Source organism: Nesoenas mayeri, assembly GCF_963082525.1.
Source record: "Nesoenas mayeri genome assembly, chromosome: 5".
NCBI classification, from domain to species: Eukaryota; Metazoa; Chordata; class Aves; order Columbiformes; family Columbidae; genus Nesoenas; species Nesoenas mayeri.
The window spans coordinates 34,453,971-35,030,686 of NC_137548.1; the positions used below are offsets into that span (position 1 = coordinate 34,453,971).

General features: G+C 36.6%; 7 protein-coding genes across 8 annotated transcripts; 2 read left to right on the forward strand and 5 right to left on the reverse strand.

The window, feature by feature from the left end:
* Positions 1-8,755: 8,755 nt before the first annotated feature.
* On the reverse strand, positions 8,756-10,669 carry LOC308040868 (formin-1-like; the record flags this gene model as incomplete). Its single annotated transcript, XM_080345248.1, has 1 exon — positions 8,756-10,669. One exon carries the CDS (start codon positions 10,667-10,669, stop codon positions 8,756-8,758), a length of 1,914 nt encoding a protein of 637 aa, XP_080201374.1.
* Positions 10,670-59,485: 48,816 nt separating this feature from the next.
* On the forward strand, positions 59,486-302,467 carry RYR3 (ryanodine receptor 3; the record flags this gene model as incomplete). The annotated part of the gene is made up of 103 exons (XM_080345568.1): positions 59,486-59,536; positions 106,362-106,481; positions 116,816-116,923; positions 123,346-123,420; positions 124,357-124,435; positions 126,916-127,028; positions 127,471-127,570; positions 131,178-131,271; positions 132,126-132,200; positions 138,133-138,289; positions 144,114-144,287; positions 148,184-148,305; positions 151,282-151,450; positions 152,498-152,633; positions 154,211-154,306; positions 155,000-155,118; positions 157,542-157,675; positions 158,361-158,602; positions 162,294-162,486; positions 168,169-168,385; positions 168,583-168,687; positions 170,089-170,192; positions 170,641-170,724; positions 172,447-172,606; positions 173,049-173,196; positions 174,569-174,774; positions 175,574-175,748; positions 177,244-177,452; positions 177,853-178,037; positions 178,770-178,806; positions 179,237-179,397; positions 180,046-180,211; positions 183,023-183,109; positions 183,491-183,717; positions 186,168-186,969; positions 187,486-187,686; positions 188,276-188,378; positions 192,299-192,436; positions 198,830-199,103; positions 200,887-201,004; positions 204,766-204,895; positions 206,091-206,194; positions 209,101-209,236; positions 211,959-212,139; positions 212,590-212,695; positions 213,896-214,016; positions 217,886-218,055; positions 218,717-218,937; positions 220,278-220,368; positions 221,768-221,908; positions 224,245-224,408; positions 225,089-225,167; positions 226,437-226,526; positions 227,952-228,101; positions 229,714-229,776; positions 230,210-230,285; positions 230,455-230,578; positions 234,953-235,068; positions 235,335-235,402; positions 236,245-236,366; positions 238,695-238,744; positions 239,423-239,483; positions 242,292-242,530; positions 244,135-244,216; positions 248,805-248,935; positions 249,506-249,826; positions 251,073-251,313; positions 252,847-252,934; positions 253,042-253,134; positions 258,312-258,326; positions 261,308-261,478; positions 261,943-262,002; positions 263,041-263,172; positions 264,030-264,142; positions 268,182-268,278; positions 269,853-269,962; positions 270,797-270,848; positions 271,543-271,599; positions 271,877-271,976; positions 272,225-272,304; positions 272,567-272,643; positions 274,188-274,265; positions 274,964-275,079; positions 275,488-275,576; positions 276,184-276,312; positions 276,689-276,793; positions 277,921-278,002; positions 278,318-279,642; positions 283,021-283,079; positions 284,795-284,963; positions 285,597-285,683; positions 288,037-288,234; positions 288,694-288,824; positions 291,605-291,647; positions 292,204-292,331; positions 293,249-293,309; positions 294,398-294,544; positions 296,218-296,352; positions 298,399-298,555; positions 299,652-299,716; positions 299,828-299,928; positions 301,513-301,564; positions 302,372-302,467. The coding sequence occupies 103 exons, from the start codon at positions 59,486-59,488 to the stop codon at positions 302,465-302,467; spliced, it is 14,640 nt and encodes a 4,879-aa protein (XP_080201694.1).
* Positions 302,468-303,453: 986 nt separating this feature from the next.
* On the reverse strand, positions 303,454-402,786 carry AVEN (apoptosis and caspase activation inhibitor; the record flags this gene model as incomplete). Its single annotated transcript, XM_080346083.1, has 6 exons — positions 303,454-303,821; positions 304,770-305,130; positions 306,630-306,725; positions 308,353-308,423; positions 379,456-379,636; positions 402,535-402,786. 6 exons carry the CDS (start codon positions 402,784-402,786, stop codon positions 303,709-303,711), a joined length of 1,074 nt encoding a protein of 357 aa, XP_080202209.1. The 3' UTR covers positions 303,454-303,708.
* Positions 402,787-408,467: 5,681 nt separating this feature from the next.
* CHRM5 (cholinergic receptor muscarinic 5) lies at positions 408,468-410,054 on the forward strand (the record flags this gene model as incomplete). The annotated part of the gene is made up of 1 exon (XM_080345433.1): positions 408,468-410,054. The coding sequence occupies one exon, from the start codon at positions 408,468-408,470 to the stop codon at positions 410,052-410,054; it is 1,587 nt and encodes a 528-aa protein (XP_080201559.1).
* Positions 410,055-418,499: 8,445 nt separating this feature from the next.
* On the reverse strand, positions 418,500-421,678 carry LOC308041268 (fibrinogen-like protein 1-like protein; the record flags this gene model as incomplete). Its single annotated transcript, XM_080345839.1, has 2 exons — positions 418,500-419,302; positions 421,531-421,678. 2 exons carry the CDS (start codon positions 421,676-421,678, stop codon positions 418,602-418,604), a joined length of 849 nt encoding a protein of 282 aa, XP_080201965.1. The 3' UTR covers positions 418,500-418,601.
* Positions 421,679-438,964: 17,286 nt separating this feature from the next.
* On the reverse strand, positions 438,965-449,171 carry EMC7 (ER membrane protein complex subunit 7). The gene is made up of 5 exons (XM_080345099.1): positions 448,919-449,171; positions 445,727-445,846; positions 443,588-443,726; positions 442,748-442,828; positions 438,965-440,648 (listed from the first exon to the last, which is right to left on the reverse strand). The coding sequence occupies exons 1-5, from the start codon at positions 449,152-449,154 to the stop codon at positions 440,496-440,498; spliced, it is 729 nt and encodes a 242-aa protein (XP_080201225.1). The 5' UTR covers positions 449,155-449,171; the 3' UTR covers positions 438,965-440,495.
* A 13,387-nt stretch (positions 449,172-462,558) lies between these two features.
* Positions 462,559-481,576, reverse strand: KATNBL1 (katanin regulatory subunit B1 like 1). Of its 2 annotated transcripts, none has more exons than XM_080346119.1 (10): positions 481,496-481,576; positions 473,576-473,703; positions 471,926-471,966; positions 471,278-471,557; positions 469,919-470,037; positions 469,690-469,740; positions 469,519-469,608; positions 468,879-468,968; positions 468,307-468,400; positions 462,559-466,956 (listed from the first exon to the last, which is right to left on the reverse strand). In XM_080346119.1, the coding sequence occupies exons 2-10, from the start codon at positions 473,687-473,689 to the stop codon at positions 466,924-466,926; spliced, it is 912 nt and encodes a 303-aa protein (XP_080202245.1). In that variant the 5' UTR covers positions 473,690-473,703; positions 481,496-481,576; the 3' UTR covers positions 462,559-466,923. The 2 variants fall into 2 exon arrangements, with proteins under 2 accessions (XP_080202245.1, XP_080202246.1); XM_080346120.1 differs by lacking the exon at positions 481,496-481,576 and adding an exon at positions 480,917-480,983.
* Positions 481,577-576,716: the final 95,140 nt, after the last annotated feature.

Here is a 576,716-nt window from a genome sequence, read left to right on the forward strand (position 1 = left end):
AATAGGAAAACAAAGATCCATTAAAGAGCTGTATATTGACTGCAATTTTAGTTGCACATACTATTAATGAACTTTGCAAGATTACTTAGCTAGAAAGGACATGCAGACTTAACTGGAAAATACTAGATACAGCCTGAAACTGTCTACAGAAGGAGCAACAGAAATCCATATAAAAGAGCATATCTATCTTACAGACCTAAGTGGCAGTCAGGATAGTTCTGTTATTCACTATGATTCAGAAAGCCAATATGAGGATATATCTCAGAAATAATTACCACCTTTTTAGCCACACTGAGTCTTTAGGTAACACAATTCCCATAAGATACTAGAGACACACCGAAGTTTTAGATCTGGCAAAAAGAAAAAAGTTTAGAATAGAAGTGAATGGTATTTACAACATTGACATGGCAACTAAATTCTGCAGAGAAGACAATCCACAGCAAACACACTGAGGAAAAACAGAACTCATGACTGCTACCCCACAAGTATGTATAGCACTGAATTATATTACTTCTATTATGATTTAACATAAAACTTCATTATTGTTGATCGAGACTGCAATCTACAGAATAATTTCACTGTCAGATAAGGAAGGCAATACCTTAAAATAATCAAAATAGATTGGAAGAATTTATATGATCCAAGATTGGATTCTAAACTTTTGAACATCACTATCATAATTAATCTTATAAATCTGATGCGCCCATGAGCTCTCTCTTTGTTTAGAAAAAACATGATAAGATTATTCAAGTTTGGAAAATCAGGGGAAATTATCAATTAAATAATTGATGAATGGAGATTGGGAACTGGTGACAAATGACATGGAGAAGACAAAAGTACTCAATATTTTCTTCAGCTTGGTATTTACCGAGATCAGAGGGAAACTGTGGAGCAAGGACAACTTAGTCTCAATGGAGGAGGACTAGGTTGGGGGCATTTAAACAAACTGGATGTAAATAAATCCATGTGGCCAAACAAGCTGCACCCACAAGTTCTGTGGGAGCTGGCCATTCTCATTATGAGGCCACTATCTATATCTTTGAATGGTCACAGCAAAAGGCAGAGGTTTCTTAAGACTGGAAGAGAGCAAAAATCACTTATCTTAAGAAGGAAGATCCAAGGAACTACAGAACAGTCATTCTCACCTCCGTCCCTAGGAAAGTGATGGAGAAAATCCTCCTGGGAAGCATTTTCAAACACAAGAAGGACAAAAAGGTGATTTGGAGTAGTCAGAATAGATTTACAAAGGGGTAATTAACTTCATTGCCTTCTACACTAAAGTTATTAGCTTGGTGGATGAGGTGAGAACAGGCTATGATGTTTACCTTTACTTTAGTAAAGCCTTTGACTTGGTCTCCCATAACATCAGTATAAACAAGCTGATAAAATACAGATTAGATAAGTGGAAGCTGAAATGGATTAAAAACCGGCTGTATAAGCAAGCCTGGAGGGTTGTGACCAGTGGCACTAATTCCTGTTGAAACTAGTGGTTGAAACTAGGAAACAAACTAGTGGTATATCCCAGGACTCAATACTGGAGCCAATACTGTTCAATATCTTCATTATTGACCCAGACAATGGAACAGAGTCCACCCTCAGCCAGTCTGCTGATGAAACAAAACTCAGAGGAGTGGCTGATACACCAGGGGACCAAAGGGTAATGCTGCCATCCAGAGGGACCTCTACAGGCTGGAGAAATGGCCTGACAGGAACCCCATGAAGTTCAACAAGGGGAAGTGCAAATTCCTCCACCTATGGAGGAATAAACCCAAGCACCAGGACATGCTGAGGGCCACTCAGCTGGAAAGCAGCTTTGCAGAAAAGGACCTTGTGGTCCTGGTGGCCAGAAAGCTGAACGTGAGTCAACAAGGCACCCTTGCAAGAAAAAAAAAAAGCTAAGAGTATAGAGCATCATGGGCACAAATTAAAATGTACATAACTCCATCTGAACATAATAAACATACTTTACTGTGGGAGTGACCAAGCACTGACACAGGTTACCTAGAAAGGTTGTTCAGTCACCATCCTTGGAGAAATTCAAAACCCCACTGGGCGCAGGTGTGGGCAGCCTGCTCCATGTGACCCTGCTTGAGCAGAGGGTTGGACTAGATTATCTCAAGAGATGCCTTCCAACCTAAATGATTCGGAGATTCTATGATTAATTCTCTTTTCCTTTTTTATGTAATTCTGTTCTTATCCAAGCCTCTTAATTCTTAGCTCCCTTGTAGCATCTTCAAAGAACATGCACTCTGAATAAGTTGTTTTTAGGGAAGCAACACACTCATGTATACTACTTTCATGTGAATTACCTGTGAGAAACTAAGCATCATGTTTCCATGTGATCTATATGCAAATTTACCTCATGAAGTAAATACTTGTTATGGACAGAATGCTGCAGTGCTTTTAAAATGCTAATTAGGAATTCTCTGAACCACTTCAATCAGAGAAGGTATTTATAAACCCTTCCCTTCCTTATAAAAGGAACATCAAAAACAATATAATGACATCTGTCTCCTGTTTAAGAGCCTTCAAACAGAGTTTTGTTTATATGAAACTTCATTTTCCAAAACCATGGCTGAGAAACAAATCATAAAGTCTTGTTATTGAATTTCTCTTAACTGACTTTGTATCTTTTCAGCTGAAAGAGATAGTTAAGTTGGGAAAAGACAAAATAAAATACAACTAGTAATTTTATATTTATTATTTGGGTCATCTTCACTAAATATCTGAGACAAAACATTACCTGTATCCCATTTGCAATTACAAGTCTTCTAGCATTGGCACTGCAACAGTTTAATTTTTTGTGGTTAATGATAATACACCCAAACAAATTCAAAACTAAGGCTTACTGACATGGATACTTCAACCTGCTACTTTAATGCTGGAAAATTAAGCAGATGTGTAGAAGACTATAGAAGATGTATAGAAGACTATATAACTGCTATATTTGTAGAATCAGAATATTCTTGTTTATGTGGAAGTAAGTTTTGTTTATATTGCAAACACAAATGAACCCAGGAAAACTGGGAAAACCCAATTTTAACTGGCATTTAAAAGTTCTGAGAAATAGGGCAGTTCTCAGAGTACAGTTATGAAAATTGTTCCTCCAGCCACCAGTGAGTAAAGCAGTAAAATAAAAATAGGATTTTGTGCTTTTCATTCCCTTAAAAACCTTTGAGGACTAAAATCTGAGAATCCATAATTTTAGAACAGTGTAAGAATAATACTTATTCAAGTATCTCTCCATATTACAGCAAACAGTCCTTTACAGGTTGAAGTACTTTGATTATATTTTATGACTGTATAATAGATCTCCCATAGATAGCCATTAGCAGCTGGCATGTTTTCAAACGGCACTGCATAATTTTTGTCAACCACACAAAATTGTCAGAACTCTCATTTTCAGTTATTTCTAATGGCAAGTATAATGCTGTATAAAATTCTCATTGGCAGTAACAAGCAAACACAACATTCTCCATCTAATAATCAGCAGGGATAAGTGCAGCTACAATTAGGTCCAGAATATAGTACAAGGAAGTCTTTGGTATACATCTCACTAGTCAATTAAACAGAATGATTTGAGAAATAATGTGAGAATTGTATTTACCAACCTCTTCCAGCAGTTCAGATGCCTTCTCAACATCACAATAAGCATTATAACTTATAAGACTTTAAAATCAAACCCCTTTTCCTCATTTTAATTCCTCCCTCCCTTCATCTCCAAAATTCCTCATTATATTGCACACTGACTTCATGGATCCCAGTAAGACTACAAGGTTTACATGCATGATGTACATTCTAATGGTTATAGATCCTTCTGCACATTTTCCATTCCTATTCTCCATCTTAGCCAAGGCCATACTCCCTTGCCCAGTCCATTGGAGCTTGTCATTTTTTTATCCTTTATCCACAGCAGCACTAATCTATAAAACAGAAAGTGCAGTGAATAACCCATCCTAGTCCCATCCTGACTCAAAGCACAGTCACCAGTTACTGTTCTGGAATAATGGGATGTCCTAGCTGACATGGCCTAAATCGGAGAGGCTACGTCAAAACTAGAGATTTTTATTTTTAAGTTTCCTGCCCTGAATCAAATTCACTTCAATAACTGCTAAAAATATCGCTAATTTTTCTCCTCTTTCAGATAACACTTAGTAAAGCAGCATATCAGTGTATTCCATATTAATAAAACAGCTCTGAAAATTTTCTCACTCATTTTTTCTACCACTGTGAACAATGTGAGAGAGAACAGTCAGGAACTAAAAGGTCTCAGAAAAGTTTTCTCTGAGACAGATATTCAGATAGATTGAGGATTTTTTCAAAAGCAAGCTTGACTTCTCCAGGTCTATAAAAGCATGATGTATCTTATGTTAGAGTAGAAAGAACTTTCTACAGAAACGCAGGAATCATGTTTCTGAAGATTTAATAAATGTGTTTTTACGAGAAATTTTAGTGTTTGTACTTGTGGTTTTGCTGCTTGAAGCTGAACAGTTTACTTCTTGAAAGCCTTAATATATTACAAAACTTTTACTTAGAATTTTGATAATTCAAACAGAACTGCTACATACAAATATAGGAATGTTAATACCTAGTCCCACTTACAGAGAAAATTGCTAAATAATTATTGTTGAACTATAAATTCTTCCCAGTTAACTATTAACTTGCTAAGATAGAAACTGTGCCCTGTTCCCATGGCCAGCAGTTGCACTTCAACAGGAAGATTCAGAAAACTGAAACAGTAAATAAAGTGAACTAGTGGAAAAAGTACAAAAATAAAGGCATTCTGCCTTAGCTAAATATTACAGTGTTGATTGCAGGAATGTTCTCCAACCATTCAGAGAGATGGTGAAGAATCATGATTTAAATCAATCAAAAAAGAGAATTAAAATTATGTGTAGACCAGTATGATGAGTCCAATTCACAATTTAAACTAATAAAATAAAATATTTTAACCCTTTCAAGAAATTTTCCGAATGCCAAGTTACACCAGCAGTAAAAGGCTCCAAATGTTTTGCAGTAAGAAGTAGTACAAACTGACAGTGATATAACTTGAAAAGCCATTCATAAGACTGGTATTTTTGACACGAAATAAATCCTTTACCCAACCTGACTGGTAAAGAGTCAATCAAAATTATCCATAATTCTTAGATTCATTGTAGATACTTACACAATTGAACAACAGAGTGTCTTGGAAATAAATCAATTCATAATAGCACCCCATTAAAGACAAATCTGAACAATGGTCTTGAATTTTGCTCTTCACATATGAGAGGATTCTGATAAAGATCAAACCAGGAGTGCAAATTTACAGCTGTAAATCTTAACATCATTTACATGACCTAAATTTGGAGATACGTCATTTGCCCCACTGCACTACAGTCGGTTAGTTAGTTATAACTTATGTCAGTTTACAGAAGAGTGGTGCACCCAGTGCTCTGCCACTGACTCCACCCCTGGTTCAGAACAAAATGGAAAGTCATATTATTCCAGATCCAGAGACATGCCTATAGTGTTATATATGCTGGCAAAGCAGGCAACTCTTCTTTAAAGTTACAGATCTTCTGACACACAAGTAATAACGTTGGCATGCAATCATAAGTGAAAATTTTAAAAATTAAAAACCAAAACAAAACAAAACAGCCAACAGAATAGTATTACATCTTTCAGAAAGCTGGAGTGATATTTACTGTCTGTATTAGTGTTGCCAGATAATTGTAAACAAGAACTAAGGTCTTGTTTTGTCTGCACTTTGTTCTTTCCACAAAGATGTTTCTGTTTAACAGCCACGATTTCCAACAGATTCTATTTGTGTGTATGTGTTTTGTTTTGTTTCTTATAGAGCTGTTGTGGGTTAACACCAGTGCATAGATAAGCACCACACAGTCACTCACTCACTTGTCCCCATCCCAAGTGGGATGGTGGAAGAGGAAAGGAAAAATAAAAATGAGAAAACTTGGGGGCCATGATAAAACAAAAAATTAACAAAAATCCCAAAGTTTGTTTAATAAGAGAAGAATAAGTGGAAGAAGAGAGAAGAAAACAAAACAAGTGATGCAAAAGTAATCACTCATCACCTCCCATGGGTAGACAAATGCCCAGACAGTTCCCAAGCAAAAGATGGGTAACCCCACTAAAGCCCCTTCTTTCTGCTTTTATTGCTGAGCATGACATTATATAGCAGTGAATATCTCTTTAGTTAGTTTGTGCTGTGTGCCCAGTTGTGTCCCCTCCCAGCTTACTGCACACTCCCAGTCTATTCACCAGAAGGGCAGAGTAAAAAACAGAGAAGGGATTGATGGTGTGCAAACACTGTTCAGTACAAGCTAGAACATTAGTGTGTTATCAACACCATTTCCAACACAAATCCAAAACAACACATCATACAAGCTACTATGAAGAAAATTAACTCTACCCTGGCCAAAGCCAGTACAAGAGTGCAGCACAATAGCTACAGTTTCACATCCAACAATTCTAAATTATAAATTAATTTAAAAAATACTAATGCAAGGCGGGGAGAAAAAGGGCTGTGCTACTTTAGTCTCACAAAGGGGTGAAATTTTCTGCTAGTTTCGAGAGCTGAACCAGCTCACCATGAGGCTGAACAAGGCCAAGTACAAGGTCCTGCACCTGGGTCGAGGCAATGCCTGTTATCAATACAGGCTGGAGGATGAAGAGACTGAGAATAGCCCTGCAGAGGAGGACTTGGGGGTTCTGGTGGATGAAAGATTGACATGAAAAGACATGAAAGACATGGACCTGTTGGAGAGGGCCCAGAGGAGGATATCAAGATAGTCAGAGGGCTGGAGCACCTCTCCTGTGAGGACAGGCTGAGAAAGCTGGGGTTGCTCAGCCTGGAGAAGTCTCCAGGGAGACCTTATTGTGGCCTTTCAGTACTTAATAGCAGCCTATAAGAAGGATGGGGACAGATATTTTAGCAGGGCCTGTTACGACAGGATATGGTTTTAAACTAAAGGAGGGGAGATTCAGGCTAGACATGAGTAAGAAATTTTTTACATTGAGGGTGATAAAATACTGGAACAGGTTGCCCAGAGAGTTGATAGATGCCCTGTCCCTGAAAACACTTAAGGCCAGGCTGAGTGGGGCTCTGAGCAACCTGATCTAGTTGAAGTTGTCCCTGGTCTTTGCAGGTAGTCGGACTTGATGACCTTTGAAGATCCCTTCCAACCCAAAGTATTCTGTGATTCAGTGATTCACCAAAAGGTACAATGAGTACAAGATGTAATGAGAGGGTAGGACAACACGCACAACAGGAACCAAGAAAGGAATGAAAGAACAAGAGCATAGCACCCATATTTTTTGCTGATGATGAGTGTCTGCATCAGCTTTGCCAACTTGTCAAACAAAACTCTAAATTTGATGTAGTCTTGAGTGAAACTAAAGAAACTTGTAAAAGCAGCAGGCATAAATGCAAGTCTCATAGGCAGTATTCAACACCCTTTGGCTAAGGTAATGGTTTCACATCCCTACACCCCTCTCCTTTTGGAAACCCCATTTCTTTTGTCTATGTCTTCTTCCCTGATTTAGACTGCAGAAATTTGTAAGTCATCTGGCACCAGCTCTGGCAGTCACTCATTGGGCTACCCTGGGAGGCCTTTTAGGTAACTAAAATGGCAGACTACCCTCTGCCAATCCCCCACCCCTCCTCAAAAGAAAAAAAAAAAAAGAAAAAGAAAGAAGAGAGAGAAAGGGAATATTTTTATACCATTTTAGTGAGCTGAATCAGCCAAAGGTATGGCAAGAGACCCAAACGCGCTTTAAAGAGAAGCAGGGATGGGAGTGGGAAGATATATCACACAAGAGGCTCAAGTCTAGGTAAATACTAAGAAATAAATGTATCAACAGGTTTTTTTCCCATATGTTTTTCTAGTTTCCCTTTTAATTTGGGACTATGGAAAAATATTCTATTTTCCATGAAAAGTGATAAGGCTGCAAATTAGCACCTCTTTCCCTTTTATAGTGAAATCATGTCATTTTGCACTGTCATCCCTCCCAGAGTACATAGGGACCAGTCTAAGTCACACTTATACCACTGCAGAATTAGGTCTTCCATGCTTCCCATTTCTTAGAGAAAGAATTAAGGGTATAGAGGTTGATGTTCTGGGTAACAAACATAGCTATTCAGTATGGCACATTTTTGTATGTTTATATACATATATTTATATTTTTATATATTTATATACACATTTATAAATAAACACATGCACTGAACTCAAATGCATTGCAACATGACTCCTGCATGCAATCACTTTAAAAACAAGCCTTTTGTTCTTATAGAATTTACATCAACCTCTTGTAGTTAAATGGTCAAAACATCAGTCCCATACTTAAGACAATGTAAATTTGCTTGCCTAGGTGACATTCTGTTAGTTAAGCCAAGTAAACTAAAAAGGACATTTTGGATAATAAATGTTATCATAACATTTCGACATACTAGAACACACACAGCACAGTAAGAGGAGGAAAATAAGCATGTAAACTGTTTTTCATTTTAGGTGGAAAATAGCTTTGATTAAGAGGTAACTCAGTAATAACAGGACTGAAAATAAGCTGACATAAAAAATGCATCTGAAATGAAATCTTACACAGCTATTACTTTTGCTTAAAAAATTCATCAACTTTTCACTCAGTCCTTCAATAGTGATAAATACTTTCATTGCAAACATACTATTTATTCTTTAAGGCTAGTATTAAAAATACACACTGCAATACTTTCATGGTGTGTCAATTCTGCAGTTTAAAAATGTATTAAAAAGGACTGACCTGGACAGAAGTTCTGCTGTGTCTGAGTAGTTAATTTTTCTTGTACAGCACGCTTTTCAAAGTGCCCTGCAGTTGCATTCTGGTGTAGGCCTGGTTGTCTGGTGGCAAAGCTCAGTTCTCCAGGTTCAGAAAGCTTCAGGTAAAACTGTGGCTCCAGATCACTGAAAGAGAAGTTTATAGCACTATGTCTCGCACTGCCATAGTCATTGAACATAGATTCATCCTCAGTGTTCTGTGTCGGTAACGGGAGAATCCGGTGATGCAGCTGCGGGCTTGGCAGTCCCGAAGATAATGGAGAAGGAATAGGTGACATTTGTTTGTGTGTATTAGATAGAGGATAGGAATTACTAAAAACATTACTCACTGCTGCTAATGAGGGTGAATGTAGCCTTTTCTCTTCAAGTTTATTATTTGTCTGAGAAATATCTTGACTTTCATTTATAGGCAGGTTCAAAAATAAATGCTTGCTGCTTTCCCGGGATACTGTGGTCCTTTTCTCATATATTGAGCCTGGCAGGTTTCTGTCTCCTCTTGTAATTTGTTGCAGTCTCTTCCATTCTGCAGCTTCATCTAAACTGTCGCTCCGTTTAACTTTCAGAAGAGCTTTATTGACTGCTCCCACAAGGTTGCATGACTCATCAGCAATGTGCATTGTCTCTGCTTTGTACTGCAAACCAGAACTGTCTTCCTCCTTTACCCACAGCACAGTGTTTTTGGAGTCTTCAGCAGCTTCATCTACAGAATATACATCAGTTTTCGATATGAACTCATTATGTACTGTTGTGATAACAGGAGAAATGGTTTCTTTATCTCTGTGAAAATCAGGTAAAGACTCTGCAGGTGGTTTGGCAACTTTTTTAGTACAAGCTTCTGAATCCTGTACTTCAGCAACAACTGTGATTCCTGTTTTCTCCTTGCATATTGGCTCAGTGTACTTGTTACTTTTCAGACTTTTAGCAGCTGCAGATTTAGATGATGTCTCCAGTTTGTTAGACAGACCGTCCTGAGATGACTTTGCCAAAGTGATACTCTGTGATACCTTCATAACTTCAGGAATGCATTCTCCATTATCCACTAGTTCAGCTGTGACCATGTCATTGTTGTCTTTTGTGTCAGAACTTGGTAAGTCAGCATCCAGTTTCACAGCTTTGTGGTTTTTAAGAAAATACCCCTCTTCTATCCACTGTTCTGGTCGTATACTATTGTCTACTGGTAAGTCTTCCTTACCTTTTACTATTCGCCAGCTGGAGGTATAAAAGGAACTGGGAAAACTCCTGGTACAAAATCTTGTGGGTGGCATCTTCTTATTTTCCAGTTGCATGTCTGGCACACTTAGTAAAGAAAGATGTTGTTCGTATATCTTTTTTCCTCCTTTACGGTCTCTCAACTCCTCAGAGCTCTCTTTTCTTCTATATTTCCTCACTTTTTTGTGATTCAAATTGTCTTTATTTGTGGAATTCAGAAAGAACTCCTGCTGATGTGTAAAACTGGAGTAATCATCACCTTTAAGTTTTGGGACTCCAGAAACCTCCTGTTGCTTTCCTTCCTGACGTCCTGCGTTAAGGCCCAGAGTATGATGTGATCTCAAAAGACTGGATAACAGTTCTTCCTTTTCAGCAGCCAGTTTGTACAGGTCAGTGAGAAAGTCTTTTGTGGTAGTTCGTTTGAAAATAATATCTCCAAAGTTCTCATATGGCTGTTCTCTCAGCTCCATCTCTAACCTCTCCCTTACTTGATAGCAGCTACAGAAACGTTTACTGGTTCTGTCAAGAGCTACACAGCCCTTGTAAGTAAATCCTCTGACTTTTCCCTCTGGAAGATAGAAGCTGACGTAACAAAGCTCCATAATGGGTTTGTGCAATTGAAGGATAGTATGCGTGCCTTCCATTATGCTGGCCAAATTAGTCATTCATTTAAATTATGTGCTAAGTGTTTCAAGGCTTGCATGACATAGCATGTGAGGCAGGGAATGGACGGAAGGCATCTGACTCATCTTCAACAATAATATTGTCTGTTGGAAAAAATAAAGAGAAGCTTGTCAAACTTGATTATGGCAAATTTAATATGACAAATAACAAGCCTGCAGAAGCACAATCTTCTCTCACTATTTTCTCATATAAATCTTATACCTTGAAAAAACTGACATAAAAAGGATGACATTGGTAACACTCATAGTCGGAGTCATAATCTTTCTCTCATACATCATCCCTCTGTCTCCAGGGTTCTCAGTCAATGCTGTTCCATAAGGTCATAAGATGTTCACTAGAACATCCATTTCAAAGAAAATTTACTTTTTAATGCTGGAACCTATTGCCCTCTCCCTATTAAAAGCTATTGAACATTTAGTCTAAAGAACCATTCAAGCATGTATGTCACTTTTTTGCTCAGCACAACCAGCAACACAACACCATCACAATGTAATTAGCTATCACTGCTTTATTTACTAAGAAAATATTTTAAAAATAAATGGTTGAATATTTTCTTCTTGTATTTATCTGTGAAATTTCTGTGACATCAAGAAAACTTGCAAGAAGAAAAAAAAAGCTCCCCTTTACTTGGTTAGCATATAGGTACTGTATAAATCTATTGTGATTCAACATGCAATAGTGTTATTTTACTACTACAGGCAGGTATATTGAGCTTTGTTATTTTCTTTACTTTGTACCACATTACATTTTCTTGCTACTGATTTTTTTGCATATTTATGTTACTTTCATGCATCATAATAGAAGTTGGATTACTCCTTTTGAGCACTAAACTGACTTTTATCCAGAAGGATCTCTGCTACCACAACTAAAGTGGAGAAGTCTGCAGTGAATAGGAAATGCATAAGCATCAGGGAAAGACCTAAAGCTCAGCAGCAAACCCAGCAGCATGCAAAGCTGGAGAACACCTGCTCCAAGGCTCCTCTTTGTTGAAAAATGCAGGAATTTCAGTTTTCAACTTTTGAAGCATAAATATAGCAGAACTTTCCATCATTTCAAAATAGTCAAACTTAGCCTTAGGCAACAATAATTAAAAGGAAGCTGTCACATGACCATGTTACGCATTTTATTTCACATATTTTTTCAACATATATGTATTTTATTAGTTTTTATTATACAAGGAGTCAGATATAAAATGATGTTTATCATAAATAATTAGCATATTCTAACTAAGAAACAGTCAGAATTTACACAAAACATCTTATTGTACCAGCAAGTAGTAATTTCTTGCAGTGATTTTTATCTAAACTTTGTTAAAGCAATTCCTTGGTTTATAATGTTCTTTAAATAGCATCAGGCTTTCCATTTACTTCGAGTAGTATCACCCTTCATGACTGCAAAACTGTTAACATGCACATATAATCCTTGGTAACAGAGGCGAGATCCTAAGGAGAGAGACTAAAGGTAAGAAAAATCTTCCCTCAGAGCCAGATCAGCTTCTTAATTCTGTTCACCAGCAGTGAATGATTACATGGCATGATTCAGAATTCCATACAGGTAGAAGAAGGGGTAGGAAAGCTGCAAAGACTTTAGTACTTCTGTTGAAGACTGTTGTCTCAGAGACCCACGTTTCTGAGAAAATGATGCCATATTGTTTCTTCTTGTATTCCTGTTTTAACTCATTGTCTGAGTTTGGAGTTTGAAATATGGAAATATGGCTTATTATTGTCAAAAGGAGCAATCTCACTTTTAGCCCATGCCTGCTGCTTTTCTAGTGCAGAACTAAGGGATTGTGTGGCCACAGGGTGTGTCACTGGCAGACACAACCAAGAGTGGTTCTGCATACAGAAATAACAACCATCAAAGAACATTTTTTCATCACAGGAGCAGTCTTGAACTTACTCACTCTTCACCCAAGCAGTAGGGAACACCCTTATGGCAGCAGTTTGCCAGTACATCAACTCAGCCACAGCACTAAATTGTCCCTCCAGTAATCCACTGTGGTGAGCTACATCAAATATGAGCTATTTAACTTGTGGACATTTCTGTAAATGAATACTCAACAGTCCCAACTAATGCCTGCTGAATCGGGCTTTACTTACAGGAGAACTTTACTGAGAAGCAGAATTTCAAGTGAGTTACTTGGCAGGGCAATAGATGACACAGTCCATAATTTGGTCCACTGGGAACATACCACAGCTAAACTAGGAAGAAGAAAGAACAGGTAATTGGGAAAATCCTAGCTAAAGTGAGAGTGGATGTCCCAAGCAGACCAACTCTATGCTTAGTATTGACTTAAGGAAGATGATGCATCACATAAAACACTAGTCAATGCATTTTATTTAGAAAATAATAAAAGTAAAAGAGTGATAAGAAGAAATTGAATTGTTTTTTAATACATGGAATAAGACAGTCTATATTATGTGTATTTCATAGTCTTATCTAGGAAAAAACTTAGTATTAAATTAGTCTGAATTATTTAATGTGTTCCTCTGTTTTACATCCACTGGCACGGCATTTTCTCATTGAAATATGGTTAAGTGACCACAAGGAAATAGCATCATGGAAATTATAAACCAAGTAGCCATAGTTCCAGGCATTATGATCAAATGTAACATCCTCAAATGAAATCTGTGATATCATCAGGTGCAACTCAGCTCAATTCTGAAGAGTACATTACTCTAAGTAACACGCATGCTGGTTTTGGGGGGTTTTTTTGGTGGTTTTTTTTTTTTGTTTGGTTGGTTTTTTGTTTCTTTGTTTGGTTGGTTTGAGGTTTTTTTGTTTGTTTGTTTTTTCCCCTTGACAAAAGAATATATATGTAAAGGAGAGAATTAGCCTGCCCTTGCTTCTGCCACACAAATTTGCTAGGCTATGCCCCTCTAAAACACAAGCAGCTTCCCTAACCTAATCGGAGCTCTGGATCATTACATCACGGAAATGAGACCTACAGTTCTCCCTTAAATTATACTCCAAATAAAAGCTCTTTTCCAGTTAAAAAAAAAAAAATAAAAATTCTATCAAATATTTTTCTTTTTTTAATCTTACCATCTTTGACAACAGCCTGTTATGCCAGCTCAGGCCTGTTTTAAAGGTCACATCTTATTAGATCTCATCTTAGTTACACCAAACTAAATATTCGGTTTGGTGCATGCATATTGACACAATAAAAATGTAGAATTATCTTTAACAGAATGTAATCCCCCTCCTTATGATGAAAAAATTTACACATACTTTGAAATTAAATCATATTAAAAGTGAGTTTTAGAGAAAACCAGTGCTAGTAACATTGCAATAGCAGAAAGGACACTTTGTTACTCTTAGGTCAAGGAAATATTTGTATCAAAGCTTTCATTGATTTGAAAGATAATATGATACCATGCACTGCTGCATTGTTTAGTGGTATTTTGAAGCTTTTTTCTATTAATGGATACACTCTTTACTAAGAAAGCCTTTTGCTTTCCAGTGTCTTCAGCACCTTATTCAGCCTTTTTATGATCCTCCATTAGAAAACAAACAAGTGAACTCCCTGCTTTCTAAGCAGAAGCATTTTTAGAAACTATCAGAACTATGTTAAGGAAACCAGTTAAGGACTTTCAAACTTAATTACGACACTAATTCACAGAATCAGACAATCACAGAATGGTTTGGGTTGGAATGGACCTCTGGAGATCATCTAGTCCAACCCACCTGCTAAAGCAGGTTCACTTAGAGTAGATCATACAGCAATGTGTTCAGGTGAGTTTTGAATGTCTCCAGGGAAGGAGACTCCACAACCTCTCTGGGCAGCCTGTTCCAGTGTTCTGGCACCCTCAAAATAGATGAGTTCTCCTCAGACTCAGATGGAATCTCCTGTGCTTCAGTCTGTGCTTGTTGCCCCTCATCCTATCATTGGACACCATTAAAAGGAGTCTGGTCCCATCCTCTTGACACCCACCCTTCAGATATTTGTAAATATTGATAAGTTCTCCTCTCAGCCTTCTCTTCTCCAGGCTGAACAGACCCAGCTCTCTCAGTCTTTCCTCATAAGAAAGATTCTCCAAATCCCTAAGCACCTTCATAGCCCTCCACCAGATGCACTCTAGTAATTCCTTGTCCTTAAACAGGATAGCCCAGGACTGGATGCAGTACTCAGATGTGGCCTCACCAGGGCAGAGTAGAGGGTGAAGAGAACCTCCCTTGACCTGCTGGTCACACTCTTCTTAATGCACTCCAGGATACTATTGGCCTTCTTATTCACAAGTGCACATTGTTGACCCATGGTCAACCTGTTTACAACGAGAATTCCCAAGTCCTTCTCTGCAGTGCTGCTTTCCAGCAGGTCCACCCCTAACCTGTACTGGTGCCTGGGATTATCCTTCTCCAGGTGCAGGACCCTGCACTTGTCCTTGTTAAACTTCATTAGGTTCTTCTCTGCCTGTCCTCCAGCCTGTCCAGGTCTTGCTGAATGGCAGCATAACCTTTCAGTGTGTTGGCCCTTCCTCCCGGTTTGGTATCATCAGCAAACGTGCTGAGGGTGCACTCAGTCTCTTTGTCTGGGTCATTGATGAACAGGTTGAACAGGACTGGACCTCTAACACTGACCCCTGGGGGAACCCCACTAACTATAGGCCTCCAACCAGATTCTGCACTGTTGATCACAACCCTCTGAGCCCTGCCATCCAACCAGCTCATGATCCATCTCACCATGCATTCATCCAGCCCACACTTGTTGAGCTTGCCTATCAGGATGTTGTGAGAGACGGTGCCAAAAGCCTTGCTGAAGTCACAGAATCACAGAATCTTAGGGATTGGAAGGGACCTCAAAAGATCATCTAGTCCAATCCCCCACACTGGAGTAGGAACACCTAGATGATGTTACACAGGAAGGTGTCCAGACGGGTTTTGAATGTCTCCAGAGAAGGAGACTCCACAACCTCATGGGCAGCCTGTTCCAGTGTTCTGTTACTCTCACTGAGAAGTTTCTTCTCATATTTAAGTGGAATCTCCCGTGTTCCAGTTTGTATCCAAAGTAGACAACATCCACTGTTCTACCCTTGTCTACCCAGAATTCTACCCATAATTCCACCCAGAATCTAGTTCCCCAACTTTTCTGTTCCCCTTGCAATCTGTTTACAATCCTACTTGCATTTGCAAAACCTACTACAGTGAGTGAATTTTTGTAAATTATAGCCACATTCAGGCAAAGTTTACAGTGTAAGTAAAATGCACATTAATTCAAGAGGACTTAAAATTTTAACGACAGAGTGTGTAATGTGGAGCAGTGAAGCAATCTTCAGCATCATTGCTGCTTCTCTCATGCAGCTTTCAAAAAGCATAGTAGCAGAGCAGTGGGATTGAGGGTGTAAGAAATACTACTTCAAGAAGAAAAACAGCTATTCAGAGACAGCTAGCTAAAAACTGGAAAGAACAACTGAAATTGTTAAATAGGCAGCTGAGAAGCAAACTTGCTCTACTGCTGGATTTTATTTATTTATTTATTTTAAGTTTAACAACAACAAATCCTCAAAATCTAGGCCAAACACATGCATCCATTTTGCTACTGAAAATGTGCTCTTAGAAAACCACGTCTCCACTGCTGCAGTTCCTTCTCTCAAGCAGGACACACCACTTGTCACTCAGTACGACAGATGGTCCTTCCTCCTTTCTCTGATCTTTAAGTAAGGAAGAAGTGGAACTCCTCACTTTCCCAACTCTCCCCAAAATGTGATTGTTATTAGGCAGCAATCTGTTCATGAGTATGCTATGACTAACTTTCTGTGCTGAGTTATTTAGCTAATTAACACACCAAAGCAGAAAAATCACCATAGAGGAAAGGTAGTAAAACTGTGGATGAAAGAAGAACCCATGTCACAAGCTAGAAAAAACTGAAATGACACTGTATTAATATTTGTTTGCTGAGCACAACTTGTTTGACAGAGACAAACTCCACCATTCTCTTCTCTTACTTAAACTTTTGTGTTTCTCTGAGGTTCTTTCAAACTATCATTTGACTTACAAATGTTATCATTAGAAAGATAAAAAGTGATTATCTCTTCGTGAAGACAAAATGCTACAGCTCTTTGCAGCAGCTTAAACATAAAGAAAAGAATTTCATAACAAGAACCATGCAACTATAAGTCTACATTGTATTTACTGGATTGTGACCCCAACAACAACAACAATAAATTAGAACATTTTTTGTGTAATAATTTGAACAATACTGCACACTGTTAGCAATGGTAGTTTAAAATACCACTTTTCTCAACTTCACAAGTACTGAACTATGCTATCAAAGAGTTGTTAAGGAATAAGAAACAGAGCCTATGCCAGACAGAGAACTGCTTTATTAAATTTCAGATCTCATGCAATGGCAGAAGGGAAGTATTAAAGAGTATTAGAGTCTTCCTAACAAGTTCAGATGAAACATAACAGCCTAACACAGAACATAAGGTTGAAAGTCATTAAGTTAATCCACAGTGCAGAGGTTTGTATACCAAAAAAAAAAAAAAAAAAGTATAAATGCGAAATGTAATAGCTATACAGATAGATAAATAAAATGGAAATAACCAGAAAAAGCATCTTAAAATTACTAGATCTTTAAGAGCCTTTGATTATGCTATTCCATTCAAATTGATCCAATAGAGGACTGAGTCCACAAAACAAAGTAGCCTGAAACCCAGCTCTCTGAACACACTGTCTTTGTGATCTGAAGAGAAGGAAATCTGAATGCCTTGAACCCTAAACCCATAACTTGAAAAAATATAATCTACATACAGCATGTAAAGTTAATTATTTTTTTTTCTAGTAGTTTATGGAAGGATTGAATAATATGATGATGCCTCACTAGAAACAAATAAATTCTCAGAAGGCAAACTGCCCCATACTTGTTCCTGGTCTTCTATAGGCCACCTGTTACCTTTTTAGTGCACAGGATATGGAAAAAAGCAATTATGACACTTTGGGGTTTAGAACTAATGTTCAGCATTTATATTAAACTGTATATTACACTTTACTAGTTAGGTTGGAAAATAAACATAAAATACACAAACTACGCACACCACCTCATCTCAAAAATGGTTTAAAAAACCCTAGACTGCAAAACTAGAATTATATGGAAATTGCTGACTTCACTAATAGTTTAGTTTCTGAAGTGCTCTTTTTTTATTAAACCATAACCTTCTTCACTACAAAGTGTCACAATTTCTGCCAAATATTTTCAATTGTACTCTTATCAAGGAAGCGCCTTTATTCAGATTTTTGCTCCTATGATTTGAGCCAACTGACCTCCAATACAATTTACCTAACTCAAATGGCAGACATAAGTTATAATGGTAACATGGTTGTATGGGTATAATAGTTCCACCCATCTGCACTAATGTGTTAGTGACTCCTTTCAAAAAGCCACATGGTAGGAAGTAACTGTATAAGTCTTTCAACACAGGAACAGGGAATTCTAAAAAAAAATACTATTGTAAAAGCAGGAAAATTCTAAAAGGATATATAAAGGGTAATAAATATCATAAGGTTATCTTTAGAAATCTGTATTTTCAAATACTTGAGAATGAGATGCATATAGTGCAAATGAAATCCTGGCAACTGATCATTCCTGTTCAGTGCATTTCTTGATAAAGGCTGCTTACAGAACAGCTTAGTTCTCCATAGTAGTCCTTGAATAAAAATTCTGTCATGCGCTTGTGTTACTATCTTCCATTTTCCAGTAGATACATGATCCTAAAAAAGAAATAAAGGTTTCCAGCATTATGCTTTCTGTAAAAATATTTCCCTGGTATTTTCTGTTACAATCTCTATTTAAAATCAACTATCTGCTATAAACTAAAGAAACAAGCAAAACAAACAAACAAACAAAAAACTCTCCTTAAAATCCATGTTTTAATGCTGACTCCTTTCCAATATGCTTTTGGATTTGAAAGACAATGACAGCAGAGAGAAACTCTGAGAAGACAGAAAAATGAGAAGAGAAGGAAATGTCAAAATGGGCAGCAGAATGAGGAAAACACCCCTTCAATCTTCAATGACAGAAGTTAATACAAAATTTCTGGAGATACAGATTTGTGCTTGAAACTTCCCTTCTCAAATACAAAACTCTGAGCAGTTGAATCATTTCCCCTGTTTTCCATGTCTAGTGGCAAGCCAGTATTCCATCTAAACAAGGTAAGGTATTTTCCTGTAAGTGCTCCTCTAGCATGCCTATCTTTCTGCAAATAGAAAAACTTTCAGATCCTCAAAACAGAAACTAATTTTAAAGAATATATCTGTTACTATATCAATCTTTGTATCTACTTCCAGCAAAATATTATGCCAAATAATTCTATATCTTTCTTCCTACAGTCACAAAAATGAGTCAATATAGCTTTATGAAACCAACGCAACTGTAGCAATATGTGTTGGCTTAGGCAGGACCAACATGAAGAACTTTTCTGCTCAATCAGCCTTGACTGTAGGCAGGAAGGACAGATTTTAACATTTTGTAAGGAATTTTCCCATTGAATATGATTAAAGGGTATGCAAATATAAGACTTACTTTCAGATCTCTTGGAGTAAGCAGAATCTTTTGATTCACCAAGCGTTAACAAGCCACAGCTAATTAGATGAACTAATGGTGTTCTTGCAGTACTAACAGAAACCCCAAGTTACGCAGCACTCTTAATCATCCACTAAACAAACCACATTCATGGTTTCTTAATGATTTCCGAAGTACAATATCAGCATATGACTAGACCAGGACATTGAAGCTCCACTATTACAAAGTCTCATTTTCACTCTACTGCTTCCTCATGAAAGTAGTATATATGAAGAAGTATATATGAAAGAAGAATGACAAACGCTTCTGGTTTCTCACAAGGTGGTCTGACGCCACAAGACAGCCTCAGTAAATCACTTGGTGACAGCAGAAATGGTCTACACAACAGGAATAAAAAAAAATTGATGTAGGATAATGGTCTGACAAAAGAACCCTTTCTGTGTTACGGCTACTGTAACATGGGTGAGAATAGATGGAACATATATGAAAAGGACATAAAACTTCCAGACAACATGTACTAACAGAAACTCCAAGTTACTCAGCACTCCTGACACATTAGAGCCAAATAAAACTTTTCAAGGTATACTTTAATGGCCACTAACATGGTACAGATGGACGAGGCAGTCTATATAGTGTTTGAAACAACAAAACTTAATCCATAAAGTAAACTATCCTCTCAATCATCCACTAAACAATTTGTTGTTAGATTTGCTGTTAGATTTCATCACCTAATGCATCTCTGAATTCACAGAATGCTTTGCCTATCTTCCAATATACAATGTTACAGGATTATTCTCCTAATTACTCAAACTCATTTTCTGACATAGTTAAGTACAAAATTAAAAAACAAACAAACGAACAAACAAACAAACAAATAAACCCACACCACCACCAACAACAAACTCAAACCTCTCCAGGGTGTTACTACATTCTGACTGTTTCAAATACTGCCAATTTAAAAGTATTACAGAATTTCACTGAATTATGTTTTTGCCCTTGGATTTTTTTCAACACTAGGAAAAAAAAAAAAAGATACAGATAGAAAATAAGTAAAATTAAAAAAATAAAAAATCCTGGATGACATTCCTGTCTTTTTCAGTGAAAACGGAAGGACAAAGAGAGAAGGGCAAGAAGGGAGGAAGGAACAGGTAATATTTAAAATTTCTGGTTTTAAAAATCCAGATAAGAGTTTCATTATTATATTGCAGACTGAGGAAGAAACCTAATGCATCATTTCTTTCATAAATATCTTTCAATTGAAAAGAAATTCCTGTCAGGTCTAGTTTTGAACTTGGAATACAAAGAAGGAAATAACTGCATGGAACAATTAGTGATTCAAGGAAGACAATTCTTTTAAAGAGCTTAATATGGGTATGAGTTGATTCTTGGAGAAGAAAAAAGTATTACGACTAAGTGAACTGAAAAGGAAGGGCATTGGAAGCACAGGCAAATGCTAATGGAAACTCTGATAGCGAGTAATGTGTTTGTATCTTCTACCCACAGTACTTTCTGAATATAACCTGTTGTAATTTGGAAATACACAAAGGAATTTGTACAAGTGGATTTTTTTTCTGTTAATGTTTTATGTGCTAATACACTTTTCACAATTTTAGTTCCAGAAAGCAATGAGACCTCTCCCCCGAAAAGAGACTGACGTGTTAGTCCTCATCTTTATGGAGCCTACTTCAATTTAGCAAAGCAATATGTCATTTTTCCTGACACAGCTGTGTCAGTGAGTTAAAAAAGAAAAAAAACTACTCACACCATGTCCTCATTACTACTGAAACTGTGTTGGCAGAGTTCAACCACACCACGGGATGTATTTGTCCAAAAACTCTTTGAGAAAGGTGACTAATTTGCAACCATTTGCCAAATGAGATTTCCATCACAAACTCTCCTATTTGACTGTTTAAGAACTTGCTAATAAAAAATTATGTAATGGATATTATAACTATGAAAATTATTTAATGAAATAAGTAGTAAACCAGCAGACATTAAAGGAAAGAGCAAAGGCCATCTGTACACACACCCCAAAGAAATCACTCTTAACACAGTAACAGTCTATTTGAAACAGAATGTTTCAAGAAGTACAGCATTTAAATGAACAAAAAAAGTCCCTCTGCACTTCAGCCAGGTTTTTACATTCTCCACCTTGTTCCTGGGTACATAGCAGGGAAAGAGCCAAGTGAACAGATGAGTCAATCATCTTGCTTCCAGTTTTTTTGGACTGGAACAGAGTTTTCTGACTGCTGAAGAGGCAAACTGCAAGGAAAGTATCACTAAAAATATTGCACTCCAGATAAAGATACGTTCAGCATATGGGATTGGAAGCAAAGTGTCATTCCCAAGATTCATAGCCTTATAAATAAGACAGATTTTTCTAAGTGATGACGACAGCAACTCTTTAGAGTTAAAGATACTAAATAGGCTTAAAATATTCTAACATGATCAAAATTATATTTGTCATTTCTTTCCCCACTCCTCCAGTTTCACTTGCAAAAACAATTGCCTTAGTTTTCTACTGAGATTTTCCTAAGGAAAAACATTTCAGGAGGCAACATTTTGCATGGAGAACTGCAGATGAAATAATGTGTCATGAAGTTATAACTGAAAAAAAAAAAAAAAAAAAAAAAGTCTTACAGTGAAAAATGCCTGAACGTCAATATAGATGGTCACAATCAGTCTTAATGAGTTTTAAATTGAATATCAGAAAACCATTTTTTACATGACAGATGAAACAGGAAGACGCTCCATTTTGCATGATATATGGAACACCAGCCAGACTTTATTTCAAGCACCAACACTGATCCTCAGATTGTCCCTTCTAAAGGAAACTCTTGGAGCTAATAGATATTAGGGCACTTCCTAGAAGGAGGCTGCCCTCCTGGCCCAGGTCTGCCCATCCAAACCAGCAAAAACTGTTGATTTCCACATTCTTCAGCAAAGACCAGAGATATCTTCACCATACCCCAGGCCATGTTTTCTTCATTTCTTACCACATAAGGCAAATGAAAATCTGTTGAGTATATCTATCCAAAATTCAGAAGGGCTAAGATAGTAGGTGCAATATTATCATAGCAACTTCACTTACGGTCCAACCATATCTAGAGGATACATGCGCAAACTGTTATGATTCAAATGGATTCAAAAGATGCTTATAAACAAGAAAAAAACAAACAATATTCTCAGCTCTCTTTGCTGGTAAGAAAAGAGTATTCTGCCAAATCTGGAAATGAAAATGAATGTTAGAATTATTTCTTCTAAAAATAAAGGCATGGTTTATTTCTCAACAACAGCATTAGATTGTATTCTGTGCTTTATTAATTATGTGTTAATGTAATATATGTACCTTATTGAAACAAAAAACATATAACCCTTCCCTACAATTTTTTGTACCTAATATTAATACTCAATAAAATCTTGTAACTTAAAATGGAAAACTATTCCTGGATATGTGTACAGGGGCACGTGAATAATATTCAGCTGAACTCATACAGTGATGTAAAAATTAATTACAGGCAAGAAGAAAGATCTTTTGCCCCAGGATGCAGAGGCCTTAATGAAAAGCTGTACTACTTAATAGTCAGCTGATTTTCAAGTAATAAACAAAAAAGCCACACTAGACTAAAACAGCTTGTACAGACCTCTGTTCACATGCCTAAAATGTAATCTTTATGTTCTATATTATCAGGAAAAGTAAAACAAAAAAAATACATTGACAGTGAACAAAATTATATACACTTTCAAGATGGTATTTGTACATCTTGGACTTGGGTCATAAACTGCGCACATGATTATTTCCCAGTTTTAACCTAGGTAAGCAAACCCTCCAAAAGAAAACATTTTTTTATTTAATACTTTATCAATGGGTAAAAAGATACATAGTAGCTTGTTTCCACTTCTGGCAGCAAATACGGGATATTTCTGCAGGAAAACAACATGAATTAAATAAATATTTTTCAAATAAAAGAATTTTCATCTTGTTAATCTTTGTCCAAAAGCTTTAATTTTGCTTCTCCAGACAGTAAACTCTTTAAGCAAGAGCTGCATATTGTTCTGGTTTGTATTGTTTAGCATCTTTATTTTCACTAAACCAAGACATCAGATTTTTATTTATTTAATTATTGCATGTCCATGCTTGTTAGTGTCATGATGATATTTAAATGAAGAATTTAGTACGCAGCCTTTCAGATCAAAGATCTTTTGCCAAACATCACTTTCAGAAACACATCTGGCATACCTATATATTCCAAACTTTAAACCAAATACAGTATTTAAGGAAAGCAAAGAAGAAAACTAAAAGGCTACGTTACAGCAAATCTTTGAGCTATTTCATAAGCAAAGAAAATATTTCCAGCTGCCAAAAGTTTGGACCAGCTGCAAAAGGAGGTGTAAATGCTAATTAAACTTCAGTAGTGAAGACAGAGGAGAAATGGAATTTAAAAGAACAGTAAGAAAAACGAAAAAATCCTCTCACAATAATTTTTTATACCTTTATAAGAACTCTCCATTGAAACCAGCAAGCTTTGAATCTATCTTTCTGCAGTGAAAGGTCAAAGACACTGTCCCACATTTAAGTTCTTAGGAATCGAGAACAATTTTCTGAAATAATGTATCAGACAAATTAACAAACCTCTTTTTAACTATGCATATTTTAAAATATTTCAAAAATTCATGCAAACTTGGTTAATAAGCTCAGAAAGCTTTTTAATTTTCCCCCTTCCCAGAGTTTAATGATCTTGGAATTCCTTTAGCCTTTAGGAATTTTGAGTTGCTTCAAAAATTATAGTTATCATTTAAGCTTTAAAACGGCTGTATGGGGTGAAATGGGATGTAACGGCTTGCGATGATCATATTAACACTTCAAAGAATTAAGTGTTAAAGCAGAGAACTATGGTTGCATTTGTTTTCTTCACTGCAACTTTTTGCTAGGAGCATTTTATACAAAGCTAAATGGTTTTGACGTATGACTACATCTAACAAAGAATTACAAACCACATTGCTATTCATCTGAGAGGACAGATTATAGGTTTTCCTAAGGCCTGTTATACAAATAATTCTATTAAGTATTTGGTTTTATATATACAACATCTAGTCAGCTTTATGTGTCCTAAGTGCAAATCAATTAACATTAAAAATATCTTGAAAATGGTTAATTGCTTATATGTCATTGTGATTTTCTTGGTCTGCTCTACGATAGAAGACTGTACATGATATTTCTATTAAATTCAGCAAGTCTGTCAACAAGCAAATGCACTTCTACCAAGAATAATGTTTAAAAATATTTGTGAAACTCAAATTGCTTTAAGACTAAACAGGTTGCATAGATACCCCAAGGGGTTTCTAAATTTAGCAACAAGACAAACCTCACAGGAAAAAAGCAAGAAGATTAAAACATGAACACACAGTATTTCAGTGTAATAAGCTTTAAATACAGCAGGATGAAAATAACATCTTTGAGAAAAATGTCAAATCTTGATTTAATATTGATTTTACTTCAAGATTTCATTAATACAGTTCAAAGTCATTTGTAAGTTTTAATGTCACTTTAAATGGAGGACAGAAACAATTCAATATTAAGAACTGACAGGCCTTATGTAATAGTTTCTAAGGGCCCAACTCAAAAAACATATATGGTCTTGTGGAGATACTAAGCCTTCCATTATCACCACATGGAACGAGATTTAAAATCAAGCTGAATGTCCAAACTAATGATTAGAGGTTCAGCCTCCCATGGAAAGTGAAGAAATGGCAGCATCTGCACAACTGAGAGACAGTTACTTGGATAAGAATTCATGCATTTCATGTGCTTTCTTTCCCTGTTCTTGGACAGAAGTGCCGAGACTCACTATACATACGGTATCTCTACTCTGACAACACCTGTAGGGAAGCAAAATCACAAACATTGTTCTAGAAAGATGTTAAATTGCATAAGGCTTGAAATTATTGTGGCAAGAAGTAAGAAAACCACACCTCTCAGATTCCCTATTTCAGGCAGCTCTAGGCTGTACAGGCTCCACTGTCACAGAGGAAGATTGAACTAAACAGATCATTATACATACAACCAGATCAAAAAAGGACCAACTTTTTGTGCTTGGTCATTAAAATATTAGTGCAGTCTTTGCTCCTACTGCCTCCAAGTATGCGAAAACAAACATGGATAGTTACAACTGGCAACAATATCAGCGAGATACGATTATTAAAAATAAAAAGAGGGGTAGTGCATAAGTATATAAAATATGCTGAAATGGTAGAAACAATTCATACTCTGTTAAGGTTCAGATTCCACTGAGTTATGTCTAATTTGATCACTTAATGATGGACAGTTTCCTGCCTTCTTGGTATTCTTCATGATACCTAAAAGCTAATGGAATATACATTCAGATTATGTAGTTAAAAGACTCATGAGATCAAAGCTAGAAGAATTTATTTCATTGCAAAATAGCTAAAGCAAAATTAAAAGCTGAAAAAAGTTCTCAGATGCCAGGAAGATGGGGTGGAGAAAGGGATGCAAACTTATTTTTGAAAACAGAAACAGAGACACATGGAAATTTTTTTTCTCATCCAGTTCTTAAAAACTATAGTAAAGAACAAAAAGCCATCCCACCCTAGAGCCTTAACAAAAACCTCTACGATTGCTCTTGCCTTCCTTTTCCTACTCTTGACCACTCTCTAGAGAGTATTATTTGGGGTCATTTCCAAAGGCTGCTTTTCACTTTTGGTTCCACTTTCAAATATTTGATGTGTGCAAGTTAAAGCAAGATCAAAGCTTTGGAAAGGATCACCTTGTTAAATGATATTGTAAGGCCCCAAGATTACATGCTTCTTTGCATAGAACAATCGTCAAGAGTGGTGCTTAAATAAAGTGGAAAATTACCTTGTTTTTCTGCCAAAGTGGGATATTAGTCTTTTCCTAGTTAAAAACAAACAAAAACCCAAAGATAAAAATACCCCAGTAGTTTTTCATATCCCAGACAGAGCTGGCTCTTCAGTATAAAGTTGACATTTATTACCTTGGCACTTATATTGAATAGCAGTCACTTCTCAGTTTTATATTTGATATTTTCCTACAGCTTCCACAAAAGGAAAAGGTCTTCAGCTTCTAGTTGCTAAGCTTCCTCACAGTGAGATTTTCTCCAATTTGTCATCATCTTCTGATAATACGTGTCTTCTTTGAAAAGTATTAACAGTTTATTTTAAATTAAGTAAACAAAGATTGATAGATGGATCTGCACACTCTATAGATATGAAAAACTGAGAACAGAAACTGAAAGCAAAATTTCAAATTTTCTGGAAATATCTGTCTGTGTAAGAAAACCTCTACAGAGGTAATATACTTTCACCCATGCCTCTACTTCAGTCTTACCCTAACAAGTTACAAAATATTAGGGAAACATTCACCGGTTGTTCACTACTTACAATATGATTAAGTCATCTATGCCCATGTAGCTGTATACCTTACACATCCATCTATAAAAAACCACAAGAGAACATGCACGTTCATGGCACTTGACTTTTAATGAGATAGGCTGCACTCAAGTCAAAACTAATTTCCATTGTTAAAAAGACACTTCACAGGATGGTTTGATTTCGTACCAAATTGCAACTCTCTATGCCTAGACACTCTGTCTACAGTCCTTCAAACTAAGTTAATGATGTGCGTTGACAGTTTCTTTTTTTAGTAATACAAAAGCATTTCTTCTTTCTCTCTTCCACTCCCCACTTAATCCAAAGTGGCTGAACTGTTTCTGCCAAAACTTACCAAAACAAGCCAACTTACCCACAAGCACAGGCCAAGCTACCTGCAAGGTGAAAGTTTCAGAACATTATGTGTGATTTACCTGAACTTCATACTAATACTCCTGATATACTTGTAGAAATATCTCTAAATGTGTATATAATGGTTCAATGATAACACTGGCACAACACATTTCTAAAAGTAAAATTATCATTAAACCACCATGAGCAATTTGAAGTTAAGTATGGAAGTAAATAACTAAATCCAGGACCGTAATCAAAACTTCTCTATAATTTCTCAGCAATTTAAAAATATTGATTAATTTTCCACGAAGCTCCAGGAAAGTAAAGACTTGTTATGATTCCTGCTGCACTCTTGGGAAAAATATTACAAGACAAGAGCGTAGGATAGCTGGAAGGACTAAGTATATATGGATTCCAGACCAGCTCTCTGTCAGCTGTATCATAATGTGCTTTAATATTGCAGCTGAAGAAAGGAGACTGTGCAAGACAGCAAGAGAAGGGCTTCTCCAGAATGTCAGTGTGTGTCCTTTTCCTGTGTGTAAAAGATATGCATTCTGACACTTCAGTAGTCTCGCCTGCAATGGTGACTCCCGTGAGGTTTACAATACAGAGTAACAGATTGTCTGAACACTGTAAATATTAATCACGTGTTTTCCACTCATCTGCCCTCCTGACTACATGAAGATATTCACATCCATCAAATGCTACAGAATTATAACAATCTGCATTCCCCACTTCACTGCACCTACCCCATAAATTAGACAAGAAGAAAAATCGCATACAGTTTTAAGAGTCATTTGGTGGCAGGGGGAAAGTATCCAGTAACAACTCACGTTAACAGCGCTGAGAGGAAAGGGAGGAAAGCTATGGACTTTCTTAGGACTCCAAGAGGAACTCAGAGATCCCAGCTCTTGTGATTCCGCAGAAGCTATTTATAAATAAACTGCGAGCGAGCAGACGAGATGCTAATGAGGACTAAACAGATCCCTTCTCTGCAGTCTTGAGTTCGTGGTTCTATTTTTTAATCCGTTCGATTGCGACAGAAGCCGCTGCAGGGAAGCGAGCAGATGGGCAGAGCGGCAGAGAAGCAAACGGGAAGGTATTACCTTGCGAGACGCGGCGCCTGGGTTCGGATGCTCCCGCTGCTGATCCAGGTGCAGGATGCTGAGTGGCCGCACGACCGCGGCCGCCGCGGCCGCTGCCGTCACCGCCTCCTCTCCCCGGGGCGGCCACCGCCTCCCGCCGCCCGCGCCGGAGCCCCCCGCCGTGCGCGCGCCTCGCCAGTGTCTCCCGGCGGGGGAGGTGACACGAGAGGACTGACAGAGCCAAGTGACCAATCCTTGGGCTGCGCAGCTTCTCCGCGGCCGCGGAGCCCCAGTAGCAGCGGCGCAGCTGCGGCCCGGCCGGGGTTACCTGCGGGCAGAGTGGCGTGTCCTCCTGCTCCCGTCCTCTCCGGAAGGGGGTCTTGGGGTCGGGGGTGTTCGCTGGCTCCCTGGAAGGGCTGTCGCTGTGCCGTGGTTCTTGCCCCTTGATGTGTCAGAAAACAGATTCTCCAGCACAGAGTGGGTTTCCAGAGAACTAACACACCGAGGCTTCAGCCTGCTTATTTTTGTCATAAACTGTCTCTGCATAATCCATCAAATCTGTTCTCCTCCTGGAAGAGCATCACTGCCAATCACGTAGCTACCACTTACACAGTAATTGCAACACGGCCCTGAAGCAAACCAGGCACAGCCATGAACTGCAACACTGGAGGACAAGGAATCCTGCCCGTTGCTCTTAACACTGCTTGAAGAGCTAAATCACAGTATAAGTACTACTTCAATAAAATACCTAGTTATTTCAAGGAACGGAATTTTAGATGGAACAAGAACAGGACCTAGTTTGGTGGTCTGAGCATTATTTTTCTACAAGTAATCTTCATGCTACCCTTCACTGAAAGTACTCCATTCTGGAAGACATCTTAAAGGAAGCAAAAGGCTTTTAGAGCAACTTACTTAGGTAAAAATAATAGAGATAATTCAAAAGTAACAGAGTTAAGGTTAAAATATTTCTAGTAACAGATACAACTGAGAGAAAGAAATGGTCTTTTGATTCCCATTGGTGTTTAAGACCCTTATAAGTACTGAAACATTGCAATGAGATACTTTTTCTGACTCTAACTTACAACCTTCTGTCACATTTGATTCTGCTGGGTTTCATTAATATGTGGTATGTTTATTAAATTCTTTGTTCACTCACTGTGCAGATTTTTTGTAGATAAATGTGATCTCATGTTATATAGAAGTCATCGCCCTCTATTTGAAGCACTGAAGATCATCAGATTCCTATTACTTTAGGCGAATCACAGTAACCTCTCCTTTTGAAATCTTAACAAACTGAGTTTTCTCCTTTCTACCTGAAGTTTTCTGACCATCAGCCTGTGGCCTATACATAAATACTAGCTCATACTCTGCATATTGAGACATGTTCTGCAGACTAGGCAATGGAAAAATCCCTGACCGACAGTAAGGCTTTCTCTTCTGATGTTTAGAATTTACAACCAAAGCTTAACAATTGCTTTGTTAGTAACTTCCCTTTTTGCAAACACATGGTTTATATGGAGACAGAGTTTGCAAAAAGCAACCAACAAGAAACGATTATGTCAGGCTGCAATGTAGGGCACACTGAGAGCAAAACGTAATCTCCGAGAGGTTTCCACTTCATCTGCACTCATCTGCGTAATCAGCTTTTCATCTTGTCATAGGATAAATGCAACCTGCCTTCTGCTTCATTTACCGTATATAGAACACTAGTATAGATTTGTATGAAGCAAGAGGTAAGAGCTTATGTAGAAATGTATTTGGAAAGGAACTTTAAACCATTCAGTTTTTAAAGGAACATTAAAGGTTGGAAGTCATCTCTTTGCTAAGTTGATACACTAATTAGAGTTGAAAGCTATTCACTGCATCTAGTATGCAAACTGACTGTGCTTTAGATGAAAAAATTCCTTAGTTTCATCTATGACTTTGTGGATGGTAAGCAATGATAGCTGTTGCTGAAACCTTTCAGGAGCTTTTATAACCTGTTAAATTCCAGTGAATGACCCAAGCTGTTGAGTGGGACTAGCATGATTATCACTTGCTTTAGTCTCAGTTCAACTGAGTGTGGAAGGCTCATACAAGTGAAGACCTTCATGGAACAAAGGAATGAGTAACAGCTTCTTGTCCAGGCTGCTCCTTTATTTGGAAGAGTATCACCAGAAATCATAGCTAATCACTAAATGAAACACTTTAACAAAAATGTTCTCAGGACCAATGTCTGAATTAGAAAGGTACTGACTGACTTTGATGTCTGGAAACCTAAGTCTAAAGTAAGTTCCAAGGGCTAACAATGAGAATACAGGCTGGCTGGCTGAATATTTATGATTCTTTGTGCTCTTCTCTCAAAGGATGAATATTTTTCTATACTGTTGTCAGAGAAAATGTTCATAAAGACATATGGGTAATCTCCTAGAGGTACATGAGGACAACATGAACTTTATGATGCAAAAAGGGGAGTAGGAAAGGTATCACAGCTTGCTGCCAAAGCAGTTATTCCTAGTCTATTTGAATTTGAAGAACTAAAAACTAAAAAGCCATTCTGTGTAAGGCAGCTCCAGTTTCCTTTTTTACAAGACCACAGCAAATTCTCATACTTGAACAGGAGTTTGTATCTTTTAATATGTTTATTTTATCTTAACATTTCACATCAGAGCTGACACTTCAGTATAAAAGGGAAATAAGGTTTATATTTTCAACTGAATACTTTGAATTCTCAATAAATTCAGCTCCATAATTCAACAATTCACTGTCTACTCATATTTGCATAACCAGTTTTGAACCCAAAAGAACTAAATTTTTTCCTGACTTGTTTAAATACATTAACTGAATGTGTTTATGGCATAGTATATATGATTCAAACTCTGTTCTTCAGTTTCTTCTCCCGCACCTCCTCAAGTCCCCTTTGTGTCATCGTCCCATATTCTTCAGTCTGCACCATCCCACGCCTTGGAACAGCAGTATGAGCTGTGGTCATTTGCTTCGTCATTCCAGCGATTCTATGCACTAACTACTACTTCAGATCACAATCCCTTTCCTGCCCTCCCTGCCAGTTTTCTCCTTGTATCTAAAGCTCCATAGACATTCTGCTCAGTAATACTAACAATAAATTGTGAAATTTTATGGAGTCCTTAATAGGATCAATTTCAATTCTGAAATAATTGATAGACAAAAAAAAGAAAACATCTAGTTAAGTGTAAGACACCATCTGTTTTCTTAATATTAAAATGAATAAAATTGGACTTGTAGGACTCAGATTACTCTGTATCTTCATACAGAACACAAGAGGCAATAGCACTATTTATACAAACAACATAAATGCAAATATACTGGAATGCATTTATAAAATAGACATTGTTTTTTGAGCAAAGTAGGTTTTTTGTCTTTGCAACATATATTATATTGCATAATGTTAATTTGGTTTATCCATAAATTCTTGATCCAAAACCATATAATACAGAAATATTACAGTTGACATGAGCAATCAATTTGTCATGCATCAATATAAAAGATTCTATCCTAATGAGGAATGCAAATTTGCTCATTTCAATTTATACCAAATCTACTTTGTTGATTCACCCAAACAATGAAGTAACTTTAGCCAAAACGGCTTTCTGTCTGATTAATAAATATGGAACTTCAAGAGACAGCAGAGGAGAATCTTTGCAATTTTCAAAATTCTGAATATATAAGACTTCGCAGTGCTGGCAACCCTTGCTATTAAATGATTGATTTTGGATAGGAAGGAAGCCAATCTTAGCACAAAAGCAAGTGTATGTTTGCAAATTTCTGACAGTGGAGTGAAAAATGACTTATCTTTAGGGGAAAGGGACAGGATCGGGACTGCTGTAGGAAGCAGACCAGATGTTACAGAAAATTTAATGCGGAAGATCTCTCTGGAAATGAATACGTATTTAAGTGACTAAAACATTGTCAATGGTGAGGGTGTTTGTAGGACCAGTTTTGTCAGTACATTGATACTGAGGTATCCTCTACCAGGCTTTAATACAAGAAGGAAATTGATGAAACTGTGGCGATTAAAATTTGAAAATAAAGGAATATTAACAAGAATAAAATAACTTGGTTCACATACCGTAGTTTGAAAATATATGCAGGGAAATTTCAAACATTCTCTAATGATTATACATGGACACTATTTTTTTGTTAGGATATTTTGAAAAGGAGGAATTTCCTGTTTGGCATACTCTACATAGTAACAGATTTACGTTAAGCTATTACACCATCAAATCCTTATGAAATCAACAAAATTGGATGACTGCTTCTAACAGCAACTGTAGAGACAGCCATTTATTTGAGGCTAGTAGTGGAGTGCTATGCCAAAAAAAAAAATTAAAAAGAAAAAAAGGAGGCAGTATATAATGACATGATATACACAACAATTATACTGGCTGAAATATTGTGGAGACAAACTGCCTTCAGCAATGGTCTTAAGGAAAAAAGGCTTCGGACAGCAGAAACTCATTACCATTCCTACTTCTCTCCCCCTTTCTTTCATCCAGATACATAAGCTTTTTTAGAGCCACCAGTGAACTGAGAATCAAACATGGAACATTCAGGTACATTTCCTGAAGCAGAAACTGATTCAGTTTGCACAGAGATGTAAACAAATATATATATATATATATATATATAAAACTAAAAGTCCAATTATTCAATACTGAAAGGTTACGTTCAAAATAAAGGCTAAATGAAAAACAGTGCAGAGCACTGATGGAGAGTATCTTGGTTTCCATGTCACTCTCAGCACACTAAACTATACTCTGACAAAGACAGCTATAGAGCAGATCAGACTTCTGTCTCCATGTGCCATGGTAGCATGTTTGTACTTGATGTATATGCTAAAGTTTAATATTTAAAAAGTCAGGAGAGAAAACAGTCTAAAATAATAACAAAAGTTTACTCAGTAGATACACTGTCCATTACAAATGCTTACATAAGGAAAAAAAAAAACCAAAACAACAACAAACCACACACACACAACACTCAATGAACCAATGCTTTTACAGCAGCTAGTTTTGCATAATAGATGGAAATATGGGAAAACAAGCCATATCTTTTCTACCTATATCAAAGGCCTTAAACATATTTTAAATAGATGCAGTTTAGCAACAGTAACAATTTAGTAAAATTAGTTAGATGCAAAATTAGAATTTCTCAGAGCTAAAAGTCTGAAAGAAAAGGTGGGGGAGAAGCAGAAAAGTAATGTATGGACAAACCAAAACCAGTTGCACCTTTTCTAAAACGTGTGTTCACCAGAGTTGTATGAAAATAACTAGGAAATAAATTCAGAACCATACAACGGCTCTTGCAACTCCTCTGAAAGAAGTGAACTTAATTCAAACTATTTTGTTAATTTGAAGGTGTTCTAAAAAATGTAATTAAACTATTACCTTGCCAGAATCTCAGCTTCACTCTTTGGGGAATCAGGGAACACACTAAGGGAAAGTTTCTTTTCTTTAGTCACCACAGCTAAGTGGCCAAGTTGAAAAACATCCAATTCTCTGCATATTTTGCAAAGATAGACTGTTACTTCTTCCTACATGATGCGGGGAAAAAAAAATGTTAGGCCAAACAGTGACAGAGTAGATCACAATATAAAACTTCCAGACCACTATTTACTAAATCTAGAAATTATATTCTTTATGAAAAAAATCTTTATTCCAGACAAATTTCCCATATTGTCTCTGTTGTGTTTGTCCCAATGTATTCAGCTTAAAAGAAAAAAAAAAAAAAAAAAAAAAAGAAAGAAAGAAAGAGAAAGTCACAGATTCAGCTGTTCTGCAAAAACTATAAATATTTGAAAGGAGAAAACCACAAATAACCTTGCATGATTTAATCACATGAGCTGCTTCAACAATTGATCATGTGAGTTTGACATGATTCTCATAAGAACATTCAGCTTAGAAAAAAAGGAACTTTATTTACTGAAAGTTACTAAGAAATATTTTTACAACAAACATTTATGTAATATCACCAAATCAAAATCCCAGTTCAAATGCTTCAGACATTTAACAACTGTATTTCTTAAAATATTACCTCTGTCTAATTTGAACCTCTTGTAACTGTCTGATACTGGCCAGACTTGGCACACATACAGTCTACAAAAAAACAGAGCATGCCAAGTCCAAGGCAACAGAGAGGAAAGCAATTAATACTCCCAGTTATTCCAGGAAGGGGACCGATGTTTAACAATGGTACTAGAACTGAAAATACTACTTATTTTACCTTCAAAATCTAAGTTGGAAGTTTTGTAATCCTAACATTGACTCTCAAAGGTTTGAACACAGTGGTTACAATGTTAAATAGGATAATCAGCTGATCGGTTGTCAGGCTGACTTTGTTAAAAATGTAAATTTAGCCTGTTGATTTTTTTTTTTTTGCATAATATGAATAAATATAGAAAACAACACTCAATCATAACTGACTGATTTCCTTGCTAGTGCTTTTATAAGATATGGTAAGCCCAAGGCATCTGTAGATAGTAAAACCACCATCTGCACAGTTATTTTTTAATATACAAACATCAATTGATGCTTTTCTTTTGAATTGAATAACTGATGTAATTCTCACTTGGTGGTGAGAATTTAATTTTAAATTTCTGAAAGCATGATATAAGAGGAAGTTTCTTATGGTTTCAGCAGTGAAATAATATTTAAAGCTGTACCAATACTTACTGCTAGATTTCTAGCATAAACAAAAGCAGGAAAAAAAAGTTTATTCCTTTGCTTCATGAAATTGACAGCATCAAGGAAGAAAAAGTGGTAAAAGAAGGAAGGAAGAAGAACAGGAAAACAAACATAAGAAAACAAAGTTAAAATACTTATTCATAACAAAAAAAACCCAATTTGTTTCTGTGCTGGGATAAATATATAAATATACAACAGTAACATGAGTGGTCCTAGAATCTGACTTCTCAGTACTGAAGAGAACTCCAAAGGCAGAAATATGAGTGAACTCAGCATATGAAAGCTGCAGAGACAAAAAGTTGCACTCGATTGCCCTATGTAATCCTTCCACTCAAACCAAAGTGAAGCAAAAAGTGAAGCTTTATATAAAAGCTATCACTGCAGTCATGTCACTTATGCATAACTTTGTATCTGTTTACACTTACTGGCAAGCAGCTTTTAAAAGCAAAATCTTTGTACTGCTCCAAATCCACAGTTCACAGCCTATTCATCAGCACTGAAAACTCTACCTTTAGAACTGCAAGGCTGAGATAGATTAAGAGGCACCACTTTGTACCGCAGCCCTTTTGCTGTCATGTGGGCTGATACCACAATTGCTTTTCTGCTGAGCATGGTAAACCTAGCTCCATTTTAACCATTTGAAACCTAGAGCAGTTTTTAGTTTGACTCAAGGGAAGCTATTCAAGACTGTCACTCATGTCAAGGCTCAAATTGTTCTTGGCTACATCATACCGCTTTGTGCACACAAAATTTTACATGTCCCAAGAAGAGACAGCTTCATGTCTGTTTTCAAGAAGAAATGTGGTGATACTTTCTAGTCACTAAACTTTCTTCTGTGGAAATGGGGTTGTTCCTGGTTTCAAAACATGCTGATTTTGTGAAATACTAAACATATTCCATTTGCTGGGAGACTGCAAAGCAGTCAATTCTGAGTTAGTAAATGATCCAGGCATTTATCAAGATACCTATAAAGATGTTGGATGTTTCCCAATAACATTAACTTAAAAGCTCCCTGCATTTCTCACTAGCCATGAAAGCTTATGTCTGGTTTAGAAGGAAGAAAGAAGAATATCATGTCTCAGTGAGCTACAAATTTGTAGTGTAAATGTTCGTTACACTCATTTACACAAATAATTCTCTTGGAAGTTCTATGTCCTTATATAACTTGCAATTCCTATTCTTAATATTTCCATGGCCTTGAATGTCATGTTACATTTTGAACTACCTACTCTCCCATCTATAGACTTGGATAAACCATGTATCTTTCAGAAGTAATATTAAACGTCGAGAGGTGGAAAGCACTGAAAGTGTATAGTTACTATGATTTAAATAACATTCTGATCTTAAAAAAAAAGTCTTCTACTTTTAAAATGTGAGCTTATAAACAATATTCCACCTTTCTATTCCAAATCTTACTTACAAAACAAGATACTGACGTCCCTTGTAATATGCTCAGTGATCAACAGATTAAAAAAAAAGTATTATTAAAAAGCCAAAATGTTTATTTACACAACATTTGCATGGGGAAAAATATACTAAGAAGCCTTGCTTTGATAATTGGGGAAAGACAATCAGTATAGAATTTATTCTCTGCAATGGGATTTAATTGTTGAGCTATGAGGTAAGCTAAATCTGTAGATGGTTGGTAAAGGTATATTTTTTATATGAGCAGTTAAAATTGTTTATTATATACCTGATATTTTATCAGAGATGAAATAAAAAATATTTTCTTCTCTCTTCTCTATGCACAAACATATTTTTACATATCAGAACAGAGACATATGTCAAACAATTCTGCCTAGAAAAATGATTAAAAAGAAGAATTGGAAGCCTATAATAGACAAGATAAGACTGAACATTATAATAATTTGCCTTCTTAAGGCTAGAAGAGCACAACCACAAAATGAGAGAGATCACCTAGAAATCACTGAGAAATTGTTGTGTATGAAAACAGACCTGGGAGAAAAGAAAGCAAACCAAACTGCATTGAATTTGTTCAAAATATATTAAAGACAAAGCTGGGATTTCCTATAACACCCATGTTTTTTTAAGTATAAAAGAGACCTTTCACATCAAAGAGCATTTTTAGAAATAGAACTTTCATATTAGTTTATTTAATAATATTTTCAATAAACTTATTAATACTAATATGAGACTGAAATACATTTCCTAAAATCACTTTTTGAAAGAACAAATGGTGGCTTTACTCTCTTCATCAAATGTTGATAAAATAATGATAAGCAATGGATGGGGAGGGAAGGGGGAACGGGGCATGGTCAGAGTGGGGTGGGGAACATCAAACACCACCAGCACCAGACAGATCTGAGGGGTGGGAATAAACAGATAATGATTGAACCAGCTCTTGTCTTTCCTTTGGTTTCTTTCTGCAAAGAGAAAAACAGATCCATTTTCCCTTTCGGTGTGTGTCTTTTATCCATATGATCTATTGTGCACTTTTCAAATTGTTAATAAAGTGCAGGTATTGGGAATGTTTCTTAATGAAAGACAATTAATTTCCAGCACTTCCAGTTTGGTCTTTAATTTTACCTAACAAAGAATCATCAACAATAATGAATGAAAGCTACACATGATTTCAGTATTGGGTGATTCCTAGTTTTGTTGTGTTTTCCAGAGGTTTTCTGTTATTGAACTTCCAGTGCTGCATCCTTGGCTTTTTTATTTTTTTTTTAGGTTTTGAACACAATACTAATGGAATAGGCATACTGCATCCAAATATTCTAAGCAGATTCTTTCCAGCAGTTAAGATTCATGGGTATATAGAGCTAGTGAAACCCTCTGGTTGGAGACAGACCCCCCAGACTGGTGTTCCTGGCACGCAGACAGCCTCTTGGGCAGACTGAACAACCACAGTTCCATTTGGAACAATGCTAAAGACACAACACATGCTTTACACCCCAAGGTAAAAATTAATGGAAAAAAAACCCCACTAATCCACTAATGCAGAATGAGGCAGGCTTTTGACAAGTGTATGTAACAGCTGTACCTCAGTCAAAGGTATGAAGAATGTAGGAGATGATATCAACAAAAGACAGGACGTGTGTGACAGCAAACAATAGTCATAAAGTACAAAAGAGGACATGACTTCAGAAGAGGACATGACTTCCCTATAGAGAAATCCAACATCCAGTCATTATTAATCAGTTTAAGTAGTTACAAATAAACTTTATTTTACAGTTTAAAGTAATAAATCGTAGAATAGCTCAGGTTGGAAGGGAACTTTAAAAGTCATCTAGTCCAAGCCCTAATATCTGGTTACAAATACTTCTTCCTGCCCCAAATAACCATATGAGATAGCTCTATCCAAGCTACCAGAAACTCTGTGTGCTCTTTAGTGTATATGGAACATTGGAGGTATTAGGCACTTACATGCACATTTCAGGAGCTACATCAGAGCCAGAAAAGTTCTCCAAGGTTCATCACTCTCATAGCTTTTTTAAGTAGCTGGTAACAAACTCCATCTGCTTGTTTTCTAGAGATGACACACAATGCTCCTCCCTCTTCTGTCTCCTCCCTTCCCCTTTCTCTCTCCGCTTCAAAAAAACCAAACCAAACCACAACAAAACAGGTTCCCTATATTCTTTCAGAAAAGAGTAAGTTAATTCAAGCTTTTATGATGTATTTCATCAGAAGAAGTAGAGCTAAGACAATCTAAGAAGCGGAAGAATTTAAACCTGAAGTTTTCATGTTCCCAGAACAACTTCTGAACTAGTAGTTGGATTACCTTCACATTTCCTGTCAAAGACCTGTAATAGGACTACTGAAACAGGGATGTATGCAAAATTCACCAATATTCAGAACCAAGAAAATTTTGGAGCAGAAGGTGTGACTGAACATTTCAAGTTGAATTGTGGCTTAAAGAAGAACCTTTCAGGGCTGAATTGACCCAACATTCTGGAAATAATACACTTAGAGCTGCTTCATTCCATGATGTAGTTAATGGTTATGAAGCTTCAGATTAAGCTATTCTGTAGCCATGTTGAACTACAAATTACTGTTAGGTTTTAACATTATAAATTCTCAAGTCACTTTTCTATTCAAACCACAAATTATGTATTTACACTTTTCCAAATTAAATTTTACACTGATCTTCTTTCTGACAGTATTTTTCCTTTTTATTCATCCTAATTCAGCATGATTTGTGAATATTAATATGAAATTTAATCTCATTGTCAGAATCAATATATAAATTAAACAAATGCACACCAGTTTTCATGCTTTCACTTAAAAAAACCAGCTGTATTTTATGACAATATGGTTTAAAGCCATCAAATTATTTATGAAATAAATATAAGCTAGAACAAATTAGGATAATGTAAGACATCAAAAAATGCTTTTTAAATGGCTGTAATAGTATCTTTATGTAATTTGAGATTTGTACATGTTCATTCAAACTTGCATTTGTTTTATTTTGTTCATCTTATATTAGAATTAAAACTTCATCTGATATTTAATATTTTTTTAATGTAGCAGAATATGTAGGGAATTAATTTTATGCAAAAGGATAACACAAGCTGAGTACTTCTTTACAGGAATTAGAGGAAGATGAAAATGCTCTTAGCTACCCTCTTGGGTTTCGGAGATATGTTAGCCACCTGTTCACTCCTGTAACTCTCGGTGTCTATGCCTGCTGGGCTTTTTACCTACTTAACTGTTACTTTTTCCTTCAAATCATTGACACTTCTCTTTTCATCTCTTGATATTTCCATTCCTCTGTCTTTGTATAATGTACAAGTTGTTATTTGTAATCTGCTTAGAAAAAATAGTGCTCCTCATTGTTGTGCATGCAACTTGTTCTGAATTTTAGACAACATTATCAGTAATTAGTAAAAAGAACATAGAGAGGATTACAGTGCATTATTTCTAGCACAATATTGACAGACCTTTGTTGATGACCATTGAATAATACTGAAAAAATAATGTCATTTATTTCAGGTTAAGCTGTGAAGTCATTATTGTTTTTCTTCTCAGATGCAAATCTGGATGTTGGAACTTTTACATCATTAGCATATATATATATTAAAATGGAAAGCTACACAGAGTAAGTGTAGAAAGTGTAATAACTTTCCAATAGCCTTCTATCATATAAAATATGATGAATCTAGTTCTAGTAGCACTGCTAATACTACTGAACAAGAGGTAATCACTAATATCTAGGTCTTCAGTCATTTAGGATTTTATGGATTAAAACTAACTGCATAAGCCCAACCATAACCCAAGCAGGAAACAAGCGCAGATGGTGTACTGCTCAGGCTATAAACCTGTTAGAAAGCGGCTATTCTACCACAATATCTCTTGTTCAAATGATCTACTGAAGCGTATATGCAAATGAACTACAAAGAGATCAATATTATTTAACTCTTTCATGCGTCACGGGACAGATTTTTTTAATAGGTTGTATACTGTAGGTAGAAATTAGGTATCTTGTTCATTTAAATAATTCTAATGATCCATGACCTCAAAGGAACTTAAACGTGTGACAAAAGGCAGGTGGTGTTATTGCTGTCTGAACAGAGTAATTCAAATGCTCAGTCTCTTGCTTTATGTTCTGTGTTGTCTGGAAGCTAAAGAGAAGCAATTCTTCTCTAATAACATTTTGCTAATTACTGCTCTAAATCAGCGTTATGGTGTCCAAGTCAACAAATTCTAGAAAGTCAGGTGGGTATAGAATACAAGAGAAAGCAAAAGAGAGAAATAGAGAACAACCATGCTAGATTCACATATGGTAACTCATGCAACTACATTTTTGAAATTTGTTACTGTAGTATGGTCTTTCTTAATAAGTATTTCTAAACATGTGACTGTGGAATGCAGGTATGCTAAAATAATATTCATCTGTTAAAATAATTACCCAGTAATTCTTTATTCTTCTCTAAGCAATGTCTCAGTACACTGACTACCAAGATAAAAATCCTAGAAATAAATATGTGTTATAACAAAATCTAAAAGACAAAATTGTAATCGAAAAAGAAACATTTTGAAATAATGCTTGTTCAATTATCTTTGAGAACACAGGATGTCAGCGCTGAGAATTTTGAAATAATATATAATATTTTAAAAATATTGCAGTTTAAAAAGGTGATTTGATGGGGTCACAGTTGATTTTTTTAGTTGCTTTTAAATTGAGGGGAAGGATATTTTTACTGTAAAGGGGGCTAAAAATTCCAATCTTCTATAAAATTATATTTCAAATTCTCATACAACATGATTCTGGAAGCAGGGGTATCAATCTAAAACTGGGGAAATGAATGGAGATCAGTCTTAGCCCCTTGATTTAAAAATGTTTGATAATGCTAAAACTTAATAAGATGTAAATCTAATATCAGTGCAATCAAGAAAAACAGCAAACATTAAGATTGGGATATATCAGGCAAAGAAAAACCAGAAATATAAATATTGTAGAGACCTTGCTGTCTAAATTCATGTGATCAAGTGCACATGGCCTTGCACATGTAACTATGAGAACATGCCAAAAGTGCCCAGATGGTTTGTAAATGTAAAGAAGTATGCACGCTCCAGTCAAGAAGAAACAAGATAACGTCCACATTTTTGCAAATTCAAATCCCTTGAACATATATTATTGAAACGGGAAAAATTAAAAACATTAGGCCCAGTACTATGTGGCTCTTTCTTTTACCAAGGACTTAAGAAGATTCAATATGATAGTTTACAGTAGTTAGCCATGACTTTAATAAACTCAAGAATGCGATTAGTGTTTAATGTCTAGATGAAACATCATCCTTCTTACTATTTTTTTTTGCTCATGAAGAAACCTGCTACTGATTCACCTTTCTCAACTGTTTTCTTTCTTTCACAGCATGTTTTAAATCACCCACCATACTTTAAATGGCATCACAAAACAATCCAACCTGATTGAACTACTATCTTTCTTCCCCACCCATAATTAGCATGGGGAGGGGAAGGCAATAGCACTAGAAAATCTTTTCCTAACATTTAGGAACATTTTTTTTTTTAATAATAGATATAAGTATGCATGCCATCAATTGACTAACATCAGTTTCCTAATTGTTTGATTTTTGTTTTAAATTTCTCTTTCACCAGTAAATGGGATTCTTGTTTGTTACTGCTTTGTGAAGCATTAAAGTATTAAAGTGCTAATTGCTTTGGAACTGATTCACAGCTGAGATGAATTTATTTTTTTAGAACTGTGATGACAGCTGGAAACAATAGGGTTTTTTTGAAAAATCACTGATAACATTAATCAAATGTTTTATGAATTTCATTGTAACTCCCTCTGTGAAACCATATTTACACTTGGGATACTTTTTTTTTTGTATTTTTATTAGTAGTATTTGTTGGAAACACTGCCTAGAGAAGATATTTATTATAACGTTTTACACACACTATACAGCATGATGACTCACAAACAATTAATGAAAAAACACAAGATTAAGTCAGTATTGGTTTTCAGAACTCCATGAAACTTCAGAACATGGTAGTTAAGGTACTGAGGAGCTATAAAGGTAAACACAGAGCTATAAAATTAATGACTCAATCCAAGTCACTCAATTTAAATACTTAAATAGACCAGTCTATAATAACTTCAACAAATGCAAACCAAGTGCAATAAAAATTTAGAATCATATTCTCATTCTCTTGACTTAAATTATGGTCTCACCACATTTTAAGCAAAATAAGTTATAAAATATGTTTTTGTTAATGACTTGTTATCTGCTATATATACCCTCACAATGACTCTGATCTGAAAACTCACAAATAACTTCTAGAAAGCTGTGTGTGTCAGTAACTCTATCTAAAAAGTAATAGTTAACCTTTAGTTTGCCCTTTTTCCTCAAGGTCCCCCTCTCTAAATATGGTATTTGCCAGTGAAAAATACATTATTATGGTTCCATCATGCTCTTGTTTTATTTTCATCATTTTTCAACAATAAATATTTATTGTCAGCGTTTAGTGGAATGTTGGCGATTCAACACAGCCTGTCTTCCCCCCCCCCCTCCCCCCACTTCCCTTGTAAGAAGACACTTTGTACTAAGAAGGTTTAATTCTTGGAGTGACACCTTTAGGTGACAGTTTTCTGGACATGAAGGTTTTATGCTAGCAGAAGAAAACAGGATGTGTGCTAACAGAAAAAGATTACATACAACTGGTTGCCAAGGGGAGATAAAGGCAAGCCCTGCACCCATAGCACATGGCCAGCTTTACTTTTATAGTCTCTTACAGATCACAACAGCTGTCTTTATTTCATCTGCAAAAGCCATAAGCTTTGTTTGGCTGCAGAGCTGATTCATGGGAGTGTGGGCTAAACTTTGTGACTTTTGAATACAACCTATTTCCCACCAACTTCTCTTATTCCAGCCTGCAGTGGTTTTGAACCTTTCTACACAGGGTTCAGAAGGAGACTGAACCAAATTTGAAGAGTGAGGTCTCCTGTTCATTGAGGCTGCACAGTATCAGCTACCCTAGATCTGCTCCCTTGGGCAGCACCCTGGGGAAGGTGGCATTTAACTACACTTACAAGAATCAAGTAATCAAGAATTTCTTCTTAAAAAAAATTTTTTTTAAAAAATAAATAAAAATTACACGTTCATAGATGGCAGGTCAAGCTAACTCCTGCGAGGCCACAGTGCCCAGAGCCCCCAGCCCCACTGACAGACCCCTGACAGCCTGGAACACCATTATTTTGAACATAGCAGTATCTCTCTGTGCAATTAGGACCAAGTTGTCAAGTTCAACGCCGTCTAATAACACAGAGACTTCACAAACATAAGTAAATCTAATTAATCATTTGCTTTTAAAGCATTTCTTCAGGGACCTGTTTGGACCCGCCTGCGGCCAGCGCGGCCGCCACTGGCAAAGCCTCGCCTTGAGCTGCGTAGACCGAGACATCCCTGTGTGCCCCAGCTCCTGCCGGGCCCGCCGGAGCGCTCCGCGGGCGGGAGCCGGGGAGAGTGGCGCTGCGAGTTCCGCCGCTCCGCCCGCGGAAAGCGCTGCACTCCCGGCCCTTCCCTCGAAACCCCTCCCGCCTGGGGGAAAGGATGAGATGTCTGCGTGCGTGGTCGAGGAACCGAAGGGAGGGACGGGACAGGCCGGTTTCCTTCAATCGTCCCCCGAGTCGCGTTACTCTATTCAGAGCAGGTGAGTAACAGAGTTCTCTTCGCACCCCCACGCCAAAACCAGTGAGGTCGGCTTGTAGCTCTTTACGGGGTCTACTGCAAGTGGCAGGGGGCTTTCGAAAAGCAGAACAAAGTTCAGCTGTTGAAGCTGTGGGAACTGAGGAGCAGGTCATGTGTGGGAAGACTGGGATGTGCACTTTTTAATGCCTTCTTAAATAAATGTTTACATCAGAAGCTTCTTAAAACAGGTTTTCTCAGGGGTCATGTAAAAGCACTATGTGGTTTCACGAAGAGAAACAAAATGAGCTAGAAAATGCAGCAGAGGAAAGGTGTGTGCAGTCACGAAACAGTAGCTGCCTTGAGCAGTGCTTGGGGTCTCCAGGAATGCAACAAGTAAAAGGTGGGGGGAGAAGCAAACAAAGTTTGCCCGTACTAGTTAGAAAATAGCTTCTTGGTGTGGGGTTGGTTTGTTTGTTTTTTCTCGGAGTCATCAGACCTAGCTACTAATACTGTAAAATGAGGTTATTTCTAAATAATCACACAATTATTTAAAAACAGTTTTCAGGTGTATCAACTTAAACTAAGATTTACAAAATGGCAATAAACTTTGGACACACTTTGAACATTTTTAATGGTTGAGGTAATCATAGACTGCTGGAATTTTCTGAAACCCTATTTGACACTGGGTTGTAATGTTAGCAAGACTCAAAACGAAATGAGAACACCCTGTTTTAAAATTTTAAAAAATGCAGGTCAGACTTCAAATTTTGCCAGGGATGATATAAAGATTAGTGTCCCTCTGAGAAAATGGACTGATTTAGTTCTAGCTATTAAGCAATAAAGGAATTTGAATTGGTAGAATAGCAAACACATTGAAATGGGTCACAATATTTTTTAATTTTGTCTGTTTATTACATGCCTTAATATAAATCTTGAACAGTTTTCTTTGCTGGAGCTAGTTAGAACATCTAATAATCTGAATGATGGTGATCTTCTCTACCTGGGCTAATACCTGTTCTTACCTGAACTCTGGCTTTAGCTAGCTAGTGCTTTATCTAGAGGGCAATGTCTCTTTGTAATTGATTAAAGAGAATATATTCCTTTCCTCATACCCAATATATGAATGCAAATTATTAAATTACTCTTTTATAGAAGAGCTCTTGAGCCTAAGTTAATCCAAAGCAGTAGATGAAAGTAATTTTTTTTTTTTTTTTAAACTTCTCCCTTTCAGATTTTGGCTCCTATATCTTGAGTATATTTGAAAGAGTTAGTTGTGTAATTGGCTTCCACATTTTCCCAAGAGGTCATATCTAATACTTGCAGAATCTTGTTACGAAAGTTAATTAAAGCATCTTCAGCACATTTTCATTTGCTGTAACACAAGATTAATAAATTTAAAATGTCCAAGCTACAGTTTAGAAAAAGCATCAATTAACAACTTGTGACAAAAGCCTTGTATTTGGCTATTAAAGCACCTATTTAGAGCTGTGGAAAATTAGCAGCTAAACTTGAAAGCAAAACCAAGTAAATGTAAGTGACATAAATTGGAATATGCATAAAGGAGAAGTGAGAAAGGCTATAAAGCACACAGGAATTACTCATCAATACACGTGCACTGCACCAAAAGGCACTCAGTGCGGCACAAGTCATTTTCTCCATGGGATAAACTTTTTAGGCTTCTGTTTTTTTAATCATTAAGAAGTGAGGGAGCACTTTTGTGAACTCTTTGCAGGTAATGTAAGATTTACAACTGAACCAAAGTGAAGTATGAAAGAAGCACAGCAATTTTGCATGAAAGAAGGAAATTTTGTTACAGTGATAGTTATTTTTCAAGGAGAAAGAATGAAAGCGCAGAGAAGGATGAATTTGTTTTTAAAGGAGTTGTGAGACAGTATCAGACCTTCTAATAGTTATTTAGAAGGAAGTTCAGTAGCTCAGGTAAATTGTTGAGAAGCTAACGGTAGAAATCTAATTCAGTATTTACTGAGCAGAATCCACGAGACTTGCACAGATCAAATACTGTAGCTGTGTTTTTTTATACAACTGAAGTAAGAAGAATCTATGCAGGCAGTTCAAGGCTTGCATGTGCTTGTTGAACAGATGTTGTCAGCAGACAGATCCTTTCATATGTAATCATGGAAACACAATTAAAGATAGGTAGAGGAAGAGACTTCTGGTGGAGGAAAAATACTGAAGAACAGGTTTTGTTGCACTGGAAAACTAGGAGATGATAAACAATAATGCAGAAGAAGTTGGGTATTTTACAAGCCCTAGATATGGCTCATTTTAAAAGACAGCTGTAAATCTCAGCTCCCACAAGCATTCCTTGGACTACTATTAATACTCCATTTTTATTGCTCTCTTGAAATAAGGCTGTCAAGATTTCTGATCCTGGAAGTCCAAAACATGTTGAGACATGGAATAAAAAAATACGCCTAAGAGACAAATTTGGTTTAGATAATGATGTAATTCTGAGACCCAAATATGAATTCTCTTAAATTTCTATGCCAGTATCATATTATTTGTATTTTTTCTTTTCTCAAATGCCAGATCAGGTAGTTTGTTACACAGCCAGGTCGCAATTTGATTGGTAAGTGGAGATTTGTAACAGAAATAATGAAAGTCCTTGAAGGCACAAGAAGAAATGGCCTGAAATAATAACAACAACAATAATAATGAACACTGTTTCCAGTGGTCCATTGATTTCAGAATTAAATTTTATATCAAGACCATAAAGCCTGGTCTCTCGTAAGAGGATAGCACTTGTCAGCAGACCCTGCAGTCTAACAAGAGGGTCACAGCAACAAGGTTGCAGGATATGGCATATGCTCTTCTTGTCCTGTTTGCCTATGAGGAAAATAGACATTCAAACCTACTTTTCAGACAAACAGAAGAAAATACGCAATAAACAGCAATCTTGCTTAAAAGGTCTGTTCCTAACCTAGTGCATTGTTGTTGATTAAGAACTTCAGGGATGCGATAAAGACTTGATAGCTGGCATCCCATGTGCTCCGCAATGTACATAAGTGATTCTGGACAGGCTGCTTGGACACGCATGTCTTGGGAACTTATATGTGAATGTGAGTGAATGAAATCTATGAGAGAATAAGTGTCAGTTTATAAAATAAACTTTAGAGATTTCTGTAAATAAATAATACTAAGTAAAAACTTGCAATGAATGTTGTTACACACTTTTTTTTCTGTGAAAAAAACAACCTTAACCCTTTAGCAGAAACCTGGGAAGAGCAGGCAACTCAAAAATTATGGGTCATAATTGAATTTATTATCAAAGTTTTATGAAATATTACCTTTACAATCATTAAAGTTGCTAGGACTACTGAATGATGGTTTGTTGTGAAATTATTGTTAATTCACACATAGCCATTTGTATCCTTGTCTCCAAAAGGTTACTGCATTCAGATTCTTCAATTAAGATTTTCTTCAGCTAAGACACACATAAAAACAAATTTACCGTTTAACAAAGATGGAAGGAGTACTGTGTAGAATACCTAATATTTCTAGCTGTGATTTTAGTCTCCATTACTGCATCACAAATAAGTAGTGTGCATTCCCAGTATTAGAAAATAACTCAGAGAAGGAAACATAATTCTGTTAAATGATCAGGACAACGCATGGTTGCAAACAGACTTCCACACTGTGACTATACTTTTAGAATTTATTACAGACACTTTATTTTATAAGTAAAGCCAGTGGGGTGTCATTTTTCAATGGGAACTGGTATCTAAGTTGTAAAAATAACTAAGATGGCCATTTATGCAGAACTTCATAAAGAAAATGTATGAACACCTGTTTTTTCTAAATGTAACATTTTTACAAACAAACATTAGATCTTCTAGGAGCTATTCTGTAACCATTGTACATACACTCTGTATTTTAAGTGTGAAGTAAGTGGGCCTGTAAGTACTCTGAGAATTTTAGCCTAGCTCCTGTAGCTACTACTGGATCTGTACACCCAGACCTGCAGCAGCTGCAGACGGGCCTTCCCTCAGCTGGAGCAGGTTTACAATTGAGCTTTCAGCTGCACTACTTTGAAAACAGTAGCTTTGCTTAACGCATCACACTTATCTACACATCTGGGTACAAACCCGCGAATGCTCTTAGAAAGAAACACAAGATGGAGGATACTGAAATACTCCTGCAATACAGTGCTGGGACAGTTTTCTTCCCCTTTCTGCCATGTTGATGAGCTTGAATGAGACCACACTGAGAAGGAGCGCACAGGATGGTGGCCAAGCATGCAGCTGCCATGTGGCGCCTGCCCCTGGCGTCTCAGCCAGCAGGGTGGGTGCTGTGGGGAGGTGGTAGTGTTGGAATGGGGAGGAAGAGTCATGGGAAGCCTCCAAATGCAGTAGAAACTGAAGAAGAGAAGAAAGGGAAGGTGCTTTGATGAGGAAAGTGAGAGCTGAGGGACACAAGGAGGGGGAAAAATATCAAGCAAAAGGTGGGGGGGGAGGGGGCTGGGGCAAAGGAGAGCTGTGCAGAAAGATAGGTTCACCCCATGAAAGTGACCACAGCAAAGTTAAAGTATGGAGAGGAAAGGTGGTGCAGGCTCACAGGTGCTGCAAACTTTCAAATAGCTTTGGTAAAGATGAAAAAAATAGCAAAAAGGAGGCTCTGAGAATTGTGTGTTAATAGTGCTATAGAAAAGAGGCCCAGGTGTTCCTTGTTGCTCCTGGCAGCAATTAAGTCCATCCTCTCAGCAGAATAGGACTCTGGACCTGGAAAACAAGGACATATGGAAATACAGGAGAAGCAAAAATGAGATTTGGGATGGAGTTGCTAAGACCTAGGTAAGCCAGAGCAGGTAGCAAGCAGAAAACTGAATAGGTGTGTGAAGGTGGGGAGTGTGAGGTGTTACACCCCAAACTGGCTTTGTGCTACTTGTGATGGTGGAGGGGTGCAGGGGTGGAGAGGTGGTAGTGCTGCCTTGTGGGACTGCAGAGGGGAGAAAAAAGTTGTTTGAACAAGGCTGGATCAAGAAAAGGTGTGAATTAATGGGAGCTAAAAGCCCCTGTTGTTCATGAGCTGGGAAATTTGTTAAAAAATGTAAAGTGAGCAGGAGAATCGAATATTTATGTTAGTTCACATGATACTTTAAAAATTATGGGAAGCTTCCATGTGGACGATATTGAAGACTTGTATATGTATGGTGTTACTATGTGTAGTGCTTTATGCCATTTCCTTAGAATGACTTCTATAGTACTTGAAGGGCTATTGTGGACCTATAGTGATGTTAAAAACATTGCACCATGGCTTTAGAAGAAAGTATTTGCTACACATTAAGCTTAAAATTACAATCCTTTAGTGCCGCATGTGTAAAGTGATTTTTGATGTCACAGTGGTGTTGCGTAACATTTCCTTCAGTTGTTTTATAGGCCCTACTACGTAGAATTGTTATTTATTACAGGTTCTTTTACTAGTACATGTGAGGAAAAAGATTTTTTTTTTAAATTTCTTTAATGTCTTCAAAAGTAGAAGTTGGAATTCTTAATTGAATGAAATGAAAGTCTATCTTTTTATCTTTTTTTTTTTCTTCCTCCTTTTCATCTTTGTATTATTAGTAATGCCAAGTGTGGTTTTAAAAAAGACTGTTTCATACAATTGAATTGTACTTACCACATACAACTTGTCAAATACAACTTTAAGGTTTAGAAATGCCATATATGTAGGTTAGCAGGAGGTGGAAGGTTGTATGAGGAGAGTATTGCAGCAGATGTGCTCAGTTCTATGACTTTTTTTCTGAAGTATTTACAAATGGGCAGAGCCAGAAGCAGGCAGCTGGGCTGAACTGGCCTTTACTTTGACTTAGCAGTCCTTAGGTAACTTTCTAATTTTATTTGCAAATATAAGATAAATGTTTATATACATTTTGAATTTATGTAACTGTCCAATTTGAGATAGGTTTAACTAGAACTGTCAAGATCAAGACCATCATGGTTTGAATAAATAATGGTGGTATATTTGGTATACCCAGAAATGATACCTGTTCATGTCATATGCTGTCTAATTACTATATGTCTAATAAGCTAGAGTAAGGTTATGGACACTGTCAGCATGATATATAGGGCAATTTCGATGGTATAGTCATACTCAGCATCCCTCTGACATGGAGTTCAATATACAGCTAATTCAAAGTTGGTTTTGACTATTAATCCTTTCCCATGACCTTCCTAAAGAACCATTGAACCAAGTAAAATGTCGTTTGCAGACATTTTTCTCTTTAAAATTACATGTGAGTGATCCTAATTCAATTTTGGACCTGATTCCAGAACACAAAATTGATCAGGCTTTGGAATAATGGTGCTTAGTATGTCATTGTAGCCTTACTTTTCAGTCATTGATTTTTAGCATTTACCGTATATAAATGAACACTGAGAATACAGTCTTACAGCTGGTTGCTTTCTTAAATACATTAATTTTTTTATTACTGACAATTTTTTTTCCCACATGATCTCCTTCAATATTTTATGCATCTGTTGCCATGGTCAGTAATCATGTCCATCAGTACTAGCACATAATCAAATATATGATAATTTCATAAAATATGAAAATAATCTAAAAAGTGAGAATTCTCTTGTCATTTTTACTGAATTTTACTATTGATATCAATGTTGTAATTAATTACAGGAGATGCTGTGCTTATTGAGTGTATTTGTAGCTTATTTTGGGTTTGTGTGTCTGTTGCATAATTGTTTGCAATTATGGTGGACTCGACTTCATAAGCATAAGAGCTCACCTCTCTTTATATTTAAAACAATTTACCAAGTGTGATTTGTGTTGGAGTAGCTTATCTGCTGTCCTGTATGGTTCCAGAATCTTATGTGTGGGTGGTTAGGTGTGCTTTTTCTGTATTTTACAACTCCCCACTGGATCTTTCCCCTAGCAAAAGTGAATGTTTCTTCTGTACCACAAAAAAAATCTGATAAATGCTACTGATGACAGTGTGTATAATTCATATTCTCCTTGTTTAAAGATTTTCAAGGTAGGATTTTTTCTAATACAAAATGATGTATTCCTTCCAGGCACTCTGGTTTATAAAACAAAGATACATATTTTCCCTTTTTTTTTTTTTTTTTTTTTAAAGTAAGATGTTATGTATGAGGAATACATTTTTTGGAGCTGTCTTCCCTTGCAGTTCCTGGTATAATAAAACATAAAAAGGTCCAATGTTTTTCAAGCAATAGCTCGTGCATGTTTTTCTGCTATATATAAAATTTTCCTCAGAAACATTCTTCTTTAGTGTGTATGGCTATTTTTTTTTTAAAAAAAAAAAAAGATTTTATTTCGACTGAATAACTAACAGAGGATTTGTTTTTGTTCCTTTTGCTTTTTCCTTTGTAGCTCTTGCTGTTTAAGAACTCTGTGTTCTTTGTATAGTTGTAAAATACATCTAGGAGAATTCATGTTACCATTGTGTCAGTTTGAGTCTTAAGCTTTATAAAAGTATGATGTGGCATAAGACGGGTCTGGATTAAAGGGGTTAGAAACTCAGCCATGTATTGAATGGAAGACAACTCAGAAAAACAGACCTACTTGTGCACATGTAAATTACAATCTGTAACCACACGTGAGCAGTGTTTCTTTGCTTTTCCATGTAGTTTCAAAGATTACATTCATATGTACTCTTTTGTAAACAGAAAGTAGGTTTATATGAAAATATAATTCTATTCCTTCAAAGTCTAATATATCTCTTTCATTATTAGCATCTTTTGTGCTAAGCACTTTCCAAAATATGAGGATGCCCCCATGAAGTCTGTAAACTTTGTGATCTGAAATATTTGATGTTACACATTAGATTAATAAAAATGACATTTGAGGGATGGTTGAAGTAATAGTAGAGACCTGTCTGCTTTCATGAATTATTCACATCCATCTCGGTAGTCACAGCTTGTCAAATCATGCCCTGTAACGTCAAATTATATACTATGACATACAAAACTCAGGGTAGGCTTTTGGTGAGGGGGTGTTCTGAGAAAGTTGGAACTAGGCAACCAGCAAAGCTGCTGAGGTTTGGATCTGAAGCAAAGTTGCCAAGGGAATCAAGAGGACATTTATGTTGCGCATTCTAAAGCCCTTTTTATCGTACTAGTAATGTTTATATAATAAGCAAGTGATTGTGTGTAATTTTGATCATTAGTAACAACCAGCCTAGCATGAGGCATGGTGCTTCTCAGTTCTTAATTAATAAATGAAATACTTTGGGATTGTTGAAAGATATTAAGTTGCAGTATTTGTGAGTGGAACTTAAGGTGTGTTCCTTGGAAAAGCAAAACAGAACTACATTGCTGCCTGTTCTTACACAATATAAAATTCAAAAGAAAGCAAGCCAGCCATAAATGCATTGAGTAATACAAAGGGAGATGTATGAAATAGGCAGTAGGAGACCCAGAAGCATAAGGGGCTAGAATGTAAGTCACAAAATAAAGTACTGCAGGTAAGTGTCAGTGTTGGGGAGTTGATGGTATCAATTTACAGCATAAGTTTCTCTGACTCCTGTCTCAGTCACAGCTGTTCATCCTTCTGAGAATTTTCCTGGAATTGGTATTTGACTAGGAGTAATTTGTGATACAGTAAAAATGTCTTGTAATAGTCTAAGAAATGCGTAGTTTCTAATTCTTTCTATGCTACTGTGAGATCTCAAGCTGAAGTGGCTCTATGTGGAGTCATGTCAATGGAAAATGTGAAATCATTGAAGATGTTCAATATTTTCAGTGGATTACCGTAAGTCATTTTCTCTAAGTCAGAGTGTGTATTAACACACTGTTAATTCTCTTTAGAGGATGAAGGAATATTTAAATATTTCATGGTGTTTAATGATGTGGACTAATTTTTATATAATCATTTTATATACAGTAATTAAGTATTTATGTAGACAAGCTCTGAGAAAAGGAAGGTAAATCAGAAACCACAGTAAATCCAACGGTGAGTGCTTGCACAATTTTCTCAGAAGTCCAAAAACAGTATTGAAAGACTCATTTTACCAGTCACAACTGAACAGCAGAGCTTTTGCATTAACTCCAGGTTGTTCATAATGTTTTGCCATAGGCATTTCTATAAAATCATTATTTAGTTTCAGTGAATTCTGTTCAAAACATTGAAAATCATTAAAATTTCCTAATTGGTCATTAAAACAGTCTATGTTCATATGCTTATAGAAGATGAGTGCTGAAACTGACATTCTTGATCTATGCCAGATGGATAAGATTTTGGGAATATACGACAGGAAAATACAGACATTTCAAGAATAAAGCAAGATTAAAAATACAGGATTGTCCGTATTATATACATAAGAAACTTGGTAGTTTGGAGCAGAAACATGAAATTTGGTATTGTTGTCATTTTGAGATAATTAATGGCTTTTTTCCCACCCCAGTGAATCTCGTCTTACCTTGTAACTTTTTCTAAGACACAAGACCAGCATTTGTATGTACTCACTCTAATTAAATTCTTATTCTGCTTAACAAATATTGAAAGCCCTAGTGTTGCCATGTAAGTTTTAATTTGTTTGCTCTTCCACATGTTGACTTTCAGGACCTAGTCTGAATTAGATCTCTCTATGGAGTTCAAATGAAATACATTTTCCTGTTCACCCCTTGAGCCCCGGAGGAAAAACACCGTGCTGAATGAGTTTGTTAAACTTTTGCTGTTTAGTGTGGGAGTAGTGCCCTGTATACAAAAATGTGTTATTGTGGTATTGTGATGGGGAACTGAGGTGGAAATTCTGGCCAGACAGTGAAATATGACTGCTGCCGTTTGTGAGCTCTGCTTGGGCCATCCAGAACTGGAGATTTTGGAGAGATGTGGAAAATCTTTGTTTTGACAAAGCTAATTAGACTGGGATTGGAGTAGCTGTGTTTTTGAAAACAAGAGAAAGTCCTTCTCATGTATTGGCATTTTAGGTTTAGGAAGAAAATTGTGAGCATACAGTTTCTTTCATGTGTGGTGGTGGCTTTGTGGGTTTTTTGTTTGTTTGTTTGGGGTTTTTTTTGGTTTTGTTTGGTTTTTCCCCTTTCTTTTGGAGAAAAATTAAGAATATGCAATGTCAAAGTTTATAGCATCATAGACTACAGTAAAAATGTGTTGCATAATCTATAATAAAATTGGAAATGAGACTCTCAATATCTTAGGTTAAAATAATGTGAATCTTAGGTCACAGATTTCATTTATTATTATTATTATTATTGCTATTGTTATTATTATTATTAAACTTACGCCACCAGATGGCAGTCTAACATAAACTTCTGATCACTGGTGAAAATAAGTTTTGAGCATGTGTTCTGCGATACTGTCCTCATTTTGAAATAAGCAGTGTTGAAGTTCTTTGGAAAGTCACTGAATTAGGCCTTACAAGCAGTACTGATACTGTGCTATAGATTCTGTAACACTGTAATACGCTTTATTCTTTCTGTGTTCATAGGGAATAGCACCGGAAGATCGCCACAAGTTTTAGAAACAAAATAAAACTTTGTGCTTTATAACAAAGTATTGACATAGGGTATGTGTAAAGGCTCAACAAAAGTAGTTTTTAAAGGCGCAGGAAAAAATATAGATAAAGTTTTGAAATGTGTAAATTAATAAGACCATTATCTTTAGCTTACTCAAACTAGTAATGTTCTGAGGAAGATTTTCTTCAACTTGACTAAGATATTACAATTTACAGTGGAAAATGTAATTTAATTTCTCTAGAATAAATTAAAAAACAAAAATTTGTAAAATTCATGTTACTATTTTATTGCCAGGCTACTGCAACTACAAAAATTGAGTTATTGTTTGGTGGCAACAGCAATGAAGCCTGCCAAAATCTAACCTAGAATTAAGAACTTGGATGAAGAGTCAGCTAGCCCCTGAATCCCGCAGTAAGAGGGAAGAGCTTATGTTGGGAGAATAAGCCAGCAGCATGTTTTTAATGAAAATAGAAAGGAAGGTTTCCTTAAATATTTTTTTTTTTTTTTAGACAAGTTCTTTTGATAATTTTAAAATACCACAGAGTCTGTCCAGAATGTATTCAGCAGCAAAAGTGCTTAATTATACATTTACAATTGATTAGCATTAATAGGATATCATAAAATGCATAGTGGTCCCAAGTCTCTTTATTTGACCTGTGTGGCTTTCACAGTGGAATGCTGCAACTTACAATCATCAGTAAAGGAGGGTCACTGTATATATATATATATACATGTATACACACAGTGTGTGTGTGGTATGTAATTATTTTGGATTGATTTATTGTGGTGACCTGATGTAATTTTCTTTCAGTCATAGCTTCAGTAAATTAAGGGAAAAAAAAAAGATTTTTCAAGACAAGTTAGTGTTAAGAAATTAGAAATGCAAGGCATAGTGTTTAGTGTAAATGAGACTTCTGATTAAGTGCAGTTCCATTTCAGAGCAATGGGGAAGTCCTGGGAAAACAAAACAAAACAAAAACAAACTAGCTATGTCTTGAGGACATGTACATTTCATTATGCTGCAGAAGCTGAATATTTTTCTCATTAAACATAGAGGCATATTACCCAGCAGAACAAAACTGTAAGGAATAGAAATACAATGAAATGGTTTTGTGGTTCACTTGGCAATTTTAAAAAGATTAAATCTAACCAAAATATTTTGCTTATTGGGACAGGAAATTGTTTCCCAAAACAATGCACAGGGTACTTTGTAAAGCTGAGTATCAAACAAAGAAAATAGAGGTACTTACAAAGAAAAAAAGAAACCTGCTGGTAAAATTTGAAATGAGACAGAATTTTAGAAGTCTTATATGATCTCTGTTAAAATGCTAGAGTTACTACCAATATTACTTTTTCCATATGCTTTGTCTTTTGTATAAAAACACAAAGGGAGATCCTGGCATGTTGATGTCTGTTTAAAAAAATCATGGAATGTTAGGGATTGGAAGGGACCTCAAAAGATCATCTAGTCCAATCCTCTGCCAGAGCAGGAACACTTAGATGAGGTTACACAGGAATGTGTCCAGGCGGGTTTTGAATGTCTCCAGAGGAGACTCCACAACCTCCCTGGGCAGCCTGTTCCAGTGTTCTGTTACTCTCACTGAGAAGAAATTTCTTCTCAAATTTAAGTGGAACCTCTTGTGTTCCAGTTTGAACCCATTACTCCTTGTCCTACCATTGGTTGTCACCAAGAAGAGCCTGGCTCCATCCTCATGACACTCACCCTTTATATATTGGTAAATGTCAATAAGGTCACCTCTCAGTCTCCTCTTCTCAAAGCTAAAGACCCCCAGCTCCCTCAGCCTTTCCTCATAAGGGAGATGCTCCACTCCCTTAATCATCTTTGTTGCCCTGTGCTGGACCCTCTCCAGCAGTTCCCTGTCCTTCTTGAACTGAGAGGCCCAGAACTGGACACAATATTCCAGTTACGGTCTCACCAGGGCAGAGTAGAGGGGAAGGAGAACCTCTCTTGACCTACTAACCACTCTCCTTCTAATACACCCCAGGATGCCATTGACCTTCTTGGCCTCAAGGGCATAGTGCTGGCTCATGGTCATCCTGCTGTCCACCAGTACCCCCAGGTCCCTTTCCCCTACACTGCTCTCTTAATAGGTCATTCCCCAATTTATACTGGAACCTGGGGTTGTTCATACCCAGATGCAATATTGATAACCTCTGTAGCTGCCTTATTAGAAATTGTGGACGTAGGTATCTACAGCTATCTATTAATTGATTAGCTGATGTAAACATAATACTTTAGTCAAGTAGTGTCTCCATATTTCACAGGAAACATTTTGATGAAACACTCCAATATATGAGGAAAACACTTCAAAAGTTACATTGTTTGGTTGGGTGTGTGTTTGTTTGTTTGTTTCCTCTTTAAATTTCATTCAGATGGATTCATCTCAGCTCTACATGTTCAGAACTTAGTATCTGGAAATCTTACTGCAGTAACTGAAATAAAACTTGACCAGCATGCTCTGGGGAGACCTTATAGCAGCCTTCCAGTACCTAAAGGGGGACTACAAGAAAGCTGGAGAGGGACTTATAAGCACATGTCATGATAGGACAAGTGGTAAAGGCTTTAAACTGAAAGAGGGTAGATTTAGGTTAGATATAAGGAAGAAATTCTTCACTATGAGGGTGGTGAGACAGTGGAACAGATTTCCCAGAGAAGCTGTGGATGCCCCATCCCTGGAGGTGTTCCGGGCCAGGTTCAATGGGGCTTTGAGCAACCTGATCTAGTGAAAGGCATCCCTGCCCATGGCAGGGGAGTTGGAACTAGATGATCTTTAAGGTCACTTCCAACCCAAACCATTCTATGATTCTGTGTACTGCATGGCATTGGTTTCTATTTGTGGAGGAAAATGAGCACTTGTGCTTCTTATGAGTCTTATGACGTACAGGTTTTTAGGTATTTTTTGTTTATAACCTTCAAAGTAAAGTAGTATGCTTGAAAGGTTGTTTCATATAAGACATTATAGAAAAACTGTCCTTGCAAGTGTAGATTTTGCCATGCAATACACATATCACATCCATTCTAAATATAAATGTATGGATAAGCATGTATGATCAGTAGACCTCTCTACCTGTCCTGTTTTTCAATTCAAAATGGGTAGCATGCTCTGACTTTAAGCAAGTTTTCTCCATTCCTCTGATTTTTTTATTTTTTTTTTTTCTGGAGTAAATATATTCTGTAGGGAATATCTATTAAATTTTGAATCTTGGTATTGATGAGGAAAGAGATGAATTATTCATTAAAAGATGGTGGGAGTAAAAACAAACAAACAAACCAAAAACAAACCCCAAACAAAACAAAACACCCACCACCAACAACAAAAACCACCCATCAACAACACACCCACCATAAAATAAACAAAATACGTTTTCTGGCACTTCAGAGAAATATTTTTCCTGCCACCTTGTCTTTGTCTTGCACAAAGCTGTCTTTTTCTTGCTCACAGCAACCAACAAAAACTACAGAATGAGAGAAGGTGAGTGGACAGACTGGCAAGGCCAGCCTGTACAACTGTGTCAGAGTCTTCTGAGTTGCTTTTGGCCTGAAATTGCCTGTTGCTGAGTAATGGGATTGTCATTTTTTGGGCAGAGTTTCTTAGGGTAGTAAGAGGGAGTGAAATAAAACATTTTTCAAAGCATTTTGCCCTTCAACTATTGGGCATCTGATTGTTTGGCTTGTATCTATGTTTACTTTAATCAGTGAAAAATCATACTACTATTATTTTGGGGAGAGAGAATGGCAGTGTCCATTGTGTTCCATGTCCAGAAGAGAGTTGTGTATAAACATACTAGCTTGTGGACACAGAGAATCTAGTTTCAGTTTTCACTGTGCTGCACTTGTCCTTGTGACCCTAATAAAGTTATTATTTCCTTACCCTCATGCCTGTGTTTCTCATTTGTAAAACAAAAACATGCTTTTACTGAGAAAAACACTGTATACATATGGCAGTCTGAGGGTATGCATCAATTTGTATATGGACAGCAAAAAATTTGGGTAATGCTTCTCAGAGATGGAATGTATAGGCAGGCTGTGGTTGCAAACTTACCACAAAATGCAAGATCATACATTGAATTGACTGGCTAGAGCCTCTTTTGTGGTCTCTTCTCCATTTTCCTTGTGTCCTTTTTCTTTTCCTCCCTGCTCTTAATTAAATTTTGTTCTGGATTTGATATGGGCTTTTGTTCGCTTGTTTGATTTTGGGGTTTTTGTTTGTTGTTTGTTTATTGGTTTTTTGTTTGTTTTTCTTTCTTGTTTGCTAATATTGCAGTAATAACTAGCAGTTTTTGTTAATTACAAATTTCTTCATTATTTACCTAGAACTTAAAGTTATTTTAAATTTATTTTAACATAACTGTGGTTTACAGGTTTTGAGGTGAATTTGTACCGTCCTCTGTACATATTCAGGTGCAGTTCTGAAAAGGTACAAATAGAAGCCTTGCAGTCCTTAGGATATATGTATAAATACCATTAAAGGATAGCACAAATTACTACACATAGTAGGTTCAGTTCATTAAGTCATCTTGGAAATCAGATTTGCAGCTGCTTATGCAGAAAAGCAAGAAACAGAAGTTATTGTAAGCAAGCTGAAAATATCTGCTGTCAAAATCAGCGTGTCCTGTGATCATCTAATTTATGTCCTTCTGCTGCACTAATCAGTAGGTTCAGAGTTGGTGAATTTGATATATTTGAGTGCAAAATCGGGTACTCTGATTTGTGAAAATGGAAGTGCAAGCTCTGCTTTCATTAACGCTTTACCATTATTGCTGTTCTGACCAGACAGTAACGGGAGTGGGGGGAAGGGTTGGAAATCTGCACCTAGTGATGCATGTAATGCTTTCTGCAATACCTTTACCTTAAGGGCTTTTTGCCTCTAGGGTAGAGAGAAGAGGAAAAGAATTGCCTGCTATGAGCTGGAAAAGCAGTGCGGTTGGCTCTGGCAGTGAGGGGGTTGACTGACAGTCTGCAGTGCAGTGGAGTTAGCTGAGCTCCCTATATGGCTGTGGATTAGCTATATGCTAATACTGATAGGAGAAGAGGAGCTGTACTGAGAGCGCAGTGAGCTGCCGGTGGAGGCGATCGGAGTCTCAGCAGAGCTGACTCCTCAAGAGCCATGGCTGAAGGGGGTGAAGGAGGGGAAGATGAAATACAGTTCCTGCGAACTGTAAGTATCTGCTTTTTATAGGTCCTGTAGTACGTGATTTTATGTCTCATGTCTATTCCTTTGCTGTTGTATTAAAAATAAAGTGTTATTTCTGTGCTGGGCTTTGCCAAATGGGAGAATTGATTTAGTCAGTGAAAAAAATAAAGCAAGAATATGAGCTTTAATAGCATCAGGCAGTCTCAGTGTGCTCTTCCTTGAATCTGCTCAATAGTCAGTTTGGTATAAGGAGACCTATTTCCGCTGTAATCCCCTGTGTTTGAAGCGTCCTCATCAACTTTGTACTTGGGTTTCTAAATGTAGCATGCCAAATATCTGACCTCTGAAACTTCTGTCTAGGTTAGATTTCACTGACATTAACAGAAGCTTTGCAAATAGGAGTGCCTTAAAATGATGAATAAACCAAGCAAGCCCTTGATGACCTCTTCTGATAAACATGCACACAGAAGCACACTTGTGTGTAGGGAATACCAACAAGATGTTGAAGTCAGGGCTCTGTAAATGTTTGGGGTCTTTTCTCTGCTTAAAAGCAGCTTATTTTAAAAGGAGATAAGGATTTCTTTGGGAAGGAGTGTTAATTAGTGAAATAGCTTTCACTTGGTGTAATTTTCTATAAAGAGCTCTCACACCATTCTTTCCTAAAGCTTTACAATCATCTAGTATGACAACCAATTTGGACTTCGAAGCAAGTAGTGTTCATGCATTAATTTTTGGGAAGAGGATAATATCCTTTTCATGTGTCATCTTGTGTCTCTCATTATTCTTACCCTGCATGACTAAGAGTGTTGTTGTGTAACTAGCATGAAAAAACGGCTATTGATTTATGTATTCCCTCCTCTTCCCATAGTATTTTCACATTTATCACAATTAGGGTTCCAGAAACAGTGTCCTCTAGAGTTTATACAACTTTAAAATGATAGGTCTCTTTAAATAAAAAATGGTAAGTGCCCAAAGTAGGAAATTACAAGGCTGATATCTGAGAGGCTGGCAATATTTATTTTTGGGAATTACAGGTTAGAGAGTGGCGATGACTGCTGCTTCTTATGTAAATTGTTTAGGTGTGATGGAGTGTCATTAGCACATTTAAGCCTGGGAGGATTTCACGAAGGGAGGGAAATGAATAGTCACAATTAAGTGCCCTTTCCAACATCCCTTCCCTTAACTATTTAGAGGTATCTATATTACACAGTTTCGTAGATTACTCAGTCTTCAGAAGAAAGTGTTTTTATCTGAGGCCAGAGCTTTGAATGGATGTCCTTCAACCTTTTACTTTCTAAGATGTTGCTTTGATTAAACAGTCTTCCTCAGTGATGAAGTAAGAAGCTTTGCCTATGCATAGATAGCTTGTGTGTGCCACATGAGATGGCAATTTCTGCTGCTGTGACCCATTCTTGTGATAGTAGAACTCTATTGCACTTCTTTCTAATGGGTAAACTAAAGTGCTAAGTAGAAGTGGTGGCCAAAATTGCAAACAGCAAAAGTGAGACTATGCAGAAGTGATTGGTGTTAGGACATCTTTTACAGGGAAAAAGATGGACTAAATTACTGTCTTAGAAGCTCCAGCTTCTCCTTGCTGTGAACAATCATATCGATTTCTGCTCTCTTGTCTCCATTATAACTTCTTTCACCTTCATGGAGAAGGGATCAATTGTTGTTTTGCAATATACTGAGAAAGGAACCGTTTATTAGGTACTGAGTGCTATAGTGATGTAAGCCTTCAGTACTTAGTACTTACAGCTTTTATTGCTGCCTGAACACTGTACATACAAACATGAAGTGTAGTAGCCCTTTAGAACTCTTCCATTAATATTGTTGATCAATCAGGATCATCTCCAGATCAAAATGTTTTCTGGGAATTTGGATTGCCAGTGAATGAGCCCCAGGCTTCTGTAGCTAAATCTTCCTTTGAAATTGTTGATCTCCCTGTTCTTATTTTTGAGTCTGTAGAGAGAGGTGCTCCAGCATGTTTTAGACTCTCAGAGAGAACTCCTTGCTGAAGTATAAAATAAGATTAGATCTCTTTTGATCCAAAAAGTATCCTACAATATTTTCTGAAAGAGCAAGAGAAGTAGCTCTTAAAAGTCTAGTAAAATTAATATTTGCTTCCTTAAAAGGAAAATTTTGCTTTGTCCCCCATTTTTTGTTGATTATGATGCTGTTTTTCTTCTGGATCTAAGTTATAGTTTCGTACATAATTTTTAGTCTTTCTGCTCATATAGAAGGGCTAGGAAGCTCAGTAATGCATAAAAATGACACCTGTATTTGTTTCTAGGGTGGGCGTATTTATAAACTTTGATAGAAAGCTGTTTGCTATCACTTTCTGTTCCGAGACACTCCTCATATTTGATTAATTTGGTAGCAATGGGAATGACAAAGACCTTAAGAACAGATTCCAGAGAATGCTTTCATTGTCATCATTGTAGTAGTCAAATGTCTTCAGTACTTGTTTCAAGTAAGACCCAGTTCTTGTGTGAAGTCTTTATGTGCAATAATAGCATTTAGAGGAAGGTGTTACTAATACAGTGTAATTTCCTTTCTTAATTTTTTCTGACTTGTAAGTTCAGTATGAATAAGTACAGATAGTTTTTTCTTATGCTGCTACCCTGCTGCTGTGTCTTTGTTATGAAATACCTGTTGTTTTGTTTCTGCAATAATGCTTGGGATTGTTTTTCTGTTTCCTGGTTGGTAACTTTCATCTGGATTTGATTCTGGATATTCAGTGTATGTGTGTCTGTGTGCATGTCATGTATGGAAGGGAGAAGCAAAGCACTTGTTACATGTGTGTAACATGCAGTATTGCAGTCTCTGACCTTTCTGTCCTGGTATTGTTTGTTCATTAGATGACTTCCCCCTATTGTTTGTTTGTTACCCCTTCCTAAGGTATGAATACATGAGAAATTAATGAAGGTAGCTTTTATGCTCCATTAGATGAGAACATATATGTTCACTTGTGCTGTTTTGAGATAACATATTGAGATATATAGAGGGAACCCTGTTGCCCTTGGCAATGTGGATGGGTCTAAAGCATTCTCAGCGGAGCCTTTCCCAGCTACTCTTACTACTGTAACAAGTTGACAAAGTCCTCTCCTTTCTGGAAATTATTGCCAAGTTTTCTGTCATTCCCACTGCTGCTGAATTAATCAAGTATGAGGTGATGCCTTGGAGCAGATAGCTTTTGTCAGAAATACATATATAGTCACTGGCTAACAGAAAGCATGATTGGAGCGGGGAGGGGAAAGGGAAAAACTGAAAGTCACACCCCTGCCTAAAGCATAGGAGCAGTTTAAATGTACTCGTAATGAAGCAGACCAAAGTTGTTTGCCATCATCAGAGTCCAAATTATGGCAGGGGTTTTTGTATGTTTGTTTGGTGTGTGTGTGGGTTTTTTTGTTTGTTTGGTTGGTTGGGTTTTTTTGGTTTTTTTTTTTTTTTTTAGATGGCTCATAATATGTTAGTCAATCAAGTTTTGCTTTCTTTTCCATAGATCTGAACACTGTTTATTGGTGTGTATGGTGTGTGCTTTTGTGCATGTGTCTGTATATGCATGACTCTTTCCCCAACTGGCTACAAATTCTTCATTTCTCTGAGTGACAGAGGCCTTAACAATTGATTCTTTGAATTTTGCTCATTCAGCAGCTTGTGTCAATGACCTAATTTTAAATGTTCTGATAAACCTCTCCAGTCACTATCTAGAAATTTACAGGTAGGAGATGGAAATTGTTTTATGTCATAGACTGAGTATATACACTGTTGTTACAAAGACCTAGAATAGAATATTCGGATTTGTTTGTTTGTTTGTTTTTCCCAAGATATAGGTTTGCGTAGATTTGCACAATGAGTTTACAATTTATTTTTTCAAGTATGTTTTTGATCATTTCTGTGTTAAATCACTGCTCAGAATCAAGACAATTGTCTGGCTCATACACATTTATATCTATATTGCTTGAAAATGAACTCTTCTGTTGTTCAGATATTACAAATGAGATGGGAAGTTATCTCAGTATGAACTCTCAGGTATAATATGAGTTAGTTTTGTTTTCCTTTTTTTCCCCGTAATTTTCACTGTTGCCCAATATAAAAAGTGGTTATATCATGCCTTATTTTAGGGGTTGTATTAAAGCACTTCAGTTTACCCAGGATTAGTGTGGCATAAAACCAGTTCTTCTTTAGATGTTTTTAATACATGTTGTTTTATCAAATCTGTGTCCCTAGTGGTGTACCCCTAGTGGCATAAAAAGAAGTGTGTAGTGGAAACATTAAAATAATTCATCCTTAATAGTCTGACTTAATATCTAATAGGTATTCCACCAACTGCATGCTGATATTTTGTAGCACAGATCTCTGTGCCTCGATTCAGTAGAGTATAAATATCTGCTACATAATTCTCACCAGATTGGACAAATGTCAGACAATAGTGGAAGACATTTATAGGAAGACTTTTTTAGCAGTGATTAATTAAAAACTGGGAAAACATGGAAATTGTTGTCAGTGAGTTTTGTAGGAGATTATTTAAAAGCAACAGAGAAATTCTCACCAGACATTGGACAAATGTCAGACAATAGTGGAAGATGTTTATAGGAAGACTTTTTTAGCAGTGATTAATTAAAAACTGGGAAAACATGGAAATTGTTGTCAGTGAGTTTTGTAGGAGATTATTTAAAAGCAACAGAGAAATGTGTGTATATATATATATATATATATATATATATATATATATATATATATAGTAAAAGTCACAAAAGCTAAGGAATGCCTTAAGATGAAATCAGTGGAATTTTTCTGAAGCCCCTTTTAAGGGCACTGGTGCAGATTCTGTGAGCTTCTTGAACATCTCTGTGTGTTCTGGGGTATTGTTTTCAAATTAATTAGGACATTTTGTCTTTTGCCTCTGAAATGTACTGCAGCTCATGAGAAGTAGTCGTCAATTAGTTTGTAAATTCCTTTTAGGAAGAGGATAAAAAGAAAGGAATAATACTATATAAAACTCAACTTGCTTTTGAGAACCACTGTGTATTGGGAGCTTAAGTGATTTTTGAATTATATGTGTATGGATCTGTGTATCTCTGTGCATTAAATCTCCCCCTTCTGATCCTTTTGCCATATTTTTAACAATAGTATAACAGTCCATATTTCTAAATCTTCTAAGAAGAAATATGAAAATTGTACAACAAAGAAGAACTCCACCATGTGTCTTCCACTCAATTAAAAAAAAAAATGTCTTTCAAATAGTGCTTTTTTTTTTCCCACTTAAACTTCAGGCTATGGCCAGTAAAGCTGGTTGCAGCCACTCTTCTTGCCTTATTATCCTTCAGTTTCCACCATGAAGATCATACTTAACTCAGAATAAATTAATGAAATTAAGTTTCTTAGAACTTGTAGCATCCTACTTTGTACATACTGTTGCTCTGTTCATTTTCATCCATTGAATTACCACTTTTACTCCCTTCATGTATTCTTTTTCTCAGCTTTGTGAATAGGTTTGCCCAGTTTGTCAGTATATGCAAAACAGATAAGTTATGCTCATTCTTTGCCTTGGACTATTTCCTTGCTGAAGGTCTGGTTAATAATATACGATAGCTTTACAATATAACAAATTTTCCAGTGCATCATACATTGTAGTGTGCTGTGAGTGTTTATTTTTGATAAAATAAAGATAAGATATGCAACTGATTGCAAACTCTTTTCAAGGCAGAATTTTAAGCAAATGCTCTGCCACACCATAAACACAACAGTCATGCCTTCAGACTGTATAGTGTGTCTGGTTTTTAGCTCTGTACACACTGGAATAGTGGCTTGGTGTCTAGATTTCAGTTATTCATTTGTAAGAATTTCTCTTTTGAGTGACATAATCTCATTTAAAAGGGTATTTCAGACTCCTGGTAAGGAATAATTCTTTGGGAAAATTACACTATGTTCAGATGGAAAGGGGAGCTCTTAAGTAGTTTGATATGTTTAATGTGATAGTTGTTTGAAGTTTATTTAATGGTTAGAATTCTATAGTTGCTCTTAAGGAACAGAGGTGTTAGTGATATGGCCAGAACTGAATTATAATTTGATAGATCTTCATGTGATTTCTCTTGATATGCTTGGGTCTTTCTCATTCTCTGAGTTAGGATCTTGAGGTCTGTTCCCAGCTTATGTTACAAAAACAGAACAAGTAGAAAGTTTATGTCACCAAAAGCTTGCAATTAAAATAAGAGGAAAGATACCAGAGGAAGGCAAAGAGAGAATATGAGAATGCGGTGAAATAATACCCATCATGTTGTTAGGTAGTAATTTTTGTGTTCTAGTTAGAGAAACAATTACAAAGTAGATTCGCTGGTGTAATAAGGAAAAACAAACAAAAAAAAAACTCCAACAAAACAACAACAGCAAAAAACTTCAATAAGTATTATAGGGGAAAAAAGCATTTTCTAGGTGGTAGTGTGTTGAAAGACTAAATTGGGTAGAGGGGACCAGAAAGGAGAAAAGGCAGACAGAGTTTTTGCGGGTGTAACAGGTAGATGATGAAGACTTGTATCATAATGAGTCAGAGGTTAAGGCTGATTTCTCTCTGTTATATTGAAGGTGGTTGAGTTAGGGACACACTTGTGAAAGTGCTGACATTACAGGCTACTGTTGGAGATAGTACATCACTTGCTCTGTTTTGCTGATACCTTTCTGATCTTTTGTTTGATATGGCATGGATATATAGAATAGAATGTAAACCTAGGTTTTCCTACAAGAATGTGGAGCAGTAATGTTCCAAGATGTGTTGTACAACATTCCATGCTGTATTATGTAATGATAGTATGTGTACATGTGATATATGTAATTAAATGTAATGAGTTGCACTTTTGCAAGCTGCTTCATTTAGACCCAGTCTACACCAGTTAAAAACAATGTTGTGCTACATGAACTCAGCATCATGCTTTACTACTGTTTCTACAGCCTAAATTAAAAAAACCCTGCTATTTCAAAAAGAAATCCGTGCATGTATTACAATATTATAAGTACAATGTATTGTTCCAAAATAATTGCAAGATTTAATATAGTCATGGTCAATTTAGCTCCTAGGATAGATGGAGACAACCTTGTCAGTTTCTCCTCTTTTTATTTTTCAGGTGTGTTGTGGGTTGGGTTTTTGTTTTGTTTGTGATTTTTTTTGGTTTTGTTTTTTGGTCAGTGCAGGTCTGCTGAAATAACATCAAATATGTTACAATGAAGCAAAACTCTTCAATCTCACCTTAGAATGTTAGTGGGTTAAAAAGCTTTTTGGTAGGATTTGTGACCATGCAATAATCCTAAATTAATACTCAGAGATTACATTTCCCTATTTCCCTCTAGCCCCACTGGTGGCTGTTGTGGGGACTTGTCTTCTGCTCAAGTTCTACATTTTTGATGTCTGAAGGGTGATTAATATCTTTGGTAATAAACAGTGAGTTTGCTAATGATGTTCCCACGATTTTATAGAATGCAGCAAGTGAATTGCCTGATCTCTGTGCCTTTTTTCTAATCCCCTGCCATGCTAACTGTGTATGATTCATACTGAAATACAGCTGTGAATATTGCTTCTTTCTCAGTTCCCATGGCAGTACTGTGACCACACAGCCAAATGCTGCCAGGTGCATTAGATACAGATTCCAAAAATTAAAACAGAGTTGCAGGCAGGGATGAGAAGAAAAATAAATTTGGCAGGCAGTTATTTAGAATATATTGAATTCAATCACAGGACACTAGTTTTAAAGTAATGTATTTCTTGACTTCGTTCATTAAATACGTATTTTCCCAAGTGCCACATAATAGCAGTGCAGATATATAGTAACTACAGATCTCTGTAGACAGTAAAATTACAGTCTCAATCTAAGAAAACAATTGCTAACATAAATACACTTTAAAAGATTCAGAAAGAAAACGCAAGGCATTAATGTATGCCTCAATTAATATTTTTGTTTATTTGCTCAATGTAGAAATTTTAAATTTAACATTGTGTCTTCAATGTCATTTAAAAAGTCAGCAGACCATTCCTTAGATCTGTGAGTTAGTAGGATGTACTGGTGTTGGTGCTAGAAGATTTTAAATTGTGTACCAGACATTACTTAAAAAGAGTGTGCATTGTTCTAATTGCAGAAGATGTTTTCCTCCTAAATATTTAAATTGCTTGGATGACATTTGGAAACTTGTTTTCTGAAAATTACAGTAATGTTCTGAAGCACGATTGACAAATACGTGACATCCTCAGAATGTATCTAAAGTAATTCATTATAAAAAGCTACAGGAAAATTGTGGTTTTTGTTTTTTTGTTTTTTTGTTTTTTTTTTTCTTCCTAAATCTGCTTTTGATAGTGTTTCAACTGCACCATGATGCATACATGCATGCATGCATACATACATACATGCATGTGTTAGACATTGCACACCTGCCGTCAGTCAACTCTCACTCTTAACAGATGTGGTTCAGCTGTAAATAGGAGCTGATGGCCAGTCTGTTGGTCAGGTAACCTTCTTTTGCAGTTCTGTCTTCTAGCACATCATGTCTATGGTGAGGAGTGGCAGCTTCAGTAAATAGTAGCAATGGCAGAGACAACAGCAACAGAAGTTGAAAGATTCAGTAGTAACATTAGGTTTGTTCCTTCTCCTGGGCTTTTATCCAAATAAGTAAGTGCTAGTTCCTCAGTAAGATGAGTCGTCAGCACATGCCTGAGCTGTTTTTAGTCCACAACAAACATCTCTGTCAATCTTGAGTGCACTTCAGCACTCAATAGTGTTCTCCAATACCTTGTACCAGAAAACCAACTTCCCTTGACCCAATTGCAACATCTTGAAATCTCTCTAATAAAATATAATAGAAAAGAACTGCAACTTAAATAGAAGTCTTTACAAATTACTTGCACAAACAATAGAATTTCAACTTGGAGACTTGAAAAAACTGTTTAGCAGCAGATGAAGAACTAATTTAAATCACTGAAGATTTAACATGCTTTCAAATTGCATCAGCAGTACCATTTACAAATGGAAGTAAAGGGACCATCAAGCTTAGAACACATACTAAAATGCCACAGATGATTCACTAAAATGCTTTAGGCCAAATGATTTCCATCTCCCAAGACTCCTTCTGAAGTTCATTGACTGCAGTGTCTCATGTTTTCTGTGTATGAAAAATGCCCAGAAAACCTATATACCCGGTATATATTAAAGATACTTAAGGTCAGTAGCTTGTAGAATTCAGATGATGTTTGAAAATGTATAAAAATGTTGATGCAATCAACATTTTGATTAAAAAAAACCCACTCAAAAATATTAAAAACCCAAACCTGACAGTTTTATATTCCAAGTTACTAGCATAACCTTCTTCTAAAATGTGTATCAATTTCTGGTGCACTTTCCAAAGATCAAAGCCAATAGACATTTTAGTTCTTATGTAGCCAAAGGTGGGAAAGATAGACTTTAGAATTTGGAAGACCTCCATCCGATCGTGTATGTCATACCTGCATTTGCTGTTATGAAGGAACAGCATTCACAGGACAGAAGATTCTTTGCTGCATACATGTTGACTATCACAGGAAAATGTGCTAATAGTAATTAAGATTTGATTTCTTGATCGTTCACTATCTGTGTGAAGTAAATAGTGATTGTGTTAATGCTGTGTGCCAAACCTTTATTTAAAACTGCATTTTTTCCTTTATTTTAGGTGCTATATACATACATTAGAATTAACAAGGAATGAGGTTTTAAAATGCATAGAAAAATATCAACTTTCTAGTTTGCAGACCCTAAACCTTTCCTGTGAGACTTAGGAATTGTCGTAGACCGAATTTAAGACTCCTTACTTGCTTTCTTAGTAAGGTTTTGCAGGTCCCTTGGAAGTAGTCCTGCCTGAATAATGTGGAATTCAGCCTTCATTATCTTCATTTATTTTAGTTACTTGATTACCATGCCTGGAAGTAGTTCTAAGTAATCTGGTGTAGGTGAAGTTACACAGCGTGGATGATGGTGACTAGAGCTTCTGATGGCTGAATCTCCCAGGTCTTTCAACTGGGATGTTGGATGCCAAGAGTTTTCTCTACTTACAACACTGGGGCTTAGGTGACTGTCTTAGGTAATATTAAATTATCCCTGTGTTTAAGGTAACTCCGACCCATGAGTGGGTAAAATTGTGGTGTGCTTGAGTACTCAGTGGTACCTCAATGATAACACTTAAAACCTTAATTCTAATGGATAAGTATTCTCTCTGGAACCAGTGGTCATTCATGATTATTATTGAAGTTCCAATCAAGCCTCATTAAAGTGAAATCTAACATTTTTAGTGATGTTACAACTCTTTCAAGAAATTCTGTCAATCAACATATATTTTAATCAGTCACTGGGCATGCTGATTATTCATGTTTACTTTAGGTGTTTTGTTTTATTCGTGATTTATTTATTGTATGTATTGTGGTTTTACTCAAGATATCCATAAACTTTTAAAAATTGCTTCCACAAAAGCAAATAAGGCAAAATTTTGGATCTTGTATAGATCCAAAAATCTTTCCAGCTGTATAACTGACATTGTATCTCATATTGTCCTAGGTAATATGAATGTAGAATATTTTGATTGTAGGATTATCTTTGAATTTGTCTAATCAAACCCATAACATTTTTTCCTCAGGTTTATATTAATAAAGATGTTGACGTATTTTTTTGTATGTATGCGTAATAATGATGTTGATGCATTTCTTGTAGTGTTTGAAACTTTTTTTCTAATATTTTTATTTTTATGAAGATGGAAGAAAAGATGGTTGCTGTGTACATACATAATGAAATCAACTATAATAGCACTTACCAAAAAAAAAGCTTCAATAGTAGAATCATGTTAATATAAATTTGTGTTTTACAAGTGAAGAAAAACTCAACAACTACTATAGGACTTTTTTTCCACTCTTATGATTTTGAAGCAACAGTTTTATGCAGCACTGAAAAGACAAACACACTGTCCAAAGTTTGTTTCATAGAAGTGAATATAGTGGTGTTCCTGGAGAAGGGTGTAAGATGTGGGATGTTCTTCACCAGTGATGTGAACATTCTGCCAGTGTTACTTCAGTTTAATGTGCAAAATAGCATAAGCTTAATATATCAACCTTGGCTTGTTGAAGAACTGCTTTGCTTCACGGAAATCAACCTGAGTTTCAGATTTGTTTCACTTATGCATTTTGCACCTGATTTGCTTTATGAACAAAATTAACTGTGCAGTGTGGCATGCCCATATGTTACACAATAATGAGGTTACTAAAGGAGGAAAAAGGTAGTTATCACCTGCATTTAAACTTTCCACTTTTGAAAATGCATTGATAATGTTAAATAATTTGATTTATTAAGGAAGAGAATTTTATTAGAAGAGGAAACGTTGTTCTTAGGCTTTTGCTTTGAAATGCTACAATTTGATGACTCATTGTGAATGCTCTAGCAAGCCCAACTGCAGATAAGTTACAGAAGCTATCATTAATGACCTTTTACTGCTAACCAGAGTACAGTTCCTATTTCTTGTCATTCTGCTGCACAAGCAGTAAGCTGTAAAGTCGTATCCACTGGTGGCTTGTTATTGAAAAAATATCAACTTGGAGAGAAGCTGAATCAGGAAGTACAAGTTCTTTTTGATTAAGTTGAAATTCAGGAAGCTTGATGGTATGAAAGACTCTAGATTCATGCTGAGCATGTAACTTTCATTTCATGACAGAAGTTTGTTTTTGTTAGAAAGACTTACCCACTTTTATTTGTCAGAGATCTTCCTAAGTCAGCTTCTCTCAGGGTTGACCTCAGGCTTAAATAACATCGTTGACTAAATAAGGGCCTGTATATAAGGCCTAACCTGCCAATTAGAGTTGTAATATGACCTTTCCTATCCTTGTCAATATGAAGACCATTTAGAATCGTAAATTACAACATTCCGAAGGGTGAAATGCATTCATCACAACATAGAAAATGAGAGCCAAAATCTTCGTGGGGGTGGGAAGAGATGGCCAAAAGATGGTAGTGGTGATATTCTGTTATAAGTAATCTGTGACACTGGCAGAGTGTTTCTAGTGCTGTTTAGAAAACTAAGCACATAATTGCATAGCTTCATCCTGTGTTCATGCAACCTAACCATGTCCTAATCCATTTACTACCGTTATCTTTCATATCTGTGTTTCTTTTCTTTGTTTATCTATGGAAGATTATCCTGACCGCAGCCTACTTCCAGTCAACACCAGGTACCAAGATCCAACTTCTTTATTTTTGTGCATCCCTTAAATCTCCAGTAGCTTGGAAGTGCAGTGGCAGAGGGTGGAGGCAAAGACACAGTTGTTATTTGCTGAAAAGTATTGTATAAATGTGACACAAGTAGTAAGCATTTAGCAGTGCTGAGTGAGTCCCGGTTCAATCATGTCACCGTACAGTTTCTGTTTTCATTGGTTGACATTGTGTCTCAAGGGTAACTCTTTCTCCTTTTGTTCAAGCAGAAATGTATGTGGTCATGGTTCTCGGCATACCTGACCATTGCTTGGTTTCTTTAAATGGCTGTGGGTTCTGTACTTTTGATATTGATCAGGTGCAAGGTTAGTGGTTTGATTGTAGGATAACTGGGCATCCATCATGTAAGCATTTTGTGGGGGGGATACACCAGGTGAAGAGTTACAATGTTTGTAGAAATGTTGCCCTAGATGATGTTGGGCAATCTGCTGCTGTCCTAAAATAGTGGTCTGGAGCAATGGCAACACCTGCTTCTGCCCAAGTATTTCTTCTCCTGTTACAATATTATATATGTATAGCAATTGCTCTTCACTCTGGTTACTCTCTGTCTAGTACATGCATAGTTTGGGTGGCTCTTGTGACTACTAGCTGTGCTTGGGTCACTTGCAAGTTAGCATAAGGCTGGTATGTAGAACTTGATAAAATGTTACAGTGGTGTGTAAGGGTCAGCCCTTGCTAGGTACATATGATGAAAGTGTACTGTTACAAAACAGTAATTAGTTGGAAGGGAAATGTCCTAAATGTGGACACTTGCAGATTCAGAAAAGGAGATCTAATGCATATGTTCAACAACCAAAATTAATCAGAAATTTTATTTCTATGTTTATAGAAACATTTGCTTGTGAAAAAATGATTCAACATTAAACAAGTAGAACAACAATTCCTTACGCAGTAGTAATTTCAGTCCAGTGATCTGATGATGGCCAACCTTGAGAGAATTATCTTAAACCATAGCAAGTGAACCATGATTAAAACCTGGGTTTTAGCCTAATTAATATGCTCTGAAGGACTCTAATAGAGTTTGCAGCTGTCCTCCTTCAAGCTGTGGTGTTAATGTAAGGAAGCAAAATAATGTCTAGTACCTGTGATTAAATTAAAATATAAATACTATTTTGGCAAGCAGCTTTTTTAAAAAAAAAAAAAAAATGAGTGGTTTTGATTTAAAATTGTCAATGCCATTGCAAACAGGCAAGGGGTAGGGTCTGCTGGTTGCTTTAAAAACACAAGAAAACAGTACATTCCCTGACACAAACTGCTTACCTTGATCTGTGGATGGACAGGTTGCAGATGAGCAATGAGAAGGAAAATGAGTGTTTGGTCAGCATGAAAAGGAGTAAATTCCAACATAATTGAAATGTTGTTACACTGCAAAATGAAGGCGTTAAATAAAATAAAGAAAAAACAAACAACAACAACAAAAAACAGAAAGGAGGGGAAAAGTGGGTTATGACTGCAGGAAAGTTCCGTCTGTTGGGACCCTCCAACCAAAACAAAAAAATCAACCCCAAATGGACATTTGTGATTAGTATTACATTTTTTTTCAGAAAAAGGAATTTGCTTAATCGAAGGGATGTCAACTAAAGGAGGGGTGGGTTGTAAAATACTTAAATATTTAACATGATAAGAAGAAAAAGGGAAAAGACTAAGGTGCAATTATCCCACAGAGATGGATTATTTTGGTGTAACAAGAAAGATAGTAATAACATAGTGATTAAATATATATATATATATATATATGGGGGTAGACTTGACTAGGGAGACAAAGAATCTCTGTATTCAATCACTGTGAGTATGCATTAACAGTGAATAGTCACAAGAACAGATTTAAAATGGAGAGGCTGACACCTGTTCAGGCATGCTTCCCCTTTACCTCAGGCTGTAAAAAGGAGAGTGAGAACAACTGTCCTCCTGTCTCTTGTTGCTTGAGTTCATAAAAAATTCAAGACATTTTAAGAAATGGCAGGTTTTTTTACTTATTTTGACATGCATGGCTTGCCAAATTTAGGAGCCTTAAAAGCAGCTTGCTTGTTCTTTATGGAAATAAAATGAGTCAGTATTTTTTTGTGGAAAACAAAAACTTAAAGTGGAATCTACATTCAAATATGAGCAAGGCCTCATCTGCTTGAATACAGAAGAAATGCAACAAACAGGTAAAGATGCTTTGCTGACAACACTGAAATTCTTCCATTACTCCTCAAAGTTCCAAAAAGAACCAATAGGTTCTTTTTCAGACTTGTAAAGTCACCGAGACTTTCCAGTCTCTCAGTTTGTTTACTGTGTTTGCCTTATTTTTACCACACAGCATTTATCTAAAGTATCTTTGCTGAGAATAGTCTTTCATTTGCTTTCATGTCATGTAGAAACATTTATTTATTTATGTATCACAGGAACACAGAACTGGAAAGAACTTTTTGAGTCATTGAATCCATTTTGAACTGAAGTTCAGTTTGAAAGATAGTTATATCTTTGCCCTGGTATCAATCCATTCATCTAGTAATCGTCAGTTTTTCAGCTTTTGATGTATTTATGTATTTCTAGATTATTTTTTTTTCATGTGTGCCAACAGTGTCATCTATCAATATATTTATAAAGAAGAATTCTGTTCCCTCTCCAGTTTAACTTTTCTGGAATAAGTAACCTGAGTTTGTTCAGTATACTTTGATATGACTGATTCATTGGTTTCTTCACAACTTTGTCTTACCTTGTTTATACTCCTGTTGGACAGTGACAAATTACTTTCCTACTTCCTTGGCCAAGCCTTCCTCACCTTTCATAACAAGGCCATATTGACATATTTTAAATAATATAATTTCAGACTCCTCAGGGTGACCTTGTCTGCCTACCAGGAACAGTCCCTGGCCTCTTTGGTGCTCCAAGTCATGCTGAGATATCTTGTGCCTAGATTCTGTTTGGTACAGGGTAGTGTATTTCCCAGGTTCATGATGAGTTAAATGTGTAGTTTTGTATCAGTGCGGTCAGTCCACGTAATGTTTTAGAGAAAGTAGTAAGATGTCAGACAGTCAAGTAGTCACTAGTCTACATACTGGCATCAGTTAAAGAGGAGCTTCATATTACTTTTGATATGCTTAGGGGTATTCTTTTTGGTAGTTATTTTTCTGTCCAATATCACATTTTAGTTCTGAAGGACATTTAATTTAATCCAGAAAGAAGTGATTGCAGGAATATCCTTCCTCCTTATAGTACTGTAGGGAAGATTCTTAGAATCATAGAATCATTTAGGTTGGAAAATACCTTTAAGATAATTTAGTCCAACCATTAACCTAAGACTGCCAAGTCCACCTATAAACCATGTCCCTAAGCATCACCTCTCTATGTCTTTTAAATACCAGCAGGGATGGTGACTCAAATGCTTCCCTGGGCAGCCTATTCCAGTGCTTCAGAACCCTTTTGGTGAAGAAATTTTTTTCTACCATTTAATCTAAACCTCTTCTGGCACAACTTGAGACCATTTCCTCTTGTCCTATCACTTGCTACTTGGGAGAAGAGACCAACACCCTCCTTGCTACAGCTTCCTTTTAGGTAGTTGTAGACAGCAAGAAGGTCTCTCCTCAGCCTCAGGGGGATGATCACTTCACTAGTCCTGCCAGACACTCTATTCCTGATACAAGCCAGGATGCTGTTGGCCTTTTTGGCCACCTGGGCACACTGCTGGCTCATGTTCAGACAGCTGTCAATCAACACCCCCAGGTCCTTTTCTGCCAGGCAGCTTTCCAGCCACTCTTCCCCGAGCCTGTAGCACTGCCTGGGGTTGTTGTGCCCCAAGGGCAAGATGTGGCACTTGACCTTGTCAAACCTCATACAACTGGCCTTGGCCCAACAATCTGGATAGTCCAGATCCCTCTGTAGGGCCTTCCTACCCTCCAGCAGGTCATCGCTCCCACCCAACTTGGTGTCACCTCCAAACTTTCTGAGAGCACACTCAAGTCACTTGTCCAGATCATTCATAAAGAGATTAAACAGAACTGGCCCTAATACAGAGCAATAGGAAGCAAGTTACTCCAGGAGAATGTGGTCAGAAATGGAGTTAAAGGCTCTATTAGAGTCTAGGTAAACAACATGCACAGCTTTTCCCTCATCTACTAAGTGTGTCACCTTGTCAGAAAGTGAAGAATTCTATGAATGAAATCTGTGATGTTTCTTAAGATGTTTGATAGGAATCCATTTTGGGACAACCACTTCCATAATTCTGCGTAGAAATGCCTGAAATCACATTCTTGAGATGTATAGCCATTTTTCACCATTAGTTATGAACTAATATATTTATTTTAAAATATAGATAGAACTTCTGCAGACCTTCAGATTCTGAAATACTTTGAGGTGAGGTGCGCTCTGCTGTCTGTGGCTGTCTTTAGTGCACCCTGTTCAGAGGTTTTTCTCGTGAGAACTTGTTACAACAGGTAGAAACTTTAAAACAGTTGAAATTTCTCCTTGGTTTGAGAAAGTGTCTGTTTCATCTTTGTTATTTTTCTAATTCTCTATAGATAGAAAAAGTCCTGATTCCTGACCCTGGAGGTGTAAGGGTTTGTTTTTTTTTTTTTACTTAAGAGAAAACTGACAGCTCTGGCTTTGGCAAATTATTCTCTGGAACTGCTGAGCTGCTTCATAGTTCTAATACATATTTCAGTATGGAATACATATAATTCTAAAATCTCATGTTTTCAGTATAGCATTTACTGTTTACTTTGTCATTGTCATGTTAACAGATATGAGATGAGTAACATGAGAGGCAAAGGTGAATTAACTTGGATCGAGTAGTCTGTTACCTGATTACATGTTACCTCTCTGATCTGGTTCTTCTAACAGTGTTTACTCACTCAGCTTTATATTGTAGAAGGTACAGGACTTTTCTAGAAGTGTACACTCTGAAACAGAATCAGACGGCAAAAAAGTTTTTATTGCCGAGTCAGAAGGAATAGCACTGTAGCTTGTCTATAGGCCCAAACTCTCCAAGTCAGATTTGCAGTCTTAGCTGGATTTTTATCACTGAGAGACCTGTCCTCAAGTAGCAGGAAGGACGTTCCTGACCATTGAGTGTTTATGCAGAACATGCTGTTGAAATAAAATGTAAGCGTGTCTCTGCCTTACAGGAATACCTTTTAATATGCTTATCCTTGCTATGTGAGATAGTGAAATGCTTTTGCTCACACATAGTGGAGATCAAGGGTAGCCCTAAGGTTAAATTGCTTGTGCTTGTGATGCACATGGTGAAATTTTGTATCCAACTAGAACAGGCTATCAGGGGCCATTAGGGCAGAACTAGAATTAACTGCTCTACTGTCCTTCTCCATGAGTGCATGATAGTTTACTCTGTGGAATATAGAATAGTTTATGCTAAGAATTTCCTAAAAAACTTGTCTCTGTCATTATCACCATGGCTTTAGAGCTGGAAAATCCTCTTTTCTTGTAGTGTGCATTTATTATGTCTAAGGTAAAAACCAAACAAATTTAATGACAGTATTTTGCTGAGCTATGGAAAGGTAAGTTTTCTACCTGTAGTTCTTTCAGGCATGGGATGCCGATTATATTATCAAATTCAACACTAGAAATACAGTTTTTCAGAGAGAAGGACTAAGATTGAAGTCAGCATTGTTTTGTTTGTTTGTTTGGAGTTTTTTTGTTTTTTCATTCACAGTTAAACCATGCCCCTCAGCCTACTTCAAACCATTGCTGGTAATAAGTAATTATATTAATAGGGCAAAATATTGCATTGTGCAAGAAACTTATCTGCAGTTCTTAGGCAAAGATTTCTAAATTAGAAAGACTATGGCTGAAATATTCTGTAAAAGCCTGTAAAAAAAAAAATAAAAAAAAAAATCCCTCCCCTGAGCTTCCACTTGCAGGTAGAATTTAAGTGACCTAATAAAGCCTGAAAGTGGTGCAGTGTCATTTATTTGGCTGCCTGTGTGCTTCCAACAAATGTTTCAAAATGCTGTAATTTTTTTTTCTGTGGGAGTCTTAGCTCCATGGTAACCATATCCAGTTTAACTCTTAAGGAATCTTGCCGCTGCAGAGAAACCCTCTTATCTAAAGGTTAAATCTACTCCGATGTCCTTTGAACAGTCTGCTTTTCCTTCCCACTTCTTCCCCTAAGCAAGATTTTGTCAAATGTGAATGCAATTGATCCTCTGGTTTAAGATGTCATCACCTCAGAATATTTTTTCATATTTTCTTCCTGACCAAGCAGTATAAAATGGAGAGAGGACAAAGGAATGCTAAGATGAGTCAGATTGTAGTCTCACAACTTGCAGGAGCAGTACCATTGCCACCTTTGAAGTTCAGGACGTGGGAAAAAATATTAGTGTGGAAATATTCTTGCATGAAATGGTGCTGAAATAGTTGTGACCTTTAGAAAAAAAGAGGTAGTGCTGCAAGAGAGATAATATGTAGGTTACCTAGGAGTGTCTTTCATTTTGTTTCATAGCATAACATATATTTTGAAGGTAAAAGGTGACAAATTCCTTTCTAAAGGATCATATTAAATAAAAGTCTTATGTTCAGAAAGAATTAAACACACTAGGGGACATAGGTTTTATAATAAAATGTATAATGGTTTTGCAAGGAGTTCTGCAACCAAGTACATGAGAAATAAAATAACCTCTGTACATTTGAAGATTTAGGAGGAAGCTTCCAGAAGGATCTTTTAAAATAACATTTTCAGTTTTGTGTGGTGATTTCTGGAGTGTACAAGTGAGTGGAAGGCTTTTTATTAATATTTTCTACTTGAAACAAAAGTGTTAAATATAAATCACAGTGACGTGTCAGTAGCTAGACCACTGATCCAACTGGTTCTGAAATAATTTGATCTAAAGCCTAATGATAAATATTTTTGTGGATTTCAGTTATTTTCAGTCAGCTGTCTGTGTATAACCAAGGAAACTTCAGTCTCATCTTGTAGTCTGATGCCTGGTGTATACTGCATATAGATTCCCCCACACCCCCGCACACACATTTACCTGCTCTCTCTTAAGCAAACACCATGTTGGCAATTTACAAGGGCATTAAAGTCAACTGATACTAGTGCTTCTACCTACACTTCCATTTTACTATCATTGTACTATTGTTTATTCGTTATAATGAAGCCATAGTGCAATACTGACAGCTCGCCTGAGACCTTCACATGATTCAGCGTTGAAATGAATCTGTATGTGGCTATTCTGATATGAGTCACAATAGATGGACTTTTTTTTACTCCTTTTTTTTTTTTTTTTTCATTATTCAAAATTACTGGTTTTTCTACTTAGTAGACCACATAGGTATAAAAATTCAGCATAGCTTGAAAACTATACACATTTTATTATAGGTGAAATTGTTTTGTTATTTGCTTCTGTCACCAGAGGCTTTAATGATGCCACATGTGCTACTCCGCATACAGCATTTTTAAAGAATGCCCCACTTCTGCAGACCTGAATCTTACTAAAACCAGAAATTATTTCTTTGAATTATTAGTTATCTTTGTCCAATGTTGCTTATAAAATACAGTGAGAGGGCATGGATCTCTTTCCTAGCTGAAACTTTGAGCTAGGAAAACATAAGATTAAATGCCCTTTAGAATGACAGCACTAATCATTTCGTTAGTAAAGTCAAAGCTATCTCAAGTCCTACAAGACAAACTGCATGAACTGATGAGCAGGAGTCTCCTCTCACTTCTGTTTGTCAGGATTAACACATGTGAGGGAAGTTGTCATTACAGCCACAGGAACACACACACACATATATATATATATCACACACACATATATATATATATATATATAAAATACTAAACATGTAAATTCAATGTATTTTATACTCCCTGTGGCCATCACTGACCAAAAATGTCACAAAATCAAGCCATATTTTTTTTTCTTTTAAATTATTTTTTTAAAAGTCTTTAGGATATTGTTTCCAAGACGTGCTCTGTCTTATTAACTAAAATATTTTTGTGCTAAATACTCAGAGTATATTCTAAAACAGGAAAAAGCAAAATTTTAAAGGCTGACTGTAATTGGAATGGGTCTGTTGTCAGGTGATCCAAGAGAGTATTTTCCTTATTTTTAATATGCGTATTGCAATTTTATTTAGTGTATTTTCAAACCAAAATACAAATTACAAAGTTTCATAGTTATGACCTTTATATTTTCTGGTGTGCTAAATTTTTTTTTTAAACCATCCTTTCAGACCTTTTCAAAAGCTTGTTCTCTGGCTTAAAATTTCAGTGTGACATAAAAAATCAGATTGTATATATTTCCCTGCCTCCTTTAGTCACCCTTACTGTTACTTCTGCTGATGATACACCCTAGTTTGAATTTTATTTTTTTCATTTCCTTTATATTATTGGTGTAAACTTTTGTTAAGCAGACCCCAGTGGTTAAAAAATGAACATAATCAGAAATTACTTCTGCACTGCTGTCATTAGTCTTTATTCAATCTTTTAACTGAGAGTGTGATGAGTTCTTCCTGTCTTAGTGTGTGTGACAAACTGCTACAGTTCAGTGACATAAATTATCTATTGCAAATATTTTCAGACATACAGGGAGAAAACCCAGACTAACAGTTTTGTTACCTCCTTTTTTTGGGGTACTAAATAATTGACTTCTTTGTATCCCCAAATTGGGTATCTATTACATAAGCATAGTAGAATAAATGATAAATGAGCATCCAGTTTATTGCAGTATTTTCTTAAGTATAATGAATAAAGAATTTCATTTAAAATTTAGATTATTAAAGCCTCAAAGAAGAGAAGGGAAGAAAAGGAGAATCTTAAGTTTTCTGAGTAATAATTTTTGAATTCACTTTAAAAAACCCTAGATGTGCCTTGAAGAGATTCTCTTTAAGACAGCTTTGCTCATTTTATTAATTTTACAATAATTGAAGCACTAATATTCTGTCTCCTTACATCTTTATTTCCATAGAAAGGAGTAGAATTCAATGGTTTATTCTTCTGTCTCAGATGACCTATAATCCACAATAGATTTGCAAATCATATAACTTCCAGATTCAACCTCAATTCACATACTTCCTAATCCAGAACAGAAAATTCAATTATCAGTTTTGTACTTTATTTATTTATTTTTAAAAGTTGTCTATGAAAGCCAAGAAAGGCTGAGTTCTAGGAAATATGTTACTTGGAAGGTAAGAAGCAGAAAAGAGTAGAATAATAGCATGCTTGACCAGTTCCAATATAAAAAAGAGCTTTAGTAATAAAAAGCACTGAATAACATAGAACAGTTATTCAAGTAAAAGCATTGGAATTAAAACATGACATTAGTGCTTAAACTATGGAGACACACATAATTATCTAATTTCTGTATAAAAAGCAGAGAAGCACCAATCAAATCACTGAATTTGTGCTCTTAGACAAATAAAGGAATTTAAGTAAGGTATATTGGGAAGTTTCTCTGCAAGGAAGAAGACAAACAGGAGCTTGTAGGAACAAGAGAGTCGGGAGTCTCTTCCAATGCAAACCCGAACAAGCCTCTATCATTGCCAAGTGTGTTGGTCATTGGAAACACCCAGTTCAGTTCTGAGATGCTGAGGTTGAGGTGTTCAATGAGAACTCTGAGGGGAAGTACTTCATTTGGGAAATGGGCTTTATTTTAAGCTGTCAGCATATTTTATCAAGTGCAGGGTGAAATCCATCTTGGGACAAAGTGGTTTATACATCTTTTTTTTTTAATGAAGAAAGGTTAACATGGAGGGTATCCCATAAAGGCTGCTCAAGTCATGAATGGTTGATTGCTCTGAATGTGTTAAGGTTTGTGGAATGTAAGTTTTTCCCAGATGTGGGGTTTAGAATAGGCTTATGTGAACGAATTAACTGTGAATGTTTATCTTGATAATCGTATAATGCTCACTAGAGATACATATAGAATACTTAAACTGTATATTGTACTTTTACTAATGGGGCAATGTCCCTGAAGCATGCTTCATTACTCCAGGTGTTGAAATAAAAAAGTAGTACCAGCTCTTAAGCAATTTCAGGCTTAGCAAACCTAAATGTCAGTTTTCATGATGGTCCTAAACTATCTCCAGTTAATGCAATATATTTCAAAATAAAACCTATTTTAGAAATTTGAGTCAGATATTTATATAGATGACATATAGTCACCATGAAATTATGGTGCTAGCTGTAGCAGATGACTCTGTCATTACTTAAATATCTTTATCTTTTATCAGTGATGAGAGTTATTCCTCTAATTTCAAATTAGTTTTGTTTGGAGATATTTAATAATTATTAAATTGTTATATTCAGGAAGTATCCTTTCACAACAATTCCAGCATGCAGTAGAACCATCAATGAGGTTTTTTACACTTGATGTTAAACAAGTGACAAGCTAGTCATGTGAAACGAGATCTGATGTCCCAGCTACCATGACATGGAATTGGAAAACTCAGCAAGTCTCTCTAGGGGAGTTTTCTCAAGCTTCCATTACAAGATTAGTCCAGATCTTTCCAGCATTCACAGCTGCATTTTGTTTATGCTGATTTCACATGTTAATCCATACCCAACCTTAATGGAACTTACAGAAGTATTTACATACTCCTGTTGTCTGGGTGACCGTGTAACCTTTTTCAGATTTTTTGTGAATAAGAAGGAGTTTATGTAATTAACTTACTAAAGTGTACTGCATTTTGAATAGAAGCAATTTTATGTTAACAATGCTTATTTTCTGCAGTAAAAAAATCCTTTTATTAGTGCTTTGCTACATAATTTAGAGCTTCATGCACAGAACTGCTGCTTTCTGAACCTTGTTCTGATTTCTCCTGGTGCCTTGCAAAAAGTACTGCTAATAAATTAGTTTGATATGAAAATAATGTGACAGTGTATTCTTGCAGTGTAATCAGAAATACTTAGAGGTTTTGCATATATATTCTGTATAAGATTTCCACTAAGGGTAAGGGAAAGGCTCAGTTTTGCACCAAATGGTAGTCAAGCCTGTGATTGGTTTCACTGTAAGACAGCAATACCTTTCCTTCACTGTATGATGAAGGTACATGATGTCAGGTCATCACATACCATGGTATTTGATGATCATATGGTATTATGTATGATGCAAAGTTGTCATATACCATAGTGTTTTGTGAGTCAACACAGCTATGGAGAAAACATTAAGAACTAGGAGATTCTAATGTCATAACCTCTTAAAACTATTCTATTGGTGGCTGCATATCAAATCTGTATTTTAGAGACCAGGATTTGTTAAAAATTTCAAAGATTTTTATTTCAGTGTAGGCTATTTGTACAATTCTGTATAATGTGAAGTGTATTATAATGCCACATATAATAGAGTTCCTCAGTAATTATTTAAATTAAATTTTAAATGAACCTACTGATAAACAGTAGAAAACACTAATCCTATGTATAAGCTCTACTCTTCACTGTTTTATGTGACTGGAGAAAAAAAAGTAAATAATATTTTTTGGTTTTTATTTCAATTTTTCAATAAGCTGATCTAATGCTTTTGAGGCAAAATTTTGATACTGCCTCTACAATGGTTTTCTGTCAGATATCAGTAGTCTTCAGTTAGCAAGGTATTACATGTGATATTCTCTAATACAAGAGCAGCATTTATACTGTGTGTGGACCAGAAGATATTACGAAGGGATAGTCTTTTTCTTACCTCTGAAATCAATGTGTGGTGTCTCACAAATATGCTTTGTCAGGCTTAAGTTTTCACATGTTAAAAAAGTAAGTACACTATCTGGTTTATTGTATAGGTGCCATGAGTGCTTATGTTTTCTGATGTACATCTTAAACTGGAAATGAATCTCAATTTTATCTCAATTATTTGTGTGCTGGAAATGCATAGAATGAAAAAGCTTGGTGATACAAGCCTTTCAAATTTAGTTGAACCCATTGCATTTCCTATACATTTAGTGAAATAACTACTTAAGAATACTTTTGTTTGATCACATTGTGTTTTGCTGCCTGTCATGTTCTGTTATCTACTTCTCTGCTTCTTTTTTATTTCTGATAAATTGAGATGGAATTTCATCTTTTTCTTCTATTTTCTTTAGATAGAATAAATCAGAATCATAGGCTGTGGTGAGGCAGGACCTAATATCATGGTGAAGGAGAGGTAATAGTTGGGTAGGAAGTGCCAGTGCAAGAAGCGACTCAATGACGAAGGAGATAGATATGTAGCTTCTGAGATACGAAAAAGAAGGGTGCTGCTCTCTTGCAAATTGATCATTTCACCCATTTGTGCTTCCCATGCAGAGGTAAGAGGGGTAGAAATAAAGATCCTGCTTAGCAGTAAGGGACTATATAATTAGGTCTGGGGGACAGACTTTTTAGCAGGGCCTGTTACGACAGGACAAGGGATAATGATTTTAAACTAAAGGAGGAGACATTGAGGCTAGACATGAGGAAGAAATTTTTTATGAGGGTGCTAAAATACTGGCAGAGCTTGCCCAAAGGGGTGGTAGCTGCCACCATTCAAGGCCAGGCTGGACAGGGCTCTGAGCAACCTGATCTGGTTCGTGTCCCTGCTCATTGCAGGGGGTTGGACTAAATGAGCTTTGCAGGTCCCTTCCAACTGAAACTATTCCATGATTCTATGATAAAGTAGAAGGGAGGCACAGTAACAGAGGAGTAGAGAAAACCGAGACATTTTCTTAATGGTATTTGGGCTGGAGAGGGGGCATGGAAGAGGTGATAAAAGCCACTGTCCATGACCACATTTGTCAGTGGAGGTCATGAAAATACACAGGCTGTTTGGTTTTGGATATGTTTGTATGACATGGAGGTCTTTTGATTGATCTCTGCGTCTTAAACAGGTGCTCCCAGACTCTTGTAGACAAGCTGAAACAAGATCATGATAGGCAAGTCTCTAACCTGTTACACTTTGTTGATCCTGACAATCAGTGATCAAAAAACTGTCTTTAGTATATGTGAAGTGAGCTTTGAATGGAATATATATGATGGCGTATCTCAAAGAACAGACCTAGTGTAGAGATAAAGAGAGCTTTGTCTTAAGTTTGGGACTATTTACAAATAAGGAACAAGTTAACTCAATTAAGGGACCTTTATTAGCACTACTCTGTACAGCTCATAGTTACGTATTTTTTCAGTAGAGGCTCAATTTAGTAACAGACAGATCTGCATTTTATTCTGCTTAGAAGGGTTATCCTACTTATAGCTCTGTTGTGTATTAAATCGTGCATAATTGTTTGAATGCCACACTAGATCTGGCTGGGAGATTTGGCAACAGTGATTTAGAGTTTCCAACAAGTTCTTTGATTGCATACTTTAAACAATTTGTTTATTTTTTTTCTTTTAAAAAAACTGGTTATGAAATCATCACACAACATGTGTCTGTTTGCATTATGAAAGGCAATTTAAGTTTTAAAAATGTTAGTTAGGCATTTGGTATGCCCATGCACTTCAGAAGTAGCCAGAACTCTCCTTTAACTGAAATAGAAACAACATGTGGTGTGGAGAAGGCAGACAGAATACACAGAGAGAAGCCATTATAAGATTGACATGGTAAACAAAGAGTGAAGAAAATCAATATATGACAAAGATTGAGGTGAGAGATGGTGTGAGGAATGGACACGAGAGACATGCAAAACTGAAAGACAAGAACTGATAGCAAGGTTTGGTAGGTTCAACTTTTTGAAAGCTTTCTTTTAGGATTTAGAAGAACAACTGTTAAAAACACATCTAAATTTAAGATTTTGCTGATTGACGTTTGTGAGTTCCTATGAAAGCCAAGACTATGAAAAAATGGGCTTAAGCTGACATTCTGTGAACTTTGTGAGTAGTGATGCAACCTTTTGACACAGGATGAATGTCTGAAGTTAGCAGTGATGCAGAAAACTTCATCTAGAAATAGGAGGATACTTCAGAAGTTCTGCTTTTCATGTAAGCTTATTTTCCTTTAGTGGACATGGCTGAAAATACAAGAACAAAATAATCGTGTTGGACCTTTGTATGTCTGAGTTATGTACTAATGAATAGATACAGAACCAAGAACGCAGAATTGAAGGTTTTGCTAAGTTTGGGTGTGTAGCTCTGTTGAAGAAAAGAGGAGAGGGTGTGACAAAACTTGAACATGAAAGAGCCTTTGTCCGCTCTCATTACATTATAAAACACTTGATAGTTAACTTAATTATTTTTGCATCTGCCTTTCTGCAAGTATATAACTCTTTTCATACTCTAGCATATCACCTTTGCAGGGCACTAAAACAAACTTCAAAGAGGACTGAAACATTTGTCTCTATGTAGGGCAGATAGTCTTATTTGAAATAGGTTTTTCTCTCTTACTGTAATCAAAATCATGTCTGTAGTATTATCTCAACATAAAAAGAGAGTGAGTGGTGTCTTTGCAGCGCAATTGCTTTTTCTGCAGCATAGGTGTATGCAATTTATTTACAATATGTCTACAAATAATACATTATCTGACTGCATTAATAAACTGTAGATGTCCATAAAGTATGAAGAATGAAATCTTGAAGATCTTGTATTGCTTAGAAGAAATGTTAATGGGAGACATGACTAATTCCGTTCATGTCTCATACAATAATGCATTAGATTTAAAAACTAACTCACTGCCTCACTGTGAAATCTGATTTTTATAGGTAACAGTATTTGGAAAATACTTTTAAAAACCCAAGAGTTTTATTTTTATCAGATATAGCTTTAAGTAAAGTCCCCCTGGTTTTGTGTTTGTTTTTTTGTGTGCGTGTGGTTTGTTTTTTTTTTTTCCAATTCTCCTATAAAACTGAAGAGTAGTAATCATTAAGGATGATTAGTATGTTTGTAATCTTTTTCATGAGTGAAAGTGCAGAAAGGCTAATTCATTTAATTCACTTAATTGTCAAAAGTGTCTTCTAATTTGGCTTTTAGTGTTTTTTTAACATTCAGCCCTATGTACTTATGCATTTTTCTGTTGTGTTTATGATTTAATTATTTGAGTTCTTGTCTCTCTGAAGGAAATATTATTCCTACTAATTACCTTAAGCTTATCTTTAGTATTTTATCATAGCAACCACACTGAAGAGTTTTTGTGCTGACGAAAGTTATTAAAGATAATATGTAGCCTACTATGGTGATCTGAAATTTCAGTTTTATTGGTAGATTTTTCTCATCTGAAATCTACCAGCTGATGGCATGAACAATCAGCATTTAGTAGGTAACTAAAAAGTGAAAAGACACCTTGTATGCTCAATCATAACATGCTTAAGCACAACATAATTAAACAACTGAACAAAAGACATGTATGTGGGTGCTGAACAGCCCTATGCATGCCCGTAATTTTCTTAATGCATGTAATTATCCTGGTGCAGTCATTTAAACAGATCATGTCTTTTACATGTTGAGTTAATTACTAAACAGTCAAATAAGTTTGGAAGTTTTTCTGTGTCTGCTTATGCTACTGTTCTCTATTTCTGCCTGAAAATCTTGTCTAAAGAAAAAGAGATGTTCCAAAAGATCTTCAAGCATCCAAACATACAGCCAGTTTTCATGACCATGCACACACGTATACAGATATGGTTTATCTAGAATTTATGTGAAAACAAATAGATTCAGTTCTGTCCTTTTATTGTCATGTTTCTAATGGATGTTGAAAAAGTATTTTGTAAGGCAGAGTGAATTATTGACTACAGAGGAGGAGGAATAATGTAAGGATAATGTGGCTTGCTGGCATTATGTCAAATAATCTCTATCTTATATCACTGTAATATCTTCTGTAACTGTGGGCAGAATATGCTCTAACATAATTTGGAGGTAGGTGTATTTTTTTGGTTGTGTTTTTTGTGGTTTTGTTTTGTGTTTTGTTTGTTTGTTTTGTTTTTGTTTGTTTGTTTGTTTGTTTTTCTATTTTAAATGCCCAGCCATTGTTGAGTCATGGTTAAAATTTTGCTACTGAGCATGACGGGGCTACTGCCACTTTGCCAAGTGTTTCCTGCCTGTTGCTGGTGATACAGTAAATCTTTTGTAATGTCCCCTGTATTGTAAGTAACAGCTGAATAGTCTAATGCAGATCTTGTAAAATGTGAATGAACTGTGCTTTTCTGAAGGTGCTGTTGACATTTAGTGACTTTTTTCTGACTAGCTTTTCAGGTATCAAACAAAACTTTCACCATTAGGAAGAATTATACGTAGCAGTTTTCTGAAGTGCTTGTGTTAGCTGAGGTAGATGTTTACCTTTTGTTTTCCATGGGATATTAAGTAAAGCAAATTTTGTAACTTCTAGTGGATTTGATAACTAGAGGAGTTGCCCTGTGCATTTGCACTCTGAGTGGCAATTCATATTTCTTACTGCAGGCCAGTTGGCTAAAAGTCAAGAAACTTAACTCTGAAAATATCTGGATTTTCTGTGGTAGTTTCAATTGGTATTTCATCCTTTTATTTTGTATTCATATTAGACTGAAATATCAATGTTAACCAACTAACATGAAATTCTGAATCTGATTCAAGATCAACTCAGAGGCCTCTGAGTCCTCAGATTATATTTAAATCAAATATTCAACCAAGCTTATCCTTAGATTAAAAAGCATTTTAACCATTTTTCCCTATGTGAACAGAAATTTATACAAAACTCCAAGTGTTTTCTGTCCAGAAGGTTTCCTGCCCTGCCCTAAATAATAATAGTAGAAAGTACCATGGCTTCTTTTTCCCTGCAAATGAGTCAGAGGCAGGAAATCTAGATCCAGATTCAGATTTTATGGGAACTTTAAGATTATGTTCCTAGGGAACATAATTCCTTAAGTGAATGTAAAGAAGTGACTTCAGTCAAGGATCCATCTTTGCTTACTACTATTTGTATCTGACACACATCATGTGCACCTTCAAGCTTGTATTTTTGGAACTTGAATGAATGAAAGTCCAGTTATGAGTTTATTTATATAATATCTTAATTTTCAAAAGATGAGTATGACTGCTCTATGAGTGAGACTTTTCTGGAGATTTCTCGGGACTTCCAAGTCACAAGTTTTGTATTTTCCACACAAAAGCTACCAAGATGTCAGCGTCAGAGAACATGTCAGTGATAACTATCAAGACATCTCTGTTTTATTTTACTTAGGAAATTGAATTTTTGTGCCTTCACACCAAAGAAAAAAATTGTATATTAATTTAGTTTTGGGATACTGTGGGGTTTGAAATAAATAATAAACAACAAACTTTTTTTTTTTTTTTTAACATGAATGAGCATTCAAAAACCTCAGAAAATTCAATGGCTGCAAAAATGCGTTGATGATGAAGTGTAGGTTGACATTGAATCAGTAGAACTGATAACAAGGTAGATGTCCAGATCTCATTTAAAAAAAAATCTGATAACCTAATTTTAAAGATCCATGCTTTTTACTTCATTCTAATGACTATTGGACTTCTATATGAATTAGTTATTCTTTTCAAGTGTATTCTATGATATCATTTTTAGTCATCTTCAGTCTCCTGGTTTGTTTATAGCTCCAAGGTGATAATCTGAGATGATGTTAATACGGAGATAATAAGATGTTTGTAGTAGAGCCAGAATATTTGTTAATCCAGGGTAATGTGTGAAAGGAAGTGAGTACCAGTTTTTACAGGATGGAGGAGGTGGTGCCAGGTATATTAATTTGAAAAAAAATTTCTCTGTGCTACCATTATATAACCGTGTCTTAATCATTTAAGTCAGTGGCTTGAATTCCTACTAGCTTGTTTGTGTTTAGGAAATTGCTGTTACTTTCTTTTCATATAACTTCTCAACAGATAGATGATTTGTTTGTACTCAGGTTTTTGCCCTCAGTTGACCCCCATTGAATAAACTCCATGACTGATATTTTAAAACACACTGGTCTCTACATGAAATAGAAGGAATAGAAACAGAAAAATATAGTATCTGAGTATGTGTAGAATAACCAAGACTATAGCAGCTGTGATTATTGTAGATTTCCCGTCCTAGATTTAGTAACATTTCAGTTTTTCAAATGTGAGTTGCAAACCATAGAGTGCTCCCCAAGAGTCACACTAGTTGCTGTAGTAGCTGTTTGGTTCCAAGGTTTTGATCTTGTCTGGACTCAGAAAATGGATGAGGACCAGCTTTTGTGTAGCTAACTTCAGACCCCTGATTTGTAACTGAATTCATTTTCAATCTGATCTGAGTAAAATCATTGTAATAGATGTTCTGCTGCATGTTTCTTCAGTAGCTTCCCTGGTGTGAATTTTAAACAAGACTAGTAACAAAGCTGACTGTGCTAGCCTAGCTTTTTCTGAACATAGTTATTTCCTGAAAACTATCTTTAATAGGCAATATTTGTTCACAGTTATTTTCTCTTAGGAATGGCTGAGTTGGGACTAGACTGAGAAGAGAAGGATCATTCCTTTCCTGCTACTGAGCCTGGGAAGTTTCTGCTGTGGTGCAGCAGTAACTTGGAAATAATGTGCAAGGGGGAGGCTGTAGCTCAGGTAGCAGCTTCTGAAAGGAACATGGTGCAGTCATTGAGACCTCAGTGAAGACAGAAAGCACTTTCTGAGTGCTTAGATTTGCAATCAGTCAAAAAGTAATAGATCTTTGTAAAACCAAACTTTGAAGCAAGGGCAAAATAGGCAAGCAAAAATTGCTTATGTGTCACTGTTCATGCTCTTGGGTCTTTCCTACTATTTTTTTTTCCATATAGAATAGCATAATGCAGTTGGAAAGCACCTACAATGATCATCTAGTTCAACTGCCTTACCACTTCAGGGCTGACGAAAAATTAAAGCACATTATTAAGGGCATTGTCCAAATGCCTCTTAATACTGACAGGCTTTGGGCATTCAGCACCTCTCTAGCAAGCCTGTTGCAGTGTTTGACCACCCTCTTGGTAAAGAAATGTTTTCTAATGTCAAGTCTGAACCTCCCATGATGCAGCTTTGAACCATTCCCATGTGTCCTGTCACTAAATACCAGAGAGAAGCGCTCAGCACCTTCCTCTCCACTTCCCCTACCCGGGAATGCGTAGAGAGCAATGAGATTGTCCCTCAGTCTCCTCTCCAAACTAGACAAGCCCAGAGTCCTCAGCCGCTCCTCGTAGGACATTCCTTCCAGAGCTTTCACTAGGTCTATTGGCCTTTCCTGGACATATTCAAGTATCTTAACATCCTTTTTAATTTGTGGAGCACACCCACTTTTCACTATTTAAGTTTTACTATTTCAAATTATTCTATTAAAATCTGAAAATTACTTGTCTGTCTATGTTTCATTTTAAAGCCTTCCTGTTTTTTCTTGTGAAAGTCACTTTGAAGAGAAGGTCTAGCAGACACACTCCAAATCTCTGGCTATCTCACTGCTACTTTGTTTTCAAGTATGAGTGGAAATCTTAAAGTAACTTCACTCACTGATCTACCCAGTGGTAATAAATTAGAACAAAAGGTTTTGCTTATCCATTGCACAGTTAGGTGAACAAAAATTTATAGATTTATAGATTCTATTCCCCCAAATGTGGATCTACATTTGAGGGAAAAAACAAAACAAAACACAAATTAAAAAACATACACACAAAAGCCCCAAACAAACAAAAAACAAAAACCCCACAACACACGAGTTGAGAGTCATGCAATACTTGAGGATTCATAACTCTAATTTTCTTACCCTAGATGAATTTTGTGTACATTAATATTTTGAAATAATGGATGTCAAGCAATAATTTCTGAGGCGGAAACTCACAGCGGGAATACAGCAGCTCCTCTGCAAGACAGCTTGAAGTGGTGATAGATTTAGTAATTTCCTTTTTTTTTCATATATCAAGAAAGATATCAATTCAACTCAACACCTGCAAGCATAAAATCAACCTCAGTATTCCTGATTAGAAAACCTAATTTAGGTCTCCAGCTTCCATGGAAGCAGGCAGCATGACTCTGAATTTTGGAAGTTCAAGCACACACTGACTTGTAAACTGGGGAAAAAAAATTCCAAGTCTTTGAAGCATTAAAATCTTTGCTGAATCTTTTTCCTTGCATTCTTAAGACAAGAGCTAAGTGGAGAAGAAGGAGTCAAGGGGGAATTGGTAGATAAACAAAACCTCACAGGGATACAAACCTAGTAGACATGGGAAAATACAGACAATGACAAAGGCCAAAGCTCTTCCTCTATTAATTACTGGTCCATTAAGAAACTTCAGCTTGTGTTTTGGAAAGGGCCAGTCTGGACTTTGTAACTGACAAGAAGGCAAATATGAAGATTTTGAATATTTGGGTGGGGGAGGTCTGTAGGATTCTGCAACACTTAGATGTTTAGGGGAAGGGGACTGGGGAAGGGCAAGGTGGTGGTAGGGGACAGAGAGGAAGGGATATAAAAAGGGCTGGTTGTGTATAAACTGGGTCCAGTCAGTATGCTTGACTGACAGCCCTGTGCCTGATCACTGCAGTTTATCTTTCTATTAAATACTTTCTTAAATATCTTTCATGTAATCTTGCTCTCTACCCCAGTGTATGAGTGCTCTAAGGAATAAGTGCTGGCAACTGGGGAAACTAGAGGGGGTGAATTTGGAGCCAGACTCAGGTGAAGCAGCCTATGCATCTGTAGTGCCAGCAACTGGAGCAAGTAAGAGTATTGCCATCAATAGCTGGAGGGGACATGGATTTTAGGAGGATTGACAGCTACTGGATGGACTGAGGTGTGTGAATTTGAGCCCAGCAACTGTAATTAAACTGTGGGTGAAGGGACACTTGTGTATGTACTGGCAATTGGAGCAAGTGAGGGTTTCAGTGCTGCTGGTGTGGGACCATAGGTCCTGTGTGCAGACACAGAGAAATATTTGACTTAATTTTGTGGGAAATAATTTTATTCCTCTTAATTGTAGTTGTTCTCAACTATAGGTCCAATGTAATGAGCGCCTGGTTGACATAAGACATCTGTGGCTGAACATGTAGTTATCTCACGTGTTTCCAGTCAGTTTGCTAGAAGGTACTGATTGATTTGTCACTTTTTAAAAACACTGCAATTGCCTACAGGCTCGCAGGTAGCTCCTACTGGAATAGCAATAACTGTAAGACATCTGTAAAAATCACTATGCAGGGGAAACTGCCATGCAGCTTTTTGGTGGTTTGAATTATTTATTTTTGAAGATAAATATGATGGTTATGATTCATTTATGCTCTTTCAATATTCTATCTCTGCCAGTTCTTGTCTAAACCTTGCATATTCCACATTCGCTAGTCCCATGTAAGTAATATGTGTAAACACTTGATATGGGATGGACAGCAGTTGAAAGTACTTAAATATTTGCCTTTTGTTTCCGTGCCATCTTTTCTACTTTATTTTTTCCTTTTTCTTATATTTTGTACAAGGCCTGTTAAAATATCTGCTGTTTTTCAAATCCTGTTTGAAAGATTTCTTTTGGAATTTTGCTTGCATTTGATGCCTTTTCTCTTTTAAACTGCAACAGATGTGGATGATTACTGAGTATAGTGAGTTTTTTGTTTTAAAGGATTGCCAAAAATATTGGAGACCTCACTTCTGAAATAAATTTCCAGCAAGTCATAATTCGGGATTGTAACAGATAGTTAATTTTAAACATACATGACAGTAATTTGTGAGTTTCAGATTTTTTTTTTAATCAAAATAGGAGTGCAATTCATCTTAGCAGACTCTTCTAAGAAGAGTTTTACTGACAGAAAAATCAGTAAAGTGACAGGTATGTACCAATACACAGTGCAGTATCAACATAGTGGAGCATGGACTTAGAAATGGAAGATGTAGCTGGATTTTAAAGGGATTATATCCTTATATTAAGCATATTTTAAAATAATTTGTAGGTGGTCTAGCTCACTTTTAAAAAGATTATTTTAATTCTGCAGTTTAGCATTGGGGAAGTAATTAGTGTTGATGGTGAACTGCATGTATAGAGCCTCTATGTCTGCAGAATGGAATATGCCATTGAAATGTACTAACTTTTCTAGTAAATTTTAAAAGCTTTGCTCAGATTTTTTTTTTTTCTAGGTAACATATACTACCATACATATGGTTGCATTACATGCCATTCTGACATTGACTCAATAAGGATATTATCTAGGAAGTTTGAGTCTGAAGAGGAGGACTGTGTGTAAAAGTCTTTTAATGTTCTTTACATCCATTAATATACATTGACTTAATATACCCATATATGCTTGTACCTTAATATATCTGTATATTCACTAGTATAGAATAACCACAGGTATTGCTGTTCCTTTGGAATTATTCCTCTGTGTAATTTATGATCCTACCTGCGTACATGTAAACAATTTGAACCTCATTCACACCTATTCTGTTCTTACCAACCCAAGCAAGCCTGGCAGCTTGTTCGCTATATATTCACAGCCATATTTCTGTCTTGTCTATAGAAAGTTTGGGGAAGAAGCCTGGGATTTAGTCTAAATCTCTGATGTCATGATTGAAAACTCCTTTATATATGTTGTTTTCCCCTAGATATAAAATAGTTGTGGTTAAAAAGACAAGCATTAAGTAATTCTAGAGGTGCCCTGCATTTCTGCTTCATACCTATCTTGTCTCATTGTTTATGTCATTCCATCCTTGGGTCCTTGGCAAAAACTTTTTATTTGTACAATGATATGCCAGCTCACATGTCCTGTATATTTTTTCTTGCTCCTAAAAGCTGGATAAGTGGTATTTAACTATTTACTGGCTATTCATGGGCTCACTCTGGTTCTGAGATCCAGTGCAAAGACTCTGGTCTTGCAAACACTCTGTGTGTGTTTAAATTCTACTGCACATTTTGATGTGGTTCTGCTGCCTACACCTGACATGGACAGGACTTAAGTTCTTGTAATTGTGATGCTGTAAAATCTCCTCTCAGAATACTATTTTTAAAAAATAATTTTTAAAGTTTCTCCTATCTTCATGTAGATAGCACCTGGCCTATAACTGAGCAGATGTCTGCTTTGTTTCATCTTTTTGTAGAATCTGTTTTGAGATCCTAAAATTTAAGATAGATAATAGTTTGTCCCATTGTTGGTCTCTAGTTTTCAAAGCTGTACCCTAAGTATCCCTCTTTCCAACAGCTGATATAGACAACGTGTAAACCCAGAATGTTATTGGGTTCTGTAAAAAGATCCACATAATTTTTGCCTCAAAGTCACTATTTAAGTTTCCTAGCAAAACCCTTTAATCTAAAAGGGGAATCTTACATTCTTTCACAAACTGTGATGTTAAATAAACATGTGCTTGATAGTTTAGAGGTAACAGTGGTCTTATATACAGAATACATGATTTAAAGATTTAAAGGATATACTAAATACTGTGTACACCCATTCTCATTTGAAATAGATATGACGTAAATGTATCTTGTTATTGGTATCTTAACTAATCTGGTAGTGGTCATGCACTAAGATTCCAAAAGGCTGACAACTTCTATTTGGATTCCTTCCTGCTGTCAGGTGCCAAGTTTTTAAATTGGTTCATCTGTAATTGAGACAAGGCGCTGGCTATTCCATTAATATTTCTTATCATCTGTTAAACAGTAAAAATTTGAGTTAATTGATTTGACTTTGTTATGCCAAAATTTTTCTCTTATATTTGTCAACCCCAGTTACTGGTTAATTGCTGGGAAAAAAAAAAAAGAAAGTTATGTGTATCCTATGTTATATATTTCTGTTGCTAACTGGTTGGTCTACAAGTATATCCCTTGCACCAAATGAAAAAGGAATGGTTAAAGCAAACAAAATACATGCAAGTATGTACATATGCAATAATGTTTCTTGCATTCATTTCTCCCTCTAACAGGATGCTTGATTAAAATGAACTATAATACCCTCCTTACCTAATAAATCTTGACATTTCTTCGTTTGCTCCTATAAGATTATGCCAGAGGTTACAAATGTCAGAGGTGCAAAGCATGCCAAGACTGACACCACAATTCATAGAATCATAGAATGGTTTGGGTCAGAAGGGACCTTTAAAGATCATCTAGTCCAACCCCTCACCACAGGCAGGGACATTTTTCATTAGATCAGGTTGCTCAGAGCCCCGTCCAACCTGGCTGTCCAACAGTTCCAACGATGCGGCATCCACAACTTCTCTGGACAACGTGTTCCTGTGTCTTACCACCCTCCTCCTAAAAAAAAAATAAATTCTTCATTGCGTCCAATCTAAACCTACCCTCTTTCAGTTTAAAACTGTTGCACCTTGTCCTGTCACTACAGGCCCTGGTAAAAAGTCTGTCTCTCTCTCTTACAAGCCCCCTTTAATTATTGAAAGGCCACAATAAAGTCTCTCTGGAGCCTTTTCTTCTCCAGGCTGAACAACCCAAACTCTCTCAGCCTGTCCTCATAGGAGAGGTGTTCAAGCCCTCTGACCATTTCCACAGCCCTCCCTGGGATCCTCTCCAAGAAGTCCATTCAGTAGGTAATGATAAGGTACTTATGCAGGATACACCTTTCTTGACTGATTCTACTTCCTTGGTTAGCATGGAATATATCTTGATGCTTTTAGTCAATCTGCCATTCTGAAATCAACGTGTGTACTTAAAGTCACTTCAATTCTTAAAGCAAGACAGGATACTGCCTCATAGGAGACTACATATTTATTTTGCCATGGATTTGCAACAACTCAGTCTGCATGGCTAGTTCACTCCAGCTCTGCTAATAAGGTTTCTTTTTCTCTTGCCTTACACTTTGAAATCACAGGAGTGGTTTTGTTTTTTTTGGTGGCTTTTTTTTTGTTGTTTTGTTTTTATTGTTTATTTTAAAGGATGTCTAACATTCAGCTTTTAAGACAGATAGTGGACAAATATTTTGGATGTTTCTTTTGGTCTTGGTATGTGGTGTGGTTTTTCCTTTGTTATTACTCTCTCATGCTGCCTCATTTCCAGGAAGAACTGGCTGAGGAGAGACGCAGGGAAAGCTGTGATACAAAAGACAGCAAACTATGTAAATGCCTCAAGGGCAAGTCTATAACCTGGAAGTTGTATTCCAAAAAGCAGCAGAATGGCCAATATTGAAATACTTGACTTTCTGAAGCAATTTTTTATTCAGAAGTATTAATTTTTGTGGAAAGGACTGAGTACTTTTTATTACTGTCTAATGATTTGCTTATTCTGCCTTGCTGATGACCTGATATAAGATATGGAAGCATGTTCTAGAGTTGAGACGTGGCTCTGATCCAACCACTGCTGAAGGAGGAGACTGACAACGGAAACCCCAAATCTATTTTTAAAATCTTCTGAGAACCGTCAGATGGTGGTGCGTGAATTTCCAGCAAATAACTCTGCTGTCATTGTAAGGATCCGTTTGCAGCGAACTGGCTGTGTTTATTGGGAGAAATTTGTATACTTACTTGGGGGAAGAAAGGCCTTGGTATGTTGGTACCAAATAAATAAAGGCTTTTAATTTATAAAAAGGTGTTAAAACCAACTGATAACACATAATAGAAGTAAAGCTAAATCTGCCGAGAATCCATTTCCCCACCACCACCACTGATTTGAGATCTGCTCTCGGTATTGGTTTCCTTTGTTTGTTTGGGGTTTTTGTGATGATTTACAACATGACAGTTGTGTCTAAGCACACTTTTGTTTTAGAAATCAACACATAGTGCTTGAGTGCTTGCCAGAAGATTTATTTATAGACATTTAAAGCAAAGGAAAGCCTAAGATGGTATATTCATGTGACCTCTTCCTAATTCAATTGCACGACGGTGATGTCTGTATTTTGAGACCAAAATATTTCTGTAGCATGCACTACTGTGTGAAGGTTCTAAAATAAACTTTATCTTATTGCAGCTGAGCTGTATAAACTTTTTAAATTACAGGAATGAAAAATGTAACTTGAATCTTTTATGAAGCTCTTTTGCTTCATAAGCTTACTCAGATATTAACTTTTGCTTTGGTGCTTAGGTACACACTTTAGTAAACCGTATTCCTAATATTAATTTATGTAGTAAGTTAGTTAGAATTTATTGAAAAATTGTATTGTCAGTATTGTAGGTGGATAGTGCAGGGAAAAAAGTGCTCTTAAGAGGTGTACAGAAGAGTTGTGTCCTTTTGGTAGAATGGTAGAATGTAACTCCTGTGAGACAAAATTGGGAATTTGGAAGTCTAGTACTTCTCTAAGGAGGACAGAGAGGACAGGAAAAAAAAAAAAAAAAAAAAAAAAAAAGAGATATCCAAATAACTTGTGATCATTTTGATCTGAAGGAGGAAAGAGAACAGAAGAATACACAAAAGAATCTGTCCTGGAAGACACAATAAACTTTCCTTCCTTATCTGCATTCCTAGATGATGTCTAAAGGGGAGAGTCAGATCACCTCCTCCATTGCCAGGCTAACAAAGGGTGATGGTTCCTGCTTCTTAACATAAGTATTTCAGTAATGTACTTGTCCCTATGTGCTTGGGAAGGGAAAGCTGCTTCTAATAACTAAGCAGTTTCAGGGAATCTTGGGATCCCAAGGACATTTGTAGTAATTTTTGGAGATTGCTCATCAATGTGGAGTCATCCATGAGGACACGCTATACTTCACCAGTATGTTGCATTTGTAGAAACTACAGGCAAGTCTGTAAGCTTAGTAGGGCATTTGTTATTGTTTTGTTAGTTTTTGTGCCTCTTTTGTGGTTTTGTTTGTTTGGGGTTTTTTTGGTTTTGAAACCTTTTTTGAGGTTTTACTTTATTCCTATTTCTTCTTTTGTGTGACTATTTAAAAAAAAAATAATTTAAGTTGACAAAGAGTAGGCAAAGCAGAAAATCAAGTCATACCATGTCATACACTAGTTTTGTATCCATAATAAACATCTTTTTTCAAGTGAGAAATCTGTTCTGTCATTCAACAAAAACAATATCCAAAATGTCAAGTAGTTAATTGTATACTCCATACTATTCATCTGTATCAGTCATAACATTACAGTAAACAATTTTGGTTTTTTAAATTAAGAATGGATTTTCTCTTTGCACAGCAAATAAATGTTTAAATTAAAAAATACAGCAGAGCTTTTGGAAATTTCCCCCAAAGATTTTTTTTTTTGTTGAGAGTCATGCCTCAGGGGCATTTGGCAGAGGAGAGGTGATATGCAGCAAGACTTCTGATGCAGGTATATACTTTGCTCTGGCTCTAACTTCTGCATGGACATCTGATACCTAATTTCCAAACTATTGTTATTAATTACTGGAAAATGACACTGTTTCCTCAGTACAAGAACCTAAGCAAATAGAATTGTTTTAGCTAGGTGGCAAATGAATACACGAATGAATGACTTGTTATTTTTCTGGATTGTAGTCTCTAAAGCAAAACAATCTAAGTAAAATTTAATCAAAGAAGCTTTTCATTTTTATGAACTAACTAATTAGGAAGCCTAAATAATTAGGACTGTGTTGCCTTGGTAAATAATAAAATCAAAAGCCAAAATTTCCCACATCCTTTATCTGAAGTTAGAAAAGCAGTAGCAGAAATACAAAGCCATAGCAAAACTCTTTTCTGTAACAACTATATGCAACTTAATTTTTCACAATGTAAAAGACAGAAAGCATGCATATCTTGACTTACCAAGTCTTGCAATAATAATTACTGAAGTAAGAAATCCTAACAGTAATTTATGAGATCATAGGTTTGGAGAGTTTTATTCAAATGTGGAAGTAGCATTGCATGAAGTTTCTGTTTTAGAATTAGTGGAATGACTTAAATTTGAGAAGAAATTTCTTCTTAATAAGGGTAATAGAATGGTAGGACAAGGGATAATGGGTTCAAACTGGAACACAAGAGGTTCCACTAAAATTTGAGAAGAAACTTCTTGGTGCAGGTAACAGCACTGGAACAGGCTGCCCAGGGGGTTGTGGAGTCTCCTACTCTGGAGACATTCAAAACCCACCTGGACACATTCCTGTGTAACCTCATCTAAGTGTTCCTGCTCCGGTGGGGGGATTGGACTAGATGATTTTTTTGAAGTCCCTTCCGGTCCCTAACATTCTGTGATTCTGTTTGTTCTCTGGAACTCAACAGTATGAAATGAGCATGATTTCTGTTATGTTAGTATCCTGACTGGTGGTACGTTTGGTAGATTACCTAATTGTGAGAGGTAGTGGTAATCTTTTTGAGACTATTTATTGTAATTTGATTTATAAACCAATTGTCAAATGTTGGTGGATAAAGAACATGAGCACCAATGAGAAAGTAAAGCAGTTAGAAATCTAGTGTCTTGTTTCTTGTGTGCTCAAGTATTGTGGGAATAAAATCATGTAAATAAAACAAACTCCAAGTAAGATAGGGAGAAGACAAAACCAAATATATTTTCTATTCTGATGGATTCCTTCAGGTTGTGCATTCCTTCTAATCAGACAAGATGAAAACATACGTATATAGAAAACAGAGGATAATGTGATCTTTTTGAGTCAGGATCAACACAGCATGGGGGTGTGTTGCAGAATTAAGTTGTGGTTAATGATATTATAAATTGTGTTCTAGCCATGAAGAATTATGTTTCAATTATTTGATCTTGAAAAAATAGCCCTGAGACCTCGTGGTGCATATATTCCCTTACCGAAGAAAAGACTGACTATAAGCATGCAGCAGCATACCCACAGATGTGAACATAACCTGCGTTTAAACACCTGTGGTGATCCAGGCTCTGCAACCTACCCGAAGAGTCAATTTTAGTGCCTTGCTGTCTTTATCATTATGAAAGGAGAAGGAAACCTTTTTTCTAATACCCAACCTGAATCTTGCTACAGTATAAAATCTATATTACGAGTTTTGTCTGTTACATGCGGGAAACACAATGTTCCCTTCCATTTTGGAGTAGCCTCCTTTGTATGTTTAAAAACTGTTTATCGTGGCCCTTTTCTTTCTTTTTTCCTTGTAACTTATTTCACTAAACCACAGAGTCGCTGAGATTGGAAGGGATCTCTGGAGCAGGTTGCTTATGGCATTGTCCAGTTGGGTTTTGAGGTCTCCAAAGATGGATACTCCACAACCAATCTGTGTGTTTGACCATGCTCATGGGACTAGCAGGGCGTGCAGGGGAGGAGAGGGAGTGGACCTGGGATAAGTAGGTAGAGCACTCATGGTAGGAAGTTATTTAGAGTAGCAAGGATGTGAGCAAGCTGTGAACCATTCTAGATGGACCTTCTGAAGTAGCTGCAGTAAAATGGCAGATTAAATTCAAGCTAAATGAGAAATTACAGACATGAGGAAAAAAACCAGCCATTCAGCTTTGTCTTTAAAAAGATTTGTTCTTTTCCATTTTTTTCAATGGAAAAAAATGGTTTAATACTCATTAATAGCCATGAAAGGCAATCAAATATTACAAATTATTAAGAACAGAATAAAGAGCACAAAAGAGAACATCTTTTTGCTACTGCATAAGTGTGTAAATTTTTCCATTGAGAAGTATATGGAATTCTGGCTACCTCATCTTAAAAATAAACCATTAGAACTCAAAAATATTCAGGGAAAGGTCAAATGAGGATCAGGATGACAATCAGATGAGGAACAACTTATGAGGAGACTAGGATTTTTCAGGCTGGAAAAGACAGGCAGGGTGTGACATGATGAGGATGGACAAGAATCTTCACTGACTGTTGTGATGTGGGAGCTTCATAATATTAAATGGAGCTTGTAGGAACCAGGTTCAAAACAAACAATAGAATTTGATTTTTGTGTAGCTGAGCTATGTCACTGCAGAGCAACGGAGGTTGCAATTAAAATTTTACATGGAAGGCATATCCTCTTCCTGTTCAGCAACTATGTCTGGATCTGAAAATTTCTTGCCCTGAAAATAATGGTGATCATCTGCCTTAAATCCTGGATAATTTAGAAGAAATCATAGACAGCATAAGAAATTATTTTCTGTACTCTGAAGTAAAGATCTTTGCAAAACTAAGTTGCCAAATTCTCGCAAATGTAAAATTCTAGCAAGGATTTGTGCGTTCAACTGTTGCAATTTCAACCATACCCTCATCCCCCCACTTTGAATTCTTGTAATGAGATTAGATTTTGCAAAGCTTTTATTTCCCCCTTAGGAAGAGGAAGATCCAGTTCCATAACCAATGGCAACACTGTTGCTCAAGCTCCAGCTTAAAAGTATAAATACTCCTTTTTTTCTTAGAAAAAGATTGTAAGAATGTTTTTAAAATGAGTCAAAGACTGTATGTTTCCAATACTTACTTTTAGAAATGAGTGAAAATAGTTTGTGATATGAGCCATACACTGAAGCTGCGCTTTTAGGATGAAGTTCTGTAAAAAATACAAGTGCATGGGGACATCTTTGCAGTGAGACCGTTCCCATTGTGAAAGGAAATTGTGGCACCCACAAATTTACCAAATCCATCTTTGGTTAGAGCATTGTCAACTCGGTCTATAATTCCTTTGTTACGAATAATTGCAGCCACTGTAGAAGGCAATTTGTGGTGAATTTTACTTGTTCTCTGAGATTAGAAAACTTGAAAGGAGTGCAGTCCTGTGGAAGGATGGTTATTAGCTAGTGTTCAGGTGCTGATTTAGGTGCTTGTTTATTTGTATCCTGTGCTTTGTGATACTGTAGGGTGCATGAGTAGGATGCTGTCTATCAGAGTGAAGGTGGCTGCAGATTTTTACTTGGTACATTTCTTTGCAATATCGATCGATAATCGACAAGTGGACCAGGCTCACAGGAATCAGACTTGTAAACAGCATTGACTTGATATGCCTACTTGTTTTACTATAGAAAACAGGAGTTTCTTTGTTTAACAGATATGGATTTTTTTAAAGTAATAGGCATTTCTTCATGGAAAGGATATGTTATCAAATAAAGCTTTTCCATGGTGTTACAGAAGAATATACTTTCAAAGCAGTTCCATATCAGTTTATATTAAGGTTAGTTGTTCATGTGCAAGCACCTACTTGAATGGTAATGTGCACTTGTGAATAAAATATAGATAAAATATGTATGCCTTTTTGAGGAAATACCTTATCTTTATTACAAATCCTTTTCAGTACTGAATATCAGAGAGAAAATAGAGATTGGCCGATGCTGAATCAGTAAGTAATAAAACAAACCTAGAGTGTCATTTTCCAGCAAAATTTGCATATTTGGATATGTAAATGGTTATGTATATGTACATATGTAGATTTAGTATATTGCTGGTTTCATCTTTCTCAGTATGAAACATCTAGAAGTGCATATATTGTTGAACACAGCCTCTATACAGACTTCAATGTATTGTATAAATTACTATAATTCTTAATTCTAGGATATTTATACAATAGAAATGAAGGAGTTTAGTTAGCTGTTGGAATTTCTTTCTTCTCAAATTCTGAGTTGAAAAACTAGTGAACTGAGCAGAAACAAGGTCATGCCTGCAATACTTTGATTCACCTTGATCACTGACTTTGTAGCAAATCAAGTCATTGATTAGTTAAAATCAATTTGGTTTATGTTTTGTCTTATTAGTCCATCGCAAAGATTTCGCTTTAAGTTCACCATCACTTTATTATGAAAACTAAGGAGGAAGACAGGCTGATGACCAAGACTAAATGCTGCCTGTTAATGAACCACTGCACTGTGGTTCATTAAAAACTCTTTTTAAAAATTATATATTATTTTGCTTAATGCTACATTTCTGAAGGGTAGGAATCACAGTTTTCAGTTAAAGAAATTGTTCAATATTAGATGCACTTTTGTAAAGAGCCAAGTTCTATTTTGGTAATTTATTCCATCTTAAAAGCGGAAGATACTGAGTGACTGACTAACTGTCATTTAGAAATACCTTTGTTTCTCAGCCTGTGCAGACATTACTATATAATGCAAATTCAGATTACAGCTTCAGCCCTTGCCAAAGCAAAGAGAAATTTCAGTTTTAAGTACACACAGTTAAGCAGTTACCTACTTTCAAAATATGAAAACAAATCTCCAAAGCTGTCTTTTTCTTCTTTTGGCAGAAGTCATGCATTTGTGTGAATAGATGAGTAATATTGGACAGAATTATGACACATTAGCTACATGACACTTGGTAATTGTGAAGGATTTCAGACCACCTGAAATATATCTTAGTAATACAGTGTTTGCATGTACAAACATTCTTAGAATTGGGGTTGGACTTACCTGGTCTGTGTCATTTTGCGGAAGGATTAACTGGTGAATCCTAACCAAATAAGAGATTTCTGCACAGGAGAAGGGGAGAATTTTCACTTCATTTCATTCAGAAGAAAAAAAAAGGTAAAAATTGCTATTCATCTATATTTGTCAATAGGTATTAATTGTGATAGTACAAAATGGATCTCATGGTTAACTTTATGTAATCATTGATGATCACACTAGTAAAAACCAGTTATTTGTAATTGACACTTGGAATGTGTGTACTTTTTGAGGAACAGTAGTGAAGGCAGTTTCTTGTGCCAGGTCTAGAGGTAAGAAAATTTATTATTTTTTCTGTGTGATTACTAAATCATAGAAGTATTTTGATCAACCTGAGCATGTCTTCTCCAATTGCTTACTGACACTAAACCTTGTAAAATTTAAAGAACATTGATACAACTGTTGCATGTTATGATTTTGATCTGAAGAGGTGTAAGGTGTGGTGGAGAGGTGTGCATCTGTAACAATACCTCACGCTGATCAGAATTTTAAAGGATGCCTTTTTCTTAAATTAAGCACATTAGATAATCTGAGAAACCTGGTCTAAATTAGTCTTTCTCTAGTGAGGTGTTGGACCGTTCCTTACAGAGGTCCTTTCCAGCCTGTAATTCCATGTACTCTAAACCTGTTTTACTTTACAAACAAATAAACACACAAAAACTAAAGAAACTAAACCAAACAGCCCCACTCCTCCACCCAATAAACAATGAGGACTGGAGCAAAATGAATTTCTAAACATGGAAGACTCAGAGCTTCTGGATGAGAAGTATTGCCTTTAAAATACTTATTAAATTTAAAACATCTAAACTTATTACATTAATGGTTCACAAACTGGATCTCAAGGAAATTGTGTGGTTTGTTTTCTTTTTTTTTTCTTTTCTTATGGTTATCTTTTCGAATTGGCTGTACGTAACTTAGCAAACAATTCATCACTTCTTGTTGCATGAGTCTGTATCTCATTGAGCTTGCAGGCTTCTTGTCACTAAAAAAAGGTATGTTGAACTCAATGGATGAAATTCTACATAAGGGAAGTGAAGATCAAGGTTTAGATGGGTCTGGTACCATGTGTATTTAAAAAACTAAGGAGAAGAAGAAAAATAGTTTACCAGGAAAAAAAAAAAAGCAATTTCAGACCTCAGCTAGAATGATCTTACTTCAGTAAGTACTCTGTAATACTGAGTCATCTAAACGACGAGTCACTGTGTTATTTGCACATTATATAGATTCCACTAATTCTTTCTGCTCAGTCCACCTGAGTAAGTAGGCCGTGAAATGTCACATAAAAGAGACATATAACTCGCACACATTTGCAGAACACCACAAGTGAAAATTTTGCTTTTGAATTCCCTTTTTAAAGGGTGCGTCACTTAATTCCCTTGGTGAAAATCACTTTGTCACTCCCAGCTTTTATTTCAAGTGCCAGTACCTATGCTACTGTCATAGTATTGCAGTTGCATAAGTGGACTGGAAAAAGCAGTGCTGCTTTTAGAACATAATTGTTCAAGTGATCTCTGAGTTCAGTAGAGGCAGCTGTTGTGTCTGCTTTGACTATAATAATTGACACCAGTACAACTTCATAGCTGGACGGGACGCTGATGTATCGTATCACACTTGTTTTATCAGCGTTCGCCCCCTTGAAAACTTCTAAGGCAGTTTCTTTTGGTGATACTTACATACGTGTATAAAAATAAGTTCTTCTACATGTGGTGTTCTTCTACATGTGGAGATCTACACTTCTGCAAGTGGTGTTTTGCTTGATGAGTGGAAAGTTTTGGAAATAATTTGTATATACCTTTGACACATCAGCACTCTAAACATAATCTGTTTTGGCTCATTTCTATCGCATTAGTATCACATGTTAAGGGGTGAATAAGGGCTTGGCACTTTATAAGTAAGTGTGTCTTTGTCATCACATTATGTAACAATGTGTAAAAGAGCTTTTAGAATAATTAGGGTAACTAAACAACAGGGCTGTTTCATGACACTTTTCCAGAGCGTTCCTGGAATATGTCTTTTGAGGAGAAAGTTCTAACAAATTATTTGAACCATCCCTTGAAAAATGCTTCTTGGATCTTTGGAGGTACTCAGAGATTTCTAGGTTAAATGAGACCTTAAAAGTTAAGATAATGCATTCAGAGGACTGGTGTTGAGGGCTTACCATGTTAACAAAAGAAATTTATTTATATTTAGGTTACTGTTGTTTGCCAAATGACAGCAACAGGTTTTTTACTGTAAACAGTAAACATGTTTTACTGAGTAAAGCCAAGTAACCGTGTGTTTACAGTTTTTTATGGCACCATAGCAAGCCATTGCTAAAGCAGCAGAAGGACACAGCACTTGTGAAAGCCCTGGAGACAGTATGTAATCTTATTTACTTTGATATAGTCTTGGATATAAATTGATACTTGAACAGCTGCTTATATACACATCAAAAGAATACCTGCATGTGTACCCGATATCAGTTCTGGGAGTATAATTTGCTCATTTTTAGCAGGTTCCATGTTCCAGGATTTCTTAGCATTATAGTGTGTATGTAACTTCCAGATATTTACTTTTTTTTCTTGTGTCTTGTTTTGTGACAGGATGACGAAGTAGTACTTCAATGTGTTGCCAGTATTCACAAAGAACAAAGGAAGTTTTGCTTGGCAGCTGAGGGACTTGGGAATCGCCTGTGCTTTTTGGAACCAACATCAGAAGCTAAAGTAAGAAGTTGATACTCTCAACTGGTGTAACTGCTCAGTGAATGTTAACCTACTTATTATCCATGAATTCATTTAGTTGTGGTTTATTTAATGGGATTCTATATTCACCTTTTTGATGCTTTTCCTTCTGTGACTGCTGCATGAGGTTTCTTAGAGATCCTAGATGTAGTTTGAGGCATACCTTTTAACAGTCAAAAGCCCCTATTCTTAAAGCATCCAAAATAATTCCTATAGATTAAATACTTCATATTTGCATAAATCTCCAGACTATTATTAAGATTTAGGTTAACTAAAAACCTTATTCCTATTACTGCTGTAGGTTGAAATTTCTTGATATACTGGATTGAAAATTTTAGAAGCATTGTCACCTGTTAGTTACTGGTGTAAAATGTTGCTTCTAACTGTATTGATTAATCAGAAAATTGAGAGTTCAAAGAACAGAATTAAGTAATTAAAAAGTTTTAAAGATAACAAGTGGCAAATAGAAAAAATAGGTCACAGATCTGTGAAGAAAAAATAAAAGAAAACAGAGTAGTAAGAGGAGCTTGAGAGGAAGAGAGAAAAAATGAAACTTGAGACCTGTACTAGAGGAGAATGTTAAGAGTAAAGGCAAATGGAGGAGGACCTCCTCCCTTTCTTCTTTATTCTCTCTCCATCATTTTCTTTTTCTTTGTTTTGTGTCTTAATCTGTTTTCTTCCTGATGATTTATTTCTCCTGGTTTTTTTTTTCTTTTTAGTTGAGTCTTTGTATCTTTTCTTTTGAAATGTTGCCATGTGCTCCTATTTTTAGTCTAGATATTAGGACCATGTTACATTCATAGTGTTTATGCAGTATGAAAGCTCCTTGCTCGTCTCTAAGGTGAAAAGTTACATTGCTTCTATATTTGCGGTTTTTTACTTTACAAGAGTTATGTCAGATCATTTATCCCCAGTGTACTTTATGAATCACCAATAATCTTTTCATATGTTTAAGACAGCGCAGTTAGTTTTCACGTATCTATTTTCAACTATTGTCTTAAAAACTTCAATAGGGATTGAAAAATTGTATTAATTGACAAATCAACTGCAATGTGGTCTCTTACTGGTGATGACCATCTCAATCTGTAAGACAGCATGTTGCTCATCTTAAAATAAAAGGAGGAATAGTATGTGTTACTGTAGAATTATCTACTTTACATTTCATAAGTGTCTAAGTAGTAGATAATACTACAGAAGCTTCTGAAGATTGTTTAAAATTAAGAGGTTCAGAAAAGTTGTATGCAACTGCTTTAAAAGAAGTTACCATGGAGTTTTCTGAACTGCTGATCCTAATGAGAAGAGTGAAGAATTTTGGAGACATGTAAATACATCTGTTTGAAAAATAAGAAGTCTAAAGGTTGATCTGGATGATTAGAGAACACAACCCTTAAAGACAACCCTTAGTGATTAATTTTACTTTCATTTACATTTGGAAAAAATCAGAGTCATAGAATGTCCTTAGTTGGAAGGGACCCACAAGGATCATTGAGTTCAACTCCCTGTGTGAATCCCACGGTTCACACCATGTGTCTGAGGGCACTGTCTAGCTTCTTCTTGAATACTGACAGTCTTGGGGCTGTGGCTCCTTCCCTGGGGATCCTGTTCCAGTGCTCCACCACCCTCTGGGTGAAGAACCTTTTCCTAATGTCCAACTTAAATCTTCCCTGGTACATCTTCCTGCCATTCCCTCGGGTTCTGTCATTGGTCACCAGAGAAAGGAGATCAGTACCTGTCCCTCCTTCTCCCCTTGTGAGGAAGCTGTAGACTGTGATGAGGTCTCCCCTCAGTCTCTTCCAGGATGAACAAACCCAGTGACTTTACTGTTCCTCATACAGCTTCCACTCCAAACATTTCACCACCTTTGTAGCCTCTTCTGGACGCTCTCCAGTAGCTTTATATCCTTTTCATACAGTGGCATCAAGAACTGCACACAGTGCTCCAGGTGAGGTTGCACCAGAGCAGAGTGGGACAATCACCTCCCTCACCCAGTTGACAATGCTGTTCTTGATGCACCCCAGGATACAGTTGGCCCTCTTGGCTGCCAGGGCACACTGTTGGCTCATGTTCAACTTGCCGTCAACCAGGATCCCCAGATCTCACTCCATGGAGCTGCTCTCCAGCCTCACGTTCCCTAGTCTGTATGTACAGCCAGGGTTGCTGTGTCCTGGGTGCAAAATCCAGCACTTGCCCTTGCTAAACTTCATGTGGTTGGTGACTGCCCAGTTCTCCAATTTGTCCAGATCTCAAGGGCCTCTCTGCCCTTGAGAGTGTCAACAGCTTCTCCCAGATTTGTGTCATCAGCAAATTTAGTGTTCCCTCAAGTTCTGAGTCTAAGTCATTTACAAAGACACTGAAGAGCGCTGCTGCTAAGATGTTTCCCTGTGGAACCCACTAGTGACTGGTCACCAGCCTGACATAACCCCATTTACTAAAACCTTTGAGCCTGGCCCATCAGCCAGTTTCTCACCCACTGCATTGTGTGTTTACCTAGCTGTACACAGTACATCCTGTCCGGGAGAATACTGAGAGACGGTATCAAAGGCTTTACTGAAATCCAAAAAGATCACATCAACAGGCTTTCCTTGAGCAACTACGGGGGTAACCTTGTCATAGAAAGAAATTAAGTTGGTCAAGCAGGACTTGTCCCTCATGAACCTGGCCAGCTGGGACCAATGACTGCATTGTCTTTCAGATGTTTTTCAATAACTCCCAGAACAATCTTCTCCATGGTTTTGCCAGGCACAGAAATGAGGCTGACAGGCCTGTAGTTGCCAGGGTCATCCCTATTGTCCTTCTTATAGAACAGATCAAGCTTTACCAGCTTCCAGTCAACCGGGACCCGTCCAGATTCCCAGGAGTGTTGAAAACTCACAGAGAGAGGTCTCGCTATGACGTCAGCCAGCTCTTTAAGTACCCTTGGATGAATTCCATCAGGCCCCATCAACTTGTAGGGATCTAGTTGGAGCAGCAAATCCCATGCAAGTTCTGGATTGGTTGGGATTTTATTGATCTCGCAGCCATGGTTCTCTTGCCCAGGGCTATGGAGGCCCCCGAGTCCATTTTCAGTATTGAAGACCAAGGCAAAGAAAGCATTAAATGTCTAAGCTTTGTCTATGATCCCTATTTATAAGGTGAACATGCTCATTGAGTGATGAGCCAATGTTATTTCTAGTTTGCCTCTTGCCATTAACATATTTTAAAAAGCCTTTTTAAATTGTCCTTCACAGTACTGTCCAGCTTCAATTGTAATTGTGCTCTGGCCACACAGATTTCCTCCCTACAGTGGCAAGAAGCATCTCTGTAGTCCTTCCATGATGTCTCACCTTGCTTCCACTGACCATATGCTTGATTTTTTTGCTGTACTTCAAGAAGAAGATCCCTGTTCAGCCAAGCTGGCTTTTTGCCTCACCTGCTAGATCTTTGACATTTTGGAATTGCCTGGTCCTGCACTTTTAGGAGATGGTACCTAAAAAGCAACCAACACTGATGAACCCCAACACCCTCAGAAACTTCTTCCCAGGGAATCATACAAAGTAGTTCTCTGAGCAACCTGAAGTCTGCTTTCCTCCAGAGCAGAGGCCTTGCTGTCAGTTTTCCTCCTGTTAGTATGGATTTTAAAGCTGACTGCTTTGTGGTTGCTGTGGCCAAGGCAGCCACCAGTCACCATTTCTCCCATAAGACCCTCTCTGTTAGTAAGCAGCAAATTATGAAGGCACCTTTCCTGGTCGGTTCCCTTAGTACCTGCACAAAGAAGTTATCATCCAGATGGCTTAAGAATCTTCTGGACCTGTTGGTGTCAGATGTATGATATGCCCAGCTGACATTTGGAAGTTGAAGTCCCCCATAAAGGCAAGGGCAGATGATTTGGAGTCTTTACTTAGCTTCTTAAAGAATAACTCATCAGTGTTGTTGTCTTGGCTGGGTGGCCTATAGTAGCCTCCCATGATGACATCTGCTTTATTTGTCTGACCCTTAATCCTTACCCAAAGGCTCTTGAATTTGCCATCACCAACTTTGTTTATGAAATCAAAAAAGGAGAATCAAAATGGCACACATCCAGTGGACTAGAAATAGTGACTGAATAGATGTGTCTCTAATCAAATCCTGCAGTGCTCTATTCTCACTGCTATGCTGTTGAGTATTTTTTGACAATTAAGATGTCATTTAAATTAACATAAAAGCTTTTATCATCTGCAAAAGTTGCTTGATGAAGTCATGTCACACAATGGAAGATCTGTGGTGCCTTGTGTGTTAATAGAAAGTAGAGGTATATTTTAGTGCTGCCTGTGTAAAGTCTAATAACTGAGCATGTAAAGATGCTTACAAAATGGGAAACTGTTTTTGTCCTCTGTAAGGTATGTGAAGGTCATGGTGGGTGTTACACCATCAGAAGTTCCCTGAGTGATGATGTGCTCAATGGATCTAGCACAGCCTTTAGATGTATAATCAAAAGAAACTTGGTGGGAGATGGGAAGGTATACTATCTCTGCAAGTGTTGGGGTTTTTTTATTACCTCTGTGACAATGCTGCTGGAGTACAGTTTCCATGCATGGCATTTAAATTCATAGGAGTGTTGATAAAATGGAGATTGCTCCATGGAGTCCTCATGATTGGAGGAGGATACAGGCTGTTCAGTTTAGAGAGGGAAAGTATGAACACTGCATATAAGCCTCTAGAATGGGAGCATTGATAACAGAAGTGCTTTTATTTTAGACAGCAGAATAGTGTCCTCCATGGATTCCCTATCCCTTCCTCATCCCTGGAAATTACTTTTTATAAAGTTAGATTTTTTTTCTCTGTATTAAGAAGAAATGGCAGTGCACCTCTTAATTCCAGAATGAAAAGATGTAACTTCATTATTATTTTTTTTAATCTGAGTTGTATGTAGTAAAAGTCAGAGAATAGAAATTTGGAAAAGGAAAGGGAGACAAGGAAAGAGAAGGTATATTTCTTAAAAAGAGGGAAAATTGAGGTTTCTGTGGTTACCATTAGCTGTTTTGGTAAGATTTATGACATACTGAAGGAAATAATCATTGTGAGATGCTTCTGTTCAAATTTTATTATACATACATATGCAATTTGCATGGCTTTTCTTTGCAGTTTATTAGTAAAAGCTATTACAGTCTTGGTTCACTAATAATTTATATTATGGTGACTGGATTTTAAATGCACTTTTTAAAAGCATTTTTGCTTTAATTCATAGTATGAAATTATGTTCCTCCTGTCTATATGGCTCCTTTTTGAATTATCTGAAGATTTTTGTCTAAATAATGTCTGATATTTAAAATGTAAGAGGAAAAATCTAGTTAACTGGAGTTGAAGAATTATTATTTCTATACTAAATGAGTAATAGTAGAATTGTTGAACTATGTGATCTAATTATATTGCTTCATAGCTATTTTACTTGTTTTTAAGTGATGCTTTAAAAGATGGTGTATTTCAAAGCTGATAGTCCAGTGCAGCAAGGCTAACTTTTACTGATTCCTGAGAATAATATAGCTCAAAAGGAATTGCAATATACTAGCATTTCTTTTAGCAGCACAATAGTCAAGTAAACTTACATGCCTGAAAGTAATTATAACTAATTAAGTTAAGATTTCTGTCTTAATGACAGAATGTAATAGTTTACAGGTCTGATAAAGGTAAACCTAGTTGATCAGTAACCTGCGCTAGCTTACGTCAGTGTTTTTTACACTGCAGACCAGACCTCTCTGCTTTTGCCAGAGATTTGGTTAGTAAACACATCACCTGCTAGAATTTAATGTTGTGATAGTGCTTGGAGGAATGCAGAAGAGTGAATTGTATTCAAAGTGTAGTGTGGGAGTTGGGTTTTACTAGCTATTTTATCGGCCTGCATTTCCCCCCCTGCTCCCCGTGCAACCCAACACAGACTCAGTTATATGTAAAATGGTTAAAACTACCCTACAGCTAATTGCACATCTATTATTTTATGGCAAATAATAATTATTGCATATTAAGCTGGCAGACAAAAAACTGATGAGAAACAAGTTTAAACTTCAGCACAAAGCTTATATCAGTGCTCCTTTGGCTGTCACTTTGTACTTATGTGGCTATGTCTCTGATGTAGCAAATACTTCCTTGAAATGTTTTGATATGAAGCTTTCCTCAACAGAGTGTGCTTGTAAGAATGTCTCAGCCAACAGTATCTGCATGCATTGACTTAATCTATTATCCACCTTGAGGTTCTATGTACAAGCCTGGTATTAGAAGCTTCATTGCAGTTTACTCTTCACAGAATCACAGAATGGCTGGGTTGGGAGAGACCTCTGGAGGTCATCTTGCTCAACCACTCTGCTCAAGCAGGGACACCTAAACCAGGTTGCCCAGCACTGTGTCCAGACAGCTTTTGAATATCTCCAAGGATGGAGACTGTACAATCTCTCTGAGCAACTTGTGCCAGTGCTCAGTCACCTTCACAGTGAAAAAGTGTTTCCTGATTTTGAGAGGGAACCTCCTGTGTTTCACTTGGTGCCTGTTGCCTCTGATTCTTTCACTGGGCACCACTGAGAGAAGCCTGGCTCTGTCCTCTTTGCATCATCACTTCAGGAATTTATACGTATCAGTCATCATCTCTTCCTCATGTGAGAGTACATCCAGTCCTTTAATAATCTTAGTGGTTCTTTGGACTGTTTCCAGTAGATTCATACCATTTTTGTACTGGGGAGTCCAGTACTGCAGGTGTGGCCTTTTACCAGTGGTTATTCTTGTGGTCTTGTTGCATTTTTTGTCTTGTTGCATTTTGCATATTTTAAGAAAGTATTAGTGAAAATTGGACTGGCATGTGTTATTGACCGGTTTAGGATGGATGGTTCTCCTTCACTACTGGTGATTAGGTATGCAGATACCTTTACAACATTAACAAATAATACCAAATTGTGAACATACTATGTTTTAGCAGCAAATCACAGTGTACCTCACAGGAGGAATTGTGTTTCTGTGTCTCCCTTTTAAATGGAAAGCTCAAGCACATGATTGTATCGTCAGTCTGAAGTTTGTGAAAATGGTGGCTTGCTGTTCTATTCTGTACTTTCTGTAGAGTATTTTGTTTGGGAGAGAAATCCTACCTACTGACAGGTTTATTTTTTGTTTTATTTAATTTATTACAAAGCATGCCCCCGTTTCATTGCTGTAGGTCTTCATTTTTTCTGTAACTGCTTGTGTTGCTCATCTCTAGCTACTGTGTAGCTTGTATCTGTTTCTTCATGTCATCTCTCCTGTCAGCTTTGACCTATTAATATACTTTACCTGCTCTCTGCTCTTTCTCCAGAAAGCAATTTAAATGAAAATAAAGTAATTTGACCTGGATTCCAGTTTACTTCTGTGAGAAAATAGAGTTATTCTAAGACTTACGGTTTTTTGCAGATCTATTGAACGTTTCCAGATTGTTAGCTAGTTTTATTTGTCTTAACACCTCATTCAGCAAAACGAGTTATATCTGGTGTTATAAGTGTGCTGATGAAAAATTAATAGGTAACTCTACCTGAAAGATCTGTCTGGAAATAATCTCGGAGATGAACATTTTCTTGTAATAAGAGCAGCTGTTAGGGTAGAACTGTCTCTTCAGAGTTAGTTCACAAATTTGTGTAGGTTTCCTATATCAAATTTGTCATTTTGTTTATCTTCCTGTATGTGTGGACAGGACTGCATAGAGGTGTAATGGAAGAACTTCCCAAAACTCTTATGGACTTTGAAGAACTGTTTATTCCAAATCCCTGCTTTCTTTCATCAGATATCAGTCTACTTACTCTGCTGCAGAAATCTACTTATGATAATGATTGCTTGGTATATCTTCAAATTCCTCTAAAATAAAATATTTATTCTCCACTTGAATTTTTTTCTTTTATTGATGATTCTTGGAAATGGTATTGTCTTGCTTCTGTATGTTCACTTCAACTTCCCATAGCCAGAAGGGGGATAAATACCTATGCCTATGGTTACTTTACAGCAGATTTTTAAAACCTGACCAGATATTGGTTTTCATTTCAGCATAAAAATATCTGGCATGAGTATTTCCCAATCTTCTACCTGTAGCTCTAACCTCTCCGTACTCTTGTTTCATTGAATATCTCTTATTGGTGCTTTTTTGTGTGTGTGTGGGGGGGGGGGTGGATTCTGTTACAATACAACATTGCTCAGAGTTGGGGGAAAAAAGCATAGATTAGCAGATGGCCTAGATTTTATTGAACCCCTTGTAGCTGTGTGAGTATAGAATGATTTGCCACACAGAGATTGTTGAATATCAACCTGATGAAACAGTATCATTTGCAAAAATAGTAGAAAGCAAATCAGCCTTGACAGACTCATGAATTTGTTTGTTTAATTTTTTTGTTTTAAATGAAGCAATCTAGATTAATTAAGGAGGTCAGTTGCCGCTTAGCTCACACACCTTCCATGTAAATTAGCTTTCACTGGTATTTCTCAGGTCAGTGATATTTAAAAAAGAATTTGTTGCCATTCAGCCACAGAAATGGGGTATGTGATAGCATGTGTGTATTAGCTTACTGTGTAACACCACAAGTTTGGAAGAGGGGTTAGCTGCCCTAAACCATGGGTGAAAAAATCATTAATTTCATGGTTCTCAATGTCAGTATTCTTAAATAAAGCTGAATGTTCTGTAGGCTATGAAAAAAATAAGAAGTGAAAAAATAATGGTGGTAACTTAGGATGTACATTTTATACAAACTGTGACTAGACATACATTGCCTTAGAGTGTGTCTTTTATTAATATAACACTAAAGTAAGGGCTGCAATAATTTTCAAATGAAAATGCAGCTGATGTGGCACAAGACCAGTGGCCAGTGACACAGATGTGAAGGGTTTTTTTCACTAGGTAGGTGTTGGATCATAATGATTTTGCCATATTCAGTTTGGAGTGGACACAGATACAGTTAACGAATGCTAAAAAAAATAGTACCCCATAGTGGAGATGAGTGATGACAAGTGTTAGAGTTCAAGTTGTTCCTGTTGGAGTTAATGAAATTATGAACTACTTACTGTTTACCATTACTTAGTTGCGTAAGAAAGATGCAAGAGTTCACATTACCTCAATAATGTGTAACAATTTTATATATATGTATGTCTAATGTGTGCAATTTCAATGTCAAGTCTTCGGCCTAAAAGTCTTTTCCAAAATATGTTCAAAAACACACGCACAAAATAATCAGAGTTGATATTAGAGACCAAAGTGGGGGGAATTCCAAGACTGTACTTGATTAACCTGCTATAAATAGAAGGACTTCAATTCAGCAAATTTAGAAATCTCTAGATAGTATCATTTCCCTTTTTACCACCTTAAAATTTTATTTCCTCCTGTTACACTGATTTAAAAAAGAGAAAGGAGTGTATATCCATATCAAAGCTCATTTACAGCTCTGATCTATGTCATAAACCACAGAGCACTGACTCACTGAGGTTGGAAAGGACCTGTGGAGATAATCAAGTACAACCTCTGTGCCCAGAGCAGGTTGCTCAGGACACTGTCCAGTCAGGGTTTGAATGTCTCCAAGGATGGAGACTCCACAGCCTCCCTGTTCCCATGTTTACCATGCTCACAATAAAAAAGGTTTTTTTTCCTCATGTTTAAATAGAACTTCCTGTATTTTAAGTTGTGTCAATTTCCTCTTGTCCTTTCACTGGGTGCCACCCCTTAGAGTCTGGCTCTGTCTTCTCTGTGTTTTCCTGTCACATATTTATATACACTGACGATTCCCCTTGAGACTTTTTTTCTTGGACACATCAATACTAATACATTGGGGGGGTGGAAAAAAAAAAAAAGTCTACTGTTCTGGAAGTGAATGTAAGCTTCATATTTCAAAATCAGCACATGTATTGATCCAACAATTGAGAAGATCTCATAAAATAATTCATATTATCCTGTCTTAAGATTCTGAATCTTTGCCATTTAGTGACAGCTGTAAATATGTTCAGAGCATCCACCTTATACATCAAAATATGTTCTCTTTCATCGGTGATGGCAGAGAATAAATACAATGTCCATGCTGTAATTTTAAAAGACAGGAAAGCACATGAAGAGAAAAAAATTTTGATTTTGAACCTGGAGATATTTTGTTTACCATGAGGAATACAACTCTAGGGAAAAGTAAAGTTACTGGACTGACAAGTTATGTAGAATGGATTTATATTATTTTAATACAGGGAAATAACGTGTATGTCAAAACCAAGTGAATAAACATTAAGTATGGATTTCAAAATTAAAATACATGTGTTTTCAAACATACTTTTAATCCTGTTTCAACCACTCTGCTGATCTCTTCTTACACTGTTTATTTTTACAGTATGTTCCTCCAGATCTTTGCATCTGTAATTTTGTCCTTGAACAGTCCCTGTCTGTCAGGGCCCTTCAAGAAATGCTGGCTAGCACAGGGGATAATGCTAGTGAAGGGGTAAGTAAATTGACATGAAATAATATGATATTTCTGAATATGGATTGTTCTTATGTCTTGTTCCAGGATTTCTAGGACAGGGGCATCATGTAATAGTTGTTTCTTCTGGGACATTATTGCTCTACTACTATAATCATGGTAATTGCTCTTTAGCTTCGAGGAGCAGGCGCAGTTAGTCTTGTGAAATATTTACAAAAACCAGAAACATAATCTCTGAGATAATTTATTACCATCACTCCAGAACTGGATACTGAAAAAGACATGAGAACCCTTGGACGGAGTCTGGCTTTTATGAGCCTGAGGAGAACATATGAGGTTTTGTCTGAAACATAAATCATTGCCATAAAAGCATTGTTGCATTATAGTGCTCTTTGTTAATGGACAAAGCAAAATAATATTCTTATTTTGTAAATATTCTATCTCATTTCACTGAGCTAAGAAAGTATTTCAGGTATTTGGATTTAATTTGATTTATCATCACATGAAATGAACAGCTAGAAATTAAGTCGAATCAATGAAAAAAGTGACAAATTTCAATCTATTTTAGTTCAGATATAAAACCACAGTATTTTGCTTTGTAGTTGTGTAACTAAACTGTTTCAGTATAATTTCAAGTTATTTGATCTGTGGAAAGAAGCAAGAACTGTTGGATAGAAATAGTTATTTCAAAATTCTCTTCTTTGGGTTTCTTAATCTTATACTATATTCATACAAGCATACTTAATGGAATGCTTACAGCATAATAGTAGTAAAGCTTGTAAAGTGAAATGTTGTAACTGTGTTTGCATTTCATATTACTAATTTTCAATTGAATTATTGCTTCAAATCTAAGACATACTAAGAATGACCAAAAGAGGATTTCCACACTGGAGAGATCAGGATTCAAAAAAAACCTACATGCACTTTATTACACATTATTTGTTATTGACAAAGTTATTTAAGAACTCTGTTTTTCATAGAACTTGTATGCTATTTTGCAAAAGGTGATAGTGATAAGTAAAAATTAAGCCTAATCCAAAGCTCAGGTAGAGATTTGTGTGTATTTTCAATGATCTGCATGAGAAATTATCATTTTTCAATGATCAGCTGAACCTCATTGCTGGTTGTTGAGATGTGACAGACTTACCTCTCATCTACACATTAATACTTCTGGAAGTTTTAGAAGTTACACTTGCTGTTGCATCTTTGAGTCTCTTATAAGTAGGTAATTTAAATAAATTGTTCAGTTCTATATATTTAGGTAGAACTTGTGTTTCTTTGAAAGTAAATTAACTTGGCCTAAGGTCTCCACTCAGTTGGTCACTGCTTTGTTATATTCATACGTAAAAGTTTTAGGAATTAAAAAAAAAAAAATGTGGCATCACCTTTACTGTGTTCTTCTTATCAATGAACATCTGATATTTGAAAGAGACTGGAAATGCCACTTCTTAATATATTGCTTGGAGTGTTATTAACAAATCAATATTAAATAAGATTTTACAATATTTATTTGTTATGATGACTTCCAGAATTGCTTTCTGGCACCACGAAAACCAGAAAACTTGTATAAACAAAAATCTTCTGATTTCACTCTAATTTAGAGTTACATTTGGGTAGTGCTCACATGTATAGTCTCTTAAAGATGACTAAACTCTTGGATATTTTGCCAGCAACCTCAGTGCATTGATGTTTACCATACCTTTCAGATTTTTGCTGGTTGATTAGATGAGCTTGCTATTATCTTATATGACGCTGTGCTTTAATTGTTCCCAGCATAGTCCAAGAGCCTGGGTGGAAGATTTATCTTAATTTGATTGATTCAGTTCAGCTGAACTGAACTGAATTAAATTTCTATCTTCTTATGAACACAGCATGATAAAACTCTGGCTTTACTTATTTTATGAGACTAAATGGCAATTAATTACAGTGCAAATAATCTGCAGAACTACATAGTCGGTCAATTTTCATTTTTATTTTATGTAGAACCAGAAAACTCATAATTCCTTTGAGAAGTAGTTTTGCTGTCATTGTATTATGCTTACATACAGGGTTGACTCTGTCACATTAAATACAAGGAAATATGACTGTCTGAGGAAGAAACCAAACATAAAAATACAAGCAATCTCATCTAAAGTAATTTACTTAAAGATAACATTTCACTATACTTTCTTTTTTTGTCAAATAGAAATTTATGCTGAATTTTTTTCATGATGAGAAATTTCTATTAATTTATATTTGGGATTAATATATTCTGTGTGCAGTTTAGTGTTTTCTTCCTTTTTTTTAGTACAACCCCAAGGTGGGGGGAAAAAAAGAAAAGGAAAAAGAAAAAAAAATAATATGTGGAAGCAGTGGAATTTTATTATTTAAGTAAATATTTTAGAAGCGAGAATCAAAATGATGTTTTCTTTACACAAGGCTAATTTTTTGAATGTCATATCCATTTGTACAGAAGGGATACATTCAAAATGCATATTATTTTTCTAAAGATGTAAATGGCTATAGGGAAATAAACTGATGTCTTATTATCACTCTTTGGTTTAATTCCATATTAATTTGTCATTCTTGTAGCCGTCTTTTTTGTTTAGATTGCATGGGCATGAGATATGTGCAATAGAAAGACACTATTATTTATAGTCATAAAACCTTTGGTGTTTCAGTTAACATTTTTGCATCACGTGCTGCTGTTTGAATCACAGGTGTTAAATTCTTCCTTCATTTTTACTTTTTTGAGAAGTACAAGAACCTTATTTTTCTCTGTCATTTAGCGGCAGGATAATCACAATTATACAGGCTTACTCTGCACTACAGATCTTTACGTTAACTGGCCCATGTCCTGGCACACCTCAGGAAAGCTGGATTTCTGCTCTGTCACCCCCGATCTTGTGATGTCAGCCTTGGCACATAGAGTTTTCAGACCTCATGGTTATTGACCTCTTGTTTTCCATTGTTTTCTCCAGTTTAGAGTGTAATTTTTTATTTTTGCAATTATATTGCTTTCTAGAAAATGAAACTCTTTATGAAAAAAGTATTTGCTAGGGGAAAGTAAGATTAATTTAAACACTTTTAGGACTCCTAAGCAATAACATAAATTTTAGTATTTTCAAAATATTCACCCCAAAATGGAGCCAAAGGATTTAATCTGAGATTACTAGTAATGTATGAATATTTATATTTGGGATTGGCAGTAGAGGACAAATAATCTCTTCAGTAAAAGTGATCATTCTGTTGCTTTGGGAACAGCGGACACTAAAAAAGAAAATGTAGTCTATCGTGCCTTATTTATTTCAAAACTACCTTGCCCTCATTTATTTTGAAGCTGAGTACCATCCGTTGGTGAAATTGTAACAAGAACACGATAGTTCATATAAATAGCAAGGATGAAATAAAAAATGAAAGCCTGCACAATAATGCAAGAAACTTTCTGAACCGTAAGGATTTGTTACATTCAGAGAAGGTGGACTCTTAATTAGGTTTTGTCAACAGGCTGTTGGTAAGATAGATGGGATATTTTTAAAGTTACAATTAACTTATTCTGTTTTGAGATGTGTCATAGCTACCAATCAAGTTAAATGTTTTGTATTATGAGGCACTGTTGTTACCACCATGAAACCTAATTGGTGTGATAATAAGTAATTTCTAAATAAGATTTCAGAAGAAGCTGGTTTTGAGATGAATAATACAAAATGCTGACTTTTAATAGTTATTACACATGTAGAGACAAATGACACCATGGAATGTTGGAATGCACATCTTAAAATGTTCCTTTACATTCTGTTCTCACTACAAAGGCATTACTAAGAATAGAATTTGGCCTCATATAATTAACATTGCTCTTCTATTAGTTCCACCAGTCTGTCATTCCATGAAATGGTGTGCTTTCTATATTAAATTTAGTTTGGAATAGAGTTCTGCTGTTTCAGATTTTTCTAGAGGAAGACCATAGCTTATTTAGCTTATTTGATTTTGGGGATTTGTTGCCTCCTTTTTTTTTTTTTTTTTTTTTTTTTTTTAAAATGGGCCTTAAAATTCGAAGTGAATCACTTAAAAACTTTCAGTAAAAAAAATAGCATGAGCTGATTTATTGCTTGTTTTCAGCATGCAGATATTTGTTACAAATTGGTTAAATATAATTTTCCTCTGATAACCTGTCTGTAATTACAGTTTATTTTGTTGTTGAGGTTTTCCTTATTGATTAAAAATAAGTTGGAATCTACTAAAGAAGTATTATGTCCACTGTTATCTGAAGTTTTTCTGGTTCTCTTCCCCAAGCAGTAATAAATTAATTTCATATACTGTGCATGCAGTTTAGTGTTTTCTTCTTTTTTTTTTAGTACAATCCCAGGAAAACTTTTTAATTACATATTTTGGAGGAGCTCTTGAAATTTTTTAATGTATTGTGTCTGATCAGCCTTTTATAATGTTATCTAAAGGTATGCCATATTCTTTAAATGACCAGCAATAACTATCTTATATTTGTCTCCAATTTTTTCCAATAATCTAACATATTTTCTGTGTGGGTCCAAAAATTGTTATGAGTTATTTGTTTTTTGTTTGTGGGGTTTTTGTTTGTTTGTTTGTTTTGTTTTGTTTTGTTTTTTTCAGTTTGCTAGTGGTTATACTGAGAAATTTTACATAATTATATTGAACTTCTTGTGAAAGAGGTTATACACAATATCCATATAATTCTGAGAAATTTCTTAGTAAAATTTATTACATATAATTACATAAGCCTGTTAATGATCTGTTAAGAGCATTAAGTTCCAGTATAACCAGGGCCCAAATCCCTATATGTTATTGTCATTGTTATTAGCTAGTCAGATTTTTAATTTATTGTAGTTGAAATAACAGACCTCTGCTAAATTGCTTTTAGATTTTTATTCCTTCTGTTTGGGCAAATAACATTTATTTTCTAATTCTTGAATTAGTACTAAGTATTCTATATGTTGAGCTACAGAATGTAGTAGTTTCTTCAGCTTAATGTATTCTAAGTTGGCTTTCTGTAGAACAGTTGTGCACAGCTTATAAACCGAGTGACCTAATTAGTAATTTAATTCATTAATTATTCATAGAGTGCAAAACCATTTGCCTACATGTGTATAACCAATATTTGTGTTCCTGGAATTGCCTTTAGTTATCTTGGTCCCTTCCACATGAATCCAAGGAGAAGAATTATCTTAAAGGCAGTCCTTTCAAGCAATATGTAATGTACTGGAAACAATCCGTGTTCTAAAGTTATATTTTGGGGAATTGTCTTTCATATTTAATCCTTGCTTAAATACACCTGAAACAAGACAACCATAAAGTAAATGCTCTTTTAATTGGAAAAATAAAAGCTCTGTGTGTGTCAGAACAGTTTCAAGCAATTCTGTGAGAAGTTAGATGTTCTTAAATCAGCAACTCAGTATGATCTGGACTGAGAGAAAAAATGAAGTATCATGTTACCCACCATAGTATAATTAGTATTGACATTAATTGTGATATGTTTAATTGTGCAAAATTTGGAGATCACTTTCCTGAAAAAGTGCTTTGTATAATCTGGGATAGAGGATCCAAAAAAATATTTAAAAATCTTAGTTTCTGTGGAAGGCACCACAATAAACAAATAATTTAATTTCTTGATCATATTATATGTTTAAGTTTGAATAGGCTTGCTATTTATAAATAACGAGGAAATAAAATTATAGATGCAGAAAAAGGCTGAGAGAGGCAGACTTGAAAACCTATCAAGGTTGTTGATTGTTGGTTGTTCCATAGGTAACTTTCTTGTTAAGATCATTCCCTTGGAATTCAGTTTCTTCTGGTCAACAAAAGGAACAAAATGATGTGTATTAAATTCTCTAAAGGAAACATATGGAAAATCCTGGTTTGCCTCTCCCTAATCTTATCATAAATTTCCTTATTTGAAATTTATAACTTAGCTTGGTTCAAATTATGGATGCAGTTGTTTTAAGTAATCTGGTAAATACTTAACATTAACCCCAGCAAGTAGATAATCCTTAGTGTGTGCTTACACTATTCTGGGCAATAGGTGTGTTTTTCCTCTTTCAGATTTCAATTTGTATATGTCTATATATATACACACACTTATTTTATTTTTTTGTTTGTTTTAATGCATCTGAGAAGTTTATAAGAAAGGTAAGTAGTATAGTTTAATTTAAAACATCATCTTGTAAATGCTGTGTTTTAATTAATTATAATAAAAATTAGGTCACAATAAGAGTCTTTGATCAAGAGCAACATTTATTCCTTTGGCAGATATGTGGCTATTGCTGTAGCTACTTCATTATTAAGATTTTTGCCCAGAGTTTGCCCATTTCGTAATTTGCTTGAGAATTTACACCTATTACTTGAACTGTAGTAGCTCTTCATGTTGTTACACAATTCTGATCATAGTCCACACAGTGCAGTGGAGTTCTGACGTTCTCTTTCATGTTTGGTAGGCAGCTCAAGGGGGTGGTCACAGAACCCTGCTGTATGGCCATGCTATACTACTTCGTCATTCATTTAGTGAAATGGTAAGTGAAAGAGCACTTGCACAGAATATGTAACAAGAAGCTCAAATAAACATCTTCTTGTCAAAATAAAAATATAAATAGATTTGGAAGAGTGTTCTAATTTCTCTTTCTGCACTAGATAAAAATTAAATAGCTTATGGAATTTCAACACAATGGAAGTGGCCCTTATGTTATAGTTCAGATTCTTCAATTCGTTTCACTCAGAAGTGCAGCTGAAAAGCTCCTTTAGCCACAGATTGTTCGTGTCCATAAGGAATCAATTTTAATGATAATTCCATTAGCAAGTTGCTACTGTCACAAATGAACTTGTTGTGATGTGTGTTATTTTTTCCAGTACATTTTTATAAGTTGTTTCTTTTAACATCCCAGTGCCTATACCCAGAAACATGCTATCTTCAGGCTACCTTGTATAGATGGTGTTTCACTACATTGTACAACTGGAAAATTTTAACTGTTCTGGATCTTTGACTTATTAGGGCCCATACAAGTATACCTAATAGGAGGCTGTACTAGAAAATTCTACATTAGTCTTTAAACACTGTTACTTATGTTTATGAACCGTACAAATTATAGTTGCCTTGATATGCCAGAGTTGCAAGTCTGATTACAGCCTTTTAGTATGTTTCTTATATTTTCATGAAGCAAACTTGTTTCAGTAACGCTGTAATAAGACGTTTGCCTGTTCCTATCTGATGAACTATGCGAAACTTTTTAAGTTAGAAGCTAAATTGCACAGAGAAATATGTGCTGAAGTGGAAAGGGATTTTGATGCTTTAAAGTGAGGAAAAGCCTGTATACAAATAATATCATGCTTAACTAGGTAGAAGAAAATTAGTACAGGCTGATAGCAAGATGGAATAATATGCAGGTATTAATTTGGTGTATGTGTAAGGTATACTGTTGGGTTTTGTTTTCAATAACTTCTCTGTTTTGCAGTATTTGACATGTTTAACATCATCGAGATCCCAGACAGATAAACTTGCATTTGATGTGGGACTACGAGAAAATGCAGCAGGTAGGGCAAGCTGGTTTTGAGGGAAAATGTGTCACACATTTCTGTTTTTAGAAGAGGCGTTGGCATTAATAGCACTCTATGCTTATGAATGTCAAGTGTATGTGTTCATTAGAAATAAGATGACTGAAAGTAGATTATAGCTGTCAACACTGCTGACTTTCAGTAAATTAACTGATTTTGTGTAAGAATGTGAGAGTCCCTGGCAATCAAACTGAGTTGCTACAACTGTAATAATACTAGTGATAATAGTAAAAAAATTCTGTTGAATAAAATAATGATGCATTTGTTTTCTACTTGTATGGTTTGGTGATTTCAATAGACTTAAAGTGTGCAAAAACCATATATTGGTGCATTCACAGTATACATTGTAACCATGCAACAAAAGAAGTATGCAACTTTTAATGCAGGAAAATGGGAAAAAAAAAGTAATGAGCACATTGCTAGAAGAACAGAAGAAAAATTAAAGCATAAAATGGATCAAAATAATAATGGAACAGAGTGGAACAGATATGACACAAACAAGAAATGACAAAAAAATTAATAATTTCTAGAAGCAACACCTGTAACAGTGCTGCACACAGAACCAGAGGGAAAAAAAAACCGACAAACTTGTTCTTCCATTAATTATGAGATGCCACTTGGAGCTGCGTTAAATGAATTTAAAAGCAACTCAGCTACAAAAAGCCACAAACAGGATTAAATGCTACTGTATACATAGTGTTAATGGTTACTTACGGTGATGAGTACTCATCAGAAAGTAACAGGTGACCCTGTAGTACCCAGGCCCAAATATACACCTCGGAGGGAAAATCTAAATACCTTTGTACATACCTCATTAATGTGAAGCTTCAAATTAAGACACTCCAGTAGTATTATCATGCTGTGCTTTCTATTGTTTTTTCCATTATTTTGAAAATAAATTAAAATCAAAATAGGCTAATCAATGATGGAGAGGCACTGCCAATGTAGATGTTAAAATGTTTGTGGATGATCTTTGAAACTTCCTCTCCAGGTGACTGATTATCTGCATGACCTGTTTGGAATGAGTGAAGTTTGTAGCCATACAGAAGATGGTCTCAGATAGATATTAGCAGCCTGTTACTTGATTATATCTTTGGTTGCTGCCTTAGAGGGAGACTGTTTTCTTTAGGCATGTTGATAAAAGAAATGTATGTGTGGTATCTCTCTGAAAATAGTTTCAGTGAAATAATTTTATAGTGTTTTTCAGACTTATTGTTCATGTGTTTGTGCTCATGAGGTTTTGTAATGAATATCTGCAGTTGTCTTATATTGGTATTTGTTTAACTGTACATATACAAAAAAATTCTCATACACATAAGTAAGATATAAAAAGCAAGACATATAAGGAATTCTTAGTTGTCTTTCTGCACAGAGGATTTTTATAACTACTGCATGCTTGTAAACCTCATAAACTGAACACCATAATATCGCTTCCCCTTGCACTGCTCTGTCACCTATTAAACTGTCCTATTGAATCAATTTCAGCTGTAGAAACTATTCTTCAACTAGCAGGTACTGAGTGAAAAGCCACTGGATATTTAAATTTATTCTCTTTTTAAAATTTAGCACTTTACACTTCTATTCTTAAGGATGCAACTTTATTGTCTTCTTTATAATTAGATTCATAATTTTCAAATTTTCTTTTCAGGTGGTTTTACATGAGATTTCTTAGTTGATCAAACAGATTTTTGTGCTCTGTCTTATGCTACCAATTTTGCCTTTGTTTAGTTTTCTCCCACATTGCATTGCCCAGTGAGAAAACTGTATTCAACTAATTTTCTTCAGGGTCTTAACTAAACCCCTAAGGGTGCGAAATTGTGGAATGAATTAGGTAATCTTCCCAGAATCAGAGTGTATGTGTGCATGCAAAGTTATCTGTAATCTTGTATTTAATGTGTAGGAAGTGTTCTATGATTCTCACCCTAAGGCCTGGCTATCCTGCAGTCCTATGGTCTGTAGTGCTGATACTTGTAGTGTGGCAATATTGTAAAATTATGGAGTATTTGTATCAAAATTCTGTAATCTAAAATATAAATGTAGCTTAGAGTGGAAATGATACAGAAGGTTGTTAATTAGTTACGAATGTTAAGCAAAAGAAGACACAAATGGTGATAATTAAGACTGAGGTAGCTGTCAGCAATTTACTGTCAGTGAAGGGAATCTGAAGGGAAGGCAGTTCTGAGCAGTGTTTTGTAACTGGTTAGTTGCTTTAAAAAAACCCCACAAACATGAGAAGAGAAATATCAGCTTCAGTGATGACAAAGATTGGTTGACAAAAAGTTTAAAAGAAAAAAATTTGAATGGATTGAAAAGACAAATGAGGTGGTTTTATAAGGTGAATGTCTTATAAGACACAATTCTTTATTATGTTATTTCAATGTTGTATAAAGATATCCTTATATTTATTGAGAGTTGTCTGTTTTATGTAGCCTTTATTGATAAACATTTCTGTCCTTTAGGCGAGGCATGCTGGTGGACAATACACCCTGCTTCTAAACAAAGGTCAGAAGGCGAAAAAGTTCGAATAGGTGATGATCTTATCCTGGTCAGTGTGTCCTCTGAAAGATACCTGGTAGGTTTGTTTGTTTAGCAAGTGGAGACATGATGGGAAAAGACAAAGTGCTGTGAGGAGTTGTGGAAAATGGTTGGGGTTCTTGTGAAATTTTTTCTAATCTAAGAAATAATGCCTGGTTGTAATGCACTTATTTTTCTCGGTAAAAGATTTCCACCCCCCTTAGAACGCGACTGTTTCCATGCCTTTGTCCCAAGGTGTGCTTCAGCATTCGTCATCTTGAGAAGTTTTTATTTCTGTAACTCTGAAAGATTTCTAAGCCGCAGCTGGAGTCTGCTGGTTAGATTTAGAAAAATGTTCATTTTAGAAGCAAGTCACTACTAATTTTTAAAGAATAATTTGTATATTTATTATGTATTTTTATTTTGTTAAGAAATTAATACACTGAATATTTTTAAGTGCATGAATTTCACCCTTTTCTGCTATTGTCATCTTATTTCAGCATCTCTCCATGTCAAATGGAAGTATTCAGGTGGATGCCTCCTTTATGCAGACACTATGGAATGTACATCCTACGTGCTCAGGGAGCAATATTACTGAAGGTTTGCCAATTTATTTTTTTTAGAAATGTATATACTTTAGATGACTTTGTACTGTATTTCATAAAGAGTGAAAATGAAAACAAAAATTCTCACAATGTCAAACCAAAGATTTTAATGAAAATAAAGAAAATGAGCATAGAAGAGAAGAATAGCAGAAGGGAAAATGAGGAAATACAGATGTGTTAGCTGGATTAACTGGAGAAAAGCTAAATACATTCTGTAACTTTAGAACAGCAGAGCATGAAAATCTGCACAAGAAGCAGAGAACAGGTATGGTTTTTGTCTTCAGTCTAATTTGGGGGAGTAGGGACTGCAGAATAATTAAAAGCCAGTAAACTTAATAGATTTTATATGGGATTTTTAATCACCACGTAACAGAAATAACAGAAGAGAGATCAAACTACATGCAAAATGGAAAGCAGGTTTCTCATATTTCCTGTTTCATTCTCTTAGTTGTGTTTTTTAAGGATATTCGCTAAACATTCTTTCTGGATCTCACAGCCATGCTTCTTTATTGTCTCTGTAATAGTCAATGAAAATGAGCTCCCTAAATACATCCTCTTAATCAGCCTTAAAACCCACACCACAGGTTGAGGATTTCTTTCTAAGTACTTGACTGCACTTTACAGCCATGTTTGAGAAATGTCTTGTGATGAGAGGCTCATCCACTCAATCTTGCTCCTTATTTCAGTGCCATACTTTGTCATTAACACTGTCGTAACAATCATTGTACCTCTGCTGTTCTCTGTTCAAAGTGTCAGCCCTCCACATTGACAAATAGTAAATGTCTTTAAGTCAGTATCATTTTGTACCACTTGGCCCTAAAACTAATCGCTTATGCTGTAGTAATATACTGGACTGTGGGAAAAAATAGAGCTATAAGGGACGTGAAAGAGACATTGCATTTCCCTGGGATCAGCTATACTAAGTCTCGACAGCAGTAGACTACCCTGGTGCTAAAGACTAATGGTCACTAAGCTTATCTGAACTGTGGTTGGGCCCTTCTAACCCCAGGTGGTTTAAATCAGCATCCCAAAGTGTTCTTGTGCACTGGCCCATGAGAAACTTGTCTCAGAGTGATTGTAGGTACATAAGAACATATGGGATATGGATTTTCCTCGTAATACTTTCTGATTACTTTGTGGTTCAAGACATTTATTATGCTGGATCCCTATATTTACAAATGGTTGTCTGGTCCCCTGCTGTCAGGGGTCATAAACAGAATAGAGGTTAACTCTGGAAAAGTCCCTGCGTTCTTAGGTTTCACAGGTAAAACAAAACCAAGCAAACAGAAAACCCGTCCTATAGTAAAACTGAAAACTTGTGACAGATGACAAACATAATGAGCTACACAAAGATGATGGAAAATCAGTGGTATATTTTAGATTTCTGTAATGACAGGGATTTGGCAGCTAAATTTCCTAAGTGCTTACAGAATCACAAAGTGGTTGAGGTTGGAAGGGACCTGGTCTAATCACCTGCCTACAAGCAGGGACACCTAGAACAGGTTTCCTAGGATTACGTTTAGACAGCTTTTGGATATCTCCAAGGAAGGAGACTCCACAACCTTTCTGGGGAACCTGAGCCAGTGCTCAGGCACCCTCATGGTGAAAATGTGTTTCCTGATGTTCAGAGGGAATGTCCTGTGTTTCAGCTTGTGCCCAGTGCCTCTGGCCCTCTCACCGGGCAGCACTGAAGACAGTCTGACTTCATCTTCTTGACACTGATGAGATTCCCCCTGAGCCTTTTCTTCTCTAGGTCAAACAGTCCGATTTCTTTCAACCTTTCCTCATGTGTGAGATGCACTGGCCCCTTAATCACCTTAGTGGCTCTTTGCTGTACTTGGAAACCTTGTACTGTTTAGGTTAGAATTGGGCAAAGAATCCAAAATTGCATAACCAAAAAAATAGGGCCAGATAAGCAGAAAAGTAGGTTTTCTGTGTGTTTTCTGTGTGTCAGGCTTAGATTTAGCTCTATATATTCTTCCCAGAACGATTTACAGGAGGGATGATCTTATGTCAAATGATTTAGCAGCCTGGGTCAAGTAGAATGGACAGACTGAAAAAGTGGCATTTTCTCAGTCTAAAATTGGATGTTTGAAGTACTTTTGATGACTGCGGACATCAGGAAAATATCTTTTTTTTTCACATTCTTTCTTTGCTTTGACCTTTATATTAATTTAGTACAGGATAATTGCCAGTTACTGTTTTCCTAATTTACAAATTTATATTGAATCAGATGCATAGTGGAAAGTTTCTTTCTACCCTTCATCCTTTATGCGTGTTTGTTTTTTAAAAGGCATTAATTTCACTTCCAAGGTCAGAACAGTTTGAACTGAGGGTCTGATGAATCATTTTCTTCCTACACCATTTTTTTCTTTTATCTTTTTCTGTGAGGCAAAGTCCCTGGCTTTGACCCGTAGTATTTTTGTTAAATGGGTTGGAAAGTTAGCTTCCATTAAGCTTAATATTCAGAAATGCTACATGTTTTCCTGTCCTCTGTCTCCTGCTGCTGCTTTGCACTTTTGATTTTGACATATTATAAAAGTCAGAACAAACTGATGAACTCACCAAATTATTTTGTGTTCAGAACATTTAAATTGTATTAAGAGGGGAGAAAACTGTGGTAATATATGCTTGATTTGGCTTTTACCTAAAGCATTCAAATTTCAAAACATAAGTTGTTGCAGAAGTTTTTATTTTCCTTTTCTATCCCAGAATCCTGACTTTTATGTGTTAAGAGATTGCTTTCTTTTTGTCTTCATTTTCAGAAGAAATATTTTAAAGTGAAAAATATACTAAAAATAACATGTTGTCATACCAAATTTGTTCTTGTTTAATTTCAGTTATGAGGGAAAGTTTAAAAAACAGATATCAGCTTGGTCTTTTGAATTTTTAACATTTAGAGTGGAGAGGTGGGGTGGCATTATTTTCATAGAATCATTTTTGTTAGAAAAGACCTTTCAGATTATCAAGTCTGACTGTTAACACTGCAAAGTCCACCTCTAATCTATGTCCCTGAGAACCTCATCTATGCGTCTTTTAAATACCTACAAAGATGGTGATTCAACCGCTTCCCTAAGCAGCCTGTTCCACTGCTTCACAACTCTTTCTGTGCGGAAATTTTTCCAAATATCCAATCTAAACCTCCTATGGTGCAACATGAGGCCATCTTCTCTAGTTCTATCACTTGCTACTTGAGAGAACAGACTAACACCCTCCATGTTACCTCCTTTCAGGTAGTTCACAGAATCACAGTGTTAGGGATTGAAAGAGACCTCAAAAGATCATCTAGTCCAATCCCCCTGCTGGAGCAGGAACACCTAGATCAGGTTACACAGAAATGTGTCCAGGTGGGTTTTGAATGACTCCAGAGAAGGAGACTCCACAGTCCCCCTGGGCAGCCTGTTCGAGTGTTCTGTTACCCTCACTGAGAAAAAGTTTCTTCTCCACTAGAACAGTTGTAGAATAGTTGTAGAGAGGGAGAAGGTCTCTCCTCAGTCTTCTTTTCTTCAGGCTAAACACCCCCATTTCCCTCTGCTGCTCCTCACAGGACTTGTCCATATTCTCAATGTTTAAGCTAATAAGTAAACATGCTTCTTCTACAGGATATCTTCTTGGTGGGCATGTAGTACGTTTTTTCCATGGACACGATGAGTGTTTGACAATTCCATCTACAGATCAGAATGATTCACAGCACAAGTAAGTGGTGGTGCATTTTTATACATTTCCTTCTTTCAAAAAAGAAATAGATCGTTGACTGTCGATTGAATCTGAGATTAGGTTAAACACTCTACTGCTATCTTTAATTAGACAGTGATGTGATTACAAGAAGATGAGACCTGCTGAGAAGAAAATTAATCATAAATTGTTTTATTGCTGACCTTGCCTACTATCCATTGTATTTCTGATATCCACTATATATGAGAAAGGTTATACAAATTCTGGTGTTTGAATGACAAGACACGAATAATTACTGAAAGATGAAAAACTTTCTTATATATATTCTTGTGAACAGGACTAATTCACCGTAGATTGTATTTGTTTGTATTTGACTATTGAGTAGAATGCTAGTTTCAGCAATAAAACATGTCACTAATCCCCAACCAGTAATTCACGAAAATTAGATGGTATTAAAGGCTGAATCTCTCCACTTCCTTTTTTTTTTTTTTTATTACTCTGAGTTTCCTAAAGCTAATACATAATTTTACCTGCATTATCTGTTTTGTAAGGATTGTAATACAAAACTTTTACTTTGTCACCACCACTTTGTCTTTTAATCAGAATGTTAAAGTTACTCTAAGAATGGTGTCTCTCATGTCATATTCATGACGATAATCATTACTGTATGATACTGTTGTATATTTATTTTAATATTGTGTTTATATGTATTTAAGAGCATGAGTAATTTACATTGTGTATCATGCTCTCACTGATGAGTATGAATCATGTGTCTGTTGAACCCCATCTGTTTAGCTGGGAAGAAGCAGTGAATTCTATACAGGTGTGTAGCACAAATAAGCACAAGAGGATGATCTTTTGGATGTTTTCTATAGGAAAGTACTTTATGAAACTGGAGGAGCTGGCATTCGAGCAAGGTCTTTGTGGAGAGTAGAACCCCTTCGAATAAGGTACTGATATTTCTTGAATTTTTTTGTTAGCAACTCTTGTTTTGTTAACAGCAATTTGATTGTTACAGACCCTTAAGGCATAACATGGTGTCACGCTCGGTGATGGACTCGTGATGGTTCATTTACCTTGATCTCAGAGCGCAAAATTAAGGCAACCAAAAAGCCAAGGGGTTATGATTCAATCAAACAGTGTTACTTTGTTAATTTGCCGGTAAAGCGGCACGAGATTGGGAGAGAGAGTAAGAAAAGAAAAGGGAAAAGAAATGTGGAAAAAGTGAAAGTAAAGATGAGAAATAAGGATGCGTTACCACCAGTAGAGCTTCAGAGGCGTCCCTCTGGTCTCCAGTCCTGTAGAGTCCTACCAGTCCTTTGTTGTGGTTTGGGATCCTCTGGTGGGCAGATCTCCACAGTGTCCATTCAGGAGTCATCTCTTACATTTCTTCACCCCGCCTCACTCCCATTGTTTGAGGCCAGTCTCCGCCTAGATTTCATAACCCAGGCTTGTACTGTGCAGGCTCGAAAGATTCACGCTTACTTTTGCCAACGCTTACGTGTCCAGCATTCAGGGGTCTTTCTCTGGTCTATTGGGTGACCTCAGGACCCTTGGCGAGCTTCTGAGCATGCTCCTTTTCATTGGGCATTGTTTGGGGGAGCAGATGGGGAACAGGTGTGACTGAGGCTGCAGGTGAGAACACATCTTCTGGACAGCAGCTATTGTCCCTGGGTCGAAGAGACCCTCATAACAATAACTTTCAGGAGGCGGGGCTGGTTTGGCTGAAGCAGTAGGCGAAGTTCATACAGCAGCCATTGTGAGCAGCAGCCCCCCCGTATTGGAGAAGCCAGTGCAACACAATGCTTCTCCTCAGGCCTCTCTCCAAGCGTCCATGCGTTCTTTCTGTCAGGGCCTCAATTCTCTCGGTTCCTGATGGCCATGTTCAGGCAAATACTGCTCCATCTTCAGAATGACTCTCACACATGGGTAATATATTTGTCCTGGTATCTGATACATGTTAGTATGTTCAGTGTCAATAATAAAAAAGTAATATACCAAGATAGAAGCATACAGGGAATGTCAGTATTTGAACACGTATTTGCCACAAGGGCACATTGCTGGCTCATGGTCAACTTGTTGTCCACCAGAACTTCCAGGTCCTTCTCTGCAGAGCTGCTTTCCAGCAGGTCCATCCCTAATCTATGCTGGTGCCTGGGGCTATTCCTTCCTAGGTGCAGGACCCTACACTTGCCTTCATTGAATTTCATCAGGTTCTTCTCCACCCAGTCCTCCAGCCTGTCCAGGTCACACTGAATGACAGTGCAGCTTTCTGGTGTGTTGGCCCTTCCACCTAGTTTGGTATCATCAGCAAACTTGCTCAGGGTGCACTTAGTCTCTTCATCCAGGTCATTGGTGAACAGGTTGAAGAGGGAGCAACTACAATGTATTGTAGTATAGGATGAGGAGGAGTTGAGAGGCACGGATGAGGAGTAAGTTGAGAGTCTATGGGTGAGAATTAAGGGGCAGGCTGGCAGGGGTGATACTGTTGTGGGTGTCTATTACAGGCCACCAGATCAGGGTTAGGAAGCTGATGAAGCCATCTACAGACAGCTGAGGGCAGCCTCACAGTCACAGGCCCTGGTTGTTGTGGGGGATTTTAAATTCCCTGATGTTTGCTGGAAAGACTACTCAGCCAGCCAGCCACAGTCTAGGAGGTTCCTCCAGTGCATTGATGATAACTTTCTGATACAAATGGTGGAGGACCCGACTAAGAGAGGAGCACTGCTGAACCTCATCCTCACTAACAAGGAGAGTCTGGTTGAAGCAGTAAAGATTGAAGGCTGCCTTGGTTGCAGCAGCCATGAAATGGTGGAGTTCAGGATCTTGTGTGGCAGGAACAGAACAGCAAGCAGAATTGCAACCCTCGACTTCAGCAGAGCAAACTTCGGCCTTTTCAAACAATTGCTAGGGGAAATCCCATGGGCAAGGCTGCTTGAAGGTAAAGGGGCCCAAGATAGTTGGTTAGTGTTCAGGGACTGCTTCTACCAGGCTCAATATCAGAGCATCCCAACACGTAGTAAGTCAAGGAAGGGAGCCAGGAGACCTGTGTGGTTAAACAGGGAACTGCTGGGTAAGCTCAAGTGGAAGAAGGGAGTTTATAGATAATGGAAGGAGGGGCTGGCCACTTGGGAAGAATATAAGGCTGTTGTCAGAGGGTGTAGGGAGGCAACTAGGAAGGCTAAGGCCTCCTTAGAATTAAGCCTGGTGAGAGGGGTCAAGGACAACAGAAAGAGCTTTTTCAATTATGTGGCAGATAAAATTAACACCAGAGGCAATGTAGGCCCACTGATGAACGAGGTGGGCACCCTAGTGACAGAAGATACAGAGAAGGCAGAGTTACTGAATGCCTTCTTTGTCTCTGTCTACTCTGCCGGAGGCTGTCCTGAGGAGCCCTGTACCCCCAAGGTCTCAGAGGAAGTCAGGACAATGGAGGAGTTTGCCTCGGTTGATGAGGACTGGGTTAGGGAGGATTGGGCAATCTGGACATCCATAAATCCATGGGTCTGGATGAGATGCACCCATGAGTGCTGAGGGAGCTGACTGAGGTCATTGCTAGACCACTCTCCATGATCTTTGCCAAGTCTTGGGAAATGGGAGAGGTGTCTGAGGTCTGGAGGAAAGCAAATGTCACTCTAGTCTTCAAAAAGGGCAAGGAAGACCTGGGTAACTGTAGACCAGTCAGCCTCACCTCCATCCCTGGGAAAGTGATGGAACAACTTATCCTTGGCACAATGTCAAGGCATATCAAGGATAAGAGGATCATTCGGGGCAGTCAGCGTGGCTTCACCAAGGGGAAGTCATGCTTGACCAACCTCATAGCCTTTTATGAAGACATAACGAGGTGGATAGATGATGGCAGAGCAGTGGATGTGGTCTACCTTGACTTCAGTAAAGCATATGACACAGTCTCCCACAGCATCCTTACAGCTAAACTGAGGGAGTGCCGTCTGGATGATTGGTTAGTGAGGTGGACTGTGAACTGGCTGAAGGAAAGAAGCCAGAGAGTCCTGGTCAATGGGGCAGAGTCCAGTTGGAGGCCCATAGATAGCGAAGTGCCTCAAGGGTCAATACTGGGGCCGGTATTATTCAATATATTCATCAATGATTTGGATGAGGGACTAGAGTGCACTATCAGCAAGTTTGCTGATGACACCAAACTGGGAGGAGTGGCTGACACGCCAGAAGGCTGTGCTGCCATCCAGCGAGACCTGGACAGGCTGGAGAGTCGGGTGGGGAAAAATTTAATGAAATATAACAAGGGAAAATGTAGAGTATTGCATCTGGGTAGGAACAACTCCAGGTTCCAGTATAAATTGGGGAATGACCTATTAGAGAGCAGTTTAGGGGAAAGGGACCTGGGGGTACTTGTGGACAGCAGGATGACCATGAGCCAGCACTGTGTCCTTGTGGCCAATAAGGCCAATGGCATCCCCTCTACTCTGCCCTGGTGAGACCGCGTCTGGAATATTGTGTCCAGTTCTTGAGTCCTCAGTTCAAGAAGGACAGCTAACTGCTGGAGAGGGTCCAGCACAGGGCAACAAAGATGATTAAGGGAGTGGAGCACCTGCCTTATGAGGAAAGGCTGCGGGAGCTGGGTCTCTTTAGTTTGGAGAAGAGAAGACTGAGAGGTGACCTTATTAATGTTTATAAATATATAAAGGGTGAGTGCCATGAGGATGGAGCCAGGCTCTTCTCAGTGGCAAACAATAATAGGACAAGGGGTAATGGGATCAAGCTGGAACACAAGAGGTTCCACTTAAATTTGAGAAAAAACTTCTTCTCAGTAAGGGTGACAGAACACTGGAACAGGCTGCCCAGGGGGGTTGTCGAGTCTCCTTCTCTGGAGACATTCAAGAGCCACCTGGACATGTTCCTGTGCGACCTCACCTAGGCGTTCCTGCTCCAGCAGGGGGATTGGACTAGATGATCTTTTGAGGTCCCTTCCAATCCCAAACATACTGTGATACTGTATTAGAAGGGGTGTGGTTAGTAGGTTAGAGGTTCTCCTTCCCCTCTACTCTGCCCTGGTGAGACTGCACCTGGAATATTGTTTCCAGTTCCAGACCCCTCAGTTCCAGAAGGACAGAGAACTGCTGGAGAGAGTCTAGAGCAGAGCAACAAAGATGATTAAGGGAGTGGAGCACCTCCCTTATGAGGAAAGGCTGAGGGAGCTGGGTCTCTTTAGTTTGGAGGAGACTGAAGGGTGACCTTATCAATGTTTATAAATATATAAAGGGTGAGTGTCAGGAGGATGGAGCCAGGCTCTTCTTGGTGACAACCAATAGTAGGACAAGGGGTAATGCATTCGAACTGGAATACAAGAGGTTCCACTTAAATTTGAGAAGAAACTTCTTCTCAGTGAGGGTGACAGAACACTGGAACAGGCTGCCCAGGGAGGTTGTGGAGTCTCCTTCTCTGGAGACATTCAAAACCCACCTGGACACATTTCTATATAATCTGATCTAGGTGTTCCTGCTGCGGCAGGGGGATTGGACTAGATGATCTTTTGAGGTCCCTTCCAATCCCTAACATTCTATGATTCTGTGACTACTCCTGATGACCTTTTCCTCCACATGCTTGGAGATGACATCCATAATGAGTTGTTCTCTCACCTTTCCAGGGATGGAGGTGAGGTTGACTGGCCTGTAGTTTCTTGGGTCATCCTTCTTGCTCTTTTTGAAGGCTGGAGTGATGTTGGCTGTGCTCCAGTCCTCAGGTTGCTCTCCTGTTCTCCAGGACTTTTTAAAGATGATGGAGAGCAGCTTAGCAATAACATCTGCCAACTCTCTCAGCATTCGTGAGTGCCTACCAATGGGGCCCATGGATTTGTGGCTGTCCAGTTTGTATACACAATCTCTAACCTGATCATCCTCAACCAAGGGAAAGTCTTTCTTTTGCCAGACTATCTTTCTTACCTCCAGGGTCTGGGATTCCTGCAGGCTGGTCTTGGAAGTAAAGATGTAAGCAAAGAAGGCATTCAGTAACTCTTTGTATGATCTGTCACTAGTGCACCCTCCTCATTCAGCAGCGGACCTACATTTTCCCTAACCTTCCTTTTGTTGTTGATGTACTTGAAGAAGATCTTCTTGTTGTCCTTGACACCCATGGCCAGATTTGCTTCCCAGTGGAGCTTCGCCTTCCTTGTTGCATCCCTGCATACTCTAACAGCCACCTTATGTTCCTCCCAAGTGGCCCGTCTCTTTTTCCATATTTCATAAACGTCTGTCTTCCACCTGAGTTTTGAATGGAGTTCATTACTCATCTATGCTGGCCTCCTACTCCCTTTTCTTTATTTCTTGCTCGTTGGGAAGCATCGTTATTGAGATTTCCTAGTTTTCACTCAGAAGTCTAGAAGCATGGTGGAAATCAGAATATAGCACCATAAGGGTATACATGTTTTAACTTTGGCCTTCTGAACCATGTACTTTACTCTTGGTGTGTTTATGATTGCAGATGAAACACTCTCATAACTTACAGGGATGTAGAATAGTTCTTTGGAATGCTGAGTCCTTGCTTAGGTTTAATTAGTTTCTTTAGGCAGTCAGCTGAAATGTAGTTAATTTACACTTCAGTATTTTTTAGAAAAACGTGGGTTTTTTATGGACAACTTATGTAACACCTTAATAAAACAGAGAGAGGGTATAGAAATAAGAATATTAAAGGTATGCTTCTTTCCAGGGTTCCCTTTGCAAATATGTTAACAGTTTTGCATCTGTTTTAATGCAAATATTGAAATCAAAAGCAAAAATGAATATATATATAATATATATTTCACCTTTTTTTTTTTTTTTTTTTCTTCTCTGAGCATCCTTCAAAGCCCAAAATAGAATTACTATTTTTGCCTGCTTCATAAATTATTTTCTGGTTTCTCATGTTAAGCTGGAGCGGAAGTAACATCAGATGGGGACAACCTTTCCGTCTTCGACATATTACAACAGGAAGATACTTGGCTTTGAGTGAAGATGAAGGACTTGCAATGGTAGACAGAGAAAAGTCAGACACAAAATCTACTGCTTTTTGTTTTAGAGCATCAAAGGTAAATAACATCAATGCAAGTTTGTCTTGAATGTGGAGCACTCAAATACATGATTTGAGTTGGTTCAATGACTTAAAAAGTTATTGGTAATTTCTAAATTGAAACAATTGACAGGGATTATTTGTGGGTTGGAATAGATGATCTCCAGAGATCCCTTCCAAGCCAGTCATTCTGTGATTATGCATTTAAATACAAAGATAAGCAACCTGAGTCAAGAGTAACAATGATGACTAAATTTTAGAGTAAATTAAAAAAAAAAAAAAAAAAAAAAAGATGAAAAAAGATGGAAAACTAATGCAGTGCAAGATACAGAGGTTCAATATGAATGCTTTAATCATTATAGAATAATTTTAGTTGGACAGAATCTAATCAGAATGTTATTAATTCCAGGTCTAACTGTCATAATTCAGTTCAGTTGGGCAAAATTCTGCCCTTGCTATTCTTTCTGCAGTGTGTTGATAGGTGAATTGCAAGGAAAATGTAGTCAGTGATTTCTAAACCATATGTTTTCAAACTGTGCTCTTTAGTGAGCTTCTAACTGCATATCACTAGCTTTTTCATCATTTCCAGCTCAGAAAAACAGTGCAAGAGAGAATGGAGAATAATTATGGAGATAGGCAAAATTCATAACTATTTTCCAGAAAGTGAAAGATTTTTACGCCAAAGATGACAAAAAGTTTTTACATGCTTTCATGATATGACTTACAAATAATTGCCATAGCTGCTATGATAAACATTTTTATTAACTATGAGAGGTTAAACGTCCCATGTAATTCAGAATGCTGTATGATCCTTGGAGGGCAGTGAAAAAGAATCTTTAAAGTTAGATATATATTTGATAAAATCTAGCAGTAAAGGTCTTGACAGATGGTAGACCTTTATTAGTATAATAAAGCAAATACTTTTTAGTATGTTGAAAATAACAATGTTTATTTTATCAGTGTGACTGCATACGTTATGCTGAGAATTTTTATTTTAACCAATCAAAATAATGAAGAACTATAAGAAGTTTCCTTAGATTGCTAGATACTCCACCAAATAGTTTTTGATTCTTTCTTCAGTGAAAACACTACGTAGTGTAGATAGTAAGTATGATTTTTGTGCAGGGGCATTTATTACAGCCATAATTTTTTTCCCATTTTGGCAAATCATGGTACCCTGGTAAGGACAGCAAATGTGCCAGGAATGCCACAGTTACTAGTTTGTGTTCAAATTCCTATTATGTACTCACTGCCTAATTGGACACTGGCTGTCCTGCTGTTTCTCATATTTTAAACTATACATATAAATGTATAGATTTTAAGTATATAAATTTTACATTTATGTATGTATACTCCTATATATTAATTCCTGTTACATTGAATAAACATAATCTTATTTTTTTACACTTTTTTTAAGGTGTGCCTCAAAGGCACATAAGTGAAATGTTTTACAGTCACCAAAATGACTAAGTTGAAGTACAGTGGTAATTAATTATGAAGAAGTAAATAATTACTGTGTAATGTATTCATCTCTTCTACTGTGTTTGGACATGTTATAGTTGTTAATGCACATTTTTGTATTAAATAGAATCTCAGCATCTCATCATCCTAGGCTTCGTTCTGTCTTACATAGAAAAGCATATTTTGAACTCACAATGGGTTATAAATTTTATTTTGCCTGTGTCAAGAGTAAGAATAGTCATTTGTTGTCTGGGCAGGTGAGAGCTGCACTGGCCCATGGGTACAGACTTTAGTGTTTCCAAAGACCTTAATATGGCATGAATTAAGGGAAATTTCAATATAACTGTCTAATACCTTCCTATCTAGCTGTGTACAGGTCCTTAAAAATAGGGTACTGGAATATCTGGTTGTTTACCGCACTTCTGCCCCTTTGAATAATAGAATAATTCTGATTGGAAAGGACCTTGGGAAATCATCTAGTCCAGCCTTCTGCTCCATGTGGGGTCAACACTGAATTCAGAACAGATTAATCAGAACATACGTTGCTGTGGAGTATCCAAAAGGAAATAAAACATTTCTGAATTTAGATATTCTTTCCAGTTTGGAAGCCAGCAAAAAGGTTTTTATGTAGAAAAGAGATAATCTTTGCCAGTAGGCAAAGCTATGTGGAGTGTACCAAATCCCCAATGCTTTCCAGGACCCTGTAACACATGACTTCAAGTTTTTTCAATACTTGCTATAGAGTACCTCTTGTGGAAGAAGCACACCTTCCTTCCTCCTCAGTATTGTTACATACCACTTCAGCAGTCTTGTGTGCTCCTCGCTTTTCAAAACCTGTGATTGCATTCACCATGTATTTACTTTCACTTTTTTTTTTTTTCACGGTAACCCTGGAAATTGAAATAGATCTTTTAAATTATAAAATAAAGATCAGAGTTTTTCCCAGTATGTCCTTACATAAGTAAGAATAGAAGGGAGCTTTCAAAAAAGTGAAAGAATGTGCTAAGAGAACATTATGGTGCTGGTTGTAGTGAAAAAAACATGCAATATATGTCTTTTTACTGCAACTTACTGTAAACTAAGCTCACCAGCATCAGAAATTGATGGAAAACCCACGAACGATGCTTTTTGTTGGGTTTAATATGGAGATTACTTTTTGCAGTTTTAAAATGTCAGCCTTTGTATTTTAAGGCAACAGTTCTGTCTGTGATGCCTTGTGACCAGAGGCAGCAGTTTCCCGGCAGCAGATGGAATCCTATTTTGAAATGGGTTGTTGTCATTCTAGCACAGTGCTTGGCTCAGTATACTCTGCTGAGCAGAACCTTGGTTCTGCTTATAAATTTCTTTGAGAATAAACACAGTGAAGTATAAGACCATTTAAAAAAAAAATGTTTGTTTAAAAATTGTTGTAGCCCAGAATTAATATTGGATATTTCATATTTTATTTTCATGATGGTAGATACAATTGACAATGAAGAAATTATTGATGCAGTCTGATTAAGTAACATTTTGACACATTCAAAAGTCACAGATGACTCATGCAGAAGGATTTGATATCATTTTGATATTACTGCCAGCATGTAGCTATCTTAAGGCTCAACGTGGCATTAGGATGTCGTAATAGCAATCATAAAGTTTAATTTGTGGTTGGAATAAGATGAGAGGTATTACAAAGTCCTTTACCTACAATTGCCTCTAAAAGTTCAAGTATTTATTTGTATGTTCATATTTTAAATTATCATTTCCCACTAAGCACTACATTTCAAATATAGCATTAAGCTATTCTTTTTCTGCTTATTTTATATGAGAGGAGAAAGCAGAAGGTAAAATTAAAATAACTTCTTTTTTCTTGCATATTTGGAGTGTAGAAATGAATACAGAAATGTATACAGAGTACAGTAATCCCACTAGCAAGATACGTAAGCTCGTTGTATCAGTCCTCTGCACTTACAGTTGTAGAACTTTCATCTTTTTCTTCTGTAAAACTGGGGTAGCCTATGACGGTAATTTTAACGCAATGAGAGTGTGCCACACCAGAAAATACTACTTAATTAGCTCTCATAGGTGAGATTTAATAAGAGTTCAACAGTGATGTTGTTTTGCTATTTTTAGTGCTATGTAAACAAGTCCTTAAAGTACCAGGGGTTGTTTTCTCTACTGAATTTTTACAAGACAACTAAAAAATCATTGTAAAGAAAGCTGGGTTTATTTGTCCTGTTCACATTGCCATTCCTTACCTTCCTTCTGTCACAAAGGAATCTATGATTCTATGAATTATATCATTTTCTAAATCTTGTAATTGTTCTGATTTATTAAATATCTTAAGAAAATTTATTTTTTGATGGCTTTGTCCTCAAGTTCCTTTGTTCATTCCTTCTTTCTTTTTTTTTTTTTTTTTTTTTGTTACTGTTATTTTGCCTTTGCCATCTTCCAGAACAATGATGTGATTTGTTTTCCTCAACTTGATTCATTCATGGCCTGAGGGATTTAAACTGAGAATAGGTTGTGAAGAAAGTGTTTTGAAGGAGACAGTTTTTTGATATTTTGCTGTTAAGACATCTCAAATATCTAGATAAGAGATATTTTTTTCCCCTTTCCCTGATAATCTTTATCTGTATATACTTTTCAGCTGTTAGAAAATACACCTTGTCTTTGCACACTGCTATCAAATGACTTGGCTGAAATCCTAGAGAAACTGGACAGAGTGCAAAAAGCAAAACATCATGAAGAGGAATTTATGCTGTATTGCTTAAAGTGAGAACAGCCTTCAGGCCCCCAAAATCATTCTGAAGCTTTGTTTCTGAAATTCAAGAAATCTTGTTTTTTTCTTTATGTTTAGGGTCATTAGAAAGGATCAATATCACTCAGTTTTTCAAAACAGTAACTTAATTAGGATTACTTGTTGCCACATTATGATGATTTTCCTCACTGAAATTTTCATTGATGCTTGATTCTTGATGCAGATGTAATATTTGAGAAAAGCATTTTAATCCTCAGTGTGCTATGTAAAGCCCAATAATTAACTGCTATTTATTTGTATGTTTAATTTAATGGCCTCACCATAAATGTGTATTCAAAGAGTTTGTGTTTATCTGTATGTGATATGCAGCCTGCATAAATGTGATGTGACATGATTTCCCCATAGTCTTGATATTGTAATGGTATCCCCAAGGAACATATTTTAATTTCATTCTACTTCACCTTGGCATTGTAATGATGTCTGTTTCAACTAAAGTTGTTATTGAAATGTGATAGCTAAATTCCATGAAAGTAGATTAGCATAGTTAAGATAGAACTTTTTTGCTCCACAGATGTAAAACATTCAGTAAACTAAAATGAATTAAGAAAACCTGTTACACATATAATAATGTAAACTGTATACCAATGTCTAACAAATAAGCAACTACATAGAGTCAAGGTTAAGTCCATTAGAGCATTCAAAGTCATAGAAAAATGATTTCATCTAGTTACCCTGTTTACTTGGAGTTTTTTTGATCAATCACACTCATGCATCCATCATTTGGTATTACAGAGTTTGCTGCATAATTCTGCTCTTATTCCCGAATTCAGTTTTGAAAGGAAAACTGTTTTATTTTAAAGAAAAATACACTTGCTTTTGTGCTGGAGAGTTAAATCATCCGCTTATGAATGAAGAATAATGGATTTAAGAAATAGGTTTGGTTTAAAAATTGTACTGGGCATTTCAGCCAAGCATTGAGCAATGTCTTTAAAAGATATTTGAAAGTAATGAATTTCTCTTCCAAAGAGGATAAATGTAAAAAAAAATATATGTATGTATAGAAGAAGATTAAGAAATACAAAAGTAAACTAAGTGTAAAAGCCAAATTAATATTTTCTCCTTTGCTGGTTGTTGCAATACAGAGGCATCATTCCAAGGGAGGTTTTTATTTGCATATACTATTTATAAGCAAAAAAATCTTTAGCATTCAAAAAACCTAACTAAACTTCGAAATATGTTTCTGCTAATTTTTCATTTCCATATTTAATCTAAAATCTGAAAAAAAATTAGTAATATAGAATTCTACAGGCTCTACTAAACTGAGATTCTAATTACATCTGTAACTCAGTTATTAAGTTAAATATTTAAAGGGTTTTTAATATATAGATACATTTTTACACGCTAATGGATTTGACTTGATTTTTCTTGTTTCATTGAAAACTATGCTTAAAATTTGATATGATTAAACTCAGAATCTAATTAATTTGATAGAAACAGAAACTACATTAAATTTTAGCTGTATCTTAACAATGGGAGTAGCATAAAAATTGTTCAATGTTGGACTGTGATTCAGTGTGGAATTCAATGGTTTATCCTGTTTCAGTATGGAGATTAAATGCCAACTTTTATTTTATCTTCTTAGGAGATGAAAGAAAAGCAGGATTCTAATGTTAAACGTGACATTGAGGGAATGGGAGTCCCAGAAATAAAGTACGGTGATTCAGTCTGTTTTGTTCAACATGTGGCCAGTGCGTTATGGTTGACTTACAAAGCACAAGATGCTAAATCAGCACGTTTAGGTCCCTTGAAAAGAAAGGTAATGTTTGGGGGGTTTTTAATTACTTAGAAAATGAATGTTAGATGCATAACAGTTTTTATCTGTCCTGTTTTTTACCATTCTACAAATGTGACCATTGTGAGTTTAATTGTTTTGTGCTCTGTTATTGAAAATGGCGTGAATATGCCACTCTAAAAATGAAGACACTGATGAATATTAACATACATACATAACTGAAGAAAAACTTTCCCACTAAGAAATGTATTTAGCTATTTTTCTTCACAGAATAAATTATTAATTTGTGCTCAATTTTTAATTTAGACACTTCTGTAAACTATGGAAATTCCTGATTTTGATGGTCAAATCACCTTTTTTTGAAAATCAAAATTTAACTGTTTAAGGGTATAAACTTATAAGTCATGTTACTTTCACTGTTGCTTAAGATTTTTTTTAATTGACTATAGTGTATGGAGTGACAACTAAATTTATTACTTAAGAAACGGCTCTAGAAACTGCTGAAGTTTCTTAAGAGATATTAATGAAAAATTTCCTTCCAGAATGTTAGATATAATTGTGATGTGGCATCAAGATCTTTCTCTTGGCCTTTTGGTACTAGTATATTCTTTCTTGGGGCTATATGACCTGTCATGTCTTCAAATTACATTTACATTTCATTCAGAATTAAGGGATTCTGTTCTAGCTTTGCAAAGCTGTGTCATTAACAAATGATTCTTTGATTCTGTATTCATAGATTTTTACACCTGAACCTATTGTTAGAACATGAAAAAGAAAAAAATTTAAAAGTTCATTACTGAAAAGAAGACGGAATTCTTCTTTAATTACTTGTATGTGTGTCCATTCACAAGAGGATACTTGTATGCAAGGACTGTAATACAAAAAACGAGGTCCTCAGCAGCACCCTTGGCACAATCTTGTTTATGCAGCACATGTGCTCATCCTTTTCACTTCCTCTCAGCAACCTGGCTGATCAGAGAAATTCTTCACTGTATGCCACTCATTTAATATTTTCTTGATAAGAGATTTAATCACACAATTTCCCATGCCAGTATTGGCTTTGAGATTTCTTTCCTCAGGGAGTCCAATTTTATTTCTTGAAAAGACAACATGTAGATTATTCCTGTGCATTCAGTGAAGAATGGGGTTTAGTATTTTTTCCCCCCACTTTTCTGCTCTGCAAGGGACTAAAAAAGCCTCTGTAATTACCTGGTACTTTTATTGTACTTTCAAACTGTTTGATTCATGTTCAAAGACACTAAACCTTATGTTGCCCTCTCACCTGGAGAATTCTCTCCTGTTAAGTGCCTTCAAACAGAAGAAAATCCAATGCTTCTTGCTTCCTGTAAACGATATTCCTGTGGAGGCTATAAACTGTTTTTCATTCTCTGCAAAATTTGGTACTAGTCTAAAATTTTGTAAGCAAGTTTAGATACATACATCCCTTTAAATTTCATATAAAATTTATTTCTTTTTCTACAGTAAAAGTAAAGTCATAGATTTGTATGCATCCTCCACCATAAGGTGGTCATGAGACTTCTCACTTTAGGTTACTGTAGTCTTTCTCAAGCTGACCTGCACTCTATATAACATGCCTCAGTAGCCCTAGGAGGATTGAGAAATACCTTGTTTTTGCAAGGGGCAAAGGGTTTTTTTGTTCCCATAACGTAGCCTTTATCATGACACCTGCTGCAAACCTAGAGACGAGAAAACAACTATGGTGTTCTGTTGTAAAAAACTCAAAATGCCAAGTAAAATTTTCTGTTGTTTGGCTTTGGTGTAGTTTCATGTCTCCAGTTATCATGCTGTCTTTGCAACACACAAATATCTAAGAAATTCTGTCATCTTTTATGAGGCTTCTGTTGAAAGATTTCTGCCAGAATTTTGATCTGTTGTATCTCTCTCTCTAAGATCTTGGTAACTAAAAGTTCAAGACTTCTCCAGGTAGTGGTGATGTTTACATCAGTTTTCTATTCGATATTCCTCAGCCATCCGGAACAAGTGATGGATGCCCATACATACAGTTTGAGAGCTTGCCTCCGTGCTTTCATAGCTCTGGGGTTATGAACTCCTGCAGAGCTCCAGAATGCTGGAGCTCAGAGAACAGAGAAACATATGCTACATGATTTGAATTAATGTCCTGGACCATTACTCAGCATATTGGTCAATCTCAATGCCCGGCTTTACTTCAGCAACCAAGGCAGTGCCAAATGCTGGTGTTGCGTGCTTCTGGTCATGATCTACTTACTGGAGTTCTAAATAGCGCTTTCCTGTTGTTGTGGTGTTTCTGGATGATTTAGTTGTTGGTGTTGATTGTTTTGTTGTTGTTGTGCGTTTTTTGTTTGTTTGTTTGTTTTCTTTATTTGGGGTTTTTTGTTTTGTTTGTATTTGGTTGGTAGTTATTTTTTGTTTGATTTGGTTGTGGACTATTTGGGTTTGGTTTGCCTGTTTGTTTTGGTTTGTTTTTGTCAGAGAAATAGAGAAGATTAAGTCCCTCTTAAAGACTTGTCTGTTCCCTATCCACTGCATACTTAGGGAGAAGCGTTCATATCTGGTACACAATGGTTAAGGTGCAATTACTTTGCAAGGCATGGCAGCTTTAATATCCTGTCTGTCAAATATTTTAGTTCCTGTATCATTCCTGTAGCACCAAAATTTGGAGCTACATGAAACGGTCTGAGGAAATATTATCTGATTGTCAAATGTTTTCTTAATTGCTTTGTGACAGGAAGAGCAGTTCAGTTGTTCAGTTAAGAGACCTCAGTACGTTTCTTTGTGGAAACATTTTGTGACATTTCAACCACAGTGTGACTCTGTATAAAGGACTTAAACAAAGTGGAAAGAAGACTAATACATAAATTAGTCTTCTTTCAGGCAATATTTTCAGTACACTAATTGAAAAGTGTTTTCCTAGTCTTCTGCATCCTATTTCCATGGATTCTAGGGTCCAGATAAACTCATAGGGTGAGGTACACCTCTTTTGAAAGTACTTCCTCAGCATCTTGGAAGGAACAGAGCATATGTGTACTTTGGATCCTGCCCTGTACAAAAAACCATAACTTTCCAAAGCTTTGATAGACCTATATGTCATTATGTACAAAAAGTTGTTGGCAAACAATCTTCCCATTTGTGGCAATAACCACTTGTATAACATTGTTGTTTGTTAACTAGTCAGTGCCTACACAATTACTCAGCTAACTGGGAAGTTGGACAGCAAAGTTTTAGAACTAAAAGAATACATTTTTCAGTGGAGAATTCAGTCTTAGGTGAAGCAGCAGGATAAGTCACATTTAATTCTTAAAGAAGTCCTTTTGGATTTTAATGACCCAAAATGATCAAGATACCTAAAAATTATGCTGGCTTTTTGTGAAATTGGGTATTTATCTAAGGAGAAAAATTAAAAACTCAACAAAGGATCTCTTCTACTGCTTGAAGTTCCTATGATGTTCACATCTGATTCTAATGAGAATCCAACCTACCTTGTAGACAATAGTTAAGTGAATCAGAAGTTACTCATAAATGGTTCTGCTCCTTTAGCTCCATTGTAGTTTTTATGTTGTTTTTCACTCCAGCTTGATTTTCTTGTCAGTAGTCTTTTTGTGTGTGAATCCTTTAGTAAATGATGCTTAAGATAGTGAAGATCATCTTTCCCTGACAGAAAGCTGGAAAATATTTGATAAGCCTATCAGTTTAATAAATTTCAGGAGAATAAACGTAAATTAAAATGTTTTCTCTGGTTAACTTTTATGTGAGACTGAGAAATTTGTAATTAACTAATAAACAGGTGTTCAGATAAAGTGATTAACAACTAGTAGCTCAGTATATATGCAATTACTGTTTTCAGTGCAATATTGAAATAAGTTACAAAATATTTAAAAGCACAAAGTTTTTTTAAGTAATTATTGTGATAATTTCAATAGGTTATATTACACCAAGAAGGCCATATGGATGATGGTCTAACCTTACAAAGATGTCAGCACGAGGAATCCCAGGCTGCTCGAATTATTCGCAATACTACAAGCTTATTCAGCCAGTTTATAAGGTACTTGTTACCATCTTACACACAAAAGTTTTTTGTTTCTTAATTTGTTTTTTAAAGTATTCTAAAATAAGGATTTCTCTAACAAAATCCATATTTCCTACTTTCAAATATTTGTATTTAGAAGCTATCTGCAATATGTTTTTACTGACTTAAGTTTGCCATTTTGATGAGTAATGTCATTAAATAGATAAAACAACTTATTTATTTACATGAAATCTAATACTTTGAAGCCAGAAACAAACCAGATCATAATCCACGTTGAAGAACATATGCTAAGTGATCAAAGTGTAACTCTATTAGTATGTACTCTACAGTAGCTAGAACTTCACAATATTAATGAAAGGGTTCCTATTTTTTTTTGCGGTAGACCAAATATTATAGTTAACTCTACCGAAATTTGTCAAACTAATTGAAAGAAATATCAATGTCTAATACTGTTTAGATCAAAAGTGTGAGGGTAAACCACAGCAGCGCCAAGTCCACCAAAAAAAAAAAAAAAAAGAAGGAAGAACAAAATAGACCTCTGAAGGTCTTGGAGTGGAATACCAATTTATTGTCTTCAAAATCTGGACTGCAACATTTTACCTGTGTATTTTTAATCACCCATGTTGTTGATCCTCCTGCTTCTCTGTCATCTTTCTGATCATATCTGGAAGATTTAAAGATTCAGTCCCCTCTGGTGAACTGAATGCAGTATAACAGTTGACACACCAGAGGGACAGGATACTATCCAGAGGGACCTGGACAAGCTTGAGATGTGAGCCCATGTGAACTATATGAGGTTCAACAAGGCCAAGTGAACGGTCCTGCACCTGGATCAGGGCAACCCCTGGTATCAATACAGGCTGGGAGATAAAGGGATTGAGAACAGCGCTGCTGAGAATGACTTGGGGGTACTGGTGGATGAAAAACTGGACATGAACTGGCAATATGCACTTGCAGTCCAGAAAGCCAACCACATCCTGGGCTGCATCAAAAGGACCATGGCCAGCAGGTCGAGGAAAGTGATTCTGCCCCTCTACTCTCTTCTGGTGAGACCCCACCTGGAGTCCTGTGTCCAGCTCTGGAGCCATCAGTAGAGGAAAGACATGGACCTGTTGAAGAGTGGACAGAAGAGACCACAAAGTGATAAGAAGGATAGAACACCTCTCCTGTGAGAACAGGCTGGGTGCGGCTCTGGGCAACCTGATCTAGTTGAAGATGTCTCTGCTTATTGCAGGGGGGTTGGACTAGATGAGCTTTGAAGTTCCTTTTAAACTCAAACCATATGATTGTATGATAACATATTATGTGCAGTTACAACAATTAGGGCAGAAGGCTAACTGTAAGCTGAGAAAGTAACAACTTCTTTTTCTCAGTTAAATTATAACTTGAGCATTCCTAAATTTCCTGTTTAACCAACATGTTTATTTGCAGTGGTATGTATTTATGGATATTCAGAGTCAGTAACAGCATCTCAGCAGAGAGATGATGACTGTAACTGATTATAAGGAATAACACAAGTTGTGATTCTAAGACTTTAGATTATAATAGTATTTATCTTCCAAATCTTTGCTGTACTAGAGGGCAATGCAGTTAGTAATTACAGTTCAGTAAGAATTATTGGGATGTTCCACTAACTGTGCAACAGAACTCAAAAACTAATACGGAAAAAGTTACAGCTGTTTCCATAGATCAGAACACATGGAAATAGTTCTATACTGATTATTCTGCTGAGTGCTTTAGTATTCAAATAGTGAAGAGAAGTATCAGGAGAACTGTCTTAGCTATGTGGTTGCATTTGACTTTTTGAACAATACCTTAGCTATGTTAGTTTGAAAATACATGGCATTTTGGAAAACAATCTTATTATGCTATTTTATTTGTTACTTTTGTTCCCCTTCCCTTCCCTCATTCTTTAGAGTGAATTGTTCATGACAGTTATCTTACATTGCTAAACTTAAAGGATAATAGCTCTTTAACAATCAAATAGACAAAGATCTTCAGTTCAGTCAAAGTTCTGTGTTTCCTTCACTATATGTTTTTGTCTGAAGATTTTTAGGGTAAAATACATTTCTGTGTCTATGTATATTAATTTCTAATTGCTGAGATCAATGTATAGAAATACACAATAAAATTGGTAAGAATATACGTGGTACTGAGCAAACTTTTTTTCATAGTCCTGGACAGAAGTGCTTATTATGATGATCAAGTGGTCATCCTTTCATTACTGTCTAATAGATGAAAAAATTAAAAGATAAGTTTATAATTAAGAATTGGCTTCCACAGAAGGTGTATTTAAAACATCACTTCTTCAGTATCACCAGTGACTACACTACACCTTTGTGTTTCTACTGCTGAGGATATAAAAACAAAGCAACTTCTGCCAGCAATCAGCTCCTCCTAGATTATGTTATTTATAGTAGTGAATCAGACCTTGAAAAATTTGGTTGTCACCCAAATGCTTTAACGGGATGGGGACATTATTTTACTGAAAACTGAGATTCCTTGAAATGCTTTGTATTTTCAAATTCTACCCTTTTTTAGTTCCTATATAGAGTTGATACAGATGGCCTAATTGCCAGTTAAAATTACCTGTTATTCTTGTGGTTTTTGTCTCAAAGACTCAATAACCGCTACTATTTTAGTCCATCTGTACATTACGCCTGAATCATCAATAGGATATAAAATACCAAAACAAAGAAATCAATTACTGTAGGAAAGGACTTACCTGTCTCATATTTTTGCTGACTTACATTGTTTTTTCTGCTATTTTTTTTCTTTTTCCCACTTCAGGAACCTCTGAGCACTTCACACCCAAACAATAGATGTTTGAATGATTTGCAGTTCAGATCAGCTGTTGCTCATGTACATATGTCATATGTATAAAAAGACTTGATTTAGATACCAGCAGAAAATAGGCTGCTACATAATACTGTAAATTACAGTGTGAAAATGAATAACGCTGCCAGTCTTTCTCATTGTTGTTTTACATAGTGGAAACAACAGAACACTATCACCCTCTGCCCTGCCTGTTGAGGAGATGGCTCAGACTCTGCAAGACCTGATTACTTACTTCCAGCTTCCCAAAGAAGACCTGGATCATGAAGATAAACAAAACAAGCTTCGCTCACTCAAAAACAGACAAAATCTATTCAAAGAAGAGGTACAGAGGGAGAAATTCTATATTATTTCAATTTTAAGTCTGTCATGCCACAAACATTAAGAAGAACCTAAATATCATCTAGATGTGTGCATATGATTTATTATGTAATCTAGAGTTCCAGAACTGAAATATGTATATATATATATATATATATATATATAAAATAGACTGTAATGCCATAGGATAACTTGCTATGACGTATTTTTCACTTCCACACTTGTTAAAGGGCACAAGCTCTCTCTTACAAAATTCAGTCTTAATATTTCTGACTATCTTTGAACAGATGTCCTTTTTAAAAGAAAAAGTTGTGACAAGAAATTTCCTTTTCTCTCTATGAAGTTATAAAACTTAGATCAATTATAGATGTTATTTCTGATGTCTTGTGCCCCAGGATGTGAAACGGGAACTTTTTTCTCTAGAAACTGGAAGAATGCTAGTATTGTGTAGTAGAATTACTCCTTTCTGAAAATGGAATAATTGTTTCTGTATAAATGGGAAATATACTTTACAATGGTTTTAGTCATGTTTGGATTGCTTCCAGGTTTTCAATACCATTTTAGTCTACAATCAAACTGAAGTTAGAAATCTGTTCTATTATTTGAACTTGTTTGTTTTACAGATATTTAATTGGATAGTAAAATTTCCACCTTATTAATCAACAAAAATTTCTTTGTGTATAGATTTCAAGTGTGGGGGGTGTTTTCCTATATAAGGAAGATTTTACGTTAAAAAAAAAAAAAAAAGTTTGTTCACAAAAATTATAAAAGCCATTACTGTCAGCTTTGTTTATTCCTTTCTTTTTATGATACTTAGCTGGGTTAGGAAAAGTACTAAATCATTCTCTAAAATGGATGATTCTGATATACAAAAGTACATATTCAAATCTGGTAAGCACAATAGGTGTGGTCTTTTCTTTTGTTTTTTTGTCTTTTTTAATATCAAAGATGATGCAGGTTTTAAGTATACACAGGAAAAAATCTTTTAAGAGGACAACAACAAATACTTTTTCATGTACAGCTGGCTTTCCTCTCTGTCATCTGTGTTTAGGGAATGCTGGCACTAGTTTTGAATTGTATTGATCGCTTAAATGACTACAACAGTGCAGCTCATTTTGCAGGAGTTGCAAGAGATGAAAATGGAACAGCATGGAAAGAAATTTTGAATCTTCTTTACAAATTGTTAGGTAAGTTCTTCAGTAATCTACTAATGTAATAAGACAGTATATGTATTCTTTATATTCTACTTGCTGCTTTACCACTAAAAAATATGCTGTGTGTTATTCATTCTGTCATGTAAACTACAGAATTTCTTCCATATACTTACAGATATTTATTACAGAGGATAGAGTTTATTGAGAAATTATACACCAGAAAAACAAATCTCAACTATGGAAAAGATTGGTGCAGCATGCCAAATGCATTTCTAAAAATTTAAATACACCTGTGGTGTGCAAATAAGTGTAAATTATTATTTTAAAAACTAGAAAAACTGGAAAGCAGTCTCTATATATAAAGCTGAAGAGAAGTCAGAAAGTAATAGTCAGAACTCATAGGTCTGCTGAATTCATGTTTGTCACTTGAGGCTTAGATTTATATGTTAATAAAAATAATTACATAAACAGAAAAAAAGAGATTTATTTTTTCACATTTCAGTGCCATGCAAACTGCTTATGTGTTGTATGGCCAAAATTACAGCGTAGGAGAAATATGTATACATGTATTTCTTTAAATCACTAATTTGATCACCTGAGTTGCATAATTCCTCATATAGGAGAATTCTGTCTTTTAATGCAGTTTAAATACACTCTAATTTCATTACAAGGGAAGTTAGTCCCACACCACAGTAAAATACACAAGTCAAGAATTAAAACAAGGACAGAACAAACCAGGGGTAGTACTTTGAAGCATGAGATTACTCAGATAGCACAGACATGCAGATGATTTTGGTGAAATTTTCTCATTGCTTTAGGAAGTAATGACATACCATTGTCTATATTTTGGTACAGAGTTTAAAGAAAAGTAGGATTAAAAAAAAAAACACAACAAAAACACCTCTTTAGTGCTCTGCAGGCCTTTTCAGATTTTTGTATTGATTTTCTTCAACAGACACATGTTGAACACACTGTATACAAAAGGCTTTTTTTTCCCCTGTGCTCAGTAATGATTTCTGGAAGAAAGAAAATCAGCATTGCTTGAAATACTTGGATGCTGATGAGCTGTCAATGTGCAGTCAAATAACATTGTGTTCTGCACTGGAGAAGACTAAAAAGCTATCCATTGTAGAACGTGTTTAAATCAGAATGTAGAGATAAAGAGTAGTGCTCAACCTGCAAATGATCTTAAACTTCTGCAAATTATCTACCTGCTCATTGGTAGGAATAAGTAGAAAAAGAAGTGTTTCAGCCTCTTGATCATGACTGTGCTTGAAATTTGCATCAAACAAGGATGGCGGATTATTTCTATTTAAATTTAACAATAAAATAAAACACAAGCAAACCATATTTTTTTTTCTGAAATTCTTGTTTAATTAGTAGACTCCTGCCAACTTCAAAAACTACATGCTCTTTAGAAACTATGTAAGTTGCTGATATTTGAGTTAATGAAAATCTTAATTATTACCGTAACATGTGTATTTAGGATTTGTCTGTTTGTTATTTTGGGAAGTTGTTATAAAAACTGTGTTAAATATATATATGATTAGCATTGGTGATTTAAAAAGGAAATCACCTATAAAATTATACCTTGTGGGGTTTTTTTTCAGCTGCTCTCATTCGTGGCAACAGAAACAATTGTACTCAGTTTTCCAGTAACCTGGATTGGCTAATAAGTAAATTGGACAGATTAGAATCTTCCTCAGGTGAGGCTCACTTTTATCAATGTGAATTAACTATCACTATACCATGCACAGCTGTCTTACATTGTAAATGTCAGAGCAGTGTTCCTTGAAAACAATATTTGTTAGAAGACAAATACACTGCATTTTTTGTTTTTTAATCAAGGAAAGTATTACATTTAAACAGCTATTTTTGTGGCATTTTTTGGTTCCGTATATTTGGTACATGCAATACCACAGCCAATCAGTGTTGAATGTGGCTTTGGTGAATAAACGGATTGGGTCAAACAGTATCAAGACTACTGTCCCATTGCTATTGGATATCACTGTGTTGTTTGTGGACACAAGTACAAATAACAGAGAGAGAGAATTTTCTTTTTCATGATCAGGTATTCAACAAAATATTGAAATACTATACAGTACTCCCTAATAAAACCTCTATCTCTCTCATTGAAAACGAGCTAAACTTGCATTTTTCTCAAGTGGTTTTAAAATTGTGGCTATTTGCAGAAGAAAGGAATTAACAGCTTAATAATGCATTTATGTCCAATGTGGTTCATGTCATAGTCATATCCATACTCTTTAAAAGTGTTTTCATTCTCTTTTTAGGCTGGAGAAGATATAGCATCTCTTAATATACTCTTATTTACTGAGCTTTTAGATTGTGTTCAGTTGCACAAATGATTTAGTGACATTATTTCTGTGGCCTTCAAACAGGTATTTTGGAAGTGTTGCACTGCATCTTGATTGAAAGCCCAGAAGCTTTAAATACAATATCTGAGGAGCATATCAAATCCATTATTTCGTTGTTGGATAAACACGGGCGCAATTACAAGGTATTTTTGGAAAAACTGAGGATGTATTAATAATCCTTCAGTCATTTGTGGAAAGTGGAAAACAAACAAACAAACAAAAAACAAACAAAAACAACCTAGAGCAATATCTACATGGAAATACCCGATTCTAGTACCTTTAAAGGAATAAAATAACCTTCAAATACATCTGAAAAATAGCTTTGTTGGGATTAAAAAAAAGTGTAACATATAATTACTTTTCATTTTCAAATAGAGCAAGTATGTATGACAGGCAAATAGTTTAGAAATATTGATAACCACTCAGAACTTCGGATATATTGAGAAAATGAAACATTCTGGTGGCTACAAGCATGTGAACAAAGTAGCTTCCTTTGCGATGCTGGGCTCTACAGAAGCAGTGAACTAAATCCTGCACAGTCAATCATAACTTGAGTAATAATAATAGTAGCAAAAAGAAAAAAATAAAATGAGACATTGGAAAAATAACCCAAATATCTAAAAACACAGGTGTTCAGAAAAAGAAAAAAGAAAACAAAACAAAGCAAAACTAACTGAGTTGCGGCGGAAGAAATAATGGTGAGAATTAATTTAGGCATCAGTTTGCAATTTGTTATGACAGAAGAAGCTGAACAGTGTTTGGCTGTGATCAGGATGATGTCACAACACAGAGGAGAATATAGTTTTATGTGTGATTTTCTAGTGTGAGTTTCCTTCTTCAATTCAAATTTTATTTGGGAGACTCATAACCTGGAGGAAGAACAGAGATAGTTTTAGTGAGTTGAAGTTACTGATTTACAGGAGAAAGTAATGTGGAAATCCAACCAACTACAGATACGGAAAACAAGATGACTATTTTTAAGCATGGTTAAGGAGTATGAACGGATAAAAGTAAACATTAAAAATTTGCAATTACAGTGATAAGTTTAGCTGACTGTTTTTAGCTGTTTGCAAGATGACTGCATGGTGCCAGTCACCTGCAGAGAGAACCTTTCAACTAGAGCATCTTGGTGTAGAAATCATGGTGAGAACATAAAGCAGAAAAGGGAAATACTGTATACAGGGGAAGAGTTAGACTGGCTAATGGATTTGGACGTTTCCATTTGTAATGTCTTTAACTAACGTCAGCAAGTAACGAAGTAATGTGATGTAATGAATTATTTATCTGGAAACAGTATATCTTGTTCTTCTGCCAGATTAGAAATTCTGTTGTGATTTAGGAAATAAGAAACATTGATCTTATTAACCAAAGTTGTATCGGAAATTATTTATTTGAAGGAAGTTTGTTTTTTTTTTTATGAAAAGCCTTGTATTAGAAATATGGTCAACGAGTGCATAAAGATTATTGAAACAGTTTATATATAAAATCTGAGTTGCTGATTTTCATTACTGTTATTAAGACACTTTGAGTACTGGTCAGAGTTTGTGCAGTTATTTAAGTTACTACCTCTATACTTCTGCTTCTGCCCAATAAGAGAGATGGTAGAATGGAAAGTGCATGGGCTAGGACATAGCAAAGTTTGCAATACATTAGCTTAAACTGCTGTTGAGGGTGGTTTTGCACTAATTCACTGAGTGGAGAACAGGAGTGGCTAAAATAAATGTTCTGTTCTGCTGCTCCTTGTGTTGTATGAGTTTCCTAATTTGTAATCAACAGTGTGAAGATGGTGCTTTGTCTTGGAGATGGTCTGTAAGAGTTTAAATCATTTGAGCTCATTGCTCAGTGATTGTCAGAACTCAAGTGCATCTTTAAGCTCCTTTTTTTTCTTTAATGAAAGTCTGCAGCTATGTCCCTCAGCATTAAACAACACTATGTTACCGTGTTCTCTCTTTGAAAACCTTTTGCTCTGATAATCTGTGGGAGAATAATGTCAATTTCTTTCACTTTTCAGGCTGTGACAAAAAAACCCACCAACTTTCTGAAACTCTGTTTTGCTTTGTAGTGAATTCTTTTAAGTGTTTTTCATTTAAAAAATAAATGAATTGCTTTTCATATTGAAAACATGCTTTCAGAACAGATTCATAAATAGTCTGAGAGTTGCAGTTGGGAATTGAAAATTAATTTTGCTCAGAAAGTTTTTGGGTTGCAGTAAATTTCTCAGACAATTTCCTTTTACATTTTGAATTGTTAATGAGATTTAATTAAAAATTGTCAAGAGTTGACATACAGCTGTTCTAGCTTTTCTTTTATTCCAGTAGAAATAAGAATAAGGAATCTCAAAGGAAAGCTTTTTTGGGGCATTTTGCAAATGCTGTGTTCTGAGTTTGTGTTCTATGAATATTTGATATGTTCTATCAGTAGTACAGACTATACTTGGTCCATAAATGTGAAAAGTATTTAGAAAACAATGCTAGTTTGTATTTGTTCTTTCCTTGAGATTTATTCTGAATGTAAATTAATATATGCAGCTGCCTTTCTTTTGTGGTTTTTTTTTTTTTCATTGAAGGTTCTTGATGTACTTTGCTCTCTCTGTGTCTGTAATGGAGTTGCAGTTCGTGCCAATCAAAATTTGATCTGTGACAATCTACTGCCTAGAAGAGACTTACTCTTGCAAACACGTTTGATTAATGATGTGACAAGGTATAGTGACATGTTTTATTGTTATGTTAGAAAAAATTGATCTTACGTGTCTTCAATAATTAATTGAAGAAAATACCTAAGAGATGTTCCATAGCTTTCAATATTGAGACATACACCTTAGGAAGTGTTTATATATTAAGTGCTGAGAAGAATGCTGCAGTTGTAATGGAAACTGTGTTCAAATAGAAATGGCTAGATAATAATAAAGTCTGTTCTGAAATAGAAAGATGAAAGTTGTTTCTTCTTTCTCATTCAAAACAGAGCATGGCTTTACCTAATGATTATTACAGAGTATGTAAATATACTGTAAAGTACCTGTGTGCTTTAAGAGGGATTTAATTTCCTGGCAGTCTTACTCCTGTTAAAAAACAAAACAAAACAAAACAAAACAAAACAAACAAACAAACAAAAAACAAAAAACATTTAGGAAATGATGATGTTATTCCTCGTTTGACTATATTTCAAAGCATGGAACCTGTACCTTAGAAGGTGATTCTACAGCAGATTTATAAAAGTCAGATTTATAAAGTCATAAAATGGATCTCTATTTTAGATATCAGAAGAAAAATGTGGACATCTACACTCTTATTGTATTTGCAAAGTTTATTTGGCTATCATACAGCAATATAATTAATATATTGCATTTAATGTTTTACACTAACTGTCTTACATCTTCTTTTTTTAGCATAAGGCCAAACATATTTTTGGGTGTGGCTGAGGGATCTGCACAATACAAGAAGTGGTACTTCGAGTTAATAATTGATCAAGTTGAGCCATTCTTGACGGCAGAACCAACCCATTTACGAGTTGGATGGGCCTCCACTTCAGGTTATGCCCCTTATCCTGGAGGTGGAGAAGGGTGGGGAGGCAATGGTGTTGGTGATGACCTGTACTCTTACGGTTTTGATGGCCTTCATCTGTGGTCTGGTAAGAACATTGTTCACTTCCACTTATTTTTACATTTGGGAGTTACCTACCTTTACCCTCAGAACCTGTGTGTATATAGGATGCTATTTTATGGTGAGCTAGATTTGAAACTCCAGGATATCAGGAAGTTATTTAGAATTTCAGATCAGGCTTATTTTCTGAGATTTTAGTCAATATTGAATTATACCAATTAGGCTTCTTAGCAGATAGCTTCTATTTTCATGATTTTGATCCAAAAATGGCAATTTCCAGATATAGATCAATACTGACCTACGTCTGTTTTTTCAAAATCAGTGGATATTTTGATCTCAGACAAATTCACTGTATATGGATCTACATTTGCAGTATTCTTTCACTTTGTATCTACAGTTGAAGTAAAATGTCATTTTAATGCTCACACTTATTGATAGGTTTAATAAATTGCATTTAAATTTTGATAAATTATTTCATAAAGGATAATTTTGGCAATTAGAAATAAGAATTGCTACCCTGTTATCAACTTTGGTTGTTTTTAGAATGTAAATTTCTGTGATGTATTATCAAACTGAAAACCTGTAGTTGCCTAGCTGTTTGGAAAAATATTTTTCGTATTATTTTCTAAAATAGGCTTATAAGAAAAAATGGAATTTTTCTAGGAATACTTCTTTATATAGTGATCTAGGAGACTCTATCAGTACTGCAGTGAATTGGCTAAACTTGCAGTTTATAAAGAAGGGAGCTAATGGATGCCAGCAAATACATATTTTGTGGTCACTTAAGGATCAGTGATGATAAACTTGCGGTCTTATTAGCCATTCTTCATTCAAGCAAATTGAAGATGTTAGAGGGCTGAGTTAACACAAAAGTGGAAGTCACCACCCATGCAGTTATTTGAGTAAGAGCTCTGGAAGGGTCAAAGGAGATTAGAGGAGGGCTCATCTGAAGTGTTGCAGTTCAAATAAGTTTTGTAATAATGCCTGTGTTACAAAGAATAACCACTGAGGAAAATGGGGAAAACAGAACAAGCTGATTAGGATGCTTTGGAGAGGGATTAGTGAGAGCCCTGTGGGTGCATAATTAGCTGGAAAGTGGCTTTGGGGCTATAAGCGAGACTGTTTTTTTTGGGGGGGTGTGTGTGTGTATTTATTCCTCCCCTAGTACTATATTCAGGGAAGGGGAATTTGAATATCCTTTCTGTAAACAGTCAGGTTTGTCGCAGCAGAATACCTTTTGACCGTGTCAATGTATGTTCCTATAGAAACAAGCAGCAAGGTGCTATGGGCTAATAGTAAGAATCAAATTGCAACCCAGGAAATGTTGATGGTTTTTTTTACTTTCTTAAGGTTCCTAAATGCTCTCTAAAGAAAGAAGATTTCAGAGAAGAAATAATGTGTAGGGCTATAAAATAAGAAAATATTTATTAATTAGTTGTATTTCCTTAATTACATCATCTGCTATTTTTGTAACATCATTGTTAATCAAACTATCAATAAGTAATGAAAGGGGAAAGAAAAGTAGTAGGAAGTGAAACAGTTGCTAAAATTTCTAGAAGATTCTGCGTATGTATTCTACTTACCTAAATATTTAACACAGACCTCTAACAATTAGGTTTTGTACCTAAAATGTGTAACAATCTGTCTTAATTGGTGAAGGTCTTCCATTCACATGGAAGATTTTGTTAAGAATATGGATGAAACATTGTATTAATATGGTATAAAACTGTTATTTTCTCTGGCTTATACCTTTGTTAATCATTAGTTGTTTGATAGCAGATTGTATTAGCTGGGTCTCTGCCTCAAGACAGAACTGAGTTGAAAACTGACTTCATTTTCTGGAATGAGATGTAGCATTTTTTTCCAAAGTTAGACATTTCTGGCCACGTTTTCTCTGAAATGTTCAAACATTGAGTTGGGAATGTAACATTTTGTTGTAAAGAACATTTTATAACAAGCTGTTTCACCAGGACTTTAGCTTTCTATGTTTCCTGTAAAAGTCTTTTAAAATTTGTTCAAAAGACTTAGAATAAACTTCAGTATCAGCACTCTCTATAGAACTGCCTTAATTTAATGGGTTTGTTCCTTGAGTGTGTAGCTATTCATGAGCATTACAAGTATGGGGAAAAACAGACATTTTTTCAGTCCTTGTATGTACAGTCTTTAATTATGAGTAGTGTGCTAATTTTCCTTCCAGGTTTCACTTGCATACAGTATATTCCTTATATTTCTTAATTCCTTGAAATACGGCTAAGTACTCTTTAATTGTTCAGAAAAGAACAGAGTGGGGCCATGTAATTGACACGTGTGTTGTGAATACGCTGTACAAAAATACGCTGAATTAGATTCTATGGCCTTAATCCTAACACTTTCTAATTAGAACATGTTTGACTTTTCAGCTATATTAGCATCGTTCTAGCATAAGATTTTCTATATAAAATACCTGTGTGTATGTGTGCATACACAGAATTCAATTTTTTTTATTCAGCACTACTGAACAATTCTCAAATGAGAGAAATAATGACTTTTGGGAGTTCACTGGGAGACATCTGTAGCATACTCGACTCGAAGTAGTTGAATAAATCATTATTACAAAGTTAAACACTGTTTGAGCCTCAGAAATACAGTGCTGGGAAGTCTCTTAAATCTCATGTCCTGCAGTAAGGGAAAATTCAGAGTGCCTAAACTGTCCTGAACAGCTGACTTCTTCTTAAGAAGTTCCAAACACAATAATTTGGCACAGTGCTTATCTGCTTCATGAAACTTGCCTTACAGTTAAAATGCAATGTTTTTAAAGGTATTGTTTCAAAAGAAATTTTGGATAGATATTTCTTCTCTAAAAATAGATAATCATATGAGATTGAAAAACTGCAGTTATCTGTAAATGTGTAGAGTAAGCTTGCTTCAAATATATTATCTCTAGTTGTCAACATAATTGCTGAGTCCTGTGCATGGCTGCAAGGCTCCACCTTCTCAGGTAGGGAAAATGAAGCTCCCTCTCTTTAGTGTATGGCTGTATTTGATGAAGAACACCTGGCCCACTAAATCCTCTATCCATTCTGCCTTGTGATACTGTAAATCCAGATATTGGTCATAATCACAGCTCTAGGAGAATTACATAATCACAGGATGGTTTGGATTGGAAGGGACCTTTAAAGATCACGTAGTCCAGCCCCCCTGCCATGGACATGGACACCTTCCACTAGACCAGGTTGCTCCAAGACCCATCCAGCCTGACACTTATTTGTGGATGGGGCATCCACAAACTCTCTGGGCAACCTGTTCCACTGTCTCACTATTGAGTATTCACAGTTACGTTAATCTGGTATTTTGCAAACAACTAAAGAAAAACAATATGTGTATATCATAGTTAGCTTTATAAAGAGGACATAATTTACTGTGCCTCAGAACTCTTGCATCAGGCTACTGGGTGAGCTTGCGTGATTTCAGCTGATCATGTTCTGTCTCACAGTGTCAGAGGTCTCAAGTGACTTGCTCAGTTTATGTACTTTGCTGCCACATATCAACATATCAGTTTGAAGAATGTTGACTCACTGGCTGTCTCTAAAAGCAGAACCATTCATAAAACAGATGAAGACAAGATCATGCCTTCATGACTCCAAATGAAAAACGTGATGGTGTTTTTGAGGAAATAATTTAATTTTTAAACCTGTGAGAGTCTGGTGAAAGCTTCTGATTACTGAATACGTTTATCCTAGGTCGAGTACCCAGAGCTGTAGCATCTGTCAATCAGCATTTATTAGCATCTGATGATGTGGTTAGCTGCTGCTTGGATTTAGGTGTACCCAGCATTTCATTCCGTATTAATGGACAACCAGTACAAGGAATGTTTGAGAACTTCAGTACAGATGGATTTTTCTTCCCTGTTGTGAGCTTATCAGCAGGTGTAAAGTAAGTACAACTTAATTTTCGTTGTTGTTATCTTTGCTGTCTTGTTGCACAAAGTACTGTCCAAATTCATGTATGATTTGTTCTGTTTTGTTGTTTTAGTTCTGACCAGCCAGCAGCTGGGAGGGAGGGATGTAGGGAAGTACTGATTTGTTTGATGATGATTTGACTTAAGGGTGAAATGTTGACCCTGTTAACAATTTGACCATGTCACAGTGCCTGAAAGTTATTATTTCATGGGTATTTGGTGACCTAGGGGAAATTAACTTTGTCTCATTCCAATTATCAGTGAAAAAAAACCCAACACATTAGAAACACAGCACCACATTTGGCACTGATTAAATCCCTCACTGTCTTTCTCAATAGGAAGTAAAAAGCCTATATCATCATGAAAGATACTATATTTACAGTAGGAAACACAAAGACATTACAAGAAACAGTTTTGGAATCTTGTTGCTAATACTGTCCATTTCTTACTTGCTTTGTAACTAAAATACTGAGATTTGAATTTACCATTTTCAGGTTTCTATTGTTACCCTACCTTTCATTAATTCAGAAAATCTTCTGCAGATGTCACTTAAGTGACCAAAAAAGTTGTGTTAATATTACATAGCTGACACGAAAACAACAGGCTAGCTTTTGGACTGTTGTAACATGACTAACTTCTATTTGGTTTGTATTAAAACATCATTATTGTTGGTATTGACAGGCAACAATTTTAGGAAGGAAAGACAAATATAATCAATGAGAATTCTTGGGTAAGAAAGGTTGAAATTTTTCTTTCTCTTGTAGGCTGAGCATGATTTCTGCATATAATACAGATAAGTTATGAAAATTTTTCACTTTGAAGGAATGCTAACAGTCTACATCTCAATAGCTGACAGAAACTGCCAAATTTAGAAGAAATAATCAGAAGTGGAGTAAGAGATTTTGGTGAAGGAGTGAAAAGATGGAAAGGGCTGTCTTTTATTTGAAGGAGGATTTCTCTTATACATGGTAATTTTTTGAGAGAAGAAGGTTTGTTATGACCAGAATAGACAGTATATAGCTTTCATAAGTGGAAGAAAGCTCAGGTTATAAATGGTTCGTATATTTAGCAATTAAGAAAAAATAAATCTTTGTTTCACTGAGATGACGTAAATCAGATAACTAGTTCTTTTTTGATCACTATTTAAATACTTTGAACATCTCATGCTTAAAAGAACCTCCCAGGTGAGGATGAGGGACCAAACATAATAAAGGAGACCTAGGAAGGGCTTAATAAATTGATCTTCATTTATTCTTTGGGAGTGACAGTACTACTATATGTAGCTACGTTAGTACAAGAGCTTTGGAAAATATTATTTTTGCTGTAAAAAATCTGTCTAAACTGGTATATTTATTTTTCTTCATTCTTATTTGATGTAGTTTGTGTATTTTGTGAGAGCATCTTCCTTTGTAGTTAATAGCAGCTGATGGCAGTAACATGTTATATGTCATCTTCTGTGTCTGCTAATATCAGAGAAATATTATTACATGGGAATCCTGAGTTCATGAGTGGAGGAGAGTGTTCTGCACTGGGAAGAACTTCTGTTGTGGCTTATCTGCTTTTCCTCTGCTTTGTGTGACTTTCAGTCTCCAATTCTGGGTCTGTTTCATCATTCCATCATCAGCTTTTCCTCTTTAAATTTTTGTCAGCACCTGCATACCCACACTATGTCTTATTATGTTTTTCTGCTGTAGGTGTTTTTTCCCTATCTATGATTTTTTCTCCTTCTACCAGTGGTACTATGAGCTCTGCTTGTAGTACTACCATATGGCCATTCAAATAATCAAGGAATTTAAACAGCAACTCTGTATCGAGAATTCATTTTCTTTTTTGTCCTATTTTTCTTCTATTCAGATTTATTTAACCTCTTCTTAAAAAGTGTGTAAATGCAGAGATAAAGATATGAAATATGAGATTGACTTTAAATGAGCCATCCAATATGTTTCTAGGGAAGGTAGGGGTCTGGATATGTTGACATGAAAAGTCAACATCTTAAAAATGTCTAGTGCTTTTAGTAATTAAACATGGGGTACATTAAATACTTTATCATGAAGGTCTTGTCTTTAACAGACAGCCTTTGTAGTGGGCAAAAGACTGTTTAACATTGTCTTGTCCTTCAGGCTACAAAAGCTCAGTAGAACTGCTAGCCACTTGCTGGAGTGGTAGGTGCTGTTGCCTATGTACAGCCCTACTCCAAAATGAATCAAAAGGAGTAGTAATTAACCTAAATCAATCCCAATATCTTTAGGAGTTATATTGCTTTATATTTATATTTTATATCAATAAGGTGCACTGAAATAAATGCAAGAAATAAGGATTCTCTGTGCTCAAGTGTTTTCTAGTGTTTATTGAATGAACACGTACTTGGATGTTGATTCACAAACAGATGGTGTTAAAAGCTACTTTCAGCAACAGAATGAACGATCCTAGGATTTAAACTGGATTTACTCAGAATGCAAAATTCAGACTTAAATTTTTGGAGAATCACATGCTGAAGTCTGGTTAAATATATTTGTGTGTGTATATATGTATATATGTATCCAGATATTATTTTTATATATGCATGATCTGAATTTCACTCTAGATTTCTGCAGAAGAAAGTTGTTTTGCTGCGTAAATAGATTTTAAAACTGTTTGGAAGTTAATGTATGGTTACTAAACTGTGTTTCACATATTGTGTAAAACATCTTGGTTTGCAATCCAAGATAGCTCTGGCTTTTGGTAAACCATTGAACTATGGGAGCATTAACTTTTAATTTATTATTTAACTCAGTAATAAAGTATTTGAAATAGTGTGAATAGTAATGTCTGTGGAAAATTGAAACATATTATGTGCTAGGAAATCAAAGGTAAATCTACCTGCTGGATGACTTTTGATATAGGAGATGCTGACTTTCAGTTCTCTTCCTTGTGTTGTTAGTGGAAACATACCTTGTTTGTCTATACATTTTATGCTCTGATTCTGTAACCTGAAATATGTATTTACTTGTATTAGGTTCTAGTTGCCCAAGGGGCTAGACTATGAAATAAGTCACACTGGGAAAAAAAAAAAATCAAAGAAACAATGAAACAAACAAACAAATTCAACAACAACAACAACAACAAACCAACAAAATACAAAAACAACAACCCCAAATCTATAACCAAACAAACAAAACCCTAAAGCAAACAACTTGAGGTATTGAAACATGGTTGTATTATGCCATTTCTTTCCTGATACCTTCTCTGCAAATTACTTGTATGCGCTAGTCTGTTTAATGTACTCTGACCATGCAACTAAGATTGAAGCTGAAGTTACATCCTTTTGTGTTGCTATTTCAGGTTACAGTTTAATGAGATCACCTCTCATATCCCTTGTGTTCCCTACAAAGACTTATGGATCCTAAACAAAATAGATCAATAATAGATCATGATTTAGTTTGTGTTGAAGATTCTTTTAAGAAGATCCTTTGCATGGTAGACTGAGTTAACTTCCTTATCAGCCAACATTTATGAATCTTCAGTTAGTTTTCACTGCAAACCTTTTGTGTATCTTATATTTGATTTTCAGGAGAGTTCCTTTTAAGGCTAAGGTCAGACAAATTAAAATAGGTTTTTCAAACCAAAAGATCTGAACATTTAAAATGAGGCAAGAAGTGCCTCAGAGGTTTTTCGCTTTGATTCTTTCTTTGACTTTTGTCTATTTAGAAAGTTAGACTTCTACATATTAAAATAAAATTCACCTTCTTTTTATTTTTAAAGTATTTTGATCTGTGTGGAGGCTTGCCTTAAAGAGAGGTCTAAGCTCAAGGTTGTAATCTCAAATTCCTAACTGCCTTGGGGTCATTCAAATATTTTAAACTATGCATTTTTAAAATGAAATTAGAAAGTTCAAGCTTAATGGAAGTAATAAATAATAATATATTTCTTGTGGATGGTGAACCATTTCAGATACTTGTGACCTGTACTTATGTACACCCTGTTTGAGAAAACTTGTGTGTTTTAATTTTTCTCCTCCCTTTATATTATTAATGTCTCTTACTGTCCATGAAATATGTTGATCTGCTAGTTCTGGTATTTCTAGAAATGTAAATAAGAAGTGCTGTAGGCTTCTTTTGTTCACCCCATCACAACAAATTTATGGCTTGTTTCCTAGAGATGAGAATTGTTCTAAATTTTCTGTGATTTTTACCTCTAATGTTTGTCTACATGAGGACCAAACTATGAATTTGGGTTGGTTTTGTCTTTATTATTTCTCCTGGTATACTCTTAGATTTATATTAAAAATATGTATCTGAGGAGAAACAGAAAACTTCAGGGGTTTAATGAGATGTCAAGGTTTAAAGCAAGGCAACAATAAACCGTGGCAGATGCTCCCTGTTACCCCCTTACCCTCCCCCCGCCCCTTTCCTTAAATTGGAAAGATGATAAGGAAGATAAGAAGGAAGGAAGAGAGACTTAGACCTCAAGTTGGAAGGGTTTGAAAGGCTTTACTAATGCTACTAATAAATAGAGAATATATGCAAAATATACAAAACCAATCTTGAATGTCTAATATGGAGTTGGAGTCACTCCAGCAGCAGGAGCTGGGTGTGCGGAGCTGGCGGCTCCAGCAGCTGCAGGGCTGGCACCCAGAAGTCATGGGTGGGACTTCAGAGCAAACCGGAAACTGAATTTCAGGGATGCAGGGCCCGAGGCCTGTAGATCACAGGCACGCAGAGAGGGTCCTCTTTAGATGCCAGCCATGGTCAAAGAGGGCTGAGACCCTTGTGATCTCCATCTTATATAGGGTGTATGACGATTATGGGGTGGAATACTCAGTTGGTCAGATTTAGTCACCTGTTCTGTCCACCCCTCCTGGCAAACATGCCCCTCGCAGTTATGGGATGTTATCAGAATTCTTAGCTGTCATAGCAATAAATCTAAACATGAGCTTCTTCAGCATTCCATTGGTCACTCTTATCAGTTTTGAGCACAGTGTCCAAAAAACATGCAGGCAAAAATTCAGAAAAGTGTGATTACTTAGAAGGCACTTAGAAGAACTTAGCTGAAAGGAAAAATCACTAAAAGAGAATTGGTCTTGCTTTTAACAAAACTAGGACATATGAATCTTAGCTGCACTTCTGAAACTCCTTCCCAGTTGTAGTATTTGGTATGATTTTCTTTGCTTGATTTACGTAATATGATTGTAGTAGTTTTTTTCCACCATATCATTTGTTTTTTTCCTCATGTACCAATTGCCCACGTGAATGCTCTGTGAAGTTATAAAATAACTTTTAAGTGGTATATAGATAGTCCCTATGGGATTTTTTTAGAGTAACAGTCCAAATTAAATGAGATTTTTGTTTCCAAATAATTTAAATGCATTTAAAAATTCACAATTTACAACCATATGATTTTAAATAAGAATTTTTTTTTGAAAGCACACTACTGCATCAAATAATTAGTTTTGCTTTGGGCAAAACAATTTTTCAAACACTGATGGGTAGGTGAGGGTGTTATTGGTAGTATCTGCTAGTATGAATGCTTGGTAAATCTTTGCTGTTTATCAAAGCATGAAATACACCTGCATTATTGGAAATGCTATTCAAATGAATGTTTAAGTTTCTGAATTGTTTATTTATAATGTTAGTATGTACTGACTGTTAAGAGTACAATTTCTTCATTGACAATTGCAGAGTTCGTTTCTTATTGGGTGGACGTCATGGAGAGTTTAAATTTCTGCCTCCTGCTGGCTATGCTCCCTGTTATGAAGCCTTGCTTCCAAAAGAGAAGATGAAACTGGAACCAGTGAAAGAATATAAGAGAGATTCTGAAGGAGTGAGGGATTTGCTGGGTACAACACAATTCCTCTCCCAAGCTTCTTTTATCCCTTGTCCGATAGACACCAGTCAGGTATGTTAAGTATGCCAAAATGGGATTGTGAAATATGTCTTAACAAAATTGAAAGTCATAATATAAAAACTAAGCTAGCTTACCCCCTTAGCAATTCACCATTTGTGTGTTGTGGTGTATTTAACTGAACTAGAATTACCTTGGACTGGTAACTCGAACCTTTTCTTATTTTTGGAATTGTTATACTCTTTTCTCAGACTGCTCTTCCTTTTCATCTTGAAAAGATCAGGGACAAACTAGCTGAAAATATCCATGAACTGTGGGGAATGAATAAAATAGAACTGGGCTGGACATATGGCAAGGTAAGTTTTGAAGACCTGTGTGGGTACAGTCACCTATATTAGGTTAAGTCTCCTACCAGAAAACTTGGACTTGGAAGTTGAATGGAGTATTCAATGGTGGTCTGTATATTTCCAATAACAGATGAACATCTAAGCTGACAGGGGACTGTGGTATTAGCTAGTGATTAGAAGCCGAATTTGAAATATAAATAAGCTACGTATTAAAGCACTATAAGTAATTAGCCATTTGAAAAGGTATCTTCATTGAGGAACATACTAGCTATACCAAAATGGAATTCTACTGAAAATCATAGCAATCATTAGTAATCCCTCAACTAACCCTTTGGTTATTGTAGTGTTGGGTGTCAAAGATATAACGAGCAGAAAGTCCATTGTGGAAATTTGCTTCTGTTGATAAGGGAGGCACAGTTTTGGTGACATCTGTAAATATTCAGATTCCTCAAAGCTCAGATTTTTTTATTTAATTAGTTACAGCTGAAACTTATCATTACAATGATCCCTTATAATGTGGTATAACCTAACAGCTTGAAGAGAGTAAGGCCATCTGGTCAGCATTATTTAAATGTATATTACAAGGTATTCCCTTCCAAAGGGATGTCAACAAATTAAAAACATTTAAAAGGTAGGCCAAGAATATTAGATAAAATTCAAATCAAATTGTATTACAATTGGTGCCTTCCCCTAGTAATGTAAAGTGATAAAAGATGTATTCTCTCTTGAATTTAGATTATTTCATCTTGCTGATTTTCAAATTAAGATTTACTGGGGTAGTCCTCTATGTGTCCATCACAATTGTATCCTACATCAGAAGAATCTTCTCCCTCTCTTATCTTCTGCTGTTTTTATTTATGGACTTGATTTATGTTTTGTTTCAAGAACTCTGTCATACTGTCTACTAAAGTGTCATTGCTATTGAAATTCTGAGTTTTACTAACCTTCTTAAAGTTTCTGATATGTCATCATCAGAAAAGGAATGCTGTGCTTTATTATTCCAGTAGAATTTGGAAAACATTACCAAATGATCCTGTGAGGTTTTTGAATCAGAATATGTAGAATAGATCAGATTGTGCTTTATTGAGTGTAGGTTGCTCAGGCATTCAGCAGAAATGTTCACTGAGTTTACAGGCTTGCTTTATTGTGTTTTGTGTATTTATGCAGAACACATGAAACAGCTATATTTTTTTCTGATTTTATTGGTTATAGGGGAGTACTTAATGTGTGCATCATAAATGAAAAACGGGAAAGTTCATTTATATAATGATGGGTAGCTGTCATTAAGCAAAGATAAATGGTATTTTTTACAATGTCTTCATTATTATAAAGAATTAACTGTGTTTTTTACTCTGATTCTGGCTTGAGTCTGGTCTTTGGAAAGTACTCTTTTCTATTGCTTTGTTACAGATACGGGATGATAACAAAAGGCATCATCCTTGTCTTGTGGAATTCTCAAAATTACCTGAGACAGAGAAGAATTATAACCTACAAATGTCAACCGAAACCCTCAAGTGAGCTTTAAATTTAAAAGAAAATAAAGTTTGTTTTGTTTTTATTCAAACACTTTGTATTGTTGTAAGATATAAAAACATTAGATTATCTCATTTAAAATGTGTTCTGCTATCTTTGCTAGAAATTTCAGGAACACACTTGGAGAGATTTAGAAAAATTTTATCTCTACAGAGATACAAAGAAGAAGGCAACACCAAATCCTCTTGGTTGTAATAAAGTGACATAAATTTCAAGCCACAGATTTGTAACTTTTTAGACTTCAAAGGTTTGATTTATTATTTTGGATAAGTTAAAATATTTGGAGTTTGAAATTCCATTACTTTGAGTGACTTCCCTGATTTTTAAATATCATTCATTCTGCGTATTTATACTAAAACTCAAATAAATTTATAAAATGGGTGAATACTATAATGTGTTTCACTACCGCCATTTTTTTTACATTGACAGAACCCTCTTGGCCCTTGGATGTCACATTGTTCATGCTCATCCAGCAGCTGAGGAAGATCTTAAAAAAGTCAAACTTCCTAAAAAGTATGTATCTTACGATAACTACTATATATAATTTGTAACTACAGGGTATTAATTAAATAAAAATATTGTAAGGCTATTTAAAAAATACTTCATATGAACCCCATACCAGACACGGACACAGAGCACATGGTTGGTCCATTACCTTGCCTGTGATGATGATTGACTGTGAATACTGCTGCATCACATCACCTTGTCGAGTGATTCACAGAGATACAGTCACATACTTGAGCCATATGCAATTATATCTGTGTTACATGATCTTAGAATAGATACTGCAAAGTTAAAAAAAACATTTCACTGCTTTTCTATCACATAGCAAAGAACAGTGTATATGTATATACATATATGATGGTAATTCGATCTACTTGAATGAGGGGGGTAGCATTTTCCTGTAACTCCTATTTCAATTTGCATCTCCCCTTCCCTGTTCTCCAAGAGACATTATGAATGCATTTCTTTAGAGAAGAGAAAATAATAGAAAATTACTGTTCTTTTAATGTTGCACATTTCTAGGAAATGTACATATGTAGAATATTGTATAAAATATGATTGGGTTTTTGCTTTAATTTTTATTTGGTAGGAAAGCTATGGCAGTTGGAGCTAAAATAGCTGAATTCAGCCATCTTTAAGTCATCTGTGGTAATCTCCTCAAAGGTGATAAAGATTAATCAAGGACTGCATCTATGTTTTAGCCTGGTCTGTGGGGATTCTGTAGTCCTCCTGGGACAGAGTAAATCTCTATCTTGCAACAAACCCTGAAGACAGAAATAGTTATTTGAATACTTGCCATTTTACATCAGGTTATCAACACACAACATGTTCTTTTTTCTGAAATAGCTAGCTTTATCCATGAGAAGCAAAATTATTTTTTTGAGATAGTGGTAAAATAATAGTTTAATAATATGGGAAGTGGTAATCTTGATCCAGTTGATGGCATTAAATTAGAAAAAAAAAAAAAGGAAAAAAGAACCTTTCTCAAGGTTCATACTGCAGACAGCCTATCATAATACTGTTTTGATACTATTGTCTTCAATAACAGAACAAATATATATTGTTATCTGACTCTTGTTAAAATATTTACTGTCTGCATGGATCATCCTAACAAATGGAAATGATCCGATTTGAGCAAGAGGAGAGTCTGCATGTGTCTTCAACAGCAGAGTGGTCTTCATACTATGTGAAAGGGTTGGAGCAGGTAATACTGCTAAAACATTATTAAACTTATCATTCAATGAAAAAGTGGGAAGAACAATAGTTACAATATGTTTTCTTCTTTTGGAAAAAATGGTAATGCACTCTTTACAAACTAGTATAGAAAAAATTCCGTGCTTAATAATGCATAAAAGTAATTTCATAAGAAGTCATCATGCAGATCTTTAAAATAGAAATTACTTTAAAAGTTTAAATGAGAAATATAAAATAATATAAAGAGTACTCATTTAATAACTTCTTTTTTCTTAGCAACTATTTTGGGATGCATATATGGATCTCTGTCATATTTAATTAGATAGGGTGCAAGTAGATGGAAAATGACTCTGCTAGAATACTAATTTATATCCTATTCAATGACCAAATGCAAAACAGGTTTTTGCAAAGAAATGGGAGAGTAGGAGATGGAAAAGCGTTAGTAAGTGAAGCCCACTCTATCAATGCCTAATAGAAAACTTTAAACACCATCAGTGGATCAATGAGGTATCTTGACTCTGTTTTCCTTTGTTACAGTTACATGATGTCAAATGGATATAAACCTGCCCCACTTGATCTTTCTGAAGTGAAATTGTTACCTTCTCAAGAATTTCTAGTTGACAAACTAGCAGAAAATGCACACAATGTCTGGGCAAAAGACAGAATTAAGCAAGGATGGACCTATGGCATTCAACAGGTAAGGACTCCTTTAGATGCCTTTGGAATAAGTAAAGAATATGAGATTTTGTTTTCTAGAACATAGTTGGGAGTATTAAATAAGAGGCTAGATACTGAATGTTGTGTAATGTCTGGAAATTTAGAGAGGGTGGGGAGCAGAGAAAGAATACTTGGCCATGCAAGTCTGAGTAGATGGTCAGACCTGCATGACTGCAGCTGAAGGATGTATAAGAATGCATTTCCATATGTATGAGAATATATATCCAATTTTCATTCAGTCTTTAGATTTTTAATACTATTAACAAGTGGGCTTGCATTCATAGGACTGATCTTCATCACTGTTGTTTCTTTCCTGTAATTTTAGCATTTACTTCAGAATATACTCTGTCTCATTGCATAAAATCTTTGTGATATTTAAACACAGTTTTTTTTTTCTTGTTCTTTTTTATAACCCCTTTTAGGATCTTAAGAACAAACGGAATCCTCGGCTAGTGCCATATGCATTATTAGATGAACGTACTAAAAAATCTAACAGAGATAGCCTCCGTGAAGCTGTTAGAACATTTGCAGGCTATGGTTATAGTGTCGAGCCACCTGACCAAGAGATAGGTATGTATTTTCAGGAAGAATCATGGCCTTTTTTTTCCCTTAGTGCTGGGGGAAAAAACAAACAAAGAACAACAACAACAAAACCCAACCCAACCAACCAAAAAAACCCCACAAAAACAAACAAAAAAACCCCCATACTGAAATAGGGCAAACATAAGATTTGAATTAATAGTAGCGCATTTTTGCTGTTGACTTTAATGAAAGGTGCAAATACACTTTGTAAATGACTTGTATATTACTTAGATATATATTTTAAAATATTAGTTGTATTTAATGGTATGATAATTCTAATTTCCATTATTTTTAGATTGGAGAAAATCTGCAGTATTAGTAGACATACTGCTTTTCATTTGGAAATGATGAAAGAAATAAAATAGTATGAGATTAATTTAAAATAATTTTTTTACATAGTATACAGATTAGGCTTGACTACTTCAAGTCAAAGTGCACCAAATTCAATAATTTTTAATTGAAATCAGGAGCAGAAAATTGTTTAGAAGATTTTCTTCTTATTTGTTATACTATTGTAATTTTTTTACAAAATTCTGAACTGGAACAAAACTTATTTGATATTTTAAAAATTGTTCTAAATGTATTGACTTGTTTAGGAAAGTATTTTGTTGTATTGTAATACTGCATTATTGCATTGTGTTGCACTGTATGTAATCACAGAATCACAGAATGTTAGGGATTGGAATGGACCTCAAAAGATCATCTAGTCCAATCCCCCTGCTGGAGCAGGAACACCTAGATCAGGTTACACAGGAAGGTGTCCAGGTGGGTTTTGAATGTCTGCAGAGAAGGAGACTCCACAACCTCCCTGGGCAGACTGTCCCAGTGCTCTGTTACCCTCACTGAGAAGTTGTTTCTTCTCATATTTAAGTGGAACCTCCTGTGTTCCAGTTTGTACCCATTGCCCCCTGTCCTATCATTGGTTGTCACCAAGAAGAGCCTGGCTTCATCCTCCTGACACTCACCCTTTACGTATTTATAAACTTTAATAAGGTCACCCTCATTAATGAGTAATGATCTTATATTTTCATTAAGGAGTAATAATCTCATATTTTTGAGGTTTCCTCAGTTTTGCATTGGGGGTTTTGCATTGAGTGCTGCTTCGAAATGTTCTGATTCTAAATAGTGGATAATCACTCATCCTGTAAGGAATTAGTGTGTGCTAGCCTCTATGATGATTACTGCTCCTCTTTTTTAACATTTACTATTAAGTTTCTTAAACATGCGATGGTAGGTAATGACTCTTTTCAGAGACAGAAAATACTGGGGGAGATGAAAAGCTGTGGCATTTGTAGTTTCATCTAATGATAAAAGGTGGGGGTTCTTATATCTGTTTTTTTTTATTTTGTTTTTTTTACAGCTGACCAAACAGTGGAAAAAGTCAGCATTGACAAGATACGATTTTTCAGAGTAGAAAAGTCTTACGCAGTGAAGTCTGGAAAGTGGTACTTTGAATTTGAAGCTGTGACAGGTGGAGATATGCGTGTTGGCTGGGCCAGGCCAGGCTGTCGACCTGACATAGAGTTGGGAGCTGATGACCAAGCATTTGTATTTGAAGGAAGCAAAGTCAGTACATCTTTATCTTTTCTGACCTATGAACAAGCTAGGCAGACAACTGCTGTATAGCTTTCCTCTGCATACTACTCAACTGTTGAAATATTTTTGATTCATACAAGGATATTTCTGAGCTTCCTTTCATGCTGGCTAGTATCTGCATTTTGGTTCTGGTCATTGTAATTATGCTAATAAAGGTGTGTTGGTTTATATCTACCTTCCTAGGATATACCCAAATGGGTAAAGAAGTCTGTCGTAAGCATAAACAAAATGCAGCATTCACTTCCTTTTTTTATATAAGTGGTGTTCTACAAAAATAAAACAAAGTTTCTTAAATGACTGGAAGAGAGAACCACAGTTCTATTTTCCCTTTTCTGTCTTCTCTACTTTCTGAACATTCTTCCCAAACTTGACCCCTAAAGGACTGGAATGATGATAATGCAACTGCATGTGACGGGTGGAATCCAGTGAACTGTGCTTATCATCCAACTTCTAAATTGCTTTTTGCATATTCCTGAAGTTAAGGTGCCTTGGTTTCTGAATGTGAAATAACTAAGATAGTAATTAAATTAAGGACCTAAAAGCCATGATCTATACTGTTTGCAAATTAGTTTGAGATCCTGGAAGGTGAAATATTTGTTTGTTTTATTTATTTGGGGGGGGGCTGGGAGGGGGGTTGGTTGTTGTTTTGGTTTTGGTTTTTTTGTGGGTTTTTTGGTGGTTTGTTGTTGTTGTTGGTTGGTTTTAATTTTAGCATGGTGTTTACTTACTTGTGGGGTGTTTTGTCTATTTTGTTGTTGCTGTTGTTTAGGGCCAGCGTTGGCATCAAGGCAGTGGATTCTTTGGACGAAGCTGGCAACCAGGAGATGTGGTTGGTTGTATGATAAACTTAGATGACAAATCAATTATCTTTACTCTGAATGGAGAGTTGCTTATAACCAGTAAAGGTTCAGAACTTGCTTTCGCTGACTTTGGAATAGAAAGTGGTAATTTTCTTTTTATAGTTACATTGTTATAAGAAGACAAAACAAAAACAGAAAAACTAGTCAGTCATAATGGCTTAGTGAGCAGAGAAATTGTATTTTGCTGACGTGAGCCTTCCGACTGTGCTACACATTAACATCATAAAAATTTATTTTAGAAGTGCTTATATAGCACAAATTGATTTTCTTTTTTTTTCTTTAACCACAAGTAGACATGAATGAGATTTCAGCAATCAGAATGGGTAAATTTTATTTGAGCCTTGCTATGCTTACTCAAAGGACTGAGCTTCAGCATTAAGAAGTTGCAATAAAAAGCACTGTGAAAAATTCCCAAAAGCTGAAACTATAGTCTGATTATCTCGCTGGAGCATACACATATTATGTTTTTGTCTGAAGGACAAAATGAGTACAATGTGGTGAGAGGCTGCACCAAAAAAAACCATATCTTTCCAACATAAACTGAGTCTGATTTGTATTTTTTTTTCACCGTCCTATTCATAGCTTATCTGTATTTCTCCTTTTCCTTGGCTATTTTTCCTCTTGTGTTTTTTTTTTTGCTTTTGCTTTTTTGAACAGTAGTATCTACCTGACTGTATTGAAGGAGACGGTGAATTTTCAAACTTTTTTGTTTTATTTTTTAGTTGACATTTTATTTGGAAGTGTATCTCCTCCAACTGGTAGTAGCTTCATGCCTGTTAGTAACTGCCAGAAGACTTCGCAATTGCTTCCTTTCCCTCTTTGATCTTATCATTGATACAATTTTTCTAATGGTAGAGAATGAAGGACTGCCCTAAGAAAGCTTTTCTGAAGGCTTAATGTTGAAGCATAGGAGAGAAAATTTCTCTATTAGATGTTGAACTTTCTCCTGAAGTTGCTTTAAGTTCTGTTTCTTGAGAGATGGAGAAATAATTCAACAGCCTTGACAAAGTAAATTTTAAACAGATTTTCCAAGATACCTGAGCTTCACCTCAGTCCATTTGAAACTTCAGTGCCTTGAGAGAGCATACTTAACATTTATTAATAACTTTTATCTAGCCAAGTTTGTCTTCTAGTGCCCAACTCATTTTAGAAAGGCATGTTTATTAATCGAAAAATGATGAAGGGTAACTGATTCTTCTAGTAAATTAATAACTGACTTGAGCAAATCTTCTTTTTTCAAATATGGTTCCTCACAAATCTACCTGTTGACTTGACATTTTTGTGTTTGTTTTCTGTGCAAATCTACTCTACTTATTAATGACAGTTGTTAAGCTGGTCTAATAAATGGGATAGTGTGCATAATGTCCATTCATTGACTAAGTCCTCAGGGTTTTGGTAGCAATTATATTAAACTGAGACATTAGTATTTAATGTGGCTTTAAATCCTTGCTACTGTCATCATTTCATGTGCATTAGTTGTAGGAGCTAAAGTTTAATTTGCATTAGTTGGATCCAAAATAGGATGCCTGTGTTCTCCAAATTAATTACTGTTGATTTTGTTGTTTTATGATTTTCTTAGGTTTTGTTCCAATTTGTGCACTGGGTCTATCTCAGATTGGTCGTATGAACCTCGGAATGGATGCCAGTACATTCAAGTATTATACAATGTGTGGCCTTCAAGAAGGTTTTGAACCTTTTGCTGTCAACATGAACCGAGATGTTGCTATGTGGTTTAGTAAACGCCTACCAACATTTGTCAATGTGCCAAAAAATCATCCTCACATTGAGGTAATATTACATGTTAGGGAGACACCTGTTAATGAACTGCTTGTTTAGCAAGCTGAGACATTCTGCTCTTACTGATACTTACTGTCATCAGATAGTTTGTCATCTAAATCTATGAAGTCACTCTTAGATAATTCCACGTGATCTTGTCTGTCTCCAACTTCAGATATGGTAGTATTACCATTCATATGGATATACCTATCTGTGCTATTATATCTTACTAATTGATGTTGTTGTGGCTAAATTCCCTGTCAGAGAAGAAAGTTGCATAGTTTTGAAATTAATTCATTTTGAAAAATTTAATTAGACTCTTTCTGTTATGTAACCCTCAAGTTGCTTAATGAAAGTTTTCAGCATTTTTCTTGGAATAATATTATTTTCAAATTACTTCTATTACTTTCAGATATGTAGAATTGATGGAACCATTGAGAGTCCACCTCGATTAAAAGTTACTCACAAAACATTTGGCACACAGAACAGCAATTCCGACATGATATATTGTCGTTTGAGTATGCCCATTGAGTTCCGCTCATCTTTCAACTTCAGCATGGGTGTGGAAAATGCCTCATCTGATGTTTTCCAAAAACGGTTAGGCTTGGTTTAGTTATCCTATTTCGTGCTCTCAATGTGAATGTAATATGTTCTATTATTCTTTATCGTACACTCAAGATTTCATACTTGTTTTTCCACTAAGCACACACTAACATAGGATGCATATTACTGATTTTTTTTTTTATTTTGATGGTTTTAATAAGTTTATAAAACAATTTTGCTGCTGAATGCTCTATCCAGACCAGAGAGAATAATTTTTGAAGATGTGCATTACAAGATTTCTAGTTATTCATTGCTAAGCAGCTGCCATCCTTTCAAAATCATTGGGATTTGTAAAACTTTTCAGCCAGGCTGGAAAATGATCTGAGAATCTTCTGCCCATTAGATTAACGCTCATCTGTGTTATTGTTTAATAACTCATCGTTATTGAAAAACTGCCTAATCTATGCAAAGAAAAAAAGACTATGGGAAAGATTTTTAAAGAGACTGGGTACTACTGAGTTTGGTACCTTCCAGCATTGTCTTAATCTTTAGTTAACTGTTGTAAATCTCTCTTTTCTCTCCTCTTAGCCTTAACTGCAATCAGTTATTTTGAGTGTATACTTGCATCCTGTACAGTCTTTGTGCACATAAATTATTTATGCATACTCAGTACCCAGAAAACATGGGTTAGCTTATAATTATACCTAGTTTAATGATGAGTGCTTTTTTTTACTACTTTTTTTTTTTTATGTTTTCAACTAATTTACTGATGTTCCTTCACTTTAGAAAGCACAGCCAAGAAATTGCTGCTCTTTCTACTACAGTAAGTAATTATGTTGAGATGCTTAATTCTTCTTAACTTTTTGAAGTAGAATTAGTCATGGCAACATATTCATTAGAAATTGATCTGCTGAAAGAAAAAAAAAAAGGCTTTAAATAATTTACTATGATATAACATTGTGTATAAATAATAATGCCTAGGGCTGTATGACTTGAGGCATAAACCTTGCTGTCTTAAACTAGTTATCTCTTTGGGGTTTCTTGTGTTTTTTTTGGTGAGGTTTTTTGGTTGGTTGGTTGGTTTGGTTTTGTTTCATTTTTAATTTATGAATATTTAAAATAACTTCTTAAAAGAATGTGAATTACTGTTATTAAAATTTTATATATAGGAGGCTTTTTTAATCACTGTATGAGTGTTCCTTGATAAAATAATTTAGATTTCTATTACTAATATGTTCTTTTCCTCTTTTCAGTATTTTTATTCACTACGGATATTTGCTGGCCAAGACCCATCCTCTGTCTGGGTTGGCTGGGTAACACCAGACTATCATTTTTACAGTGAGAATTTTGACCTAAATAAAAATTGTACAGTGACAGTTACTTTAGGTGATGAGAGAGGCAGGGTTCATGAAAGGTATGGATTTATTTATCACTTATTAAAGTCTTATTTTAGTACTGTTGTTCAAAAGTGAATTATTCACAAGCTTGATGATATTTCAAATGTTAATTTAAACTAATAAGAAAGCCAATTATGATGTAGGAGTGTTCTGTACTCATTTATAAACGAATGTGTGTCCTGGTTTCAACTGGGATAGAGGGGGGAGAAATGAACAGGGAGCTTTGTGGTGCTTAGTTGTCAGCTGGGGTTAAACCATGACAATGTGTTTTGCAAACACTTGTTAAAGTGAGTTTATTTATCATTAATGTTCTGCTTGAAGAAATGTTTTGTGATACTTCTTTCTTTTAACAGCCACATTTGCTCACTGTGGATGAACCTGTTATTTTTTAGGTATTTTACATAAGCACACTGAAGCATGTGAAATTTTTATAATCATATAAAAGGAAAAAAGAAATAAAATAATATGCACTTAGTCTGATCCCTTAACCATGATGCTTACATTATTGAAAACCAGGGGGTTTGTTAATGAGAAAACAAAACTAATAGCAGCACAAAGACCTTTAGGGTTCTCTGACTATTACTCCGTTGAAAAGCATATCTTCATTGAATACTTGGTTTAGTATGACCTATGATTTTTTTTCTTTTTTCTTGCTGTTTTTTCAGTGTGAAGCGCAGCAATTGCTATATGGTTTGGGGAGGAGATGTAATTGCTAATTCCCAGAGATCAGGTCGCAGTAATGTTGATTTAGAAATTGGATGCTTTGTTGACCTGGCTACTGGAATGTTGTCATTCACAGCCAATGGAAAAGAGCTTGGCGCTTGTTATCAGGTATTATCAGATTTTCAGGAAGCTGTCTAGTACTCTGGTCATTTTGATGCTATTATAAAATTATTTTTTCTTGTTCAGAAATCTAATGTGACACTATTTGTCTGACAAAAACTTGTTTCCTATATTATTCTGTTTCATCCCTTTTTTCTCTCTTTTGTAAGATTACATTTTCCCAGCTTCTTACAGTTGTTACAAATGTTGATGAAGGACTATTGGTAGACATGGTCAGAAAAGTATCTTTTTATCTCTCAATTCTTGCAGTTCAGAATCTGGATTTATAATGTTAATTATTCTTTAAAATCTCTTTTATTATTTAAATCTCTTATACTATATAGGATAAATAATCATTTAAATTAATGTAAGATCAGATTTAGACTTTAGGGATGGTAATTTTTTTGTATGGATTGAGAAAATAAGTTTAGTTTGTGTCTTCTGCAGATAGCTATGATTCGTCAATCTTCTGATTTGATAAGTTTCAAAACCAAAAATGCAAATATACATTACTGTGCAAAGCCAAAATAAATGGGCTGGTCACCAAATGCTGTTAATGCTCTCAAAACTTGGGGTCATTGGGCAAATGGATCAGTAGTTGACAGAAGTTCTCAATACCAAATTGATGAGATCTGCTTTTAGTAAGATGAGTTGTTCATAATAAAGTAGTCACTGTGGAAGACATTTTCCAGTGTTAGGAGCAATGCATCACTTTCTTCTTTGTCAACACAAAACCAACAAATCTGTAATACAGATAAAACTTAAATGTTATTACACTGAATTTAATGGAACTTTGTATGCTGACTCCATTGAAAATGAATGCAGCAGGGTCAGACACTGCCCGTAGATGGGATGAGAGATGCTCTAGCAGATCTAGAAGACCTAGATTTTGGTATATTTTTCTAAGAGTGGTCAGAGACTTCCGTGCCGTGCTGGGAGGATATTAAATAGCAGCATCCTGGGAAAAGAATAACAGGACATGGAAGTGCTTAAGCCCAATGCTTAAGGAGAAGAAATTAATTTTGCTACAGTTCTTGATTTACCTATTGAATGCCATGGTGATAGTCAGGAAAAAAAAAAAAAAAAAAAAAGGAAAAAACCAAAACAAACAAAAAAAACCCCAAACCACCACTGTCTATAATAGAAAAATAAATGAAAGATAGTGTATACATACATACTTGACATTGTGTCATTAATTGTCAGGCCAATGTTTAGGTATTCATAGCAGAAAGGAAATCTTAAATATTGGTTTACAAGATGTTTTATTTTATTCTGAGTTAGCAATGGTTTTCTGACCTTTAAACAAGATTAGAAGTTACAAATTCAATTTTTATTACTGTGAAAAATCTGTCTTTGCTCAGAGGCTGACGGTTATATTGTCTCAGTCAGTTACTTTCAGACTTTAATGAAATAAAATACACATTTTATTGGTAGTGTATTTCAGTCCAGGATACCTTTTGTTTCTGGATTTGAGTTTGTGTTTTCTTTTTCCCTATCAAAAAGATTAGAGTGTACATACCTGGCCTTACATTATTTTGTCTATCGCAATATTCATAGATCTGAAAAACTTCTTTTCTGCATACAGATTTTTCAGTATTTGGTATTATTTTACATTTTGTTAAAGTTATATTTTGTTTTGGAGCTGTTTTCTCATCTAAAAGACTTATTTTTTGTGTGTGTGGTTTGCAATTTTTGATAGTTTTTCTCAAAGTTAGCAGTTGGACTCCTTCACGAAATGAGTGTTACAATTGTACTTAGTACGCATAATGTATATAAACAGTACACAAAATACACAATGATGTGATTAAAATATTTAATTGAACTCCTGAAACCTTGAATTGATTGTATAGAGTTACCTTCTCTCAGCCACCGTGGCACACTGCAACATTTTAAATATTACATTCTATAAATATATTTTTACTTCTTTCTTTATTTTTTTTTCATGGCAGTAGGATGAAGTAATCTTGTAGACAGTTCTTCAGAATAAACTGGTAATAATACTCTGGTGTGTACTTTGAGTCCAACTATAATAGGAAAATCAGGATAATGTAGCTGTCAAAAAAAATACTAAACCAAATCAGACACTTTAAAACTGCAGCGGTGTGATTCAGTGTCATTCACTGTGGTTTTATAAGACTGGAGACAAATGCTAAGTCCAGAAATAAAGAGAGCTTTGAGATTTGGAAAAAAAAAAAAAAAAACAACTTTTGGCATGTGGATTGCAAATTCACTAATCTTAATAGGAAATGAAGATTTGTACTGTCTTGATCAAATGATGCGCTCTCATCCACTTATCTCCCTGTGGTTCCCTCTCTCTTAGAAAGTTGCTTTTGCACTTTTTTGGTAGTGAATTATTTTGTTCAGCATAAAATGTGAAAAAACTCTAAAAAATGTGTGATGGTCTAAAAAGCTGCATTCTACCCTTAGTCTGTGCTGAGGCTGTTTTTCCTAGAGCAAGAGACAAACTATGCAGCTGTAAAGGGGCTAGATTTTTAAAAATCTGCTTTAGAATGAGTTGTTAGATTTGGATATGTTTGAGAAGAATCAATATGTAGTGTTACTGAAGTTCTTATTACAGGTGTTGAGAACACATAAGGAAACAGACACCCCTGCCTGCAAGTTAGGTGGGCCTATAAAGACAACTCAGCAAATGCTTTACTATATTGGAGATACAGATAGACACTAATGAACTCTGTAGTACAGTGTCTGCAGTTATTTGATAATGAAGTGTAAGCTCTATAGTGTTTATTTTATGTCATATTCTGGGAGGAGATTCTTGTTGTTTTCTTAAAAAATATTTTAATCTCATTTCTCTTCTAGGTTGAACCAAACACAAAGCTTTTTCCAGCAACTTTTGTACAGCCTACGAGCACTAATTTGATTCAGTTTGAACTTGGTAAATTAAAGGTACAAAGTATTTTCTATAAAAGTACTCTTTTAAATCTGTTTATTTCCATGGAAATTCCTGCTCAGTTGGATTTCTTTAGGGAGACAGAACCAATGGTGTGACCTTTTGACTTCTACATTTACTTCTGTAAATGTAATTATTATATGAAGTTAATTGTTCAACAAATGTAAACTGCATTTGTCAAAATACACTAAAATTATCTGGAGAGAATACCCTTAAGGTTGGTTTGTTTGTTTTGTTTTTAATGGATTTGTTTATTGTAATAACTTCCATATTTCTATGTGTTCTTTGCTATCAATAAATTATATTCTCTTTCAGTATTATAGGTTTATTCGTAATCAGATGTTAAAACATAATTTTAATACACTGTTTTGTTTCAGAATACCATGCCTTTGTCAGCAGCAATCTTTAAAAGTGAAGAAAGAAATCCTGTTCCTCAGTGTCCCCCTCGCCTTGATGTGCAAACAATTACACCTGTTTTATGGAGTAGGATGCCAAACAGCTTTCTAAAAGTAGAAACTGAGCGTGTCAGTGAACGTCATGGCTGGATTGTGCAGTGTTTGGAACCTCTGCAGATGATGGCACTGCATATTCCAGAAGAAAACAGGTACATTTGGGAGGAACTACAGTGCCTTGATGTGGACAATATGTATTGAAAACTGATATTGGTTAAACCTGCCTTAGAGAATATTTACAATTTCTGATCTTACCTGCTGTATTTGTGAAATTTAGCTAGATACAAGAGGCTGGATGATTTTGATGCCATGGGGTGACATTTGCACATGTAAGAGAAAACTTGACTATTTGACTTTATATAAATTATAATACAATATCTCTTAAATCTCTAGGTCTTTAAACACAGAGATATTCTTAGCTTGAAAAAGATTTAAAGAACATTCAACTATTATTTTGCTGGTTGTTTTTTTTTTTGATAATAAAAACATGTAATCTGTTCATTTATCATTTTCTCTGAATATACATGAAATAAGTTTTCATGTTCTTAATTACAAGATCCTGACTTAGATTTTCACTAGTTTTTATCTTGGGAGTGAGTTTAATAAAAATCTATCCAAATATCAAATATTGCAACCAGCAACAATCAAACTATAAGCAAAAGAGTAGCAGAAAGATAATTTAACTGCTGTAGTTTTTTCAGTTATTTTGCAAATTCTTTTAATAATCTTTGCCAAGTCTTGGGAAATGGGAGAGGTGCCTGAGGACTGGAGGAAAGCAAATGTCACTCCAGTCTTCAAAAAGGGCAAGGAAGACCTGGGTAACTGTAGACCAGTCAGCCTCACCTCCATCCCTGGGAAAGTGATGGAACAAATTATCCTTGGCACAACGTCAAAGCATATCAAGGATAAGAGGATTATTCGGGGCAGTCAACATGGCTTCACCAAGGGGAAGTCATGCTTGACCAACCTCATAGCCTTTTATGAAGACATAACGAGGTGGATAGATGATGGCAGAGCAGTGGATGTGGTCTACCTTGACTTCAGTAAAGCATATGACACAGTCTCCCACAGCATCCTTACAGCTAAACTGAGGGAGTGCAATCTGGACGATCAGGTAGTGAGGTAGACTGTGAACTGGCTGAAGGAAAGAAGCCAGAGAGTCCTGGTCAATGGGGCAGAGTCCAGTGGGAGGCCCATAGATAGTGAAGTGCCTCAAGGGTCAGTCTGGGGCCATTATTATTCAATATATTCATCAATGATTTAGATGAGGGACTAGAGTGCACTGTCAGCAAGTTTACTGATGACACCAAGCTGGGAGGAGTGGCTGAGATGCCAGAAGGCTGTGCTGCCATCCAGTGAGACCTGCATAGGATGGAGAGAAGTATAACAAGGGAAAGTGTAGTCTTACGTCTGGGCAGGAACAACCCCAGGTTCCAGTATAGGTTGGGGAATGACCTATTAGAGAGCAGTTTAGGGGAAAGAGACCTGGGAGTCGTGGTGGACAGCAGGATGACCATGAGCCAGCACTGTGCCCTTGTGGCCAAGAAGACCAATGGCATCCTGGGGTGTATTAGAACGTTAGTAGGTCAAGAGAGGTTCTCCTTCTCCTCTACTCTGCCCTGGTGAGACTATACCTGGAATATTGTTTCCAGTTCTGGACCCCTCAGTTCCAGAAGGACAGAGAACTGCTGGAGAGAGTCCAGCACAGGGCAACAAAGATGATTAAGGGAGTGGAGCATCTCCCTTATGAGGAAGGGCTGCGGGAGCTGGGTCTCTTTAGTTTGGAGAAGAGGAGACTGAGGGGTGACCTCATTAATGTTTATAAATATGTAAAGGGTGAGTGTCAAGAGGATGGAGCCAGGCTCTTCTCGGTAACAACAAATGGTAAGACAAGGGGTAATGAGTGCCAACTGGAACACAAGAGGTTCCACTTAAATTTGAGAAGAAACTTCTTCTCAGTGAGGGTGACAGAGCACTGGAACAGGCTGCCCAGGGGGGTTGTGGAGTCTCCTTCTCTGGAGACATTCAAAACCCACCTGGACACATTCCTGTGAAACCTCACCTAAGTGTTCCTGCTGCGGCAGGGGAATTGGACTAGATGATCTTTTGAAGTCCCTTCCAATCCCTAACATACTGCAATTCTGTGAATAATTCAATAACCAATTTTATTTATCATTAATTAAACTGAATTCAATAAAAGAGTAAAAAATACTGTGTATTGTGGAAAAAATGAAATAGTAATCTTCAATAAACTATGAAGGCACTGTTAAGTGACAGTATTACCACAGAGTTTAAGTATTCCAAATACATTTATTTTAAAAACAAGCTCTAATTTACCCTGGATTCCAAAGGAGATTCTCTGTCTTACATTTTTCCATTTTTCCTTACTTTCCCCCCCGCCCCGCCCCGTATGTAGTAGTAATTGTAAATAATCTCATTAAATTACCACCTTTCCAGTGGTTTAGTGATGCACATGCTAAGATTAGTCAGTATCCAGCTTAATGGTTTAAAGTGGAACTGACTAAAGAGACTATAGTACTTTTCTTTTACAAAATCACTAGTCATGAAATTGACTTGTGTTCTGTTTCTTTATTCCTAACAGATGCGTTGATATTTTGGAACTATGTGAACAAGAAGATTTGATGATGTTTCACTATCACACTTTAAAGCTCTATTGCTCAGTTAGTGCTCTAGGTAACACTAGAGTTGCTTATGCACTTTGTAGCCATGTGGATGTATCTCAACTTTTTTACACAATAGATAACCAATATTTACCTGGTCTCCTACGTTCTGGATTCTACGACTTGCTCATTAGTATTCATTTAGAGTATGCCAAGAAAGCCAAGCTCATGATGAATAATGAATTTATCATTCCAGTTACAGATGAAACTCGAACTATTAAGTTATATCCTGATGAAACAAAAAAACATGGTTTACCTGGAGTAGGGCTTAGCACTTGTCTGAAACCAGACTTTAATTTTTCGACTCCATGCTTTATTTTAGCCAGTGAAGAACGTCAGACATCCAGCCCAGAGATACCCCTTGATATACTGAAATCCAAGGCCATAAGTATGCTGACAGAGGCAGTACAGTGTAGCGGTGCTCATATACGAGACCCTGTAGGAGGACAGGTTGCATTCCAGTTTGTTCCTGTTCTTAAACTGATAGCAACATTGCTCATAATGGGGGTTTTTGATGATGATGATGTGAAGCAGGTATTACTCCTCATTGATCCCAATGTGTTTGGAGATCACAAGGATGAAACAGAAGAGAGGATGGAAAAGGAAGAAGTTACACAAGTTGAAGAAAAAGCTGTAGAAGCTGGGGAGAAAGCAATAAAAGAAACGAAAGCTCCTGCAAAGGGATTATTGCAGACAAGATTACCAGAATCTGTTAAGCTTCAGGTGACCATTTAATATAAATATATTACATATGTTCCACTATTGATGAAAGGTAGTGCTTGTCTGTTCCCTATAGTTTGTAAGATTTGAAATCCTGAAGATCTTTATTCCACTTTGCCTTACAACGTCACATTAATAACCAAATTTGATGATGCTGCAATTCTTTCTACGTGTATCTACACTCAAAATAGATATACAAGTACTTATTTCATAGGTGTGTTTTAAACGAGGGAGGGTTGTACCAGATGATCTTTAAAGGACCCTTCCCACCCAACCTATTCTATGAATCTATGATTTCTGCATGTTTTGAGTGCATGGAGTGAAACACTGCAAATACAATATAGTGTTATCAATCAGATAATAAAACTGTAAATTTGTCACCTTTACAGTATTAGAAGAAAAATAAGGGAAAAAAGTCTATTTTTTACAGTTTGTTGCAGTGTATAGTATCCACTACAGTTCTTCCCCAATTAGAGTTTGTTAAACTGTTGAACTTAATTATGTTTTTTTCTATCCTAGATGTGTCATTTACTCAATTATTTCTGTGACTGTGAGCTACAACATAGAGTGGAAGCAATTGTATCATTTGCAGACCGTTATGTATCAAAATTGCAATATAATCAGAAGTACAGGTACAATGAACTCATGCAAGCCTTGAACATGTCTGCTGCTTTGACTGCCAAGAAGACAAAAGAATTTCGGTCTCCTCCTCAAGAACAGGTAATATTAAACAAATGTTTGAATCTAAAAATAAAGAAATTCTGTGTGATAATAACGTTCTGAGTTCTAAACTGCTATTGGAACTACTAGAGAAACAAAATTGAATATGAAATAAAAATTTATTAAGATACCACAAAATACTGAATGTCAGAATGCTTATACTTGTGCTCCAGAATTCAAACTCTAAAACAAAATTAAGAGTTCTCAACAGTATAGAAAAATTGAATATTACTGCCTAATGCTGAAGACCTGAGATTCATCCAGTTCTGCAAGATTATGATAATTTGATAATTTCATGTGCTAAAAGTTAACAGGAAGTTACTGTTGTGCTGACATCTGTATGCTGGAAATAGTCTTTTCTAACTCCAGGAAATAGCTTTATTAATAAGTGTAGCTGTATTTTGATGTTAATCATAATTAAAGCTTGCAAAGTACTATGACTTTAGTATGTCCTTTAAGCTGTATTAGAAAACTGTGTTTTGTGTTAATGTGATTATAAATTTGATCATAAACAGATAAAGAATGGCTATACATTAGAGTATGTCTTAGTTTACCTCAGTGTTGTAACTGTGTTTTAACTCCCTTAAAGATTAATATGTTGCTGAATTTTCAACTGGGAGAGGATTGTCCCTGTCCAGAGGAAATTCGGGATGAGTTATATGAATTTCATGATGATCTTTTAATTCACTGTGGTGAGTGGCAAGGTTTTGTTATGGTTTATGTTTGTTTGACACTTTACATGAAAAAAAGAACAGATCAGTTTAAAAAAATACCAGCCCAAAGTTTCTTTGTTAAATGTCTTACTGTCTACATGGTGACTTTCCTGAGAGACTTTCATGCACGTTACAAAAGTATTGGAAACCCTGCATGGTTTTAAGTTCCATTGGTATGTACCTATTAAATATTATTGGTATTGTTCTGTTTATATATCAGTTTTAGACTTATTTAGAAAAAATAAAAACAATCCAAAAAGAAGTTTGAATTACCTTAAAAGATTTGTATAAACCTGTGTATGTGTACAACCAGATAAAAGCTACTGAAACATTATTGCTGTGAAGTTAAGTGTTAGAAAAATCTAATTAAAAACAGTAGGTAAGGGGTGCTGCTGCTTTAGCTTAGTTTTCTGGTGTACACATAACTGTCGTGGTCAACCATTATAAAATACTGTCGCACTGCAGATTATAGCTTTACTTGCCCCAGTCATTTAATTTTAATGTCCTTGGGGTGTAGTTCAAGGGTGAGCTACAATGGATAGCCTGTGCAATTTATTTGGGTTAAGGAATCACATTTTATATGTGATGCCAAGAATCTTTTGTTAGTCTACTGAGATCTCAGTTAAATTAAGACAATCTTGGAATTATCAGTCCATTTAGAAAGTTACTAACATTTATGGTCTGAGTCATCCAGTTATTACTTCTCATTCCTAATAACTACACAGTTAAAAGTGATACACAAGCTTTTTCATATCTACCTACTTGATAAATATCTTGGTAGTCACTCTTCCAGTGCATTTCTTGGTCCTATGGTTGATGGCACCCATCTTGTTCAAGAAGGGGACAGGGTCATTACTGTGAATTGACAACATCTCAAGTTCTTCCCCAGGAAGAGCACTGTAATCTTAATAGTTTCTTCCTCCTCCTTCTGTTTGCTTGAGGTCACTTTTAAATGTTTACTAATACAGCTGCCAGTTCTTTCTTCACTGGTTATCGATAAAACCAGTTTTACGCAGTTCATGGAATTGCATTCGTTTAGTGACCTGTAATTAACAGTTTGTAATTTCTGTTTGTAGCCATGGTGCCTCCTACGCCATTCTGTGCTTGTATTGTTACAGCTTCTGCTGTCACCTTGTGCTGCTATTTCTCAGTACCCTATTGGGATCTCCAGCAACCATCAAGTTGCAATTTCATAATAAACCAGATTTATCATTTTTCAACAACCTCAACCTTAGCCTCAGCCAAAGTTGAGTAAGTCAGTGGGTACCTAGGTTGTGTTTCATCAGCTTATTTTGGAGGAAATTGTGTAAGACAGTATAGGAAGTCCTTAAAATCAAGGGTTGTATCTGTAAGGTTAGCTACATTATAGGTGGAAATTTAGTTGGTTTAAGGTAATTTGTTTTTTTGACATTCCTGTGTTATTCCTCCTTGCTTCCAAATGCTTACCAAATCTCTTTCTTTCATTCCAGCATTTTTCTTCCAAGCTTTAAAGTTAATAAATATCCTCATAAACACTCCCCTTTCTCTCCATTGACTACATTGTTGAGTCACTTAGCACTTGATCTAACCTCTGGTTTTCAAAGATAATGCCTGTTTGGCATCAGAGATTTCTCTAAGACACCAGGATGAAGATTATGGAAGACCCCCAACTTCACTGGAAGTGTCTTAGCTTTGCAATATATTTATTTTACCTTGTAGTCTTGTTGCTGATATTGAATTAGCTTAGCTCCTGATCACTCTTCATCTTTTCATAAAGTGAAACTGTACTGTGTGGGGTTTTTTGTTGGTAGTGTTCTGTTTTGTTTTTTCCTTTTTAGGGGCGTACTTTTATTATTGTTTAATACATTATAAATGTGTGTAATGAATGAGAGAGAATTGAAGACAGAGAAGGGCAGAAAGCACAGTCTCATTATTAAAATAGTTTAATGATCCTCTGGATTATAAATAAAACTATATTCATTACTTTGTACAGATTTATCATAGGTGGTCGCTGTGGATAAATGCTCCTCATTATCTGTGTCCTGACTTTGTCCTGAAAATCAGTACTAAGCAATCACAGCTGCAGATAAAATGAATAGTTGTGCTCAGAATATTTAATCAGCCTTTTAATACTAAGTATGCTTTGCAGTCTAAGTGGAAAAATATGTATGCAATCAAGTAATTAAAGGCTGCTTCATAATGAAAGTACGCAAATAGTCTGAATTAAAGTTACTCACACAGTCTTAATCTCAGCATGTCCTAACTGTGAATGGTTAATTTTGACTGCAAAATAATAGTCCTCTATCATAATTTTTGCATGTAATTTCTTGGTTGTAAACAAACTAAGCAAGTGTACAGCAGACTTGATTGTATAATATCGAATTGACACTTATCTGGGTTGGAACCATCTGTTCTAGTGCGCAGACCTCTGGCCACCTAATTAAGTGATTAACTAGTAGTAATATGGGCTGGTCAGCTTCTGAATGGACTGAAATGCTAAAAGAATGCAGAATGAACAATGAATGATATGAGGCACTGGATAAGACCCTGCCTGGAACAGTCACAGATCCCACCTCCTTCAGTCCAACACTGTCTTTACTCATCGTGCCAGTGCATTTCTTCTTGAACTCAAGAGTTCTTCTCCAATTGTCTCCTCTTGCTTTGAGAGTCTGGGTTTTTTTCTTTTTTTTTTCTTTTTTTTTCTTTTTTTTTTTTAATGCCAGATAGCTTTTTGCTTTCCTTAGCATACTTGTGTGCTTTCTCTTTCTTCTTCTTATTGGCTACAATTTCCTGCTCCTATGTTTTTGAGACTGACTGTAGCCTTCCTTCATTCTTAGCTTTTTGTTTTGCCCAGCCAGTCTCACTTTGTCCATTCCTAAGATTCCATATGTAGTCTCCAATTTCAGTTTCTAGGTCTCTCATTCTTTCCCACCGCCTCTGAATTTTTTTCTTCCAAGTCTCCTAGTCACTTAGTCACTCCTAGTCATAACTTTAACTCCTTCCCCTTGGTAGGTGCCAGCAGCAAAGCCTGCTCGGTTCTACTTTTCTCTCTCTCTCTTTTTTTTTTTTTTTTTCGCTTTTTTAATACCTGCTTTAGCCTCTTCAGTTTATTCTTTTCCCTCTGCTCCAGCTCATATCTTAGTATTCTGTATGGAAATCTTTTCCTTTTCTCATTTTCACTTCAACCAGCAGCCAAAGAGCAAAAGCTTATTTTTCAGCTCAGCACGATTAGCTGTGGTCTGAAGGAAACCTGCTTAGATATTCTGTGCTTCTGCACGTAACACATGTGGTATCTAATCATCACTAAGAACTGTGAAAGATTTGAAAATGCTTTGAATGGTTGTGAAGCAATGTGGTGAACTGAACTGTATCAAACTACCATGTAAAATTACAATCTCTCTGATCGTAAACATTTTCATGAAAACCATGCATCACTGATATAATCTCTGAACATCTGCCTTCTTATTGTTTTAAATTCATTTAACAGGTTTGCTTATGACTGCTAAATATCTTGACTGAAAAATTGTAATATATTGGGACACACAACCACACTTTTCTTTCTTTAGCTTATGTTCTGCAATATGAAACAAATGATCACATATTTAATCAAATATGACTCTGAGTCAAAATTAATTGCCATAGTAGAATCTTCAAAAAATATCACCTCTTTGATCATAATACCAAAAAAACAGTACTATAAATCTAGATATAAGAAGTATGTATACTGAAATAAGCATAATTCAAGGGGTGCTACTGTAGCTAATATGTTAAAGCTGCTGGCCTTACTACATTTTTTTTTCTATGTGAAATCTGCTGGTTAAAAAGATCCATGTGGATATTTTGCTATCATTTAAATATTGAAAAAGAGTTGATCTTCTAAAGTCAAGTCTTGTTTCTAACGAGTTTTATTATCTGCTAAGGTATTCCACTAGAAGAAGAGGAAGAGGAAGAGGAAGATTCCTCCTTGACTGGCAAACTCCGTTCGTTAATGTACAAAATCAAAGGTCCACCGAAAGCAGAAAAAGTAGAGCCTAAGGAGGAAGAAGAGAAATCTCCTAGTAAGTTTTCTGTCTACATAAATACTTCCGTAATGCAAGAGTTCAGGGTGTACAATGTCTACGAGAGTGTATTGTCCACTAAAACTTTATAGCAAAGTGAAGGACACTGTCCATTTAAGTTTCTTCTGCCTCCTAGAACAGTTGTCCTGCATACTGAACATCTTAGATGTATTCTTAAACAAGAAGTTAAAATGGGTAGAAGACTTTGGATCCAAGTAATTAACTCTAGGGTTGAAAATGTGCATATTCTTTTCAAAGAAATTTAAACATTTATCTATAGCACAACAATCTAGACAAAGCAAAGGCATTCCAAAATTGCAGTGTTTCCATTTATATGTGTTTTTTTTAGATGTAAAAAACTTTCTTTACAGCATAACTCCATTTTATTTTTCTTTGCTCTCTGGGAAGCTGTATACATCTCGGTACCAGGATATATATGTAACAAAATGGTTCTTTGTTTTTTGTATAAAAAGGGATGGCTTTCACTTTTTTCACTTGATGATGGTGAATATATACATTCATTAAAAACTCATATCTTGTGCTGGTTTATCTCAAGCATCACAGGCACACACATATATATGTCTCCATACCATATCCTTTCTGACCATAACCCTATGAATTAAAAAAAAAAAAATCAATCTATTTGACTAATTAAAAAGAAGGAACACCTTTATATTCACAAGTGCAAATTTGTATTAATGTATGCTTGAATTAACAGAATTTTCCAGAATTTAATTCTACTCTCTGCTTCTCTAGATGTTTAACATGTGTCTCTAAAATCAGAGAGCAGAGAAGAATACTGTCTAGATATCATCAGTTTGCCTCAAAACTTTTCTCTATAGTTTATAAATCTCATTGTCCTTTACAGTGAGCTTTCATGTTGCTTAAATATATGGGACAAGAACAGACACGATTTAACAGAAAGTTTTTTTCACTGTTCCTTTCTGCAGCAGAATGTTACAGAGGAGGGGGACTTGGATATTCCTGTGTGTTTTCTGAGTAACATTAAGCTATTAACATTTCTTAAAAATATAAATATTTAACTCAAAACACTTGAAAAGTCTGTATATATGTTTTGAAACTAATGAGATGAGAGAATTTATTCCACAGACCTAGGAACAACATACATGAGAGAATGTATATTACACCTCTGAAAACAGTCCTTCCACCTAGCAAAGCTGAAGAAGCACAACAGAGAATGGAGAGTAACTGTTGAAACAATATATTTGTTTTTTTTAAAGTTAATTAGTTTAATCATGTGGAAGAGTAAGCCAATAGATAGTCTTTATTCCTGTGTTTTCAGATCTTTAATGCCCTGTGGCAGTGATTCATGGAACCTCAGAATGGCTGAGGATGGAAGGGACCTCTGGAGGTCATGTGGTCCAATGCCCCTGCTCAAGCAAGTCCACCTGGAACAGGTTGCCCAGGACTCTATCCAGATGGCTTTTGATTATTAATAACTCCAAGACTAGAGACTCCACAATGCCCTTGGTCAACCTTTGCCAGTGCTCAGTCCTCCTCATAGTATAAGTCTTTCCTGTTGTTCAGACAGACCCACCTGTGTTTCAGTTTGTGCCCATTATCTCTTGTCCTCTCACTGGCCTCTGAAAAGAGCCTGGTTCTCTTTGCTTTACACCAGGGGTGTCAAACCCATTTTCACTGGGGGCCACATCAGCCTCACAGTTGCCTTCAATGGGCCAAATGTAATTTTAGGTTGCTTTACACCCTCTCTTCAGGTATTTATATACATCAAGGAGATTGCATCTGAGCCTTCTGTAGGCCAGAGAGTCCAAGATCTCTCTTGGCTGATGCTGGGCAGATAGGTTGATGAGCTTTCTTCTTGAAAAGGCCTGATGCTACATGTTACAAGGCACTGTGGAGGTTGTTTGGACTTAATTCATATGATGTATGTATCACTTGATAACGTATATATCCATTTTCTATGTTGCACTAAGAGAAAGCTGTGCGAAGCTTGACAGATGTTAATCAATGAAAGATTTTACTCTTGAATTAAAGTTAGTTCTTGTAAGAGACAAAAATGTAGTTAAGTCAATGTTATTCTACTCACAGAGGGAATGATGCATAGACAGTGCTGTAATTAATCCTTTTTGGAATACAAAAAGATGGAAAGTTTGTCTTTTCTGTAGAAGCGTAAGTTAAAACAGCGTTTGTTGTTATTTGTACACAAATGCTGTGTGCTTGCCATATTTCATATGTCTTATTACTTGAAAATGCCTAATGGCATAAAGCAATCAGAAAAGGAGACTACAAATTTGTTACAGCAAGTTTTCTTCATATTCATACAATCACATTCAGAAGCATTATCCAGCAAGTATTTGAACACTTACAGGGTGTTATATTTTTTGTAATTACCTTTATGCAGAGGAAATAAAATAAATTTTTGTGTGTGTCCTTTGAGACTTTGTTCCTTAGAGTGCTACTTACACCAAAACCACAGACCATTAACTTACTAGTTGTTACTTACAACAGACTTCCCACCAGCTGGTAGCTCCATTATCTTGTTGCGTGTTTTTTAAATTTTGATTACAGAAAACTTGGTTGCAGTACAGTACATTTATGATTTATTAGCAGTCAAAAAGAGTATCAGACTATTGCTAATTATTACTGAAATCATGGTGAAGTCATCACATATTCTTTTTCTAATCTATTCTCATCTTTTGACTGAGTTGCAAGGAGACCTGTTTGCTCAAGTGCAAGAAAGACAGCAGCTTCTCTGTTTCATTATAGGGCAAAAGAGGGTAAGAAAGGATTAGAAGGGAGGAAACAACAGATCACTGTCACTTAACATCTGATTAGAAAAAGAGACTCTAAGCAGACTCTCCTACTCCTAAACTAGGATGCACAGAAGGCGTAACAGCAGCCTACAAAGAACGGTACTCTTATTTCCTGAGGGTTTTAACTCTAATGCCTCTTAAAGGCTCATAAATAAAAGGTTTGTCAAACTTTACTAGTGTTTCTGGCTTTTCTCTTTGCAGGAGTTCAGCTAGAAGTCCCAAAAATGAACTGCTGTGTTTAGATGTGGGCAAGGATGTGAAAGTGGCTGGGAGTGGCAACTTGCGAAGTGTCTAGTTTTAGACAGTAGAAACTGGACTGCAAAGTTCTGTGTCTTTAAGAAATATTGAGATTAGAAATCAATCCTGGGAATGAATCTTATGCACTCAGAGCTAGAAGCGCTAAGTAGACTCTACAGTTTTGGAATAATATAATGGGTAAGACTGACTGTAATGATGCAGATCCATCCAATGCAATACCTGGTTTCAAACAGCGACCACAATGGTTATCTAGGGACAAGTAAGAACAAAACAGTCAGATATGGTACTTGCAACTTTAATGTTGTCCCAATCTCCAGTTATCTTCAGCTTAGGAGCTTTCCTGAGTCTAAAGAGGTTTACGTTTCTATACCCTCATTGTATCTTTCTGACAGATTTTGTGTAGTCACCACTTGAGCAAATGTAAACTTTTAGCATCCTTAATCAGGGAGTTCTCCCTCTTAGAGATATTCAAAAGCCATCTAGACACAGTCCCAGACAACTGGCTCTAGGTGGCCCTGCTTAAGCAGGAGGATTCGACCAGATGGACTCCGGAGGTGCTTTCCAACCTCAACTATTTTGTGATTCTGTGATTTCCATGGATCTATCTGCCAGATCTTATCTCTGTTAACATTTTATTGTTCTATTTATAAATTAGGACTATATTTTCCTATCTTATTTTATTTGCCGTGACTTTATTTTTGTGAATTTCATCACCATTTTATTGCCCAGTTTCGTCCTTTTAAATTCTGCATCTTTTTTCAGTTTCTCTCGTATTTGCTATGCTTCATAACTTTGTATCATCAAACTTATTTGTGTCTGTTTATCCCCTCCTCAGGTCTTTTAGGGAAGGAAAGTGCTTAACATCACAGATTACGGCACGGATACCTGTAGAACTTCACTGCTGTTTCTCTCTCTTTGTGATCACTACCATTTAGTTCTACCCTCCATTTCTTATTTTTTGACCAAAAATTCATCCATGCAAGGACGTAACTGATTTCTCCAAAGCTATTTGCCATATTGCCTAAAAGTAATTACATATAGCAATATGCCACTTAAAAGCCTATCAGGATAAAAAAATGAAAACCTTCGAAGGTACTAAAACTTAAGAAACACTAACACTTGTTATGGAGAAAAATTTTCAAAACTCCAGAGAGAGGCTCTAAAACCCACAGGATTATTTTGTTGCACTTATGCATGGGAACCTCTGCATAGACAATTCAGTGTCAGGCAAACAATTTGGTTTTTGTTTTCTCATTTCATGAGAATGTGGTTTTTGTGGGATATTATGTTTGTACTAAAAATTGTAGTAATCTTTTAGCTATATGTGCATAAATATCTGATGGTTAACTCACGTGTATAATTGAATCAGCATAGATAATATTTTTGTTGCTGAAATGGAAAATATCTGTTTGGAGTGAATCATACGGTATTTTCCCTCATCAAACAATAAAAATCCAGAATATCATATTACTTTGAAAGTAATATTCCTTTCAATCCAACAAAAATTATATATTTCTTGCAGTACTAAGGAACAAGATTTGTAAAACAGAAAGACAAAAAATGGTGCACATTTAGTACTTTAGCCTTGTGAGAGAGGCCATCACCTGAGCTATCGAAGACCTAACATAATTTCACAAGAGGAAAAATGAATTCCTTCAGTTTACCACTTCAGGGTGCTCTTTATCCAATGCTTATCCTGTTCCCCCACTCTAGTCAGAAAGCCAGAGTAGTATTTATACTCTTTAATACTATTATAGGCTTTCTGACAGAAGTGTATTATATTTATGTAACCAGAAATCAGTGACACTCATTGAGTTGGGAAGTTACAGGAAATTATTAGTTAGTCCAGGGAAGAAGAGTTTAGTGCAAGAATCAAATAGAAGATTGCCTTGTTGCACTGAAAGAAGAAATTGCTTTGATTGAGGACAGTTACACAGTGTTTTGGAACAAAGCTTGTTTAATGTTTTCATTGATAACAGGCCCCTAAGAATAGGGCTGTCTTCATGAAATACAGAATCTGTCCCCAAAGAAAAGGGCCTGTTTATTGAACAAAATCTGAGAATTAATGATGGTTTTCTGTAAATATATCATTAAGTAAACTGTAAGGAAGAAGAGTTAGCAACACAAAAATAAATGGATATACACTAGCTGTAAATGCTTTTGTGCTGGAAATTGGGAGGTGTCCGTTCTTACCATTGGAAGAACTTTGGGAAAGTCAAGAGGTAACTTCGCTAAAAATGCAGGAAAGAAACCTGTTCTACTTTATATCAACAATGAACATTTGTTGGAACATGGACTGGAACATGTGTTTAGTTTTCTGGTAATTTTCCTAAACTCTGGGCTCAGAAAAATGGTTTTCATGGTCACTGAATGTGTAATGTATACAAAAGAACTCCTTCAAGCAATATGCATGCTGTAGTTCCAAACAATGCAAATTTTTTAGAAAGTGTGTTCCCAGGTGACAGTGGCTTTCCCCAAACAGATGGGAAACACAGATTAAATTCCTCTGTTGTAAGTTAGTTGGCATCTCCTACTCCGTAGGGTGTTTGCATCATCTTATGTTTCTGAAATGTTTCCAGGTAGATCATCTTTTTGAAGACAATGTAGATCCTTTGTTTGAATAGCAAAATAGTTCAAGTGAATGAGCATTAAAAGCTGCTCAAGATACCCTGACTAGCCCCTGAATTGCATATTTGATTTTAAAAGGCAGAGCTATCATCCTCCTTTCTGGCAGTTTTTGAAGTTTAAAACAGATTTTTATTTCCTCCCTCACCCCAACAAAATTGTTTGGCAAGCTGATCTCACATTCATGAGTATTTCTGCTGTAACTGAAATTAACTTGTCAGCTAATAAACTGTTTACTGAAAAATTAGTTACCAGTTTCTATATTCCAAACATAGGCTGATGATCATCACAACTACATTGGTTTTTGGCATTATAAAAGTCAATTTCAGTCATTCCTAATGAAAAGGTGTTTGTGCTGCACTTGGTGCTATTTTATAAACCTTGATGTAGGAATGAAGGATAAATTAGAAGTTTAAATATAGCATTTAACTTACAAGGATGATTCTTAGAGTCATGATCAACTCAGAAGTTTTCACTGCGAACAATGCTCGTATTGGCTTGAATACTAAGTATATGTTTCTTTTTACCATCTCTCAAGACCATCACATTTATCTTGAAAGAGTTAAAATTATTTTTCCAGTTGAAAAATCCTATGTGGTTTGTTTGTATTCTTTTGCTGGTTTACAACTGCCACATTGTCTACTCTCATCTAGTAATTCTGGCATTTATTGTTGATGCAATAGCTAGTAACATATTATGCATTTTATTCTTTTAGCTACACTGAAAGAACTCATATCGCAGACTATGGTGCGCTGGTCCCAGGAAGATCATATTCAAGATCCAGAATTAGTTCGGATTATGTACACCCTCCTTCGCAGGCAATATGACAGCATTGGTGAGCTCCTGCAAGCCCTGAGGAAAGCATACACCATTAGTGCTGCCTCTGTGAAGGACACCATTAATCTACTCGCAGCACTGGGCCAGATTCGCTCACTTCTCAGCGTCAGGATGGGAAAAGAGGAGGAATTGCTAATGATTAATGGATTAGGGTATGGAATTAACATAATTTCATTTTTAAATTTGTGTAAAGCTTTTTGTTATATTAGTAAATACCTTCAGTTTAGATCTTGGATGAAAATAACTGCTGTAGTAAAATGCAGATATGTAACAGAAATTTTCATTTTCACAGATAGTTCCAAGATGGCTCCAACTGATCTCTCTAGCAGTACTGTAGTTAAGCCTAATGCTTAAAGCTTCATCAAAGTACGTTTCAGCAGCTCTGGAGAAAACAGATAACTTAAATCTTTATTGGTGTCAATACTACATCTTTTCCAAACTTAAAGCTCACATTATGTTTCATGCCTGAATGAATACACTTGCTGGTGTCTTTTTAATTCAAAAGTTTGTGCAAGCAGTTAGTTAGAACCAGCAAAGTTTTCTTGTGATCTGAAATATTTCAAGATGCTTAGTATTTATTATGCCATCATCAGTGGCAACTTAAAGCATTTGAACACAGAAGGCTGCTTATTTTATCCTTTATAACATTAGAATTCTAAGAAATTGCCTTTATGTAACACCTGCTGATGTGAGAATATTTTTTTCTTATATCTTTTCTATGAATTAGCTCTGTTAAGTAGCAGTATTATGGTACATGCCTGCATGTCTATTAATACTCTTACGTGAACAATTGCTAGATTGTTGGAAGGAAAAAAAAATTGCAGAAAATTAATTACTTCAGTTAAAATGGTGTGTTTAAAAACAGAGAAAATGATAGTATGGTTACCTGAGAACTGTGTTTTTTTTCTGTCATTCATCAAGAGCATTGACAAGTTCTCTTTACAACAGTTGTGAGGATCTTCCATTATTCTTAATACTTCATGATATTGATTTTGTAAGAATTGCAAGGACTAATCTCTTCAGTTGAATTGAGCAAGTCATGGTAACAACTCATTAGTTAGTATGTGAGAGGATTAACTAATTTGTCCCTGATGTTGAATTTTTAAAGTTGCTGAGAATTCTAGGAGGATAAAGGGTACATTTTGTCTAAACTGAACACATGTAACCCTCTTCCTTGAGGTGCTGTATTATGAGTCATCTTCCATTCCCAGTTTTCTGTATTTCTTCAAAGCAGGCATGCTGTCTGTTATTTGCTATTTGTTTTTAACAAGTTGACCTAAAATGTTAAAAATCCCTGAATTCCCTATTGAAAAACATGAATTGTGTTCTGCATTGTGAAACCAATACAGCAAATTCTAGAACTTATTGAGAGGATGGTGGGCAGAGTGAAAATGTTAAAATATATCTATTGAAGGGGGCTGTATGCCAATTTACATCTTCTGACAGATTATCTAAATTTTTAAAATATTGATGAAACCTCAAATATTAAGTATATTTATTGTCTTCTACTTTGTGAACTGAGAAAATTAATTAAGGGGTGTTACTGTAGAGACAAGCTTAGATTTAGATTTCTTGATCCCCATTCTCTACTTAAAACATAGCAATATATTCTTTTCCACTTAGATCATCACAGAATATATTTTTTCTTTAAACAGAACAGATGGCAAGAGCAATTTAAAGATGAAGAACTGACATTTTGAAATAATTTGAAAGTTTAGATTGTTATATAGAATTGATGAAAATTAGAGGAATGACAGCATATTGAAATGTGAACCATTTTGTTGTCAGGTGCTTTTTTATTATGCTGAAATATAAGAATTTAAAATTATGCTAGTACAATGAATGCATATTTCTGAAATCTCTAATATTGCATCACTGGTTTGACTTAAAATGGTGTTTCTTAAAAACACATTGTTGCCTTTTCTTCCATTTTAGGGATATAATGAACAACAAAGTGTTTTATCAGCATCCTAACTTAATGAGGGTCCTGGGCATGCATGAGACTGTTATGGATGTGATGGTGAATGTACTTGGAGGAGGAGATAAATCTCAGGTAATTCTACCATAATTTTATTGTGTGTTTTGCATTTTGAACCTTTCCAAAAGTATACTGGGATGTTCCCCTCAGGGGTACTGAATACTATTGAACAGGACCCAGTGTAGGCATTGGCCAGGCCCCAGCACACTGCAGTGATTTGTATCTCTCTGGAATTGCCAGGGTGACAGCATACTTGTTTTCCAAATATTTTACTACATTTTCAGGATTCTGAACTTGTTTACAGGTGAAGTTCCAAAATGCTGGAAGTCCCCTCTGTCCTAGGTACTTGTCCATGCTATTCCACACAACCTGCCACTCATAACTATCCAGCCTCAGGGCAGATCTCTGAATTATATTCTTCAAGAGTTGTTTAACTTTAAACAAGACCTGAAACACATTCAGGAGACAGCAATAGGAACATGGTGGTTTGAACATCCCAAGGATATTCAAAATTCTCAAAAGCTATTGTAAGTAGCCTGGAGGAGAAGGGAAGTGGAAGGGGAAGAGGAAGGAGCAAAGTGTCCCCCTCTCCCCCTCCTCCACAGACTGGCTCAGCAGTAACTAAAATATCAGTGTGTTATCAACATTATTTTCATTCTGAATTCAAAACACAGCTCTGTACCAGCTACTAGAAAGAAAATGAACTCTATCCCACAGTGTCTTCTGGTTCTATTAAAAATATTTTCATAGAAAATGTTAGTAAAATATCTACAAAAGTACTTTACAGACAATATCATTATATCCTTCAAAGGGAATGTAGACCTCGAAAATTATTTTGTAACCTGTTGTTGCAGTGTTTAATGTGTCTGGCCACCCAAAATATCCTATTTTATGTCTCTGTCTCTAGGAAATGCATGGGGAGAGTTAGGTACCTCAGATGGAATTCCCAACCTCACCTGCTGAATTGGAATTTGCATAGGAGTAGAAATCCTATGAAGAAATAGGGTGTATTTGGAATTTGATTTATTCCAGACTGTGGTGCCTCATTTTTTCTTTAAGTGTGAAAACTTCATGATTCAGAGCCCATAATTTTCTTATGGAGTCACAGGGCCACAGTCATGTAATGAAATAGCATAGTAACACTTATTAACAAAGATTTTTGCACACCATTAGCATGGATTTTAGATGTTGCAGTGGAGAGATGTCACAGAAAAAAACATTGGGCAGGGAACTATACAGGTAGAGAGGTGAGTTCCATGCCAGAAGTTTCCCTCATAAGAACTGCAACTTTGGAGTGAAAGTACTGCTTTTAAAATGACTAGCATCTGCTGTCTGTTGACCTTCTGCTGGCATGCTTAACTTCTAATCTGGCAGAGAAGTCTCATTTGAAATGTTGTTGACTGTAGGTAGAACTAGGCTGTCATCTGGAAAAGGTACGTTTGTACATGCTGCAGATCTTTCACTGTGCAAAATAAGGTATTCTTCTGGATAAAAATTGGTGGGGCCAGAGACAGTAAGAATGCCTGGGGCAGCTGTGGTCTTATATACTCACTTGAAATACTCTGTGGGCTTGACTAGTGAGTTGCTTATGTACAGTTCAAGTATAGTGTTGGCATTTGGCAGTAGAACAATGCTTTTCCTGTTCTCAAGCAAGTTTCTCATGTCTAGATTGTTAGTATCTTCCCTTTTGCCAGCTTCATGGACATTTCTTTCTGCTCAGTGCTATAGCTTCAAGAGATGGAATGAGGAACAATGCAATGTAGTCTTTTGTTCAGGGATGGGGCATTTTCCTAGGCTGTGGCACCAGATGGTTAAAACTAGATCACTAGCTTCTTGGGTTAAGTGAATGTATCATGAGGCTGTATTGAGATATGTAGCGAGAGTGTTATAGCTCACACTTCTCTGAAGGAACTGTGAGAAGGTAAAAGTTCGTCACTTTTAACTGAAGAAAATCTGTGCCAGGCTTCATTGCAGCTGTGCTGTTAATAAATGAATCAGAAACAGGTGAGAAGATGTGTGGTGGAATATGGTGTGGCTGAAGATACCTCAGTACCTTAGAAGTATTTTGCTAGTACTGACTAACAAAACCCTGGAAAGGTACTTCATTGGAGAAATGTATATCCCAGAAAATACTTGGGCAAGATTTCAGCATTTCCATCACAGTTAGATTTTAGTGTGTATCTTAATGCCTAAAATAGTTATTTTAAAGACCATGTCATTAATCTTATAATTTTGCAATCTTTATGTCATGCTGGTTTCTGGTGGTGGTTCATTCATTTTCAGAGAATCCAGAGCAACATCCTTTTGGCTGTCATAATTAAATTGTTTTACTTCAAAATTATTTCTTACTGATTGAAAGTTTTTAAATTCCATATTCGTATGTATTCTAGTCAATAATGAGGAATTTCTAAACTGACAATTTTTTAAAGTATTGATGATACTGTCATTTTTTAAACAAACTTATGTCACACATTCTGTTAAAACCCCTGTAAATTTTGGGGATTGGAGTCTTTGTTGAATGTTTTCATGAATGAATGAATGTTTATCATTCATGTTTGTCTACCCTGTGTTTAGGAACATTAATCATATGTGATGTTTCTTGTACATAAAAGCTCCTTCATGACTGAAACAGAAAAATCAGCCACATATGTTAACAAAAATACTGTGCCGAAGTAAAAGTACAATTAACCAAGTCTCTGAAAGTTAGGAAGTGCATATGATGTCTTGAGTAGATGCTACATGTCATATAGCTTTTAATTAAATAATCACCTTTTTTGCAAGATTGTTTTCCCTTTTAGTGAAAAGGTCTCACTTCTTAGAAGGAATTAGAGTTGTTTTGTAAAGAGAGCAACATTTATTAGACATTGTTATAAGAAAGTATAAGCAATATTATTTGTAGTTGAAAGGTATGAAGTGAAGGAGGCAGTATGTTATAGGAAGAAAAAAACCCATGATATTGTGATTAAAATGCTTGGAAGTCACCTTGGATATTATAGAACATATTTAATATATAGAATACATTCATGCTTGTGCCTAAAGGTTGCTAGTCAGATTATTTAAAAAAGAATTTTTCTTGATGGTAATGAATTTTCTCATAGGTTTTGTGAGTATCCTTAGGACATAGATCTACAACTGAATATTGCACTTTTAAAGACGTGCTATATTATGGTAAATTTAATAAAGCAGAAAACCCTTTAAACAAGCATAAAAATAATTATTGATCTTGATCTTTTAGCTTCTTTTAGTAAAATGTGAGAATGGCATAACATGTTCATCTCAGATGTTATGACTAATTGCAATGTATGAAGCATTCTTTTACAAGTGCTACAGATGGAATTATTTTGTTTTCAGAGGAGAAATCCTTGCACATAATGTGCAGCAAGTAAAGTGTTGGACCTGGTTTTGTTTGCTTTCAGTTTTAAAGTATTGGATAGTTCATGCAATTTAATGTTTTGTTTTATCTTATCAGGCCTATGCATTGAACAACATAGGAGTCTTGTAGAAATGTTTTATGTGAAAACTGCGGTTTCTATGTATCACTGTGTTTGCTAGCCTGCTGATTGCTTTGAGGAGAATTATCTCCCCATTTTTTTTCTCTTTTATGTCCCCTATAGTCCTCTGTGGAATGTTTTTTCAACAATTTAAACCTGATGGCCTAATGAATACCGAAATTAAAAGGAAAAGTGGGTCCTTTCTTAAGTTAGAAGCAAAGTAACTGTCAGCTGCTTGTCACCTTGGCAACTTCACTTTACTTTCCTTGTTAGGAGTTCAGGAAGAATTGGAACAGATTGGTAATTAACATATTTCACTGCTTTGTGAACTTTCTTCTTCAGCAGATCGTTTTTCCTAAGATGGTGGCAAGCTGTTGTCGATTCCTATGCTACTTCTGTCGAATTAGTCGTCAAAACCAAAAGGCCATGTTTGAGCATCTTAGTTACTTACTGGAAAACAGCAGCGTTGGACTGGGTACGTCATTTAGCTGTAACGGCTAAAATCAAGACCTGGAGGAACTGTGATATCACGAGACTAGTATCTAATTTGTCTAGCAAGTTGAAGCATGTGGCCTGGACACCTTCCTATGTAACCTCATCTAGGTGTTCCTGCTCCAGCGAGGGGATTGGACTAGATGATCTTTCGAGTTCGCTTCCAATCCCTAACATTCTGTGATTCTGTGAAGCCTCTCTGAATCTTAAAACATTTTGTGGTTTCACCTCTAACTTGTATATTTTTTCCATTTTCCCTTCATCTTTATGTGTCTGTAAATTGTGTTAGAAACAGAATAGTCTAAATCTGTGGTTTTAAACACCTTGAAGAACATAGGATTAAATTAATACATTTTGAATTTTTTTTCCATTCAAAATAGTTATGATTGGAAATCTAAGACTAAACTAATCCGTTATGGTGCTTGCTGGTTTCATCTAGTTTCATTTCCCTTCCCTCTAAAGTTTAGGCCAGTGATGTGAATTTCATATTTTTCCTTTGGAACACTGAATATATGTTTTTCAATGTGAGTGCATCAGATCTTGTAATATGAAAAAAATTGTCTTGGCTAGCCAGAAGGTTATATTCGTAAGGCATAGCAGGTTTATATATATATAACATATATATATATATGCTATATATAAGGTTATATAGCAAGGCAAGGTAGAGTGTGATTTCACAGTGCTTTGCTGTTCATGGTGACCATTTCAATGCCCTCATTTGCCCATATTAAACACAGGAAATGGGATAAGACTGAAAAAAAGAAAGCAGGTAGCACTGAAGCTTTAAAGTGTCTCTTTTAGCAGAATAGATGCATATTTTTAAATCTTCAAATTGATGGGGTTTTCCAGAATTACATAGTTAATCTGTTGCTCTGCTAAATAAATAGTGCAATGTTGCTCTGATTTGCTATGTTATTAATACTGATTTATTCGTGTGCATTTAAAACCAGTGTGGTTGAGTATGTTTATAGATGTGGATGTCAGGTCAGAAAAAAGAATACAGCATTTATTTTAACATTTTTCAGAAGAGTTAACCATGTTCTTGATTGAAGAACAGCCATACAGTGTACTATTAAAATATTTACGTTCTAGATTCCAGCGTGATTGCTGCCCTCTACTGCATGACTGTGATTACTGCAAACTGAATTTAATGATTTTTGATGAACTTTCTTCTGCAGCATTTCCTTCAATGAGAGGTTCGACACCACTAGATGTTGCAGCAGCCTCTGTAATGGACAACAATGAGCTTGCACTAGCATTGGAAGAGCCAGATCTTGATAAGGTAAGTGGTCACTCTGACCTGTTTACCTATTTAGTAAACACTGTACTTGTGCTAGAAGAGAAAAGGGTAAGTTAGATCATAGTAATTTTTGGATTTGATCTTCTCAGACATACTTGATCTAGGTATGTGCTGTCTCAAGGTAAGTTTGATTGAGCAGTTTTTAACCCAAATTTTTCTTTATGCTTAGTGGAAATCACAGCAAAATAGATTTATTTCTGTCTTCTTCATCCTTTCACTATTATTATCAGGTAGAAAGGATGACAAGAAAAAAAAGACATGAAACAAGATAAAGACATATCAAGAAACCTTGTTTGGGGAGGAGCAAATTTGAGAATTAAGAGGAGAATGTGAAGAAAGGAAACAGGTCTTTTGGCTTAAATAAATCATAGAGATTGATGGGAACAGAGGTAAGAGCTGAGAGAATTGAAGGGCAGATATTTATAGAACAGAAGTTGGAACAGGATTTTAAGGGTAGTTGCGGTAGGAAATGGAATCTGGGACTTCGGTCATTGGCAATGAATGGTTAGGAATAAAGAGAAATGTGAGAAGAAGTAGGATGAACAGGAAAATGTGGGTAAAAGGGTACAAAAAATGGCATTATATTCCTTTGTGTATCCAGGAAGGAAAACAGATTAAGAAACAAATAGGTGCACAGTCAGAAGAGGAGAAAAGCAGGGAAAGGCAGTAATATGTGCTGGCACAGCACTGGGCAACAGAAATCAGAAGGCAGGGTTTAATATGCATGGAGGAGAACAGTTAAGCACCTAAATGATAGCTTAGCACACAGAAAGCCTCTATGCAATATGGGAGATACTGTGGGGATGTTTGTGATAGTCGTATATGCTGTGGCAGAGGAAAAGTTGGGAAATGGAAATAAATAGACTTAAGATGGGACTAGCTAGGAGGAGACAAGAATATGAAGGGGAAGGGTGTGAGAGAGCATAGGAATGTACTAATGATATAAAGGTAGCATTGGGACCAGTGACTGTCATGTTTTTATGAAAAGTACTATAGAGCAAGTCACTTAAACTGAATTTCAGTGTTAACCATTAACCACATGTTCTTCATTTACTGATTGCTTACCTTGGAATACTGGGAACCCTACAAGTGCTCAGTGTTCAAACAGTAACAGATATCAGCTGCAACATGCACAGTATTCGATGGTGGAAAATCAGGCTGTATGTGTCTCAGACTGGGCTTCCCAAATTCATCAGTCATTTCAGCTGTAAGAATGGTAAAGTATTGGCTGTAATATATTAACTTTGGTGAGTCAGTAACTTTATCTAGTGCAGTATGTGGATGTTATTCAGTAAATAAATCTATATACTGAATGACAAGAAAAATCAAATACTGTATGAGTTTGATGGATGTGGCACAGAATATACAGCATTTCTGTGTAACTGAAGTTTGTACCACAAAGCCTACATTCAAAGCAAATAACTTACACATATACAACTTTTGAACTTTTGCTGTTCCAAATGTGATCACTTTTAACCGTAAATGTGTGAATGTGTGGAAGGTGGAGGATTGCACAAGAAAAGTATTCCACAGCCTGATTACATACTGTAGTAAACTGAATAGATTAAAATTATGGGGTTTGGTGGTAGCATTATAAAATCTGAAAAGAGATTTATTCTAACAATTTTCTTCACATTTTATACGAGCTGCATCTCTGGACTCCTACAAGAGTATATTCACTCATATATTCTGTATGCATACCAGAAAACTATCGAGTCCTTTTACGAACTACCTATATTTTCCACCAAGTGCTCTGAGTAACTTCCTTACTGCATACTGTAATAAGCAAATTTTTCACATCAGCCTGTTTTTCTGCTGTTACAGCCTTTTGGAGGCAACTTGTATACTGTATCAGCAAGGTATAATTCTTCCTGAATTCATAACTAGCTTCTCTCTTAGGGCATTAGATAATGACTAAATATGATCTCATGGATGGTGGAATTGCTGTAGGTTGTTTAAGCAGAGTAACATATATCCCTTTTCCAAATAGAAAAACCTGTCTCCCTTTTGTCACCTATTTTTGTCTGCTTTCCATTGTAAGAAATTATATTTATATCTCTTTTTACAGATTCATGAAAAGTCATTGATGTTCATTACCTATTTCGAAATATATTTAAGTACTACAGTCATGTTCATAGGTTGTCCTTGGTGTGTTTATATAAAAACAAAAATCACGTTTGTGCAGTTTTCTGCAAATTTCCTTTTAAATGATTGAGAAATCATTCTGTATGTTTCAGAAATTCAATTTACTGTAATTAAGGAAATTTGACATCATTTCTCAAAGATTTCTCTTACTTAAAGATATTCCTCTTGATAAGAAATTCTGTGTTATCTATTTAAATATTACAACAAAATTTAATCTTTCTGGTTACCCAGACTTTTAAAACTGTTCGCTGATATTTATCACTCTTCTGAAAAATGTAATTGTTTGCATATCTATTAAGATTGGAATGAGAGTAAATAAAGTCTTGATGCAATATGTGTTTTACAATTGTGGCAAATTAGTCATATGTGAGTATTGAAGTGATTTTAAAAGTTGTTAAATAGTATCTTAACTGTTGTTTATGTACTGTAAAAAAGATCTGAATCCCACAATATTTTATTCTACTTATCATATTCCATATTTGTTCATGTTTTTGTATTGTTCTGTCATCATATATTTAGATTACTTCAGAAATAAAGAGTGTTTGACTTTTTTCATCATCATCAAAAACAAAAACTGGAAACTAAGACATGCTATAATGTACTATGTTGGTAGTTTCTCAAGTGAAACACCTAGTATATATAAACCTTGTTTTTAAAAAAATGACTATGTTCATTTTGGTTTGTACTTAATTGTAGAAATATATTTCTAAATGTATGAATAAATGATTGCTTTTCTATTGTAGGTTGTTACCTACCTGGCGGGTTGTGGCCTGCAGAGTTGTCCAGTATTGCTGGCGAAAGGATATCCAGACATTGGATGGAATCCAATAGAGGGTGAACGTTACCTGTCGTTCTTAAGATTTGCAGTTTTTGTCAACAGTAAGTGTATTTTCTTGGCATCCAAATTCCATCAAAAGGTTTCCTTAAAGTTACTTTCTAACTATAAAAATGCGTTAATGGGTGAAGAGAGTTGCATGTTTTCCTTACTTCTTTTGCAATTTGCACAATTTAATAGAGTAACCTGTTAAGGTAGCAAATGATGTTAGGAATTCTTTCAGTGAGTAAACTGTGGTATTTACATATACTACATATGCTGGTTATAAATATAACCAGTGAGCACTGATTGTAGACCTCTCTTTGCCACTATACCACTGGGAGATTTAGACGTTCGTAATAAAGCCATTATGCATTACAAAAAACAACTTCCCAATAGGTCATATTTTTACATGTTTCTAAGGGATCAGTGTTTGTAAAGCACCCTGTGTACCTTAAACCTGATTTCTTAAAAAAAAGAAAAAAAATCTTCTTCTTTGATAACTGTCTTCTGTGGGCAATTTCCTTTAGACATTTATGAAAGCAATATGCTAAAAACAAATTTAGATTATCTGAATGCCACTAAACAAAAAGCATTTTCCAGTTCATGTGGATATTTTTCATCAAACTAGTAATTTAGAGTAGAGGTTAGATGAGATCAAAAGATTTGTCCGTTCACCACCTATCTGGTCTGCCAATATGGAAATTGTTTTAAAGGACAGCTAGGGAAAGCCAGAAAGGGAATAATTTCACACAGTGTAATTTTTTTATTTTTGACTGTTCTATTCACATACTATTGGTCTGAAATTAGCAGATAATACCTGAAACAGAAACAATAAACATATTTACTATTCAATTCAGTAAACATACCTGAAGCATGTTCATTAGTTGATAACCTGTAGCTATTGAGTGAGCTGCTAAACTAGCTTGAAAAAGTCCTGTAAGAAATTAGAGCAAGTTGTCATTGAGTTAATAAAGTATGTGTTTTTCATTGTTGATGTTAAAAATAAATGTTGACACTGGATAGTTAGATGAAGATAACTTTTATCTTAATTGCAATTGTTTATTTAATATGAAGAGTCTTTTGCTGGATGGACTGTTAGTCAGTAGAATGAAGTTTTAGTTTCAAATGTTTCAGCTGGTTTTTTTCTGAATAAAGCAGTTATGGAGGGCAGAATCTGTGCAAAGTCAATGGTCGGGGCATAGAATCATTTAGGTTGGAAAAGACCCTTAAGATCATCGAGTCCAACAGTTAACCTAACACTGCCAAGTCCACCACTAAACCATGTCCCTAAAAGCCCCATCTATGCATCTTTTAAATAACTCCAGGGATGGTGACTCAACCACTTCCCTGGGAAGCCTGTACCAGTGCTTGATAACCCTTTTGGTGAAGAAAATTTTCCTAATATCCAATCTAAATCTCCCTGTGCACAACTTGTGGCCATTTCCTCTCATTCTGTGTTCTATATTAAGATCATAATTGTGCTTTAAGTGGGAAAAATACAATATTAAAATGTTCAAAGTGTTTAGCTGCTCCTTCTAGAGCCTCTTGGTCCCAGGTATCTCACCTACCATTGCCTTCTCTTGACTCTGACTTCCTGGTAGGACCACTTCTGCTCTCAGCTAACCACAATTTCTAATCCTGCTTTTTTGGTGGCTGCTAAAGCTGCAAAATTCAGTTTAATATAAACTTGCTACTTGCATTTCTGTACTGCTTTAGTATTGTAGCTTGCATGTAAAATATAGATACTGATGATCCAAAATACAATTTCGTATTTTTTAGTCACAATGGGAAGATTAAACTCTGACATTCCTTGCTTCACTTACCCATTAAAAATCAAATAACTCTCATGCCCTGTCTTAGGTCTGGCTAGGATGGAGTTAACTTTCGTCATTGCAACCCGTATGGTGCCCTGCTTTTCAGTTACGGCTGAAACAGTGCTATTAACTTGTCAGTATTTTGACTGTTGCTGAACAGTGCTTGTGCAGTGTGAAGTCTTTAATTGTTGGTTGGTTGGTTTGTTTGTTTTTCCCAGTTTGCCTCTTCCACTGCTTCCCCAGCCCCAATGAGTAGGTTCAGGGTGGGCAAGAGGTTGGGAGGGGACACAGCTGGGACAGCTGACCCAGACTGACCACTGTTCCACACCATGACATTGTGCTTGGCAAAAGAAGCTCAGGGAAAGGGAGAGGAAGAGAAGATTTTTGTGGTTGTGGTGCTTGTATTCCCAAATAACCATTACACCATGTGCTGAGGCACTGCTTTCTAGGAACTGGCTAAACATCTGCCGGGGAAGCAGTGAAAGAACTTGTCTTCTTGCTTTGCTTGCATGCATAGCTTTTGCTTTCTCTGCTAGACAGACATTATCTCAATCCATGAGTTGTCACACCTTCCTTCTGATTTCTCCCTGTCCTGTTGGAGAGGGGTGAGAGCGAGAGGCTGGGGGGTTGGCTGAAGTCAAAACTTCCTTCTGGCCCTCCCCAATAGCAGACTTCTTGCCTCTTGGAACTATTAGATATCTTTACACCAGAAAGAGTAGTCTTTGCCAAAAAAAGCAAATTAATCTTCCCAAGTCTTTCTAGATTTAGTTTAGTGTAACTTTTGCAAGGCAAGTCTACAATATACATTTTAAACCTTGGTATATTTTTGATAAAGGACATCCAATGCTGTCAACTTGATACATTTTTGTTTTCAAAAATAACATGTTAAAATTCAGGCGAAAATGCAGTTGTCTTCTAACTTAAGGATACCTTTAAGAAGAAAGTATGTATAGTGCTTTTTGGTCCTCAGGTGAAAGCGTTGAGGAAAATGCAAGTGTTGTTGTCAAGCTCCTTATTCGACGGCCTGAGTGCTTTGGACCAGACCTTAGGGGAGAAGGAGGAAATGGTTTGCTGGCAGCTATGCAGGAAGCTATCAGGATCTCAGAGAATCCTGCTCGTGATCTTCCCTCCCAGGCATATAAAAGAGAAGGGTAAGTAAATGTGAATGCGTGTGTGACAAATGATGATTTAATAGCTGGGTTAATCATGCTTGCAATATGTGGATAATAGGCCCTGTTACTCAAGACATTATACAAACATAGAGCATTAGAGATTCGCATCTACAAGCAGTTGGCATATGGAATTCATAAAGCACGAGCTAGATAAAAGTGGAGTAAGAGTTAAGAAGAGAAGAAGCCTGAAGGGCAAAGCAAAGGAGAAGGTTATTGCAGAATGAAGCTAAGGTGAAGTGAAAGAGATATAGTAGAAGGTCAGTTATTACTGTTCAATTGCATGCTTACTGTAGGGATAAAACACTGTAATTGGGTGGCAGAAGCAATTAGTATACCTGGTTAATAGTGCCTGGATCATGGATCTAGCTCCAGAGAGGAGCTGTAAACTTACATTACCAAAAATGCTCACTGGTATTGTTTACCTTTTAGTGATGATGAGGAGGAGGAAGAGGAGATTGTGCACATGGGCAATGCAATCATGTCATTTTACTCAGCTCTCATAGATTTACTCGGACGCTGTGCACCAGAAATGCATGTAAGTTCATTTTGTCACTTGCTTAGAAAATGTAGGAGATTTGTAAACAGAACTGTACATGTCTCACTAAACTGTTCTGTATTCAAAGGCTTTTTCTCATCAGAAGGTGGACTTCATTGCATTTCTCACTGTATCTGTGCAGATGTGGTTCCCTGCAAGCTATTTTATAAGGAATCACAATCTTGATTCCTTCTGTTTTGGGTTTTTTTTTAACATTTCGAGAATTTTTATATGACTATGGAATCAAAGCAGTGATGAACTACTAGTGGTGCACTTTTATACTACCAATGAAGTTTCAGAAACTGACACTTTTCTGTTCTCTAGAAAGCCATAAAAAATAGTTTTCATAATAATTTGATACAGAGCTGCTTTTGTGTGCACTGATGAAATACAATATCTACACCACATGAATACTTGGAAAAATGTAAAATAACTGCTTTGACTACAGTGCCTGTAATAGCCACATGCAAGGTTTGGTTTTAGTTAGACTGACTTCTACTTGTCAATATTGAAAATTCTTTAGTAGCATAAATCCATCTGAAAATTCAATATGTATCTCAATACAACAAGAAGCAAGAAATTTAGCTTATAGCCTCCCTACTTACTATTACCAAAGCTATTAACTTTATTAGCTGTAAAGGTGTATGTAGCTGTCTTGTAGCCAGAGATAGCGGTCTCACATTAATAAAATTACTGGAAGAGATTTTCAGAGACACAGGTTGTGAACACCTGATTCCTGCTAGAAGTTGAAGTGGTCATCTCGTTGTTAATGCCTTTTGAATTTTTTGCTGTATAGAAAAACATGTAGATACATCAGACAGGTTTGCATCTATTCACAGTATAAAGAAGCGAGCTCAAAACCTGGCACTGTAGGTTCTGTAACTAACATGAGTCTCCCATAAATTATAAGTTCCATCACTTTGATTTAGGAACCTTATCCACGTGGGGTATTTTTTGTGGTACTAAGAATTTAGAATATTGTGAAATTATTGATATGATATCAAAATTTGGACAAATTCAAAAGTAGGATCACCTGAAAATTTGCAGCTCCATTAGAGCGCTGGGATAAATTGAATTTCTGTGCATATTCTTCCAGTATTTGAAAAAAAAAAAAAATCATATTAATATCAGTATGTTGAGGAAATTTTTCTTATGTCCTTTGGTACTAAATTCCTTAATTGATAAACTTTTTCTTAACAGCTCATTCAAAGTGGAAAAGGGGAAGCTATTCGAATCAGGTCAATCCTTCGATCTCTAGTACCAACTGAAGATTTGGTTGGGATTATAAGTATACCACTAAAGCTGTCAACAGTTAACAAAGGTAACTTCAATACTTCTACTAGACATGTTCATCTTTTTATAAAAGCCTTCTGGCACGTAAGACTTCAGTCTAAAACAGCAGTTTTATTAGAATTGAGTACAAGCAGAGAACTGTTCTTCAGATTTTAATTAGAAATGTATCAATGAGAGCTGCTCAAGTAGAATAGATACTTATTCCTATGGAGCAGAGAATGTAAGAACATAAGATATACTTCACAGGATCACACTAATGGGCCATTCATCCCAGTATTTTGTCTCCAGCAGTGGCTGTAGAGATGCTGTCTTTCTAGGTAGAAGGTGTAGGCCTGGACTTAGTCGCTTTGTACTTCCACATCACCCAGTCATTTTTTAGAAAGATTAGAGAGTACCTCCCTGTCCAATAGTATGTTTCTGGACATAGTGTCCAAGAATGTATCTGACTACTTTGGAATAATGTCTGTACACACACACTCCTGTAGCAGTAAGTTCCAGAACTTCACTATTTGCTACATAAAGAAGCATTTAAAGCAGTGGGGTTTCTGGTTGGTTGTTTTTGTTGTGTTTTTTTAATTTACACTTTGCTTCCTAATTGTAATTAAAACCCTTGAATTGTAGCATTTTGGGGTTTGGCGTTTAGCAGTTCAGTCACTTTTTCAGCTACATTAACCATTTTCTAAATCTCCATTATATTCTTTCTCAGCCCTTATTTTGCCAAATTGAACAATCTCAGCCTCTCGTAGTCTCTCATTGTAACTACTCCATTTCCTGAATCATTTTAGTTGCCCTTCTGTTTACCTTCACTATCTCTATTCTGCAGTCCTGATATGTGGAAAACATCTGTGGGGTGTACATAAGACATGAGCAGGTTGTATGGATAATGTGAGCACAGAATAGTTTGGTTTCTGTATTAATTTTCTATCTTATATAGCATCAAAATTATGCTCTCATATTCTGAATAACCCTTTCTTGTGGTGCCAAATATCTTTTTGACTTACTTGGTTGCTGCTATACATAGAGCTGATGGTTTCACAGAATTTCAGTGCCTCAGGATCTCTCTGTAAAGTCAGTTCCAAGCTCAGCATCATGTAGGCATGTCTTATTTTTCTGCAGATGCATTAGCTTAGAGTTGTCTGCATTGAAGTGCATCTGTCTTTACTTTGCCCACTCAGTTTTCATAGAATCACAGAATGTTAGGGACTGGAAGGGACCTCGAAGGATCATCTAGTCCAATCCCCTGCTGGAGCAGGAACACTTAGATGAGGTTGCACAGAAATGTGTCCAAGTGAGTTTTGAAGCAACCCCCGGGCAGCCTGTTCCAGTGTTCTGTCACCCTCACTGTGAAGAAGTTTCTTCTCATATTTCAGTGGAACCTCCTGTGTTCCAGTTTGTAACCATTGCCCCTTGTCCTATCATTGGTTGTTACTGAGAAGAGCCTGGCTCCATCCTCGTGACATATTTATAAATGTTAATGAGGTCACCCCTGAGTTTCCTCTTCTCCAGACTAAAGAGCCCCAGCTCCCTCAGCCTTTCCTCATAAGGGAGATGCTCCACTCCCTTCATCATCTTCGTGGCTCTGCACTGGACTCTCTCCAGCAGTTCCCTGTCCTTCTTGAACTGAAGGGCCTAGAACTGGACACAATATTCCAGACGTGGTCTCACCAGTGCAGAGTAGAGGGGAAGGAGAACCTCTCTCGACCTACTAACCACACCTCTTCTAATACACTTCAGGATGCCATCGGTCTTCTTGGCCATAAGGGCACAGTGCTGGCTCATGGTCATCCTGCTGTCCATCAGGACCCTTTCCCCTACACTGCTCTCCAACAGGTCATTCCCCAATTTATACTGGAACCTGGGGTTGTTCCTACCCAGATGTAAGACTCTACACTTTCCCTTGTTATATTTCATTAAATTTTTTCCCGCCCAACTCTCCAACCTGTCCAGGTCTCGCTGGATGGCAGCACAGATGAGTTTTGTTAATGTTTTAACCATACAGAAGAATTTAGTGTTCTATAACGACCTTTAGGCTCCTTTGTTTGCTTCCTTTTCCAGGTCATTGATGACCCAGGATAGACCCCTCTTTGTCCTTTCCTGAGTAAGACATTGCATATGTGCATTGCATTTTAATTGCTTTTGCTGTTACTTGGAACTGTGCTATTTATTTCTTCCCTGGAATTTTCAGAGGAAGTGAAAACCAGATGTATTTGCTTTGGGATTGTCCTCATCTGAAGAAGGTGCTCCTCCATACCTATTATCTTCTCTCTAATTTCTAGGTATAATGTTCCAGTCTGACCCCTAATGTTCAATCCTAGAAGCCTGATTTCTTTTTTATTAAGGTGTTGGTGATTTCTGTACATGTTCATTTTATCTCAAAATAATTCACCCTTTTATAATCAATCTAACTAAATTCTTCTTCTCTACACCACAGTCTCACCCATCCTTTGAGACTCGAGATCTCTGCCTTACTCCTACAAGGTCCTCCCGTATAGACAAGTTATCATGGAATCCATCATGAAGCCCCAGCTTAGTGCCTAATACAGCAATCTCTCACCTCCACTATCTGCTTCTTCCTATCCTTGGAGACCCTGTCTCCTTCAGGAGAATCCTATGTGCAGTGGGACATACATAGAGGAGAGGAGTTGTTCTTCTCTTGAGAGATTAGATCCTCCCTTCCCAGATAGATACACTCCTTTCCAAAGACTTATGTCTTCCTCAGTACCTCAGGGGTTGCCACTGTGGAGTTGAGGCTGTGCTACTGTGTTGCTGTAGGATCTATTCATTTCTCTTACTACTTTGATTCATCCATTCTCACCTCTGAGGAATGAGACTACACTCTGAAGACCCAAACACTGTGTACTGTGTGTATGTATAGAAAACCTGAATCTGTGGCCGGGCATGGACCTGCTACTCTCTCTGCATCAAACTCCACAGATCCCTGTCTGTGCCTGGAAGCCTGCCTGTCACTGAGGTTAAAATTAAGTTTTTGCCAGTGGAACTAACAGACTTCTTAACACTACCTGTTAAAAGGAAGTCAGTGAAGACTCTTGAGTGTTCACTTTCTTCACTCTGGAACTCAAAAATAATTCAAAGTCAGAGTTCAGAGTGCAGAAGTGTATTAATGATGGTGTTCTTACTTGTTATGCAACTGTTGAGTCTTTCCTATTAAGCAGTAAATGTGGTTATGCAAGGGTGGATTTATTTCCACAAAATAACGTCCAAGATAACCATACAAACTGAAATTTTCTATAAAGCGTAAGTTCAACAGAGTATGAGGTTTATATGGCATATGATCTCCATGTTTCCTATAAATTTCTCCATGTTCCATGGGCTATAAACTCTCAGCCCTTTTCTTCTAGGGCGAAATAACTTCATCCTCATTCATCTGCTTCTGTTGTCCTTTCTGTTTCACAAGAATTGTCTACTCCCCTTTACAGTCAGAGATGGCTTCTCTGTTACACAGTTAATTTCTGTGTTATTGTTGTCTTCCACTTGGATTCCATGTTCTTTCTAGTCTAGTTTACATGAGACAAAAATTAAAATTCTTAACTTTCTTTGACTTCACAGTTACTACATATTTTTAATATTTGTAGCAATCTGTAATTTTACCATATAAACATTCTCTGTAACAGTAATGAAACAACTAGAGTACTTTACCATTCATTCTTAAGTTTTCATTAAAGAGTGAAAGATTGATAAATTACAAAATAATAGGGTTTTTAAAATAATAAAAACTTAGTATTTTTTTCAGCATACAAGAAAACTGAACAAGAATATAATTTTCATTGAACATGTGATTTTTACACGTTAAATGTAATTATAGTGTATTTCTTTGTCTTGGTGTTTCTTGTTTTGTCTGTTATCTACTATTAAAAAATGCATTATATATTTGTGTAGATGGCACAGTAAATGAGCCAGACATGTCTGCAAATTTCTGTCCTGATCATAAAGCACCCATGGTACTCTTCTTGGACCGTGTCTATGGTATTAAGGACCAAAGCTTCCTCCTTCACCTACTGGAAGTTGGATTTTTACCAGATTTAAGGGCTTCTGCCTCTTTGGATACAGTAAGTATTTTGCTGTGGAGTTCAGGTGCAGTGGCTGGATATAGTGGCTTTGTCAGTGTAAGAAATGGAATTTCAAATCAAAACAGCCTTATGGCATAAGCTTGCTGTAAGCACAAACACTAATAATTCAGTTACTATTAATTTATAGTGCTTAACTCTGGTCATAAGCATTCAGTTCTACCTTATGAAGCAGCAGTGTAATATAGTTTGAAAACTTTTAATACAGGCTTACAGTAATTATACAGTAAGTACACTGGATATACTGCAATAAGCCTAATGATTCCTTTAATTTCATGTGTGCTTTTGAGAATTACACTGAAAAATCATCTATGTGTGGGTATGAAGAAATTAAGGGAGATGAAATGTGCTACCTAATGTTTCATGGTTTTTGCTAATCTGTTCAAAGAAAGAAGCTGCATATTCTTTTATGCTCCTATTATTTCAGAGTTCAGTGGGACAAAAGATAGGAGATAATGATTGACTTGAATCTTCTCCAGCTAAAAAACCCTAGCTTTTGTCCTTATGTGTGTAATGGGAATATCATATTAGCACCAAGCTGCTAAAGTGACCTAAGGACTGTTTCATTATTATCTTGTATAGACTTCATATTTAGTAACCTTTACTCCATATGACACTAACAGTCATTTACTACTTCATACAGGTTTCTCTGAGTACCACAGAGGCAGCTCTTGCACTAAATAGATACATTTGCTCAGCTGTGTTTCCGTTACTCAAAAGATGTGCTCCCCTCTTTTCTGGAACAGAGCATCACGCCTCTCTGGTTGACTCCATGCTTCACACAATATACAGGTTATCCAAGGGACGATCCCTGACAAAAGCACAAAGAGACACTATTGAAGACTGTTTGCTTGCTATCTGCCAGTATGTATGATACCTGTGTACGAATTGCTTTCTTTTGTGCAATGTATGTATCTTAATAATTTATTTGTGTATAATGTAGAACTAAGATTATTCTTGCAGGAAATAAATGCCCAGAATGTATGATATGATTTGGTAGAGGGGTGGGGTGGGGGAGGTGGTGTTGATGTTTGTTTGTTAGTTTGCTTGTTTGTTTTTCCCCTAGAGAAAATACATTTCATTTTTACATTATGGGTACTGCATTATAAAGCTGTTACGTTGATATGAGCTTTATAGTGATACAGGATAAATTCTGATTATTTATAAAAACAAAACCTCAGAAATTACTAAAAATGTTTTGGCAAATCTGACACTGAATATGTGTTGGAGATTTAATGGATCAACATGTTTGTGATTCTGATTGTGGTTTGAAGAACCTTAGCTGTAGTGGGGGGTCAGGGAAGAGAGAGAGAAAAAAACTACCCCCCACTCTCTAAATCCTAAAACTGATCCTAAAACTGAGTGGAGCACTGAAGTTATATCAGGAATTGAAATGCAAATTTGCCAACTGAATTGTAATTCTTGACCTTTGTCATAAGCTGTAGTGTTACTTGTTTGTGCAATGAACTGTGAAATTAGTAATGCAATGTGCATTTTCTGTTTGTGCGTAGCACTGGACCCCTGCCAAAAATAGGATATAGTAGAAATAGAAAAGATTTGGAAAAGCCTAGCAAGAGGGATCAACATAAGAAATAACTTTGCTTCTTTGGAACAACTTAGTAGACCAGGAATCAGCCTGAAAAAGTGATGACTGAGAGAGAGATGAAAGGAGCATTTTTACATTGATTTTGAGTCCATAGATCATTCAAATTAAGTAGCTAGAAAAAAAGAGCTGGATAATTTATTCAGTCTTTCAGTAGATATTTATTTCTTATGAGAATAATCATGAATGTATTTCCCAGATCAGTTTCAGTTATGAGTGTTTTGTTGCCTTTTAGTGTCATATTAGAAACCAATCTGTTAGGATAATATTATTTTTCTTTTTCTTAGATTTTTCCCTCCATACTCTGAAAAACATGTAGCACCCTTCCCTTTGCTGTGATATGCCACAATCCTATGTGTTGTCTATTCACTTAAAAGAGTCCTGAAGTAGCACATGTTCTGTGCTTTATCCTTCTGTATGTAGATGAGGCATAGTGAGATTCCTTAAGCACCTACCATTGGTTTTTCAAAATACTTTTAATGAGTGATTTGAATTCCCATATGCAAATTGATTTCAATTTTCATTTCATTTTACTGGTCTGTATGAATTTTACTAAGAACTTCTTTTTCTTTTTTTTTTTCTTTTTTTTTTTTAATTACAGCCACTTACGTCCCTCTATGCTACAACAGCTGTTGAGAAGGCTAGTTTTTGATGTGCCCCTACTCAATGAATACTGTAAAATGCCTCTTAAGGTAAATGCTTTACTTTCTGTATATGCATTCGGCACAAAACTTATTTCACAATAATCTGTCATTGTCATGTTTTTAAAAACAGAACAGGAGAGGGTGGAGCAATGTAAAGTGACCTCTGAATTGAAAATACTGTTATTGTCTTTCGAACTGGATATAATGATTACAGTTTTTGTGAAATTGTACCTAATGCAAACAGTACAGAGTTGATGATGAGATTTTGTTCAGTGAACTGTTGACTTTTTCACTGCTTCAGCAAAAGTGTATTTGAAAGTATCAAATTAAATGTTAGCATTTTCTTGATATTTCTTCTGCTCTATACGACTATAATAACTCTTCGTAGCATGCATTGCTCAGGACTAAATTTGGAGTGAAGTCTGCAGAGAATATCATACAGGGAACATAATTCACCTTTTATTTTTTGAGCAATCTTTAACTGAAGTCTTATGTGTCTTCTTGTTCTGTAAATAGAGAATTACAATTGTGAGATGATAAATAACTTTTCTTTAGAATTTTTCTGTCAGGTTTGTGTACTGTTCCTATTGGAATAAAAGGGCCTGATCTTAGGTCTGCAGAATTGGAATTCTGTCATACTCTAAAACAGAGCTGCCAGATTCACAGACATATTCGGGAGCATCAGTAATTTTGGAGCAAAACTGTGGTAAAGGGGGAGTGTTTGATTTGGGGTTTTTATTATTATTTTTCCTTCTTAAACAAAAATGCAGGAAAAATCAAAATGCCAGGATTTGAGTTTGATTTTATAAGAAATTTTAGAATTTCCCATGGGATAGGAATTTTTAGTTTTAAATAATTCAGAAAAAAATTGAAATTATGTGGAAAGTGCACCAATAATCATATAGTCTAGCTCTTTAACTGCTGTATGACAGATTGTCTGTACAGTAGTTCTTTCCATAGGTTTTTCCAGAGATGAGGAGGCACAGCTAAAAGCAGTATAGTGCAGGTGTCTTTTGCAATGTTTTCAACAGTACTGAGGCCATCAACTACAAATGACAGAAGTAAAATCAATTTGAATTTGTAAAACTTTTTCCCAAAATCTATCATGTCCTGTTTTATTCCAGTTTCATTCTATTTTTATTCTGTGAGCTAACCTGTACTGAAATGGTAAGAATCCTGAAATTTTATAATTTTGCTACTCACTGTCATCACTGAGAATCCCACAGCAGCTGTTGGGGCTTTATACTTTCACAGCATGGGCTCTGTTGTTCTCCCAAAGAGAAAAAAGATCATTTTTATGAGCTGTTAGAAATGAAGAGGCAGAAATAAATCATGATACTCATGTAGTTGTTTAAAGAAATACTGGTAATTCAAACTTCACTAACCGGTATGTTATTTTGTTAAATATTGACGTTTTATGTGCATTTTTATTTTCTCGAAAATCTAGCTTCTGACAAATCACTATGAGCAGTGCTGGAAATATTATTGTCTGCCTTCAGGAATGGGAAGCTGTGGAATTGCAACAGAGGAAGAATTACATTTAACTGAAAAACTTTTCTGGGGAATATTTGATTCTTTGTCTCATAAGGTAAGAACTGCAATTCACATTACAGTATGAGATGACAAAAAATAGTATTACCATGATAATCTGCCATGCCAAGTGCAGAAAGTTCTTATTTTAACTATTTTTTACATAATATACAAGATATGACAATGAATGCTTTTGATGAAGTAACTTTCTAATGAAAAATTGAATGCTGAATCTTGAAAGATTTTCTCCAAAGTAATGAAATGTCAAATCTTTGTCTTGTTATACCCATATAACTTTACCCTAATAATGAGGCATATTGCTTGCAGCACTAATAAGTCAGTGTTGTCTCCTATCTTAACTCTACTCAACTTTTTAAAAATGTTGTTTTACTGGTATAAAATTAATGTTAAGAAATGTGTGTATATACTTGTCAAATTGTTGGTGTATGTACAGTAAATTAATATTGTCTGGTTTCAAACATACACTTGTATTTTGTTAGTTTTCTGGTTCTTGCCCATCTTAAGAAAGACCATGCAACATTGCTAGAAATAAACATTTTTTCCATTTTCCTGTTTCAAAGTATGCTCTTTGGATTTTTTTCACTTACTCATTTTTTCTCTGAGTAATATAAAGTTACATTTCTAATAGGAGAAATGCCTTACTGAATAAATACTTTTTGAACTTGATTGGGCTCAAAAATCAAGTTTTCACTATGGTACCATGACAATTTTTTTCATTGCATCTCACTGAATTTATCTTCCAGTTATAATCAACAAATTTAGATGATTGTTCTCTAGGCATTCTGATTTATAATATGGAAATCAACATGATCTCTGCATTATTCTAAAATGGCTTTTCAAGTCTTACTTAGTGACATTTACCCTGTGACATTTACTCTTCCTGCTGTCACAAGTGCAAAGAGTGTCAGGAGGGCCTGACACAATTAAATGTTTCCAATTAGTGCATCTTTGCTTTTTACAGATAAATGAAGATGATATGTTTCTGCTAATATTGGTGGCCCTCTATAACAGCATTTTCATTTTTCTGTAAATGGTTATTAGTCTAATGAGACCTGTGCAAATCTGCTGAGCTGCAGTGTTCTCTATTGTCCTGTATTGTACTGAAATATTTACAGGTTTGATGTTTTCATGGCTTCCAGCTGTTTAGAGGAAGCAAGTTACTCTGTAATCCCACTTTTGTTTGTGCCATTAACACTAAAGACTGTTGCAACAAAACTAGAGGAAGTTGAAGCCTCAAAATTTTAGGCATTGTTTTTGCTGTGATACAAACATATAATTTTATCAGCAAGTCTTTTCAATAGACCTTAAAATCGTTCTTCAGCATTTTCTTGACACAAGGTGATCATTCAGATTAATAGATACATGCAGCTTTTCTATTTCTAATGGTGAAGCACGAGAAATATTTTGCAGTGTAATTTTTTTTTTCCCTATACTTGCTTGATTGCTGCCTGTTTCATAACACCAAAAAGATGCCTATGCTGAATAAAACTGTATTCAATAATTAGAGTAGCATCAAAATCTTGCACTGTAGTGTTCATCAGTAGATCCTAGAAAACTTTAGAAAACTTTAAAGCTGTATCATTATGCCCATGTTACAGATGGGAATCTGAAAGATAGATAAATGTCTTTTTTTTTTCCCTAAGCATACTAAGAATATTGCTTGAGAGCTGGAAGGAGAACCTTGGCCCACAGTGATCTGTTGCTGCTTCTTCCAGCACAATTTTTTTAACAATCTAGTGTGCAATAATTGACCTTTAACACGTTACATGGCAAGTTACTAAGGATAGAGTCTTCAAATGTAATTCTTACCTTATATTTTTATATATCAAGTACTTCTGTGTTGTCTCCATAGCTTAAATGAGTAGAAGAACAAATGTGCTAGTTCACCTCTTAGCAGGACCATTTTGAAAAATAAGGAACTGATGTTGCTACAGTAAAACACAATTTTGTGTAACTAGTATGATTTTGACTGAAATAGATCAGGTGAAAAGATGGAGAAATGGCAATAGCTTCTGCAGTGAAGATAGGAATTAGTCACTTTAGAACTATGACAGTATTTTATATACGTCTGTGCTGCTATAACTAGGCAAAGAACACTTAACAGCCCAAAGAAAGCTTAAGAGTCATACTTGTATATACTTATACAAGTGTCAGCACGCTCTCATGTTAATTTGAGTAATCTTTAAAAATGTATCAATTTGATATATTTGGTAGATGTCATGCAGCAATAATTTTGCTCGGTGCTTAATTTTTAAATGTGTTTTACTGTTTGTTTGCATCTTCTAATATTTGTACTCATGGCTGCTTGGTTTTCACTAACATTTTGCATGTTTTTCTGTTGGATTTTCCAACCAGTTCCTATCTCTCCTGCAGAAGTATGATCCAGAGCTCTTTCGAATGGCTTTGCCTTGTCTAAGTGCTATAGCTGGTGCCTTGCCCCCTGATTATTTAGATACACGAATTAGGTCAACTTTGGAAAAGCAAACGTCAGTGGATCCAGAAGGAAATTTTGATCCCAAACCTGTCAACACAGCAAAGTGAGTCATATAAATCATAGTGATTCATATTCTTCTCAGCACTGTACAGATGTTAAATATTTCCACATTATATCTGCAGAACGCGTAGTAATTTCTATACTTATTGTGTACTCAATTACCTAATAGTTCAAATGTTTGTCACATATAAACCTGTAATCCATTTGATACTATCATTATTTAGAATGTACTTATGACAAATAGTATAAGAATATCAAAATCTGGCAAGTGATTAATTTGGCCTATTGCCCAATTTTTATAAAATCTTCACTTGGTTTTGAGAATTGATCTGTAGCAACCCAATACGGCAAAATAAGGAGATCATGTGTGAAGATTTAATAGAGATTTGACCTTCCTAGTAATCTTGTGCTTTTAAAGTATAGATGTCTAATACTTCTGTATTCAAGAGCTGAGGATCACTAGTTGATTCTTGCTATTAAATTCTCACCCCTCTGTCATTATGTAATGTGAAACATCCATACTAGTATTATCCTGTGTTAAGAATTACCAAGAAAAATACCTGTAGGCATTTCTTTTAAAGAAAATGAAATTGAAGAGCCAAATGTTTGGCCTTCATCTGGCCATGAAGCATTTTGATTAGTGCTATATTGTACTGACATTTTTTTCATAAATCAGACTGCAGTAACTCATGATTGAATGACCATACTCCCCTTTGTTTATAGCCTTGTACTTCCTGAAAAGTTGGAGTATATTGTCAGCAAGTATGCTGAACATTCCCATGATAAATGGGCCTTTGATAAGGTAAGAATTATTTTTAAGACTGGCAACTGTCATAAAAGGTCTAGTAAATAATACTTGGGGTGAACACTGAAAGGAAAACTGTGCAGTTTAACTGATAGGCCTTTGTCCAGAGTGCATTAATGTAGCATATTTCTTTAGGAATATGTGGAAGAAACCTTTTTCTCAAGAAAATGCATTGAAATTTGTAAGTGGACAGAATTTATTAGGACAAAGATCTGAGGGAATGGAGAAGGGGCACCTTTTTTAAGTAAGAATATATAGATCTTGGCTTCATTTTGCCTGTTTTTTGACTGAGAGTCAGAGATTCAATTTTACTCTAGCAGCTCTGTGATCTAAGAGAGTACTTGGAAAGTCTAATGTCCCTTTTTATTTCAGAAAATGTAGTTATAGCTTTTCTTTTTAGCTTTAAGAAGGCTGTTATGTATTGATTTCCTCTATAATTTCCCAAGTACTCTGCCATTGTGTTGTGTTTCTGTTTCACTACATCAAAATAGCTATAAGACAATATATGCTAAATGATGTTCAATATTTTTAATATACACTTAAACATTTAATAAAGACCTTTTCACTGTTACATTTTGCAAACAGATTTTAATGTTAATAAATATAACTTTTAGAGTTAAATTTGAGCCAGGTGAAGTTTGATGGAATTGTTGCAATTTTTGATAACTATGTTGGAAGTTTTTGCATATGAGTAACTTGTTCAATGCAGGTATGAATTTTAAACTTCTTTCATTGAAGGAAAAAATAGAAACAGAGTTAAGTAATTTAATATAACAATTAATGACAGAATAATAGCCATTTTGCAGAACAGTTATGTGGAAATAATTCTGTTCTTATGTGGGGCTACGTATGCAAATTTGTAGAGAAAGGTATACGTATATATGGATATGTAAATATACGCACATTAATCTCAAACCATTAATTTCAGTTAATATTGTTTAAGGTAAAGGATTCTTTAAAGTTAGAGACATTTTTTTTACCTTAGCCAGTATCGTCTTAATCCATGTGAAAGGGGCCAATGTACATTAGACTCAGAACTGGTTGTGTAAGATCTGCTACTCATAGATGGCATCTAATCGGTCTGGGCCAATCTGTTCTGGTGTATCCACAGATGTATGTGTGCTCTTTTAACAGAAACTTCTGTGGCACTGAGTAGCTGTTGGAGTGGATTAGCAGTTCAATGTGACCAACTAAACTGGCCAATTTGTCATTACTCAGCTGTATTGTTGTTCTCATCTTATTTCAGTATATTTATTTTTTTTTCAGACTAATAGTGGGTGGAAATATGGTGTATCACTGGATGAAAATATGAAGACTCATCCATTAATAAGACCTTTCAAAACTTTAACTGAAAAGGTAATAGATGAAAATTCAGTGGCTTTAATACAAAGTAGGTTGTAGATTGTTTTATGTACTTTTATAAATCCATTTCAAATATATGTTACAAAAGTAAGAGAGAGACTAGCATACTTACAGTTAAGAACAGAAACATCTATATGCTAAAGTGGTTGTTTAATTAATCTTGCACAAAGTCTTGTATAATTTGTTTCCGTTAGGTAGCCTTCATAGACCTGGGTCAGTTTGTATTCAAAGTATCAATAGCAGAGGGTTTTCAGGCCTTCATGGATGAGGAATGACTGGCAGCAACACCTGGGTTTTAGATGAAAGTATAGTTTGGTATATCTGAAGGCAATTTTGTCTTCAAGAAAGATTGTAAAAAAAATTTTAAGAAAGCGTAGGAGATGCTTCAGTTGAAAATGGGGAAAAATATTTGAACTATTTTGAGTACATTTTTTAATTTGAATTTCTTGACTAGGCATTAGTATCTTCTAGTTGTAAGAACAGTGAACTGAATTTGCATTCTATTACATATTTTTGCAATGATTCATTGGGTGACTCAAGTAAGTCAGTTACATTTGTCCCTCTTTACCATGCTTTTCCTGTTCAGAAAACGGAGATTGCGAAAATCAAGAGGGATTCAAAGGGTTTAATTTCCCAAGGCTTGCAAATTGCTTTGAAATCTTTGGAAAGGAGCTGAAAAATTGTTGGTTGAGTTATCAAAGAGAATTTTCTGAATTGTCTCAGATTAGAAGTTTTGAACCTAAAAATCAAGTCTTTCCATGAAACTGTCATTTTAAGTAACTGTCATAAAGTTTTTATTCATGGTAAAAACAGAAATAATTTTATTAGGTTGATTTGAGAATTCTTAATATGACATACTCGGAATTTTCTTTGCCATAACTTTTCAGATTTTCTATAGCACCTTTACTTTTCAAAGGATTGTTGGCTCTTCCCTATTTTTATCTATGGCAGTATTTATATGAAGAGAGATATAGATCAGTAATGTTCTGTATCTGTGAATGGATACAAATACAGGAAGAGTAAAAATAGGCCTTATGTGCTGATGTATTCAAATGTACATAACTACCTAACTAACTTCATAGCACTTGTAAGTGCCATAAATTTTTTATTATTTTGGACTGGAGGAATCAACGAATAAGTTTCCAGATACCAGTTACATTACTGCTCCAGAGCTCACTTGAGTGGTGTTTGTAACACATATCCCAGCAATAAATGCCACTAAAAACTGAACCAAAAGAAACGTAAGTATTTTAAAGCTTCTTTCTTATATAAAAAGAACAATATTGTATCTTCAGATATAAGATACAAATTTTATTTACTTTTGTGGCATGTGGCAGTTTATAAAGAAGGACAGAATATTTTTGTTGAGTTTTACCTACCTGCTAAATACAGAGAAATTTTTCATTATTTTCTTCAAAGGAAAAGGAAATTTATCGTTGGCCTGCCAGAGAGTCACTGAAAACCATGTTAGCCATGGGATGGAGCCTAGAAAGGACCAAGGAAGGAGGAGAAGCATTAATACATCAACGTGAAAATGAAAAGCTCCGCAGCATATCTCAGTCTAGCCAGGTAAGGTGGAATTGCTTAAATTTAGAAAGCAGAAGGCTTGTTTGTTAATATACCAAGAAAAGCACAAAATTATGTTACTTTTATATTCTTTTTAATTAAAAGAAAATCTTAATGTTGGAGTTCTGAGATTGGAAGTTATGTCACTATAATAAAAAACATTATAGTAACACTGAAAAGGGGATTGCAAAAAGACAACAACTTTTAAGATGTCAGAAACTGCGTGTATTTCATTTTCTCAGAAGACCTGAAGCAAGTTTTGATATAGTCATTGAAAGAATACATGGCAGAGTATTTAAAGCCCTTTATTTTATAATAAGTAAATGTAGTAATTTTCTTTTTTTTTGGTCAAACAGAAGAGCCTGAAATGGGCTTTTTTCAAGGTTATAATTATGACTGAAAAATAAGGTTGTGCATTGAATACCTTTTGTTCAATCTACAGGCAAAATTTGCAGGTAGCTTTATAGTACCTATAATTTTGATGTGATAGACTGTTTTTTTATTTGTTTTGGATTTTTTTGTTTTGTTTTTTAGAGGTTTTTTTAGCATGTTGATACTGCTGCTAAATATATCTGTGTTTTGGAGGGGGGAAACCTGTTCAAAACTACAACAAGCATTGAGGAATTTTTTCTGTATTCCTTGAGGTGAATTAAACACACATTTGTGCTGGAACATAGCAAGATTGTGTGCCTTAAGCAGTTCTACAAGGAGTGTGCAAAGATGAATCATGAACTGATTCTTTCTATACACTTGCAGCAGCACTGATCCTGTAAGCATCAGCATCAGGCATCTTAAGCCTGTGTTGGCTTCCTTCCACAGCACTAGTTTTGTTTACTAAAAGTAGCCCCTGAGCACTCTGTTACATGACAGCACTTCAGCATTTCTTATCTCTTCAGCAAACTTCACTCCCTTGCAGGGTGTTCTTCTGTCTCCAGTGTCTCTGCTACCAGCCAGTGGAGCCTTTGCTGCAGTTAGGCCTTCTTGCCCAAAAAATGCATGATAAAGACATGACTGAGTAGAGGATTTCAGCACGTTTAACTTCATTACATGATTGAAATGGACAATTTATATGTGACCGCTCACATTTAACATGTGCCCAATAGGTTTGTTGCACTGGAGCTTTCACATTTCAGACATTTATAGACTGCATAAATATATCATATTTCTCCTTTTTCTTAGTCTGTAAATTCCACAAGAAAATAATCTATTTTAATTTTTGTCGTGATGCCTTGTCTTTAGTATATGGTACATTCAGGCTGTTGCCACACTGTTCTGTCATGTTTTGAAGGCATATCTTGTATGCCTCATGATTAGTCTCCTCTCTTGGGCTGAAAAGCATAGTTCTTAGCAGCTTACCATCTGTTGTGAATAGAGAGATATAACTGTCTGCAGAAAATACCATATTGCCGCATCAGCAGATGCATTCTGTTAATGACCCTGTGTGTCTTCAGCACATTGCGAAACAAAATGCAAACAGTTTCTACAAGTTTAAAAAGGTAAATTATGTTACTCTAATGAGATCAACAATGGAGATGTTGTAGCTGAGTATTTTATTCTGTTATCTGAAATACTTTTATCTGAAAATAATTCTCTTTTTTTTTTTTTCCCCCCACAGGGAAATGGGTATAGTCCAATGCCACTTGATCTCTCTAATGTGGTGCTTTCTAGGGAGCTTCAGGTTTGTATTTATGTTTTGCGTGTGTCCTGAAAAGAATTAATAGATTTAGGGGGTTTATTATTTATGAGTGAGTTTTGTCAGGTTTTACTAGTGTATGTATGACTGTGGATGTGATATACTGTTATTGAAAGGTGCATGCCATACTATTCACAAATTTAAAGGATTTCTACTGTTTAGCCCATGGGTGCTTCCTGAGTTCCTAGAAAAAGTTATCATCAATCTAGGGAAGGGGCTGTAAATAACACATGATATATGTGTGTCCTATGTCTGTGCTGACTTCAAAGAACAGCTGAATGTAGAAATGACATTGTGATGTTTCTTTAAAAAAAAAAAAGATAGACTTTAGTCATAATTTTAAAATTATGTAGAACTACAGAATCTTTAATTGTCACCTTTTAATTTTGCATCTTGTGTTTTTTTGATGATAATGTAGGGAATGGTAGAGGTAATGGCAGAAAACTACCATAATATATGGGCCAAAAAGAAGAAAATGGAGTTAGAAAGCAAAGGTAAGAGAGAATCCTGTGAACCACATTAAAAAGACAAGGAAAATGAGGGAGAAGAAACAGTCTGAAAGAAGTCCGTGTAAGACAATCAAAATGGAATGGTTCCTTTTAGTACTTGAAGCAAAATAAGTCTTACAGTAGAAAAATTTACATTTCTTTCCACTTACTAAAGGTGGAGGTAGTCATCCTTTATTGGTGCCTTATGACACGTTGACAGCCAAGGAGAAATCACGGGATCGTGAAAAGGCACAAGAGCTGTTTAAATTCCTTCAAGTCAATGGTATAATCATATCTCGGTAAGTAACATGTTTTTTTGAAATACTTTCTTACATTCAGTACAGAAACCATGATGATTTTCCTTATCCCACTGCAGTCTGTTATAAACATAATTACCACTTGGCATATCTTCTGTAAATCATAGTCCTTGTCATTTTTATGTTCAGAAAGACCCTTCTGATGTAGTGTAGACAGGTAACATTTTTAGTAAGTATGTGATTTAGTAAATACAAAATATAACAGTAGAGTAATTAAACAAGCAGATGATTCAAAACTTCTAGGTCATTAGCCAGCAATGTCAGTAAGGATCAAGGGCAAATAAATCTGAAGTCTGATATTGAAACACATCTATGAAAAACTAAGTTTTAATCCAGTTTCTGAGAAAAATCTTGGTTAGAGTTCTGTGAAGCAGTAAGAAAAAGTGGGTATTTTGTGGGCATTTCAGCCTTAACTTCTTCTCAGGCGAAAATGCAGACTTCATTAGTTGTACTCTAACTTGAATTGCTATCTCTGAAAGTAAGCTGGCCTGTGGGGACTTAAACAATTGAAGAAATTAAAAGAATTTATTATACTGTATTTTTGGCTTTCTATGATGACATTGTGAGTTAATACACTATAAATATGATATTTTATTGCGTGTGAAACACTGAAGCACATATGAAACTGCAATTTTGCTGGGATGAAGCATTTTTGAAAACTAAACTGTAAACATGAAGAACTTTTTCCGTACGTGCATAGAGTCAGATCTTACTTGTTTTCATGTATTTCTGCTTTTCGAGTCTGTGTCTCTAGTGAAAGTATAGATTGAAATTTATACAACTTGATTATTAGGATCTGCAAATAGTAACTTTGGCTTCAAGAATTAATAACATTTCATAAGATATCAGAGGACAGCTCTAAATATTCATTTCTGCATTACTGCAGAGAAAATTCCCTCCTGTCACATATGTAGGCTCATAGCCTGAAACCGAAACGTAGGTGTGCCACCAAACATTTTTATATTCTCCATAATTGCTTTAGAGCTATTGAATAAGAAAAGCAGATTTAGTTCCTGCAAATGAATAGTCTTTTGAAATACCAAAGGAATTGCTCAAATAAGAGTTTTAATATCTCTTTGTAGCTGCAGCTGTTTGGGTTAGGAAGACAATGTTTTCAGTGTTAACTAATGGGACAAGTCAACTTGATAAAGCCTGTTCAAACTCTTTATGGGGCATGGGCAGAGAGTTTGCAGTAATTGTATATATCAGGGCGAATCAAGTGCATCCTCTTCTCAGAGTTTTCTTCAGATGAATATGTGCATATATTAAATATACATAAAATCTTTTGAAGTACTGATTGCAATTTTCACATTTCCAGAGTGTCATTCATAAAAATGTTGGACTAATCATTGAAACATGGAAATTCCTTATAACTGGAAATGTATAGGCGGCACAGTGTGTATGCTTTGCATATACCATCTGCCTATGTTTTGATTTTTACTCCTCCTTCTTTGTTAAGAACACTTTTGAAGTACTTTTGAGTGTTCATGAGGTATAGATAAATCTCTCAGGCCTTACTCAAGTATATGTTAGAAACAACATGGTGTTTTGTTAAGCATCTTAAGCCTCTACAAGTTCTTTTGTTGTTGCCTTTATTATTTAACAGAATTAGCTATGTCTTTCAATATTTAGGAAAGTAGATGTAATCACTTAGCAACCACAGCTTAATATACACACAAAAAGAGGATATTTACAGTGGTCTCACTGAAAATACAGATAAATACTTAGTTGTATTATCCTCTCTGAGGGTGAGGCAACAGGAGACGCTTGTCACCCATACATAGCTGTTAATACATACCAAATCATTTGATTACACATGTGATATATTGATTAATAGAAGGTGTATAAATGTATAGGAAGTAGGAATCTTGAAACAGTTTTGGTTTTTTTTCAAATGAAACTCTAAGATGGAAAGTTAGTCCTTTTATGTGTACATATAAAATGGGATTGGAAAGTATTCTTTAGCTTCTGATTCTCTTCCCCCTGACCACAACTGTTCCTCTCCTCTTACCCATGTTCCACTGTGGTCAGGAACATACACCTCAGAATTAGGTGGTTTTGTTGTTAAAATTTCTTTTACATCAGCCTTCTCCCACAGAATTAATTTTTTCCTGGAATACACTGCATAGATGTTTTTCAAATTTTAGTCTGATCTTCCATTTATTCTCTTTAATGTACTCCTACACCAGTGCTAAGGAACCTCAGGATAAATGATCATTTCCTCCATACCACAACAGTGAGTCCAGCAACTTTACTGCTTTCTTGTTCCTTTCATGCTTTTGCCTCGGCGCCACAAACCACCACTTCCTCACTTCTCTACTTCTGACACGCTGTTCAACCCCTCTGTCATCTCTACATCTCCTTCAGTCAGGTCATTTAATTGATAAAGGGTAGTTTTCCTATCTACTACTATTTGAAGAGTCTGAACAGAAGTGAAGTAGCCATTATGTGTAACCAGGTTTCCCTTAACATTACACTATTACTTCCTCACTTGGCAAGCCAGTTAGATGTCCTGGATGCAGGCTGTCATCTATCAACTGAAAATCTCAAGAATGGTCTAGACTTCCTAATGTTGGAATAAAGAGACTATGGAGAAGTTGCAAACTAAACAGATGTACAAGAAAACCTCAAGGAAACAATGAAGAAAGAATTAATTACCTGTAAAAATACGTATGTTTACAATCAATTAATTAAAAATCTATAGAGTTATGTGACTTCAAAAAGAAAAAGAAAAAAAAAGCCTCATTCATGTCCTAGGTGACAGGACAGAATGCATCTTTAGCAATTTTGTGGAATGAACCCTTAGCAATAAATTGGAGTTTGGCTGCCTTTCAGAGTATCTCTGATGGGCTGAAGAAATGGTCTGACAGAACTCTTGTGAGTTTGATGCAAAGTCCTATACCTGGGGTGGAATAACCCCAGGAACAGGGAAATTGAGCCTGGCAGCATCTATGCAGAAAAGCGCTTTGAATTGTGCAAGTGGAAGGTAAATCAGGACTGTGTTCTTGTGATGGTGAAGGCTGACTGCATACTACGCCATGTCATCTGCAGGTTGATGTAGGTGGCTTCTTTTCCCCTTCCATTTTGCAATTGTGAGACTGTATTAGGAGTACATTGTCCAGTTTTTGGTTCACCATTGCTAAGGAAGACATTGACAAAAGAGTTAATTAAGTAGAGGAACACCAAGATGCTTTTGGGATTGGCATGCATGTTATGCCAAGAGAGGCTCCAAAGAGAGGCTAGATTTTTTTTTTTTTTTTCAGTATTAAAACAGGTGATTACAATGGGATTTTACCACTGTCTTCAAGTACTTTATGCAAGGTTATAGAGATGACGAAGTCAAACACTGTCTCCTCAAAAGTAGCAAGTTATTACAAGGCAAATTCCAGTTAGATATATGAAAATATTTCACCCTTATTTTTTCACAGTGAGGGTGGTCAAACACTATAGTAGGCTCTCCAGAGTCATTATGAGATTTCGATCCTTGAAGATACTCAGTACGTTATTGGACAAGGTTCTGAACAACCTGATCTAACTTTGGATTTGGCTTTGCTTTGAGATGGGACTTGGATCAGATGACTTTCAGAGGTTCCTTCCAACCTAAATTTTGTTGTGATCCTAAAGAATTTTAGAATTTCAGTGAGGTAGGTTTCATTTGTAGCTAAAATAAAACCTACTTTTTAAAAGCTAGGCACAGCCAACTATCCATTTTTTCTTCCTCTTTAATACCTTCCATGCAGCAGTCATGATTTTGGTAATGCAATTGTCTCAAAGAATAAATAATACATGACTCTTTAGAAAGTGTCACATACTGTTGAAATTTTTCAAATATTTTGAATAGTATAGTAGTTTGCTCCTTGCATTTATGTTCCCATTGAGTAGCTTAAGTCACTTGGACTGCAATCTTCCATAAAATTCAAGGACTAAAATGAAGTTTTATAGTGAATAATGAAATGAAGTATAGTGCTTAGACTGATTTTGTAAAGTTGTAATTGCTGACCTCCTAAACCCTTTAATCTGCCAGCAATAGAAATTGAGTGGCCAATGTGTTGCTTTGTTAGATTCAAATGTACCATGGCTTCATTTGTGCAATAAGATAACTCTCTAAAGTTCCTACGCTATAAGTCATATATTTTGGATCCAAAGTTATTATAGCTCTTAGAGAAACATGATCTGATTTTAACATTACTTACTTTGTAGTTGACAGCTAAGAGTTGCTCTGGAAGGTCATTTTCTCCTTCTTCTGAAAATATACCATAATTAAAAGATACAAAGGAATGGAATGATTCATAGTACTGTGATCATTTGTACTACTGTCATCATCAGTGCTATTTATCTTAATGCTTTATAAAACAGGGGTCTGAATGACATGGAGTTGGATGCTTCATCCATGGAAAAGAGGTTTGCCTTTAAGTTTCTGAAGAAAATTTTAAAATATGTTGATTCTGCTCAAGAGTTTATTGCACATTTGGGTAAGCTGTGGATTTTCTTTGGATTTTATTTTATCAGAGTTGATATGTTTAAATTTGTAGTGTTCTCTTTTTCTGTTGCATTAAGAAACTTAAATTCTGTCTTTAAATTTGCGAATTGAACCTTGGACATCTGTAACTAGCAAAACTATTTCTGTTATTTTATTTGTGTTTCAGAACTAAGTTTGCAAAGCTATGTAAAAGAGCTATTATGTTATTTATTATTAGGCAACTTCTTATTTGTGTCTACCTTGATTGTACCCTTGCAGAAGCCATTGTAACCAGTGGAAAAACTGAAAAATCTCCACATGACCAAGAAATAAAATTCTTTGCCAAAGTGAGTGAGTTAGTATTTCAAGTCATGATGCACATGTGCATGTACATTACATGATACAGAACATGGAAATTTGTAATGTTAGATTGCTTCCCAGGTAATATAAAGATATCTTTCCCATTTTTTTCATGGTAAGTAATTAATTAAATGTTGTTAACAAATATTTCAAAATATCTTCAAAAGTATTTCAATAGATTTGCTGGATTCTTGTATTTCAAAATATTTCAATATATCTACTTAAACATGAGAAGGAACATAGAAATTAAAAGGCAAATTATTTATTACATGAACTAAAATACTCTTACTTAACATATATTATTTCTGAAAATTTTTGCCTCTATATTGTCTGAAGTGCATATTATCATTTAATTAGAATGAAGAAGTACTCCTGTGGGTAGTGATGTCATACACACTTGTGTACCTAATAAGAACAGTGTTGTCAATAATCAGATTTGAAGTAAGGAACATTTAGGATTTCATTTAGGATCTTAAAAAAATTTAAAAAAGCCCTCTCCATCTCTCCCTTCATATCTCTAGTGGACAGTTATGTAAATAGTGGAGAGGAAGGATGCTCTTAGTTTAGTGATCACTGTTGAATGTGAGAAGAATGAGTTTGCAGTGTCAGATCCAAAACAGATAGATCTGTGTAACTCTGTTTATTATTTATGTCACTTTAAAGTCAAATTGTAAGACTTATGTTTTTAATTTATGTTCCTGAAACTAGAAAATACAACTGTTAGAGAACTTCTAAAATTCTTTGAATGAACTTTGACCGATCAGAGCATTGTTGCTACATTTATTATTGTGCTCTGTCAAAAATACATTTTTTTGTCTGTATTTCTTAGGTTCTTTTACCATTAGTCGATCAGTACTTTACAAATCACTGCCTCTACTTCCTGTCTTCTCCAACAAAAACACTTAGTAGCAGTGGATATGCATCAAATAAAGAAAAGGAAATGGTAGCAAGGTAAGTAGAAAATTAAGGTAGACACAGGAGGGTTCTATATAGACAATTAAAGGTCTCTTCTTAGGTTAAAGAGGAAGATAGTTCAAAAGCTCAGTTTCCTCAAATGGGAAGTGAATAGTTTATTCTGTATCAGAATGGCAGTGAGTGAACAGAAATCCTCACTTTAGTTTGGTTTTTTTCTTTAATATAAATTAATTCTTTAATATAGAATTAATATAGTATTCTTAATTAATTAATATTAGTGTCCATTAACATATAATTAAATAATTGAGTATACATACTAATTGTATATATTACATTATATAATTGTGGAATATAACATCAAAAACATTAAATTATTCTGAGAGCAATGGAACTAATAATACTTAGTTTCTGATGGGTTTGTGTTTCGTTGTTGATGGTAGTTTCTGTTTGAAACTCATCCCACTGTCAGGTCTTTTAAATGGTCTCAAATTAAAATTTTCAGGTATCAAAAAATGTGAAAGTAACATGGTGCAGCGTTTTAGGGGTAATTATGGATTCTTCCTTCTCTACAAAATCACTTCTGCCCCTGCACAAAAAATTGCTGGAATTTAATAATATTTAGACAACTGTACTGTTTCAGATTTGGTTGGAATCAACCATTTGACTCAAATTTATTCCAGAAAACTCAATTAAATAGATACAGTTGCCTTTTAATTTATAATGTGTTGCCTTTGCAAAAAAAGATGAATTTCATTTTCTGCAATTAACGTTTAAAAATTAATATTTAATTTGTTTTTAATGATGACTGTCATCCACTATTTTTGTTGCCAATTCTTTTCTTCCCCTTAAAGGTATGCTGCCAGTTATTTTATTTGAGAAATTTATATCTTAATCTTTCAAACTGTATTTTACTCTCATGGTTTCTAATTTTAACTGTCAGTTTCTCAAATTTCTTTGCTTTCATTCACTATGTTGACCAGAGTCGACTACTTTTTCCAGCAGAAGGGTAGATATAACATTTGAAAGGAAAGGTTACTTAGTCATTGTGACATAAGTTCAGGCTTAGCACTGAACTTCCTAGACTCCATTCTTCAGTTTATCTTCCAATGTATTTTTGCCTTTCTCTAAATTATTTTTACCCTTTTTCTTTTTTTCCATCTGCTACGTGCACAGTAGTTCTTACATAGTAATTGCCCATAAGAGTGTGTGTTAAGTCCCTAAGATTCTGCTTTACTGAGCTTCCAGATATATCATATAGAAATGTCCAAGATAGTCCTCCAGTAGCTGAGGAAGTCAGCTCAAGTTCAGAAGGAAGTTTAACTGCATTTTGATTTCATCCTTCCTCTCTGAATACTTCTATTACTTCCTGAAATCAGTCAGGTCATCTTAATAAAGCCAGAAAGATGCTTACTAGGGTTGTACAAAATGCTTCCACAAAGACACATGAAGGAAGTTAGATGTCTAGCCTGCATATCTGCTACTATAAATTCAGAAATACCTTATAATTCTTCATCCATTCTTCACTGAGAAAAGTGACTGTCGGTTATTTTCATCTTATAGGAACTATAAGTATATATATATATAACTATTATGAAGCTAAGAATGACAATCCACTGTTAGTAAGAGACCATACCAATTCCTAAGGTATATTTGCTTAATTTTCTTACGTCCTAATTTCATTTGTAAAGTATAGCACAAATGACAAACACATCTGCCTGTCTTTGTTTTTAGAAGTTAAAGTAGCCCCTTTAATCTCTAGAAAGTCAGTGATTTTTCCTTTCTCTTAATTATCCTGTTGTTTTGACAGATAGGTTAGATATGCGAGTATCTGACATGTTTGCCAGAAGCATTTCTAGTCTGCATATATTTCAGGATCGATCTTATCATCAGCAGTGGCTAAACATGGATTTATTTATTTATAGAGGATATCTTTACAAATTGTTTTAAAGAGTATGAAGATTTCTAAAATTTGTTTCCTGCAGAATGCCAAGTAAAACACTAAAATGTTACTCAGTTTTTCTTGTTCTTACCAAAAAAGGAATATAGGAACAATAGCCATAAAGAATGACTCAATCATATGATGTGCAATTACTGGAAAATACTGTAATCAAAAGAAAGTTTCACATTTCAAGTCATCTCTGAAGTAGTGAAGCCTAGAAAATGAGAGAATTCAGAAGCTTCAAAACATTATTCTGCTTGATGCAGTTATTTGACTGAATGTTATCATCCTGTATGATTCAAAATACACCTTCCAGGAACCATATTGTGTTTTCTCTTTCATATTCCTACTATTCTCTACCTAATTTTCCAAATAAAGCTTTAATCTTTGTCTTGTCTTGCTCTTTCTGTTCTTTTCTACTTTAGCCTGTTCTGCAAACTAGCTGCTCTTGTTAGACATAGGATCTCACTCTTTGGTAAGTTGTTAAGAAAGATCTTGATACAGTTTAAAACTATAAAGAATGTATAATCATTACTTCTATCTCACTTGAAGCTTCTCACAAACTACAGACAAAATTCTGTAAAATCACACATAATCTTCCAGTAGAATTAGTGAGTGCATTGAATGTGGCTCTGAAGGTAACAGTTAATAGAATATTTGTTGGAGCAGGAAGAAACATAAACTTCTATGATTTTCAGACTCCTTTAAAAAAATCTCATGCACGTGCAGTTACTTGTATCTTTTCAAAAGTCATCTAACTGTTGAATCCAATACATTATTTCTCAATAGGTTGAGGGATGTAGGAAAAAATAACATACCTTTATAAAGGTATTGATAAAAAATTATGAAAGGAATGTAAGTACTACAAGATACAAAGTTCAGCATGTTGCAGGGTCAAGTGATGAAAATGGGCCACAAATAGACACCAGTTATTCTCTTGTATGGAAATGAAATTATGAAATTGAAAGCTAGTTCTAGAACCAGACCTAACTCTCCCTCCAGTGACCTAAGGTAGGAGACCTATCTCAAGTGTTGTTTAAACTGTGCCTTTCTAATCTGCATCATTAGATTATCGTACATTTAGATTATCGTACATTAGATTATCGTACATTTTCTATACTATTGTATTCTTATAGTATCTTCTTCTAACCAGGTAGTGATTCTGCTACAATGGTGAACTGTCTGCACATCTTAGCCCAGTCTCTTGACACACGGTAAGTTCACAACATTTGTACCAGCTACAAACTATGAAGGTGTTGCAGAGTTTTTCAGGATGCCCCATATAAAACACATCAAACACATTAAAACCACACATGTAAAGACAAAAAAGGGTAGTCATCATAGGCAACTCCCTTCTGAAGGGAACAGAGGACCCAGTATACCAACCTGACCCAACTCACAGGGAAGTCTGCTGCCTTCCTAGGGCCAGGGTAAGAGATGTTACTTGACAGCTCCCTAAACTGGTAAGGTCCTTAGACTATTACCCACGATTGGTCCTTCATGTTGGCAGGGAAGAGGTAGGAAAAAGAAGTTCAAAGGCAATCAAAAGGGATTTCAGAGCCTTGGGGCAGTTGGTTGACGGATCAGGTGCTCAGCTGTTTTTTTCCTCCATCCTTGCAGTAGCAGACAGGATTCTGAATGGAACAGGCAGGCCCAACTAATCAGCATATGGCTCTGAGACTGGTGTCATCAATGGAATTTTGGGTTTTTCGACTATGGATTGGTCTGTTCTTCACCAGGTCTACTGATGTCTGATGGGATGTACCTCTCACAGAAAGGGAAAAGGATGTTTGCTCAGGGGCTAGCAGGGCTGATTGATAGGGCTTTAAACTAGATTGTAAGGGGGAAGGGGGCAGTACCAGGCTAGTCAGTGATGAGCAGCAGGATGGCACTCCAAAGCTCGAGGAGGTGCATGACAGTGAGATTTCTCAGACTGCACCACAAGGTGGAAGACGCAATCAACCACACTTGAAGTGCTTCTACACTAAGGTGTGCAGCATGAGGAAAAAGCAAAATGAACTAGAAACCTTGGCCCACGCCCAGGGATATTATATAATTTGCTTAGTGAAACCTGGTGGGATGAATCCTGTGACTGGAGTGCCATGATGGATGGTTACAGGCTCTTGAGAAAGGATAGGCAGGGTAGGAGAGATGTGGGGATGGCACTGTATGTAGCAGAGGGGCTGGAGTGCACGGACCTGGCAGTTGGTGATGGCAACTTACCTCTGGGTAAGGACTAAGGGACAGGCAAATAAAGTGGATGTCATCATGGGAGTCTACTGCAGGCCACCCAGCCAGGACAACGACACTGATGACTTATTCTTTAAGGAGCTAAGCCTTTGTCCTTATGGAGGACTTCAACTTGCCAGATGTCAACTGGGAATATCATACAGCTGACACAAACGGGTCCAGAGTGTTCCTGAAGCATCTGGACGATAACTTCTTGGCACAGGTACTAAGGGAACTGCCCAGGAAAAGTGCCTTCCTAGATTTGATTCTTATTAACAGAGAGAGTCTCGTGGCTGAAGTGGTGGTTGGTGGCTGCCTTGACCACAGCAACTACGAAGCAGTCAGCTTTAAAATCTATGCCAACAGGAGGAAAACTGACAGCAAGACCTCACCTCTGGATATGAGGAGGGCAAACTTCAGGTTGCTCAGAGCACTACTTATTAAGTTCCTGTGGGAAGAAGCTTTTGAAGGTACTGGGGTCCATCAGTGTTGGTAATTTTTTAAGTACCACCTCCTAAAAGCACAGGACCAGGCAATTTCAAAATGTCAAAAATCTAGCAGGTGAGGCAAGAAGCCAGCTTGGATGAACAGGGATCTTCTTCCTGAACTACAGTGGAAAAAGAGAGTATATGGTCAATGGAAGCAAGGTCAGCACTGGAACGGGCTCCCCAGGGAGGCAGTCATGGCCCCAAGCCTGACAAGTTCAAGAAGTGATTGGATAACACCCTCAGATACATGGTGTGAACTGGGGGGTTGTCATATGCAGGGACAGGAGTTGGACTTGATGATCCTTATGAGTCCCTTCCAACTCAGGGCATTCTATGATTCTAGCAGCAGTTGGATTGTTTCTGTATTTTTTATTCCTTACTTGTAATTATTTATATTAGCGGTATCAGTAATTCAGATATTGGCCTCCAAAATAGCAGATTATCTAAAAGCTTTCATCTACATTTTTTCGGTTCAGTGCCTGTCATTAAAACATTGAAAACATTTGTCACTCTTTCTAAGGGCATTCGTAGACTTTGTTGGGAGATATAAATGACACAAACTTTGGAACTGGAAGTATTCATACCTGTAGGTACTGAGACAGTTTAGTGCATATTGGAAAATTTGGAATTGGCAGTGCGCAGAATGTATTAATACATAGGCATAGTTACATTTGCTAACTTTTATTGCTTGTCATTGAAATGCTTATGTAGATTAAAACACAGGCCAGGATGGTTTCCTAATTTGAGCTGTTTTCTGGCCTGGTCATATTACACAGCAGCCTGACTATGAACTCATTGTAAGTAACAACACCAAAAGCTTCATTAAGGGGTTGGAGAAGAGTGCAAAAATGGTGGTTGTGTTGCAGTTGCGTTTTCTAGATATAGGGTGCTTTGAAGATGAGTAAGCATATATCCTGTCTTGCATATGTAGTTACTGTGGCTTTCACACAAATTTAGGGATTCAGAGTTATTTTTGTTGAGCATGTTTTACAGAGGAGCTTTCTCAGCACCTGTGATGTTTGCTGAGAAGGCATTGCTTTATTTGAAAGCAGATCACAAAAACTGGAAAGGCAAGACTAAGGAAGCAAGTTCTTTGTTACTATACTCTATGAAATAATCCAAGCTAATTGTTGTTCATACTGCTGTGTAGTTGTAACTGTCCTTTTCAGTTCAGAATGGAAAGTTCATTTGTGCTTGTGTATATGTTATCGAAGACCAATAGAATATAAATTACATGTGCATATGTATCTATATGACTGCTGAAGATCAATGCAAAGCTAATATTTTTCTCTTATTATTTTTCAGAACTGTTATGAAATCAGGATCTGAGCTTGTTAAAGCTGGATTGCGTGCCTTTTTTGAAAATGCTGCTGAAGACCTGGAAAAAACTTCAGAAAATCTTAAACTTGGAAAATTTACCCATTCACGAACACAAATGAAGGGTGTTTCACAGAATATCAATTATACTACAGTAGCATTGTTACCGATCTTGACATCAATTTTTGAACATATTTCACAACATCAGTTTGGAATTGATTTACTTTGTGAGTCTTTTTTTTTTTTTTTTTTTTAAGTTTAGTGTGTTATCATAATACAAATGCTTTTTAGTAATGATTGCATAATTTCAAAGGATGAAATTCTGTTTTCAGTAACATACATATTTCCAGCATTCAATCTGAAATGAGCTCAATAGTACCTTATTTCTATTGCATGTTTAGAAACAATACTCAGTAAGCTTCAAGTTAATTATGTACAATATTTCTCCAGACATAAAGAATGAGATTATAATTTCCCTTTAAGTGCTCTTTTACCAATTGCACAGACGAGACTAAAAATTAAAAATTAAATTATGCTTATTTTGTTATATATTTTTACCTTGTTAGATTAAAGGAGAGTACTCATTAATTCTTTGTGTTTTTTCACTTACATTTGGAAATCATTTGTCGGTGTTTAATTGCAGGGCGACAACAAACTGTGGCAGATGCCCTCTATTAAGCCCCTTCCCTTTCCCTCCAGCCCTCCCCACCAAGGAAAGGCAATAGGAAGAAAAGAGGAAGGGACTTGCAATTTTGAAAAAGTTAAAAATGCTTTACTAATGCTACTAATAAAATAGAGAAAATAATACAAGATACACAAAACCAATCTTGAATTTCCTGGCTCTGCACTGCTCCAGCAGCTGCAGGGCAGGCACCCAGAAGTCATGGGCTGGATTCCACAGCAAACTGGGACTGGATTCAGGATTCACCAGAATCAAGCCTTGGATTTCAGGGATGGCAGGCAGGGTTCTCTTCAGTTGCCGGCCATAGTCAAAGGGAGCGAGACCCTTGTGACCTCCCACTTTTATAGGGTGTATGACATGGATGGGATGGAATACTCAGTTGGTCAATTTTAGTCACCTGTTCTATTTCCTCCTCCTTGCAAATATGCCCCTCTCTCTTATGGGTCTTGCATTTGTATCAGTATTTTGCATTCCATTGCTATGTTATCTGCTCCTGTCTGCAAAAACATGTAGCCATTTCAGAAAAGTGGAGTTATTTGGAGGACTTAGCCAAAAGAAAAATTCACTAAAAGAGAAACTGGCCTTGTTTTAACCAAACCAGGACACCATTTTAGTTCTTTTAATTTGAATTTTAATTATTTTTAGAATAATTTAGTTTAAAATTACCAAAACTCCACCTTGAGATTCAGCAATATGCTCTTCCAAAATTTTGTATGCATTTGCGTGATCATGGTTCCAAAACAGAAGATAATTTAAAGTTTCATAGCCATTAAAAGACTTTCTTTAAAGTCATAAAAAGCCTTTAGATCATGTGCCTAGAGGTTAGACACACAGACTGATGTGGTTTGGCTTAAAATTGTACTCTGCAAGTGTGACAACCTGCAATATTTTGTTAGCAAGTATATGCTGGCCTCTTGAAATGTCTGATGATCTGTTAGGTTTTGGAACTAATGTAGATGACAGATCAGGTATCAGAAAAAATGATGATAAATAATGCATGTGTGGAGTATTGTCAGCCTAGAGTGTTCAGTGATACATATGCTAAAAGTTTTAGGCACCTTTTATCAGATTGCATAAAACATATTCAATATTTGGAAAGTAGTCTTTAGTTGAACAAATACTGACAATCTGCTTCTTATTTTCCTCTAGTGGGTGATGTACAAGTTTCATGTTACAGAATTCTTTGTAGCCTGTATTCCCTTGGGACTGGGAAGAACATCTATGTTGAAAGGTATGGAGTGAAAAAGTCAGCATGTAAAATTTTCTTTCTTTTAGGAGTGTGTTGTTTAGGTAATAAAACAGTTTTAAGGACAGGTGAATCTGAAACAGTGTGAGCATGTTTAAAATATACTTTAGCTGGAATGTAGTTGCCTGTATCTTAAGAGTTCAAATACACACACACACAAAACCAAAAAAACAGCACCATAACACCAACACTAAGCAAAACCAAGCAATTCATCCTGGCATTGTATCAGCAGAGATTTTCTTAGTTTCCTTTTCCCATAGGGAAAGCTAAATTTTTCCATGAGTTGCCATTAAGGTTCCCAAAGTTTGCCTACTGCATGTTAACAGACACTCTACTGTGGTAAATAGGCTGAGTATTAAGTAGGCTGTGTTTGTCTCACACCTAAGGCTATACAAAGTTCTAAAAATAGTTGTACTGAGCATATGTAGAGCATTCTGACAGCCTTCACTGTACAAAGTACAGTAAAGTACTGTACAAACTGTACAAAGGAAACCACTTTACCAGTTACTTGCATTTTAAAAATAATAGATTCTATAATTCCTTTAACTATCTAGTTTCAATATGTTCCAAGCTCTAGATTTTAGATCCTTTTCCATTGAAAGCAGCTCAAATCCATATCTGCTTCTTCAGTAATTCTTTCATGCCAAATGCAAGAGCGATCTGATGGACGGACTGTCTCTCCTCCCACTCTGCATGCATGTACATGTATGCACAAGATCCTTCTCGCATACATCCACATTCCGTCATTTATATGCCCATCACTAAATTACAAAGCTATACTGCTCCTATTTCTGGGCTTGAAAATCTTAAAATACTCTTTGAAACAGATCTGATAGACAAAACGGGAAGTTCCTTTCCTCTACTCCCACTAGCACTCAGGGTCATCTCATGGGAAATAGAAGGTGATTGTGTTTGAATTGCCTTTCAATGATAAGAGCTCACAGTCCAGGCTTCCACTTGATTGGCAAGAGCTATAAGCACCGGACAGTTACGTTTAACATTGATATTAGCAGCATCACCTTTTCCTACTGCAACTGTCTTCTTAGAATGGAAGAGTGATCAGATCAGATATATCCAAAGAAATTAGTTATTCTCCTAAGGCTGTGTGAGGGGCTTCCAGCTGTGGATTTCATTTAGTTTGGTTTTCACTAGACTCACTCAGGCTCTTAAATTAAGGCTGTAGGCAGACATCAGTGTCTAGGTAGGAGGTAGGATTTCAAACACGCTGCTCAATATTTCAGCAAAACATAGAAGTGAATGATTGAGCTGACCTGAGCAGTTTTTTAAGTTAAACAATGCTCAGATTTAGGATTCAAGTGCAGCTTTTCTCCTGGTGAATTTTGACGGGGACATTAAGAAGTTTTACCTTCCATTGCAGGATGAGTCGTAGTTCACTTTTAATAGGTGATGATAGCTTTTCATGGCTGAAATAGTTCAGCTGATTCTACAGGACTCCTGACTGCTGGGGCTTAGGACTGTTACAAAATTCGATTGCTGTTCCTGCCTTGTTGTGACAATCTTTCATTATCAAGGGTTTTAACTTTTGTGCAAAGAGTATTTAGCTTATTTAGGATGTTGGAGGTGTTTCTGATTTCTCTGTGGACTTTTTTTGTCTAAGTGTCTCTCTGGTTCATAAATGTTGAGGACAGGGTACAAAATGCAGTAGTCCTTGACTACGTTGAGCCCTAATGCTCTACTGGCAAGTGTAGTGTTATTCTATAGGCATACTGACAATGAATTTTATACCCGGGTACCCATTTATTTTCATCCACTGCATCAGAAATTTAGGTCCCAAATTGGGGATTGAAAGCTTCCTTTTCACACCCAGTACCCAAAAGTTGTATGTCCCTTTATGGTGTCTCGGTCTTTCCTGGTTGGTTTATAGAAACACATTTCCAAAGGAATAATGAGAAATACAGACTTCTCAAGAAGTTAAGAAATTATAGCACTTTTTTAATGTATATAGTTCAATATGACACAATTAACTGCTGTATTCAGTCATACATATGTATTAAGACTATTCAGTTTAAGACTTCTATTTGAGGGATTTGAGGCTACTCAAAATGAAGGCTGCCAAAGATGCAAGAAAGTCTGTTATAACAAAGGTAATATAGGAAATACTTCTTCCTGAATACCGTCAGTTGGTGGTCTTTTTTCTTGCTTTGTTTTTTCGAAGTCTAGATTGATTTGGTTATGTTTCAAGTGTTTTCCATGTCTTCAAAGGCTTGCACATCAGCATCTGACAGTTCTTCTTCATTCTTTGGAGTGAATGTTTCCAGTCAGTTGTCATCTTAACATATTTTGTCTAAAGGGTTAATTTGGCTTTTCTTTGAGTACCTTTTACTTCATTAATGCTATTGAATCACCTAGTTCCCCTAGAAATTTATTTTACATTATTTGCTCTTTATGTCAGTCATTATCTGCTCTGAAATAATTTTTATGTTTTGTAATTTCTGTCCTGCAAAATTACAGGTTTTCCCCTGGTTTCTCATATTTATGACTTCCATATAAAAGAAAATATCTGTGTTTTCCCCTGGTTTCTCATATTTATGACTTCCATATAAAAGAAAATATCTGTGTACTGAAGAGTAATTCTCTTAGCCTTGTTGTATAGTTGTTCAGTTTCTTGGTATTTTCCTTTCATATAAAAAGATGGGCGTGCATTATGACATTGTAATGCATGTGGTTAAATAGCCTCAGTGCATTTGAGGTTAGTCTTTTCAAATTAGTTTGTAACATGTGTTTGTGTACATATATATACATACACCATGTTTTTCTTTCGTGATCAAACAGAAGGCAAAGATATAATAAACTTCCCTTTTTAGGAAAATTTTTGAAATCTCTTTTATATATAACACTGCATCTTTCAATACAGTTTAATTTGGAAGAGAACATTGCTGTGCTTTTAAAATATAGTAGGAATTCTAACATCATCAAAAATTTTATTTTTTATTAAATGTTCTGTGGTTGGTATCTGTGATACTAATGTATCATGTATTCTATTGCAAAATGTACACCATATAGAGGGTCAGGATGTAACGAAAATGAAATAGTTGTATAGGGGGAGCACATAGTTTCTTATAATTTTGTGGTAATTGATTTCTGCATTTTCTTTTTCTTTGTTGACAGTAAAACAACAGGAAACTAGTGATTCTGTATAGAGAACAAATGAGCATTTACCCTTCAAATAGAGTAACATTATGTGAATTGTGTTACATGAAACAGCCAAGTGAACAAAAATCCTTTTTATAATGTTTTTCAGTTCTGTAAGGTCATTGCTTTTGCCAATTCCTTGGTTTTTTTTTTCTCCTGCAACTGAAAAAAATGGTGGATATATAGTTGCTCTTCTCTTCACATGCCAGGTTGGCTGTGAGTTAAAAATTGACATAGGCATTCGAAGTTCAGGTAATAAATGAGTCACAGTCTTTGACTTTAGGTGACACAATGAGGAAGGCTTTTCTGACATGAAGGAACCTTTAAAATTTGTTTTTATTCTTGGAGGTTTAACAATGCAGTGATTTGTTCCATTTGGTACGCATATATAAACGTAGGCTTAAAAAAAAAAAAAAAAAGAAAAATGGATTTTCAAAGGATGAAGGGTGTGTACTGTCTTTATCCAATTTGTATTTCAAGTGTAACAAAATCTGTAAGGTGTCTTGTATAAACAGTGCATCAGAACTTCAAAAGAGTACCTTAGCTTTAGTTTTAAGCCAATATGAGTCTGGTCTTATGCTTTGCACCTTCATCTGCACATTTCCACCCCTTTCTTTTTTTTTCTGGTAAATAGTGTTTGTGCAACCAGATGATGAGCATGTTTTGTAGCTCTTGGTCTGGCTTGGTTGGGTTTGGGTTTATACTCAGGTTTATTTTTAGCTGGACCAGTTCCTTCATCCAGCTTATCAAGATTCTGAGTTTTAGTGCTAGCACAGAACAAACAAATATAAGAACACGGGAAGGTTGTGGAGGGGGATGCAGAATTGCCCCTTTCAGAGCACACTGCACAGGATGCCACGAAGTCATGAAATCAGTCTTCAATAAGTAGCAGTAGTGTTTCTCATCATTTGAATAAGTAAATAGTATAATGCTGGAAGCAAAACATATAAATATGTGTATGTATATATAAAATAAGTGAACTCTTGAAAAAAGGTATGACTGCCAAAACAAATTCCTGTTGAATTACATGTTTTTGCTCCTTGTTTAAGCAAACCAATGGTATAATAAGAATCTGCAATTACTAATCTCTTCTTTGTGCCTGTTCTAGATATGTTTTCTGCAATTTGTAGTCTCTCAGTTGTGCTATGGAGTAGTTTACCTTTACAGTACTTGGGGGAGGTTGTTGGTTTCTTTTCTTTTCTTTTTTTCCAAACTGTGTTTCTTATATCAGTTTAATTTCCAGTAAAATTTTTCATGTGAGAAATACAATTTTTCAAAATTGTCACATAGTTCCTAATATAATGAAATGATAAGTAAATCAGCATTAAATATTAGTACTGCTTTCTAATGCATGCTAGACATTAAAAGCCTAGTGAAAGACTTTTTCTCTCAGGTAACTTTTATTGTCTCTTGTATACAGGCAGCGTCCTGCACTTGGTGAGTGCCTAGCATCTCTTGCAGCAGCCATTCCAGTAGCATTCCTGGAACCTTCTCTCAACCATTACAACCCATTGTCTGTCTTCAACACAAAAAGTGCAAGAGAAAGAGCGAGTAAGTACTGTTCCTTACATTAAAACAAAACAAAACAAAAGTGTTTGCTCCTTTCCAACTAATAGTAATACAAAGAAATTTTAATAATAAAAAACCCAAATGTTCATTAACTAGATACAGTTTAATTTTAGTCTCACCCATAATTCTGAGCTGTTTGTTTCCTTTCACCTGAGGTGAATTTAATCTTTTTCAAATTGCTGTGAAAGTTGTGAATGATTATGGAAACAATGGTCAGAGTTTGACTAATATTGATATAAGCTCTCGGTTTTGCACTTTTACATGGCTAGGCTACTCAACAGTTAATTGCAGGACACCTTATAGTAAAACCATAGCTTTATGGCAGCTATTGTCTTAATCACTGTTAAATGTACACCATCAGAAAGACCTGTTTTATGAGAAGAGAGACCTATATATACCCCAAAATTGTGCAATAGTTTTGTCTGGCAAAGATGGTAACAACAAAAACCTGCATGACAATGTTTTTTGTATGTAGGGTTTAAACATAGATGAATGTAGATGTTCTCTTTTATTTTGTTAACCAATCATTTGCTTTTCTACCCTTACTCGCAGTTTTAGGTATGCCTGATACAGTAGAAGAGATGTGTCCAGAGATCCCTCAGTTGGATGGACTAATAAAGGAAATTAATGATTTAGCAGAGTCTGGAGCAAGGTATACTGAAATGCCTCATGTCATTGAGGTTATCTTACCCATGCTATGCAACTATTTATCCTACTGGTGGGAAAGAGGGTCTGAGAGTGTTCCTCGAAGTGCTGGGCCTTGCTGTACAATGATAACATCTGAGCATCTGAGCATCGTTCTTGGAAACATTCTGAAAATCATTAACAACAATCTGGGAATAGATGAAGCATCTTGGATGAAAAGAATCGCAGGTACTGTAAATATTTTTGAAGAGTAATTGTATCTAATAATATTTAATTACTTTGCTACACTTCACCATGTTACTCAGGGATATTGTAATAATAAATTGTTATTTAAAACAGCAGGAAAGAAAGATAAAGAGTAGATAAAAAAGAATAAAGGAAATAAATTTTAAATTTTTTTTCTTTATTATTTTTATGCATACATTGGAGCATCACTGTAAGCAGAGAGCATTCTATACAAAAGAGTGGATTTTGAAATTCTTACCTTCTCTGTGCACTGTGTAAGAGCCTTAGCATTTAATTTGGGTTGTGACTTCCATTGATTTTTCAAGACACCTAAAAACTGAGTATTGCAGTCAAGGGTGTAAGTCCTGTGAATTTTGTTCATGAAATTTCAGGACAAAGGGCAAGAAAATGTATATGGTGAAATAATCCCAGGAGTAATCCAAGTTCAGGATTAGTTGCTTTGTCTGAGTAGCTGTGCCAGGTATTAAATGAACAAAAAGTACTCTCAAAATGTCCTGTAATGTTTATTAGCTAACTAGCTAAAGAAATTTACTGTATCCAGATTTTATCATTCATCTTAAACAGTGTAACAGTATAATGAGCAATAAGTGTAATATGCAATAAAGTTGTTCAAGAAGATCTATGTAAAGGTAATAATTTCCTGCTAAATTGTAATGCCCCATTGGTACCAGGTTTTCACTATTATTTTAAATTGTGGAAGATCTTCAGCTAATAATAAGGATTCCATTAAAATCTAGTAAGAAGTTTGCTGCTTAATTGTTGAGACCACTACTTGTAGTTTTGTAAAGGCTGCTTACCTACATAAGGAGATAATGTACTTTGTGGCTCTTCCAAGGATTTTTTACTCAGGTGGTCTGCATTTTTTTAGCCTGCCCAAAGCAAAAAAAAACAAACAAAAAAACCCCAACAAAACGAGCACTATTTTTGTGAGGACTTTGTGTCTCAACTCCTACTTTTTTTAGGTTCTAAGTTACAGACATGTGAATTGCCAAAACGATGGTAGTTTAATTGATATAAGACTGAAATGCTTATTACCTGAATTCCCAGTAACTAGTTTTTAATCTCTCACTACACACAGTTGTTATAAAGCTATATTCATTTTATGATGCTTCAGAAATACGTGAAGCACTATGACCTTTGTGTTTTCTAGAACTGCAGAGTTCATATCAATTTAAGGAAAAAATCAATTGTGCATTAATCACAGTATTATCTATGTATTTATGTATAGTTTATGCTCAACCCATCATCAGCAAAGCCAGGCCTGATCTGCTCAAAACTCACTTTATTCCAACACTGGAGAAATTGAAGAAGAAGGCTGTAAAGATCGTAATGGAAGAGGAGCAACTGAAAGCAGATAGCAAATCTGACACCCAAGAAGCTGAGCTACTAATTCTCGATGAGTTTGCTGTTCTTTGTAGGGACCTGTATGCTTTCTATCCAATGTTGATACGTTATGTAGACAACAACAGGTAAATAAAAATTAATAATTAAACTCATATTTATTAGGTAATATACTGGAGTACATGATCAGATAATCAGAAAGAGCACAATGTATGTCATGTTACGCCAAGAATCCAATCCTGAGTATTTTAAGATTCTTAATTTATAGAATGATATACCTTGAATTCACACTTTTTTCTCACATGCATTTGGCTTATTTGGTCCTATTGCAACTGCACTGTTATCATTGAGAATGTATATCCTGACCAGACTCATTATTTATGCTACTATAACTCAATGACACAACAAATAAATATTCCTTTCAAAAATTAAAAAACAGTTAAAACCTTTAACTGTTAATGAAGGGGTGAAAAACTACTTTGCCTCAATTGAGTCATTCTGTTTGCAGATAATACCACAAAGATGTTGATCTTTTATATCAGTTTTTTTAAATGGAAATTAAAGTATTTGGACAACATTGTATTGCCTTTGGAATGACCAGAAGTATTTCTCCTCAACAGTTTACTGAAGGATTGTTTTGTGTCTACATGTTCCCTTTCCTTTGTCCTAGAACATGATCCCAAGATGCTCTTCAGAAGAGTATCTGACCTATAGTGTCTCAGTATCTACAGTATCTTAATCTTGTCCTTAACAACTTTGTTCTTCTCTACACAATCATTGTTCACTTATACTCCTAAGGTGTTTGTACATATTGGGCTAATTAGGAGCATGTTCATTGCGTGCATAATCATTTGTGCTGTGAACCAATTTACACTGAGAATTATTTGCTTTTTCTAGATGAACTCACAGCTTTACAATGTCAGACCTTGTTAGCAAGGAAACACTTCAAATTAAAAAAAAAATAGTTTTAACTGGGTTAGTGAGTGTAAGTTATAACTTAATATTTCCTTCCATGTCTGCTGTCAGATACCCACTTTATGTATGGTCATATTAATACATTTTAATTTAGAGACCTTTAAGAGGGCTACATATGTTAGTTCATTTGGCCAAGTTTTCTGAGCATCCTTGTGCAGAGAGACGCAGAGTGAATTAGTTCCTGGATTGATAGTTGTATTAGGTCCTGGATTACGAAAATAAACCAATTGAAGCAGACAGTCCTTACAGCTCTACCTGCTTATTCCTTTCCCTGTACTCTTCCTCCTCTTCCCATTATTGGGTTCTTTTTTGGATCAACATGAAGTTTTGATAACTAAGTTTTATTATGGAAGAAAAAAATAAATGAATACTCTGAGAAAGAGTTTAGCTTTTCAGCCTGGTCTGTTATGGTTCACAGAACAGGCAAAAAAACATGTGTTGGCACTGTGGGGATGAGGAGCAGGCAGAAGTAAGCAGCCAAGAATTAGGAGTTTTGTTGGAGCTAAACTTCCACGAAAAATGGTCTCTATAGTCATGGTAAATTGAAGTGATTCTCATTAAATTCTAAAATTAACTGTAAAAATATAACCTGATGTATTAAATAGAGGGGTTTTTATTCAGTTGTCTTATTTTAAATGTCTAATTTTAAATTTTCCTTTTTCTTTTTTTTTTTTTCTTGTAATTAGAGCAAACTGGCTGAAGAAACCAGATGCAGATTCTGATGAGCTCTTTCGAATGGTAGCTGAAGTTTTTATCCTGTGGTGTAAATCACATGTAAGATAAGATGTATACTTTTTCTTCCATCTCATTCCATCTTTAAATATAAATGTAGTACCTGTGGATGAATTAAACTTCTAGTGATTTTTCTTTTTCATCTTTAGAATTTCAAAAGAGAAGAACAAAATTTTGTGATTCAGAATGAAATCAATAATTTGGCATTTTTAACAGGAGACACCAAGAGCAAGATGTCTAAAGTAAGTTAATAAAAAATTGTGGATCAGTTAAACCTTCAGCATGTGTTCAGTATGTTCTAGGAAGGCTCTGAAAATCTTTTCAGATTGCATCTGCTGTGCTGGTAGAAGAAGCAAAAAAGAGTTTTGTTTTCTTTGCATAGCTACTATGCAAAATACAGGCTGTGTACCTTAGAGTTATTAGATTATTGAATGTCTGCTAAGTAGTCAAAGACACAAGATTAAAATAAAGATCTTGACTTGAAGAAATTAGATGTATTACTATAAGAGAATATGGGTTGTTGATGTCTCAGAAAAAAAAAAAAAAAGTTTCACTATTTTGTAAAAGCAGTGAAGTGTCATTGGTTGCCTGGTCTTTTTCTTGTGATCATCAATCAATATTGTTCTGTTAACTTTTATGGAGGAATGCTGTCTTTGCATATACCCCTTTGTTCATACATACAGCGTGCCACATATGCACTGTTCTTTTTTTTTTTTTTTATTAATGACCACATTCATTTCTTTTTTGCTCATTTTCAATCTGACAAGATGCCGACATGATGGCTGGAAAGTACCTTTGTTACCTGTATAATAGAGAAAATGCATGTTGTCAAGGTAAATGATGCTTTGACATTAACTGAGGATGATTGCCTTTCTCAGCTAAAGCCAATGGAGTCTAATTCCAAATTAGCATTGGTAAAGTAGCAAAGAACCCTTGGTTTTATTCATAATTGCAATGGGTTTGGAGTAATCCTATTTTGAAAGTGTTCCAGAGAAGTGGTGAGGTTTATTGTTTTGTATTTCACTATATTTTGGCTGTCTGTAACCTAGCTACTCTAAGTCTAACTTCAGACAATAGAGAGGTAAAATCACAGAATCACAGATTCTATTATATTTCTTAATTCTCTTAAAAAAAACCCTGTTTGCTTATTTTCTATTATATTTTTTTTTAAGTTCTGAAGCTCGGTTAGGCCAAACCCTAGTATTAGAAAGTTTACAAGAAAAATAGACATTTTTTTTGTCATTAGTTCGTGACTGGCACTGAACAGCAATTCATACTACATAGAGAATTCCGTATTTGGGGAAAAGGAAATTTTTCATGTGTTTGTTTGTTTTTTTTTTTTTTTCAAGATGCAGCTCCTTGAAATTGTGTGATAGAATTGAAATGTTTGTGTCATCATTAGCAAGATGAGTAGTGGGCACAGACCAATCTATTTGATAATCTGTTGTACTTTAAGAGTCTAACATGTAGCTCTGTACTCTTATCATATGGCAGTGACTACACATACATTTAATATGTATACTTAAACATTTCTGCATTAAAATTGGCCAAGAATTAGATGTACTTCTATTTTTTAAAACATGATAGATTAGAATCAGGTGATTGATATTTAATATATATTGTGTCCCACTGCAGTATTGATAGTAGGATAATATGATATGAACACTATCATATTTTAGTCATTCTGGCATGGCAGAAATTACAAAACAAATCTTTACTAAATATAGGTATCCCTCACGCCACTCTGATTTGGATAAAATCAGAAGAATTGAAAGTCAAGAATCTATATGACCCGAATTTGAAAGAATTTTCTTTGGAGATTACATTTTCAAGTGCCTCTTATGTGTATTTAAACTTACAGATATATTATGCATAAATACTTGTGTAAATATATTCATACATAACAGGGATGTAGATGCATATGTGCTTTTCTTCGAATGGGTATACAGTACAGAAAGATTACCTTTTTTTTTTTTTACATGCATATAATTTCTTGTAAGCATATTGATACCAAATCATAGCATTCGATAGCACTGTGCATGGTTATTTTTTTAACAGGAAGAAATAAAAGATTGTATTGTTCATGACAGAATATTTTATTAATATGGTACCATATCTGCAGGAATGATTGCAGAACAGCTGATCACATAGAGAGGCATTTGTTTCATGATGATTAAATGTTGTGGTTTAACCCCAGCCAGCAACTAAGCACCACACAGCTGCTCGCTCACTCTGCTCCTGGTGGGATGGAGGAGAGAATCAGAAAAGTAAAAGTGAGAAAACGCGTGAGTTGAGATAAAGACAGTTTAATAAGCAAAGCAAAACCCGCACATGCAAGCAAAGCCAAGCAAGGGATTCATTCACCATTTCCTATGGGCAGGCAGGTGTTTAGCCATCTCCGGGAAAGCCGGGCTCCATCAGGCATAACAGCTACTTGGGATGACAAATGCCATCACTTCAAATGTCGCCGCCTTCCTTCTACAACCTCCAGCTTTATATACTGAGCATGATGTCAGATGGCATGGTATATCCCTTTGGTCAGTTGAGGTCAGCTGTCATGGCTGTGCCCCATCCCAGCTTCTTGTGCACCTGGCATGGTCAGAGAAGCTGGAAAGTCTTTGACTACTCATCAACAACTAAAACATCAGTGTGTTATCAACGTAATTCTCACTCTAAATCCAAAACACAGCACTGTACCAGGCACTAGGAAGAAAATTAACTCTATCACAGCCAAAACCAGGAGACTTGAATATCATGATACAAATCCATGAGGCATCTTTTAGAAGTGTTGTATTGGTTTCTATATATGGTTTCTAAGCAGGAAACTGATACCATTTCATAATATATAATTCGAGTGCTCTAAAACAGCACGTTCGTTAAAGCATAAATTTAGATCTGAATGGTTTTTGTAAGACTGCGTATTTTAGAATAAACAGGAAATCCTCGAAGTAATTGAGTACCAGGATTTCTTACAAGGTTTGATAGTTATTTGTATCCTCAGAGAATTATCAGTAGAGGACATTACATTAGGGAACATTATATTTATAATTTCTTGCTTTAATATTAGCATTCAGCTCAGGAAGTAGTATGCTAACAGAATAATTAGCACTTTCCTCTTTATCATCAGTTCCTCGTTATTGATATTATTTTTAGTGGAAGCAATCATATCTGGTATTTATGAAGCATAGAAATGTATAGATTAATATGGACATTGGCTATTAACAGTTGGCTCAAGTTTGGGGTCTCTTAAAGAAATAAGGCCCCATACTGATCTGACTCTGCTTAACACACCTGCCTGTCCTACAACCGAGACTTAGCAGTTTTCCTAAGATAAAAATGACTGTGATAGTACTAGCATGTAAGGCATGATATATCATGTATGGAAGGTTCTATATCTTTACATGCCATATGCAGAAAAAATATGCAGAGGATGAAAAATTAGGATCACATTATTTGTCAGTAGCTAATAGCAATGGTGACAAATGATTCATCATTACAATCAATAAATCAAGTACCCATTGTATTTTAAATATACAATATTATTTTGTTAATATTTTCTCAAATAAATGTATTAACAGCTGAGCAAGTCTCTTAATTTTTCTTTTCTAAAAAAATGGCAGCAGATTGCTCGGAGGGGAATGGTAAGTTAGAGAACTTTTAGACTGAGAGAGATTGGTAACTTAGTTTACATTGAAATAATAGATTTGTTATAGAAGTGTTGAAATGGAGAATTTAAACACATTCAGCTGCACTAATCTGTTATTTTTTAACGCTTCATAGCTTTGTTGATGAAATAGCATTTTGATTAAGATGCAATGATGTCCTATGGTGTTGTACAGTTAGTTCGTATAAAAGACTATACATTTGTATGTGCATAATAAATGTGTAGTACATATGTGGACATTTTTTCTGTGTCAGTTTTGGAATCTAAATGAATGTGTGGTTGGATATATAACCTCAGTTGCTAAACACTTGCGTGTTCTACTGAAGTTTTATTTGACTAGCCCTCATTAGGAGGTTTTTTGTATCTATTTTTAAAAGTAATTGGATAGACCTATTATAGAACTTTGAGGCAGTCATAAAATCCAAGTTTGTATTATGAAACAACATTGTGTTTTGTGCCCACTTGTAATACGTAATACATATCATTTACAAATTTACAATAATTAGAGGATTTCTTATTAGTATTTTCTGCCAGACTTTTAGATCTCTCAGACTATTTCAGTTGCATAGAATACCTTTTCTCTAGATATGCTATCGTAAATGATGAGTAGATTTCTTTTATGATCATCTCTAATAAATGAAACATAATTAACATCTTGTCTTTACTTCAGTGTATATCTGCCAAGCCATGTCTGTGCAGCATCTACATATTTCACGCAATTGAAATTGTCAATTAAAATTTACTATTTGTTTGAGTAAGGCATTGAAGGTTCTAAAATGCCTAAGTCTTAACTTGATGATTATTCTTTCTGTCTTTCTCGACTTATAGCTGGTTTACTTCACTATGTGATATAAATATAGTTGTATATAAAAAGATAATTTAATAACAGCTTAGCTTCAACATTTTGAGGATAAATCAAGTATCACAAGAAAACAACGTTAATATTAGACCTACCATAGAAGAGGAGTCTTGTTTGTGTTTATTTTTTTGAGTAACAGTTGAAAAATTTTTGCTGTTTTACCATGACTTCATGGTTTTGTTGTTATCTTCTGAAGACTGACTGACACAATGTGGTGTTGACTCTAGAATACATGTTTATTTATGTGTATTTACGGTTTTAACATAAGAAACACACAAAAACCACAAACTGTTGGTATATGAGAGTTACAGTTGAGTATATTAGTAGTGTTCTCAAAATGGGCACTGCTGAGAGGTATTAGCTTAAGGCAAGTTTTCTCTCAGGCTGTCTTCAAAACAGTAAAGAACTATGCAATGGGAAAAAGTACACCTATAAATGAAAAGCTGCATCTTCACAGTGGTAGTTTGATTTCCATTTCTAAACATACATTTCTCAATCATATTATGGTAGGGGAAAAGAGGTAGAAAGAGCTATTTTGATGAAAATGTCTGGTCCAGACACCTTCCTCCTTTTAGTAATATTGCGAAAAGATGCAATAGTTAGTATATTGATGTGCTGCTTACTAGATATAGTTCCTTATGTACTGAAGCAACAAATGGTAGTGCTGAATGGCAACAGATAAATTCAGAAGTTTTATCATTTAATAAGGATTAAGCTGAATAAGAATTATTTCACTAAGATCTCATTTGATTATACATTCACAGTCTATAATTTGAGCTACAAACTTATAGTATTTTTATTGTCCTAAGCTGAGTAATTTTATTACTAACTTGTAAAATTATCATTTTTTCATCCCTTTTACTCATGTTTTTTCCCTTTATTTTTCTTTCATACAGGCCATGCAAGTAAAGGTACAGGTCAAAGTGCATGATGTGTCTTTGTTTTAGATTTAGAGATGGTCAGGCTCCAGGCATTCTTTTCATTGACCATAGCAGTGGCGTCACAAAGTGAAGGCCCAGGTTCTACCTACTATAAATTATCCCCAAGTTAAAGTGGCAGTATGTGGCCAGAGCACCTGAAATTCCCTTTGGCACTCCCACGTGTTGCTTAATGTGATGATATAGTAAAGTTAGCTTTTGTAATTATTTTAGATCTACATTCTGCCTCTGCTGTCTTTCTGCACTCTGATTTTTTTTTGTTATTATATTGCAGCAGACATTGCAAAAGCAATGCCTAAGTAGAGTAATCAGAAAAATGTATTTGGCTTATGATATTCAACAAAAATGCATGGGAGAATTGTGCTATGACCTATGGCCTGTCTGTAACTAAATTGTAGATTGCATTAGAACCAGTAAGTTTAAATTAGATATAGAGTTCAAATCCTACCTTTTTCCAAAATTAAAAAGACCTTTACTAAAGATTTGAGGTGTGACAAAACTTGGATAATCCTGATTTCTTTTATGTATTTAATGTATTCAGAGTTTTCTTTGTCTTCAGTGAACTATAGTTCCCCTTCCTTTGCATAACTTATATTATCTTTTTAGTATGAATTTCTAAGATAGATGAGTACTTTTTGAACTATGCTGTATTCTTCATTGGTGTTGGAGAACGAACAGCAAAATGGAACATAAAGCCCTTTCACCTTTCCCTTTACCATGTGTGCTGAGAAGCACGCATGATGCTGTGAAAAGTTTTTAATCAGTTAAACCAGAGCAGTTGTGTTAAACTAAAAGACCTGATTTCACGCTTTGCTATTGTCAAATTTCCTCAGGTATATAGAGTAGGAATTAATGAATGCTCTCATTGTGATCTTGGAGAATCAAAAGTTTAAGGAGCACTGGAAATACTAAAAATATTAATTCCATCATCTTAACCAGTTCTAGCTGATTTTTTTAGTACAGCTAAATTATTTATTCTTTTTGATTGTGTATTGAGTTATAATGAATTTACTGGAGAATCTGTAATTCTTTATGTGTTTGTTGAAGATATGTCAAATTGTGTGTATAAGTCCTCACACCAATAAGATCATTATGTGCTGTCAGGCAACCAGATTATTTCATTCCTCTTGTTAAGGTCCTTCTAGTACAGTTAAGTATTTAGGCAAAATCTATTCAATTTAATGCTTTTTATATATGAAATGCATGTATTGTGTTTACTCTTATAGGTGCATATTAGAATTGAAAGAGACATAATTTTATTGTCATTTAGATTTCTGTCCGTGACTCTACTTACACATTTATCAGCAGGACTTGTGAATTCACAGACAGCAGAATTTGATGGCAAAGGCAGAATGGATCTTCTTTTCATGTTTAAAAAATGTTCAGGTTTTAAGCTTCACCTATTTTTTTCATACCTAGTTTATTAATGTCAAATGAAAATAAAGAAAATTGGATGTGTAAAATGTCCTCAAGCATGAAGATAAAGAAAAGTAAACCATTATCTCTTTTTTTCTTTTTTTTTTAATATATCTATTATACATTTAGTTCTTCCCTGTTTAAGATGCATAGTGACGCCACTGGAATGCAGTGATACGTTGTGGGATTTGTTTGTGTCTGCTTTCAATGTAGAGTACAAATAACGTCATTATTACAGCCATTACATCACTGCTACTTCTAAGGCACTTCCAAAAGCAAAGCTTTGAGGCATAGTACTCTCTTGCAATTGTTAGTCCCTTAAGAAAGGAAGCCACATCCATTGTGTATTCCCTCTGACCTTCAAAATGCTCAACATCAGCTATGAACACAGAGATTTACCATCTAGTAGACAGACTTTGCCAAAATCTACCATGGAGTAGAATATGTATGGCTGCCTTTTTTTCTTCAAGTGATTACTCTGATAATAGTGTAGTAATAATTGGTAAATAATTAATTGCAATGGATTCTGATGTATCCTTATGTGGAACTACACAATGTATTACAAAAACAGTAATCACTAAAACTTAATTGACAGAGGGAAAAGGATGTGGAGGGTTAAATGCAAGCATTTGCTATTTTGTAGTGGTGTATAAGCCTGGAGGCCTAGTCCTGAAATCTTATCTTAGGAAAAACTCCCTTTGAGTCTAGTAGGAGTTTAATCTAGGTACAGAATTCAGAACTGGGCTATTTTTATGTTTTTGTTGTTTACCATATGTTCATTAAATATATGGGTCTGTTCTAAAGATTTCGATTTGCTGTCTCATAAATGAAAAGTTGTGTGTGAAATATTGTTGTACAGTGTCTGTTGTAGGAAGATAGGGCAGATGTTATTCTGTTGTGCTGTTCACTTATCTGTCTCTTTTATTTTCCTTTTCCTATTACTCATTATCTCCAAAGATGCAAAAGACTTAATTTTTCTTGCCAGAGTTAGTTGTATTAGCCAAAGCCATAGGGCAGTGCTTTTGTCCGAGGTGCTAATTCGTTGGCATTTTATTGCATTGAATCAAACCCTTTTAGATACTGATATTTTTCAGTTAAGACAAATCAGGCAATATTAATTAATTCATATCCTGGATAACTACCTTTAAGTGAGTTTCTCACAAAAGTGTAAACATTTTGAATCTGTCTCTGTAACACTGAGGACTAATAATGTCCCCTGAGACTGACTCAGCTTTTAATTTCAGGATTGTTTCTGATTTGAGAGGTAAGAACCAGAAAACATTGTTAGATTTATATGTATGAATGGACACAAAAGTATATTACTGCTATTATATTACTGTTATTGCAATTTCTGCATACCAGAAGTGTTCCTTTACATTTCCTAGTCAAGTCTGTACACCCTTGCTCTAATGTGGCATCTTAAATTTACTGTAATACATCAGAAACATAGTTTCGTTGGATCACTAGGGGAAGAGCATGTTGGAAAAGTGTGTGATCAGAGAATTACAGTCATTTACTTTCAATTTTTTTAATCATAGTCTGGTGGACAAGATCAAGAGAGGAAGAAAACGAAACGTAGAGGGGATTTGTACTCCATACAAACATCCTTGATTGTAGCTGCACTTAAAAAGATGCTTCCTATTGGTTTGAATATGTGTACTCCTGGAGATCAAGAGCTCATCTCTTTGGCTAAGAGCAGATACAGCCATGTAAGTGTCTATATGGTAGTCATTCCTAAGGCAAATAAGCAGAACTTTATAAACAGAACTTTGAGGCATAAATAATTAAGCAGTCCATATAATTAAATATATCATTGTACTGTAAGCAATTATAGCTGCTAATTGTGCTTTCACAAGAAAACATGATGTGTATAGACAGCTGCCATCATTTCCATGATATTTTCCATTTTTATACAATGTACGTTTTATATATGGATATTCATTTGGACCAAATTCTGAAATACCATTAGTTAGCTTTAATTCTCTTCAATGTTTAACACATTTTGTGGTCAAAATTAAATAAATTCTTTGTCCTATGCCCTTCTAGTAAATGAAGTACTTTGCAAACAAAAGATATTAAGTTTTAATATTAAAATAATAGCCGTTCTATGTTGTACATGTTCTTATGAGATGGATCATAACCAAAATTGAAAAATACTTCTATCTTTCTACAGAGGGACACTGATGAAGAAGTCAAAGAACATTTACGTAACAACTTACATTTGCAGGAAAAGGTAATATAAGAAAAAATCTTTCTTGAGGATGTTGGTGTGCATTTTTAAAACACAGAAATCACAACTGCTTTGTTTTTCATGATAAGTAAAAAAAAAAAAATAATAAAAAATACCAGATATTGGCAGTTTTAAAGCTATAATTACTTAGAATGAACTTGACCCAAGAAGAAAATAAAATTAAAACTATAGTATATCAGCATCTCTTCTTGAATTTAACTTGCTGTAAGGATTAGACAGTATTTCTACTATATGCATTTTAAAGTGACTACAATAAAATAAGAAGCTTGTGTCATCTTAAGACAAGAGTTTCATAAGTGCATTTATGTTTCTATTATTTATATGCTCAATACACTGTCAAACACAATACCAAAGTGAAGTCCTCGTTATTCTGTAAATAACAGATAATTTAGATCATATCCTACAGTGTTTGAACATAATAGGAGTAGCTGATTTATCTGCCATGGGAGATGACTGGTTGCTATAAATCTGTGCTTACGTAAATTTAAACTGGACAGACTAAGAAATTCTAATGTATTTCCTTCTATTTCTGTCTTGAAAACAACAAGAGTAAAAGCAGAAACAAATGCAACCAAAACCAACCAAACAAAAATCCCCCCTTGGGCTCTAGCTCTTCACCTACTGAAATTCCAGCTTCTTTTATAGCCTCCATATAACAGCTTCCCACTGCTGGTACAGCAGTCCTGCAAGTAGTTAAATTCAATCTGAGTGCTATTAATACATGTGCTTCCTTATTTTTAATGCAGTTAAATGGGATACGGAAGTTGCAGGGTGCTCTATTTGATTTCATGAAATAAAAATACAGAACCTTGCATCAGAATTGAGTTCGGTTACCCAACTGCATACAAAATGTAATGCAATTTTTCTGAGCAGCTAGCAGATGATAATTTTAATTAGAAGCGTACAGATGAAGCGGGATTATGTGTACCATTCCTTGTTATACTATGAGAATAATAGCAGTGGTAGTCAAATTTAGTATCTTAATTCATCAGCTTATATGTGCAATATGTTGGGTTTTAGTCTGATGATCCAGCTGTGAAATGGCAGTTAAATCTGTACAAAGACATTTCGAAGAATGATGAACCTCCTGACCCTGAGAGAAATGTGGAACGTGTGCAGAGGATATCAGCTGCTCTGTATCATCTGGAACAGGTAGAGTTAAATGTCTACACTGTGTTTGTTTTAAAACGGTATGAGGTATTTTCCTTGTTGAGACTTTTTCAGCTTTAGTGAGTGTCATTAATAAAGTTTCCAGATAAAAATTATTTTTCCGTATGCATGCATGTACATACACACGCACATACAAATGTGTAAATATGTGAAGTTTTTAATGTAATGTGTTGAAGTGCCTCAGTTTGGCTTTAGGGGAAACTCAGGATGTGTTTGCCTCTGCAAAACTTTGTGAAAAGTCACAAGAATAGTATACAAATCATAAACATGGTGTAGCTAAAAACTCTATAATTTTAGAAAGAGATGTTTGCACTTACTTTCAATATACTGTTTTTAGCCTGTCTCCTATTTCTGCACCTGAGGATGCTGTAGCAACTTTTGAATCTATTGCCTGCTCATTCAAATGATACAATTTAAATGCCAAAAGGTGTTTGTACACTTCCCACATAAAGTTAATCCACCTCATTCACAAGTACTGTAGCACAGAAATTCATTCACACGAGCAATTACATATATATAGTTAGAAGCAGGCAAAATAACCATTTTGGAATTTTACAATGGAGTCCCATATGAGATACTCTTCCATCTCGAGCTTTTCTGTATAAACTGAGAGGTATTATATGTAAGGCCCCAAGTATTTTTTCTTATTCATTTAAAAACAAAAACAAACAAACAAAAAAGAGAAAAACAAAACAATAACTTTTTTTTTTTTTTTAGATAATAGGGAGTGTTTGTAACAATTTCTATTTTGCTAACTACATTAACCACTTGCTAAAAATAAAATCTTGAATAGAAGTTGAGAGTTTCCACTGTATCTACTAGAAGATATTTTCCCATAGGTTGAACAACCACTGAGATCAAAGAAAGCTGTTTGGCACAAACTCCTATCAAAACAACGCAAAAGGGCTGTTGTTGCATGTTTCAGAATGGCACCATTATACAACTTGCCAAGGTAAATGGCTTAAGTGTTTATTTTTTTCTAACTTTTGTTTACATTCCTGAGTGCAAGTATTGCTTGTGTGTACACCTACAAGTTTGTTCATTGTTAGGCCTATGTAATTTTGCTTGAGACAGAAGAGTTGGTTATAAGCTATTCCTCACAGTAGCAAAATACTTGTCTCATGACAAATAACCAGAGTGGGACAAGACAATAGGAATTACACGGCTTCAAAATGAAAATGCTTCATTTTTGTCAGCTGCTACTCTGCACAGCTCTTCAAGTTATCTGTGAAAATTAAAAGTTGCTGTTTCTGTCCCTTTTTGCCTCTGATTGGTTGCAATTGTATCCTTGTCCCTTTCCCCTTCCCTTTTCCCTTCCACTTCTCTTTCCCCTTCCCTTTTCCCTCCCCCCTCCCCCTCCCCCCCCTCCCCCTTCTCTCTTTCTTCTCTCTTTCTTCTCTCTTTCTTCTCTCTTTCTTCTCTCTTTCTTCTCTCTTTCTTCTCTCTTTCTTCTCTCTTTTTTTTTTTTTTTGTTAAAGATTTGTGTGGCTAGTCCTCTCCTATTGCATGAACGCTTCATGCTCTTTAGCTTTTCTGAGGCAATATTTAGCTCCTACATCAGAATGTTATTAATATATGCATTAAAGTGGCTGTTGGGGCAGAGCAGTGCAGAATGATATTTTGGACTTGTGTGTTGCTCTGCTTCTTACTCTAGTTGAATGTAGATACACAGTCTGAGAAAAATTGCATCCTGTGCCTGGATCCATCTACTACTTTAAACAGAATATTAAGACCGTGCAGCATTGGGGTCATTTCCGTTACCCTCTTCCTTCTCAACAAATCTGCCTTTTATTCAGATACAGCATAAGCTCTTTAATTAAATTTGCTTCTCACCTTCTTCTGCATGTGTTCACCTTTTGTGATTAATATTTTTGTTCAAAGATTGTTTGCAAAGTATTTAACAGATGAGTTGCATTGCATTTTTAAATGCCTTTATTAAAGCCAGCCTACATGCTTGAGGTTGCCTAGCTGAGGTCTGTAGCTGTGCCACTAACATATTGGAAGAATGTTAGGTTTGCACAAGACAAAAAGTAAAAAGCACACATCCTTCCTTTACAAAATGTAGTAGTTCTAGACTATAACAACTTTTCTGAGTTGTCACACTACCACCAGAAAATCTTTGAAGAACCAGAGAAATGAAAAGGTATAAGTACAACATAAGAAAAAAAAAAAAAAAACTGGCTAGTATAAACTATTTCATCTTCAAGAATTGTGTTTGGAGAAACAAGAGGAAGTGGTATGAATAAAACACATTTCAGTATTACCTTTTTGTGAGCATTTTTTGCTACTAGTGTTCTGGATTTGTGAATTCTTAAGATCATTGAAATATGTATGAACACCCAAATGACAAAAATGGTTCATCTTATCTTTGCCTTCAAAAAACCCACTTCTATTTATTATTTTTGAGGTTGATGGAACACTTGCCAAAAGGCAAAATGGGTTATGAATCTGTATTTTCGTTTTCAAGAAAATATGGAGTAATATACATTGAAGTAAAATGTTTTCATTATCTGTAATTTTCATTACAAACTTTCCTATGTTAAAAAGATTGAGGTTGGTTCTTCTCAAACTTCATGGTAGATTTTGTGGTGGAGTTTTCTCCTAATTTAAATATGAACATGAGGCAAATCTGTCCAGTTATTTTGTCTTGTAGATTCTAAAAATAAACTGTCATAAAACTATTTTAGCCAATTCATTGTGATGTCTGCACTTCAAAACAGGCAAGAGGGAAAAAACACTTTGGATGTAGAATCATAAAATCATACAATGGTTTGGGTTGGAAGGGACCTTTAAAGGTCACCTGGTCCAAACCCCCTGCAACGAGCAGGAACTTCTAGGTAGGTATATTGCTCAATTGATAAGTGCAGAACAAAGTTTTCAAATTCATTAGTTTATAGACACTTTTTTTTTTGTCTGGATAAATCACAGTATTCTGACAGGAAAATGAGGCTTGCACTATTATGCACCTATAACTATCTCTGTCATTCAAACTGATTATGTTGTTAAGACATTTCTGAACCCTAGGGAGATCATTTCAAGTGGGGTATGATTAACTCCAGGAGTTATGCAAATCCTTTTAACCAGAGTTTCAAATGCAACTCTACTGATCTTGTTTATTTCCTCGTTTTAGTTGCAGCTTTATACTGGGAGTGGTAGTTCTAAAATTGATGCTAAAATCAATTAACCTAAAGGGCAGTAAGCAAACATGGTGGTACCCTTTCATTTATCCTAGAGAAGACTGAATCTCCACTCTTCAAAAATTTTCTGGAGATTTAGGTGTTTTTTCATATGGTTTATTCTCATATTTTTAATCTATTTTTCTTCAAAATACATTCTTATATGTATCAGTTTTTAGGACTTCCAGTAAGGTATTTCAGGAACTGAAATGTCTATTGATGTGCAAGTGTTTGTTAAATCATAGAAAAAATACTTTAACTTCAACTGTAAATATTACAAGTACTCCCTTTTCTGAGAAATGCCTGGACATACAGAAGAAATAGTTGTATTTTAAAATATTTTTATTTTTCAAGGAAAAAAAAATCAGTTAAATTAGGAAATACTAATTCTTCATGTTCTGTGTTTAATGAATGCACACGGCTTTGAAAATGTCTTAAGTGATAAATGTCTTCTCTGAGATGTGTGTATTTATGTTTGATGTTTTAAAGAAATTAATCTGAAATTATTTGTCTTATTGGCTGTCATCTGGATATGCCCATAGATACAGCGATGTTGTACGTGGGATTTTTCATACACAGTTTACAAATACATTCTTTCTGACTACTTTATTGAATTTAATTTGTGCCTTTCTTCAATGAAAACCTATATGCTTTTCTTCAGACACAAAATTAGCAATTTCTTCCTGAGCACCTTTCAACGTGTTTGGCTGGAAAAAGTACATGAAAAAACTCAGTATGACAGGCTTATACTCAAGTTAACGGTAATGTAACTTGTGGAGAGCCTCTTCCTTATGCGCACACTATTCCTTCCCAGCCATGATCTGATATTATCATAAAACATGACTTTGTACAATTTTTCAGAGGAGATTCTGATTGGTCAGTTTTTGAAATTTGGTAATAAAATGGCACCAGTGCCAGCAGGAGAGCCTAGAAGGCTGGCTCAATAGCTATTCCATTATAAAATAACAATTCATGTGCACAATGTATTTAAACAAGTCATAGTATATACAGCAACCTTGTGTAATTTTTTTACTGGTGCAGGACAAAAGTAAATGAAAAGGCCACATGAAACAACCTTTGTAACTTCATGTAGTGCATCTCAAAACAAAATTTTCCCCCAATGGTTTGACCACTTTTATGTGTAGTCTTATTGCCATGAGGTGTATTTTCTGTGGAAAGTTAAAACAATGAATACTGTATAGTAGTAATTAATATGCCTAAGAGTGTTCTAAAAATGGTCATTTTCTAGAGCAGGTTTTGTCTACTTCTAATCCAGCTTCTTTGAAGACGCATTAATACTGCCCTGATTTTGAACTGAAAGCAAAGAAGCCGAGGCTAGCATTCTCTGTGTGGAAGAAGGCAATGATTGTCTGCAGATAAGATGCTGGAAAGCACTTGAAAATCATTTTGGTGTTGATGACCAACTTCTGCTGTCTCAATGTCATAAATCTAGTAAACTAGATTTACATCTCATATGTGTTAATCCTACCCACTCATTCTCAGTCTGTTCAAGTATATGCTTTTCCTACACTTGCATTAAGGTTCTAGTACTGCATTTTCACATATAATTTATATTAGCACTCACAAAGCCTTCTAAACAAAAAATAATGTACACATATGTGTAAAAAAAAAAAAGTACGCATGTTCAAAAGCACATGCAGATTTGTCACTGAATGTTATGTTTTGCATTTTGTTTCACTGACCAATCAGAGGATCAGAATTGTACAAATATGTATCCTTACTAATCATTAACCACCTGAGCTGTTATACGATGTTCCGTTACCCCTCTTGATCTCCCTTTCACAACCCCCCCAGGCACCGTTCTATTAACCTCTTCCTCCATGGCTATCAGAACTATTGGATAGAAACAGAGGAATATTCATTTGAGGAGAAACTAGTTCAAGATTTGGCTGTAAGTACTGACATAATTGGGCAGATTTTTCAGTGCCCACTTCAGTGTATATTTTATGTATCCATTATAACCTATATTTAATTTCTTTGTACTGTATGCATATGCATAAACTTATGAAACATTAATCCTTATGCTTCAGGGCATAAGGTCATTTTCTGCTGTGGTCAAAAAGGCATTAATCCTGTGATGTGCATTAAGGTGGTCTATGCTTTCAGACGAACTATCTGATACTCATTCTTGGGATGATAAATGGATTAGATGAACTGTCAGACTATTTTTGTCATTACGGTAATTCCTATGTTCCTACATTTTATCTACTGGATTTTTAAAGCTTGACACAATTGATCCTTTTCCCCTCTTTAAATTTTTTGTTGATGCATAATATTTAATTTTAACATTTTCAGCTTTGAAACAAATTAATTTTGCTGTTTTCTTGTTGATACATCATAAGGAGAAGTAAATATATGCAGCCATATTCAGCAAAAATTTAGTTTACATGTGTACTTGATAAAAGTGATTGGTTAACTTCAGCATTTGTTAAGGAATATTAATTCAGAAAGACTACTGCTTTTGCTCTTCCCTCTTTGTAGTTAGTTTGTCTAAAATACTTCCAAGCGGCCTATCTCCATAGCATGTAAACACAATGAAAATGAATATATAGCTTCGTGGATCATATGAAGATGTATCAGGAGATGGTTCAGTGTTAGCAAAACCAGTCATGTTGTGTGTTTTAAAGACCCAGTGGTATAGAAGGTTGTATGATTTTTTGTAATTACAGCTAATATATTCTGCTCATACTCTGGAGAATTATATGGTCACAGTCTTCATTTGATTTTGTTGCTGCTTTGTAAAGAAAGGTATGAGGCCATTAATCAACACAGTGATTACAATTCTATCAGATTTACTGGAGAAGTAAATTGAACTTCTGTAATTACAACGGTTACTATAATTACAACAATTCTACAATAATTACAAACCCTACAAAGGAGTGATAATACAGCTAAGGTAGATGTGATACACTGCTCTGTTGACAGTGCTGGCTATGTTATATTTCAAACTGCCAAAAAATATTTGAAGTTGACAATAAGAGCAGTCATTAACATTTCCTAAATAAAGGTTACCTAGAAATTACATGCAAAAGTGTTGTAGCAAACAGTAGTCTGAATAAGATGTATCTGATTATATTATTAAAAACATTTCAATTTACCAGTAGTTCTCCTGGTAAAAATTGAGCTGGGAATTTCTTTCATTTCTAGTCCACTGGAAATGCATAATTTCTGCTGAATAAGGCTTTCCTAAGATTTTTGCTGTCTCATTCTCAATACCTTGCAAGTGCAAAACTTCTAATGTTTCTATCAAATATGAATAACAACCAGATAATTTAACTTTTTCTGAGTCATGCAGGCACATAATGTTGTGGGGTATGCTGTAAGTGTTGAATAAGAGGAATACTGGAAGTTAATACAAATTGGACAGAATAAAATTACTTAAATTCATTCCTAAGCTTAATTACAGATTTTTTTTTCTTACTTGTGAAGCTTAATTTGTATATTCTGATGTAAATCTTGAGACAGACACCTCCAAAAAAAGATGAAGAGGAAGAGGAAGAGACCGAGAAAAAACATCCTGATCCACTTCATCAGATCATTCTCTATTTCAGTCGCACTGCTCTCACAGAGAGAAGGTAAAAAGACCTGTGTTGAAAATCACATCAAGTAAAAGCAAACAGTAATTGAATTTCTAATACCATTACAGAAGTGATTTAACACAACTGCAGTTCACTATTGTGCATGGTGAATACTTTTTTGCCTCTCAGTTTCATTATTAAAACTCAGCATAACCTTTATATTAAGACAAATATTAATTGCTTTTGACATTTTAAAAGTTTAGTAAATATCCAGGGCAGAAATAACTTAGCATAAATTCTCATAGAAACAGAAAGTTTATAGGAACTGCTGGTTCATTCAGAGTACCCTCCCCTGGTCTCTGCTGCTAATAGATGTGTGTCTTTGTTGTTGGTATTCATTACATTTTATTCAGTGTGTCAGAAACGGTTTCAACGATGATTAGCATGAATCTCTTTCAGTATAATTTTCTGTGTCAAATTTAGGCTGTTGATATGAACAGGTATTTTGTATGAGTACTCCAGTGCTTCATATACTTTTTCTGTATGACTAACATAATCTTGCCATCTAACAGTTATAGTTATTCTGACTTATATTTCTGTAATACTTTTCTGCACCTGCAACTGCCAGTGATGCTTACTTATCCAACATGATTAAGTTGAATATCCAAATATGCCTCTTAGTTGTTTAATTAAAAATCTTACAGAGTCTTTGTTTGAGATAAGAAAATACATTTATAATACGACTTCCAAGTGAAATAGCATTTCAATTAGACATATGTATCTACTTTAATAAAATACCCATTAATAAAAATGGTATTCAAGTATTAGGAGTATGACACCTTTTTATTACTACATCGTAAAATAATTTTAAATATTTTTTTAATCTTATAGCAAACTAGAAGATGATCCTTTATATATTGCCTATTCCGCCATGATGGCAAAGGTAAATATATCATTTCAAGCTCCATCCCTCTCTCCGCTCAGGTATTTCCTATTCACTTTAGATTATTTTCAAACATTTTGCTTCTGTTTCTCACATGGACTGCTTGATACTAGTAATTTCTATATTTGAATGAAGCAAATGTCGTTTCAAGTTATGTATATATAATGAGAAATTCCCTACTTTAAAATAGTGTTAAAAAATTCCAGGAGGTGAAATCCTGTTGACATGACTTGACCCTTTGTTTTGTACAGGACTAATTCATGAGCAGTCTTACCAATATTAGTTATCTTTATTCTTTGGGTAATTATTTTGGAGATAATATTTAAAGCCTGTCAAAACTGAGCTGACAATCAGTTTCTGCAGCTTATTGATTACAGCTGACACATGTGAGAAGAGTTTGGCTGTGAAGTCAAGTACTATGGATATAAATAGAGAGATGACACAAGAACACATAGCCTGCAGTTACAGGGTGTATATGTAGTTGAATGAATACCCTGAAGCACTCATACATTAGGGAATATCACCTTCTTAGTGTGCATGGGCACAAATATTTACAAGTACAGGGATTTCAAATCTTCTTAATGCCTTGTTGAAAAAAATTATTTGGTTATTTTTGTAGAGATACTATAATTAAAATAGGCATTATGTCTCATAATAAGCAAAATCTTGTGTTTTCTGCGTCTAACATAAAAAGAGCTGTCAGGAAGAAGAAGAAGAAGAGGAAGAAGAAGAAAAGGAAAAGACATTTGAGGTAAGAGATTAAATAACATTTCTTTCTCATCACCTAATGAGCAAGTGTTTAAAACATGTCCACTAGAATAAACGCAAGAATATCATAGTATGTTTTGAGCTGGTTTACTAGGTTATTCATGTAAAAGAAAGATGGTGTGTTTTGGAAGTTTTGGTATCAAACAACATGTGGATAATGTAGGGAGATGGCTTTCAACAACTTCGGATTTCTCATCTTCCTATTTTTCATGAACCAGTTCCAGTCTGTATTCTGTTCTTATTTTTGTTCCCAAACACAGGAGAAAGAAATGGAAAAACAGAGAACTCTCTATCAGCAAGCTCGCTTACATGATCGTGGAGCTGCTGAGATGGTCCTTCAGATGATTAGTGCAAGCCAAGGTAATGTTCTGTGAAATATTAAAATTATACGTGCTATACACATATCTTATGTATAATGCCATGCATGTATCTGTAGTGTATTATGTCATTATATTTATGATACATAAATCTTACCTAATTTGTATGTGGTAAACAATAAGGCAAAATAAATGTCAATAACAACCATATTAGGTAACGTTTCCAGACTACTTTTCTGATTAAATTGTTCATAATTCCAAGTTTTAATGACTGTACCCTTGTTTTGACAGGTCATACAGGACCCATGGTTATTGAAACACTAAAACTTGGTATTGCTATTCTAAATGGTGGGAATACCGTAGTTCAGCAGGTAATGCTTTTCTAACTACTGTGAGTCTTACCTTTGTAAAGGAGGCAAATAATTTTGAGAACTTTAGTGTTCTGTCATGTTTTTATTTTAGTGCCTTTAATTGTAAGCTAAATAGTGAAGAAATAGCAGGGTATTTTTGGTACAATACTAATGATGATAGTGCTTGCCAGTGATTTGCAATTCATATGGTAATTCAGGAAGCTGTAATTCACATTATTTTAATATAGAGGTTTTTTTAAAAAAAAAAATGTATATCTTCTAGAAAATGCTAGACTACCTGAAGGAGAAAAAGGATGCTGGATTTTTTCAGAGTCTCTCTGGCTTGATGCAGTCATGCAGGTAAAAGCACAAATCGTATTATTACAGTTTTGAGTTTGATTCAGGTTGGTGGCTTATTGCTCAGTGCACGTCAATTTGTTTGATTTAAATTAGAGATTGTAGAACTATTGTGGGGAATTTTTGTGAATCAGAGGAATAGTATGTTAATCTTCTACAGTATTGTTCCAAAGGAGAAAATAAAGCCAAGACTATATATGCATTTGAATGTTTAGTTTGGAAAGGCAGAAAAGTAAAATGTAATGGCTCCTTTACCGGTCCCAGATCCCTCTGGGATCTGAGGTTTCTGTCTCGGTGGTTCTAAGGATAGAGAAAAGCTGCCACTGAAGGAGAGACAGGCCAGTGGAGCTTTGCTAAGATTTCAGTTTCTCCACACCTTTGACTCTTAGTCTGAATCCTCTGCATATGTATCAGATTTGTTAGAGATGGGACGTGGCTGCTGAGACTAGATTAGTCCATTCCCTTGAGAAACCAGAAGTTCACATTAGTTAAGGAAAAGGACTCCCATAAAGAAGGTGGAAAACTGTTGTGGTGTCTGATTACTCTTATGGTAGACAACCTCCTTTTCTCAGCCTTTCAGAGCAACAGAACGATTCTAAAGCAGTAGACTGGGAATTAGAAGTAGTGAAGCTGTATGATGACAGGCAAAAATGTGGAAGAAATGGTGACCTACACTGCAGAAATTATTACTGAGTAGTTGCGGCCTAATTAAATAGCATCTATCTTGTAATTTTCTATTTATTTAGAACAGTTTAGCAAGGACTTGCAGTGATGATATTACCAATTGTGTGGTTTTGATAAAATGACTTGAACATTGTCAAGGGAATGAAAATTATGGTTTAAAAATGTTTTTTGTTTTAATAATGTAGATAGCAGAATATGTGACAGAATTGCTGTTTAACTGGAAAAAAATAGTTAATGATAGAATGTTATTTGGACTTCTCGAAGGAAAATATTCTGACTGGATAGTGAAAAGAATCATCATCTGCTATTCCGAGTGCTGGGCTATGCTACGTTAGCAAAAGGAAATTCAGATATCAGTGTATTTTGAAATTGGAAGATATGGAATCTCTGATTCTATGTATGTCTTCTGAATATGCAATCAGACATTCCATATGTCTTCTGAATAACATAATAATACATAATATATACAGGAACAATATAATAGAAATAATAGTGATAGCTTAGTGGAAAACAGTCACTGAAAAATATCTGCAGTAATGTCCTTTTGGCGGGCAAGTTTAAGTCAATATAAAGACCAACATTTCAGGTTCCTTTTCAGTTTTCATTTATATATGAAACCATGGATGATATCATTGGAAGTGAAGTTGGGTAACTAGTGAGACCTGACCTGAAACTCATTTCAGAAATGGACACTGGACCTTATTTTTGTCCCAAGCACTTTTATGTAATATTCGTATTAAATATAATATGAGGCAATGAATGTCACAATAGGTCAAGACTAGTAGTTGAAGGCCTCCAGACTTTTCCTAGAAGAAAATAACTTTTTCCCGTTTGTTTTGTTTTTATTTTTTTTTCAATATAAGTGTTCTTGACTTGAATGCATTTGAGAGACAAAATAAAGCAGAAGGCCTGGGAATGGTGACTGAAGAAGGAACTCGTAAGTAGAATGAAATTGTTTCCAGTAGTGCTTAAAACATTATTTGTGCTTCCTTCTTTAACTAGAACTGTTATTTACTGTGGCTTGAGGTTTCTGTTGAAAAACTTACTCTAAGTAATTCTAGCCTTTGAGTTCTGAATATGCTTTTTATTTACAAAATCTTTAGCAATGATTTTTAAGAAAAACATTGTAACTCCCAGTATTCTTATCCTGTATTCTTGTTATTTTTCTTTGATCCACAGTCATCGTTCGTGAGCGTGGTATGTTTGGGTTTACAGTTTTTGATACTATTGTTGCAAAAATGTGTTGCAAATACTGAGAGAAACCTTTAATTGCATCTTCCCTGATATCTTTAGGTTTAGCTTTATGGTCTGCAGCAGGTTGTGTGTTTGGCTTGGATAAACAGTTTGATGCTTATTAAAGAATATATTTAAGGCATGATTTTAGCATTTTAGCTATGACTAACCATTTACTTATTAGATATATATCCTGTTGCTTTCTTTTTTTTTTTTTTTTTAGCCATGGATGCATTGGAGTGCTAAATATCTTGGCTTTGCTTTTTCTGTCTCAATTTTTTCTTTTCATTAGTATCAGTCTGTTTCTTTAAATTGCTTTAATGCTTTTATAATACTGTTTTTTATTAGAATTCCAGTTTTAAAGGTTGCTGTAAGATTATGTGTTCTCCATATTTAATCATAACAGTTGTCACATAATAATTGTATTTATATATTTTAAAGGTGAAAAAGTGTTGCAACATGATGAATTTACTCGTGATCTATTTAGATTTTTACAACTGCTCTGTGAAGGGCACAACAATGGTAAGTGAACAATTAATTTTGAGGAAAATGTGTGATGAGTCTGTTCTTAAACACAGTTGAATAGAACTGATTCTAATGTGTTTGTTTTTTCCTCTAATCCATTTAGTTTCTGAGGGAAACTGGCATGTCAACAATTTGAATTGCAGAGTTCAGTTTGAATTTTTAAGTTTTAATGTGATTTCAGTTTTTATGCCAATCGTAAACCTGTTGCAAGTCATGTGGGTAGCAATTCTTCAGTTGTATTTACATTATGATCTACTGTAGTTCAGTTTCCACCACACAAACATCTGGACCCAACAGGGTACTTAAAAAGAATGTGTCCTTCGTGTCTCCATGAAAATATGAGAGTAACCTTGTAATTTTTATTCCAATATATACTAACCAAGCACAAACCACTTCTTATTTCAGATTTTCAAAATTACCTACGTACTCAGATGGGCAACACCACAACAGTGAATATTATCATTAGTACAGTTGACTATCTCTTGCGTCTTCAGGTGAGGAAAACCCAGCAAAATGGAGTACAACATATTCGCCTCTCCTTCTTTTTTATAAATTCACATTTTACTGGAATCAAATGTGAAAATCCTCTCTTCAGAGCCATCTAAAATAAAGAATTCTGATTTAATTTATTTCATCTTTTCTTTCCTTGTAAAATAGATGACTTTTCAGAATTCTATGTGAAACCAGATTTGTTAATTTATTTCATCGGTCATTTCTTCAAGGAGCATAGATAAAAAATGCAAAAAAGTTGTTGTCATGAGAAACAGATTGTCACAGAAATACTAAATTTCATCTTCTGCTGATTCAACTTTTGACGATACAAATCTAAGCAGCAAATACAGGGTGTTTCAAAAAGATGGACTCAATTTGAAATCACTATATATTAATTCAGCTATCATCTCAATGTTGTGTGTACAGTAGGTGGGGAGAACGTAGAGCATTTATGAAAAGATTACTAAAACTTGATAACTCATTAAACCATTTGTAAGTTTTCATGGAATTGTAACATGTTGCCATCATGAAACTGGGTCCATTTTTTGAAACAACCTGTATTGCATACAGAATCCACAATTAGAAAATATAATGTTGTTTTTTTCTCAGGAATCAATCAGTGACTTCTATTGGTACTATTCCGGAAAGGATGTCATCGATGAATCAGGACAACGTAACTTCTCCAAAGCTTTGGCTGTCACAAAACAAATATTCAACTCCCTTACAGAATATATTCAGGTAAACAAAAGCTTTTACTCAAGGTACTAAAAGCGAAGTTGTGTGATTGCATGGCTTGATCATGTCCTATTGTATATTTGTAAATACTTTGGGTTTATTTTTCTTCATTTTGATAAAGTTACATGTAATCACAGGATCAGTGTAAAGTTAATACTGAAACGTGTGATTGGCCACATATTTAACATGATATGATCTTGTATTTATGCACTGGCTGCAAAAGAAATCTTGGAAAGCTTTCTCATATAGCTTCATGGAAGCCTAATGTTTCTTTTTTTATTTTTTCAGGGTGAAATCTTAGGAAAGGAAGGGGTTTTTTGTGTCTTGTGTGTGTTTGTTTGTTTTATATAAATAAAAAATGTGTTTTTCTTATTTTTAGGGCCCTTGCATAGGTAATCAACAGAGTTTGGCTCATAGTAGGCTGTGGGATGCGGTTGTTGGCTTTCTTCATGTCTTTGCCAATATGCAAATGAAACTTTCACAGGTATTTTCAGTAGTCATGCAATCCTTCTTTGCATCTGCTTATAAATTACAGTCAAGTGAATGTTGAAAGCTGTAAAGCAGTTAATATGCTGATTCCCGTCAGTTGTACATGAGCCTGTTGTAATGTAGAGGTCCAACACTGAATCTCAGGACTAGCATCTTCATATCACTCCTTTTAGGATTAATCATCGCTGTGCACTCACCTTTTCTAATATCAAACTCTCTGTTTCCAACTCAGTTATACCTTTCTGATAACGAAGGCAGCAGTTTGGTCATTTCCTCACTGTTGCAAAAACCTGATGACGTATCAGAGCTGAAGCACCATTAAAAGCATGGATCCCATGCTACAGCTGCATAGGGCAAAAGAAAAGCCGGGAAAGATTCAAAGAGGAAGGGAATGTGACAGTCAGTTAATTCATCACAGCCACTGAGCAGGAGGGCAGCAGGCAGCGTTCATGTCCCCATGCAGGGCATTGTGTGGTCCCTCCCCTCCTCACACTTTCAGACTTCACTGTTCTTTTGCTTAACATAGCCGTGCACTCAAGGCACTAGACATAGAATGTAAGAGTGCAGAGTCATTGCCTCCCTGTTATTCAGTGTCTCTGCTACCCTCTGACTTGCTCATAAGATTTCTTCCCATCCTACAGGAGCATATCAGAAATTTGAGGATAATTAATAGTTTTTATGTGCTTAATGTTAGTCACAAATCCATGTTAGACTTACCACATTCTGTAGTTAAACTAAACAGTTGTAGTTCTATTTGAGCAATAACGCATTATGCTGTTAAATATTCCCCATGAAGTGAGAAAGCATGGATTCTTTCTGAGATGAATGTTGCCAGATCTGTGGAGTAGCCAATTTTGTGAGTTTCTGCTGTCCCTATCTGCACTTCGGTACTCCTTAATGCTTTATTAAAGCCCATCTTTATGGTATTAATATCTCTGCTGTAGTAAGTTACCCTCATATTTTATGAGATTTCTGATAGAAATCATAATAAAATGACAATGAAATGTTGCTGAAGAATGTGAACTACATTTAGATGACCGTCTTGCATACTTTTTCTAAATGTGTTTAATTTTCTGGATGAATACAAGGTGTTTTTTTTGTTTCAATTTCATTTTTTTACAGGACTCTGCTCAGATTGAGTTGCTTAAAGAACTGCTAGATCTGCTAAAGGATATGGTAGTGATGCTCTTGTCACTGCTTGAAGGTTGGACCTGTCTTTCTTTATGGTCAAATATGATAATCTCAGATTCATAATGTGAAGTATAATAATTAAGTTAATCTTTCTAAACTGTTTTTTTTAATTGCCTTTATGTAATGCCGGGGAAAAAAAAAACAAACAAACGAAACCAAACCAAACAAACACAAAAAACAACCAAAAACCAAAATGAAAAAAACCTATTTCATATAGATTTAACAATTACTCTAAAACATTTTTGTTCTGTTCTCAACATAAATATGAAATGTATTTATTTAAAATGTAGCGATGCCAAATAATTTTCTGTTTTAACACATGATTTAGGTAACGTTGTAAATGGAACTATTGGAAAACAAATGGTAGACACGCTTGTAGAGTCATCTAGCAACGTAGAAATGATTTTGAAATTCTTTGACATGTTCCTCAAGTTAAAAGATCTGACTAACTCAGATGCTTTCAAAGAGTATGACCCAGATGGTAAAGGCATCATTTCAAAGAAGGAGTTCCAGAAATCAATGGAAGCTCAAAAACAGTACATACAGTCTGAGATTGAATTCCTGCTGTCCTGTGCAGAAGCTGATGAAAATGATATGTTTAACTATGTTGATTTTGTGGAAAGATTCCATGAACCAGCCAAAGACATTGGATTTAATGTAGCAGTATTGCTAACAAACCTTTCAGAGCATATGCCTAATGATTCACGCCTTCAGAGCTTACTTGAACCTGCAGAAAGTGTTCTTAATTACTTTGAACCATACCTTGGCCGTATTGAAATAATGGGTGGAGCCAAGAAAATAGAAAGAGTTTACTTTGAAATCAGTGAATCCAGTAGAATGCAGTGGGAGAAGCCACAAGTGAAGGAATCTAAAAGGCAGTTCATCTTTGATGTTGTAAATGAAGGTGGAGAGCAAGAAAAAATGGAACTCTTTGTGAATTTCTGTGAAGACACAATCTTTGAAATGCAGTTAGCATCCCAGATATCTGAAACAGATTCATCTGAGAGGCCTGAGGAGGAGGAAGAGGAGGAGTCTTGTTATGTAGTGGATATTGGAGATGACGAGGAAGAGGAAAAGTCCCTGGAATCTGCTTCAGCTTTTGCAATGGCCTGTGTTGCAGTGAAGAAGAATGTTGCCAACTTTTTGAAAATGGTCACTGTGAAGAACCTAAAGAAACAATACAGGAAAGTTAGAAAGATGACAGTAAAAGAGATGGTGAAAGTGTTTTTCTCCTTTTTCTGGCTCCTATTTGTGGGGATGTTCCAATTGTTCTTTACTATAGTGTGGGGGATTTTCCAGATTCTTTGGAGCACCGTATTTGGGGGTGGCCTAGTTGAAGGAGCCAAAAACATCAAAGTTACTAAAATATTAGGGGACATGCCTGACCCAACACAGTTTGGAATCCATGATGATGTTATGGAAGCAGAAAAAGCTGAAGGCGCTGAGCATGGCATCAGAGATGACCTTGCGCAGTTTGTGAAGGGTGAAAAAGGAGAAACCGACATAATCTCAGACATTTTTGGCATTCCTACAAAGAAAGAAGGTGGCTCAAAACATGCTCATGATGCTGGACTTGGAGATATTGCAGAAATCCTTGGTATTGATATCCAGTCGTCTTTAGAAAACACAGATCAAAAGAAAAAAGGATTACGGGTATGTTAAAGAGATTTCGTATTTGTTTGCAGAAAATAATAATAATACAAATATATTCCTGATTTATCTATTAGCAACTGAATTATTTGCCAGTTAACTGAATAGATGTTGTAATGAGAACACACTTTGTAATCTGCACTCGTTTAAAACCAAACTGGAGAGTTTACATGGCAGAAAAATTCAACACTGTGTGTTTAGAGTTCACTGCAGTAAATTGCTGTTATTGTTCATTTGGACTCAAAACAAAAAATGCTATAGCTTTCTAGGCACAATTTTTGCATTAAATGGTTTACAGTACTGCTCACTCTTTCACAGTATATTTCAACTACTTTTACAATCTACTTTCTCCATGATAAGCCTTATCATTTTCTTCTTTCTTCTATGTGCTTTACTGATCACATACAATAAAATGTCCTCTTTTTTTTTCCTGTTATTTGAAATAATTTTGCCTTAATTTATTATTACTTTAATTTTATCATATAATCATTCTTTACATTCTTTCTGTTTTATGAACAATATGTTTTGTTCCACTTAGCTGAGCTAAATATAATTTATCGTTCTGTTTAAAAAGGGATTAAACTAAATGCCAAAACTCAGAAGCAGTTGACACATTTGGAAGACATTCTGTTTTGCTCCACAATTCAGCTCTCTTTCCACTAGCTATTCAAATATATCTTTCCTCTCATCATTAATCCACCTCCTTATGGCATTTTCAAGTTAAATTTCCATTGTACATCTTCTTAGTTCATTATTTCCTCTTCATTCATATGTTTTTCTCCAAAATTTGTTTATTGCTTAGATTGAACTGTATTTTTCCATTTTTTAAATTTCTTTATTAATTAATTTTTATGTGTGTACTTAATAATAAGAGTCTTTTAAAATCCTGTCTCACTTAGCATAAATGTAATGTTGGTATTTAAAAATACTATGTTAACTTAAGGATCTTAGCAGGTCTGAGTCAGTATTTTAGAATTTTCTTTGCTTTACTTTGATTTATACATTTCTTTCAAATTTGTTTGTAACTATTGATAAAAATGCTCAGTAATTTATGCAGATACTTTGAGTCACTAGTGTGAAGTCAGCTATGCAATTTATCCAGCTTTTACCTTTAATATGCTCTCTAGTGAAACTTACCAAAATAATGTTTACACTAGTTCTATATTACAGAAATTGCTATTCAGATCATGTATATGAACTGCTCAAGTAATCCAGTTAGAGCACTAGTGATGTGATACAACTGTTAAGTGTTGCTCAAAGAAGAAAGAGCAATGTAAGAATAAATAATTCCCTTCAGGAAGTCACTATGTCTTTTGTAAGCATTTACAGTAATAAAACTTACACAAATGGATCAAAACAGAAATTCACCCTTATGCACTGAAAAAGCAGTCGTGTAGTGATAAGGTCAATGACATTGCGATATAGCCAGAGAAGCTGCAAAACAGCCTATGGGGTTGTGTATTATGTAGTTAGGACTCAGTTTTTACTGTGAAGTTCAACAAGAATCTGTGCTGAGAGCCATGCAGGTTCACAAATAAGAGAAGTTAATAGTGAGCTAACAGAGTTTGCTGAGAAATCTAAGTTAGTTGTAGAAGTAAAATCAAGAGCTAACTGCAAAGTTGCAGAAAATCCTTAAAATAGCAGATGAAAATCAGTGAAGTGATGTACTATACGGGAGGAAACGTTATAATATTACATGTAAAATGTTAGATTTTGAGCTCATTCTTACCGCTTGGATATGAAATCTTGGGAATATAACAGGATTGTACAGGAGTATCAGTTCAATGAAAATGTCAATCAACATAGATCAGAAAAGCAAACTGAAATTTTGAATTGTTGAGAAAATAATAGAGAGAAAAAACTCAGAATACTACTGTGCTCCATGAATCCAAAGTATATCTGTATCTTGAAGACCAGGTTCCCCTATTTCAAAAATAATGTAATAAAACTGAAAAATGTTCAGTGAAGGTCAAAAAGTTAGCAAAACTTGATATGGAACAAATCTTGTGTATGGAATCAAGTAGGCCAAGGCTCTTCAGCCTGGAAAGGAGACAACTGATAGAGCATATGACAGAGGGATGGACAAGATGGATAGGGATTTATTCATTCTTATCCCACCCTACCCCTCAGAAGAACAAGGCATCATCCAGATGATCTCTGAATTACCCTCCACCAGCTTGACATCTTAGGGGAAACTTTTGTGGAAGAGTTACGCGTGCTTCCATCACATGTACTAGATGAGCTTCCTTCCATCACTTGTATTGGATGAGGTTCCACAGATAAGAAGTGAGATAAGCAAGGCAAGATCTATTTAATAAATGCTTTCATAAATTCTTTCACTACTTGCATGTGAGAGATAGACATCCATGAGTAGTAGAGGAAAACTTCACATAATCATGTTTATGTATTAATCAGAAATGTAGGAAAATACACTAGCAGACAATTGTGTCTAAGCACTTTGAGAGAATACAGAAGAGGGCGAAGAGCTAAGGCAGGTTTTTGCAAAAGTGAATGGCAACAAATTTAGGCGCTTTAGATTCCTTTGTGAATCTAGGACTTGGGAGCCTTCACCTCTTTGATTTACAGTGAAGCTTAGATACGCAAACTGCATTTGAAATAACTTTACTTTTGTCTTGCAAGACTGAGCCTAAAGGCCTTTGAAATCCAGGCCCCAGCTTCTTTGCTGCAGTTAGCCATCTGTGAAATTGTATATTGGTTTTTCCTTATCTCAAGGGAATGTTGTAAACCCATACTTGAGATGGCTGTGAGGTGTGCCAGTAAAGTTTAATGAACTACCAACCCACCTAAGATAGGCTGAAGAAAACATTGCATATGTAAAAGCTGTTTAAATATTTGTCTGATTTCAGTTTCATCAGTTGATCATGACAAAGTAACTGGGTTTTGTAACATCTGATAATTGCGCAGATCTTTTCTCAGATTTTTGCTGCTTTGATTGAAATCTTATTCCTCTTTTCATATTTGGAATGAGGCAAACTGATGCTCATTTCCCACATGATCAGTAACTGCACTGAGTCTTTGTGTGTGACCTTTGTATTAAGGTATGATCTGGATGTAGTTATTGTCATCCTAATCTGTCTGATAACCATGTATAATTCCTTTAAGTTGTTCAGTCAACTGGGCCAGTTTCAGTGTTGATATAACACTATACTGAAAAAGGTTACCAGAAAAAATTCTGTAGTTTTCACTGTTAAAAGCTACTCTGAGCTGTCTGGTTTTAAAAATCTAACACTTGAAAAGTGCAAAGTGATAAAAAAAAAATACTGTGGTAATGATTTTATGTGTTTCTTAGAAAACAGTAACTAAAGCTACCAAAATTTTATTTCAAAGGATCTGTAGTGATAGTTAAAATACTTTTTGCAGATATCTGAAATTGCAAAAGAAGCTGAAACAAAAAGAAAAGCAGAAGCTGAGAAGGCTGAGTAAGTTATATTTACACAATTCTTGTTTAATTCCTTGCTACTTGCAAATGCTAGATAATTTTGACAGAAAGAATCCAAGCAATGCACAGTACTCACAGCACTTCATGGTCACTTGGTCTCATCAGTATTTTGACAAGCATCACAGTCCCTAAGAGGTGGCAGACCATCTCAGTGGGCAACAAAATGGTAATCTGATTTTTGTGGCCCTTGAAAACTGCATATACAAATCTGTGGCCATTGCCTTTTAAAAAATTCCCATAACTACCTACCTTTAAAAATTAGCACTAGTCTTGAAAAATACTCTGCAACTTGTCATTACTGCTATTTACACTTTCCCTACTACTCACTATAATTTTCAGGCAACAGTAATTGATCACTGAAACACAAGATTTGACTAACCTAACAATTTTGATCATTGCTGTAGTATCTGTTCTCAAGTTGTGAAATTGACAGCAGATACATTCCTTTGTCCAGTCATCCTGCTATAAGGGCCACGCTGTCTTTAGGGACCTTCAGCCACATTGTAGGCTTGCAGTCTGATGAATGCCCTTGAAATATTGGTAGACACAAACAAAAGATCTCCTAGAGATCCTTACATATTCAAAAGCTATTCATTTGTCTTCAATCTCTACAGGGATGTTAAGCATATTATTATAATTGTTTAGAGCACTTCAAATAATTTAAAAGTGCACTTAAAACATTCTATGGGGTTTTTTTTGGTACTATGTGGCTGAAGAACCTGTTGATGAGTGTTACTCAGCATGAAGATAGTAACTTCTAAATAAGCAGTTTCAGAAACTTGTTTTATCCAGACCATGTTATAATGTAGCTTTGTTTGTTCATAGTTAGATGGGTCAAAAGAGCCCTTTCACAAGTTTTGTTAAATCATATCATTGCTGGGTTTTTTTCGTTGTTGACTGATTTTGATCTCCTGATTAGACACTGGTAGCAGATTCACCAGTGGTTCAGTGAAACAATTTGTAAATATCTAGAAATTTACGCAGAATCTCCTGTGCTGCTCATGTTCTTATTTTAGGCTTTTTCACCTCTTATTTTCCATAAGCATGATCTTTTTCTACCTCTATTATTTTATTGGACTTTTTTCCCTATTCCCTGTTGTTTTTTTCTTGTCTGCCATGTTTAAGTCTCCTATCAAGTCCTTTAGCAGAATATTAAAGCTTCTATCAGCTTAAAAATTTGAGTTTAAATGGCTAGAAAATAAACACATTCTTAGAGAGCCATCATGTGATTCCTGCTGGGGTAGTAGTGTGATGAAGTGAACCACATACTGCATTTCTCTATCCTCATGCCTGAAACTTTCAGCCACCTTGATGCCTCAACATTATTTTATATATATGCAAATTCAGCTTCTTTTTAGTTTAGCAACCAGCTAACTCAAGAAAGTACACATGAACTAAAATTTTTGTGTTGCTTCTATTGAGCGTATATATACATCTCTGGTTTTGGCAAACATTATCCATACTTGGCACAGTAACTTCTGCCTGGTTTTTGGCTTTTTACCCTTTTGATCTCCCCTCAACAACTCTGGGTTTACTGTTTACCTCAAGTTTTTAACTTAGAATAATTTTTATCCCAGTGTCAAAATTATCTTTCAAAGGCAAACTTTCTGAATTAGAATTCCTTCTAAATGAATGCATTTACAATACAGAAGTTTGGCAAGGTTATTTTTGTTTAGATAACAAAATTTCTTTTAGCATGGAAGATGGTGAGAAGCAAGATAAAGCAAAAGAAGTACAATCTGAGCAGCTAGAAGAGGGAAAAACAAAGAAAAAGAAGAGAAGGCACGGCCAAAAAGTTGAGAAACCAGAGGCTGTTATGGCTAACTTCTTCAAAGCTTTGGAAGTTTATCAAACAAAAATGCTTGTAAGTTCCTTTAAAATTCTTTTAGTCATAGAATTTCTATTTATGAAATACAGAACACTTGTTTGATATTGAAGGGAGAAATTACTTCACAAAAGGAACACTGGCATGAGTTTTCAAATGACTGGCTGTATTCAGTCTTCATGATTTTTGTAACACTTCATGGAATTACATGAATAGTTTGTGTGTGTAATTTCTCCTGTCTTGGTCCAAAATGGCAGATTAACTACCTGAGCTCCTTGTTAGGAGCTCCCTATTTTCCATAATCTAATTTCTAGACTATAATTCTGTTTTCTATAACTTTTTTCTTTGTTCTTAAAACCATCAAATTATGAAGTCTCTGAAATCTTCTCAAGTAGTTTATTCCAGAATTTCTTTTCCAGACTTCCTTCTAGAAATTTTTCCTTAATGTTCTATTTCAGTCTTTCCTGTTGCAATTTTAAGCCCATTATTTTTAATATTGCTTACCATGAAATGGGAGAATAGGCTGCCAGGAAATGCAATTGCTCATTTTAACTAGTGTATGAAGGCAACACAGTTACTTATTTACTTTCTTAGAAACCGTGCTGCCTACTTTCCCTATTTTAATACTAGTTACAGACCACCTCTAATTTATTTTTTTTTTTTCACTTTCAGCACTACTTGGCAAGAAATTTTTATAACTTAAGGTTTCTTGCTCTATTTGTTGCATTCGCCATCAACTTTATTCTTCTATTTTACAAGGTAAGATTATGCATTGCTCCTTAACTGTTTTTTGCTTATTTCCAGAGGAATGTTTAATGATGGTTTCAAGGCTTGTAAAGTCATTATTGCAAGCCCTTCAAACACGAACTAAAAGCATTTAGATATGAAGTAGTTAAAATAATATTATAAATTTGGTAACTAAATTTTGTGATACTAAACCTATTCTGTTTTTATTTTACTCAGGCTGAATGAAAACAGATTAATTTCATTCATCCTTTATAGCTGAGCATATGTTTGTAGGCACTCTTTTATTTACTCACATAAGTCTGTTATTGTTTGGACTGATTATCTTGTCACTGGAAATTTGAAATCTAACTAAAATATCAAAATTGTTGCATTTTTTTTTCTCTCATTTGTTTTAAAGATACTGTGAGACTTCAGTTCACCTGATTATTCTCAATTATTATATTTCTACTTTTTCTAAAGAACCTTACTGATTATACTCATTATTGACTGGGAAATAGTTTATATATAATTTTAGAATCAGATTAATGTCTCAGTTTAACTAGATCAGCTCATATGTTTTAGTTATACTTAATTTGTTCGTAATTTCTTTTCATGCCTGTGAGGCCTAGGGTTTGTTATTTTGGAGGGAGTTTTTGCTTTATTTATTTTTTCATATTTTTTCATTATTACACTCTAATAAACATCAAATCTATTTTTTTTTCCATTCTGTGTTTCCATATGGGAGTATAACTCAGTTTTTATTCTTATTCACTCCACTTTCTTTGTTGTCATTGCCAATATGGTTGTTAGTGACGGTCGTGATGAAGGTTATTTTTATACTGGGAATGGGACTTTGATTGGTATGAGAAGGCAGAAGAAATATAAAGAAAGAGAGGCCTTTTCATACAGTTCTTTTATATGTATATATATATATATATATAAAATATATATAACTGATGAAGAAGGTTATACATTCATACTTAAAACTTAATCTCAGAGTTTTACCTGAATCTAATGAGTTGTTTCACTTTCTTGTGTATAACTCAATGATACGAAGCAGAACATCTGCAGCCTTCGCTAATTTTATTCCAGAATCTTCACAACCTCTGTCCATGAAAAGGAGTGAGTAGAATTAACTAAAGAGAACTCCTACCCCTAAAAGCATATTTTTTTTTCTTTCCTTGCAGATTTGAAGTCCTTAAGAAAAGTCCTAATTTATCTTTATTATGGACTCCAGCCCTTTTAATTATCCCCTTCTAGATACAGCATACAAGTTGCAATAAGCTGATGAATCTTGCGTTTTGCAATATTACTTTTTCTAGTTCTGTTGTTTACAACCAAAAACTTCAGAGAAGACAAAAGCAGCTGGCTGAACATTCAGTCTAGATGTAACTGAATCTTGATCTCAAATATCTTTAAAAGCAATTCCTACAGCTCTTGGAGATGGGGTAGATAAAGACGCAAAAGGCTTTTCAAAACTGGGTAGAATTTTTGTGCACCGTTCCAAGAGAAAGACCATCAGGGCTATTTAAGGCTCCTTCTTGCTTCTCTCTTTCCATTCTACATGGCTAGAAAAGATGTATTTCAAAGGTATATGCAGATGTCAGCTTCTGTCTATGCCAGCCCTTTTCTCCCCACTCTTCTGCTTTCTCTTTGGGTCTTGTGGGACAGTCAACAGCCCATTCTGTTGCAGAGTGAGGACAAAAGGGTGTGTTTATCAGTTCAGATCTGTCCGTCATAGACAGGGAAAGGTCAGCAGGAGCCAAACAGGACTGAACAGGACTTCAGCTTTAAGATAAAGCTGTCAAAAGAAGGATATTTAGGGCTTTATTTTAAAGGCCAGGTTTTTAAAGTCACTGGAAGAATTTAGGGCATTATGTCAGCTTTGTCTCTTGGGGTATTTATGAAATACTGATTAAATATTAATTTTTAGCTTTAAAATAAGTCATTAAATAAAAATTTATGGGCAATATACAAGTTGATAACATGAAGACTTTGTTTCTTTCTAGACTATAGTAATCAGGAACAATGCAGACTACAAAATAAACTCTAAATTCAGTCATACTATATAATCCTGTCGGTGCTTGGTTCTTCCAAGAAAACATTTTTAAAACATTTTTGCATAACTTTTTTTATTGTCTGCTTTGGTTTTGCTATGGCACTTTTAATGAGAATTTGTAAACTGTCATACACCTGTACTTGCTTTTTCTAGATTCTCTTTTCAGTTATGTGAGATGATGTGGAGACTTCTGCTGTGAAAATGAAGGACATTACTGTTCAAAGCTGATGCTCTACCATCTTCCCATGAACAGGCTTTGCAAACATCATTCTAGTAAAGGAAAAGCTTTTAAGTTTCTTGTGTGTTTTCAATATGCTTTTCTCCCAGGTGACAGAAGAGCCACTTGATGAAGTAGAGGAAGACTCTAATCTCTGGAACTCTTTTGATGAAGAGGAAGAGGAGGAGGGCATGGTTTTTTTTGTTTTAGAAGAAAGTACAGGTTACATGGCACCTGCTTTGAGAGCATTGGCAGTTATTCATACCATCATCTCCTTTGTCTGTGTGATTGGATACTATTGCCTGAAGGCAAGTTCTGAATCTTATTACTAATCTACTATTTTTAAAGAACATTGGCTGTGTCCCAAAGTGAGCTTTGGAGCTAATACTGGAATACCTATTTTTACCTAATTGTTTAAAAATTTTCGCTATTCAGTATGTAGATGTTTTCCTCCTGTCTTCAGTCTGACAGAGATAGAGTTAACATTCTTCATAACAGTGTGTGTGTTTTGGATTGACCTGAACAGACCAGAGGGCTAGTGCATACTGTGTAATGTCATGCTCAGCAATGAAAACTGTGAGGGGGAGCTTGTCTTCCAACATGACCATTGCCCAGAGACTGACGGGGCACTGCTCTGCTTTTGGGAGGTGCTAGTGTGATATTTCGTTTTATATAGTGTTATAAAGAGTACTTAATACTGTAGGTAGATATCATGGTTTCTAGAAATATATGAGCCATCATAAAGATGTCCACTGTCTCTTTCATAGGTACCTCTGGTTGTATTCAAGAGAGAAAAGGAGGTAGCTAGAAAGCTGGAATTTGATGGATTGTACATAACCGAACAGCCATCTGAAGATGATATTAAAGGACAGTGGGATCGCCTGGTTATAAATACTCCGTACGTAAAATTAAATGGTTATATGTAAATCATTCATAAATATCATAGCTCATTAAGCCATTGCTCACTATTGAGAAAGTTTTAAAAAGATAACTTCCATCCCTTTTAGTGACTCAATTTCACATTCCTATTGGACAGCGGTATTCTCCTGCCTTTCTTTCCCGTGTCATGCTAATAAAATTTTTATATGACAAGAGAAGTAAATCTAGTGTAAAATAGCAATCCCAGAATTCAAGTAGGTCTGACAGGAATTACTGTCAGATTGTACACATTAGCAAATACTGCAGTAGTCGAACGCTGTTTCTTAGGAGATTCATCTGCTGTTCTGTGAGTGAATGATACAAGCAAGTGTAGGCAAGATAAAGAAAAATACCAGTAAGCTGCAACAGTCTGTAAGAGTGACAGAGGGAAATACAGCAAGTCAACTCTCTTCTCTGGAAACAATGTCATCTACAGGCCATTTTTCAGAATTTATCAAAACAACTAGAATCATGTTTTGGTACTAGTGTACCTAAGCTTGGATTCCTGTCTTTCTCTAATAGTATCATAATTTAAGGACAGTACAGAAAGCTGGAAAAGAATGAAGTCGTATTAAGTTATTTACAAGTCACAAAGTAATTGTGGCCAGTATGTGCAGGCATAAATAAGCATTTGATAAAAACAAGTCAGCAGATAATAATCATATAAATGCATCAGAGTGACAATATACTGCCAAATAGCCAAAAAACCCATCTTATCAGTCATACTAATTTTTTTTCACATTATAGGAAGTGCCCTTAGTACCTTTATTGAAACTAGAATGTCTAAAATCTCAGAAATTCTTGAATGCTCTGTTTTCCTACACTTGAATTTCAATAATTTTTCCTTAATTTCAGTAGGAAATACCGATAGTGCATATTTTAAAGTTACAGTACAAGGTAATTGGGAAACTGAAGAGCTTGCTTAATTTCTAAGTCATTTATTAATTATTGATAGCAAAGTAGCTAGACATCCAGTAAGCAAAACCAAGGATGAACTAATGAGATACATTGTCAGCTTATCCCAACCGACATGCTGTACAGACTGTTCTCAGCATGGTGCACTATCTGCTGAAGTTGACAATAAGATTAAGGCTAACTTAAGCAGATTAATCCTTCTCTCTGATGTCAACTGACTCTCAAGGTTTAGGGCAGGTATTGTACCATCAGGTACCACTGCTGAAGAGTACCTGGTACTGTGTATTTATTGAACAAAAGAGGTACCCTGATAAATGCAACACCATTAGATATTTGTGGTAAAAGAGACACAAGCTGGCTATATTAGAGACATAGTTTGCTTAAAAGTCTGAGAAAACAAGGAAAGAAAGAATATAGAATGTGGGACCAGAATGTAGCATCTGAGTCACTGGAACCATTTGCTTTTAGCTGGAGTAATTTCATTCAGAACTTCAATTCAGAAAAGTTGAGCATGTAATAGTAGTTGGGAAGCTTTCCTCTCATCCCAGCAGAACAGTGTTCTGGAATCTCATTCTTCCAATGTTAACACTTGTTTTTGTTTTTGTTTTTGTCTTACTGATGCTGTTCTTTAGTTTAAAAAGTTGTTTTTCTTTTTTACCTTGCTGCATATTTGCTGAACTCAGTGTTACATCCAGGGAGAGAAAAACCTAAATTTTGTATTGTTTCCTGCTAAATGGCATTCTGCAAAACTGACATCACATACAGTAAGACCATCAGAATGACTAGTTTCTGAGCACTGCTATTTATAAGACAGTTCAAGAAAAATACTTTTTTATGATCCAGTTGAAGATCAGGGAAGCTTTACTGATAAGAGAGAACACTATCTTTTCTCTTGCAGGTCAAAGTTGATGTATTTCCTAGTGTCTGTTGTAATATCACTCTTGAATAAAACTGTTTACTTATAGAAGCATCATGGTTGCTCACTGCTCTGAAAAAAAATCCAGGAATTTTCAATAAAAGAGACCCTGACACCTCAGTACTTAAGATTTAGTGCTTTGTTTCTTTCTCTTTTGTATAGGCAATAGCTTTTCTATAAATTACCCATGTGGACATGGCTGTTCAGAGGCAGATGATGCAAAATGCTCTTTAGTTGAACTGTCTTGCAGCTTAGAATTATAAATGTTTTTTACCTTGTCTTTCTTTGGGATGTCAGATCCAGTAACAACAATATGATAAACCTGAGAACAGACTTACCACTACCTCCTGTTTTTGCCAAATGATCTTAGCAATTTTCTAGGATTTTTAAAATATTTTCTGATTTGTAGTTTTATGTTGGCAAACTGTCTACTAGTTCCCAAGTGTTGAGCCTCTATTTGAAATGTAATCCAGTGAACTTAGAAATCATTTATGGTACAAGACTCTTTTATTTTCCTCTGAAAATCATTGTCTGTACTGATTTTATGGCTAGGAGCAATTAAGTATTTATTTTGGAGATGAATGATATTACAGTGGGTACCCTACTATTATTGAGTTGTTAGGCTCATTAGGTAATAATATTTAGCCTACTGTCCTTTTTTAGCCAATCATCATCTTTTTGGATGTGAAAAAGAAAAGAGGGGGGGAGGGGGAGTGGCTAGATTTTTATTTTGCAATGAATTATAATTAATGATAGCTGTTGTCCAGTGTAAAACAAACTGTTTTCATAATTCGAAGTCCAGTGTGTGACTGAATTAAATTGTACCAGAATCTGCAGTGATCAGGAACTACTTTGTAAAATTTTGTTGTTGTTGTTAAAGAACTTGTCAAAGTCAAATAACTTGAAATATCTTTGCCTTACCTGTGTAGGTCCTTTCCTAACAATTACTGGGACAAATTTGTAAAACGAAAGGTAGGCTTTTTATATTTCTATTATGTTAGTCACAGCAATAATCTGCTAGTCAGTTAATTCGGGTATCTGTGTGATATACTTCTGTACACATTAATATACAAATAATTGAGAACTGCAATTTGTTTTATGGAAGTCATTGTTGCGGTGTCTTGGTGAACAGGCAGCTGCAGCGTAGGTGGGAGGAGGGAGGAAGACACAAGGCTGTGCTTTCCTTCCCAGACTCGGGCATTCAAAATAACTTTGTGCTGTCACTCAGGCACACAGGTCTAATTTACAGTCATTGTCATCTTTAGGATACAAAGCCCCCTCATCCCTCTAAAAAAAGAAAAACATGCCATCTTAAATGATGGCAAATTATACCTAAGCTTTTAGATAATAGCCTTTAATGCTTCTATTTTCCTTTTTTCATGCTCCCCCTGCCTGGCTTCCTGGGAGTTCTGACTATTATAGTAGTGCTAATTGTGAGAGAGACTTTTTTTTTAAGTATTTTTTTAAAGTAGGGTGAATGTCACCAAGGTCCTTCTCAAAGCAAAAGTTTCTCTTCTTACATTCTTAGGTTATTAATAAGTACGGAGACTTATACGGAGCAGAGCGCATAGCAGAACTTCTGGGTTTGGACAAAAGTGCCCTTGATTTTAGCCCAGTGGAAGAGAGCGAACCAGAAGAGGCATCTCTGGTGTCATGGTATGATTTTGAGATTCACAGACAAATTATGTGTTGACATAACTGCACCATCAAATATAAAACCTGATTTTATATTGGAACTGCAGCGATGTTTTCCTCGGCATGGAAAACTCAAATGGAGAATTCTCCTTAATGTGGAAGTAAAACAAAAAACCTTCTTGTTTGTTCAAAAATAAACTTATACCTCTGTTATCTAAGTCAGAAAAAAATCATGAGTTGATGCTGAGTCAGGCAATCTTTTGTTTTAAACAATAATCAACGCAGCATTGTTTGGTTGGGTTTTTTAGGTGTTATAACACAGTTAATATATAAACCAAAAGACAGAAAAAGTATTGATAACAAATATGTAGATGCCAGGTATCTAGAAAAAAATGTTTTCCTGACTTAATCCATCAGTGAAGATGAGAGTTTGACAGTATCCAAGTCCCAGATGATTTAGGCTCCTACAAGAGTTTGGTTTCCTCGGTACTTAAGGCACACAGAAGGTTTTCCATTTGCGTGTGCTCTAGTGGCTAACTGAGTATTTGGAATCTTGCAGAAGGCATCCACTTTTCTCTCCGTAATTTTGGCAACATATTACACTAGACAGAACAACTTGTCTCTTGAATTCAATAATTTGGGTTCCAAATTTTGCTACTTTTGACAAGCATTTTAATTTTTGTAAGTCTGGAGTATGGCAGTATCACTTCTACTGAAATGACTCCACCAGTTTCAATGGTTTAGAAACTGTGCGTGTACGTAGAGGTAATGAATACTCATTATACAATGAATACATCACTCAAAAAATCAACAGGTAATGTATATCACCACCTTCAGCAAATAAATGTGAAGCACCAATCCTAGTTTGTTGTTTTTACTTAGAGAATTAATTACTTAATTTTGACATTGATGCATTTCAAAATTTTTGTATTTCCTAGGTTAAGTTCCATTGATACAAAGTACCACATTTGGAAGCTTGGAGTTGTTTTCACTGATAATGTGAGTATATTAGCCTATAAAATTATGCTTTGCTTTACTCCAAGAATGATTGTATGTCTTCCACCATCTGCTTTTATTTTAAACAAACATACACAAATAACATTGCATTACAGCGCCATTTTAAAATATTTTTATGGCTTGTGGTGTATGAAATTGCTTTAATTTATGTGATAATTGTCTTTTTGATTCCAAATGGCAGTAGGCATCTCCTCACCATTAATACAATGTCAGCATTTTGGAATTTAATGGTACATTCATTCAATTTTGTAGAAATCAATTTAGCAACCAAAGCTATCTTTTCTAAAATAAAGCACAGTCTACAGAAAGTTATCATTTTTTATTCTTGAAGCCTGTGTTTGCCATGGTTGGTTAATTATTTTCTTTCATACCTTCTCACTTGAAAGGACCATGCTTGCATTAAAATTCCCTTGTGTGTGTGTGTGTGTGTGTGAGTGAATTCTCTTTTTGCATCCTCTTGAGCATTCCCAAACAAACAAGAAGGCCGAGGTGAATCAAGTGAAGATGTATAAATTCATTGTGCCCGTAAAGCAAACTGAGCCACTGTTCTTCAATAAGAGCTTTCACATCAAAGTGGCTTCAGGTTCGCTGCCTGTTGAAAGCACAAGCTGCTTTATGTGTCAGGTTTTCTGGGTGTCCTGGTTGACATGGTCTGAGACTTAAACAGAGTGAAGTGTCTCAAGAGAAATACAATGTATTTTCTCTCCTCTGGAATCCATATTAAAAATTAAAGTATTGTGTAGCAAGCTCTCCAACCGAAACAGTTTAAAGGTAGGGGATTTTGATGTTAATAACATATATGCTGAAGACTGCCTTTAAATATATAAGATAGAGGTCTCATTAGCATAACTAAGCAATAAACACTCCTTAAATGAACAGTGAAGATGGTAAAAGACAGAGTAGGGCAGTCATTTTGAACATGTAAAATAGAGGTATTGCATTCAGACTGTGATTCCAATCAGATCATGATGGTATTACTTTATTTCGTGACTAGAAGTGAGCTATATTCTGAATCCGACAGTGCACATTAGCACCCGCTAACACTTCGTCACTGTTCACTTTCTCTGCAGTCGTTTTTATACTTGGCTTGGTACACAACTATGTCCATCCTTGGGCATTACAACAACTTCTTTTTTGCTGCTCACCTGCTGGATATCGCCATGGGTTTCAAGACATTGCGAACCATCTTGTCTTCAGTCACTCACAATGGCAAACAGGTTAGTGCTACATACAGAGCTTTGAAAATGAATGTGCTTTGTAACAGTACTGGAAAAAATTGTTTGGTACCTACGAAATATTGGAATGCAATCTATTTTGATCATGACTGAATTAAAGAACAGATCCTATTGTTTCTTCTGCAGCACATTTAATACATGTTAAATCCTTTGAAATGATAATAATCTATACCTACAGAGTGCTGATAGCTAAAGAAGGTTTGTCACAATAGAAAAATACAAGAATAGGAGTTAAGACCTAAGCAGCTACTCCTCTATGCTCAATGATTAACTGATTGGTGATAACTAATAAGAATTCACAATCTGTCCTCAGCTACAGCAGTAATAATGACTGGGCACTGAGATTTCAATGTGTTTAGAGCTGTGGGCATTTCACACTATGGAAAATGTTTATATGTCACTTTGTCATGCAAAAATCAGATTACTAAAATCCACTTCCAAAACTAATTGCCGAAACTTATGCAGGGAATCATTCTCTGGTTTCTAGAGGCTCTGTGTTCATAGCTAGCGTACCAACAAAACCCCGCAGCTTAACTCTGACATATCCTTTGTCTTTTTCCTGCAGAAATTGACCAATGGAAGTTTCTTCCCTTATCAGAAAAGGAAGTTTCTAAAGTAGTAAATGTGAGAATGTTTTCAGTGTCATTACACAAATTAAATCTCTGGTTTTATCCCCTTCTTTTTCCTCCAGGATGACCCAAGTCATTTTACTTTAATGATTGATATATTTTCTTTGAGATTTTCATATATGTAATACTCAAAACTGTTTCAACTCAAAACCACAGCTTTGAGTATGTATTGTTAACAAGGAAAGATTACTTTTTCTAATCCTGTTGCTTTTCTTGCTAGCAGTTATGAACATTGAAAAACAGCTGCATATTTTCAATGTAAATGTTCACTGTGGGAGCATACTTACACATCTGCAGAAAGTGATAAACTGACAATCAGGTTGTTGTTCAATACTCTTCCATTTATTTTAAAAGAGTAATATCAACTGTTGCACTTTTAAAAACAGACAGCCTTCAGTTACTCCTTTCCAGAGGTGAACCTTCACCAGCTCCAACAACCAATATTATCTAGTCTCATTAACTGACAAACTTTTTCACCTAAGGATCTTATTTGCCTAAAGGCAGGACTGGAAAATTACTTTCTCTTTGGTTATCTAAAAAGGGTTCTATCCGCTGTATAGATGGCTTTGTGAACCAGCTGTGGAACAGCAAATAGACTATGATAAGTCATAGTAAGGCCCAGCTGAAATTATTTATCAAATTAAATGAAGGGGTTTTTTAATAATTTAATTGTCACTGTATATACAGTTCTTCAATTTACTAGAATTTCACTTTTAAATTAAAGAGTGGAAACTTTGCTTCAGTGATATATAGTTTGTACGCATATAACTCAGAAAGATGGAAATAACCTCAATTTCTTGGTATAGTTTTTCCCTTTGATTTTCACATGAGAGCAGGGTAAAGTGACACCTCTACACTGATCCAAGCAATAGGGAGACCTCAAAGCTGCCCTAACTGCTCTCTTTAGTTTCCTTATCGGGAAAGGTACAATATGATACATTTCCAATACTTAATGCACTGAGCTATCATATCTCTTCGGACAAAATGAAATTAAAACCTACTTTCATATCATGTCTCCGTTCACAGCTTGTGCTTACTGTAGGACTCCTTGCTGTAGTAGTGTATCTTTACACTGTTGTGGCGTTCAACTTCTTCCGCAAATTCTACAACAAAAGTGAAGATGAAGATGAACCAGACATGAAATGTGATGACATGATGACGGTAATTAAAACATCACTAGTGTGCTTCAAATTTCTTCCTCAGTTTTCAAAGGGATACTTCAGATAAAATGATAAGCCGGGAGAGATGCTTTTTTCCTCAAATCCACGGGTCTCTTCTTCTTGCTATATGTAATTTTGAAAATGTGAATAGTCTTGAAATGCCCTCTGCATTCTCTGCTGGTTTAAACTTAACAGTCGATAGATGACACTCACCAGTATAGCAGGATATTCTGGACTTTCTGCTAAATACTGCGGATTGTGATTTGCTGCAACTCTTTCACATGAGAAGATGGCAAATCTTAAATTATATGGAGGAAATTTCATTACAAACTGGTCAGCCATGCAGAAACAGCTGTGTTGTTGTAGCACAAATAAACCCAGTTTGTTTCCAATGTTTGCAAGTGTGCAAGCTTTCCCAATCCTGATTTAGGTTATGTGAACTATATGATGCTATTAGCACTAGTTCTAAAACCATGCTCCAAACTGCTTCCAGTTAGTAATTCAGACATGAAGTAAGAAGCTGAGGGTGAGTAGAGGGAAATTAAGACTTATTATGGGTGATAATGTAATGCTACTAATTTCCCTTCTGATTTCCATCTGTTGCCACAGAATGTTATTTATATAATATTAAAAGATACTCTACAGTACGTTTTATGATATGAAGAGGACTTTATTTTCTTACTGTGTAAAGAGAACAGCACAAATTCAGGTATTAAAAATGTAATCTTCCGACTCTGTGGCCAGCTCCATTTCTTCCATGGAATAGTTACTCTCTGTCCTGTGTCATATGGCAAAGACAGAATGAAATACCTCAGAACAGAGGTGTGTCATAGGCTTCACAAAATGATCTTCCCTATTCTTGAACTTTCTTTCAAACACTGAGTGCAATTCAGATGTGCAAATGAGAGGAATTCTGGAAAGTGCCTAAGCATTATCATTTAACTGGTCCCTCTGCCAGCTGGATACAATGGTCTGGTCATAAAAAAGAGGGAGGAGTTATTCGAATAATGAAACTATATTACATTATAAACCACTCTACCTAGTGAGGCAAATCAATCCCAAGTTACATTTTTAAGTATGATTAAACAAACTAGTGCCAGCATCTTTCACCAAAAATAAAGTTGCATTATAAAAATGGATGTATAGTTCTGTTTAGCATTTGTTTATGAAAGATCAAATTTGTGAAGTTTTATGATTATTTAACACAAGCACTGCTGTCTCAAGTGACTTCAGAACACTGGCTGGGTTTAGAGATTTCCACTGTTTTTAACATACAATATGTGACTGAAGGTGCTTTACAAGATCCTGTATGTGACTCATACAGGAATATCAGTAGTTTAGCACTCCAGCAGAAGATTCCATTCTAATATACTTACATAGATAAATATCCAGATTTTTAAAGTTTTTTTCCCACGTAGACTTATATGTTCAAAATATATGACACACAGCGACGTTTTTGTAAAGTCCTTTCTTCCGCATCAAATAGAAGACAGGCTATGTTTCCCAGATCACAAGTAATTTATAGTATACTAAACCAGATATCTAGTATTGCAAAATGAAATTATCCAGAAAACACCTCAACACAGACAGATCTACCTGTTGTGAATATGTCACTATTTATTTTATGACAACATTTGCCAAAATTTCTAAACTCCATTACAAGATTTTAAAGCTTGTCCTCTGCTTACTCAGAGCAAGCTAGAACCTTAGGCATTAATATAAGGGGTAGAATATAATTGAATACAGTAACAGATACAAGAAAAATGCCCCCCAAGTGGTCTTAGTCTGTAAGTTAAGTCCTAGGGAGTGAGGAGAGAGTGATGCTGACTCCCCTTCTTACCAAGTGTACTTGAAGATGTAATCACATTAGTTAAAATAACAGATTTCTGGTGCAGTGTATGTGACATGTGAGGAATGTTATTATGTGGTTTTTGTTACTGTCACTTGCAGAATCATTCAAAACAAAACAAACAAAAAACCACACGAAACCTGAACACAATCAGGTGTTATGGTAAATATACCTGTAATTTGCCTCTCTTTTTTTTAGTGTTACCTGTTTCACATGTATGTGGGTGTAAGAGCTGGTGGTGGCATTGGAGATGAGATTGAGGATCCTGCTGGAGACCCTTATGAAATGTATCGAATTGTCTTTGACATCACATTTTTCTTCTTTGTGATTGTTATCCTACTGGCCATTATTCAAGGTACGGTCACTTACCTTAGTAGAGACTATTGGAATTTAGTTTGCTGAAGTTCTGCAATGCTATGTCTGTGTTTGAGGTAAATTTATCAGTATCGCGGTGAAGACTTCTTTCTGATCTGATAAAATAATTAATTCTGAAAGTAATGATTTTGTACTTAATTAATAAATAATGTATTGTCCCAAGTACTACACAAAGCACAAGGAACAGAACTTACCTGGGTTGTGGTGTCTATGAACACGCTGACAGTTACCTAGCAATGTGCAGGATCACTGTTCCACCTGTAATAACCATGTAACCTCGGGGAGCCGTGGTGTAGACACTTTGTGTCACACCTTTGGTTCAGAACCACCAGAGCTGGCTGGGGAACGGAGATGTTTCCATTGCAAAGGGGAAAGGACAGGGAGAAAGTCACCACGGCCACATACCCACTTCCTCTTTTCTTTAGAGAATGATCTGCAGTTTTAATGGGTTTACAGAGGACGAGACCTCCTTTCAATGACTGTCAGTATTCAACACTCATTGTATAAATCAACCTAAGACTGTCAGGCAAAAAAACCACTGTTTTATGGCAGTCTGGTAGCAAAGAAAAAATGTAATCCATCTGCACTGAGGAATACTTATGAATACTTCTAGTCCCGCTAATGATCCAGCACTATTCTTAATGCGTTGAAAGCAGAGGAACAATGCTTCAAATGTGAAGCAGTATCCCAAACTGGCCAGGAGGCTGCGGGAGCAGAGTTGTCTTTGTTGAACGAAAGTTGGGATACAAGAGTTCTATGAGAAGGAGATGAAAATGAATTTTTTTCATAGGAACAAAAGAGCTGAGATCATGGAAGCTTAAATTGACCAAAATTTAAGTACAGAGAAGCGTTTCCACTCTCAAGATTGTACTTCTTTGTAAGAGAAATTTTTCCTGCTAAGAGTGCAGTGTAAACAAATGTTGGATGTCTGGAAATTGATAGATAGTAACTTGAACTGTTCAACCTAAACATAACTACACTGACCTCCAAAGACAGTAGAGGATGTCTGACAGGTATTACTTGAAATATGAAAATTGCTAAGGACTAAAGTGTTGCTAATCTTCCATTTGAAATAGGTCTGATTATTGATGCTTTTGGTGAATTAAGAGACCAGCAAGAACAAGTGAAAGAAGATATGGAGGTATGAGTAAGCACATTACATTTTTTTATTACTCTATTCATCTAGATTGTTACCAGTTAAAATAGTGTCTTTGAGTTAAAATTATTTTGTAACCACAACTTGTGTTTCCAGACCAAATGTTTTATTTGTGGAATCGGCAATGACTATTTTGACACAACCCCACATGGCTTTGAAACACATACTTTGCAAGAACACAACTTGGCAAACTACCTGTAAGTATATTTTACTACTGGAATTATGATAAATAGACCTCTCAGCTCCAGAGTAATTTAGTGCACACACACATTGCTGACAATCCTAAAACAGAATTCCATAGAACTAAGGAATATCTCCATTCCTTTCTGGTCTCCCCTCCTCTGCTCCACACTGCTGGTGATCACCTTACATGAACTACCTTAGTGGAATGAGACCTGAAGGCACACCAACTCCTTATTCCTCTGGAAGGAAACCCAGATATGTGGAATGATAGGGAAGAACAGTTTAATAAGTTGCTTCAGTTTGGAAGTTTTGATTGTGACTTTTAAGGGCTTGATAACATTGATGAGACCATTAAAAAGTAGCCTCAATTTGACAAAAAGAAAACCCAAACCAAAATGTCAAGATTTAAAAAAAAAAAAAAAAAAAAAGCATTTCTGCAAGATTCTTCAAAGATAAGCTACCAAAAATAATGTACAAGTCTAATCCTATACTCCAGTGACAGTGCAGTTTTCGGAAACCTTGAAGCAATCAGGAGTTGTGTTTAGCTTGTTGCCCAGATTCCCGAGACAGTGATTTTCTACTTCCATTAGTATAATAAATACAGAGCAGATCAAAGAGGATATTTTAAAAGTTAAATTGGCGGCATTGGTTACTCGTACAATAACGATAATTATATGAGTGCCAGTAGAACCAAAGGAGCTGAGCTGGTGGTATCTATTAGCCTGGCTTTGGAATACTGCAGCTAAATTTTTGAAAGCCTCCTGGTGTGGAGGCGCATTATTCCTTGCATAGCAACTGACTCTGCAAAATCAATGCACATTACTTTTGTGAGGCAAATTTCCATTAACAGCCACAGTTTTACCAGTCTACAACCTCCAAGCTTTTCTTACTATATTAAATTGCTTAACTAGTATATGCGAACATGTAATTTACAGTAAATTAAAAAAGGCCATTTCCTTAATATTAGAATATACATTGAACAATCTTTCTAACCTGGTTGCCCTTTAACATTTCTCTAATTAAAGTCCTTACTTTACAATGAAAGCACTACCAAGTTTAATTCCAAATACACTGCATGAAATGTGGCTGACGAAGAGCTGTGTTACATTTAAACGGACCATTGCTAGTGCTCAACAGCTGTCCTCATCCCTTCAAACTCTCCATGTTTGGGTGAGCCCAGGTAGCTCACATAGGCTCAGCTTATGAGCTGTATGGCATTAAGCATTTGGTGCAGCTGAGTGTTTGTCACACTTCTGACTTCTTGCACAGTCTCCATAGTAACTTCTTCCAAGGTGAGATGGTGGAACATCTGTGTATAGGAGTTGGCATATGCCTAACCCAGGTATTGCTCCTAGCACTGAAATGAAGAAAATGCTAAATCACATTTTGCTACTTCCACAGATTTTACATCTGTTCACACTTCCACAGAAGTGCTGGAGGAAGAACTTTTCTCCTTTAACATAGGCAATTTAGACACCTAATATAATAACATCCTTTGCTGCTTGGTGTAATCTCCCTCACATTACCCCAGTCGAGGAGAGGTTAGGCAGAGATGTTACCTTTTCTGCATTAATACCCACGTTATGTGCTTGTTTCAGGTTCTTTTTAATGTATCTCATTAACAAGGATGAAACTGAGCATACTGGTCAGGTGAGTAGAAAATTATGGTTTTTTTCTTAAGATTATAGTGCAGCTTTTTTATCTTCTCCAGACTTGTAGCTGTGTACCACAAGGTGGAACTGATGTACCACCAAGGAGAGGAGATGATGTATGTCTTCTGCATGTAAAAGAAAATGAAGGGTTAAAAAAAACAGGGAGGGGATGAGCTGCAGAAGTGTGTTGTTCTGCCCAGCACTGAACTGCCAGAAGTCAGTTACTAGTAACCTTACTGTCATCTTATCTCTGAAATGAAACCCTGAAATATAACAGTTGTAGTTTATTCCCAAAAGACGAAGTAGTTACTATAGCCTAAATCCACACAAACACATACATATATATATATAAAAAAATATAGGTATATAGGTATATGGATGTGTGTATGTTATGTTTAGTGTTGTTAGGCCCTAAATGTAAATAAATAAATAGGAAAATAAATAGGATGGAATATATCTTCTTTCAAATAAGCAGCTGTTAAGCAAGCACTACAGAAGTACCTTATCCTTCAATGTTTTCCAAGCAAACTAAACCACATTTTATATATACAGATTGTGGAGATGTTTGCTCTGATATAACTAGACTGAAATTTACACTTACACAATTTTTCTAATAGGGTTTAAATGTCAGTAGTACTGAATCAAGAAAAGTGCAGAACAATATTTTCACAAATATTCTTGAGTTTCAATGTCTTCACAGTTCTGCTCCATAGTAACAGGCCCTGTACCTGATTCCTGGTAGAAGTTTCTCTAGAGCACTCACTGCAATGTGTCTGTTGAAATAAATACTCTTTATCATTTTTAGGAGTCATTTGTGTGGAAGATGTACCAAGAAAGATGCTGGGATTTCTTCCCAGCAGGGGACTGCTTCCGGAAACAGTATGAGGATCAACTTGGCTAATATCACAAAATAAATAATTTATTGATGAACTGTTAAGATCTAGTATACAAAAAAACTTCCTTTATTGTCATTGTGTAATTTCACAGCTTGTATTTGCTTTAAATGTCTTTAAACTTCAAGACATATATACAACTCGACACTATTTCATAAACTTTTTGTACCTACCGTATATGAACAGGTCTTCTGTTGGAACTTTACTGAGAAAAGAAAAAACTATGCCTGATGAACTTAAGCCTTCCAGTTCAAACACGGTCTGAAATTATAACAACTTCTTAACCACATCGTTAACCCAGTGTTTGGCAGTACACTTGAAAGGGCTAAAAGGTGTCTTAATTGCACATTAGACATTTAAGAACTTGAACATCAGAGGCCATGCCTCAGAAAAGATACTTTAACTAACTGCTGTTCAGTTTCCGCCCCCCAGTATTTGCTAGTGAATGTATTAAGATACAGCTTGAAATGCTTAAAGCAAAGAATACATTTTCAAACACTTTGTCAACCTTGAAACATTAAGTGCCTTAAAACCTCTGTAGACATAGCTATGCAAACTTTTTGTGTTAGTGTTCGACGAACAGATCCATTATTGCTTGTCTGTCTTTCTGTATGAAATTACACTTGAAGTTTGTTTATATACTACCTTCAATAACAGCTTATTAGATGCTGCTGTTAAAGGACATACACTGTTTCAAAATGAATACAATTAAAATCTTAGGCCAAAACAAAACAATGCTCGATGGTCACCTGCAAGTAGAAGTTACTAGGATTATGCATTTTTTCTTCTAATAAAAAGTGCCCACTGCAATAAAGTATTATAAACCAAATATTACCTTTGCTGTCTTCTTTCTCATTCTTCTACAATATGGAGATGTGGCATGGGGATGGTGACTAAAAATACACGTATTCATTGTTCATTCATAGCTTTATTTTAAGGACTACGTATAGCAAGTACAAGCTGAAATAAATGTGCTCTTCATGTGCTGTGTCATGCATCATTAGCGAAGAAACCCCTAATTAATTTCATCATAAATTTTACACCTCTATAAGAATATTAGTCTTAAACAATTTTCAGTTGCATCTAAATGAATTTTGGTTGCACAGAATTTAGGTGCTAGCAAAGAAAACCAGCTGTTTGTACACTAAACAAAGTGAAAAGATAAAGAAAACAATGAGCAGATAAAGGAAGATTGAACTTCCTACTTAATGCTTGCTATATTCAACTATTCATATAAGAAATTTGAGCTTCATGAAATCATGCTGTCCAGCCAGTCTTCAAGCTCTTCCTCAGTAACGTTTTTAGATGTACTCTGTTGTGATGCTGTACCCTTGTCTTTCGGCATGTCTAGTTTTAAAGAGTCTAGAAAAAGTGAAAAGAACAGAATTGAGTATCTAGAAACATTCCATACCAGCTCTTTGTCCCAGATCATTTTGCTTTTTAATGCACAGCTGACTCTATTTAATCTCTGTCTTGAAGTACAGCAAGTCATATTCCAAAAATAGTAGCAACAATTTAAAAAAAAATAAATAAATAAAAAGAGGCAGCTTGTTGAGCTCAACCAGAGCAATGTGGCTTCTGTCTGATTGAAGGAGGCAGGGCCTGGGCTGCAGCAGGTTCTATGTGACCGCCCCACCCCCGCCTTCTCTGTTCACAGTCCTGTCCGCTGCAGAGGAAAATCATACACGCTAAAAATTACTTTACAGAATTGTAGACTGGGGAGAAACAGCAAACCATCTCCATCATAACTGACAAACGCTAGTGTAACTGCTAGGAATGCAAACAAAAGGGTTTGCCAATTTTTCTGAAGTACAAAAATGTATATGTTTTGTTTCTGTACTAAATTGATTTTTTTTTAAATCAATACTAGTAAAGTGTGAAACCAGGATTTATAACAAGCCATCAGAAAGAGCTGTCAAGTCTTCTGTATACTATTAGCACAGTGAACTAAGGCCTGATAGTGTTACATAAAAACTTTATTTTATCTTCCTTTCACTAAAATTCTCCAGCCGTGCATTTATTTTTTTTTAATTTAAAATATTGCTGAATCGTAAGACCAATGCTCTTCTGCAGAAGAATTTCTCTTAATACTTAAAATGAACTGACAATGGCGAAACTTTAGTTCAGTGGGGAGTTAAAATTGAAAAGGAACAAATGGGTCAGAGAACAACCCCAGATAAATGAAAGGCAGTATGACAGAGGTAATGACAGCAGTACTGTTTGATGACTGGCTAATTGAGAGTTCAGAAACATCAGCAAAACAGAAATGGAAATTAAATAAGGGCATGCTGAGGAGAAGAGAAACCTTACCATTTTCCTTATGATCCATTTTCAGCTCTTTCTCAGTTGCTATGTTGTAGGATAATGCTCCTGACACCGGTCTGTTTTCTGTATCAATGGGAGCATCTAGATTTAGGAGAATATCTAGTTCTTCATCCAAATGGTCAGTCTCTTGCATTGATGGTGGATGAGCTCCCTGAAATGGTTCTCCTGCATTTGTCCTAGGAGCATTTTTGCTTCCAGGTTCTGATGGAGCAACAGAATCACCAACAGGATGAGAGGCCAGCACGGTTTCACGTTGAGCCAGAGACTGTCGGAACAGCGGCTCCCTCCTCTTGCCATCTTCAATGATTTTAGATTTCATCTGTGGGAGCTCTACGGGTGTTGATGCCTAAGAGTACAAGAACGAACTTGAGTCTTTCTAATGAGTAACCCCACTTTCACCATTCTAATTTGGATTGTAATTCATATTTCCTGCATTTGATCACTTAAGAAGGTACAATGAGTTTCAGCAGAATGTAATTCAGAAGTAAATGTAAACTAAAGTTATCTTGATAAGGCTTGTACAGAAACAACTACAAAATACAAAGACCTTTTATCCCTCATTATGGAAGATGAGATTGAATGCTATATCAACAAGTTCCTTTATTTCACAAACACTTCCTGGAGAGTTACTTTTCTTTAGTTCTGTAATGAAATCCCATCAATAGTCTGAATTTTGGAATTACTGAAGTCATAATTTGGCTAGAAATTTTATGCCATGTTACATCTTCTCTCCAAAATGCCATTCTTGAAACCACACTGTATTATAGGTCACTGAAAGTCATTTAGTTATAGTATATAGCTGTATATTTTGAAAAATGTTACCAAATTACAAAACATTATCATATAGTGAAACAAGAAATGGCAACTCATTAGTTAACCACGGAACACATTCTGATTTTATCAGGATGCCCCGGCATTTGTAACACTGCGGCATATCTTATGACCACATCACCAGCCAGAATTACAAGAAAAAGATTAAATGTCATAATACATGCTTTATAACCCTGATAAGAGTTCTAGTCATGGTCTTTAACTTTTAAGAAGAAAATTGTATTTGAAAGTAACATTTATTTGCAGAGTCTCTTAGACACCACATCTGCAGACATATTTGAGCTCTCTTGAGAAACAGCACAGTTGTGTCAGTCACCAAAGCACTTTGTGCAACTCCAAACAGAAGTAACATTTCTTCTGTAAGGGTCATGTTTCTTTGCCTTGATTGAGCAGGTAGATCTTTTTTTAAGAACTTTGGTTTTACACTCAAGTTTCGTTGGTTCATTTGCACTTATGAGTATTTTCTTTTTTACAGTCTGAAGAAACATTTTTTTCTTAAAATTCTCTTCCCTTTCTTTTTCTTCACCAGAGCATAAATGCATTTTCTTCACCTGTTTGATTGACAGTTCTACCTGTTCTAACACAGATGCAAGTTTGATTCATGGAATAAACATTTATGTTGATATTGGCTATTTAGAAGAATATATCACAATTAATTAAAATAATGAACAGAAAAGAATGGGAAAGCAATTTCAGAATTTTGCTGCAAGCTTTTAACAGCTGCTAACAAGAGAAGCATATAGACAAACCAGTGCAATCATTCCATGTCAAACACACAGATACCTGCCTTCAAATCTCATGTGCTGCACATCGAAGCATTTTTTTTAAAGCCAACAAGTCACAGACAGTACTGGCAAAGGGGTATCCTGCATTACCTGCCATTCGACATGCCAGTCTCAAGAAATGTATTTAATTATAAAATACATCCAACTTATGTTTGAAAACCAAGTTTAAAGTAATCATTCTTGCATAGATTATTTAACTTAAAATATTTACAGCATTTCACAGCATTACCTGCACGAGTTCAGCAGCTACATTCAGCCTCAGGTGTAGAGGCAATTCCTGAAGGGCCTGGACCAGTGACTGGCAGTCAACAGAAAGCGCAGAGAACTGAAACGTAGTTCAACACACAGCACATATGTATTAAAAAAAAAAATAACAGTGAATAATCTATTACATTCTCCTGTTCCACACATTCAAGGAATGTGAAGAACAATCTAATGAATACACAGCATCTAAAAGATATCTTCAATAATAGCAGGAATTTATAGTTTTAAATTACAGTTTCAAAGCAGTTTGGCTAAATTACCATATAAACACCCACAATGCAAATTATCACTTAAAGGTTTAAAAACAGAGGATGAAGTTTTAAACAAGGTATATATGGAACGTTCCTTAGACAACGCCTTGAAAATCCAAAGTAGGAAACAGTTCTGCAAGTTGACAATGATATAACAGGCTTTTCCAACTCAAACATCTTTGAATCTGTGAAGCCTATTTCCTAGGAAATATCTAGTTATTCTGCAACTATTTTTATGCCTTTTCTGCTTTATTTTGTTTCATTGTAATCACTTCAGTTTACAATTCTGTAATAGCTTCTTGTACATAATGTATAGACAGGTGAAGAACTTGAGACAGGTGAGCCAAGAGGCAAAGGCAAAGAATTTGGCAAAGTGCATCTAGGATGAAAATAAGACTCAGATCCAGCTTTCAGGAGAAAGAAAGATGGTCAGAAACAAAAAGGAGAGAACAGGTTGAAGACCAGAGACAACATGAAAAATTAGATAACGCCGTGAAACCATCTGGGCCAGGCTCCTGGACTAAAATAAGAAATTAAAGGATGAGCAATGGTGGCCAGTGCAGTAAACTATTTCAAACTGATGTAAGATCAGTGAGAATCAGTAAAGAGTTTGAAGCAACTGATTTGGAGGAGGCAGGACAAATGCCTGCAGCTTGGTAGGGACAGGGGCAAAAGAACGTGCCCACCCAACACACCACCAGTTCCTGGCGAGCAAGAGTGTGGGACCAGAACTGCACAGATGCGTCATGGGCAGCCAGAAGAGTATTTGTGAAATCCACTGGCAACATCCTTCACTCTGCTTACAAGGGCTTTAGCCATTCAGAAACTAATTAATGCTTTCAAATCACCTAAATGACAAGTCTATGAGGAAATTATCAAGACGTTAATATTCTGGATATTGACATCCTACACACTGGGAGCAGGAGGAACCGATAAGAAAAGAATAAACAGTCATTGAAAGACTGTTTTTCACTGAACAAACATATGATGGTTTAAACAAATGCTGCACTTGATTTTATTAGCTCATTTTAATTTGACTTTGCAACTTTAATGTACCTTTAAATTTCACTTCCCAGGGAATAATTATTGTCAATAATTTAGGAAATAAATTGCAAACTTTAAAAATTTGAATATATATGTATGTTTCAAGAGACACTCAAGCACAGTTACCCTTATTTTCCCTTCAGTAGATAGATTTGCTTGTACTTTTCTTCCAATGCTACTTAAACTCCTAGCCTGCTGCTTTCATTATTTTTCATTGTGGGGAAAAAAAAAAAAAGGATAAGATCGAAGAGCCTCCAGCATTAGAGATAAATGAAAAAAACATATACAAAACAAAGGGTGTTATTAAACAATTCGTTGCTGAAAGCACAACTGCCTAGGTATTCTTTGCAGGGGATCATCCATACAAACTCATTTGAATGATAATTTTGTTACCTGCTTATGGCATATGCTTTCTCTATCCCATTCTTTCTCATCAGCAAATCGGAATTGCGTAAAGGAATCTCCTACAGAAAAGAAACAGAAAAAATATTAAAAAACAAACAAACAACAAAAAAAACCAACCAAAACCAAGAGGCTCTCTCCAAAGTTCCCAAGAAATAAATTCAATCAATAAAAATTATGTCTTAAAAAAATTTGCATTTAACTTCAGTGCTGCTTGCACTCAAAATATTAAACTTTACGCCAAAGTACTATAGAAAGAATTTTCTATTTCCTATTTGCAAAACAGTACTGAAAAAGGTGCAACAAATTCAAAATTAATGAGGAAGTTGTAGGTACCATATTAACAAGTAGTATTTTCATGGCAAAGTTGAATATGTACAGTATTCACAGAGTACATTTTTCATTAACAGCTCTGAATGTGCTATAGATAGACCTTCTCTATCACCATGCAAATCTCTCAAAATGGATTATAAATATCCCAAAAAATCAGTCTGTACAGACCAAGTAAAGATTTCTTGTTGTCTGGTAGCTAAATTCCCCAGACTCTCTCTTCCATGAACTTTTCCCTACTCCAGCATGCCATCAAAAAAAGTCACTGATCCCTAAACTTCATATGCATAAGGGACTGAATTAAACTTTATATAGGGCTAATTAAGCTACATAAGTAACCTTAGTTACACAGGATCTTCTAACCTCCTACCATGTTCTTCTAAGACACAAGGAACTTCCTCTTACTACAAAGGGGACTTGGCTTATTATTTTGTTCTAGATGTGGCATTTCTATGGCAGTACCATGTGAAATACATTCCTCTGAGTTTATTCACCGAAAAAACACAACCAACCAACCCAACAAAAAACCATCATACAACAATACTAGGAACTCAAAAAAATTAGTAAGGTATATGACACACAAAACCTGAAAGACTAGGGTTGCAAGATGATGGCCAAAGGTCTAGAGTACCAGAGAGCAAAGATGTTGCTGATGCAGAGTGTGGGACACCCACCTTCTTGACCATGCCGTTTGAGAACAAAGAGCAGTTTCAGCAGCTCTATTCAGCAGCTCTCAGGTAGCTGAGAAGCAATAGCTCGTTCTTTCCACATGGGCTACAGGAAGTTTTCTATGACACTACCAACAACTGAGCATTTAACTTCCATGTGATTCTCAGTTTCCTGCCTGCCCATCACACCTCTGACAATTCCCAAATCATGCCCTTAGTCCTTATACAAAGTCTCAACATATAATGTGCTGTCCCCAAAACTGGTTTCTTTTCCATTGTCTGCTTGTACCAAGAGCTGAGGGAGATCAGCCTTTCAGCAGTTCTACTCAATATTGCAACCATCGGCCAGCTTCTGTTTTGCAAACAGAATGAGTAAGTACCAAAATTGGCATGCTTCTTTGCCAAACACAAAAGGGAGCCCCAACTATCTCCAAGCTGGAAGGTAAAATTAATTGGCCGTGGCTTTTTTTTTTTTTTAACATTTAAAGTGCGTGTCTAAATCATTGCATTTCATGTATGCTCCTTGGGTACGCAATGCACTCACGTACCTGATGCAGATGCATACTGTGTGCCTGACATGTTCATCATCGTCATCTTCAGAACCATTCCAGGAAGAAAGTGACCTTCTCAGCTGAGCTTTTATATAGGTATTTATGACCACTACCATGTTCAGCTTGAATTTGCATCTCCCTATTTCCATTAGGCTTATCCAATATTGTTCAGCATTATGGGGTTGACATCCAGCCTTACCTGACCAGCGAGTCTTTGGTTTACATTCAACTCCTCCAGATATTACCATCTTAAAACAGCTGAAGTCAAACAGCATAAGTGCAAATAATTAAAACTAAGCGCTCAAGTTAACATTTAGTTATCTAAGAAGCAGCCTAATTTTGTAAATGTTTAGTTCATACAATTCACAAACACCAAGTTCCATGACCACTGGGTATGCTCAGCAGTATAGGAAAATAAGATCCTTTGTTCCTGTACCCATCAGCAGATGAAAATACTTCACTGGCGCACTCACAGCTGACTCACTGCTGACAAATATGCTGCCTTCCTCATTGTGCACAGCACAGCAGTAAATAAAGCTCTGTGTTTCAAAACATCTAAAATACTGTTAACGAGTAATAACTGAAGCTGAAAATTAAAGAAATCCAAATTCATTCTTCAGTCTCATGATTTTAAAATGGGTATGAAAATGTGCAAATTAATTGATGTTTTAACAGCTCATATTTTAAAGGGTCTGTTTAGTAACATATACAAAGAAGTTTCATTGAAAAATAGTTCAACCAAGTGATCCTCAAAGTCTTCATACCATTAGAAAAAAAGGCATAAGTTTTTTCATCCAACATCCCCAAGACTCTTTCAACTATTTCTCATGCTGTCACAGAGGAAATAAGAGTTTCCTCTGCTCTTATAAAGGAGCAAGATTAAACTAAGGGATTAATCAAATGTTTTTGGTATCTGAGAATGACCAGATGCAAAGCAGCTAAACAAACCCACTTCATCAGGAAAATCGTCTGGGATCAAGAACTGGTTTATGATTCTCCACACTCACAAAGTTGGTAATAATAGATCCTCACTTTCATATTGTATTGCTGAATTAAAGGCTATGACTTAAACTGCAGTTTAACTAGGCTCTTTAAATCAGTTAACAAAGCATGCCTTTCAAATGGAAAAGCAATAACTACAATTCACAGTAGCACATTTAATGCAAATTAGGTTAATGAGAATGTTGGTCTAACCAATTATCTTTTCACAAATTCCTTTACCCTGAAAATAACTTCCTTTTATGCCATGAATACTAATCAAACGTTTTGCAATGACTCCAAGTTCCTTCCAACATAAAAAATACTTTTATTCACGTGAATAGGTTTTATGTTACTTACAAATATCACTTGGTCTTCACCTACAGAGTAGCCGAAAATAATGCATTCAAGTAAACCTCACACACTGTCCCTGGTAACATTCATAATAAGACTTAATATTGTTTATTGTATAAATTGTAACTTTATTATGAAAGAACAGCAGATCTAAAGCACCATGCTTTCCTAACACTTTAATATATTTTGAAGCTAAATCAATTGATTTAAATATAACATGTTTCATAGTCTCATTAGCCCAATTGTGTCTTCATACAAATATTCACTGAATAACAGAATCAAAAAAATCCTACCTATAATCTGTAACAAATAATTTCCAATCTGTGAAATTATGAGTCTACAAATTGAAAAAAATGGGGAAAAAGTGGTTTTCAGTAGGAAAACGGACAGATCAGTGGAGTGACTTTATTTATTTTAACCCTCTCATTAAAAACAAAATACATAAAACATTACTGAAGACAGGAAAAATATTCTACAGTCTTAGAGATTTTTCCATTAGAGAGGGGAACAAAGAATCAATGTAATGGGATCCTTCTAAGACTGACGTGACTGCAGCAGAGCACCACCAGGGCAAATACGAGAGTCTAGAGTCATTTTTTTTAATCAGAAGTTACCTTCTCCTAAATAAGCACCAATAATTTTCATAATTTGATAATTTTGAAGTTTTCCAACCTTTGTTCATCTCCCATTTACATTATTTTGGGAATTCAAGCCTCTGTGTACAAGTCTGTTTGCTCAGCTAAAGAATATGCAATACATTTATGATGGCAGAATGCAGCTGAACCAAATAAACCACAACAGAAAACTACAACTTAGTTACCTTCAGGAAGTTAACCTAACCTAAAGTATCTCAAAAGCACCCTCTATCTACTATCCTACTCAAAGTTCTTCTTGAGTTATGAAACTGAGAAGATTCTTTCCAAAGAAAGTCCATCTTTAGAACAGATTTTAAGCAATTCTGCAAGTTTACCTTGCAAAAGATCCCTTTACTCTCTGTATTGATCCCCAGGTCATCACTATTTATGAAGGATGTAATATCAAAACAAGCTACCTGCCTGTTCCACCAGTCTTCTTCGTAAGCTGCAATAAGGCAGGAAGAAACACTTTCTTTTCAAGGAGAAATAAGAACCAAATCCTCCAATCTAACATTTTTTTTCTGCAGGGAAAAACAATCTGGATTGTAGTTTAGGCATGAATGATGCTGGAAATTTTATCCAACGTCAATAGTTTATAGAAGACTGACCAACTCTCTTGAGGAATATAAGCAACATATTCTTTCCCTTTTAATAGCACACAACTTGATGCAGCAGGTGCAAGAGAAGACAGAAGTCTATAGATCAAAGAAAAGGCAGGCATCTACTAAGAAATGAATTTTGAGCTAACTTATGAGCACAACAAGAAAACTAAAGCTTACCAGTCTTTGGGGATTGATTAGGTGTGAGTTAATCTTTCTCAAACTGGAGAAAAAAGCATGAGGAAGAATTCCTACCCATCCATGCCATAGCTTGCTCTAACTAGAAGATTTTGAGAACAGCCTGGAAATAGTAAGAACCACAGACTGGGTGTTTTTGAACATCATCAGAACGAAAAGGTATCTTTTCTCCTTGCACAGTGTTTCCACATAGTGTGATTTATATATATGATTTTATATATATCTACTTTTATATGTAATATTTACATTAATTGTCTATCTACAATTAATGCTCATTTTATATAAAAATCTCTTTGGATAAATACTGCTGAAGATTTCCTTTTATAGGACATCTAATAGCTTTCCTTTTTTTCTCCTTTGGAAGGAGACTTACATATACACAAATTCATGATAAGTATTCTTCCAAAACTAGGAACATTGTACATTCTGCAAAGGTTTTATATGAATGACTTTTATACACATCATAAACACAACCATCCAGATACACTAATTCTCCCACAATGAGGTAGCCTATAATACTGAGAAACAGACTTCTGGAAGACACAAAGATTCCAAAGACTCTTCATAGCAGCTCTAATAACATCACTAATTTCTACTTCTGCCTTTTTAATTCCTCTACTTTGATAGAGTACACACTGTAACTATTATCTTTTCCTATGACTAAGGCTGCAATGTTCTACTCATGCAATTTGCCACGAGCATAGATTGAGTAATAGCAATTTTCAGAATATGAGAATACAAAAACAACAGATAAAGACCCTGTAAGAACTCAACATCTATTAATTTTATTCAGATATTATTAAGATCAATATATCACAAGTCACTGCAAAGTCTGTCTTTTATGAAGAACACGACAGGTATTTCCAAACAACATACCTTCACCACAAATGCTTTAGCACAAGCTACATTTCTGCCTGTTCTGCTGCTCAACAGTAGGTCACACAGCCATGTAGTACAAACTACAGAAGGTTTATGCAATGGCTCAGCATAACGATTCTAATTACCAGCAGAACACACATATCTAAGAAAATATTTTAAATAACACTCTTCTACTGATATCAGTACAGAATTCCTGAGCTCTGTGCAAACATTCAGATGTCAAGGATATTTGTAGCCTGCACTGCAAACTATAAAGCATATTTGTAATCAAATTCAAAAAAAGAACAATACCATAAATTAATTCCTTGACACAACTACACTAGTACTACTAGTTACAATTTGAAAAGTAAATACGTGAATTTGACCAAACAGCAGGATCAAGGCTAAACGCCGTCCTCAAAATGTAAAACGTGTTGCAGATAAATGAGTAAGAAGGAAGAATCTTCAGAAATTAGTGCTGCTTCTGGAACAAGGAGTGTCTATTCAAGAAGAACAGAACTAGTGTAGCATATAGAGGAACTGCAGCCTATCAAAATCACAGTCAGATGCCAGTTTTTCAAATGAGGATCAGGGTGAAACCAAGAAGTGCCAAAGAACAACAATGTTTCTTTAAAAAAAAAAAAAAATCATTTTTTCATATTAAAAGCAGAGGTTAACAAGAGTCAAAACACGAATACAGTACAAATAAAATGACATTTGAAGAGGGTCAGAAAAACAAACAGTGGTACATATGCTTCTGCATGAACACCAGGTAACTAAGAAAGTGGAATGCCTTTGAAGCCTTTATTGCTTCCAGAAGTTAAATGACAACACAGAAATACAGGGAGCACTGAAAGGAAGACCGAGGAGGACAGTGCAATACCAGTTCCATGTGCTTGATGGACAAATTGGTAGAAACTATAAGAAATTTAATGGATATGTGGATAAATATAATATTTGAGGGAAGAGTCAACATGGCATTTGAAAAGGAAAATTCTGCTGCATGATCTAAGATGATTTCTGGAAAGAAGCAAAAAAAAATCATGCACATAAGCAAAATCTAGCTGTTGTAATTTACATGTGTTTCCAAAAGCTTTCACTGACGTCCCACTCCCTTTTCCACCCAAGACTTCAGAGCAGCAAAAAGAAGAGGAGGCTTTATATGAATACATAATTCCCTAAAAGTAGGAAGAAAATGAGTTAATTATCAATTTTTACATTAAAAGCAACCACCACTGCAGTTCTCTGGGGTCACATCTGTTTGACTTCTTCACTCAATTAAAAGAGAAGAGAAAAAAAGATGAGAAAACTGAAGTAATGAAGTTTGCTGATAATACTGAGCTTCTCATGTTAGTGTAGATGAAAGTAGGCTGTGGAGAATGTCATAAGAACTTCACAAGATTGAGAAAGTAGATTTTAAAATGGCAGATGAAACTCAATGCCAAAAATGCAAAATGCTGCAATTTTAACTTCATGTACAAAATAAATTCAGAGCTGACCAACACCATCCAGAATCAGAATCTCAGTGCTCTACAGTGCTCAAAGAAAGAAACTCTTTGGAACTATTAAAAAAGCAACCATGAACAACACACAGAACACAATTACATCCCTATCATGTATTACTATCATGAACACTGTGCAGTCTTGGTTTCCTGTATGAGAAATTTAGTAACTTAAGCCAAGAGAGAGGAGCCCAGGGAACATGACAAAGATCTAAAAATCATGAAAGGCATAAAAAGAGCAGAAAAGGACTCACTGCTCATTGTCTCTTCCCAAAGAAGACCTAGAGGCATCAAATGAAGCCAGCAGAGAATGCATTCAAAACAAAAAGTGGCAAATCTTTATAAATTGAGGCCATCAGATGGTGCGGATGCCACAAGTTTCCACAGATGCAAGGAGGGATATAAGATAAATATTTTCAAATACAAAGATTCTACATCTGGCTCGGGAAGTCCCTGGGACATAAATTGTTGCAGGTATTTGGGAAAGTAGCATATCACAGATCATGTTCAGGTGCCTTACCTCAGGTGTCTCCAGGTGGACTCTTGGGTCTAATTCAATAGAAACAACCTTAAATTAATTAATTTTTTTTGCTACTTGTAGAGTTCTTTCTCTTAATTAGTTGTCTTCCACAGGAAAAATAGGAAGGAAAAGTAGGTAATGCACAAATTTATTATAAATCTCTACCTAAGAGTTCATTCAAGTCAATGCACATTTTAATATCTGCAGGGTGTATAAGGAGCCAGCAGACAGCACGACCATACAGGAAATGGTATAAACAGCATCAGACTCTCTCTGCTTTCTAATTAGCTTTTCCACATTTTCTTAAATGTATCCCTATATGTAATTTTTATTAAATATTTAATGATTATAGCTTAGAATGCAACAAAAGCGCAGAATATTAAAACAAAATGCATTGAACAAAAAAGTATATTTAAAATTTCACCCAAATACAGTAGCCTGATGTGGCTCTTCATAAGTACCAATCCCATCTTCTCCATTATTCACTTTTTTACTGAATAAACAATAAAATAATATTTAAGTGTCAAGGTACTGATTTCCCCATAGGTTAACCTTAAACCTTTCATTAAATTTAAGCTAGTCACCTTAAATATTTACATTTTTCCTGATGCTTTATGACATTTTTCTAGCATCAGTTTTTTCAGGTCACTCATTTATAACATACTTAGTGATTTTTAAATGTCACTGCAACCAGCTTGCTAGATTCGACAAAGTATAAAAATCCATAGATCATACTGGTTTTTGAGGCTGAAAAAAAGGGGCAAAGATCACCACCTAACTTAATACATAAATACTCAAGACCAAATACTTTTTTTGGTTTTTCATAGCATCAGTATGACGCAGCAGGAAGTGAAATTAGTGATTTTCTCTGGGACAGGGACAGACAATTCTCCTTTGAGTGAAAGGGAGAGGACTCACGTATTAGCACAAGACTGGACACAACAGAGGAAAAAGTAGCTTAATAGTAGAGTTTTTGAACTCTGCAGATCAACAGGTTTAGGAACCTACTGATCTGGTGCTTCGTGAAGATCCTGTTTTCTCCAAGCCTACACAGGCAGCTCATATCAAAACATGTTGTGGCAGATGCACTCAGTCTACCCTCCATCTCCCCAAAAGAAAGAGAAACTTCTAGGCGGATGGGCCATGCACATACCCCCTGGTCAACGGACAGGGTCTTTGACCTCTACTCTGCCCTGGTGAGACCACATCTGGAGTACTGCATCCAGTTCTGGCTTCCCTAGGACAAGGAATTACTGGAGAGCATCCAGCAGTGGAGGGCTGAGAAGATGTTTATAGGTCTGGAGCATCTTTCTTGTGAGAAGAGACTGAGAGAGCTGGGTCCGTTCAGCCTGGAGAAGGCTGAGAGACGATCTCATCAATGTTTACAAATATCTCATGGGTGGATGTCAAGAAGATGGGACCAGCCTCCTTTCAGTGGTGTCCAACAACAGGATGAGGGGCAACAGGCACAGACTGAAGTGTAAGAGGTTCCATCTGAACATGAGGAGAAAATTCTCTACCTTGAGGGTGCCAGAGCACTGGAACAGGCTGCCCAGAGAGGTTGTCGAGTCTCCTTCTCTGGAGACATTCAAAACCCACCTGGACACATTCCTGTGCAATCTGTTCTATGTGAACCTGCAGGTGGGTTGGAGTAGATGATCTCCATAGGTCTCTGCCAACCCCAAACATTCTGTGATTCTCTGTGACCAATGAGACACCTCGGTTGAGAGAAGTTTCTGAACCACTACCATAAATGACCACAGCTCAGATTCAGCTAGGGTACAAATGGAGCTCGCCCGAGACCCCCAGTGAGTTGGTCTTCCTTGGAGCAGTGAGTGCAGTCAGACTCTACTCCTTAGACTGGCCATCTAAGGAGCATTCCTTAGGGATTGAGACACCTGCTTCATTGGTAAGCAATCTGGGAACCTCTGAGAGTCCTCACTTGGACACAGAGTGGGAAGATGGGCATTTTGAACCATCTGATCCTGTTGAGCTTGAGTCAGTTGTGTAGTGATTGAACTCCTAATTGGTATCCAAACCTGTATTGCATTATGTTGTTGAAGTGCTGAATAGTTTCAGATAAGCCCCATTTGTAGCTGGTTTTCTACTAAACAGCTCTGGTTAGAACAAAGTCTGTTTGGAGCTTGTTGCCTGTCTAAATTGACTTTTGGGATGCCTCCATGACATGTGTGTCTATAGCAGGAAGCACAGCTGAAATTCAACACTGGAACAAATGAAGAAATGACACCGTTTCCACCCACAAAGGGAGATTTACGTAATGTCAAACTTCAGGACTCAAAAGAGGAATCTATTTGCATGTGCTGGCACAAGGTAGCCTTGTCAGATTCTGGCTTGTAAGTGAGGAAAGAAGAAGCGACAGAATGAAAGGAAGAAAATCTTTAACAAGAGGAACAAAGTTCAAGCAAAATGGAAGCTGCTCATCCAAAAATATCCTTGATTTGCCTGGCCAACTGACAGGAATTGCTGTGTGGCAGCCACAGTGTGGGGGCATCACAGGAGGCTGGAGAGGGGAGAAGGTTGTATTCCCATGAATTCTGTTAACCAAAGATACTGCCTGGAAACTTTGGGGCAGATGGTCCCTCTAAGCTCATACAACCACTTTGAAGGGGAAATTAGGGTTTTAATGAACAGTTTAGTTTTCAGCAAACAAGAGACAAATAATTTTGAGGTCAGAGCTGAAACAGCACCCTCGATTCATACCTTAGACAATACAACTTGTAAGCAATTCAACATCCTATACTTTTGAGCTCTGACATTGAGAGAAGTTAAAAAAAAAAGTCCCATAATGGATGACAAAACCTCTGCAGTTTATTCAGGAAGTTTTCACTTTTTTCTCAATTACACATGAAGACCAACTTTTACAATGTTTCTAAATCTAAACACAATGAATGTTCTACTGTGTAAATCCAAACAAGGTTTCAAATGTTGCCAATGCTGGCTAGATCACCCGTTATTAGAAAGCTCACATTCAAAACTGAAGTACTACCTTTTCTTTTTTTTTTCTTTTTTCTTTTTTAGATGATTCAAATCTGTTAGGAAACTGAAAGTTCTTCCCAATGAAAGTTTAAGTAAAACATATGTGTTTAAAAAACACAATAAAACTTTTACTGTTGTTTGATACTTCATGTCACAGTAGCTTCAAGAAGGAAGAACACCAGAAATGGCATGTCAACATATTTTGGTAAGTCGTGGAATGGCACTTACAGGCCTAAGTTCTTTACCTTGTCCTATTTAAGCATAATTCCTCCTAATTATTCTTTGTTTGGATTATTGTTCATTCTACCTCCTGCATAACCAGTACACGCAAGTATATTGCAGTGTTGTATCTGGGAGGTGAGACTGTCACACAATTCGTTAAATCTGATTTAGTCTTGCATCTTTCCATCTAAGAGAACTTTGTATCTAACTGCCATGCTTAACTAAGAGCAGTTGCATTGCATAAATTTACACTAGATAACCACTGTTTTCTCTAAGCAGGCTGTCAGAATATTTGGTCTGGTAACTTCTAAATTCGTGAAATATCCTTCTTATCCATAAACAGCAGGAGTACACAAAATAAGCCTCCTTTATTCCACATTGTACCCCATTAAAAAAAAGAAAATCTACTTTTTTGTTTTTAATAAAGGTAATGTTAGAGCAAACCAATGCGGCCTGCTGCTTTTATTCTATAATTGCCATTAACTTGACACAACTAGAGAAAGAAGTCTGCTAGGCGTAGGTCTTACATGCCACATAAACACTGGAAAACTTCTCTTTCTCTCTCCCCTTTCCCTCTGACTATTTGTAACAGACAAGTCATGAAAGTTTACAACCGTTTTGACTGTTGACTATTCAAGCTTCCATTTTAAGTATGTAAAGCCAGTCTAAATTTTTGATGATGGTACATACATTATTTGACAGCCCTTGCATTATTAGTATTTCCCCAAAAAACTGTTCTAAATTTTTCTTAGTGCTACAGTTTCATTCCATACCCTGATAGAGCACTTACAGCAGAGTAGGCAATTACACAATCAATAAATATTATTTATGCTGCTGTGCTGGATATTTTAAATATTATCACATCCAAACTAGTAGCATTCTTGGCTAAAGCAGAATTCACTATTCATGCAAGTAGTAGAGTATGCTGTGTCTATGGGTCTATCTTTCAAAAGTATTCATAAATTATACATAAAGGTCTAAAAATATTCAGGCAGTTTGATATAATGAGTACGAAGCCTGGCTTTCGTGCATTTCTGAAGTGTTCTGCAAGATATGACAAATCATAGTACTTACACAAGCTTGCAAGCTTTTTTGTTTTATGTCATGAAATAAGAAAAGAGAAGCAGCTTAAGAAAACAAGACAGAAGGATTTTCTTCTGATTTGTTAATAAAATAACAAGGATTACAATTAGCAAAGAGTAAATCTAGTAAAGCTCCAGTTCTATGGGCATGCAAAAGCTTGGAAAGTATTTCTTTGCATAAGCAAGTTACTCATGACTCTCCAAAGACAGTAGTGTAATGGCTTATCAGAGAGTTTTGAACATCAACTTAATTTTAAGAGCAGATTGGAAAACATTTGCTTCAGATCACAAACACAAGCAAGCAGCATACTGGATTTATCTTACCAAAGGCTTAATTAGCCACTATATGCTTGGTCCAACTTACATCTGTAAAAAAAATAATCCATGACCTAGAAGTTCGTGTTTATTTTTCAAGAAAAGGTGCTTTTTAAAAAGTTATTATTATCTACAGCAGAGTTTTCCCATTGCTACTGATAAATTGGTCAATGCAAAGTTTCAAAACCTGTATTAACAGAAATTAATGGGTCTTCTGTAAAGTGAAAAGGAGAAAAATAATTACTTACTATCTACAACTCTTTGGGTCATGTTAAAGAGCAAGTTGTAGCCACATACAGGCTTCTGCTCGTCTTTTGTATCAAGTGCCTTGAGGGTTTTTTTTAGCAAATTTATTTAAGTAAATAAAGCTTGGGTTAGCTCGAGTGAAAACAGTATCCTCTGTGCTGACCTCTGTCCTTGCCCCTTTGCACTGGGCACACTACAGCATTCCACATTCTACACCTTACAATACCCCTTAGCAACACATCCCATAGCCTTCTTAGGCAAGTTCTCCTTGAACAGTCGTGACGAGGACTGCAGCTCTCCCACAAATTAAAAAACATGAAGAGATGATACAGAATGGAAAATTACCATTTTCTGGATGACAAACACCATCTGTGCTACGTATTTACCACTGATACACAGTGTTTCGCAGGTCTGAATAACGCAAAAGTATAGATTTTTATTTATCTTCTGTATTCAAACAGCACAGAATTGCAATGTGCACTGTAGTGTTCATTTTTAAATATTAATTTGGAGAATCTATTTTCCATCAGAGTATTGGCATACTATTAAATAACATCATAGCAATATCAAAATTTAGGTTTTAAGATATTTAAGACAATGACGTACCTGGTAATAAGGCTAAAATGAAAAATCACCTGTATCATAGCTATTCACTAGACATATTTACATTCTGTTGCTGTTTACTTGTAGATTTTTCTATGATGTAGTTCTATCCAGTCCAGAAAAAAAATGGCTCACACAACTTTGCCCCCCAAGGACATTTCTTCATGATGCATTTTAACGTTCTGCCGAAGCCTCCCCTGCCTATTTATTCATCCATCACCCTGCTTGTTCTGGCCCTGTTTACTAGGTTTATTTTAGCTTTTTACCTTGTTTAAATCAACTCTTCCAGATTTCTGACCATGACTATGGTACTTTAAGTCTTTCTAGCCTACTTGGAACACAATAAGCAGGTGCTGATCGATGAAATCTTTACTTTAGCAGGAAATGACCTGTGAATCATGTGGCAAGTACTAAGCACTCTCTCTATTCTGCCTTTTCAAATTGCGTTGCTTTGTGGTAAACCTTGCACTGTGCACAAAGACATGCAAGGCCTCTATCAAATACTATCCTCATTGTTTGTTTTCAATTTGAATATGGTGAGAAAACAGTATTTCAAAACAGAAAGTTACGTTTTTCTTTTTTTTTTTCTTTTTTTTTAGAAAAATATTGGTACTGAGTATATATTTCTACTACTGAATAGAAATATTTTTATTTAACCATCTTAAGAAAATGCTTTTAGTCACCCTTTCCTTATTGAGCATAAATAATTTTGATTCTCATTTGGCATGTCAATTATGAAGTCACTGTGTGGTATATATTATACCAAGACAGTACAGAATTTGAGTAAGGTTTAGCATTTAAGCAATGAAGGCACAGCACTCAGTGAAATTCTTGAATTTTTCAGAAACTGAATTCTTCATTGGAAAAAACAATTCAGACAGAATTTTCCTGAAGCCGCTCAAATTGTCTAATTCTTAATAGAATCAAAATTTATTGTAAAAAGCAGTACATCCTGGAAACTGAGACTTGTAGCAAGTTTTTGGATTATCATTACTTTCTTCCACAAAATAATCAACTGACTCTCACTTCCCTTCAGCAGTTGCATAGGGAAAGGTTTCACAATGTATTTTTCCCACTGAACCAACACTAACCTGCAATAACGCAGAGCCAAAGCTCATCTAGTCATCTGAGAACAAGGATTAGTAGACAATGCAAATATGCTTAGCACAAATAAAAGATGCTGAACAGCTATAAGTCTTCGCCATACATATGTGAAAAGGAAGAAATAATAGTCCTCATAGCATAAGGAAAAAAAAAAGCTTTCACCAAGATGCTGCTCTCGGGCACGTGTTTCCCTCCAGATGAAAAATGAATGACCTTTTCTCTAAACTCACACTCAGGTTTTTTTTAATACCTCTTCTGGTTTTGTTCAGCATTTTTTTTTCCCCCATTAATATTGTAAAAGTACCTTTCTTGATTTTGTTTTTAAGCTTCAGAGGCCAGAAAATAATCAGAATCTACAAAAAGTTTTAAGATGACAAGAAGGTCACTCAGAACTCTGCTGACAACCAAATATACAACCTCAGAGGTATCATCTCTCTGGGCCAGAGGATTTTCTTCCACAGGCTTCAGTTAGCAAAAAGTTTTGATCTGCAGGTCAACCCAAAAGGGGGAACAATATTCTCAGCTGGGAAGGCATATACTAGGAAAGGACAGAAAGGGAAAAACCCTCCCTCCGTGGTTACCAAGCAAATGATACATGGTACTACAGCGCCAGTCCTTCCATTTGTAAAATACAGGCCATTTACAGACTTACAACATTCTTTGTAAAGCACTTCAAAATCTACACACAAGTGCTAAGATTTAACACTAGTATTAGTTGCCAGACTTACTACCAACAAAAGAAGTAATCATTTCAAAAACACTTAAAAATAAAGATTATGACTACTGCACAAACAAAAAGAGATAAAATGCTTGGATGAGTGACAGCCTGGTTAATGAATTACAAAAATTCTAGCAAATTAAGCAACTGAGCTCAAATTTAAAAACATCTCTCCTTTATTACAATCCACAGCTCTCAAAGGCGGGAAGTCAGTTTTGCTTATGTTTTTCACATCATGCGGCTTTCTTTTGCTAAGTGCAAATACACAAAGCAGGTGTTCCCCTAACGGTTCCCAATTTTTCCAAAATATGTTTGAACAGCAAAGTTAGGCTTTCAGCTCTTTCAGAAGTGCATTAAGAGTATGGTCATATCTTCGGATAAATGAGAAATCAGAAATTCTTCCAGAGTATTGCATACCCACTGAGTACCTTTCAGTTTTCAAGGGACAGTCTTCAAAGCATTCAGAGGTTCAACACAACTGTCCAGCAATACCATGCAGAGCTTTACAGGAGAACCAGTCCCCTGATGTGTATTTTCCTTCCACAATACATTTTTTTAATGTGTTTTCAAAGTCACAGAAGTGACAGCAAAATGAGTACTTTCCATGCAATCTTCTACAGATACTTAAGTTTAGAATACAAAACAGCACAGGCAGGAAACTGCAGAGTTGGGTATCTGAGCCATCTCAGGAGAGAGTGCTTCATCACACTGACTAGAAAATACTAAGAATGTAGCAGAAGTTAATTCATTAACAAAAAGTGACAAAACATAGGTTAGAATTATATATCAAACTATATATCTAAAAAAAAAAAAAAAAACCAACACACCCTCCCCCCCTCAAAAAACCCCCACAACCAAACAAAAACCCACCAAGATTTAGGATTAACAAAACAAAAATGAAATTTCAAGATCATGTTTCAATTTCACTGAACAAATTTTTAGCCATTCCTAATGACTCAGAGAACTCTGTGTTGGTGGTTTTCAACCATAGGTCCTATGGATTATCTCTCAGGGAACCTGTAAAAGGTGACCAAAGTAGCACAATACTGTGACACTCTTACTACAGGATTCAACACCTCACTGAAGAAAACAAAACAAAACAAAAACCCAAAAAACAAACCCACACAATTAACGTTTTATAAGTAAATTCCATTTTTATATTAGATATAGGGGCATCTGAAAGTCAAATTAGAAATAGATAAATGCTTGAACTGTCAAAGCTCACTTGCATTTCATTCATGTATGGTTTTGAGACATGAACTGCTCTAACTTGCCAGGTGCAGTTTATTTATCTACATCAAATCCACGATGAGTCACTGCAGAATCTAAACATACTGCAAGGCCAGTTTTGATGGATGACTCAGAACTAAGGATTAGCAGCCATTGGAGGGAAAAGCAAAACCAAGGAGAATTTCCAAAGATCACGTATTTCTAGACAAATAAACATTTGAAACTAAACCTAATCATCCCTGTGCCCTCAAAGGTCATGGTGGGGAACCTATCACAGAACTACTGGATTGATGTCAGGAAGAAATAAGGTACAATGGGTTGTCATCCTATTGCATTTCGTGATCAAAAAAGAGATTGCTATACTTTTAGAAATGTTTTTAATACATTGTACAGTAGCACAACAGCCATGATCAGTAATCTATCAGTACTGCATCTAAAAAAAAAGTAAATAAATGGAAACATAAACACCCTTAAACACTGAAAAGCCATGCATCTCTGGTTCTACAAAGACACAACAACTGAAAATTACTCACATTTAAAATATACTTATAAAAAATACTGTCAGCCTCAACTGAATTTATTAAGTTCAGAGGAAGCAAAAACAGTTTGGCAATTGATAATCTTAGAAACAAGCTCTCTTTCTATGACTGTCAAAATGCACACCAGGAAAATTTGGAAAATGCCACCTACTACATTCATGAGCAATCTTTCTGTTTATTATGTCTGCATTTCACCATGAGACTTTCCAAGTAGAGTAATAAGAAGGAGATAGAAGTCATCAGCCTAGTGCAAGGCCAGACTTACTCTCACTATTGCTTGAACCCGCAAATGGGAAAGCAGCAGCCACATCCATGGGCCTGAGCTGGAGACCCCAGGTCTCTGGGCTAAGCAGAAGGAACCCCCAGGAGCTGCTGGAGGTGGTGGCTGCTTATAATGCCCCATAACAAGAAACAGAATCAAGGAACTTGCTCTAAGATTTTTGTTCTAAATAAAGATGGCAAACCTCTTTGTCACCATCACAGAATGTATGGAAGAAATCTAAAGCTATGTCTCAATAATTCAATTAACACCAATTTCTTTCCGTAGATGAGTTCACTGTGGTTAAGAAAGACTTCTTTTCCTCATGGCTATAATGAAAGAATCCTTCATAAAAAGGTGTAGAAGTGAACATGGCTACCAGACAAATGTCATTAGAGAAGAGCCAGCTTCCTGACTCATATAGCTTTGGTATAATGAGAAATGTTATATCCTCTGTACAATGCTGCTGTAAGTGAACAAGAAATGTCAAGAGACTGTCAACTGGAAACTACCATACATACATGCCAGATGCAGATAAACTGTGGAAGAGGTTTATTGACTGCATGGAGAAAGCATAATCCAATGTATTTGATACGTACAAAGGTAAATGTGACACTGATTACATTATCTTTTAAATACATTTTCATTTGAAAACCTGTCTTCTTGTATAATCTCTTTCTACAATTGGAGAAGATGAATTTAAAAGGTGTAATAAAATCTTTCTAATTCAGACAGTCATTACCCTTTCGGTGGGTATAGTAAAACAAAGTACTTCCTCCAGCTTTTGTCATCAGGTGTGTCCTGAGTGTCGAGCATATAGCTTGTACATGTTTCAGATAATTAGGAAAGACAAAATTGCTGGGCCTACTTTGATTTATGAGTAATTCTAGGTTACTTGACAGTAACAGCTTCCGGTAGAAAAGCATGCATCAGGTGCTTCAATCATAAAAAGCCTATCTTCCAAAATTCCAGAAAGTTTTGCTCACTCTCAAAAAAAAAAAACCAAACAATCCTCTACATGGTTTCTCTATTATGCATTTATCTGGACTGTAAACTCATTTTGCTTCTTCCCTGTCTATAAATAAATAATGAAAAAAGCTATTGCATGAGGCGTTACATGTCTGTAAAAGGCCACATGACCTAAAAGGCGACTAAGTTCATACTGGAAACTGCAAACTTGATTTCACGGTGCAGTCTGGCATCCATTAACAGCGCATTTACTCGTGCTCCAGTGAGCCCAGAACTGTAGCCTTAAATTTTACAGGGCAGACACAGTACAAAGGTCTAATGTGCGCTTTTTCAGGGGTACCCTTCGAAAGAGGCTACTCAAGAGAAAACAAACACAAAACAAGCCCTCTTCTTTTGCTACATATTGTTTGCAGGCTTCCTTTGATGCCTTTTAGATTCTTGTACTGAATCGATGACTGCATGTGGCAGTCCGAATTTGTTCACAGAAAATGTCTTTCATAAGCCAGACATCTTCATATATGAACGACTGCACAGCCTGGCAGCATACACAGGCCATTACCACTGAGGTATTTTTCTAAATGTTCTCACTGCTCCTGAAAGGTCGAAGCAGCACCCTGTACAGGTGCTTAATACAGGAATACAATATATTCCAAGAGAGGATCTCAGAAGCTTTATGTTAGCTGCATGGATACTTCTGAAAGTAGGTACCTTTGCTTTTAATCTGATAATGGAAATAAAAAAGTGACCAGTGTGAATACACCACAGCAGCTGAAAGCATTCAATTCCCTCAACTGAATTCACCTCCTTTCTTCTTTGGCAGCAGCAAGCAAGATTAGAGGAGAGAAATCTCCTGCCTCCCCTGATGATAAGGACTTGCTTTCTCTTCGAATAGTTTTTCAATGAGACACATTCCTGAGAGCAGAAAAAGGACAGCTGCCAACTGACAGCATGTGCATTTTGTGGACTGTTTACCTCTCTGATCTTCATCAGAGTTCTCTATAATATGAAAAATTAATAGAGGCACTTTTCTTATGAGTAGAGGATTATGAAGAACAGATATGGTCAAGATCAAACATTCAGTCAAAAATGTGCTTACTGGGTGAACACTGTGTCAACTGATCTGCTGTGATCTTCCTGGGTTTCTCTATAGGTTTTAAACACTGACAGAGCTTAGTCCCCAAAATCTGATAATGAATATCCCTGTAGTAAAGGCTCATCAGATAGTTTTATACTGATACATATTAAATTTGGTGTTATGTACAGGCACTATTAAGTTTTGGAGTTATGCAAGAGCAAGAAATACTGCTGTTTTATAAAAGCTCCTACAAATTTTATGTTTAAGACTTTAATAAAAGTAGCTACTATTTTATTCCATCAGCAGCACAAATAAGACTGCTATATGTAGAGATGCTATAGCTGCCTAGAAATACAAAGAACAATGGGTTTTGTGAAAATTCTCAATGTCTTTTTCATTCCATCAGTCAGTGGATGCAATATTAGTGGCTCCTGTTTTACTGAAATAAATAATAGTAGTGGCTCTTTTACTGAAAAAATATTTCTGGTTGTTAAACAGATCCTGTAGGAATAAAAAATTTTAATAGCATCCATTTCTATTTCTGAAGCATCTAACATTTAAGCTGCAATTTCAACTAAAATCTAGCCATAACATAGAGAGCTAGTATATCTGGTAAAATGGGAGTTTTGATCTCAGGGTACTATGTCCCCAGAGAGGAATATGAAAAATGAATGAGAGATCAGAGAATTTAGTTCTCATGCTGTTGTCACTGAAGTGACAGCCAGAGAGAAGTTAATTTTGAGAACAGAAATCTGAACTTCATGGTCTAGGAATATGACAACTAACCTTATGGTGACACTTGATTTCTTCTCCCTGTGGGCCAGTAGTTCTTAGCTCCTACAGTCAGACTCTCTAAGCAGCTCCACAGTTTTTCATCTTTTTGTTGCTGTTGTTGTTGATTGGGGTTTTTTTGTTTGTTTGTTTGGGGGTTTTTTTGTTTGTTTTGTTTTGTTTTGTTTTTATGTACAGAAAACATCTTCTGATATTCTAGTTCTTTCTTATTTTTGAAAATAATCTAAGAAAAATGCAAATACAATATTTTAAAGCCTGAAGAAAAACTGCTGTGTTACTGCATTCTTATTTTAAAATACCTCATACTTTAATCTACCAGCAATAAGTACACATTACCCTACTTGGCAGTATGTTTCATGTTTGCATTTTTCTGCTGTAACCAACAACACTCCTCAGGAAATATTAAAAAAAAAAAAGGTATCCTTTAACTTACAAATAGATTAATGATGAAAGACTACATTGACTACATTAACTAGTCTTAATGAAAAACCTGAAGATTCTGAAACAGAAGCTGTTGTGCTCTGATGTTTACTCTCAGAGAAGTACATAGCTTCCCTTGAAAGTTTTCAGAGAAAAGGAAAATATTGGTCATTATATGCTACATGCTACATAAAATCACAAGTTTTAAGCTTTAGCTCCAATAAGAAGTTCCTTTAAAACAATCCTATAAACAATATTCAGTCGCTACTGAAGACCTACGCAGTACTCACTAAACAAAAATATTTCCTGTAGTCAGACTTAATGACATGAGTAAAACTGTCAATTATGTGCCAGAATCTTTGTCATTTATTTCTCTCCTAGATTTTTTCAACTCTATATTTTGCAATACTTAGCTCAAGTTAATATAAAAAAAGAAAAATTTTACTAAATTGTTTTAATATCCTTGGAAACAGCCACTTAGCTGCAGAAATACAACAAAAGTTTCAATAAAGCTTCAAAAAAAACAACAAACAAAAACAGTCAAACATATGTAAAACAAAAATACAACAGAAAATCTAAAAGAGAGTAACATTCTAAATAAACACACTAGTTAAAAGAGAAAATAGACTGCTTCAGAAACTGCAATTAAGGAACAATATATATAAGAAAAGAAATCTTAAAGTGAGTGAGATGTTTCTTCAAGACAGTTGCATTTACCAGCGCACAAAAATGTACAAGGATCTACTGCCACTCAAGCAGTGTTCCATCAGCCCAGAACTAACAACTAACCAACTCACACAACTAACCAAATCCCCAGGAATCTGTTTTCTGACCAACCTCTACCCCTCAACTCCATTATCTTTAGACAACATTATTAGGCAGATACAATGAAAATAACATTTGTTTAGCAAAATCTGAAGAAAGCAATCAGATAATACAAAACATTTAGGCAATTTTTACTTCAAGCTAATCAGCAAAAAATCACGCTGATTCATTCTAGAAAGCACACAGTCATATCTATGATCCTGTATTTTCATTCCAAAAGATACCAGGTGAGTTCCCATATCACAAACATTACTGTGTGAAGTTTATGGTAGAGGCTTTTTATGCTAATCTATGCTGTCATTCTTAAAACTTAGCAGAAGTGTATAAATTGCAGTGTTCAGCATACCAGTGGCTGCCATACAGGCAGTACTTGCACGCACTGGGCTTCTGGCACACAATTTACCGCTCAGTCATGTCAGAAACATGCCTGTCCCACTCACCATCCTTCCCCACACCCACTCTAAAGAATCATGTATCTTCTCCATTCTGCTGGCTCTGGGGGTCTTCCACTCACACCTCCCCTTGCTCAGGTCCAAGCTGTGGAGCTGCAGATCCTCCCTCGTGCTGAATCCTTACTGAGCTGACTCACCTGGCTAAACTGCCAGAAAAGTATTGCTTGTTTGTTTGTCAATTAAGCTTTCTGCCATTTTAGCGAGCAGACTCCAAGAAGCATCTGAGCTGGCACAGCAGAAAAAGTAGATATAAGGTGCCAGGAGCAAAGAAGGGAAATTATAAACTAGAGTAAAGCAGGAGAGTCTGGCTCCATTCAGGATCAGAGCATTACATGAGTCTCTACACTTGTGTGTCTGAAACTGAATAAATAAAATTGCAACAAGCTCCATTACTTAGAAAGGAATGTCTGAAAACGAACATTAACTGCTAATATTAAAGAAACCATTCACTGTGAAACTGAGCGTATTATTCGGGACAAAAACATTTTCCGAGTAATGTACAATGTTTACAGAGCTGAAGATGCAACATAAAAGCACAAGTATGAAATGGGCATGTATCCTGCATGGGCTGAAGTCAGCATAACACAATGGCAGAACTCCTGGCAAGAACTCTCTTACTAACACTCCTTTCTCAGCCTTAGGTAAGAGCGTTCATTTGTGAATCCTCAGTGAGAAAGATATAAATATTTCAGAATGTATTTTTCTGAATAAATTGGGGCAGAGTAGCCATGGACTAGAATTTGAACCACTGAATAGAATTCCTGGATTTATGTTCACGGATGAAGGGGAAGAAGAAGGAAACACAAAACATCGCAAAGGAGAGCAGAGTAACTGTTACAATGAGCTCTAACAAGAATAACTAAGCTTAAAGAAAATGCACCATTTTAATCAGCAAAGCATTTTACAAACCATTTTTAACTGCATTCAAACTATTTTTTTTCTGTAATCAGAACAAAAATATCAGATGGGTGATCACATAAATTTTAAAAATATTAAATATAACTAAATGAAAAATCCAGCTCAGTAATTTTAACAAGACCAACTTATCTGGCTTTAGGTACTGGAAAGTTAAACAATGTGAAGTTTTGAGATTACACACATTTTGTTTAAAGGACACTCAAGCATTTTAGCATGAAAATGTAGCATGTCTTTACCAAGAGAACTCTCAACAAGTGTCCTCCTGAGTAGAATCATTTAATTTCTTTGCAAACTAGGATGATATAGTCCCAGTATTTAAAAATATCTATGTACATATCTGTGGTATGAGTTTGCTACTAGAGAGATTTATCCTGTAGAAATAATTTTAAAATAATAAAAGCCTGTGTCCTGCACTTACAAAATATCTTGAGCTCCCTAATGTTTATTTTCAATTTGAAGAATAAAACACTTTAATCTGTGCAAGAATCACTTTGCACATAGGTGCTGTTTTGGAAAATTTCAGTTAAATGAGCATAAAAGTTCTGTCTTCTCTACATGCACAACTGATATGTAAATAGGATTAATGTCTGGAATGCTATGTAACTCGTTTTGCATGTTAATCCTCCATTCTGCAAAAACTGTTTTTTCCCTTTTCAATTAAACTTGTTTCTCAATAGCTTCCTGTCTCCACAACTAAAATAAGCAGCAATCTGGCTCAACTGAAACAATGATTTATTAAAACCAACTATCTTGTACTTTTTTTTAAATTAACCCAGAACACATCACTTTATTATTATCCTATTAAAAAATCAACATTGTTGCAGTATTCCTTATCTTTTCACTTCAAAATACAGTAAAGATCACCACATCAACATTACTGGAATTTGCACAGAAAGTCAGAGTGACTAGTACATAATTTAGAGCTGAAAGAGAAAACAGCAACATAAACCCACCATTGACTAAGAAGCTTGAAACCTTATGATAGATAGCAAGTAAAAATCATTTAGAATAACCTCCATCAATCTATATTCTTGCAACTATCTTTAGGATGCCTCAACACATTTCTGTGATACCAAACTGCTTAATTTTTATCTCATTATATTTATAAGAATTTTCCACCATAAAACAGACCAATAAACTATAAGTCTGTCAACCTTGAAATTAAATAATAAATAAAATTACAAAGTCAGGCATCCTTTTACAGTCAAGATAGTCTTATTTTTAAGGAGAATCATATTTTTGAAAAGGACGGCTTGAGCGGTCAACTAAAGTGAAAGTCCTCTCCTAGAAAAATAATAGATTAAAGCCAAGTGCCCGCATGTGGAAGATGCAAGCAACTTTGGTTTAAAAACAATGCAGCTGAGGAAAGCGAACATCATTATCTCCGTATAAGACACAACTGGATAACTCACTGAAGATTATGTCTCATACAAAACCACAACAAAGCACAAATCTCCTGAGAAATGTAAACAAATACAGTAAAACTGTTGAAATTAGTACAAGCAGAAACATAAAAGCAAGTACAGCTGGTCCGGGAACTGCACGCCTACATACATTTTTCTCACAAATAGATTCTACCTGTTAAGCTAAATGCACCAGAAAGAAGGGCTTAATAACTTTCAAAATAACTTTACAAAATTTTCTTCATAAGTCTACAGTGAAGGGCTGTCTATGAATTCTGAAGAGAAAAAGAAATCTTTATTAACTAAACTACAGTAAGATGGGATGAGTGTGCGATTCACTTCAAAACTGTATTTCTTTACCCAAACTAAAACATCAGCATAGATGCATCCAGAGCGTGCATTAAGACAGCTCAGAGATCTTTTTCTATACATATCTGCACTAACTGTAGTGTGATCATATGAACCTTTCATTCTGTAGAGAATGAAAAAGCAAGTTTATTCTGGAAACTGAATGTCACGGAGGCACCCTGAGGTTAGTTTAAGGAATAGGGTCCCAAACAACTTTTATTAAACCAGTGAGAAACAGGGTTTTAGCACTCCAAAAGTGACTTAAAAACAGGTTCGGATATCAGTTGAGGAAAATTATTAAGGGGCAGACAACAGGCGGTCCACAGAGTGCATGCACATGGCTTCACCCAAAACAATGTTGGAGCCGTCCCGGAGGAGTACACACTTGCCTAAGCACGGTGTGGGATTATTTTTAAAGAGATACATGTACTCGTAGTGAGTACGGAAAGTGTACACTCACGATTGTGTGAGGGTAAATTTATAATACACTCACAATCCTGCGAGGGTTAATTTACTTACATGTGTAAATGTGCACGGAATATTACACGTGCTTATGTGGAAGCACGGGAGGAAAATACACTCATGATTGTGCCAGGAAATAATTCATACACGTGCTCGTATTGAGCACGGAAAGTTATGCGTGCAAGTGTGCATGGAAAGTACACGTGTTTGTATTAAGCACAGAAAGTACGCGTGCAAATGTGCACGGAAAGTTACACGTGCTTATGTGGAAGCACGGAAGGAAAATATACCCGCGATTCTGCGAGGATTAATTTTACACGTGCTCATATCGAGCACGGAAAGTTACACGTGCAAATATGCACGGAAAGTATAAATATACTCGCAATCCTGCGAGAAGTTTTACTCACACCCGTGGCAGCGAGGCAAGCGGAGTCTCCATCCTGGGGGGGGCTCTTGGTGGCAGCATCTTGCTCGTGCTCCGAGAGACCAGCGACAATGTGTGAAGTCTCAACGAGAATCCCGTTTTTATAATGCCTGATCAGATCTGACTGTAGGCATTCCAGAAGCTTCTCTGCACCCCCACACTGGCTGTGGGTGTCTCTGAAGCCTCCAAACATCCCCCACACTGGCCGCAGGTGCCCAGCGGCTCAGTGGTGCCTCGGCACTCCCTTCTCCTAATGGCCCTGGCCAGGGTGCTCCGGGGCCAAACAAAAGAAGCTGTTAGCCTCAAACAGCAGAGAGAGAGGCACATGTGCCTACTCGTTCCATACTGAAGGAGGGAGCGGGAGAGACGGGGGTTTGCATTCTGCCACACTGAAACCACAAGTAAAACTCTTCACCACACATTCATTTAGCTTGATTTTGCTTACTGTTAAATATTTTTTATTTCTCTGGTATACCTCTGATTTAAGCCTCAGGTTAAAATAAATGATTAGATTTAGTGTTATTTAAAGTGAAAATTCAGAAGAAGCAGTCAGCTGACAAAGTTGACAAGCAAGCAATAACAACACTCCCACCTATTTCAACCTATGTCAACATATTTCATTTGCTCACATGGCTTCTGGAGTTCAGCTGCCTCAGACACCACTCCACATCTGTCTGTGGGCAACCAGGTGTCCAGATGTAACCACCTCCAACACCTGCCTTTGTTCTCATTCCTTTATTGAGATGCCCACAACTCACACGTTTCCTGCTTTGCATAAATAAGGACGTAGACCACATCTCTGCTTCACAAGAAGCATTGCTCATGAAGTTACAGGACAGCTTCACGACAGTACTCACCATTATTTTCATTAGTACTTCACAGAGAAAATAATTTCATTTTCAAAGTTTATGGGTCAAATTTAAGATTTCAATCAGCAGCCAACAATAAGATGAAATCTTAGATAGGTTGAGAAATATAAGGTGAATATTGGTAGTATTTGCCTATAAAGAAAAAAACGTGGCATTTCATATAATTTAATGAAGTTCTAAGTCTTTCTAGTCCATTAAATTACAGCAGTCTTTTAATAATTGAACATTTTTCTAAATAGCATGAAGCTGAAAGATTAAAAAGAGGTCATTAATTTTAGTAAGAAATTAATCTTTTTGCTTTAATGAGGGTTAAGCATGCTTGTTCCTATTTCTGTGCCAAGGAGCCTCATGGGAGAAAGCAATTACTAAACAGCTCTAAGTATCTGTGTATAGGGTGGCACAGATACTTGTTCTGAAAGGAAGGTACATTCTAAAAGCACTCTAACCTGAAGTCTTGCACTTCCATAGTACAAATACTCCACACCTGGCAAATCAATGGCCTTGTTAAAATAATATGTTCTTTGGTGGAAAAATTAAATTGCATGATACCAGCTATGGAGCTGCAGAATTTACACGGCTATGCATGAATAAAAGTATTTGTAACTGCAAGTACTGTAAAGTGCTTGTGCTGTCACGCAGTAGTCTTGTCCTAATACTTATAAAGCCCACCTAATAAAGCATATTTTACAAGGCCTACCAACCCTTAAAATACCAGAGGCTATATAAAACACTTGCTAAGGAAAGCAGCCTCTGTAACTATGGCAGGACTCTCCCTTAAAACTAACATTCACCTGAATTTTCAGTATTTTTTGGTCTTTATTCTCCATGTCATCTGTAATTCCTCTTCTCAAAACACAAGATGTACATATAGATGTACTGCTTTAAGTCAGTTACATAGAACTGCATTCTTTTTCTAGCCTGTTCTATGACCAAAAGGCCACTTGCCTCAAGACTTCGAAGACATTATTTCATTAATTAAACAGGTGTTCACTGACTCTGACATCCAAAACCAAAACTCTGGATACAAAGTCTCTCCCTTCAGCTTCAGTTGCAAGGAAGTAAGTCACAACTGGCTATACAGTGTCGGATTAATTTTAAGTCCAAATCCATACAAAGCGAAGGTTCAAGGTGAGTAACCATCTTTGAAGTCAAATTTGTCAAAAAATGCAAAACAGGACATGAGCTCATTTCCTCCAATGAGGGACTGTTGTCAGAAACAATCCTGTTTCATCACTAAAGGGGTGAAAGATGCACTGCCCATTGCTATGTAATGTTTTACATATTTCAGCTTTTTAGATTTATTTCTTTTTAAAAATCTTAGATGGCAGTTCTTGCTTTCACTACAGTAACATGAATGTCTTTTGCAATTCCCCTGTCGCTCTCTGTTCTTCTAACTGCACTCTCAAACACAGATTGTCAAGACTGTGCTCCCTCTGGAATAACTCTCTTCATTTTCAACCATAGGAATAATTTTGTATTTTCCTCTGCACTGACATAGGTGTTAGCCTGGTCTCCCAAAGAAATGAAGCTTACAGCAGTAATATGCATATGTGAGTGTCTATTTATCAATATCTAAAAACTGGATACGAAGTCCAATATCAACTGAATTCGAAGGACAGACAGCAGTCTGTGCTCCTCTCTAATATAAATCTACTCAAAAAAAATAAGTGCTTATTAAGAGTCAGTATGTTAACACATGTATAAACACATCAAGTTTAAAAAACAAACAAACAAACAAACACACACACCCTACACCCTACAAAACCTGGGCAGGAGAAAGGATTAAAATCCTATGCCTAACAAACAAACAAAACCCCAAACAAAACAAGCCCTTGGGATTCTTAGTATATAGCAGCAAATGTGATAGTTTTGTATATCCGAATTGAAAAGGCCTCAGCCTTGCCACTTCTTGCCTGGGCAGTCAGAAATCGAGCTCAGCAGCAATTCTATCCAAAAAGAGCACAGCAATTAGTGGAATTAACTAAGTGCTTCTGTTTTCATAAGTGATATAATGGCTGACTCAAAAGACAGTTAATCCGCCAATTATAACTGAATGAGACAACAAGGTTGCTCTATATTGAAAAAAATCAGGATCATGATGTTTACAGTTTTCATTTGCACTGTCATGCCATTCTTATTAGTTACCAGCATTCGCTATCTTTATACGAAGTACCAATGATCTAGTTTATTAACTGCTGGCAGAGGAAAATGCAAAGGAAAACATAAACCTTCTGACACCTTAATTTCTGTTGTACTTCACGACAGCTTCAAAACAGTACTAAAAAATCTAGCACTAAGTATTCCACTATTTATTTATATATAACAATATTTTTTTCAATTATTTTACAGTAATACAGGTTTAGAGCTGAAAATAATGTTTGCACTACTAAACAGAAATTTATTGAGTGATCTGTTTTTCATTTTACTCCACCAGAATGTTGTGTCATGCCTATCCTCTCCCAAAATTCAAGTCCTATTAAGTGGTTTATTAAAACCCGGCAAGAATCTAGCCTTTTCAGCTCCTGGTGCTAACAAAGAAAATAAATAAGGCTGTATCTTCATCCTTCTCTGGTAATAACAAAAGCTTTCAGCAATTTATAAGTGCTGTTCTATTCAATTATAAAAAGCTGACTCTTCATATGACATTCTAATTCAGACAGAAAAATTCCAAAACAGCCAATTTTTTTTGGGCCTTTTTTAAAGTTCTGATTTCTTACCTTCCTGCCCCTAAGCCCCACCTCTTCGTTGGATGAATCAAGAGCAGCCAAAAAGAAAACATCTAATTAAGCACTCGGACAAAAAAAAAAAACCTACAAAATATATTTCAAAATGTGTTGTTGATTTTAATTCCCCATTTGGACAGAACAAGGCTATGACATGCAGCTGCCTCATATAATGTAGCCGTCTTGGCATCTAAATCTTTGCAGAGAAATTACAATCGATGGGTTCTTTTCTCTCAGACTCATGAGCCTGTGTATTATTTCTAGGATAACATTAGCTAATGAGTGTGAAAAATACATGCCCATAAACATGACTTTCCCCAGAGTTTATCCTCATAGAAAATAATGAAAACAACTTGGAATTTAGAAACAAACAGAAGAGCTGAAATTATTACAGGCCTGAAGTGAGATGTGAAAAAAAGGGGGAGTGTTTTCTACCAGCCCCAGGTAACATGAAATATCTTTTGCTGTAATTAACTGCATCCACGGCTGGAACAGCTTGCTGTACTAATGATATGATTAGGACCATGTTCCCTACTATTCCTAAAATACTTTTGAGCGTTTTCTTCCTTAGAGTCTTTGGGATAGTTTAAGTAACTAAAACAATTTCTGCTGCTTTCAATAAGCAATAACCAATTCATAAAAATACTTGTTTTCAGAGGATATTGATCTTTCAGGAAGAAATGATTTCAAAGGAATATGACAAATATAATAATAAAAACGTATGTGCAACATGTTTAATGACCACACAAAAATGTAACAATATTAAAAAAAACCATAAAAGAACGTATACTGAGTTAGTTCATTTTGGGACATATTTAGTTGCTTAAAAGAATAATTCTAAAGGAAATATAGTTTATGAGATATACCATTTATCCACCTACCCTAAACTTTTGATCTATTTGGCAAATCTCAATAAATATAACAGCAGGTGAAGTTTTTGAACATATGAAGGTCCAAGTTTTGTGGTAAAGAAAAGCCCTTGCATGTGTTTATCAAAGGAACAACAATTAAAACTCATCCTCTTATTCATTCAAAAAAAGGCAGCAAACAGGGCAATCAGCAAATCTGTACATCTAAACCAGTAACGCCATGGACTTACAACTGTCCAGACAAAAACCCTAGGAACAGAGAACAGAGGATGTAGAATCAAACTATAAAGAACATAAACTTATTCGTTCTCTTGCCCACGGGAAAATCTGTTTTTAAGAAGAGCTTTCAGAAAAGACCCTTTTTGGTATCAGGGTATTATCCTGTGGCACTGTTAAAAAATCTCCTTGTCACTGTCAAATCTTGGGCTGACTACACAGTCTTCCACTCACTCTGATTAATGTTAAAGACTTTCCAAAATGAAATCGTTTAGATATGACAGACAGAAGGCTATAACCTTCACAAAGAAATTTCATTTAAATCACACAAAAAAATTATTTTTTCGGACACCTTAATGCCCATTTACTTTCTAATGTAATTGTTAAACACTGTGTTTCCTGGTTACTAGCTGAGTTTGGTAGGAACTTTAACATATTACATTTCTGAATACCTACCTAGTTTACAAGGTCTTCAGGGAAATGAATTTATCTTTCAGTGAATCTTACTGTGAAGCATATAGATGTTAATATAAAACAAATAATGAATAAAATATGGGGAGAAGGGCTAGAAAATGTGGTGTTATTGCCTTACTTGATGGATTTACGATTCATACCGGACTGTTTAATAACCCTCTTTTACCTCTTTCAGATTTTTTTACTGTCAAGGCTTTGTGACACACATATTTTATGCCTCTATATGTCAATGAAGAAACAGAGTATCTATTGGGGAGAAAAACAGAGGATAGAAGCAAGCTGAAAGGCAATCTCAGAAAATGGGATTACTATATTTTCTAAGAAAATCACACTTGCATTAATTATACAAAGCTACTGCTATGAGAGAGCTTAAAATAGTACAACGAATTTAAAACTATACAACTAAATCCCAGAGGAAACAAACACATTGTACCACAGTGGAATTCTACCCTTACAGTCGTCCTATTAAAACCAAAATAATTGCTTGCAAAATAGGGTGTAAATTAATAGGAATGAAGGTGGCAGAATCTGTCCTTTAATCTGTAATGCTATTTAAAGGATTCTTTGTACTACTGCATCTAGTAAATTAGTTTGCAAAATGCATTATATAAACAAATTAGTGACATAGATTTTTCTTAAGCTAGTAAAGGGGACAGAGGAAATGGCACTGATTATTTCCGTTATGATCATCATTAACATTGAAATTAAGGGCTGCAGAAGGGAGCATTTAATTTTAAATCTCTCTATTTCAGTCTTTAAAGGGAGCTTGTGATACATAAGACATCTTAGAAATAGAAAACTAAATCTATACGAGCGAAATTTCACTGATACCCTCTTAGACACATATGAAATATCAAGTGCAGGTAATACAAACTTAGACTCACAAGCAAACATTTTTTTAAAAAACAGAATAGCAAAGTTAAGGCTTGCTCCATGCGTATCTTTAGGATACAGTCACCCATAAGCATGATCAGCCATGCAAACACATTCAAAAACCTCAATGTAAAGTTAGCATTAAAAATTAATACCAGAACTACAATGTGAATTACCTATTTCTCAGATTTCATTAAGATCAAAATTCCAGTCAACTGTTTACCTGAACCCAGATGACAACACTGAAACTAACCTGAGGAAGTGGAGGAGAGCAAGAAGCCTTTATGTTCACTTCAGCCTCTCCTGCGCCTTCAGGCTAACGGCTCTTCATTCAGCTGAGCTGGCATTTTTGAAAGCAACATTCTGCTTTTCACTGGGGAAAACCACTGGAGACAGCGTTTTGAGACCTCTGAGGACTGCAAAGGAAGGAACTCTTAAAAAAAAAGCTTAATTCATCTCAGATTACTATTTCTGAGGGTTTTTTATCTTACTGCTCTTCTAAGTAGGCTTAACTTAGTTCATTTAGAAAATCCACACCATTTCCTTGAGCCAATTCCCCTTAAAATTTCTTATTATACCAATAGTACATGGGGATAGGATTAGTCATAAGCAATCATTTTGTTTGTAATTAAATACACAGTAATTAAAGAATACCAGATGTCAATACATGTATAGATATCCATAAAGCTTTGAATCAATACCTGCCTGCAGCTCCACTGGTGAAGACACATTCCCATTCCCTAACAGCTACTGACAGCGACATAAGAAGAAATATTTGCAATTTTTGTAGAAACTTTTGACTGTTTGACTTTTTAGTACCAAACACTGCTTTATGAAGGAAAAGGATTCAATAAGGATAATGAGAGAGTATTCTTGCTTTAAGATTAAAAGTTACGCAGCCTTTTGGGCACAATTTTTAAGTTGCCCACACTCCTGGCAAAGAAGATGCTTCCCCACTGCTGTGACAAGCAGTGGCGGCCCATGGCTTCTCATCAGGCCTGCACACGACTGGGGACAGAGCGCATACCACCTGGACTGTTTCCAGTCTCCTCTGGAAACACATGCAAGTTCAATAATTATTATTTTTAAAACATCATCGTGAAGTACTTTCCATGTCATTTGACACACATGCAAACACATGTCACGGTTTGGAAACTTCACATTTCGACTACCAGAGAAGCCATCAGAAGCTGGTAATAATGCTGGAACCCTCTGGTGTGGAGAGACCGGGCAAATGAAAGGATTAACCCTTGTAATGAAGGTTTCACCTCCAGATCTCTTACGACTCTATATGCAAGACCAGACATCCCACAACCATCACTACCTAATTTGTACAAGAACACACACTTATATAAGCCAGAGGGTTTTGGTCCAATTCACAAAAAGACAAATAACTCCAACATACAAACCACCAAGCAGCAGCTGTCGTAGTCTTGACTGACATAGACCCTAAGCAAAGCACTTACATAGAGTGAGTAGTGTTGGGAAAGGGCCAAATAACCTAATAAATAGTACTATTATATATCTTCTCAATTTTCAATACACTTCATTTAATACCATTTCATTTTACTGCAAGTTTCTTCCACTGGACAGATATCTGTCTGGTTTTGTATACTACAAAAAGCAGCACCAGATTTTTTTCTCTGCCCTTCATTTTCACACATCATAAAACCACTCACACTATCTGACACCATGGACTGCTTCTACAAAAACAGTAAGTAGACACATTCCATGTGTGTTTACATACTGTTTAGTTAGCATGATATACAAGAAGTCTACTAACTATATGAATTATATGATTTCAGAGTTTTACTATTTGTGTTATCTTTAGAATGTAAAGAGCTTAAACTGGATTTATTGAAACAGAAAGATAACTGAATTTCATTTTAAAAGTAAAGATTCATATTTGTGTAGTCCAATTTAGGAATGTTTTTTTCTCCTTTTACTGGGTGTTAATTGCAATAGTTAAAATCAGAATGATGCTGGTAGCTCCTAAAAAAGTTTTCAGATTACAGGCACAGTTCATCTATTATACACATAATCTTCCAGAAAGGAAGTGACTTTATAAAACAATTAACAACCTCACAAAAAAGCACTTTAAACTTTAACCTGTACATTTATCTATATCAGAGTTTTCAATTCTAACATTTTCAGCCTTAACATTAAAATGATGCCTAAAGTATGGGGGGAAAAAAGCAGAAGGAACCAGAATCAGACTTGATCTGCATTGAGTACCTAAACTCACTATATTTATTCTCTTTTTCTGAAAATACCATCTAAAATCTAAGAATATCAAAAAGGTAATGCAATTAATTTTATTTTTGCCTTATAAGTAATGGGAAGAGTATTTTTTATTCAATTTAAAGTTTTAACATCATGTAGTAGGAATTCCCAAGATGATTAATATTTTTCACAACTTTTTATGTTGCATGGCAATGAAACTTCAAAATCATAACGCACTTGTGCATTCTGCAACACGTTGGGTTCTTGAATGCATAGTATTTTTCACTAAAAATAAGTAGAAAACCCAAGAAAATAAGTTTCTCCACTGTGCAAGTATTGCTTCATACTTGTGATAGTCTTCCACTCTGGAATCTGTAAGTAGAGATTCTTTTTTATGGTCCTGGGCTAATACATGCAACCACAAGAAAAGTAGACCCTAAGGTTCAGGGTAAGAAGAGTTCAAACTGTTTTAGCTGTTGAATAAACATTTTTTTTAAAAAAAGAGAGAGAAAGAAGAAGAAAAATTAAGGAAACCAGAAGAAAATGCACTTAATAGAAATTCATTATGTTGTTTCTCTTGAAACGATTAGTGACCTTTTGCATACATTTTTTCAAGCACTTTACAAATGTAGATTTTTTACTGTGTAGCATATATTAAAGCATCTGGCAGTTTTAGCAAGAAGTGTGCCTTTTAAGCAGATATTTTGAGAGTCTGAAAAGTTGTTTTTCCTGCATTCACTTTTCGACTGTCATTAATTCAGTATATCTAAGTATTTAGGGGATGAGAGAGGAGGGGGAGCACACTTCTGAAAATGGAATTTGGAAAAGAACAGTAAGTTATAGGGGTTTTTTTAAAGTATCAAGATGGGACTAATTTTTGAAAGCAGAGTCATAAACACATCTGCATTAAAACCTTCTAAAAAAGATAACTGAAATGGAGGCCTCTTAAAGAATCATAGAGTACCAAGTTGAAAGGGACCACAGGATCATCTGGTCCAACCTTTCTTGGCAAAAGCACTGGCTAGACAAGATGGCCCAGCACCCTGTCCAGCTGAATCTTAAAAGTGTCCAATGTTGGGAAATCCACTCCTTCCCTGGGGAGATTATTCCAATGGTTGGTTGTTCTCATTGTGAAAAATTCCCCTCTTGTGTCCAGTTGGAATTATCCCTCATCTTTTCCATGCAATTCCTTTTAAAAAGGGAATCTTCATCTTCTTTATTGCCACTCTTTAAATACTGGAACAGTCGTCTTCTCTCAAGGCTGAACAAGCCCATTTCTCTCTGCCTTTCCTCAAATGCCAGCTTCCCAGTCTGTTGATCATCTTTATGGCTCTTCTCAGGACTCTCTCCAGCCGGCCCATATCATTTTGGACAGAGGGACCAAAACCGAAGACACTAATCCAGGTGTGGCCTGACAAGCACTGAGCAGAGTGAGATAACAACTTCTTTCCCTCTGCTGGTGATGCCCTTGCTAATGCAGCCCAGCATCCTCTTGTCCACCTTTGCCACATCAGCACACTGGTCACTCATATTGAGCTTGTTGTCCAGCAGAACCCCCAGGTCCGTTTCCACTCAGCTGCTCCCCAGCCAGGTAGATCCCAGCCTGTGCTGCACTCCTGGATTATGTTTTCCCAGGTGCAAGTCCTTACACTTGTCCTTGTTGAACTCCATAAGGTTGTTGTTAGCCTACTCTTCCACCCTTTCCAAGTCATCTTGCAGGGTGGCTCTCCCTTCTGAAGTGTCCACTTCCCCACTCAGTTTGGTGTCACTGGCAAAATTCACCAGGGTCCACTTGATCCCATCATCCAGATCACTTATGAAGATGTGTTTATAATTTGGAGAAAATCACAGAATAACGATAGTCAAGTAAAGAATAGTTCAACTTATAAATATTTTTTTTTCACATGCACATGTGCACATACATAAGTTAATCATATAAGGCAGATAAGATATTTATAGATTTCTATACACTTTCATAAGAGTTGTACCAATACCCAAGGACTAAAAAATACTCAAAAATAGGTTGGAACACTAAGATCTACTACTTTATACCAACACACTTTGACATTGCCTTTTTAAAATTACTTTAAGAAGTTTGTGGTCTTAAGACTTCAACATGTAATCTTATCTGAATATATTTTTCATTAGTGAACACCTATTTCAGAAAACATCACTATGATACTACTCCTCCAACATCTGATACTCCAAGCCATATTCACTACAAAAATTACTGTAAAATGGTGCATTTGTATTGTGTATCAGTATTACAAAATAGCTACCAATATTAAGATGTACAGAAAACAATATTTTAAGAAAGTACGATTCAATGCATTGAAGACTGATTTAAAAAGTCTGGACTTCTCAAGCTACAGTCATTTTATTAACATGCCTTCAACTGACATTAAAGAATTTTCTCAATTTGTCTACGTCTTTGCCTTTTTGGCTCAGGTACACTATTTACAAATCAAATATTAACACTGGAGGGAGTCCAGCGGAGGGCTACGAAGATGATGAGGGGTCTGGAGCACCTTTCTTATGAGGAGAGACTGAGAGAGCTGGGTCTGTTCAGCCTGGAGAAGAGAAGGCTGAGAGGGAATCTCATCAAAGTTTACAAATATCTGAAGGGTGGGTGTCAAGAGGATGGGACCAGACTCCTTTCAGTGGTGCCCAACCAAAGGATGAGGGGTAACGGGCACAGACTGAAGCACTGGAGGTTCCATCTGAATATGAGAAACTTCTTTACTTTGAGGGTGTCTGAGCACTGAAACAGGCTGATCAGAGAAGTTGTGGAGTCTCATTCTCTGGTAACGTTCAAAACCCGCCTGGACACATTCCTGTGCAATCTACTCTGGGTGAACCTGCTTTAGCAGGTGGGTTGGACTAGATGATCTCCAAGGTCCCTTCCAACCCCAAACATTCTGTGTGACATATGATGAAATCGTCAAATCTTAACAGCAATACCTTTGTCAATAAAAACTCTGCAAAAATTGTAGCAGCTCCATTAAACAATATGCAAGAGTGGTTTTTGTACCTAAGTCAGGAGGAGTCTACAAATAGAAAAGCAACTATTCTGAAATTATAATATTATACGAGATTAAAACCAGAAAGAACCGAATTTTCTTTTGACTCTTCAAGTATGGAAAAATAAAATATATTGGCAATTTTAAGACTTTCTTCTAGTTTTACTCTTTTGTCACTCTCAATGTATTTTATTGGTGTTTTGGCTTATGTATCATTAGAAAACTGAAATGCTAGAAGTGAAAATATACGAAGGCTTTCATCTCTAAGATTGTTTTTAATATTAAAAAAACCCACCTCACAAAAACCCTAAAAGACTCATATATATATGTATGCACGTTTGTATTTATGTATATATATACTGGAACATCCTGTCCTTCCATATGAAGTCAATAAATTATGCATAATTATTTCTAAATCTTCTAGGACAATGAGCAATTTAACCCTTAATAGCTAGAAGCAGAGAAATAAAAACATTAATTTTTATCATGTATCTTTTAATTAAAGCTCAAAGTGTGAAGACAGAAGAATAAGCTAGTATCTTGCATGTATGCCTGGCAAAGTACTGGTAACCAAGCAACCAGAGGAAACATATCAGAGAGAAAAAGCATATTTACAGTGCTAACAGTCTCTCATTTATACACAGCTATAGATACCAGTTGGAAGAGCAAAGGATCAGAAAGCAGCAAAAGCAGCAGAAAGCAGTCACTGCATTTATTTTTTTTTTTCTCTTCCACTTTGTTCCACTACAGATAGTCTCTGGTTTTAATTGGATTAAGCTCACATCACAATAGCTGCCTCAACTTCACATTTTATGGTAAAAAGTAGTATACCTAAATGCTGCACAAATAGTTGCACAAATACAGAATGCATCCTGATATTATTTCCTACTTGTTTGGCTTTATAAGTTAATAAGATTCTGTATTAGTATTGGATGTGATTTATTCACTTTTTCTGTAATGTCAACAGAACCCTGAGGTGAATACATATATAATATTAAACAAATATAAGTATATTGTATATTTTCAGCAAGATTATTTACACCAAGACAAGTACTCACATACATAGCATACTCAGAATTATACATTTAGCCTTTAAGTTCTTAAGATTTAGTGCAAGGTACAGTTTATTAAATCCCCAAAAGCAATAATATTTTTTTTTAAATTATTTGTCCCTTTTAAACATACAAATGGCAAATACGATGGTTTTCAGATATATTCATACTAAAGTGTTTCTGAGAACACAAGTCTAGCAGAAGCAATGTCTACCAATGTTTCTTCAAACTAAAGGATTCTCAAGACTGTGGAAAAAAATCTTATATTAACTTGAATTATTTATTTGGGAAGCAGAGGACAGAATGAGGCACTAAATACATATTTATTATGTTCCATTTTTATTATTTTGATATTGCTATCTATTGTTTATCTGAACACAAGCATTAATGCATTTATGTTGATCAAGCAGTGAAAGCAGTATCGAGCCCGGTCCTTACTACACCTAACACACCAGAACACACCACACACGGGACATGTCTTCTGATCCTGGTTTTGGCTGGGGCTATGGGGGAAAGACAAGTCTTTCCAAGGCCAATTTCTGCTTTTTCAGGGACAAACACCATTTTGAAGTATCACTCCTATGTAGCATACATTATTTAGCACCAACATTTGTATCAAAAATAGAAATTATCTGAAGTCTACCACTTAAATGGACACAAATGACAAGAGGGATTGCTCCTAATTCCTAATAAAGATTTCTAATAAAGTTTATTTATTGCTTTGTAATCAAAATTAAAAAATACTGTAATTACACAGTCATCTAGAAGCCCAGTATATAATTTAATTTTATTTGATCACCATGATACTTGTACTCTCTATTATAATCATGTGTACAATTTAAATCATGCTCACTGCATTACAGGTTATTAACTCAAAGAAGATTTAATAAGATGACAATATAACTAATCTGATTCTGAAATAAATCTTGAAAAGGCAGATTGTGAAGAGCAACAGTGAAGAAGTACAACTGGTAATTTCTAGGACAGCCAGTGGCATCAGCCACTTCTTTCAAGTGTCAGTGATATGGTAACACTTTATATACCATAATCAAAGAACAATGTAACAATCACCAAAGAAAAGATGGAAACAATATCATTATCTGTAAGAAATACAAAAGGCTACTGCTAAAGAAGCGAGAACTGAACTTTAATACTCCATCAGTTTAAGATACGTAGATTGAAATGGAATGCAGAAGAGAGACAGTGGCACAGATGTTTGTATGTTTCCTCTGTTTTCATTTCTACAGCTTATGGTATGTAGGGCTATGTTCATTCACAGAAACATAATCATTTCATGCAATGTTAGCTTAAACAGCTACTAATATTTACAAAGAAAATGAGGGGATTTTGTGTTCCTGTTCAGACTACTGTGAAATCACAGGACTTGAACAGGCTTCATGTGGTTGTCTAGGCCTTCCTCCTTCCCAAGCAGGCTCCCCTATTCCTGCATCATTCCTGGAAGATATTTCTCTAACTTTTCATAGAATATCTTCAGTGAGAGATGCTCCCCAGTGTCTTTAGAGAGGTTACTCAAAATGTTTTGCTGCTCTCACATAAGATTTTTTTTTTTTTCCATGTTTAATCTAAAACCTATCTCTTCACCATGAAGATGTGTTCAGGAAGAAACTGATGGCTATCATCTAATTTTTTCATAACGATAAATAGAATTAAAATAGATGTGCACCTGGACAATAAATTACTACATCCCATTTTTAAAGAGACAAACCTAATGAAATAATATTTTACAATTTACGGTATGCATTCTACAATAGCCCACTTTTCCGTGTTGAGTGCCAAAGTTACTAAGTAAGAGATATATTATTTAATCATAAATGTTGAGAAAACTCAGTGCCAACCTCACAAAAAATATAAATATATATTATATCTAGTTACAGTTTGTTAGAACAGTGTGTTCCAATAAGGGCTTCAGTAAACCAAAGCTATACAACTTGCTGTATCATTTGAAGCATTTATAACTTTTAGTGCATTGAAGTTGCCAAGAAACACTGAGAAGCAGATGGGCATTACTGCTGTTAAAATGCAACCAGTTACACCAGAAAAGAATTGGGTCTGTCATACTTACAGAAGAAATGTTTAATATTACAGCTTCCTATTATTGAATTTTTTATTTTCATTAACAAAAAGCATAAATGAACTTCATTTTAAAAAGCCTGATTTCCTTAAAGGATTCCAATAGTGGCATCACTATTTCCATTTTATTTAGGAACATAGTCATAAAAATAAATAAGTAATAGAAAGGGCAACAGTCACCTTCACAGAATTCATAACAGCAAGCCACTTGAACTTCTGCCTCTGTCTAAAGCTTTTCTAACAGAGTGCCATGAAATAAAGCTTGATTAAAATCTTAATTTGTATAAAAAACAAAAAACCCCAACAGCTTCAAGATGAGAACTAAATGCTAGCATTTACTTTCAGCATTCAAGACATTTCTTCTTTATATTCCATTAAAAATATATCATCACTCATCCTTATTCCCTGAACAAGCAGCCCTCACACCCAATGCAATGTAATAGTTCTTCTACATTATAAAATTTAGGAGAAATTCCTATTTCAGATAAAAAATTATTATTTCAAAGTCACTATCAGTAATATAAAATTAAGGCTTACCTGAGACAAGCCTTCTATTTTTTATTACATCAACATAATTTTTCTTAACATCATTCTCACCAAAGAAAGTGCTTGGTTACTCCAAGAACATCCAATAAAGGACTTCCAAATGGCCATGACATTTTGTTTCCACTGTTTAATTAAGGTTTAATTTGACATTTTTGAATGGATATTTTATGTATTATCTTAAAATACTACCATAAATGTTGAAATTGTCTTACCAGTATGGACTGCATAGAAGGTTACAGTGATTCGGAACACACATAGGAAATCAAATGTCTAAATCGACATGCTCACCATAGTTTAATGACTCTCATTCCAATTATACAACTTTATTCTGTTATACCAACAGAATGTTCATGGTATCTTTAATTTCAGAAGTAGATCACCTGGTCGAAAGAAACTCTGCTTTGTAACAGAGGGTACATTTTGTACTCAGTCATCCTCATTCGGACTAGTTTCAAAGCAGAGATTGTTCACCAAGGTGTTTCTACAGATCGTAGCATCTCTTTGGCTGTTGGAGGTAAATGTCATCTTTAATTAGTTAAACAAACAGCATTTCTTTTCTCCTAAGCAGAAAATGTTGTCAGCCATAATACAGTTAAGGTATTTTTTAATATATTTAAGATTTTTTTGGCATGTTTTGTTACTGACATAACAGGAAAGTGGATGATGGAGAGGGAAGTGCCTCTGAAGCATGAGTATCTCTCCATAGATCCACTGAATGACAGTAAAACAAAAAAAGGCACTCCAATGTCTTTTAAGTGTCTGAACTAATACACAAAAGTCTCAAAATATTATTAGTATCTCACTGATTGATAAAGTGTATTAAATTGCCCTCATTCCTCTGATCTGTTCCTAAAGGTACTGAAAGAGCATGTGGCTGTTTCATAGGTCCCATTTTCTTCTAGAAGGTATCACTTCCAGATTTCCTGGATCAGCCAGATAAAAACTGAAGCACATAGATAACAGTCAAGTTCTGTAGTCCAAGACTTAATTTCTTATATTTGTCTTTGCTAAACTGTGCTCCATGATACTGTAAATACGCTTCCCATCCCCCCACAACCAGGAGGAAAAAAAAAGAAAAAAAAAAAAAAAAAAGAAGCCTCTTGGTTAGCTACCCCCAAAAAATCAATTCAAACTGTAAAACAAAAGGTGACTGGAAAGATGCACCATCCTGTAAAGGCAGGTCAAAGAAACCTCCTAGAGAGACAAAGGACAGAAGAACAAAACTGCCACCTGCATATGCAGCCAATTCCATCTGAGGGCAGAGCTTCATGGAACCCTCCTCCTTTCAAATACCCAGCAGGAAGCAAAGCCTCACAATTCCGAAGGTACTCGAAGGCTCTGGACGAACAGAATCACAGCTTAACTCCCTGTTTCTTTTCATCACACAATTGGTCACATCTCTGTCAGAGACATTGTAACTGAACAGATGTATTATTTTGCAAGTGTTGAATTTTAATGTTCGGTTCTATTTTAAAGTGGCAATCAACAGGATGGGTTTTCCCAAAAAGTAGTTCCATGAAGCATACTAGAATCAAATGTAGAAGGTGCATGCATTAGGCAAAACAATGGGAATGGGCAATCCAGTTCAGTGATAACGCAGCTGTGTATCTGTATCAGCTCAGGAAAGACCAATGTCCCAGTCCTACAGGTACTGCAACCTCAAGATGTGGTCTGAGGCTCCCTCTGTGCTCCTGCACAGCCCCATTGTCTCACATCCAGCTCCTGAGGTCCATGTCTCTTTAGTCTGCAAATCTTTCATTTTCTACCCAAATATGCTTCATACATGGGCTGACAGAAGGGTATTGAGAGAGCAGATTTTTGCTGTCAGTATGCAGGATGCTTGCAATGTGACAGGAGATCATGCAATGAATAAGAGAAGCATGACTCTTGTGCTCCCCTCTGAGACCTTACACTTAATTCCTTAAAAATATCGCTCAGATAGGGCATAAAGCATGCTATTCATAATCCAACTGACAAATACATTCATACATTGAGTCACTCAAAAAAAGCACATAGTGAAAAAACAGTCTAATATTTTCATAATTCTCCAGCTGAACAGAAATGGAAAATAATTACACTCAGGTACTATTATATAACTAGATAATTATTAAAAGCCATGAGGTCTTCCCTATAGTACATTCCAAGGCCATACATAGAAAGGAGGCTGGGCCACTAATCAACAGCTAAAGGTACAAGGAACACTTTTTGACCTGTAATTTTAGTGACAAAATCAGAGTTGCAATGCCCAAATAATGTTTGAAGATGCAATTTGCATTACCCCATCACTGCTCAGCAAGAGGCTAATTCTCTCCTAGGACATCTGTGTTGACAAACTTTTAAAAATGCAATTCAAAAAATGGTAACTGAGCATAATTAAAACACCCAGCATGTAAACAGATATGTAATACATTATATATAGGTTAATTTGTCCTCCTTTTACTTAATCAAATGTTGAAGTGTAGACAGTTACTTGATGGACTATGTCTCAAACAATATCCATTATATTCTAGTTTTCTCTCCTTCCTTCCCTTAGTTCCCACAAATTTAGCTTCCACAAAATCAAAAAGATAAATCTGGTACAAAATATACAATCTTTCTCAAAATTCTAAAATAATTTTAAAGCTGTTCGTTATTTGAGTTATGATGTGGAATCTGTCATAAATGGTTATAAAGGTGTTCTAATGTTTTGGGGTTTTTTGTTTTGTTTTGTTTTGTTTTCCCAGTTCCCAATTGTGCAGCAACAAATCCCCAGGACAAAACAAACAAACAAACAAACAAAACAAAACAAAAAAACACCACAACACACCAAAAAACCACAAAACACACAACCAGCACACATACACAAAAAACCTCACACCCTACAAAAACTCTCTTCATAGATCACCTTAAAGAAAGCATCTCTTCTATGTGTTTGGTTTTTTTTCCTCCACATCCTGAGAAAGAATCCTGGTCCCTCCTCAACAAGTGTGCAAAGATGATAAAGCTCAACTTCCAGGATCCATTAATCAAACACTAAAGTGTCGACTAAAATGTAAAAGAACAATCTATCAACAAAGAATACCCCTTCATCCATATAAAACAATGTAAGTCATGATGTGGGGAAATACAAAAGTTTCTAATATTTTCCGATGTTTTAGCTTTTCAATATGCACCCTCGATGGTGCCTTATTCATTGATATTCCCATTCCAAATGAGACCAGTCCTGGATTCCTTTCTCCTTTAGACTTTCTTGATCTACTGTTAGAAATGTTTTTTTAAACTAGCCTGTGAAAGGGAATTCATTACTTCATTCATTCTTCTTATCTCTTCAAAAGGCTCCAATAGATGTGTCTAAATTGGCAAAATTATACTATTAAAATGTATAAACCAGAAAATGTTACTTACTAGATGGGACAGTAACATACATATTTAGCAAGAGTAAACTAAAATTCTAACGTTTTTTAATATTAATTTATGAATTCATTGGATAATGAGCTATATTTTATATACTGCTATAGCACTGCAGTAGTCCTTAATTGTGTCTGTAGTAATTATCAGGCAGCTCAAATTGGTTTTTTTGTCTACTGATTTCACTTCAAAATTGCCAAGCTTGTAAAACGCGTCTTTAGAAAATCCTGCATATAGTCTAAAACTAGGAAGAAATTATTTATTTTCTCACACGATGCATATATGAGAGGAGACATACAGGAAGATTATAGAAGTTCTTGAACAAAACCTGTTTTTCTGCCTGTCCTGGAAGACTTCAAGAAATCACTTCTCATCCACTGGGAAACTGGCAAACTTAGTTTGTGTCCTGTACAGGATAGCCCAGCTCACTTGCAGAATATAAAAGTCCAGCTCATCTGTCGCACCACAAGAAGGAGAATGAGGACCACACAAGACCACTATAAAATCACCTGAATTATGGGCATGTGTTTTTCAGACGCGTGACTATCTGCTGGGTCAGGCCTACACACGCGGCTCACAGAGACCATTCTTTACACTAGAAAAAAGAAAAATACAGGAAACTAATAACCTTTCAGATAAGGCTGAAACAACAAAATTTGAGTCTAAGCTCAACTGAAGGCTGAATAACATCATTTCGGTATAATGAATGTTTATCTATTAGAAAGCAAAACATAAGATTTTACATTGGTGAATGTCCAAAAAGTTATTTTAATCCCAGTAATTTACAATCATGTAGTATTGTTTAATTGAATTGTTTTTGAAATTATATTAGACATGAAGTGAGAAGAGATCTATAGCTGATTGCTTTGATTGCTTCCTGGAAACAAGCTGTACCTAGGCATTTATGGATAATCATTTTTACAATTGGCAAAAAGTGGGGTTTATGGAAAAAAAAAACAAAACAAACACAACACTGATTTCTATAATTCTATTTAATTCCTCCCTTCATAAATATATGATATTTCCACTATCTAATTCCTAATATCTTGAAGATCAACATATCACATATCTCTGGAAAAAAATATTAAGAACTTTCGGAACAACTCAGCCTAACAACCCAGATTTTGAGTTTTATGCCACTGTTCTAAAACGCAACTGACATCAAACCTCATCTTTCACTGCAGCTTTCATTGACAGGAGAGAGAGATCTTTGGTGCAGAGAATTTCTAGCAAACACTTTTCACTAATGTAAGTTTAACAGCTCCAGAGAGTTTCATTACAAATTTCAAAATAAATGCAGAAAGACTATAGTTTACACATAGCCTGCAACATTAAACTATTCCTTTCAATATTCCCTCTCAAGTGTAGTGTACTATGAAGAAAAGTCACAAACTAATATTAAGCTCAGATTCTCTTTGGATATTTACTCAAAAGTAGAAAGCGACAGAGATGAGACACGCGCTTCTGAACGCTATGAAATCTGCAAGGGATGCAAATGTTTCCATGAATTCTTACTAATCAGAGAGAGGCCAAAATATTTTAAAATTGAAATCAAAACACAACAGAGAACCTAGAAAACAACTAAGGTGAATAAACCAGTCCTGCTAAGGTTTAAAGTTAATCCTCCAGCTAAAAGAACTCCCTGAAATTCAAAGCCACATAAACTCAGGGCATGGGTGGGGAGGGAGTAAAAGTAGAAACTAACAGAAGATGACAGGAGAACAAACACAGACTTCTGTAAAACCTAGAAAAACAGGTGCAAATGCAACTACCATCATGATGCAAGTTTTTAAAAGTAATTTCTTTATTCGAGACTTGAGTGCTTTCTTGCAACATTTCTAGGTTTTTGGCTGTAAAATCCAATAGTCAGTTGGAAACAAAACACTCCAAAACTCATTTTGTGCATATGATTTTAAAAACATAACAGAAAAGGGCTAGAAGTTAATCAGATTCTGGGACAGAAGAGGAAAATACTTTAAAAAGCAAAGCAATAAAAGGACGTAAAGTGTTTGGACATAAGAACTCCAGGTTGAATATTTCACCTGTCTAGAATCAAACAGAAAGCCTGTATCAAAGACATTGATGAACTTTTAAAAAACTATTTGTATTTTTCAGTTGAGAAGTACACACAATCTTTCTTTACTGTACGATACCTTAAACAAATATTTTCTAAATAGGATGGTTAATTCAGATTTGTATATTCAACATTTAAATATAATTTTCCTTTAAAAATTTCCTTTGAAATTAATAGCTACAGTTACTACAGACCACTAAAATAAAATCAAATTAGTCTTTCTTTTGAAGTTACATGTTGTTGCTGAGGTTTCTCAAACATCAATCAAAAGAAGGGCTACAAACAAATGTATAAATACCTGCAATTAGATGTTATTACAGTGAAGAAGTTACACAGATGAACTACAGAAGAACATAGCAGCTTCACTTTTAAGTAATTTTATGTCAACGAAGACTTTAATTCAAAGTAAAATAAAAACAATAAGGGACTAAAAAGCAGAAATAAGTTTGTTTTCTTCTAATTTATGAGTAACAATACTAGAAAGCAGTTTCTAAAATTGTACAAAGTACTGTCACAGTGTTGTCTCCTATGGCCAAAAAGGCATCATTTTGTTTTAGGGGCAAGTATCTTGCACTACATTTGGCAACAAGATTGTTTAAAGAAAAAAAGCAAACAGAAACCCCATGAATCCTCACAAATCTACAATTTGTAATTATTCAGCGCACAAAGTTTGTGTTGTGCTTTGTAAATTTACCTGAAACTAACGTTTCTAAAAATAACACAGTCCATTTGGGTGAACCACTCGCTACAGAGAATAGAGCAGATGCAAATTCTGTAACTGCTCAGGTGGGTTTTCCAGGTTAAACAGTCTCCAGATTTCAAAAAGCTGCATTAACGTTATGCACAATCCCCCGCTAAAACTCTAAGACAGGAACTGTATCTACAATGAATAACTGACTTTTTTCAATACTGGCTTTTGTTCATAGACTCCCCTTTCTACTTCTTTCATTTGAAAAATCATCTATCATCTAATATAGCTAGACTTTATTTAACATAAAATTAACTATGAAAGTATTGAAGATGTCAAATGCTTATTTCTTAATGAGATATGAAATTATCTTATTAAAAAGTTTATTTTTTCTTACTTGCCAGAAAAGCACCATGTTCACATGAACCTTTTAACTAACAGGAACAGATGGGTCTAACTGGATACAGGCGTGACAGAGCATTGCAGTAAAGAACATGTTGATTCTCATACCTCTGGCAGATGGGAACCAGTCAAAATTAGTTCTAAACTAAAAATATTTTGCTACTTCTCAGTAAAAATGAAAAAACCCCACTTAAAACAATGCGTTATTTTATACATGCAGTCACAGATCAGACAGACAAGAGCAGCTTTCAAAAAGTTGGTACTGTACATTAAAACCAATTACATAGGCTTACTGTATGTCATTTTTTAAGCCTGTGGAAAAACTACAAATGCCTGAAAACAGTAGCTTATAATGGAAGTGCTGACACAACCTTAACTACAGCAGGAAATGTGCTGCTATTATGAAGTTGTTATGGCAACTGGAATGATCAAGTTGGGAGAGAAAGAGGAAGAGTGCGCATAAGCAAAACTTAAAAATCATTGACACACAAACTCTTCTGAAATTTGTGGTCACCACGTTACCACTCCTGACCAAACTTTCCTTTCACACAGGTATGATTAGAGAGGTTCCACATTAGTGTAAAGTCTAAGAGAAATTCAATCCAAGGTAGTAATCCATCTGGTGCATGCACATATCAATAGTTACAAAAATAAAGTCAGTTGAAAGATATCTGGACAACAAATAATGAGCATGTATTCATCAGATATCATAGGTTAAACCACAATTATGTAAAACTGTTCCACTTTTCTATGATTTCATAATTTGTTACTGATGTGAATAGTTTAGTAATTTGACTAAATCAAAGACAGCACGTTCACAAATACTGGGCCATTAATAAAATGTGATTAAAAATATAATAGAAGCCCATATGTTTGTGAAACAGTCATTACTTTCCCTAACACTGTGTTAGACAAAAGCGGAAATCTTCAGATGCTTCCAATATTAAAATAATGGGAAATAACATCGCAAGGCGGTCACTTTTTAATGCATAAAAACACATGAAGTATAATTTATAAAACACATTAATTAAAATCTGTGCCAGCACACTTGGTACCTTTCTCCAAAAACATTTTCTAGCTAAATTGCACCTATTACTCTAGTAAAATTTCCCTGAATAAAATTTCCAACAAAATATTAGTAGCAACCAACAGTCTTAGAAATGTTCAATCATCATTATTACATATTTTTATTAAAGCGTTCTGTCCAAATACATATACTAGTTGCACTTCCATGAGAAAAGTGGGAAACAAATTGTCTTTCTTCTCAAAGGATTTCATATTAAAGCCACTTCGTCTCAAGTCTAAACTTGACTGCCACAACTAAATTCTAAGCAACACAAAAGCCCTCAGATGTCTGACATGATAAGAGTTGTTCTAAGTACTTCCATTCCCTCATTTCCTAGGTAACAAAAACTCATTTTCATCTAAGCTATCTCAATCCACTTCTCTTTTGAGTTTGTTGTTCTAAATCAGTTTTCAGACTACATGGAAGGCTTATTATATGAGGAATAGTCTCATTCTAGGAAATGCAAAAGTATCTATTTTAACTGAGAGCTAGCAGATATTCCTGATAAATTCAAAATAATTTTAAGAATCAGGTTGTCATGTTTTTAAGTTTAAGTCAAAAATTACTCAGTGTCAATTATATGATTGATTGCAAAATTTTAAAACTTTGAAGACTGTTTTCATTTATATAGACATTTATTGATTTTTTTTTTTAAGAAATGTACAATGTATTCTATATTGATCACTGAAAATTACAGTTTTGCAGATACATTTAATTTAGCTGGGAGATATTCCACTGAAGTAACAGATTTAATCTGCAATAACAAACCATTATTGATATGAGGTCACAACAAGCCCTCCTCCCCGCAAGAAAAAAAAACTGAAGAAAGATCAAGGCTGAAGAGTAAGTAGAAAAATAATTTTGTTCACAAAAGCAAGAACTACTTTCAGGCAACAAAAGAAGCGGCAATAATGATGATATTTTCTTCAAAACATTAGCTCTCCAGCAATTTAAAATTTCTAATAAATACACCAGTTTTCTCTGAAAAGCAACTAGTATAGTTATCAACTTGCTTGAAACAAGTAATCACACAGATCTATAAGCCAAATGACAACGTTCAGAAAAAATGGTAAAAACGGGATTTCCATGTGCATAGCTGTTGGTTAGATAAATGATAAATATTTGATCAAGTTCTCAGAAAGGAAAATACTTAGATGTGTTCTCTAACATTATGTCTTCTTTAAATTTCTTTCAAATTTATTTGCAGTACTAACATTAGTGGTTACCATACACATTTATGATTTGTAGGAACATTTCACTGAGGTATGGCTTTACTGATCGCTCCGTTTTATTAGAAAAATGTTTTTCCCAATACACTTGACAAATTACTTTCATACAGTTGGGGTAACACTTGGCCTTCTAGACTTAATTAAGCCATAATTATTAATAATAGACTAACACAGGCATTAGTAAACTGTTTAAAACTATTTGCAAGGCTATCAGCTTTGATACTGTAAATATAAAATCTCACTGAGATTGCAATGAAAGTTCAGCGAGCTTTTCTGTTATCAGAAAGTGATGCAAAAAACATGTCTGTGACCCAATTGAAAGGGAGCAAAGGGATGCAGTCAGTCCCCTGTGATTCCTTACTCCTGCTTTAGATGTATGTAAACTTCATGTCAACTGATAATACTTACAGACACAGAATGCTGCATCACGCCATTTTGTGAGTGCAAGATAACTAACTGCAAGAATTAATCACACACTACAGCACTGACTGTCACACAGCAGACATCCAGTCACAAGACAGCCTATAGGACCTATGGAGTTTATTGCTGTGCATGCTTGAAGCTTTTGCTACTTCAGACATACCAGCAATATTGCCCACTGGAGACTTTATTTATCCCCTTTAGTTACACCACTTATATATGTAGGTTATTTCTGTTGTAGCCTGACCAAAGAGAAAATATTTTCAGAACATCATGCTAAAAATACAATTCCTCTTCTTTGTCCTGTATTCAAGGTTGAAAATTTTAACAGGCTTTGTTTTAAAAGTTTGAATTCTTAACACAAATGATCTCCTATCTTAGACTCAGGTTGCACATTAAGGTGTCAGAAACGCTGACATCCCCTAAACTTCAACACACAGCTTTATCCAAGTTTACCCTCATCTCCAGGTTTGAGATAGCAGAATACTTTTGATGGTAACTTACAAATAACTCAGCTTCCCTAGTTCTGAAAAGGGAAAAAATGTGCTTTTTATACATATATATGTATGTGTGCACTCGAGCACAAGTGCATATTAAAAAAAGGTTCAATTATTTTGCATTTCAGGACTTCTTTTAGGGATAATCACAGAATAGATATTTGAACATCCTATTTTTGGATTCACAAGGGGGAAGCAGACTGAGGCTAGTGTTTGTTCTTTGTCTTCTGAAAGATTATCACAGAATGTTAGGGATAGGAAGGGACTTCAGAAGATCATCTCGTCCATTCCCCCTGACGGAGCAGGAACACTTAGATGAGGCTACACAGGAATGTGCCCAGGTGGGCTTTGAACGTCTCCAGAGAAGGAGATTCAACAACCTCCCTGGGCAGCCTGTTCCAGTGCTCTGTCACCCTCACTGAGAAGAAGTTTCTTCTCATATTTAAGTGGAACCTCTTGTGTTCCAGTTTGTACCCATTGCCCCTTGTCCTATCATTGGTTGTCACCGAGAAGAGCCTGGCTCCATCCTTGTGACACTCACCCTTTACATATTTATACACATTAATAAGGTCACCCCTCAGTCTCCTCTTCTTCAAGCTAAAGAGAACCAGCTCCCTCAGCCTTTACTCATAAGGGAGATGCTCCACTCCCTTAATCATCTTTGTGGCTCTGTGCTGGACCCTCTCCAGCAGTTCCCTGTCCTTCTGGAACTGAGGGGCCCAGACCTGGACACAATATTCCAGATGCGGTCTCACAATCTAAGAATACAAACTGCACAACAGTTATTGCTACACACACAAAGCTTGTGCCTTGTCAGATTCCAGTTACGTGGAAGGGCTTCAAAAGTATCAGCACCTTTATGAAACACCTATAAATTTAGGGCAGATTAGGCTAGCAACTCCAGATATGCACTGTATGCTTGAGAACAGAAATCATGAGACAGCAAGTGTTAATATTCTTTCAGAAAGTATGCCTCATTCCAGTACTTTCAGCATGGACTTTACATCATGTACCCATTGTATCCTTGGCAACTCAAGTCCTTATCTAAAGACACAAGACTGACAACCTACATTTAAAGCTACAGCCATCATATGCTGCTCATGTTGGATTTGGTCTGGAGCTAGATCGGATGCAAGCTAGAGGCCAAAGGTATTCCAAAAGTTATTTGATGTGGTATAAGGGCATAACTGTACTCATCATTATTGACTGGATAAACAAAAAAAAGCTTTATCCAGATGCTCTCCATCATTTCATAACAAGGAAGATGAAGACAACATTGCTGTTTCAATGAAACAAGACTAGGGCAAAATATGAGAGAGGTTCTTCATACTTCGAGTAAACAAGTACAAACCTGTAGAACTAGCCCCTTCTCCCACCATCTTTTTGGTACGGTTCATGTTTCACCCCAGTTCTTTCATCATTTTATCTCTTCACCACCTTCAACATACAGAGGGCAAAAAAAGAAATAAATAAATAGTAAACATTTTCTTCTCAATAAATTGAAAAGTTCAGTAAATAAGGCTCCAAGGGGGAAAAAAATGAAACTATATTCTAAGGAAAAGTTCGAAATGTTGCATGATTTTCCCCACAATCAGCATATGTTGCCCCTAACAACACTGCTACAGCGAAAGAAGATTTTAGCCCTCATATTTTAGGACAGATTTATGAAGGGTTTATGCTAATTAAAGAGAGTTTTTAATATATATTATTTTCTCCATGTTACCCTCAAAGAGCAGTTAATTAACATTAAATCAAACAATTTCAGTTTCTAAATTAATTATAAATGGATTTGTGAGTCAGAAAGCCTTTGTTTGATACAAAGTGTGTAATGAGTTCGAACACCGTCTTCATACACAAAGTCCCTTGAAAAACATTTTTATAAAATATTAAGATTATTAAGGTTTCTTTGTGCAGAGGAAAAGAGGAGTAAGGGAAAAAAAAAAAAAAAAAGAATAAAGATAATAAAAGACAAAATCCCCATGAATGCATAGGGTTAATCTGCACCTTAAGTTATAAATGAAACACCACAAGATTACAGCCAGGTTCCCCAAATGAGAGGCTACACAAAGCAAAACACAAACCACAATTTTGAATGCAAATCTTTTGGAACATCTTTTTGATAAAAAGCTAGCTATGAATAGACCTTAACCTGAATGGATTTTTAACCCTATACATGACATCTACCATGTCAAAACAACTCTGGTCCGATTTACCTGATTATATCCCAAAACAGCATTTTTTTCCTGGATTCTTTTCTTGATGACAAGCTGTTCAAATACCAAGCACCTATCAAACCTAGTATTATCATCTGCTGTGTTTTTCTTCTAGTAGACACTGCTGTCCATCAGAAGAAATAATTAATGGGTCTGTTATGTATGAAAGCGTCATCTTGTCAGTTCAGTGACTGGTTTGAATAGCTCATATCTGCTACTCATTGATGCCATGCGTGCTCACTGTCCTGAGAGATGACAAAACACTACACCCTTTGGGATTTTTTTCCCTCTGTTCTAAAGCAGCACTTCACATCTGTGTCTGACAGAAGCATAAGGAGCTGAGAGAGGCAGACCATCATCCTTCACAGAATAACGTTGCACGGGTTAAAAGTCAAGACCTGATATCTACAGATCCGGCATATTTCCTACAAAAATCTAAAACGTGGAAGCTACCAAAATGTGTAGGGAAATAACTTTTCAGTGTTGGAATAGCTACAGAAAACAGATGGAATTTACTGGATACTAAATCTTTAAATTATTTTTTAAATGTTTGCCAAATACTTGAGTTAGCTGGGGTCGATGTATTTTCCTTTCTTTTTATTTCTTTTTTCTTTTTTTTCTTTTTTGGTCCTTTTTTGAGGTGTGAGGGGGAAGATGTGAAGTTCACAGGTTCTTTTCTATTACTCGATTAGGGCAGAATAAACAAAAACGCTGAATGTGGAAGAAATCAGATATTGGAGATACCTGGAAATACACTAGAAACTACCAATACCACAAGACGAAGCAGCAGTGAACAACAAGACGCTGTGGAAAAAGAAATCACAAGACGAGAGTGCACAATGCATTTCAAATAGAAAAAAGCTTCCTATCTGCTGAGTGAGTCTCAGTATATTCTGACAGAGCACAGATAAAGCTTCAATCAAGTATCTCCTAGGTAAGTTTTTATTTCATACACTGCTTTAATTATTTATCACCTCAATATGCACTTTAATGTATGGACAATAACTCAATGAATTTATATTTCTTTATCTTGATACCAAAGTGTAAATCCTTTTATGACAAATATTTTATATTCTTAGATTTTTCTATACTGCTCGAATAACAGCTCTCTTTTGATACTAAGGTTATTCAAAGGAAAACTATTAAATGCTTTCTCTCTTGATTTTTACTGGAGTGAAATATTTCCTAACATTTAAATCCTTAAAAATATTTTAATATACATTTACATGCATGGCTGTTTAAGAAAAAAGAAATCTATAAAAAGCCATGCTCCTGTTAATATTACAAAAAACAATTACTGCACTTCATTATCTGTTTAATCTGGCAAAGCTAACAACACTTTGCACAACAGCAGTAAATGTAAAAGGATATCTTTTATTATAGGCTAATATTTATATAAAAGGATATTAAATGAAGCTAGAAGTGTTGATTAGTTATTTATGAAAGGTAAACTACAGCACACTAAGAAAATAGCAATGTGTTAATACACCCCCAAAGTACTGTGTACAGAGTTTCAAAAAGAACACTGGACATCAGTGCCCTGGTAAAACTATAAAAAAGGTGCAGGTCACCTCAGCTATTTCAATTATTTGCAGCATCCACTACATAAGCCACATAGATATGAATTCTACATGGAAATAGCATGCAAAACATTTAAAATTAGATTCTAACATCTAATAGGGCTTGGAAAAACAAATCAAAAAAAACCCACAATATCAGTTATTCAGAAAACTACACTTACAAGTCCGAGGAAGGTATCTGTGCTCACACACACACAAAACCCCACACCCCTTGAAACTGAACAGCATAAAATAGTCATACACTGTTTTACAGACCATTTTATAGTATCACATAGGTCAATTTCGTATGTCATATTAGGTTTGAAAACCTACATCTTTGCTCCTACTGTCTTTTACTGGTTTCACATCTTTTTTTTTTCTGTTTACTAACATGTAATATTTTTTTCCAACATTATTTTAAATATCTTTACTTCCCTCTATATGATCTCTCTCATTTCTATTTAGCACATTGTTATTATTTAATGAATCCATCCATCCTTTTCCTGTTGTTTTGTTTTTGTTTGCTAACTTACTGAAACAATCTCTCTCTTGCCTGATGCTTGCTAAAGACAGACACATTTGCCATTCACAAACACCTCTTTTGAACCGTTCACTTATGCACAACATGTTTATGAATTCTACCAAGTGCTAGAAGATTAAACTTACTTGCCAAAGACTGATAGAATACAATGAGACTAAAAATCAGAAGGTGATAATACACTGAGCCGTGTCTGACATCAAGGGTCAACGGCACACTCCCAAAATAATGGCATTCCTACCAGCTAATGTATGTGAAACTACTTCTGCATGAGAGGGGTCATCTCATGCATATTACTGTAGAACAGTTAATATATTTAAAATTCCTCCTACAAGATCCCTTTCTTGACTGCCATAACGGGGGGTGGAGGGTGGAAAATGTTTCATATTCTCTAAACATTCACACTTAACTCTTCTGCTTAATACAGACAAAGAAGTTTCCATTATTCTAATCCTTTTCCACTTTCCGTATTTGATGAAAATTTGATGGGAATTTTTGCGAGGACACCCATAACTCAACCATTTTGTTAGTGACAGGTTCCTGCACACTCTAAGTTTCCCCAATTTCTGTCCTTTTCTTTTATAAGTAGCTCCAACTAGTCTCTTCACAACCGCTCACACATCTCTCAACCTTTTTTCCCCGTGCCTCACTTCACATATTACCATCGATCTAGTCTGAGCTCTTCCTGCCTGCTTGCTGCTCCCATACAACACACACTGATACTTTAGCACCTAATATACCAGGAAAAAAATTTCAGTTAAAAAGTAAGTTCTGCACAACACAAAAGAAAACAATATGGCTATAAGTTTCAACGGCACCAGTTCAAGATTTCCATAACTTGAACCATCAAAGCCCACTGCAACTCAGTAACACTTGTAACAAGCAGCAAGCCTAATACAGCCTTTATCAGCTGATTTCAGAAGACAGCTTTGTATCTGTTGAATCAGGTCCAGAGTTGGAAGTAAAAGAGAGAAAAATAAGAATGGTCATTCAGGTTTTGATTCTCCAGTTACTGTTCTCACACTGGAAAAGCTTCCTTGCCGTGGACATTATGCATGAGTGTTTTGCCTTCTCTTTTACAAAAGATATTGTTTATCATGGCTTTAAAAACAAGCAAAACAAAATAAAAACAAAAACAATACCGACACACCCCATAACCCAAACATAACAGCTAGCCAACATGCCTATTTAAGAACAATCAGGCTATTATCCAATGAGGCTCTCAAAAAGCTTACTCAAAACTCAGTGTTTCAGAAACTTCTAAATTGAGAGCTGCAGTTACAACTTTTTAAGCTCTATGTTGAAAATATGAGAGGGCTAAGAACAAGTGGAAAGCTTGCTTGTAGGAAAGAGAACTGGATACAACTAATACTTTTTAAAAGACTTGACACAACTCTGTAATATTTTTAAAATAAAAGGTAGGGGTTTTTTTTAGATGTATTCATTAATAATTTTGAATTTAAGTCATCATGATAAATGTTATTTTAATTTTAAGTGCATAATTCCTCTCACTTATCTTCAAAGAATTCGGATTCACTAAGAAAAGCGAACAGTTCATTTACCAAGGTCCAAAACCTAAACCTCTCTGCAACTAGAAATACGAGTATCACTGAATGTTTTCCAAAACGTGTAATTATGTAAAATTACCTTGGCTGAAATCAGTGAGTCAATATTTATTTTCCACCTTCATCATAATCAGTTGTTCAAGGATCACTAAGCACCTGACAAGGATATTTTTTCATTTCCTCTCTGTATTAAGTTGCTCGTATGTGTGAAATAAGTAAACCACACCACAGAATAACTACTGTCAATTGCCTAAAGAGAGAGCACATCTGCTCAGCAAAACGGCACATGCCTACATTTATCTAACTCATTCTATTGAGTAGCATTTTTTCAGTGTTGAAGAAAGACATTCTTTAGACTTCTTCAATATCCCTGCAATCATGAGATACTAAAAAACATGCATTTGTATAGTCTGCCCTATTGAGTGGTATTGATGCTTTACAAGGAAGTGAACTCGCTTCCCCCCTACTATACACTTACATATTGAACAGCGCTGAAGTAATCAAGATTGCTGAAACTATTAAATTCACAGAAAAATGAATCCCTTACAGGACCTTAATACCTTCCAACAGTTTTGAACTGACACAATCTCAAAATTTAAATATTAATTTATCAATTCTGTCAATGACAAACAAGGAAGAAAGAAGCACATCACTTGGGAAAGGTCACACCAGATTGAATCAGAGGCTCCATACAGCCCCAACTCTGGCAAAACGGTGCCTACCAGTGTATGTTTAGGGGAGCCAGAGAACAGGGCACACGCACAGGGACACTTCCTCAGAAACATTCTGCCAGCCTCTAGCTATTTGTAGTTCAGGGATTTCTCGAGCCAGAGATGATGTCTTGTTTATAAGATAACCTTTGAAGTATTTTTCCAGTTGTTTTTTAAACCTGCACAAAATTTAAGCTTCCACAAGATCCCACGACAAACTTCCACATGTAATTATGAGTTACATCAAAAAATTCTTTCTTTCTTTCTTTGGAATTTGCTGCCAGCCAGCTTCACCCAATACTCCCTCCTTCTTGCACTAGAAGAGAGAACAATAATTTCTTATTCACCATATCCTCCCTTCCATGATTTTACAGACAGCTACACCATACTGTTCTCAGTCATCTGTCTTTGAGGCTGAAGTCCTCTATTCCACTCTACTCATACCATCCTCAGCCATGCCTCATATGTAAATTCTTCCACACTGTTAGTTGTCCTGCTGGCCTTTGCTGTACCTTTTCAGTACAACTGTTTCCTTGTGGAGTCTCTGAGGTCCGAATGAGTTACACAATGTGCCTATGTCACTGATTTATATAGCGACACCGTGATGTGTTTTCTGCTCTTTTCCTAATTTCGAGGGTTCATTTGCTTTCAACTAGTGTGTAGTAACAACCACCTCAGATGTCTTTAAATGTGATAGGGGACTGCTTCCCCCTCATGCACATCATTTAATCTTCATCTGCGCTGAGTTTAATGTCATTTGTCTGTTTTATCTGCAACTCTCTGCAATCCTCAGCCCATAGAGAACTAGAGGCAAATCAAGATGGACACTCGTAACAGTGAAGGTAACAGCACATCAGATCAATCCAAGAGACCAGTGGAACAACATTCCAAGAGCTCTGAGGGATTCCCTGTCACTGAAATTGTTTAATTAAGGCTGACAATAGCTTTTGACTGTAGCTATATTGAAGACATGCCCTAATGCAACCAATAACTAGTTCATAACTTTCTTTGTTATGACTCCTCATGTTATCCAGCAAGGTCCACCTGATCACAAGCTGTTTCTTTGGCATTGTGATCTACGAATTTTACTGGTTATGCTGGAGTTAGCCTTCCATGTACAGTCACTTACTGGAGAGAACCTGCTCCACTGTCCTCAAAGTTAGTAGGGGATTTGAGCTGGGGAATAAAACAATAGCCAGTTTTACTTCCAGTTTGCCCCAAATCTTACTGAAACAGATTTTTATTATGTTTGCTATTTCATGTTTTCAAGTTAAAAAATGAAGGAACTGTAATTCAAAGATGTTTGTTGGTAGTGATTTACCTCTAAGGTCTAAAAGCAAATAACGGCAACTGTGTCAACTAACTATTAAAATTACACAGATCTGAAAGTGTTGCAAGGAGAGGAGGAAATGGAACCATTTTCAAGTTTAGAAGTGCCAAGCTGTCAGAACTCAGATACAGAAAAACAGACTCTAGAAGAAGTCATTTTCTTAAACACGTGTACATACTCTATAATAGGCTGTTCAATAATTATTTTACCTATTATAATGTAAATTAGATAAATCATCCCTAATGCCATTATGTGGACGTCATCTCTTCCTGACTGATATCGTAGGAGTGCACTATCACTGTCACCAAAATGTATCTTGTCCATGTTACATTCTCCCTGGATTAATCTACTGTGTTTTCCTTTCTTGATCAAAAGAATTCTAATCACATGAAATTACATTTTTAGTGTAGTTGTTCAATGCCTCAGTTTTCAAATATGCATTACAGCAGCTTTTATCATATAGTATAGCCTGCTCAGTGAGTTATTTTTGTAGCTTATTCCACTAGTCTTTTTTGAATGAAATAATTTCAATTTACAACCAGGCTGGGAGATTGACAGACTCCAGGAAAACAGCTCAGATTACTTTATTCTAGATACTCACAAAAAAACCCCACATTTTCTATAGCATCTGTCACCACCATAAAGCATTTGCAGTTGTGAGGTCAAAATTATTACACCTCTCTGCAACTTTTTAAAATTAAAAAATGTCCTCTGGGGGTTTTTTTATTCATGCTAAAGTTTAGACCATAAATATTCTTTCACTCTACTGAGCAAGTTTGTAAACACAGGTCTTTAATTCATACTCCAATTTTGCTTCCCAAGAGGGTTCCACTGTTTGCTTCCTCAGTTTCCTATAATCATTGCAGCAGTAGAAAATGTTAGTATTTTAAAATACTTTGAAGTAGAAAGGTTTGCAAAAAGACAAACCTCAAGAACCATTATAAGACTCTACTATTAACAAATGAACAGCCAAAAGAAAATTGTGAAAGTTCAGATAAATAGTTAGAGATAAACCATTTTGAAGTACAGGCACTAAACACAAATAATCACTAGGAGGTTTGTTGTTGTTTTGATGTTGTTGGGGTTTTTTTAAATGCAAAGATAACGTGGCCAAATCAAACACTTTGGAGACTTTAAAATGCTTTGTCTCTAGTTAAATGTTACTTTGCACAGAGATATTTATAAAGATCAATTTTCTTTGACAAGCTAAAGTGTACTTTTAAGTTGCAAGTATGAAACCTGATGCTTTCAGATTACATTTCTACAAGTTAATTTAGTCATCTCATACTTGCAGGCAATTTTCCTCTAAGTGACTAGTTTTTTCTTTTCAGAGATTTCTACTCTTCCTTCTTTCTCTCCCCCCTCCTCTTTTTTCATATTCAACTACAACTAGGAAAAATACAGTTGTCAGTGGGATAGAAAGAGGATATATAAAAATAAGAGTAAGCAAACACTTAATAAGGCATTATGAAGTGAACAACCAAGAAAATGTAAAAGAAAGGGCAGACAATCACATGGAGTTACAGAATAGAAAATTTAAAGCAAGAGATATCATAGACTCTTACTTGCATTAGAAAATTTACTTGCTGTCAATATTCTAACTGCAAATATATATTAAGATAAATCAGAAGCAGGCATCTGTATTCAATCCAATTTAATCCAATACCTATGCACGCTACTACAGAAAAAGGAACTCCTGCTTCTTCCCTTGCTAATACCAATACCAATCCTGGTGTTTCCATGATTCCCCAAGATCTTTCCCTTCTCACCAACTGTTCCATTTCATGTTCCTGCCAACTCTTTTGCACCATTCATGCAGTCAAATCAGGCAATCAGATCCATGTCTGGTGATGGGCCAAATCCATAATATCACTTCCAAACTCATTTCTTCAGAAGAAGGGAGGTATTCTTAACTTATTATCAAGAGCAGAAGCAAAACATAAAGCAACTTCAAATTCACCACATTTTTTATTGATAAGAACTCCACAGCTGCATACCAAACAGAACAACAAAACAGATCACTCCATAAAAGCAAGAGAAGCAGGGACATGCAAGAAACAAAACATAGACATCCACTAGGTTCCTTCTAAAAATGTACAAAAGGAAGAGAAAATCCAAAATAAATCATAGTCGCTTTCATCAAAATTCATGTTTTAGTAGTGACTGACATGATGACTAAAGCAATTAATAATTACATATGAAACTACTTAGAGATGAAAAATGTCATCATTTGAAGCCAATTCACAAATGAGCCTGGTAACAGCTATGGTTATTTTTTTTTCTGGTATTTAATATGTGAGAGCAGGGAAAGTCACTACAAGTCCACTTTTTGCAGCTGGAGCAAGCTGCATTAGCCTGCCCATTTTTGGACAAACGAAAATATTCTGTTACTTGGGGTAAAAGTTTCTCCACTCTACACAAGTTATTTTTTGCACCCACTCCCATCCGAAGTGACAGGTGACACTATAAAATGAAAGGGAACACGCAAACACCTTCCACTCTCATTTTTGTGCCAGTGGCACCATGTCCCTTTCAAATACAGATCAAACAAACCCACCAGTAAGTGCTGGATAGAACTCCTTGTCAGTTTTTGCCCTAGGGGTAATGCAGTCCTGAAAAGGGCACCTGAAAGGCGCAGCAAATATATTGTTGTTTTTCTTATGCATTTCAAGATAAGAAGATAAAAGGAAAGCGTACAAAACTTAACCATGTCTAAAATAGAAGAGAAAGACTGAGAGAGAGAACGAACAGAGAGAGAATGAACGCCCCATGCCGTAAGGAAGGTTTCTGGAATAATTAACCAGCACCTATGACTTGCTCTCTGTGTGCAACAGAAGGTGAGAAAGAGCGGGCTTTGTTGATTTTTCAGATGACTGATCAAGATAGTAGTCTCTGAAGTATTGTGCAGAGTCCTGTGACAGTTGGCAATGCTGAAGGTCCCAGACTATGAGGACTTTAATTTCAGATTTTTTTTTTTGTGGTTGATGGATGACTTATACTCCAAAATGACGTGTAGTATTATGCAGAAAACCTAGATAATGAACAAAATAGAGTAAAGATGTCTTTAGACTGACCTATAATTATTGGTCTGGGTAAGCTGCCTCAATTCACAGTCAGTCCGTTTCAAACTAATAGTTCCCACGCACCCCTAAGCCCACAGATACATCACCACAAAGGCCTGTGCAGACAGCAAAATAGTCAGGGGAGATGTAGTTACTGGCCTTCAGAACAAGTCTGTCTTCCAGTCGGTCAGACCGGGTAGCAACATACATTAAGAAATATATCTACATGAGTAATTCAAAACATCTTTTCTGACCATTTTTTGCCTTGGAAGGCTGTTTACTTCTTCAGTTCAGCATAACTTCTGTCTTGCTACTGTCATTCTTATTTCTGTGTCTAAGCATTTCAGTCAAGAAGTGGGTTAGCCCAAAGCAAATCTTATGTTACAAAAGCCAATCAACATTTGTCATCTGTTGTGCAGAACTCTTATCTTCTAACAACTTCAGAAACATAAAGTATACCTACAGGGGAAAAAAAGTAACTCAAACAAGAATCCTTCCGTTAAGAAGCCAGAGCACAAGTGCCATTTTTCACTATAACCACTTTGCTACACTTGCTTGGGCATCAGAAAGGTGAAGACTGCAAATAGTGTATCTTTTCCTGAAAGAGTACAAATTGTATAGACTTCCGCTCCAGGACTAGTACTCTTAAACCCCTAGCACTTCATGGACTCAGAAAAACCTAACCCAGTTTACCTCGTTACCACTGAACTGTCAATTTAAAATACTAAGCTTTCCAATATCTCCATTCTGCCAGCATTTTCCCAGAAGTTAGTTAACCAAGTGTCCCAAATGAAAATTTCTTTGCTATAAGTATCTGCAAATAGGCTTCATGACACTAAAGATTTATGACACCAAAAAAAAAAAAAAAAAAAAATCAGTAGAATGATACCAACCTATTAAAACATTCCCATCTTGAATTAGTTCTTCCACGTTGCCCCCTTACATTTTTGTAGCTAGCTGATACACACTCTACAGTGACACATTTTCTGCATGTTGAAGCACATGCACATATTCAAGAAGAAAATACCACATTATCACAGGCTGTTTTCAACCAAGAGCTTAAAAAGAAACAGAGAGAGTATGATCAGTTTCAAAACCCAAATTATCTGCAGCAGATTCAGAAATACCACGCTTTATAAACTGAGATGATGAGTGTGTACCGTCAAAGGAAGGTCATCTGATTCACATTCCAGTAAAGGTTGAAAATGAGTCAGAACCAAAGAAAAGATAATTCCTCCCCACTCCCACCCTATTCTGTCCCTCAAACATAATTTTTATTAAAAGCATTTCTAGTTCACAATTTTACACATGCAAAGGGCTCGGTTTGCAAGAAAGCACAACAACAGGACGGAAGAGTTCCCTTGAGTGTAGAACAGACAGTTAAGACAACTCTTGTTTTGAAACAAAGACTTTGGCAAGGCTCAATATGCCTTTGACATTCTTCAAGAAAATTACCCAAATCTAGACATAAAATAAGCTCTTTGGGGAAAAAAAAAAAAAAAAAAATCCTTTAAGTGCTTAGAAGAGCCATCTTCCTATACAACAGTCAGAAATGCCAAATACGCCGCTCCCAGAAGAACGGAGAGCAAACAACAGGCAAGAAAACGCAAAGCAGATGAGGAGTCAACACATTATTTGGACAAGTACAAAAATACGGGGTAGAGGAAGGATCAAGAGAAAGCATAGAAGCTGAATGTAAGAACTGGGAACTCTGACCAACAGGATGAGGTCAGGGCAAGAACAATGGCAAAATGAACAAGTGTGACTCAGCATTAAAAGGAGAAGGACAAGGAGAGCACAAGCCATCAGTAGCAAATGTGAGGAAGAATTTCAGGACCACAAAGGGGATAAGAAGAAAAGAGGAGCTGCAGCTGAGATTAGGGACGAAACAGGCACTCTGTGTCCTTCAGAGCACTCCCTGCTTCACAGCCCTTCTTCCACCCCAAAACCAGTGTTTAGAAACAGCACTGGTCCCTGCAGACACATTTCTGAGACTCTTGCTAGAACAGGTCTGTCCGTCTCTTCTGATGGTGGTTCATGTGCAGTCTGATCTCAACACTGCTTTGGAGCATCCATCAATGAACAAGGGAACATTCCTACCACAGTTACTTTGTTTAGAAACTGATATTAGGTATAAATTTATCCTTATGAGAAACAGAATAGTAAAAAGTCTGGCTTCTGCAATTAAACCAATCTGCTACACCCGATACTTTTATCATCCTTACCACAAATAAAAAATTCTGTTTTTATAGAAATTTACAACATTTCTATTTCTATTTTTTATTTCTTTCCCTGATGTAGGCTGTTAAGAGATGGAACAAAAGTATTACAATTAAAACAAACATAGTTCCTCCAAATCAATCAACATATTTTAATATTATCATAGAAGTAATAACTACTAACATCATTGTTGAAAAAGAACCTATACTTTATGGACAAGCAAAGGAAAATTCCTGCTCTAAAAACCTTATAGTGAAAATCAGGTGATTTAACAACAGTTTAGGACCCTGCTCTAAAAATCTTCACAGTCTAATTTGGGTGATTTAACAGTCATTCAGGATCAGAAGTGTGAAAAGCATCCGAAAGAAAATATTAAAATCAATCAAAATTAATACACAACAACCAGGAAAATCACAAAGTTCACGGAGTAAAAGGAAAACCTGAACGAATTGGGAAAGGCAGAAAATAAGCAAAAAGAAGTAGAAATGGGAGAAAGGAAACACGAATGGAGTGAACATACTGAATTTTGAAAATGAAGACTGGAATACTAACTGTACTGTCTGAGTACAAGCACCGGAGTAACACATTTTTGCTTAGGGGATTTCACTGCCACAAAAGTCAGAGATGATGGTGTGGCACAAACCATGATGACCAACATGAGGCCTAATCAGGTATAACTGGTTTTAGGGGTATAATAAAAACAAAGGACGTAACTAAAAAAGAGAAACAGTGAATTAGGTGAGTAGACATTTTTATCAAGCTCCCAAGCGTACAAATTCAAGCAGTGGGCATGACAACAGCAAGACAGGAATAGGGACAAATCATTTCACATTTAAACTTCCTGATCAGTGACTTCATAACCAAAACATACTTAAACACAATTCAGCAGAAATACCATCAATACTTAGTAACAGCAAAAGATTTAGGCCCAGGATTAGAGAAGGATGTTGGTCAGAAAACATTTAGATGCAGAAATCTGGAACTTAACAAATAAACGAGTGCAATCAAGGTGTGAAAAATTAAAAGAATCTGAAAAAAGCTTACCACACTGATTTTAACGGGAAGAAAATTTAACCCCTTTAATCTGTGAATCTTACTTTATTCAGTTCTAAATCATGAAGCATACAAATCTCTGAAACAATGAAACCTCACAGATTTTCTTTTATTGCTTACCATTAGTTTTGCAGTATTATCACTGACACATAAGGTCACATAGTTCTAAGATATCAGAATGTTAAAATGAAAATAAGAAATGTTATTCTACATGTATATGCATTCAAGTAATGGAATCCTATTATTTTTCTATACATCACATGGTACATAGAAGAAAACCAAGCGATCAGGCCCAGTCAACATGGATTTATGAAAGGCAGGTCCTTTTTGACCAACCTGATCTCCTCCTATGACAAAGTGACCCACCTAGTACTTACACTTCAGTAAAGCCTTTGACACTGTATCCCACAGCATTTTCCTGGAGAAGCTGGCAGCTCCTGGCCTAGATGGGTGTACTCTGTGGTGGATAAAGAACTGGATAGATGGCCAGGGCCAAAGAGTTCTGGTGAACGGAGCCAAATCCAGTTGGTAGCTGGTCATGAGTGGAGTTCCCCAGGCCTCAGTGTTGGGGCCAGTTCTGTTTAATCTCTTTTTCAATGATCTGGATGAGGGGATTGAATGCACCCTCAGTACGTTTGCAGATGGCACCAAGTTGGGTGGGAATGCTGAACTGCTGGAGGTTAGGATGGCCATACAGAGGGATCTGGACTGGCTGGATCGTTGGGCTGAGGCCAACTGCATGAGGTTCAACAAGGCCAAGTGCCAGGTCCTGCAGTTGGGTCACAACAACCCCAGGCAGCACTACAGGCTTGGGGAAGCTGGCTGGAAAGCTGCCTGGCAGAGAGGGATCTTGCAGTGTTGACTGACAGCCAGCTGAACATGAGCCAGGAGTGTGCCCAGGTGGCCAAAAAGGCCAACAGCATCCTGGCTTGTATCAGCAGGACTAGGGAAGTGATTGTCCCCCTGTATTCGGCACTGCTGAGGACCCACCTTGAATCCTGTGTTCAGTTTTGGGCCCCTCACTACCAGAAAGACACAGAGGTGCTGGAGAGAGTGCAGAGGAGGGTGACAAAGCTGGTGAGGGGTCTGGAGCACAATTCTGACGAGGAGCAGCTGAGGGAACTGGGGCTGTTTAGCCTGGAGAAAAGGAGGCTGAGAGGAGACCTTATTGCTGTCTACAACTACCTGAAAGGAGGTTGTAGCATGGAGGGGGTTGGTCTCTTCTCCCAAGTAGCAAGTGATAAGACAAGAGGAAATGGCTTCAAGTTGCGCCAGGGAAGGTTCAGATTGGATATTGCGAAAAATTTATTAATGGAAAGGGTTGATGAGCACTGGAACAGGCTGCCCAGGGAAGTGGTGGAATCATCATCATCCCTGGAGGTGTTTAAAAGGCAAGGTTCTTAGGGACATGTTTTAGTGCTAGAGTTAGGTTATGGTTGGACTCCATGATCCTCAGGGTCTCTTCCAATCAAAATGATTCTATGATTCAATTATACAGTTCTGGTTACATTTTAGACAAAACTTGGAGGTAAAAAGGCACAGATATGAAAGCATATTTAATGAATACAGATTACCTATTACAGGAAAATACATTTATCAAGAAAATGTAATTAATAATTAAAATCTGGCACTTCCTATTTTTAGTGCAGCCCAAAAACAAACAAAAAAAAAGGACAGCTTGTCTGATTAGAACAAAAAATATGAATTTCTGTAATGTTAGGAACAGTTCAAGCGGAAGCACTGAGCAGATGGAGAACGAGCTTCCACTGGTGCCAAGTCCTGTGATTTTACTGCAAAGCTTTATTGTGAAAGGGGTTTTTTTTCCTGTTTGTTTAGGAAGGTTACTTTGGCTAAGGAGGAGAGAGGGAGAACAGGAGAGGTTGCATTTTTGTTGATTTCAGATACCTACAGGTATATAAAACAGCAGCATCTATAAACAAGTCCAAAGATGCAGAGTGCCCAGGGCATAACTGCCATGACTAAAAACTGCAAACAGAAATGAGACCACTTGGATAAAGAGTTTCCATAGATGGGAAAAGGTATCTACCACACAACCGTCACAAAGGAAAGTTCTGATGTGCTGGAATGAGACTAGAAGGAAAAGTGGGAGAGGAGAGCATGTCAAGGAAGGTCAGAGAACATTTAGGGAATGAGGCAGCAAAACAAGGAGAACATGGGAAAAGATGTAACAAAGTACATGCCCTAAACTATTTCAGGAGCGCATATACTGGGAATATTCAAGTGGCCTATTAACAAACCTTAGTTTTAACACTGTAATTTTTCAAGACCAGTAATATGGTCCTAATATCTTAAAGAAGTTGATAAATAATAAGAAGTAACCAATACCTCTATGTTCTACACAGAGCTCATGTCACCTGGTGAACAGCAAGGACATGAAGTTTTGCATCTGTTGAATTTCTGACCAAATAAGATGCACTAGTTGAAATCACATCTGTTCCACACATAATAAAAAAGACAAGCAAAAAGAATTAAAAAATACTTTTCACTAGTTTTTTGCACAGAGCAGTAATGCTTTCGGAGCTGATAAACAACAATTCTTTGTTAGTCTATATATTTCAACATTACAAGAAACAGATACAGAAACAGAGTTCTATGGAGACATATGGACATAAATAATTTCATAGAACAGGCATACAAAACAAAAAGTAGAAGTTGGCAATAAAATACCACTGAAAAGTGGTACCCCTGATATACACAGTAACCCAAATGAAAAATGACTTAGGCAGTTCTGTAAAGAAAACTCAATTTCAGCATTCAAAGGATTCTTTTTTAGCATCTGAACCATTGTCCTGACGTTGCCATTCTTTTTGTTTGAGCAGAATTAGTATTGAAAATAAGAAAAACTCTTTTACTCTTCACTCATTTTTTTTCCAATTCTCTGTCAGTATATACTTGAGATGGAAAAGTTGAAGGAAAAACTATTTTTAAAATAAGCCTTGCTCCACAAGCTTATCTCTTCAACTTTTCCAAATCAGCCAATGGTCTTCTGTGTATTGCTAATTCTCATGTATGTATTGACCATGAAAGTGACAAAAGGGAAGCAATGCATTGCAATAGATGCCTTAAAATTAAACATAGAGGACCAAAAGCAAAATGTTAAAAACACAAACCAACAAGTTTTAGGGAACAGAAATTAACTGCTACCTCACAATTCCTATACTAACTGTTCATTACTACTATGCTCCAGTGACCGCTCTTTCAATTTTTATTCCCCATTTCCTGTTGCATTTGAGTGCTAGGTACCTACAGAAATTGTATGTATTCCTACAATATCAAGACCATTCTGCCAGTTTTGTTTGAACTACACAGCATTTCTTTCTTACTCTTTAAGGCCATCAGAATTATTCAGCCATGGCTGAAAAACAAAACAAAACAAAACAAGAGTGGGAAAAAATTTGTGTCCAAAATTATATTTTCCAGTCTTGATAATCATCAGATCCTGTAATTCAGCACACTGTTATCAATGCATGTATGTTGGCAGCTTTTGGCTGCTGTACTGGTAATGCCTACCATGTTTAAAGGAAAGTGATCAGGTCCCTGGATACGTTTTGCTCAGCTCTGTAATGAGATTTTAAAAACATATTTTTAAACCTAAAGCATCTATTCACAGCCAAAAAGCTAATGAAAGACTTAAATCTATTTTGGGACACCTAACCCCCATCAGTCAAAAAAAAGAGGACAGCTCTTCAAACATGGCAAGATTCTTCTAGGGAAGTAAGGATATCCGATCATTTCCACTTCTCTTGTTCTTTACGCTTCAACAGCATTTTTACTAAATTGATTCGAGACATATTCCCTGAAGGCTTCCCAATGGACTTGTAGTTTACATCAGCTAGATATCAAAAGTAATACAGAAAAGTTTGCTTTGCTATACTCAAGGTTAATTGGAAAAAAAAAAAAAAAAAAGGAAAGAAACTGACTTGAAAACCACAGTCCACAGTTATCAACCTACCTTACTCACAAACATAATAAGCCCTAAGGCCCTAAGCTCTATCAGGCTAGTGACATCAGTTGCTATCAAAGGCACCTGGCAGTTCTTACTTAAGACTATTTTCAGCTGCTTTTTTAAGTATTCAGTCTGAAATTTTCCATGTCAATTGTCTGCTTCAAGTAGCTTTTCCTCACCCTCCCCTCACTATCACCTTTTAAAAAAAAAGTCAGAGAATAGCTGGAACGTTTTTCTACCATGAAAAGACCTGGGGAAAAAGGCCCTTGGAAGCTCTTCCTTTGAAAGACTGTAACCACTTCCCTTCCCTGAATCAGTAACTTTCAATCAGGCTGGACAATGTTTTTGTATGAGAGATACACTCTCCTCATTATGTAAAAAATCTGACCTGATCTAGCCAAGCGACAAGCTTCTAGAAATCAGAGTTTGTACATATTTTTTGGCAACATCTGCAGACACTTAACAACCAAACATCAAACAGTCCATCCTCAGTGACCTTCTGTATGTCATCTCAATGTGCAAGACAGCTGAATTAAGTGTCCTCTAACCTCTGTTCCTCAGTGAAAAGCCAGATTTTCACTGCAAAAGAAGTCTCGTTTAACAGGCATGAGGTACAACACTGAACTGAACTGAAAAGTGCCATCTTGCATATTTCTGCAACCTCACCTATGCCACTATCCCTACCATAGTTGAAAACAGCAGCCTGTCACTTCATATTGTTGGGTAGCTGAGTAGGATTTTGGGTATTCTGATGGAGCATGTGGAGGGAAGATGGAGAAAGCAGCTTGCAGTGGAGACTAGAACTGGAAGCTTGAAATAATAAGGGAAAGAACCCAAGAGGAACATAAGATGTAGTAGTCAATGAGAGAAAAATTAAGCCAAATGAGCAATCCCAGGCAGAACAAGTCAGAACTGGGTAGAACAAGAGATGGAATATATCTGACAGAGCTGGATTCTAGTGAATATACGTGGAAGGGAGCTGGCTCACAACAAAAGGCTGAGAAAAAGCCACCACCAGTAATCAGAAACACAAACAAGAAGAAAAATCAACAGAAGCAAGGGAGAGTGAGAAGCAGCAGTAGGCAGGCAACAGCTGACAGCAGAGACAAGGTGCAGTCAGAGACAGTCTGGGACCAGTCAGGCCTAAATACTTGATTGAAAAGACAGAATCAGTGTTGCACTGGAGACTGGCTTGAGGCAGGGACAAGCTGGAAGTATAGGCAAAAAACTGAAAAAAGAGTGTGTCTTCAGAAGCTATTGAAAAAAGTAAAATAAAATACCCTAAAGACTCTACATCCTCTGCAAATATCTGCAAACCCCTTCCTCCCACTATCTGAAAACTATCGCATTGTTCTCTACTGCTGAAACAAAAAAGTGTAACAACCCATAACTCTGTTACTTTCTGAATTCAAGCAACAGTAACATTCATGCACTAACTAGATCTAAAAGCTCCAAACCTGCTAATTATCAACATGACACACATATCACAGAATATTAGTCTTCTCATTTTGCTATTTTTTGGCTGATTTTAACCAGAAAATTACACACAGAAGCACATTTACAAAATATTAAACAAATTTCTCCTTTCAAGTTTGTCTACTTGCATTAATTCTGTCTTCATTACTACAGTATCCCAAACTATTTTTTTTTACCCTATCTCACTCAATTAACAGGATATTCTCTGGGAATAAATCCAAATTATTTCTTCAAGGATTGCAGTCTCTTTAAGACCTTGCATTCAGTATTATGGAACCTAAATGTTACATAGGAGAAAAGGTTTTTAATCTGAGCTTTTGCCAACGGATCCTTAACTGGCTGCATCAATTACATTGTTGTGTATTAACAGTAAATTGCAAGACCTTTCTAAGCTTTTGCATTCCTGAAAAATGGCACTTAAACACCATTCCCTCTCCAGTGCTCCCCTGCTCGCTGCAACTGAGATGGATCCATGGTGCAACTACTGAACGCTGAATAGCAATATACTAACAGAAGTCTAAATGATCAAATAAAGCAGAGATGCAAGCAAGCTGCTTCTCAGACCACTAGAAGTAAATACGACCGCATTCTCTGTTTTCATACATCAGCCAAAGAAATTACACAAAGAAACCCCCTGGCACATGCTGCTTTTTTATGTGACTCCAAGAAACCTGCATTATTGTTTAGAAGGAACTATTTTCTTCCTCTGAAAGAATTTCATTTTATTGCTTTTTCTTATCAATATATTTTAATGTCAAAAACAGTCACAATGTATCCTAAAAATAAAGAGAAACACTCTTTAAATGAAATATTTAGAATTAATAACTAGTAAGAACACTAACTAAGAATATTTTAATTTTAGGCATTAAAACAATCTACAGAGTAATATAAGTGGGTTGGTAGAAAATGTATTGCAGTATAATCTAAGAAATTAGTAGAAATACTTCATATTTTCTTATATCTTCATTTCAAAAGTACTACTCATGAGAACATTTTAAAGACACTCTGAAGGCTAAGTATAAAGTTAGAGACATTAAAGTTTGTTTTAGAAAGCTGAACCATGGCAACATGCAGCTCAGGGTAGGTATCTTGATTGAAAAGGTTTTGAGTTGTGATATCTACTTCGTTCCTCAGGCTCTGTTACCAATTCAGCTCTGAGGTTCATACCAGGCATCTTGACTCCATCAGTCTTTCCCATGCAACACACCATTCAGTAATTCAATATACATCTCATGGTCCTATGACTAAAACTGGTAATTTAGGTCCAATTCTGCAATGTTCATGCAAAACTCAACTTCAGAAATTGATTCTGGCACAGAGAAAGAAAGCTCTGGTCATTGTTTCTTTACCATAGATCATTTCTAATTTACCCCTTCACGCTGTGGCTGAAAAAACTAATTATTTAGATTTAAGAGATTTTGGAGCTTCCAAGTTGCTCAAAAAAATCTCACATTCTTTGCAGCTTTTTACTAAATGGTATTCCAACATAACAGCACATCAAGAGTTTCTAAAATAATTTTAGGTAACTGCTTTTTGTACAACTGCCCATACTATTCATGTATAGCCAAAAAAAAAAAAAAAATAGTATCTATTACAGCCTGTCCCTACACCTCCTCCTTCTATTACTCCTTTAAAAAAGGGAAAACAACTGATCTTTATTTTCAAGGTAACACTTGCTATCTATGTACACATCTGCATGGTGCTGATTACCAATCTTTGTCAAAACAAACAACATCAAACAGCTGCTTGACTGCTTTGCTCTGTTTAGTCAAACTAGCAGCCTTTTTTGTTTTCTAGAAAGCAACCCAATGACCAAGATTGGCATGAAATTCATTGTCAGCAAGAATAGGCTCAAAGTAACTGGATGCTGCACACACTCTTTCACTCCCCATCTGCCACAGCTTGGTGCAGCCTGTTTGCTATAAGGCTGCTCCCATAAAGACTTTTGAACACTCCTAAACACATCAGTGGCAGACAGGAATTGTATTCTAGGGTCCTGTTTCATTGTCAAAGACAACAGCCAGAAAAGTAATAGTGTTTCAAAAGGCAAAACTAAAAAACTATCTATAGAGTAGAAAACGCTTACCTGCTGAGCTAAGCAAAACACTGAAGTCTGTTCCTCTCTGTGATTCCCCACATTCACTCTGTTCCTCTTTTTCTGTATCCTCATAGCGGCTCCAGTTGGAAAAAATCTTCCTCCTTGAATAGCTTTTCTGTTCTTCTTTCTCTTCTTCCTTTCGTGATTCAGTATCATCATCCTCCTCTACCTGTAACATATAAATGTAAAGTTAAGTCATTGCAACTCAATACCATTTTGTTCTTTATTTAAATAGTCATTCATACAAACAAACTCCAACCACAGAATTAACACCCAAAAGACTAATTAGCCTGGATTCCCATCAAAACTTTGGATCAGGTACTACCATCTTCCTAAGCTGGTAACTGGTTTACACAGTATAATTAACTGGTAACTGGTTTACACAGTATAATTAAAAGGACCTGATGAAGCCTCAGTTCTTACAGGGGCCAAGCAGTAACACTGATGCAAGTTCCACTGATTTCCCTTCTAGTCTAGAGGCCCATAATGAGTATCTTCCTGAAACTGAGAGCAATGCATAGGGAGAATTTAATCACAGTATCTCTGTCCCAGTGTTGCAGTGATATAGATGATAACTGAAAGAACTGACATTTGTAGAGCAGAACAGGAAAAAGATAACATAACATATACTTTAGAAAAACATCCAGAAAGGGTGATCTATGTAAGAATTTCCATTGTAACCAACTACAGGGTCTTAATTAATTTGGAATAGTTCACCAAATCAATTTCCTTCATGAAAGACATTTTATGGAAATACACAAGGAAAAATGAAATAGACTGCCGGCAGCCAGTCTACTAGCCCAAACTCTTAAAAAGCTTTAGGGTCAAAAGGAGAACTCCTTGCAGTGTCAGCTTAAGATGCAAGCAAAACAGGCATTTGCCACAAGCACTCAACAGCCATGGAAAACTCTCCTCTAGCTTGGATCCTCTTTATCACCAGAGGTCTCCTCTCCCAGGTCCAGTCGTTCAACTGGAACAACTCTCAGCTCACAAAGATTTGCCTCCTGGAGGAAAGAGCACTCAACAGGAAAGAGAACTAAGAGCAAACAGAACAGTTCTATGCAAGATATTTTCTGCAGAGGTCTAAATCTCTGAAGAGGTGGAGTAAAGGAGTCAAGAAAGAAGAGATTCCCACGTCTGCTCCCAAACATTCCTGTGGACAGATCCACTTTTTCTTCTCTCCTTTATTCCACAGTGTACTGTTGCCATAAGAGTAAATTTCACTGCCCAACAATAAAATGATTCTTCATGACCAGGGCAGTGAAATTCAAGTTTATCTACACTGCTATAAAGGTTAAAGTCATCTCCATTCAGCATAAAATAATCTAAAAACAAGCTACCATTTGGTAGCTACCATAAGCCAAAACACCTTTACAGCCCACAATCGGACACTGGCTTTAAGACAGACCTTGGCTTCGATAATTTAAACCAAATGCAATCCTGAAATAAATGTGAAGAACGATTATTTATGTTTAAAAAAAAAAAGCCCTGTAAGTGAAGAGCTGGAATATATTGGGCAGAAAGATTACTAAAATCTCTAGCAGTTACTGTGTTTCTAAAACGACATTAGAGTTTCTTTAAGCACATACACACTGATACAACACTAGACAATCTGGTAGAAATAAGCGCTCAAAGCCACTATCAGGAAGAAACCAACACCACTTCATTAACTTGATTTATAATCCATGAGTTAAGTTTCATAGCTCAAGAAAGGATAGAGCAATGCAACACATTTTAGATTGATTTTAGAAATACATAATGAAGAAGGCTTAACTACTCTATAGAAAATTCTATAGTTACATTTTGGCTCACCTAGACAAGGATAAACAGAGATTTTCATGTTCCTTTAGTGTCCAATTACACAACAGAAAAATGTCTAGCAATGCCAAATAACACCCCTGTTGCACCCCAAATACTATATTTATATGCAAGTATATAATGATAAAAAGAAGACTGACACAGACAAAAAATTAGGAAGTAGCAGCTAGTGGACAGTGAAGCATTACTATTCTTTAGTTCTGAAAATATAATAAAAATGACCCAAAGTAGCAGTAAAGTCTGTTTTGTGGCTCTTACAAACTGAAAGGCAAAGCATCTTCAAACGCTATTGTGAGAATTTAGATTCTCCCATGTTTGATGTCTTAAAAAGGACTGCCCAGCATATCATACAAGCAGCAAAATCAGAACTAGAATAATGATTTCCCAAGAAAAATAACCCATCAATCTTCATAAACAAGCTTCTTTCAGCACTGTTTTTTGGAGTGATCTGGTTAGGAACAGCATGAAGGAATGGTAAAACCATCAAAGAGCTTAAAAAGATAAAAAGCTGTCATAATTATACAAATATACTCCCAGTTGCCAAACAGCTGGCACAAAGGTAAATATTCTGTACGTTCTCACTGGTTCTGTGCAATTTTTAGGTAAATTCTCTATTCTTTCTGTTCATCAGATTAATACACTAAAATGATTGTTGTGGACAAATGGTTTGCATGAGCAAGGGGATGAAGTCACAACTCTGTATTACTGATTCAGAGCTACCGTTTCCACAGAACCAAGGCCAAATCCACTTACACCAAGATAAGAATCAACTTATTTCTCTTCTCCTATAAACTGAATTATTTGCTATAATCAAACAATCTCATGAAATTCAGTATCCAAAATATTTTCAAGCTAATACAATTTACAAATCAAAACAAGAATAGCGGACACAGATAGATCTGTGTTGTACTTTGTTTTTAAGAGAAGATCAGAAACACTGTAGGTGACTATGACATTATGCATAATTACTTTCTATAGACCTGTCTAAAGGATTGACTCCTTTCAGACATCAACATAAACAAGAGTGCTACCGTCCTGTTTTAACAAGTTTACAGTAAACGAATATGGATTCAAGTGTTTTCTCTTTAACTGGACTGAATTATTTTTCACATTCTGTTATTAGGTGTGTTATACAGCACACCTCGAAGAAATTTCATTTCTTAGAAGTAGAATTGTTAGCTTGAACTTTAAGAAATAAAGCACAAATCCTCAGGATTTTTAGTAGCAGCTGTGCAGCCTGGTTCCCCGAGTACCGTCCTGAGGTTGACTTTTGAAATCACTAAACTTCAAATACAAACCTGTTTACATTTCCAATAAATATTTAACAGAAAGTTTTACACGATGCACTGCTGTGCTCCAAGATAAAACTATAAACAATCACATTTGAATATTCAACATTCAAGCAACTTAAAGATGCGTCTTCACCATTAAAATTATCAAATACATAAAAAAAACTCCGATCAGTGGAGTTTTGGAAAATAATTTGCTTCTACCACCTCACATGAGACAGCTACCATATAAAGTAACAACCTCAGAAACATATAAACATAAATCTTCATTACTTTCCTCTTAACTGCCTGTTCAGCTGACTATAAACTGCTACCATTGCCATCATACCTTACTGTAATGAGCCTTAACCACTACAGAACAAACATCTGTCCTGTGTGTAATGAAACAAAATAACTTCCTTCCTACCTCATCCTCAAATAAAATTCTAGAAGCCAACTCAAATATAACCTTTAGAACAGTATTACTCAGGTAAGGACAAAAACTTATGCCTTTAAACAGTACCGAACTACATCTACACATTATTGCTCAGTGCTATAATGCACCATGATACCACAGGAGGTACAACATTAATCTGCTGTGCCTCTGTTTCAGATATTATCACATGTATTAACATTTGTACACTGCATTGAAGTTTTGAAAGTGGGAAAAGTAAGGAAAAGCACAATTAAACAAAACCAGGAAACCTTCAGAGTGTTTTGTGTATTAGAAGAACAAAAAAAGCATATTCCACCTAAACATTAAGTTCATCAAAGTCATTCAAATAACAGTGAAAGAATCAACCTGCCCTGCAGAGGAGCTTCCACAATTTGTAGTTTTTCTCTAAGGAATGTATTTTCATCCTTTATGAGAGCCTATGACTGCACTTTCCTTCTGAAGGAAAGCAAAATGCTTAGCACACATGACCCCAATCTACAGACTCACAAAGGAATATTTTAGTACATCCTTTTTTATACGCTAATTTTGCCTACAGGGTTAGGGAGGGTGTGGTATTGAGAAAAAAAACAAGGCAGCAGGCTTTCAGTTTGACTTTTCTCATGCACACAGTTCAGGAATGAAGGTGTCAAAATGAAGTAAACATTGCTCTGAACAGGCAGTTCCCCCTGGGGTCATCCTCTGCACCTCCCTGGAACACAGAGTGGTTTAGATCAAACCAAGGCTGAAGTACACAATGCAGAAAGTGCAACAGTGACCTCTTACATCCTCCTTCAATTACTCAACCACTCTTCACCGTAAGTGCAGTCAGTCCCAGTGTGTTACGCACACGTGTGCAAACACTCAACAAGAATTGTTGAACTCGCAGCCCTTTAAAAAAAAAAAACAAAAAACCCAACAAAACTAGAAGAGCGTTAAAAGTCAGCACTTCCATTAAGACTTTCTACTTTCTAAGACTGTGTTTATTACCCTTAGGAAGCCACAGGAGTTACAGCTTACAGACCACTTCCTGTTTAGTTCTATTAACTGTATACGAACAGTTTAAAATGTTTAATTTTCGGCAGTACTTAGAATATTCTACAATGACTGGAAGAACATAGAAACAACATATGTTCAGCCTGCCTTTCTTTGTGCCAGCTGCCCTTCCCCATTATGTAGGTATCATGCATTATTAGATCTCCGTTCTCATTTACTTTGCAGTATTTCTCCCATTTCTGTTCCTGAGAATGTCATTTTACAGAATGTATGAAAACATAGTTTGAGCTTTTTTGTTAATCTGCTAGAGCATAGATTTTTTCTTCTTCACCTTCTTCCCAATATTATACAATAACCTTTACATTTTATCTTTAGAAACTCTTTACAATTATATTGATCAAGTGCTTTCCCTCTTTGTTACTGTAACTTCTGTATTACTGTTTAGGATGTAACACCTCTCAAAAACGCACACATTTCCCCAATCTTTTCCATTCTTTATTAAGGACACTTAATAGTTAGCCACTGTCATGTGTGGATTCTTGCATGTTTACGGACAGTGATGGCCACTGCCTACCCCCTACATTGGCTGCTCCCCCAGCCAGCACCAACACACACCAATTTCTTGAGTAAACTCCTGTCCTGATTCCCTCTTCCCTCCTTCAAAACTGCTGTAACACTGTGTACAAGGGCGATGACATTCAAGTTTATCCATCTCAATCCCAATTCTCTTCTCAATGACGAAAAGGCTAGCAAGACAAAATGAAAATATCCTTTGGGTTGAATCTGAACTAGATTATCAACTGCATCATGAAAGAGTATATATATATTTTTTTTTCTTCCTTTGTATTTAAAATGGTATGGTGCCTGTGCAGAGACAATTTCTCCTCTCCTCCTCATCCCAATTTGAATTGCATCTGTCACAGTCAAATTCTCACAGAGGGTCAAAAAAACATAGATAATTAAGCAACAAAGCAGTTTGCAATCTCTACACTTTAAATTGTTTCCCAGAATAGAAGTCTGTACACAGAGGCTTGTATGAGTGACAATAAGTAAGGCAGTTTGGTTGATAGTAACTTCTGAGTGCTTCCTCTAGGCAGACATAAGTGGAAATGTGAGAGACTTACAGTTACACTTTAATGACTTAAATTGCTCTTGGAAAGACATACCTGCTTTTAATTTCCTGGTTCACAGTTATTGCTGGTACAACCAAACAGAAGCAATGAGATTACACGAGGAATTATCTTAGCACAACATGACTACAACACAATCTCTTTTTTGTTTTTGTTTGTTTGTTTGTTTGGGGGTTTTTTTGTTTGGTTTTTTTTTTTGTTTGTTTTTTTTGGTGACAGTGTTCATTAAATGCACTTTTTTTAATACCTGAAATCCAGAAAGGTACAGGAGAATCCCCTGACAGACTGATGTTCTCTATCACAATGACTGATAGGCTTATACCTTGTGATAGTTATATACACTACAACAATCTTCAAAAAAGTTGTTCTGATTTTCCATATTTACCTAATTACAACCCCTAGATATATGTCTGTCTTCTCTGTCTTGTAAGTAATTACATTTATTAACATTAAATCAACAGTTGGCAAAGGAATACATTACCTGATTTATCATAGTGGAAATTTAACGGGCTCTCTAAAATATAAACTGCATAATATATTAAAGAAAAACAGAATATATATTCTGAATTATGGCAAACAAAAGCAGAATGTAATTTTTAAATTATTTTTTTAGATCAATGCTCTTTTTACAAAAGTACTAGTGCAATTTTAGGTGCAAGTCTGTAGATGTTTAGAATCCAGATATCCATACCTACAAGAATACAGGATGTTACCTTCATAAAGTTACCTAGACAGATGGCTGAAATTCAGTGACAGAATTTGATATGCAATTCACAACGATATAGACACAGACAAATTTAGTTTAAAAAATAAAATAAATTAAAAAACCAATAGTGAATCACAAGGTAAACATGTCTGTCAGTATATTATATACATACTCCACTATCTGGGAAAATCTCATTAAGTATTCCAACACATTGTTCTGTCTAACTAGGAATATTAATGATCAATTTCTGTACAGAGAAAAAAAGAGCAAGTTAGAACAATATAAAAAGGTCAATATGAAGTAAGAGTAGAATACAATGCCCCAAACTATTCTTATTTAGTCTATTTAGTCTAAACTATTCTTATTTAGTTAAACCAGATTTTAGAAAAGTATACAAAATATCCCTGGAAAATAAGATGTTCCTAATGCAGTGATACCATAAAATACCATAGCTTTTTTCAGAGACAGAAAAGAATATTTTGTAATAATACTCAGCAACACATGTCAAAAACTGTGAGCTGTTAGCTTATCTATACTGAATTGTTTTCAGTAGACATCACATTCACAAGTCTGACCACTTTAACAATGAAAACCAAAACAAAATAATCTTGTCCATCAAATTATTTTGCTTCAAAGTTCCTGCTTATTCTATCTATGAGATGCAAATAATTGGAACTGATTAAAAGTTTCACACGAATGAGACTCTTTTCTTATTATTGTTTAACTGGGAAAAAAAAAAACAAAAACAAACAACCTCTCAAAATATTTTTTGCACTTAGTAATTTATAACATGATCAAGTGCCAGGAGGCTACAAGTCATACTTCATCTTCCTCACAGATCATTATTAATATTTCCACTAGCTATAACCATATTTTGTTCAAATCTTACGCCTCACTGAATTGGAACAACGGCTTCTATTAGGAGCCAAGTCTCTCCCTTAGACTCACTGAGCCAGGAGGGGGGAAAAAAAAGCCCCACAGGCAAACAGCTTGTTAAGTTTCTTTGTAACTACTGATTTAAAGGGCAGACTTTCTTTCAAAGAACTAGAAAAGAGTCTGTAAGTTCTGATGCTCAGTTTCTACGGCTATCTCGGAAATAACCTGTGTAACCTGCCAGCACATGATCAGCTGTGTGGTCCTTCAAGTGGGTGACTTGCAGGGGCAGAATGAATCAACCTCTACAACCCCCACTGAAGTATTTTCTGCAGCTTTTAAAGACCCAGTTTGAAAACTGTTGACTCACAGATAAAATAAAGTCTCAAAAGCTCTATTCTCTAACATTAGAAGTAGACTTGGGAACTTGATAAAGCCTGTCAATTAAGTATTTATTTTGGAAACTGCATATTTCAAGACTTCAGTCATTAGATACAGGATTTTCCAAACTACAAAGCCACCAGCTAAAATTTAGTTCTACTCATTTAGATTAAAACTGCAAACTGAACGATATTTGACGGGGTATGTTGAGAGAACAGTATCATTATTAATTGAGCACTCATTCTGCACTAATTGGGAAACTGAGTAGAGAATCCACAAGCTATAGAACCAACCACAGAAGTCCTTTGCCTCTCTTCCCCCCGGCTGAGCCATGCTGTGAGCAAAGAGCCCATGGGAAGCTTGTCCAGCTGCTGTCTACAGATAAAGAGACTTTCGATCTTCTAAACTTGCCAAACCAATACATTTCCATCAACACAAAATCAAATGGATTTTTTCTTTAATTCAGTAGAAACGATCATATAAAAGTTACTGGCAACTCTACAAACTCATCAAGCAATTTATACAAAATTATCACATGGACCTGCACAAATCCTGGCAGCTTGATCACTTTCAAATTGACAGTAACTCAAGAAAGCTGAATGTTTTTCTTACATTCAGTCAAAAATATGAGTACAAACACAAAATAAGAGACTCTTTCTTGACAGAAATAACAGGTTTCAAGAAAACCTTAAAAAGTAGGTATATTGCCACAAAGGTTACAGCATTTTCATTTACATTACTGATCGTTCCTATGTATAGGCTGTATTTGTCAAAGTCAGGAGGTTTATATATTGCATACATATGGATCCACATATGTGAATGTTGTATGTCATATTGTAAAACCAAATTCTACTTAGTATTCTGGATAGGTTAAGGAAAATTTCTACAGAAAGTTATTTGCTCTTACCAAATTTGCTGTTCCTAAACAGACATATCCTGAGCTGAACTACAGATTGACTGCATTCAGAAACGGATTCAATTCTTCTGTGTTAATATCACAGTATTATAGACTAATCCCAGCTGAAAGAGATTGCAAGAGCTCACCTTGTCCAACTATCTACACAAAAGTAGGTCGAAAATCAAATCAGACCAAGCAGGTTGAGGCTTTGTCCACTCAGGGCTTGAAAACCTCCAATAGTATACCTAAATCTTATTGTTTCATTTGTTGTTTTATTCTAGCACTTCTAAAATTGCAAAAGCAGTTGTATTAACAGCCTTAACAACAACTTGTAAAGAACACACACAAGGAGTTCTGTAACATCACCGAATCAAAGTTTATTGAGGCTATATATTCACCTCAACAGTTCAAGATAGACTTTTTAAAGGATATAGCTACTTTGCTAGTCTTCATGAGTCATTTAACAATATGTTGTAAACTGATAAGTATTGAAAAGCTTTGTATTTCTGCAACCACATCAACGATGAAGTAAAAGTATGGCAAATTATGTAAATAGCTCACTCAAAGCAGCATCCATCTGCAGAATAGAGAAAAATTTGAGTCTTAACTCACAAAGGTTATTTCAAAAACTTAAAGTCTACTCAAAGGAGTAAAGTTTAGAGAGCACCTCAGTCACACAGACAAGTCTAATGTTTATTTAACACCCCTTACATATACACTTTTAGGGGGAAAAAACCAAACAAAAGCAAAAACAAAACACAGACACAAACCTGGCAACTCTCTACAAAGATCAAAACCAACATATTGAAGAAGCTTCAGGGTTTCTCATGCAAGGGAAAATATGTGACAAAGTTTCTTAATAAATCAATTTTTTACCACAACAACAAACCACCACCACAAACACCACCTTCAGAAATACTTCAGCTGTGTTATATTAAGAATGAAAAGAGTCCTCCAAAACTTGTTACATTTGAGTAACAAGATAACTATTTCCTACCTTTAAATACAAAAATATTTGATAATATTTAGTTCCAAGTTAAAAGCTAAGGCTTTTTAAGCGCTTCTATTTTGTAAAAAAGAAAGCACAAAAGGAGTAAGACGTTATTTTTCTATGGATTTCAAAACACAAAAATAACTAGTGATTTTCACCCATACTGTTATATTTTCAATTGGCGCAGCATTAAAGAACAAAAAATTCCGAAAGATGCCAAACAGAACAGTATTCTTTGAAACTGTACACCAAAAATGGAAGAAAAATAATCAATCCTTTTCTTCTCTTTCCTACTGTTTATGTTCTGCCAGCTTAAGTTCCTTGTATCGGTTCACAGCAGAAACAGACAAGCACAAACAATGGTTAGCGAGGCTGGAAGCGACCCATGAAACACAGGACCTGGGAAGCAGGTTTTTCCTTCGTATCTGGCAGCAGTTTCCACTGGACTGGCTACGTGCACTGGGAAGCCATGTCCTTGGCTGTCACGTCCTGCAGTGTTAAAACTTGTTTTTCTAAGGCAATTTTTTTTCTTTCTATTAAAGGCTTGCAGATTCTCCATTACTATTCCTGTTCCATATCACACACGAAGACACACAGGATCTTTGTTGACTTCACATATTTTTAAATAAAAATTTTTAAAAGATACTTTGCTACAAATATTTATGGTGATCGGTACAACTTTCAACAGGAACATCAGAACATTTGCAACTGGTTTCAGTCCCCTTTTTCAGCTACTGCTTTAAGACAGTTACTGAGATGTGTAATGCATCATTTCAGAGGTTCAGTATAAAAGTATTGATGTTTGGTTTACATTAGGAAATTCTATCTTGAATTTAAATTAAAATATCAAACACCTGTCACCTTTTCAGATCAACTATCACATAATAACAGCATGTTGCAAACACAAAAATATTCACATAAAGAAAATTAAAGCTGTAAAAGGTGATACTCTACTAATTTGAAACCCTAAAAAGGTACTATATAAGAAGTTCAAAAGGACAGTACTCTGCTTTCCTTCCCCCTTTCACTATGCCTGCATCACTGTCAGTAGCATAGTTTCATCTGTCATTCCTAATATACTGCCATTTCCTAATTATAATTTCACATGCTACTGAAAAATCTCACATCTCTACTACCCTTTTATCAACAAACTGGCAGATGCAACCATCAAACATTTTTTTAAAATAAGTTGCATTATTACATTTATGGCGTGGCATAACAAAGCAGTAAGACTGGAGTTACAAATAGCCTCATTTGATGATATTTTCAGAAATGGAGGTCAGAAATGGATAATTTTTAGGACAAATACATAGCCACATAGTAAATCAATGAACAATAAATTATATAAAAGATATTAAGGATAAAAAGCAGATTGCCTAACATGGAAACAAAATGCAGAACTATAAAGCTGAATGTGAAACCACATACTAAGGAACAAGCAAGCTATATATATATGTATATAATTACATCAATCTAAAAAATATTTGAGTCACACTAAACAAAATAACTACATAAAACAGCAATGCTACATCAAAAAGATACTATCCTCAACTCCCAGGGTTTTAAACAGCATTTCTGATACCAATATTAATTTCTTCCTTTAGATGATGGAAAAACAGAAAAGATTCAAAGAGTACTAACTACCCATTTGATAAACAGCCACCAAAACCCTTCTTTCTTGTCTTTTCAGTGATGTGATAAATGTGTGGCCTGGTCAGTGAGGAAGACCAGGTTTTTTCCTTTCCATTTTCATAGATGTCTGCAAACCACACAGTCAACATAGCGGTGCAAGGAAAGGGAAAATTAGCATAAAAGTAATTCATCAAGTACATGCTTCCAAACTTAGAGATTGGAATCCCTGCCTCATAACCAAGGCAGCGTTTCCCTGACAGCATACACCCAAGTGGAACAGAAAAGCAGCCACTCACATCCTCCATTATCAACTTTCCTTGTGCGAGTCGGTGCCTCCAGCACCAGCTCAGCAAAAGAGAGGAACTAACGGGCTGGGGTTCCCTCAGGCACCCTGCAATGTGCTGTCCCAGAACGTGGCAAATTACTGCCAAACATGGTGGGTTTGCTGCCAAGAGAGACAGGCTTGTGTTGAGTCCACATGCGCTGTAATTCAAACTATAGCTGTATGATGGATGTGTCTCTATGATGCTCCTCCAAAACAAAAGGCAGCAATAAACCACACACCCCCATTTTGAAGGGCTTTTAGTAGTATAGTTTGATGGTATAGGTAGTATTATGGCTTCCAGAGCTGTACATTCTCCAACTGCTACGCTATAGTTTGAGAATTAATGATGAGCGTGTTCAGAGATTCTGTCTAGATATCAACATAACACAGATAATTAAAAAGAAACGTGTAGACACATCACACTGTCCTGACTCAGGCAAGTCAAATGCAGAATTTTATACCACCAATGTGTGGCATGCACTTGGTCTCAAAGCTGTCACCTGCTGCAGGCAACAGAAATAAAAGAATTTATCAAAAACCTCTAACAACAACATCACCACTGTACAGTTTTGACAGAAACATAAAACTTTCTCCAGAAAAAAACATTCTTTGTCCCCAAATGACGTGAGAATAGATGGGGACAGGGCTGTAAGAAAAGGGAGTACCAAAACAAAGCATCTCAAAGAGACAGTGTAAATAAATACAGTCCATGTTTATTCAGCTACTGCACAACTACAGCATTTTATCCAGAAAGTGGAAATAAATTCAATTCCCTTGTCTGCACAAATGCATTTCAAGCTGGATCTCCCACATCCCATGAGAACATACTGACTCTGCATACTCTGAAATGCGTGAAGGAGCCTGTTTTCTCGGCCAGATCTGTTCTACTTTATACAGCAACTGGATACTACCAGCAGAACTTGAAAAGCTGGTGGCCCGTGTGCCATGCAGATGCCCAACTACCACACACACACACGCAAGGAAAAAAAGAGGGGAAAAAACCAAACAAAAAAAAACAAACCACACCACACCATTCATTTCTGCTCTATCTTTATGACACTGTCAGGTTTTTTGCATAAAGTACAAAGAAACTGAAAAAAACCTAATTGAGGAAAATTTCGTTCAAAAAGTGCTTAAAGTGCAATGGCAAGTCACTTATTCAAGAAGTGAAAAAAAATTGACTGTACTTTGTGTTTGAAACTGGGAAGAAAACAGACTGCAGTTTGAACCTGCTTATTTTCTCCACATTCTCCAAATCCTTTGCTTCGTTACTCATTGCAGATTGAAACCTTTTCCTGATGCACTCTCTGTATCTAAAACAGACTCTGCGTGTCTGCTGGCTGCCTTTTTACAAAAAAAGCATCAGTGCTAATGGTTCTGTAACCTTATGCACAAGTTGCTTCTAATGTAAACTGGCAGACAGAAAGATGATTTTGCTTTATATTTTGAGAAAGAACTGAAATTAATACATTACTTCATTAAGAGACTTTTTTCTGCATCATAAACAGAATTTTCAGTGTCTAACAAAGGATACAATAAGGCAAGAAAACAATTATTATTAATAAGCGCATCAATCTACTTTGCTGTCTCACTGAAAATAATTAAAACACTTTTCATTATACTTCCTCCTTCAGGGTTTCACATAATTTAGATAAGATTTTTTCCCCTTCCAACAACAGAAAACAAGCATTTGTAAAAGTCACTTAATTGGCATGCTTGGCAGCCAGTTTAAACAAGTCAGTATACGTATTTGCAAATTCCTTTAGTTTTATACTTTATTTTTCCCAGACTACACCTAATGAGATGGAAAGGAAAAAAAATGTTTAAAAAAATCTTAAGATTTTTCAACAGTATTAGTAAGATTAAGTAGTATTGCCAAACTTTTTATCTATTACAGTGACACACATGACAGAGTAAGTTAAAAATTATCTCTTCAAAATATTAATGGGGATAAGTTCATATACGTTTGAATGTTCATAGTCATCTCATGTTGGCATATCTACCTGTTGATGAATTTGTAGTGAATCTCCAGTGATATTTCAGCACTGTCTCTCATTAACAGAAACTATTTACTGTCTTATTTTTGCTCACCTGGCCATCATAGCTCTTCCAGTACAAGCTTAAGTTCCTATTGTAAACTGCGTTTTCAACTTGAAGGAAAAAGGAAAAAACTAATGACGTTTTTTCTTTCCTTTAGACTAAGGAAGGAAGAGCCTTCAGAAAGGTTCTTCCATGAAAGAGAAAGAATATCCGTGCAAAGGGTAATCCTCTTCACTAGTTTGCTCTATTGGTGACATTTAGAAAGATCTACCAAAGCTAAAGAGAAGCTTAATTAGCAGAAAGGGCACCTGTGAGAACGGGTAACACAAGAAAAAAGCTTCTAGTCTTCACTGTGCAGAATGAGAAATTTTGAAAGACAGATTATTCCTCAGACCTCTTCATAAATGCTGGATACTGGAACTCATCACTTTTAGTTAGCTAAAGATAGAATTAGCCAAGAAGAGACATCCTATTCCAAAACATATGTTTTGTGTAACAGGAATGATGTTCCAGTTAAAGGGAAAAACATCTCATGAAGCACACAAGAGACTTGGTCTTGAAGCTTTTATATAAAACTGCTACTGCTTCAATGCTCCCAAAGTATGGTTCTAGAAGCTGTCTTACTAACTTTGATAACAAGGAATATTTCCCTCCCTTTGATTTTTAAGATGTTTTATGTATTTTATGAGTAATTCAAACAGATTACACATGTCACTATGACCTGGCATGAACTATAGTCTTCCACAATATGTAACTTGTAGATAAAGAGTGTAACCAAAGTTTCCTCCCCCAAGTATGTTCAAACCTATTCACAACTAAAAAAAAAACCAACAAAAAACAACAAAAAAACAACCAAAAAAAGAGAAAAAAACAAAAACAAAAAAAAAACCCACCATGACTCCTATCTAGACAGAACATCTGTAAAAAGCCTGTCATTAAACAAGGCTCTGTACAATTCTGTACAAACGAATGTAAACCAAGTGCTCATGAAAAACTCCACTGTGTTGTATCTCCAAGCTCATCCTGTGACTATCAGCCTCTTGACAGGCTGAAGCAACAGTAATGTTGTTTCATTTTTAAACCATCTTTATGAAATTGTTTTATAAATACACCTGTCAGTGCCTAACACAAGTTATAACTACACCAGGGTCGTATAGTATCAGGGATGTTTTCAAATATCTGTCTTTGCATTCACCTAACAAACAAACAAAACAACTAAAAAAACAACCAACCAAAAAACACTTTGTTCTTTATATATCAAACCTGAGTGCAACTTACGTGGACATTCTAGCGATCACCACTTAAACCTCAGACACCACTTCCTCACTCATCTCCAACCTTTTTTTGGAGGGGATGGGGGGGAAGTCCTCTGAAATATAAATTTCCAAATAGTCTTAAAGAATGCACTTCCCTAAAACAAACACGCAACACGAGATGAAGTAGTAAAGATAAAGAATCATTGTCCAAAGTCTTAAATGCCCTAATGCCAAATTACTAACAAGGTAAAGGAGAGCTGGGCTGTACCTGTTGGGATGCACTATGACCCCAGGATTTTTTGTGCACATCACATCTTTACCTGCAATAGTGTGCACTGGTTGCCAGCCCCAGGTGCACACAACACCAACTGCAGGAGACCTCAGTATCCATTTACAGTGGTGAGCTCTAGACAGTGCTCAACTGTCTAGACAACCTCCACTGTGGTTCTAATAACAGGAGGGAAGCAACTTCGAGTCCACCAGTATAATACTCAAATGTATCCCACAAGGCAAATTTGCACCAAAAAAAATATCATTGACAGTAGCTAACTACAAAGAGGCATATGAAAAAATACTGAAAAAACTAACTTTTCTCATTAGCACAATTCATTTTGAACCTTTCCTCTACAAATAAGTTTTACGCTGAAACAATAACCTTTTAACACCCTTGCTAACAATTACGGTGAAGTGGAAGGAAAAGAAATAAGGAGTATGGCATCATTTGAGCTTCTGTTGCTTCCACAGTCATGCCACCTACTGTTACAGGAACATAAAAACAGGAACATAAAAAGCCAGTGAAGTCAGCAAAGCAACATAACCTGAGTGATACAGCCTGAAACAGGGTACAGAAAGGATAGAGAGGAAAAAACAAAACAAAACAAAAAAACCCATCAAAACCAAAACAAAACATCAATCACCAAAAAACCAACAAACCCTTAGTGTGTCAGGCAATCAGAAAAAGCTCAAGGCATCACAACATGCCAGTGACAGATCAGTAGCCTGGAAGAGCTATGGTGCAGAATCATCACTCTGTTCTCTACAAGACAGAGATCCTGGCTGTTCCAAGGTTCAAGTAAAAGTCTGTGCAGTCTGTAACTGTACGGTTCTCCTGAGGGAAAAGTGAAGCAGGAATAGAAACAGGACCTTGCTGCGAGGTTCTTACACACTCCAGCAGATTTACAGGTTTTACCAGCAGGATGTATTATTAAGTCTACCTGCAGAAGAGTTAAAGCCTTATTTAAAAAAAAAAAAAAATACAGAGGAATTGCATACATGAAAGAGAACAGTGGGAAATGGACCCTCTCTACACTTTACCATAGAACTGTACCATTTCGCACAGGCTTGAAATCTTTTGATTACGATAACCCATACAAAATATTCCTCTGTCCTTGTTATAGGGCCCTAAATCATCATTAAATCAATAATCATCATTTTTTTTCTTTAAAACACAGTGAAACCTTCTGATAGCTACAAAAGGCTGTGCAGCACCATTAGACCAGCTGAAAACCCATAATAGGGCTCCTGAAACTACCCAGTTATTTCTGTGAGGAAAACAGAAGCAGGACTGCATGGAAGAAGTTTTTAATCAAATTGCATCACTTGTACAAACTTGTTTATTCTTCAGCATAAATACCTACTATCTCTCAGTTGATGTACCCATACAAAACCCTGCTTCTCTGGGACTAACTACTCATCCCAGTAGCACAACAAGATTTTTAGCTCAGAATTACTAAGTGTTCCCTTCCTACAAATAACTTTCCTTCAGAGTTGTGTTTGGAATGAATATCCAGCAGTGAGTCCTAATAATTCATGCATACGTGTGATTTTCATATGTTCCGCTGTACGTTCAGAACACATCACCCTGAGATGAGAAAAACATTCCCACCCCGTGACATGCACACATCCTTACTCTTCATCATTCAGTTTGGGCACCTCCTCTGCCCGAGGGTGCGTGCTGAGCCATAGGGCAGCACGGCTGCCCGCCCCACCTCCTGGGCCCTACCTGCAGTGTTCCACCACCAAAATACACTTGGAGAGCATGGATTCTTAAATCCATAGTTTTAGTTCTTCCCTAAGTTCTAAGATGTTTAGTTAAATATGAGGGGAAGTTCTTCGGAGAGCTTCTCCAATATTCAAGCTATTACCATTTTATATTTCCTCTGAATAAAATTCACTTACTACATGGGATAATTAAAACTAAATAAGCTAATGATTGAAACTTGTATTTCATATAATTAACAACATATGGACCTGATAAAGTTATTTGTTTAAGCTGACAAAGTTTCAGGACAACCTGCTGGAAAGTTACCAAATTACTAACGCAGAGACTTGAGAGGAAATAAATAAATAAATAAATAAACCAGCATTTAAGTAGGTGAGGCCAGAAATGCACAGCCATTCAAACTACAAAAAACCCAAGTTACCAAAATAATGTCAGGCGAAGCTGTTCTGTAGCAATGATGCTGTATATTCACCTGTGTAATGTTCACCTTTCAGTACAAGTGTCCCAAGTTAGATCAGCAATGAAGGTGGTAAAATACAATGAAGGAATAACAGTAAGTATCATCAAACCATTCCACATCAAACAATCAGGGCTTATTACAAAATATTGCAGTCCCCAGCACTGTGAAAAGCAGGTTTCTCTATTGTCTAGAAACTGAAAAGAATAAATTAACTTTGGCTGAGTAAAAAGCATTTATCTTTTTCTATTGCAACTGCAGCCTTGAAAAAATAAAAGAAAAAAACAAGGCTGTGACAAGTGGTTACACATCAGTTTTACTGAGTAGGCTCTGTAACCTTCACCATATTCTTAAAACCTATGACAATATTTTTTTATACTGATCTCCATATACTTCCTACACCGTGCATTACACAATCTACCTACCCTTTCAGTCACAATTTTTATTCTCAATGCCCAAACTAAAGCTACTCATTCTTAATAATGTTTTTCTTCTTGTCCTGCCTAAAATTAATCTTTCTACTTAATGCAACATTGCTATCCAGGCTTCCTCAAAGTTTCCTCCTCCTCAGACAAAAAAAAACCCAACACCACAACAGAGAGAACCAGGTCCTTTGACCTTCCTATGTCGTATCTTCTAGACTTCGCATGTTTCTTCATTTCTTCTCTCTGAGCTTTTCCTCAGCTGGTACAAAACTTGCAGAAGTAGAACCAGTTCTTCAATGTGACTGCATTGCTAATTGATACTTTCTCATCCGTTAAGCTGCCAGCTCCCTTCTATAAAATTGCAGCTTAACCAGTCACACACCCCTGCAGATTTTTTTCTATGTAAATGTAGTTGTGTTATATTTCACCTTGAATTACATCCCACTGCAGGTTGTTTCTCCCATTTGTTAAGACTGTTCTGTCCTCCACCTTCCTGCCTACCCGTTCAGTTTAGCACAGTCTGCAAATTTTAACACTGTATATTTTACTTCTTCATCAGAATTATTAATGGAAACACTGAACAGGAACAGATACGTAATGAAGCTTTGCAGACTTCTATTTAACAAACACCAGTTTTACTCTGAACCAAAGCTAAAGAAGTTTCCAACCACTTGTTCACACACTTTTCAAGAGGTTTAACCTAAATCAATACACTCAAAAAAATCATCCATAATCCACTCACAATCAGTGCCTCTTCACACCTCATCATAGAAGAGAAATTCATGAGAAGGGAAGCTCTTCACACCTCATTAGTAATTAAGTACAGCTCACAAACTGATGTACATTAATAAGTCAGTTTTTTCCTAGTTGCTTTTGAGAATATTAACATAAAACGTCAAAAGATGTATTGTGTTCAGGATCCAGAAATATATTCTTCTCCTATCTGCACAAGTTCTGATACAGTGTTGTAAAAGAAATTAAATGTATCTGTATTTGAAAAAATCCAAGCTTCTGTTACCATGACTGTAAACAGACTGCTTTTTGCAGTTGCTTGGACTGTAAAGATTTAGCTCATACTAATTTGGAAAAATTTATCTGATGCTGACAGCACTAGATGTTCCCCTAGATCAGTTCTACATGTGCATGGACCACAAAAATGAAGATACAGTAAACACTAAATCAACATGATATAATCTTGAAGCTAACCATAAGTAAGAAAGGCTGCACTAAAATTGGTCTGTTAACCTTCATTCTTTAAAAATAAAACATTTACTGCCATCAATGCCCAAAGACAGTAAAAGGAACATTAAAACAAACCTGCCAATTCCAATTGCACTGAAGTAATAGCCTGCATCACATGTACACTCAGTGTACCACTGAAAATAAAATAATACTTCATAAATTGCAAATGTAATAAACACAAAGGACAGAATAAAGTCTCCTTAAACCACCCACAAATGGATGTCGTCAAGGACCATCAAAATAAAACCCAGTATCATGTCCACAATTTTAGAAAGTTGCTTTTGTTTTAATAGCTCAGATTTCACAGAGAGAGTAATTTAAAAAATCTGACAGTACATATATGAATTTCTAGCAAGTTAGATGGGCTAGAATAAAAGTGGGAGATAATATTGGGCCAGTCAGACCTTTTACTTCAAGTATTGTAATTCCACATTATTTTACTAAAAATGAATAATTGCAAATGTGTTATATTTGATGAGTTAAAGCAGACAGAAACAATGGAAAATTATTCAAGATGACAGATCTACAAAGAAATTTGCCATTTGGTAAACCAGCTGGTCATAATTAGACTCGGATTCATTTTTGAAGAGAGGACACAACATCTTCAGTAATCAAGCCAGTTAACATGCACACTAATTATAAGAAGACCTAACAAGTGCAAGATTCTTCTTCCTCTTCACAAGGAGTAAGAATATGTTTCTTCATGGTTTCTAAACCAATTCCTTGTCTGAAAGATGCAGCATCTTGTTTCAGGAGCGGAGCTGGGGAGTTCCTCCGAGAGCTATCATCTCCTCAGGAGCTGACAGAAATCATGAAAGCTTTCATCTTTAAAACTCTGAACTACAGCTGGATCTACCACAGAGGTTACAATTAAGTAAATTATTTATAAACAAATAGCACCCTGATCTCCTTCTACAGTAGCAACCAGCAGAGGAGGGGAGAATTGACTTGGCAAGTACTGGGTTTTGATAGGCTTCGCAAGTAGCACAGTCGATCGCCTATTACTGAAAACAAAGAATTGCAGTAGACTTACAGTAGTATAAAACATGTACAGTGCTGTCCAGCCTGGCCACAGGAAACTGAGAACTGACTCTGCCACTACTAAACTTTCTTCTCCCTGTTGTACAGGTCAGAAGTAACGTCCTCCTGTAGCGTCAAATGCAAGTTTAGGAACCATTACATTAAAACATCCAAACCACAAGATGTAAAGATGAACGGTGATTTTAAATGAATGCAACTGACTAATTGCTGCCAAAATATCATGCAATTTAATGCCAGTTTCTACTTCCCTATAAAAGTTATTAAGTTTGGTTTTATTAATGCGCTCATTACACTTTACTGAATCCACTCACCTATATTATTACTTGCATTTTACCACTCTGCCCATAGCAGGCTCAACAAAACCACATTCCTTCAATACAATTTAGATTTTTTTAAAGCTTTTCATATTTGAAGACACAATAAAGATGAAACCTACAAGGCAACACCAGCAATAAAGAATTGCTTAAATATCAAGCTTGGCAGCAATAGTTCTATAAAAAAATGAGGTATAAACAACAACAAATGTATCATTTTAGCATAGCTTTAAAATTATAGAAGTACCTAGACTTAAAATTGTTTTCAGAAACTAATACCAGGTCATGTAAATTCTGATTATACAATGTTAGAAATACATCAGTCTAGTAGGAAAATTCCTCAAAATGCCATGCTGACACCAACAGCGTGGAAATCCTCCACAATTTTTACCCTAGAAAGCAAAAGGGCTAGAATTGCCCTTATTACAAAATTACTGAGTTCTTAGAGCCTCCCTTCTCCAGGGACTATCAAGGCCCATTTAAAAAAAAAAAAAAAAAAGAGGAGATTTTCATAGACAACTCCAGCTTCTCAGCACACAGGAAGGAAAGATGTGATATCACCGCTCACACTGCCTATTTATTACCTGGCTCTCCAGGTTTTCAATTTACACACCATCACTTGACAAGATCTGACTCCCTGTTACTGAAAGGCCGGGGAGGAGGGTTCCTTTCACAGAAACCTCTTAGTCAGGGCCAAGCCCCCTCTCACTGAGCTGATGCACTTGTGTAAAACAAGTCAATTTGCTAAAGAGAGAGAGAACACTAAGGAACTGGGGATAAAAGGCGTTAATTTCCTTCCAGGTAAGAGCTACATCTGTTCAAAAAACATGGTCTAGCACACATCAAAGACAGTTCAAGGAGGCTTGTCTGACCATGCAGATGGAAGAAAAAAGAGGAAGAAGGAGGTCCTCCCTGTTTCAGAAGCGGTAAATTAGGAGATTGGCTCAGAGGTGACACCAGACACCAGCAGCTGCAGGCTGGCACAGCTGCTGACACTGTGGCTGGATTGCTGGAAGCCAGTCCCATCCAAGCTGCTAAACACAAGATTTGTAGCAGGTGGTCTAAGAGACCATAGCGTGCTTAATATCAAAAGCCTCCAGTGCAGGAAGAGCATTATGCTTAAACGCTCTTTAGCAGCGTTCTGGGAAAATCATAGCTAGTGCTTCACTTCACCTAACCCATTATTAGCCTTGGCAAAAAATGAACTAAGATGAAGAGCATATCAAAGTCAATAACACAGTGCTCAGGCAAAACATATTGTAAGCTGTCCCAAAAGAACAGTTTGTAACTGCTTTCTGAAGTACTTCAAACAATCCAGACAAAAGCGCATACATATAACATGATTCCCTTCCTGAGCGCACCCTTTAAATTATAAAGTCAGACCTGCTGGGCCAACAGTACCAGAGAGAACCGAGATATAAATGTATTTCAACTTAGCAAGAAATGGTTGAATGACTCGGTGGGTGGAATCTGTCCAGGATCAGATCCAGTTTCCTCAGCTCATACAGGTGCTGAACTTCCCCCCTATGCCTCTGTGGCTTATGAGGGAGCACTATTGTTTCACATCCAGAATCCAAGTCTATCTGCACACATCAGTATGAACTCAGCAATTTACATTGCTTACAAGTGAAATTACCAACCAGGGCTCTAGGTAACTGTACCAATCCAGCTGCATCTTTTATCTCCTAAAACAGGAGTGCTAAAATGTATCTAAATATGACAAGAGGGATGAATATTTTACATTTTTTAAATCCACCAGCAACCACTAGATTTCTAACACAGCTAAAACACTGGCTGGGTCCAATTGAAGCCATGGTATCATAAAAGTCAAACTGAATCTAATCAACATGATGCTGAAAATGGGGTAGCAGCTGGTCCATCTACATTAGGACTCCCAGTGCTGCCAACATCAATCAGTATTAGGTCATTATTGTAATTCTTTTGCCAGTCCAGGGAGAACCATGATTTCTATGTTGTAACAACTCTAAAAGAAGCAAGATAATCTAAATGTAGTACTGTCAAAGCATTTATAAATGGAAACTGTTTTCAAAGGCACAGCATTGTTCTCATACCATGGTGAGTTGTAGAAAGCATTTTAACATCTCAACAGGAAACTGATGGTGTAGTTGTGGCACACTTTGGTGCATCTGTAGTACTTTTAATCTGCTAAACCAATTTATAACTGGTCTACTTGCATTAATGGCAAATGCCATGTTCCAGTGAATCACAGATACCAATTCTCTAAGATGAGCTATGTTACCATGTCTTCGTTGCTAGTAACACAGGCTGGACAAAACACATGCTCATTTCAGTTTCTAATCAACCGTGCTAAAAATATTCAGCAATTCTTCATCTTTACTTGCAAACAGATATATTTTTCAGATGCATTTTTCAACTGAGACTTATAATCTTCAGCACAAAGTTATAAACGTATTTCAGTCAGATCATCCCTGTCTATGTTCCCACCAGAGCACACAGGGGCGGCGGCTGCCGCTGCCGGGAGAGAGGGAGAGAGGGAGAGAGGGAGAGAGGGAGAGAGGGAGAGAGGGAGAGAGGGAGAGAGGGAGAGAGGGAGAGAGGGAGAGAGGGAGAGAGGGAGAGAAACGCCGGCAGCCCGGCCACCCTCCACACCTCCTGCCCCACACCCCTCCCCACCACCCCACACTGCCGAAACAAGCCGCAGGCTGCCGCTGCCGGCCTGGCTCCGCCTCGGGGAGGAGCAGGGACGGAGAGGGAAGGGTTGTGCCCCCACCCCGGCAACCGCCCCGGGGCCCTGCCGCTCTCAGCCCCGCCCCGCCCCGCCCCGCTCCAGCGGAGGGCGGGCTTTTCTCCTGCTTACCCGCTGGCGGTGCTGAGCGGCGGGCGGTGGCGCTGCAGCGCGACCTCGAGGCTCCCGCCTGCCCCGGCCCCCACCTCCTCGGTGCCCGTGAGCGCCGCCTCTTCCCCGGCCCCCGCCTCCTCCGCGGCCGTGGCCATCCCCGCTGCTTCTTTCGGTCGCTGCCTCGGCCGCCTTCTCCGCGCCGCCAAGCCCTCTTCGACCGTGCCGGCCACCTTCCCTGCGGGGCCGGCTGCCGCCACGTTCAGGCTGCATGGCCGGGCCGCGCCCTTCCCCCGCACCGCTGGTGGCCTGTGCCGCGCCGGTTCCCGCCTACTCCCGGAAACAGGCCGCCCGTAGGCGACAGAGGAAAATGGCGGCCTCCGCGGCCTCAGCAGCTCCCCCTGCTGGCGGCTGGCGCTCGGCCGGGCCGGGAGCGCGGCTGCGGGCAGGGCAGTGGGCCGGACAGTGGGCCCGGCCCCGCGGCCGTGGGGTCCCGCGGTCTGCCCCGCTCCGGCACGGGCGAGCCCCTGGCGGGCGCCTCGGGAGCGTTGGCCCGTGTGCCCTCTGAAAGTCTGAACGACCAAGGAGTACAAAACTGCTGTTAATAGCTTTCCACGTATATTTCAAACAAACTAAAAAAATATTTAATGTTTAGAAAACAGCAGTCTTACCAAAAGCCGCATGAATCATGTAATTGTTTGGGTGGGAAAAGACCCTTAAGACTGCTGAGTCCAACTTAACCTAGCAGTGCCAAGTCCACCACTAAACCAGGTCTCCAAGCACCACAACTACATGTCTTTTAAAGACCTCCAGGGATGGTGGCTCCACCCTGAGCAGCCTGTTCAGTGCTTGACAGCCTGTTCCATGAAGAAATTGTTCCTAATATCCAATCTAAACCTCTTCTGGTGCAACTTGAGGACTTCTGCTCTTGTCCTATCCCTTGTTACTTGGGAGAAAAGACTTATCACCCACCTCCCTACAACCTCCTTTCGGTTAGTTGTAGAGAATGAGGAGGTCTCCCCTAAACCTCCTCCAGGCTAAACAGCCCCAGTTCCCTCAGCTGCTCCTCATCAGACTTGTGCTCCAGACCCTTCACCAGCTTCATTGCCCTCCTCTGAGCTCGCTCCAGCACCTCAATGTCCTTCTGGTAGTGAGGGGCCCAAAACTGAACACAGGATTCAAGATGCAGCCTCGCTAGCACTGAGTACAAGGGGATGATCCCTGCTCTAGTCCTGCTGGCCACGCTATTCCTGATACAAGCCAGGATGCTGTTGGCCTTTTGGGCCACCTGGGAACACTGCTGGCTCATATTCAGCCACCTGTGGACCAACACTCTCAGGTCCTTTTCTGCTGGGCATCTTTCCAGCCACTCTGCCCCAAGCATGTAGCATTGCATGGGGTTGTTGTGACCCAAGCCCAGGACCCAAAGTTAGCTTTCTGTAGCAAATAAGGGAAAAAGCAACCAAGCCCTGGCTGACAGGGTGTCACACACAAGACTATGCTACGTGAAGTGTGTGAGATGACTCTGCAGCCTCTCGAGGAGTGTCTTGCTCTGAGGACACAGAGCAGGGACACCAGAGCAGCTCTGTGCTGTAGAGCTAGGCTGGTTTGTCCCGCTCTGCTTGAAATTAGGTGGGCACCTGTGCTATCCTCAGGAAAGTCAACCAGTTCCCTAACAGCAGGCATGCCCAGTTGCTTTTGAGCACACAGGCTGTCATTTGACAACAGACATTAGAACATCAATCTGCTTCTGAAGTGTTTTAAACCCAGTAGTCCTTCTAGCAAAATGTGACCAAAACCCCCATATTGTGAAATCGTGGGCTGTAGTGTCTCTGCACTACTACCAGTGGTAAAGGCTGCTTGATTCTGGAGCGTAGCGTGCAGCAAATCAGTAAATTAGCTTACCATGACTCCTGTGCAACACAAGCAAATAAGTCAAGTGACAGGGAGCAGCATTGGCAAGCACATTGCAGAGATATCTAAACGATTCCTTGTGCAGCCAGCACAGGTCTGGCAGACTCAGTGCTGAGCTAGAGCTAATAAAAGCTGGCAAACCCAAGCTGTGCCTGCATCTGTGGTGCAATTAATCTATGACATGAACAATCTGCCTGCAGATCACTGTAAGCTGACTATATGTACAAATTTAACAGCTCACATTAATTAATACTTACAGCTAGATTGAAAAAAATATCACTAATATTTGGCAACAAATATCATTACAACTCAGAAGCGTGAAGTTCATGCGTCAATAATTATGAGACTGATAGCAAAGTCATGATACTGTACATGCACATTTTGATTTTGTGATTTAATTTTTTATCTCCCTATTATTATAATCTTTTATGCTAGACAAGTAACATCAATTATGTTACCATAGCACACAGAGTTCCCACTCACAGGCACTATTGCCTTGAGTGATACACAAATAGAGAACAAAAGGTAACACCATAAAGTGTTAAGACAGACCTATAAGACAAAAGATGACAGAATATGAAGATGAGAATGGTCAACATGCCAAGAAGAGATCTTTGCATACCAGCAGCTTAGCTACTGTCGGTTTTTATAGGCATCACAGTAAAACAGCCCATTAAGGAGGGAAGGCTTTGCATTATGATAATGAAAGTGCTTTTTATTTAGAAATTAATTATAATTTCTATACCATATTACCAGTGTTCCTCCTGCCCACGTGAGTTCAAACCAAGAACAATTGTGTCAGGACAACAATGACTTCTGCTTCTCCTGTTGCTCTGAAGTCTGCAGTCCACATGGGGTAGCTTCAGCAGTCTTTCCTCCTAAATCCTAATGTTAGGGAGGGTAAGTGACCTAAGAGGGGGACACTGCTAACTATAGCAAAAGACAAAAGCATTACAGGCCATAGCTTCCAGGCAATTTCTAGTCTCCCCTCTTCTGAGAAAAGTGTCATCTTCTGGCAAAAAAAGACAGAAAGTTCAAACCATCTCTTATAATCATCCTAAGCAGCTGCTCAACCCCAGGTGTTAGGAAAACGTAGAAGTTAGTAGAGATGTATCCGTGTGCCTGACATTCATAGCTGGAGCCTTTTCAGACTAGCGTTTTCTGAAATCTTGCAAGTTGCAAAAAGTCATGAACCCTGACACTGTTTCAGATACATCAGCTGTCAAGACTGGGAGCGCAGCCCCCTTCTAGGAGCGCTGTTGGCTATGTCAGAGTTTAGCTGGCTGAGTCCAAGGCCAACTGCTCTGCTCATAAGACCTGCTGTAAAGAAAGCTAGAAGTAAGGGCCTCCCTCTCCTTTCCCTTGGGAACTACTTCTGAGGCTGTACCGCTGGCCCTCACCTGTGCTGCATGGCAGATGGGCAGCTCCTACATCCACACCTGGTCTCCTGCCTCCTTGATCCTGGTTCTGATCCTGACTCAGATGTGCTGGCTGGGCTTCCCGGCTTGGTCACGGACCTGCCTCTTCACTACAGATTTGCTATGCAATCACCAGACTATATCTGACCCTGATCACTGCCTCTGGCCCTGATCACGAATCAAATGTGCTGCTTCACATCCTTCTTCTTCTTGGTGAAGTCTCTGCTCCCACCTGCCTTGGTATCACACTCCACCCATGGCTCACCTTCTCTTGCAGAACAGCCGGCTCTGGCTGCCCCCTGACATTGCCAGACTAAATCCATTACTGCACTGTCATGCTTTAAAATTTAATTACACAGAGATGCTGATGTGCAGAACAACTGTGCTGACTGTCCAGAGAGAAAGAAGCATGAGTCATTCTTCTCTTCCACTTGAGCTTACCCAGCAGCTCCCTGTTTAACCACACAGGTCTCTTGGCTCCCTTCCTTGACTTCCTACGTGTCGGGATGCTCTGATCTTGTGCCTGGTAGAAATAGTCCCTGAACACTAACCAGCTATCTTGGGCACCTTTACCTTCAAGCAGCCTTGCCCATGGTATTTCCCTTAGCAATTGCCTGAAAAGGCCAAAGTTTGCCTTGCTGAAATCCAGGATTGCAATTCTGCTTGCTATCCTGCTCCTACCACATGAGATCCTGAACTCCACCATCTCATGGTCACTGCAACCAAGGCAGCCCTCAACCTTTACCACTTAAACCAGACCCTCCTTGTTAGTGAGGATGAGGTCCAGCACCTCTTCTAGTTGGCTCCTCCACATACACTACTACCTTTCTTGATTTCAATAGCTCATGATTGTATGGTAGAAACATTGAAAGTCTGCTGGGCGCGGTGGCGTGTGCCTGTTGTCCCAGCTGTCTAGGGAGGCAGAGTGTGTCGGATCGCTTGAGCCCAGGGTTTGAGTCTCACAGAGTGGCGCTGAGGCTGCCGGTGTTGTGTTCGGTGTTGAAACCCCGGAGGGGTTGGGCTGGGGGCACCGGTGTAGTAGTAATTGAAAGAAAATAAGGTGCTTTTCTAAAAATTCAACAAGTGGCTATAAAATAACGACGTGTTCACCTGATGAAAGACAGGACCCAACTGCTTGGTACAAAAAATAGGTGATGACATGTGGGAAAGGGATAGGCTGTGAAAGCTTGAAGTTAATAAAAGACACTTGCCGAGACCAAAGAAAATAATGTTCTGAGAGTGAGGATGAAATGGGAGAACAACAGAGAAATGGTGTGGATGCATAGGAAGGACCATATAATAGAGCTCTGATGCCAAAAGAATCCTCAAGACTTAGAGTTGGACTTTAATAGGTCATTTATGGGATAATTTTAGCTGAACCTGTGTCTGCTTTGAAAAAAAAGAGATCGTCTGATCACTTTTATACTGGCTGGAGGCCTTATAAACAAACTTTTAATAGTTTCTATTTAATTTCTGACTTAAAAAACTAACTGCTATTTGACTATTCCAAAATTATACAGTATAGCAAGATTAAGCATTGAACAAGTGATTAGCATCATCTGATATGATGGAATGACTCAAAAATTAGCAGATACCTGTGTAAGAACCAGACTACCTAATTTAGGCATTCATTCACTGGGACATGAAAACAGCAGTGAAAAATGTGGGAAGGAATGGGCATCAGACAGACACATGTATGCATTAATAGAGTGACAGTGGTGTCATTTCCATCTTTCACTGCTTATGCAAGTATTAAATAGGTTTATTTGCATTATTTGTCACTGCGGTCATCCATTGCTGCTTCCTCTTCACTTTACTCCTTTCTGTCCTAAATTCTACCATTCACTCACCCAAACTACCCAAACTGCATTTCCATGCCTAACCCAATCAGTCTTCTCTGTCCCAAGATGTCCCAATAGAAAAAAGTCTTTCCTGCCTATCTTATCTTTCCAAAAACATCTTCTTGGCCTTGCCTGCCACTTTAACTCAAAGATTCCCCTGCAATTGCCACAAGCACTTCTAATACCTGATTGTTTCCCGCTGCCACCATGCCAGCATGGTTTCTAGCTCCCCATGCACCCTCAGTTTTCTCTTACTCTCTTTCTGTTGTAGGTCACTTCTCCAAATTTTCCAAAAATAATTTCTGAAATCTTGACATGTCTTCTACATAGTACTGTAGGAAGCAACACAGTGACTCACTGTCTTATTGCACTGCAAAACTTTAAATGTCTATCTTTAAGAATACGTATTGCACCTTATAGGTATTCAAAATATAAAAGCTGGTGTGATTGACTGTCTTAAGAAAGAATAGTTGTTTTGATTGCATTTAGAAATGTCATAAGATGCCAGGGTACATTGTCCTAGAATGTACATTTGTGTGGTTTAGTTATGTTCCAAATGGTAGAGACAATAATCAAAACGCGAGAGCACAAATAATTAGATAGATTGTTTTACAAGTGTTTTATGGTAACTCCAACGGAATTCTGTGCTATTTAATGAGCCGCTTTCTTTTTCTGTTTTTTTCCCTTGACCTTTATAGCTGTCTCCAAAATAATCTTTGTGAGTACAGAAAGCAATATACAACAATGCTAAGATCCTGATGACAGCACACCAAGAACAAGAATGGAAGTAAATTTATTCAGCAATTCTACTGTTGTAAACAGTTCATCCATCAACCATAAGCAGTTAGAAGGGCATAGTCTCTGGGAAGTCATTACTATTGCCACTGTGACTGCAATTGTAAGCTTAATAACCATAGTGGGAAATATTCTTGTTATGATATCCTTCAAGGTTAACAGTCAGCTGAAAACTGTCAACAATTATTACCTGCTCAGCCTCGCCTGTGCAGATCTTATCATTGGAATATTTTCTATGAACCTTTATACATCCTATATACTCATAGGCCATTGGTCTCTTGGAAGCCTTGCCTGTGACCTGTGGCTAGCACTGGACTATGTAGCTAGCAACGCCTCAGTAATGAACCTCCTAGTCATCAGTTTTGACAGATATTTTTCCATCACAAGGCCTTTAACTTACAGGGCCAAACGCACACCCAAGAGAGCTGGTATCATGATTGGTCTGGCTTGGCTAATTTCCTTCGTGTTGTGGGCACCCGTAATCTTGTGCTGGCAGTATTTTGTGGGTGAACGAACAGTACCACCTGAAGAGTGCCAGATACAGTTTTTGTACGAGCCCATTATCACCTTTGGTACTGCAATTGCTGCTTTTTACATTCCAGTATCTGTTATGACCATTCTATATTGCCGCATCTATAAAGAGACAGAGAAACGTACCAAGGACCTTGCTGAACTGCAGGGTTCGGAGTCTGTGGCAGAGTTTGAGATGATAAAGCCACAGAAATCTTTCCTGAAGTCTTGCTTCAGTTGTAAGCAGCAAAACTTAGTTAAAAGAGAGAGGTGTCAGGCTTCCTGGTCTTCATCTAGTCGAAGTACATCAGCTACGGTGAAAGCCTCTCAGGCAGCGAGTACTTGTAACGACTGGGCTAAGGCTGACCAGTTAACCACCTGCAGCAGCTATGCATCTTCAGAAGATGAGGATAAACTTGGCACTGATTCAGTTTTCCAAGTAACTTACAAAAGTCCATCTAAAGGTAAGGCAGAAGAGTTTCATGAGTGCACGGATGTTGTTGTCAAAGACCAACCTGAAGAAAATGATTTTGAGAACCAGAAATACTTTTTGTCACCTGCCGAAGGCCACATACAAAAAAGTAAAAAATGTGTGGCCTATAAATTCCGGTTGGTGGTTAAGGCTGATGGTACCCAGGAAGCCAACAATGGTTGCCATAAAGTAAAAATAACTCCTTGTTCTGCTGCTCTGCCAAAGGATCCTTCCATCAAAAGCATGGATCCAAATCTAAATAATCAAATCACCAAAAGGAAACGGATGGTTCTCATAAAGGAACGCAAAGCAGCACAAACTTTAAGTGCCATTCTTTTGGCTTTTATCATCACATGGACTCCCTATAATATCATGGTTTTGATCTCCACATTCTGCTCTGACTGCATTCCCCTGACACTCTGGCACCTTGGATATTGGCTTTGCTATGTGAACAGCACTGTTAACCCCATGTGTTACGCCCTCTGTAACAAAACTTTCAGGAAAACATTTAAGATGCTGCTTTTCTGCCAGTGGAAAAAGAAAAAAGTGGAGGAGAAACTATACTGGCAGGGCAATACCAGACTGCCATAATTGCTTGTATATAAGGGATAAGGGCAAAACCAGATATTGATGTAACCTACTAAATTGACTGTAATCTTGTCTTCTCAAAGATGTTACTTTATATGTCTAGGAATTAAAAAAAATCTGCAGAAAAGTAAAATTTTGCATGAAAGTCATGTGTGCTTGGGATAAAGAAGTCAGTGGCTGCTGTGAGCAACACAGGGTGGTTTTGATTATGTAGTAGATCTTCTGCATTAAAGTTATCGTATTTGGGGTCTTCTGTCCTTTCTTTCAGTCTGAGAATATGTAAATTATAAACTGCTAGTGGGATGATCATTCAGTCTACCTCACTGTAGTGTAAAACTGTTTCTTCCCTTAGTTCCTTTCTAGTGTATTGTCTGTTTAGCTTGCAATGTATGAAGCAATGGAGTTCGTACTACTTCTGTTTTGAGACTTTTCCACCTGCTGTTGGAACAAAATAAGGACTATTTAAAGGCAGAAATGCTGTTATCCCCAATACTAAATGGTTAGGGAGAGTCATAATATTCCAAATGAACACACATATTATAGGGGAATGTAATACTGAGATTTCCACCTAAGAATTTTTGTGGAGACATAGGAATGGCTCATAGTGTAGGAAATAGATAATGTATTTTGTATATGAAGACATCAGTCCCAATCTCAGTCCCATCACGCAAGTCACTGTCATCTGTAAAACATAGTGGTGGTTAGCAACTAGCTCCAAAATTCTCTATTTCACAATGCTTCTGAAGGAAATTAAAAAATTTTATGCAATTGTGACAATGGCACAAATCAGAACTGACTGTAAAGCACAATGGACATAGGCTATTTACTTTACAACACAAAGCAAGTATTTTTTGCAATCTTCTTCTTGCACTTCTCGTTGCCCAAAAAGTTTCCATTGCTGATGTAATGACGCAGAACAAGAGAAAAATATATATTGATGCTCTGTGCATTTATTTATATATTATGAAGTTACTCTAAACAGTGACAGAATTGGCATCTCTGAAAGAGTAAAGATTTTTTACATAATTTTTGGATATGTCAATAAAACTATTAAGGACACTGTGCACTTTCTTAGCACTTTTTGTCTTGAAGTAGCTTTACAAATACTAGCCAACACCAGGTGCTTGAACACTTAAGTTATCTCCAGTCGCTATCTTTTGGTCCAGCAGAACTGTATCTGCTACAGTACTAGGAGCTGGAGTCAACCACTCCGGTGGCTGTGGCTTCTGGAACTGTGCTGTACTGGTCTGCTTACAGTGAGCTGAGACTCTGGCCACTGGCTGAGGTTTGCCGGGGCTTTGGGTTTGTGTGAGGACACTTCCATGGCAGGGGCAGGAGCGAGGGGCCACCTTCAGCAGAAGGCCATTGGAATGACATGCCTCCTTGTGGTGGGAACATGAAACCTCAGGAAAGGCCACGAGAAAACGAAGTCAGTGGTGACAGGAGTCATAAGGAATGAAGTCCTGAAGTAAACAAATGTTTATGAATAAATGAGACATATATGTACACAAAGTTCAGATTCAGTTCTAGCCTTTCTATCAAAATTCAGGGTGAAATGCTCTGGAATATTAGTTTGGGCCAATCTTCATATTGTATCTACTATACACTTCAGTGGGACATTGAAGTGGTGGCATGACCCTATTGTACATTTCAGGAATTGTATTAGTCGTCCTGAATGTACTGTTGCTCTCAGTGAAATGGTTTGTATAATTTATTAAATTATCATATCATCAAAGTTATTCCCTACAGATGAATAATTCCTTCCTGTCAACAACCACAGTATGAGTAATTAATATTTTTTTCCCCAATCTCTAGAGGGGAAAATTGTGTCTGTGACAGATTAGCAGTGTAGTCATGTAAAAATGTGTTCTCTAAATTTACGATTGATTTTGTAACACACCATACGATACCTATTATTTTTTGTGCATTAGCATATGATTGCTTATTAAAGTAAAACAAGAGTCTTTATAAAGACCCTGTCATCAACTTTCCTCTGTCACTATCCATAGTTTTTCCTGTATACAGTAACTGTGTGCAAGTTGGTTATTATAGTGGGTTTACTTTACATTACATTGGATCAGACATTCGGTAAACTGTGTTTGATTTTTAGCAAATGAACGTGTCCCTCTACGGCACAAGCTATAGCTAAAGGTAAAATTTATGAGGTAGTAGCAGTTCCTGCTAGCTGCATTGCTGTTGCTAAAGTAAAGCATTGGCTACTACTGAAATTAAATGGGAAATTTTTGTGTTGGTTTTGGCTTCTGTTGAACAAGAGTATTCTGTAAATGTTTATGGACTCTGTGCTCAGTAAATGTATTACAATACATGGTAATGGATGCAACAATGTTGGCTCAATGTAATTGTGAAATACGTACTCAAACCATGCTGCTAGCACTTCACCATGTGAGATGTTACATGGCCAGACATGGCTACATTGTAAATACCAAGAATTATTATATATGAAGAGGTGTTTGATGCTTTACTGTTATGTAGGATGTTTACTCTTAAAAAAAAAAAAATCAAAAACCACAAAAAGAAAAAAGTGATCAGAATATCAGTAAGTACTTAATTATAATTTGTTTTCAGATTAAACTTTGTACCTTTAAAAAGTGTTGTGAGACTTACAGTGTAAAACAATCTTGTTATCTGTATTTCTGTCCTTTAAATGAATCTTTTACTGATCCTATAGTTGATTATGGTCATGGACTGGCGAAAAGATCTTTTTTTTGTAAAATTACATTTTATTTATACATAATTACATACACATACACATGTATATATGTGTATGTATTATCAATATAGACGCATAAATATACATCCCTAACTAAGCTTTGCACATACCCAGCACACTTTAATATTTTTGGATATTTAATTTGCCCACAAACATAAGGTGTAATTTTTGTCTCTCCCTTTTCGTAAATACCAGCCTCCAGATCCCCATAAATTATCAAGTAACATTCATTTTCTGTAAATATAATATATATTTGTAGATAAATACTTGGAAGAATTCCCATAATTTTTTAATGGATATAGAACACCTAGTTAAAGTTGTGCGCTTTCTGCAACTACTTAGCACAGAGTGAAGACCTTTGCAGAGGACAGAAGGTCAAGATTGAACATAAATGCAGGCGTTTCCTTTAGAGAAAAATCCCACTGAATTAAGCAAGGATGAAATCAAAGGGGTTATAGAGAAAATACTGTAAGGACCTGTAAAAATTAATAGAACATTTTGCCATTAATTATATAATTTAATTGCTAATCATGCTTATCCTACTCAACTATGCATGTGAATTAGTAACTGCTATTAACTGTTGAAGTTATTTTTATATGTGGATTTTTGTTCCTCATCTCTATTGTACCCATAATGAGACCTGCACCGGGATATATGGACTTGAGGAGTCCACATCCAGAGACAGTGATGCACTTCAAGGCAAAATCCTTAATTGTACTTTCTTATCACCCTTTTGATATTGTTCCAGTTTTAGAGCTGAGTCTCAGAAAAAGTCCTCATCTCTAATTTAATTATTCTGGTCATTTTATCTCCCATATAAGGCTTTTCTCAGGAATCTGTGACATTACCTCTTTGTCATAGTTGATAGATGACCTGAACATGTCAAACTAATTTAACTGATAAATCTTAATGTAAATGTAGCTAAGGATAGTCACACACCTGAAGGAATAAAAGTGTCACTGGGATGTGGTATGTATGTTAAATTTAAATGAGAAGTCCTTACAACAATTAAAGAATCCCATATCAATCTGAAAGATGCTGCTTTCTTTTAGAACACTGTTGTTATGAAATTGGATACCCAGTTTGAAACTGTATTGAGTACCTGTGGACATTTTTCAGATTCTGGATTTTGAATAGATTTTTGCACGATGGTTTTTCACTTGTAGTAGGAAACACAGTTTCCAAATCACCCCCTGATCGTTTGGGAGTCCCAAAAACTTCATACTGAAGGAGAAATTTTGGATGCTTCTTTTTTGAAGATACTTTGTAATTTTTAGGGGACATATGTACTTCTGCCATCTCTGGATTCTTTGCTCTAGGAAAAGAAAGAAACAAACAGAATGGTGTAATTTCCTCTGAAATTAGTTTTCTTTGCTTTCTATAAAGGTATAAATAAGATGAAGGAATCACATGGGCATAGTGAGAAACAAATACTTGTTTCCTCAGTAGTACCAAACAGTCAAGCTGGAGTTACCATTTGTCATGACCTGTACATGTAGGTGCCACCGGGTTGGAAAGGACTCTACCCAAAAAAACTCCATTCTGCTTACTGCTTTTCAATATTACAGAATGTATTTAAAACAAAACAAAATAAAACAACTACAACAGAAAACCACCCCACATTCACCACATTTCTGAGCTACAAAACCATTACAGGTCAGAATTTCCCCCTGAAAGGCTGAGCTGCAATGTTTGCCCTTTGGACTCCAAGGGCTCCATCAGCTTCTGAAATGTTTCCTCAGCCGCTGGGAAGTCGGTGGCTTCTCCATTTTAAAACGCCCTTCCAAACCTGACCTCCAAAAATGGATACTGTGTGTTTTCACTTAAATGCTTGTCTTTCCTCCTACCAAATCAGAAACAGGACATTTATTTCTTCTGTGGTCATCCCAAATTGCTGACTTTTGTACCCACTGAGTGTTCTTCCACATACAATTGACAGCTGGATGTCACAAAGCCTCGAAGTTTGATCATTCAAATAAACTTCTTGGTTATGATTTTATTAATAGTTACCCCATATATATACATCAAGTAAAAAAAAAAAAAAAAAAAAAAAAGAAAACTTGATAGCATTGTGTTGTAAAACTAGAGATAATCCATGACTGTTAGTGGTTTCAGAAAGGGATGGTGTTGCAATTGTTTTTTCCACCTTGGTAAATGCATTTATTAAGGTTTGATAGGTACTGCTGGGCTATGTATCAGATTACAAACTTCAGGTTTCATTACCCTCAGTGGAACCACTGCCTTTAACTCAATACTTATGCCATTAGCTACTAAATGCCATTAATTTTTTTCATGTATCTGCTGATGAAGAAGTCAGTCTTCCTCAAAAAAACTAGACATTTAAAATCCTTCAAATTTTTCCCCTCAACAAGTAGTGCTCTAAACCCTGGTCACTGATGGCTTCTGTTTCAGTAGACCTCTGAAGTCTGGGGATTTTTACTGAATTCCCAGGTTACTATGCCAAGATATAAGCTGGTATATCTCTTACTGCTCACAGGAGGCAGCCATCTAGACATAGCGGAGGTCAGACAGTTGTTTTAACTACATGCCATACACAAGGCCTCCTGAGATTTGCAGTTCACCAGGCAGCTACAGGAGGAAGAGTGGAGAGAGGATATGATGAAGGATACCAGCTCTGGGATGTGGCTGGATTCAACACCGTACCCCACCACTCTGACTGGGTCCTTGTGCCTTCTGAAATGCAGAGGACATGAGAGTGGCTAAAGGACTCTTGTTAATTATAGGAGAAAATTTAATTATAGGAGAAAAAATTACTAGGCAGGTAATATTGCTAATTTGTTGATGCACAGTATTCAATGCTTGGTCCTAAAACCACTTTGTCATACTTTTAAACCTATAGTTAACACATAAAAAAAGGTTATGTGGAAGTCTGGAAATCTATTGTTTAGGTTACACATAGGAAAACTAGAAACAAAAATAAGCACTTTCTCATATGAAAGTTGAATGATTTTTAAAGATAAACAATAATGAATCAGTGGTTTTGCTAGAAAGAGGTCATCAGATTATCTTATTTTGTCAGTTGATACTTTATTTTAGGACAAATTTTTCCTTCTGCTAAATTCTGAGTTGATTAATGTGATATTTTATGTAAGAATGTGCTCACCTTTCCTGCAGTTGAGAAAACAGTATGGGGAGAAATACAAAATAGCAAAGAGGTAAAGAAACCTACTTTCTGCTATTGTTAGTAGATTGCAAGTTTAAAGTGGAACATACCTCCCGTTCTGGCGTGCTTGGAGCTGCAAGTCAGCCTATTGCTGACACTACCTATTGCTCTAGACCTTGTCAATGCTTCCCCATTTTAGAAAGACATTTATCTGACCAAATAATTTTTTTTTTCTGTTGGATAGTCTTGGGAGGATCCATCTCCTTTCTTCAAGTCTGTACAGGATGTAGTATAATCAGGAAAGGCAGAGAGAGAGGATAGGAGGAATGTTAATAGGGAAAGGAAAATAGGTGTAGACAGAATAGAAGTCCCCATGTTTCAGACTGTGATTTTGCTGATTCAGTGTTGACAGCCAGTTGGTCTCAGCATTTTTCTTGGTATCTGGTGATTAGGGTTCAGTGATGGCGAAAAAAAAAATCGGTTCAGTTAAGGCAGCCTTTTGCTAAGGACTCACAAGGCAGAATTTAGTCCACTTTTTAAGGCTCAGTGTCCTTCTCTTTAAGAGCTCTAGAAAGAAGTGCTGGTGGGTGTATTGTAGTATTCTATTTTCATCCACTATTTAGTCCAAAATCCAGCTCCAGTAGTCACTTCCATCCATAATCTGTTTATAAATGTGGAACCTTCTTTGGTCCCCAAGTTCCATTAAGTGTCTGTGAACTGGATTAATCTGTCTTCTTTTTGCTTGGAGACTTGATTTTACAAGTTATTACATTTTAATCTAATTCCTGTGCTGGAATTCAGTGTCAGCATAGGTTTGTAGGGCTCTGGTTAATACCAGAGAGTACCTCCAAAACTGGGCAGCTGGATTTGGGGTGGTGGTGCCCAAATTGTTCATACAGCTCATTCATACAGTCCTTTCCTCCAAAAACCCTCTGAAACAGGCCAAGGGTGGGCTGCACAGCAGGTTACTAGCCTTTGAGGATCAAATGCAGCCTGCTGGCTTTTAGGTGTGCTCTTGCATGTCATGATTATTCAAAACAAATTTTTGGAAGGCGTGTGAGAATCTGGCTATATGGCCAGGAATTGAAATAAAAGCTATGGGAGACTGGCAACACTTGGGTGATTTTCTTGTGTCCTCATTACAGCTTTGGAGACCTTCTGATAAAGTTGCAGAAGAACCCACATTAAATTGACTTAATGACATAAACTCAATTCAGCTGCTGTCCATTTCCTTCCCTATCACACTCCTGGTTTTGAACACAATTTCAGGGGAAAAAAAAAATCAGATGCTGCAAAATACACATGTATGCTATATTGGCCTCACCTAAATAACATGTTTGTATCTCTTTCTGAAAATGTTGCTGTGCATTGTGAAAAATAAAAATTGCTTTCTTGGCTTTTCCACTTCCCATTTAATTTCTCTTAAGTAATCCTGGCAATCTTAATCTTCTCAAAACACAATACAAATTATTTTCTGCAGAGTAATTTTCATGGAAATTATCATGTTCCATTTTTAAATTAAAAAGTGGGAGCTTGCCAGTATCTCTTGGTTGAGTTTCTGTAACTGAAATATTCAAGAAAACATACAAGATATCTTATTGTCCTGACATTTTGTATAATGCAACAATGAAAACTCTTCAGTTGTTATTCAGCTATTCCAATGATATAGAAATGTGTGAAGTAACCCAAACAGCTGTAAAGGAAAACAAGGTCTTCGAGGTTATAAAAACTGAAATGCCTTTATTTATTATTTTAAAATAGATGAATTTGTATTGAAATTTAAAGATTCTCTATTTCACAATCAGAAAAAGGAACTGTTGAAATAATGTCAAGATCCAGTACCAAAACAACTGAAGCTAGCAAATGTGAAATAAAGCCAACACTCTAGTCTTTTTTCACATAGTATTAAAAACAAAGAGAAAGCTGAAGCACAGCGTGGAACACGGAGAAGCAACAGTCAAAATATGGTAAAAAAAAAAAAAAAAGTGAGGTAATATTCAAGAAAAAAATGAGCAATAAGTAAACAATTGCAAAATCAATTTGATCTTTTGGCAAATGTGTTCACTGAGTTTCTTGGAAAAAAATTCAGAGGCGTTGTAAGCTTTAGATTTGTAACTTTAAGTGGGAAAGCTGACGATTCCCAGTAACTCTGGGTGCCCTAAAAAGAAGGAAGAAAAGCCTACGCTGAATACTTCATTGTGTATGGGATCATTAAAAAGTAGAGATAGAGTCAGTGAAGCAGAAAAGAAGCCATGAGAGATGAAGCTAATTCCAATTTTATATGTTAAAATACCTTTCACTGAAGGTAAAAAGAAAAGGCTTGATGCTGCCCTGTGATACACAATACTCTCAAATATGCATTTTGTAAATGTGGGTACTCCACTGGAAATTTTCTTACTGCATGATAAGTTGTGCAATGATAGGAGATCAAGCATGAATGTTAATACTGGAGCAAAATCTTCTGAAATGCATATATATTCATGTGTATCTCATACAAAACATCACACTCTCGATTTCCTTGTGTGGTTGGTAGATGTCTATGTCCTGGTCCAGTCCTGGACAATATGCTTTCATAAAGCCCTTGCAGCAGCCCAAATCAAATTTTCAGTCATGATTACTTAGCATGATTATTCAATATGTGTGAGTTCACCTCAGTCACTGGACAAAGAATCCATGTTCCTTTCATATGGCTTATCTACAGTTCAACTTTCTGACATGGACAGGACTTGGTTGGATGTGACAGGCTGTGGTCAATGGGTTTGATCATCATCCACGCAAACTTGCACATGTGCTGCTTGTTGCAGTCCTTTTGCCAGTATATCACATTCCTACGGTTTAGATTTGCTCCAGCACACGCGTCATACCACCAGCCTCCCCCAGGAATGCCATTGTGTTCCAATTTAGCACAATTCTGAAAGTAATTGTCATTGTCTCTGTCCTTGGTGGTGAACTTCTGGTTGTCATGGAGATAAGCTTCTGTGTCCAGGGTCAGAGCATCAGTGGCGTTGCCTTTGTATAGACCAACCCTGATTCGGTATTGAGATTCTTCATCTTCAATAAGGAACGGTTCATACTGTCCCCATTTGATTTCAGCATTTAGGTTCACAAGTTTAACTCCAAGTATATATTGCACGGAACTGCTAGTTAACTGATGCATATATTCATTTCCTAACCAGTGGTTGTCAAGAACAGAGCCAAATCCATATTTGTAATCTCGCCAAGTCCTATCAAAGTCAACAGTACTATTGGCTGTAATATGCTGGATTACCGTCCAGCCACCATCCTGCATGTTACAAGAGACAACAATTGGGTCCTCCTTTGGTTGGATGATGTAAAGACCATCTCTGGAATTTCCTTTGGAGCGCTGAAAAATCTCAAAACAATCCCTTGGATAGTCTGAGGGAAAAAAAAAAAAAAAAAAATTTTTTTGTTAAAATAGTAGATTTTAAATATTGAACTCTGTTCTTTAGACTGAGTGAACAATTGCCTTCTGACTGGAAGCTGATTTTGACTTCATCCCAGCTGGTGGGCACCTACTCAGCTAAAGGCAGAAAATTTCAGGGCAGAACATACAGGAAACGTTCAAAAATTCAAAAAAGGGTTTGTTATCCTGTCATACAACAGAAGCGTGATTTGCATTTATGACAGAAATATGGTTGAAAAGCCAAAAGTTATGTGCAGACCATTCCTTTTCCTCCTGTCTTCTTCCAGTTTCAGTACTCAGGAAATTTGCAATTGCCTGTGCCATGTGTTGGACCATTGTGTTTAATTACTAGAGCTAGCCTTATCCTCAGCAAATAAATCTAATTTCTCTTTAGCCAGTTTATACTTCAGGCATCTGTAACATCCTTGCATGACATTTCGATAAGTATGCCATGTGTTCATTGATAAAAGCACATTTTTTGCTAATACAAAACTTATAAACATTTGAGGATTTCCTTAGGAACAGTTCTTGCCACTCAAACTCCAGGCTAAATCTTACGACTGATTTCCAGGTAGAACTACAATGTTGTGCAGTGGGTAAATTATGTTAGGATAAATATGTTCTTTTATTACTTGGTGTAAGATAAATCTTCTGTTTCTTAATTGTCTTAGTAGCTTTTCTGCACTTCTTCACTGCAAATTAATCTCCTAGAATGTAGGTAAAATTGCACACAGTATTGCAGATGGCCTTATATAGTGCCACTGATTCTTCCCAAGTCGTACTCAAAATATCTCTGTTGATATATTCTAGGATTGCATTTGTATTGCATAGTTTCCTTTAATCTAGAGTTTGGTCTTTGGATCTTTGTAACCGGTAAGGTTACCCTGCAGTAAAACCTAGAATTTTGTACCTCATTTTTCATCCCAATGGTATTACTGAAGAATTTTTCTTTTCTCTGTGTAATATTCTGACTCTTTGTATTGGCATTTCTTTACTTCATGCTATCATTAAATATTATCAGCATATTTCTGGTTTTGCGTTGGTATACTTAATAAGAACACTGAAAAGATCACTTATAAGCAAATACTTCCAGTCTCTCATTGACTTTAAGGTTTACTTTTGTACCCACATCATTGTAATTTTCTTTTCAATCTGTACTGAAAGTATAATGTAACTCTACCTTCTCTGATTTTATATCATATGAAATGTTGTATCATAGGTTTTGTACAAGTCCTGATGGATTAAGCCTGTTAAATAGTATTATTCATAGTATCAGGACACTCAGGACATATTTACAGGAGTATATAGGCTTTCCAAGGTCTTACTTTTATGCCTTTCATTGCCTAATAGAATCTACAGCCATGAAGAGAATACTTCAAATCTCAATACTATCTGCATGACATTTTTAAATACCTTGAAAGAGCAGAACTGTGTACATGATTCTGTATCCCAGTTGTTAGAACAGTCACCTGGTAGACATAACCTGACTCCAAACCCAATCCCATGATTTTATAGAATGATTATTTAAGTGATTTATATAGAATCATAGAATGTCCTGAGTTGGAAGGGACCTACAAGGATCATCGAGTTCAACTCCTGTCCCTACAGGAGCTGGACATGGTGATGTCCAAGCAAGCAGTATATATGGTGACACTTGTATTTGCCCTTCTCAGTGCATATTAGTCATGAAAAATAGAAGAACTGCTGCAGACAAATAATGAGCAAATAATTTAGGCTGATTGTTATAGGATTCACTTGAATCAAGTGCCATGAGTCAGAGGAGGAAAACTAATCAATCCCACTACTCCTTTTGTTTACATTTTATGTGGGATCTACTCTGGTAAATGTATTACAACACCTACCAAGCTGGATCTTGGAGGCTAGATGGGCAGAGAGCTGCTTCAGTTATAAGTACTAATGGAATTTAGGTGCTGATGTGTCAGATGTAATCTAGATTTGATTGTCCTAAGTCTTCAAATGCCACAAAATATTTTTTTTACAAAAAACCTGTCAATTTCTCTTGGATTAGATGGCAGCTGAGCAAGGTTTTTAAGGATTCTGGACTTTGGGGCAGGATGTGTTCATATTGCAAAGTACTTTTGCAGGGCTAGCTTTCAAATATGTTGGCTGAAAATGTTACAGCAAAGCAATAAAGCAAAACACAGCATGCATCCAAATCACTCACTCTCCTCATGAGTACCTTTTTCGTCAGCGTTACCCAGTCTCTCATAGCCTCTTTGGGGGAGAAGGTGGGCGTTAGCCAAGACCATTGCCTCTCTGGTGCTCACCGACACAGTGCAGTGGAAGAGCAAGAGCAGAATAAATCCTGCTGACCTCCTCAACAGCATCTTCTGTCCCAGTCGGTCCTCCTGCAGCAACACAGACTGGAACTGAAAAGGGAAAGATTGATGACTTATAGCATGGAAGTCCTGAAGGAGGAAGGTGTCGAAATACCTAGCTTCAACACAGTGAGCCTCTGCAGAAACTGGCCTCTCCCATCTTTCAAGGACCTCTCCTTCTCCTGATGTCTCACACCCTATTTCTGACCAGTCATTCCTCTGACTGTGCTGACACACTTAGAACATCTCTCACCTCTGTCACCTTATGCCGTGCTGGGCAATGAAACATAACGTAATTTTGTGTGTAACAAAAAGCCATAGAAAGTCATGTAATGACAAATGAAAAAGCACATTTTATATTTATCAGAATTGAACTTTGCTTATTCCCCGAGTCTAAACTGTAATGAAATAGCGGCACCAACAGTGGAACTGGCAGAAACAGTAACACTGGCTCTGCAGACTGTCAGCAGTTCAAACAGTGGTCAAAGACATGGCTTTCCAAGTGCTGGGAATATTTCCATACAATGGAGAACTCACTTCAGCACATCTGGACTACACTTTTTACAAATTTTCATCTCCATCTTTAAATAATAGGTCACAGGTTTAAATCGGATTTAAAAAAAAAAAACCCAACCTCAATAAACAAAGCAAAAATAACTTTTCTTCAGCCTCTTCAAAACCCACAAGGGTTCAATATATTGAATCAAAATAGTTTTGAGGCCCATTTTATCCTTCTTTGGGGGTTACACATATAGTAACTGTCTATTCAACATAGCAAGAAGGCTTAAGCTATTACTGGACTAAATCTAGGTGTCCTCATTTAGGCAAATCCCAGCTTGACTGAAGAGGAATTTCTATATCCATGACAGTTTAAACTGAATGAAGATAACAAATGTTTCCCATACTCTCAAAGGACACATTTACTTACACTCCAGCCAAAACTCTTTCTTTTTCTTTTCTTTTTTTCTTTTTTTAATTTTTATTTAAGGACTGAGCTCCTCACAGTGTGTTTGACAAAGGCAGAAAACAGTTCTAGCAGCAGCTCTTCGGTCAGAGCTTATTTCCTGCCAGCATCAGCACAGAGTCTACAGAGGTCAGTACCCTTGTCCACACTGATTTATGTTGCAAAAGAGACACAGTCCTTATAAATCTAATGACTTAGCAGCACATTCAGCAAACAGTTTTCCAGAGTGAAAAAATATTCAGTATTTTTTTTTAAATGTCCAAGATAAATAATTGTAATAAAGTTCAGGTTTGAGAGTCGATTTTTATAGCTGCCATACAAAAACCCGGAAAAACAGATTTTTCTACTCTGCCTAAAACTATTCAGCAATAATTCTGATTTACTATTAACATATAATTTGCTGTTTCATGCAAAGTTAGTCATTTGACATTGGTATCATAATAAACTGGAAAATTACCTTCCATTGAATTTGGCAGAGAGTTTTATTTAAAGCATTTAAGTTCTGCTGTGCCTGGATTTCCCACTGCCACGTATCCTTTTCCCTGAAAGCTTCTATTATTTTTGTTGTTATTATTATTATACTATAAATTACTTAAAATCAAAACCTAACCCACAAGCATCACTAAATTTCAGAAAATCTGTACTTGGATCCTGAGTTATTTTTTAGCTGTTTTGTTTTTCTTTATCATTTTTGAGTGAGACAGTCTTTTTTCTTCCCTCATGTTTACTCATTGAAATGATTTACAGATCCATTTAATTCCAGAATAGAACTTGGCATTATAAATTATTAAGAAAGTAACTGAGGAAAACTGCACTAGGCAGGCACCTTACCTCTTTCAAGTGAAGCTTGGCAAAGAAAAATGCACACAAACGAACAAGCTCATTCTCTACAGCTGTACTTTGCCTGCTACTTAAGTCCAGGTGAATAAATGAGCTCCAACACGCTATCTCAAATGCAGCAAAATTGCATCTTCATTATTTCACACTGTGTGCTTACTCTGGTGGACTTTGACATATTACACTTGCAAGTATGAATGAATTATAAAGTACAAAGTTCTTCCATAAGGACTAAAACAACATAGTAACTAAATTGAATTTCCTTGATTAATAAATAGGTGCAGTAATGGAGAACCATAAAGGAGGTTACAGTTCAGAAAATTACTTATGTTGCTCAAACACTAGTCACATTTAAAATTGCATAGACACAAGTTGATTTTTAAGTATTAGGAACAGATCAACTATAAACCCTATTGTTACTTCATGTTTTAATGTAAAAGAATCAGGATTAGTGTCTCAGAGCTATAAAATTAGGAAAAAAAAAGAAAAAACAAACCACAACCAAACAAAAAATTAAACCAAACCAAACAAATAAACAAAAAAAACCACAACAAACAAACAAAAAACCTACACACACACACACACCAAAAAAAAAAAAACACCACCCCTCCCCCCCCCCCCAAAAAAAAAAAAACCAAAACCCCCAAAAAAACAGCAAATACCAAAAGCAGAAGAGGCTGGTCAACAGGTTTCTATTTTAGTTTATTTGGATTAACAGGAGTTAATTAACATATAATTCAGGTCAAAATAAATTAATTAGATGAATTAATTGTTACTATAGATCTGAAAGTTTCACTGTCTATCTGCATGGCCTTTAGATGATGTCTCATCTAGTATTGTACTTACTCTTTTTAAGATGAGCCAACACCTAAGTTTTTGTGCTACTTGATCCAGCCCGCAATCCACTTGGATCAGAGTCCATCTCTGAAATAAGCCATAATTAAAACTGATGGAACTTTTAAGTACTGTGCAAGCTCTACTGGAGGATTTGTATTATGCATAATTTCTGTTCTTCAATATTTCATCCTCAGAGAAAGCACAACATGTGAGGATTTATATTTCATACACAATTCAATATATACACACAACAAATATTTAGGAAAGACTTGCTTGTAACATTTAAAACTCAGTGATATTTCTCTTTAAAGTACAAGCAAGATTTCATGACACACAAGGATGGCCACAGGCAGTCAGAACAGTATCTTTTCCTTGACACTGGCCAGTAGCAGTAGCTACAGGCAAGAGATGAAAAACATGTTGTCTCTGCTTTTAGCATTATGCAGCTCAGGGAATTTCTGATATCTATATGTTTGACATATCTAACCTCTGGTTCATAGCCAAGGTTTATAAAGCTTAGTAAGGCATGAAAATACTGTATTGTATCTTATGAAATAATAGAAGTGCTTTGAACAGGTAACAGATCTTGCTGAAATAGTATACGAAGAAAGGGCAGGCAAAGATACCTTTCCACTCTGCCCATGTGGATACACTCTAGAAAACACCATCGAATTTAGTGGTATTTATTGATAGGTCTCATGTCACCCTGACATAAATTGGGGTGCATCTTTGGTTTGTGCCTTTGATTCCTACATATTCCATCACTGTTTATCTCCTCCCCCGTCCTTCTATTTTTCTTTACTTTCTTGCTGTTTGCGTCTCTTTGTTGATTTCCAAACTCGCATCTGAGCTGGCAGAACAGAAGTGAAGTGGGAAGTGTTTAATTAGAAGAGAAAAGAAAGGGCAATGGCATTCATTCACTCATGCACAAAAAGGCATCTATTTCTGTAGAAGTAAACTTTGGAAAAAAATGAAAATCATTACATATCTCTCTCTGCTCTTGATCAAGTATTTTGAGAATAATTTTTCATCCCTGAAAATTATATAATGATCTTAAGGTAGGATGCGTTTACATTGGTATGGTTTGGTTGTATACAGATTTCAAAATAATGCATTACCCTAATGACTTGTTGTTAGCCATGTTAATTAAGATACTTCATTTCTCAGCCAAATGACTGCATATTCCTTCCCCACAATATACTGAAGTTTTAATTATCCCTCTGATTCTGCTCAGCTTTAACTGACAAGCATTCATTTGAATTTTTCCAGTGCAGCCTCTGCTACATGGAAAGTCTCTTTACAAGTTCTCTATATTTTAACAATTCGTGTCACTGTTGCAAATAAAGAATTTGACTGAGAGTGATCAACCTACTACTTCATCAAGCTCTAAAGTTAGTTGCAAAGACAACTTGGCTACTATATTGCAACTAATCAGACTCTCTGTGTAAAGGATATGAAAAATATACCTATCTAACTCATATAAGGAAGCTATCAGTTCTAGCAAGGGCAAAGTAGCGGTAATTTAAACTTAGTAGTGTGGATAATGATGTCAGTAAGTGCCAGTAAATATTGTAGAATCATTTAGGTTGGAAAAGACCTTTAAGATTATCAGGTCCATCCGCTAACCTAACACTGCCAAGTCCACCACTAAACTTTGTCCCTAAGTGCCACATCTGCACATCTTTTAAACACCTCCAGGGATGGCGAGTCAACCACTTCCCTGAGCAGCCTGTTCAGTGCTTCACAACCTTTTCCATGAAGAAATTTTTCCTTATATCCAACCTAAACCTCTTCTGGTGCAACTTGAGGCCATTCTCTCTTGTCCTATCCCTTGTTACTTGGGAGAAAAGATCAATGTCCTCCTCACTTCAACTTTCTTTAGGTAGAGAGCTCTCCCTGAGCCTTCTTTCTCCAGACTAAACAGTCCCAGTTCCCTCAGCTGCTCCTCATCAGACTTGTGCTCCAGACCCCTCACCAGCTTTGTTGCCCTTCTCTGAACCCTCTCCAGCACCTCAGTGTCTTCCCTGTAGTGAAGGACCGAAAACTGAACACAGGATTCAAGGTACTTGCCTCACCAGAGCCAAGTACAGGGGGACAATCACTTACCTGTTCCTGCTGGCCACACTATTCCTGACACAAGCACAGATGCTATTGGCCTTTTTGGCCACCTGGGCACACTGCTGACTCATCTTCAGCCAGCTGTCAATCAACACCCCTGGGTCCTTTTCTGCCAGGCAGCTTTCCAGCCACTCTTCCCTGAGCCTGTAGTGCTGCCTGGGGCTTTTGTGACCGAAGGGTTGGACCTGGCCTTGTTGGACCTCATACAATTGGCCTCAGCCCATTGATCCTTGTGTAGAGCATTCCCACTCTTAAGCAGATCAACACGCCCATCCAATTTGTGTCATCTGCAAACTTACCGAGGGTGCACTCGATCCCCTTGTCCAGATCACTGAGCAGGTCACCTTGTCATAGAAGGAGATCAGGTTGTACAAGCAGGACCTGCCTTTCATAAACCCATGCTGACTGGGCCTCATCACTTGGTTGTCCTGTATGTGCTGTGTGATGGCGCTCAGGATGATCTGTTCCGTGACCTTCCCTGGTACCAAGGTCAGACTGACAGGCCTGTAATTTCCCAGGTACTCCTCTGGCCCTTGTAGATGGGCATCACATTTTCCAACTTCAAGTTAACTGAGATTTCCCTGCTGATAAATAGTTGAAAGCAGTTTGATGATCACCTCTACCAGCTCCTCCAGGACCCTTGAGTGGAGTCCATCTGGCCCCATAGGCTTCTGTGTGTCTAAGTGGTGTGGCAGGTCACTAACCATTTCCTCTTGGATTATTTGGGCTTCATTTTGCTCCCTGTTCTCATCTTCCAGCTGAGGGGGCTGGGTACCCAGAGAACAACTGGTCTTACTGTTAAAGGCTGAGGCAAAGAAGACACTTAGTACCTCAGCCTTGTCCTCTGTCACTCTATTTCCCCCCACATCCACTGAAAGATGCAGATTCTCCTTAGTCCTCCTTTTGTTGCTATTGTATTTAAACATCTTTAATTTTCTTGTATAGAAGTAGCAAGATGAAGTTCTAGTTAGGCTTTGGCCCTTCCAATTTTCTCCCGCATAACTTCACAACACCCTTATAAGTCCTCCTGAGTCACCTGCCCCTCCTTCCAAAGGTCATAAATTCTCTTTTTTTCCTGAGTTCCAGCCAAAGCTCTCTGTTCAGCCAGGCCGGTCTTCTTCCCTGCTGGCTTGTATTTTGGCACACGAGGACAGTCTGCTCTCACATCTTTAAGATTTCTTTCTTGAAGACTCTTCAGCCTTCCTGGACTCTTTTGCCCTTCAGGACTGTATCCCAAGGGACTCTGTCAACCAGCATCCTAAACAGGCCAAAGCCTTCCCTCTGGAAGTCCAAGGCAGCAGTTCTACTGATCCTCCTCCTTACTTCTCCAAGAACAGAAACCTTGATCACTTCATGATCACTATGCCCAATAATGCCACCATCATTAGGGGAAAGGCTTTGACCAGACTAGCAACTTGTGTATCCAGAGTCTTCAAAAAGCTTGAGACAGGTGGTTTATGGCTTTGTTCTGTTGCCATAAACATGTAAAAATGCTAACTTGCATGCAATAATCTTGTTCAGCATACCAAGGAACTCAAGAGACAAAGTTCTAAAAAGGCAAAACACATGAAACATATTAAAAAGTGCTCACATAGTATTTTTCCTGAAAGAAGTTTGTTGGGTGCACAAGCACAAGTGACTGTTTTGTAAAAAAAACCAAACCAACCAACCAAACAACACAACCAGGCCATAGAAATACTCCTGCAACTTTGAGTGACTTTGAATTGCTTTGCAACCTTGGCTAAATGCACTTCAGTATCTTTGTATAGGATCAGTAACAAAAAAAATGTTCATAACAGTTTTCACTTGTTCTTGAACTTCTGAGCTGGCAATGGCATTGAAGTGTGTGTTTTTTTCTGACAACGCAGAAAGAATTTTTTAACTGCTGAAAGACATTGCACATAAGACTATTTTCAATACATCTTCTAAAACTCTTTTTACACATTCATTATTAGTGAGATGAGCCATTCATTTGGGAAATGAACCAAGACATATATTTTTGACTGAATGGAAAACAAAACAAATATTTCCCTCTTAAAAACATTCGACTTTTCAAGTGTTCAGTAATTTTTGTTTTCAGATCTCTTTATGAAAATATCCTAAGGTCTGAAGTAAACAATAAAAACATGTTCCGTGCCTTCCTCTTGAACCATGGACTAAATTCTAAAGGTGTAGAAACTTAAGTGAATTGAAAAGACTTCACTTTCAAGAAAGACCACTGAAGTAGGACCTAACTTGAAAAACACATCCAAATCCATCGTTACGGAAGACATAGGAAAATAATTGTTTTGTTAGCTGACAGATAGGACTAGTGGTAATGAAAAACGTAAGTTACTCAGGTAGCTTTGGAAAAGACTATGATAGGACATATCTTGTAAATTACTTCTGTATTCTAAAGGTGGCAGAAATTGCCACACACAATCTTATCAGGTGAAAGCTGTTGGAGAATATTTGTGTGGAATGCAATTTATGTAACACCTATCTTAATATGGCAGAATTATGTAATTATGAGAAAGGAAAAGTATGAGAAAGGAAAAGTATGAGAAAGGAAAAGTATGTGCAGCATTGTAAGGATAATATGTAAAAAAAACCCCAATCAAACACATACACACAAAACCCCACAAACAAAGAAAACTGCAAATAAAACCCCCAAAACACCACCACAACAACAAGAAAAACAAACCCCAAAACCCACAAAACCCAACCAAACAAAAAACCCCACCCACAAAACAACAATAAAAATACAAAAAAAACCCACAACACAACAACCAAACAAACAAAAACCAAAAACCAAAAAAACCAAAACAGCCCAAGAAACCTAGGCAACTTTTTTATGTCCTCTCTTGCTAAGAGTCTGAGAGAGAAAGGGTCTTTAAGGGTGGTTGGCAATTAATAAAAGGTACTATAATGATGGAAAAATGACAGGAACTGTACTAAGAGCTCAAAAGGTCTGGTTCAAGAATTCTTTAAAAATTTGAAAGTGAGAATGAACTGGTGTCAATGAGTGGAATAAAAGGACAAACTCCTAAGAGTGACCATATAGGAATAACTCAATAACAAACTAGGAATAAAATAGGGATTAAGATTAAAAAGATTACCATTAGCAAGGGACATAAAAACCAGACAAGTATTCTGTAAATGCATTGGATATAAAAAGAAGTAAAAATCAAAACACCATTATTTACTGAAGGAGAAGGGCAAATGGCACAGATTTGATGCCCTTTTTTGTTGCAGACTTCATAAACAGTGATCAGATACTTAATGAAACTGAATTTAATGGAGGATTAGGACTGGAGGGCAGATTAAGTGAAAAACTTCTCGAAGATACTGAAAAAGTTAGGTATTTTCGAAGTGGCAAGGACAGACTAAATTCTGCAGGTACTTTATGAACTAGCAAAAGTCTTCTCTGAAGCACTTATAATTACCTTTTAGAAGTCACAAAGGTCCCAGAGGACTTCAGTGGGAATAGTAGAGGTGTATTGTTTTAAAAGGAGAAAAACTAAGAGAAATAAAGAACAGTGAGGTACATTTCAAAACTCAGAAAATAAGAGAACTGGAAAAAACAGAGGATCATAAGGTGATGAAAAGCAACCACAGTAGACTGGTCAAGAGAAAAATCAAACCAGGTTTGTTCCTCCCCGCTACCTTGATCCATCCCTTTCCCAGCCTTTGGTCCTTCTTCTAAACATTCCATAGAGAGTTTCACACATCACCACAATCCTGTTAAAATCATCTCATAATAACTTTTAAACAACTCCAAAGTGCCTTTCCTCCTGCATCCCATATGAAGTCCCTTGTAGCAATACTTCACTCTGCAAGGAGTTGTAGGAGAGTTTCTTGGGCTTTCACACCAGGGACAAAGGTCTAATCATTCTTCTTCGGTAGTCTTAGGAGCAGTCAAGTCTGTGTCTTACAGTTTTCATTGATTAGCTCAACTAAGGTTCCTTTACCTGTCACTATTCATCTGAACTTCATCAGGCTTTTTTGTGTTGACCATGATTAATCACATAGTCTAACAGTAACATGGTACAATGGCCACAAGTTGTGACTTGAGAGGTTCAAACTGGACATTTGGGAAAGCTTATTCACCAGGCGTAGTGCAGCATGGGAACAGCTTTCCCAGACATGTTGTAAAACCTCCATGCTTGGAGGTTTTTAATACTGGTTAGGCACAGCATGGCTGAACTGGTGTCAGTGATAATCCTGCTCAAAGTGAGGTTGACCAGAGACCACCAAGAAAACCAACACTTATATCATCAACTGTCTGGACTTGAGAGATAATAGAACTTAGATCAGTCAGCTCTCTGGATAATTTCTACTATAAAAAAGACATTTAATAAAATCAGTAAGATGAAAATATTTTCCATCTCCACGCATCAGTTTTACCTCAAGTATCTGATCCAAAACAAATAGCAAAATAATATTTGATAAGTACCTGCACAAATATTTGATTGAACAATTTGAGCTGATTATTGGCCCAAAGATTAACAAGCCTTGTGTTGATGTTTTATTTGAATCAATTAGCTATACTGTTTAGTTTAAAACATTGTAGCCTAACCTTGTAATATAGGAGTCTAAAAATGATTTTCTCATCTGGGACAAGAGGCAGCTGGGAGCATTGTCATGGCAACAATCTCATTTCCAAAGAGAGGGTCTGTGACTTCTGTTGTTCTCTAGCAACCTCACAGCTGATGTCACATTGCTAGAAAAACAAGAAAAAAGAGGGGCTTTTCATATAGAACAATATACCATCACAAGAAATACTTTGAAGGATCATAAAAAGAAAGCTTCAGAAGATAAGGCAGGCTTTAAATACAAAAAAGCTAAATTCTCAGTTTGATGATGAGCCCACGGAAAAACAAACAAACAAACAAAACAAAAAACAAACACAAACCACATATATCCTGCCACACAAACATTTCTGTGCAGCTGATTGGGGAATCAGTCTCTCCTGGTGTCGAGGCTTTGATTGCAGGGTGTCAATAAATGGTGGCAGATGTATTGTTAACCCTCTGTGCTCCCCTCTCCTACCGCCTCCCCCCTTCCCACTGAGGACAGGTGATTGGGAGGGAAAGAAGGACTGAGAGAAGAGAGTTGGACACCTGGAAACGATGGTTATCACAGATCTCATTGTCTCACACTAACTACATGACTTGGTTTCTTGATCCTGCTGTTGTTTAAGGAAAAGGGATGGCAACATGAATAATACACAGGGGGTGGATAGGGTGGGAGCAGAAAAATTTATACCAAAACAAGACATTTCACTGCCTACAGTTGTCCCCAGCAGAGAGGTTGAGATCACATCATAAGAATTAGTCAGATTGCTCAATGACTATTGAAAGGTTTTAAGCAACTGTGGTGTTAATAAGCTATAGTCCAAGAACCTATGCAGACAGGAGAACCTGTAATACCTCTAACACAGGGATACTGAAACTTACAGAATTTAGAAATTAAGGGAAGTTCATGCACAGATCTCAGAGCTGTGGTTTAAACTCTCGTTTATTTACCCTTGCTTCAGTTTGGTTACCTTAATAACCTTTCCTGACTACTGCATTTAAAACATTCCTGGTTATGGCATACTTGGGCCACAGATGATGGTCACTCAGAGGAGACTGTCTGGAAGTGCTACAGCAGTACAAGGCCATACACATGCAAAAAGTACATTCCTGCAGTGTAGGCTGTAGTTTTGATCATGTATCTGCAGCCATCATGTGGAATAGTCATAACCACAGAATCACTTTGGTTGGAAGAGACCCTTAAGATCATTGAGTCCAACCATAGCTAACTCTAGCACTAAACCCTGTCCCTAAGAGCCTCATCTACGCATCTTTTAAACACCACCAGGCATGGTGACTCCACCACTTCCCTGAGCAGCTCTTTCCACTGCTTCACAGCCCTTTGAGGAAGAAATGTTTCCTAATGCCCAATCTGCTGTGGGCAACAGCTATGACCAATATCCCTTGCATTGGCTGGAGAGAGAATACTAAACTTGCCTTCAAAAGTAGCATTGTATGGCAGAGCAAGATCTTCAAATGCATTTACCAATTTTTCCATAAGTATTCATATAACCTAGCTGCATTGGTAATTTTGGTCTGTATTTTGTTCATAAATGAGCTAACTGAAGCGAGTAAGCAGTGCTAAAAATAGGAAACACAGCAGAGCTCATTTCATGGTTTGGACTTCTGTTTATAAACTCTATTAATATTCTCAGTAACACATTGTTATTGCAGAAATACCTGCTTATTCCTAACTTGGAACATAAGAGCATTATTAGGCAGCACAAGTATGTAAACACAAACTATACGTAAAGTATTAAAAATGCATGAAGAAATAGTTGGCAATGTTAGCACCATTTAAAGAAAAAACCCAACAAACAGTGCTTAAATAAAGTTAGAAGAATACGTCTCTACAGGTGTAATCACTTCTTAGAAAAAAAGCACATTTGAGAAAGTGGAACTTTAACTAGTTAAAAAATGCTATCAAATTTGAACAAAGTACAAAAGATTTAAAAAGGCTAACAAGGTACTGCAAAGCTATAAGGTCACTTAATGAGTTTTCAGAGGGCAAGTTTAGTTTATCACACATAAAAGTGCATAAACAGCTACAGTGTATGAAAGAGACCATGCAGATTTTCTGTAATACAGATTTAAGATTAAAAGAGGCAGAATTCTTCAAAAGTGTGGTTTTTTCCTATGCAATAGTAATTAAGTGAGCTGAAAGCAGCAGGTTACTTTCAGCGTTAGGTACTGGGATTTAAGTTGACGTTTTTCACAAGCAGCTACCCAGGCCCTCTGGACTTCTTTTACTTCCCCGCCCCACCCCCCCCCCCCAAAAAAAAAAAAAGGACAAACTGAAAACAGTGCGTGTTGTTAAACTCTTGTATTTTCAATGAACTGTGGTTGACTCTTTACAATTTTTCTGATACTCTCCTCAGGATACACTTAAAGGATTTGAAAAAAATTCTACAATAAAATAAGCCTCTAACTAATTACAAAGAAAGCACAGCTATTTGATTAGATGTTTCTAGGACAAATGACCTCTCCAGCATTAGCTAGCTACCTGGTGATAGAAATAATGAGTTGTTACCACTGAAACACTTGAAAGCTCAAGTGGTGTATACAATTATTTCTGCCAGCACCAGCTGAATAGATTTTGTCACAGCAATTTCAACAAGACTCTTCTAGTCTTCATAAAATCAAAGGGCAAAGAGAAGTAAAAAAACTCTGTGTAAATACAATGTGAATAGAATTAGCAGGAAAACAAAACAAAAGAGAGAGTATCAACACTACAAATGAAATCCACAAATGAGAGGATTGTAAGATAAGGTTTCTTAAGGAATCACTACCAACTGTCTATAGATTCAATGCCTAAAAAAGCTACAGGTAGAAGTGTTATTTTTATGAAGGACCACCTGGGTCCCTCATTACATACCCAGTAATACCACCATGGTCAAATTCTCATAACTTCTGTTAAATGATGATGGATGCTGCACTTATTCCACTGTAAGTCTGTCTTTTAGTAACAGCTTCACCTCTCATCTGAGCTCCTCCTCTTTGTAAGAGATAAAGTTTAGCACTGCAAAAATACATCATTAGGAGGCTTAATCTTGATCTCAAAATTCTTTAGATACTCTTTCCCCTCAAGGTGTTCTACTACCACGGTCAAGAAATTAAGTCTTTATTAAGACAGTTTATAGATTTCCCACCTGCCAGGATGAAGCAATCTCAACCACTTTCTACGCATAGATGAGAAAACAAACTGGTAGGAAAAGAAACACTCGTCCCCACTCCCAAAAAGCAATTCCAAGTCTTATTCTGTTCTGATCCCAGGAGTGGGAAGTATTACTCTGAGTATTTATACAGATTCTTCTCGCATCCTCATGGTAAACAGCAGCGTTGTGCCCTGTGCACCAGACCGTGAGCTTGGGAGTCCTGTTCTTGATTCTGAACACAAAGGGAAATGCTCAACCTGTGTGTACCAGACAGGAAGAATATCCTTAAAGAATCCAAGGGGCTTCTGATGAGAACATTCTAATATTTCAAACAGAAAACATTCCTTTAAAAACCTTCTTACTTTTTTACTTGCTCTGTTTTCAAATTAGTTTCACCACCTTTTATATTACTTTTCGATGTTTGTATTCAGTTTTAAAGAATCACTTCAAAATCCAGTTCTGGCAGAAAAACACCATGAAAGGTTCTCATTCTGTTGTATATTCACTACCATTTGCCCTTGACTGAATGACAGTCTTGAATTAATTTTTATTCCTATCAGCCATGCAGAACCAAATACATAATAAAAATGAGCTCAACTGTAATCTGTTTTTGTGCATCATCAATAAAAGAGCTAACTAGCTGAGTTCCACTTGCACAGAAAATTATGTTGTCATTAAATCTTCATAGCCTTGGAAACAAAATATTACAGAAGGGTCACTGCCAGCATAATTTGAAGGGATCACCTTGTAATTTCAAAAGTAGACAGATTTTCCTGAAGAATCAATATTTATTATGAGAGACAATTCATAATCCTTTATGGATTTTTAAACAATAGAATAAACAACCTATTTGTGACCTCAAGAAGCTTTCACTAGATTAACCTGAAAACAGATTAGAACTCAACACAATTCCTGTAGAGAATTTTGTGACTAAAAGCTCCCTGAATGTTGCGTTATTTTATGGTCTGAATAATCAGATTTTACACACAATATTAAGTTCCAAATAGTCATTAAGCCCTAAGGTCCTGTCTTCACAGACATTGAAATGATGAAAGCAGTAATATTTTTTAAATTCTATTTTTTTCCACAGTTGATACTGCTTGCATTTTCATAATAATGTGTTTTGCATTTAGCCAGATCACTGGCAGCCTGTCACACAGAATGAAGCTCACACCAGTAGTGGGGGACAGGTGGGCTGCTTGGTGGCTACTTTATACCATTTAGGGAAGAGCCTTAAATGGGTGCCCACTTTTTATGCAATAACTGAGGAAAAGATGGATGAGCTTGGTCTCGAGTGGTATAGTGATATTACCCAGCTGGAAAGAAACATGGGATCGCTGCTTTTTCTTCTCTTACGCAGGTAACAGGCAAATACAGAAGTCTGTGCTATTCTAAAAGCTGTGACTAGTTATGACATATAGACATATATGTGTCATGAAGTGGCCAAACATCTTCATTTGCTCTCTTATAACCACTTGCTCACACATGCTAGCACTACTGCCAGTGTTACAATCACCTACAAGAAAATGTAGAACATCACAAAAACTTGGTTCACCTACAATTTTTTTAAAGTTATTTTTTGTGAGTCTTAATATTTGCATCAAATCTGCCATGACAGCAATCCTTAACATTTCTTTAGTCTTTTTCAAGTCTGTACATTACCATGGTTGTCCTTCTCCAATTTTTCCTCCTTTCAATCATCTATAGCTTCAAGTACCCTACTAAATGAAACACTGCCAGAGAACTTCCCTGGACACAAGAATATGCTGATTCACAGTATTCAGCTTGTGCAACAGTTGTAAATACACTTTCGGATATGCCAAATGACAACGCCCTCCCTCCGCTCCCAGTAGTTCCTGATGTGGTAAGGAAGTTAGCACGGGCAAGGAACAGCTCCTGGGAGGCAGTGTCCATGTGCTCTGTTTTGGGGAGCACAGCAGGCGCAGCAGTTGCCCCAGGCAAGCTGGCCTCAGTGCCAGTGACCTGGTCACCAACCAGCCTTTGGAGATACCAATCACAGTTAAGCCTGTTGAGTAGGACCTTCCAATGCCCTGTGCACCACTGGCACGTCTTGCGCTTTCCCTGCCCAAGAATGTGCAAGATGTGCTTATGTATTTTTTTTAACCTTTGAATGTAGTTTCTTCAGTAAAACTGCTTTTCCACTGATTTTAAGTTCAAAATTTTAAGTTCTTTCTATATTCCTTCACCCATCAAAAGTGGATGTCAACACTTCTATTCTCCTTTAGTTTGTTAAATGAGCATAATATATAGCCATACATATATATCTGTATCTCCATATTTCACTGACACATCAGAATGAAAAACATGCACTGCCACTAAGGATTTGCTAGTATTTAAATTGCATAGTGGTTATTTTCCTAAAATACATTTCAAATGAAGCGAAATCAGGGGAATACAGATTTACTAGCTACTAACTATCAATAGCAGCAGGATTAAGGTCAGACATGATGCCTTAAAAGTGAAAGTGAAATCCTTTTGGTACCTTAAGTTACTGTTGCCATTGTTAACCTGTAAAAATAGGGTCCTTTTGTCAAACTGTAAAGCAAACTTTGCCCTCTTTGAGCTACTGATCACACACAACCTTTATGCAATTAAAGGTCCATTAACACCCAAGTGAAGATGTTTAAATGGATCTTAGAAAGTCAATACATTCACTAAATAGGAAAAGAATACCTAATTAAATTGACTAGATTGCTCTGGGAATCTTGACATGTGGTTACTTAAAAGTGTTGCTTTAAAAAATACATATAAAGAACTACATATAAATGTTTACTAAAGGTGCTCTTCAATAAGATTACTTACTGTGTTATCTTCACTAAGCTCATAGCCATACTATCTGAATAACTAATATTAATTACTAAATTTATCATTACCATTACTTTTGTCAGACAAACTTCTCATTCTTCACACACAAGAAAATGAAACAAATAATAAATGATTTGCACAAAGCCCGACAGTTGCCATCAGAACACAAGTCCTTTGATTCTAGAGTTTTAAGTCCTCTTCACAAATACAAATCTTAACTACAAGCCAGTCTTCCTCTTTGAAGCAATGCACACCCCACTGTCGTCATGATGCTACTGTCGTCTCCACTTCATCAAAAAGATAAAGAGCACCAACAAATACTTTGTTTAAAACAGTGAGGTGAGATAGCTATACACTAAATGTCTTCCTTATATATGAAGAATGGAATCATCTTTAATTAAGTAATTACTTTGAACTGTTCAACACACCTTCCAGGCCATCTAAAATGACTTAGCAGTTGAAACAGACTTCAGCAAAATATATCTCCTCTCCCTTCCACCCAGCCTGTCACTAACTCAGTTGCCTACTCATTCAGAATGTGGCTAAATAAGCTCTTGGGCTACGAACCCTGAAGTTGCAGTGAGCTGATTGTGCTACACTCACTGCCAGAAACAGAGAGCAATTCCTGCTGCTGTGTGCCTCCAGTGCTTACTTTCTGCTGGCTCTGGTATTTCTTCACTCCTTCTGTGAGCTACCTCTCCAAAACATAACAGAAATCCAGCAGAAAGATGGACAATTTTATCTTATTAACTCAACAAATGGCAAAGCCTGAGAAGTACCAGAACTTATAGGCAGCAGGCTGCAGGATTACCCAGTCCAAGTGGAGGGAAGAAGTCTTCCTCCTTTTGGCAATGAGGAATTCAGCTTGTCTATAGTCTAAGCAGATTCTGTACATCTTTAATTTCTGTTCTGAGCCATCAGCTGCTTCACCTTACTGTCTGCTTTACGTTATCTTAAGTAGCCTCACCAAAAGGCAGCTATGTTTTTTTCGGAAAATGGGCACGTCAGACCTAACAGAAGAAAGACTACTAAAAATTTGCAAAAGAGGACAAGGAATTAAAACTGAACTGCAGGAAACACTTACTTTCTGAAAAGAAAAAAAAAAAAAAAGACAACCTTGCATTACACCAGTAACTGCAATAGGAAAGCTATCAAGTAAGCTTTGCCTAGTGGCATTTATGACAGCCCAAGACCATATTTCAACTTTAAGTGACCAAGGCACCATGACTAGAACCTCTTTTCACACTTGACAGATTCCAGCTCTAAATTAAAAACCAATCAACCAAACAAGACGGTACCATTGTAATTAGCATTAGTTCAGCAGCAGACCAATACACTTCTATAAATGACTTCATCACGAATATGTCTGAAAAGGAGAGGAATAATGTACAAAATTGAGGGAATAAACATTAGGTAACACCACTTTTGGGCTTGGATTGTTCAGATAACAGGTTTCTGGGAGTAGGGTAGAGTTTTCTGTTGAGAAAGGCAGGGGCATGGTACGGCACATCTGATGCTGATACACAAAGAAATTGCCTGTTTCTTGCTGTATCGGTTCTAAGAAAAAGAGAAGTATTGAATATTCCATATACTCCTTCCAAAGCTTTACTAGGATCCTTGCAATTCCTGTAATTTTTTTTCTCTGAACTCTTAACAAAGATTTTCATCTTTTCATTGCCTGAATTCTCCAACCCACCTTAAAGACAGATCAAGACCATCAACAGAAAGCAGAAATATTGCTATTACCTTTGTAGTGAATAAAAGCACATCAGTATGATTACTTACTGAACAAACTGTGATTAAAACAAGTTAATGCAATTTGTCATTTCCATTACTGTTAAACAGAACTCATGGCTTGTACTTTCCAGTACAGTGTAGTAACAAAGCTGATTGCTCCATCTTCAAAGAACTGCGCCATTTTCCTATGAATTTTCCAGTAAGATGCTGCTGTTTTTTTTTTTTACACAGGCAGTGTGATGCTCATTTCAGTAAATCCTTCCAGCAAGAATATCCAAATACTCTCTTGTCTCTATTGGATATATTTTACTTAATATACAGAAAAAAAAGACCATTCAATCAAAACAAGAACAAGACCAAAAATGTGTAGCTTACTTTGCAAAGACCAAAATCTTTCATAGTCCAAAAAACATTGGTTTATTTCTTCTCCAACATCTTAAAAGTTGACTTAATCCTACAAACGAGTACTTACTCTTTTGCAGCTTTTATGTTTCACAGTATACTTCTAAGTATGTATTCTCAGATAATTATAGCCCTTCAGGTGTTTGGCAGAATAAATAAATGCATTAGACTTTATTTTGCTTCAGGTATGCTTTAGGTGAATGTTACATACCATTTCTGGAATCAGATATCCATTACCCACACTGCATGGATTCTGTTACCTAAGATATTAGCAATTGTAAAAATGGAAAGAACAACATTTTTTAGCATAAATGTGTATAGATATTTAAGGACTGTTGCTAATGGTGTTTTGCATGTATTGCTGCAATTTTTATTTGCAATGTTCATCTAGAGGAAAACATTTTTTTCAACTTTTCTCTGAAGCTACTGGGTAGCTTGAGAAGATATTGTGGTCCAGACCACAGGCACATTCAAAGGAGAAAGTTTTGCCAGTGACTTAGCATACCCAGAGATTGTCATATACTTTGGAACAAAATTTACTACTAGACTTCTAGGATTTTTCTTTCATTTAAAAAATATTGTTCTGTATTTGGCCTCAAATCATACCACTGATAAGATGAATGCACAGCACACAGAAAGCACTAAGAACCAAAAGTGTTGCAGAAGTGATACGTGTGATTTAGAAAGAAAAGATCCAAGACAAAAGTTCACCGTGTTAGACAGATACCTTGGATTCATCATTAACCTGCCAGAGCTGAAAAGACTTTCTGATGCGGAATGCTTTGCTTTTTTCCCCCTGAAGAGTTTTTAGCAGAAAGTAGGTCAGAAAAAAACCTGGGTGATAAAAAGTGGAAGGTCCTTGAACTAAAGTGTACAGGCAGTGAACAATGTAAAATGACGTTATTTTATATGTAACACATATGACAAACTGATACAGAAAATTAATTACTCAGTAAACCCACGACTCCATTTTGAAAGGGGAATTTGTTCATTTCAGAACTTAACAGCAAGTATAAAACAATAAAGCCATCTTAAGACTGAACTCCACTTGTGTTATCTTTGAATTTTTTTAATACGTTGTCTTATGATTAAGACATTTGTTACTGTTTAACACATCATATAATTTATAATAATTCTCTACAGAACAATATAGTTAATTCAGTATCATCAATAACTTTATACAGATACAGTATCGAAGCCATGTCCTCTTTTGCTTACTGTCAAGTACAAAACAGCTTATACAGACTAAAAAAGCTACACAACACAGTTGTAGCGTACGGTCTTTTGTGCCTGATTGAAGTTTACAGTAGTGGCTTTTTGATCTTTCAGGACAAATAAACATGACACTACATAACGAACAATTGTGCAAACTCAGGCTTAGGAGGAAGACTTAACTACCTCCTTTTTCCAGAACTACTTTTCCCTGCTTTACTGCTGCTACTACCAGACTTGCTGGAAGATTTTGAAGAGAAAAGTCTTGTCATGAATTCAGAGACATCTGGCAGCTCATGGTTGGAATTCAGCATGTTCATGGACTGTTCCATCTCCTGCATGCAAAGATTAGATAACATTAATAGCCTGTAACAATTCTGGCTGTTTCTAAGGCATCAGTTGAAAGATTGTGTCAGGAAGATGTCAAATTTTCCCAAATACTGTTTTACTATTTGCAGTCCTCCAGGGTACATATTGCTACATATTTTTATGCAACCACAGCCAAATGCCCAGCTACACACACAAACATAAAATCGCAAAACTAAAAGCACTGGTTTATGGAAGAAGAGAACCATGTCTTAAGCAGTCTTACAGGGCAATCACCTAATTAAAACAAAAAAATTCTAAAATAAAAAAATACCATTACTTATTTTCAGCATTATTTTCCTCAATTTTTAAATTTAAGCTTTTATTTCAATATTAAGGTCTGTGTTCTCACAGATTTCACATACTTTTGTGTTTTCAAATTAGAATTATTTATGCTAAATCTAACAATTTTTTGAAGCTGTTGGAAGTGATTAGATATTTTTATTGCCATACTTTGTAACATCAAGGTATTAATGTACAGCAGCCAAGTTTGGTTTGATGAAAGGAAATACGAGATCATATTTCCAGCTATGCTTAATGTAACTTTAGAGCTTAGCATAGTGGCTCTATGAGGTGATTTAGTATGGTTTAAAAAACCACAACCAAACCCTGGAGTACTTTTACGGAATATAACAGCTGAACTGCATATCCACAATAAGATAATGCTTGTAGTAATTGCCAATTTAAGGAGGGATTGTCACCTTGCTCTTCTAGTTACCATTGAGAATGATACTGTTTCAACCGTTTTCAAGGCACAAATGAAGCAAAAGCTGTTATGGTAGCCTTTGTTATACATGCATCTATACTCTACCTGTACTTAATGCCTCTACAAGCACAGTTACAAAGTGACTAACATTCTATATAAACTAGTACTGTGCTGATTCCATGAAGAAAAAAAAAGCTAACTTGAAAAATGTAATATAAGCTCCATATTCTCCACAAACTAAGTGAAGCTGGATATATACTTCAGAATTTAGTACATGGTCATCTAGACAATGCCATTATAATCCAATCTTAAAAACTGCCTTCTCCTATTCTTTAAAGGTAATTTAAATTACAAGCAAAATTCCTTCAACTTAAAATTTTTCCTTGCCAAGTCATATCAGTCAGATAAGAACTAAATCAAAAACACTGATGGTTTAACCATCAGAATAGCTTGTCTGCAAGCAGTGTCAGATCAGTGAAAAACAAATAAATGATTTTTAAAAAATTCAGCTTCCAAAGAACACGCCTGTTTGAAGAATATGCTACAGATATCTAGCATATCTCTGTATCCTATTTTTAATCAAAATTAAAGCCAAAAGAGCACTACACAGCTCTGATACGCTTTTTATAGGTATTACTTTAAAAACAACAAAGACTCAGACACCTATAAAGTACTACTGAAGACAGTGGTCATTTAGAGGAAAAGGAGTCTAAATTAACCAAACCTTCAAAAAGCAGCCACTCAAGACAGAAAAGGCATACTTTTAAAAATAAGAAAAGATTCAGCAAACACCTTGAATCTCCATTTTGTCCTAGCCTTCTGCTATTCGGCATTTTGCATGATGAAAGGACAATAAATCAGATAATTTAATGATGACATTAAGACTCCATATCATATAGACTATTGTGACATCTGGATTAAACAGTCGTGTAAACTATGTGGTTTAGGTTAATAAATAAGAAACTCCCACATCATACTGTTCTCAACACGCTCGACACTCATTAAATGATGTCTGAAAATGAAAGGCTAGATTTAAACATAGTGCAGAAATACACTGAAAACTTACAGAAAAAATAGCCTTTGAGAAATTACATTTATTGCTTTAACTCTGGAAAACACCATTCATACTGTAATACTTTCAAAGCTACGTCAAACGATTTAATTCTGTGTTGTGCTGTTTAACAGCAAATTAATGAGTTGGAAATGTTAGAATTCATTGTTAGAACAGCAACACTGTATTAACTGAGTAAATTATGCCCATTAAGACTTCATTAAAAGTCCAGGTTTGTTTTTATTACTTTTCTGTATCCTAAAATCTCATTATCTTTGTTCTCTGTGTCTGCATCAATTGAACGTACTTACCCGTCTCATATCAGGGTCACTGGTGTTGACAACTTTAGGCAAAAGCACAAATATCAGTAATGGAAGAACCATCATCATCACCTACAGAGAAAACAGCAAATATTTCTTCAGCTTATTTGTTGCTCCAGATGCTTTCACACATATTGACATAAAACTTTTAGCTAAAGAGCCAAATTCTAGAACCCCTACATTCTGAGCCTGTAACCCAGTAACAGTAATCCCCTTGTCAGGAAAGAGACCAGGTAAAGAAGTATTACGTTTTAAACAACAGATTTCAAAGTTGAACCATTAAAGTAAATTCTTGATCTCTTTTTCAACTGATACAATTACAATCTTGCAACATGTTGATCTCTACACTACTAGAACACCACCATGTTGTCAAAGGAATCAGACTATGAGTTATTTTCAGAGGACGTACATTAACAAAGTTGGTATATAGGGGAGGAAAGGTCATGGAAAAACTTCCTACCCTGTTTCCCTGAAAATAAGACAGGGCCTTATATTAATTTTTACTACAAAAGACTTTACTTTTTTACATGTACAGCTGCCTGGATACTATTTAAGTTGACTTTTTAAATGAACTGTAACTAGGGCTTATTTTTGGAGTAGGGCTTATATTTCAAGCATCCTGAAAACTCATGCTAGGGCTTATTTTTGGGGTAGGACTTATTTTTGGGGAAACAGGGTTTTTGTAAACAAGTGGCAAGCAAACAAATCAATCCTCTCACAAGGGAAAAGTGTGCACATCTTTTCTCCATTATTTTATTCTTGGTATTCTGAAGAATAGCTATATTTGGACCCTTAGCATACTCTTAACCTTTGTGTGTTGCTTGCACATACCATAGGGTTCATAAGGAAATCTGTCCAGCCCCAAGATTCCCTCTTTATAAAGTATGACGGAGGTCCAGAAGACTTCATCTGAAGTGGGTATGGCAGCCTGACAACTTCAGAGGTTTTGATGTAATTCACGTATCTTGCTCTAATGAGCAAAATGTAAATAATTAAAAATATAAAGACAATATTTCATAAAAAATAAAGACTCAGTGATAATATTCCAAAAAAAGTTTTAATAATAGACTACGAACAAAACTATCTGCTAGGCACCATCAGCTAGGCTTCAGTCTTCAGAGCTAACTTCTCTTTGCAGCATACTTTATGGAATAAAATATACTTTACCTTTTTTCCAGGCTAGCTATTAAGCAGGCTGAAAAACCTGATGTGGAAAACAGACCTGCCGATCAGAAATATCAGCACTATTTGCTCAAATGTGATTTCTGCAAAACATTTTTTCATACCTTGGTAAGGAGGAAGAAAAGCTACAATGTTTAAACAGAACATACAGCTTTGAACAGCATAGCATAGCTTAAACTGAGTTTGATCAGGGCAACAATCATTTATATATGAAGTTAATACTATCTTTTCCCTAAGTGCATTAATTTGCATCTATCAATACTGAATCTCAGACTTTATTACTTTATAAGGTCTTCCCACAGTTCTTCACTAGTATTCTTCACTTGGGCCTAGTATTTAGATAGTTACTTGTTTGTCACTCTTCACCCATTTTTCATGATTTATGAATATTTACCTACCTTGTGCAACTCCAGGATGACTTCTATTACAAGAGAAATTTATTACTTCTGAATTTGTCACCAAATGTTCATCAACAGAATGCCTTTCCCTCCTACCTTATGACTACGTATTTTCTTCAAACACTTTAGAGATTTCATGTAGATCTTATCTGTTATCCATATACTGTTTCCTCTTTCTAAGAATTCCAGGGTTTTTTTTAAGGCAGAACTTTCCTTAGAAAAGCATAGTTGACATTTTCCTCATGTATCACATTTTTTCATTCTCCCAACTCTAACCCCTCATTACAATTTCAAACTGTCTGACTGGTAGACATGTCAAGCCTAATGGTACTTTGCTCTGCAGACACATCCTAACAATTTACTTCATGTCAAATTTGTTACCTCTAGTCCTCAGATACCAAAACCGTGCTAAGTGAGACATTATGCCCACTACTGCATCTATTTCACCAAGTTCCTTTCATATTCATTAATTGTTGTCAATGAGATACTGCCTAACAAAGTACAAAAATAAACATTTCATAAAGTCTGGAAAAAAAAAAAAATCTAAGCACAAATTGTGCTATTATTAACATATTGTTTGCACTGTTTTCAGTTTGAGAATTCAATGTCTAAACTCCTCTAAAAACACTGTTGTAGCATATATACTGATTTTTGTACTCCTAAAATGTAATGGCATCTTTTATAAGATACTGTAAAAGACAAACTTGAAGTTAAGATACTACATGCGTGCCTGTACAAAGACAAATGAACCACAAACATGTTCATTTAAATGAAAATCACCTTATTAGATACGATAGCCATTTTTCCGTATTACTTACTGAAGAGTTTGCAGTTACAGATACACAGTTATAGTTGGCGAATCTGGACGTAACACAAAAAAAAAACTAATGATGTGACGGGAATACTGCAGGCTGGCAACTACTACCGTTTGCCAGTAACTGTAAGCAGCATTTTACGGAGGTATAGCAGAAGTATTTTAGAATTAGAATGAATTAGAACTTAGTTGTGCCAAATCTTGACAGAACATTTCCCAAAAGAGAAAAGAAAAAGGGAAGAAGGAAAAAAAAGGTATCGGTAAAAGATAAAGCAATTAACTGATTTATGTCTAGATTTTGTTTCAGGATGGCTGCATAAGAAAATAACAAAAGTAAACAAATCGAAGGACGCTTGTTACCCATTTCCTCTTACTTAAGGCCATAAATACAAAACAACGAAAGAAATCAGATTTTGTATTTTAAGAAACGTGCTCTTAGAAGTGATTTTAAAAGCAGCTGAAACACATGGCCTGAAATGCAACATCAGATCTGCAATACTGTTTACATTATTTCATATACTGTGCTGTCAGGCATACTTAATAGACCAATACAGAGGCAAATCAAGAAAGGCTCACCTCATTTTGCCTTTTGAAGTGATGTCAACTCGCACGGGCTCAAATTTATGAGCAGGGGATATAACTTCCACTACATAAGATCCTGAAGGTACATCATGAACCACAAAACTTCCATCTGTCCTGAAAAAAAAAGTAAGTTCCACTACATTTCAATACGTTCCAGTACACAAGAGAGGGTGCTTTATTTTTTAAATAAACTGTAATAGTATAATTTTCTATTATAATATAATGACAATGACCAACAGGAAAATTAAAATCGCTCTGCACTCAAAATATCAAACCCCTTAAGGTCATCAACACGCGTCAGAACAGCAGCAGAAATTACCAGTTATGTTAAAGACTTTCTCACGCCCTCAAGCTATTGTGTTGCTGGAGGAATAATTTAATACCCTAAGTAAGACCTGAAATTGTTAGATTTCATGTTTTCAAATGATGGAGGATTTGAAATACACCTTCCTTCCTCCTTCCAAAATAAATACAATGAAGTTTACTTTGTTTCGGTACTTCCGCTGGAAGAAAAAAAAAAAAAAAAAAAAATGACATCTTACATAGCGTGGGTAGATATTAGAGATTACTTGCAACGCACAAAAATTGTGGTTTGTGTCTTTATTGCAAAATAGAGGTTTTTACTTTTAATTGCTCCCTTTAGGACCAGCCCACACTGGAAGGCTCTATCAAAACAATAAGGAAACTAAAAGAGTTCTGAACATACACATAGAAGGGATTTTTAGACAGACTGCTTTTATTTTAAAATATGAACATTCAACATCATTAAAATATTGGTAAAAAGATACCTGAATGCTTCAGCACCAGTTGCCATTAAAATAAAGTATAGAAGTTTGTAGTTTTCTTCCTACATGCTTCCAGAAGTTTCCAGGAAGAAAAACTTAAGTGTTCTCTACCCTTTTAAAATTAACATAAATGATATCTCTCCTAAAAATCAGGATTCAAAGTTAAGACAAAAAGAAAGAGTTGTTCAAAGGGGAAGAAAAGTAATAAAACCTGATACATTAGAAACTTGTATCAGGAAAATGAATAAGTGAGCCCTGTTAAAAGTAAACTGTCAAAAAGACTTTTGTCCTTGTCTCCTTCACACAAGGTCTCTCTCTCAAAGATGCACATCACCCAAGGACCTTGCCACCACAAAGACAGAAGCATAGAAACAATACTGCGTAGATGGGTTTCACTAATACTTTATGTGATGATTTGAACCCCTAAGAATGCTTACACTATCTTACGTTGCAACTGCCACGTTTCCCTAAGAATTTCCTTATATTTTTTCATTCTTTATAGTATTATTTTGATAAAATTATAGTTTTTTTCTAAATATTTATTTATATGACAGAGCAAATTTTCACTTAATATATCCGGATCCAATACTGCCTCTTTAGAAACAAAAAAAAAAAAAAAAGAAAAAAGAGAAAAAGTTTCATTTTTGTTATGGTAGGGAAACTAATCAGATTTGTAAAAATGCTTGTACTAGAGAATGACTCCTGAAATACTCAGAAAAGCAACTTTGCTATGTCAAATACTTATTTTCTTCTTTTCTATAGCCGGAATGACATCCATGTAATATGTAATCAAAACGTGCCTGAGAGATAGTGACAAAAGATGGTGACAAATATATCCTCTGATATACCAAATGCATTTAAATCTGTCACCAGAAGTGAAGGATCTTTCTACTGAGCCTGAAATACCAGTTATTTAAGAAAACCATTCTTTCTTCTGACACAGTTTTTACTAAAAGTATATTGCCATGCAATACTGTGCTTATTACAACTGACAAAAATATACCAACATTGAAGCATTTTTGCTAAAATGTACCACGCTTATGGTAGCGCAACTTCTACCAATGTTTATAAAACTGAATAACTTATATATATAATATTGCTTGGCTTTAAGTTATATCAATACAATTTGATATACCTATAAACAGACATATCAAATTAATGTAACCAATAGAGCTTGAAATCTGGGTTACACTGTCGTAAATATGGTGTGCTCTTAGCTAACACTATTTCCTCGTATTTCAGACAAATGCAGTTCCAAGAAAGCATCTGGAAACTTACCAATTCCATATTTATTAAATCAGCTCCTAAATATGTCAAGCCCCCACAACTTGGTTTTACTGGCTTATCAGATACTACACTGACAAGATTCTGCAAGTTTTGCACACTAAAATCTGTTGTGTTAACCTACTGACAGTTCCCAGAGTCAAACTTAAGTTCAACTTTTACTGAAGAGGAAATAATCAAAAATTACAGGTATTTATGAGGTGGTGTATCTTAATTCCACACAAACTTTCTCATTTTTGATACACAATTTAAAAAGCAATGTATTATATCATATTAAAATAGTAAAGAGGATTTTAGAATTAGTTTCTACACCTGAAACTATGAGATTAGTTCAGCTCTGAATTCTGAGGACATTTTCTGTGTCTCAGTATCTCTAGATCCTCTGCCGATCTGAATATTCCCACTACCGTTGTGATTCTTTACAGCTTCCAAACGCACTTGCATAATTTTGTGTGAAGGAATAAAATCGTATGGCTTCCACTGGTACTGTGAAAAAGCTTTTCACGAATACTGTGACAGGTAACTACAGATACCACTATAACTTTCTGCCACAAATAAACATTTCTCCAGAATGAGCAAATTCTTAACTGAACAGAAGGTTTCAAAAAAAGTGACAAAATTTATGCCCACAAAAGCTGAGACCAAACACTGCACTCCAGAACTTAATTTAAACGTGTTCGGTTTTTAAATATATTTTTTTAAATTAAAACCTAATGCATTTTCTTTTATCTCTAACAAGCAAGCAGCCTTGGTCATCAATGCGGTTCCGTCTGCAGGGGGCTGAGAACACGCACAGGTTGGCAGCACAGGCCCGGCCGTTTCTACCGCCTCACAGAGCACGGAGCGGCTGTCCCGGAGAAGCCAGGGCCGGCCGCCACGCGCCCCGCCGCGCTGTGCGCTGCTCACGGGGACAAGGCCGCTGCGGCGCGGGACCGGTCGCGCTGCCACCGCCGGCCGCCATCTTACGGCCGCGGCAGGGCGGCCCAGCCGCTCAGAGGCGCGGAGGTTGCGCGCACCTCCGAGCGGACACGCCGCAGAGGGCGGCACCGGCTCCAGCCCGCCCAGGGACCATGGCCGCCCCGCCGGGCCCGAGCCCCCCGCCCCGCCCGCCGCTCACTTCAGGAAGCCGACGTGCTCCTCCCCATCCACAAGCACCCGGGCCCCCGCGATCCAGTCCTGCGGCTTCACCCCGGGCACCACGGCCCGGCCCTCGATCTTAAACCGCTCTCCAAGACCCCCGCCGCCCAGCGGCTCCGCTGTCCCGACAGCCTCCGAGCCGCAGGCGACATGGGGCAGCGGCGCCGCCAGCAGCCAGAGCAGCGCCAAGCCCGCGGCTCCCTTCCGCGCCGCCATCTCCTCCGCCGCACGGGGCAAGGGCCACGGACCTGCCGCGCCTGCGCACCAGGCGGGCGGAAAGAGCGCGGCCGCCGCGCCGTCGGGTGGCGTACGGAGCACTGGCGAATAGGAGCGGGGGAGCTGGGTGCCATGACGGGTAGCGAGGCGGAAGTGCTGCTGCGGGTGAGGCGCTGCAGCGCCCGAGCGCCGGTGCTGGCCGGACAGACGGAGCTTCCCTTGGAGCACGGCAGAGGGAGCGGGACCCGAACGGGTCCGCCCGCCCTGCTGCCCGCGTCCACACGAGAGAGTGCAGGCCGCGGGGAAGCCCCCACCTCGGGCAGAGCACCGGCAAGGCCGCGCGACACCGGCCCCGCCCCGGGGGCCGTACAGGTGCTCCCGGGCTGGCTGTTCGTGGGCGTCGTTCGGACCTTGCACCTGGGGCTCTTGGGCCCCCAAAGCAGCACAGTTGCTAAAAATGTTTCGCGGGGCTCGCTCTGTCTTTGCGGCACGGGTATCTTGCAACCCGGATAACCTGTCCCTGTACACAGCTCTTCAACAATTTGCTTATTTCGAGATGAGAAATGGAGTGGGTGATGAAAGGACGGGGAGAGGTCCTTTGTTTTTCAATTTGTGAGTAAGAGAAAAAATATTGCGGTACTGAATATGTGGAAAGACGCAAATGCAAACCTGAAAAACATAAATGTGTAAAAAGTAAATGAATCTTCGGTGGTAACAGATGGATCCGTTTAGAATTAAGATATTTTAGTATGAATTTAAATCCTAATAGTTACCATACAGAGAAGAATAAGTGTTTTCTAAGAAAAAGTTACAGAAAAGCTTACAAATGAAAAATATTAAGATTGGTTATAAACTGAAGACTTGAAGTGTCTTAACCAGTGGTTTATAGTGCTGCAGTTTATTTCTGATCAATAACTAGAACTTGTTGACAGTACAATACTATGAAAAGCTGTTACTTACTGGGCAGCCGCAGGGTTATAGGAGAAACCAAGAGGCTGTAATAGCTCCCCTACCCCTATTTTCCCCTGACGCAGAACGTCCTGTTACATCATACGTATTCATTGTCACGTTGTGGCTACAATTGCTTCCTTTTTACCTCTTGTGTTGAAGTTAATTACTGGCCGTGTTGAAAACATTTAATTATTAAGCATGATTATGTTAGAGATTATGAACCTGGTCATCACCTGATACTCAATAAAAAATATTGTATTATACAAGGCATGATTTTGAAGGTGTATGTCATCCCATGTCTACTTTGTACACAACCAGGAAGACATGATCGATGAGGTTCTTCTGTCACATAAACTCACAAAAGCAAGAAACTCCAGCAGTTTCAAGTGTGGAAATCTAAGATTGATAGAACTGATGAGTGCTAGAAAGTAGCTTCTCTGAACTGAAAAACTTTCAGCATCACTTTTTTTCAGTTTTTGTTAGTGAAGCACATACTTACCAATAGAATCAGTAAACAGCAGGATTTTTGTTAAAGCCAGAGACACAATGGTGTTACCAGTGTAAGACCACAGAAAGACATTTTCTTCACAGTGATGTGTCAGGTACTAATTTGCATATGCAGTTAGTGTAAAAATCCTCCTATTTTCTAAATATCCTCAAGGAACTGTATTAGGGTACTGTTAAGACCACACAGAATGATCGTGCCCTCCACTTTCAAGGACTTCCTCAACCAAAGACTTTATTTTTATAATCTAGCTAATACAGTTACTTGATTTAAAGTCTTGTGAACCCAAAGAAAATAAAACCTCATTTGTTCTTTCACACTAATCCAAGAAGCTTCTCTCTGTATCATCCTGCTTGCAAACAGACATGTTACTTAAACAGCCTCTTGGCTAGAATCCCATCTTCATGTAGAAATCCTGACTGTGGGAGAAACTTTCATTTCAGAAGCATGTCTTTATTTTTATATATGTAAAGTGTCTAATACCTGTATTGGCATGCAAAAATTTTCATGTTACCTAAACAGCCTCTTCCTCTCTCACTGTGCAATTTCTTTACATATTAATAGCTCTACTTCATACAAACAGAGAAATAGGTAACCATATTTTTAAGTGTACACAACTGAGAAAATAATTTTGTTGATTACTGTCTTTTCGATTAAGACCAGCTATAACAGCATCTCATTTGAGTGGATTGCACAATGCTATTTGAGAGTTTTGATAACATGCTGTGCGTGTTTGCCTTCTAGGTAAAAAGAACAAAACTCAAAAGCAGTACGAATGGAATAAAAGAAATAAAAATGTCCAGGTATAAATTTATCAAAATATAACCAAATAAAACAGATTACTCATTTTCTTAGTACATCATCTGGGAGATGCTACCTGTTTGGTTTTTCTTTTGTTAGTTTGTTGTTGTTGTTTGTTTTGGGTTTTTTTGGGGGGGTGGTGTGTGGGTGTTTTGTGTGTGTGTGTTTTGCTTTGTTTTGCTTGGTTGGTTTTGGTTTTTCATTTTTGTTTGTTTGTTTCTGGAAGGAATTTCACTATGAGCAAAGTTGTGTCTGTAGGTTGATGTCAGGTGAATCCCTGATCAGAAACACAGACAAAACTGCCAAGCAACAGTTCAGTTCAGCTGAAACAACCAATTCCATCAACCTCCTGAAAGTGTAATCAAGGATGACCTCCACGTTTTATAGCTTTCTCTTCATCGATGGATTCACTCCCTGAGTAACAGCTATGGAGAAACTGGCAAATTTCTGAGAAGTTCTACCCTGCTCACAAGCAAATTTCCAGTTTTGTCTGAGTTACTTCAACCAGCTGTCACTAATGCTACAGAACTGTCAGGCAGGTGGATGAGAGCTGACAGTCCCTAATGGATTGAACAAAGATGAGGTCTAGACTAATACAATGCCATCACACTGATAACACTGAAATCCGTATCTCCAGATTATTGGCACTTTTGGTATCATGTACAAACTGAAAAAGCAGCGGAGACACATTAAATCCCTCTGAGCTCTCCAAACACAGCATCAAAATCCATGAGCATCATAGCTGTTTACAGAGAATCATGTAGTCTGGGATACTGGCAGATACTCTTTCAGTAACAATGGAGGATTTTTTCTCTCCTTGGGGTAAAAGGAGTTTACAAAAATGTAGCAGAATTTATTTTTGTGCTGAATCCTTTTCACAGTCTGAATGCTAGCACAATTTGCTATATAAATTTTTTGCTTATAGTTTACCATTAGTAAAGCATTTTTGTGAACTTTAATTCACCTTTGAACATCTCAGTGCAATTGCTCTGAAAACTTCTCTTTCTATAAAGCTGACAGCACTTTGGCTAATATTTAAATATTTTGCTCTGAAAATGTAGGTGATACTGTCATTGATATTAGTTTACTGTAATACAATGGACCACAAGCAGCAGCAGTGAAGTCCGGTCTGGGCATAATTCAGGCAGCGCTATTCAGAGACTTTCAGCAGACCAGCAGGGAGCAGCTTCAGCTGTCTGTCTCGAATCTACTGTAGCCTTTGCCACAGCCCCACCATGTCACTGTACAGATAATGAACACCCAGCGTGAGCAATGCTGGTTCACAAATGTCAGTGGAAACAAACATACAGACCTGGCTGATAGGAAGAATATATAAGAATTGGATGTGCATCAGAATATTCATACCTACATGCTTTTTTTTTCTTTTAAGCAACTAATTAAAGGTGAGAAGAAATTTAAAAATGCCCATCCAAGGGAGGAGATCTATGAGAATACACAAACTGAAGGTAGATGGAAGAATTCAGCATAAAGGTACCATGAAAGGCCACAACTAATAAACTCATTGACTGAGCTGTCTCACAAGGAGCTTTACTATGATTAAACAGAGAATTAACAAAAATCGGGCAGCATATTTATTCCAGCACTGATTTTTTTTAAAAATAAATTTATTGTAGTGTGGAATTATTTTGCCACCTACCGGCAACATGTAGTACTACACTATAAAAGTTTACTTAGTTTAACATAAAACACAGGCAGAACACATCAGGATTACAGCTGGATTCAGTGACAGTCTTTGTATTGTCCTGAGTATAAGATGCCCTGAGAGGGTCCTACTTCTGACTCAGGGCAGAAAGGTACGCCGACCGCCACCTTGACTTGCTCCAGAATACCAGCCTGCTTCAAAAATCTTGCCTGTTAGTGCTCTGGATGCTTTCCTACACTCCACCTCTGACAGACTAGGTTGTAGCATGGAGGGTGTTGGGCTCTTCTTCCAAGTAGCAAGTGGTAGGACGAGAGGAGATGGCATCAAGTTGTGCCAGGGATGTTCAGATTGGATATTAGGAAAACTTATCCATGGAAAGAGTTGTCAGGCATTGGAACAGGCTGCCCAGGGAAGTGGCCAAATCACCATCCCTTGAGGTGTTTAAAAGACATACAGATGAGGTTCTTAGGGACATGGTTTAGTGCCAGAGTTAGGTTATAGTTGGACTCAATGATCTTGAGGGTCTCTTCTAACCTAAATGATTCTATGTTGGGGCATAAATTTTCCTAATCCCCTGTAAAGTCAGTTGCTCTCAGAATACTCTCTCCATCTCCAATGCACCTATCCCCACAGCCTGGAGTCAACATGTACAACTGAAGATTTTTCTGCCTCAGAGAACTGATCTTCATCTACCCCCTCGTTTGCTCTCACTTCAAATTGACCAGACAAACTTCATTGGTAATGTTTGAGATTCAGATGCCTTCCCCAAGGTTTTGCTCTATGTTGAAGAGCATCCAAAAAAAGCTGAGTCATGAAACAGGTTTCTTGTATTTTGACACTCTGCATTATCAGCTCCCACACTGTACAGCTTTGTGAATGAGCCTCTTCACTTTTTCCTTAAATATGTTACTAGGCAGACAGGCACTGGAAGATCCAGTGCTCCAGAACTCAGCATTGCCCTATTTTTCAACACCAGTCCTACTTGATACTTCTATTTCAGGCTTACCATACCTCCATTTTCCACCTCCAGTCTCAGTATTTTTTTTGTCAGGAATGAATTGTTTCCACCTTTCTGATAATATATGTCCAAAACCATAAAAAGATACTGTTTAGTACACTTTTCACAGGAGATAACAAATGCTGACACTGAGATTGCCAGATGATTGCCAATTTTGTCTGGTTGCAGTTGACTGATCTTTACTGAACTCAAATTTCGTTCTTTGGTGGAAGATAAGTAATTATTAGTTCAAGTGCAGGGGAAAGGAGCATTTTGTTTTGTTTTGTTTTGTTTTTTTTCTGTAAAAATTTCCAGACCCCTTCTTGCAAGAATATGAGTGTAACATGATAGTAACCTGGAAGCTGGTTTTATAGTACTTTGACTACAGTCCCCATCTGCTCCTGTTCACCATAAAATTTGTCCCTCCATCTCTGTTAAGCAGCAGTTGTGCATAAATCATGCAAGCAGTGTGTTTAACTACAGCATGCATGAAACAGACTACATAAGAAGCAATGCCACACAGAACGGTGCTACACACATCCTCAGATTCCGGTGTTGTTGCCTGTACGGACACACCTGTAATCACTCATGTGAGGCTATTCATACAATGACATATCACTGTGACATCTGGTTTCCAAAAATATAAGCGGTTTAAAATCTTTGTTTCTTGGTATGCAGTCTAAATGCTGTGTTGTTTTTTACATCTGGAATCTACTTCCGTAAGGCCACAAGGTGGCCTCCACATAATAGAACATTATCACATTCTTTACAGAATGACATATGAAAGCATTTTTTTTGCTTTACTGCAGCATTGCTAATAAATACCACAAAATAACACTCTTGTATATCAAGCTCAAGAAGCAATTCACATGATGTGTAGAACTGGTTCACATTGGACAGCAGATCAGAGCAACACAAAGCAGCCGCGAGTGCTTTGGCAGGATGGTCTACCACAGAAAATCCTGTTCAGGAAGCGAGCAACAGGTTCACAGTCAGAGCAGGTCTGCAGGTTGTCCGTGCTGCAGAGGGTCTGGGAAATCCTGGGTCCGACAAGCACAGGGCTGCGGCAGTTCAGACAGCCTTAGGCATTTCCTTGCGTTAGGCTACAGTTGCTTCTGTGCTAGGAGAAACTGAAGAAAAAGCCCAAAGGCAGCACAGAACCTCCTTCTGGCTAGAAGTTCAGGCATTTCTGGCCCATCATGAAAACTGATGATGGTTTTCAGGGGGCTGATTGACAAAAGGCCGCTAATGATTGGTTTGCACCATTTCTAAGCCCACCTTAATTTTTTGGGGGTCTTCATTTTACACAATTTATAGTGAGACTTAGAACTAGAACAACGCAATTTTAATTGGAGTAGCATTTTCTAGATGATAAACCTTCTCTTTGGTGTATCAAATGTTGTTACAAAAACTATTACAGTGTGTACTGTTAGCAAATCTGGATTAAAATTATATATGAAAGTAGTAAAACTTGTGCACTTGAATTATTTGACAAAGCAAGAGAAACAAAACTGGGCCTTCAACTCAATCTATTGAAAATAACAGTGAATGCAGTTGGCTATTTCTTGATCTCAGAAATAAACATTTCTGCCGTGCCTTTTTTGTTTTCTTTCCTGAAGTTTTAGCTATTCCTACTGCTTATCTTCAGCAGTAGCTGTGGAAACTTTTTTTTTTCTTTAAAAACACATTCTGGCTGTTCTTGAGAAGCTGAGAACTGTAACTGTGCTTTGCTTTAACCTCCTCTGTACATACTTTCCTGTACAAGACTGGCATTTGATATATATAACCTTACACATGCACAGCTGATACCTGAGTTTAGCAGCTGCTGCTTTGAAATTCAACACTTAGAAGAATAACTGCTGATAGCTTTTTCCTATTGTCTTGTTCCAGTGTATGGGTCCATGATTCTTCTGTAAGCAATTTCAAGCTGCTATTGAAATAAGCAACTTTTGTTGTTCTACCCTTAAATCTTTGTCTTGTTTATCTGAACGAAATAATTTGGAGGTGTGTTACACCTCTACCACACTGTAAAAAAGCTAAATATGAATCCTGGTTATGTTTAACATGCATTCCTATTTGTGTAGGCTTTTATGCTGAATTGATCAGGCTATGCAAGTGAAGACTTGCCTTAATGAGCCCAAGTTAGTACCTCAGAGAACTGCTCAAATGAACCACTGTGGTGAATTGCACACATTATCCATCATTAATCAATGGCAAACAAGCTCATTTTCTATGCGTTGTTACATTGCTATTCAATGTGTTAAACAGCTTCATTAAAGCAATGTGATTAGCAGCTTAGCAATAAGTAGTAGTATTTCCTGTTTGACTCAAACATCAACCCGAGACTAGAGGTAAAGAAGAATCCTGTGGGACAATAGTTCAGCCTGAAGCAGGATTTGCCATTTCTCAGATCAGTGCTGTGGGTTTAAATTAAGTAATTTTAGATTCATAATACAAGCTTTATCATATATATATATATATTTTTTTTTTTTCCAGTTGCAGCATGAAGCATTGTACTTGCCATATAATTCATGGGTCTGGATGCCCAGGTTTTTTTCCTCAATTTTTTGAGCTATGTAAAAATGGGTCTATTGTGTATTTCTCATATGACAGTTTGTTAAGCTCTTGGAAAACAAAACAAAACAAAACAGTAGCATAAGTGACCCTCAAATGCCTCTTCTCCCCCTCTAGCTACTTGCTTCATTATTTGTAACTGCATTTGACAGCAGGCTCCTGGGAGAAGCTCTGTATAGTGTCTGGTGAAATCCAGGGCCTGCTGGAAGCAGTAGGTTTGCCAGATAGCAGGAGCCCTGAATTTAATTTTGTATTTTGCTTTTAGAACTTTTATTTTAGGCAAATAAAACAACAGTGATCCACAGAACAGTTATTGCATGATTTAATTTATAAGCTTTTAATGTCTCCTGCAAGCCTGAAGAATTCAGCAAAGCATTTTATAAGTGGTGTTCACTCCAGGTGACAGAGACTCTAATGTCTAGTTTAGAACTATTTTGTGCATACCTAAAGATGTGCTTTTAGATATTGACATGTCAAAATAAGAAGTACTGGAAGGGAGAAGCAAAATTAAATAACTGTCAGGGCTAGTTTGTATTCACGCAAGAGCTGGGGGCCAGGGGAGGGAGAAAGAAATAAAGTGTATAAGCTCTTAAAAATACACATCAACAAACGGAGAGCCCCAGCAATACCTGTTTAGGAAAGAAGAAAATACAAATGAACCAAACTACATAAACTAAATAAAAATCACCAACTTGCTCATCTCTGAAACTGGTAATCTTACTATGCATGATATCGCTTTCCCCATAAAGTAGGAGAAGGCTTGATGAAAAAGCAACTGCACCTTCGAATGGCTGCAGCATAGCTATCTGGAATAGAAGCATTCTTCAGCAAGTCCCACTGCAGCTTTTACACAGCCGATTACACAGCTGGACAGTCTCTGTACCAGACAAACACAGGCACAACAGAAAAAGTCTGAGCTTGTGCATTTAAAATGAGAAGATTCTCCTGGCATATGAAGCACATGGTGGCACCTTGACCTAGAAGAGACACATACTGGAAAGAAAACCAGGTACTTTTACAACAGAATCATGGACACAACTTTAGGTATGAGTTTGGAACATCTTCTAAGGGAAGTTCTGCTAGGAAGGAATCCTACTGAGGGTTCAGCAAAAGAGTCTCCTACTTCCTTAGCAGCAGTGATGTGGTGTCTGAAGCTCACGGAAAGCAGCAGGCCTGGAAGCGCTGCTGCAGCCGCCCCACACATGCCACAACTCTGCATGACTGGTGGTGCCATCAGGAGAAAAAGCAATATATATGAGACAGTAGCTGTGGTTGAGGCTGGGTTCAAATACTCCCCAAACCAGCAGTTACTGCTTATATTCCTTTTATCTCATTGTTGGATGTGGGAGCAAAACATAGGGGTTGCTGGAGCCATGCAACTCAAAGTAGTTTTTGTCTCACTCAAGTCTCTTACTGTTGAGATGGTAAAAGTCAATTATACCACTGCACAGCCATCACAAATGACACTTCCATTAAAAAGTGCAATATTCCTAAACACCTGTGAAGATACTATTTCAGACCACTAAAATCAGTTCAAGTTCTGAATAAGTTTCCTGGCCAAAAGACAATTTCAAATAAATACCTGAAAAATCTGACAGTAACACTGAACACCAGGAAATGTGGGCAGCACTATCTTGGAGATACACCTCAGAGCTAATGGACAGAACCTGCTCTGTAAGGTATGAAAACCAGCATAAGGTTAATGATAATCAAATACTACAAAGGGACCACAGACTAACCCACCTTGTCAGGAAAAAGTGGTAATGAGGATACCAAGAACTGTGTTTAAACAGCTATCTCAATACAGAAGTCTATTGCGATCAGGGTTTAATTTGGTGAGTTTATGGAGGGAGAACATCTTGTATTTCTTTCACATAAGCAGAATTCTTGGTATGACAACTGATCCAAATCAGACTCCAGTGAGTCACCAGAGGCAAAACTCTTATTTTCCAGAGCTCACAGAGAACTATGAAATGAGAAAGCATGTGTCAGGAGTACGTACACCAAGGCCTGCATACAGAAATGCTGAAATAGGCCTCGCTAGTCCCCAAGGTAAAGGCAAGCAAGCTGCCAGCTGTGCAGACAGATCCAAGGGCGTTCTCCTGTTTACAGCCCTTCAGAGTAAGGTGGCTGAAGTCATGAACCAAATATTCAGACAGACAATCTTAGAAAGTAAACTGCTAAGACACAAGGCACTAATCCTAAGAAAAACATCAGACTCCTCATTCAGAGCTGCATTCTTATGTACCTTTTTTAGTCAACAATAGGTAGTAGCATTTATTGTCATTGCGTTACAGCGCTACTCTATGCTGGACACAAGCAAATTTAAGTTTTTCACCTTTTTGGGGGGGGGATGGGTGGTGTGGAGGGTACCCTTCCTCCCTTTTTTTGTTTTTAGCTCCAGTAGCAAGGTTCGCTGTTCAGCTGGGAAACAACTAATACTGCTCGTTCAATCAAGAGTTGCAAGATGGAAAGAACTCCTTTACAGATGTTATGACACATGCCACTAGCAGAAGCATAAATGCTCCGGGCTGCAGAAAGTGTAAAAATGGTACTTCTGCACAGCAATGAGTGCATCTATGTGCTGGCACAGCATTGTGTGACCAAGGCTAATAAACATGTCCTCACTCTGCCCAGCTGCCCAAGATAATTTTCTGTGGGGTCAGAAAACCACTCTAAAAGGCACAAACTTGCAAAAATGAGAATTCAAGGAGACATCAACAAATTTAAAGAACTGTATTCAGTGGGAGGCCAGATTGGCAAAGAAATAATAATAAAAAAACCCCAACCAAAACAGCAAAAAATCCCCACACAACCCTCCAAAAAACACCCCCAAAAACCAAACCACCCACTTTAAGCAGCATTTCTTCCTTGCTAGTCACCAGCCTACCACTTCTGAATATTCAGAAGTGTGGGCACTTTAATTAATACTTGGTAGAATACTGGTTGAATATTTATATAATTAATATATAAAATATTATATATATTTCATATATTACATATTTCATATAATATATTTTATAAATATATAATAAATACTGTATTTATATATTTTTATTTGTATGTACATTTATATATAAACACACCTAATGCACCAGCTTCATCTTAAGCCTGTTAAGTGAAATAGCTGCTATGTTAACGTGCATCATTCCGCTTCTCTAGTCTTAATGTAAGGGGTCAACAAAGTGGCAGCATGCACAGTTGCCATCTGTTACTCATCAGAAGTATAAGCCTCTAAGTTTTCATACTTTGATGACACTAAGCTCACAATTTTGTGATGAGAAGCTCAAAGACTTGGGATACAAGACATCACTTGGGAATCCAGGTGTGCCAAATATGAAGGCATTTCATTCTCACTTGGGTAAGTCACAAGGTTGATGTGGGACTGGGAGCCCAGCCAAGCAGATGCGCTCCAACACGTCAGAGGGGTGGAAAAGCAGCAACTGGGAGGAAACGTGAGTGCTCTGCAAGAACCAAGTCTCCAGCCTTCCTTTGCAAAGTGCCTCTGTCGAATTAGGCACGCAAGACTGGAAAGGCTTCCTGCATCATCAAACCTGAAACTCTAATCACCACAGGCACCCTTCTCAGGTTCTGAGAATTTTTGTGCTGTGTCTAACACTCCCACCTTGCTAGGTTTAATTTTATACAAGTCAGCTCCCTACACCAGACAGCGAGGGCAGGACACATCAGCCACAGTTCCAATGAGAGTTCACCTGTGTTCAAGCCCTCAACCCCCTCTAATGATTGCTGAGGTCACCAGAGGACAGCAAATATTTTCAGAGGGACCCCTTACAGCACTATCCCATCATCCAAATAGCAAGAGGTCTCAAAATCTTCATCTTCAGAAATACCTCACTCTAGCAGAAAGCACCCTAACTATAGTGAGGTTTTTTTTGGTCTGTTTGTTGTTGTTTTGTTTGTGTTTTGTTTTTTAAATAAAGCAAATTCAGAGTTTTACTTAAAAGTACCAAAAGTTTCTTAAGAAAATTTATTGCAGGAGACAGTTGCTTTGGTGGGCAAGGTTCACTTCACAACCAGCTACCCAGCTTATTCTTATGCTAATGCTAGATGTTGGCATAGAATCACTCCAGTTAACACTTCAGTCGATCACTTATCTTAGTTAATTAAAAAAAAAAGTCAAGCTTTTAGACTTCTCAGAACACAAAGCAGAGAACAGAACCTGAGTTGTTATTTAGTCCTGCATTGCATTACTACTTCACTAATAAAAGACAGAATCAGTTTCCTGACTGCTTGTACAATGATGGTTAAAACTGTAATTTTATTTACGTTTTTCTGCAGCTGGAACACGGGGTGGGGCACAGTCCCCCAGGAATGAACTAATGCTGCAAGGGTTTTCCCTTTTCAGTCAGGAACTTTAAACACACACACGTAAATGTCTATGCCTTTTAGCTTTAAGACGAAGTACTATTAGCATATATAAAAAGAAGTAGGTTTCTGCTCTCCAAGCCAAGCACACAACAAACAGTTGCTTTCTGTGTTCATTGTATCAGTTTCATCAGCATGGAAATGGCATTTTTGGTTTCCAACATCGTAATTCCACTTCTATGTAGACTAAGTAAATAACAGCACAGCTCATTCACATGCAATAAGACAACTTGACAAACATGAAATACACATTCTCCTGACAGCGGACTGTTTTGTGCAACTTCTCAATTTAGAACCAAACATGCCACAGGCTTCTTGGATGTGGCAATCCTTCTCTGAAATAGTGTCTCTAAAAATTATTAACTCTTGCAGAAAACAAGTTTGTATCATGCAGAAGAGAGGTGTAATGAAAGCCTGTTGTCACAACAGACAAAATGACTGGCTATTTTTCTGAAGCTGGAATACTTACTTTACTATTTAAGTCTTTCAATCCATGGAATATCTGAAAGAAGACTGAAAAGTGGCAACTGCAAAATCCAAACAATTCAGACTTTTTGAAAGTGAAGCTCAGTAGGTTAAATACAACTTGAAAAAGAGCCTTCAACCTAAATTACAAGAGCTATTTGAAACTGTCTGCAGGTGACTTTAAAGCAGGATGCTAGGGTGTGTTCATATTCCAACACACCCACAAGAGCAGGCAGTCTTGGAATGTAACATTATCTTGATATTTAGATTTGGTTTTATTGTTTCACAATACTCCTAGTGCTTACCTATAAAAATAAATAAATAAATAAATAAATATATGGTTGCAATCTCAGTAAAATCCACTAGTTTGATTCTTTCAAGCCCACGTATATAGAAAAGAGCCCCTTTTCAAATTCACGGAACACTATTATTCACAGAAGTGTACTAAAGCAAGCCACAAGCATACCTATTAAAGCATTTTTATGTGTGTCTTGGCAGCTATCAGTTCCTGAAGGGAATTCAAATGGCTTTAAGCACTGAAATTAAGACATAAGGAAAAAAAAAAAGTGGAAGACAGAAACACGGCATGTTGTATTTTGTTACAACCAGATGTTCCAGATGTTCAAGGCCCCAACAGTTAGTTGCTCATCTACACTGTAGTGCTCCAAATAATGACTGAATTGAAGCAGTGATCTGTATGAACTAGAAACAACTACACACCACATTCAAACTGAAAGTAGATCTCATTTTATAGCAATTGCTCAGCAGCTATCGTCAACAAAGAAATATACTACAGAACTGCAGTCCACATGAAAACAAAGATACTCTAGGTCTACAACAGTTGAAGTTGGTGCGATTATTCCTATTCTATCCCATTAAATGACAGTGCTACACCTCCCACCGCCCATTTGGCAATGAAAATAAATACCGCAGCTACGGTTATTTAGAGTGAAAACAGTTTATTTTTTTCAACCAAGTTGAAACTCAAACTTGCAGCCATGAGTGCCCACTTCAATTAATAAGTATTAACAAAACTCGTGAGAAAAGTCTGAAAGAGGGAAAATTTTCACAATTGCTTTAAAATGAATAGTGTCGAATAGCTAGGACAGTGTTTTGTCTAGTATTTTAATCCTCCCTGCTTCTAACAATAGATTCTCACAGTATATTTAAACTAGAAGAGGAAGAAATAAAATTATGAAATTAAGAATGAATGTAGGGGAAGGGGAATAAATATGTTCCTTTAGTCTCATTCTAAGACAGCAAACAAGCTATTTAACTAATATGGAACAAAATTAAATTGTTTAATGAAGTACAATATAAGCACTAACGACACAAGCATACTCAATCTATTCTCTCATTGAATGCTTATCTGTAACCCACCATGATTACTGTGTGTAGAAAGGAAGACTGAAGACAAAAGCTAACCTATGCTGTCTGGCTTTTACCAAGGCTATTAAAAACTGATTCATCTTTTTTCCTCCTCATCAGCTCAATATAAAGTTCCTCACACAAGAACCAACTGCTTTCATAAACTAAAGAATTTGCATTGTACAAAAGCTGGAATAACTTCACACCAGTAGCATGATTTGCATGGTTTTGTATTCTGAAATATATGACTACGAACCATCTGCTTCCCTTTGTACCAGAAAACTGGGCACAAAATATAGCAGCAAATCTCAACACTAAGACAGACATTCAGTCTTCTGTAAAACTCGAAGATTTGGCAAGATGGACTGGCAAATGAACTACTTGCTGGTTTCAAAATGTAAACTTTGCACTATGTATTTTCAAATTCCTACACACAAAACCATCCACCCTTTCAAGAAAGAAACAAAAACAAACCCACAACAAAAAAACCCCCAAAAAACAACACACCACAAATCAGCACTGTAGCATCTTTCTTCAAAACTTTTTAATGCAAAATGCATAAAGACCTGTAAGTCCAAACCTGCCTACTTCAGATACCAGAAAATGCAAATATAGCCCTCTTTAAGATACATTTGGCACAATGCAGTGGGGCTGATGTCATTCAGTATAGGGCATGAATACTTTTTTTGTCCTTTCCTGTTCTCCCATCCCTCTTGCTCCCCAAGTGTTACAACTGCAGCCTTCGCTAACAATAAGGCAGCCTATAGAGAGTGAAATATCATTTTCATGTCACCTCACTGCAGACGAGAAGCTCCTGGAGGGCTGATGCTAGTTTTTTTAAATACGAGTAACAATTTGTGAGCGCTATTAGGGAGCCTGGAACTCCAGTACTTGTGCGACACAAGGGTGTTCCACTGCAGCGTATTCTGTACTAAGGAACTTCTGTAACTCCACCAAAATGGAGCTATGCAGAACTGTTAAGACATGCTAGCTTCTTTCTACCCAGCTAATTACTGGGTAATTTCTGTCTTCCACTCTTCAGAAAGCTATCAGCAATACCTAAAATTTGATTCTTATATTAACAGAATATTGAGGGGTTTTTAAGCTCTGCAGGAAGAGGCAGTTTGTCAGAAGGCTGCTTTAGTTTCAGTTTAGTTGATGGATAAATTCTGGTTCACATGTCAAATAAAATCCCTTTCAGCAAAACAGCCTCAAGGATTCTCAGGGAACACTCAAGAACAGTACATCTTTTGCCTCAAGGACACTAACTTCATATCGAGTCATGTAACATGAAGAACAGCTTTGTGGAGGCATCCTTCATTCTCAAGTGCATACATGCTTCTGCATCAAAAGAACACAAGGGATAAAGGATTAATTCTGCCTCGATCTTTTGACCCATCCTAAAGCCAGCTTTTTCAGAAAGTGTCACATAAAGATTAGCAATTATGCATGATTGCTCAAAAACTTAATTCTTAGATTCACCAAGATATCTACATGTGTTTCACAGTTACACAGCTTTTAAGACATTTTACTCATGTCACCTTTTGAGCAGGTGTCATACATACACATTCTATTACAGCAAAACTGATTCCTAGCCATTTGAGTACTAATGAACACATAACAAGCTGAGTCTGAACATCAGCGTGAACAGGTTTAAAATCATGACATAAAAATAATTTCATAACAGAGACCAGAATCCCATTCTTACAGTCTAGTAGCTGCCTGAAAACAGTAAAAAAAAATCATTTAAAATAAGGCACACATACTAATAACTTCATGTTTAATACTGTATTATTGATGCTGTCAAAATACAACTTTTGGCAGTTAAAAATAATGCATTATTTTATTAGATATTTCTCAATAACAATCCTCAAGCCAATCTTACCTTGCCAACTAGAACAAAAGCACCATCCAGTTACCATTTGCTAGATCCATGGCCACATGCAGAATTATAAGCCCATGTATTTACATCTATAGTCAAGCTGAATTTTTGCATACTAGAGTATTTCACTTTAATCAATTACAATGATTACTTCTTGTACTATCAGAAAAAAACGGGCATGAGTTATTTTGTCTATTAAAAAACCCCACACAAACAAAACAGGACAAAATGAGATCTGAGTGTCCATCACTTTTACAGTATTCTCCTTGAGGAATAACCTGTATCAGCAATCGTTGTCCAAATTAAGCTAGTCTTTATGTTACTTTTACACTTAAGTAAGCAACAGAACAGTAAGGTAATAGAATGTGATAAATCCTTTTAAGTTTTTAATTGACAGCAGAACTTACTACTTCTCAGATGTTCTTATCTCAAACTCTTTTGATTGTGAAATATCTCTAATTCTAGCAAAAAGAATTTGACTTTGTGCATATCTTGAGATTGTCTCACAGAGTTCTCAGTTTTGGGATGTCCCAGAAACCCTTCCCTGTAGCTGACTGCCCTGGGAAGCACAAAACCTTTGGTGGTTTAAAGAATCTTCAAATAAGCAAAAGCACCAAGTTCTGATGGCAGATTTCTAGTTAGCCTTCAGAAGTTAGCAATAATGATATGTAAATTAAATACAAAACGAAGCAGCAGCAGGCCTAAGGCTGTTGACCACTACGAGAGTTTAAAAGTCATTTACTTAATCTGTAAAGCAAAAACCTCTTGGGGCTATCAAAAGACTTTACTCCTGCATGCCAATAAAAGTGCATACGCTTACCGCTAGGTGCAAAACCAACCCTTGTAAGTACTTATTTTTTTTAAGACGACAGACTATTTGGTGATACATGCTGTGCATGTGTAGTTAGGTTTTAAGTGAACAGCTGGCACTTCACAAGTTTTAATAGGAAAAGCATGCTTACTAATCACAAAATTAAAAAAAGGCAATAGCAAGCCTAAAATCAAAACTCCCTCAGAGCTACTAAGCTATGGCTTTTAAATTAAAATAGTACAGGATAGCAACAGGATAGCAAAAGAGTTTATAGTTGTATTTTCAATGCTATTGTTGGTATGAATTTGCCATCATTGATCAGGCTAGAATTTTATTAATTTTGCAAAAGCTCTTTATCAGTTTAAAGGAGGTAGTATAAAAAGGATGTGATTTGAATAACATGGCCTCAACTGGCTGTAAACATTTCAAACAATAAATATCTATAATAAAAAGTACTGTGGAAGAGATTATTCTAGAAATTGTTTTTATGAACTTGAAAAAACAGTAGATACAATATATTTACTTATTTGCATGTAGTTTAAATGATACAGAACAGGATTACTGTGTTAGAAATCCACGTACAATATAAAAACATTCATTAGACATGAATTCACCATTCTGCTGACATTTGCAACAACTGTTTATCCAAGCTTAACTTCAGGTATTTATATTTTTCATACATGATTTTTTGAATATGTGCAATGTTTCATTAACTACACAATGTGAAACCCTGATTTCTGTAGTTTTTCATCACAATCTGAACATAATAGCTATTTGCATTTTAACACACTGGATTTTAGAAACACTAGTATTTAAGGCATCTTTGCTGTATAGTTTCTCAATAGTGCAAACAAAAATTGTCTTTAGTAATTTGATTAAAACATAGAAGTAACTGAATATTCCAAGATTGTTTTTTTTAAATGTAATTGGAAGATAGGTGTGCATTTTGGAGTTCTTTACATTTAAAAGCTCTTAATGCTGACTGCTTTTGTTGGTTCCTTGTAACTGGTTCTGCTGTCTTGTCTTCGTGATAACATAATTCATCTTCCTTTATGCAATGTTGTAGTAAAATACAGTAGCATTTAACTGAATACCTAGTAACTGAGTGAATCCCAAATGCAGCAAAGGCATACAGTTTTCATAGTGCACTTTCACCTCACTGAAGTAAAAGTTGCTCCTACTAGACATTTTTCCACTTCAATGTGAAGTAGATTGTTAGGATTTTGTTAGTGGTTTCATTAAACAGCTTGACAGTTCAGTTCTCTTCTGCCAGTATTTCTCAAAAGGCTTTCAGAAACAGTACATATGTCAGGGATACTTTAGGGGATCTTTTCACCACATAAGCGCACAGAGTTTCCCAATCATGTCAGCGTAGCTGTAATAAATAAGCATTTACATCCTAGAAGGAAAAAAAAAAAGAGAGTGTTTGTCACATTACTTATGGCTGTAGCATTGGTGGTGTGCCTGAGGCAGGGTAACCAACCAGGACCATAAGACAAGAATAATTCAGTTTAGGCCAAATTACAGAAAAAGTTATCTTCAAGATTACTTTTAATTAATGCTTTCAAAGCCACTTTACGTACTAGAAAGCCTGCAAGAATAGGGGGATTAGTTTCCAAAGACATCAGTTTAGTCCATTTTTCCTGTTCCCTGCATGCACAGGAAAGAAAATCCTCATCATGAGACCATGTATTTGAAGTATGTTTATTAAGAGTGACCGTCCTTCACCCCATCCCTCCAACATCTGTGTACCACTCCTTTTGCTCCCGATTTGTTCCAGTGGCCTTGGTAAATCTATCCTGATATACATGAAGGAAGCAAATGGACAGAAAGTGAACCTGGATTCTAGAGAAACAAACTGACACTGGCTAAAATTGCTATTTTATCTACCAGAAGAAACAGGCAGTCTATATTTCAAGCTCCTATTACTCTACTAGTTCAGCATTAGAACTGAGTTCTTCCGCACCCCTGCTGACTGAAACTTCACAAGAAGTTAGTAATTATCCTTGTAGATATGTCAAAATTGAAGCCAGAGGTATGCAGCAGTCCAAGAACAGTATTAATAACTTATTTGATACCTCAAAGTGACAAATTCCGTATCCATAGAATTATAGATTCCAGAAAACTCTTTCAGATATAAATAAAGCATGCAATCTCCAAGTTCTTTTCAAGTTCACTCAAATCCTGCACATAACCAAGTGTCTGTTTTAAGTTCTAACTGACTACCTTCATCAGGTCCCACCATGTGGAGAGGTTTCTTAGAAAGTACAACTCTTGGTGCCCAACCTCAGAAAGCCATGTTTATAGAGATGAGCATCATGGGCAGCAAATTGTGCATTTACCAGACACCCTCATATTACCAAAACCACAATGTACTGAGAAAGGCAAATGGGAATTCATTTCAGATGGAAACTCTGTTCTGCTCTTTTAGAGTCCACCTACTCTTCTGGGCCCTTTTTTACATCAATTTTAAGGCTTCGCACTATTAGCTGTTTTATTATTAAGGAGATGCCTTCTCTGTGAAGAAAGAAAATAGGATAAAAAAAAGTCATCATTAGGATCCTAAGGCACACTACTATTAGCATAGCGAATACAAACCATACTTCTGTCAAAATTGTGAAATATATTTTAGCATTAGAAGTAAATACAGGCATTTATCTGTCAACAGTTTAGCAAAAATAACAAATGAGAGGAATACTGCAAGTGATACAGTTATGTTCATTACTAAATACACCTGGCACTGGATTACCTTAGCTATATTACCAGTATATCCTGGAACCAGAGTAAGATGATTCTCCTGATCCCACAATCCACTTAACTGTCGTTTTAAAATATGAATGTTTCTGAAAAAGAATTGAAAACACTTTATAATGCACATACTACATTTCAGTAGACTTTGACTGAAACACATGATAAATAATGCATATAGACTTAGACTACATGATATTGCTACAATGTCAGAAAAATTTTGTTCCAGCTTCTACAGCATTTATATAACCCTTGATATGACTATGTTCTACATGTATTAGAACTCTAGTAAAACAAACAAACAAAAAAAAACCCACAAAAAACCAAACAAAACAAATGAAAACAAACCAAAAACAAACCCCCCAAACCAAAACCCAAACACATGACTATCATTAGGTAAGTTTCAAAACACCACCTGTGTCTTAAGATTTTAAGTACTTTTAAATTGTCACTGTAAAATTATATTTTTTCCCTTGTAGATAAAGCGTGCCCCTAGTGATCAAAGTTAAAACAGGTTTTGAGATAGAATAAGCTCAAGAAACACATTTAAGTATTTCCCAATACTATACTCACCCATCTTCTGCCTTTTCTGTATGTGCAGATAGTTCTGACCACCATCTTTTAATGACAGCCTGAAGCCAGTTTAAACCAACTATCACATATCTGCAACAATATATTTGACACATTATGCTTTTTCCCCCTCTCCAGTATCTACAGGTCAGCTAAGTTGTCAAGACAAATTGGTAAGCAACTCAGCAACACATTTTCTATTCTGGAAGAAAATCTAGACAAACCGGCAAGTTTAAATACTTGACTGTGTTTTCAATTTCAAAGTGGTAAACTGAAGCTTTTGCTGAAAAAGTAAAGAGATTTTTCAGGTATTTTGCCTGAAAATTCTGCCCTGACTTCATGTCATAAAGCATACTAAAACTGCAGTGCTATTCTGTTTTACTGTTTAGGATAAATAAACCTGCATAAGGGCAAAGTCAGTCCGCTCCAGTCCTTAACCTTGCACAAGTTTTTTGCACCACTGTTTTGTTAAAGGAGAAAGGTTTAAAGGAAAGCCTCCCTTCAGGTGGGTGTTCCATGAGAAACAAAGGGTTGGGAGAAGGGGCAAAGAGAACAAGAGTCAGATGACTAAACACCATTCATTTCTAGCACATTGTATAGCCAGTATGCGTGTGTTTTGAAAACATCTAAAATTGATACTTACTCTTCATATTTGCTTTTAAGTAGCGATTTCACTAAAGGCAAAAGATCTACACAGCAGCCAACTGAAATATATGGTTTTTCTTCCTGTAAACTTAAAAAACAAGATGTTTCAGAAGTGCGTGAACTTCAACATGGCTATAGCAGATTCTCATCCCCCACTTTTTGTCTGTACCTGTTTGTAAGCACAGGAAGGCAGTCTACTACTACTCCAAGATCCTGTATCCTGGAAACATTAAGAATAAAATCAGAAATGTTACTAGTATAGTATAGGTTGAAGTATAATCTTTAAATCATAGTGGAAGAATAAGTATAATGAACATCTAAGTAACCTCTAAAAATACTGCAGTATATTTGGGATTGCTACCATCTCAGGAATATTAAAGAAGAGACACTTCATTTACCTCACTAAGTAGGCTACCAGTTCACTTATACTTCTCCTTCTCCAAAAGGTTAAAGCTACATTCAGCCTCAGGTTCCTGCTGAAGAGAACTTGAGCCATAGTTTCATGGTCCTGAGAAACCTGTATATTTTTGAAAATATAAGAGAAATTTACCAAAAGTTAAGTAGCCAGCAACAATAAGGTCTGTAGACACCTAAAGAAAGGTTCTAATAACAAAACTGAGTATTCATAAACATCAATCTATAATTCTCACAAATTTTGAGAACTTTTTACTTAGATGCATATTAATTTTGAGAACTTTAACAATTAGACACAGTAATTACATACATTATTCTGAACTTTGACAAAATTGTTGATTGCTGAAAAACCTTATTCTCTGAATGAAATTTAAAATTTTATTAAAATCTTGGATTGGAATAAACATTGCAGAGAGCCACCCACATCTCTCCAACCAGTTAAACATTCATCTTGGCCAGTGATCTGGTCTTCAGTTACTCAGAGGATTAATCTTCCCCAGTCTTCATTTCTTTACCCTTCTGTCTGGAACCTCTTAGTTCTAACCGGCTGCTCCTTCCTTGAAACCATCAAAGTCAATGGAGCACAAGAGTGCCACAGACTGTACCTCCAAGCCCACTGGACTCTCAGGGTTCTCTCTTCACAGTAGCACACACTTATGGTACCATGAAAAGACACCAATGCGATAGTCTTTGACCTTATCTTCCTTGCAAAGCTTCACTTTAAACATCTGCAAGCCTCACTGGATAACAAACATCTATGGTAACAGAAATGGAAGCTTCAACAGTCTTAAAGGACTTAAAATGGACTTCTCTGTCACAAAATCTGTTTCATTTAAATATCTGACCTTTTAGCCAGTTTCAGAAGCCCTGTAAGCATTTGTTGTGTTTCATCAAGCAATCTTGAAGAAATACAGTCTTGTACAAATTTTCAAGTTAGTTTCATACACACTAAACTAATACTGCTATTGAAAATGGTCCTATCCCATCTCACCAGTTTATTCCCATCTATACACTAACACTTTCACACTTCCATAAACACATGTGGCCACACATCATGCCAGATAAGAACCTAGCCAGATCAAAACAACGTTTTCCTTTGGTGGTGGTACAATTTTAACCCAGATTAACTTGGCAGATCCGAGCTTCTGTGCTGACAAACACACAGGACTAATACTGTTGGCAACTGTATCACTGTAAAGTGACAGATAAAGACTATCACAGGACCTGAACCAATCTATATGTTAAGAAAATTAATTTATTTGAAAACTTTCACAGCTAACCACACAAAGAAACTACCAGGAATACTTTTATTTTAAAATAAAGTTTCTTTAAACTCTACTTACCTCTGAAAAAAATCCACTATATTTGGATGAGGAGCCTTCTGTTTGAGATGAGCTAGAATCACTAGAATTCAGCAGGTGTGTACGACTGTCATGCAGTTTTGCTGGCAGATTCCCTGCACAAGCCAGTTCATTTTCTTTATTTGCCATGTCACAGTCCCTAGATTTAGGGAACTGTTTCTTTCTGTAACAAGGCTTTGGAGTATAACAACGAACTTTTCTTTTACAATATACTACTTTGAAAAGAGAGAGGGGACTGGTCACTGTTTTTCCAACTGTTACTCTGCAAAAATAGAGCGGTATTTTAGTGAAGGTTGCTCTAAAACTAAGCAATCTTTTCTGTTATTAAGTTAAAAATATATCATTATGAATTCAGTAGTCAACATGCAGGTCACTTAAAATTATTTTATCCCCAAGATACACCTTCATGACATTTGGATTATCAGAACTAAGAGCTACCACTGATATTTTTCTCCTGCTTTTATTAATGCAGAGACTCGTTATTATGGAAGTGGACAAAAGAACCAAGTGTTGTCAGTAAAATTAAGACCCATCTTCCATTTGTGCCTGCATACATGTTGTAACAGATTTAAACCTCTCACTCCTCCGCCTCCCTTCCACTTGAAACTCAGACCAGCAGAGCCCTCCTACCTGTTTGTGTACGAAGCCAGCTGTTTTGGAGATTTCTTACCCTGGGACAAATGGAATAGAGAAAAATTACTAAAAAGGCTCAAACACTCCCACATTTTGTTCAAAAATAAGTCCTCCTTTACCATCCCTAAGTTTACCAGACTCCCTTCATCCCACTCACTCTTCCTATTCTGCAACTGAAGCACAACTACGTTAACCTTCCTATAATCTTTGAGTATGTCACAATGACCTATAGATGGACCAGCTCTGCCACAGCTTTTCTTGGAGCACCACAGTCAGCTATAAGCTCAGTGTATCTTTGGCAAGAGACAGGATTGTGACATCAGAGACAGATTCTTAAGTTACTAGCAAACTAAAAACCTGTGACTAATAGAAAAAGCCTACTGTAATCTGATGGCAAAATTGCATTACTTCTCTCATACATACATGTAAAGGCCCATAATACAGCAGATGCTAGTTCTGGGGAGGATGACAGCAGAACATCTCCACAAAGCACAACAACAGAAAAAAACCCACCCCCCCCACACACAAAAAACCAGACTGCTGTAGACAATAGCAGCTTGATTATCCTGAATTCATTCACATGAAACAGATTAGCACCCTGACACCAATTAGGCTGCACAGAGAAGTGACATCCCAGAGGAATCACAAAATCGACTCAAGGTTGTGACACATAGATTAGCAAAACCTTTGAAAATTAAGCAATGCAATTTGAAAATAAATTTCTAAAGACTTTAAAAAATACAATAATCTTCAGTGTTTTAAAGCTTTATGTAATGAAGATGTATTGAAATGTGACATTCTGGTCTATTCTTCCCATTAGCAAACAAAGAATTCAAAATAATTAAAAAAATCACTAACATGCTCAAGTTAGAGATATGTTTTTTTCATATAAACAGGTACTATGTATGTATGCTGCAGGCATTTCAACTTGAAAAGTTATACTACTGTTAATATCTATATTGTGCGCATCAACTAAACAAAACTATGATTTTTTTTTTTTTTGGTAACATGAGTAATAAAACCATGTGGTTTAATACATAGTATAAATAAACAGACATAGATATTGGAATCTTCACTACTGTCTGAATTGATCTTACACTAAGTTTACCTCCCTAGTACTGTACTCCACTGCCTGCCTTATCCTTCAGCCACTAACACAGGTAGAGGTTATGAGAAGATATTTCTGACTAGCAAGAATCCAGTGACAGTACATGTTACTAGACAAGCTGAATGGTAACAAGATGACAGGTTCATTTCAATGCAAGTATTTCACCTATGCCACCTCTCAATTGCGCCATGTAGTTCTCTTAGCAAGAAAGCTAACTTTTTGATGATAGAATTCCTCTACTGGCTCAGTTGTTGGCTAGACTGCCGATAAGTAGGTGTGAGTAAAACAATACCAGTAACTACTGCTCATGTGGACAATATGATGCATGTATATGTGTAGTCACTGCTTGTGCCCATTATAATGCATAGTTTTCATAATACAATCGCTGTTCAAGCTGAAGTTCTATTGTACATCTAAAACTGAAATGCCTAATAGTGCTGTGCTTCTATTAATGGTTTTAGACTGCTCAGAACTATGAACTTGCTTGAATGTTTACTTCAGTTTCAGAGAACATAAAAAAATAAAAACAAACAACTTACCTCCTTCATGATCTTCTTAGTAGCAGAAGAGATTCTTTTTCTTGGGAGATCAATGGGATAACCTTCAATATGCAACACTTTCTGTTTTCTAACATTGTGGGCTTCAGATGCCATAATCTCTCAAATCCCTGTTTTCAAGAGAAAGATATTTAGTTATATTTTCTAAAATATTCAGTCAATTTTCTTCAAATGCAGCTGGCAAACAGTTAACACAGCTGAACTAGTCACAAGATGTTCTATCATGTATATAATCCAAGACAACATCCTTTAGCAAATGTCAGCTGGAGGCCTTATTAGTAAAAAATGCTGATGAGCACTTCAAAATTTCCTTTTAGTTTTCTACAAAAAAAGAAAACGGGAGCAAAAACAAGTCACCTGCACCCACCCCTATCCCTCCCCCCAAAAAGAGAAGCAGAGATCTTGTTTTCAGACCATCTTAGTACACCTGCACTGAGGGGTGCCATACAGACAAGAGTAAGGCAATTTGAGACTCCTTCCTCCACATTTCACACTATGAATCTCATCAGCCACCTAGAAAAAAAATAATTGGTCCCACAACTGTTTCTAAGTGAGGAAAGGCAGCTAAGAAAAAACAATCCCTGCTTGTCAGGAAGATAAACTTCATCAAAACACCAAACGTGAAAAAATGGAAATGAAAAATCTCCCCTTACTGGCAGATCCACCCCCCGCTCATTTTTCTCAGCATATAACTTCAGCTATTTTCCCATTAGATTAAAAAATTTTTAAAAAATAAAAAAAAAATAAAAAAATCTTTATTCCATGGTTAACCAATAAGAAAATGTCTAAAGTATGCAAATATTTCTACAAGAATCAAAACCAAGATTGAGACAGTTGTACACATGTTTTTGCATTTTGTGCAATTCAGAAAATCCATTGCTTGAGACTGGATTCACAAACTACATCAACCATGCAACACTATTCTTAAAAAGTTTTAGCAAAACACCCCATCTTACTTTTAAAATCTGTCCCCTCCACCTTTAGCACGAACAGTCCTATCCCTTTTCCTCTATGTAGCAGATTTATCCCACATTAAGAACTTCAGTATTTAAAACACTAAGACACTTAGCACTGAAAAAGCCAGATGGGAAACAGCTTATTAGCCACGGAAGATCTTTCAGTGTAGTACCTAAAGGCCATCAAATAAAACAAACAGGTGGCAGGCTCAAAATAAAGCAGAAGGTATGTTCTCCACATAATGAATATTAAATTCCATATTGTAGGATAAGTAGAAGAAAAAAAAAAAAATCTTTCAGTGCTTCAATTTTCTTTAGAACGGGATCAGTACTGAAGAATCTCATCTGAGATCTTTCTCAAAAAAAAATATTTACCAACTTACCCTGTAAGATGGGAACATGGAGCCCTCAGCCCAGTGATTTCAGTAAGCATTGCAAAAGGCAGCATTATTTAGTGCCAGACCTGTAATAGCTGGTGGTCCATACTTTTCCAGATGCACGGCTGGCTTAAGACAAGTTCATTAACTTGACTCCTTCCCTCTGTACTATAGGATGGTGACAGAAGAGTTGTCACTTTGTGAACTCTCCATGCTTCCAAGGCTTCCAGCCACCAGGCTTACAAATAAATAGAAAAAAGGATTTTTTCCACTGAAGTTTAGAAGAAACTGCAAGAACAACAAACAACTTCTCCTCTGCTTATCAGAGTGGTTGAAACCACTGTTCAGACTCAAAATGGGCTGTACGCTAAGTTTTAAACTTGGAGCACCACACAAACAACTGAGCTTTTGAATAAAAGCCCAACCCAACAATTCTAAAATCTAAGCAAATCCAGCCTTATATTCAGGCTAATGATGAATGCAGAAAGCTAGAAGGACTGGAAATACCTTGATATCTTTTTGTATCCCCTGTCTAAGAATGTTGCTGAGGGGAAAGCAATAAACTCCAGAACAATAGGGAGGCTGACCTGCAACCACCAGACTTAAGCCCCACAAAATCATCCCATCAGATGCTAAAAATAATAATAATAAAAAAATCCATAATCTCTGTTCCTGAAGAATCATTTCTGCAACCACTCATGACCAATGACAGCTTGCAACTCTTCATGCAGAAGAATGACCTCTCCTTACTTAATAAATTATCTCAAACTACCCTCCTCTTTCATGCTAAGCAGTAAGCAAGAATCTGATCTCCAACATATAAGATAACACTGTTAAACTAGAATGCCATTTACTTAACAGAAGTGTAAAATACCAGAAGGCTAGAAAGAAATGTCAGTGTTTAATATCAGGCTCTAAAGAGCCTAAGATAACATCTGAAAAATACCTGAGGAGAGATTATCCTGGATGGGAAAGAAGTTTTCTACAAGAAGCTGAACATGTCCAAGAGGAAAATTAAGATAATTACATACTTTTACAAGTTTGATATAAGACAGAAGAACAGCCTCCCAGATGAAACAGGAAAAGACAACACTATAAATTCTTTCTTTAAAGACTTGGTACAGAAATCCAAAAGGCCAACAGATGATCAAATATAAAGGAACATCCAATGAAGTGAAGTAAAATCCTTACATCTGTGTTCACTGTCCTACAGTTTAGAGAGGTTTCCACGGTTTTAACCTATTTTGTGAGGCTCTCTGATGATGCAGAATCAGAAGTTAATATATAAGCAGTAAGGAGATAGCCATGTTGTTAACCAAGCAAGGTGCAGAACCTCTCCCTTAGAGCTGAGAAAGCACCTAAAGAAATCACATGTGGAAAATGCAAGCAGTATTTAAAGATGGCCTCAAGGAAGATTCAGACTGACATCTCTGGTGTGCAAATTAGTAGACAATGTAATCAAGAATAGAACTAGTGGACACAAACAAGACACTGGGAAATATTTGACCTGGCTGTTGTGAAGGCAAGTCCTGCCCTGCAAAAGTAGTAGAATTATTTGAGAGTATGAAGTAGAGTCTGAGATTCTGAAGCGCTGTCAGAAGTTCTTCACTTAAATCTATTGAGGAAACTAAGCAACCAAGTGACATGAGGGAAAGTTTTTGCATGGAGAAATAGTTAATTAACAGTGATAAACTGTCTAAGCAGTTCTCACATTGAAGAACACCACCACAGGAATCACACAGAAAATCTACATTGTTTTACGCTGTTTTATATCTTCACAGAGGAAACGAGTAGTTAAATGATGAAGATTGTCGACAATACAAAGTTATACCAGACACTCAAGATGAGGGCTCACTAAAGAATTAGAGTACTGTGATGTACAATACACAGAAGCAATGATTATGGAATAATGCAAAGCCCGCGTGCCTGCAGGCATGAGGAAATGTTAAGTTCCCATATAGAATCACAGGCTCAGATCTAATAATTGCCATCCACAAGATGTGCATACAAGACAATTTACTGTAGATCATGTGGATTGCTCAGTGCTCCCAAATGGATCAACAAATAGTTAGAAAAACAAACAGAACACAGTTGTAACAGTATATAAAACTAATTTGCGCCTGTATTTTCTATACTGAATGCAAGTCTAGTGTTCTTCCCTTCAAAAAACAAAAAAACAGACAAACAAAAACCCAAACCAACCAACCAACAACAAACCCCTCAAATAAAAAAAACTCAAAAGGTGCCATTAAAGTAAAAAAGAGCTCAGACAAAGGAGAGTTAAAAAACCTGACCAAACAAAAAAACCCCACCATGGAATACTCTCCATAAAACAAACTGAATAGATGAGGCTTTTAGGTGTGGAAAAGAGGGTACCTATAGCAGAGAAAGGAAATAAGACAAAGGCCTACAAAATGAATGGCCTGGAGAAGTTGCACAGAGATTGTCCACTGTTTTGCTCAATGTTAGAATGAAGTGGCAAAAACCACTTGCTGAATGCAGACTCAAAACTAACAAAAGGGGGTGGCTCTTTGTGCAAATTATAATCAAGCTGAACTTGCCACAGGACATTGTTGACATTGGTTCCAGGGTTGACTGTGCAAATTCATAAAAACAAAATACACTGGAAGTGATTAAATACAGAAATGCAACTCAGGCATTATAGACACAGAGCAGAACACAAACAGAAGAATATGGCACATCCAAGCCTAATACTGCTACATTAAACTTAGTCCATATCTCAAGAAACCTGATTTCTAAGGCTTAGTAACTCATGATAAAACACTAGCTGGCCAGCAATTAAAAATACAAATACTAGAGGAGCTTCACAGGACTCTTCACAACTTTCATTTCCTATCTGCTATCAAATAGCATCTACAAATAGCTAATTAAGACACTACCACTCAGTTATTTTGAGATACATAAAGAGAATTTTTAAACTGGCATTAGATATTAATTTGTATGAGATCAAAAATGTTATACCTTGACTTTTTGAATTTTTGACTGTTCCTTGTGATGAGTGCAGCTAGTTGTACTCGTTCAGAACAATCTGTTACACCATTTCATTAACGGAGCTCCTTTGCTTGACAACATTTAAAAAATAAACTAAGGATAGAATGCAAGTTTCTTCAACTTTGCCCTAACTCTTCATCATACAAGACTGAACTGTTTTACAACTGTAACAAAGCAGACTGCAAATCTGAACAGAAATGCACAATTTCATTAAGATGACAGGTTCACATTCCACCAATTTCCCCGTCACATTGGTGATTTCTCACTGCAGATGCCAACCTTCCAGCCCTCCTTCCTCCCCTTTTACTCGCCTGAATTTTCAGAGAACATGACTAGAGTAATGGCAGCCATACATCCTGGTAAGTCAGCTCATTTGTCCCCAGAGTAAATACACAGTAAGTGCGCAAAGTCTTCCTGATGGCTCTACTGCTGTTTTCTAAGTCTGATCTCTCCCGGATGCAACACAACTCTTCGAGTCAGATCACAATCAAGCAAAGAAAGTCGGTACTAAAAGGCTTTCAAGTGCATATCAATCCAAGGCAAGTATTAACAAACTCTGCCACTCCCTCCCATCCTCCTGTGTTCTAGGCACGGCCTCCAGAGAGGGATAAATTTTTCCTTGCATGTTATGTAATCTACACATGTATTAACATAACATTAATTTCTTACAGAACACAGACTTGAGTACTTTGCATGGGAGCTGAGTAAATGTAAAATAGCTAGATTTCTTAAATCATCACCCTTTAAAACATGCTTCTTGTCCCACTCTTGGCCCAAATTCTTAACAGCTATTTTTTCCTGTAGCATTCCACACACACTAGCCATCACAGATGTTCTCGTGATCTCCTCCCACTCCATATTAAATCAAGTGCAAGTTCAAGGATGACAATATTATACTCAGATGAAAGAGTTAATTGTTACTCCTCAAGGAGGGGAGTCCATGCTCTGAAAGCAATCAAAATAGGTATACATCAGGGAACCAGTCTTGGTCAACTAATTTCACCAATTATTAAGAGATTTAAAATTCTAATGAGAAACTTCCAAGAATGGTTATTGCAAATTTACTTCCAAAAGGGTAATTTATCTACAAAAATAAATTGGCACTATCTTAGGATGTAGCAGCAATTCTGTAAGCTTGGCATCTCCTCCTTTTAACTCTGATAAACGTTACAGCATCCATCTGTCTTTCAGTTCTAGATGGCTTCCACATCCTTTTAATATGAAACAGGTCTTTTTGTTGTTGTTTTTTAAAAACTCATTTCTTAGTAATTTATGCCCTGACAGTTCATCAGGTGTTAAATACTAAATTATCCTTAAATAAAAGTAAAGTTCAAGATCTTTAGGGAGTATGTTAATGCAAAATTTTTCCGCAACACTGCAAAAAAAGTATGGTTTACATGTCAGCAAGACAATTTTTTAACGTGCTATATTTGTCAGGTCATTTTTTTCAGTTTAAAGTTTCATGTGTGGACAAAAGTCACAGGAATTACATTAATTTTGCAGTAAAGCCAAATAGTATTTGAGTAACTAGTAAAATTAGCTTATTCCTACAATTTAAACTCATTTTCCTATTACTCTTACATATGGAATTTGTCTGTGATCCACTGGCACCATTTGTCATAATGAACCTCTGAGAATGACCACAAATCAGAGGTCAGTTAAGTTTACTGAGGATGAACTCAGGTGTGAATCAGCTCCCCTTGCAAAGCCAGCCAGAGTCTAGTAGCTGAACCTTATTCACATCCTGAAAAAAACCCCACCATTTTCTAGAGAAAAGTCAAACAAACAAGTACCCGTTTTCTGCTTCTGGAGATATCATTTACAGATACATTAATCCATCATAAAGTAGTTAAGACAGTGTTTTAGTTCCTTTTGAAGTCAAACTTCACTCATGAAAAAATGCTTCTACCTGTTGATTGTCACTTATGAACACTACAGGAATAATAAGGTTTGAAAAGTTATATTATTAAAGTTATCTGGAAGTTGTTATATAGGAAATAAAGCTCTAATATGCTGAAGCTCCCACATTAATATTTCAAACAAGCTTTAAGAAATGACTTATAAAATTAAATACAGTAATTTTTTTTTCTATTATTTGCTCAACCTTAAGAGCTTTAAAAACATGCAACAAGAATTTTAAATTCAAACCCAGAGAAAAACATATTGGAAAACCCCTCAAACTCCAAACTTAGAGGATGGGTTACCCACCTCATCCCCACGTGGATGAAAATAGTCTGCGACTACATTTCACAGAGCTTGATAACACATGACTTCATTTATCTTAGTCTTAGATACACTTATATTATTGAATCTGATCTGTTCAGAGTATTTGAAAAGCCTTCTTAATTAATATTCACACTTCTTACTCTGGACACAAAACTGTTAAAACTATAAAACACAAAAAACAAAACACCAAACAACACCAACAGAAGCACCAACCTGTCTTCTGTTATGCTTTAATTCAACTAAACGTGGGTAGCTGTCCTTTTCCTTCCCTGATTACAACCAGAGAACACAAAGAACAAAAAAAATGGGAGTGGGAAAAGCAAAGTTCATGTTCCAAGAAGAAACAGAAAAAAATTGTTTTAAACCAAACTGACTTAACCTTGCGTTAAAGCACAGCATGTTATAAAAAGAGCAACAAAAAGTTTAAAAAACTACTTCCAATCTCTCTCCTTAGCAGACTTCACTAACCAGAATTTCTTTATTGTAGACCTGCATTCAACAACATGCCAAAATACTTCAGCAGAAGTGGAAAAAAAAAAAAAATCTGACGGCCTTTTAACAAAGTAATTAATACAGGGTCTGATCTTCAAGCATCAGAAGACTCTCCACCCCCCCCACCCCCCCCTTTTTTTTCCTCTACTGGAATCTGTCACACCCAGGGAATAAAATCCATCAGCAGGCCTCACACCCAGCTTGTTATTCTTCTTTTAGGTAGCACCAAAACCTTTCCCACTCTCTTTGCTTTTACCTACCATCGTACACCATCGCTTCGAGTTGTGGCCGATGTCACCACTTAAAAAACCAGACAAAGCTGACAGAACTCGCTCGCTGCAGACTGCAGGTACCGAAGACGGCTGTGCCGCAGCCTGACGGTGGCCGTGGTGTCCCCGCATCAGCACAGCCGAGGGCCCCGCGGTGCTGGGCGGTGCAGGCAGGGCTGCCGGGCGGGGACACTTGGCGGCGGCCGCCGCGGGTCCCACGGCGCGGGAGGCAGGCAGTCCCGCTCGCCCGCCGGCGGCGGCAGCCGGCCCGCAGCCCCCAAGCCCCGGCCCACGCGCTGGGCGGGGCGCCCCGGAGCCGCACCTGGCCCGGACGAGGCACAGCGGGGCCCGGACGGCGCCGCCCGCCCCGCTCCGCTCCGCTCCACCAGAGTCGGCGGGCAGCTGGAAGGCCTCGCCGAAGGTCCCTCCCGCGCCCAGTTTCCCAGCGGCTGAAGACGCGCCCTGCGCCAAGAGTGGCCCCCCCAGCCAGTAGGGACCCCATCCGCTGCCGGCCCAGAGCGTCGGCTTCTCGTCCGCGGCCCATAGAGCCTTCACCTTCCCCTAGCTCACCTGCAGCTCATGGTACCGGGCCGGGCCAGGCCGAGAGGAGAGGAGGAGCCACGCGAAGCTACCGCCGGGGCCCAGCGCCCGGAGCCTGCGCCATTCAAACGCCGCCGCGCTGCATGCTGGGCCGCGCCGCGCCACGCCCCACCCGCCGCGCTGCTCGGCGCGGGCACGCGGCGCCCTCTGGCGGCTGCGCCTCCGGCACCGCCCAGCGGCCGAGGCCGCGCCCGTCGCGGCGACCGCGGCAGCTGCCGGACGCCCCGCCCCGCCGCCCGCGTGCTGCGGCCGGGCCGCTCGGTGAGCAGGGGGAGGCCGCTGCCTCCGCGGTGGGCGAGGTCGGTCGTCACGGCAGAGCTGTCTCCGTCCTGCCGTCCGCGCTGCTGCAGCCGCCTCTCCTCAGGCTTCTTCCGTCCTTCCCGCCTGGAGGCAGCTCCGGCCGGCTGCCGGGCCGAGTGCGCCCCGTGGCCGCCAGCCGCCTGGCCTGGCCTGGCCCGGCCGTGCCTTCCCTGTGCCGGTCGGGTCCAGCTTCTGCTGAGGCAGCCTCCTCGTCCTCCAGCGCTTCCCTGCCAGGAGCGGAGCCCTCACAGGCCCAGGCGGGGTTCAGCCTCCGTGCTTCCCAGGTGCAGGCCCGCTGCAGCTGGCTCAGAACTGCAGCTGTCCCTGCTGCTGGGGCTGTTGAGTGCAGTGTTGCGTTCCAGCTTGGTGCTACTTGGTGTAAAAGCTTGCTAGTGTCTAATTATCCTTGAATATTTATATTGCATCAAGAACCTCACAACCCTTGCTCCTAACCACATCTGCAGGCCACTAGAGATGAAGTGCGGTTATGAGTGTGTGATGCTCCAACTGGCTGGGACATCCACGCTAGCTCCAGATATAGCTGAGTAGGGATAGCTTTAGTATTCTTGAGGCTTGCGTGTTAGTAAGATTGTCTCTTTGATCTGGTATAACATCTCAGAATATACCTAAAGCTGGCATCTAAGTTTTGGCTTGACTGAATTGTTTTTTACCTAGGGTACTTTAGTCTAAATTTTGGGGGAAAAGAGGGCAGGCTTTAACAAATTACATCCTTTCTTCAGTAATTTAACTGGGCATGACAATTTCAGTTGTAATTCGGTTATTGAAGCAACTACTCAGTGTCTGAACAACTCTAGGACTATCTGGAAGTAATCAGAGGCTATGTTACCACCTTTTGTGACCTTCTTTTCATCTTACAATATCATCAGACTTTAAAACAAGGTGATCCATAAGAAACCAGCTTATGACACAAAACTGCTATACAAAGAGGGCATTTGTTAGTCTTTTACCATCATCGTTCTCCTTTTGACCCCAAATGCTCTGGTGCTTAGGAATCCATTCTGATTTCCCGTCTAAATTTATTCACGTTCTGTTTATTCTTCTAGTGCAAATATAACCCTATAGTTTAAACAACTCTCACCTGTCTGTTTGCCATAAGAGAATAATTTTATCCTCTCAACCACTTTGTTTTGATAGTCTAACAGTCGTAGTTTCATTCTGTAGGGTAGCTTTTCTGTTTGCTTAATCATCCTAATGTCACTTTTACCTTAATTTCTGCAGATGTTGCAGTTTCAGTTCAAGCTGTCCTGTAAGTATAGTGCTTAATACATACATGGTTCTCTTACTTATTTGAGCACTTCAGCCATGGATATGCAGGTACATATGGTCAATAAGGGTTTTAAAAAAATATTTTATTTGAGCTGTGCATGCTAACAAAATTTTTATCAAAGGAAACAGATAATATTTTTGTTTAGAGAATGCGACAGCTTCCACATGATGCACACTTAATGCTTCGGCTTTCTAAAACAGACCTTTCTAGTGAAGTCTGTCAGGAGCACATGGTTAGATACCAAATGGATTTTAGAAAATTGCCAGCTAAATGTGGCTAATTTGGATGCTGACACTAGACAGTGGCAGAAATGGCAGAAGTGCTTCTTACGTGATGGGATCTTATGTTTAGCTTTTAAAGGGCAGAGCAACTGGTTTGTTCAGTCAAGGCTGCCAAACAGAATAATATTTTTGTTACTGGGCCTGGTTATTAAATACTTCTTCTGAAGAGAAGCTGTTTTGCATGTCCACATAGGGGTCAAATTCTTACAGAATAGTGATATAATAGTGATATAATTTCTGTCAAGGGCCTGGTTCCATTTTCAGAAGCACACAAGCCGTACTCTGGCAATTTAGCAATGACCATGGACCATCTAGCTGCTAATATTAACAGGTTAACCATCCTAGGGGTCAGCTGCAGTCATTTTCCATTAATAATTCCCACTTCTTGTATGTATGCTACTTTGATTCTGTTTTTGATATACATACCCTCACCTGTTCTACATTGCTATCTGGGCCTTGAAAAACAGTCTTCTTAGCTAAGCATCCTTATATATTTTCTAAATACCTTCCTTAGCCTGTTTTTTTAACTTATTTTTTGCTAATGTCTTCTCTAAATTAAGAAAAAAAACAGCAGAATTTCTTGTATTAACTGTGAGGTACTGAAAATTCATATTATTTTTTGAAACTTTCTTTACCAGTTCCACATTGCTTTTCACAGTCTTGTAATTTATGTAGATTTGACCAGTAGAGGAAAGATCTGATGTTACTGTTTCTGCATAGCGCTAATAGAGGAGTGCCAGTATACCACATTTGTAGGATACTTCTAATGTGTTTGAACTTTGCATTAAGAAAATGGTACTTCTCTAACATTGTTTATTTTAATCCTCTTGAGCCAAGTTTGCTACACTGGTATAAACAGGGCATTTTGGCAGAAGAGCTAATCTTATAATTGAAGCTGAAGAAAGAAAATGTCATGCTTTTAAAATAATTATTTGCAATAAATTAAAATCCCAAACAATTTTAGCTGCAGTTCTAATATATATATGTGAGGAATTGTTAGTATTTTAAAAATTTTGTCAAGGCCTAATTATTTACTTTCAACAAAAATAATTACTCATGAGAGATTCCATCTTATGTATCTATGTTAGAACACTGCTTTGTACTAGTATTACTATGACACATAGCAGGATGTGATTGAATGGCTTTATGGACAAAAAATGGGTTCTTTTCAGTCCTTAGAAACATCATGGTTATAAATGAATTAATAGTCATACATAAAACTGACCAAGCACTTATATATGCTGTACAACTTTCTGTACCTGCCATAAGTGAAGCTCTATGAACCACGAGGTAAGGAATGAACACTAAGACCTTGAAGACAGCACCAAGGAGCTATGCTTATCCTTTCTCCTCTCTCAAGGGCAGATTTTGTCCACTTACTTTAATTGTTCCCTTGTAAATAAGTTCTTTGTGCACTGCTTGACAGGTTTGAATAGTCGAATCTTCCAGAAGGCTAAAAGAGTAACTAGGAAAGGTAATCACGATGTAATAGGATTTGATAAGATCATGATACGTAATCTCAATCATGTGTTTCTGCAGGAGTGAAAGAATGTAGGTCCAAATATATGCAGATCTAACATACAGAGATGTAAACATATCTACATATAAAACCCAACTTACTAACTCCTTCCTCTCGTGTTCTCATGTTTCAAAATTTCTATTGGTATTAAACACATTGCATTTTTAAAGTGAAAGTCTTTGAGTGAGTGATTGAGTGAATCTAGAGGAGCTCAGGAATACTTTAAATTGTTACCCTCGTATTTGTCTTGAACTCCGAATTTTATGTTTGTTGTCACCTATGGCGATGAGGAACGACACACACGGGTATGCAGACAAAGATGCACACAGAGGCAGAGATCGCATTCAGGAAGGAGCACAGAACCGGGCAGAGCAGAGAGCCGAGCCAGGCTGAGGCCCTCTTTATTAACCATTGACAATTTATAGGTTTTACAGATGTGGGCCTGGACTAAGAGGTTAAACAAGATGTTTTTTCAATAATTGTTATTAAAAACACATCACACTCATTTTGTGTCGGTTTCAGTTATGTTACCACTCATTCACAGACCAGGCCTAACAACATTCTCACATCACATGTACTTGGAGGCAGTTATCTGGCCTGAGATACCATTCCCACGAGTTTGGGCTATCACTCTTTACAATTATGAAAAACATACTTCAGTATAATCTGCCAAGGGCCTTCATATTTTGACTAGTTGCTGTTATTTAATTATGTTAGTATTATTTCTTCTTTGATGATCCAGATGGTTATGTTAGTATTGATCTTTGTTTATCATCCATGTGGCTGGAACTGCACATCTTGCTTTCTCACAGTCACCTTCACAAATTTAACAGTAGTTCCTCTGGCAATTTATGTTGGAAATTGTGGTAGTGATTTTGGATGCAACATAGAAGTCTAATGTATAGAAATAAAAAGCTTGAATGTGCAGCAAAGCAAAGTACTTGTGCAGAAGCAAAGAAAATTCTAAGGCTAGGATGGATAAGATCACGGATAAAATCTAGTTCTACTGTTAGAACTGATTAAGTTGTTAAGACAGTACAGTGTTATACTGTTACAGTGAATTTTTTTCAGAAAACTGCAAAAGGCAGTTGCATCTTAATGTTTTCTGCCTTTTGTTTGTGTTTGCATTTCCTTGTTATAATGCCCTTCTTTTTTCTAGATTGCATTTCTCACAAACAAACTATTTGTATTTTCTATTTTTCCTGATATTTTATATTCAAGAAACTTTTTCTTCCAGCTGTTGCATAAATAGTACTATCCCTGTTGATGCTATTATTTTTCCAGCCTGGCTTCTTTTGTATTCCTCCTTAGGTAGAATTTAAATTCAATACAGCATACTGACATTTAGAGATCTCCTTTTAGATCTACCCAGTAGATGTCTGGGATGTGTAGTAGATGGGATATTTGAGGGGGTGGTAGTTACCTCGAGACTATTAACTGTTTAATCTTTAGCCTGCAGGTTGGACACAGGATGGCTCAGGCAGTTGGTAATGGGATAAAGCTTTTCGCCTCTGAATTGCCAACTCTGGGTCAGATTAGTAGGAAAATAATATTTCCGCCATCTGGTGTCTGGTCAGTGACCCATATGAGAGAGATCGGTGGTCATCCCTGCTGCCGGTGAACATGTTTACAATTAAAAAACCCCAATAAACCCACTATGAGAATGCACCACAAACAGCTCTAAATAAACAGGAGGATTGAAAATCCCACTTGAAACCTAAGGGAGCACAGGAACATTTGTCAGTGTGGGCTGGCAATACTCAAATAGGACATAGTTCAGCTGAAAGAGATGCTCTATTCAGATGTATAAAGTTTTTGTCTTATTGCAATCACAGACAGGTTAGCTCAGGCTGACTTAATGAATAGTAAGTTACAAATCAGTACACCACATTGGGATTCTTTGTAATATAGCACTTTAAAGCACTGCATCTGTATCCTATTTTAGAAATAAAGTCAGATGTAATTACAGAATCTGTGAATTGGCTTAGTGTCTTAATTTCCATAGTCTTCTTAAGCAATCTGCTATCTGAACATAAAAATCTCAAGTTAAATAGCCACCGAAGAAAGGAAAAGACCTACTGTAACATAAAAAGGTTATACTGAAAATTATTATTTATAACTATAATATTTCATTTTGATATGGAAATAATAAGCTAATAGTAACCACTTTAGGCCTTTATTTATTTTTCCTGAAGATAAACTGTGCTTTTAGTGTGGTCATTTTGAGAGAAACTAAACACTTAGGCCTTAAAGAGACTTAAGAAAATGCATGAAGAATTTAGGATCTGATTTTCTGGGTGGCTGGCACTGTTTTTGTTTGAAGTCAGACATCTGAAAGACAGTTTCAGACCCATAATAATATGATGAGACAGTAGTACAGTATGCGTTCATCTTTGCATAATAATTATAGGAGCATAGAATCATTTAGGAAAAGGCCTTTAAGATTATTGACTCTGACTGTTAACCTAACACTGCCATGTTCACCACTGTATAGGAATATAACGGAAGAATGGTGAAGAGGTTGCTTAAATGTAAATATGGCCAAGTGACTTGTACCTGTCTGTAGAAAAAGCACATAGATCACACTAATTGTTTCACTGACCTTGTAAGCTTGAAGAGTAGAACCTCTGTGTTAGATAACATAGGTCTATGAGAAACTCTAAGCACCTTATCATTATGTCTGAGATTCCTGCTTTGTTGTGAGAAAGAATGAGAGGCTGCGCCTGCCTGAAGCCTTGAAATACAGGTGATCTTCCACCAGGCCTGAACTGCTGCAGCGCCTGCGTCCCCGCTTGTGTTATCTCTGCCTGGGAGCTTAGGTGCTACTTTGGAGATCCCCCAGTACAGAGGTAACTAAAATAAAACTTGCTCTTTGCAATGTATTCATGGCCTCTGGCTCTTCCTGTGATTTGCCTGCGTTGATTCACACAACTACTAAACCATATCCCTAAGCAACACGTTTTAAACACTTTCAGAAATGGTGACTCCACCACTTCCCTGGGCAGCCTGTTCCAATGCCTGATAACCCTTACGGTGAAGAAATTTTTCCTAATATCCAATCTAAACCTGCCGTGGCACAACCTTAGGCCATTTTCTCTTGTCCTGTCACCTGTTACTTGGGAGAAGAGACCAATCCCCTCCATGCTACAACCTCCTTTCAGGTATAGACAGTGATAAGGTCTCTCCCCTCAGCCTCCTTTTCTCCAGGCTAAACAGCCCCAGTTCCCTCAGCTGCTTCTCATCACACTTGTGCTTCAGACCCCTCACCAGCTTTGTCACCCTCCTCTGCACTCTCTCCAGCACCTCAGTGTCTTTCTCGTCGTGAGGGGCCCAAAACTGAACATGGTATTTGAGATGCAGACTCACCAGTGCCGAGTACAGTGGCACAATCACTTCCCTAGTCCTGCTAGCCACACTATTTCTGATACAGGCCAGGAAGCTGTTGGCCTTTTAGACCACCTGGGCACGGTGCTGTTACATGCTGGGTGCAGTAAAAGTGAATTGAAAATGAGTTTTAGTGGTTATTTTTTCCTGCTTTCCTGCCGCTGGCCGGGAGGTGGTGCTGGCACACCGGCCCTCCGGGCGCTGACCCCCGGCCCGCGGCGGGGAGCGCCGCCGAGGGGCTGGAGCGGCCCGGGCCCCCCCGCAGCCCCAGCCCACGCCTGCGGCTCCGCGCGTCGGAACCCGGACTGGTGTGTGCCCGTGGGGCTGGGTTCGACCGAGCAGTACGGCTCAGCCAAACGCCTTGATACTGTTTTAGATGGGGTTATGTATGTCTTTAGAAAAGATGGAATAGTAACAAACATACATTTGGAAAAAACACATTTTGTTTCTTTGTTCTCTCTTGTCTTGGTTTTGTGTTTTGAATCCTTTGACAGGTTTCTACAAGCTCAATACTTTCCTCTTGCTTAATTTTATTATCTTTCTCAGTAACTGATTCTTTCTTCTGCCTGCTCCCCCTTATAATTTCATCCTTTTTCTTAGTCTCTTGAACTTTTTAACAATGAAAAGAAAGGAAAAGAAGGGGAAAGAAGGGAAAGGGAAAAGGAAAGGGAAAGGGAAAAAAGGCAAAGGCAAGGCAAGAAAGATAGAAGAGAAAGAGAGGAGAGGAGAGGAGAGGAGATGGAGAGAAAGGAAAGGAAAGGGAAGGGAAGGGAAGGGAAGGGAAGGGAAGGGAAGGGAAGGGAAGGGAAGGGAAGGGAAGGGAAGGGAAGGGAAGGGAAGGAAAGGAAAGGAAAGGAAAGGAAAGGACAACTTCCTGCCTCATGAGCTATGGATCACTCAGGCATCATAACCCTTGAATAATTTTTCTTACCCACAATATTTGAGAAGCAGAGCCTACAGATTTTTTTTGGAGCAAATGCAGTGAGTTAATTCTCACTATTAATACTTACAAGGGCAGTAGACTTTTAAAATAAACAAGCTTTGCGAGCTTTGTAAAATGTTGTAACTTAGGGTGGCATGAGGTAAAGAACTGAAATTCGTTTTCCATGTGTATGGCAGGAATCTTCAGATTCCATTAACAGGATGTAGTGGGTGTGATCTCACCTATGGTTTGTATACTGGGATTTCACTTTCATAGCAGCTACAGAGTACATAATGACTTTACATTCTGGCATACAAAGAAGTTGGCCTGGACAACTCACCTCAAATATGTGCTTGTTTTGTTAGATCTTTAAGCTCAAAAACATACAGATATTTTAAAAAAAAAATTTTTCTTTGCAGATTCAGTTACTGAATTGTTATTCAGCAAAACTATGTTGCCTTGAATTGCAACTATTGTATTTAACAATTCTTGTTTCATAAATTTTACTGGATGCAAGATATTTTTTGTGCTGCCTTCTATACCTTCATTCTCTTCAATTTAATTTATTTATTTCTCCCTTTAATCCTTCCATGTCCTTAAATCTTTTGGTTCAGCCTAATCCTTCAAATCCTATAATTACTCAAACAAAGCATTTTAGCCTTGTGGCCTTCCTGGACTCTTGCCTATTGCTTGTGACGTGTAGGTCTCACTTGACTAACAATGTTTACTCCTGCGTTTTCTTTCCTAGGATACTCGTGGAAAATTTCAAGCCACATAGCTCCTGTTTATAGCAGGGCTCAGTGTCACAGTGTTACTATGAACGTTGCAAAAATTGTAGTGACTGCTTTCTACCATTAGAACAATTGCTTCTTTTAGTCAGAACTTAGAGTTGACTTGGATGTAATCCCAAGTAATAGAAGTTCAAAGCCTAGGTTTTGATTTCAAGTAAACATTCCTAATGCCTTTGTGCCTACTCAACAAGTATTTATTTTACGTAGTGTGTAAGGCATATAACCACTTTAATTCAGTCATTTAAGAATGACATCACTTCATGATACTGCATTGGGTTGCCTGAATATTTTTCTACACACTTCATAAGCACGTGAACACTAGGGTGAGGACACTGGTTTATGGTACTTGTAATTTTTCATGTAAGCTATATTTGTAAAGAAGTATTAAAATAAAATAAAATAAAATAAAATATAATATAATATAATATAATATAATGTAATATAATATAATATAATATAATATTATATTATTTTATTTTATTTTATTTTATTTTATTTTATTTTATTTTATTATCTTTCAAAAGAACTGTTCAGAAGCTGTCATGGAGGTACATGAACATGGTTATAATACAGAGACATACATAGATAGCTTGAATTCTATGAGCTCAAACAGCTTATTACTGTTTTTATGACCCATAAGCAAAATTCTCTAACAAATATTTGAGCCCCAGCTTCTGGTCCTCAACTCTGTACCTTTTATGTACAATTTATACATCACATACTTACCAGATGTGCATTGAGTGATTTTCTTGTAACGTACATGCATTACTTTAAACTGCCTAAACAATCCATGGAAGCATTTATAAAAATAATCTGGGATCACTTGTAGGCACCAGTCTTGCACATCTAGACCTGACACAGATTTATGGACTTACCTTTTCCAACATGTCTTTGAGAGAGGTTCTGCCTAAGAAAATATGAGTTCTCCTTATAAGGCTGAATATGAGAGAGTGCCAGAAACTATTTCCTCAATACAATTTATTGGGAGAATACTTTTTTCTGTGGTTGAGTAACTGTTTTGGTTTATTTTATTTGTTTTGTTTTGTATTTAGAATAAACAAAGAGACTCCTAAATTCCCCATCCCAACCCATCCCGTCCCAAAAAGGATATAATTGAAGGCAGCAGAAGTGGGAACAAACTTGATAAGAGATAGGATATGGGAGAAAAGGCATTTCCAGGGAAGAGACATTAAAAAGACCTGCACCATACCATCTGTGGAGGAGGTACATGAGCTCAGATTTCCCCTCAGTGAAGTAAAGGAGGGCTGAGCTGTCTCATGAAAAACCTGACTAGTTAATGAAGAGCATTGAGAAAGACACAGTGCCCAGCACACATTTCTTGTATTCCTAAATACAGTGAGAAGGTTAAAGAAACTATGAAGCAGCAATTATAATGCAGATGCTGTGGCAAAATATGTAGGTAGAGATAATACAGTTTTTTAGACCAAGTTAATGCTGTTGGAAAAATTGAGACCTTTTGGGACACACACAACTTTTGTGCTTGTGAACCAACTGAACAAATGTCTGTATCAGCACAGATTAACGGTTGAGTACATCTCTTCAGGTTATTTCTTAGACAAACAGCGTGATGTGATGTGATGTGGTATAATATAAATGAGAGCAGGATTTTAGTTAGACTGGAGTTTAAGTGTTACAAATACTGATAATTTAAGAGATAAGATTGTAGTTGGGAGGAACATGCAAAAATTGCACCATTTTGATACTGCTGTCAGACCCATTATTTTCCTCTTCCCTTTAGCATTTGCTACTGCTGATAAAAATATCTTAGGTTTACTGAAAGTATCCTAGACTACTGCATTACTTGACTGTTTAAGAGAACTCACAGTGACTGCAATGTCTTTGAGCTTGCCATTGCTTGCATGAAATTATTACAGCTGTGAAGCAAAGCTATAAGTGAATTAAATCAATTTAAGGACCAGCCATACTAGTTCGCAACAAGCAGTATTGAATCCCTGCAGCCTTTTTAGTAATAATCATAACAGGCATTATTAGAGCAACAAAGCATCATCCTAGTTTCTTCATTTTAGACCTGCTTCTTGCTGTTAATCAGGAGTAACTTGTTAAGTGAGCAACAAGTTCTGGAACATTTTCTTTTTTTTTTGCTAAATGTTAGCCACAGTACCTTAACATGCAAAATCCTCTGTGTCTGTTCTACAGCTAAATCTTGTACAGATCCTAGTCTTGTCTTCATAGCTCTTTTTTGTTGGTTCATTACCATCTTCTTGTTATCTTAGTTGAAGCCTATCAAGACAAAAAAAAAAGGTAATTCTTCAGGGAATTTTGATTTGACTTGTTTTTAAACTTCTACTTGGTTTCTGTAAGTGTTGACTACCACATGGCGAACATTTTGCCACTTCTCTAAATGGTAAGGAGATATTAGATTATCTTTTAATCTTTTTTAAATCAGGCTTTATTTTTGTCCTTTCTGTGGCTGTTTACTCTTCTGTATCTATATTTTGCAATATTTCATTTTTCTTGCCATGGTTTTTCCAATTTGGGTTTAAAAAAACTGTGTAGATAACTTGCAGGTTGAGCTTTTTGCTTTAGGTAAGAGAAATAATTCTTTAAGCAATGTGATTTAGTATTTTCACATTGTAGGCTGCATACTCTGTTCTTTACATGGTCCACTTCCATGAGATACAGATTCAGAAGACCCATAAATAAAATTATTCTTCTGACTGTCTCTTTGTTTTTTCTTCTTTTTTTTTTTTCTGCTGAGTACCTGCCCCCGTGTAGCTGTCATCCAGTGTAGCTGCCATCCAGATTGTCCCCACAAAAAGGGGAGGGAGAGCTGTGAAGGGGCAGTGTGGGAACCCCCAGATGTCCTCTGCATCTCGCAGAATCCATCTTTCTGGGGCTGTTGCTATGGGATTCTTTGCACCTTTCTGCATATAATATGGAGAGTTGCCTCCTGCTCATTCACGTTTTAATAGTGTGTCTTACGGTATATTTAATAACAATGGCATTTTACACTGTCACATAACTGGATCTCAGACGATACCTCCCTTTTAATTTTTAATTATATTTTGCAATGCTGTCTTTCTTAGAGAATGTTTTAAACAAAATCTGTGGCTGTTGATTAAAGAGAACCTTTGTAGAGACTTAGAGATCTATTTCTGTTATTTGCTGGTTTGTTTAAAAACATAAAGATTCAAGGAAAGAGGTTCTGCCAATCTTTGTTAAAGATAAAGGGCTTGTTTCTGTTCAGGGTTATCTACTTCATGCCCTGGGCTCCACAGGAGACAATTTGTCATAACTTAAGTAAAACAGCTATTCTTAAAATCAGATTCAAGTAGACTATACAGGCTGTTTTTAAGATGCAGTGGGATTAAAATGTGAAATACAACCTAAAATACTGTGGTTGAGACAGTCCCTATCTAAGAGTGAACTAAAATAGTATGCAGCTGTTAGGCTGCAAATGTGTTTCCAGGCCTGCAAAGAACAAGGTGAGGAAATGTCATTTTAACTGCAGTACTGCAATACCATATTCTAACAGTCTTATAACTCTCTGTTCTCCTTTGCCTGTACTGTCTGTTTGCTCCTCTCTTACTTCAAATACAGAAAGCTTTAATTCTGGGCCGGAATGATCAAAAAGAAACCAGTTATAGCTCGAGTTTTGAAAGTACTTTGTTTCTAAGCCTGTTATTCTGCATCACACCACATGGTGTCTTCATGGACTGTAAATTCTTAGAAATAGTTCAGAAACCAGTTCCCTTCTAATCCGGCCTTTCATTCTTCTTTCCTTCTCTCCCATGCACATACGTATTAACACAGAGCTCATGTCTGACACACTCGTGCACTTTACAAGATTTCAAGCTGTTTACTTTGAAGACTAGAGTTTTTTTCTGATGGAAGGTGACCTAGTAAATGAATAATTTAAAATTGCTTTAGGGAACTCAGACTGCTAGGAGAAGCTGATTTTATTTTTGAAGGCTTTGAAGGGATTCTTTACTTTTCAAATACATACATTCAGAAGGGATGTTGTTCAATATGGTACTGTAGGTGAGCTTCCCAAGTAAGTTAGTGGAAAGCAGTGGGTGAAGAATTCCCATAGAAGAAAGGTCAGAGGGATCGAGTTTGTTCAGCCTGGAGAGGAGAAGGCCTGAGTGTTCCAGTCACAGTCTTCCAGTTCCTGAAAGGGTAGCTATGGTGGAGGAGTGATGGGACAGCGATGGGACAAGAAGTGACAGGCTTCAGGGGAAATTGCCTCTGGATATAGGAAAGATTTTCTTCACCACGAGAACAACTAAACCCTGGAATAGGTTGCTCAGAGAAGTAGTGGAATATCCCTCACAAGAATTACTCGAGACTTGGCTTAGCAGAGCTCTGGATAACATAATCTAAATCTGTGCTTTCAGAAGTTCAGACCAGATCATCTTGAGAATCACCTTTCAACCTGGACTATTCTATGATTGCATGGTTCTTCTTGTTACCTAACTTATCATTTCAAAGGTCTGAAATAATCTGTCTTTAGGAAGAAAAATCAAATATTACTCTCAGTGTGCTGGCGAATTATTGTGATGAGGAGACAAAGCGTAATGGTATATGATATATAGAAAGACGAAGAGGCATACAGAAAGACATGCGGAAAGACATCATACAAAAAGAATATGATATATAAAAAATCATCCAGTCAGTCAAAATTTTTCACAGGCCCCTTCTCTGATTTTGTGCCAGCATCAGTTGCAGTGAATGTCTTAGTTACTCAGACTGTGGTAGGATGGAAATAAGCTTGTCAGACACTTCCCAGACTTCAGAAAGCCAGAGTAGCCACTGTTTTCATTGGTACTGGCAAAAGTTCTGAGGAAAGCTGTGTCTTCCCACCTAATCTTGTAATTCAAATATTTGCTGTTTATAAAGCCATGAGATCTTTTCATTTTTCTTTATCAAGAATAAAATGATGATTTTCATAGATAAGAACTGCCTGGAAACCCAGGTCAGCTATTATACAAGATAAAAATTACTTTGATAGGTTTGTTGTTGTTGTTGTTTTTTTTATTTGTTTGTTTGTTTTCCCCAGCAGAATTTTAGGATGGAAACAAAAAGTAAGAAGAGAGGACTTTTTAAAAGTAGGTAGCTAAAAGCGTGAGAGCTAGTATATTCAATTCTTTGTGTACACTGACATTAGAAGACCAGTATAAGAGAGCCTGGATGTCCTCCAAAATCAGGGTATAAAAGCAGTATTTTCAAAAGATCTAGGTGAATGTATATGAGAGGTTTCACTGAATTAGTATTCATTAGTAGCAAATAAAGAGAAATGCCTACACTGCCTTTATTTGCATAAAGCATAAAATGGTGAATTAAAGGGAAATGGATACATTTAAGAAATTACATAACAACAAATTGCCAAGGACAATAAAAGACTTGGAAGCCACAAAAAGCAGGTGTCACTATCCCTTTTATGTAGCCAGTCACTGGTGTTCCAGGTCCAGAACTGTGTTTTATGTACCTCATCTCCCTCTGTGATGCATAGGAACATCAGAACCTTTAAAAGATTATTTGAACATTTTTCACTCTGAATAGGGAGCCAGCTTAGAAACAGTATGTAGATGAATGTGCCTAAAATCCTGTACCTTAACGAGGCAAGTATACTTCGTATACATGGCAGGCGATTTCTTCTTCATATATTTATCTCCAGTTTGTGTCTGCTACTGTGAGTACTGTGACTGTAATGGTGATAGAGGTGGTGGGCTGACAGTACACAGAGTCTTCCATGCTGGACCAGGGCTCTGCGTCCCAACAGGAGGCTGGCTAGCGACTACAGCTCTGTTAGCTGTCTCCACATTCCCCCAGTGTTTGCCCTGCCTGCATCTAGATATTAAAGTAATAGGACATCCTGCACTATTTTATTTCAAAACTCTACTGCAAGAAGTGCCTATAATAGCTGCTGGTTCAGACTATTTTTTCATCGAGAAAGTGGTAGACGTAGATTTGGTGCACTTCTGAACTGAATGGAGTTAGAACCTACTTTTCTGCTTTCCCGGAAAATGTCTTGATCATCAAATAGTTTGCTATGCTAGTTGGAGGGCACTTTCTTGCTCCTCAGAAGCAGTCCAGCTGTAAATAAAAATAAGAAATTCCAGGCTCTGTTATAGAATGAGGAAACTCAGAAGCAAATATGATTATTTAGGGAGTATTCTGGCACTTGCAAGGTGTTGGTCCCTGTTTACATCAATGTGTCTGCTTTTTCGATTAATCATGCCTTGGCATTTAAAATGCAAATAAAAAGATTAGGGAGAAAAGCACAGAATCCTGGCCCCTAGCCCCCAGCTGAACTCCCACTTTCCTGATATTAATAGTTTTCTCACCCTGTGTCTTACATTACTTCCTGCATGGAATCGTGCCACAGCTCCAGCAGGAAGGGAGGGCATGGTGGTTTCTAACAGAGGAGGCAGAGCTCTGACTCAGAGTTTGTAAATATTCTTATTAAGCTTGTAAATAGTTTTATTATAATAAAGCATAAATTAACTTACATGTGAGACAGCAGCTTTTAAGGAGGAGAGAGTTCTCTCTCCAGGTATTTGTTGGGATGCAAAACTAGCTTTTGCTGCTTATACTGGAAATATGCCAGTTTCTTAGGAGAATAAAAACTTACAGTCATGAAAGATTCTTCACCGTGCAACATCCTTTCCAGGTGCTTGTGGGATAAACTCACAGCAAATGAAATGGTAATTTTGTCCATAAAGATCTTAAATCCTGCTAGGAGCTTGAATAAAACACTGTCCACGGTGAAATAAATGACAAAGCTTTCACTGTTACTGTTCCATAGTAAATTAGGATTTCATGCTTGATGTCTTTCACATTATGTTTTTGAAGCTGGGTCATCAGCTAGCTAGTGCAAAAGTCTGTGTACAGACAACTCTTGTTCCTCTTATAACTTTAGATATTCTGTGTTGATATAAAACCCTTTTAACATCTTGGGAATTGATCAACTTCTCTTATCACTTCTTTATTACATGAGCAGACTTCTGTTCCAACTGCTTATTGAGGATCTCTCATATGATTTAAGTGAAAGAAGATTTGGGGCTGAGATTCCTTTTTTTTTTTTTCTCTGTGGTTTTGAGAATTCCCAGGTCAACCTTGGTAATATAGCAATAAATGTAAAGGTTATGAGCCTTTAGTAGATGCCATTGCTTCACAGTCCTTAAGTTTAAGTTAAAGTAAGTTTGCAGATGCTCACAGAATGACCATTCCATGACCTCAGGCTTCAAAACAAGTTTATTCTTAAAAAGCCCCACTTTAGCAATATCAGAAAGAAAGAGAAGCTAAATCCCAAATTCTGTTAAATGAGTAAGCAAGTAAAGTAAGAGACCTCAAGAACCCCAGAAATTCCCTAGTGCAACATCACAGTGAAGCACAGACTCAAAGAATGGAAACCCTACAAACTGCTATGCAAATGTATTGAGCTAACAGAAAAATGAGTAGAAAGTTGCAATTTTCTCTGTGGAATAACAATGGAGAAGAATGACATAAGTAGACAGAGGGTTTCACAGATATTTATTGGTAGCAGATGTGTAGACAAATGTGGGCATTTCTATGTAATTCCAAGTTCTGGAAAGTGTTCTTTTGGTGGACACAGATCATTGTGCCTAATTTTCTCAGACTAATTTGTTTTTAACAGAGTGGATCAATGTAGGTGAATTTTTTGAGAACAGTGAAGTTATCTTCCTGACAGAAAGATCAGTGTTTTCCTTCTTTCCTTTTTATAAAGGATGTGAGCAGAAAGGTGACCAGCATTTAAAACTGAAAATCATGCATTTCTGATTAGCTTTTTCAGTGATGAAATGCAATGCTTGAAATATAAAGAGAAAGAACACGGAAAATTTGAGCTTAAGTGTTCAAAATTTGACAAAACCTTAAGTAAATGTAAACATGTTTCTAAAGATCAGAAGTATTAGTTAAGCTCAATAGTAGCACAATCAACCCTGCATAAATTAAAATGCAAACATAGATTTTTTTTTCTTAAATTGCATGTCTAACTTTTCTGAATTAGCAGAATTTGTTTTATAGAAAATACTGTCTGTCTATATTCGGTTTGCGGGACTGGGAAAAGTGTATTTTTTATCTGTAAGTACCTTTTCATGTATTCCTCCAAGTAACATTTGAACTCATTGATAAGTTTTGAAAAGGTTTCCCACAGGTATGGAAGTCTTAATGATGTTTTTCAAGTATTGTGAAAATTTGTAGCAGAACTGTGGGAAACTGCAACGGGTCTGTGGAATCCTTGACAGAAAATAGGAGAGTAGAGATCAGCCTTGAGATATTAAGATTTACCCTTGAGAAGGATGGGAGTAAAGGAGTATCCGGAGAGAGGAGAGTTGTACCCATGAGAGAGAAGGGGATAGAAGAATAACATGGATGATAGAAAAATTAACCTATGAGATGTTAGTGCTGTAACTTGCAACCAATAGTGAAAAGACACATGAACTGGTAGAATTGTATAAAAATGCACTTGTAGCAATAAATGGCATCTATTACTTTCATCTTGAAAGAACCTGATCCATGTTGTTTGTCCGTCTCAACCGCGACACAGAACAAAGAAAAATGACCCACATCAGTGCTACTACAGAGGGGTACAGTAAAGCAGAAACTCTTCTTGTCTCGCCATGTGTCTTGCATGCATATCAGGATGAAGTATATCTTCCGGATAATAAAAATGAATCCAAACAATTCCTGGGTATAGTATGCTGGTTTTTTAACAATTCCTTTGTCCATGCAATCACATTTGCTAATCCTATTTTTGTCTTTACTGATTGAATCTTACGTATACTAAACCCATCTTTACTAACCTGATCTTAACGAGTTTCTTTACTTACACTGGCATATCTTCATTTGTGACTTTTACAAAAGCTATATATTGCTATTTATATTTTCTCTGTAATGATGCCTCTGGTTGACTATGAATGCCATTTTCCTTTAATGCTAATTCCTAAATCCACGACTAAAAGGAAAGTGGCATTTCTTGTGCTCAGTGGCATGTCCAACAGTAACAGAAACATGAGACTGATCTTTGCATTTACCCTACCTCTGTCCCCCATCAGTTTATCTTTCTGCTAGCTTTGAGTAAGTGGAACATCCTGGGGAAGATCTCTCTTTTGAGCAACAGGAGGAATTAGCATACCTAATGATTATTAGAGATGAAAGATTGTTCAAACAATATAAAACACCACAAGTTAACAGTCTCTTAGGTCTGCTGCTTTTTCCTTTTCTTTTCGATTCATTGCTTGGAAAATTCTCAGGACTCCTGAAATGCTTGTGGTCAGTTTGGTATTTCCTCATAATTTGTGTTTTATAGGTTACCTGTCCAATCCATATGGCAGGTACTTCTTTGAATGACAACAGACATCTGTGTAACACTGCATTGTGGGATGGTAGTTGGGACTTAAAAATATATTATATGGATATATAATGTTGTACAAGTAAACTCATCTTTTCTTCCCAATATTTTTTTTTATACAGCTTAACACAAAACCGTTTGAAGCAGACCTAACTGCATATGCACTGGAAAAATTTAGGAATCAGCATGGAACTTTTCATATAGTGGTCAGAGAAGTAATATTTATACAGTCTTCCTGTGTACTTAAGTCCACACCTTTTCTTCCTAATTTCCTAATACATATTCCCACATTCTCAAGAAACAGCATATTTTACAGAATAGAGAAGTTTTGCCTTGTAATTTTTTATATTTTTGATGTTGTAAAATGTTCTGAGGTTACAAGGAAGATACTGTGATTTCAACCTGTACAGCCTCTCAGCACAACCTTACATGGTTGGCTTTTTGCAATAAAGCTTTCGTCACTGTTTTCCTTTTATAAATACATATTGAGATTAAAGTACCACCAATCAATTGATTTATTTGAATGCTTAGTTAGGAATGAATCAGTTTAAGGAGGATTTTATGTATTATATGCACCCAGTTAACTTTATAAGAGGAGAATTTAACATTAGATTTAAAGATTTCTAGTTTTTCTGTTTCTCTCTTCTGTCTGCCTTGCTGCTTTATTGTTTCTTTTGTGATGACCTGTTTTAACTTGTCTTTTAAATTAACAGCTGTTCCAAGGTGGGTTATTGGGATGTTTGGCCAAGCAACTACACTGCAACCTCTGTCCTTGTAACTTGGTACAATGCTTCTGCAATGTAGAGTGGATGTCTATGATAGATGAAGTGCACACAACTTTTTAAATCTTGTTGAAATTCTGTAGCTTTTCTCATGTTTAAGTCTGCAAAATCATTAGGGAATTTTTCTGTGCAAAACAGAAATCAAAGCAATAATAATGTCTTTTTTGATTACATTTGCTTTGGAAATGAAGTCATATAAACTTGGCTGTTTTAATACATTAATTCACATGAGATTTCATTTGGATTTCATGTGGCCAAAATAGTTGTGTTTTTTTTTTTTTTAATAACGATGCAAGTTGCTTATAGGTTTGTTTTGTCTATCAAGTAGCTGGCTATTTTCAGTGATGTTTTGCAGTTCAAATAAACTCGAGTGACTTGCCTCAGAAATTTTTAACACCTCTTTTAAGGCTAAAATGGTAACAAACTCCCTGAAATACTTTTGATATAAGTGATTTTTCAAGCAGTGACTGGTCACAGTGACAAAAGGGATCTTTATTATGAGAAGTTCATGAGTCTTTTCCCATTCTGCTCTCATTTACACTCTGCCTGAAATTCTAGGAATCTTACCTGTCCAGCTGCTGCTTTTTTTTGTAAGAAAGCCCCCATGGCTATAATCAGCATGTGTTTCATAAATCCCTTTCATAATGAGGTCTGTTGTGAAGTAGCAAAAATTTCTATTATGAACTTAATGAACTTCTCTGCCAAAGCCAGAGAGAAAAGACAGCAAACATGGGGAAAGAGCCAGCACTTTTGACACCATTCAATTTCTTAAAATTGATATTCCACACAAGTTTTATGGAGATATTTGTATTTCTACTCATTAAATAAATCTTAGTGAAAATAGGAGACTCTGATAACTATCCATTCAGACTTTCTACCATGATTTTAATTTCCTTAATTTGTACCCATGTGTAGGTCCATATATACTTAAGAATAAAGGTACTACTTCACAGCTCCTGGGTACCTTGCATTCTGATTTTTACAAAAGTAAGGACTGTTTTCCTTCCCTGTGCATTTTCCTCTTGTTGTGTGAAACACAGCAAAACTAGCACTTTTAACATCACCAGTGGGCTTGCACACAGATCTAGGTTAGATTTTTCATTCATATGAAATGGCTTCCATGATAGGCCTGGTATGGTCATTAGTTGGTCTTCATTTATGTGGAAATTTTGGGTCAATACAGAAACCACTGGTAAAGTTGCTGTGAAAGCTTCTGTCTGTATACTTTGTGGTGTGTTTTGAGACTAGATTTTGATGTGAAACATATTGTTCTTTAAAAATCCTTGTTGCTCTGCCCCTTTCATAACCTTCAAAGGAAGTCAAAAGCCCTCTTCTATGCTGGTGTTCTCCTCTACCACAAAACAGAAATATTCTTTCCTGGAATATTTCCTTCTAAATAGCTGAGAGGGATAGTCTTCTTTTCTTTCTAATAGCTTCTTTTATGGAGAATACTTACAAGAAGGAACATGTCTTATTTCCTTTTGATTTTCATTCCTGAAGCAAAGATTTTAGCCTCTTTATCTACTTCACTGCATTGTCAGACAAGTAGAATGGTTAATTCTTTGTCTAAGACCCATTAACCTTATTTTTTTCAAGTGACATCAGCTCATGTTTCGGCACTGAGGCTGAAGAATAGATTAAATCCATCATAGTGTATGTACATATTTTGGGAGGTGTACTGGAATTTGTGTTTATGTGTTGCATGTGTTATTCTCCAACTGATTTGATAAGTTAATGAAATATATGGCAGTTTTTAAAGGGAAGAGGAAAGCAAAACTCTTTTTATTAAACTGCGAAAAGATGTTTTCTTTATATAGACATTATAGTAGCTGCCAAAACATAATTTGAGCAGAATTACACTTTACAATTCATTTTTGGAATAATTTTCGAGCACAAAGTGCTTGTCTTATTCTACTGCCTTTGAAATTATCGCTAAAACTGTCACACACATGGTTAGTACAGGAAACTTATGAAACGTATCTTTACAGTTTATGTTTTAATATAAGAGCCTTTCATAAAAACACTCTATATTTGTTATGTGTACAAGGAGAAACTCATCACAAGATGAGTTCTTAACATTTTCCTAAACGCTATATATAATTTTTATAACTCTGGAAAATGTTCTGTTCTAGAAATTCCTGAGGTACAAATGTTGCAATGTTCTTAATTTAGTTTTATAACACCTGCCCTTTGAACATTTATGAAGTAAAACAGATGTTGTAACCCTAGCTTATCAGCGTGAAACAGAATTCTAAGAAATTGTATATCTTTTCACATTCCTGTAGGCACCATGATTTTCAAATTTCTGTTCAAAGAAATTGCATATATCATTGTGGCATTGTAATTTACTGAAGTTTTTCAGATAGTACCAAAACATCTTTTGTGAGCACACAGTTCTCATTTTGTACAGAACGATGAGTCATTTTAGCCTATTCCAATTGTAAACAAGAAGAAATTGTTCTAAAAGCACACATGCCTTCCTGCTACTGTTCATTTTAACATTTATGTAGGACAGGGTGGAGCAGCCACAGAATTTTCACTGTCAAATATTTTCAATTGCTAGACTTCTTTCTTAATTTGCATGTTTTTAATCCAAAATTTACAGCTCTGAAATAAACTAAGTTTTTTCAAAAATATTATCCAATAGTTTTTGTTCCAAATATTTTGTTCATATTTTGTCTTTTATTTAAAGAAATCAAGACTGACCTTATGAAGGAAAGTATACTGAAGTCTGCTCTAGCCCACTTAAGCAATAGTTAATACAACTTTATTTCTATGCTGTCAAAATCTTGATAATTGCCTTTGATGTTTTTATTTTGTAACAAGAAAACAAAATAAATTAAAGGCCAGATTCAGTAGAGTTTGACACCATAACACTTTGGTATTTAGGCACTTCAACCCTGGGTTAGACTTCAGAACCAAGTTTTTACTATTACATTCCCTCAACAGTAGGTTTGGAGTGAAAGATTTGTAAAGGTCAACTGCTAAGAAGGAATCTAGGCCAATAGCTGAACCGAGGTGAGGGGCAATCTCAGATCCTATTTCTCAGACTATTTACTTCAGCCTACAGAGTTATATCCACTTACACAGGATCTGTAGCAACAATTTACCTCAGGTAGTCACTGATGTTCTTTTTTTCCTCAAAGTGCAAGTTAGGCTTATTCTTTCTTTAGCAAATAGAGAGTAGTAATTGGAGCATATTCTGAATTTAATTCTCAGCTTTTCTGGAAGGTATTCACACCAACATCCAACAGAATTTCCTGATCAGTAAGGCTAGAGATTTCCACCTGGGCACTTCCTACCTTTCCTGAAGGAGCTGTGCAAAAAATTATCTGAGGTTACTAAGAGCCATCCAGTTGAGAGATGGGCGATGGCTGAATTCCTGATTCAAAGCATGCTTTCGGTTGTAGCTTGAAAGAGAATATAGAAACAGACAAGACTGTGGGTATCATAAAAGTACTTATTGCAATTTATTGTTTTTTGAATACCCAGCATTGGTGACACAACCCATTGCCACTTTACAGGAACACAAACACTAGATTTTTTCCTATGAAAATTCAGAATAAAATAAGGAGGTAGAGTTCCTCCAGAAATTTAGGACAACAGCAATCTTTGCTTATGCTTGACTGGATTCTGTTCATCAGGCTGTAACATTTTCTGTGGTGCAGATACCATCCTAGCAGAAGAGGTGGGGCCATAATAGGCCAAAGGCATGTGGAGTCTGAAGGCGTATTTTTCTTGCTCCCTTCTAAAGAATCTCCACCAAAAAATCATTATTTCAATTGATATTGTATTTCTCAGAAAACTTCATTCTGAGAATTATTAGAGAAACATTGTCCAAGAAAAAGTCCTGCTGCAAAGTCAGTGCTGGCTGTCAGGAGCCAGAGCTATTGTGATGATTCAGTCTCTGCTCAGATGCTGATTGGTGGAGGGGACAGTCTCCTTTAGGTGGTCTGTGGATATTTCTTGCTAGAGCCTCGTCCTAGAAATGTCACAGATGTGGGTCTATTCCTGTTCTTTGGCTTTGTGGAAGGCTGGCTTTTCACTGCTGTTATTAAGAACAAAGTTTGGGCTTGTGACTATAGCTGTAATTACTTAGTCAGTAAGGTCAAGAGTTGTAGTGAGAATAACAATATAATGTTAGCCAAGCCTTTGATTTGTGGTAAACCTGAGGTTATTTTCATACTTTAGGTAAATCAAGCTCAGAACTTAGTCATTCTCCACTTGAAGTCAAGAGCATGATATCCATTGCCTTCATAAGTGCAGAATCAAGCCTCAGAGCAAATAATAGGTGGCCCAAGGAGTTCTAGCACAATGTGTAAGGAACTGATGACAGTGTCTGGAAATGGTAAATAATGTAATATACATATTTCTAACTGTAAGCCCAGTTTTCAGTGTGGCTGATTTAGTTGGGACTTGTAATACTAATGTGTTTTCCAGTATCTGTCCACATAGAGGTCCAGAGAAGTGATCAGTTATTTCAGGAGCAGCTATTTTTTGGTATACTCGTTTTTCACGAAACATTCTTAGTCTTGGGATATTTGTTTCTTTCTCATTTATTTAAGAATAGAAAATGGTTTATGTAATGGCGTGATTTTTCATAGCCTCCTATCTGCTTCTGGAATATATGTTAGACTATTTAATTTACAGCTGAAAGTACCCAACTATATATTGAAATGACCATGTTAAGATGTGTGGGGAAGCTGGTAAGTTATTTCTTAAAAATACTTTTGTTTTGTCATTTCCCACTGTAATAATAAAATGCACAAACTGCGCACACTCAGAGAAAATGTGTGACTTTGAGAAGGACTATATGTGTTAGATATTTGACACACCTTTTTTCCTCAAGGAATACAGACTAAATCTCACCACCTGGACAAGTCATAAACTTTGAAAACATTGCTCATTTTAATAAGGAAGAAAACTGTTAATTAGCCAAGTTAGCCAACTGTTAATTATCTAAGTAATTGTATTGGGTTTTTAAATTGTTGTTATGATTACTTCTGAACTATAAGCAGCAATACTAAAAAAGTACCACTCTTTCAGAACATGGCATTTTTTATAGTGTCATGTGAACTGGAAAAGAATTCTGGAAGTCATCTGGTCCAGTCTCCTGCTCAAAGCCTCTCTCAGGTCTTTGGCTTTATCTCTCTCATTGCTTGTGATATGAGAAGTGGTGGAGGTTCTTGTGTGCAAACTAATTTGTGAGCCACAGTTAGGACACCACTGATTTGGTAATAAGAAGAGCATGTGTGGTCCTTAATTGGTCTTTGCTTCACTAGTTTCCCTGGCCCTTTGAAGCTCTGCTGAGTAACCTGATGCATACCTGTGATCTTGACCAAAGTCACGCAGAAGATAACCAGTTGATCTGCACATAAAATTCAGAAAGCTGACTCTAAATCTTTTGCTCAAACTCTACTCTCTCCAGTCTGCTTTGAAATTCTTATCTGAGAAGACCCTTATGGAATTGTGTGTGAGACTCATGCTGAGGTACCAAACAGGAAAAACTATGTGTCATAGAAATAATTGCTGCATGATGGCACTGCACTTTATGCAGAACATGTTTAGCTCTGTACTTATCCACAGCATTCATAAAACATGAAGAAGAGGTATTTTCTACTGTCATCGTACCACTGTTGGTGATCTTGAAAAAATGAAGTCAAAGAAAAAATAGATGATCACATTCAGATACTGGTTTTTGATTTAGTTCCCAACACTGGCCCCACAGTATTAATAAATGTTAATCTGGGCAGTTTTATCTTGGCAGATGGTCAAAAGGAAGGATTAACACTTGCTCACTGAACAGGTCTTAGTTTTATCGTGTAGCAATTGAATAAAACACAATTTTCTGATAGACTGAGGAAAGTTCACTTTTAGCACTTTCATTATAGAAGAAAAATAATTTCCTAGCTGCTGCACTTAATAGTTTGTTAACTAATGCTCGGCTCAGCAATTTTATTGCTGGTTGCAATGTGGATCACAAAACATCTCCTAAACAAAGGACAATCAGATTTTTTTTTTCTGTTGACTGTGCAGAATGTGAGAGATGAGGTGTGGGTACGGATTAAGGGAGCAGCAGCTTTCTGCAAAGGCTTTTGATGGGATTGTAGGACCTGCAGCTTACAGGTTCTGGTCCAGCTCCTGCATGGTACTGAAGAAGGGGCATCCAGTGTGGATTATTTACTCCTCAGGAGTGATGCATACCATTGCACTGCAGGGTACTGTGTTTCACATGCTGTTTTTATTGACTGTTTTGTGAGAGGATATTTTATTGCAAAACCAAAGCAAAGATTCTAATGTACAAGTTACTATTTTTATATAAGCTTTATGCAGCACAAAATTTTACAGTGTTTATAAAGAGAGATGACAATCTGAGCTTCATGAAAGCAAAGGCTGTGTTAAATGTGTTCCTCACCTGACTGTTGGGTACACAGTAGCAGGATTACTGATAAAAGAAGATGGCATTGCAACTTTTGATTGCTACCTTCTTTTGATGTGAATGGCATCCCAGTAATGGTTGAAAAGTGCTATGATGCTATTCCAGTTCAGATGAGAAAATAATGGTGCAATCAGTACCATTAAAAGTTTAAAATACAGTAAGAACTTTTTGTTTCCCTCACTCAGACAGTAGTAGACAAGAGTAAGACATAAAGAGTAAGAGTTGCCCAAGTCTCTATAAGTTTTTCAACCATTCTGAGCCACAAAAAACTCTTCCCATCTTTTTTCTTGGCACCTTAATAAAGGGGCTTGCTCCTGGGCTACCCTACTATTTCTGCTTTCAAGGCCATCTGCTTTGCTAGATGCTTAAACCTTCACAGTATAGTTACCATCTGTTTAAATGTACTTGTGTTGGAATCGAAGGTTTCACTTCTTCTGGTTCTCTGCTTCCTTCCATAAAGGGATTTTGCTTTCTCTATGCTTATTTCAAAGGATGTGTGCAGAACATAATCCAATGCCCTCTTTCAGTTAAGTTTCCCTGTTCCTGATGTTACGTAAGAGGGGAGGTGATGAAGGGCTGAGTTTTGAACACCTTCAAAATGTGAGTAGAATTAATTTTTGTTTGTTTGCTTTACAGTGATAATGCAGGTAGTCTTTGGTGGAACAGGAAGAGGAAGTCAGGCTACTTGTATAAGTAAATGTGTACTGAGTTTGGTAGAACACAAAGGATGTTCAGCTGGAGACTGTTAAAAGCCACCCCAAAACAGACTTCCTTCACCATGTGAACCAGTGGGGATTGAGAAAAATGCAAGCAGCCCAGTTGCTCTATGAATATATACAGCCTACTAATCTTCACTGAGAATGGTCTGTTTTTCTAGTAGAATGTTTTCCCCAAATATCTTTTCAAGGTATTTACTCCTTAGAATAACACATTTTTGCCTTTTTTGTGTGTGGTTTTTTTTTGTGTGTGTGTGGTTTGTTGTTAGTTTTTTTGTTTGTTTATTTGTTTTTGTTGTTGTTTTTTGTTGTTGTTGTTGTTTTAACCCCAGTTGAGGAAGTGGGCAAAACCATTCACTATCAGGATTCTTTGCAAAACAGATCTAGACACCTGATACTAAATGCATATTTTTAACTATTCTGTTCCCTGTGAGGAGATTCTCATGTGAAGTATTTCACTGAAGAAAATTGTGAGGGCTCTGCTTGATGCAGGGAGCATAATGAACCCTTCACGTTTCCACACTTCACATTTTGAGAGTCTTTCATCTTTAGCCAAAGTCTGAAATTTCTACTTGTTTCTCTCTTAAAAATCCTGGGAGGAGAGGTGGGCACTGTTCCAGCATCCCTTCTAATCGTACCTCAATGTAATCTCTGGTAACATCAAAGCAGTCGGAGAATGATGACAGAAAAAAAAGAGTCATCTAAAGTTCAGTCTCTGACTAGGCCGTGTTTGCCTTTAGATTTGTGTGTGAGGAGTAAGGGGGTGGGACTGTCAAACTACTTAGATAGAAAAGTTAGCTTTTCCTGAAATTAAGTCTATATATGTCTGGGTAATGAACTTTTCAATAACTATTTCCCTCCTTTAATGTGAGAGGAAACAGTTCATGTAGGTATTCAAGCTAGTGATTTTTATTCTTTAAATATCAGACACTCGAGTTTCATTTCTAGAAGCAATGTCTGACTCATTATGTGGCAGTTTTAGACAAATTTGCAGTTGGTAAATCACCTGAATTGCACCTCTGGTTACAGAACTTCCCTGCTTCTTATGGAGCCAAGTATAGGCTGTATACATTTAATTGATTTGCAGAACTAGAAAGTAACTGATGCTGGATGTCACTTGCACTAACATTTTGAAAAACAGTCACAAACCATTTACTATGTCCAGTTAGGGCAGGTAGGAGAGTATATTATCCCTTGCATAAAGGCAATAAGCATTAACAGAAGTCCGCTTCAAGAAACTGCCAATGAATGCTGACACTATAAGAATACAGACTTTTTCCCACATCTGTTCTATTCACTTTAACTCCTGGTGAATTATTTACACAAATTCTATTTGTTTTTTGCAGGATACTTGTTAACAGAGTTAGTACTTCTAACTCTTCAGCTCCTGCAAAATATTTTCTGCTGATCGTTTCCTGGGTTTTTGCTGCTTTCTTGGAAGGAACACACTTATTAAAACATCGTCAATGATTACCTTGTAGATCATAGCTCCTGCAAAGAGCTTTCTAGCTTGTACTTTTCTCTCATCAGCTATCTTTCTTATTGTGTCAGATGGTCTTTCTTCACTGAGGTGTCCTGACCAATATTGCAGTTAGTGTTCCCGGACATCTGGTTACTTAAAGGAATGTTATTTATCACAGGAAAGGGCTCAGATTCAAAAGAAAGATGTGTGAGGTGTCTTATTGGTGTGTTTTCTTCCCACTGTGATACTTGCCAAATTCTGATCCTCCTGGTAATAGTTGAACTTCTGAAAACTTTTTGCCCTTTTCTGTGTACAAGTCTCAGAAAGTGGAAAATATCAGGAACATTTGAGTAAGAATCAGTTTGGACGCACTAAGAATGACATATGCTCTCTATAAGCCTATTACACAAGCAGTTTACAGAAAGATACAGTTTCCCACTGCAGCAATTTAATTTAAATTTATTGAAAAAATTGCCTGAACATCTTCACTAACTTGTTTTTACTCTCTTGAATGTAGTATCTGTGACTGTAAAAAAGCTAATAATGTCCTATTTGTCATCTGCATATTCATTTGCATGTACCCAAGTACCATCTATGTAGGAATAAATCAGTCTTAATCACAGCCATGAGCTGAACACAACATGTTTTCTTTCCTCACAAATTACTTTTTATGGCAATTCTTCTAATTGTTGACTTTGTGACTTGGTTTCCCCAAAAACTGCAGTAATGATCTGTTTGTGTCAATTAACATAGCTGTGATGGATTCAGACTAAATAGAATTCTACTTTACACTAAATGCATCTTGGAACTTTGAGCAAATCAAATAGAGTTGTACCTTGTCTAATACATTCGTGATTTTGTAGACCTCATGGTCAGTATATGGTCCCTTTGTGCTTCCTCATCACATCTCTACACAAATCTGATGTTTCATTCAACTTGCTAATGCACAAGTACATACAAATGTGAAGTGCAGTGTAAGCTTTTCACAGTGTACAACTAGACTTCTGTGAGGAAGCAGGTAGTGAAAAGTCATCTAATGTTTTCAGAGCACAGATTTTTACTTATGCAGAAAAAGAAAAGGCCAAAAGGCAGTAAATAAATGACCCATGACATACAGAGTCTTTTACATAGAGAGAAATGTAAAAGATTAATGTTTAAAAAAGATTAATAGGAGTGTTGTAAAAATATGAAATGAAAAATATGGAATAAACTAACTGAGCTCTCTCAATTATAACTTTTTAATAGCAGAATAAACTCACATTCAGTTAAACTAGAAGTTAACTGATTAGAAATGAAAAGTAAATGCATGTGTAACACCTAAAACTTATTGCCAGTGTTTGTCATGGACACTGAAAGACTAGTAGGGTGGCTACAAAACTAACAGTAATATGGAGTTCAACAGAAACTAAGGGAAAATACAAAGAATGAAGTACTGATGGTTATAAAGCTATTTAATGCTGAGATCTAGAAGTTCCTTTTTGGCCATACTAAATATTTACTATTTATTTTATTATAACATTTAATGAATTTACCAGAAATTGTAGGGTTGTGTCCCTTCTAAGCCGTTGCTAGAGAGAAGCCACTGCTCTACATACATGATTTGTCTGACACCATGTGGCATATTATATATTGATACATATATGCAATGTAACAAATTGTCTACAAATCTTAAGAAACTGTTACAGGATGGTTTCAAATTGTCTTTACAATTTATTTATGCTTTCAGTTTTAAGCTTGCAAAGGTGCTATAAGCTTAAGTAGAGAAGGTTTGCAAGAGAAAGTAAAATGTCTCTTCTGCTTATCGCAACATGGAAACATTCAGCAAGCTTAGATTTATCTGAAGTGGTATGGATCGAATGTGGAGCAAACCTGTGACAACTGGGGACTTACAGTGGATACCACAATGTCTGCAAGAATATGAATCAAATCTGAACAAACGAACAGATTTAACTCCTACTTGAACTATTGATCAAACTATTTGATTTAGGTTTGTTACAGTGAATTGCCATGGCGTTCTTTTAAGCAAATACTAGTCCAATCAATAGCCATGACTGCAATATACATTTAATGTTCTAAGTGTTCAGGGCTTGGCAGATTCGCTTGAAGTAGATATCTGTGAAATAAAAAGGCAATTCAGTACTTTCCTTTTGCAAATAGCTTTTCCATGTAATTGACCAGAAGGAAATCAAGGTCTTTCTGAGCTTTCCCTTATGGAAACGTTCTTTTACATTTCTAGGGTACAAAGTAGAAAAAGGATACACTCTGAACCTACAGCCTCTATTACTTGAAGTAAATGCACAGTTTAGAAAAGCATATTGGGAGACTGTATACCAGTTTTACATGTCTTTGTTTAATAAGGCTTAGTGTGCATTCATAAATGTTTAGACTTGGTCAGATATATGTAGACAAAGTAAACGAAGTTGGACATGACCACTTTTATGTTATACACTCTGAGTAGCCTGAATGAAAATCCTTAGGTCTTGTCAGTGAACATTAACCAGTACTGGAATCGCTGGTATTCATCCTGGCACGTGCAAGGAAAGTATATTTCAGACTGACGAATATCCTTCTGAAATGAAAAATTAAAAAGAAAAGATATTTTTTAGCAAATTCTGCAGTTTATGTTAGGAAAGTGCAAACTTCCAGGGCCAGCTGTTATAACATTTCTTGAGTGCTAGGAAAGTTGTAAACTTCTTGTATATACATCTGTATTTCTGGTCTCTTCTAATCTCTATGCTTGATTTGTCCTTAAAACTGAAGATTTATTCTTAGGTTAGTGGAATATTGCATTATATGTATCCCATTCTTCAACTATATAAAACATTTATAAATCATGAGGAAGCATAATATTTGTGTTTCTTTGGTTTGTTTCATAAAAATTGGGTAGTTTACTCTTGATGTTTCCTATTTGAAAGGTAATAAGATCACCTGATCATAACACTCATCATTGTGCAACTTTGGAACCCATTGATCAAATTTGATAAAAATAGATGAAAACCATATGGCTTTAAAAGCACTTCAATAACAATGAAGTTCCTACAACTTTGTAAAAATATTGTAATAGTAAGATGTACCTCCTGCCTGTCTGGGAAGACCAGTAACTCCAGTATCTTCAAGTAACAAATGGTGATAGGAAATCACCGTGTTGGTGCATGAAAATGTTTGAAAATGTTATTGTTAAGTATTATTCTCTGATCTCTCATGTTGCAACAAACTACCAGAGAATCTTGTGAAACAGCAGCATTAAGGGTTTATACCATGGCAAAACACGTCAAAGGTAGAGAAAAAGCTCCATCTTTTACCCTTTTTCCTGTTCTTTACTGGAGTCTTTATATCTTAGAATGTTTCCATTCTCCAAGTATTTGCAGTAAAAATGTGAGAAAAAGATGAAATCAACACTCACAGGTCACATAAACATATGTTTTGCTATAATATAACATAATATAACATCTGTGCCACTGTGTATGTTAGATTTTAGTAACTTTTCTCAGTGCTATTTTAATAAAATGTTAAAAATAATTGAGTCACACAAAATAAAGTAATGCACAGAGCAAGAACACTTGGTTTCAAATGAAGAATTTGTAGAATTCCGTTCCTATATTATTTAAGGAAGCTCAGGATTTGCATAAAGTATTTAAACAGTACGAACTCTATAGCATGTGATATATACTGAACATGGCAACAATTACAATGGCATTATGTCCCTCAGTAATATTTACTTGCCTTTTGGATTTGTGGTATGCCCTTTATATTACAATCATTTGTGTACTGAATTTAATGGTCATCAAATCATTCAATGTATGACTAAGAAAACATAATTTTTTCCAAGATAAGTACCCTTCAATGATTCGCTTTTTTTTTTTTTTCTTTTGTAAGGCAAGTGAAGTCATATATGATTTCCTATAAAAGTTCTTTGTACAGTGCAAGAATGAAGTACAGAATGTCATTTCTGAGTAAAGTGTTGAAAATAAATTTATTTTTTCTATTCAACTTACATGGCTGTAAAAGTCTTCATAGATAATATGAAACTGAAAGTTATGCCAATTTACACTTAGCAAAAGGAATGGATAAAATTTTGGAATTCTAACTTAGCCAGAAATCCACAGAATTATGGATCTGATTTAATTAAAAATATATAGTATTTTGATCCTGTCAAAACTGGTTGGCCTTGGGGCTTATTCCATAAGAAACTGAATGAATATCAACCTTCTGAGCCAGAAGACAAATATAATATTTTCTTCTTAATAATAGGAGGCCATATAATTTTAAGGAAAACAACAGTATTTCATCCACGATTTCCTATAACCTGCTAATAATATAGAGTAATAAAAACTTTGGAATTAAAGGACCAAAGAGAGATTCATATGAAAATAATATGATTTAAAGTATTTAAAATGAGTGATTGGAGGATAGAAAAACATGTTTTGTTTACTAGTCTGTATTTGTCATTGTTTGAATATGGCTAACTTCTGATACTATGAGTTTATTTCCTACAATAATTAAATGCTGTAAAATAAGCCTGATATTCCAGAGCTGTTAGAATTCAAAATTAAATTGTGTCCTCCCTTGTTGTTAAAACTTTAAATGGACCTTTACCAAAAAGTAAGCATTGTTTTCTAACTTGTGTTTCAGTGCTTTTTAGCAAAGACACACTGAATCAAAAAATCCTCTCCTGACACAAGGAGGTGGTGTGAAAGCTTGGAAATTCCTTAATAGAAATCACAGGCCTAGCTTCAAAGTATAAACTCTTTTATTTTTTGTCTCTCTACTAGTACCATTCAAATCAATAAGGAAAAATGTTTAACTCCTGGAAAGCTGAACTTACACCTCACCAGCTGTAATTTGTACATTACCATTTCTTAGTTTCTTTCTTCCTTCACATACAACTAGATGATCATACCAGCTTGTTCCAATGGGCACATGAACTTGTTGATCTGGACTTTCTAGGACATAGCACAGTTTTATTCATCCTCATGGGTAAACACATAGTGCTTGATAAGGCAGCATGCTTGAAGATATGAATTTATGAGGGAAGAATTTTTTTCATGTTAGACAGTTAAAACAAAACAAATACTGAGCCTGTCTGGACAGTTTTCAAGCCCATCCAACGTAGCTGCACATTATCCTCAAAATCAGTACCAAGAAAAGTGGCGCTGTGGCTTGGACAACAGATTTTAATGCTGTGAGAGTGCTTTAAGTGTGAAAGTGAGTCTATAGCTGTCACTCTATATTCGTAGCTGCTGGGCATCTGTCCAGTCATTTAATTAATGAAGTGGCCTTCCCTTCCTCTTCAGGTGAGGAGCTATGATGCCTTGGTTGGCACGGGGTGCTTGTAGTCCCAACAAAAAAAATTCGAGTTGTCTGACACTTGATTTTTTTGCCTTTGAATAACAATTGAAACACATCTCCTATTAGACAACCTTCTGTTCATTCCTTTTACCACAGCGATGTGTTATTGAATAAACTAAGCCGATGACATCACTTGTTGAGTTAAAGGTACTCAGCACCAAACCATTCAGGAAATACTCAAACTATTGCAGAATCAGGCCCCTAATTACAAACTTATGTGCAGTGTTCCGGTTCTTTTCTGCTACTGATCTCCCATTTTAGTGGCAAATATTTTTTTTCTCAGTAATCTGCCTCTGCAACTCTGAATATGCTCCAAGGATGAATAAGGCTCCTGCAGAGTGTAGGCCAAGGTTCCACAGTTGAATTAGAAGCACAACTTATACAATGAGAGTGTGACAGAAACAATGTCTGTCTGTTAAAATGCTATTGTTGTCTCTATCAGTTAGGATAAATAGATTAAAACCTTATTTTTATGGTAACCTGCAACATAATGGGCCTGGCAGTCTAGAGATCTGCAAGCAGACTCTTGGGAGTTATTACACATAAACCAATATTTTTTATTTTTTTTAAAAATTTTTTTAGTAAACTACAATACTTCTTTTTTGATTAAAACTCTGGATAAAAGAATTCCCAAATTGTTGATACTTCTAAAAGGTAGTTTATAAGAAGCATACAAGACTGACACAAATTGATTTGCAACTGCACCTCTAGAATATCTACCCCAGAAGTTAGAAATGCTTTGTAACTAAATAGTATGAATTTTAAAATTGGTGACTAATGCTTTATAATTTTGATGTAGGAAGACAGAGGGTTGGTCAGCTATTACTATATTATTTTCACCTTCACAAACCCATTTTCTCTAGGAGCAGCAGCAACAGGATCCTCTGTTTTTCTTTTGGCTTCCTTCAGAACTGTACTGGCCCTATCTCTTTCAGACTATGATTTCTGGCATAACTCTGGTAGTCTGTGCACTGAGGAGAGGAACGAGCAAAGGCTCTGTTCATTCTCCGTACAATCCTCCCATTTACTAGCCATATGGAGTTCTGTCTAAAAGTGGGTGATATGACTAGAGATAAAGAATAAAGCTATGGCCTGGTGTAACATTTACAGAAATGAACAAGGAAGAGGCTTTTCATTGAAGTTTCATGGAATACCATATTAGCCTTTATAGACTTGACATTTACGTACCTTTTACGGCTTCATTAATCAGCTGAAATCTCTAGATATCACTGTAGAAAACTGTCCACGCAGGTAATCCATGCATCTGTATGATTGTACTCTGATACCTTCCAAACACCACCAAATTCTTTGTTATATCTTTTTTTAAAGACTTATCCATTTATATTTATATATTTATTTATTTTTCAAGCTGTGTGTAGTGGGGGCTTGATTTGTCTTGAAGTTGCATCGTATTCTGTTAATGTGAATAACAGAAATCGAAGGTTCTGCCAGTTAAAAGTAGTATTTGAAAACTACACAAGCTCCTCTCACTTTCATTGTTCTAGCTCTTCTGTAAACACATATTTGGAAGTAAAACTGCTAATGATATAAATATATATTTCTGATACCCATTTTCCACTTACAGTCAGAAGCCAGAAAGTGCTTCAGCTAAAGCCTTCAACTAACATGACACAAATATGAATACTACAGTTCCCATTACATGCTATTGAAGTACTGATGGCTCTACATATATATTGAAGTACAGATGGCTCTGCTACGCATCCTACAGCAGCTGAGGACCACATGGCTTCAGGAGTGCTTTTAGCTGTATTGCCCCTAGTGTACTCTCTGTACTCTCTGACATGATTCTTGAAGGATGCACAGAGTTTTTGAAGGAGTATAAGATACAAAATACTGCATGAAAATTATGTCCTGGATGCTTTACTTGACACTGTTTCCTCATGCTTCTATTAGAAGCTGTTAGAAGGTCCGAAGTTTTATTTTCTGTCTTCTGTGGTGGCATGTTATTTTGATAAAGAAATTTCTGTACACCAAGAGCAGAACACATCTCATCCTCTGGTTCAGTCTGTCCCATGCTGCCTCTTTTGGGGAATGGAATGATTGCAGTTGACAATGTGATATATTTTTACTATGTTATTGCTTTATTAATTATTTTTAGGGATATCTTAAGCCTAATCATGTTCCTGAATCCAAGGAATTATTGTGCAAATGGGAAAATAAGTGGCATAAACAAAATCCGTTTTTATGAAGCAATCATTTTATTTCCATTCCAAAGTTCGAAGGACCAAAACTGTCAAGGAATAAAAATACGGAGAATATGTGATACATAAAAATTGCTTCTGAGCAAAATGTTTTTTAGGAGAGTTCATCTGTTTTTTCAAACGATTGAGCAAGGGACAGCTGTAGACACTTAAGGGAAACACAAAAAATATCTCTGAAAGTGATTGAAAACATTATGTTCTGACAACCTTTTCTTTAGAAAAATAGAAAATATTTCAAATGAACCGTCCAATTAATGAAGCAGATCCATCCTTTTTCGCTCTGTAGCTGTGAGTCTTGTCCGTTCCTACTACTGAAAGTAAACAGAGTAACTTGTAATAGCTTTGTCATCTTCTGTTAGTTTTCTCAGAAAAAAAGGTCTGTCTGGCTTCTGCTTCTTTATTCTCTGAATAGTTTATCTGTCAGAGTGAAATGAGTACATTTAGCTATTTGACTTTCCAAACCAAATATTGAGTCTGGTCGCCTGGCAAATATTAGGTCAATTATTTTCCAGTGTGCAGTGCTACTTGGTATGTATCTGTCCATTATCCTTTAATTGTAATTTGGAAACTCTGTATCTAAAAATGTTATCCTGATCACTCACTTTCATTAACATTGCTTATCATTTGCAGCATAGAATGGCCTGTTTTCTTCCATGGTAATTTCATTTCACTGGTGAATAATCAGTAAGTATCACAGCATCACAGTATCACAGTATGTTTGGGATTGGAAGGGACCTCAAAAGATCATCTAGTCCAATCCCCCTGCTGGAGCAGGAACGCACGCCTAGGTGATCACTTTGTATTTCTCACCTAAGCTTTAGAATTTTTCAAAATGGCCATTCTACAAACATAATGGGAATATCAGACAAGATCACACTTACACATACATGAAACTAAGCTGCAAGAGTTACCTTTCTGCCCTAGCAAATATTCCACTTATGTTCTACATGGATCTCCTGCTGTTACCCAGTTGCTTACAAGTTAGGGTCCAAAACCATCATTTTATTTAACCTGCTTGGCTCTTTTCATACAGAGACTGACAAGTTAAAGCTAATTTCTTCAGTTTTGCAGCCATGTGTTCATTCAAAACAAAACTGGACAAAATTGTGTAATTGGCAAATTTAAACCTTGTGTAAGTCCTGCCAGCCTTTCTGGCTTGGTATTAAATAAATAGTGATAGGGGTTTGCATTTCTGCAATGCCTTTCATCCCAGAGACCTTAGCAAAACTGGGTGAATAAACACAGCAAGCTCTTGAATTTAGCAGGTGCGACTGAGAACTTTGGTAGCAGAGCATGAGTTCTGCTGCACTAGGACTAGGATTAGCTCTTCCACCAAATACAGCATCCCTTTACAGCCTGAATGCACGAAGATCCTAACACATAAAGTATAACTAAAAATGCTGAAAGCCATAAGGTCAAAGGAGTGAATTTGCTGAGTATCCTTTGACGTGACTGCCCGGGTTTTTAGCACTTCATCCTGGATTTTATCAAGTGTCAAAGTACACTTACTTGGAATGGTGTGTCTTATACTGAACTAAAACTGTAGGTGTCCAAAATAAAAATCAACAATATACAATTTTGGAAAAAACATAGTCAGACTAAGAATGGATGTTTGAAAAAGGAACAAACTGGAACATAGGAATAAACAGATTCAGCAGAACCAATGAGAAAGTTCAACATTTACCTGAAGTGATTGTGCTGAAGGTCCAACAACCTTGCAAGCAGCTGGTTAAACTTTGTATGTGCAATATGCATGGTCCAGGTTCACCCAAAATGCAGATCTGGGCTGAAGTTTTCCATTCTGAATCGTGCCTGGTTTTCCCACTTGTGAAAATGGGCAGATCCTTACTATGTATAACTCTGTCTAGGAGGCTCCTAGGACACTTTAGAACATAAATAATATTTTTTTCTGAAAATAATTCAAGTTCAGACAGCTGTGTGTAGATGTTCACAGTCTATTCCTAAGAGAGGAACAAAAGTGAGAGGAGTTCCTTGTAAATTATTATTGCACACTGTTAAATTCCAGGCCACAGCAGCCAGAGATAGTACATATTTTAGTAGTTATGGGCTGGGGTGCATGAATAAGAAAACTGTGTCCCGAGTGAAACAGTACACAGCTTTATTACAGCTCTGAATCTCACTTAATGATAGTTGATGTATGGCCACAGAAGTTTTTAAGAGATAGAGTGCTGGACAGGAGCTAGGAACGAGCCTCGACTATTTTCAAGAAATTCCACGGCTGTTTGATTTCCACGTAAACAACTATTAAAGATGAATTGCAGGACTGTAGCTTGTATGATACCATCAAGACTGACAAAATTCAGAGCCTTTGATGTCTACAGTGCAGTTCTACTGGGAATAGAAATGGCAGAAACTGGATTAGGAATGTGGTATAGAGTTAGATGAGGTAATATGCCTTAGCTTTACATCAGTATATCCTTTCCTGCAATCCCTGCAGAAGACATTATCTATTTATTTTCTGTTGTTATTCCTGTTGGACAGAGCAGAAATATCTACCTTAGCACTGCAGGACAATCCTAAATGGTGCAAGGTTTCATTTTGAGATTTGGGAATGAGTCTATGTGTTATGATTGTCAGAGAAAAGCCGTGCCAATACGTCTACAATAATAAACACTTTAGAAGGAACTCTGCTAGTCCCTTTGCTCTATCTTCTATGTCTGATGGAGGTGTCACAGGCAAATGGAAGGCCCATTTCTCACATTGCCTCCCCAGCATGTCTGTGAAGTGACTTGGAAACAGCACCTTTGAATGCATTTTAGTATTCCTTGTTTCTCTGCAGAGGCTGCCAGCCAGTCTACGAGTAATGCCAGCTGAGGACACTATGTTTTGGATATTTTTTGCTTGTGTCTACAAACAAAAGTAATCGTGCATTGGTTCGCTTATATTGTGTATGTCAAACTTGTAACAAGCCATGACATTGTAATGGAGTGGAGGTGTCGCCTTCATTTTTCAGCTACAAGCATTGCTGCCTTAGGTAAACAAGGCTTTCTGTTCCTTCTGTTTTGTCCTAGATGATCTGAGACTGCAATACAGGATGAAACCACAGAATCCTTGTTTTCTATTAAGAAAACATTTCCGTGAATAGAAGAGACTCATGCCGTCAAGGTCACTATTTAGGCAAAGAGCATTTTAAAGGAAATATGTGAGAAATTATGCTTATTATAGAAGAAGTTACATGAAATGTATAACTTTATTATATTTCTTAAATACTGACATTTAAAAAACATAATATATTAAAACTGGACTTAAGGAATATCTTGGACTGGAAGAGAACTTAACCATAGGTTTGGAAGAAACAAAAAGCAAAGATATTTGAAGCACTAAAGTAGCAAGACACGAAAGAAGGCAAAACTAAGAATAGGCCTGGCAGCCTATGTGTGGATTTTTTGGGGTGTGAGTCCTTCTGAACACACCTTTTGGAAGGTAGCTGAACTCCTTTCACTTTCCAGCATTTGTCCTTTTGCTCAGAGATACTACAGAGCAGGCAAGAATTTCCTTCAAGACTGCCACTGAGCCAACTTGTCCTCTTTGTCTGGTGCTGAAAATGTTGTTATATCTAGTCTGTACTGCCGTGGTTTGGTATTACATTTTTGACTTCTGAACTAGATTTTTCAGTCTGCAGTCTGATCACTTTAGCAGAGTTTATTTTGTGAAACTGGCATTTTTATGTCTCTTTTGGGCAGCAGAATTTTTCACTTCCTAGAGTCTGAAACTGCTCTCAAAGCTTCCTTCAAGTGTCCCTGGCAATGAAAACAAAAGGATTAATTTACGAATTTTTGACTAATATTAAATACTCAACTTTATAGGAAATGTTTCAAACGTGAAAATATTTCTCTCTGACAAACTATATGAAAAATATTTATATATTTTTCCTAACCTTTGTGCACTTGTCAGTTTACCATGTGGTCAGCTAAGGACAGGGACTGGCCATTTGTGAATTTCTGGAAAGAGTCTAACATATCTCTGTTGTTGCCGAAAACAAATGATCTAGCGCTGCATAGCATTTATAGTGCTGCTTTATTTTTTAAATGGTATGTTAGTCTCATAATCAAATTTTCAATCATTATAAAAGTAATCTACATAATTTATCATTGTCTTTCTTTTAGCTTGATACGGATGTATTTTTTCATGTACATGTGTGCATGCATATATATATGCGCAAAAGTGTATTTTTATCTGTATAAGTAATAAAAATCTATTTACAGTCTCTCTACACTGTAAATCTCGAAGTGCATTACAAAAAATAGATCCTCTCCTTTTCCGCTGAAATTGCTGCCTTGCTAAGATGTTTAACAACTCAAATGTTTAGCAATGTTTGAAGAAGCAGAGTAAGGCAGAGCAGACAGTTTTGAGAGCACCACAAGCTCATACTTACAACACTGTCACATAACACATATCTTTTATACAGCATGTGAATGCATATGCACATTGCACATGATTTGGCAATACTGTGTCTGTGGAGCAGTTAGGTCCATGGAAGTTCTATGAGATCCTTCTTTCCCTTGGGACAACCTAATTTATGATCTGTGGTTCATGTACATTTACATCCCAGATTCTGCTTTTTGGTTCCTTCAGAGATCATTCTCAGTGCTTCTGTCAGATGTTGAGATCAACTCTGAACATGCTGGGAAGGGAAGATATCGGAACTGCTATCTGCTGTTTTTCATGAAAGGAGAATTTTGCCTCAACTAAAGAATTTGTCAGTGCCAGTGAAGGAGAACAGGTATTGTGAAATAATATAAACGGTACCTATAGCTATTCTTTCATAGATATAATGTAATTTAAGCTGAAAGCAATGGTCAGAATTATCAGAAACTTTTCTCTGCATCCATCAGCCAGGGACAGACGCATTCCCTGTAGGCAGCTTTCCTGTTTTACTGGCTTTATCCAGGTATGTACGAAAGAGAGATTCTTTAACCTCTTCCAGGTTGCATTTGGCAGCCTAATTTATGAATGGGGTGGTTTTTCTCCAAGTCAATTCACTTGTACGAAGGCAGCGTATCTACAAAATCAGTGGGATTATTATTGTTAGAATTGCCGCTCTATTATAGCTACCTGTAATAGACAAAAGATAGGTCAGTTCCAAGTGGCCCTTGAGATAAAGCTTAATGCTACTCCAGGCCCTTGTCTTATGTCTTCACTGAGTGCAAATAAGCTTTACCAGATGATCTTGGCCAAATGCAAGAGAAATTATTTTACAGAGTACACTAGCTGTAATAGCACGGCTGAAGTGACTGACTGAAAATAATAGAGTGTTATGTTGGTTTTTTTTTTTCTAATTAGAAATATTAGAAAAGGTATTTTCTACATATAAAATTAGACATTTAAGATTCTTGGTCACACTAGACAATTTACTTATGTCTACAAAGGTACCATCATACAAGGTACAAAGATTTATCTGTGTGCATCTGTGGAAATTCATGTACACAAATCCACAGCCAGTTCTTATAACCCTCCTTTCTCATAAGCCATGCACCACCCTCTCTAGACCATTTCTTGCTAACAACAGGTAGGCACTCAGCTTTTGTTCTGCTTGCAAGTTTATTGCATGCTGATTATTGCATGCTGATTATTGACTTGGTGATTGTGCTCTCCCCAGGTGAGTCTCTTTGTAAAAATCTGTCTCCCCCATGACACAAGAGCTGTGTAGTAAAAAACACCCACTGGGAAACAATGTCTTTCCCTACTGCCTCCTTGAGAATTCAGCACTGTTGTGAGTCTATCTGAGAAGCTCTCGTAATGGAAATGTTAAAAGAAATCAGACAGGAGCATTTAAAGAGCTATTATGAAATTTAGCTTTTGTTCACACCACTCTCAGAATAACACAAAACTTCCAGTTACTGAAACTGCAGTCTGAAGGGGGTGAATGTTTACCAGGTTCTTTGTTGCCAGCCAAAGAATCCACAGGAAAGCATATTCCATCACATGTTTAAATAGCAAATGGCATCCGCATACAAATGCTGCTTTCCTCAGTTGAGCTCCACTGGAGATGCTCAGATGAAAAGGCTTGAACTAAAGCATATTGAAGTCAGTGGACATTTTCACATGGACTGCAGCAGCTTTTCTTTCAGTCAAGGTTCTAGCTCCACCTTTACCAGTTAGGTTAAAGTAACTCCATAAGCTATAAGTTTGTAGTAGATTGCTATCTGTGCCAGACTCAGCCTTGTGACATGATTATCCATTATTATGTGGCAGTAAAACAATGGTGAATATTGCACAGTTTCTGTTGTTAAAATCTTATGACTGCATTCACAGTAGAGTAAGCCTCTGTATATTTAAACTACTCCATAGAGATGATGGGTCCTCATAATATGCACCAATTGTGCTGCTTAGAACGAATGGTTTGACTAAACTTCAAAGGACATATGGATTATTAACCAGGCCTGTGACAAATTCTTTCATAAAGATTTATAATTTTGAGCTCTACTGTACAAGGGCAAACAATGTAAATTATTAGCGTGTAGCCAGCAGCTGAGCTCCTATGTCTCTTTTGTGGATTTTTTGAGCCTGGTTTGGGGTGACAATTTGAACAAAGAAATTACTTCAGATGATAGTGAAGAACAACCTCTGAGCAGTATTGTGCTGAGCTCCTGTGACACGTATTTCTTGCCTTTTTCTGTAGTGATCCTGGAAGTTGTTTGTTTGTCTGCTTGTTTTTTCAGTTGGAGCCATGAGTATTTTACTACATGAAGATCGCAAAAGCCATTAGGGAGTACTTTATTATTAGACGGGATTGCTGAGGACTGGCATTGCAAGTCAACAAGTCATAGAACCATCAAATGGTTTGGGTTGGAAGGTACCTTAAGGATTATCTAGTCCAATCCCGCTGCCATGGGCAGGGACAGCTTTGACTGGACCAGGTTGCTCGAAGCCCTGTCCTACCTTGCCTTGAACACTTCCAGGACAGGCTATCCACAACCTCTCTGGGCAGCCTATTCCATTGTATGTGACATGTATCCTTCTCTCTGATGACTGGATAGGTGAACAGCAGTTGCTTGGGTACTAAGATCAGCAAATCTGTGGAAGTGCAGCCCTCAGGACAAGTCAACAGCAAGTGCTGTGAGCTGTGGGCTGACCCAGGCAGTCAGTGGTGTTACTGGGCTACCATCTATTCACTCATCCTGTTATTCAAACTTTCTCACTCTGTCTGTAGGAAACTCTCACCTTCCTACATATGTGAAATGACATGTCAGGGCAGTGTAGGAATGTAGGTTCATATCCAAAAGACTGGATGTTGAGGTTTTGATTGTGGGGTGACAATAAAACTGTGGCAGATGTATTGTTAACCCTCTCTCCCCCTGCTTCCCCCTTCAGCCCCTCCCTCTCCCCCCTTCCTACTAAGGACAGATGATTGGGAGGGAAAGAAGGACAGAGAGAAGAGAGTTGGAAAAATTAAAAATGTTTTACTAATGCTACTGATAAAAATAGAGAAAATAATACAAAATATACAAAACCAATCTTAATAGTCCCATCAACTGCTCCCGCAGATTGTAGGACTGGAACCCAAAGTTCCGGACTGGACTCCGCAGCCAACTGGAAGTGGATTCAGTCTCTCACTAGGCCTCAGTTCACAGCGACAACTAGCAAGGTCCTCTCCTAATGTCAGCCATAAGGAAAAAGGGACAAGATCCTCATGATCTCCTGCTTTTATATGAAGTATTCACATGAATAGGATGTTATACTCCGTTGGTCAGTTTCAGTTCACCTGTTTCTCCTTGCCCCTCTTGTGAGATGTACATCCATCCATCCTTATCAATGACCTTGCATTCCATTGCTGTGTCTACCAAAACATGTATCTGGCTTTTCAGGAAAGCAGCTAATAAGAAGGCTTTAGCTGACAGGCAAATTCACTTAAAGAAAAACTTGTTTTTTAACAAAACCAGGACACCGGATCAAGGAAAACTGAGGAGGGCAATGGAAAATTCTTCTCATTTCCTAAGAATTTGTGAGATTTTAAAAGATTTTTTTCATCTTTACAGATTAGTAAAAGCCAGTTGTGAGAACTTCTGAAAATAAAAAAATGTATCTTTTTGCAGCTAGCTCAAGTCAAAGGATGTGTTTCATTTAAACAGCTCATCTTTTGAATGTATGAGTAATTCAAATTCAAACAAAGTATAACACATTCACAGAGTTTTTCTATCTATAAAATTGTTTTAAATCCTTGTAGGTATAAAAGACAAACATAGAACATGACTTCAGAAAAATAGTCTGCTAACGGGCTACTTGAAGCTGAACTTTGCTCGCAGCATGCTCTAGGGAACATGATGACACACAGTGACCTTAGTCACAGAAAAACATAGAATACATTTTTTCAAAACAAGGAATAGTTGTAGCTCTGCTGTCAGTTTCCATAAATCTGGGAACAGAAGCTGTGAACCAGCCTTCTGTCAAAACAATCTCCTAATAAGCCACAAAGTGCATATTTTTTTTGTTATTCCATTTTAAATATTCACTTAACTTCTTAGCATACCAAACTTGACACAGTACTTGGACTATGTGTAGGTCTCCATATTCTGTGCCATATCGCTTTTCTTCAAAGCATGAACACTAAATTATAAATCTACCTCACAGCTTAGGTAAAACTAAGGAGAGAGCTGAATCCAAAACCTGGCATTACACTCCCCTGAAACTGAATTCTTAAAGTAAAACCAGATCTAATTTTATAAGATGACTTTCTTTTTTCTTAAGTTAGATTGTTTTGAATATCTGCTTTTTCTTTCAGTATTTTTATTTTAAGTCAGAAGTGAGGTTGGGTGCTGGATTTAAAAAATCCAGATCTGAGTTTTGTTACTGACCTAGCACACAGTGGCATGTCAGTTCAGATATTTCAATCAGGTTTTGCTAGTTAGGTTCAGACTTGCCTTGCAAATCTATAATTCACGTATTTTACACCCAGAGACCAGTTTAGATAGGAGATTGCTGCCTAAAAAACCACATTGTATAACAGGATTAGGATCACTTTGAAAGTTTGAGTTGTTAGCGGTTACTTAAAAGTAACCTTGTTGACTTGTAACTGAAAATTTCAGTTTTATTTTTAACAGTAGGGGTTGCTGTAGGAAAAGAGAACAAAGGACACAAAGCAAACTAAAGTCACAGGAGCAGCATGTTAGTGAAGCAAAAGGCCAGCCAGAATGCTTTACTTAGAACTACTTAATAAAGGGTGGATTGCACATTTGTTGTTTTAAAATCTGAGATCATGGCCTTTTCCCAGTTAGTGTTGATTAATTGCTTGTTAAAAATAATTAGAAAATTTTGCATTTTGATTTTTTTTATCTGATTATAAAATTACCAATAAGAATGAAACCTTCTTCCTTTTACTAAAATTGACGTTGATACTCTGTCTGCATGAAAACTGAATCACAGACATATATACACTTCTGCTGAACTGGCTGGTATTTCAACCTGATGATGTAGGCAGATCAGAACAAAGGACAGGATTTCTATTAAATATTTGTGGTGTGCTGCCTACCTTTGTGTCGAGATAGCAGATAGCACTTTCCAATATGCTGATATAATTTGTTCATCTATATTGCAGTAGTTCCAGACCCTGATTGGAGAGAACTCAGGGTGCATGTACTGTACTCACAGCAAAAAGTGGTCTGTCCTGTAAGCCTCTGCCCTTGATATTGAAGTCAATGGAAGTGAGATAAACACTGTGGCACTTGAGGAGCAGCACTGCAATGGATTAAAATAGGCACATTTATTCAATTTGGGATCTAAGAGCTAGTGGCTGGAGGGATTGCTAGGAGGCTGTGATGGAAGCAGCTTTGGTTGGGCAAGGAGGTGAAAGAACACACAGCCGTGCTAGTGCCCAGTGACACCTAATGCGAGGGTCCACTCTGCTCCAGCCAGGCCTAACGGGGGAGGACAGCCTTGCTGTTAATCTGGGCTTTTTCTTTCGATTATATCCCCTCCTTCACTTAAATTACAGTTCAGAACTTCAGAGGAGAAAAACTTTTGCTTTCTGCTGTTTGGCAGGTTTGGGTGAAGGACACATGGTGTCAAACAGGTCTGCAGTGGAGCAATGTGTGAGTGAACATGACCTGACAACCTGCTGGAAGGCTGGACCTGGGGTTTCCTTGGGCATCATGCTCAGCTCATGGTATCATTAGCACTCTGGCCATCTGCTAGTGGGCAAAGACAGAGAGCTGCTTCATTTCTCACTTCGATCGTGGTGGTATGTAGAAGTCAGGATCTCAGCTGTTATTTGTTACCTGACAACATTGTAATACTATCAGCAATGAGAGGTCTCAGTTTGCTCAGCATAAATAATTCACTGCAATATGAAAGCTTTATAGAACAAACAATGATTTAAAGTGAACCAAGATGCCTTATAAGGACATAATTGAAAGCACCGGAGCCTCAGCCAGCTCCCAGATCAGAGTCCCAGATCCATCTGACTCTGCCAAGCTGCAGTGATGACTCAGTAAAGCTACAGATTCCAAGGATTTCATCAAGCTAATAAAAAGTTAGGAATATAGCAGAAAGATGCCTTCTTTGATATATGTAATTGGAGATTTAAGCAGTGATATCTCCTGAGGAGTAGGCAGAGGTGATGAAGTGAAAATTGCAACATAGATAGAAGTCATTTGAAGGTCTCTTTTTATGGCATGAGAGATTTTACTATGCTGAGAAGTTACTGATGTAAGGTCATTTTTTGCCATTCCTAAGCTATGCTTAAAACTGTATAAAGTTCATATATGTGGTGTTCAGAGTCCAAAATAAGTGAGTGAACGAACCTATTCATTGTTGTATGCATGTTCCAGTTGTTCCAGTTGTCCCTAGTCCACTCTATGCAAATTTAGAGAAGTGTGCGCATAAGCATTGTTTAATTACTAATGCCTTTCTTCATGTTTTTGGCATTATTAAGGTATGAGGTATTGTCCTTAGAAGAAATTACAATAAATATTTACTAGGAAGAGACAAAACATTTATAATTTCTTAGAAAGTAAAAGAGAGCCGAGTCCCAACTCGGGGAGCAAACAGTAATAGCACTGGCAGATTAGCAATGAAAGATTTCATCAGTTAAATTTGCAATGATATGGATAGCAGAAAGGATCAACAACCATTGCAATACTAATAAATATTTTGGCCAAAGGGTTAAGGATGTGATGGGGCCTTGTAGCTGCGATTGCATTCTTTCCATAACCTTTCATGGGTCTGTTCTTTCAGGAGTATCCTGGCACCCACATGGTAGAGGAAATGAGAGGTTTTTCTCCTTTATATCTTTAAGATATGCAACCTCCACCTATTTCGTGCTCCTAACAGCACCCACAGGTTGCCACTAGTTCCATGCAGGCAGCAGCATCGTCCTGCCTTGCACTCTGCTGGGGAAGGAGCAGCTCTAGCTGAGGTTCAGAGAAGAGCTGCATCTTGCTTCTCATCCTTTTTGTTCAGGCAGCCATAGGAGACCTGATGCAGTAGAAACATTAATATAGAAAGGGGTGTTAGACTAGCATCACAGGTGAATAGTTAGCATTGGCACACCATAGTTTTGATTTGATTTTGCATACCTTTAGATACTACTTCTGCATTATCTGTAAATTATATGCCACAACACGTGCAACCATAAAAAACATGTAGATAGAATAAGAGGGAATCTTTATGTGAATTAGGACATGTAAGAATTGTTTTCAAATGAAGGAACAGGATTTTTTTTTTTTTCTGTTTACTGAAGTCATACAGCTCTGATATTATTTTAATTTTGGGGTATATGTGAAAGAATGTAGTATGGCATAAAGTCTGACAAGACTGAGATACTGATTGCCAGTTTGCAGTGAGGTTCCTTGTTCCAGTGAGTTTCTCATGGTATATTTTGAAATACTGCATATGGAAACCAATGAAACCAATGTTTTGTACTTATTAACAGTTCTGTTACACATCAACCTTTGCTTATGGCTTGGTTTTCTCCACCATTGCAGTGAGACTGTGCCTCTATTGATAGGGTCAAGCTTCAAGTCAGTCTCAAGCTCGACTAAATGATTCATTTCACACCCCACTGGACGCTGCAGCATGAGGTGCCTCCTGCCGTTATTGGATCTCCTAAGCCAGGTTCTTCTACAGTAAGTTTGGAACTCAGCCACCAGCCACTAGATTTCATCACAGGCAATTTATCCTGACAGTCACAGAGTCCCTTGCTCCTGGCCCTTGGCCTCTGGACTTTGTATATGTTTGGTTTGCTGCACATCTGAAAACAGACCATATCTGAAGGGAACACAAGACAGAAACATATATCAGAAAGACTGCTGTGGCTGCAAGATATGTTTGAATAGTTTGATCAAGGCGTTACTCCATTATCTGCTAGGATCTTGTGTGTAAATCCTATAATTTGTTTTCATGTAAAATCATACAGAAGTATATATAATTATTCCTTCTGACACATTTTACTCACTGTCTTGAACTATGTAACTCCCTGCAAGGAGCAGAGAGTTGGACTTGATGACCCTTATGGGTCTATGATTTTAATTCTTTAGAGTCCGAAGGAGCTGTGTTTTAAAACATTTCTGAGGTCCAGATTGTGAAGAGGATTTTTTTTACTTTATTTTGCTTAGGCCTAATAAAATGGGAGAAGCAATATACTTATATATTCCTATAGACATAAAAGTTGAAGGTGTCCTCTTTGTCAAAGTATTGTAGATCTTGCTAGTTTCCCTGGCATCTACTGTCAGTTTTCTAGCATAGTGATGATACTCTATGGAAGAGTCTTGAGTGGATGGGAGGAGTGAGGAATGTACTTGGGAGTATAAGTGGGAAATTAAAGTGTCTGGATTGTATTAAGAAAAAACAGAGTAAATTAGTAGGGGGACCAGGGGCTGCAACATGTTATGCTCTTCTTGTAAAGAGAAGATGAAGGGAGCAGAGATGTAATATCAAACCTCAGCAGATTCAGACTCAGCCCAGTGCCAGAGGAATTCTGCATGAGACTGTAAGGAAAAAAGTCAGATAGGTGTTTCTTCTGCTTTCCTCCTTGGAAGGTTTACTTGCAGCTGTGCTTGATGGTGTGGACCTGGTAGACAGTACCGAGCTGCTCTTTCTGCCACTGCAGGTCTGCAAGACAAAGTATTTAAGCAGGAAGAATGGAAAGGAAATGCTCCTTGCCCCTTGCTATATGTCACTGCTCATGAGCCCTCCCTCCATCACAAGGCAGATCTCACTGTCTGGGAGTCCTTATTGCTGGTACTGTCCATATATGTTAAAGAAATGCCTCTCACTTTCCAAAACTAGCAGTGCAAGTTAAAGTGAGAGAAGAGAAAGAGTAAAAAGATGTGACCAAATTCCCACAACAGAACAGAACAGAACAAAGCAGGAAATATTGTGCTTTCTCCAAGGCTCTGTAAACTGTTGACTCACAAATTCTCTCAAATGCCTCCTTTCAAGCAGTAGTAGAACCTAAAAAAGAGTAAAACTGCTTAGAGATTGAAAGGTTTATGACAGAGCTGGTCTCACTATGAAAGGTACTAAATAAGAATATAAAGGGTCTAAACCTCTTTCCCACACTGATAATAGTAATTCATGAATTTGAAAGAACCTTTTTTTGTTAATTTACTTACCTGATCCTATACACAGTGAGGCAAATTCACAAATATTTAAAGTTCTTCCATACAAGGACTGAATTCCTTTGAAATTAAATGAGCAAAAGTATGAAAACAGTCTGCAATTGAATCATTCTTATTTTTTTTTTTTAATATAGGTTTTTTCAGCAAATTGGCTACCAGTTGAGGGCAGTGGTTTCCATACTATGATTTGTGGTGTATTTAAAACAGATGGAAGCATCTCAAAGCCTGCTTTGTCCAAAGCCAAGAACATTTTTTCGGCAAGAAGTCTGAACTTGTTGCCACATAAACAAAATGAGTAATTTAACTTAGTGTCTACATATTTTGGATTGGCAAAAACTGATGAAAAAAGCAAAGCCAGAGAGCAGGCTCTAAGAAAATAGGAAAAGAGAGAGCAAGACAGAGAGAGATGCACAAACACATGCGTGCACCACACACACAAACATACACATCCTGGCAGCTGTTCGACCTGAAGTGTTTGTGTTGTGAGACTCTAAGCAGTGGTAGCATGTTTTGGTCCATCTGGAAAATTTCTCATACTTTTATTCCATGAGTTTAGGCACCAGTCTAAATATTGAAGAAAGTATATTTGAATGCTTTCTATTGGCTAGTCCTAATAATTAAATTAAACCTTACATTTTCTTCAAGCTTATTTCTGATGTACGGATTCAGTGAGATGCTTGCCAAAAATTAAAATGTGTTCCAGAACTGTAAAATGTAGAAAGGTAAAGAGAATAGATAATAATCTGAACAGCTGTATAGACATATATTTTTGTGAAGGGGCCAAAGATGCTTTGAAAAGAGTGTCTTTATTATCATACTCTTGTTGCATATGCCTTAGAGGCCAATTTCATTTTGGACTGACTGAGACTCATATGCTGAGCTGTTTGGTCCTGAACTTTATCCACATGATTTTATTGTAGAGGGTATCACTGAGTATTTTCAAACCTGCAGTTTCTGGAGATACTGAAGTTCTGTCCTGGACGTTCTCATGGATGTGGACTGAGTACAGCTGTAGACACAGAAAGTTGTGCATAAGTCTGACTCTGCCATTGATGTCCTTTGGCATTCTTGGTGTTGTTGAGCTGTATAGGTGTGATTTGCCACTGTTGTTCCTGTACCCAGGGTAGAATGGCTAGTTGAAGCGTACGTTGGACTGTTTGCTTAAATATCTTCTAACTTTGCTTAATTGTACCTCGAGCAAAATTGGTGATGGTGACATTGAATGAGAAATTATTATCAAAAAGGTCAGGCATGGCATCAGAAACAACCTGATCGCTTTTGTGAAATTTCAAAGCCTATATGTGAGCAATGCAAGATTCAAGAACATACTGGACAGGAAAGTGAGTTCCAAATGTCGTTGAAAAAAAACCCAACAAACTAATACATTTCTGATTCAAAGAAAAGTAAGACGGTCCAGGAGTGCTGCTGTGTGGTTGTACTGTGTACTTAACTGCAACATTATTTTTTATGATATATCTCGCAATTTGAGGACAATGGGGCACACAATGAAATTGTCTGTACATTTGTGAACATGCAATTTTTTTTTTCAGGGACTGAATGGTTAAATTATATAACTTATTAATAATGCAAAAGCAGAACTATTATAGATCCAGAAAAAAAGGATATAAAAAATTCATTTCTGCTAGCAGATGTTAAACATTGCAAAAATTCTAGCCAGATTATCAAAGGCAAAGTCCAATTTAGACATCTTAATCAGACATGGAGTAACATTTGTCTGCAGTGAGACCATGGTGGAAGAATATTCAGAGCTGATTTAGTCACGGTGAAATTGATTCAATGGCCAAGACTACCTACTGAAGAGAAAGCTCAGTGCTTGATTTTGATAAGAAACAGAACTGTTAATGGGAGTGTGAATGGTAATTGAATTTGTGTGCCTGATGGTCTCCAGCACAGGATCTGACAGGGTCTGCTGACCTCTGTAAGAGGCATCCATGAGAGACAGCAGCTCTAGAGGCACTGTGAATGACATCCAGGAATTCCTGCCACATGTTGAGCTGACACGTGCCCAAGCAGCATTTTGATGCTGTGTGCACATCCCATCATTCACAGCCCTGGATTTCCTTCAGAATTAAATCTAGATGTGCAACAGAGAAAAGCTTCATTTCCATCTGGACAGGTGAGATTTTGGACAGCGGAGAAAGTGACATCCTGAGATACATGTCAGGGTGCCTCTGCTCTGCATTTTAGATAGCCTGTGAGAGGCAGAAGCTGGAAGAAATAAAGCAGTTATCTGGGCAATGAAATCTTGCTACTGAGAAAACCTGTGCCTAAGGAAAAACTAAATGGGTCATCTATCTGGCACAACACCAATAATATATTTAATTTATTCTCACAATTATTAGGACTTCCTGTCAGGACCATTTGTGAGTGTTATACATAGCAATTTCTGTACCTAGATATCTTCATGGATCTCTTATATGACTGAGATGCATTTTCTGAGTGGATGGGGGTGCTGAGATGTAGTCATGATTGTCCCACAGGTCTTTATTTCATACTTTCAGTAGTCTAGAAAATCACCTCAAATACAGAAAACAAAGTCAGACTATGGGTTACAGTGTGAATCGTGGATTTTTTGTCTTCATATGACCCCTCCTTTTCTCTGCTAGTATTTTATTAGCAAAAATAGGCAATTTTTTTTCTTTTGTGTAGCTCTGTTAAAGTCAGTGAACTCAGAAATATGGATTTGTGTGCACCTTTTGGAAATGTGCCAGATTATTAAACAACAATCTTTGAATACTGTGGAATGAAAAAGAGCTATCAACACTTCTGGAATTTTCATTTGGTTTGCCAAAAAGCATTCAACAAACACACATTTGTAGAAAAACTTGTGTCTTTCTCAGTAATGTATTTCCTTCTAAAATGTAATATAATGAAACATAAGCCAATCAATAATCAAACACAAGAACAATTTACATGTGACTTCATGACTGAGAAAAATGTGACACTTCATGTCCAAAACAAAAAGTTGAGCAAGCATCACATGAGCTCTAAACTCATATTTCCAAACTACTGTGCAGGTTTTTTTAAAAAAAAATAATAATTCTGCTTCTATTTCAATAAGAAATATCATATATACTTCTTTTAGTATACTGATATATAGGATATATATATCCTATATATCCTATATATATCCTATAGACTTCTTATAGGATAGTGATTTCATTAAAATGAAATCTATTATTTTATTAAAGGCATTATCTCCAAACTGTAGTAAAATTTACAGCTCACTTAATGGATATGAAGGTAATAATTTTTTCAGAAGAATACACCAATCTTTGAAGAGTTATGCCAGTACTTTCTCAGAGAGGAGATGGGATGGAACAAGGGCATATCAGAACTTTTTTCCTCATCCCTGTATTTCTGATGTTCAAAATGATACTTTAAAGTAGATGCATATCAAGCTGGCATGTGAAGACTTGTGATTTCAGGCTCCGCTCTTGTTTACATTAGGTGCTCTGCTTGTAGATTTGTGTCATATTTAATTTTAAGAGTGCTTTACTATTACTATATTTAAAATCAAAACCAAAAACAGGAGCCTTTTAAGGATTCTCTAGCTTTGTGCTCCTTGTTGGATTTTTGTGGTTAGAGAACCACATTTTTGTTTCATATCCAACAGCTCTGTTATGAGAAAAAGGTAATGATGGGGAAAATCTTGCTGGTGATGACTCCCAGTGTATATCTAATGGAAGAAATATTGCTTATAGTGAAAAATAGCTTCCCTGATTCCTGGGTTTACATGAGAAGATTGAGAGTTTGTAATCTGGAAGAAGCTAAGCTGTATTAACAGTAAGGATTTTAACACTACATCACAGGCAAAGTACAGAATTTCAAATGGCTTAACTCTATGTAGGTGGTCCATGCTCATAAATTGTCTGTTTTAATTTTAATGTAGGTCTCAAAGATGTGTCAGAGATCCCTGAACAGCAGTAAAACCAGAATCTAAGATTGCAGCCAACATGGTGAAAGGTGGAGGCCGGCAGTGAAGCACATCAGCTTATTTGCTACCGAGCCTTGGCACCGGGTGGTTTTCCTTGCATTGGTGCCAGTCTATCTTTAGGATTAAAAACATAGGCGTTTTGTTGGAGTAATGATTTTTTAACTAACCTCTTACTGGGCATTAAAAAAATGTGATACTGAACCAGAGCTGGCTCCTCAGCAATGTAGAAAAACATGAATTTTGCTATTTCAGGAGAGGGTCCTACCACAGAAAAAGGTAGGAACAGACAATGAGGACACCAGGCATATGGAAGGACTTTAGAGAGTAGGCATTGCTGCTCCCACTGCCACGGGGAGGATGGTCTGACAGCTGCTGTTGGAGGGACATCTCTATGCCACAGAATTAGTTTATGCCAAACCCACACGGGTTCAGATGCAGCCGAACTGATTTTCCAGACCTCAGGTGTGGGCAAAGAAAGCAACCAGGCTGAGGTTATTGCTAACACCCTGGAATCTTCTACCTTAGAAAACCTTTTGCAGTGCCTGAGCCTACAGCAAGCCTCCATTGGTCCAATATGGTCAGATATCAAGCAGATGAAATCTGCATTATCTCTCTAACAGCTTCTCAGTTCTCTGGTTGCTGATTGCACTGTATTTCCTGTAGCAAGCTTACTTTCATATCAGATTCTCCTTGAACATACCTATGTGTCAGAATTTTGCCTGTTTTCAGAAATGACTACACTCCTGCAGGCCAAAAATCATCAAAGAGAAGATGATTCTTTGACAGGTGATATATATTCTTATACTTGCTCTTGCAGATACAAGATTTCATGTGCATGGATGGTGGACTGAATTTTACCCAAGCCAAAAATCACCCTTAGAAAAACTGAAACATATGGATGGCCAGTGCACTGGATATATTAATAATAACATGGTTTGTAAAGTTTACATTTTCCTGCATATTCTGGTTGTATGTGTGCAAGGAGAATCTGTGGCTGATTATGCAGTTGAGATCCAAAAATTTCTTTGTCATCTTATTTTAGGCTAGAAACACTGTCTCTGTGGTCTGGATAAGTAATATTTTAACTTTTCTGCACCTTTTTCTAGTTTCACAGTATGTCAATCACTAACAAGACTATGACTAGGATTTGCCAATGTCAGTAAAGGGTTTTAAAAATAAAGCCTAATATAATTGCTAAATTTTAGTGTCACAGAGTGTCAAAGATAGATTTTGTCTTTTGTGGTGGATGGCATTGCTCATGTTCATGGGTGATTATCTCTTTGTGTCTCTCATAATATTGTTTTTGCCAGATTATTCACCAAACAGCAACTCTGTCCACCAGCTCAGTTGAAATGGTAGTGTTGGAACCATTGTACAGAATGTCAGGCAATGAAAAATCCTCAGAAGGAGGACTTCTCACCAAGATCTGAGGCCTACAAAGCTTCATATTCAACACTGGGACCTCCAGACCCAAAGACGCATGTTGAATGGAGAGAGACCATGGACAACCATTGAACTGGGACAGAAGGCATCTCTAAGGCAAATTGCTCAGTATTAGCCGGGCCCAGCATGCTGGCTGTGCTCTTCCTGCACTACATTCTGTGCTGTGCACCTGTGCCTAATAGCATTAATTTACTGCAGCTTCACTTTGCAGTTATTAGGGTCTGTGGGTCCAGCATTTTGGATAATGCACTGGTGGAGCCTATTCCGAGAAGGGTTATAGGAAGCCCTGCTAACACCAAGATGCCTGGAAGAGTGACTGGCTATGTGAGAGAATGAAGTATTCTGGTCTGAACAGTCATAACGCTCTGTTCCTAAAACTAAGTAAGATGTACAGAATCCTTCTTTCATCACAAATTCCGTCCCCATGTGTGTGCTCATTTTGTAGATCACGTTCAGAACTGCAAATTGCTTGGAGAGAGAGAAGTACGTGGTAGAAGATTATCTTCCAAATATACATTGAAATACACACTTTTCAAGTGCTAAGAAATATATCCTGTCTTGGATCTTCAACTGTAATAAGTATTAGTTGAAAAATACTGTCTTAATTATACTTCTGGGGATTTTGTGTCTGATCTGGAATGTTAATTCTGAAAAATGTCTGGTTTATTTTTAGACCTTTAGCACAAGAAATCCAGATGACTTAATTTAACTGTAATATTGCAACCAAGCACGAGCTTGAGAAGTCTTGATTTTCCTTTCATCTCCTATGTTGCATCCAGTTATAAAAGTACAAAAGAAGCAGCATCAGATGATCTATGTGTGTCCTTTGAATCCCAGCAGTTCGTATTGGCAGTCGGACATTATGTGGCAAGCAGCAAATCACTTATCAAATGTAAAGCTTGCAAGCAGGTAAACTGAATCAGTTTTATTGGGTTGAGAAGCATACTATGCAAACCCATTTTTGAATTACAGGTTTTCATATCTAATTCACTTGTCTTTCAACACTTTAGTGGTAAGCCTGGTTGGCTATACTGTCTATTGGTTTTGGTGGTCCATAGGTATAATTTTGTCAACACAAATTTAGAGTGTACATGGTCTCTGAAAAAAGGTCCTTTTTGTTTACCAAGTTTCTAAACACTAGGGCTCAGAAAAGAACCTCAGGACAAAAGAAGTCACCCTGTGTTCAAGGAGAGATGGATATCATTTGGAAGTCATTTGCTTGCTGAAGAGATAGGAAGCTTAAAACATCTGTTGACTGTTGGGAGGCTTGCCAAGCAAAACAGGAGTTGTGGTTGTAGTTAGGACATGCTAACAAATCCAAGGAAAGTAATAATTGTGTATAGAAGCATACAAGACACATACTACACATAGTTTTCAAAGGACGACCTTCAAACTAACACAGTTGGAATTTTTTCATGGTCCGAATTATACCTGAAAACTGGTTATCTACCTTTGCTTTGCATGAAGAAAGAAAAGGGAGGCTAAACCATTTTTTTCTTAAATATTTTATATAGATACAAAAGAAAACTCACCTTGTCAGCCTTCCACATAATTTGGAAGATGTATTTGTACTGGAACTAGGGAAGAAAAACCTGTGAGACACACAAAAAAATATACACTTGTATTTTAATTATTAAAATATGGCTTTATGACAATTTGTGATCAAGACTGAATTCTCTCCTAACCTGTCAGTTTTCTTTTCCCCAGAAGGGAATTATGCTGAAATGGGTCAATATTCCCCACAGGTCAGTAATGGGTCCAGTCTTGTACCAAACTGGGAGGAGTGGCTGATACAGCAGAAGGCTGTGCTGTCATGCTGTGAGATCTAGACAGGCTAGAGGGCTGAGTGGAGAGGAACCTAACGGAGTTTAATGAAGGCAAGTGTAGGGTCCTGCAGCTGGGCAGGAATAACCCCAGGCACCAGTACAGGTTAGGGGTTGACCTCCTGGAAGCTAGCGTTGCAGAGAAGGACCTGGGGGTCCTGGTGGACAACAGGTTGACCATGAATCAGCAATGTGCCCTTGTGGCCAAGAAGGCCAGTGGTGTCTGGAGTGCCTGAGGAAAAGTGTGACCAGCAGGTCAAGAGAGGTTATAAGGGGCAATGGGCACAAAATAGGAAGTTCCATCTGAATATGAGGAGAAGCTGCTTTATTTTTGAGGGTGACAGAGCACTGGAACAGGCTGTGCAGAGAGGTTGTGGAGTCTCCTTTTCTGGAGGCATTCAAAATCCACCTGGACACATTCCTGTGCGATCTGCTCTGGGTGAACCTACTCTAGCAGGTGGGTTGGACTAGATGATCTCCAGAGGTCCCTTCCAAACCCAAACATTCTGTGATTCTGTGAATCTCCTGTGTCAGCCTATGAGTTGTTCTGAATACATACCTGTTCTAAATGAGATGTGGCATGATAGAAGTAGTTCTTTCACAATTAAGCAAAGGTGCCAGAACACGAAATGTTATCTGTAGCTCCAAAACATTTATGGCAGAGCATTTTCCCCCTCCCTGTCTCACCTGTCTCATGAACAGGCTTCCCAGTGGCCATGACGTTGTCAGCCTTTGTGCTGTGATTATGCATTGTTCGTGCAACATTCTTAATTTTGAGAAAGATTCTTAATTATTGCCAGCTATAAGGTTGGACTTTTGCTGCTTTTACTGCCAATTCAGTTCAGTCAAAAAAAAAAAGTTACTAGATGTTAAAAGCCTTTCCTGGGTTAAATTCTTCACCAGCGGTCACAACAGCAAAGAATATTTCCAGGAACTAATGACATTGCAATCTCACAGGCAATTCATTTTCCTTACGAATTAGGAAAAGGTAGAAGCAATGGGAACTGAGAAAAAGAAGAGTAAAGTCAAGGAACAGACTCTAAATCTACTGAGTGGGGAAACTGGCCAGCTTTTTCTGAGGTAAGGTGAAACCAATATTATTTGTGTATGTAGTATATATGCATATACTACTCCTACTCATCTATTGTTCTGTGCATGAAGTCTAAAGAATGAAAGAAATGCTTCAAGTCTCCCTAAGGATATCTTAATATAATAATTGCCAGAAGTGTGATAAGTTCCTTTGTCTTTCAGGAAATGACTCGGGATTTGCCTAGTTTTAATATTTGGGTAGATCTTTTGGTCCAAGGAGTCTTGGTGACTTATTCCTTCAATCTGTTGTTCCACTCTCTTATGGGCAATTACCACAAAAGATCACAACAGGGCTACAATTACTGCTAGCTGCTTACTTAAATGGAGTTAATTTAAAATAAAGACAGTGCTTAATATCCAAAGAGTTAAAGAAAAAGGAATGCTGGTGAGGTATTATGAAACAATTTAGAACTTATTTCTCAATTTTTTTTTCTCATAGAATATTACTCAGAGTATTCTAATGATTTTTGTCTCTTAAAAAAATCTCCAGGTCTCAATATATTGAGGTGGGGAAAAATATCAGCATGAAATTTGAGCATTAAAATGAATTAAACAACCTGGATGGAACCTCCAGTGCTGGGTAATATAACAATAGAACCTCAGAGTTAGTAAATGGGCAGCTGCCGCATCTCTTTAACCTTATCTGTCTGGCCATCTCATCAGTAGAAAACTCTTTCTTGCTTTATTTCAACACTCCACCTGTGGTCCCAGATGGTATCAGGAAATGCAGAAGCACAAGAAAAATGAAAGCAGCAGAATCTGTTAAATAGACCAGTGTGTCTGTTTAAGAATTTATGATAGACTGGGCCTCCAAAAGGCAGAGTGAGTCTCTCATTACTTTCAATTAAATGTAAAAAAAAAAAGATAGTGGACAAAAGGAAATGAAATATAATTTTGTTTGAGCTTTAATACTGTTAAGATTTATTACAAATCAGCAAGAGCTGAGAAATACGGCTTTGGTTCCTTGCTGGTATTCCTTAATCCCTGTATCTTCTGGAGCTCTCTAGTGTTGATAATGCTAACGTCTCGATAAGAAATAAACTTCCTAACTAACTGGAAAGAAATCTGATGAGTTAAGTCTTCCTGCTTTCACTTCAGAGGTCTTCTGAAGGTCTTCACTTCTCTATATAGAAGTGCGCTTTTAATGGACTCACTGCTATTAAATCTGGTCAAGATTGTGGCCAAATGGAATATTTAGGGAAGGTCATTTAACAAAATCCCAGACATTGTGGATATTTTGATTTCAGGATTACTCTTCTGTCCTGGTAAGGGGGTATGTAGATCTCCTGCATATCAGGGTCCATGAAGGACCTAATAATTTCCCCAGCTTTACTCAAGGAGATTGCCGAATTCAGATGCTATGAAAGAATACTGCCCGTGGAAATACATGGACAAGCTGGGAACTGGCTCAAAGAGTCTTCACGTGTGAGATCAAAGGGACAAGGTGGGGATTCAGGCCAGCAAGCATTACAGGGATGAAGATGGATCTAATTTTCCCTGTTTCTGCAAAAGAGAAGTGATCATCCTGAAGACAAGGAGCCAAGAACAAATGAATCCCAGGTTGTACAGAGACCTAAGACTGATTCTATGATCCTCTGGATTTCCAGGAATGATTGTGAACTCTTGGTTACCCCTGAGAAAGGTGGGAACTTGAATCACCCCAAGTCCTTTTAGCAGCTTCTCATTTCCACTTGGTATCAATTAGAAGAAATTTTTTAAGAAAAAAAACCCATCACTTAGTTTTTGTATGTCTCCTCAAACATATACGATTTTATATAATTACAAAGTTTTACTGTTCTTATTTTCATTTCTTTGGGATAAAACTCCTACCAAATGGTTTGCTTGCAAAACTTGTCATCAAACATAGCAGGATAAATAGCTATGGATAAGAGACCTTTGTGGTGTTTTGGTTTTGCAGATCCTCTAGAAGTTTTTATGCATTTCATAATCTTTTAAACTGGTGAAATTTGCCAAGCCTTTCTCCCTTTAATTTAATTTTCTTGCTCAGAAAGTGTATTTGTAACTAGCTGGAATCATGTGTTATTTGAATAATGACTCCTGTCCAAAAGTAATTTCTGCCCTGTTTGTGGAAGAACTGTGCACACAAAAACAAAACCTGTGGCAGCTTAGGATTTCTACTTGAAATCCTGAATGGAATAAAGTGAGTGGAAATAAAGCCTCAAAATATTGTGTGTTGTTACTCCTTGTTCTGTTCCAAACATAGAATTCTGAATTATTAAGGGGTCCAATTTCTGGCACAAGTAGTTTTTCCTTCCTTTTAACAACTGCCAGACATGTTGACAATGACCTTTGATCCTTACAGAGGTATTTATAAATGTAGAAATTGTATCTGGGTTGATACCAGTTAAATAATTTCAGGACTGGTTAAAATAAGTTGTTGCTTGCTAGTTCTACGTATATAAATTATAAGAATATAAAAAGTTAAATGCATTTTGTGTTGTCTCTTGCAAAGGAGATTTGGAGTGTTAGAAACCTGGAAGATTAACCTGTGGTTGCCTTTTGTGAAATGTGGACCTTCCCTAAGAAACCAAAATTCATTTGCTAATGAACACAGAATATGCCAAATAACATGCACTCCATTTCTCCAACATGTTTTTTTTAAGTATTTGCAGTAAACTCTTTCTTCATAATAGATTTTATATTATATACTTATATAAATTATATATAAATACATACATGCATATAGCAGAATGCTGTAAAAAGTCATATTTATATAGACTTCTGCAATTTTCCCTGCAACAATTTTTCTTCCTGTCCAGGTTTAGAACTATCTCTGAAGTATCATCAAAGTAATAAAGGAAATGGCTAAAATTCCACTAAAGCAAGGTAAATATTTTTTTTAAACATTGGATTAGAGTAAATCTAATCCAGCCTCCACAGTTAGGGATTCAGTGCTCTCCACAGCCCTACCTCAGTTCTCAGAAAGAATGATTGTAAGCAGAAATATAATATTCTGCCAGGAAATCACTAGTTCCGAGTTATTAGATTCCAGTCCTGGTTGAGACTGAGGCAAGGAGACAGCACAGGAAGTGCTCAGAGTTCTGCGCTAAGTGTGGCTCGACATTTTTTAAATAGTCTACTTCCAACAGTAATCGAGGTGATGGACTGCAGGGACCAAACTGCAGGTGCAGGGAGACCCTTCTGTAAACTGTGGTTATGTCTCCCTTTCCGGCTGAAAGGATAAGCTCAGTGTGAGCACAAGTATCTCATTCTGCTCTCTAACGCTCAGACTTGAAGCATTGCTATCTTTTGCAGTTTGAAATAACCATATCTATGTTTGTGTTAGTCCCTGTGTATGCAATGCAAAACGTATGTTCTCTTGTGCAGAGCCAACAGAATTTCAGTCTTCGCTAAACAACTTCAGCCTCAATCCGAATCTTGGACCAAAAAGGCTCTAAGGTTACTGAAGTTCCTGTTTGATGCCAGACTCTCCTGTGCTAAGGAGCTTTACAATACCCCTTAAGAGGATGCTATTGTCTACCTGCCTGAAGCAAATAACTCAAACCTGGAAACAAACAGTCTGCAGTGTATTGGTTATGTTTTTCTGTTTTGTTTGGGTTTTTTGTTTGTTTGTTTGTTTGTTTTTTTAAAAAAATTTTATATATATATATATATATGTATTTTAAATCAAGGGAATACTAATATTCTATTTTCTTCTTTTCTTGTAATTAAGGAACGTCTTTTGGAAAAACATCTGTTTAGTGAAGACCAAAAAAACCATTCTGCAACGTTGCTCTTTTGTCATGTGGGACCTGTAGTTCAGGCATTTCATGTTCCTCTTACCTTCTCTCAGTTGTGTTTCCCAGACAGATGACATCCAGCCCTTTCATTTTTCAGCATAAATGCTTATCCATTATTCTTGGGGCAGTTCTACTAGTTACATTTAACTGTTTTAGTTAACAGAGCAAATTCTATGCTGATCAGCCTTAATTTGAATATTAAATGCCACTGAAAGGCTGTATATGTGGTTCATAATAAATTTATTTCAGTCCAATTAGAAGCAGACAGCTATTGTCTAGCAAAAAACTCCACAACACATCTCCTACCATAGCAAACACTTATATTGTGAGTTTTAGCAGCGTAAAGGACTGCGTCAGCTTTTGGGAAATAATTCACTTCCTTTCTGTGCTATAACTGTATAGGAAAGAAAAGCAAGCCATTTTTTTCCCTGTCCATAACATTCAAGCTATTGATCTTTAGGTAACTCCAGGTAATGCTGTCAGGAAGTGAGCAGGGTCCTCTTTATTTTCACTCTTTCCTCTTGAATATCTGTCCCTGAAACTGCTCTAATGATCATTACATTTGCACAAATCAGAAGTATCTTAAATAGTGTTTACTTTGGTGAGTGTCCTGCACTTCAGGCTTGTCAAGAAATCTTCTATATTTGATGGCAACCTTCAGGAAGGTCTATGCCACTGTTTAGTAGATTTGATTAATATCTTAGAATAGGTCATTGAGAGGTTTTGACTAAATTTGTAATTCAGTCCTACTGATAGACTGAAATGTAATCTTGGAGTGTAAATAACCAGCGTGTGAATTCACTCAAATTCATGAAGAAGATATTTTCAAAAATCCATGTAAACTAGAAATACACATTTCCTTAATTTCCTTTTCTTCTCAGTGTTTAGTTCATGGGGTCCAATTACATTTCAGGTCAGAATAACCATCTATGGGGGAAATGATAAAATAGTCATACAGGTATAGTAGAAGTAGAATATCTTTCTGACTGATAACTGCTCTACATTTTTTCACTGGAATCTTTTATCAGAAACTGTAGATTTAGCAAAGGTAAAGTATTTTGCAGAAATTTTAATTTCAAAAAACACTGGAAAAAAAAAGCATGGCTATAATTGTCATGTTGATCTACTGAGTTTTTAGTAAGAAGAACAGCTGGATAAACATTTTTTTCTAAAGTTAATAATATGCTACTGGAAGTATGAGATGCATCTCCAACGTAATCTTTGTGAAATAATCATGTTTTTTTCCTCAGTAATAAAATTAATGCTAAAATATTTGGGCTTGCCAGTCAAAGCAGCAGAAAATAAAATAAGGAGCCTACAGAAAAACACAAGACTATTTCGTTTTTCTTGGATCTTGCGGAAGCATATTACTTTTAAAATCGCAACTCTGGTACCTCATCTGTCAGGTTAATTTCACCAATGTTTTCCATTTCCTTCTGTTGAAAACCATTAAAATTACGATATTTAATATGACGCCTCATCTCAGTACTCTGTTTATTTAAGACAATTGATGTGATTGAAATATTTTGGGTCTCTTTTTCAAAGGCTCCAGTATTTTCACAGTCCAGATATCACCTTCCTAAAGTAACCTGTTAGTTTATTTTGGTTAATGTCATAAATCCTTTTGAAAGATTTCTTCATAAGGCTGATTTAAATGCTGTGGGCTAATACTGTCTGTTTATTTTCATTCCACACTCATTTAGTGAAGGATGCTGCCTGCCCACTACTTCTACCTTCCTGAAGTGGACAGTGTTAGGAACAAGAATTTATTTCCCTTAATCATTCTGCTTCTCTGGTCCCTTTATGAAGATCAAAACAACAACAGCAATAACAAAAAAAACCCTCAGTTTGAATACTGGCAGTTGCCCCAGATGTTTTTTGAACCAGTAACAGAGTGAAAACCAATCTGTCTTTGACAGTCACTGAAGTGCAAAGGTTTTGATTATTACCAGTCTGGATCTAGTAAACATGAAATGGTGTGTGCCTTGTGTCCCATTCAGCAGACTAGCTGGTATGGAAGCAGTAGAAGATCTAGACCACATACTGCTTGTATATTTTTGCTACTTGAAGTTCATGTTTCGTGGCTGGTGCACTCACCTGCAAGTTCAAAGACCAGAGACCAAAACTTGACTTTGTCTCTTGGTTGATGTGATGCCAGTCTGACCACTTCAACTCCTTTTTGGCATCCCCATTGCTGAAGTGGGAGTAATATTTCACTGACCGGGTTTCTCCCTGTACTTACAAAGCCAGTACAGCGTGTGGTTCAAGGTACAGCTCTGATGATATCGATGAGTTATAACAGATTCACAGAATAGTTTGGTTTGGAAGGGACCTTCAAAGCTCATCCAGTCAAACCCCCTGCAATGAGCAGGGACATCTTCAACTAGACCAGGTTGCTCAGAGCCCCGTCCAGCCTGGCCTGGAATGTCTCCAGGGATGGGGCATCCACAGCTTCTCTGGGCAACCTGTGCCACTGTTTCAGCACTCTTTGTAAAAATAAAATAGCAAAATAATCCACACAAACATATAACTATAACAAAGCTACAGAAGTCTGTAAGAATTATTTTTAATTCACAAAGACAGTTCAGGGGGATTGTTTCATGAATTCCACACAAAGTCTAAGGTGCCACTGAAGCAATATCTACAATATTGTAGAATATGCAAAGGAAGTGACAAACCAACCGCTATGCTACACAAAATGAATCGCTAATAAAATAAACTGCAACAACGCCAGCTGAGGATGACCCTCCGCTGCTGGCCGCTGCCAGAGCCAGGCACGTCAGGGCAGCGCACGCTGGTGTACCGACCGATTCCCACCACTCCCTTCCAACAGTGTCCCCCTTCATTTGAAGAGGCAGCGGTGCGCGCTTACCTGCCGACCTGCGGGCCGCGGCTGCTGCTCGCTGCTCACAGCGCGGGGAGCGCTGCCGCGGCGGGACAGCAGGGGGCGCCCGCGCCCCGCCGCTGCACGCAAGCGGCACCGGGCCCGCCTGGCCAGGTGCAGTAATTGTTCTGCATGAATGCAAGTTAGAAACGGTATTCAGTTAAGCCTATATATGAACAAGGACGATATAAAACACTCTGTCAAATGCAAGAACTTGGCTTTCCAACGTTATACTTTTCTTTTTAAATGCCATTTTCTTTAGCAATGTACCAGATAATTGATACACAGTCATGGGAGTCTTTGGAGCAAAAAACACTGATTTTTAAGCTTTAAAAATATTTGTTCGCTTCTGGGTAGGGTTATTTCTGACTGGGAATGCCATCTTCCATTTTAGAAATAGAGATATGAGAGGTTTGTTATTAAGACATTAGAGAGAGAAGGAGATCTTGCCGCCTGAAACAAGTTTCAGGGCTCTAATTCCACATCCTCCGCAATATTTACAAGGCAATTTGCTTAGATGTAATCTGGCTTTACTCAGCAGAGTTCTTCCTGATCTATACACTACAGTGGAAATCAGAACCAGATACTCCACATCTGTTTCTGGTTTTCTGCTGGGGAAAAATAACTTGGAAGTGAAACCTAACATCCAAACTTCAGTCCATACGTTTTAGTATTTTAACTGAAACATATCTCCAGTAGGACTGACTTGCCCACTATGGAGGTGATACAGGTTAATTAATTAACTAACATCCTTTGCAGACACTTTTTAAAATGCATGGTGCCAGAGCTATTGGTTGCTTCAGTGTAGCTCCGATTAGCAGTGCTTTTCTGACTTATCTCAGCAATCAGTTTTGAAAGGTCTTTGTTTTCTGTTGTTCCGTCTCAGATGCAGTAAAGCAGCAGCACTGGCATCGAGACGTACCACAGCCGGGTTTGTGGCCTTTCCCAATGACTAGGTTATATCATGGCTATAGTTCTAGATGTTAATATATAGAATAAATGATAGGCCCTGAAGTAAAGTCCTATAAACACTGTGCATCGAAGGGACAATGACATCATAATTAACCAGATGAGCAAGTGTCCAGAGCTTGCTATTGTCACCAGAATCTCCCGTAAATTACAGCTTTCTCCATGTTATCTTCCTGTTTCACTTTTTTTCCCTTTATAATTCAGAGAACCAGTTAGCATTTTTAGTGGAAAACAGGTTGCTAGTAGAGAAGTGTAATCTGACAGCTAAAAACTGTAACTATCAACAATGGTATTTTACAGAGCCTAAATCATTATCAGCATCAAATGTACTTGACTGAACGTGATAGTTCTGTCAGCAGAGATTAATGCTCAGCAGAGTTTTTCTGTCAGGCCTACTTGTCCTTACACAGAAGTCAGGGATGGGAAAAGAAGGTAAATCAGGGTGTTTTGGTTGCCTCAGAAGTGGAATGGTTCTCTTTGTAAACAGATGATGACTGTGTTTGGAAGGTGTTTCAGGATGTAGTATGCTTCCTGCCTTTCGCACAGTAAGATCTGGGTACATTTGCTGCATGGAATGGAAAACAGGGATGGGGCACAGCCAGATAGGTGGGTGTGCCGAGGTGAAAGAGTCGTTCTGAGCTGTAGGCCTCTCCGAGCAGTTCTGTTGCTGGATGCCGGCTCCTTGCATCTGACCTTTAAGAAGCACGTGTAAACAACTGTAATTGTGATGACTTGTAGCTGTTTCGTGTCTTGTTATAAATTAGTCCTTTGATCCGTGCTTCCAACTGAAGTTACTCATTTCAGAGAGAACTTTGTAGAAAATGTATGATTTTTTTTTTCCAATTTTCATCCTTTTCCTACCCTGTCCAACTACAAGATACATAGCAAATGCTCTGCAGTGGTCCTATTAAGTCATTACGTGTTTTTAAAAGCTTTCAGCAACAAAACGTGGAGTAAGTGGTGCAATGAGTCTTCTCATGAGGCTCACGTTTAGTGCCCTTAAATGCCTAAAGAAAGTGAAGGGTTAGGTTTTCTAATCCAGTGGTTCTTCAACTGGAGTTGTGTGGAGCATATAAAAAAATAAGTACGCACTTTTGGAAATATTGCTGATTCCAGTGCTTTATTCCTCATTTATATTCAAGGCACATTACCATAATTAGTAATCTTACTAATAGTGACATTATCTTTATAAGCAGATGCAATCTTGGAGTTGTTTTACCCCAAGAAATTTAAGAATGTTTGCTCTCCTCCTCAGTCTACATACACATCAGATGGCACGAAGGAACCTTTTTAGTGATAAATACATCTAAAAGAAAGAACAGAAATCCCAAGATTTTAGCAAGGAGATTTTTTTTTTTTTTTATTAGCCCTGTTTTATTTACTCACACACAGGCACACAAAACTACCTGGCAGTTTGACTAAAATTGTCACCATACATCTTTTGCCATCTGTATTGTGATTCACATGAAAAGGGGACTGAGAAGAAAATCATCCCATGGACCAAAGCTCTGAGCGACACTGTCAAAATAGATTAAGGGTTCCCAGCGTGAAATGGGAGCTGGGAGCACTTGCACCTTATCTGCCAAGGAACTACTCTCCCATGGCTGTCGCAGGGCTCACAGGAGCCCTGGAGCCCCACAGGCATCCATCCAGGAGGCAGTAGCACTGCCAGCAGGAATGGAGAAGTGAGTGGTCTGGTCATCGTTACAGCAGACATAAAATGCAGAGTGCATCAAAAATACAGTTTTGCAGGGTTTCAAAGTTTCTTTTTCTTTCCATTAACATTGACAACGGCCCTTCAGGTCCTTATCGCTGTGTCTAAAACAATGTAAGAAGACAAAGATTTGGCTTCAAAGAGAGTTTATGCCAACAGCTAAATGCAGGTATCCTAATACTGTAAGGAGAGAAGCTGGAGTGGTTGAGATAAGCACCAAGTTCTAACAATTTATGTCTAACACACAGGTGTAGACCAAATTACTTTTCATGGATGTATGTAAAGATACTGCACTAAATATGAGAAACTGGCTACTGAGGGTCAGAAAGATTGTTAATTGTACTTGGCTCATTATAATTAAACAATGACCCTTTTCTTTGAGGATACCTGCCATCACTCTGTGTGATAACAGGGCTAAAAAAACAATGTAAGTGCTTGCCATAGTGCTTGCTAATTTGTACACTGGCTTAAATCTTACATGAAGCTGTTCCATGATAATACAGCCTCATGGTTTAAAATGATAATACCCATTGTAGTAATCTCTATATGACACTAAACATAGGCTAGGCTATCTTAGTATATGTCTGTATAGTGATGAGAAGAACCATACAATACATGCTAAGCTAATTGTCTTGAGTGGAGGGGTCACCTGGTGATTTGTTTCTAATTTGCCCGTATCTTACTATTTGCTATGTGCTGCAGAGTGATGCAAACAATGGTCACTTATCTGATTCCACTATCCCAACAATTGAGATATAGACCCTGAATGTGGTATCTTTTTCTTTCTTGTTGTTAGAAAAAAAATATTTGCCAACTTAGTTTTTGTTATAGGAAAACACATATTCCCTGTGTCTTATTCAAACAGCAAGCACTGTGCCAAAATCAGGGCCATCCTGAGGAGTTCCTTCTCTCCCCAGGCTTCAGTGGTTTGTGTTAAATAGAGTCTGGATTTACAGCTATCCCACTGAGGTTTTAAAAAACGTTTCTTAAAATCATCTTTTGCCATTTTTGTATTTGCCGACTTGATGCTCTAGAATTATATAACTTGACATGGTTTTTACTACTTAAGTAATCTCTAAATTATCACAGTACCATGTCTTTCTGAAGTACAGTACTGTAATTACAGTGCTGCAATTATATTCATCCATGATTTATGACAAAATTTCAGTGAACAAATTGTAAACACTGTATCATTTTGTCATGTATGTGTAACTGCACATTTCTCTATTCTTCTGCAAGATATCATTCCATTGTTACTGGTATTTTCTGTAGTACACAAAAAATATCTTGTCCTAACCTAAAACCAAAACTGGTATCGCAAAAAAGTTCTTTTAATATTATTTTTTTATGTAGTTTATTGCGTGTGAAAAGATTAGCAGTATAAATGTGCAACACATGATATTTACTTCTGGTTCCTAAATACCTGCTACTGATTTACCTCAGTCCTAGTTTTGTGGTTTTGACATCATTAAAGTGGTACTGAATGAATGCAAAATGCATTGAGAAATGACCTCCAAACTTAGCGTCTGTGAAATAGAGGGGCTGAGTGTGACCAGGAAAGATGAGGGCTTCAATGAAAACCTCAAGGTGCAAATGAATCATTGATATAAAGGCCTGTATATTTTAGTCCTGCTGTGTAAATAGGAAGAACTGAGTTGCTACAGAACGGTGCTCTCAGAACACTGAATCAACTCCTTCCTGTGTCTGACATTGGGCAATCTTTGATTATGAGGTTGCAGGTTTGGTGAAATGTAGATACGTTCTTCTCTGATTAGTAGTGACAGCTGGACTGGGGCTGTTCCCACCTGGTAAACAGCCATACTGGAGAGCAGCATAATCCTCCTGGACTGGTGGGGGCTGTGTGTTGCCCTGTGTTACCTCTACTTACTTATACAGGATCAGTCCTTACAAGGTTTTTTTGTTGTTCGTTTGTTTGAGATTTTTTGCTTCTTTTTAAGAAAGCACTAAAATGAATCCAAAGTATTAAATTTCATTAATGGGTCACAGACATAACCTACAAAAATGAGTACAAGACCATCTGATCTATGATCTCTGAAAATACTACAGAATGAGAGTTACTGAATTTATCATTACAAGTTTTCATGGCAATTACCATGCGTAGCCTTTTTCATTCTACACATTGATAAAACAAAAGCTTTAGGTGATTCTGCAGAAGTACAAGCTCCAACTTCTATGGTTCATCTTTAAAATGCATACTTACAGACAAGTCTTCGTAAAAATACTTACACTTTACACATTGTGTTTCATACTGTCTGCACTGGGAGAATAAGAGTAGATTTTGATGATAAACAAACAGATTAAATTTGTGGAGTGCTTCACTCTGAAATGATTCACCAGGTTTTCCTGGAACTGAAGTGGACATCTATCTTAAGCAAATAGTGGTTATGATACTTAAAATGCTGGGGGCTTCTAAGATTGATGTTCACCAGGCCATAGAGCGTCCTCTCTGTTGAGGAGGTTTTCACAGAACCTTCACATTTTCCTGGTTGGAAGGAAGACATCTAGTCCAATCTGCAGGTATCAGTGTTAAATTCACTACATTTACTTTGTGCAAAATAATATTTAAACCAGGCACTAGGCTTTTTCCCTACTAATTAGTAAATACTTTCCCTGCTTCCCACGTCTAAGTAATTGAATATGTAAATACTTTTTTTTTTTTCAGGGAAAACAGTTTCAACAAAAGAATGAACACATCCAACAGTATAACAAAACTTTGTAGTGCATTTGTTAAAGTCAGACTCCTGGGGACTAGGAAAATAGCAGAGGATTTGTGTTTCTTTATTGCTGAGTGAATGCTTCAATCGCACAGTAGATAAAAGACACTTTTTGCCTATGTCTTATTTCATACCTTTATTGCCTTGCTTTTTTAAACTAATATTTGGAAATACAACATTTTTGAAGGGTTGAATCAGCTTGTTTTTCCTAGTCTCCAATATTTTTTTCACCTTAATTTTTTTAACTTTCATTTCAGATCAAGCCAAGTTTGAATATTTCTGTGCAGTTCGGTAGCTAAATTGACAATTTAGTTATTACAACTTCACATTTACTGCCACAGTTACACAGTTTTGTTGTTGTTGTTGGTTTTGTTTTGCTTTGTTTCGTTTTTCCTCTGAAAGGCTCAGGCTTGAAACTGTGTTGCTGTGTTTCAAGCTTGTGTTTCTAATAAGCTTTGTAGGGGTTTGGTGAGTGAGCTTACAGCCATGGCCTTGCCTTGAGATTCTTTAAAGCTGAAATTTACTCTTACAAACTCCGCAAAATGATGCTTGGATTATTAATTAGCCTTCATATTTAGTAACAGAATGTTCTATTTGTGCCTCTGGATGTATCATAGCTCATTCTCTCCAAGTGTAAGTACCTATCAATTCCATCTTGCAGAGTACATACAAGCTTATTAGTATGGCCAACTCTTAAGACCAGAAGCCTCCCTGCCAATCCCAGGGACTTGCCTTGTTCCTGCCCAAAGTGCAGCCTTTTGCTCCTGTGGGGGCCCCTTTACCCTCTCTGAATTAGGCTATGGCTTTGCACATTAGACAGTAATCTCAGTTAGGAATTCTGGCAAAAGCTTTATGAAAATCTAAGTGCACGACATCCACAGCATTCCCCGTGTTTAGATTGGCAGCCACAGGCTTAAAGAATTCCAGCAAGCAAGCGAGGCATGCCCTTCCCTTCCTGAGACCATGTTGGTGATCCTTGATTCAATATGTGGTTTACTGACTGTTCTTCCATTTGCTCTTGAAAAACCATTTCCAAAGCTTTCCCCACAGCTGATGCAAAACTGCAGAAAAAGTCTATATTTTCCTGATCAATAGGTCCTAAAAATGGCCTTATTTTGGCATCTTGCCACACTTCCAATTCTTTTCCATCTCTATTCATGGAGTTGAAAAAAACATCATTTTCTATCACACTTTTTGTAGGGTTAACTTTTATCAGGATTTGCTGTACATTATAAGAGTTTAAATGCAATAATCTGGGCCTATGAAATGGCAAAGGCAAGACAAAGAAATTAAGCAAGTGTTTTTTTCATTGGATGCTGAAGAAATTACACCCAGCAGGACATGGCACATTTCGAGACCTTATAATGAAGATGGATGCTGCTTAAGAAACTTCCATGTTCCAGATCATACAATCTATCAGTTTCTTGTTCTGCATTTTGCTTTCATAATTGCATAATTCTTGCATCTGAAAATGTGTTTTTAAATAAAAGACCACTCAGAACAAGCAGAGGCAGAAATAGTGTCTTTGACCCATCTTTCTGTCACACCTGTTCATTTTAAAAAATCAGAAACCTTGTAAATTTCCTTTGCCTAAACTAAAAGCTAGTTGAAATCCGTATTTTGGAGAAGCAAATGGGATGGAAAAGGAGGTAGAGATTTGCTTAGCAATTAATGGAGGAGGCTATTGGACATGTCATTTTCTTCTCTGGTAATCTCTCAAATACTTCCCTTTTACTCAAATACTTCTCTTTTACTAAGGGAGGTACAAACAAAGAAGAAGAGATTGCAGTTTGAGTTGCTTTTTGGTGGACACTTAAGTATTTCCTTAAAATATGCTTTTAAGTTTCTGTGTTAAAACTCAATGCTAACGTTTTCCTTTACTAAGTTGTTTGGGTTTTTTTGGTGTACTACATGATAAGCCTCAAGGAAAAAGAATGATGTACTCTTTCTGCCAAAAGCATAATCTTGCCATGACTGTCCATAGTATGGCATGAGGTTATTGAGTTCTGTAAAATCGAACTCAAATTACAGATGATGAAATGGCAAAATAAAGAATGTGCAAATAAAACATGGCTAAATGGTGTTATTGTATTCTAGTGCTAGGCTCTACTCAATGCTCAAAGTGAAAATGCTTTGATTTACCCTGTCCTCGGAATTGTATTTATAATAGGAGAACTACAATACTTTAAAATCAAAATTGTATTCTATAACATAAGGTGATTATACAATTTCTGAAAAGGGAAGAAGAAATCACTTTTGTTTTAGGGTAAGGACAACCCACATACCCAAAAAGCTGGTCTTCTCCTGCCTCATGTCCACTGTCAGCTGTTCTTCAAATTCCTGTTAAGATCTGTCCGGTTTCCCTGCAGTGATGGGGAACCTACAGAGCCTTTTCTTCTGACAAACTTGGTTTGACAGGACATTTTTCTTTGTAAAGCATTATCATCACTAAGAATAAATAGACTGAGAAGTTGTTTGAAGATGACTATGTCTAGGTCACCACCAGCACCTCCCAACAAATGAGGAAGCTGAGCACTGCTAAGGTCCAGGCTTGGATTTAAGTCTCAGGGTGGACAATGTTGTCGAACTGTTAACAGGATCTCTGTCATGAGTTTGGTCTTCTCCACCTGGAGCTCTCCCCCACAGTTTGCAGGCATGGTCGGGTTTATTAGGTGAGATAAGCCAGTTTCTGTTTATCTGAATCAGTGTTTCAGTCAGTTGTAACTTTGCTGATTGTCTATTAACCTGAGAATATTTTCTCTTATTAGCAGTGGCATTAAGGCAGATCCATTTCTAATCTACTGTTCTATTTCAGGATGTTTCAAGTTAGAGCAAAACCTGTGGGCCAATGGAAGAAGGTCTTGTGACTGCTCAAAATCTTTAGTATTTTGGCCTCAGAAGGATGTACTCTCTGGGAAAAAGGATCTTAGCTTTAATTCATAGAAAAGTGACACAAATACAGTATCTTTTTAGAGAAGTATCTCCAGAGCTGGTGGTGAGCTAGTGCACTCTGAGAAAATTTCTTGATTAGGAAAAAAGAACTGACAAATAATAAGATCATTTGGCTGAACTTTACCTGTGTGATGAGGACTGTGCATTTATTGGTAATAATGGATGGTTAGATTACTTTCTCCAAGGCTTGCTGTTCCCTGGCTGTCCCACTATCAATAAGTTACCTTCTAACAAAATTAATAACAGACATTTGGGAACATTCTCACCATTGTGCAATCAATTCTATGTTGCTTGAGTAATATTTTGTAATAGAAAAAATAATTGTTAATGCTCTATATGCAATATTTGTTAAAGTTAAAAGGACTTGACTGCAGTAATAAAAAAAGGAGAAAAACAGATGGGAAAAATAGTTTAAAATTTGGTAAACTAGAAATTTTTTTTCATAATTTTTGAGATAAATTGAATTAAATCTCACAGTTGCTTTTCATATTATTCACACAAGACCGTTTTTGGCCATCTGCCATTGCCAAATGCTAGAGATCCATATTTCATTTTTTAGCACTTGCCTGCCAAGTTATATAAAGGAAATGTTTGCCCTCAGTGTTGTTTTTCCTAAATTATTTGGAATGCTGTGCTTCAGTCTTCTTTGGGTCTATTCATTTTACAGAGGTTCTGTATTCTGTCCGTTCTGTTCATCTTCCAATAATAGCAAATGTCTTATAGCCAGAAATCCTTTCTTCAGTCCATGCAGATAGATCCCTCAATTCCTTGATCCCCAGTATCCTTCATACAACCTATGCCTGTCTTCCCTGTCAGGGAAAAACCTTTCAGGAATCTTTTTTCCCCATTCTGTTTACCTTCATCCCTGACTGGTTTTCCTTTCCTCACTCACTTTTTCTGTGCAGCCACCCTCATTTACAGGGATATAATACTCATGTGAGCAACAAAATAGAAAGGAGTCTGGGCTAGCAGATTTAAAAATACACTTTGTCTGTCAAGACAAAGTGGACAACTTCCTGTTGAGCGTTTCGGAAGTGGGAAAAATGTTCCTGATATGTTGTAGATGGTGAAGTGTGGTCATGAAATGTCTGTCTTTAAATGAAGTGGAGACTGACTGACCTGACAGCTCATCATTTTCAGAAGTTAAATGCCATGTAAATTAATTATGGAAATGTGGGTTTAATATACCTTGTCCAAATAAGATCTTTGCTGCACACTCTTAGCTGAATGTTTTGCTGTTTCTAAGTGGCTGCATGTAAATACTGAATAGGAGAGATCACAAGATTAATTTAAGTAGAGGCACCATACATGGTGACACACAGGGTATTATTAATTTCTATTCTCTGAGAAAAAGGAATTATTCCACTAAGTAATAATATTTTTTAAAAGTGATTTTTTTCAGTGAATGTAAGACTTGTACCAGTAGAGATGTGTATGTTTTTTCATGAGACCAACCATGTACTCTGTTTCGATGAGCTAGGCAGTCTATTCCCTAAAAACTCTCACTGTGGCTTCATTTGACAGCTGAAAAAGAGGGAGTCAAAATTCCTGGGCTACACTTAGTGACTGAGAAGAGAATTTGACTATTCTGTTTAAAGGGCTTATTCCATAGCTTTTTCAGTTAATGACCCCGGTTTACAAAAGAAACCCACGTGCCCTGGGACTTCGGCACATATGGGATCTGCATCTTTGTTGCTGACTCCCTCCTCTATTTTAGAAGGCAGAAAACTGAACGAACGTGTGACAGGAGATTGACTTATGTCATGCCACGAATGTCCCAGACTTGAGGCACAGTTATAGTTATGTTAATCTAAGCATCACAACAATGTAAATAATGGTATTTGTGACTAACAGTGAAGCATTGTTGAGAACGTTTGTGCCAATTATATTATTAATGATGGAATTTCAGGCACGTGTTTGGATTACCTATTCATTTCAATCCTTTCCTGTTGTTGATTCTTTCTAGCAGTAATTTTTCCAATTACAGGAATCCTTAGGGCTTTTTTTTTTTTTCCTGGAGACACTAGGCCTTTGGTATATGTAGGAAAAGAGTCTGTAAGATGGTTTACATAGTCATATCCTCAAAGGGGCTGCTGCATAGTGTATCGTTCAAAGCTTAGCAGAGTGCATACCACAGCTAGAGGATGTAGAACATCTCAAGGGTCCCTGTGGCTGTTTAACTCTTTGAAATGAACTGTTCCTTCCAGCATGAGAAGGAAAAAAATACACATTTGCTTGCCAAAGCTGTGCAAACACATTCATCCAAATAACGTTGATCAATTATTTAAAAAAAAAAAAAAAAAAAAAAAAAGTCGTTTTAGGAGCAGGAGGCAGAGGAAGGGAAAGAGGACACGGTTTATTTATTTAGTGATCATTTTTGCTTGGAGCCACCCAATGAAAGGAAAGAGCAGCTAAAAGAGATATTCTGCTTATGCAAACAGAGGAGACTGGCTTTTACTTTATTATTTTGAGAAGCAGAAGGTGTAATGTTGAAAAACAGACCTATTTCCAGGAACACACATTTTTGCCTGCTTTGGGGAAGAGGTAGAAATACAATGTTTTTTCATTAGGAATATTGGTCACACTGGTTGTGAACCAAGGTATCCATTAGGTAATGCAGACAAAATGTTTGATATTTACCCTAAACCTGAATGAAATTCCAGGTACCCACTGAAGTTCTCAGCAATCATGACAGTTTGTAGAAATACTATTCTATTTCCAGCATATTATAGTCAGAACAGATGCAACTTGCATAAAGATGGGACAAAGGCAGCCTTCTCTATGGTAGAGATTGAATCTATCTTGCTATGTTTAGCTGTAAACACTAAAATTATTCCATCAGCAGTTCTGTATGTGTGAAGCCTCATCTACTGGATGAACATTTTGATGAATCATTTTCACCCTACAGGAGGTATGGCTTCACAATGCAGTTTGAGCTCACCAAATATCTATCCTGTCTTTCTCCTGATATAGAGGAACTGACAAATTAGGGGAAAAAAGCAAAACAAAATCAATTGTCTTACATGTTATTAATTTCTTCTTGGTTTTCTTAAGTCTTTATTATCTCTAATTTCTCCATTCTTTTATTTCTTGCCCATGTGGTATTGTTTCTCCAAGGTCTCATTCCAGGCACTATTTTCTTCTCACCACACTTGGCATTTACATAGCACTGAAAAGTACTTGGATCTTTGCAGCAATGAAATGTTACTCCAGGATACAGCTAGAAAAATTAATTTATATGCTTCTTTGTGTGTGTGATTGTGGTTAAAGTACTGCTTCGTATTGCAGTTTTGAAACGACAGCTTGGGCAGCACCATCATTCCTTAAATGTGGTTAATCTTTTCTGATCTTTAATGTCTAGAGGTAGCCTTGACCAATCAGTACAATACAACAAATACTGTGTTCATGTATGTTTACATAAGCTTAGAACATATTACAGCTAAGCAATACAGAACATCCTCAAATTAAGTGGACATTGTGGATTCATGTGTTAGAAGACAATGTAGACAGAGTATGTAGCTATAGCTGACGTGGTGGATATTGATTCTTCTTATTCCCAGTTACATGTGGAGAGTTAGTGTAAAAACCCATCCTTTGTCATTCTGTAAGGTCTGTGAGCCAAACTCCTACATAGTCTTGAAATTCTCTTACAATAGAATTTTGTGAGATATGGACTGTTACTCTTCCCTCTTCTTAAACAAAAATTCAGGTTGTAAGCTTCTTTTTAAACAAGGCCTTAAGCATTTAGTAGTTTTGAGGCCACAGCAATTCCCTCTAGCACTGTTTCTATCTGCTGTTTTGTTTTCCATGTTTCCTTTAATGTGAAGTGTTATAGAAGTGGCCTGTAGTAGGTGGTAAATAAACTGGAAGCATACAGTGCAGGGCGTTGTCTAAATTGAATGAAGGGATTTGAAGGAATTTGGAGGAATAACCACAGGCACCAGTACAATTTAGGGGTGGACCTGCTGGAAAGCAGCACTGCAGAGAAGGACTTGGGAGTTCTGGTCAACAACAGGTTGACCACGAGTCAACAATGTGTCCTTGTGGCCAAGAAGGCCAATGATATGCTGGGGTGCATTAAGAGGAGTGTGATCAACAGGTCAAGGGAGGTTATCCTCCCCCTCTACTCTGCCCTGGTGAAGCCACACCCGGAGTACTGCATCCAGTTCTGGGCTCCCCTGTTTAAGAAGGGCAAGGAATTCCTGGAGGGAGTCCAGTGGAGGTCTATGAAGATGATTAGGGGCCTAGAACACCTTTCTTATGAAGAGAGATTGAGAGCTGGGTCTGTTCAGCCTGGAGAAGAGAAGGCTGAGAGATGTTTATAAACATCTTATCAATGTCTATAAATATCTCAAGGGTGGCTGTCAAGAAGATGGGACCAGACTCCTTTCAGTGGTGCCCAATGATAGGATGAGGGACAACGGGCACAGACTGAAGCATGGAAAGTTCCATTTGAATATGAAGAAAAACTTATTTACTTTGAGGGTGTCACAGCACTGGAACAGGCTGCCCAGAGGGGTTGTGGAGTCTTCCTTTCTGGTAACATTCAAGACCCCTCAGGACACATTCCTGTGCAATTTCTGTGCAATTCCTGTGCAATTCCTGTGCAATTCCTAGGTGAACCTGCTTTAGCAGATGGGTTGGACTAGATGATCTCCAGAGATCCCTTCCAACCCTAGCCGTTCTGTGATTCTGTGAACCCTAAGACTGTCCCTCTACTAAGTGATAGTTAACTTAGAATTACAGTAACATATATAATTTTAATTGGCTCCATCCTGTTGCCATAGTAATCAGCATGTTATTAATTGTTAGCTTGTTTTATGGAAATTTTATTTCTTGTATTTTTTATTCTTCTAATGTTGCAAAACACAAAGAGGCATTAAAAATTTTGTTTTTTGAGGAACCTCTATGGGGTATTAAAAGTATATTGATGCAAATCATGTATTTGATCTGATCACTGTTACTTTCAAAAATATTTGTTTAACTGAATAGTAAAATATTTTTCAGTGCCCTAAAATGTCTCCTCATCATGAATGAGAGCTCATTATGGGTAAACTGGAGTAGTAATTACCATAAAACCTAGCCTTTAAGACTTCTGGATATCAGAATTGGAAAAAAAAGAAAAAAATCATTGTAAGGCTGAGTAGACAATTTGACTGGAAGGGGAAACCTGAATCTGTGTAAATCGGCTAGTCTAGAGTCTACAGAATGCAGGATAAACGGACATAGAGAGCAAATTAGTCTTTTAACTAAGATGTCAATTAGATAATTCCTCGTGTAGTAGTCCCAGAAAAAAAAACCCTTTTTATCAGGACCTCATCTAGCAATCTTCTGTCAGGAGAAAAACTTAGGACTGCTGAACACAGGATTAGCCTTCTCAGTGTTTGCTCTCATCTGCCATAGATAAGGTAATGCTGTTCTCTGGTCACCTGGTAAATGATTTCCTTACCTCTCTCCATTTTTGTCTCTCACTCTCATTTATTTCTATAAACTACTTTTATAAATTGACAAATGCCTGTACTGTCCCTGTGTAGGAAAAAATGACCATAGAAAGTGCAATGTGTACTTAAATCCAACTGAAAGAAGATATATTTTAGGAACTGTAATAGGAACTGAGGGATTTGAATTCTCCACAGAAGAAGACCAGAGGCATGACAAATAAGAGGCTAAACAGACTTTTAAGTTAGTACATACTCAGTTATATGAGGCAGTGTGTTTTAAAAGCAACAAGGCTTTCTAAAGATCTGCAGGCATACTAAAAAATTAACTGGATATTTCTATTTGACACTGTAATGTTCAAATATAGAGCAAATGCAGCTTTAAGAAAAGGCTTTTGTGATTGGCTGATGAGCAAAAGTTTGTAATTGTCCAATTGTTTAATGTTATCTAAACCCGTTTCCTTGTAGTCTCATGTAAACTCTTAAAAGTGATGGGTACTTTTCTGCTTAGCATTCACATCAGCAGCAACTACCCACCTTTTCCTGGACTTGAAATTCCATTTCTAGTAGTTCTTGAACTTTTAGGATTTGCCATGTTCCTCTATTTCACAGAAAAGACAACATGAGCATTCTGAAATTATGAACTAACACCACTCACATTTTGTGCTTTCATAGAAAGCAGAAAATGGAGTGTTCAGAGGACAAAGATTAGATGAACCAGACAAAAATAGTGCAAATGTTTGCAGATCTAGTTTGTTAATTTAAGGGGTTTTTTTGTTGAAGCACCCTCAATGTACATGAAATAATCTATCCATGGGGAACTCATTATAGGAATATGTCACTGAGTTGTGATTCTGTCATTGAATTACTAAGAAAATTCATTCTTTCAGATGATGAACTGCATTTGCAGCCTTTTCTGCCAAGTGGTTTCTTTTCCTTGTTGGGTGGGAAAAATATTGTCTTTTTAACCTGAATTTTCCCCTAGGATGCTTTTATTTAATTTTCTACCAAGAGAATCTCCTCTCCAAGTACCTATCAATGCAGTCTATGGAGGAGTGGCTCTTGGGACCGTTGCCTCATCTGACTACCACAGCACATGATGCTGTTGTTCCTTAGGTGGCCAAAAATACAAAGAACATGTCATGCCTATCAAAAATATAATATGAGAAATTATTTCCTAAAGAAATTTTGTGAGAGGCTGGGGCTTACCAGGCCTTTGTAACAGGCTTTTGAAGGGTTCTTAGCAACTTAATGACTTATAGTCATAGTAAGATTGCAGCAGAGAGGATTTTTTTCATTTTAAATATTGACAAAAAATAGAGACATGCTATTATAAAAGAAAACCATATTATCTGAACCAATTAAGACAACATGGAGGCCTATCATCTGGATGCTGCTTCTATGTCTGCACAGAGCACGTCATTGTCTAGGACTTTGTCTCGACAGGAGACAAATAATTTGAACTGTTACATGGGTATAATCTCCTACATGAACACTTTTATTAGAGGAGAAGTGCTTGCTTACTTTAGCCTAGAACTCTTTCCATGTGATGTCAACAAACTTTAAAAAGTTTTGTGGTATTGGAATCAGAACATCCTCATGTAAGATTGTAACTGTATTGTTTTAAATTTACAACAAAACTGTATCAAAACAATTCTCTTGTGAGGACAAGACTGAGTTCTGCAACCTCATCAGCATGGTCAGCAAAAAGGAGTGATTGAAAAAGCTTTCTGAGCCCCACCAAATGAGTGGTTGCAAATGATGGATTTGCAAGAGAGTAATCCATGGCTAAGAAAGAAAATCACTACCTAGTGGGCAGGAGGAAAAAAAGGTGTGAAATATGATTGTGCTCAACAGAAGAAGCCCTATAACTCTATCTTATATTTACATGTCTATAGAAAAATGATTATCCATTTAATGCTATGTAGACATCGCTTTCATAAAACAAAGAACTATGAAGAGAAATAAATAAATAGCAAGATGAAATTTCAATATTGCACATTGTGAAAAAAAAATTCCAAAAATTTTAAACTCTCTGTCCTTATAGGTTTCTCACCTCAGGATTCAGCCCTTCTCTTTCTAACAATGTACATTTTAACTATCTGCATGTTAAATACGCAGTAAACACAAACTGTAATTGCTTGTATAGATTTATAAGCAAGTTAGAATAGTGAACCCCAGAAATATTGCCATCAAGAATACTTTGCATGACTCTGATATCTGATATTTTCCAAAAATTGTGGGTGGGATCCCTTCTAGCAAAGAGGCAGAAAAAACTGTAACCTGTCTCAATGCCAGTGTCAGCACGGAGCCATGACTGATGCTTTCCTGAGCGCCTGTCAGCTATGACCACAGAGACAGCTCCTTTGGACCCTCGCCAAGTGGTACAAATTGGAGCAGCCTTCAGGATGTTAAAATTTGTACCGAAAAATTGGGCTGGCACACATTTGGCCTCAGAAGAAGGGAGCAGAGAGGTGGCTTGACATCTCCGAGTCCTTTTGTGTAGGCTGGTATAAGAGGAACTGGTATAAGGTCTTCAGACTTCAGTAAACTTGCACATTGCAAAAACATAAGCAAAAATATCCATGTTTCTGGGTAAAATCATCTAGCTGGTTTTGAATATTTGGTCACAAGATTCCAAAGGTTTTCTGTGATGTTTTAGAGGGTTTGTTCCCATGACAATTTCTAAATATGTCATTTTAGCAGTAAGTTGTTTCTTATTTTCCCCAAAGGAATATAAGAAATGATCATATACTGAAATGGTGTTTGGTAGCAACAGCTTTTGCATGGCTGCATTCCTATTATTTTTGAATTAAAGGATGTCTGTTTTTTTTCCCCACATTTTTTGATATTTTGTTCTTTTGCTTCTGGCATGTATTATAAGAAGTCACTGAAAATGCCTGTACAACACAACATTGGAGTGATTATTGGAATCCTAAAGGAGAAATATAGCTGTAACACATATTCTGCAGTTTCAGTCAGACCAGCAGATCGGAGCGAGCCCTAAAGTGAAGAGTTTTATGTTCTTAGGATAAAAGTGGTGGGTTATATTGAACAATAGTAACATATATAATATACTTTAAAGAATATGGAATATGAAGCCATCTCATGCAGTGTCTCAGCTTAACATTAAATGTTACATCATTTTTGTTTTGACTGAGTCAGCTTGCTACTGCATTTTTTGTGGCACTGAGTTGAACGTGACTATATTCACTTCTGAGCAGCCATACAGTTTATAGAAGTTTACAAACGAGCAATGCTCTTGCATGGACATAACCCTTTTTACTTGGAAAATGAAGCTGAATTTTATGTCTTTGCGTAGCATTTGTTCTTTACAGGTGGTGCCTCCTTACAGCGTGTTCCTTTTCAGATGGCACCTTGGTTTCAGTGCAGGGTTCCAACAGGCTGCTGCTGACCAGCACCACCACAGGATGCTATTTAAGCATCTAAATAACAGTGACTCTGTCACACTATAACTAACTACTGGTTTATTTTCTCCTCAAGTTTCGGAATTTTAAGCCGTACAAAGAGACCGAAATGCCTTGTTTGCTTAAAAATACAGCTGAATGATGTTTTCTCTTTAGGATGAACTGAGAATCTGAAGTATTGCTTGTATGTAAATTGTCTCTCAAATTAAAACAAATATAACTGGAGATTTGCAAAATCTAACATCCCACTGTGTTGTCTAATTCACCAGAACCAGCATCAAGTGTACTGAGATTATTGTAAGTCAAGTCTGCATAACAATTAGTTTATACACTTACACAAAAATGTATGACAAGGGGTTTTACTTTCTTGTCTGTTGTTTTTCTGTATCAAAACCATAAGTTCTGAAGTATTTTTTCAGTAACCAAGCTTTTGACTTTGCCTTGTCTACTGAAGCAACTGACTTCAAAATTTCCCTGTGGTGCCTGTTGTAACATATGCAAGACATAAAAAAAAAATTCTAAACTTATTCTTACAAAACACAAATACCTTCAAACCCCAAATTTAAAGGAGCATGGAGGTTCAGCACTGCTCAATGTCAGCTTTCATTTTATTTATGTTCCAGGAAGAGTGTACGAATACTTATATTGAACTTAAGTTATCTAGACCAGGGTTTTACTTAGTGTATATGTGTGTTTGTATGCTAACTTAAGCCTTCATGTCTCTATATTTTTCTAGCACAATCTTTCTATTTCTCAGCTTTCTTAAATCATTGTGAACAGTGACAACTGTCATTTTCTAAAAGAAGTAATTCTAGAGGGATGAACCATCCGGAAATTATCCTAGCTAATGAAATTTTTAATTTTTTAATTTATACAGATACATATATCTATGCTCTTGTGTATTATTCATAGTAGAAAGAAAAAAGATCATGGCATAGAAAAGAGTGAAGAGATTAAAATGGGAAGTGAATAATAAAATGAAAGTAGAAAAGAAAGAGAGAAAGAGGAAAAGGAAAAAGAGGGAAAAGGGAAAGGGGTAAGTGGAAAAAGAAGAAAGAAAGGTGAGGAAGGAAACAGGGAAAGGAAGAGGGAAGGGGGAAGGAAAGAAAAGAAAAAGGAAAGAATGAAAAAGAAAAAAAGGAGGAAGAAAGAAGATAAGGAAAGAAAAGAATAATAAGGAAATAACAGAAAGAGGAATATTGAAAAAGAACAGATTATTTATAAAATAACGTGTAAGATGAAGAAGAACAAGGGAAGCTGAGAAGATGAAATAAAGGTGATCAGTCAAGAAAAAGGAATAAAGAGACAGAAATTCATTTTGATTCTACTAATGGTAGCTTTCAGATGAGGAATAAAATATTACAGTTATGAATATGGAATTAATGATTAATTTCAGTCAAAGTATCGATCATAAGAATGTTTCAGCAAGAAAACCAGGACATGGATGAGATTAATTGCTGTAAAAGGCATAACCAGCTTCTCCCTGCATGAAACCCCAGTATTTGCAGTCACTGGGGAAACTGGGAGTGGGAGGGTGATGTGATAGTCCATCCTGAGGCACCTCTGTGCTTCTTTGGATGTGTTCAGCACTACTGACTTTTTCTGGACAACCTCCATTTTCATGTTTTATTGCTGGCTATCCAGGACCTGAGGGGAAATCATTCTTGTGGCATAGTGGAGATCTGTTCAAGCTGCTCCACTACTGATTTTCAATAATGCCTACATTAAGTGGTGACAATATAATTACTTTGCCTCTTTTCAACATAGCTTTACATCACCTTACTGTAGGGGAAAAGACTCCCGCAGAGAGAAATGATCACAGCCTCATTTAAACCCTGATGGAGAAGACTACTAATGTGCGTGAGTTTAAACATGTACTTAAATGCTTTGCTGGATGAGGATATCAATTTACATTTCTTCAAACAGGAAATTTATTAAACATGAGAAAAGGGAATTTTTTTGTGGAAATACATGGAAGTAATTTCTGGTTTATATTAATGGATCTGGTTTTGATGTATATATGTAATGCTATAATTGTTGGAAAGCCAGATAATGAAGATAGGTCTTTCAGCCAGGCCTCTACCAAACATCAGGTATTCTAACTTTTCTTATTTTGGTGTTTGGAGTCTTTTCCTGTTAAGGTGTGGTTTTTTAATTATTTATGGCGAAAACATTCTATAAAATTTAATAGAAAGCTGTAATGTTTCTTTTCGTATTTTTAGAAAAGTCTAGTGATAAAAACAAAAACAAAACTGCTGAAAGATGTTTTTCTGCTCAGACCAATAGATTTTTAGAGTACACATAGGATTATAGCACTGACAGTCTATAGTAAATTATAGAATGCTTTTTAAAGCCACTTTACAGGCTAGCGAAAATCTGGGGCCCGAACATGTCATAAGAAACTGAATGCTTGTATCCAGCAAGCATTTGTGTGTACTGATGTCTAAAACCCTACAGTAGTAATTAAAAATGAGTGTGATACATTCACCTATGCAACATACTTCAGTTTTGTTTAAAGTCACATGTTCCTTCACTGCAGTACTTGGCAGCAGGTTGGATAGGACATTGCCACAGTGGACTTTGCCTCTGAGACAGGTCCAGTGTCCTCCAGAGCTGAGGAAGCTGTGTGAGAACTCACTCAGGCAGGTTCCTTCCCTGAGGGAGGGAGATGCTCTGTCCTGCCTGGGTCTCTAGATTAACATGAGATTTAGACACCTTCCTTCCTGGCAACACCAGCTCCCTGCTTTATTCTTTTTCTGCTCTTGTTTGATTTCTCAGAACAAATCGGAATTCAAATCAAGTCCATAACTGGAAATGAAATATGTCAGAATCTACCTGTTTTTGGAGAGACAAAGATCCAAAAGGTGAGGCAGAAGTGGTGGAACTCTCTCTTTGCACACCAACCACAGGGACAGATTCATACATCCCAGTTTATTATATTCTCATAATGCCTTGGAAACTTCATTGCATGCAGAACTGTGTTTATACACATTGCCAGATATTGCTGGTTTGCTTTTTTTTTTTTTCCTTTTTTTTTTTTCTTTCTCTTTGCTTGAAGAGCATATGTTTTTGCTTGAAAACCATGCTTTTTCAAATCCTGAAGTTTTTAAACTGAAATGCACTTGTTTTCATCTGGTCAACAAAACAAGTGCTTGCTGATATCTTTGCTGAGCTGGCAGGCTGGCAGTCTTATATAGTATCAGGAAAAAGAAAACACCACTTGTAATAACACATTTAGTATGATCACCCTTACTTTAAAGTGAAAAGGAGGAACCATACTTCAGCTTAAAAGAACCATCCATGTAATTATCATTCCGGCTGTAAATAAACATATCCCAACAGTGGTTAGGAGAGGGTGTCTCATTGTACAGTCTTTCTGTCCTCAAATCAAAATAGACAATAATGATGCTGAATATTCTTGCTGTTGGCTGTCACCTCTCCAGAGAAGCATCTAAGCAGCAGACAGAGGTTGCCCTTAAATCGCAGCAATACTCTCTGCATTTAACATCATGGAGTTGCATAGTTACTTTCTTAACAGCTTCCAGAATTGTTGCTCTGATTATGGGTCAGAAAGGCAACAAAAAACATTAAAGATGCAGAACTGAGGTGATAATCAATGTGGATTTATTTATTTTGAAAATATTTTTGAAAGCTGTCACAGGATTTCATGATAGGAAATTAGCTCACATTCCTTAGGGAAGGGGTGTTCAGGTCACTGCCCATCATTTCAGTGAGATTCTGGGGTGTCAGTGAAGGTTTTTATCAGTATAGTGCTACCAGCAGATGTCACATTGTGATACCAAAGACAGTGAACACAGATTTTATGCAAAAAAGTACTGCTTTCATTAAAAATGCAGTTGGAATCAAAATACCTGTGTGCAATTCTATCTATGTATTTATTTTTGTGAAAGAGTTTTAAAACTTCATTCAGATTGTTATATAATGACTGAACCAAATATCTAAAACATACCATTCCCAAAGTCCTTGATTCAAAAATCTCAGATGTTGGAATGTTACACATCCTGTTCTGAATTTGGAGGCAGTAGCTCAGCTCTGATTCTAGAGGTGACTGGGTGCTATCATAGTTGTCTAACTTATCCACATTTCAAAATTAATGTTTTGTGTTCCCTTTGCATTTAATTTTTTTCTAATTGAAAACCAGTAATATTTGCAGCTAAAGTAAACTTAAAACCAATCTTCACTAATTAGGAATTATGAATTTTTAATAAACTTATTCTGAGTCTTAAATTCATTCAGTCAACGAATCCTTTGATGTACACATCCACTGGTGTTCAAGGAACATAGCTTGCATTTAATAATGATTGGCTATGATTCTCCAGGTGTAGCTCAAAATCAATCCTCATTTTCATTATTATTATATAAGAAATAATTTTATTATTTGAAACTATTATTTGAAATTATAATTACAACAATTCACAGCAAGAATAAAACTGTCAAACATGTGCCTTAAATTTTCCTGCCCAGAGCCATTTGTGAAGTGGCAATTTTTTCAGATGACAAAACTTACACACCTATAATGGAGACGTTAGAAAGCTATCATCAGAGAAGGACTGGGACAGAATGTTCTCCCTCTTCTCAGCTCTTCAGAGCAAGTCTGGAGTGTGAAGGTCAGAAACAGACTCCTTTTTTTGTTCTTTGGGTTGTGGACGAACTGATATATACCTTTCCACTTTTGGAAAGAAATGCGTATTTGTGCCCAATCCCTATACTCACCCATTAAACACAAGGTGTAGTTGTGGAATGGGTGGTGCTTGACTCAGTATCCTCTGTTTTACAGCGGATCTGACTTTGCTTCTGTGTCCAAGATCCACTTGTATTAATTTCATATGAAGAACTGATGGTGGCACTGTGGAGAAGCTGGTAGAACAGTCCAAAGTTTTTTACTTACTCTGCCTTAAGCTGTCTGATTCAAGGCTGGTATTATGCTCTGGAAAGAGCTGCTGGGACGTGTTCTTCTGTGTAATGGAATCGACAGAGTTTTTGCAAAATTTCTACTCTTTATGAAACAAGTCATTTGCAGGTTTTCGTTTACTTATGCATAGCTTTATGTATTTTGAGAAAAAGAAATTCAGTGACGGAGTGTAACTCCTCCGAAAAGTGATGCATCTTACCTGCAATAGTCAATAACTCAACAGACAATACTAGGAAGTGGGAAATACAAGTGGAGTCCTTGTTTGCCTGATTTAATGCAAGGAAAGAACACTTTAGTTTCAGATGAATGTTGCAGTCACAGGACAACTGGAGTTTCTAGTCTGAGGACTCAGTCTGATTTACATCCTGCATCTAAGAAATATTTCCTGATGAAGCTGAATTTCCGCACGAAGTTTCCATTTGTTCAATAACAGGCCCACATGTGGCTTGCAAACGCTTCTCATTGATCGTGGTAAAGTAGTTATTAAAAAGAAAGTTGTTATATGGAAACAAATCATGTTCACTAACTTGAAACAATGCTGTTTTTCTCAATGTGCATAGAGAGGTGTAGTGGATACTAGACAGGATGCGACTGCTCTGAAAGTTTCTTCTTAGGAAGTCACCTTAGCCATGGTCCGTCCCATGACATGTATCCCTCTTCTGAACCAGCTATAGTATCTGTCACCAAAATCTGGTTCTACTGGAAAATACTAGTTCTTTCCAAGACACAATTTTTTTCTTTTCAAGAGACCATCAAGCAGAGCTTTTTAAGTGTCCATGAGATAATGCATGAAGACATGTGTTTATTATCTTGATACATGCACACAGAATGTGTGCATGTATCAAGATACACAACACATAAGGCCAAATCCACTTAATAAGCACAGTTGCCACAAATCTTAAGTAGCTATCTTGGTATTTTGGGTATAGCCAAGTACCTGGTGGTTATCTAAATGCAATAACTGTTCTGTGTTTCCCTTTGACTGATATTGCAGCTCAGGCAGGAAAAATTTCCAGAAAAATGTATTGCTGAGAATGGGGCTTCCAAGGGAACACACTGTGCACCTCTTAAAAACACGCTGGAATAATTACACTAATTTATCAGTGAAGGACTATGTAACCTACTATGTGACTACTGTCATGGTGCCAAGAGAGTCTGAACTCTTAATATTCTGTATTTTCAGACATCTTCTATCTAGGGGTTGTTTCGATGAGCATGCACCCTGCTAATATGTAGCTTAAATAACAGACGGGTCCTCAAGCAGAGGTGTTTGACTTCGGTGTTCTTGCCTCTTCACTTGACTTAACTCTAGAAATACTTCCCCAGATTAAATTTCTTGCATATGTGTCTGATGTATCATTTGGATGTCTGTGACTGAAAATAGGTTAATATACTCTGCATATGAAACTTGATGAACCTTTCTCCATGAGAAAAGAGTTTGTCTGCTGAATTTAGGCTTTCAAGTGTGATTTCTCTTAGACATCATACACTAGGTTCTGAAAAAAAGTGCAGAGCTCTTAATAATATTTTAAAAATAATATGACAGTTCAAAGGACCAAGTCTATGAAAACAGACTTTTTTTTTTTTTAAACTTTGGTAGCCATTTTGTCTCCTACAAGTTATTATTTTTTGCAATCTTTGTATTTAAATATTTTTTTAAAATGACATTTGCAAAGGAATGTCTTTGAATGTTGTCCGTTTACAAAAGAACACATGTGGGCTGGAGTTTTGATGCTTTCTAAAACAATGGACGTGGGAGACTCCAGAAAAAGGGCAAATTATTGCCAGACTATCGGCACTGTATTGTGATGAAGCCTAGCAGCCCAAATCGTAAATCAAGCACTTAACTAATAAAGAGGAAAAGTTAACACATGCCACTGTACGGACTGAATCAGAGGAAAGAACAACTTAGGTAAGTAAACATATATCAGAAAATGTCCTTCTAAAACTCCCCTGTATTCCCAGTCTCTTAAGAAGGCTATAAAGTAAAAGAAAGTAACATCTCTTCTGTGAGAAATCCATATCCATACCTGCTCTTTTCGTAGGAGGAAAGACAATGAAAACGTGAAAGCAAGCAGAATTTAGAAGCAAATATATGAATAAAGGAAAAGTAATATTGCCTTTAACTACAGAAGTAAAAACTAAATTCATTATTTTGGCTCCTTCAAACAAAAAGAGCAATAGGAAGTGGCAAGTCTGAAAAGGAGCTATTCTTACTTTTACCTTTTCTTTCTCTTTAATAGTTTTTCTTTCAGTGGAAAGTGTTGGCTTATTTTTCCACCTTGTTTATTTTTTTCCCTTTTCTTTTGGTGAAAATATGTTTCCTTCCAGAAATCCACTCTGCCTTCATCCTGGCAGAAACTTCCAACTGACCTTAATATCTCCTCACAAAAGGAAGAGGTAAAGAATTATTTTCTAGGTTGAGGCAAGACCTATACTGTAACTCTAGTGGGCCTGTATGCTTCATGTAGGTTATCCAAATGTCTGCTGAAGACCATTCCATCCAAGTCCACAAGATCTGATAGAATTATCTGGCTGAGTGTCAGCCTTTAAAGGAAATAGTTATTTTGGATGATTCACAGTGGCTGCTTTTTTTGCTACTGCTTCAGTAAAGAGCACACTATTTCAAAGACTCCTAGAAACAAATCCTGCAGTCCTCACTCAGCAAAACTCCTGTCGACTTCAATATGCTTTCCTGAGCAGGTTTTGAAAAATGGCTTCAGTATTTGGCTGAAAATAAGCTACTTGAAATGTGTGTCTTTTTCAAAATATTAATAAAATGTGTTGATTTTATTTACTTTTAAAATGACATCTTTCAATAACTTTGCCAATACCCCTCTAAACCAAGAAAAGACCTCACCATTGCTGGAATTAAATGTCCTTCAGGCATTTGATTTTTTCCAAGAATGCCAGGACCAAAATTGGTCTCTCAAAGGTTTCTGAGCTGGAAAAAAATATTTATTCTGGTTTCTGGCACATTCATAAGCACAAGTTGGCTAATTTTCCTCTGCATACTTTAATGATAATAGTTTTCCATTACTTGTTGATTCCTGTTAATAATGTAGCATCAAGAGATCACAGTAAAAGTAAGGTGGATAAAATTCTGACTCATGTGTAGCAATGGAAAGTTGGATGGGCAGACTTCTATGGCTTGGCCCAATGAAAGGCTCCTCTTGGTGGGTCAAGACATGTTACTGTAATAAACTCAGTCAATAGTGGTGTGTGGCATTTTTACTACAATGAATATGTACCCAAAGGGGAAGATGAAATTTGGCACTTAGACTCTTCTTCAGTTCTGGATGCACTTGATTCATGTGGTGGCAGAAGGATGTGTGGCAGCTGCTTATCTACTCATTCAGAACTGGAAATGGCTTCTGGCTACAACTGGAGAAACTGGAAGTGCCGCAGGAAAGCAGAGAAAGAGGAGATGGGCTAAATTTAGAGATGAGATTATTTTTCCAAGTCTGATACTGAAGTTCTTGCTTAGTATTAAACAAAAATGATTTTTTTGTTGACTCCTTACCGTTGCAGCAGGACAGAAGGTATGCAGTCTTTCCGTCACAGCACACACAGTGTAGATGTGCGAAGGAAGAAGATATAGGCAGAAAGGCACACGAGCTGGAATTGAAGTTGAAAGATTCTGTCTGCCTGGATCATGGATTTTTCACCAATGCCAATCGCTGATAAAGAGTTGTTTATCCACAACCGACATTTTTGTCCCTATCATATGGAAAACGAAAAATGATAAAAATAAGTGCAATAATAGATTTTTTTTACTTGCTTGCAGAATAACTTCAGAAGTTCAGGTTTCCACTGGCTAAATACAACATCTCAGCAACCTAGCTCAGAAAGTGGCTTCTAACATGCACTGATCACTGGATCATACAGGAACTGTCAGGCAGGGCAGTCTGTGGTGAATGCAGCAAGACTTTGTAAAAATATTTTTTTTCAGTTCTGATCCACATCCCATTGCTTCTGCTGACCTGATTGCTCTTGTTTTCCTGAGCATGTAGCCTGTCTCTCAGCTCAGAGGAAGTTGATCCAACACCATTTAACCTTTCTCTTCCCCTCTTCCTTTCCATAGAATCATAGAGTGGTTTGGATTGGAAGGGACCTTACAGACCATCTATTTCCAAGTCCCCCTGCCATGGGCAGGGACGCATTCCACTAGACCAGGTTGCTCAAAGCCCCATCCACAGAATCACACAATCACAGAGTCACAGAATGTTAGGAATTGGAAGGGACCTCAAAAGATCATCTAGTCCAATCTCCCTACCAGAGCAGGAACACTTAGATGAGGATACACAGGAATGTGTCCAGGCGAGTTTTGAATGTCTCCAGGGAAGGAGACTCCACAACCTCCCTGGGCAGCCTGCTCCAGTGTTCTGTTACCCTCACCATGAAGAAGTTTCTTCTCAAATTTAAGTGGAACCTCTTGTGTTCCAGTTTGAACCCATTACCCCTTGTCCTACTGTTGTTTGTCATCAAGAAGAGCCTGGCTCCATCCTCATGACACTCACCCTTTATATATTTGTAAACATTAATAAGGTCACCCCTAGTCTCCTCTTCTCCAAGCTAAAGAGCCCAAGCTCCCTCAGCCTTTCCTCATAAGGGAGATGTTCCACTCCCTTAATTATCTTTGTTGCCCTGTGCTGGACTCTCTCCAGCAGTTCCCTGTCCTTCGGGAACTGAGGGGCCCAGAACTGGACACAATATTCCAGATGTGGTCTCACCAGGGCAGAGTAGAGGGGAAGGAGAACCTCTCTCGACCTACTAGCCACCCCGCTTCTAATACATCCCAGGATGCCATTGGCCTTCCTGGCCACAAGGGCACAGTGCTGGCTCATGGTCATCCTGCTGTCCGCCAGTACCCCCAGGTCCCTTTCCCCTACTCTGCTCTCTGATAGGTCATTCTCCAACTTATACTGGAGCCTGGGGTTGTTCCTACCCAGATGCAGGACTCTACACTTTCCCTTGTTATATTTCATTAAATTTTTCCCTGCCCAGCCTCACCTTGAACACTTACAGGGACGAAGCCTCCACAGCTTCTCTGAGCAGCCTGTTCCAGTGTCTCACCACCCTCATGGTGAAGAATTTCTTCCTTATACCTGATCTAAATCTATCCTCTTTCAGTTTAAAGCCATTACCCTTTGTCCTATCACTACATGTCCTTGTAAATTCCCTCTGAAGCTTTCTCATAGTCCCTCTTTAGGTACTGGAAGTCTCCTATAAGGTTTCCGCGAATCTTTTAAATGCTTTTAAAAAGCATTGTTCTTCTCCTGAATTGTTTCTTGTAACGAAGATAAAATTTTGTACAGAAATAGCCATATTGCATTAAACTACCTTCTTAAATTCTGATTTCCAGAAAGGGATTGACAAATGCAAATTCTACCTCTATGTTTTTTCCTTTATGGCTATTCTCATATAGTCAGGAATGAGGAGCTGAGGTGAGAGGAAGCAATTAGTTAGATGACAATAGCTTGTTGCTGCTGGAAAACCCCAAGTCAGCTCCTTCACTTTGAAGGCACGGATGTTCTCTGGTTGGAAGAAATAGTCTTCTAGCCTCAGTGATTTATTTTCTGGATATCCAAATGCATTCTAGGCAAGTTCCGATGTTAAGGTAGATGAATTGAGAACCCCAGGAGATTTGAAGGTACTTCAAAACTTTCTTTTAGTGATGGAGGCACAGACATGTGTAGATGTGTACATGCGTAGAGGGACATTTATTACAAATTCAGGCTTGTATTTATACTTGCTAGGATGCTTGGTCAAGCATTTGCTGATTTGCTAAGTTAGGCATTACATAAGCAAAACATTTTTTGCGTTCCCACCAAAGTTGATACCATAAAAGCATTTTTTGGTCTATCACAAGTTACACCTCTCTCCTTGATGTATCAATCCTGTATCAATCCCTCTGTCCTGGATGTATCAATCAGTATAGAGTCTTTGCTTCTTGTGTTTTTCCACCAACACTTGTTCCCACACTGTTGACTCTTGTAGTTTCTCACAGGCCCAATGTCAGAATACTGCCACACTTTCTAATCAAGTCAATGAGACTGGAATAGGGTCAATAGACACATTTGTAAGTCTATTGCTGTCAGATATCTTGTGTAATACATTTAAGTCACTCATACCCTACTAAAACTTTTATAAACAAATACAGTGTTAAAATTTAGGAAATCTCAGCTAAATATAAGTGACTAATTAGTCCTTTTGTTTATTTTACATGCATAGTTAGGTTCTTTTAATGTATTCTGAGGAAATGATGTTTGATAAAATTCACTAATTGTGGGAACATGAAATGCATCACTTATGTTTTGGTCAAGAAGCAACTTTTCAATCACTTTACTCTAAATCTTTCATCAAGAAAGGACTTTGTTTCAGTTTTTCCATTCAATACATACTGTGGGGGCATTGTGTAGGCAACACCTGTTTTAGAGGGATGAATCAAGGTTTTGTTCTCCATCTCAAATATTTATATTCAGTTACATTGCTTACCTGAGTTTTCAATGTTAAACATGTTTGAGAATTTGTTTTACTCCTTTAGAGTGATATGTGACCCTCAAAGTGTGTGCTGAAGTCCTGCATTAGGAACCAACATCAATGGCATTTTAGTATATTTGAAACTGAATCCTACCAGTATCCAAATAGTGGATGTGCATATCTATTATTTTTGAATCAAGCCAACTATGATTGTAAAAGGTTTGTTAAGAAGTTGCTTTTTTGTTTGTAGTTGCTTACTCTTACTGCCTAGTATTACTCCAGCAAAATTAGGGTCACGAGGATGCTTTTGGGGCTATGTGCAATGCAGTTGTTATTCTGGAAATATGTTTCACTGAGCTACATATTGAGTTGTTAATCAGTTTATTTTTTTTTACAATAAATTGAGAAGCTTTTGGAAAACACATGGAGAAAACATATCTCAGTTCTACATGCTCGAAACCTATATAATGCTCAATATATTAATCTGCATTAGAAATTCTGAAGCCAATAATAAATTTGAACTAATCTCTGATGCAGGAACCTGCTGTCAAATTCAGTTTTCACATTGCCTTAAGATTGTTTTTGGGGTTTTCTTGCGAGCCTGTCCCTGAATTTTGTCCTCTACTTGATATTTTTACTAAGAGCAATAGCACCTTTAGAGAAAGTGACTGAAGTAATTGAGAGATCAGAGGGGAGGAATTTACGCTGCAGGTCCTTGTAGACCATATGACCTATAAATAGGTTGGTCATTTCACCATCTGACAGTTGCTTTGTCATCCCAAGCCATGCTTTGATTACAGGTGGAGCTGCAGCCTCCCAGGACCCTGACTTTATCTGACTGGCATGCATCCTTGCCTTATATTGCTATTGTGTCTTGTGTTTGTATGTTTATTTTGTGATTTTTGTTTGGTTTGGAGTTTTTTGTTTGTTTGTTGTTTGGGGTGGTGGTGTTTTTTTGACACTTTGTGCTGAAAAGATGGTAGTAGATGTGTTTCACTTTGATAACATCACTATCCCAACTCCATCCCCTCCCCAAGCTAAAGAAAACTTCCATTTTGTTACTGTAGTTTAGTTGAAGGAATTGCATAAGGTAGATACCAAATTAATAATGTTGGTTTAGAAGCTGTTAAGTTGAACATCATCTGGAACAGAACACCAGCTATTGTAAGTAGCTAAAGCGTTAGTAAATTACATCTCCATAGGCCAAGTCATTAAGTTGTGGTGAACAGAACCAGATCCAGTTGGCGGCTGGTCATGAGTGGTGTTCCCCAGAGCTTAGTATTGGGGCCAGTTCTGTTTAATCTCTTTATCAATGATTTGGATGAGGGGATTGAGTGCACCCTTAGTAAGTTTGCAGATGACACCAAGTTGGGTGAGAAGGTTGATCTGCTGGAGGGTAGGAAGGCCACACAGAGGGATCTGAACCAGCTGGATCTTTGGGCTGAGGCTGATTGTATGAGGTTTAACAAGGCCAAGTGCCTGGTCTTGCCCTTGGGTCACAACGATCCCAGGCAGTGCTACAGGCTTAGGGAAGAGTGGCTGGAAAGCTGCCTGGCAGAGAGGGATCTGGGGGTCTTGATTGACAGCTGGCTGAATATGAGCCAGTAGCGTGCCTAGGTGGCCAAAAAGGTCAACAGCATCCTGGCTTGTATAAAGAATAGTGTGGCCAGCAGGGCTAGGGAAGTGATTGTGCCACTGTGCTTGGCACTGCTGTGGCCCCACCTTGAATCCTGTGTTCAGGTTTGGGCCCCTCATCATAAGAAAGACACTGAGGTTCTGGAGAGAAATACAGAAGAGGGTGACGAAGCTGGTGAGGAGCCTGGAGCACAAGTCTGGTGAGGAGCAACTGGAGGAACTGGGGCTGTTTAGCCTGGAGAAAAGGAGGCTGAGACCTTATTGCTGTCTACAACTACCTGAAAGGAGGTTGTATCATGGAGGATGTTGGTCTCTTCTCCCAAATAGCAAGTGATAGGACAAGAGGAAATGGCCTCAGGTTGCACCAGGGGACGTTTAGCTTGGATATTAGGAAAAAATCCTTCTTGGAGAGGGTGGTGAAGCAGTGGAACAGGCTGCCCGGGGAAGTGGTGGAGTCACCATCCCTGGAGGTGTTTAGAAGGTGTTTAGATGGGGTTCATGGTTTAGTGGAGGACATGGTTTAGTGCTAGAGTTAGGTTATGGTTGGACTCAATGATCCTGAGGGTCTCTTCCAACCAAAATTATTCTATGATTTTATGATCTACCACAACTCCCTTGGAGGTCACATCGCAAGGATCTCTTCTTACCACACACCAGATGTTTCTCATTGAAAATGACATTGTTGACTAGCTTGTGAGGTATGTCCAACAACTAATAAAACAAAGAAAAAATTCCTTCTTACCACATGCCAACTCTTTTTCACTGAGTATGGTGTTGTAGAGGTATTTCTGATGTTTCTCAAGCAAGTAAGAAACTACAGAGAAATAAACACTGTGACTAATAACAAGATAAACATCTCCATATTTTGGAGCTTTACCGCTCATCCTGGCTGTCTCCAAGACTGCCTTTGTTTACGCTACTTCCCGATGTGACTTAAATTTAAGGACTCAGGTGCACAATGTAATTCTTGTGTATCTTGGCTGTACTAAGAATTCAAATAATTTTTTCTTTGATGTATAAACCTGAAAAATTACTTTTCTAAAAATGAATTGTGCTACAATTAGAATTGCTTTGAAGTCTGCAAGTATTTAGTAGGTGAGAGTACATGGTGCCTAAGAATACATATAATTGTTCTTGAATAATAAGCATTCTTACTATTGTGCACTGTAAATGGTTAACATTAAGCAGTATTTCAGCTGAAGTTTTTGACAAAGCATACCACTGGCTTTGTAATAGTAGCAATACTGACTCAGGAAATGAAAATGCATATCATTTGAAGCAAATATTCAGCTTACATAAAAATAACTGAATTTCAAATATTTAATGTTTAGTATATTAAGTAACCTATTTCTAAAATATTCAGCATATGACTTATTGAGAGATCTATGGTAGGTGACACTCATTTACGTGCATGATCCTTTACATATATATCATTGCAACTTTTGTCATATTCACCCATGCTTTTTGTTGCCTTTTGTGAAAGGTGTTGCCTTTCATGCCTAAACAGTATTTGAGCAAGAATGGTGTGTAGCACGTATTTTTCAAGATATAATAAT

Excerpts from the sequence above, each read along its gene's own strand:
- EMC7 (XM_080345099.1), bottom strand. The coding sequence starts at position 449,154 with ATGGCGGCGCGGAAGGGAGCCGCGGGCTTGGCGCTGCTCTGGCTGCTG. Across the intron at positions 443,727-445,726 it reads ACTTCAAAAGGCAAAATGAG|AGCAAGATACGTGAATTACA; the intron begins GTGAGCCTTTCT and ends TTTGCTCATTAG. Across the intron at positions 442,829-443,587 it reads ATTTCCTTATGAACCCTATG|GTGATGATGATGGTTCTTCC; the intron begins GTATGTGCAAGC and ends TTTTCTCTGTAG.
- KATNBL1 (XM_080346119.1), bottom strand. The coding sequence starts at position 473,689 with ATGGCATCTGAAGCCCACAATGTTAGAAAACAGAAAGTGTTGCATATT. Across the intron at positions 471,967-473,575 it reads CTAAGAAGATCATGAAGGAG|GGTAAGAAATCTCCAAAACA; the intron begins GTAAGTTGTTTG and ends CATTTGTCCCAG. Across the intron at positions 469,609-469,689 it reads CTTCCTGTGCTTACAAACAG|TTTACAGGAAGAAAAACCAT; the intron begins GTACAGACAAAA and ends TTGTTTTTTAAG.